The following is a 565,674-nucleotide window of genomic DNA, read 5'->3' as shown; positions in this document are numbered from 1 at the left end:
CATATAACTTACAAAATATGTGTCAATTGATTTTTATTGGTAAGGCTCTGGTCAATGGTAGGCTATCAATAGTTAGGTTTGGGGAGAGTCAAAAGTTATACACTCATTTTCAAGTGCACAGGAGATCAGTGCCCCTAACCCCTGTATTGTTCAACTAGAGTTGTATCAAGTAGAATGACTAAATAGATCAATAGAGTTGTATCAAGTAGAATGACTAAATATATATAGACACTACAAAATAAGTTCGAGAGGTCTCAGGGAAAAGTTTGACTGCCTGGCCTCACAATTCCCCAAAGACCCCTGAATACTGAATTTGATCAATACTGATGTAGTCTTTGAATTTTCTATGCCCAGCAAAACAGAAACCTCGTGATCACCTCTTGAAAATGATGGCACTTTGGAAATTTAAGGTAACACTGCTAGTATCCCCTCTTCTACATGGACCGCACAAGACAAGTATTAACCCTTTCACTTAATGCAGAACACTCTACAATTTTCCTTTCAACTCCAAAAGGAAGAAACAACCTTGGATATACCATAGAACAATAAATACAGATCCTTTAAAAGAGGCATTTTGGGGTGGCTGAGTGGTTCAGTTGGTTGGGTAAGCATCCGACTCTTGATTTCGGCTCAGGTCACGGTCTCACGGTTCTGAGATTGAGCCCCATGTCAGGCTCTGTACTGAGTGTGGAGCTTGCGTGGGATTCTCTCTCTCCCTCTCTCTCTCTCTCAAAATAAATAAACATTTAAAAACATTATTTAAAAAACTAAAAGAGACATTTTCAATCGCTGTTGTTCAGCCAAATACATAGCCCAAGGATGATACACAACTATATTTTGCATCACTGGTTAGAGAGCATTTGTTGACAAGTTTTACTCAGCTGGGAAATAAAATACCTGACGAATTTGAAGAGAGGGCCATATAAATAAAGATTGTCTCACGAAAAAGTATATTCTATTCATTTTCTTTGTTTTGTTTGAAGTCTCATCCCTGCTTCTCTCCATTTTCTCTGATCTGTTCCATTTTTCAAGGTCCAACTTAGATTTTAGAACCTTCCTTCCCCGGTTTTTAAGACATCATTGTTCTTCTCAATGGCACAATGTCCCTTTATCTTCATATGCAACATGGGGCAGTAATATTTTATTGCATTTTTGTTATAAAAGCAATGCAACTTATTATAAGAAATATAAAAGCCTAGAAAAAATATAATTCATAATTCTGTCATCTTTTTTATTTAGAAAATTATTTATTTTGAGAGACAGAGAGCAAGACCAGAGGGAAGGGAAAGAGAGAATCCCAAGCAGGTTCCATGCTGTCAGCACAGAGCCCAATGTGGGGCTCGATCCTACAAACCACGAGATCATGACCTGAGCCAAAATCGAATCAGATGCTCAACCAACTGAACTACCCAGGCACCCCCATAATTCTATCATATTGAGAGAATATTTATTTCCTGTGTCTGTACTTTTTGTTTTGTTTTGTTTGCTTATTTTTTTTCCATATAATCACATAAACAAATTCTCCTAAGCTTTGGCTTAATGTTGGACACACATATTTTGATGTTGCACAAGAAATGTCATGGTTTTACATCAATCTGTACACATCTTCCATTCCATGCAGGAGGCAGATGTTCCCAACAGCAGTGGTTATACGTCCACCACCAAGAACACAGCTGTGGGTCAGTCATCTCTATACAGTGACAAAGTTAAGGCAAGCAGGATGGAAAGACTCAATCTGCAGCCCAGATTTTGCTGAGCAAACTGAAAGGAAGCAAATCCACAGTACTCAAGGGTGGTTTAAAAAAAAAGTGCACAAGGAAAGATTTTGATTTAGTAATTAGAGCTCTAGAGCAAGATACAGACATTTTAGGAAAAGGGAATGTGTGAGACAAGAAACAAGGGACCCATAGAGTATATCTAGGCTCTTAGCCTCTGTGATTACGAGTGTCCACCACTTGGGGCGCCTGGGTGGCTCAGTTCGTTAAGCATATGACTTTGGCTCAGGTCATGATCTTGTGGTCCAAGAGTTTGAAACACAGAAGCTGGAGCCTGCTTTGTATTCTGTGTCTCCCTCTCTCTCTCTCTCTGTCCCTCCCCTGCTCATGCTCTGTCTCTCTCTGTCTCAAGAATAAACATTTAAAAGAAAAAAAAAGTGCTCAGCATTTATTCAGCAAGTAGGAAATAGAACTCTTTCACAAACACAATCCTTACACTTATTTTGCAGGTAACTGTGTAGAGTAACTGTATACAGCTCTAATGTTGGAGAATTAATCCACTCATAACAAACACCTCTGTGTTATTTTATATAATTCTGAGTCAAAGATCCTTCTCTGTATTTTTATATAAAATACTGAAACCAAGTTTCTGAATGCCAGAGTAAGAAAACCAAGTAAACCTTCAAGAATTCTAGCTGGGTGTGTGGGATGTTACATTTTTATTGTTATTTTATTCTTCATGTAACATTAATCTCACTTATTATGTTTCATTTTTATACATTGTTATATCTCTTCCACTGCCTAGACCGAAACGTGGGAAGTATCTCAATAAATATTTTTAGTGTCTTTTACATATTTTGGTGCGATAGAAGTATACAGATCATATACCAGTTTTCTCTAAGCTTTGTGTGTAGGCTTTTTAAGAACACTGTGAATATAATGCTCTCATGCTACCTTACAAAAGTGGTATCTCCTCTCCATCCCTGCTGTAGCTCGCATCCTAATCATCCTGCAGCTGGACTAGTCTAGACTTTTTTTTTTTTTTAATCTGGTCGGAATGGATTGTGTCTATTTCACCTTCATATTTCCTTAAGTTCCAGCTTAAAAAAAATACTGTCTCCATCAACTATACAGAAATATAGCTATCTATTCCGCCATGTTACGGAAAAAAGAACGAAGAACTTAAAGTCAGGAGACTTCGTTTCTTTGCAGTTGCCTTCTTTGTTCTGAATTATTAGTCTCTCAAAACTCTATTCCATAATCACATCAATAACCACCTCTGTGCACCAATAAATGGACATAATGCTACCTGTCAGCTCCCTTGCTAACCGATGTCAAGACTAGATTAATATTGCCCAAAATGTCTGATTTGCTCTAGCTCAAGAAGCCATATAAGAATTCACACTATTTTTCTTCAAATTTAATGCCTCCTAACTCCAGAGTTACAGGGATAATTCATAAACACTGCAGCGATAATTTGCCATGGACAATTCCCTCTATAAAACACACATACAAAATCCATTCCTTACCTCCCTCCCTATGATTTTTTTTTAATTTTTTTTCAACGTTTATTTATTTTTGGGACAGAGAGAGACAAAGCATGAACGGGGGAGGGGCAGAGAGAGAGGGAGACAACAGAATCCGAAACAGGCTCCAGGCTCTGAGCCATCAGCCCAGAGCCCGACGTGGGGCTCGAACTCACGGACCGCGAGATCGTGACCTGGCTGAAGTCGGACGCTTAACCGACTGCGCCACCCGGGCGCCCCTCCCTATGATTTTTTTTAAACGAACACTAAGATTTCTAGATAGCCACAAAAAAGAACTGATTTAGAATACTCAGTAACCGTAAATACCAGAGATCAAAATTATACAGTTCACTGGAAAAGCAAACCCAGGCATATCATATCATTTAAAATCCTCAGATGATACCAAAGAACTAATAATGTCTGCCTAAATTTCCAGAGCTATGCTTCTCCGTGTCCTATTCATTATGATCATATATTTTCTACTTCAGTCTTAATCTTGCCTTCTGTTTAGATCATCATAAAAATCTGCCAAATCTTCTTGGCTATTGGTTCTTAAACCTGCCCCTCTCTCTCTCTCTCTCTCTCTCTCTCTCTCTCTCTCTCTCTCTCTCTCTCTCTCTCTCTCTTTTTCTTTTAGTTTTCACGCTCATTGACTTAGATATCTTTAATCTGGAAGAGGACTTAGAGGTTTCTTAGTCAAACATACGTATAGAGAGGTCAGAGAGAGTAAATTGTCCAAGGTTTTAAAGGCTAGTCGGGTAAAAACAGAACTAGACCACTTCTTTCCTGACATTCTAGGCTACACTATTCCGTGTTTAATTGACTTCACTTTTGGCTCTGTTTTCCCACTTTTTTTCTGGGATGAATTTTTCTTTTACCTCATGGTGACACACCAGTTCTTTAAAATCACGGTAACTAGTTGTACAAATATCCAAGTTTAAATTCTACCAATTGTTTATTCTTCTTCCTTGATATGAATATACACATGTATGAATATACGTATGATTTTAGATCCTCCAAGGAACATTTGTCTAAAATCTCATTTCAAATAAACATCACATTCTCTCTCCTCACCACTCAGCCATATTGTACTTTATTTCTCTTAACTCCTCTCCTTGAACGTTCACTGACTTTGATTCTTTAAATCATGCTATGTCTCACTCCCTACCAAACTCTACTTCATGATTTCAATGATGAAATTCCACTTAGTCCTTAAGACTCTAATGACTGTAATTACTTGATAAATATGTTAAAATATCTTTGTCTCTTTTATCTTCATGATTACATAGCAGGTGTTGACATTAAGAGGAGGGACCCAAAGATGGAAAATCCTACAACCAGCCAGTGATAAAGCACTCATTAACGTGTACAATTCATTTTTCTTGGGTTATAATTTCAAGGGTATTTATTCAACATTTGTTTTATGCTTATATGTGGTAGAGAATATAAAAAATAGTCCCTGGTTTTAAGGGATGTATTGTTTTCAGGAAGCGGCAACAGTGAACTAGAAGACAACGTGCGATACTTTTAGGTATGACTATCATGTGAAGATTTCTCTTATGAAAGGATACCTAATGTTCAATATTAAACAAGATGTAGATGTCAGGAAGTATTACTCTGATGGAACTAGAGAAGGCTTCAGATATTAGATGGGCATTGAATGAAAGATAGCATATTTTCAGATACAAAGGGAAGAGAAGATATTTCAAGCAAAGGCAAAGGCATGAGTCAGGATATAAAAAGTACTTGGTATGTTAGAATCATAATTGAATCAATTGAAGTATTTGGTATCACAAAGGGAAGAGGGAGGAAATCAGGTACTGAAAAGTGGTTAAATACACATTAGACAAGATCCTGAGTGCTGCAGAGAGAAACATAGAATGAGGAAGTGATAGAGAAGCTTATAATCGAGGGTGTTTTCTCTTCAGGAAGACTGCATTTTACCAAGAATGTAGATAGAATTACAGTCTGAAAGATTGGGGAAGGAAATGATTGGGAGACTATTTCAATAGTCTGGTAGAGCAGTGGTAAGAAAAGTTTACCCAAGACACTGCTATTACAAAGTGTGACTTAAGGACAAGAAAGTGCCAGTTTTGCTTATTTATTCAGCACATATATAACTGCTCGCCCACTGCACAGAAAGCGCTCTAACAGGTACTGGAGACAGACAGACAGACAAGAAAGGTGACACTCGACCTCATGAAACTCACGAGCTATCAGAGAAGATGTATCCTAAACAAATAAGCAAATGCACAGATGAAACAATTTCACGCAGTGGTAAGTACTATGAGGAAGCTAAAGCAAATGATGGCATAAAGAGATGGGGGGAGGAAAATGAGAAGAGAGGAGGGAAAAAAATCACCCCTAAAATAGTGTTCTTGAGTGGATCCAAGAAGGAGCGGCGTTCTAAGAGAACAACGTTTCAAGAGACAAGGCAGGAGTGTACATGATGGACAGTAAGAAATGAAAGCAGCACTTCCTCCTCAGGAACTTACACTTTTTAGTAGCACTTTCATTCTTCCAGATTTCCGAGCCAGACAGAGAGAATACCAGAGGGGAAGTGGGAAAATGAGGGCAGATAAGTAGGTGGGTGTGAAACCAAGGAGGATTTCAGATTTATTCTAAGTCGATAGGAAAAATATTGGAGGGTTTCAGCATGAGAGCTAAACTATCTACTAATTTCTTATACCTCTCTTTTGCTCTACGTTATGTAGGATGGATTCAAAGTAGAATCGGGAGAATGAGTAGGAAGCTGATGCAGTTCCTCAGCCAAATATAGTTGCTTGAATTATAATAGTGACAGAGGAGATAGTGAGACGTGGTTTTATTTGAAATAGTGCATGTAACAAGAGTTAACAGGACTCATACATGGATCACACGTAGGAAGCAACAGAAAGACATCAAAGACAGCTTCTGAGATCTTGGGGTGAGTAACTAGTTAGATACTGATACAGCTGACACATAAGCCCAGGAACTCAACAGACTGGCAGAGTGTATGGGGAGGGATGCTCGAGAATCAAGGGTTTGGTTCTGGATTTATAAAATTTTGGATATTGATTTGAAATCCAAAGTGGAGTTATCTAACTGTTAGAGGGAATGTTGATTCATTCAAACTTTTCTTTATCAGCTTTCCTAATGTAATAATTAAAGAATGGAAGCAACGTGTTCTAGATAAGTCAGCTATAAAGCACAATAATAAAGAGAACACTCCTGCAACGTCACAAATCAAGAAACAGGTATCTATTTGGGTGCTTCCCAATCTCATCCATCTTGTTTCTTTTCAGACCTAAACTTTAACTTGAATTTTGTGGTTCCCACTTTCCTGCACTTTAAAAGCTACCAATTCTCATTACATATGTATGCAGCTATAAATACACATGGTTTACTTTTGCTAAATTATGAGCATTAGAAACAAAAATTATACTATATATCGTCTTCTGGGACTTGCTTTAATTTTTTCCCCTGTAAATACTTGTATATTAGACTGAAAATATTTTTTCCTAGTGTTATGTAATAAAAACCTCATGGATTTCTGTTAATTACTAATAGAATAAAAGGGTTAAAATCATAAAATAGAGTTTAACAGACTCAAGTAAGAGGACCTAGCATGAATTGAGGTAGAATCACAGAACAAAGAGTACAGAAGTTTGTGAAGAAGCAGTATTGGAAGAGACCGATGCTGAAAACGTTCCTGAACTTGTGATCGACTTAAATTTACAAACAGGAGAAGTAAAACAAATGTGATACGAATCAATTCTCAATATAAGAAACACAATTAGTGAAGCGGCAGGTAATAAAGACAAGAAGAATGACGAGCAGATTCGGAGCAATCATTTTTAACACAGCAAAGAAAGCCAAAAAGCCAGGGAAATATCTTCCAAATACTGGTAGAAATAACAGGAAGAGCTGTTGTATACGTATGTAGTAGAACAATTTTGAACATCAAGGACAAAATAGAGAAAATGAAATCCAAAGATCTCACCATTTGGACTTTCACTTAATGAACCTCCAAAAGATATACTTTAGGAAGAAGGGAAATGATCCCAGAAGAGATGTCTGAAGTGCATTTAGAAGAAGGGAAAGTTAATCAACTTATGTGCAAATTTTAATAAATATTGTACGTATATACTGACTAAATTCTTAACTTTCTTTTTAAACTGGATAAAACAGAAATAAACTATACTCAAAAAGAGCAGGAAACCAGGGAAAGGGGTCATCAGATACAGTGTTTTAAGTTCTTTGGATCTTTAGGGTTGAGGTGAAGCTATACATCAACTTTAAACTTTAGCATAAAACTCAAGAACAACTATCAACAAAATAGGAATAGATTAAAAAGTCTCCAAAATCTTCTTGGTGACTTTTGCAGAAAGAAAAATTCGTTGAGAAAAATCTCAATCTGAAAATAGACAAGAAAGGAAAGCAAAGGGACCATAGAACTGGACAAAAGCAGCACAAAATAAGATGTTAGAAATAGATACAGTGAAAAAAAGAAAGGTTAGATTGCATATTTTTAAGAGTTCTTGGGGCTCCTGGCTGGCTCAGTGGGTAGTGCGCCCAACTCTCGATCCCAGCCCCACTTGGGTGTAGGGATTACTTAAAAATAAAATCTTTCTTTTTTTTTTTTAAAGTTTATTTATCTGAGAAAGGGGAAGAGAAAACGAGCATGCTTGCATGCGTGCACACACACACTTACGTGTGTGTGCACAAACAGGGGAGGGGCAGAGAGAGAGAGGAAGACCAAGGATCTGTGATGACAGCAGGGAACGCAGTGTAGGTGGGCTCACACTCAGGAACCACAAGATCATGACCTGAGCTGAAGTCAGATGCTTAACCAACTGAGGTACCCGGGTGTCCCCCAAATAAAATCTTTAATTAAAAAAAAAGTGTTCTTTATAGAAGACAAACCTAACACAAAGTAAAATATGGGAAAATATTTTAAAAAGAAATAAAATTTAGAGTAAAAATATATAGTATGTATATATTAATTTAAAAATCAGTAAGATTTCAATTTACTGTGGTTTACCAACAGGAACGAAAGAAGAAATTGACAAATTTATTGTTAGTTTGCTGAGTTCAAAAGCCTTTCTAATTAAGAATACAGTCAGATAAAAAGTAAAAAAGAATCTGGAAGTTTTGAAAAACAGAATTAACAGGTTTGATCTGTGGACAGGAAGAGAATTTGGTGCCTTACAGAAAACTTGTATTCATTTTCATTAATATGGGATATTTTGAATAATGACTCATTAGACCTTAAAGACTTTTTTTTTTTTTTTAACATTTTCATTTAAAGAATACCAAGATGCTGATATCTTACCATGTCTCGATGAGATCTCAAACTTCCTTTCTCTGGATATTTGTAGTAAACATATGTTCAAAAACTAATTTATACCATAAGATTTCAAACACCAAATCTCTGCACATATCAGTACATTTTAATATATCATTTTCTGGAGGAATGAGAAAATATTTTACCTTGAATTAAAGTGATATTTTTCAACGTCTGAGAGTGTTCCCAATCTTTCAGTCTGAGATCATTAGTGATATTATTGAGTAGTTTCACTTCTCCTTTTATTTCCTGTTCCAAATTCACTTGTTTTTCTTTCATAGACATAATTTCTGCTGATGCATTATACACACGCTCCTCTAATCTACTCATGTCCTGTGAAACATAAGCAAGCACCCACAATTTTTATTACATACATAATTATCAATATGTAAGTTTAAGAAGCCCTGGAAGTCAGGTATTTTTTTTTAAACAAGAATACTATAGAACATTATGGAATAAGAATGTAGAAATTAGAGAACTGTGCTAAGCCAGTAATTTTTTGGCTTTGAAGCATTTCTTCTTTTAACTGAATGGCTGAATTTTTACACCCCATGTCCCCACAAAATTAGTTGAATATATCCAAGGTATGCTTTGATTCTTAAATTTACACATGCCAAAATGCTGAAAATGAAACAAAAACTTGTATAATTTTTAATCAGAAGTGAAATTTCTTTGTACTGTACTTTGAGTACCTACATATTCTATGAATTTGACAGAATTTGTACATTAAACTGTTTTGTAGCAATAATAAAGTTTAATGTTACAATTCTCAGTGATAATGAACATTCAAGATAGGTTTTAATATTCAGTAAAATCTCGGGGTGCCTGGGTGGCTCAGTCAGTTGGACAGCCGACTACAGCTCAGGTCATGATCTCACGGTCTATGAGTTCGAGCCCCGCGTCGGGCTCTGTGCTGACAGCTCGGAGCCTGGAGCCTACTTTGGATTCTGTGCCTCCCTCTCTCTCTGCCCCTTCCCTGCTTGGTCTCTCTCTCTCTCTCTCTCTCTCAAAAATAATACACATTAAAAATTTTTTTTTAAATATATTAAAAAAATATTCAGTAAAATCTCAACTAGAATTTTAATATCTTACTTTCAATGTTTATTATTTATGTATTTAAGATATCATTTTGTTTTCAAATGCATATATCTATTGTGTGTATTTATATACATACGTGCATAGATTGTGAACAGACGATATCATACATTTTAGAATATGCTTTCACTTTTCACTCAATAACATATTAAAGATATTTTCCTATTAAAATATTCCGAGGCTAGATTATGTTCAACAATTTAGTGGAATTATATTTATATATTTTTCATAATGCAAGATTCCTAGAGATCAAGTTTTGAGCTGCATACTCTCTTTTTACTTCTTTAAGCAATGTTGTAATGAATTATATATATATATATATAATACACATATTATATATATATATTTTTTTTTTAACATATTTGTACAAGTTCTTCTATAGGACAGCTGCTTGAAAGTAGGTCTTATCAGAGGGACTAAATGCTAAGCTTTTTGTTCAATACTGCCACAGTGTCCCCAAATATAGGGCGCTATTTTTTAAACCTTATTCATCATATATCAGTATCTACTTTTGCACCCAAATATGCTGGGTACCTTCAACATATTTAGGTTTGCAGAGTTAAGAGTCAATACATAATACATCATTCTATTTATTTGGTTTTTGAATTACGATGAGGTTAAATATATAGTCATAAAGTTTTTCACAATATTTATTACTTCTCCTTTCAAGACATTGGCTTGGTTTTCCTTTGGGTGTTGGGCTTTGTTTCTGATGCAGCAAACTTTCTCGTCCATTCTGGCTACATTTTCTGTCTCTCCATTCTAATCTGGTCGCATCCTGTCTTCATGGTATGCTCTATACTTTTCTAAGGAAATCTCTACTTAACTGCTGATGTATTCTCATTTCCCACTGGCATATAGAAATCAACCAGGGACACACTGCTCTGTAATCCTAGTACAAAGAGAAAATTACATTTGCCTTGACTTGACAAGTTGAGGTGAGGGGGTCAAGGCAGTCAGGGTGTAAGGCCTTTGAGATAAATGAACAGATATCTAGATTTGTCTCTTCAGTGGCACTATACTCAAGCAAAGAAGCTTATCAAATTGTACCGCTCTAACTCTGCCTTCCCCCACCCAAAACCCTATTCTTTGTTATCTCTACCCTCTGTCTCCTCCTTCCTTGACTATTTGGCATTTCCCATGCAATATGGTATGTCATGATAATGAAAAGTACAGCACAGGGAATATAGTCAATAACACTGTGATGATGTATGGGGACCAACAGTGACTACATTCTCATGGTGAGTACTGAGTACCGTATAGAGTTGTCAAATCACTCTGCTCTACACCTGAAACTTGTACAGTATTGTATGTCAACCGTGCTTCGATAGTAAAATAAAAGAAATAAAATTTGGAAAAATATGTATAAAAGTAGAATAGTGAACAAGGACGTTCATAAAACATAGCAACATAAAAACATGCCCAGCTTAATCTGGGTGCCTACAGACTGCTGTAGGCTGGTTAGGTAGTTAAAGATGCCCATGGAGCAGAGGTCAGGGGACTGGCAGCTGATTTTGCTACCAAAAAGTTACTCCTTGCCCACGTTCTTCACACACAAAGCTGAAGCTGTTTTTGTTTTTTTGTTTTTTTTTATTCCCTTTTCTGAAAACTGCATATGGTGCTCATATTAGCCAGATTTCACTTGCAATTGTTTCTAGGGGGAAGACGGAAAGTGCATTTTATTTTTTTTAAAGAAGCCTATTCAGCGGCCACACACACCTTCCAGACTCTACCATCAGTGGCCCTGCTGGAAACTGGCATTTAATTTTGCAGTCTTACAGCCCTTTCTATGAGCAATGGACATGATGAATTCCCACCTCTCTTATTTTGTGCTGGTGTTCTTTTTTTCCCTCAAATTGATGTTTGGTCTGTCCTTGATAGGCCTCATGCTGGTATCGCTTGGAAGCCTTTCTCTCAAACAACATTTAGTGATTTGGGCATTCATTTAACTTACTTATTCCTGAATTAGGTTAAAGATTCAAAGATGGTAAAAGTGTTTAAGCCATGGGATAAGAGGCCGAATATTGTTTTCAGTGAGCACACGTGTGCACACACACGCTCGCAGTGACCTAGTTTCTAAATCTCTACAAGTGATTACTGCCTTAAAAAAATAAATAGCTTTGGAAGTCCCTCCATTCCCTTGTACCTTCGTTTCTAATGATGGGACCCAGTCCAAAACATAAGTGCAATCCATCCAAACCCAAACAGTTCACTGATCATCACATCTTGATCATTTCCAGTGATTATCACTTTAAACAAGCTCAGGATTTGTACTGTCTTCCATATGGTTTCCAATTTGGTTTCCACTCTTGGTGTGAATTTCTAGATATTCTATAGTGTCTACTGCATCTGGGGGCCTACCTCACTGCTCTTCTGTTTTTACATAAAGTAATATCCCTTCTCCTTTCCTCTTTTCCCCCAAGTTAATCAGTTATTACTCTTACCATTGAAATTTTACTTATCCGTCTCCCATACTCATCTACGCCGTAGACAGCTGCTTTTTAGTGAATCTCTACCCCTTTGTATCCCAAGTCATTGATATTTCAAAGTGGCTGATATGCTTACATACTTATTAACAGTGTGGGAAACACAGTGAGATTTTGGAAGAGATGATATGGAATAGAAACAGAGTATCAAGGCTGGTGTTGGCATGAGGTTTACCAACAAAGTCCTCCTATTTATATAGCCATGCCATTGTCTTCTTAAGATCAGGATCATGTGAAATTCAAAAGTTCTGAGTGATTGTACCTGACAAATAAATATGTAGGCTATTTTTCCTTAAACTGTTTTGTCTATGCTCTAGTCAATATTTTAGCTGATCTTCATTTAATGTTACAACTTTAGAGGCTTACTGATGCTCTGTAAGTGATAATCCATTTTTTAAAAAATCACTACAGCTAATACTGTATCTATACAGAAAACAACTTCACTAATCAAAAAGGGTTCTATTCAAATAAAATCTACTACCAAGATGCCAACATTGCTTCGCTAAGGGTAGAAATTCTATAGGCTTCACGTTAATTATGTTCTTAGGTCCTAGATATTTTGTGATGTAAAGATCATTTTTTCACGAGTAGTTAAATTTTAGTCATCTACTTATTTTTCATGGGATGGAGCAATTATAATTATTTCACAACACCCCCCCCCCCCACAATTTGAAATAAGGGGCTTGCTTAAGTTCTTTCTCATCAATACAAAGTAATCCAGCAGGTTGGCCACACAACAGTCCATAGAAGAGGTGAGAAAACTACAATCCAAGGGTCAAAGTCTGTTTTTGTGAAGAGTGACTGACTGGCCTCCCTGGTGTATCTGCAAATTGGCTATGGCTGCTTTTGCAATGGAATGACAAAGTTGAATCGGTGAAAAGAGACCTTAGAGTCCCCAAAGGCTAAAATGTTTACATCTGGCTCTTTGCATAAAAGCTTTTGCTGACAAGCTGGTCTATCTAAACATGTCTTGCTCTCTTATCCTGTGTCTTTGATCCTACGATAAAAATAAGATGCTGTATCTATCATTCCAAATTCAACTCTAATTATAGTTATCTTTACACATTAAAACGTATGTATACTTCTTGGGAATGACAAAATAGACTATTTTAAATTTAGATGTTGTATGTATCTATGATGTTTCCATTTCTTTGATGATGAAGAAATTTGGGTCTGTTGTAAAACTCACAAATACAGAGTAGCTACAAAGATCACCTAAAAATTATAATTGGCTTAGACAGTCTCAAGAGATAGTATAACAGGATTTATAAAATTAAAACACCTTAAGAGAGTCTATATCCAATGGAAAAAAATTCACCCTCTGTTGGGAATCTGGAGAAGACACTAGGTAAATTCATGTAAAGTCTTCTGGTAGGATTACCAGAGGAATCAGGGTAAGTCAGATGACGTTGAGACAGGGCTTACATATTGTGTTTTCTTGAACTATCTGAGGAGATAGAATCTAGATGGATTCAGTGCTGGCATGTGACCTTCTAATACAAAAACTCTTACCTCTTGATGTTTAAATGTATTCTCTTGGACTTTGCCATTCAGTGTTTGAATATTGAGCTGCAAGTCAAGCAATGTGATATTCAGACTGATTAATGACTTGGAGATTTCATCTATTGCGTTTCCATGTCCCTGAACTGAGGAAACCAAGGTGCTCAGCTGGAGAAGAACATCATTGAATCTTTGATCAGTCACGAGACTAAAATTTTGGAAATGCTCTGAATCTATGAGATTGGCTTCTGTATCTGAAATAAACTGGATTCTCTTCTCCATGTTGTTCATTTGTTCCATTACAGCTTCTCGAAATCTCATTTCTTCTTCACTGTCATTTGCTTTTCCTGCGAGACTTTGAGACATATCGTTTGCATTAATTGAACCAACTGTGCAATTCTTCATTTCCCACTTCAGGACTTGTGCTGTATATTTAAGGAAAAATAAACAAAGTCATGACCAGTAGCCTTAAATGCACACACCATTCCATTCCATATCGTTCCAATCCACTGTAACATTCTGAAGGCCATCCAAACTAAACCAGGTGTTTATTTTAAATACACAATGTGTGAACCACACTACACCTATCGCCGAGAGGAAGACACTCTCCTTCTCCCACTTTACTTTAGAATTTATTCCAGGATCAAGTCATTCTTTCTGAATTGCTGCTTCTATGCATCTTCCGAGCCACCGCATTTGGCTTTGACAGTGAGAGTAAATTCTACAGATCGTGAAGTGCATTGTATCCTATTCCTCAAGGTACGTTAGGATAAAATGAGATAATGCTTAACACAATGTCGGAAGCAAGTATGTTGAATACATTAGCTGTTACGAAGATAAATGATGTGACAAAAACACTATCTAGTAAAAGTAGAAGTACCAGTGTTAACCACTGTATGAACAAATTTTTGGCTCATCTTCCTCATCCAGTCGCTTAAGCTGGCACAGAATTGTCATTTTCAGTTTATACAGGCCTCATTTATTATTGGTGGAACAGGAAATTGGGCAAATAATTTTTTTCACTTTAAAAAATATTGTTCTTTTAAGATTCCCCTTAATAGATACTCATGACAGAAAAAATTTTAAAGACAGGTAATGAAGAAGAATAATCGACCACTAATCTCACCATCCTCGGTTAAGTGCTAACATTTTGGTGTGTGTATACCAAATCTGTCTTTTCTCACTAGTATACAATTATTACAAAAATAATTTTAATACCTACGCCATATTCTCTGAATGGACTGCCAGATTTATTTAACAACTCCCCCACACTTCATTTGTTCTGTTTTTACTAAGAGATCCAATACTTTGACAAACAATCTTTTAAGTAATCATTTCCTGAAAAAAAAAAAAAAAAGAATCTACTAAATGGTATTTGGGGGATATACAGAGCCGCTGATACGGATTTCCAAATTGGCATATGTTCTCTAAATAAGCTAATTGTCGTTCTGAAAGGATCTAGAGCACTATGTTTATAGTTTCAAATAATGAAAAGAATAAACATTAGCTTTGCAGACAAAAATACAAAATTATACATAATAAAGAAAATGTTAAGTATCATTTGATCCTTGTCAGTGAGATTTTTTCCCTATCTCCCTCTGTATCTATCTATATTATTTTATGTACATGTCTATCAGTCTTTTGTGTTATTTTGAATACATTTGATTTTTCATATTTGGCCATTACTGAGCAATAAAAAGAGTAACTTCATATAGTTTAAAAATAGATCTACATAAATAGCTATACCTGATATGCCAGTTGTTTTTTTTAAACTTTTTTTTAACGTTTATTTATTTTTGAGACAGAGAGAGACAGAGCATGAACGGGGGGAGGGTGGGTCAGAGAGAAAGACAGACACAGAATCCGAAACAGGCTCCAGGCTCTGAGCTGTCAGCGCAGAGCCAGATGCAAGGCTCGAACTCACAGACCGTGAGATCATGACTGGAGCGGAAGTCAGACGCTTAACCGACTGAGCCACCCAGGTGCCCCCCCGTTTTTTTTTTTGCCAGTTTTTTTAATAAAAATGATATGGCAATATGATCAGCCCTATAGATTTTTGAGAATTCAGTGAGATAACATATAAAAGATCATTATTTCCACTCCAAGCTCAAGGGTACTTAAACAAATGAGAGGCTAGTATTTACCCAGGAACAAGCTGCCTGATTCTAGAATCTAGCTCCTTTTCTCAATGACTAGCTTAGGCACTCTGGGAAAGTTCTCTTCTTGCTTAAGTTCCCCAAAGATTGAAAAGTAGTAACTACTTCTAACTGGTTTGGAGGATGGGTGAGATAAGGCATGTAAATCTCATAGCATATAAATGGCCTCTATGAAAATTCTATTCAAATTAAAGTGCCTTATCCATGAAAGATATGATCTTAGAGACTGTCTTCACTAGCTTTAGTTAAAGAAGCTGTTTGATAATGTTTGTTTTTGTAACTATTATCATATGAGGAATAAACATGAAACTATATATGCAATTAAATCCCAAGTTAGTTTTTAGAAGTATTATATATAATTCTAAAAACTATATATATATACATATATATATACATATATATATATACATATATATGTATATATATATATGTATATATATATATATACACACACACATAAAGAGAGAGCGTGCACGCACAAGTGGGGACAGGGGCAGAGGGAGAGAGAAAATCTTAATTAAGCACGCTCCATGCTTAGTGTGCAGCCCAACACCAGGCTCGATCCCACAACCCTGGGATCAACCTGAGCTAAAATTAAGAGTCAGACGCTAAACCCACTGAGCTACCCAAGTGCCCCAATCCCAATTTTAAAAAGCACATATTTTCCTCATTATGCTCTCTTCAAAATTAGCTTATCTGAATGAATGAACTCTCGCACTACATTTTGACAAGATCCCACAGAGTGTGTGTTTATACTTAATTTATCAAGAAAGTGGACAAAAAGTGTATTTTTTAGTTGGATCTCATCGCATTTATTACATTAAGTGTGGGGAGCACGCTCTGGACCGACAGCCTCATTCATACATTTCATTCTCTGGTTTATTTATGAAGCACCTGCTGCGTATAAAGCATTGTCTGAGCAACTCTGGGAGGATAATACCGGGAATGGATTTTGACTGTAATAGAGACTCAAACTAACAATTTTTACAAAACTGTTTCAAAGATGTCCCTTAAAAATTTTCATTTCACGATGATTATTGCTTTTTTAGGTAGCAGCTAAGAATCCAGTTTCTGGAGTAGAATGGCCTGGGTTATCAACTCTTGCTCTTTTCTTTTTAATCTGTGATCTTGGACAAGATCCTCTGTCAATGCTTCTACTTTACTACCTGTGTGACAGGATACAACCAGTCAGTGTTCACATAATTAAATGAGCTAATAGAGGTGAAGTACTTACACTACTTCCGGGCATACAACAAGCATTTGTTAACTTCGAGCTTTTTTGTTATTAATATTTTGGATTCCAAATCTGTGACTTGTGTATCTGTATGTACAATACTGAAAGTATGATGGGGGAATTAATATCGTTTAATATTAAAACATGGCAGAGGGGAAGGTGGGGCTTTGCAATGAGCATTGTACTTTCTGCACTTTATTTTACTCAGCGCAGTGATCTAATGCTCAACCCTGGAATTCTTCGCTCACTGAAAATAACTTCTGTTTCATAGAGAGAGAGCAAATCTTTCCCACAGTACGGAAAAGGAAGACTTGAGCTGACAGAATATCACGTGACCAAGGGTTTCTATCTGACATGGAGCTCAACATACAGTTGACGATAAAGGCTACATTTCTCTTATAGATTTACAAACACAACACTGCTTGTTTTCCCAAATCCTGTATAAAAACTAATTTCGAACTAACTTCTCAAAAAGCTGTTTAACTCTGTATCATAAATCTAGGTAAAGAACGTCAGAGTTCAGATTTTCAAATGTTCATTTCTTTCATTATCACTGGGGAGATGGCATTTTGTGACTTTTCTGTTTCACATTTGAAAGGAGACAAACTTTTATGGCTTATGCAAACCCCCAGGGAGAGAGTGATATTTGATTTCACAGATCACATTTACTCCTTCATGTCGCTAATATCTTCTCCTGCCAAAAATTTGTGTTATTATGAACTAAAGAATCTTCAGTATTTCAGCAACAATTATGTATACATTAATCCTAGATTGTATTTTATTGTCCAGAGATGTTATTTCATTGTACTAGGACAGGGATCCGGTAGTTTCATTAAGAGATGATAGCATATGGAGTAGACTTTATCATTAAAAGTATCTTCCACTGTGTAAGACATTTCCAATTTGAAAAGAGTTTTTATGCATATTTTATTTCATCCATCAATTCCTGTTTGCCAAAAACAGAGTAATTTTTATCTTTTAGGAATATATTTTGCCCTTATTTGTAATTATTTTGTCTCAGGTAGAGATCTGTATTACATTTGGGCGTTTTTTATTTTTTGGAAAATATTCTGATCGGTAACTTACATTGAAAATGGATTGTCAATTGTTTATTCAAGTATGATAGAAATAGTGACATCTAGTCCAAATTCTGGTGAATTTGAATGCTAATGTGAACATAGGAGATTTGAACATTTTTAACTTCTTGTCAATCCTACAGGTGCCTGCTTAGTTTGAGGAAACAAAAGTACTTTAGATCAGTCATTCAACCCAACAATGAATGTGGAAACTTGGTAGTATTTTCAAACCGCCCAAAGATTTTGAACTTGGTTAGAATACTGAATTCTCTCCAGACTTCATGGATCCATTCTGCACATGCCTGTTAGGCAGATGTTGCACTACCTGCCGTTGACTCTGCAGGCCATGGTTTGTATAAAAGTGATGAAATTTACCCAAATTCTAACTGGCTTATAGCTAATTATTCCAAGCAGTGAAGCACCTTTCAATTGTGCATTTTGAGTGAACAAGCATATACATGATCAACATACAGATAACCTAAATTCATCAGGAAGTCAGTTGTTTAATGACAGACGTACTATATTAGGTCCTTTTATGTAGATGGCTGTGGTTGGCTTGATTGGTCAGTTTAGTTTCTTGTGGTTGTTTTTTGTTTTTATTTGTTTTTAATGGCCAAAATAGGAATTAATTAATTTTTACCTGCGGAAATATTTTCTCAGCTAAAATTATGGAGACTGTTCTGTTTGTGTGTGTGTTTAATTGGCCAGACACATTTTGTTCTAAAATTTTAATTATACTGGGAGATAGTAGGCCATAAGAGGTTAGGAGTCAAGAATCATGGATAAGAACTCCAGTTCTACTACTCAACAGTCTTAGTTTCCTTCTGTGGATAACGAGGATAATGGTATGTCTGCTCAAGGATAATTGTAAAGGTTTATTAAGATAATCTGTGCGTTGAATGTAGTAAATGCCCCCAAATGACAGCTACTGTCACAACCGTTGTGGTTTTATCATCATTTCTTAGCAAATTTTGGCTCTGTCCTAGAATATTCCTTTAGGTTACCCCTTAGCCAAGAAGGTTTGGCCTTGTGTTAGGAGCACTTTCTTGTTAAGCTGAGTAGTATGCACATAGAAATGTATCTTACTCCTCGCTTGTTAGAGCCTACATCCAGACATTTTGCCAGTCATAGAGATGAGGACAGCCACAAGGCACAGAAGTTCAAATGCCAATCAAGTCCATCAAAAAGGCTACCAAGGGGAGTCATTTTTACGGATCTGACTCAGTTATAAGCGGGCCACCCACCCCTGTGGAAACCCTCAAATCTATCCCCAACTCAAGTCAGACTTGCCAAAGAAACATGTGCCTATAAAATATTCTTCCTAAGTAGTTTGAGGGATGCTATCAGATTATTTTTAGAAATATTTAAAATGATAGCCTTATCAAACATGAGACCATATAAACCACAAAGATTTTACTGAAGCATAGACCATTATTTTACAAGGTCTACTCCCTTTGAAGACTTATAGGAATATTTCTTTCTCCTCCCAATGCTATGAACAAAAGAGCGTTCACTCGAATTGGCTTGTTTTGTTGTTTTGTTTTGTTCTAGGCACTGTTCATGTAAACGATCCTGTTTATATCTTCACCTTGGCACCTGAAATACTGATCATAAAATGTGTGCCCCACCGCTTGAAGTGCATAAAACTCCAGAGGATAACCTATTTTTTGAAACTGTCTAATCCATCCCATCTCCTCTCTACCTATCTATATTTTACCTTAATCTTCCATTCTCTGTTTCCTATTTTTTACTTAATAACTTTGAAGAATCTATTTTTTTATTTATGAATTTGAGGAATACTTTGTCATATGATGTTTCCCTTATGAATCTCCCATATGTCAAAGACTGAATGCTTTCTTTTGTTTCTACAAGAACTAGATGCGTTGTTGAGTTTCAAAACCCTAGAATACTGTACCTGCCATTATTCCGATGATAGGCACGAGAACTACAAACACAAGGAGATAAAGGGCAACCAGTGCAGCTTTGAGAGACTTCAGTTTCTCTTGAAGGGTAGGACCATTTTTAGGATCTAAAACAACAAAAGCCCAACCTACTGTTAGAAAACTTACTCTTCTTATTTACTTAACATTTTTGCAATCTCCAATTCTATCATTACTACCAAGCCTGTTGGAATGAAAGGGAAACGCAAAAGTAGGTCGTTGTGTATTTACTAGGAAGCAAAACGAACAGTCACCGACCAGATAGGCCAATACAGGTATCACTATGAACATCTGATTTACTTCCCATTAACTAAATATCTATGACAAAGTTAGTGTCCTCCATGACTTGTACTTGTCTCATATTGCACTAGTTGACAAATTTTAATAATGATACCAACATACTCAAACGTAAATGCAATTCTTGTGGTTCATTGGGGAATAGATTCTGAGTAAAAATGAGATTTCTCAAGTCATTACATAATTACGCATTTTTTTCAGAGTTTAAATCAGGTAAAAGACATCTGTTTTCAATGGTAATTATGTAAAATTTTTTTTCCAATTTCATCTCAGTAATTTTGTATTTGGAGATCTCTTTTGATTTCAATACACTAAAAAAGAAAAAAAAAAAGAAAACTATTCACATTTTGACTAAACTTTGGAATGGATCGATGAAGCTGATCCTCTGGGTGTTTCAGAAAATATTAATATTTTTATATTATCCATTTACTTGGAACAGCGATTCACATAGTGGGATACTTACTGTGGAAAAGTTAACTCAATGTAGAGGGGAATGTTAGAAGATGAAGCCATTTTCTCTGATTAGTGAATAAAACGTCTGTTAAAAAAATTCTTTCCTGAGGCTACTGTTTTCATTACACAATAAAAAATATTTTGTTTTCAAGTTTAGCTATTATTTAATAATGTTCTATGAGAGACTGAAAGGAAACTTAGAGAAAATTTTTAAAAGTAAAAATAAGGGAAAAAAAAGTTATGAAGAGAAAGATCTAAGGAAAAAGAAAAAGAACAACCCACAATACAGGTAAGATGGGCGATCGCTTTGTCAGGTTGAATGAGCCTGAAACCCAGTCATCTCCCTTATGTTCAATTTACAATCAGTCCTCTGCATTGTGCCTTTTCAGTAGCTCTCCAGTTTCTGTCCTCTTTCCTCTGTCTCCAATACCTCTGTCCCCTCTCCTCAATCTCTCTGCGTTTCTACCTTTAACAGCTTTCACTAGGGTCTTTTTCCTTTTGCCTCATGGGTACCATGTTCTCCCATCCACTGTTGGTGCGGTATCCGTCGCGCCTTGGGGTTGTGGTCTGTATTTCAGGTTTGTCTATAGAAGAACTCATAGATGTTGTCACTTGCATATGCTCCTTCCAGTGACTCAGATTTCTCTGTGGATCCTTTTCACTCACCCAATCCTTTTGGTGAAATGTATTCAACCTTTGAAGCTCAGCAGAATCATACACAACTCTGTCCTGCTGCCTTAAGAGAGCCTATCCAGATCTAGCCGAATATGGATTCTTTTGAGCTCTTGTAACCTGTGCAAAAATGGTGCAGTACTGTTGTGCACCGACTTGTTTCCCCCACAAAAGTTACTGTTGAAGACTTAACACTAGTTGCCTGTGAATGTGACCTTATTTGGAAATGGGGTCTTTGCAGGTATAATCAAGTTAAGATGAGGTCATACTGGAGTAAGGTGGGCCCTTAGCCAATGAATGGTGTCCTTACAGGAAAATGACACATCAATTCACAGGAAGAAGACCAAGTGAAGATGGAAGCAGAGACAGGAATGATGCAGTTATAAGGCAAGGAACACTAAGAATTGGCAGAAGCAAATAGAAGCTAGCAAGAGGTGGGGAAGGATTATTCCCTAGAGCCTTGAAAGGAGCATGGCCTGCTGACATCTTGACTTCAGATTTCTGGTCTTCAGAACTATGAGAGAATAAGTATTATTTTAAGCCACCCCATTTCTGGTGATTGGTTACAGCAGCCCTAGGAAACTAATACAAGTATATACCACCCCTGATTTTCAAATATTAATTAATGGTGCAAAGGGTATTGTCATTGCCAGGACCTAGTCCAGGGGCTGAGAAATCAGAGGACTCCATCAACCTGTGGACTAATTTAACCTGTGACAAAGCTTCCTTACTCGAACCTAAGCTTAGTTTCCAGTCTGTCTCAAAAGAAGAGAAGATCTACTCATCCAATAAGTCTTATGTTAACACTCATGCACAAGTAAGGTAAATCCCAGGGCTGTAGTTTTACGTAGTGTCATTAACTACAAGGACACAACCTCCATGGGCACCCCACCCTTCTACTCACTCAGAGGAAGCAAGGCTGTCATGGAGCGGGCGTCGAACTTCACAGATTCTGAGCAGCTATCAGCATCATCCTGGTGATCAGGAAACCTATCCCACGGTTCCATACTTCTAGAAGACATGTGGAAAAAGACATTCGTTACCCATGAAATGTCTAGGGCCCTTGGGCAGAATGTCTCAGGTTGAAATTTATACTTACAGTTCAATTTTAGCAAGGAAACAAGTATCATTAATTACTTAAATTTACATATCCACCGCAATATATTGTACCTACTAAGTTTTAATTTTAACATTAAAGAGAGACCTACCCTACATGGAATCTACTCATGTATCGTTCTATGGACAGATGTGTATCTGTGTTTGTAGATGTGTGTTTTTCGAGAGTGAGAAGTGACATTTCTTTCTTACCTAAAAACAAAACACAAAAAAACTTGTCTCACGTGACAGAAAACAACTGTTTAGCTGAAAAAAAAATTCCCTTAGAGCTAATAGTTGTGCAAAACTTGGAGCAAATATTTCCTGTGATCTTTTATTAGAGGTTCTGGATAGAACAAAGAGTTATGAATGATTTATAGCAAGTATTTCCAGTGATCTTTTATCAGAGCTTCATGAGCCAGGTTTTCTTGGGCCAAGACATCTGTTTATCACTTTAGAGAGACAAAGTCTAGTCACTAGAGTAGGAACCACAGGAAAAAAACGGAATTTTTCTATATTGTTTTCTTTCAGGGCTTCCCTCGCTATAGATTGGTAGCAACACAAGTGTGTCTTTTCAGCTTAAGCACATTTATATTCTGTAACACAATCTATGCCTATGTCTCTTTAAGATACATCAGAATCATTTGAGAGGCTTGACTGATGGGCCTCACCCCCACAGATTCTGATATTTAAGGTGGGAGACAAGAATTTGCAATTCTGGGGGCCTGGGTGGCTCAGTCCATTAAGAGTCCGACTTTCTCAGGTCAGGATCTCACAGTTCATAAGTTTGAGCCCCAGGTAGGCTCTGTGCTGACAGCTCAGAGCCTGGAGCCTGCTTCGGATTCTGTGTCTCCTTCGCTCTCTGCCCCTCCCCCACTTGTGTTCTCAAAAATAAACATTAAAAAAATTAAAACAAAAAAAGAATTTGCAATTCCCACCAGTTTTTTGAATGAGGCTGCAGCCACCATTCTGAGGACCACATCTGAAGAACATTTTGCAGGGGAAAAAAAAAAAAATTGCGTGACTTTTTCTTGGAAACAGTTCAGTTCACTTGATTGATAAATTTAGCATAAAGTCAACATCTTCTGATCATTTCTTATTTTCTGTAATGCTGAGTTAGGGATTTAGTACAGCTGAAGTTTTAACTGAATGCACAGGCATCTCTGGGGCACCAAACTCATCTCCTGTCCGGGAAATGGAGGGTAATCATTCACACGCAAACATTCATCCTGCTCTGGGGAGATTGGCAAGTAAGGATGTGACTTCACTGTCAATATATATTTTTAAGGATTACCCAGGCGATTCTTTATTTTGCAGTTTGCAATGACACTCCTTGTGTAAGCATCATTCTCTGGATTGGTTGTAGTTCCTGTAAACCCTGCTGATCTGACCAAGGACCATCTTTAAATGGTTTGGCCATGGGACAAAGGGTACACAGGTGGAAGGGAAGGCCCTAGATCCTCTTTCATTAGGGCAGAGACAAAGAAAAAGAAATAGACAATCATCTAGGAAAATTGACCATTACAGAAACCCAAACTGGATAATTCAGATGGAGCCTCTCCTGCTATTTCCCTGGTTTTAATTTATTCTATTATTTGATTGGGAGGATAGCTTTACTTGCCAAGCAAAACAAACACTTTTAAAACCTGAGATGACAAGAAAGCTTAGCTGAATTCATTTTAAAACTATAGTTCAAAGCACTTGGGACTATGTAGCAAAGGTTTTTATCTTTTAACTCAGCTTATAAAGAATGAGCTCAAAAAGTACACATGTATACATACCCTGCCATTTAGCTAGAAATCTTGTCCTGTCAGGCTGCTTACTGGCCCCTTGTCCTTGGCCATGACCATGGCTTTTGCCCTAATATTTGTGGTACTAGAACTTCATTTTCACTTAAATGCAAACGAAATATCTCTTATATTATTTGGTCTTCTAGATGGGAATATTTTTGTAAAAAAGATGAAACCTCTTGGATCTGATATATCTCTCTAGACAGTGAGCTACATAAGAGGGGTGACCATGTCTGTTTTCATTCAATATTGAATTAGCAAGAACCTATAGCAACCTATAAGAAAGAGTAAATAAATATTTGCTAAATGAATGGTCTAGATTTTTTTTTTTTTTTTGGTAAGGTGGAAGACTTAAACATATTAGTTTTGTTTTTTAAACAAGATGGAGGTTTGGAGCTATTGAGACCACAAAGATGTGCTTCTGGGTCACCTGGGTGCCTCGGTCAGTTAAGTGATTTCAGCTCAAGTCTTGATATCATGGTTGGAGAGTTCAGGCCCTACATCAGGTTGTGTGCTACAGCACTGAGCCTGCTTGAATCTTCTGTCTCCTTCTCCCTTTGCCCATCCCCCACTCACATGCTCCCTCTCTCGCTCTCAAAAATAAACATTAAATTTTTTTTTTTAAAGAGGTGGGGGTGCCTGGGTGGCTCGGTCAGTTGAGTGGCCAGTCATCTTGATTTCAGCTTAGGTCATGATCTCACAGTGTGGGTTCAAGCCCCGCGTTGGACTCTGCACTGACAGTGCGGAGGCTGCTTGGGATTCTCTCTCTCAAAATAAATTAAAATAGATGTGCTTCTTTCAACAGAGAAATTTCTAGTAAAATGGGTTGTGTCCACGATTCAGATTCATTCTCTTCCTTCTCTTTCTTCCTTCCTTTCTTTCTCTCCCCTCACTTCCTTCCTTTCCTGCATTCCTACTCTTTTGATAGCTTTCTTGAACGTGAACCACATCTTAGGGCTGGGTGACTAAGTCATGCTGTTGAGATACTGCCATTCATCCTACCCTTTTCCTTAGCAACACCCATTTTTATTTTGTCAGCTCCAGTAGGCACCTAGCTACGGCCACACCTCATTGTGGTTCTCAAGGGAGGATTATGAGCATTGTGGCTGGGACAAGTCTTCTTTGCAAAAGACCATCTTTGCTGTAGAGGGTGTTTATCATCCCTGGTTGCCACTCTCTCCATGTCAATAATGTTTCCTAGTCCTTATATTATTGCTTCCATGGCCCCCCCCAAACAATTCCAAAAATTTTCCCCTATAACATTTCCAAATACCAATTTGTCTTGGAGAACTGCTCTTCAACATAAATCCCCAATGTGGATAGAAGGTCGGGAACTTTCTCTCTGCAATATTTGCTGTGAGCAATCTGACTGTTAACATGTCTTTAATGAAGATTTGTTTTCATGAAAAAAAAAACCATCTTCATGAACTTCAGCAACAACACAGATTGCTCAAATTGCTTTTTGGAGATAGATATCTCTCAAATCATTCCCTGTTTATGTATACATATACGACAACTCTTAATGTCTATATAAATGCTCTTATAGAAAATGTACACATTTTATTAAAGAGCAAAGAAGGTGGCAAGTCCAGAATGATAATTTACTGATCTAAGTTTGCCCTCAATAAAGCAGGATGAATTATTTTTATCCATATACTTGTTTAGAAGTGCCACATGTTCTTACAACTAAATTTGTAATTTAGAACCCACAGGCTTAAAGGACTTTTTTTGGAAAAGAAAAAATTCCACTTTTTTTTTTTAAGTGGCTCTAGAATGCTAGATGCTACACCATGAAAACAAACAAACAAAAAGATGATATCAGGATATTTTCTTTTTTTAATTTATTTTCTTTTTTTGAGAGAAAGAGAGTATGAGTGAGCAGGGGAGAGGGGCAGAAGGAGAGAGAGATGGTCTCAAGCAGGCTCTACCCTCAGCACAGGGAGCCGGATGAGGGAATCGAGTTGGCGCTTAATGGACTGAGCCACCCTAGGTGCCTCTAGGAGATCTTCAATTAATGACCTTAAGGCAGAAATACCTATTCCCCACGCTCCTCCCCCCAAAATACCTATCGCTTCATGTAGGCCAGTCCAACAAATTCCTATTTTGTGTCTTTATATCAAGCACTGTGCAAAGCACTAATATACCAAGATCAATGCGTATAGAATATTCACAACCACTAAAGTTCTTATGCATTAATATGGAAGAGTAAAATCTTTAGAAGTAATATTCTGACAGTGATACACACACACACACACACACACACACACACACACAGCACAGCACAGATGCAGTCCAAAAAGGAGTCATTAATTCGTCAGCAAGTGGGTGGTCAAGGTGAGAACACAGAAAAGATGATGCCTTTATCCAAGTTTTGATAAGTGAGCAGGAATTAGAAGAATATCCCAGGTATGGCAAATCTATTAAAGGGCACAAGGGCATGGATGGCATTGAGACTTGAGTGGATCAGCATCACAGAAGCAGCAGTTCTGGACAGAGGGCTGAGCAGACGAGCCTAGAGAAGCATGTGGCTGGGGTAATTCTATTCATCAATTTCTTCTTTAATTTTGTTGATGCATAAATTTATCTGGCTTTGACAACTTACGCAAAATATATTATTGAGGAAGTACCTATACAAATTAAGTAAAAAATTATTCTTTGCTTTGGCAGTTGTGATCTGGTTTACATTACAAGTGATAAAATATACACCACCCATTAAATATCTTATTTATCTCCCTTTCATACTGAAATAGAGCTGAGGCTCAATTTTGTTTTTCTTTAGGCCTCTAACCTTTCATCTACCTTTTATGGACTTATGCAGATGACATTGTACAAGTTATTGTATTTCAAAGTATAGTTTCTTTGAGTCAATTTTTTAAAACCTTGAAAAAGAAAATCCTCTAAGATGTATCTACAAGTGGACTAGCCTAGGTGACCATATGTGGGCTACATAAAACCCCTGAGAGGTACGGGGGTGCTGGAAGGGAGATGAACACTCAAATCTGTGGAGTAGAATGGTGAGTGAAAAATACTCCCCTCTGGCTACTCCTGTGCACCATGGGAGATTCTGTTTGTTTTCCAGGACAGTGTATGAGAAATGGTGGTTAATCTTGAACTGTATGAAACACGGGCATAGGCTTTTCCAGAAAAAAAATGTTAAAAAGCTGCTTAGGCTAATCATAGATGGTGTTGTCATAGGACTGCTGGTATTTTCTATTGTTACTTTCTTTTGTTCTTAGACTCCATACTCTTTCCAAGAATCTCATCCACTCCTGTGGCTTAGACTATTATCTGCATACTGACCAAGCCAGTATATTCAGCTCAGATCTCAAGTCTCAGAATCATATTTTTAAAAATAATACAGGGGCGCCTGGGTGGCGCAGTCGGTTAAACGTCCGACTTCAGCCAGGTCACGATCTCGCGGTCCGTGAGTTCGAGCCCCGCGTCAGGCTCTGGGCTGATGGCTCGGAGCCTGGAGCCTGTTTCCGATTCTGTGTCTCCCTCTCTCTCTCTGCCCCTCCCCCGTTCATGCTCTGTCTCTCTCTGTCCCAAAAATAAATAAAAAAATGTTGAAAAAAAAATAATACAACTGGTCACAATGGTATATTTTCCACATTAACCTAAGTTTTCTTTTTTCTAGAATTCTTTATGTTGGCATATCATCCATTCATATTACCTGTTATTATAATTATTTATTATCTTCTATTCGTTGTGTACTGGGACATACATGATGCAGCTGAACATATGGGCATATATTGGTAATACGGAGGTGCTAGCAAAGCATGATCACCCAAACCAAAAGTTAGGGCTTTATTCCAGATTACTGTTACCCACAGGACCCATATCTGACTGTAAAACAACTTCTGACTTCTCTGGAGCCATTCCTTCCTCTCTACCTCAATTCTTGGATTTCAGCTCATTTTTTATCTACCCCAGCCTTGCATCTTGGATAGTAGCAATGGGGTGGGCAATTAAGTGGAGAATCCAAGAGGCATTAGAAAAGAGGAGGAAATTAAAAGAATTGATGAACAAGCACAAGAATGTAGCACTTAAAGAATGGGACAAAAAAAAAATCAGAGGAGAAAATATCTTTCAGGAAAAAAAAATTTGAGGGACATAAAGTTGAGAACCAACAGGTTGAGTGGACAAGTAAAGGAAGAAAAGCAAGTATTTTTGCCAAGAACCTTTGACATCATGGTAAAAAAAAAAAAAAAAAAAAAAAAAAGCAAGTCAGAGTCATGGAAAATAAAAAAAAGAATTTCAAGACGTAAAAGGACATCTATAACCTGCCACGTGGAATTTGAGCTGTTTTGGTTGCATGGTAGAGGCAGAAGCAGACTTGAGAAATCCAAAAGGAGTAATGAGTAAAAATGAAAGGTGTTAAGTGTACATCAAAAATCTGGCCACAGCCAAGCTTTTCTGTTGAGAAGGGACAACTGAAGAATGAAGGCACTAAGACCATACACTGAGGGGAGTTTTACTTTCCCTGCTCACTCCTCATCTCCCAACCTATCCCCTCTTTATCTCCTAGAAATATCTAGCCCAGAACTGTCTAGACGTGTATACGCAACAGCCTAATTACGTCATTACTTGGAATTCTAGTATGACCGGAACCTAGAGGTCTTCCTTGTCCCCCACCTTCTCTTAGCCTCCCATCCGATCTACCATCACATCTTGTCAGTTTGTTTTCAAATCCTCGGCAGAAACTGACTGCTTCTTATCACCTCTGCTACAACCATCCTTGCTCAAGCTTCATGATCCTGCTCACCTGGACTGTTTTAATAGCTCCCTAACTGGTAATGTTTACTCATCCGCTCCAAACTTGTGAACCCCTTCCCATCTTGCTCAGGTCCTGACTAAAACCTCACTGTTTCATACCTTTCTTGAGCATCACATTTAAAATTATAACCTACCTCTTTCACTTCCTCTTCTCCTTCCTGGCTGGATTCCCATCCTTCCCCCCCCCCCCTTTTTTTTTTATTCTTTATTTATTTTGGGAAAGAGCACATGTGTGCATACACAAGTAGGGAAGCAGAGGAGGGAGAGGGAGGGAGAGGGAGGGAGAGAGAAAGAATAGGAATCCCAAGCAGGCTCCTCACCACCCACGCAGAGCCCAATGCAGAGCCCAACACAGGGCCCGATTCTACAAACCAAACTATGAGATCATGACCTGAGCCAAAATCAAGAGTCACTCAACCGACTGTGCCACCCAGGCACCCTGCTGCCCAAATTTATCACCAACTAACACGCCATACGTTTTCCTTATTTATCTTGTCTATTGTCTGTCTCCTTTCACCACAGATCCAGGATTCAGGAGTTTTTCTCTCTTTGGTTTAATAAACTAAGTTCCTGCCATTTAGCACATATATAAATGCATTATAAGAAATTGCATAAATAAATGAAATAAAGAATTTTTTGCAAGATGATTAGTTTTCATATTTGGGGTTATTCCTCAAAATAAGTTCATACTTCACTCATGTGGAAGTTTTAAAAGTTCTTCTGTTATACATTGGGAAATAAAAGGTTCTTCTCTGAATTGTGCATAAGAAACTGAAACAAAAATTTTCACCTCCAATGTTCTCACTTTACCTACAAATCATTTATTAGATTTGCCAGATTACTTTAGTTCTTTACTCTGATTATTATCATTGTAATTTTTTGGACATGTTAGAGAACATACTCATGTAAAGTTTTGTCAGGAGCCAGTGAACAATTCAAACAATTCAAATGTGTCTTTAAATGTCATTTCCTACGTTAAGAGAAAAAGTAAACTCACTAAAGTTGCAATTCCTACCAAATGTCAATGCACTGGAAAAGGGTTGTGAAATCTTTTGAGTTTGTATAATCTATTAAAAGCATGTTCTCATGAGAAGTGAAACACATCTCTGCAATATCAGCTTTTTATAAAGTCAGGAAAAGTTTACAGAAGCTACAATAGGAAAACCATAATGAAAGTGTTTCAATGTTAATCTATTTGGAAACATACCCTTCAGTTTTTCCTGTGTTTATTTTAAAAATATTAAAACAATATGAAAGATACATTGGGTCAAATAAAAGAAGATTGCTAATCCTATCATCTGATAAGGGCTTAATATTCAATGTATGTAAAGAACTCATACAGCTCAACACCAAAAACAAAAACAAACCACGTAAACAAAAACCAGCTGCATTAAAAAATGGGTAGAGGAACTGAATAAACATTTTTCCAAAGAAGACATACAGATGAGCAACGAACATATGAGAACAATCTCAACATCACTAATTATTAGGAAAATGCAAACCAAAACCACAGTGAGTATATCACCTCATACTTGTCAGGATGACGAGTATCAAAAAGATAAGAAATGACAAGTGGTGGCAAGGATGTGGAGACAAGGGAACCCTTGTACACTGTTGGTGGGAACGTAAATTGGTTCAAACAATGTGGAAAAAGTACGGAGTTTCCTCAAAAAATCAAAAATATAAATATCATATAATCCAGCAATTCCACTTCTAGGTATTTATCTGAAGAAAATAAGAATAATAACTCGAAAGGATATATGCACCACTTTGTTAGAGTATTATTTTTTAAGTCTATTTATTTTTGAGAGAGAGCGAGGGAGCAAGCAGGGGAGGGGCAGAGAAAGAGGGAGAGAGAAAGAATCCCTGTCAGAGAGAGAAAGAATCTGTCAGTGCAGAGCCCCATGGGAGGCTTGAACTCACAAACTGTGAAACCATGACCTGAGCCGAAACCAAGAGTCAGCTACTTAACCGACTGAGCCACCCAGGGGCCCCCATTGTAGTATTATTTATAATAGCCAACATATGGAAGCAATCTAAGTGTCCACCAATAGATAAAAGGATAAAGAAGACATGCTTAAGATATATATATGATGATTACTCAGCCATAAAAAATGAAATACTACCATTTGTGACAGCCTAAGATAGGCCTAGAGGATATTATACTAAGTGAAATAAGTCAGACAAAGACAACTACCACAATTTCACAAAATGAATAAACAAACAAAGCAAAACAAAACAGAAACAAACTCATAAATACAGAGAAGAAACCAGTAGTAGCCAGAGGGGACGTGAATAGGGGTTTGGGCAAAACAGGTGAAGGGGATTAAGAGGTACAACCTTCCAGTAGAAAATAACTAAGTAAGGGGCACCTGGGTGGCTCAGTCGGTTAAGCGATCGACTTCAGTTCAGGTCATGATCTCACATTGGGCTCTGTATTGACAGCTCAGAGCCTGGAGGCTGCTTTGGATTCTGTATCTCTCTCTCTCCCCCCGCCCCTCCCCGGCTCATGTTCACTCTCTCGCTCTCTCGCTCTCAAAAATAAACATTTAAAAAAATAAAATAAAATAACTAAGTAACTAGAGATGTAAAGCACAGCATTGGGAATACAGTCATTATTAACACTGTAATAATTTTCTATGGTGACAGACAGTAACTAGGCTTACGGTGATCACTTTGTAATGTACATAAATGCCAAATCATTATAGTGTATACCTGATCAATACAATATCATATGTCAACTAACTATACCTATACTTCAATAAAAAAATGGTCACCTCATCACCTTAATATAAGAAAACATACCTTCATATGTAGCCATGTTATACAGTTGATATCACAGTGTATATTACCATGTGGTCTCACACATTTCCCTTAAAATCCTATCAGTATTTTTATACTTCAAATTATTTTTTTCAAATTAAACAGATGGGCCAAATAATAATTCATCAAATGTATGTATCTTATTTATATACCTATTTTCCTATAATGTAACTTAAAAAAATTTTTCCCTTCTCTTTGGAGGGCAATGTTTCACTAACATAGATGATGATATTACAAATATTTGCATAATTTAGCTTTGTTCTTTTTATTTAAAAAATTTTTTTAATGTTTATTTAGATTTTAGAGAGAGGGAGACAGAACGTGAGTGGCAGAGAAGAAGAGACAGAGGGAGATGAAGAATCTGAAACAGGCTCCAGGCTCTGAGCTGTCAGCACAGAGCCCGATGCGGGGCTAGAACTCATGAACCATGAGATCATGATCTGAGCTGAAGTCAGACACTTAACTGACTGAGCCGCTCAGGTGCCCTTTTTGTTTCTTTAGGATAATTCAGCATATGTTGCACTACCAGATCAAAGAAAAACTATTTAAACTTTTTGGTATCTATTGCCTGACAACTCTTTAAAATGATCATGGGAATGATCAATGAATGAATCAATGAATGAATGAATCAATGAATGAATGAATCAATGAATGAATGCATAAAGGTTATACAAATTCACAAAGATTCCAGTCATAGAGGAACATGGCAGTTTTTAAGCAAATTTACCATTATTCAGTAATAATATTTTAGAATCACTGAGATTTTGATAGACATTAAATGATATCTCAAAGTGGCTTTTGTTTTACCTGTTAGTGTGGAGATTTTTTCAAGTAATTATTATTTATTTTTCTTCTCGGGTTTTTTATTTTTCCTATCAATTGTTTGTACATCCCTAGTAGGAGTTTCTTTATGTAGATATGAGTAAAGTCTTCATATGTAACATATATTTAATGTATATTCTTTCTTCTACGAGTGTTCCTTATTCAGATTTAGCATCAAATCTTAATTTCATCTTTAAGATTCAGGGTAAATAATAACTCTGTAGCCTTATTATTTAAAAACAAAAAGTTTGGTGTTGTATGAACAGTCAAAAGTATATATGAATGAAAACAGAGTTAATAGGTTTCCAAGCGCTCTACACTTAGGGAATATATCCATAAAAGGGATTAAGGCCTGGATGGACATATCCATATCGTGCCTAATGCTACTGACACCCAACCTTGGCAGTGAATTCATCCTTGAATTGGAAGTCTAGGTCTGAATATTGGCTGTGCCATTTCCTAGCCATGTGACCTTTGGCAAGTATTTTAATTGGATGTTTTCATATATGTAAAAAGGATTAAAGTGTCAGTTTAAGAATTATGAACACTTAAAATATTTTTTATACATTTCCTGGTACACAGGTAATATCCATACATAATCACTTTTAAATGCCATTTTTGCTTTTTAATATGGACTTTTCTTCTTTTACCTTCACAGTATCTCCATGAGACACAAAGTATTTTCTCCATTTTACGAGGTTAGGAAACTAAGACCTAAAATGTTTAAGTGACTAGTTAATGTTACACGACTAGGAAGTAAGGAGGTTTGGATTTGAAGACAGGCACTGTCTTAGAGTATTACCTCCTAAATGCTGCATAAAACATTTACAATCTCAGTTCTGTGACTTTTCTATCACTATTCTCACATGGCCAGTGAGAATGCTAACCCCCATTTTATGCTGTGTAAATCTTACCCATTCTTCAAGAGGAACCTAAATTCACACATCTCCATGAAGATCTTTGCAAATCCTTTCCCCCTAAGTGATTTTGGCCTCTCCTACCTCACCATAGTAGTTATCCACAGCAGTCTTACAGCTACTTAAGATGCTCAAATCATATTATACCTATTTGCCTTAGATCATGCACTTCCCGGAGATAGATTATATTTTTCTGATCCCTTCCCTACATATAGTTCAGTAAAGTGCTTATAGTAAATATCCGACCAATATTTGTTATATAAGCAAAAACAGGTAATAATAAATATTAGGTTAAAGCCAAAAGTATTATATGAAAAGGAAATGAGACCAATTAAAATATCCTCAATCCCATTTTGAATAAAGTCAACAACACTTAAACAAAATATGGACAATTACATGCCAAAAATTTCTTGCTAGTTTAGCCTACAAAGTATTTAATATATTTCATATATATTTATGTACACACAGATTTTTTGCTCCCAGAAAACCTAGCAGAAATCTTTTTTTAAAATCACTGAAACAACCAGACCAGATAATTAGTGATTAGGATAAAAAATTCTATAAGAAATCAATTATATATGTGTGTGTATGTATGTGTGTATACATATATATACACACACACATATACATATATACACACATGTTTATACATGTCACCTCTCACACACGCGCACACACACACACACACAGTAGACACATACAATCAACAGAAACAATTTTGGAAAAACATTAAAATAAACTTCTTTTACCGCTTGTCCTAAAGACGGCAGCACTGATTTATCCACTTCCCTCTCTTTACAATTGAGACCTAAAATCTTTATCACATAGTATTTCAGCATCTGGTCCATGAAGAAAGGAAATGACACATTTGTGTGTTGAAAATTTTTCTTAACAATGCATTTCAATAGTACTCTCATCAGTGCACAAGTTTGCAAAATCTAAATTTGTAAGATAACTCATTCCTCTTCCCATTTAGGACATTACAAAAGAAAAGAGAAGTAAAAGGAAAAAGAAACAAGGGTTATGGTTAACAAGATACATGATGTGTGGCAGATTAATTTTTCCCTTTTTATAAAATACGTATGCCTTTTATAACATTATCACTATTATTTTTGTTTAATCTCACTGTCTTCTATTAATTCTAATTATCTCCTCTTTCATATTCTACATGAGGGAAGACTCTATGTTTAAGTAATTTTTAGTTCACCCTCTTTCCTGTAACTCTCACCTCGAGCTTCAAACACAAAACATATGAGGGAAGGAATATGGACACCTACTAAGTAAAAGTAATCGACCAATAATGCTCACTTCAGCTCTATCTATAGTGATGTTAACATTATTTATAGATCTCTTTTGAGCACCTAACAAGTTGTTGATTTCCCCAGGAGTGCAGTGAAGCAAAGAGGTCTGTCTCACACATGGGTTCCAGGAACAAACTGCCTTCACCTTCTACCGCCCAGTCAGCATTTCTGCTATGCATCTCACTTAATCACAAATCCCAGTGGAACACACATAAAAGCATACACCATTCCATTAATGGATTAATTTTTAGATCTAATTCCTCTGGGGGAGAGTGCTTCTTGATGTTTCATGGAAACTTCTTGGTGCTCCCAACAGGGAGGGATCATACTTCCTAACAAAAGACCACCAAAATGGCCTTGCCATGATGCCCGTGGACACCAAAGAACTCTAGCTCAGAAGGCAACAGGCCTGGTGGAAAGAATGCAGGTGCAGGAACAGTACACGGTGTTTGGGAGACAGAAATTAACAGTGTCATAACAGCCATTCATTCTTAAAGGCTAACAGTAACCGTAACAGAGACATTTAATCAAGCAGCAAAGCCACTTAGCCAGGTAGCTTTAGACAAGAAGTTAGGATCACAGACCCGGATGGTGGTTAGCCTACTCCCTAACCACGTTAGTCTAAGTTTATCACCAAATTCTCAGGGAAGAAGAACTGGAGGTGAACATCAGAACTCACTCTACTTCCTTTATAATCATTTGTAAATACATCATTTTATAGAATATGGTCCTTTCGGCATCTTTAAAAAATCTGCAGTTTAAGAACTCCTTTGTATATTGTTAAATTTATGTGCCCCTGTCAACACTATGTGATTAGAAGTCAGACTCTGGGAATAGCAGGCTAAGATCGACTTTCCAAAATTCTATCCTAATGAGATTTATTTCTGTCAGAGTGGACTATATTTCTGGGATGTCTCTATAATATTGATATGTATGCATTTTTACTGCCATAATGCTAACCACTTCTCTATTTGATTCCTTCCACAATCTTCAGCCAGACTCTGTGTTTGTATATATACATACACGCATATATATATATATATATATATATATATACATATATATATATGTACACATACACATATGACCCTTGAACAAAATGGCTTTGAATAAAATGCGTTCCTTCATACATGGATTTTTTTCAATAAATGAGGTATAGTACTATAAATGTATCTTTCTTCCTTATGATTTTAATATTTCCTTTGTTCTAGCTTACTTTATTGCCAGAATACAGTATATAATACATATAACATACAAAATATGTGTTAATCAACTGTTTGTGTTATTGGTAAGTCTTTGGTCAACAGTAAGCTATTAGTGATTAAGTGTTGGGGGAGTCAAAACTTATATGTAGATTTTCAAGTGGGGGGGGGGTTTGGAAAGTCGGTGCCCCTAACCCCTACATCATTTAAGGGTGAACTATATATATGCATATATTAATCTTATACTATATTACATATTCGCTATTAGGGCTTACTCTATGTATGATGTCTCCTCAGAGGATCAGGTGGAAAATGTTCAGGTCAAGCTAATGATTGACTGAAAGAACAGAAGGAATGTCCAGGAGTCGGGCTTAACATTCATCATTCCATCTGATTCCGCAGTAACTTTGTCAGGTGGTTTTCCCAATTAAGAAATTGGGCCTTAGAGATATTAAGTAAACTTGTGAAGATCACAGAACTATGAGTCACCTGAGCTGGTATTTAAACCCAATTAAGTCTGATTTCAAAACTAGGCAAAATAGACATTTTTCTCTTCATTTTCTCGGTGTATGTATTATCAGGGGTCTTTATCCCAAATGTTATATGGAAAATAAACCACAAACATGGGTCCATACCAGACCATCTACATAGTGGCTTTACTATCAGCTGGGGGTTGCTTATGAACATACATATCTAGTGTGAAGGCTATATAACACTAAGCCAATATTCAAATAAAGTTTTACAATTAAATAGAAAAAAATGACTTAAGTCTCATGGGCCCAAGCTATACCACAGATTTATGTGATCAATTTGCAAAGATATCATTTTTTTCTTATTCAGAACCCAAAGCAGCGATTTAAATACAATAATGTTGCAATGGACACGTCTCTCCACGTGAATATAACGCATTTATAGAACTATCATACCTCATCCAAACGGATATTGAAAACTTTCATTCCAGCAGACGTTTGTTTGATGATTATAAACAGAAAAAAAAAAAACCTTGATGTTATCAGTAACATTTTAAATAACTTTATATAAACAGAAATTTTCTACAGAAGTCCTCATTCAAGTTAAAATGGACTAAGTGTGGTATCAGAACTGAACGGTATCTTCTTTCTAGTAAATCTAATAAAAACGTTTTGGTTCAACCACACCATCTCAAAGTCCTAGTGTTGGTTAAAGTTTTAGGATATTTGCAGGAATTTTGATTTAATTTACAAATGCACCGTATTTCCATAGCTGGTTAGGAGCTATACACCCATGCAATTTAGGTCTAAATTTCTGTTTCTGTTTTAACATAAAATTACAATAAAACAATATATCAACACTCAGTGAGGTGGAGGGACCAATATATTTACTTTCCTTTGAGAATGCTCTTTACCACACTGTTCGTTTTTAAGGGAGGGCCTGATAGTCTTCTAGGTCCAGCCTCAATATCCAAAGAGCTTCGAATGCAGGTCCCTACACCAAGGAAGAAGCCAAAGGAACTGAAAATCAATGACTTTTCACGGAGCCCTCAGAGGATTGAGGTCCTGGGGCAAACTCCCACCCACATTTTAGAGAGGTAAATACAGAAACTCGCAGCTTACCTGGAGTAGAGGCCGCTGGATCCAACAATAGTGAGGACACTTAAGTGGCTATTTTGACAAACTGCTGGAGGACTAGTGAGGGCTGGTGTCAGAGGCTCCCGGGGCTGCGGTCTTAGTGGACCCCTGCAATTCTCTGGGCTTTGCCTCCAAGAACGCCCCTCGGGTTCTGAGAATGGAGAGCCAAGGAGAATCACCTGGTGCCTCAGGCGGGGGGGGGGGGGGGGGGAAGTAACCATTTTAAAACACACCCAGAAGCATTCTCCACAATAAAGGCTTTATTAGAAACTTATCTCACCTGGGAAGGCTGAAGGGCAATTACCCAACTCCGGCTTCTTCCCATCCATTTTAAGGGGGAGGGGGGGAGCTAAGAAACCAAGTTATCAACATGGTTTGGGCCTGGGATTTAGTCCTGGATTACGGAACACTTCCCTCCTCCCTACCTCACCACCCAGCGACGTGGCTCCCGTATGATAATAGTGCATTATGGCCGAAAGAACTTCAAAGTTCTTTTTAAAGGGAAGTTTGTAGGGAAAGACAGCTACAGATGCCGCAAATACTCAGCCCAACCGAATTCCTAGCCAGGTCATCCTAAAAGCTCACACTACCAGGCCTATTAGCCTCGGTTCCTGTTACATGATATATCATCTCTAACTTTCAACACAAAATTAAAAGACAGGCTAAAAGTCAAAAAAGTGCATGCCAGGTCCTAAAAGTCACACAGTCCTTGGGTAGTTAGGGAAGTGGAGGGGATAGAGTGTGCACAAAATACTAGTGACTAATTTCCTGGCCATCTCAGCTGTCTCCCCAATGCAACATTAACAAGTCACCCTTTCCTCGTGATTCATGTCTTAATGACACAGAGATATCGGCTAAGAAAACAAGTAAATGTGAGCTCATTTTTAAGTGATATTTTAAAAACACAAAAGCACATTGCCTGGGGTTTAGGGAAGCGTGGCTTCAGAATTAAAGTGGCAAACCGATGCGATTTAAATAGGTTTAAAAGTGGTAGAAGTGTTGGGTGCCTAAGTGGTCCAGTCAGTTGAGCCTCCAACTCTTGATTTTGGCTCAGGTTACGATCCCAGGATCGCGGGATCAAACCTCGCTTTGGGCTTCATGCTTAGTGTGGAGACTGCTGAAGAGTCTCTCCTTATGTCCTGCGCTCGCGCGCTCTCTCCAAAATGGGGAAAAAAAAAAAAAGTGGTGGAAGTGTCAACTTAAGCCTGAGCAAAGTTCATTAAACAAATTCTTACCCAGAAGTCTCCTGGCATTGTCGAGATGTGAGCCCACGCACTCTACAAGAGAACAGGATTTGTACCTTAGCCAAGGGAATTATAGCAAGGTGGATACTTACTGTACAGCAATTTCTCATGTTCCATAGCCTTTTTTTAGAGTGAAACATTTCCAATTTAAAATGCAGAACTTAAAGACTGTTCAAAAATATTTCTAGGGGCATCCGGCTAGTGACAGAACACAAACAAGCGTCTATATTCTCTGATGTTCTTTCCACTGTACCACAAAGATCTTTCACTTTTGTGAACACACATAATTGCTTTTCTATACATCTTCATTTTCTTCCATTATATCTTCAGACGCTATTGCTGATGATTTCCAGAAGTGCTTCCAAAGCGCTTCTGCTCTTTTGCTGTTTGATCTCCCTACAACATGGCTGCCAAAGAATGAAGATCTCTTTGTCTTTCGCCTTTCACATCTCTTGAGAGCACCACAAACCCTAGCCAGGGGCCATATGGGGAAGGTGATTCTAAGCAGTGTAGTTTCTGGCATCTCCTCTGGGGCACAGAGAAGACAGTTAACAATGGAGAGGGGGTCATGCGTGGTAGTATAGTGTCACAAGGCAAAAACAACACTGCAGACCCACTTAGTCTGGCTACACCTACCATCCGAAAAAGGAGAAGCTGAATTGCTGAAAAGAAAGAACTTCACAGGGGAGATTGTGCATTCAAATGACCGAGGAAGATAAGAACAGGGAAAACATCAAAAACGAGTCAAGGCCAATGTGGGTGGGGTGAAAAAAAGCGGAAGGTGGCAAGCAAGGTTCCAGATTGGGCAGAGAGTTAGGTAGGAGGCCAGCGGGTGGAGGAGGTTTTCTTTATCTTAATTAAGAGCAGTGGAAAGACATTCATTTTGTGGTGGGATGAATAAGACACATTTGGATTTTGAAAATTGCCTCTGCCACGTGGAGAACAACTTGAAAGTGGGACGTTTGAGCACATGTCGACAAGTTAGAAAGTTAGTGCAAAAGTTCAGGGGAAGGTGATGACAGCTTGGACGTGTTGGTGTCAGTGGTGATGGGGAGGAGTAGACAGAGATATATTAAAAGGCAAATTTGTAATGGGACTTGAAAATGGACTTGATGGTGAGAGATGGTGGGCCTGAGCTTTTCTCATGTACAACTACAGACCCACTCCCCTTCTATTTCCCCCAAGAGCCTATCCTTCTTATACGGAAACAAATGGCTTCTTTGACCGCTGGCTTTTGATGAGGTTGGGCAGGTGGGTAGCCCGGCAGATTTGTGAAAGAACGGAGTTAGTTAGCTCCTCATATTAATGGTCCAGAAATGAAATAAATATTGATTGTCTAGGAATGTTGAATGGCCTCCTAAGGAGCTACATGACCTATACAAGCAGAAAATTTCTTAGTCTGCTAGGCATAAACCTAGGGATTTTAGTGTCTTAGCCAGCTCAACAACTATGATAGTTAACAAAAGTCCACTACTTTTTAAACGATGGGTCCCTTGAGAAACAATCCAGAAACCTGGTCATAGGACTTGGGGTAAGCAGAATAATGGCCTCCCCCGGAAAGATATCCACATCCTAATTCCAGGAACAATGTTATATTACAGGGTAAATGGGAATTAAGATTGCTAATTAGCTGACCTTCAAATGAGACGAATCTAGATTATCTGAGCGGGTTTAGTGTGATAAGCAGGATCCTTAAAAGTAGAGAAGGGAAGCAGAAGAAGAAAATCAGAGAAAGTGTTGTAATGGTGGAGGAATGGCCAGAAAGACACAGGGTTGCTGGCTTTGATAATGGAGGCAGAAGGTCTTGGGCTAAAGACTGGGGGTGCCCCCTAGCAGTTAAAAAAAGGCCAGGGTATATGGGTGCCTGGGTGGCTTAGTTGGTTAAGCCTCTGACTCTTGATTTCAGCTCAGGTTGTGATCTCACAGTCATGAAATCCAGCCCTGCATTGGGCTCTGCACTGACAGCACGGAGTCTGCTTGAGATTCGCCTCTGTCTCTCTCTCTCTGCCCTTCCACAGTGCACTCTCTCTCAAAATAAATAAAATAAACCTTTTTTTTTTTTTAAAGGCAAGGTCATAAATTTTCCCCTAACGTGTCCAGAAAGTAATGCAGCCCTGCTGGCGTGTGGTTTCAGCCCACGTTGCCATTTAGCCCATTTAGACATTAAAATCCCTAGGTTTCTGCCTAGCAGACTAAGAAGTTTTCTGCTTATGTAGACCATTAATATGAAGAGCTAACTAACTCTCCTTTCTTTCACACATCCATTTTGGACATCTAACCTATAGAACTGTAAGAAAATAAATGTGCATTCTTTTGAGCCACTAAGTTTGTGTCTGTTATTCCAACAGTAGAAAAGGAATACAGGACTGTGTTAGTTTGCTAAGATTGCCATAACAAAAGACCACACTGGGTGGCTTAAACAGTAGAAATTTACTTCTCACAGTTCTGGAGGCTGAAGTCTAAGATCAAGGTGTTGGAAGGTTTGATTTCTCCTGAGGTCTCTCTCCTTTTGGTTCTTTTTCACATGGTCATCCCTTGGTGTTTACACTGCCCTTGATATCTCTTTAAGTGTTCAAGTTTCCATTAGTCATGTTGGATTTTTAACTTAAAAAGGCTGCTTTTTAACTTAATTACCTCTTTCGAGGATCTATCTCCAACTATAGTCACATTCTCAGGTGTGAGGGCTTAGGGCTTCAATTTATGAATTTTAGGAGAACACAATTTAGTTAATAACAACAACTATATCATAAACCTCCCTTGACGCCCTCTCCAGAGGGTCCTGAAGCAATATACTAAGGTGACTTACCAGAGCTTGTTAAATAGAGGCTCAGAATTCATGCCACTTTGTGTGCCTATGGACTGTCGTGACCCAAGTTCATCTCATAGTAGATACTATAGGACTACAGATCTACCCTGTGGTTATTTCCTCAGACACAAAATGTGTATTGAAAATAGATACGTTAAACATTTGGCAGAATCCACATATTATTCATCTGTGGGGTAAAAACTCTCATGGCAGAAAGGGTCAAATAGAAGCCTTAGAGACTTCTCCCTTTCCACCAGGATGGTAATCCAAAGGCCATTCCAGACCCTTGGGAAGACTAGTGAGATCAGGGCACAATCAAATATTAATGCTGCAAAGCAGTGATTTCGGGAGAATGACATGTGAATGAAATTTTCAGAATGAGCAAGGGCATGAAAACATTCATTTCCCATGTAAATGTCCACTAGAGGGCATCCAATGATCCAATGGTCCAATGATCCAGTGGTCCAATGATCTGGTTAACAAGATGACTTTCTTTGGTGAAAGTCAATCAGCTTTTTCCTCCAGTCACTGTATACACAAAGTAATGCAACAGAGATGGAAGTGACTCATGGGCTGAACAACATGAGCTTTCTCTCAACGGGTCTGCTCTGGATACTGCTGCTGCTGGGTTTTTGGTATGTCAACAGCAGATGCAAACACTGAAGCATCATGATATGGCCCAACCAGTCATGTGAGGGCACCTTGATCCCATTGGATCTCTTCCAGAGAGGAATGTCCAATCTCACTGGGATAAACACTTGTTTAGGATGTGGAGTTTCCTCTCCTGCTTTCAGCATCTCTCTCAGTACCAAGTCAGCAGATACACTGGATCCCTTATTCCACACTAATGTATACCACGCAATATTGCTTCTGACCACGGAGCATATTTTATGAATGGTTCCAAGTTTAAAGACTTCAGGAATGAGCTCTGATTGGCTAAGTTTGGTGAGGAGCTTGTTGCTAGACCAATCACTCTTGTCTAAAGGTGGGGTTTTGTAAGACGATCTCTCACAAAAAAATGGATGGTTGGATTGGGAGAAGGAATATGTCTCAGGTGTGTTAGTAGAGGGGACACTTCAGCAGTAATGTTCTGTGCTCCTAAGTGTCATATTAATCTGTCACTTGACTTTTCATCTCTTTGTCCTATTTTCCAAACAGAATAAATAAAGACATGCATATTCTCAATGCATTTTAAAGTGTTGATAATATGTCACATTTATACATTCTTTAGGGCATAAATTGTTACTATCCCTTTATTTATTTAATTTATTTATTTATTTTTAGTCTCACACATAATAGGCCCTAATACTTTTTTTGCATGGAAAAAAAAAAGAAAGCACACAGTTTATCTCATTTCCTTCTTTATAATGACTTTATATTCTGGACAGAATAATATAATCCCAGTTTAAAACTGAGGAAACAAAGTCTAAGAGAAGGTACTGCTTTAGGAACAATCACGAGGAAGGTAAAGAATTCAGTTTGAATCAGAAGAACTGATGATTCTTTGCCACATTGTATTATCTGTAAATATGATAATGATAATCTATGTGGGCCACTGTCTTCTGACAAAATGGCATTAAAGAACCTTTCCATATTTGTAAATTCCCCACTGTGAGTGTCTTTTCAACAGGGAGGCTTCCCCAACAAGGCAAGCTCCAAGGCTCTCTCTCCCTGTCTCTTGATCACTAGCGTGTATGCTGTGAGGTAGGCCAGGGCAAGACTGAACTCTGCCTGGGTTTGGAGTCTTGAGAAAATACGCCAAAGATGCTAGGAGGGGTAAGAAACAATCCATGGCAGTGGAAGGACTGAGGGTCTAGAGGAAGATTTGTTATCAAGAATCCCGTGTTGGTAGTGCTATCAGCATCATTCTTAACTCAAAGAGGCTTTGGATTTGTGTGCTTAGTCTTTGCTTTGTGCCCTTTTCTCAAGCTGAATTCTCTAGCCTTCCCATTGATTCTGTGAGGGGCCAGATAGTCTTCCAGTAAAGTTCATTGCTGCTTACATTAAACAGAGTTCTTACTACTACAATGGTGATGATACTTGATGTAACCAAATAGAAGCTGATGTAGAGAAACCAGATAGTCTCAAGAATCCTGATTACTTTTCTCTGGGTAATCACCATTGTCCAGAAGTTTCCCTTCCTCCCTTCCTTCCTCATTTCACTCTCCCTCCTTCCCTCTCTTCTTCCTTTCTTTCTCTCTCCCTTTCTTCCTTTCTTTCCTCCTCTTTCTTTCTTTCTTTCTTTCTTTCTTTCTTTCTTTCTTTCTTTCTTTCTTTCTTTCTTTCTCTTTCTTTCTTTCTTTTCCTCTCTCTCTCTTTCTTTCTTTGTTTCTTTTTCTTTCTTCTCCTTTTTTTCAATTCAGTTGTAAAGAGTTAAAATGTTAATAGTTTACCCTATTCTAATTGTAGCTTTATAAACGGCATGCTATCTTTCCCGAATCATAGGCAGTTTGAAAAAAATGGATTTCATACATGGAAACTGGTCATATTCTATTTCCTCTCATTAGAAACATAATATGAATATGAGATATGCTTTGTGATCTTTAATAACGATCCATTTAAAAATACTCAATCCTTAGCAACATAGAGGTAAACACTTTAATTTACCAAATCTATGATAAAAAGAATAGTTAGAATTGTGTTAATTAGTTCAGGTGCCTGAACAGATCTGATGGAGTCCTGCAGCTCTCTGTGGGACACAGATGTCATCTAAAAAGCACCCAACTAAGGAGAACCATGAATATGATAATAAGGATGAAAGGAAATAGCAATTTTTTATCATCAGCCAAAGTGAAGGATACCCCACAAAGGACAAAAAGCACCATCATCTTTTGAATAATAGTTCAAAGAAGCAGATGATTCAGAAAAATGAAGAAATAGAACTAATGTAAATTGCTCAAGATTGCATTTTTCTTTGTAACATAAATGGCAATTGCAGTGCTTAATCTTGAGCCTTCTATTATTTAGATACGAATACACATTATCTCCGGAAAATTCCTTTGTGAGGCAAAAGTTTTTTGAAATTTAAATGAGTTCTTTCTCATCTGTCATAATGCTTACAACAAATTTACATAGACTTCACATGGCATTGATCTTCACCAAAGGGAACAATCTTCCCTGGCGGTTTTTACATCACATGGAAGAGATTCCGTTTATTTGTATGTATGTATGTACATATGTATGTGTGTATGTATGTATGTACGTATGTGTGCGTGTGTGTGTTTCAACTACATTGGACACTGGCATTTTAAATATTCCAGCTGGTCTTTTTTTTTTTTTTTTCAACGTTTATTTATTTTTGGGACAGAGAGAGACAGAGCATGAACGGGGGAGGGGCAGAGAGAGAGGGAGACACAGAATCAGAAACAGGCTCCAGGCTCTGAGCCATCAGCCCAGAGCCTGACGCGGGGCTCGAACTCACAGGCCGTGAGATCGTGACCTGGCTGAAGTCGGACGCTTAACCGACTGCGCCACCCAGGCGCCCCTCCAGCTGGTCTTTAAAAGTACATTAAAAAACACTGCATTACAGTACTTACATTTAAAAATATTGACCAGCTAACACAGATTAAGGAGAGGTGTTAGGAAATTCCTTGGTGACATTATATTTATGTTAGAAATATATTCCCTGCATTCAGACAATTTTCTATATTCACACAACATAGGAAAAAAAGGAGCAAGGTGAGACCTCTCATGACAAAATTATATAAAGCAGCTAGTAACAAACTAGTCAATAAAGAAATATGGTGTGAGTTATTCAAGAAACACATTATGAAATCCTCACTGTTTCCAGGACCTAAATATTTTTATTTTCTTATGCTAATTTACTCATTATCATACACAGGATTCTTATTTAAATAACATGCAAGATTAAGTGTGGATGCTAATATGGGCTTCCAAGAGTTGAATCCTGCCTCTGGAATTTACAGACCGTGACATCAGGCAAATTATTTTACCTGTTTTTTTAGCAGTAAAATGAGGATTAAGACAAACTATTAGAATTGAATAAATTCATATTTGTAAAGCACATATAGTAGTGCCTGGCTTCTAGAACCTCCTATCTAAGTGCATTGTTGAATTGGTAACAGCAAATTGAAATGTTAAAATTTGAAAATGTAAAACCGGCATTGAATCTTCTTTATTAATATTACATTTTTCCCCAAAAGAGCAATTTCTCAGGAAATATTAATTAGTCATATTCTTTTAATTTCAGCAGCTGATTTTTAATATTGACGTGCCATTTGACCGAGTAAACTGAACTGAAAAAATTATAAACGAGAAGGGTTGTTGTATTTTCTATTCTCTTATTTACTTTTATCCTCTGACAGAATTTTTTTTGTCCTTGATAACTCAGCAATTTAAATTGATGATTTAAATCTTGTAATGGTTGAAAAGATTCCTGTTATGTAAATCATCATGATTTATGTGCTTATCAAATCTAGCGTGATGGGAAAAACCACAGATTCTAGAGCCAAATTATATGGCTTCAAATTCCAGAAATACTACTTATTACTTACGTGATTTTGGGCAATGTATTTAACTTCATTGTGTCTCTGATTTTCTCATGTATAAAATAAGGATACAAGAGGGGCTCCTGGGTGGCTCAGTCGGTTAAGCGTCCAACTTCAGCTGAGGTCATGATCTCATGGCTTGTGAGTTTAAGCCCTGCGTCAGGCTGTGTGCTGACAGCTCAGAGCCTGGAGCCTGCTTCGGGTTCTGTGTCTCCCTCTCTCTCTCTACTCCTCCACCGCTCATGTTCTCTCTCTGTCTCAAAAATAAATAAACGTTAACAAAAAATTAAAAAATAAGTTAAAATAAAATAATACAAGAGCAAGCTCCTGGGGCACCTGGGTGGCGCTTAGTAGGTTAAGCATCCACGATCTCAGCTCAGGTCTTGACCTCAGGGTCTTGATCTCAGGGTCCTGAATTCAGCCTCACCTTGGGCTTTATGCTGGGAATGGAAACTACTGAAAAGAGCAATTTATCATAGGTGTGCTGTGAAAATTAAATGAGTTTACGGGGCGCCTGGGTGGCTCAGTCGGTTGAGTGTCTGACTTTAGCTCAGGTCATCATCTCGCGTTCTGTGAGTTCGAGCCCCGTGTTGGGCTCTGTGCTGACAGCTCAGAGCCTGGAGCCTGTTTCAGATTCTGTGTCTCCCTCTCTCTCTGACCCTCCCCCGTTCATGCTGTCTCTGTCTCAAAAATAAATAAACGTTAAAAAATAATAATAATAATAAATGAGCTTACAGCTGTGCTTTTGAAGTAGAGAATCTGAAGGGACTCCATTTTAGTCCCATTTTAGAAAGGACTCCATTTGGTCTCTGCTATGTTTCTGCTAGGCCCCATTTACCCATGTTCCTTATTTTGCCTGTAAAGTAGCCAAAGAAGCTATGTTCCCACTTCAGGGTGGAAGTAAAAATTTTTTCTCAGGCTCCAAAACCAGGTGACAAAGAAGAGCCAGATCCCAAACATGTCCCGGGACATTAGCTTCAAACAAATCTTGCCTGATGCTGGCATGAACACCCCTACCTTTGGTATGGAACCCCCTATCGTTCACCTGATACTACCCTTTGATTGGACCCCACCCTGGATTCCTCGAGGAGCGTGTACTGTAGACCCTTTTCTAATATAAACCCCTAGCCCCAAGCAGTAACAAGACCCATTCTCCTTTCCTGTCAGAGTTCCCAGACACTGGCTTCGATTCTCTACCTGTCACCTACACCATTCAGTAAACTCTGTTTCCCTTTCTCTGGCTCACATTTGATTTCTTCCTGTGTGAAGCCAAGGACCCTCCTGGCTGGTCCTGTGGGGTCCTCCCCTGGATTCTTGGACTCAGCCTGCCCTCATCACTTTCACAGAGTGAATAATCCATACTTTGGCATCATTATAATAATTCTTGGTGTGATTTATGCACTCCTGGCCCTTTGAAATGTATATTTGCTGGAGTTTTTGGTAGATGTCAAATTCTTTGACATCACCTGCATTTCAAAAATATGTTTACTGAGGATCTTTTATGAGTTTGAAAGACTTGTGGGTGAAATACTTGTAACCATAAAACACTCTTGTGTTTAGGTTTAAAATCTGGAAGGGAGACACGTACATGGAAGACAGTGTTAGCACTCATCAACACTAGGTTCTCCTTACTTTCCTTGGGAGATCATACTTTCATCTGAGTCACTTTTGGACTAAGGCAATGCAAAGTGTGAGTTCAGGTAGGAAAGCACACTAGAATCTTACAGTTGCAAAGGTTATTCAATAATGAATTACACATTGCAAAGAAAATGACATGACATCAAAAATAACATGTCATATAAAAATACAATTCATTTATGTTAGTATTAAAAATACCATTTCTTAGAGTAGCAATTTTGTCTCTTTTCAAAAAAAAATGGAACATCTTAAAATCTTAGTTTTGCAAAATGTCACTGTGAATAGTTTACAAAAATCCAAATAAAGGGAGTTTTATAGAACCCTCAGAAATGTTTTGAAATAGCTTCAGAATGAAATCAACTTCATTATATTTACAGGCTCTGTGAAAAAGAATGCCATCTTGTTCATGAATCACAGGAACTCAAAATCTTATTTTCTGTTATTTACTGAAACAAAAGGAAAATTATAGAAATGTGGGTATCTATATTAAGTCATGGAATTTAATAAAATAGTCTCATTTAAAAACAGATTTAAGTTTCTCAAGACATTTTACTCAAATTTTTATTATAACCTGAATGATCTAATCCTTATAGTATGGGTCAAGAAATTATGGCCAACTGCCTGTTTTTGTAAATATAATTTTACTGGAATACAGTTGTGACAATTTGTTTACATATTATTTATGGCTGCTTTTACTACAACTCCAGAGATGGGTATTTGTGACAGACAGTGTATGTCCTACAAAGCTGAAAATATTTGCTGTATGACCCTTCATGAGACAAATTTACTAGCCCTGCTTATAGAGTTAGAATTTTTATTAATTTATCAACTTTTAAATATTTTTAATTTGACTCCGAGTTCGATGCACTAAAACAGAAACCTATACTCTTTAGTGTATTTAGCAGTTTTAAGCAGAAAACGTTTTTTTTTTTTTTTTCTAGGTAAGCTCTATCCTCAATGTGGGGCTTGAACTCATGACCCTGAGATCAAACGTCACATGCTCTACCATACTGAGCCAGCCAGGCACCCCCAAGCAGAAAAGTATTTAATTCAAGGAATAAGGTATCCACAAAATTGCTAGAAGAGCTGAAAGGGAAAAGTCTACGTAGGGGCTCATGGAACCTCTCCCAGAACAATTTAGGAATGACCTCCTTGGGGACCTACTGCCTTGGAGGTGTCCACTGCAGGTTTCTGGGCCCAAAGAAATAGGCGCAGGCCTCTGCCTCCTCAATTGTTTCTCTCATTCAGAGAACTGAAGAATAAACACCATTCTTCAGAACGTTGCTTCAGGAAATGGTGTACAAAGCTCCATGTATCTGCTTGCCGGAAGCAATGGGTCAGGACACTGGGAAGACAGCCTCTACCTCACTTCTGCTTTATTTGCAAACGAATTGTTCTAATTGGGTAATTTGCACCCAGGCAAGAGAGTCTGGAAAATGTTAAATGTGTCTTTTTTTGTTTTTTTGTCTTTTGCTTTCAATCTCTCCTTCTAGAAGAAGGGTGGAATGGACAGTTGTTGAAAGAGACAATACGGAGAACTCACCTGATAACATAATAAAAACAATTATACTCATTAAAATTATCTAATTAGAGGATAAATATTACATGATATTTAGAATGCATATCTAAAATTATACACACATACACACACACACGCCTACATCTATAAATAGTCAAATGCTAATATTTCATCGGTGGGATTGCAATCATATATTCTGGTTAACATATTGCTTTTTTTCAGTTAACGTAGTGCTTTTAGCTCACAACAGATTAAAATCTCAAAGCAAAGGGAGAGTTGATGTGAATTTAAAATTATCCCAGGCAATTCTGACACTTTTACCTATTTTTCCTTCTTTTTTTCTCACCCCATACTGTTTCAATGCTACCTCCACTGAAAATTACACATATACAATAAAAGTAAATACACCAAAATATTTATAATGATTATTCCTATGTGGTGAAATTATTGCTGGTTTTCATCTACCTTTCAACATTATGAAATAAAAACATGCATTTAATCACATTATGTATATAGTTAAGAATAGCTTTCATTGAGTTAAGATTAAAACTTAATTTGGTAGGTACCAAAGTTGTGTTCCAGAATTATACTATTTTGTTTTCTGTTAGCAGTTCATGGAAGCAAATACCTGTCTCCTTAAATCTTTATTGCTCCGAAGTTTGTTCTGTTATTTTTTTGTTTTTGTTTTAATTTAATTTTTTATTTTTAAAATTTACATCCAAATTAGTTAGCATCTAGTGCAACAATGATTTCAGGAGTAGATTCCTTAATGCCTCTTACCCATTTAGCCCATTCCCCCTCCCACACCTCCTCCAGTAACCCTCAGTTTGTTCTCTATATTTATGAGTCTCTTCTGTTTGGTCCCCCTCCCTGTTTTTATATTATTTTTGTTTCCCTTCCCTTATGTTCATCTGTTTTGTCTCTTAAAGTCCTCAGATGAGTGAAGTCATATGATACTTGTCTTTCTCTAACTAATTTCACTTAGCATTAATACCCTCCAGTTCCATCCACATAGTTGTGAATGGCAAGATTTCATTCCTTTTCATCGTGGAGTAATACCCCATTGTATATATATATATACCACATCTTCTTTATCCATTCATCCCTCGATGGACATTTGGGCTCTTTCCATACCTTGGCTATTGTTGATAGTGCTGCTATAAACATGGGGGCACATGTGTCCCTTCAAAACAGCACACCTGTATCCCGTGGATAAATGCCTAGTAGTGCAATTGCTGGGTCGTAAGGTAGTTCTATTTTTAGTTTTTTGAGGAACCTCCATACTGTTTTCCAGAGTGGCTGCACCAGCTTGCATTCCCATGTTCTGTTATTTTTTTTAAAAAAATATTTATTTATTTTGAGAGAGAGAGAGAACTCAAGCAGGGGAGGGTCAGAGAGAGGGGGAGAAAGAGAATCCCAAGCAGGCTCTGCACTGTCAGTGCAGAGCCCAATGCAGAGCTCAAACTCACAAACTGTGAGATACTGACCTGAGCTGAAATCAAGAGTCAAGCCACCCAGGCACCCCTGTTCTGTTATTTTTAATTTTGCCACTTAACAAGTAAGGTTTCTTCTTGTTAATATGTTCTGTGCATTTAGATGGTTTTCTCAGTGCATTGGTTATTTACATTTATTTTATGAATCACTTGCCCATTGGATAGTCTTTTGAAGTTTTTCTTTTTGCCTTATTGATTTTATGAGATCTTATGTACTGAGGACCATGACTTCCTGTGTTTTGATTATTATTATAATTATTTCCTTCTTTTTTCTGCATTTGGTTATGCTTGTTGTGGTATTTTTATAACATGATTTTTAAAACTTTTTGGGTAGTCAAATCTATCAGTCCTTTATGATTTTATTTTCTGCTTTTTTTTTCTTTCTTAAAGATTCTTAACTTATTGTCATATAAACAATGTTTTAGTAAGGACAATGACAAGAAAGACCACAAAATGAGAGAAAAATACTTGTAATGTACCTAATATAAAAAACCTGATATCCAGGGGTGCCTGGGTGGCTCAGTCAGTTGAGTGTTCAACTTTGGCTCAGGTCATGATCTTGCGGTTCAAGGGTTTGAGCCCTGTGTCAGGCTCTTCAGATTCTGTGTTTCCTTCTCTTTCTGCTGCTCCCCTGATCATGTTCTGTTTCTCTCTCTCTCAAAAATAAACAAACATTAAAAACTAAAAAAAATGATATCCAGACCATATGAAATATTCCTACAAATAATTACCTGGTAAATAAAAGATATGAAAGAATAGAAGATATTCTAGCTCAGTAATTTCGTTTTTAAGTATACACCTGTATTAATCAGGGTTCTCCAGAGAAACATAGCCAGTAGGAGATCTCTCTGTATATAGATGTAACATGGCTATGTAAAGGAGATTTATTAAGAGAAATTGGCTCATGTGATTACGGAGGGTGAGAATCCCATGATCTGTCATCTGTAAGCGAGAGATCCACGAAAGCCAGTGGTGTAATTCAGTCTGAGGCTGAAGGCCTGAGAAGAGGGGAGCCAATTGTGCAAATACTATTCAGGTCCCCAGTGGATTAGCTGATGTCCAGCTGACACACTGGGGTGAGCAATTTACTGAGTTCACGATTCAAATGCTAAGCTCATCCAGAAACCCTTTTGCAGACACACCCAGCAATAAGCTTTAATCTGGGCACCCTGTGGTCAGCCAACTTGACACATAAAATTAACCATCCCAATACCTCAAAGAGATTCTTGCATATATGCACAAAGAGATGTAACAACCCATAATCTTCAAATAAGTGGTTTTGTAACCGCTGCAACTGGAAACAACTGAAACATCCATTAGGAATAAAATGAACAGATATCGTGGTGCATTAATTCCCAAACCCTTTCATCTCAGGAAACTTTTATACTATTGTGGGGGATAAGCTTAGGAATCCCCCGGGTTTATACCGGGTTAACAAGGCATAAAGAAATACAAAGTCATAAAATGCTCCCACCCAAGTTTGGGTAAACCAGATTGGCACCCCAAGAATAGGGGGGTGCAAAGACACCCCGAGAATAGGGAGGTGTAAAGGTGCCAGGAATAGGGAGGTACAAAGGCACCCCAAGGGGGACAGAGCTCCCAGGATAGATAGGGAGAGGCAAAGGCCTAAAATAGGTATGGTGCAAATACCTATACCAATATAGGTATATGAAAGAAACAAGATTAGATATTCAGAGTGGAAGCACCCCCAATTTAGTACTATGGCAGAAAGGTGCTTTCACAGGAAGATAGGTCCAGTTAGGTAAATTGGTGAACTGGACTATGGACCGCTGTGCTGCAGGCAAAGCAGCCCGGAGTGGAGAGCGTTAACAAAAGATAAGGTGCCTTATTAATCTTGAGGTTACCCTCCTATCTGTCTTATCCCTTAGGCCAGCAAAGATAAACAGGCATGGCGCCTCCTGTCTGCTGTGAACAACCACCTACCCATCTGCCCAGCTCCCGGATTTTGTTTTATATTGACCCAAACCCCAAACACTGTGTATCTTCAAAATCCCCTTTCCCCCCTCATGTCCCCAAGTTAATGTTCCTAGTTTCTTTGTCTCTTTGTACACACCCATCACGTTTGTAAGCCTTCTGATCTGAATAAATACGGGGCAAGGACCCTTATTCAGGTTTCTTGTCTTTTCCCGGACATTAGCCATCTCTCGCTTTAATCCTGCGACCGCTCTTTTGCTGGCCAAAAGAGAACTTTAGACTTAGAGTCTATGACATACTATTATAAATTACTGATCACCTCAGGGCTTCCTTTGGTGAGTTATATCTGTCAGTATTTATCATATCAGAAATTAAAATTGAGGATTTAAAAAATGATTTAAAATAGCAATAAATCCATCGTATGCACTCATATTGATATCTTATTTTATGTAAAATAAGTATATTTTCCACACGGGAAAAAACTGGCATCGTTTTACATCTGTGCAAATATAAATCTCTTTAATGCCTGATTATTAGAAGATAGCTGGAGACTGTCATATCGGCTTCTGCATTCAATTGATGCAATATGTCACATGTAATAAAGTATGTGAAAAACCAGTCTCATACAGATACATCATTTGAAAAGTGAAAAGTATTTTAAAAACTGTTAAGACTATTGTTGCTATCCTGTGTTGATACTACACCAAAATTTGACAAGTGATGATTCATTTTTTTAAATTTATCTGTGTATTTTGAAAGGGGTGGGGAGAGAGAAAGAGAGAGAGAGAGAGAGAGAGACTCAAGCAGGCTCCACATTGACACCAATGTGGGGCTCAACCATGAACCATGAGATCATGACCTGAGCTGAAGTCAAGAGTTGGGCACTTAACTGACTGAGCTACCCAGGCATCCTTGGTAAGTGATGGTTCCTTGATGGTTAACTGCAGGGTGGAATGAGTTTTTTTTTTTTTTTTTTAACTCTGTTACATTAAAAATGATCGACCTGTCTTGTCCTTTGAACAACACTTTTACTCTGCCTGATTTTGTAACATGAGGTAAGGTGATTTGGAAAATATAGTTTATTATGCAAATCTTCCAAATATCTATACCTGTCTTCATACAGTATTCTAAAAAAAATACATTTTCAAAGGATCACTATTGATCTCATTTTAGTATATGTGCTGCGGAAGCGAGCACACGGCTGGTCTCATTTTAAAAGTCAGTAAGTTTGGGGAATCTGTCAAGTTCACATTTTCAAAATGTCTAATTTTTGCTTTAAAGTATTTATTATATTATTGGCAACAAATATGTCCCCCCTTCTCCCTTGGAGTATAAGCTCACTTTGTTCTTTGTTGAGAACATGTCTGTTAAATACTCAAGTCTCAACAACCCTATTTTGTCTGCTGGTCGTTCTTTCAAGTAAAAAAGTATTTCATGAAAAAGTGGCTAATTTAGCTAACAATACAGACAACCGCACAAGTGTCTTTCTTTCATATTTTGGTATCTGGAAGAGTGCTTCACATATTCCCATTTTAACATGTAGAACATTTTGAAGAGTGTACTTGAGCTTTGTGTTTAAAAAAAATAATAACATTAAGGGCTTCATCAAGGATGCTCTGTAGTGAAACTGCCAGGGTTAGTTTTCCTGTGAATGTGGGGCAGTGAAGAAAGCAATGGGAAGTAGGGCCGTTTGGTGCCACTGCACTGACTTATGTTAAGGCACCAGCACTTTTGCCCAGTTGTGACTGACATATCAATGCAAATGATTTGTGACATATCAATGCAAATGAAACACAGTGAAAAAGTCAAGTAGCATCATATTATTACAATGAAAACAGCTCTGATCTTTTTGACCCCCTAAAAGGGATTTGGGAAGCCCAGGTATCCACAGACCACACTTTGAAGTGGTATACTTTTAGTGCATTACCATAATGGTGTAGTACTCGGCCATGAAAATGGGCGAACTAAAGATGTAGGTTAATAGTACAGATTAATCGTATACCTCCTATAACTTGTTTAAAAAAAGAAGCAAGATCCAAATAACACATATGATTCTAGTCATATAAAGTTCTGAACAAGCAAAAGTAAACCCTTATTTTAGGGATGCATACATGAGGTAAAAAATAGAAGCAGAAACACGTTCATCACAAAAGTCATCATAGTAGTTACCTCTGTACATCTGGGAAAGTGATGCAGTTGTGAATGGGGACAGGAATAGGCTGGGCTTCTCAAAGGCTGTAAAACGATCCATTTCCAAATTTGAGGAGTGGCTCTGCGTGTTCATTTGCTAATAATTTGTTAAACTATATATACCATTTCATTTACTTCTCTGTATGTGTATTGTATGCAAAATTAAGTCACAAAACTGGTGCATGGACATTTATTCTCATTTTTCTCATTTATTCTCATTTTTTTGTTCTTATTTTCTAATCTTTGTTGATGTAGAGAAGGAGTCTAGCTTTTCTTTCCCAAATATTAGTCATATGCCCCACCACCCCTTTTTAGATGATTTATTTTTTCTCTACTGATTTGAAAAATCACATAAGGAACGTTTATGATCTTTGTAACTCTTCCCTTTTCCAAAGCAATGTCTAACACTGCATGCGGAGTAAAATTTCATATAGTTGTGGTAGTCAACTTACTTCACGTTGAATTTTTTTTTTTATTTTTTGCCCAGAGAGTTATTGCTTAATTTGTTTGACCTATTACTCATCATGGGCCATTGCAGCCCACATGTATTCTTCTTCTCTGTTCCAAAGATTGCATAATGAGGGCCCCTTAACCATATGCTCTGTAAGTTTGCGTGTCTAAAAAAGAAGCTTACTTTTTAACCCTTCTCTGGCGATAGATTATAAAGATCAAGAGAAAGCTGGCCTGTATAAGAAAAGATACAGTAGATTTTTGGTATTTGAGGTTTGGCAATTTATAAATAGCCCGAGGGTTCAGAATATGTCGTAATTTGTAAATTAGCAGAGGCACAAATTTAGATCACACATGCTGGGAGGGTGTTGTATAGGAACATATCTTAGTTAATGAGAAAATCTCACGGATCACATAGCAACATTAATGTGACATCATCATTGTGACCTAATTATTCAGGACTTAATTATTCAGGACTGTAAATGTCTAATTTACTCTTCATTTTATTAAACAGGATCCCTGAAAACGATGTATTTTATTGGAGCTCATATGGAAAAGTGATGCCGGGTATATAAAATGAAAACTTGGGTAATAGTGCAAAATTATTTTAGTGAATGTCAAACTAATAAATATTAGAACTAAAAGATAATATATGAAGATGGTTTTGCTGTGAATTTTTAATTCTTATTAATTTTTTGTAAAGTCCACCTGAACATTAATTCATTAGAAATGAGAAACTTTAGGGGCGTCTGGGTGGCTCAGTTGGTTGAGTGTCTGACTTCGGCTCAGGTCATGATCTCATGGTTCATGGGTTCCAGCCCTGCGAGCTGTGCTGGCAGCTCGGGGCCTGGAACCTGCTTCAGATTCTGTCTCCGCGTCTCTCTGCCCCTCCCTGGCTCATGCTCTGGCTCTGTCTCTTTCTCTCAAAAATAAACGTTAAAATTTTTTTAAAAAAGAAATGAGGAATTTTATTTCAGAGAAGGAAACCAATGTATGCGTTTAATTAGGAGAGTTCTCCGGTGACCTTAGTGGGTTTAAACCTAAACGTGGAGCCATGATTTTTACTACCATTTAGTTACTAACATGTTTTAGAGGGTAGGGACTGGATCTTGTCATTTTTGTTCCTGTTTACTTTTCAACAGTAATATATTTGGAATTTATTAGGTTACATTAAACGTTACCTCAGCTTATGTTCAAATAATCCTAATCTAAACGATTGGCATATATGTACTGGTTTCGGTGAGGCTATCCATTGGTACGTTTGTTCATACTTATAGTCATGACAGCTTTTATTTAAAAGTAGTTTGATTCTGGGGCACCTGGGTGGCTCAGTCGGTTAAGCGTCCGACTTCAGCTCAGGTCACGATCTCACGGTCCGTGAGTTTGAGCCCCACGTCGGGCTCTGGGCTGATGGCTCAGAGCCTGGAGCCTGCTTCCCATTCTGTGTCTCCCTCTCTCTCTGCCCCTCCCCCGTTCATGCTCTGTCTCTCTCTGTCTCAAAAATAAATAAACGTTAATAAAAAAAAAAAAAGTAGTTTGATTCTGATCAAATCAGAAAACATGCAAAGTCCCCTTGCCAGCTTGAGTAGTAAAAAATAATATTATTAGTAGGAGCATTTCCATAGAATTAATAGAAATATGATTATTGCCATGTTAGTTGACATAGAACATGCTACGAAGAGATCATTGATAATTAGGCCAGACCAGAGCATGAGCAGTTACTGACTCTTACCTAGTAGGTAGACTTTCTTGAGGACAATAGTATGAAGGCAGGGAGGCAAGAATGTAGACACAGTGAATTGGAGAGCATTTGATTTAGGAATAAGGCTGTGAAACGAATTCAACAATTCAATTTGAAAGGACGGCTATGGAGATTCAGGAAGGGACTCATCAAAATATTAGGAGGAAAATGAAAGATTTCAGAGATGTGCACTTGCTGTGGAGACGTCACACCCTGCGATTTTGTAGTAAGCTGAGTAATCACGGTCCTGTGATAGTCACTAAAAATATTTCCTGGACATGTAAAGAAATCCCTTCGCTAGTTTCTGTAACATTTCACTACCATGAGATCCCTAGCATAAATGAAAGAAATCTGTTCTAAGTGAAGGAAAAGGAGTGACTTGTCTTCTTTTATTTATACAATTTGACAAGAGTTTTTAATTAAATAATTCCTGGGTAACGTTTTGAAACTGAAATTTCAGCCGACGCTGAGAGTAATAACTTGGCTAGATCCTGTTAACCTTCAAGTTAGGGGAGAATTTCAACGTTAATAAATCAGAAGTTGAGCAAAAAGGGTTATCGTTCCTTTAACACCTGTGTCAAGCTTGAAATTAGTGAGCCATTAGTCTTTCTAAAGAAGAGAATATTCTCACTGTTTTAAATTTATATTAAACACGAACTAGCCTATTTTAATATTGGTAAAGATAGTAAGTAAATATTTCTGAAAATTTTTCTGAATTTAAATGTAAATCAAATCAAACTATATCAAGTTTTATGTCATGTCATAAACCATGTGGACTTTCAAATTATGAGAATATACTGTGATTTCTTGATATATTTCAAAATCTAGAAATAAAATCTGGCTGAGGAAAAAAAGTATTTTAACAGATAATTCAATCTTCTCATTATTATAATCTCATTTTTTTTCTGCAACCATTAATAAACAATACTGATTCCTTTTAGGTTGTTGCCTGAATGTAGTAATTTTATATCTTACTAAGACATATTGTAAATCTATATGAAAGCTGAAAAACACACTGAAAAACTGCGGGCTTTTAAAGTGGAGGCAATAAGTTAATAGCCTTTTTTCTAGATGTTGACATATGATGTGTATCAATATCAGAAATAAATATAAAGCTTCTTAAGTCAGAAGTTGAATAATAGTTGAAAGTCAGTTTCTGAAGTCAGAAGCGGAAATAGTTGTATAATACTCATATTATAATACACACATTTTCTTTCTTTCCAGGTAAGATAAAGACCTGTTTTACAATGATTCTGAATTAAATCACTGGATTCTCAGTATTGTTTAAGAAATGGAAACTTCAGATTTAGAATAAAGAGAAAAATGAGTACTTTTCCATAATTCAACATAAAGCAAGGGCCGTTATGGTTTGTTACCTTTGCCTTCAACTACTCTTAAACATAAACAATTTAGCTGTTCCTAAACTGCAATATCATGTTTCAAGCTCTCATTTAAGTCTTAGAGGGTTGACAACTTCTAAATTTCTTATTTTATAATTCATTAATGCCCTTCAGAGATTTGAGACACCTGTGTGCAAATTTACTGTATTTGCATGTGAGTTATATTAACTATATAATAATTATAGAGCTGTGATTTTTTAAAAAAAAATCTCATAATTCAAGGGTAAATATTCCAGATATGAAACAAAAGTTTTAAAATAGAATTCTGTAATATTTCAGAGGACAGATCTTCATTTAAAAATGTCTGTCAGATATCATCAATATAATAGGGCATAATTAAGAATGAAAGAATTGGTCAAGTTAACCCAAGACCACCCATGACTTAATGTCACTTCTGTAGGCAATGCTGTCCTTGGTCCTTAGTTTACTAGTCTCCACTGCCTTTATCATTGTGGATGATCAGGAGGAAAAAAAAAAAAAACTATTAGAACTACTTGATCGCTAACACTTTCAACAAACTTTCCTTTATCTTTTGAGTGGCTGCCCCTCCAATCTCCTTCTTTAATCAAACCTATGACCTAACTCCTCAGCTCCTTTTCCTGGGCTGTGGGGGTTGGTGAGGGACAGATAAGATGCTGCAGAGGGCTGTACTACAAATCTCAATCTCTTTACTTGTTCTTATTTTTCCCCTCAGAGTCTAATGAACTTCTAGCAAATTCTAGCAAATTATCTACACTCATGCATCCCTGATAGAAACGTGAACAGAAGCTTGAACTTCCTCCAGTTACTGACTCCCACATACAAATTTCCTTATAGATGTCTACAGCAATAGATGTCTACTGCCCCTCATAGCAGAGGGTGGCTTTGTCTCTCCAATCCCTGATATTAAACAAGTATATCTGCATCTCATCTTTGTATCCAGTCCCTTTTTGTAGCCTGGGTTCTGCCCCATCACTGGTGCTCTCTCTTGTCTGTTCTTTCAACTATTTCAGTTTTTCTAGCACCTGCTCCTTGGCCTATAAAAATATTTTAATAAAAGAAATGATAAGCAAATAAACAAGTATTAAAATGTTGTTATGCAGGAGCTTTATTGAACCTGTTCATATTTCTTTTTTTTTTTTTTTCAACGTTTATTTATTTTTGGGACAGAGAGAGACAGAGCATGAACGGGGGAGGGGCAGAGAGAGAGGGAGACACAGAATCAGAAACAGGCTCCAGGCTCTGAGCCATCAGCCCAGAGCCTGACGCGGGGCTCGAACCCACGGACCGCGAGATCGTGACCTGGCTGAAGTCGGACGCTTAACTGACTGCGCCACCCAGGCGCCCCGAACCTGTTCATATTTCTTAAAACCTACTTGTTTGATATCAGTACAGCCAGCATGCATATGCATGTGCGTATGTGCGTGTGCATTATGTGTGCGTGCTGACACGGAATATTGTTTTCTATGCTTTAACTTTTAACCTGTCTGTGTCCTTGTCCAGGCTGTCTTGACTTTAAATAATTCTGACATGAGTAATTTTCAGTTACCGTTGGTAAAGTAACCAGGATGGGACACGATGGGCTTGCTCATTCTAAGCCCCACATCAGGAAATCAAAACTTAACTGAATGTCCATGCTCAGATCTTCCAGAAAAGGAAGGCCTGTGTCAATAAATCAGTGCTTGTGGGCTCAGCATATTATCTAACTCTGTTCCAAGACTTTGCTTTCTATGATGAAAGTAAGTCTGCTTTAACATACCAGCAAATGCCCAGTATTCTTCCTGCTTATTTAGGTCTATAAAAATCTCTAATCTTGCACAGATTCCTAGAGCTCCTTTCCATCCTTTGGATACTGCCCAATTTATGACTCACTGAATAAAACTGATAAAATCTTTGAAATTTACCGAGTTAAATTTTGTTCTTTAGCACCACAGTTGACTTAAATACACTTGTTGTTACTCCCTCAACAACATGGTTCAGCTGTCAGTTACGGTGGTATATTCACTCCTAGCAATTTTGTAAAGTACCACCTCAAGGCTCGCTCTCTAATCCAAATACCATTTTTCTCTCTCCCTCTCTCTCTGCCCCTCCCTCTCTCAAAATAAATAAATACATCTTTAGCCCACATACCATTACATCAAATAACAGGCACATCTCCCACAATGTCTTTGTCGATCCCCGCATATCTGGTATTAGGTTTACGCACAGGCAGCGAAGCACATGGTTGTGTTGCCTCTTTGTTCCCTAGCGATAAGTCCACGTGACGGTTTACAAAAATGGATATCAGACGAGGAAACTGGCCAAGAAAGATGAAAGGAGGAACAGGAAAATGAAAGGTGTTCAGGCTAGAAGTCAAATTCAAATCAAGTGTAAAAAGAGTTGTAGGAGAAACAGTTGAGTAGGGAGTGTTCAAACAGCTACTATTCAAGAGACTAGAGATGCGGCTAGAGAGACACAGCAAAGGCCAACTTACTAACAAAGCTTCAGAAAGTGGTTTTTGACAAAAATAATTACGATGTTCTAGAGAAACTCATACTGGCTCAAACTTCACATTAAAGGAACTCTCAGAGACATTTCGTGGCTTGAAAGCAAAAGATAACATGAAGCTATTCCGTCTTAGAAAACGATACTAAAAACTGGCAACATATAAAAAAAAGATGCTTCCTCTGTAGGATGTTAGGCAATGAGAAGAAGCAAGCATTATTGATACTACTCCAGATATATTTTCTTTTTTAAAGGAGCAAAACACTTAAATCTTCGTTTCCATTTTTAAAATTACAGTGTATTAAAGAAATAACAGTTTTATTCTGTTTTTAATTTTCCTGTATATTTATAGCTTATGGTAACAGAGTTAATGTTTTGGACAAAAGTTAATTTTAAAGTTAATGGAACTATGCTAATTTTTCTCATTGACTAAATTTGTCTCTCACATTTTCAACTGGCACGGTCATTTTCACTGTCCCACACTGTCATTCAAAGTGAGGACTGCTTATATTTAAAGCGGGTGCTTTTATGACAGTGGGATGATGGCTTATCTAACTGCCAGTCTGTACATATTGTGTGAACATAACACATAATAGCAATTAAGATATAACGACAATCTATGTGAACGAAAACGTTATTTGTAGACCATTTCCTTCTAAAACATCAGTCAGAATGACACAAAGAAAACTAATTAAACACATTGCCTGTCTGATGGCACTCTGCCAGCAAGATGGGATCACGGTAGAAGTTGTGATCTGAAATAGCATGGTCAAGAAACTAAATACAAATACATCACTTTTAATTTTTTTTTAACGTTTTATTTATTTTTGAGACAGAGAGAGACAGAGCATGAACGGGGGAGGGGCAGAGAGAGAGGGAGACACAGAATGGGAAGCAGGCTCCAGGCTCTGAGCCATCAGCCCAGAGCCCGACGCGGGGCTCAAACTCACGGACCGCGAGATCGCGAGATCGTGACCTGAGCCGAAGTCGAACGCCCAACCGACTGAGCCACCCAGGCGCCCCAATACATCACTTTTAAAATCAAACAATTTATAATGAGAACAAAATGATACAGATATAATGATACACTTAATGAAAGGCATAATGAATAGATCGTTGCATGGGGGTACAAAAATGTTGGAATTCTTTGACCCCGTGAAGTTGGTTTGCTTAGTCCGATTTACTTTGTGATCTCCCTTTATCCATAACCAAGATCAATCTTGACAGTTCTCATGGCACCACTACAGCATTTGCTCAACATTTTGCAGACGTGTGCACGTAGATTAAAAGACAAAAGTCGGCTTTTAATCCCCCCGCTTCTAAGATTGCTTTGGCCCTAGACTCCCTTTATGTCACAGAATTGCCAAGCTTTGATTTTCGCTCAGGTGGTAGTGGTTTTCCAGGTTTCTCCTTCCTTCTGAAGATTTCTTACATGTTGCGCCCACTCGTTTACAAAATTAATTTCCTTTTCATGTAAACATTCAAGGTAGACTCGGGAAGTCTACACATATCAAGGATATAAAATTTATTTTTTTTATTGGAGGTTTTAAGAATTCAAGTATTCCTGGGGCATCCGGGGGGTCAGTTGGTTAAGCTTTCAACTCTTGGTTTTGGCTCAGGTCATGATCTCATGGTTCGTGAGATGGAGCCCCGCATTGGGCTCTGTCCTGGCAGCACTGGGCCTGCTTGGAATTTTCTCTCTCCCTCTCTGCTCCCTCCCCTCGCTCCCTCTTTCTCTCTCTCAAAATAAATAAACATTAAAAAAAAAGAACTCAAATAAAAGAATGTATACTGCTTTCTACCATGCCCTAAATCTGGGAGTTTTAAACCGCTAGAAAGTTTGGCTTAATTGCCAGGATGGGATAAGTGTCCTTGAAAGAGGAAGAGATACCATAGCTCTGGGTCATGTGACGACAGACCAAGAGGGAGTCCCGGGTGAGCCAGAAATAGGCCCTCGGCAAGAGCCCACCATGCCGACACCTGACCTCAGCCTTCCAGCTTCTGGAACTGTGAGGATAAATGTTTGTTGATTAAGACACCCAGTATTTTATTATTATAGCAGCCCAATATGACTAATACGCAGTCCTTTTTTTTTTTTTTCTCATTTGTCTTCAATAGCTTTTTACCATTCTCTTTTTTCTTGGTGTTTCGTAGACAATGATATGTATCTGGTTATAATTTTTTTTTAATCCTTCCTTATTATTACTTGGCGTGTTCTTGGAAAATTCACATCTTTCTTTTTTTTCTGGAAATCCCTAACTTTTGCCCTTCCAATTCTGCTTTTCGGTTCTGGGAACTACGTTTAGACTTCTATCGGAGCTTCTAAGTCTATCTTCCATGTAATTTTAAAGTTCGCTCATTTTAATTTATTTCATATTTATTTGTCTTCTTATACAAATATGGGGTAAATAAAAACATATAGGTCACAGGGTAATTTTTCACATTTTCTTGTTTATTTTCATAGATGTTATTCTTACCTTTGTATTTCTGAAGATTTTAAGTGCATTTATTTTCAAGTTGTTTAGCATTGTGCTTTTAAAAGTTTTTACTTTGAAATAATTTGGCTTCGTGTTGCTGATTTTTTGTCTTCCCTGGTGTTAGTCTTCTCACATGATTTGTAATTTCAGCCAGAAAGTTTATCTGGATTGGAACATTCTTCTTCTTTTTCTACCTTCCCCTCTTGTCTAAAGTCTCCTCATTGCCTCCAAACCAGCAAGAAAGTATGAAACCTGACCTTTGGCTGGTAGCCTGGGCTCTCATCCAAACAACAGTGGATCCATTTACCTTGTCCATCTGTGATCCCACTTCAGTCCTGTCTGAGGCATTTACTCTTTCTCCATCTGATGAGGCTCACAGCTCTCTGTAGTCACAGGCCAGGGCAGTGGTTCCAGCCTTTTTCAGGTCTATGTCACATAAGAGGAGCTTTTCCTCAGCCTTCAGTCTCCTGTAGTAGAGAAGCCTGGCTTCTCTAGGACACTAGTTATATGAACCTTTGGTCCCTACTACTCATTACCAAATTTGATGGCATATTTCTGGACTAAGAGCCCAACAAACTCTTGTAAAAACTGTGTATATATCTATGTGTGTGACACACACATATATACATATACACATATGTGTGTGTAGTTTGTTTCCTTGTGTGTTAGTCCATATTCTTGAGAAAGAGACATCAAAACAGGATTTAATCCTGTTAAAAAAATGAATTATGTCAACAACTGTGAGAAAAATATAGGAAGAAAGCCAAGAGAGGTTTGCAAGGGCTCCCAGAGAAGGAGACAGAGAAGGAAGGTTGAATGGAAACATCTGAGACTACAGTGCTGTTGTAAAGAGAACTCAACGAGGCCATTGGTGCAAACATGAAGCCAGCCTTGTGTGTCAGAGGAGTCCTGTGTCTCCCAGGAACAGCTGCCTTGGTACCACCATCATGCCCAGTGACTACGGGGAACAGCCTGTAAGAAGCATGGCCTCAGAGTGAGCACTGGGATTTCGGAGGAGTTCAGACCCCAGTCTGTTCTGATCATTGTAGTCAGAGATCTGAGAGGTACATTCTCAGGGCTACCATGCCTTGTCTTATTTTAGGTGTGTCTTTTTCAAGAAACATAGGCAATACTTCCAATTCAAGACAGCAGACTGATCATGTGTTGAAGTCTCCTCTTCCTACACCAAATCCGTACAAATAACTCAAAACAGAGGAAGGAAAACACTCTCAAAAAGCAATTAAGAACTTGAAAGAGATCATAATCTAAGAGAACACCGCGCACAATAGAAAACAGAATTCAGAGCCCAGAAGACATTCAACAGACAATCCCTACAGACAGTAGTTGCAGCATGTTTGATGTTCAGCATCAATAATACAGGCAACAGGAGGGAACTCGGGGCGAGCGACAGGATGACTGAATAAAGCAGCAGCCGTTGGGATCCAGGCAGTTAACGGCAAATTTGGGACCCTGGATCTAAGAGGTAAGTGACTCCCCCTTGTGGCTGCTGTAAAGATAGGATAAATGGGTTAACAAGAGATGGTTTGGGTACCTGATGGGAGAAGAAGCTATTTAAAAGGCCGTAATAGATGGTGAACACACATTTCACTTTAGAATTTTACCTAGACCCTGAGCTAGTTGTAAAGTCCGATGTGGCTTGTCCATGTAGCAAGTGAGTTCTATCCTGTGCTTTATCTCCTGTTCGAGCGGCACTTTAAAACAGAATCCTGAAGTAACTTTGTAAACCTGTGAGCTCCAGGACATCTCCTTGTCTTCTTCTTTCCTGTCTTCATTGTTTTTTCTATTTTTAATTAATTTAAACAAAATGGAAATTTTAAGATCCTTTTCCCCCCTCTAAATTTAAAATTTAGATATTTTTAATTGCTCAGAAATAAGTTAATTTAAGGCAATGTAAGAACTGCATGTTCTCTTATGACAGTCCTATGTTTACAGCACTCTCACAGGTAATCAGTTTCTTCTAAATCTTCTTCATTAATTGCAAAAGATGCTAAACACATCGGTTTTCCTTTTGGTTTGTAATTAAAATTTTTTTTAAATTTTTATTTATTTATTTGAGAGAGAGAGAGAGAGAGAGAGAGAGAGAGAGACCCAGAGTGTGAGCAGGGGAGGGGTAGAGAGAGAGAGGGAGACACAGAATCTGAAGCAGGCTCCAGGCTCTGAGCTGTCGGCACAGAGCCTGACAAGGGGCTCAAATGCACAAACTGCGAGATCATGACCTGAGCCGAAGTTGGACGCTTAACCGACTGAGCCACCCAGGTGCCCCTGTTTTTAATTTTTTTTTAATGTTTAATTTCTTATTTTGAGAGAGAGAAAGCAGGGGAAGGGCAGGGAGAATCCCAAGCGGGCTCTACACGGCCAGCGCGGAGCCCAACTCAGCCCAACTTGATCTCACAGACCCAACCGTGAGATCACGACCTGAGCTGAAATCAAGAGTAGGATGCTTAACTGAATGAGCCAGCCAAGTGCCCCTGTTTTGTTTTGTTTTGTTTTGATTCTATTTCTTTCAAGATCTAACCTCTAATAACATTTAAACAACTATACTTTGTTTTAATTTTCATTCAGACATCTATTTTGAAAATATCCAAGTATCACTGATTTTTCCTCTAAATTATTTTATGTCTTGTCTTTTTATACACATCATTCTTATAAAAGACTATTTTGTATTTAGTTCAACACATGTTTACTCTCCTTGTCACCATGGCTTCAAGTTTATTTCTTATACCCTCTTTCATTAAGAAGCAATAAAGAAATGTATCCCTCTATCATCTTTCTAGTGGTAATTGTTCTACAGGATCATATATCTTATTTACGAGAAATAGTATGACGATATTGGTTATACAATCATGGAAAACTCAGATTCCGAAGTCCACATGAGAGCATCACACAAAACTTCTCCTGCAGTCCGTCACTAACATCCCAAGAAGTGTGGAGGGGGATTATTCTGGGTGGGCAATATTCAAGCCATTTATCAAATACTGAGTTGAAACATTTTGCCTCAAAATTAAGTTAAAAAGTAAAGTCCTCCCTCCCCAAATCTTGGTGTGCAGACAGGCCTCAAAAAAATGAATAGGTTTAAGTTTTGAAAATGGTATTAAAACTGCAATATTTTAAACTTTTTTTTTTTTACATTTTATTTATTTTTGAGAGAGAGACAGAGCATAAGTGGGGGAGAGGCAGAAAGAGAGAGAGACACAGACTCTGAAAGAGGCTGCAGGCTCTGAGCTGTCAGCACAGAGCCCGACACGGGGCTCGAGCTCACAAACTGTGAGATCATGACCCAGGCTGAAGTCAGACGCTTAACCGACTGAGCCACCCAGGTGCCCCAAAACTACAATATTTTAAGACAAAGTGTTGAAAATAAGGTAGTTGCAGAATGATAAATTTTATTATTGCTATGATATCTAACAGACTACATATATTGTGAGTACTGTTTAACACAACTAGTAATACTGTAATTGACATGGAAAAATTCTCTGTAATTATGTATAAGAGCAAATGATAGAAATGTATATATTCAACTGACAGTACTTTTTAAACACTTGAGAATTATCTTGTATTTTTATGTTCCGAATGTAATATGTGAACATCACAGATAACTTGCAAATGTGTATATTATATATTCATGTGCATTCCTTTAAAAATAAATTTGATTAATATTTTGGCATATTTTCTGACATTCATCGTTTTTAGTTCATATGATATTATTTAATTAAGATCACAGTATGTGTATAATTGCTTTTTATATTTCATCCTGCACTGTGCCCCTTTTTCCACATCTCTAAATAGTCATAGAAAAAACATTTTTATTGGCTATTATGCCACTATTTTTATTGATTTATTTAACATTCCTCTCTTTTTGATAAATAGATTGCTTTGGGGCATAAATATTGCTTTTTGATAAACATTATTACACATAAATTCTCATACATACACTTATTTTACTAGGACAGAATCCTAAAAGTTGAATTCTTGGTTAAAGCCATGACCTCATGTCAGAATATTCAGGTTAATTTACATTTCAACCAGCAAGATATGATTTGCCTGTTTTACCCAGCAGTTGTTCACATCATGAATTATTTACAAACAGTACTTGCCAATTTGAGGGGTGACCCCTATTTAAGTTAGATTTATTTGATTACTATGCAGTGCCTCATATTTCACAAATTTAAATTTAATTTGAAGCTTTAATTATGTGAACTTTCAGTATTTTTCTGTTTGCTTAATATTTTTTAAGATTAGTGTTTTTCTGGTATCTTCATATATTAGTTATAGTAACTCTTAAATGCAAAATGCTTTGCATTGGGGCGCCTGGGTGGCTCAGTCGGTTAAGTGTCCAACTCTTGATATCAGCTCAGGTCATGATCTCACGGTCATGAGATCAAGCCTGAAGTTGGGTCCTGTGCCGGGTGCGGGGTGTGGAGCCTGGTGAAGATTCTGTCTCTCCCTCTCTCTCTACTCCTCCCCTGTTGGCGCTCTCTTCTCTTTCAAAAAACTAACAAAACATGTTTTTACAGATCGCTTTCCTTGCTATCTACTGCCTGCCATTCTTTAGCATCCAAAAAATTTAAACAATTTTATATTTACAAATCTATTAGTATTTTCTATTGTCATTTCTATTATGATTTCACACTTCAGCAACTTTTCACTGCTCCTAAAATTACTTGGGTGTGTTTCCACGTTTAAGAAAATAACAATTTCCTCTTTTTGCATAGAAAGATGAGGTTAGGGGCGCCTGGGTGGCGCAGTCGGTTAAGTGTCCGACTTCAGCCAGGTCACGATCTCGCGGTCCGTGAGTTCGAGCCCCGCGTCGGGCTCTGGGCTGATGGCTCAGAGCCTGGAGCCTGTTTCCGATTCTGTGTCTCCCTCTCTCTCTGCCCCTTCCCCGTTCATGCTCTGTCTCTCTCTGTCCCAAAAATAAATAAACGTTGAAAAAAAAATAAAAAAAAAAAAGAAAGATGAGGTTGGGATGCTGGCAAATGTTTAAAAACTGACTTTGGGGTTTAGGCTGATTAGTAGTGGTTGCTGATTCCATGGTATAAATACTGCCCTCCTGATGGATTCCAATCTACTAACAAAACCATTCATGACCTTTCTGGAAATTTAACCATTAGCATTTGCAAGCCTGTGGAAGCTGGCTTCTGCTTACCAGTGCATTGAAATGTTTAATCCACCTCGATATTTTAGAATATAGCGGCAAGCAAAGAACTAACTTGAATTTTCCTCTTTTATGGTGGGCACATTTTTTTTTTTTTTCAGAAGAAAAAGTGTTGAGTACCACTGTTTTTCCTCCTCAGTTTGTGAAGCTTTCTTAAACCCGTTCAAAACTAAGAAGTTGATTTTAAGAGTGTCATATTATGGTTATTCTATAGAAAGTCTTGTTGCCATATACAATTTATCAAAAGCAAGGTCAGCTTTTGTTTGAGATTATTATGTGTTTTTTAAATTGGTTTGGGGCACCTGGGTGGCTCAATCGGTTAAGCGCCTGACTTTGGCTCAGGTCATGATCTCACAGCTCTTGAGTTTGAGCCCCGCGTCAGGCTCTGTGCTGACAGCTCAGAGCCTGGAGCCTGCTTTGGATTCTGTGTCTCCCTCTCTCTCTGCCCCTCCCCCACTCACACCCTGCCTCTCTCTCTCTCAAAAGTAAACAAAAATAAATAAATATATAAATAAATAAGTTGGTTCTATGAAGGTCATGTTGTATATTAAATAATAAAATAATACTCAATATTAATAATAATATAAATTTGTCCCAATTAATTCATGTACTAGTTTATGTGCTGACAACAAATGATTGTATTATTACAGTTTTATATATTTTTAAACTATTAAGACTATGTAATCACTCTAAATTATAGGTATTCTTATTCATGATAAAATTTAGGGTCTGGGGTGCCTGGTTGACTCAGTCAGTTAAGCATCTGACTCTTGACTTTGGCTCAGGTCATGATGATTGGTGACACTGAGCCCCGTGTCAGGCTCTGTGCTGACAGCTTGGATTCTCCTTCCTCACACCTGCCCTCCCCCTCCCCCACCCCCGCCTCTCTCTTTCTCTCAAAATAAATACATATTTAAAAATTTTTTAAATAATTTTGTTAATTTTCAGGTAATTGGAATTTTGCTTGGAATCACGTTAGACCTGTGCATTAACTTGTCATCACTGCAATCATGCACGTTATTTTAAAATTTGAATGTAAGGTTTGTTTTGCTTTGATAAAGTATCCTTTAACTATTGTTTTGCTTCATGATAGGAAAGATATTGAGTAAAACACAGGCATTCACACAGAGGCGTGTTTGTGGTGTGTATTGTGTGTCTGTGTAGATCTTTTATTTATATTCTTTAGGCTTAATATTCTCCTGGGATTTTTAGACAATTATACAATGAGTTAAAAATTCTTCCCCATTTTCCAATTGTTTTACCTTATTAAATACTTTGAGTTTATGGAATCAGCCAGAATTTTAAGGAAAATATTAAATTTAAAATAACTTAGCAATAAAATGATATGACCTTGTAGGCCAGTTATTTAACCATTTAGGTGTTGAATTCTTTCTGAACCTTTTTGACTGTTTCATTTGTTCCAGATAGTCCTCCATTCAATTTATCCAAGTATTTTAGTAGGAGCTTTATATTTGCTTCTAGTTTATAAAATTTCTTTTTTATTGTTATAAAGTCTTTCTAATTTCTCTTATTATTCCATCTCTCTCTTTCTTTTGCTTAGAAAAATTGTTAATCTCTTTTAAAGCTATCAGTTAGCAACATCTGGTACTTCTGGATATTGTCCTGGGTACGCGAGAAATATGTTCCGGATAACGTGAAGTACAAAGGAATTCCTTGGAAAAATATGGAGCAGCTCCAATGAGAAGTTAGGCAAGAGGGCTTCCAGGAGGACACGAATCAGGGGAGTGGTGTGGACAACAGAGTGAAGGGCATTTCTTTCAGGCTCCCTCCCCAACAGGAGGTGAGCTCCAAGCTTTTCTCATCCCGTGTCCCTCAATATTCAAATTATTAAAAAAGGGTCTCATTAATACAGTTTTACATTATTTATTATTGCTCTACAACAAATCACCTCCAAACGTAGTGGCTTCATAAACCAGTGTTTATTATGTCCCAGTCTCTACGGGTCAGAAAACCGGGTTGCAGTCAGGAGGCTGACCGGCGCTGGAGCAGCAGCTTCTCAGCTCACCCACATGGCTTGTTGTTCGTTTGTTTGTGCCAATTTTAAATGCGGTTTTATATAAGACATTGCATTTTCCACGTAGGATAGTGTGCTTATACGTTGCGGTATTTCCTCTCCCCGTGTACATATTCTGTATTTAAGGATCAAGAATGTTTGGTTATTTACTACGGCAGCTCAACTTTACAATTATCGTGGAACTTGCTACACGTTTGGGTCCTTCAGTACTTTGCGTGGAACAAGGGTAAACCCCTGCTCAGGTTGGCGGAATCCATCTCTTCAGTGAAGGGCCCGAGAGAGGCACCATTGTTCCGAGGTGCTCCACCCCCAGGGGAGCCCCAGAAATTCCTCCCGGACATGCCTCCTGCGCTGTGGTGACGCGTGGGAGTGATGAGGCTGCAGGCTTTCTCCAGCCCCTTCTGCTGATGTTCGAATCCCTCTCTGTCGTCTGATTCTCATCAAGCCAGTTAATGGGTCATTACACGTGTCGAGGATTTTTTGTTTGTCCAAAGTAGATCTTGCCTCGAAGGTTTTCATCTTGAACCTGTTGCTTTCACGCTGAGTGTACAGATTGCAAGCCAGCTCTTGGAAGGCAGAGGCACCGAGGATGCCACCGGCATATCAGTATCAAACGTGACTTCCATCTGAAGAACGTGTGGGTGCAGGAGGTGTGTCTGTGTATTCAAACTTGCCAAATAGGTTGGTATCCTGGGTCGCGGCATGCTCACCTCCATAAACCAGAATGAGCACACCAGGCTGGGTGTCAGCAAAGGTAGCGAAGGTCTGTGCCCGCTCGGAGGGAATGGTGGTGTTGAGTTTGGGCAGGATAGTCACAACTGACAGCAGTTTTAGTGACAAGGGAAAGAGTGACATCCACGCACAGCAAATACTGAACCATTTTAGTTTGCCTCCATTGAGGATGCTTGCCTGGACCTCCCAGTTCCAAAGATGAGTGTCTTCACCATAGGGCCACTGACTTTCCCCAGATCTACTGTTGCAAGAAGAGCGAGAGTAAAGTCACAGCACATTTTATGACCTAGTATCAAAATCCACACTATCACTATTCAAAATCCACTACTTTTGCTCTATTCTATACACTGAGAATGAGTCTGTACGGGCAGTTCCCACTCAAGGGGAGAAGATTTAGGTTTTACCTCTTGAAAAAAAAAAATCAATAGAGAACTTATTTTAAACCACCAGAAACAAATCAGAGTACTCAATTTCCGGTTAGAAGATGATACGGCAATTTGATAAACACGCTGCACCAAGATTTCACGCAATGAGAGAAAATACAAAATAAAATGTCACCAAGAAAAGGAAGGAAAGCTTTTGCATGGCAAAATGCACATTGCCCGCTTTTCAAAGATAAAATCTTGGCTTGATTTTGATATATTGACACATGCTCCTATCTGTATTATTTTCTTTTACCTTTGTGGTTTGCTTTTTATATTCTCTTCTAAATTGTTAAATTTAATAAATATTTCATTTAATTTTTATGACAAACATGGTTAGACTGTAACATTGTCTGCAAGAATAGCATTGGTCTTACCTCAAGTTGTTATTATTCTTTAAAAATAACATGCCTAAAATGCAGTAATATTAAGCATATAAGTCAGTGAAGTTTTGCATGTGTATACAGCCATTTAACACACGTATGCATTCTAAACATATCACTTAGATTGGGATTAGGAAGATTTTTGGCCTCCTCTTTCCTCCTTCCAATCAATATGCCTCCCCTCACTGAAGTTTCTGACATCTATAAGCAAAGATTAACTTTACAAGATCTTGACCTTCATAAAAATGAGGCATCTTTTACATTTTTTTATTTCTCGCATTTGTATTGCTGCAATTTTCCAGAAAGAAATAATTAATATTTTGCTTGTTCTCCAGTTTTTGGAGAAAGGAAGTTTAAGCTTGTTTTTTTTAAATATTTTTTCATTACCTTTTTAGTTGGAAAATGTGATTTTTAAATATAATGATATAATATTAAAACTCTCAAAAATGTATTATACATCTTCAGAGAAAGGAAATTCTTTTTTTTTTTAAGTTTATTTATTTTTGAGAGAGAGAGAGAGCACGCATGCACACGGAGGAGGGGCAGAGAGAGAGGGAGAGAGAGAATCCCAATCAGGCTCTGCACTGTCAGCCTGGAGCCTCATGTGTTGCTCAAACCCACAACCCGTGAGATCACGACCGACCTGAACCGAAATCAAGAGTTGGATGCTTAACCTACTGAGCCACCCAGGTGTCCAGCGAAAGGAAATTCTAACTTCCATTTTATCTTAAAAACTGTATCACTATTAGCTTTGCTGAATTGAAGGTGATGCTTCACATTTCTTGTACTGACCTAATATCTCTACCATGCGTCCATTTTTACAAACAAGTATACACAATTCAACATCACTGATCCATCAGAAAGCAAACAATCACTTTCCTAGGATAACATTTAATTTGAGTAAGAATGTGATTTTAAATGTAGCTTCATAGAATTCAAATGAACTTTTACTATCTGGCCATATTAATTTCCAATGAATTTTTGTTAAAATGCTAACAGATTTGCTTTGTGCTAGCCATTCTTTCCATACTTTACTCGATCATAGACATTGCTCTAAAATTTTTAGCATTTTTTTTCACTCCAGTTCTCTGGCTCACTCACATTCCTTCTAACCCTACTAAAATTTGAAAATGCATTTTAATAGACTGAATCTTAGGCTTTTACAATTCTATCTGGCTTAATCTCTGTTTTGAAATTGATTATAATTTGTAAACACGTGTATGTTGTCTACATTTAAAGTAAAACTGAGATGTGTGCCACTATCTGATTTACTCAACATTCTAAACCCCAGTTGGGACACTCAGATTAGTCTAGAAAATTATTCTCAAAAATACTAAGGCACAATTTTGGGAAACTATGAGGTGGAAATAGGGCTTATTTCTCTTCTGCTGCTTCCTCCACCCTAATGAGCACATTGACAAAATAATATTAAGCTCAAACAATAGTCAATCAGGCTTTTCTGAATGAGAGATGTGTACTATTAAAAGTAATGCTTCATCGTACAATAATTAAAGCTTCCACTCGATATCTTTTGTGCACCATTGCACAGTCTGGGCCCTGACTTTTACTCTGGCTGCTACTGGAGCATCCAGTTCACAGCGGGCTTTACCTAGAATCTGAGAAACACCCATATTTGCCCAAAGCCCGCATGTATCCCTTGCTCCCTACTCTGGGGTTTTGTTCATGATGTCACTCTTAAAAGAATTACCTGGAACACTGGAAGGTTGCTATTTAGAGAAGTAGAGTTGGGGGTGCCTGGGTGGCTCAGTCTTGATTTCAACTTAGGTCGTGATCTCAGGGTCATGAGATCGAGCCCCACATTGGGATCCGTGCTGAGTGTGGGACTTGATTGGTATTCTCTTTCTCCCTCTCTCTCTGACCCTCTGCTGCTTGTACTCTCTCTCTAAAAATAAATAAACATTTTTTTAAAAAAGCTTCTTTCTCTGTCTCCCTCTGCCCCTCTCTCCTGCTTGTGCAATAAAATAAAGTAAAATAAAATAAAATAAAATAAAATAAGTAGAATTATCCTTGACCAATGGGGAATAGAATCGGTAGATAGATGCTTTTTTTCCTTTCTCCAAATAGACCACTCTGAGACACATTTAATTAAATTTCTTTACATCTGGGCTTGAGTAGAAGTCACCCATAACACTGGCCAAATTAATAAAATATCACTGTACTGTTTTCCTTCCTTCCTCTCCTTTTTGGGTCTCACCGTTGGATCCGTTAAAAACAAAACCAATAACAAAGACAAAACTATCTACACGTGAGCCTTTGTATCAGGTTTTTCTTGGAGGCAGGAAGGGAAGACAACCAAAATAAAGTAAGTGTGCACATTTCATTCCTTTGCCTGCAGTAAAGCTGAAACTAAAGGTCGATAAGAATGACCATAAACCATTCACCAAAACAAACCTTTCCTCACTGGACATCTCCTATTGTGCCCTCGTCTCCCACTGTTTGAAACCTTCCAGGCACTTCTATCTGGCCTGTGTCAGCGGTTCTTCACTTGCTGAGGTAGGGAGATATTTTCTCGAGGTACACAGTAGCCTGTCAGCTGTTTCTCCCATATCTTACATCTTTCACCTTTCCTTATGTACAAGCCAGAGTAAACGTTAATGACAAATGTTTGAAGGAATGGATGAATAAATAATTGTACTAGTCTTACACAGTCACTCAGCTGGCGAGGAGGTAATTTAATTTTTTCTTCCACCAAACGATAATCTAGATAGAAGGAAATGTCTGAGAAGTTGAGAGCACAGAGCGTGTTTTTCCCCCCGTGACCTCCCTTCTTTCTTGAATATTGCAAGATGAGTTTCAGTAGGTTTCATGATAATTGCCTCTGTTTGGGATTAAGTATCACTATAGAAACATGACAGCAGTATGTGGTAAACAATTAAGAAAACCATAGTTTAAAATACTAGTATGGATTACATTTTAATATTAAACTTAGTAGATCGCATATGGCAACTACAAGGTACAAATAGGAAAACTTCCAGATTTTTGCAGAATGAGTGGCACTCCATGGTATGTAAGAATCACCACATGGGGGGCCGCCTGGAGGGTTCAGTCAGTTAAGCGTCAGACTCGGTTTCAGCTCAGGTCATCATCTCACAGTTCGTGAGTGTGGGCCCCGCATCGAGCTCTGTGCTGATGGCAGAGAGGCTGCCTGGGATTCTCTCTCTCTTTCTCTCTTCCCCCAACCCCTGCACCTGCCATGGCCTGAGCACTCTCTCAAAATAAATAAATAAACTTAAAAAAAAAAAAAGAATTACCACATGAAAACTTTGAGAAAGTTTTTAGGTTTGCAAAGAAGTACAACCACTACATTGTAGTGATTATGCATATACATATATAGCTTTATGAAAACATATATTTATGCATAGGAGGACAGATTACCAAGTTCAAAGTAACCTAAACAATGAGGCAACTCTACACAAAAATTTAGGATGGGAGTGGAAGGCTTCACCTTTTTGCTTATTTGTAGTTTATTATGACTTAATATTCTTAAAACACTACAATGGCACATGCTACTACTTTAATGTAATTTAAAATAAATGAAAATGTTATTTTAAGTCATATAAAATGGTATCTGTATCTACACCAAAATTTTATTCCCTCAACAATTCTCTTATGGTAAAGAAATTATATATTAATATTTATTCCAAGTCTTTAGGGCTTCATATACAATGAATGAAAGAGAAAAGAAAATAACATTTGTAAACTTTTTGTTTCATTTATTTAAGAAAATTTGAAAGGAGGGAAATACATAAAGACGGGAATGTAAATTATCATAGAACTTCTAAGAATACTACTGCAACTAACTTTGTATGTACTTTGGGTAATTTTACATTCATACAAATACATTTATTTTAAGTCCGTCAGATGTTTGTGGATCATTTCCCCCTGAATTCATCCTTAGAACTTTCTCTTTTTGGGCTCACTCGTGATTTATATTCTCATCTTCACACAACTTCCTGAGTCAAATCTTCTTGATCCCAAGTACACAAAATGAAAGAACAGAGGCAAGGCAAGTCCTTTGTCTCAGATCATTTTTCTATTAGCAAGAATCATGGCAAAGGTATAAGAGGGAACGATTAACATTAGAAATCGATAATTCAGCTTATTCTATGGTTCCACATAAACAGTATCCTCTCCAGGCTGTACTACATGTTGTTTCTCAAAACAGAACAGGCAGTGGGTGATGTGCTCAAGAAATCAGAATGTCTGGAGTACCAAACTATTCATTTGCATGTAGATCTTCCCTGGAATCTTGACGGATATCGGTATTGTCTCGTCCATTTTTTGTTCACTCCATGTTTGCATATGATCTGACTGAATGTGGGCTATAATCCAAACGTGTTAGGGGGTTAGATTTTTGTTTCTGAAATCCATGCCCGAAAGTACACCACCTTTTGCCTTTTTGTTTCCTCATCTCTTCTTTGCAAACCAACTAAATATTTCATTTTGGGGAAACCTAGAGTCTAAGTTCAAAAACTTTTATTTCCTTTGTATTTCTATCCTAATTATGACATTTACGACATTTAAAAAATATTATATGTTTCTCTTAAAACATTTTGTTTCAAGCTCACATTTTAATACAACTCATTTTTCAACTTCAGCTCAGGTGCCACCGCTTGATGGTGACCTTTTTTGGGTTGTATCTATGAAGGACCTCCAACTCTTCACCCATGGAAAGATTTCCTTTGCTATTTTACACGCCAATTCAATAACACAATAACCTCCAGTTTCCAACCTATGTTCTTCTGCCTAAAAACATATAGCTGGGTGTGCCCATTATACAGACTGCCATGATTGAATACATAAAAAAATGGAGCCCTGATAAGTGCTCGAAATGCTGTTTTGATGCGTATTATTTCCAAAACCACACAGGAAATAGAATGAAAGCCCAAATATACTTCAAGTCTCTAAATAACTGATGTAAATAAGTACTCCCTGCATATTTTATGTGTGCACAGATTCATTCCGAGGCCTTTAGAATTTACATTGACTTTGGTTTTGGGTTTTTCACTGTCTTATCTAGAACAGTATGCAATAAGTTGGGTAAGAGACAAGTCTCTATGTACTTTTGAAATAGCTAAGTTGTCTATAGCTACCAGTTTTTTTTTTATCATTAGAGATATTTAAAAAAAATACTTAAGTGTTGGCTTGACGACAACAAGGAAATACAAAATTGATCAAATGCTTTCAGAAGAATGAATATAATTCTAAGTTAAGAATTTGATTTTATGTATTTTTGTTGTAGATGTATTTATTAGTGCTCTTATGGAGTCTTACAGATTATATATTCATGACAAAATTAAAATTATCCTTAAATCTCTGTCAAATAAGTTCTTTATGAATAATTTGAATATTCAATTAAAAACTAGCTGCAGCACTTAGTGATAAATTATTTGGATCTGTTTAGAAATTTTTTATCAGAGGTATGTGTTTTTTTATACAATGAATTTAGCAAATATCAGGGGAAAATAAATTTCTATAATTCTGACTTCTAACACTATCCATTAGTTTCACTTGTTTTTGAATATTATATAAATGTAATCATGTATTCTTTATGTTTAGATTTTTTCATACATTATTATGTTTGTGAATTATTGAAGCAAACTACTGTAGTTCATTTGTTCTAATTGATACATAGTATTCTATTATATGAGGGAAAAATTTCTTTGTCCATTTTATTGTAAGTTGGCTTTTAGGTTGTTTTTCATATTGGTTAATATAAATAATGTTGCTATGAACATTATTGTATATGTGTTTTGGTATGTTTGTACTATATAAGAGTCCATATTAATGTTAACATTCTATAAAAAAATTTTAATGTTTATTTATTTTTGACAGAGAGAATTCTTATATTTTATTCTTTTTAAATTTTTAAAAAAGTTTTATTTATTTATTTTTTTTAGAGAGACACAGAGTGTCAGCAGGGGAGGGGCAGAGAGAGAGGGAGACACAGAATCCAAAACAGGCTCCAAGTTCTGAGCTGTCAGCTCAGAGCCTGATGCGGGGCTTGAACACACGAACCATGAGATCATGACCTGAGCCAAAGTCATACGCTTAACTGACTGAGTCACCCAAGTACCCCTTAATGTTAACATTTTTTAGGTGAGTATGAAAGAATGGAATTTATAGATAATAGAGTATACAAATATTCAGGTTTAGTAGATAACGATAAGCCATCTTTCAAAGTAGTTTTACCAATTTATACTATCAGGAAATTTGTTTTCAGGTGCTCCTCATTCTTATTAATTTGGTATTGTCTGCCTTTACCATTTTAGCCATTCTGTTATATGCATGACTTTAATTTGCCTTTCTCTGATGATTCATAAATTTGAGTGGCATTTTATATGTGTATTGCCTTTTAGATATCCTCACCTGTGAAATGCTGTTTGAGTTTTTGGTCTATTTTTTATGGGTTGATATATATTTTTTTCAGGAGGTTTTTCTATATTTTTATGAGTCCTTTGTCAAAAACATATACCAAATATCTTCTTTCAGGATGGTAGCTGACTCTTCTTAGCTCTCATTAATGCTATCCCTTTTGAATAGATCTTTGCCTACATCAAGGTCTTGAGGATATTCTCTTACATTTTCCTCTATGGCTTGAACTGATTTTTATGTTTTGTGTAATAGAAATTTGGTTTGGTCTTTTCCATGTAGATATTTAATTAACCTAACACCACTTATTAAAAAGACATTCCCTTCCCAACAGCACTTCAATGTAACCTATGTCATAAATCAAATGACCTTCTGGGTATGAGTCTGCTTCTGGGCTTTTGTTCTGTTTTATTAGTCTTTTTGTTGTATTCTGACTGTCTTGATAACCATATAGTTCTCACTGTATTATTAGCTAATATCTCAAACACACAATACCTTCACAATGCAATTTATTTTTCATAATAAGTAGAATTTTGTATTTCAGAATACTCAATAACTTACATTTTTTATAACTTCTCATATTCAATTAGGTCTTCAAAGTTTCTGCTTCATAATGTAACTAATGAAGAGTCCATTCTTAGAGTAGATATGACAACTAAACAATTTTCTTATGCGTCTCAAGTTCTTAATTATCTTCAAAATATGGTTTGTCTTGGTGAACTTTTTAGAACACTTGATTATCACTTAGTTAAAACTACACAATAGGAACTCCAGATACGCTTAATTAGATATGTTATGTTAATTTCAACACTCTGAAAAGGAAATGATACTACTACTAACCCACCTGCATTAAGAAACTTAGACTTTTATCTCAAGATGACTCCTTTTTTAAAATTTGTTTAAATCAAAGTTAGTTAGCACATAGTGTAATAATGATTTCAGGAGTAGAATTTAGTGATTCGTCACTTCCATAAACACCAGGTGCTCATGCCAACAAGTGCCCTCCTTAATGGCCATGACCCATTTAGCCCATCTTCCCACCCATCAAGATAACTCCTGATGCAGCATTTAACACAAGGACCAAATGAAACTTCTAGCTTCAGTATGAACAGAAAAATAAATGTCAATTTTAATTTTCTCTTATTTTGGTTTCTTTTTCTAAGATTAACAGTAAATAGAACTTCTGCTTCCAGTCAAGATGGAGTAACAGACTGGATTTCTCGTCTTGCAAAAACAACCATAAAACAAGATAAAAATACATGAAAATAATTTTCAGACATTGGACACAAAGAAGCACAAGACGATGATTTCTGAGAGAAGGGAAACCATAAGATGAACCCCATAATTTCCTCAGCCTATTTTCTGTCTGGAGTGCAGGGTGAAGGATAGATGGTTTAAGCCAAAGCAGAGCCTATTGTGGAACCATAAATAATTCAGCAGACAGTGAAGGAAATTCAGGTAGGGTAGGGAGGGCAAGAAGTTGTTAATGCTTCTTTTTCTTTCCTTTGTATTTAAATATAGCTGAAATCTGCTCTTTAGTGCCAAGTCCTTGATCCACTAATAATTCCTTTTTGAATATTTCCCTGTTGCACAATCCAGACCCCAACTTTTGTTGAATGGTTCCCTTCCCATTTTGTTGTATCTGCTTTAACATTATTATGCAAGTTTCTGTAAAGAAAAATCTAGAAAAACCTTTCAAAACTTTCACAAGATCTGTTATTTAGACCAAAGTATGTCTTCACGTAGTGATTAGAGTGCCTATTAGCTGTTTGATTGATTCTGCATGCAAAACATTAATGTGATGATCTAAATATAAAGAGTCAAAAGTGTATCATAATGTAATTTTATGTTTATAGAAAATGACAAACTTGTATGTGATTTATACATACACTTTATGTATACTTTATACATTCACTTCTCTTGTCATCAGGAACAAGCAATTGGTAATTGAGAGAAAATGATACAGAAAAATGAACTGATCCAAGGCAGTAGAAGAATCTGGATTTCTTCCTTCATACTTTTACTAAAATGGAAGCTTCCAACATAATTCTACTTTCTATTATTTTATCAATTGATTCAAAATTTAGTATTCATTCAAATTTTTAGCTTCGATAAAATATAGTTTATGCTAAGAATAAATGAGTAGCAGTGTTGTAGGAACGGATTTCAAGATGCTGGCATAGGAAGATCCTCACCTCCTCCCATGACACGACACATTTACAACTACATATAGAATATTTTTTTTCGGGGCACCTGGGTGGCGCAGTCAGTTAAGCGTCCGACTTCAGCCAGGTCACGATCTCGTGGTCCATGAGTTCGAGCCCCACGTCAGGCTCTGGGCTGATGGCTCGGAGCCTGGAGCCTGTTTCCAATTCTGTGTCTCCCTCTCTCTCTGCCCCTCCCCCGTTCATGCTCTGTCTCTCTCTGTCCCAAAAATAAATAAACGTTGAAAAAAATATTTTTTTGCTGTTGAAAGACATGACAACCAGATAAACAAACCTTCCACAACAAAGGATAAAAGGGCAGCATCAAAATGGGAAGGAGAGGCAGAGATGTTATCTTGCAAAATAAACAAACAAGTAACACCCCAGCTGTGAGAATCCACAATTAGGAGGGATCTCAAAAATACAGAGATTTTCTCTGAGAAACAGGAGTCTTTGCTACATATCAGGCACGCCACGCCCTAGATCCCCGCACAGGAGAGATGAGCCCCCAAAACGTGTGGCTTTGAAAACCAGTGAGGGTTATGCCCAGTAAAACCATAAAACTGTAGGGGATGGAGAACTTACTCTTAAAGGGCTTGCACAAGGATGCCCATGCCCCAGAATCTAGTGCCAAAACACCAGTTTGAAAAGTGCCTAGATTATATATGTGAAGGAGATTCACTTTCTAGATTTAAAGGATCTTTTGGCGAGGCAGAAATTTGTTGTGACTCTCTCCAGGGTCAGAGACAGTTGGAGGGTGCCATTTTTGCTTTCTCTTTCTAATGTGCTCTTTTGGTGCTGGGAAGTACCATTTTGGAACTCTACCTCTAACTTGTTAGTGCCAGAGGGCATGCCCCACTGAAGGCTCTGCTCAGCTCTGTGCCACAACCAGGCATCAGCCAGGCTAGGCAAGAGCCCTGACCTCCTGTGTGCTGTAGTCAAGCACCACCTCAGGCCCATGGAGTCTTGCCTGTACCCACACTACAGGCAGAGCCTCACCCAAAAAAGATGGCATGTACAGATCACAAAGGGAGCACTGTTGAGTATCTAGGGATAGCACTTGGAGCCCCACAGGACATCTCCTACACAGGGAACTCCTTCAGCCCTGGGAGAGGCAGCTGATTTGCCTAATACATAGAAATAAACACAGAGTCATAAAAAATGAGGAGACAGAGCAATATATTCCAAATGAAAGAATGAGATAAAATCTCAGAAAAAGACCGCAATGAAACAGAGGCAAGCAATCTACCTGATAGAGAGTTCAAAGTCATGGTGATAGAGATGCTCACCAAATTTTGGAGAAATTTAAAGTTACAGACTTCAAGAATAAAATAACTGAACTGGACAGTATACTGATGGGGTTCAACAGCAAAGTGGATGAAGCAGAAGAAACGATCAGTGAGTTGGCAGATAAAAGAATGGAACTCACCCAGACAAAACCACAAAAAGAAAAAAATAATTTTAAAAAGTAAAGATCTCTTAAGAGACCTTTGGAACATCATCAGGCAAATAATAGAGGGGCCTAAAATCTCACTGGTTTAGTGACTCTTAAACCAGATCAGAATTGCTTCAGCCTCTTGACTGATTAAACCTTGTTCAAAGTTATCTTTGACTTATTAATCAAAGACCTAGCATTCTCAGTCAAGTATACTAACAAATGAAAATATATTCACGAAGATTCTCATTTTACCTTTCTTAAAGAATATGTAATTGGTAATATTCTTTAGGAAATTCAGAGTGCCTGTTCTGGGAATGAGCCAAAAGAGATGTACCAGAAGACAGCATTACCCCCAAAGTGGGACCTGTGCAATCTTTTTTTCTCCCTTAAAAAAGTCCAAATTTTAACATATGCTAAATATCAATTTATGTATCCTGCTATACTTTGTTTAAAGTGTTAGGATAATTATTTTTGTGTATCCTTGCATATGACATTTGTTACAGTACGAAAAAGTAGAGTGAATGTTGATGGTTCAGTGATTGGTATCTTCATAAAGAAAAACTGAAGGAAACCAGTGGTTTTATTTGATTGAGTAGAAGCCAGGGAAAGTAAATGATCAAATAATAAAGATAAGCCACAAAAACTTATCTAAAAGCCAGAATATTCTAACAAAAATAGAAACCTTGGCATACTTGTTTAGTTAACACATATATTGCATGACTACTATGCCTCATAGATGCAAAAAGTATAGCATAATTCTAATTTCAGGAGCTTACATTTTGGAGTTAAAATACACATTAGGGAAAATATATGCATATTAGCAAAAAAATAAGATTAAAATCTAGCATGAAGAGTCCTACAGCACAGGGGTACAGAGTTTATCACTGGAACATTTAATTGTGACACTGTCTTGTGGAGGAGAGAGTCCTAATTAACAAGGAGAATTAAATAAAAGGACATTACAGAATAAAAAAAGTTTCTGTGTGGAGGGAAAGACAAAAACAAAATAAGGAGGTTTTAGAAAAGGAAAAATGTTTAAGAAAATGCAAATAATTGAATAAGGGGGAAAAGGCAACAGGAGAAAAAATATCTTCAAATATTTTTTAATGATTTTGGGTTGAGAAAAAACTTTTCTGATATCTGATATCATGATACCATATTAGGCATCAAAGAATGGAGAGGAAGTACATAGACCTTAGGGTCCAACTGCTTAAGTTCAATTCTTAATTGGTAAGTTCATGTCTTAACTAGGAAGGGGCATCAGGGTGGCTCAGTCAGTCATGTGCCCAACTCGATTTCAGCTCAAGTCACGATCCCATGTGAGTGTTTAAGCCTCTTGTCAGGCTCTGTGCTGACAGTGGGGAGCCTGCTTGGGATTCTCTCTCCCTCTCTCTCTGCCCCTCCCCTGCTTTCTCTCTCTCGCAAAATAAGTAAATAAACTTAAAAAAAATTACAGTGATAGGAGAGCTAGCTTCCCAGGACTTTAACAATTCAGTCTTCTCATGAAAATTAAAAATAAGAAAACAAATTCTTTTCTACCGGATTACAACGTGGCTTTGAGGATCAATGAATTAATGTCTTTAAAAGTATCTAGAACAGTGTCTGACACATAATAAACACTCAATAAATAGCTGTTACTAATATTAACAAAATCAGAAACAGAAAATTGTTGATAGGTGTAATTGTTCACAGCAAAAAACAAATTTTGTAGAGATAAAATTGTAGTGAAGTGTGTTGACTCCACCCTCTGGAGGAAACTGAAAGGACTCCCAGGCTTCTCAGTACGTACAGTCACGCAAGGTTCTTGATAAAGACAAAAGGATAGACTAGAAGAGGAGCAAGAGAGTGCAGGCAGTAGTGGAATCGAAGAGATTTTCAGGTGCAGCCCCACAGGGGCCTCTCTTGGGCACACAGGATGTGTCCTCACCACGCAGTGAAACACAGGATATGCCTTAGGAATTGTAGTTTCAGGAGAGCCTCAGCAAAAGTTTCCAAGGGATCTTTCTGCCCCACTGGTTCTGTAGCCAAGCTGCACCATAAAACTCATGAAACCAGGCATAAGTCCTCATTCCCTATATCCTAAAATGATGCAAAAAGGCTAGTCCCTTGTGTATCGAGGATTGTTCTGAACTTTTTATTTATTTATTTTTATTTTTAGAGGGAGAAAGAGAGCATGTGAGTTGGGGAGAGGGGTAGAAGGAGACAGGGAATCCTAAGCAGGCTCCACGCATAGCACGGGGCCCTCTCTATATTGGGCTCCATCCCACTACCCTGGGATCATGACCAGAGCCGACATCAAGAGTCAGATGCTCAAATGACTGAGCCACCCAGGTGCCCCAAGGATTGTTCCGAATTTTGAACAGCCCACCAGCAATCACTAGTTAGCACATCTCGTCCTATCTTGGCCAAGGAGTAGTATCAACATTCTGGGCATCCCCAAGGATCAGCATACAGCTGTCCCAGTCCAGCTATAAGACAACATTAACTTATACATTCTCTGGTTCTGACTCAGGTTCAAACTCTTTAAATTCTAAACTGTTTATTATCATATTTCTGTATCTTTTGTACCATTTATAAAACAGAAAAAGCAAAGAACGACCAAAATACTAAGTATTCGTACCATTCCATGAAATGTATATTGCTTCAAAGAAACATTTCCATTTCCAAATATTCCAGCCCAACCCAAACTTGTGTGTAAAACTTGACAGCTTTTTAACCTGATTTCATCACCAAAATTTGAACTTTGGAAATGATATCAATAGATTAAGTAACAATTATTTAATTATTAACTAAATATAGTTGTTCCTCTATCCAATCAGCTTCCAACATAAGAACGTTTTGTGGAAGTTTAATTCAATCTTTCATTATATTGGATCATAAATGTCATTATTTTAGTTGTACCAATTATACCAATATTATAAAAGGTAGTTGCATTAGGAGGTAGAGTAAGATCATTAGAAAATTAGTTTTAAATATAATAGCATTTCCTCAGCCTTTGAAACAAAAGTAGCCATTGCCCACATGAGAAATGTCATGGGTTAGGGTATAAGTCAAAAGGGAAATTTACGCTAATTTGGGATTCCAAGTCTCTGATGGGCATATCGTTTTTTGCTATCCAGTTATACTGATATGGGTCCCCAGTGGGCCTTATCTTTAAGTAATGTCCATCTTTCCTCACTGGTAAAAGTCTCATCAATTTTAATAGATTTCCAGTTCCAACTTAACTGCAGAATTGAGTACATAAGAATTTTGTTTATGAGTAGAAATTGGTAGTTTGAAAGCACCCATGCAAATCACACTGTTCCATTATGAACTTTCAAAGGCTGGAGGGACCATAAGTCTCTCATAAAATCACTCCTTGTCTTCTGCTGCCATGACCCCAGGCCATTGCCCTTGGGCAGATGAAGCAACATTCAAATTATTCTGAGCGTTTATTCATAAGGTGCTGTTAGTGTCATTGACACGTAACATATAGATGACTCCAGATTAAATGCCTCTTAAATCAGTGGAGGCCCATGCTAGATTTTCAGCTCAAAATAAATGAAGTGATTTCTGTAACGAGTTAGCTATATACCCTTAGGGGCATGAGTAAATAAGGCTAAGAGACAGCATTATTCTCTTTTTAAAAAAGAATAGGGCTTTGGCTTTTATTCTAATTGTTTAATCATGAAAATGATATCAATATATTGGTTTCTAAGATCTTGCATGTTAGGTGTTTTATTACATATGCTTCATTACTGATTCAATCCACCATTTATCTACAAGTCTAATAACATCATTATCTTGTTCTCAGCCTCTCACAAGGCACTAAGTTAATACAGGCTTTTGTTTTGTTTTTAGTTTATTTATTTATTTGAGAGAGAGAGAGTGAGTGCAGACAGGAGAGGGGCAGAGGGAGAGAGGATCCCAAGGAGGCTCAGAGCTGTCAGCATGGAGTCCAACGTGGGGATCCATCAGGAACTGTGAGATCATGACTTAAGCCAAAATCAAGTCAGACGTTTAACTGACTGAACCACCCAGGGGCCTCTAGACTTTTCCTTTCTGAATGATCATTTATTGGTTTCCTTTCCAACATCAGTTATTTCCCTGTCTTTCCATTTATCATTAATTTTCACCCAGAGGCTCTGGGAAATGCCATCAGATTCCACCAAAAGATTAACCCACAGAGCTGACAGCGATGTGACTGGCTAATCTGGCTCAAATTTAAAGCACTACCTCATCTCCTGAGTAGGAGAAAGGCAGAAGATAGAAAAAAAAAAAAGGAGAAAAGAAACTTACATAAGTTCCTGTATCATGTCCTATCCTCTCTTTTTTATCTTGCCCACAATATTTCAACAATCCAATCAATAATGATCCCTCTTGATTTCCATGCACATTGTTTTAACACATTCATTCATTCAATTGGGCAAGCCTTCTCTTCAGTCTTTTCTTACCCTGATGTCTTCATAAGTAGGTATTTTAACTACCTATCTAATTTGTAATCAATCCGCTTCTTTATGGATGGAGAGGTATATGATAAGCCCACTGTATATGATGCTCCTTGGACCATTGTAATAGTGCACCTATGGGAAAATTGCTTCTATGATCAGTTGATAAATAAGCAAGCAGAGGATCCAAACTGAACAATGTTTTCTGTGACAATTCTTTAAGTAAGTTAGAACTTCGCTTGATGACTAGCCACGCAAATCTAAAATAAGAATGAGAATTGGTTGTAGTAAAGACCCACTGATACTCACACAGAACTACAAGCAACAGTCAATGCATTCCACCTGCTACCTATGGTCAGCTTCCACTTAGGCTCCACTAAGCAGGTCGGTATTTTTGCTTTCAGTTTCTGATGTTCTTGCTGACAAACAGAAATGCTATTCGTTACTTTTCAAGTTTCTGAGGATGATAGCTTGCTGCATCTTTATTGTGAAGTTTTAAAATTTTTGCATTAATTACATACCTCCACGGCCACTCATCTTGGGCAGAAAAAGGCCAAAGGCAACAGAAGAAAAATTTATAAAGACTTGTTCATTATTTTAGCAATGTTAATGAGGCATCACTGACATATAATAAATTAGAAATATGTAAACTGTAAAATGTGATATGTTTGACTTGCACACAGCCATGAAACAATGACCACAATTAGGACAAAGAACATATCCACCCTGTTGCATTATGCTCCTTGGCAATCCCTCCCTTCTGCCCTTTTCCATACTCCCTGCCTGGTTACCAGGCAACCGTGATCTGCTTTCTGTCACTAAATTTGGCTTACATTTTCTAGAATTTTACATAAATAGAATTATATACTATATGCTCTTTTTTAAGGCTTTTTTACTCAGCATAATTATTTTGAATTTCATTCATGTTTATGAATATTGCATCTTTTCTTGGCTCCTGACGAAATGATATAAATTTTAGAAATGATTTCCACCAAAAATGTCCATTAGTACTTTAACTAGAATCTCATTAAATCTATAGATCTATTCGTGAAGAACTGACACTCTGAAGATGCTATAATTTTCTACCCATTAAGTATTGTATGCTTCTCCATTCATTTACTTAAAATTTATTTAGTGTCTTTAACTCAGGGTTTCATTTTCTTCATAGCTGATTGCATGCATCTCATTAGATTCATTCCTAAGTAACGTATCAGAGTTTTTGCTATCATAAATAAAATCTTTACTACAGCATTTATAATTATGTATTCTTTGTATAAAGATAAAATTAATTTCTATGTATTGAATTTATATTCAACAATTTACTAAATTCTCTTGTTGATTCCACTTCTTTGGGTTTTCTATGGAAAAAAACTTATTACTTGTGGATAATGACAGTGCTGTTACCTTGAAAATAATTTAGGGTATATACATTTATCCTGTTTGGGGCGTTATCAAGGGCTACAAATATGATGTCGAATATAAGTATTTATAGGAGGCATCCTGATTTGTTCTCGATATTAACGATAATGATTTTAACATCTCACAATTGTATTTTTTCTGAGTCTTGCAAATGATATTTTTGAAACAATGAAGGAGATTCAACTCTGCATCTAGTTTGCTAACAGTCTTCACTACAATGCTTTGAATGGTATCATATACCGTTATTTTGGGCTGTTGAGAAAATAATATGATTTATCAGTTTAATTTTTAATTTGATTAATTAGTTTAATACATTTTCTCATGGCAAAAAACCTTGCAACCCTGGAGTAAACCAAACTTTAAAAAAAATAATTTATTTTCTTTGTCATTAGGTTGCTGAATAAGTTTGCTAATGTTTTGGAGGTGGTAAAGTTTCTTAGAATATAACAACAAAAGCATGATTCACAACATAATAAAATGTTAAAGTGGACTTCATCAGCATTAGAAATGTTTGTTAGGAAAATATAAAGACAAGTTACAGCCTAGGAAAAGCACGCATAAGATTGCTAATGGTAGCATTGTTAATTATAGCAAAAACAAACAACAACAAGAACAAAAATCCAAATACCCAGTTACAGCAGAATGAATAACTAAGTCGGGCCTAATGTTTTAATGGCTTACTATATGAAGAATAAGAAGAGAAGATGAATAAACAAGAATGTATCAACATAAACGAATTTCAGGAACATGTTGAACAGTAAAATGCTAATTCTAGATGAGTACAATTAGATGAATGTAATTAGATCCCACTTATAAAAATTTCAAAAACTGGAAAAACTAAATATTATACTTTGGAGGATACCAGGAAAAGCTTGAAATAAAACAGATAAATTATAAACTCAAAATTCAGGATTATGAATGGATAAATTTTTACTTGTGATCTGGGGGAAAACAAAAGAATTTTTTTTTAATTGAAGTATAATTGACATGCAATATCCTATTAGTTTCAGATGTAGTGATTCAATATTCTTGTTTGTTTTCCTAAGAGTAGTTTTATTTTTTGTAGTCATTGCCTAACTTGCAAGATAAAGTGGGTTTTTTTCTTAATTTTATTTTTTATTTTTTTAAATTTACATCCAAATTAGCATATAGTGCAACAATGATTTCAGGGTAGATTCCTTAGTACCCCTTACCCATTTAGCCCATCCCCCCTCCCACACCCCCTCCAGCAACCCTCTATTTGTTCTCCATATTTATGAATCTCTTCTGTTTTGTCCCCCTCCCTGTTTTTATACTATTTTTGTTTCCCTTCCCTTATGTTCATCTGTTTTGTCTCTTAAAGCCCTTATATGAGTGAAGTCATAGGATATTTGTCTTTCTCTGACTGACTAATTTCACTTAGCATAATACTTCCCAGTTCCATCCACATAGTTGCAAATGGCAAGATTTCATTCTTTTTGATTGCCGAATAATACTCCATTGTGTGTGTGTGTGTGTGTGTGTGTGTGTGTGTGTGTGTGTGTGTGTGTGTATGGAGACATTTGGGCTCTTTCCATACTTTGGCTATTGTTGATAGTGCTGCTATAAACATGGGGGTGCATGTGTCCCTTCGAAACAGCACACCTGTGTACCGTGGCTAAATGCCTAGTAGTGCAACTGCTGGGTCGTAGAGTATTTCTATTTGTAGTTTTTTGAGGAACCTCCATACTGTTTTCCAGAGTGGCTGCACCAGCTTGCATTCCCAGTGATTCGATATTCTCATACATTATGAAATGACCTCCCTGATAAAGGTAGTTACCATCTGTCACCATGCAAAGTTATTACAATATTACTGACAATATTCCATATGCTGTACATTACATTCTCATGACTTATTTATTTTATAACTGGAGGTTTGTACCTCTTAATTCCCTTCACCTATTTCACCTGTTCCCCAACACCTCCCTTCTCTGGTAACCAACAACTTTTTTCCTGTATCTATGATTCTGTTTATGTTTTGTTTTGTTTTCTCATTTGTTTTATTTTATATTCTACATATAAGTGAAATCATACCATAGGTGTTTTTCTGTTTTACTTATTTCACTTAGCATAATACCCTCTAGGTCCAACCATGTTGTCACAAATGCCAAAATCTCTCTCTCTCTCTCTCTCTCCATATATATATATATATATATATATATATATATATATATATATATCTTTATTCATCAAATGATGGGCACTTAAGTGCTTCCATATTTTGGCTATTGTAAATAATGCTACGATAAACATAAAGGTGCATATATTTCTTGAAATTCGTGTTTTTGTTTTCTTCAGATAAATATCCTGAATTCCCGGATCATACGGTAGTTCTATTTTCAATTCTTTGAGGCGCCTCCACATAGTTTTCCATAGTGGCTGCAACAATTTACATTCCCACCAACAGTACACGAGGGTTCTCTTTTCTCCACATCCTCACCAATACTTGCTATTTTTCTTTCTTTTGATACTAGTCATTCTGACCTGTGTGAGGTGATATCTCATGGTGATTTTGATTTGCATTTCCCTAATGATGAGTGATGTCGAGCATCTTTTTGTGTGCCTGCTGGCCATCTGGATGTCTTCTTTGGAAAAATACCGATTCAAGTCCTCTTCTCATTTGTTAACCAGATTGTTCATTGTGTGTGTGTGTGTGTGTGTGTGTGTGTGTGTGTGTGTGCGCACGCGCGCGCACGCGCGTGTATGCGTGTGTGTGTGTGATATACAAATTTATGTATGTTCTTTATATATTTTGGATATTAACCCCTCATCAGATGTATGATTTGAAAATATCTTCCTCTATTTAATAGATTACCTTTTTGTTTTGTTGATGTTTTCTTTTTAGCTGTATGTAATACCATCTGTTCATTTTATTTTTTGTTGCCCTCACCTGAGGAGAGTGGTCCAAAAAAATATTGCTAAGAGTGATATCAAAAGCTCACTGCCCATGTTTTCTTCTAGGAGTTTTCTGGTTCAGGTATTATATTTAAGCTTTTAATCCATTTCAAGTTTATTTTTGCTGGTGATACACCTTTTTTTAATTAATATATTTTCTTATTCAATACAGCTTTTAGGTTTACAGACTATTAAGTATAAACAGAGTTCCCATGAAGGCCCTAATCTTGCCGCTTCTCCCAGTTTCTCCTATTACTTACATCTTGTATTAGTGTGGCTCATTTCTTAGAATTGGTTAGCCAATATCGATACATTGTTATTAACTGAAGTTCTCATAGTTATATTAGGATCTACTCTTTGTTTCATAGTTTGACAAAGTACAATGACATGTATCCATTATCACAGTGTCGTACAGAATAGTTTTACTGCCCTAAGTTTCGTCTCTGTTCCATCTATTCATCCCTCCTCCTTCCCCTCATCCCCCTGGCAACCACTGATCTTTTTTACTCTATGGTTTGTCTTTTCCAGAATGTTCTATAGTCAGAATCATACCATATGTAGCCTTTTCAGATTGACTTCTCTCACTTAGCAATATGCATTTATAGTTCCTGCATGTGTATTTTTATCTTTGATACCTCATTTGGTTTTTTTTATTCACTAATATGTCACTGTATAAGTGTTTATATATCCATCTATTGAAGGAAATCTTGGTTGCTTCCAAGCTTTGGCAATTGCAAATAATCTATTTTTTAAGTGTGTGGGGGACATACAAATAATTTGTTATTATTACTTAGACTCTATTCATTATACAGATTATTACATATTTATTATCGTAATAATAACATATTTATTATAATGATAGTAACATATTTGTTATCACGTAACAAAAATAAGTTATTCAATTATTAATGTAATGATACATGTCTCTGTGTACATATACATGCTTATGTACGTGTGCATGTATATATGTTCGGCAACTGTTAAAATACATATCTCTGTATGTGTACATATCTGTATGTCTGTATGTATTGATAATCTAAGAAAAGTCAGTTGATGTTAAAAACAAGGACTTTGTAATAGAGTACTGTCATGGGTTAAATTGTGGACACCAAAGTCCACATATTTTAATCCTTACCCCCAGTAACTCAAAATGTGACCTCATATGGAGACAGGGTCTTTACAGAGGTAGTCAAGTTCAAATGAGGCTGTTAGAGTGGGCCCTAATCCCTTAAGTCTAGTGAAAGAGAAATTGGGAGACAGAAATGTTTAGAGAGAGGATGTTACAAGGCATGGAAAAGAGCCATCCAAAAGGCAAGGAGAGAAGCCTGGGACAGATCCTTCCCTTGTAATCCCTAGAAAGACGCAATCCCGCTGATATCTTAATTTTGGACTGCTAGTCTCAGGGGCTGTGAGACCATGAATTTCAGTTGTTTAAACTGCCGGGTTTGTGGTTCACTGTGGCTGCAGTCCTAGCTCAGACCACAGCCAACACAGAAATTTACCTAGAGGTTTTAAATGATACATTGTTAAAAAAAAAAAAAAAAAAACCTTTCATCAGTTCTCACACGTAAACAGTTTTCAAAAATGAAGCTTGCAAGTAGTTTGGTAGTTTTGAGATATGTTATTTTACTTTTTATGTATTTTTCTAAGATGTGTGGGCCCGGATTCAAAAAGAAATCCATTAACATGACTAGATAGGAAGATACGGATCATCCATGAATAATTACTTACAAGTACTTAAGCAAAGTACTTTTTAAATTTTTTCTTAATGATTATTTACTTCTGAGAGACAGAGACAGACAAAGCTCGAGCAGGGGAGGGACAGAGAGAAAAAGACACAGAATCTGAAGCAGGCTCCAGGGTCTGAGCCTGACGTGAGCCTTGAACTGACGAGCTATGAGATCACGACCTGAGCGGAAGTCAGACACTCAACCAACTGAGCCACACAGGCGCCCCTTAAGCAAAGTATTTCGAGAAAAAAGCAACAGCACAAAATTCCATAAGTTAAAGATTACAAACGTAAAGAAAAAAGTACATAACCAGGGGCAACTAAATTCAAAACGTAGCATCCTCCTGAGAAAACTAGTTAAAACTATTTTCGCTTTTACAATCTTAGCACATTACGTGCCTTTGAATATTTCTCCTGCCTTCCCTCAGGATATATCTTCTTAATAAACCATAACAGATAACATTAAATGTATACTAGAGATCTTCAGCAGGCTGCTTTGCATTTTGAAAGTTAGGTAATGATACTTCAAATGTACATTGACTTGCACACTATGTGATTTAAATATATATACACACACACACATCCATCCTCAAGTAATAACTAAAGAAGCATTCAACACCTCAAGACAAAGACAACAACACAAAAGGAACTACAAGGAAAAAAAAGAACCCCATAGTTAGGGTAATGTAGATGGGAAAAGTGAAGCTGAAATCAATTAACTATAGAGCATGTCATTTCCTGAAGTTTTGGCATTAGAGTCATAGCATATTTTTGTAAAATGCATCCTTAATTTCATCTCAGTGTGAATATTTCAACTCAACTTTTATTTATTAAGCAAGTGCATTAGCAGATTTCATGCCTGCATGGCTATACATTCCCTTCTCTGGAATTAGAAACAAGGCAGGTGTAAAAGAAACTAAAACGCATTCACATAAAATTATTTCTAAGTAAGTAAGATAGTGTCATACAAGTATAGTTGCTATGTAGGACACAGGACTGGTTACCAAGTGACCAAGGTGCCATGGAGAGGAACTTTTAACCTGTGGATCACCTCTGAGGAGGTGACTTTATGGTGGGGGTCTGGGGTTCTGTGACAGTTTGGGAGAAGAGCCCGTAGGCTGAGGAATCTCACATATAAAGGTCCTGAGGTAGGAACAGACTTGGTGTATTAAAGGGTGAAAAGACCAGGGTGTCCTGGAGAGTGGTGAATAAATGGTTACAAACCAAGCACAGACCAAAAACGAACAGCAATCAGGAAGGATCTAATAAGTTCTGGCCAAGAGCCTGGAGTAGTGCATTAGGAAGCCATTGGAGGACTTAAATACAGCAATGGCACTTCCTGATTTATGTTTTTAAAATCCTATCTTGGTTGCTCTGAGAAGAACGGGTTGTAAGGGGGAAAATGTAATGACAGAAATCAGTTAGGAAGCTGAATATTCACTGCTGCACTCTCAGTGGCTAACACATTTGTTAAATGAAGAAATGAATGAATTCCTGGGTTGCAAGCGTGAGAAGTCTGTGGAAATGTATGTTTAAAAATCGACAGTTTTTAAAGGTACCTCAGTCGAGTAATGAACATTTCTGGAAATGTGGAATTGTGATTTGAGCACATAACTGTCAGTTAACGCTCATACTTGCAAAATTTACAAAAGAAAATAGTAAAAAGAGGAAGAAAATGGCCCAAATACACCATTAATTTACAAAGCCTAGGAGTCAGAGATAGCAGCATGTGAATTTTTAATTGACTATCACACTTCTCAGAAATTATACATGCGCTATGTATGTGTCCCTGAGGATAATACAACTTCTCCGTTAATGATGATTAAAATAGAAAACATATTTTACCTCATTAAAATTCATTTAGCAAATAATCATTCAGTCCCCACTTTTCCAGGGACTGTGAACAGACGAATAAAGCCCAGTCACGAGAGGCTCCCACCCTGCACCCTTCAGTTGAGAAGGCCACTTCTTTCACAAACATGGAAACACAAGGACTTCCTTCCTTCCCCCCGACTCCATACAGTCTTATGTGGAAGTTCGGCAACGTGGTGAGCCAAGAGAAAATGCAGAGAGCAGAGGTATGCCCCCCAGGCAAGAGGATGGGGCACAGAGGAGAGGCAAGCGAGAACGCCCCTGGGTGGATGTGGACCTTGGCCGAGAGGAAGAGTGACTGCTATTTTTACAGTTGGCCAACTCCTAATCACCCAGCACCACTTGGGTTCTGCAATTCTCATGTTCCTTCCCTCCTCTCTGCTCAGGAGGAGGCATTTAGAATTGCCTGGAAAACTTGCTTAAAAAGGGAGGTTTGGGGAGGAAAACTGGCCACCCCCACCCCTCCGTTCCAGTTCAGGCAGATCAGGCCCACCTCTGGCCAGCCCTACCCCAGCAGATCATTGGGTGGCTCTGAGCCTCACGGGCCGCCAGGTGAGACAAGGGGTCGTGGAAGTTGGCTCTTTTAGCTTTCGCCTGGGAGCAGCAAGAGTGATCCTGGCTGAGCTGGCTGCAGGGCCCTGGGGTAAAAGCTTTGCTGGACTTTGGAGATAATTTAGAACTTTATACATTTCAGAAACAGCTACGTGGGCCTTTCTTTGCAGCCAGATATGTTAAGTGAGCCTACTGAGGGGACTATAAAAAGAACCGTAATAAGGCATGACAGGTAGAACCACACAATGGAAACTGTGCAGGGCATGGCCTCAGTGTTAAGTGATGATAGTGAATCATGGCTCCCTCTCCTAATAGTGCTGCTTAACTTTTTGAATGCTCTGAGTCTAACTCTTGAATGTCTGACTCTCCATGGCTTTCACAGTAGGGTGGCAGAAACAGAGTCTACTCTACACGGTGTGGTCCTGGGGATTAATTCTGTCACAAAGCTGGTGCTTTGTGCTCAAGGAAGGTTAGTGCCACCTTCCTGAATTTTGGTGTTATGGAAAATGGCAGGGGGAGAGAGTCATGCTTCCCTGGGGTTCACGGTCATGGAAGGCTTCAAAGAAAGGAGGGCATTTACCATGGTCTGAAATTAAAGCATCAGAAGAGAAATAAATGGGCAAAAGTGTGAAATATGCAAGACGCACGTGACTGAACTTGGTGCCGACTGGGGGGTAGGAGCAGAAGTTAAAGGTAGAATGACTGGTCTGTGAAATGATTTGATAATATACAACAGAGTAAGAGGGTCAGCCATGTGGGTAACTGGAAATTATTGATTTTTAGTTAGTTTTTTTTTTTTTTAATGAGAGCAATGACCTGATCAGAAAAAAAATGTTTTAGAAAGATAATTCCCACTTCAGATTGACTTCTCTGAAAAATAATCATTTACACTCAGTTAATTTCCAAATGGTAAAGCCATTCCAGAATCTAAATGAAAGTTCTGAAAAGGTGCCCTCTCAGCAAGAAAATGGTGGTGCCAATGGAATGAAAGTGGGAATAGAAAAATTATTTCCAAGCAAAATCCAAGGGTTATTCGTAGGATGCGCAAACGGAGGGTGATATTTCTATTATCCTCTTGCATTTCCAACTACGTTCACAGTTTATTTCCACATAGCTTGTGTTTTAGACCCTACATCCATAAGTTTTATATTTTAGACTAGAACAATAAAAATACAATCTTCAAAACTCAGAAGAGAAGTTAGGTTACTCTGACTGCAGTGGGTATGTAAATAGCAAAACAGCAAAAATTGCCAAGAGCACGTGCGTGTGGCTTGGCTCCTAGAAAATTCCAGTTGGACTGGATTGCTGAGATTTTTAAATACTCCAGATTTTAATGCCCGCAGTTTGGGTGCCGTTCATTGCTGTGGTGGAAGGAGGCTACCTCGTGCCGTATTTGCTTTTCCTTTCCCGATTCCATTTTAAGCAGACAAAGCCCGAGCTCCGTGTTAGTGAAGGAAAGTAAGGAAGAGAAGCAGCAGAGAAGAAAGAATACCTAGTACTTCCAGGTTGACCGTTTGCAACGTGATGGTTTTGAATACTTTATTGCCTGTAAAATAAGGCCCCCTCATCTGCTTCTAAGCACCGGATGCCCAAACAGCAAATATGAATAACAAAACCCTAGTCATTTTTCTCACAACTTTATTGCTCCTCTGTGGTCCTTTTCTGGGCATTTTATTGCCTTTCCACTTTTGTCCAAGCTAATAAAAGAGTCTGATACTCCTTTCCTATCTAAACAATTCAGCAGCAACTGTGAGGATAATAAAGATGATTCATAGTCCATTTGGATAATTTCTTGAAGCAAGTTATGAACTGTCTCATAAGTCTCAACCTAATGTGAAATAATATAATTCATAAAATCCTAACACTGGAGCAGAATTGAGAAAGAGGTCTAGCACCAAGAATCATTTTTATCTCCAGGTGGAGGGATACCTAAGTCATTCTCATCAAAATTATTCTCCATCTTTCGCAGAAGAGAAGGAAAAGAAAATGTTTTGCACCGCGGAGTTTTAACAAATGTCTTAGAAAGTTTTACCAATACGTGACTTGTAACATAAAAATTAAAGAAAACAGGAAATTTATTTCCCAGCATGGGAAATATCAGTAACTTTTCTGGGAAAATGTGGATAAGCCTGGACAAACCCTAACAAACCAAGATTTACTGTCATTCTCATGCTCTTTTCCCAACAATGTGACTCGAGCACGTTTGCTTTTTTGTGCCCGTATAGTCCCTTCTGCGCATGTCATTTCCCTACTTAAAATTCTTCAGTGGCATCTCACTGCAATTAGGACATCTTCCTCATTTTTCATCACGTCTGCAAAACCTATCCAGCCCGTTCTGTCTGTGCCATTCTTGCCTTCACTATCGTCACTAAGACCGCTCTAGGCATATGGCCCTTTACCGCTCCTGGAATTCGCCGACCTAATTCTTGCCACATTTTTTGTATCCCTTCTTTCGGAGCTGTGGTCCTACTTCCTTGCATGGCTGCTCTCTCTTCCTCACTAGGCCTTACCTCAAATATAAGCATTTCCGAAAACCCGCCAGAAGAGTCCTTCCTGCTCTTGACTTGTCAGGTTCTTTGCATCCCGTTGCCTTGTTGATTTTTGTTCTACCACGCTGAACACTTATAGAACTTTTCCTATCAATTTATTTGTGTGTGGCTCTCTCCTTTAAAATTTAGCTTCACTGCCACATCACAGGCACCCCTAATGCAGACCTCCACATTACGGTAACTTGGCAGAGAACTGCTGAATAAATGAGTAGATAGATGGAAAGTATATTGCTTTGCTCAGCAGCATCTATAAAAACTTCCACATATACTTGAACTACAATGTGGTTACGGGTAGATGAAGGGCATATTCAAGTAAAGCAAACAATTTAACCTTTAAGCCCTAAAATACTACATGGAGTCAGAAATTCGGAGGAATTTTAAGATGAATATAGTATGCAGGTTAGTATTTTCATTCATTCATACATTTCTATGTATATATAATACATATAATGTAAGGTATATATGCAATATATATATATATATATATACATATATATATATGCAGGAATATTTATTTCAAGTCTACTAAATGCGATACATATGATAAAAAGAGGATTAAAAGCTCCAGTTTTGGATTTTGTGGCATATATTATCTAAAGGGGTTGATAGTAACAAAAGATTTATGTAGATTAATGTAAAATTATAACTATTATAATGTAATAAAGAGGAACTACATGGAACCATGAGATTATATGACATAGGGAACTGACCTATACATAAATTATATCTATTTTATGAAAAATGATAATACATTGCTAAGGACTTACTTTTATTTGAAAAGATATTGAGTAGATGTTTGTAACATGTGTGGAGGATATAAGTAAGGTACAATAGTCATAAGTACATATATACTCACTATGCAGGTTCACAAATAGACATTACCATTATCTTTCAAATTTTGTATGTGTGCTTTTCCAGTTCCAAAAGCTTCTTTTTTTCCTTGGTGAAAACCCTATCATGAATGCTATGTTTATAATTTAATTACTTTCTTTGTAGTTTTATAACCTTAACATTCATACTTTTTACTTTATTAAATTTATTAAATATATCTAAATAGAAACGATTCTAAGAGATTTGCCTTTTTTTTCCCGGTATTATCATCTAAGAATCATCTATATTGCTTCTTATGTATTCATTCATTCTCTGAAGACTGTTGTTTCTTTGTGTAAATTAACCCCTAATTTATTTAACCATTTTCCTTTCAATGAGCATTTTCATTTTTTCTAGTTGGGGACTGTTAAGAATAGGCAGTTACTAAGGGTCTCATATATGTCTCCTGGTAACATTTGCCCAGAGTAGGTAGCTAGAAGATAGAGCGGAAATGCAGGGCGATAGTGTATAGGCATCTCCACATTTACAGAAGAATGACAAATTGTCTTCCTAAGGGTTTATCATGTTTTATTCCTATTAGCAATGCTCAGTTTTAGCCTCTGTTTTAAGAGTATGTGAATGCTTGATGATGACAGATCTTTTTAAAGCCAATCTCTTGTTTACAGTAACTATATGGTTCTAATTTGCATTCTACCAACCTCTGCTCTTCTCAAGGATAAAGGTAGCATCTGAGTCAACGAAGCCACTGTCATTTTTTAGTCTTCACCTCATTCAATGCATAACATTTGATATACTTAATCTTTTTGCCTTTAAAAAAAACATTTTATTTTATTTTTTTAAGTAATCTCTACACCCAAAATGGGGCTCAAACTCACACTCAGATCTAGATCATGCTTTACCGACTGGACCAGCCAGGTTCTCCTCTTTTGCCCCTTTTGACACACTGCCTTCACAGGATATCATACAGCTAACTTCCCTCCTGCCTTTTGGTTATTCCTATTTTGTACTCATTGGCTACTTCCTTCTCATGTGTTAACCTCTCAGTTCTGTATAATCCTGGACTCAGTTACTGATCTTTTTTTTTTTTTTTTTTTTACCTAGGCTTACTCCCCAGGTGATTTCATCCAATTTCATTGCTTCAAACATCATACACAACCTGAAAAGTCCTACACTTATGCCCCAGCCCTTGTGTCCCTTGAAATTCAGGCCCACAAATCCAATAGTAGTCAAACTGATGTGTCTCCGTGAACGTCTAACAGCCATCTTTGATTCACAAAACCTGAGCTCCAGATATTGCCTAATCCCTTCCTGAACCAGCTTCCCTCTCAACCAGCCACATTTTATTTAATGATGACTCAATTCTTTCTATATCGATGTTAAACCTTATGTCACCCTTGACTCTTCCTTTTCCCTCAAAAGCCTCATCCATTTTTTTTTTCTTTTTGGTAAGATTTTTTCAATTTTTATTTTTAAGTGATCTCTACACCCAGTGCAGGGCTCAAACCCATGACCCAGGATCAAGAGTTTCACGTTCCACTGACTGAGCCAGCCAGGTGCCCCAAAAGACTCATCCATTCTATCGGTGAATCCTGTCTCTCTGTTCATTGCTGAGATAGGTTCCCACCTGGTCTTCCCACTTTCTGTCCCAGCCTCAGGAGAGTATCCCTGACACCACAGCGCTGGGGACTCTGTTTAAATGTAAGTCTTGATGTGTCACTTCTCCAATGTCTTCTTGTCTCAGAGTAAAAGACAAATCTTGCACGGTGACTCAATGGACTGCTGGCCTTGTGCACGTTCTGTGCTGTGTGTCTGATCTTGCTTTTTACTCTCCCCTCCGTTCAGCCACAGTAGCCACTTTTCTGTTGGTGGAAGACAGCAGACACACTCGCTTTTCAGGGACTGTGTATGTGAACTTTCTTCCGACCGCGATACTCGTCTCCAACAGCCACAAGGTTGTTCTCTTCTTTCCTTCAGCTCTTCACTCAAAAGCCACTTGCTAAGTGAGACCCTTCCCCAGTCTCCACTGTCATTTCATACTACTCTTGGATTCTCTGCTTTTCTCATTAACACTTATCACCGGATAAAACATTCTGTGTCTTACTCACCTAGTTAGTGTCGGTCTCCCGTCAAGGGGACGCAAGCTCCACGTGAAGACAGGCTTTCTCCATTTTGTTCGGTGTTGTGTTCCCATTACATGGAAGATGGCCTGGAACACAGCAGACAACTAATTAACATTTGTTGACTGTATTAGTGAAATTAGCTCCTCTTAATTCTGCATTCTTTATTGTCAGGCTGTTTTCTGCTCCAACTGAGATCCAAGATTTCTCCAGAGTTGCACACACTGGCTCACGTGCCACTTTCCCAGCCCCGTGTCCCTCTGCAGCTCACTCCCACCTAGCCTCTATCCTCACTGTTCACCTAAATGCCTCTTGTCAATGTTAGCTACATACCGCCAATCCCTATTCAAACATTCCAGTCGTCCTTACTTGTAATTTTACAATATTTCACAGAGTTATAACACTTCTGCCACATCTGTTGACTTCTGTGACACCACATGCTCCAGGAATTCATCAACACTTCTGGCCTTCTTTTCTTGTCTCCTCTATGAGTTCATTCTTTATCTGATGTCTCTATTTCAAGTTTCCCAAGCCCCTGTCTTTCATGATTTTCTCTTCATATTCCCCCAGCATGTGATTTATCATCCATTTCAATAGCACTAAAGTCCGTCCATATGATTAAATACACTTTCATCTGCAGGTCATAAACTCCTTGGAAATGAAAGAATGGAATGTACTTCAGCTCTCCTGGTTTTTTTTTTTTTTATTTATTTATTAAAAAAAATTTTTTTTTCAACGTTTATTTATTTTTTTGGACAGAGAGAAACAGAGCATGAACGGGGGAGGGGCAGAGAGAGAGGGAGACACAGAATCGGAAACAGGCTCCAGGCTCTGAGCCATCAGCCCAGAGCCTGACGCGGGGCTCGAACTCACGGACCGCGAGATTGTGACCTGGCTGAAGTCGGACGCTTAACCGACTGCGCCACCCAGGCGCCCCTCAGCTCTCCTGGTTTTAACAGCACCATACTTGTTTCAGTCTCCCCACGGTGGTTACCATTATTCTGTAATATCACTAGTCATGGGAGTTGAGTGTGACCTTGGTAGAAGGTACCAAATTTTCTAGGGAAGAGAATGAAGCTATATTGTTTCGTTAGTTGTACCTTTTGGTCCTACAGAGAATAAGAGTAAATGCTGAATGTTGAGTCACATTATGAAAAATGTCCAATGGAAATATGAATATGTCTGAAAAAATGTCTCTGTACAGTTTAGGTACTGGAATACGATTTGAGACAAGACATTGGATACGCTCCTTTTGTATCATGGATTTTTTTTAAATTTTTTAATTTATTTTTTAATTTTTTAATTTTATTTTTCATTTTTTAAAATTTACATCCAAATTAGTTAGCATATGGTGCAACAATGATTTCAGGAGTAGATTCCTTAATGCCCCTTACCCATTTAGCCCATCCCCCCTCCCACACCCCTTCCAGTAACCCTCAGTTTGTTCTCCATATTTATGAGTCTCTTCTGTTTTGCACGCTCCCTGTTTTTATATTATTTTTGTTTCCCTTCCCTTATGTTCATCTGTTTTGTCTCTTAAAGTCCTCATGGATTTTTTTTTCTAAAGAGCATGCATTTATTCAAAGATGGGTCTCTACTTTTTTACTTACTCAACACTATGTTATGAATTGCTACAAAAATACATATTTTCATCTCCTTTTATTATCTGAAAGGCATTTAATTATTTATTTTATTCTCAGATTTAACTTATATCCTATTTGTCACCATTCCTCAGAGAAATGTATCATGTCTCTTTCTATTAAACTCTTTATTTTACCAAGATGTGAAGCAGTTTACAAAACTAATGTCTTCAAAATTCTGGAAAATTAAGAAGAGGTAGGAAGATTCTGAAAATCTCTACAGAGGCTCAAAAATAGTTGCTTTTCTCATAGGTAATTTCAATAAGGCTGTCTTTTCACTTTATTGGGTTTTTTTCTGTCACGAAGCCACAAAACAACAGAAAAAATGGAAAAAGCTCAGTATGTATATGATTAAACATGAAATCAATGTGACACCTTTATTAAATTTAAGTTCAATTTTCCCAAATAGGTACATGAGAATTCTAGAAACTTTCCTTCATCCTTACTGCATATGTGCTGTTCTTTATATCCTGATGGAAGCCATAATCTAAGCAAAAGTCAAGCATTTCTTTACTCCAATTACAAATAGATGGCTTGTATTTTTTGGTAGGTAATGTGTTTTGTGTAAAGTGTAAAGGGGTATTATGCTAATATCGGCATAAGTGTATAAATATTATACACTTTTATAAAGTATAAAGTGGTATTACACGACTATCAGCACGTTTAGCTTATAACACAATATTTCTGGAAGCTTAATTCCAAGGAAAGGTGGGCCAGTGGAATGGAACCAAAAAGAAATACCACTTTGTTGTGATCATTGAAGAACTGGTCTCCACCAGTGCATAATGTGTTGCCATGACTTACACAGTCTCAGCCACAAGGGATATGGGTGAATGGGGCAAAGAGAAAGAGAGATCCAGGCAAGAAAAGGCATGAAGAAATTGGTCCTGCAGAAGGACTTGGCTCTTTGGTACAGTCATTCATTAGGGTACAATGTCCAATGGCTCTCACCCAATAGATGTGATTTTATGGAAGAATTCTGCTGTGTAACAAATGGAAACCAGGAAGTCCTTCAGTTGCTCTCATTCTTAGAGACATATAACCAGAAGGAAGATCTCCAAAGACCTCCTCCAAAGACAAATGAAATATGAAACAAACTATGAGCCCAAATTGGATTCGGTGGTGGTCAGCAACAAGGAGGCTAGACAGCTAAGATGGACTGATCACAAATGCTGCTCCAACACAAACACTGACCCCTGGCCAATGGCCAGATGTAGGGACTAACCTGAGAGTCCACATTACAGGAAGGCGCTAGAAGAAGGATAACGTCCTGCCATGATTCTCCTTCAAAGACTTCTGACTTGAAGTACCCTGACTTCCAGCACAAGTGGACACAAAACTTTTCTGAAAGAGAACATTTCCAATACAGCTATTCGCTGCTCACAAAGATTGAAAACAAGCAAACATGAGCTCGCAAGTTTCGCCAGGAACATGGGGAGGCCAGCCTCCAAGAGTGAGCATCAGCACAAACACTGAACAACAGACCAGGCCCACAAAGGAATTTTGAGGATGAAAGTGTCAGAGAATAAATACCTGCTGTGTAGAATAATTATGTATAAAAATGTAAGGTAGCATATGAGGTAGCAGTTAGATTATAAAGGAAGAACAGGCATATATGAAAAGAATAAAAAAGTCCCGATGAAAACTGCAGTGGTCGAAATTTAAAAAAAGCTTCCATAGCTAGATTCAACAGAAGATGAGACACAGCTGAATAGAGAATGACCAAACAGAAAGAATTATCTGAAGAAATTAAGCAGAATTCAGTAGGAGTGGGATTGGGCAGGAAAGTGGAAATTGCCAATAGACACTGGAAATAAAATGTCTAATATACTCCTTATTGGAGTTTTAAGAGAAAGGCAATATCAAAGGGAAAATGGATGAGAATTTTCCAAAACCAGCTAACTTTCTCTTAATCATATTATTGGAACTATTTTTATTTCAAGTCTGAAACATAAATCTATTGGGTGAAACACACACACGCACACACACACACACACACACACACATAGAAATTTAAAGGATTATTAATCAATCTAGGCATGGGAATATTCTTTTTATCTCAAAAAATTACTTATTCAAAGTATGAAAATCAATACATAAGTAGTTTAAAACGTAAGTGATGGTGAGTAAGGACGATTAGAGTGAATGTTTTAAATAATATTTTATATTAATCTTAATAGAAATGATTCTGTGTGAAGTATTATCTAACATTCCACTTATTACTATAAAAAAAGGTATATATCAGAGTAAAATTGCTGGAATGACCCACTTTGTCCATGAGACAGCAGTCATCTTATTCACCAAAAATGCTCTCTGTATTTTATAATCTCTGTGTTACTGGACTTTATCCTTCCACATAAATATCCACATTTGACTCAAATATCACATTTGCTACCAAAATGTTCGATGCTGTCAGCAACGCTGGGATTTTTAGGCAAAACTGGAAACTCTGCTACATTCCGATGTATCTTAAAGCGACTCTCCATTCAAATTCATTCACATCTGGTTCACTGTTCGTTTCCAGCAAAATAAATCAGAATAATGTAAGCTCAGAATATTTTAGCCATGTGCTTTCTCAAAGCAAAGATACATTAGCTGCTAAGTAATTTGATATAACTCCTGTTGAAGATTTTGATGATCACACATAGTTTGTAATAATACTGTAACTTCTACAAGATGTCAATTATTGCTGATGTGACCACCATAACATTCATTTAATGAGTACAGCATTCTGAGGTAGAGCTGAGCTAACGATATTAAAAGTGAGCCTGAGCATAAAGATACATAGAGAGCAAATACATACAAAAACTTTGTGCCTACACTTGAAGGAAAATTAGTTAATAACACTTAAAATATATCACTTAGAGAAACTTCCGGTGCTTAGGGTTCTCCTTCGGATATCTGAAAGATAGAGGGCTACATGTTTCAAATAAAGCAGTGAAATAGCTGACGATTACTATATGCCAGGAAATATTGTAAGCATATTAAATGTATTAACTTATTTGAATCTTAAACAAGGTTATGAAAAAACTATTACTATCATATGCATTTTAAAGAGGAGAAAATCTAGGTACGGAAAAAAAAGAAAACATTTGCTTCCATTAGTAATTTCATTTGTATTTCTAACAACTCAAAAGGTTATTTAGGTCTCTGCGCATAATTCTGTCCTTCATGCCGACCAATATTTTTTTATGTCTCCAGGAGAGATAGTTATGTGCACTAATTACAAATTTCCTTATCATTCCTCTCTCACCTTTTATGGTTTTTGTTTATTTATTTATTTATTTATTTATTTATTTATTTATTTATTAATGAGGGAGAAAATGGCATGACATGATTCTGGCAATGTCCTTAGCTCAGTATCTTCCTTCAAAAAGTAAACACTCCATTATATGTCTGTGTTGACGACGATTGATGATGACGATTTTGGCACAAATAAGGATAACCCAGAAGTTTTTCAGCTCTGAGCCGTGTCGTAAAAGTTTTTTTAAGTTCCAGGTAGATTCCCTACAAATGAATTCCTGGAACACAGCCCTTCTATTAGCAGTAAAGTCACTTTTTTATTCCTGTGAAATACAGAACTCGTGCTAAGGTGTGGAGGATAGACGACAAAAGGAAGCATCACCAGCTGCTGTACTGCAGGTACGATGACATTACTTTAGACAAGGTGGGCAAAGGGAGCCCCAGAAGGCGATAAGGCAAGGCACAATGTCAGCTGCCATAAGAACTCACATCTAACAGGAGCAAACAGAACAGCACAGCCCACAGGCCTCATAGAGCTTGGTGGTTTACTGTGGTGGGTAAATCTTGGAAGGGAAGAAAAAGAAAGGACACTCTAAGTACTAGTTTGACAAGGCAGCAAAATCAGTCATCATTTGTTTGCAACTGGACACGACTGCCTGTCATCCTTGGCTGGCCTGTTAACCAGACCTGCACACAGTGACAGCAATATCCTCTATAGTATGCAGTCTGAAAACAAAGGACAGAGGTACATATATGATTTCTTCTACCTGTATCCCCATCGCTTTGGACTTTTTACAAAACATTATTAAATTCCACAACATTCTTCAAGTGCTCGAGAGACAAGGGTACCACTACAAGCCCGTGTGACACTGGAAAGATACGCTTCCTGATTATATGAGAACAGAGTGTAATGACAGACAAGACACTAGCTGCTTTAGGCAGAATACGAGTTATATTTGGAATTATAATAAGACTGTGGCCACATTCATCTCCTGGTATAAGATGACATCTCACTTTACCCAAAGTTTTTGTTGTGCTTGTGAACAACTGTTGAAATCAACTTATTTCTATGCAAATGCAAAATCACATCTTGACGGTTTCTCCTTGACCTTGGAAATAGTATCTCTGCTAAATTTAAGTCCACATAAGTAAGGAGACTAAAATGCAAAGACAGTGACGGAGGAGAAGTGATGGAATCTGCTTGATTTTTCAAAGCATCATGCTATAGATGAATCCCTAAATCACGGTGATGGTTAAGTTACCAGCAGCAGCCAACAAACATCCAATGTCATCTACTTGTTCTGTGACAAATTTTATAAGACAGGAGAAAACAAAATTAAATGATCTGGGTAATGTGACAATAACGCCTATTCATTTTCTGACTTGTCTTCTTCAATGGGAAATGTCTTCATTTGTATGATAAAGAAGGTGCCCCCTTTCCTCTGACTGGAGGGTTTGGCCAATTCCCTGCTCAAGTGCTTTTAACTATTGATTAATTGGCAATTGGACAAAATTATTTCTTCCATTGCACTCTAGGCTCTCTATATTCAATTTAGGATGAATTGCCTGCAAAACAAATAAAACATTAGTTGAAAGTAACAGAAAAGTGCTTTATGTTGTATAAAAGGTTTTTTTCTCTGTAAATGTAACAACCACATTGATAATAAAAAGGAAACACAAAGGCTTGCGCAATTTGTCTTGCAATGGTCTATTCAAAATTCCATGGAAAGCCAGATGAAAAAGATGTCTACAGCTTAAGGCTGTGGGAGGCACCGGCATGTTTCATTATGACATTTGCTGGCAGCTCATCGGTTGTGCTGAGGAAGTGATGGCCTCCCAGCAAGCCAAACGCATTTCTTGCCTTTTCTGGCCATTTGGATCTCCAGCCTCTGGCCACACATCTCTCTTTTCCTAACATTGATATACTAATAATTCTTCACATTTTTATGACAGCTGGAGACTAACAAAACTGAAATACAATTCCTTAAGATGTGTTTGATTACTAACGGTTGCTTAAAACATCACTGGAAACAGTTGATCGGAAACATAATATAATTAGAGCGTGTTTTGTTTTCAATTTTTTTTTTCAATTAGGAATTAGTTATATGTTAATGATTATATTTAGTTTAGGAAAAGTCATGGAAGCAGATGTTTACAGTCTACTGACATTAGGCAGTAAACTATACATAACTGTGGGCTAATAACTCTACGATTTAATTCTTAAATTGTGAAATGAGTATTTTTACTTAAATTGTCACAGCACTTCCCTCCATTTATGTAAAAAATAGCCCTGTACGATTTTTCTTTTTATTTTTTTCAAGATGAAACCAAATATATTACCTATTAGGATGAGTTAGAAATGTTAAGGTAAATGATTGAATTTACAATTGCAATACGAATTAAACAATTTAAAAAAAGTGATGACAAGATTGCAAGATATATTCTAGAAAAAATAAGAAAAGTCCCAAAACTTATTCATAGAGGGATTGAAATATTAGCGAGGGATTCCACGTACTTGAAGAGAGTAAATATTACAAAGGTACCACATTTATAATACTTTCCTAATTAGATTAGAAATGAAACATCTTGGTGTATAATTGTTTTTTTTTAAACTTTATGAAGTAACCATAAAGTTATCTGGAAGAGTAAGAATCAGAAACCATTCAGAAATATTTTTTTTTAATTTTTTTTTCAACGTTTATTTATTTATAGGACAGAGAGAGACAGAGCACGAACGGGGGAGGGGCAGAGAGAGAGGGAGACACAGAATCGGAAACAGGCTCCAGGCTCTGAGCCATCAGCCCAGCCCAGAGCCTGACGCGGGGCTCGAACTCCCGAACCGCGAGATCGTGACCTGGCTGAAGTCGGATGCTTAACCGACTGCGCCACCCAGGCGCCCCCAGAAATATTTTTAAGGTAAAAAATAATGAAAGAAGACTTGCCTTACCTGATATTATTTACTCTGTAATAGACAAAAAAATAAAAAATAAGGAATTAGAAGAGAAACTCTAAGAACTACTTAAGGGCAAGAATTTGGTATATGTTAGAACACGTAAAATCAAGGACAAAAAGAATGAATGATTTATATTTCAGAAAAACTCAAATCAAGCAGAGCGACACAGAAAGACGAAAACAATAATTATAATCCTACCACCAGGAAATAATCACTCCAACATGTTGAGAATACCATAAAATAAAATCATAATACATTTATTCTTTTTAAAACCACGTTGTAATCAAGTATTTCCAAGGCAAAATAAATTTCTACAATATCATTTGTAATACCTGCATAGTATTTTATAGGAAGGAAATAGTTTAACCCATCAATATTTTTTTTTTGTACTTTCAAGGAACTGAAAATTATATAACTAAAAAAGAAATCTTTGGGGAGTATTTTTATAGTTTAACAATGCTTTAACAATTTCTTACTATGCATTTAGATCTACAGATGCTTCATCAAATATTATTAAGATTTTTTATTCTTTTTCCACATTACCAAATGGAAAAGTTGGGCTAAGAATTTTCCAGAAGCCTAATCCTTAAAATGGGTATTGTCATTATTACTTGCATTTGCCAATGCTATACTTGTAATGGTACTTTATTTCTCTTCTATGTATCTTATAACCTAATTCAGTTGAAAATATTTCGTATATTCTTAGTCATTTGTATGAAATAGATTTTCCAAGACCTATAATTTTAGTTGGGAATTTGCCTTTTTCATCATGGACATCAAAATGTTTGATACGTAGTAAACCTCTACTGTGTATGTTACAAATTCTTTTCTTGTGTGTGTTTAGGACTAATACTTCTGATTATGAAGAGTATTTTCTCTTCAAAATATCCCAGCCACATAGAGGTCCCATATGTTCTGAATGTGTTTATTTATTTCATCCTATGTTTTACTTTCTTACACAAAATTTTAATATTCTATAGGCCTCACTTAGAACATTTTTTTAAAAAAAATATCACGGAATTAATTCCTCAAAATTGTAATTTTTCAGAAAAATAATTCAGAAAAGAATTAGGTAAGAGGGTCCAACAGAAGGAACATGCCTGTGGCGAACACATACTTGCTCTCAGAGAGCTATGGGGGCAATTGTACTTACTAACAACTGGAGCTCCTAACTGAACTATAAAATAGGCCTGAGTTTTACCCGAAATTTTTTGGACAGGGCACCTAATGAGCCAGAAGGAACCATACTCTTTGTAGCCAATACACGGCTGATTTAGAGACCCAGAGGTCATACATTTGTGACTTGGTCTTTTATCCAGAATAAATAGTCAAGTTTGTTCTACTATGTACTCTATTTACCTTCAGCATATCTTACTAGCTACCAAGTTACTCCTTGTATATAATATCTGTCATGGATCTTGTCTATGTTCACATTCTAGTTATTTCCTTGCCGTTTTAGTATTTATTTACTATATTTAGCATTTTGTATAAATCCTGGTTTGTTTTCATGTTTTCTCTAATAGAATCACATTTCCTCGACGAATGCAGAAAACTCACATTAGTCACACGAGACAAAAAGGAAGACGACTGACACTCATTACAATTCAGTATTTGTCATGTCCAAAGTACTGTATTAAGCACATGGCATCTGCTAACTCAGATCTTTCCTACCAGGACCATGGGAGGACGATAAGAGATTCGCAAAATATAGAAGAAGCATTATGCTCAAAGAATGTAGGTAATTTGTTCATTGTCATGTAGCTGTCATATTCTGGAGCCTGGATATGATCCAAATCTCTCTGGCATCAAAGTACATATAAGCCACTGCCTGAAACAGTAGTCATTGGATAGGAAATCATTCTCTTTTCTCACCTGGAATAAAACATAGTGTTTTTCCAGGTCCTGCAGAGAACATTTAATCTATTTATAATTGTTTTATTATATTCCACGGGTAAAAATCTCCCTCTCTCTCTCTCCCCCTCTTTCTTCATAAAGATATTACTTAACTGCATATATCTGTTTAAGTCTTTTCCTAGGTATTTAGTTTTTTGTGACTATACTTATAAGTGGTGCTGTTTTAAAAATGTATTGATATTTTCAGCTCTTGGTTTCCAGTCAAACCATAACAAAGATTAATCAGAAATTAGAAATGTGTGTTTGTAATACTCTTTGCCATGTTCTGAGAAATTCTCGTGTGAAATATACTTTGAATTTAAACTCTCCTTAATTAGCTGCAAACTGTAAGTTCAGTGAAGGGGTAAAGACTATTCCCTTCTGACTATTAAATTCTATTAAGTATTATACGCGAATTACATTTAAATTAGGCAACATTTGGTAAAATGTTTCTCTTAACATTTTAACTGCCACCATCAAAATGTAATGGCAATTGACGATGGTATCCTTTCAACTCTAGTTGAGCTTTACAATGGCGGCACTTCTAATGAAATGTGTGACCAGTAGGGTTGTCACTGTATCAGGTATCATACAAATTCTCAACAAAACAGAACTCATATACCCTTCACTTACATAGAAAACTAAAAAGTAAGAATGATAAAGTTTGATTTTATTACATGGTAAATGGAAAATGGGTAACAAACATTTTTATTTATTTATAAAAAAAGCAATTTCTGATTTATTGGTAGTTTTTCTCATAGCTCCCTTTCAAAGTAGCCTTGCTGGGAGAAGACAGGGAACTTAACTATCCATCATTGGCTCTGGCAATACATAACTTAGTCATTGGGATGCACGATGATCCAGATTTCTCCCAAGGCATAAGCTATAATGTGGTAGTAAATTAGTTAGTTTTGGAAGAGTTAAAATAAACTCTTTCGAAGGCCAGAGCACCAAGGGTATACTGGTGCAGAGTTATTAAGTGACAATTACATGCATGAAAAATCAAACTCAATTATTAATTTGGAAAACATTTTGAGGCAAGTTGAGCCTAATTTTCTAAGTAGGTACCTATCAATTAGCAAAAAGTAAGTTGACATCTTTCAAATATTTCATGTATTTTCTATAAGGTAGATGTTAACCTATTTAGAGCTAAACTAAATTATGAAATTCTATATTATATGAAAATGGATTCTAACACTTCATTTTCATGAAGCTATTTCTGAGACAGTACAGATTAGAACATCCTAAGCGCAGTGTATGAGTTTGATTATTCTTACACATTTGAAAAACTGTTGGCAGAGTTAAATGTATTTTCTAGCATGATGGTTCTAAGGAACATGAGAACAACACTTGATTAATTGAATGTTCAACTTAATGGTGAAGGGCATTTCTAATTGCATAACATTGAGAACACTTAAAATAGTTCACAAAGAAGAGATCTTAGCCCGTGAACAAATTTAAGTGTCTGGTCAACAGCAGGTTGCCTCTTCTTTACAATTATTCAGAGAGAAAGAAGGAATCTGATGGGATATGTGATCTCCTATATTTAGGTTCCTAATTTTACAAAAAATTCCTAGGTCCTAGGGAATCACAAAGCAGAAATGACTATTACTGTATATAATTTCATATATTCAGTTGTTCTCCCAATTCTCACTTATGTTTAAAGCATTTATAATTAAATCAATCCCAAATAGTTCCAAGTTAAAAAAACAATTAACAAAATATTTAGTGCTTTTGACAAGTGTTGGAAAGAGATTCCAGTTGTACAGAATAATTGCTTTGGTTGGTTTAACCAAAATCTGTAATTCCTCAAATTGGTTTTCAACATAATTCAATTGTATGGGATGTAAACAAGATGTTATAATGGGGCACCTGGGTGCGTTGGTGGGTTAAAATGTCCAACTCTTGATTTCAGTTCAGGTCATGATTTCACAGTTCGTGAGCCCACCTCAGGCTCTGTGCTGACAATGCAGAGCCTGCTTGGGATTCTCTCGCTCTCCCTCTCTCTCTGCCCTTCCCTTGTTCATGCTGTCTCTCTCAAAATAAACTTAAAAAAAAAAAAACTTACTTGATAGTCACATAATAAACAAATGAAACTAGCTTTTACAAAAATAAAAATTATTTTTGTTATAGATGCACCCAAAAAACAAATGAAGAAACAAAGCCAGTAATCTTTTCTCTCTCCGTTCTTTTCTCTACCTTTCACTGTTTTCAAACATCTTTTGACATTTTATTGGTTGTGGGGCACTTTTCTTTTTTTTTTTTTAATGTTTATTCATTTTTGAGAGACAGAGAGAGACAGAGCATGAGCGGGGAAGGGGCAGAGAGAGGGAGACACAGAATCTGAAACAGGCTTCAGGCTCTGAGCTGTCAGCACAGAGCCTGATGCGGGGCTCAAACTCACAAACTGCGAGATCCTGACCTGAGCAGAAGTCAGACGCTCAATCGACTGAGCTACCCAAGAGCTCCAAGGTGCGAGAAACTTTTCAAGTAAAGGTACAACCAGTTAGTTGGTGGTTAAAATTTAATTACTACGGGATTTTTTTTCCATATCCATACCCTTTTGTGAACATATTGATCTGGGGACACATGTTATTCCTTGCCTTCTTCAAGCTTTAGGACATTGTGATTTAAAGTACTCTTGAGGGTGCCTGGGGGCTTAGTCTGTTAAGCACTTGGTTTGGCCTCAGGTCATGATCTCAGGGTTTGTGGGTTTGAGCTCATGTTGGGCTCCATGCTGCCAGTGCAGAGCCTGCCTGGGTATTCTCTCTTTCCCTGTCTCTCTGCCCCCCTCCCTCCCCGCTCATGCTCTGTCTCTCTCCCTCCCTTTCCCCCCTCCCCTCAAAATAAACAAATAAAACTTTAAAAAAATTCACTTGAATTAAGTCTCCTTATTGCAAGATTATTTCCTCTGCTGCAATGTCAAGAATCTATTTTGGTACTCAAAGAAAAGAATATTATTGGGGCACCTGGGTGGCTCGGTCAGTTAAGCGGCCAACTTAGGCTCAAGTCATGATCTCAAGGCTCAAGTTTGAGCCCCGCATCAGGCTCTGTGCTGACAGCTCAGAGCCTGCAGCCTGCTTCAGACTCTGTGTCTCCCTCTCTCTCTCTGCCCCTCCCCAGCTTGTGCTTTCTCTCTCTCAATAATAAATAAACAAAAAAAATTAAAAAAAATATTATTAATTATCAGAATGTTTCAACGCAAAGGTCTATTTTGGTGGAAGGACCAGAGCACAAAAAGAAAAACCAGGAATTAAAATAAATCCATTAACATATCAGTGTTACTAGATTCAACATTTATTGAGAGAAACTGAAGTGCTTAGGTGTGGGATAAGGAAAAATAAAATACCTAAAAGCAAAAACATTATTAGTGGGGAAATATTTCTGTTCCCTTTCTGTGTATGTGTATTAACTATTAAACTGATCTGATTGAATAGTCACAAAGCACGATTTTTACAGAAGTTGCCACTGGTGTCTCCTCAAGATTTACAGGATATAAAAGACTCCCTTATTACTTATTTTATGAATTATCGTTGTTAAGGGGGGTTTAAAAGTATTGGTAAAGGAAAAAATATGTAGGTTTTTGAGTCTATGAAAGGAGCTTATCAAATTTCATCATCTCTTCTATAGCTGTTATAATTTGAGAGTTTTCCAAATGATTTTACACTGAGAGAAAATTTTTCTGATGAACCAGAGAAGAAACAGATTGAATGTCCCTAAGTTATACAGATTTTTTTTTTTTCTCACCAATTTGGACTGAAGCTTCGGACCCGTCTGAGTTACCAGCCAGACTTCATGTTTCTCAGATACATCTTTGGTCACCCATTATGTTACTCTTACACTTCTTGGGAGGAAGTTACTTCATGCAAGAAATCTTTTATCAAACACTTTTTTCTTAAAAAAAAAAATAACAAAGACTAAATATAAATAACTATAGTTCCATTTTTTTCCCTTTTCAGTAATACCAACGAAAATCAGAAACATGCTTTAATGAAAAGTAACAAGTGACTTATAGAGGAGGAGGAAAGGGGGAAGCAAATATGGTCCAGCTGCCAGGGACTTCATGATAAATGGCTTTCAAGTGTTTCAATAACACCTTCTCTGAGTCTGAAAGGGGGAAATATAAGTGGATATGAAAATGTATACTATGTCTGCTCATAACATATTGATACTTTAGGTGGGAGTATGAGAAGTATATTATTTGATAATCTTACTTTTTTGAAAACAATTTTTTTTTAATGTTTATTTATTTTTGAGACAGAGAGAGACAGAGCATGAGCAGGGGAGGGTCAGAGAGAGAGGGAGACACAGAATCTGAAGCAGGCTCCAGGCTCCAAGCTGTCAGCACAGAGCCCGATGTGGGGCTCAAACTCACGGACCGTGAGATCATGACCTGAGCCGAAGTCGGACCCTTAACTGACTGAGCCACCCAGGCGCCCCGATAATCTTACTATTTTGAATGGAGTAAATGACTTTGAGAATATAGAGGGTGATGATGGAATGTGAGGAGACTATGCATAATAATTAGACTAACATTTCAACAGATATTTGTAAGGAAATCCATTTCAAATAAAAGAATAGTAAACTGTCATATCTATTTTCTGTGTATTAAAACATCCATAAGCTTTTACATATTTCCTTGTGAAAAGGAAAACCATACAGACCATATATTTTTTTCCAAGCATGATCCTCTTTCACCCCCATAAAAATAATAAAAGTGGACTCCACCACACAAAATTAAAAACATCATATTGTTTAAAAAATTTTAAGCATTATAAAAATACCTAATACATTATACACAGAATTCTAACAGAAAAAATTAGAGATGTATGAACCAAAATATTAAAATTGATTGTTCAGGGTGAGGGCATTATAAATGAGTTTTCTCTAGTAATTCTGCAATGAAAATACATTGGCAGAAATAGATCATATTCTTAATGTATTTAATTAAACACATACTAGTATCCATAAGCCTGGATACAAGAATGAACACAAAAGCAATTTGTTTACATAGTCCTTGCCTTAAAGATTTTGATGGACAGAGGAACAAACAGAGTTGATCTTTGGTCATTTTCCTAAGTGGGTAGGTCTACAAAACAATCTGAAAATCCTTTGGATAAGGTTTTATTCATAATGATGAAACATGACTACAATAAGAATTAAGAACATTGCAGTTTCCCTTTCTCAGGTTTTAAGTCCAAATGCAGACTTAAGATTATTAATATGCACAGAAATATTCATCCATGACATTGCTTATGTCCTTTGCAAGAAAAAAAAGATGAAAGTTATCAAAAGTTCTTTCTGTAGTGGTAAAGCTCGGTTACAAATAAAAGCTCTCGTCTAAGGAGAAAAACGAAACCAACTTAGAATACATGTATTTTTAAGTAACATTTTTCTTTTCAAACAAAAATATTTATTGTTAATAACTTAGGAAATTAAGAAAACCAATAAAATTATCATTTCATTCCACTAAACAAAGATGATAAAGTATGCTAAAATACTTTGCAGTTTTTCTTCTATGAACACATATATTTTTGAGAACTTGTATATTAAAAATAGCATCATGCTGAACAGATTTTCATGGAGTTTTATTCATTTAAAACACAACTTCAACTCAAATGTTTTCAAATTATTTTCATTACTTCACTTTATACATTAGTGAATCAGCCCATCATAATTTATTTAGCCTACCCATTTTTGTTGAATGTTTGGTTTTCTGATGATTCCTATTTAAAAATACCGTGTTACCAACCTCATTTTAACAAAATCTTTGCACGTAGTTTTATAGAGAAAGTTCCAAAAAGTGGAACCACTGGCTGAAGGCTCACATGAATATGGAGGCTTTTCATATTAGCATTTTTTAAAGCCAAAGTAAGAGAGTGTGGATTGAAACAGACTACTTACAGTCAGATCAGAAACAAGATCATGTTACCTTGTCTCCACTCAGAAAATTGCAAGACTGAGAGGCTGAATAATGATCTGTGTTTTAAAGGACAAGAAGCTTGTCATCTGATGAATACAGACAAAGAAGCAATTCTGATCACAAAAATAAATAATAGGGCTAGATTTTAAAAAAGCAAATTTTTAATAGAATAACACAGAAGAGTCTCTAACACACGATCAAGGAGGAATAGTCATGGTCAGCTATTTGTAGCTGACATGAATGGTAGAAAATGTTCAGAGGAATTACAATGATCAAGGTGAAGGGAGTTTGGCTGAAAGGAAAATATCTGAGAGTAAAAATATGATAATTTTTAAAATTCTGGAACTATAATGGCTTCTTATTATGTCAAATCTTTAATTCTTATTATTTTTGCCATGCTGAGCTGTGTTCGAAATGGATTACAAATCCACAATTATACTGCACTCATGAGAATATATATGAGTAAAACCAAAAATAGATCCTTGATAACCATAAAATTTCTCATTTACAAAATATCATATTTTTCTTGAAAAATGTGAAGCCATTGTAAATCCTGACTATTAAAGGGAACTTTCTCCTCGAGAACTTTAATTAGTTTTGAGAGCAAAATGTCTGCTCCTTGGTTAAGGAAAAAAACAACAACAACAAAAAGGCTTGCATTATCTTTTTTTTTTTTTTTTAAGTCACAAATCCTTTACGTAATATGTTGTCCGGGACTCATTAATTCTATTGTTCTCCTTGTTGTTAGTGCTCATTACTTTGCTCGTTTGAAATCAGAACAGGTTAGAAAGGTTGAAAACTTTTTCTTTTTTTTTAATCTGTGTCCTGAAAATAAACAGCCTATGAGATAAAGCCGAACACCTGAGCATTTGATGTATTACATCTCAGCAGTATCTGACAACTCTTACTCCCTGGCGATGCAATTTTTTTCTAATAATTTAGTCTCAGTCTATTAAAAGGCAATTACAGATAATGCACACAGGCAAGTGGTGAAGGATGCCCAGAACACCTTTCGTAGAGAGGTTACCAAAACACAACACGCCAAAAAGATCATGGCATTGATTTAAAAAAAAAATTTTCAAAAAAGACTTATATAGATTTTTAAAGGACTAAATCAAACAAAAAAGAAAGGGTTTCCTCTTTGCCACTTGGGACAACATGTTTTTAAAACCGTAAGGTAAATAGCTTGTTTGTTTTCATAGCTAGTCGTTGCTTTACCATAACTAAATGCTCATTTTTTATTGCAGTGTGCATTTTTGAAAAATTAACATATCTGAGGACACTGATGTGATTTTATAGCTGTCCTTCACTTTGGGTGGCTTCGTGAATGACTGCTGCAGGGAGGGGCACGGTCACGACAGCAGCCAGCATCGAGTATTTAAACTGTTGTGTCACCTTCAACAAAACAAAGAAGCCTTTTGGGACATCCTGAGTATATTTAGCTGAAACTATCACTGTGTTGACTCAGTAACCTCAACTTAGCTCTCTCTAGAGACTTCAAATACACTAACAATCACCCTCAAATGGCAGGGATTGTGTGTAGCAAATGAGAAATGCGCTCATTCCAGAAGTCCTTTTTTGGTATCTTATTGCATATACAAGGCATAGGTGCTCTGCTCGCTATGTTGACCAGAGAGCTATAGTGTATGGAATCACGATGTGCAACATGCCCTGATCTCTGTAAAAATTAAGGTATACACCTTGTTGTCTCATTCCTTGCACCCCCCAAAAGGCGTTGCCTAAGTTGGGATGTGTTTCTGAGTTTAATGGTTTCTGGAATGACTTCAGAAAGATCACAAGCCTCTCTTCCGGACTTAGTGTAGATTGGATTTGGAAGCAAACGAGTAGCAAATTTCTTGGAATAGTTGGGGTACATGATTTTTTAAAGGGCATTCTCCTTGCGAGAAACAGACGTTGTGATACCGGTGTAGGAGAGCTTGCTGGGATTCAGATGACCTGGCCTCCTGCCGCCTCTACAGTCACCCATTCATTCTTCCCATTAAAATGAAGAGGCCAGAGAGAGGGTCTCTAAGGAACACCTTCTGCACTTGTAACAAGACATCAAACAACCTCTCTGTCATGGCAACAATAGGAAAAATACAAGCCGAATGTGCAACAGCGTAGTAGAAATACATTTGACTGTTACATCAACTAGCTGTGTCACCCACGGTTAGTCACAAAAGTTCTCTGTGGCTCAGTCTGCTCACCTGTGAAATAAAGAGATCGAAGTACAGCAGTGATTTTCAAATGTTTTTCTGCATAACCTTTTTGCCCACAGGAAAACCACATAGAGAAATCTGCATATAAAATACAACAGGGAATTCAGATTCTGTGTCTCCCTCTCTCTGTGACCCTCCCCCATTCATGCTCTGTCTCTCTCTGTCTCAAAAATAAATAAATGTTAAAAAAAAATTTAAAAAAATACAACAGGGAAACTGCTTAGGAAGAAGGGGGATTGGGATTGACAGGGCTGGAGCTGTATCCACATAGCTTCCATCTTGCTCTGTTCTTAAACCCATGAATGTATGTGGAATGCCATTAGATTACATCCTCTTCATGAGAATGACACTGAGGTAAATCTGCCACTCCACGGTTCTCTCCTCCACTCTGTCCACTCCTACCCTCCAACACAAACACTTTTGCACTAAGATACTTGAAACGGGATTACTCCCGGGGTCTTAACTAGTAATGTCTACACATAGCAATGGAATTATCCAATGTATAGCAGAAAGCTCCAAGAATATCTAATGGCAAGAACTAAAGATATTTGAAAATAACCAAACTTCACATAACTTCAGGGAGGGAGACTTCAACATTGGAGATGTGTAACGGTATGAACTCTACCTTGTCTGAAGGAAGAGTATTAAAAAGGGATGTTGGGGATCATTCAGTAAGGTGTTTCCCAGAGAACACTCTTCGGGGAGATATTTGTGGCTACATGTTAGGAAATAATATATGTCTCCCCTATTAGCTGCAGATATGTAGGATTAGATAAACTTAAAATTGTCTCCTTACTCTTTTCACATATGTTTCAATATGCGAATATTCCAAATAAAACTCCAAGAGAGGTCATATAGTTTCCAGAATTTTCAAACATACTTTGGGGAATGCAGAGATTTAAAGAAGGGGAGCTTATTTTGCGCTGGGTGAGGGCAGTGTAGACATAGATCAACTTCTTCAATGCATCTAGAAGGTGATGGCTCTGGAAGGACTCTCTTGGACTTATGTATGTAAAACAAATATATAAACGTAGAATAACATAAAAATGCCTCCACTCCCCTTCCCGCACTTCTATGGTAAATCTGACCTAGTCCTGCCACGCAAAATGCTTTCCTGGTATCACAGGTAACAACATTCACGGACTAACACTCTGGTCATCCTTCCAATTGAGAGAAAACTTCACTGTGGACCACCTAATAAAAAGGGATTTGTAGTTCAGCAAAAAATGTGACCCATAACACAGATTATAATTAGATGGCCAGTGAATGTAGCAACATCAACACTAATTTAAAATGGTATTACAGAAATTCACTGCAATGTGGTTGGGGGTAGAAAAAGGTTTTTGAAGTGCTTACTTAGAAGCTCATTTAATCTATAATTCCCTTAAATAAGATGGCTGTAACATCTTACAACCAAGTTAAAGGTAGCTCCCTTGAGCAACTGCAGAGAACTGACTATTTAGCTCTTTTAACTCCCCTCAGACTATAGTGTCCCAATATGTCCCTTTATTTTTTATTCCAACAAAACGTTATTTGTATTGGACTTACGTGTCACGGTACTCATTTTGCTAAGCCTCAAATCCAACAATCTAGGGATACACTTCAGCAATCCATTCCACCTCAAAAGGGAACTCAGCTGTCACCAGCAATGGGAGGGCCTGGGTCAAGCTCTTCTGTGTATATTTAGATCCATATTTGTACTTGTACAAACACAGGTCATTTCCTTTATCTTTTTTTTTTTCCTTTGCAGAAATGACAGCATACCCTGAATACTCATATACAACCTTAAAAAAACCCCCAAGATTTATGGATCTTTCCACATCTGAATTTATACATCTATGAAATGGTTTTCATGGCTGTGCTGTGTGAGAGTGATTCTTTTAGACTAAATGCTAAAATGAGCTCAGTGGCTTAGAACACAGATGTTTGTTTTTCTATCATAGGTTGGTAGGTCAGCTGTAAGTTGGCACAGCTCCGATTCAGGCCCCAGAGTGCTGCCTATCAGGCTCAGATCTACTCCAAGTCTCCTATGTCCCAGGACCCAGGCTAAAAAAGCAAGAGCTGCCTGGGGTGAGTTCTTTGCAAAGTACCGAGTGCAGGTCCCAAGAAGGGCAATCAGGAGCATTCAATGCATCCTAAAGCCTTGTCTCAGCCCAGACAAAGCTGCTGCCACTAGCATTGCTCTGGACAAAGCATTTTATAGGGTGAAAACCAGAGTCAATAAGACTGGAGGTATAATCTCCACAAGGACATGCTAGAGGCAGAAAGAGGCAGAACAGTGGACAGTCATCTATCATTGTAGATGGGGGTCAGTGTTGTGATAACTTTCTGTTTCCTGTTATATCTTTCAAATCTTTAAAAGATAAGGAAACCACAGACTTAACATTGAACTAATAAACTTTTGCATCCACTCTATTGAGTGACAATTCAACTAAGCGACAGCAACAACACAGCACATAAACACAGCTCAAAACCTAAATTAAAGCTATCCAGGCATTGAGAACTCTTCTGACTTAGTATAAGCCAAATCATGAATTGGGGAGAATAAAATTTTATTTTATTTTTTTAATGTTTTATTTATTTTTGAGACAGAGGGAGACAGAGCATGAGCAGGGGAGGGGCAGAGGGAGAGGGAGACACAGAATCCGAAGCAGGCTCCAGGCTCTGAGCTGTCAGCACAGAGCCCGAGGTGGGGCTTGAACTCACAAACCTCGAGATCATGACCTGAGCCGAAGTCGGCCGCTTAACCGACTGAGCCACCCAGGCACCCCAGAATAAAATTTTAAATTTTAAGTTTCTTGGAAGTTTAACTCATAAGGGCTAATATTAGAATCAAATTGGAGGGTTTTTAAAATATTTGAACTTTGATTCCTTTGGACTTTAAATTGTGGAACAGCACTGATCTTTGTAATTATTTTGCTAATTACTGCTGCATGCGCTGTTTTTATCTCATGTTATTCCTATTAAATATATCATAAACCTGGATGTGTTAAACCCAATCTGAGAGTTTCTAATGAAATAATTTTATTTTACAAAATGATTTTCGGTGATTATATGAGATTTAACAATAAATTAGACTGTACGTATGACTGTGCCTAATCTTTCCTCTCCTGTTAGTCCTTTCCTAATCTTTACTGATTTGTTGATTTTTTTCTTTCTGTGATCTTCTTCTCTCTTCTTGGGACTTGATGATATCTTTGTTTTGCCCTCATACTATAATGTTGGCTTCACAGGAGGTAAGATTGTGTGATTTATGGATATTTTCCTTCCCAAGCTTGAAAGCATTGCTTTCATGCTTGGTAATTTCCTCTCTTGCCATTGAGTAGTCTAATTCTCTTTTCTTTCTCTTTTTTTTAAAATCTTGAGTTTCACTGTAATTTGTCTGGTGTGGTCCTTTTTCCTTCCATCCTTCTCAGTTCTAACTACGCCCTTTTAATCTGAAGATTTGATCTCTTCCCCTTAGATTTTTGTCCACACTTTGTTTTTATAGTTATTTTTTAATCCTTGGTTCTGTGTTTCACACCAATCTCTTAGCTAAATACTCCAGGTCAAGAAGTCCCACTGTGGAGTTTATTTTCTTAAAAGAGCATAAGTCTGACTTTTTCTAATGATACCTGGATATACTATTAACGCACTTACTTCTGGTACCCTGTTCTCTGGCACTGATTTTGCTTAAATGGTAAATGCATGTTTGATGAGCTCTTGGTCATGCATGAGAAACTTCATGTTCTTGAATGAGGATGAAAATTCCACTCTCAGCAGGGGGTGTACAATGCGCTGTTGAACCACCTGCGATGGTCCCTTGTCTTCTCCATGTAAGATTTCCTCATCTTCATTCCTTTTCCTTCAGGAAATTTCTATCTACTTGAGCAGAAGATAGATGAAATCATTCTGGGGGCGTGTGGGTGGCTCAGTCAGTAAGAGCGTCTTACTTTGGCTCAGGTCATGATCTTGCGGTCCCTGAGTTTGAGTCCCGCATTGGGCTCTGTGCTGGCAGCTCGAGCCTGGAGCTTACAGCCTGCTTCGGATTCTGTGTCTCCCTGCCTCTCTGCCCCTCGCCCACTGGCTTGCGCTCTCTCTCTCTCAAGAATAAATAGACATTAAAAAAAATTAAAAAAGAAATTCTGCCTCTTTGGCCTCAGGGTCTAAAGACACTTAATTCTTCCTGGGGAAAGACATCACTTCTGTCAGCTGCCCAATACAAACCTCATCAGGGAATAAAGGACCTGCCGGAGGCCGTGGGGCAGCTCAAGAGATTGCTCAAAAGCCCCCTCTTGCTTTGTGCCTACTAATTCTATACTCGGAATGCTTCCAGAAACGTTCCCACCTTCACCCTAGACTTGTTTATGTGTTGCATCATTTTTTGCTCCACCAGTTGCAAACAGTCTGTTTCCCTTTTTTCAATAAGTCAACATTTATGATTCTTCAAGAGGGTCTTGATTTAGTAGTGTGGATGAGAATTGTTCCATTTAAAATATCTTTGCTGTTATTTCAAAGGCTTTAAGAATGGAAAAGGAGTGGGGCACCGGGGTGGCTCAGTCAGTTAAGTGTCCCACTTCGGCTCAGGGCATGATCTCTCAGTTTATGGGTTCGAGACCCACGTCAGGCTTGTGGCCAGAGCCTGGAGCCTGCCTGGAGCCTGCTTCAGATTCTGTATGCCTCTTTCTCTCCGCCCCTCACCCACTCGCACTCTCTCAAAAATAAACGTTAAACATTTTTTTTTTTAAGAAAAAAAAAAGAATGGGAAAGGAGGCAGATAGAATTTTTCTAGAATGGGACTAGGATTTGAATGGAGTTTCTGAGACTCAATTCTTATTTCCCAGAGTGTATTTTCTTCTACATCTGTCCACATTATTCACAAATGACTGCCTAACCACCAGCACTCACTCAAGCACTCTATTCTTCTCACTGAATAAGCTTAGGTGTGTTTGTGTGAATATCTAGTTCCATATTAAAACAGCGAGCGAGTAAAAGGGAGGCAAATTTTTAGCAAAAACATCTAGCTTGTTGCACTGCAGTACTTTCTTTTTTTGACTGAATTTTTCCTTCATTGAATTATTAAATTAGTATATCTAGCAAATGTGAATTAGTAAGCATCACATAATTGCCACCTATGAAACCAATATGTCATTCAAGAACTAACGCCACCAATTATGGATTGGCATGTTTTTTCCCACAATCTCATTGTCCTGTCTCCTCCCGTAAGTATGTGAATTTGGGGTTTACTAATTCCTGCTTTTGATTTTGTAAGTTAATCACTTATGTATGTAACTCTAAACATCAAAATTTTCACTTATGCTTGTTTTTCACTTTTAAAAAATGACATACTGTTAGCTGCCTTCTGGGTCTGACTTTTATCACATAATATCATATGCCTGATTTATGCATGATACTGCATGCAGGTTAAATTTATTTACTGTTCTGGATGTACTATATTCTATTTAATGACTATACCACTGTTTATTTTCCTGTTAAAAAACACTCAGCTGTTTCTAGAATTGTGCTTTAAGGTTCCGTACTACTTTGAATGTTCTTGTTAGACAAGACCTGGTTCACATATGCAACAGATTCTCAAAGGTATCCTAGGTGAGAAATTGTTGGATGTTAGAAAACATTAATGGTCAGGCTACATCACTATAACAAATAGATAACAAAATATAAAAGCTCAATATAATAGAGGTGTCTTTTCTCCATGGGGCATTGTAGAATAAAATTAGTAAGCAAATGGATTTGCTTCATGCGGTGATTCAAAAACCCAACCTCCTGGGGTTGCCTGGGTGGCTCAGTTCGTTGAGCGTCTGACTCTTGATTTTGGCTCAGGTCATGATCTCACAGTTCATGAGCCCGAGCCCTGCATTGGGTTCTGTGCTGTCAGCGTGGGATTCTCTCCTCTCTCTCTCTCTCTCTCTCTCTCTCTCTCTCTCTCTCTCTCTCTCTCTCTGTCCTTATCCTGCTCATGCTCTCTCACAAAATAAATAAACTTAAAAAAAAAAAAAAGAACCCAGCCTCCTGTTATGTAGTTCCTTCAATTCCTAATGTCTTATTGTCATCTATATGCATTTTAGAAGAAGAAAGCATGTAGAAAAATTATGCTTTTGGTTTAAAAGTCACAACCTAGATTAGCATACATCACCTGTGTTCACATTCCATTGCCTAGAGTTTAAATATGTGGCCAAAATTAAGGTAAAGGAGCTGGGAAAAATAGCCTATCTGTGTGCTGAGAAAGACAAAGATGCATATTATGATCAGCCAGCAGCCCGTGCTACCATCTGCTCCCTAGCCAAATGCCCATCTGCATTCTTTTCACTTTTAGAGCACATTCTCTCCGTCCCTAAAAAAATGTCAACCCAGAGTTCGATAGAGACATTGCACTCGGCTCAAAATCCAAGATCTCTTGGTAATAATGTCCTTTCCATCAGGTCTGGAAGTAGATCTTTATGGTTCAGCAATCTAATGAATTAAATTAAAAACATGTTTGCCAATATATAATAGCAACAAAAGAAAAATGTCATTAATTGCAATGCAATCTTCCCTGTAGAAAAGTAAAAATGTGAAAGGAGATAGTAACTGAATCATAACAATGATCAAATTATGTTGGAGAAGTATTAGGAAGACATTCTTCCTTATCAAAGGGGATAGCACCTTGAACAATGAAAACACTACATCCATTGCTTTTCTTGGCTCTGACTTTACCTTCTGACATATTCTTTACTTGGAAATAATCTTCTAATATCCCAAATTAGCTGATATAGAAGAGTATGCCCTTCTTTGGAATGAGAATCTTTTATAGCTTACTTTCAAATGTTTGAGTGTGAGATCCAGAGTTACATTAAGTGTTAATTAGGCATAGTTTTTTTCTAGCCAAGACTTAGGTGTCATCAGTAATATAATTCTCTCAAAAATAGAATAAGTTTCTGTAAAAATTTGATTACAATGAGATCTATGTGTTAGTTATCACATCACAATCTTTTCTAGACAGTGTATTTATTCATGCTATATTTATTTACATTTATGCTCTGCTTTCTATGTATCTGTCTCTCTCTCATAGACACACACACACACACACACATACACACACTTAACGGTGTGTATCTTGAAACTGTCTAAAATCCTCGTCTTGGAAGGAAATGCAATTCTAGTTCACTTTCCAACCCTAAAAGCCTTGAATTTATGAACTCTTTCCATTGCTTGCGTGTAAAGCATCCAGCTTTTGCCCAAGCTCATCTATATTTTTATAGTACCTTCCTATAATCCCCAAGGAACCACTGATACATATTGACATCTGACTCTTTATGAATGCCTCCTGCAGACCAGTGAACTTAGTGGGCATATTGTCTGCTGTCCAAGTTGTCAAAGGTAACAATTTCAGAAAATATTTTCTCTGACACAACAGAGTATACAGCTATCTAACCTGCAATATTTGTATATTTGGTGCAACCTGCTTGACTGCTAAGACACTGAAACATATTTTGAGTTATACAGCACCTGTTTTCTATAGTTAGGATAGACTAAACATCTATAATAAATAGCTTACACATTGATTCAAGTTGGAATAACAGAAACTGGATTTACACTCTCACGTGAAAGAAGTAATTAAAAAAATATGTATGTGACATTGTCATTGGGAGCATTTGTCACTGGACAAGAAAAACATTTGTGAGGAACAGAAATTAAATGAGGTGACACAAATGTGACATATGAATGCCCATCCTACTTGCTGGCGAGAGTATCTAGATTATAGCACCAGAAGGAAAAGAGCCAGAAATCTGAAGAAGCCAATCCACTGTTGTTCCCAGGCTAGAGTACTATAAATGGGTGAGCTCCACAGAAGGAGGACTCGAGACACGCAGTGTCCCTCTTGAATATTCAGTTGAGCACTGATGGATCAACACGTATGTGAAGAAGCTATTTGAGGCTGAAGGGTACACTACTCAAAAGATTATAGGAAATAGTACTCATGGATTACCCAAGATCAGAAACAATTCCCATTTCCTAAGCAGAGTGGAAAGTTTAGTAATTCAGGGGACACCAGTATCTAATACTGTAACAGTATTTAATACTAGTATTAGAGTATGAAGAAGGATCTTGCCTTAACAGCAGGTAAAATTTTAGCCCTAGAACAAGTACTCTTTTGGTATGACCTAACAAAGCTTAAAAGTAGGACATGAAGAATCAAACTGAATTCAAGAAACTTGACTGCCTCTCATAGCAAAGCTGCAAAATATTTTTAGGGAACAAAAATATCCAGCACCATGTGGCATCTAATAAAAAATTATCAGGTAAAAAAGCAGAAAATACGAGCCATAACGAGGAGAAAAAATAAATCATTACGAAGTGCCTCAGAAATGTCAGATGTAATAGAATTAATAGTTAATAGCATTAAAACAGTTATTAGTACAACCTATCATCACATCAAGATGCTAGAGGGAAAACTGAGCATGCTATATACATAGATGGAAGATATAAAAAACAGCCTAACTTTTGGAGGTGGAAACTACAATGTCTGAGATTTTTTAAAAGACATTAATGTGTTTAATAGCAGATTGGACAAGACATAAAAAATGATTAGTGGATTTGAACACATAAAAATAGAAACTATCCAAAAGGAAAGAGAGTAGGGAAAGTTTATCAAAACACGAAAGAACAAACAATAACAAAAACAGACCATGAGTGAGTTGTGAGACAATTTAAAGTGGTTAGTTATATGTGTAATTTGAAACCCCAAAAAGACAAGGGGGATGGAAAAAATATTTGAACAACGGTGGCTAAAAATTTCCAAATTTGATGAAAACTATAAAACCTCAGTTTTAAGAGGATCAATGAGCCCCAGACAAAAGAAACATGAAGAAAACTACACCAAAGCACAGCATAATCAAAAGTTTAATACCAGTGGTAAAGAGACTATGTTGGAAGCAATGAGAGGAAAAAAGTAAACTTTTGTACAGAGGAAAACTTACAAGGATGTTTGTTGTTTTCTCATCAGAAATGAGTGTTAGAAGACAATGGAGCATCTTTAGAGTACTGAAAAGAAAAAAAAAACCTGTCATCCTAGAATTTTTTATCCTGCAAAAATATCTTCCACAATGCCAATAAAAATACTTTCTCAGATGCACAAAAATTGAGTATGCAAAATTCAACTTTTATTACCAAAATTATTCTTTAAAATCTTCCTATAATTAGACTTCTTAAGTTTTACTGATTTAGCAGGTCTAATTGTGATCCTAATATACATTTAATGTGGGGAATAAGCTTAGGAATTCCCTGAGCTTACACTGATGGGTTAACAAGGCATAAAGAATTAGAAAGCCATAGGATGCTCACACCCAAGTTTGGGTAAGCAAGATTAGGTAAATAGGTCTAGAGAGGGTGGGGCAAAGGTCCCAATATAGAACAAAGGTATATGAGGTAAACAAGAGTAGGTATTCAGGACTGAAACACTCCCCCAGCTTAGTACAATAGCAGAAAGCTGCTTTCACAGGAAGGAAGGACCAAATGGGTCAAACAGGTAAATAGGGCTTTAGACTGCTAAGGGGTGAAGTTGCCCAGAGCAGAGCTAACTAGCAAAAGAAAGGTGCCTTGTTGACCCTGAGGTAGCATGCTCTGCCTGTCTTATCCCCTAGGCTGGCTAAGATAAACAGACACTGTGTCACATATCTGCTGTTAACAACCATCTGCCTGGCAGCAGGATTTTATTTTATATTGGCCCAACCCCCTAACACCATATATCTTCAAAATCCCCTTTCTCTCAGACCCATAAATTAATGTTCACAGATTCATGGTCTCTTTGTCCACATCCATCATGCTTGTAGCCTTGTGATCTTAATAAATATGGAGGAAGGACCCTTAATCAGGGCTCTTGTCTTCTCCCGGACATTAGCCATCTCTCGCATTATAATCCTGCGTCCTGCTTTCTTGCTGGACAAGAAAGAACTCTAGACCCAGAGTCTTGACAATTTACGACTGTGCAAATATCTTTTATTGGTTTATCTATTGCCCATTCATATTACTTGCACATTTTTTCGTTTGACAAAAAACATTCATATTACTTGCACATTTTTTGACATTTTTTTGTTTGATTTGTATTGCATAAAACTAGCTTTTTTCTTTAATATATATAGCTATTATTATCTCTGTTTTATGATGTCTATTGAGTAATATGTTTTATTTTAGTGTAGACAAATTTGCTGACATTTTATTTCATGGTATGCTGGAGTCTTTATAATAAATTAATTTTCCAACCCAATAGCATAAAAATACCCTTCATATATAATTTCTTCCTGAATATTTTTTAAAAATTTTAATTTTTAAATTTTTAAAAAAATGTTTATTTATTTTTAACAGAGAGAGAGAGAAAGAGAGAGAGAGCATGAGTGGGGGAGGGACAGAGAGAGAGGGAGACACAGAATTTGAAGCAGACTCCAGGCTCCGAGCTGTCAGCACAGAGCCCGACCCAAGGCTCAAACTCACAGACTGCAATATCATGACCTGAGCCGAAGTCAGATCCTCAACAAACTGAGCCACCCAGGCGCCCCTTTAAAATTTTTTTTAATGTTTATTTATTTTTTGACACAGAGAGAGAGACAGAGCATGAGTGGGAGAGGGCCAGAGAGAGAGGGAGTAATATTTTCCTAAACATCTTAAAATACAGACATCCCTTGCTTTGCACAGTTCTGATGTGCACAAATTTCAGTTATCATGGTTCAATTAAATAACACTCATCCCACAATAACATGGTTCAAATTTTAGTTACCAGGGTATTTTAACCGTGAATAAGTGCAAAGTAACAACTTCATTGTAGCCCTTCAAGCCACAAATTGCTACATAAATAAAAAATGCATACCATGATCAGTGACAAATCATGACATTTCTTTTCAAAGTCTTTTGATGATTGGTCACTGCTCATCTCTTGTTCAGTTTAGGCACAGACAGCAAAGCATGCGGGTGTGTTGTCTCCTGGTGATATACCCAGATGGCATTTAAAAGAATGAATAATCAAAAGAGGGAATTGACCAAAAATGATACAAATGCAATAAAGGAAAGAAAAATGATGACACTAGAAACGAAATTAAAATTGAACAGAAATAGAGTACAGATGAAATAGCTGTCACGGGAACATTGACATGCTGCCACTTGAGAGACTCTAGCTATGCGGCCAGAGGAAGTCAGGGACAACGAATTTATCAACATTAACGGGGACAGTGGTGGGGACGACAAAGATGACGTCCCAGAGGAAATGACACTAGAAAAAAAATCACATTAAAGGAATAAATCCCCACAATAAAGGGGATATTTCACAACCTTCATAGCTCAAAGGATAAAATGTTGGAAGCTACTCCAAATTTTTGGCAATTTATCAAGGCATAGGAAAGATACATGCTCCGTATCACTGGATATGCTCAATGGGAAGAAAGGAAAGACCGTTCAAGTGACTAATGTTGTTTCTTCTGCAAAGAAATGAAACACTGTGATCCTCAACATTCCTAATGTTTTACATTAATATTGCACTAAACAAATTTTAGTTTTACTGTATTTTTTCTACACATACATTTGTGAGCAACGGCAAGAGTTTTATTGTTTTGAAAGAAAAAGAAAAGCTTAAAGGTCATGGAACAATCATAATGTAAAACACGGATTACAAGATCATTTTGCAGTTTTAGCTTGTTCTGGCATCTTTATGGTCCTGCACTTCCAAACAAGCAAAGGCTGCTTGTATTGCTTTTTCTCTTTAATTCCTCATTCATCTAGTATTGCATTTTGGAATTGTATGAAGTAGGAAACTTTTACCTAAGGTGATTTATTTTTCTAAAATATAAGTATCCTAGGGTCTTAGCCCTATTGATAGTCCCCCTCTGTCCTTACTGATCAGCAATGTCATTTGTGTTATATATCTCCTTTGCATGTATAAACTCTGATACACTTTAAAGGTCATTGTCTCTCTGTGCCCACTACTGTATTTTGATTAAAATCTATACACTAAATATTGATAATTCAAAGCAAATGTACCTCTATTTTATCATGCTGCAGGAGCTTCTTAGCTTTTATTGGTCCTTTGATCTGCCTTAATTTAATGATAGGTTAATAAATTCTTTTAGATTTGCACTATATAGAATGAGACTGTTTTCTAATATTTACACACATTTAGATCTTATCTTCCAGGTGAATTACAACTTATAACATGGTAACCTCTTTATCTACAACAATGATTTTATACTAAAGTCTGTTTTGTCTGATACTAATTTACCCTTTCTAGGTTTCCTTGAGTTGGTATTTTCCTGGTACGTCTCTTTCTGTTTCAAAGTTTTCATATATTTATGTTTTAAACATGTTTTTAAAACATCATATAATAATTTTCTTACTTTTTTACTCTAATGTGATAATCTCTATTAACTACCAAGTGTGAATTAACTTCATTTATGTAACTATTGACATATTTGGACTTGCTTTGCTACCTTACTTTTTTTAATTCTTTGTATTTGTATTTCTTTGTCTTGTTTTTCTTCCTGTATTCTTTTTCCTAGATTGATTTAAGCTTTTGTTATTATTTTATTGTATTTTTTTGTACTGGTTTAGAAGTTAAGGCCTTTATATCTGTCCTGTAATCTTTCCCTTGAAATATTATCATGCACATTTAATCAATTTTACCACTCACATCTTACCTCACCTCACTTTAATTCTAAGTATACCCTCCGGATAATCAAGTAAATGTTCCCATCATATATATTTTTTTAAGTTTGTTTATTCTGAGAGGGAGAGAAAGTGCAAGTGGGGCAGGGGCAGAGAGAGAGAGAGAGAGAGAGAGAGAGAGAGAGAGAGAATATCCCAAGGCCCCCGATATGGGGCTTAAACCCACGGATCATGAGATCATGACCTGAGCTGAAGTCAGACACTTAACTGACTGAGCTACCTAGGTGCCCCCAACATACATATATATATATATATATATATATATATATATATATACACACACACACACACACACACACACACACACACACACATACACACACACATACACATACACACACACATATACATATTATATATAATATATATGAAATAAATATAATATATATTATATACATTAATATTACATATATATGCATATATGTACATATGAAACAAAATTTACCATTTTAACCATTTTTAGCCATTTGTACATTTACATTGTTGTGCAACCATGACTACCACCCATCTACAGAACTGTTTTTATCTTGCCAAACAGAAACTAAAGCCATTAAACAGTAGCTCCCCACTCCTGTCTGTTGCATCAGGAAACTGCCATTCCACTCTTTGTCTCTCTGATTTGATCATCTAGTACTCATATGAGTGGAATTATACACTATTTGACCTTTAGTGAATGGCTGATATTACTTACTATAATATCTATAAGGTTTATTTCTATTTTAAAACGTGCCAGAATTTCCATTTACTTTTTTTTTACAATTTCTGCTATTTTCAATGTTGACTAATATTTCATCATATGTATATATCACATCTTATTTGTCTATTCACTTGTGTTGGACACTGGGGTTATTTCCATCTTTCAGCTATTGTGAGTAATGCTACCACGAACATGGGTATGCAACTATCTGAGTCTCTGCATTGAAAACTTTTGGACATACACCAAGAAGTGGAATTTCTGTATCTTATGGTAATTCTATTTTTAATTTTATGAGGAACAATCATGCTGTTTTCCATACTGGCTGCACAATTTTACATTCCCACCAGCAATTTCCTAGAAAAAATTATGAGTATGGATGAGCAGCAGAGTAGAATATATTAGATATTTCAAAAACGTACAAAGTATAGAGAGAAACAATGTTTTCCAAGTGTGTAAATTGCGTCATCTGGAGTTACTTGTTTAAATGCATTTTTCTTACATATCACAGACAAACACTAAGTTTCTGAGACACAATCTGGTAATGTGGATTTCAGGTATGCCTATATTTTGAGAATCACTTGGCAAAATAAGAAGATGTTATGTTCAATCTTGGGTTTAAAAGCAGGTTTTATGAAACTGAGCTTGTCCATAGACTGAATATCCAGCAGAAAGAGAACAATTGAATATTTAAGAGTTTCCCAGGCAGGGAGAAATGGAAGGGGTCTTCAACATAAGTGGTAGAGTGATTTTTGAACGGCAAGATGCCTTCTTAACCTATCTTTCCTTTAATTTACTATAATAAACTTCTTAGAAAAAGCTATGAGTGAAATGGGTTATTAAAAGAAGTAAAAGTAACTTGTTGACTGAGGTGCTACTTAAAGTATATCTGGGAGAACGGTGGAAAGGATACTAAACACACCGGTTGTTAACAACTAAAAGTTTTCTTCACTATAACAAAGAAAAGGTTTGAAAGAAATGGCAGAGTGGTTACTAACTGGAATTAACAAATTAATAAGTCTGCTTTAAGAAAAGGGGAGTTGTGAGGCGCCCAAATGGCTCCGTCCGGGAAGCATCCGACTTCAGTTCAGGTCATGATCTCATGGTTCCTGAGTCTGAGCCCTGCATTGGGCTCTGGGCTGACAGCTCAGAGCCTGGAGCCTTCCTTCGGATTCTGTGTCTCCCTCTCTCTCTGCCCTCCCCCACTCAACACTGCCTCTCTCTCTCAAAAATAAACATTAAAATATTTTTTAATTAAAAAGAAAAGGGGAGTTATAATAAACCCAGTGATACAATTGTGACTTAGTCACCATCATTTGATGTCATTTCCAAATACAGTTGACACTTGAACAATATGGGTTGGAACTGCCTGGGTCTGCTTATCAGCAGAGTTTCTTTTTTTTTTTTTTTTCGATAAATACAGTACAGCATTGTAGATGTATTTTATCTTCCTTACTATTTTCTCAATATTTTATTTTCTCTAGCTGACTTTATTGTAACAATGCAGTGTACAATACAAATAACATTCAAAATATGTGTTAATTGACTGTTGATGTTATCAGTAAGGCTTCTGCCAACAGGAGGCTATTAGTGATTAAGTTTTTATTTATTTTTTTATTTTATTTAAAAAAAATTTTTTTTTCAACGTTTATTTATTTTTGCGACAGAGAGAGACAGAGCATGAACAGGGGAGGGGCAGAGAGAGAGGGAGACACAGAATCGGAAACAGGCTCCAGGCCCTGAGCCATCAGCCCAGAGCCTGACGCGGGGCTCGAACTCACGGAGCGTGAGATCGTGACCTGGCTGAAGTCGTACGCTTAACCGACTGCGCCACCCAGGCGCCCCAGTGATTAAGTTTTTAGGGAGGCAGAAGTTATACACAGAGTTTTTACTGCAAGTGTGGGAGGATGTGTGCTCCTAGCTCCACGTTGTTCAAGGGTCAACTGTAAAAGGAATGTAAACACTAATGTTGTGTTTTTATTACATTTATTTTCTCCTCAAGCCCAGTGCATCATGGGTCTTCTACTCGTATTTTATATTTTCTAAGGGCCATGCACTTTACAAGGTGTTCTACAATATTCCACAAACCTCTAAAGAATGAACCCAAGTCCTATTCAAAATACATCTACCTCATTAAAGAGCATACATTAACAGGAGGAAAAAGAAAAGTACCTACCATCTTGGTAAAAACATGCCAATTAATTTGGGAACCATCTAAATCACACAGATATGAATTTAGTTTACTTAGGTTTTGAATATACAGCATATGCTGATTTTTCTATCTAAACACTGTAAGAGCAGCTGCAAAGTGATGAAAGTGATCACATCATGTTAGGCTTAATCAGAATAGCTCTTGAGACAGTAATGGAGTTAATACGCTGAAAGAAACAGCTGGCTTTGTTTTGTGTTATAATTCCCAGCAATATGGATGAAACCCAGCTGCTGATAATTCCGATTAATTATGTATCAAACTGCAGTTTTATTTTTTTCTGTAATGGTTAAACACAAAGTTTCCAAGGTTTTTCTTGTTTTATTTCTTAAGATATTAAGGACAGATGCTTTCCATAGAATTTGATTTTATACGTGCAATTATTCAGAAACTGATTTAGGATGTGATGAAACGGCTCCAACCACAGCATCTGAGTTGCATAGTGGTAAATTCTGACCTTGTCAGGGAAAGACATTTGAATTATGATTCAACTCCTGTGAAAAATGATATGTCTCCAATATTAGATTAATTTCCTGTAAACTTTACTATTCCACATTACCAAACCTTGTAAATGTCATCTTTATCCATCATCTTGAGGTATTTTGATGTTGCTTGTATAGTAATTTTGATTTCATTTTCAGTTTTTCTAAAAAGACAGTTATTTCCCTATTAAATCATACTGTACATTTTTATTACAAATCTCTTACAAAGATATATAATATCCCTTTGAAAAATTAATGTTTGTTTAGTTTCCAGGTAAATTAGGTAATGGACGGGTAATCTGGAGAGTTAAAGAATACATATTGAACTTCAATTAATAGATTTTTCTACAATATAGAAGTAAACTGTCACTAACTGGTGGGTTAATTCATTCCGTTAATGTTCGTTTTTGCAGAATCTGAAATTGCTAAACACCTAGGTTCATAATGACTTCATTAAAGTGTAAAGAACATCACACCAGGTTCAAGAGACCTAGTGTTTTTATCCCGGATCAACTAAGTCACTTTCATCACTGTAAATGAGATAGAGTTAACCCTTAATGCAGGTTTAAACTGTGCATGCCCACTTACACATTGATGTTTTCTTGATAAATATAGTACAATACTGTAAATACAACTATTCCTCATTTTCTTAATAACATTCTCTTTTCTCCAGTTTCCTTTCATGTAACAATACAGTATATAATATACATGACGTACAAAATATGGGTTACACTAGTATTTATGTTATCAGTAAGACTTCTGGTCAATAGTAGGCTATTAGTAAAGTTTTTTGAGGAGTCAAATTTTATATGTAGATTTTCATCACTGCATGGTGGGGAGGCTGGTGTCCCTAGCCCCTGCATTGTTCAAAGGTCAACTGTATTCAATTTCAATAGGCCTTTCTTTAGTGGTTTACCAAAAATGCAATCAAGGTATCTGTTTCAGAAGTCCCTTCTAGTTCAGATGTTCCATAATGCTATAAGTTCATTATGCTTAATGGACAAAGAATGTTTATGTTTTCACAGCTAAATTTTAGGCATAAGCATATGTAAATTCAGAATAAAGGTATCAATTTATTATTTATTTATTGAGTACCTATTAAATGAAAAAAAACTGCAAAGAGAATAATAATTCTAGATGTGGAAAAACTGCAAAAATTAGCACAAGACTTTGCAACTCTACATCAACTGATAGAGTTGACTTCTCCACTGTTTTGATTGATTTCTCCATCTGGGCTGGCTTTGTGATATATGCTTGACCTATTATTATAATGGTGACACTGTGCCAGTTCTGAGACTAGGCCTCCAGAAGCCTTGAAATTTCACTCTTGCTCTCTTGGAACCCTGAACTGCCAAGCCAAAGTTACAAGCCAAGTCAATGGTCAACAAGCCAGTTAGTTTGCTAGATATTAGGAGACAGCCAGCCAAGCCTCAAAATAACCTGTAGATGCATGAATGAGCCCAGTGAGGAAATGAGATAAACTATCCAGGTAAGCCCCGACCCCATTTGTCAACTCACAGAATTGTGAGCTAAATAAATGCTGCTTGTTTGAAGCAACAAATATTTAGGGTAGTTCACTGTGCACCAATAAATAACCAGTAGAGTGGTTAATATTCATTGGGCTTTTACTTTGTGTCAGGCAGTATTAGTTCAGGCAAATAAAGTGGGTTACCTTATCATTACCCTCATTCTGATCTCTGAAATAAAATTATGTTTACCCTCAGTTTACAGAAGATCACTTTGTGATCTTAAGAAGTTCACTTAACTTACCCAAGGTTATAGAGCTAGTATGCTGTGGAGTCATGATTTTCACCTTGTCATTTTGACATTAATAGCTGAAATCATAGCCAGCTCTTCTCTATTCTTAAACAAACATAGTTGGAGTTTTCTTGTGTGTTACTATTTACAGTGATACAGTTGTCTGAAAACATGAATACCTACATATATATATTCATTTATATTATTACTTTCCACCTTTGTAGAGGAATCTACCCACATGTTCTCCAATTTAAAATACTGGCAAATTTAATGCAGCACTCTTGTCTAGAAGTTGACCACATTACTACCAGAGTTCCTGTTCTTGAAATCGTTTTCCACGTGTACTTGAGACAGTGTATTTGTGATTGCTGCCAGAGCTCTGAAGTCAACTTGTTGGTCACTCTCTGCAGTTGAGGAAGAGAGATTTATTCCTCATTTTTCAAGTTGTAGATCAAAGTATAGTTCAACAGTAATAGCAATGGCTTACTTACTGATCATTTAGTGCATTGAAATGATATTATTTGAACTATATATTAGTTCTTTTCAGGTCTTGCCTCAGATAATTTTTTTCCTCTGTGAATACATATATTGAATAATAGCATTGGATTTACTAATAATCTCCAGAATTTTTTTTTAATGTTAGGGACTTCCTATGCATAAACACATACATATGCATAAATATGTATGTCTATTCATACATGTATATGATATGCACATATGTCTTTAGTTTAATCCTCTGCTGATAATGAAATAAGGTTTAAAATTTATTCTTTTAAAAAAATTTTTTTTAACATTTATTTATTTTTGAGACAGAGAGACAGAGCATGAATGAGGTAAATTCTGAGAGAGAGAGAGACACACAGAACCTGAAACAGGCTCCAGGCTCTGAGCTGTCAGCACAGAGCCCGACGTGGGGCTCGAACTCATGGACCGCGAGCGAGATCGTGACCTGAGCTGAAGTCAGATACTTAACCGACTGAGCCACCCAGGTGCCCCATGATAATGAAATAAGGTTTCAAAGACAAGTACTATAAATTTAATAAGCTTATAAAGAACACCTTTCATAATTTTATTGGCAGTATTTTTCTTAAAATAGTTTCAGAGAAAGGTGATTTTTTACAGAAAAAAAGTATTAAAATCACAGTGAAGACAATGAAAAGGAATGCTGCATTTTTGTTGCCAAAATATAACAAATTTTATAATTTATTTAATTTTCTTATTAAGCTATTATGCACATTGTCTGATATAAACTCACTTAAATAGACAAAGGTATATGAAGACACTGCAAATTGGTTAAAATATAATTTTTTAAACCATAATCAGAGACAATGAAAGTAAGAGACAAAAGGCACTTTGGTCAGTATAAGGATAATCTAACTGACCACATGGTTTTATCAAAGGGAGATTTAGTTATTGCTTTATTAAGAATTATCTACATTGACTAGGGGCACCTGGGTGGCTCAGTCGGTTGAACGTCCGACTTTGGCTCAGGTCATGATCTCACGGTCAGTGGGTTTGAGCCCCGCGTCAGGCTCTGTGCTGACAACTCAGACCCTGGAGCCTGCTTTGGATTCTGTGCCTCCCTCTCTCTCTCTGTCCTTCCCTCACTCATGCTCTGTCTCTGTCAAAAATAAATAAATATTAAAAAAAGAAGTATCTACATTGATTAAAAACTCTTTACAAAAAATCTACATTGCAAAACTCTTCTTTATGCCTCATTTGCATTATATTGAAATCCATAAAACACATTTGCATATTTGACCAATAATTATTCTTTGACTATAGCAAATATACGGTCCCAAAAACAAATCTAAGAAAAAAGAAAAATATTAGATGATGTAAATCTAAGGATTTGGAACTGCTTAAAATACAATTCAGAAATTGTAATTTTTCTGTAAGTCTTCTTATAGAAAATAAGAATTAAAATAATTAAATTTGTCTTTATCTGAATTGATGGAACAGTATTCTAAACAAAGTAAAATTTGCCAGATATTTTTTAACATTTTATGGCATCACCAGCTCCTGCGTTAGAGATTGGCTTTGGGGAAGCCATCTGGTGGCAAAATACCTCAGATCTAAATGAGATTAAGAGTATCTCCAATGAGCATAAGGAAGTCCTTTCAAGAACAACATTCTAATTACCTTTCCATTCCCTCTTACACACACACACATACACATACACAAAATGGAACTTTAGCCAAAAGGATGAAGCCAAGCCATCTTTCCAGTGATGGGGGAAAATATATTTGGATTCAGGAAATAAGTTAAAAGAATTATGCAAAAGTGGAAGTCTTTGTTTCTGAGTTTTACCTAGTGTACCATGACTATATAATGATTAAAGATGGGGCATTGCAGATGATTTCTAATGAGAGTCTCTTGTCCTTCAGGGCCTCTTTCCAAATGGATTTTCATTATTTATTCATTTACACTGAACTTTACAGCATACTACTGGCTGACTGAACCAAAGAACTGACTCCAAAAAAAGAACCGCCCATAAAGTCCCTTCTCAATTTCCTGCAAATAATGCAGTATAATTTTTTATGCTATGATAGTAACTGGAACAGAAAATGTTCTGCTATATTTAAGACATATTTTCATCTGGCTCCATTCCAATAAAAATCATAGATATTGTGAGCTTTTCAATATATAACATACCACCCACCACTAATGGACAATTACTCTGGTTATGAACACTTCATATTAAGTAACTGTATACTTATCTCTTTATAATAACTTAATATTTGAATGCTTTGATATTTACTCTTAGCTTTTTGTAAATTTAGAGTTGCATGATTTAATATATATTGAAATTCTTTAATATAATTTGTTATATAACCCCCAAGCTTTCAGGTTATATTCTTTTAAGGTTCTAAAAAAGGTAATTAATAATTACCTCAAAGGGATGATCAAGGAGAAGATGGTGGCAGAATAGGAGGACCCTAGGCTAGCCTTGTCCTATGAATACAACTAGATAACTATCAAATCATCCTAAAGACTGGCAGAACAAACTCTATAACTAAAGGTAGAGAAGAGGCCACAGTGAAGGACATAGGAAGTGCAGAGATGGAGCTTGGGAGAGAAATGGATCTTGGCCATTAAGGTGGGGAGACAGACATGGTTATGGAAAAGGACCAAAAACAGACTAGCATACAGGGGAGCACTCGGAAAAAATGCATATCCCCATATCAATTGGCTTGGAAAGCAAGAGGGCTGAATTTCATAAGTTCTTGCAATCAGTGGAGCCTGAAGCCTGGAGTTTTACGAGTCAGCAGGCTTGGCTTGGATAGAACCTGGAGGGCATTGCGGCTGGAAGGAGAGAAGGCAGTGTAAACAACCTGTTACATACCGCATGGAAACAGCAATCTGAAGAGCGCCTGAGGCATGCAGTGGGGAGGCTATTTGCTCATCTCCGAGTGCATCCCGGAGAGTCAGCATTCATGGAGAGACCTCTCTGGGAACAAAGGAACTGGCTGGTACCAATTCCCTTCCCTGCCCCTCAGCATAAACAAAGAGTCACCTGTGGGAACCAGCACAGTGCTGACACTCACTACCTAAGTTGTATACACCAAGCCCCACCTCCCACCCCAGTCATGCTTGCCTCAGTCACAGTGAAACAGCACCCCTCCTCCCAGAAGACTGGCCCAAACTCCTGAAACTCTGCATCCCTTGACCCCAAGGTTTTGCAGAACCTTGCTTGGTTCCAGCAATGGTGGTGACAGTTCTCATTTTACAAGAAGACCAGAGCATATCTAGTTAAAATTTGCCACATTCAGGCCAGGGACCAAACACTGCCCACAAAAGACAAAGAGAACCTCTGTAGACAACTAGCCTGAAGGATAAAGCAGCCAGGACACACAAGCAGATCACACTCAACACACACTGGAAACATCCCTGAAGCATCAGACCATGGGGAACACAAAAGGGCACTACAGGACCTTATTCATGAGGGCCATTATCCAAAGAAAAGGAGACATAGTTGACTTTCTTAACACACAGAAATAGGTACAGACAGAACTTAGACAAAACGAGGAGACAAAGGAATTTGTCCCAAATGAAAAAACAGGACAAGGCCACAGCTGGAAATCTAAGCAAAACAGATATACTTGGGGCGCCTGGGTGGCTCAGTCCGTTAAGCGGCCGACTTCGGCTCAGGTCATGATCTCGCGGTCCGTGAGTTCAAGCCCCGCGTCGGGCTCTGTGCTGACAGCTCAGAGCCTGGAGCCTGTTTCAGATTCTGTGTCTCTCTCTCTCTGACCCTTCCCTGTTCATGCTCTGTCTCTCCCTGTCTCAAAAATAAATAAAACGTTAAAAAAAACCAGATATACTTGATGGAGCATTTAAAGCAATGATCCTAAGTATACTCACTAGAATTGAGAAAAGAGTGGAAGACATCAGTGAGAACCTTAACACAGAGATAAAAAAAAAGAACCAATCAGATATGAAGAGTGCAATAAACAAGATTAGAAACGTGCTTGATGCAATAAACAGCAGGCTGGAAGAAGGAGAGGAACGAATTAATGACCTAGAAAAAAGAGTAATGGAAAGTCATCAAGCTGAACAAAAGAGATAAAAAAGAATTACGCAAAATAAGAAGACACTTAGAAAACTCAGCAACTACACCAAACATAATAGCATACTGTAAGTCTCCCAAAAGAAGAAGAGAAAAAGGGTCAGAAAATTTATTTGAAGAAATAACTGAAAACTTCCCTAATGTGGAAAAGGAAACAGGTATCCGGATTCCAGAGGCACAGACAACCCCCGAGAAAATCAACAAGAGGAAATCCACACCAAGACACACTAATTAAATTGGCAAAATATAATGATAAAGAAAAAAAAACTTAAAAGCACCAATATAAAAGGAGACAGTAAATATAAGAGTAACCCCATAGAACTCTCAGGGAATTTTTCAGCAGAAACTTTCCCAGCCTGAAATGAGTGGCATGATGTATTAAAGATGTTGAATGGGGAAAATCTTCAGTCAAGAATACTCTACCCAGCAATGCCATAATTAAGAATAGAAGAGGTAAAGAGTTCCCCAGAAAAATGACCACTAAAAGAGTTCATGACCACTAAACTGGCTCTGCAATAAATATTAAAGGGGACTCTTTGAGTGCAAAGGAAAAACCCAAGTGACAGTATCAGGGTAGGAAACACAAAAGCAGGAAAAAAATGAATATTTCTATAAAAAGAAAAACAGTCAAGGAACTCATAAAATAAAAGAATGTAAAATAAGATAACACATACCAAAAACTTGAGGAAAAGAGTAAAGAATGGGTTCAAACTTAAATGATCATCAATTTAATACAGACTACTATTTGCAGAAAAGGTTATATACAAGCCTAATGGTTACCATATATCAACAAGCACTAATAAACATGCAAAGAATAAATAGAAAGAAATCCAAAAATTTATGAAAGAAAACCAGAAAACCATGAAGGAGAGAAAGAGAGGATGAAATCTTAAACAACCAGAAAACAAGTAATAAAATGGCAATAAGTACATACCTATCAAAAATTATTTTGAATGTAAATGGAAAAAATGCTCCAATCAAAAGACACAGGGTTACGGAATAGATAAATACACAAGACCCATCTGTATGCTGCCTAAAGTAGACTCATATTAGACCTAAAGACACCAGAATATAGAAAGTGAGGGGTAGAGAAACATCTCTCATGAAAATGGGTGTCAAAGACAAAATGGATTTTAAAATAAAGACTGTAACAAAAGATAAAGAAGGACACTATATAATAATAAAGGGTACAATCCAACAAAAAGATACAACAAATGTAATACTGATGCACCCAACATGAAAGCACCCAAATACATAAAACAGTTAATAACAAACATGAAGGAACTAATCAATAATATTACAATGATAGTAGAGGACTTTAACAGCCCATTTACATCAATGGACAGATCATCTAAGCAAAAAAAAAATCAACAAGGCAACAATAGCTTTGAGTGACACACTGGGCCAGATGGGCTTAACAGGTATATTCAGAACATTTCATCCTAAAAAAGCAAAATAAACTTTCTTTTCAAGTGCCCATGGAACATTCTATAGATAGATCACATATTAGGTCACAAAACAAGCCTTGACAAATTCAAGGAGATTGAAGTCATACCATATACCTTTTCTGAACACAATTCTATGAAATAGAAGTCAACCACAAAAAAAAACCTGGAAAAAAACATAAATACATAAGGTTAAATAACATGCTGTTAAATAATGAATGGGAATGTGGCAATAAAAGAAAAAATAGAAAAAAATACATGGAAAGAAGTGAATATGAAACACAGTGGTCTAAAACTTTTGGGACACAGCAAAAGCGGTTCTAAGAGGGAAGTTTATAGCAAAAAAGGTCTATTTCAAGAAGCAAGAAAAATTCCAAACAAAAAACCTAATCTTGAGCCTAAAGGAGCTAGAAAAAGAACAACAACAAACAAAACCTAAAATCAACATAAGGAAGAAAATAATAAAGATGACAGCAGGAATAAATAATATAGAAACTAAAAACAAAACAATAGAACAGATCAATGAAACCAGGAGCTAGTTCTTTGAAAAAAAAAATCAGTAAAATTGATAGACAAGCCTCTAGCCAGACTTATCAAGGGAAAAAAAAAGAGAGAAAGAACTCAAATAAATAAAATTACAAATGAAAGAGAAGAAATAACAACCAATACCACCGAAATACAATTTTAAAAAATATTATGAAAAATTATATGTCAACAAATTCGACAACCTAGAAGAAATAGGTGAATTCCTAGAAACATACAAACTACCAAAACTGAAACAGGAAGAAATATAAATTTTAAACAGACCCCAAAATAGCAAAGGTATTGAATCCGTAATCAAAACTTTTCCAACAAACAAATGTCTAGTGTCAGATGACTTCCCAGGGGAATTCTACCAAACATGTAAAAAAGAGTTAATACCTATTCTTCTCAAACTATTCCAAGACATAGAAATGGAAGGAAAACTTTCAAACTCAAGGAAAGTCATTATTACTTTGATTGTAGAACTAATAGTAAAACTATTACTTTGATTCCCCACCTAAAAGGATAATTACAGGCCAATATGATGAATATGGATGCAAAAATTCTCAACAAAATACTAGCAAATCAAAGCTAACAGTACACTAAAAGAATTATTCACCACAATCAAGTGAGAATTATTCCTGGGCTGCAAGTTCAATATTGGCAAATCAATCAGTGTGATACACCACATTAATAAAAGAAAGGATAAGAACCATAGGATCTTCTTAATAGATACAGAAAAAGCACTTGACAAAGCACAGCACCAATTTTTGATAAAAACCCTCAACAAAGTAGGGGTAGAGGGAACACACCTTAACATCATAAAGGCTATTTACAATAGACCCACAGCTAATATCATCCTCATTGGGGAAAAACTGAGAGCTTTTCCACTATGGTCAGAACAAGACAAGAATGTCCACTCTCATCATTGCTATTTAACATAGTACCAGAAGTTGTAACTCATCAATCAGACAACAAAAAGAAATAAAAGGAATCCAAATTGGCAAGAAAGAGTCAAACTTCCACTATTCACAGATGACATGATATTCTATATAGAAAACCTGAAAGACTCCACCAAAAAATTGCTAGAACTGATACATGAATTCAGCAATGTCACAGGATATGAAATCAATGTATAGAAATCTGTTGCATTTCTATACACCAATAAAAAAGCAGCAGAAAGATAAATTAAGAAAACAATCTCATTTATAATTTTGCCAAAAATAATAATATACCTAGTAATAAACCTAATCAAAGGGGCCAAAGACTTGTACCCTGAAAACTATAAAACAGTGATGAATGTAATTGAAGACCAAAGAAAGAAATGGAAAGATAATCTATGCTCATGCATTGCAAGAAGAAATATTGTTAGAAGGTCTATACTACTTAAAGCAATTGACACATTTAATGCAATCCCTATTAAAATACCAAGAGCATTTTTCACAGAACTAGAATAATCTTAAATTTGTATGGAGCCACAAAAGACCCAGAATAGCCAAAGCAATTTTGAAAAAGAAAAGTAAGGATGGAGGCATCTGGACTTCAAATTATATTACAAAGTTTCAGTAATCAAAACAGTATAGTACTGGAACAAAAAATACACACATAGATCAATGGAACACAATAGATAATCCAGAAATAAACCCACAACTACATGGTTAATTAATCTTTGACAAAGCAGGAAAAAATATCCAATAGGGAAAGGAGAGTCTCTTCAACAAATGGTTGGAGAAACTGGACAGCAACATGCAATAGAAAAAGAAACAGGACCACTTTCTTACACCATTCACAAAAACAATTCAAAATGGATTAAAGACCTAAATGTGAGACCTTAAACCATAAGAATCCTAGAAGAGAATACAGGCCTAACTTCTCTGACATTGGCCAAAGCAACTTTTTTCTAGATATGTCTCCTAAGGCAGGGGAAACAAAAGCAAAAATAAACTATTGGAACTTCATCAAAACAAAAAGCTTCTGCACAATGAAGGAAATCATTACAAAACTAAAAGACAACCTACAGAATGGGAAAAGATATTTGCCAATGACATATGTGATACAGAATTATTATCCAAAATATATAAAAAACTGATACAAGACCCCCAAAGCAAATAAACCAATTAAAAATGGGCAGAAGACATGGATGGACATTTTATTTTTCTGAAGAAAACACATAGACTGTCAAAAGACCTATGAAAAGATGCTCAATATAACTGATTATCAGGGAAATGCAAATCAAAACTACGAGATTTCACTTCATACCTGTCATAATGGCTAAAATCAACAGCACTCAAAACAACAGATGTTGGTGAGGATGCTATAAAAAAGGAACCTCATAGAGATGAATCACTAAATCTTACACGTGAAACTATTATTACCCTGTATATTAAATAAGTGGAATTTAAATGAAAATTTGGAATAAAAAAAAGATACAAGGCATTGTAAATGTGTTTAGAAACATATGGAAAGAAAAAATAAAGTGCAAGTCTAAGAAGAGATAAAGGAACCCTTGTGCACTGTTGGTGGGAATGCAAAGTGGTGCGGCCACTCTGGAAAACTGCATAGATGTTCCTCAAAAGATTAACAATAGAACTACCCTGTGGTCCAGAAAGTGCCCTACAAAGTATTTACCAAAAGAATACAAGGACACTAATTAAATGGGATGTATGCACCCCTATGTTTATAGCATCATTATTTACAGTAGCCAGGTATGGAAACAGCCCACATGGCCATCGATCGATGAATGAAAAAACGAGATGTGGTATTTATATACAATGGAATATTATTCAGCCATAAAAAAGGAAATTTTGTCATTTGCAATGACACAGATGGAGCTGGAGAGTGTAATGATAAGTGAAATAAGTCAGAGAAAGATACCCTATGATTTCACTCATATGTGGATTTAAGAAATAAAACAAAGGAGCAAAGGGAGAGAGACAGACAAAGGAGGAAAGAGACTCTTAGCTATTGAGAACAAACTGATGGTTAGCAGAGGGGAAGTGGGTGGAGGTGGGCACTTATGATGAGCACTGGGTGATGAAAGGAATTGTTGAATCACTATTATACACTTAAAACTAACATAACACTGTCTTTTAACTAACTGGAAATATTATCAAAACTAAAAAAAAATTACTGAAAGGAAGGGAGGGTAGTACACCTAGAAAAGTTGTAGATTAAAACATGAAAACATGGAAGTCAATTTCAGATCAAAATGTATGATTCTGTGGTATTTATTAAGTGGATCCCAATATTGGGCAAGAATCTGAGATCATTATGGATTGTCCAAAATTTGAAAAAGAGTATTTTGTATCCACGTTGATATTGTCATTGATACCTATATTATTAAAGACCACATGACATTTAAGGTCAAATTTACCCAAGAGAATTAACATTTTTTAAATTCACAAAGACTAGTTTGATTTTCTAAGAACACACCATATCAACTCCTGGGAATTTGTTTCACTTGGGAGGATTATTTCCAGCTATCAGGCTGGGATGCTCTTTACTCCCCTTTCAGCTATGGGATTCACAGATACCCATCCACCTTCCTTACTTATGGGGAATCTGCCCATCCCAGGGGGTACTTCATGGGTGTGTGTCCAGTGCTGTACCACAGGACCCCTCACTCCCATGCTTGGCATTTAAAGCTTTCTGGTTGCAGTCTTAGCATCCTCAATAATTTCATTTTTGATTTTGTATTTGGTCATTGACATTTGATGGGAGAATGCAGGATGCACTGGCAGCCTGGAATATGGACTCACACCTGGCCTTGTCTTGGGGCCACCTTGCCTCTTTGCAGTCTCCACCCAGTGACTGTAGCCTCCTTCCACCCCCAGTGGAGGTCTAGGCTGGCCATGGGGAGGGTCTTGGTTACAGAGTGGGCCCCAGGCACCTATGAGGGTCCGCATTTCCCATGAGTATTCCTGTGCTGAGGAGACATACATGGCATTCACAGCAAAGTCCACGACTGGTAAAGAAAGACATCGCAAAAAAAGGGAAGAAGCATTAAGGCCTTTTTTAGTTTGCAGTGGGCCTCACAAATTACGTAGCAGGCCTTGCTCCAACCCACTGCACAGTTTCTTTCTTTTCTTGCTCTTTCTACCCCGTGCCTCTAGCAAGGCTTCAGAAACCAATCTAGAAACCGTGTTATTTTTGAACTTTGTAATCTCACAAAACCTAAGGGAACACAAAACATCCAGGCAACATTCTTGAGTCATAGAATGGGGAAAAAAAAAAAACAGAAAAAAAAGATAATCTGAATAAATTATCTCACCATAATAATTGAGTTTAATGCCTTTTGACTTTATTAGGAGTTTTACCTCACTTGATCCCCACGGCTGAGTTATGAAAATGTTCTTTTACATATATTAATATATTTAAATATTCAAATATAAGATGGGGCTGTTTTTACATCATCACTGTAGCTGGGTTAACAAGTCCTTATGTAACAGTACTCAGAAGTATCACTTACAGCTACGTATAAATGCTCAGGACCAACTTAATGGCTAATATCAGGGAACATTGTGGCAATCACTGTCCTTTAAAAAAAAAAGTTTATTTATTTATTTTGTGAGAGACAAAGAGAAAGCTCAAGATGGCGAGGGTCAGAAAGAGAAGCAGAGAAAGTATCCCAAGCAGGCTCCGTGCTGTCAGCAGAGTTTGACTTGGGGCTAAGAGCCAGTCACTTCACCGGCTGAGCCACCAACGCGCCCCAATCACGGTCATTTTTATAAGATTAAACCCTCTCTATAGAATTTCATAAACACAAATCCTTCAGGTAATTCAAGAATGGAAGGAGGGTATTTTTGGTTCGTTTAAATTAAGAAATACTGAAAAAGACGCGGGTAAGAGAATTTCACCTTCATGTTTGAAGGGACCAAATCTAACTAATTTGCCTGGTTTTATTTTGGTTTCTTTCCTGGTTTTAACACTGAGAGTCCTGTGTCCAGGGCACTGTCCAGTCTCAAGCAAACCAGAACCACTGGTCACCACGTGTGAACTGGTCACAATGCCAGGCCCACATACGGTTGTCTTAGAATAAGACTTGTTAATAACATAGGAAGAAACAGAGGCAAAGAAGGAAGTTTCATGGGGAATGCAAATCTATTTGTAGCAGAGAAAACGAATTGGAAAAGGGCAATGAAAGCAGACCCCAGAAATTCTGATGAAGACTGAAATTCAGGAGTAAATGACAAGATATTAATTAGCTATTCACGGTATGATGAAATACTGAAGGACAGCAGTATTCTACAAAACTACACTGCAGCACATCAAGAGGTCCTGAAAAAAATGGTGATTTTTAAGAACATCACAATACCAGACTATTATAGAACTTCTGAGATGATGTAATACATGTATAAAACCAAAGGGCAGGTGCCAAAGAGGTCTGATTTTCTTTAACTGCAGAATTACTTTTAGTCCATATGATTTAGCAAGCAATGTCAGTTTTACATTCCTGGCTTTAGTTATAGCTGCAGGTATAGATAACAAGATTTTTAGCAGCCGCATCTCTGAATAAAACAACAAATAATGTATTTTATGGTTCATTAACCATGCTAATATATACATACTATGCCAGTTAATTTGAATAACAGATTAAAGTTCACCATGCATTCTCATCAGTATTTACTGATTTATTTTTAAGTAACCTGATCAGAAAATAAAAGCAAGTTTTGATTATTATATCCAACCCCACCACAAATGCATTCCTTCAGCCTCTGTGCCTTCATAAAACAGCTTAGAATTTTTCTCAGGTATTTTTCAGGCATAGGAGTTTTGGTCTGGTTACTTTTTTTTATTTGTTTTTTTAATTTCTAAAGTTCCATACTGATCAACATGATTTATGTCAACATTATGACAATCACTTACCAATAAATTACACTGCAAATCTGCAAAATGATTATTATCCTAATTATTACTTCAAACAATTTCAATTTGTCCTTAAGTATTAATTGCAAACCTGATATTTGTTTTGTTTTGTGTGCGTATGTGTGTGTGTGTGTGTAGTTCTACCTACTAATAAAAGAAGCATAAATAAATAAAGCAATCAAGAATTCAGAAAGTCAAAGAAACCAATGCAGGAGTCCAAGAAAAACATCTTCCATGCACCATGTAAGTAACTTTTAGAAAGAGACTAACAAATATGTGAAAACCTCCTTTACTTTTTACCCATCTACATTCGTCCACAGGTCACGTTTGGAATTCTCTGGTGGTCTTATAGCAGGCAGGAAGTGGAAGACAACTATATTCTGGAAGGAAGGCAATTTATCCAGAGGAATGTAGACTGAGAGCAGGACTCTGACGAGAGGGAAACAACAGAACGCAACTTTCGCCCATCTACTTGCACTGAGAGCTCACACCATTATCCCTCTGAACTCCCCCAGGAACTTCCAAGTCCTTCCTCAACCGTCATCGAATTTCATTCCCGAATGGTTTTCCACCAATGCCAGCTGAGAGGACAGCGCCTGCAGTGTGGGCCCCGGCCTTTCTCCCTGTCATCCACTGCTCAAGGGTGCTTCTCAGTGGGTAATGTAGTTGCAGTTGAAAGAACACACTGTTGTTTAGCGAACTGGTTAACAATAAAATGAACCAGAGAACTAACTACATGATTCCTCAAACATTGAGGTGCTGAGGTGTGCATGTGTTATTAGTTGGATAAAGGTCATTCTCTTTACAGTTTTATTATTTTGATCTATAATTACGAGGTATAAACTTAAACAGGTCTCAGATATGGTATGTGCTATGGCGAAAGCAATATCCTCTATGTAGTTCTACATATTTAAAATATTTCTGTAGATTTTCTTGAAACATTTTTAATGTTGTTTATTTTTGAGAGAGAGAGAGAGAGAGAGAGAGAGAGAGAGAGAGAGAGCGCGGTGGAGGGGAAGAGAGAGAGAGAGGGAGACACAGAATGAGAAGTAGCCTCCAGGCTCTGAGCTGGCAGCGCAGAGCCCAACGTAGGGCCTGAACTCAAAAAATGCGAGATAATGACCTGAGGTGAAGTCACATGCTTTACCTACTGGGCCACCCAGGTGCTCCAAGTAGAGTTTTAAATGTATGTATTTCCATACATTTCTATGTTTTTGGATTTGTTAGGAAACAATATAGCTATTGTTTCCTCTTCCAAAACTTAGTACTAAACTTTACAGTGAGTTTAAATTTATTTTAGGTATTTTACACGGTGAAAATTATTTCCTATTTCCTTTATTCAGTCCTAATATTTACTTATTTATTTCCCAGAGCATTCCTTTATACGTGTGTACAGACACCCTCAGGAAAGTACTATAATATGTGAAGGCGTCCTACCATCGTGGGTCTCCTTATTAAACTGAGAAAGTGAAGGTCATTTACATAGACAAGGAATCACATTTAATAAATGTTTTGGTAACAATAAGCTAAGGTCACCAAACAAAGGAACACATACACCTGTAGAAAATAAACTTTAAGACAGATGCTACCAAAAAATAAAAAGGTACTTATTTGTTGCTTATAATATTAAAAGAAAGAAAAATAACAGAGGATTACCTTAGGCCAATGAATTATGTGCTGATATTATGGTAGTGACAAAAACAAGAAATATCAAGTAAATAATTTTTGTCCTGAAATTTAATATTAAATATATAAGAAAATGAAATTCAGTATTATTAAGAGAGGTAAGTTTCCACTTAATCTTATAGCCTGAATTAGGTACTAAAAGGTGTTTTCCAGCTAGTATAGTATCTATCTTGTCATGTCATGGAGACAGAAGTTCTTGTTTTATTTGAAAATTAAATATGAAGGCGCCTGGGTGGTTCAGTCGGTTAAACATCTGACCCTTGATTTCGGCCCAGGTCCTTATCTCATGATTTGTGAGTTCGACCTCCACATCGGGCCCTATGCTGACGGTGCAGAGCCTGCTTGGAATACTCTCGCTCCCTCTCTCTCTCTCCCTTCCTCTCTTTCTCTCTCTGTCCCTCTCATATATGTGCATGTAGTCTCTCTCTCTCAGAAATAAACTTAAAAAAAATGAAATAGCAAATGTTATAATGTAGCTGATCCCATTCTTCAAGAAATCATCTTTTTAATACCCTTTCAAACTCTAATAAGATTTAGTTTGCCATGATTTCTTCAAACCTTTTCATCAATGAAAATTCATGTGGATTAATATTCCAAGAAAACATTTACCTATGTATAGAAACTTTAACACATTTCCAACAATATAAATTCCACGAATAGAACCATCCAAATACCACTGTTACATGCATGCATTTTTCTACAACCAGAGGAAACTGAAAAGAAATAACAGAACATTTTAATATATATGAAAAATGACCATTATGTGGAGAAAGAATGTGATTACCAGTATCTTGCCTTCATTGTTAATTTCTTCTTTGCTTATTATAAAAATATTGAAAATCAATGAATAGAACAAGTAATCACTAGTGCTATTCATGAAAAATTTTTGGTTCCCTGTTTTCCTGACACCTCCCTGATTTTACTTTTCCATAAAAAGTAAGCCATGTGAAGTAAGCCATGCGACAAGTTCTGGCCAGTGAAGTGAAGACCACATATTTTAACTTGCTGGTGACAGATATTCTAGCTAGACTGCACATTGTGTTACCTACTAGTTACAAGTTATGAGTTGAATTGTGTCCCCTCCCAAATTTATATGGTGAAGTCCCACACCTTAGTACTCAGAATATGACCTTATTTGGAGAAAAGATCCTAATAGAAGTAATCAAGCTAACCTGAGTTCTTTAGGGTAGGCCCTAATCTAATATGACTCATGTCCTTATAAAAAGGGGAAATTTGAGCACAGACACAATCAGAGCGAATATGATGTTAAGAGACACAGGGAGAAGACAGCCATCTATAAGCCAAGAAGACAGGCCTGGAACATGCCACATATACCTTGTTTTATTTTGTTTTATTTTGAAAGAGAGAGAGAGAGAGAGAGCGAGCTTACACGTACAAGTGGGGGAGAGGGCCAGAGTAGGGAAGACAGAGAGAGAGAGAGAGAGAGAGAGAGAGAGAGAGAATCTTAAGCAGCTCCACACTTAGTGTGGAGTTTGGAGTTTGATGCGGGGCTGGATCCCATGACTCTGGGATCATGACCTCAGCTGAAATCAAGAGTCTGACACTCAACTGACTGAGCCACCCAGGCGCCCCACCACATAAACCTTGTTAACAGATTTGAAGACTCAACATTTTAAAGACATTAGTTCTCTCCAAATTGATCTATAGATTTAATACAATCCAATGACAGTCAAAGAAGGCTCTTTGAAGAAACTGATAAGCTGATTTTAAAATTTATATAGAAATACAAAGGATCTAGAGTCGGCAAAGAACTTTAGAAAGAACAAAACTGAATTAATATTACTACCAGAATACATAAGGAAGTCTCTACACTCAATAAGAAAATTAAAAACCCAGGGGCACTGCTATGGCTCAGTTTGTTGAGCGTCTGACTTTGGCTCAGGTCATGATCTCACAGTTTGCGAGTTCGAGTCCCCCCTTTGGGCTTGCTGCTGTCAGCACAGAGCCTGCTTTGGATATTCTGTCTCCTTCTCTTTCTCTGGGCCTCCCCCACTTGCTGTCTCTCTCTCTCTCTCTCTCTCTCTCTGAAAAATACATAAACATTTATAAAAAAAAGAAAAGAAAATTAAAAACCCAGTGAAAATGGTAAAAAACAAACAAACAAAAAATTGAACACTTCCATCACAACAGATTTATGGATTAAACAAAAGGGTTGTACATTAAAAGATAATCAACATCACTAACCATCACGACAATGAAAATTAAAACCCAGTGAGAGATCACTTCATATCTATCAGAATGGATAAACATAAAAAATGACCATACCACGTGTTGGCAACAATTTGAGCAACTGGAACTCTAAAAACTGTTATAATAGTAATAGAAAGTGATAAAATCACTTGGAAAACAATGTTAGTAGTAAGTTAAACGTACACCTACTGTATATATCCTACCCAAAAGAATGAAAGCATATATCCTTTCAAAGACTTATACACCAATGTCCTTTGCAGGTCGTTTCTAATAGCGCCTACTGAAAACAACCCAAATGTCCATCAACAGGTGAATGGGTAAAAATATTGTGGTATATTAATACAATGGGATTGATCTCAGCAATAAAAAGAGATGAACTATTCCCACATGTAGCACTTGTGAATCTCAAAACAATTATGCTGCATGCAGGAAGCCTTCTAGAGAAAAAAAAAAGATTGTATATTGAATGGTTCCACTTATACAAACTGTAAATTAATGTACAGGAAAGGGGAAATGGGGAAAGGGTCAGGAGAGGCAAGAGAGAGAGATTACAACTGGCATGCAAAAAATTTAGGGTAATGGAGATGTTTATTACCTTGAATGTGGAGATGGTTTCATTGTTATACACACGTTTCAAAGCGTATCCAATTATATAGTTTATGGCCAGTTTATTCTATATCCATTATAACTAATTAAAGGTATTAAAATCATGTCAGGTGCCAAGTCTGAAAGAATTTAAGAGATTTCTTCGGAGAGAGTGAAGGATATTTGGGGGATGGTGGCACCTATATTTTATGGTAAAACTGATGAAATAATGGTGATAATTTTCATGAAATTTTAGAGAATAAAAATTATTAATCTGAAATGGCACACTGATTTTTAAACATGTTCTTCTCCCATTAATACTACAGTGTCCCACGTTAGGTATGAAAAGTACAGATTTTAGAATGTATCCAGGTTGAGGAATTTTTTGGTTTCACAGAGCAGCATAATACTGGCTGTTAAAGAACGGTCCATCAGAGTGGAAGGGAACGTCAGTGAGAGTAGGATGCAACTAACAAACTGAGGGAAAAAGTACCAAGGGTGAGGTAATGAGAGAAATGACAAAAGCAAAGTGGGAAGGGCTGGGAGATGCCAGGAAAATTGGAAGGACTTGAAGCTTTTGATGACACGGTCAAATATTAAGATTTTAGTTCCCGGATATTGAGTGTTCTGCATAAAAACCTTTGCTATCTTCCTTTGTTCCATGCTGAGTTGTGGAGGGGACTGGATCAGAATCACGTACATTTTAAATAGCATCCAAAATGGTGAGAAATACTAAGAAATACATTATTTCGGGCCAAACGCTCAAGTGAAAAATGTGCTTACTGCTAAAGTGTACTAATGACTTCACTGCAATATAATGAAACTGAACTAGAAAACATGTGTAATTTGTGTCAGAAATAGAGGATATCAAAAAAAGATAGGCGTAATGGAGCCTGTTCACTAGCACTCACAATTCAACATGAGAGGCAGAGAGGTAAAGACACAATTAAAAATATAGAGGGCTTGTGAAAATAGAATAACGTATAAATACAGACAAAGGGCAGAGAGAATACAGAAAACTGCTTCAGGGACCGCTATTTGTAATAGTGGAGATCACAAATCTGACCTGGGCTTTGAATGATAAATAAGATTTTGCCAATTAAATTTTATTTACTTTGGGAGAGAGAGAGCACAAGTTGGGGTAAGGGACATGGAGAGAGAATCCCAAGCAGGCTCTAGGCTGAGCCTGATTCAGGGCTCGATCCCACGAGAGTGAGATCATGACCTGAGCTGAAATCAAGAGATGGACTTCTTTTTTTTTTTTTTCAACGTTTATTTATTTTTGAGACAGAGAGAGACAGAGCTTGAACGGGGGAGGGGCAGAGAGAGAGGGAGACACAGAATCGGAAACAGGCTCCAGGCTCCGAGCCATCAGCCCAGAGCCCGACGCGGGGCTCGAACTCACGGACCGCGAGATCGTGACCTGGCTGAAGTCGGACGCTTAACCGACTGCGCCACCCAGGCGCCCCAAGAGATGGACTTCTAACCGACTGAGCCATGCAGGTGCCCCAAGAATTTGCCAATTAGACAAGGAGAATGGGAAGATTATTTGGGGCAGAAGAAATAATATGGACAAGAATGTAGGACAATCAAACAGCCTGGAATCTAAAATCGTATCTTCTAAAACACCGGTACGGACTAGAAAATATTTTATAATTTTAAGACCATGAGTTTATGACAGAGACAGTCCACAACGTGTATGTTTGAAAAAATGTTGAGAATTTCAAAAACAAGTTTGTCAAGAACCAGGTTACTTTTAAATGCATATCTGAACCAAACAATCAGCAAAGAACAAATAGAATATAAGTGGCAACTAAGACGGTCGATGGAGGGGAGGTGGGTGGGAGATGGGCTAGATGGGTGATGGGTATTAAGGAGGGCAACTGTGTTAAGCACTGAGGGTTATACGTAAGTGATGAATCACTACATTCTACTCCTGAAACCAATATTGCACCGCATGTTAGCTACAATTTAAATTAAAAAATTGAAAAAAAAAAAGTCAGCACTAGAGTCCGATGGTCTCTTTTTGACCAATAACAGAGGCTTATATAGGTGATATCACTGCAACTAAACAGAACACTAGACTAGCTTTCAGTCATTGGGCAGGAGGCTGTGTAAGGTAACGTGATTGGCTCTTGGCCGGAGAAATAGATTAAAGAAGGAGGAAATTTATGTTCCTCGTACGTAATCGACTGAAATGGAGTTCCAACTGCCAAGTGGCTCTTCTCTACACAGCCAGTGAAGGACAAAGTCTTTTTTGTCCTGTCGCTCCACAGTCCCCTAGGGCACTGCTGTCATCATATGGTCCCAATGAAGCTGCTCTGGTATCTAGCTGACTCAGACACATGCTACCCCTAACTGCAAAAGAAAAAAAACAAGTGTGGCTACACGCGCAAGACAGAGGAGGAAACAGATTTCACGGACAATGAGTAGCATCCACTGTAGAAAACCAGCACCGCAAATTCCCACCTTATTAATCTTGGTAGGGACAAAACTTGAGCTACTAGGTACCCGATTCTATCGCCTCAAGGACAAAGGTACTCAACCCAGACTTTACTAATCAGACACACCAGTGCGAGACTTGACTCAGTGGCTATTTGACACAGACAGCTGGACAAAGGCGCACAATTTGGTGGCACGAACAATAGTGGCAGCTGCAACGTGGAGCTCTGGGCCCCGGAGCTGAGCTCTGACAATCAGAGACTTCAGTAAGAGCAGATGCGTAAGGCATAAAAACACACAAATACGCACACAACACACCTCCGGGTGTGTGCTAAGTTTTAGAGCGCAGAGGTGACAACAAATGTTTCCAAGTGCTCATTAAACAAGGTCTGTGGTGGTTTTGTTCTCTGCCTCGTTCTGGCAGGCTCCTATCTTAACCCATTCAGGCTGCTCTGACAAGATACCATAGTTTGGGTAGCTTATAAACAACAATTTCCGTCCCACAGTGGGGAGGCTGGACGGTCTAAGATCAAGGTGTCAGCAGATTCAGTGTCCAGGAGAATCTGCTACCTGATTCACAGACGGTTGTCTCTTTACGGTGTTCTTGCACATGGCGAAGGGAGCTCTCTGGGGTCTCTTTTATAAGGGCACTAATCTGATTCATGAGGGCTGTGCCCTCATGGCCTGATAACCCCTCCAAATCCCCACCTCCAAACACCGTCACATTGAGGATTACATTTCAACATATGGTGTTGGGGGAACACATTGACAGCAGGTATCTGTGATTCTTTCAACAACTTGATAAAAAATTATGTGTACATATATATACACATGCACACACATGTATATATTATTGAGATAAATTTTTCAAATATTGAAATGTACAGAACTTGTACGTATGGTTTGGTGAATTTTGGAAGAAAAAAGTAACCCCAATTTAACCATCGCCTGTTAACATATAGAATATTTTCATAACTGCTGAAAGATTCCCATGCTCTTCTGTCTTCAGTACTCCCTGCCTTGAGGGAAACTGTTCCACTTTTATCCTTACAGGTTAGTCTTGGTGACTTAAACTTCATATGGATAGAAACATAAGATATATATAATTTTGTGTCTGGCTTCTTTTGCCCAATCTAATATACTCATATATATATATATAATAAGTACGTATATTTATATATATAACAAATATATATTTATAACGAATACATATTTATATATAACACATATATTTATATAACACACACACATATAGATATAGATATAGATACAGATATATAGATATAGATATAGATATTGTTATATAAGTGTGAATGGGGGAGAGGGAGAGGGAGAAAATCTCAAACAGACTCCACGCTCAGTGCAGGGTCTGACACAGGGCTTGATCTCACAACCCTGGGATCATGACCCAAGCCAAAATCCAGAGTTGGTCGCTCAACTAACTAAGCTACCCAGGCGCCCCTAATATTTTTGAGAGATTATAATCAATATCCATGTTACGACAAGGAGCAATAATTCATACCTATTTAATTACTGAGAGGGACCATTTTGTATGAATATGCTATAATTCATTTTTTTCCATTTCCCGCCTGATGTACATTTTACTGATTTCCATTTAGGGGCTGTTACAAATTAATCCACTGTGAACATTCATATATATGTCTTTTTGTAGACATGTGCTTTCATTTCTTTTGAGAAAATACCTAGGAGCAGAATTGCTGGGCCAATATACCTTAAACTTTTTTTGGCATAATCATCTAGAGTTGGATTCTATCTATAGAATCTATCTATTCTTTCTGTAGCTTAGAACCAGGAATCCTTACTGATTCTGAGTATTTACTAGATTATTCCACCTTTGAGCAAGAGAGGTTATTCATCTTACTATTATTTTGAATAAAAATTTTTAATTAGTACAACATTTTGAATGTTAATACCATTATGATTCTCTAATGGAATTAAAGTTTAAATATCGAAACATTTTAATTTATCACTATCAATTACTTGAAGTACAGAAAACGTGAATCATAACTTTACTGTGATAGCATAATGGTGGTCTCATATGATGTAACATTTTTACAAGTCAGTAATTAAATTAGGGTAAACATTAAAACTTAAGCTTAAGGGGGCCTGGGTGGTTCAGTCCGTTAAGCTGACTCAGGTCATGATCTCACAGTTCATGGGCTTGAGCCCCGCATCAGGCTCTGTGCTGACAGCTCAGAGCCTGAAGCCTGCTTCAGATTCTGTGTCTCCCTCTCTCTGCCCCTACCACACTCACAATCTGTCTCTGTTTCCTTCTCAAAAATAAATAAAAACACTAAATTTTTTTAAAAAAACTTAAGCTTAAGCAGAACAGTTGAAATTATTGGAAGGATATAGGGAGGACTCATTGAGTCAAAAGGGAAATGTAGGCAGGCCCTTGTAACCAATGCAATGTGGTGTTCATTGCCCTTCTCAGGGTGTGGCTTTTTTAATTGTTCTCTCTTTTCCAAATAGTCTTCTTCAGACCATCCAACTGCTTATGCAAAGATCATCATAGCTACCTTAAAATGTTTGTGTCCACATTCAAATTTACACGACCTTATATACCCAATCATTGAGGGGAAAAAAACAGACTTTCACTGCATCAATTTCAAATGTCTGAGAGAGACAGAGAGAGAGAGAGAGAGACAGAGAGACAGAGAGACAGAGAATCTGATTCTTTCTTCCTGAGTCCAATATACACTGCCAGTGCAATCAACTATGACATGGGACTCAGGGTCAAGTGGTACTTAAACTTGGCTCTTGTAAAAATTAGAAGTGAAGGTATTCTACACAAAAGTACAGTGGCAGGGAGGAAATGCCTGGCTATGGATGTACTCTACTATACATCTTTGCAACTTTTATTCAGTTCAGTTGGAATCTGACTGGAAGTTACCCAATTCTATTTGTTCGGTTAATCAGTTCAAAGTGAGAGTTCTGATCACAGGCTCCCTGAAGGAAGCAAGTACTGGATTACATTTTGCCTTTGTGTCCTCTACTGTGTTCACTCAGTGTTAAGAATGCAGTAGGCATTCAAGTACAGAATTTTATGTTCCTTAGTTTGAAGCATTTTCCCATGCCTTGCATTCAAGGCAGAAAAAAAAAAAACATGAAGATATACATGGCCTGGCCTCACAGGCTCATCATTTAATTACACATCACTGGCCTAAATAATCAATGAATTCCTGTTATACTTGAAAAAGTTTTTCTGGCTTTAATCCCATACTTTTAGAGTTGTTGACTGCTTTTTTATGGATATAAGCCCTATGGTTACTTGAAGTTTATCTTCCCAAGAGAAACTCTGTGGGGAACATTTACTGTGCTTCAATCCTGCATTCTTCTCTTTCTGAGAGTACCAATAATGATCCAAGTTACACAATTAGCTTTGGAGAATGACATGCATATTTTGGTCAGCTGGAAAGCAACATAGTCATTTAAAACATAAATGACTATTTAGAGCTTTTATGTTCAAAGGTGGTTTATAACAGAAAGCATACTGAGATCCTGCCTTTCTGGCTTTTCCAATCTAATTATAATACAAAGAGATAGTTTTTACAAGTTATGGAATGGTAAATACTAATATACAAAAGGTGACAAAGAAACATATTATTTGCTGCTGATGCAGTGGTACAGTGGCTAGAATGGTGGGAAAACTTTAAAGGAGAAAAATGTTATTATAGATGTCTTTATTGTTATTCAAGGAACTGGTAAAAATTGTGCTGGAACATTTTTGGAACTGGACAGACAGGAGAGAGCATCAAAGAATGAAGAACATGTAGACCCATTCATAGAAGTGAGCAGAATATTTTTCTAGGAACAATAAGGAGAATGGTCTGATCGGGATTAAGGGCAAAAAGAATGAGTTCTTAAAGGTAACTTGGATCCAGAATGTCAAGAAATGGAAGGCTGAGTTGCCCTAACAAAGGATTCTAGATTTTATCATTCTTTACAGTAAGGTAAAAAGGAAATCAAAGATTGTTGAAGAGTACTTTCATCATGACCCCATGGCATGGCTTTCTTTCTAAAACATTATTTATAGAAATAGTAACTACAACTTGACTCGCCTCAATAATATTCCTGCTTTAAGACAGTTTTACCAGTAATATGTTATCCAATATATGGTTATTACAAGTGAGGTAATGACTAAGGTGCCCTATGCAGCACTGGAATTCTCACTGTCCTCTGTGTTCACAAACCCAAAGTATTCAAGGCATTTGAGCTGTCTCCTGCCGACATGCCACTGACCCTATTCCCTGGGAAGTTTGTCATTCTTTGTTCTCACCATCGTCAAAAACATCCTTGCCTTCTTATCCTACTTTACTAAGTTCTCATAAACCCTGAAAAAAAAATAGTTCTATCAAAAATGGACTCCAGACAACAAATCTATTTCACTTTCAGAGAAAATGACAAATAAAACCCTCATATTTTGAATATATTATTTAATAACTGATGATACTTTACTACCCTGAATGCCATATTTTAATACTCCACAATTATTTCAAATGCAGCTGGCTGATGATATATAGAGTACTATTCAAAGATTCAGATCATTCTTTGGCAGATGAAGTGGGCTTAAGCATTGCTGCCTCAATGTGGTCCAAAAATAGAAGGACATGAGAAATTAACAGGATAACTTTGGTATAAGCGAGATAATTTAAACTGGGTCACATCCAAAATTTTTAATGTAATAGGAATCTCATTTTAAACTTAGCTTCATCTGTGCACTGCTAAAATTGTAGGTACTCACAAACATATTTGAAAATCTGATAAAACCAGCCTGGTAGAATCCTATTCAGAAAGAGGGAAAGATTCTCTTGGATATGCACCCATTATTGGGGTCTAGACATTTGAAATTGTGTCTTAAAAGTAATGAGATGGGCTGATGGAAGTCTTTTGATACGGGCCAAAGATTCCTTGAGAGAAATGTCAGTCTAGGAGATTTTTGAAGAAATTGATTAGGGCCGCCTGGGTGGCTCAGTGGGTTAAGCATTCAACTTTGGCTCAAGTGATGATCTCGCAGTTCGTGAGTTCCAAGCCCTGCATTGGGCTCTGTGCTTCTGACCTTGTTTCAGAAAGTGGGGACAACAAAGATAAGTGAGAGTTAAGTTAGCTGTTAATGTGACTTTATCTGAACCTTGAGCTCTGGAGAGCTTGGAATGGTGTTTTGCATCTCATTCAAAAATACAGTATGTTTCGAATGATAATTTTTCATTCTGGTCCCTTAAGACTTTTCGAGATCTCTTTCAAGGCATCACAGGCTATGAATAAAAATACTATAGTATAAGGAATTGATGAACCACTTGAACTTTATGCATTCACTGGTGATCCCCTGTTATTCCATTCTCATTATCAGAAGCTTCTTTTGCCAAAACTACTTTCCTTGACTCCACTCCTCGGACAAAATTTGTATTACTTGCTGATAAGAGGCCTCCAGGAATGTACTCCTCTTCAACAGAGTCCCAGAACCACTCACACCATGTAGGCCATGATGTACCGCCATCGAAGCAGGAGACAGATGATATTATTTTTCTCCATAAATGAATCTTTAGACCTTGTTTAATGGTTCCAGTGGGGCAGTGCAACTACTAGTAAGTTACCAATGCACGAATCTCCCTTCTCTATTTGGAACAGATTTTCTCTTTCCAACGGGGTATGATTAAGTAAAGATGCACATGAAATGATGGACGAGAAATAGCCCAAACCATTGAACTTACCCTGGAAATCAATAGGGAGGGAGACAGACGCCCTTTGCACTCTGCTGTTGATTATTCCACCCTCATCTTCCATCACACCCTTCATCTTCATGCACTCCATGGACTTCAGTACATGTATTCCCACAGACACTTAGCTTGCATCCCCTATATACATGTTTACTCATGTTCTTCCCTTCGTTTGCTCTGAAATGTCTCCCCTCACTGTCTCTATCTGTTGAAATCTCTCTGCTTCTTTAATGTCCAGTTAACATTTAGTCTTTCGGGGCGCCTGGGTGGCTCAGTCGGTTGAGCGTCCGACTTCGGCTCAGGTCATGATCTCACGGTTCGTGGGTTCTAGCCCCGCATCAGGCTCTGTGCTGACTGCTTGCTCAGAGCCTGGGGCCTGCTTCAGATTCTGTCTCCTTCTCTCTCTGCCCCTCCCTCACTCACGCTTTGTCTCACTCTATCTCTCAAAAAAAAAAATAAAATGAAATAAATGTAAAAAAAAATTAAAATTTAGTCTTTCAACAGCATGACTTAGAATCATGTCTTATATACAAAAAAATATAAAACCCAAAACAATCATGATTACTTCTAAGGGAAATATTTACCATGTTGTCAAATAAAAGCTCAGTGTTCCTACAGTAGCTTCATGTAAAATTTGTTATTGCCTCCTGTATCATGCATTTCATTTAGGGACATTTTGTCTTCTCACTACATTTTACAGGTGTAATAACAACTAATATTTATTGAGAGCTTATTATATGCCAGGTACTGTGTTAAATTCTTAGAACATATTATAACATTTACAACTGTCTAAGCTCACAATTCCACTTATAAGTAAGAATCAAGACACCTAGAAGGATTGAATTAATTGCCAAACTTTCAACTCTGGGATTCAAAATGAACTCTTTAACTTCAAATCCATGTTCTTTACCCTGAGATTATTGTCAAATACCACACCATTCAGTAAAAATGTTACATACAAAACTGTAAGGTCCTCATAATAATTTTCTGAATGGAACTTCTCAACATAAGACAACTACTTCTTAAATAAAAACTGTCTCATCAATAAAGTTTTGACAACACAAAACAGGAAGTGAAAAAAATGAAAAGAATACAGAAAGGCTTCCTGCCACATTCTAATAAGTCCATGACAAAGAGAAATATCTAAAAATCTGGGGGGGTAAATCCAGCAACAAAAGTGCTAAAAATCTCCTTAGTCCTCTTTTTCTCTGTGTTGTGGCTGTTATAGTCCTATGTTCGACACTCTTCAAAGTGACTGTTTTTGGCAATTCACAAGTAGAAGAGATATTCGATAAGACCAACTTCCTTCAAGGGATCTCCAAAAATCACAAGAAATAATTTTTAAATTTCATTGACATGCAGTGTGCACACCATGTGACAAATTAGATATGGGAGGACACCGATAATACAGGCCTTATTTAATTCAAGGAATACTTAGCAAGTGCCTACGATACAACATTTCTGTTTCTTATTCTGCTGTAATGACGATTAGTGGAAGAAGAGCTGGGTTGATGGGAAACCCGTTTCCTGGCAACAATGATAAACATGAAGTACAGGAATTAGTTTGACTTAAAAAGAGTGTATATTCCCCCTGCTCTATGTTATGGAAGCTTTTGCCACGAACACATAAAATATAAAATATTCTTGCTGGGGAGAAAATGAAAATATGGCAAATATATCACTCAACCAATCCAGACTAGGGGATTACGGAACCCAGAGTGGGAGATACTCTTACCTCTTGACAGAAGAGGATACCCTTTCGAGTTTTTCTCCACTTTTCCAAAGCATTGACGTTTCCAGGTTTTACTTCAAACCTAACTTTCAAAACTGGCTTCCCAAAGTTTTCATTCCTCTTCTTTTGATGTATATACAACACAGGGTACTTTGAAATTTTTTTTTTTTTTACGTTTTTATTTATTTTTGAGACAGAGAGAGACAGAGCATGAACGGGGGAGGGGCAGAGAGAGAGGGAGACACAGAATTGGAAGCAGGCTCCCGGCTCTGAGCCATCAGCCCAGAGCCCGACGCGGGGCTCGAACTCACGGACCGTGAGATCGTGACCTGAGCCAAAGTCGGACACTTAACCGACTGAGCCACCCAGGCACCCCTAGGGTACTTTGAACTAATCATGTCTTAACAATGGGATTTTATTATAACCATCTTAATTTTTCTCCTTTCTGAAAAATACCTCTACAGAATTGTTATATTGGCTAAATATATCTTAACAATTTTAGCAGGGGCACATGATAATAAAGAAGACAAATGTCTTATAAATATTAATAAGAGACCATAAATATTTAACCTCCAAAATTAACTACTAGTATTTTATGAGAAGAGGTTTGAAGAAAGGAAATAAAGTAAACATTATCTTAATAATACATTTTCATATCATGAAATATATTATCTTTTGCTCTGTAAATTTCAAGAACATGGTCACGAACTTTTACCAAATGTGATTATTTCCATCTGAATGTCTAAAGCAATCTACTTTGTATGCATAAGTGGTAGATCAGCAAAATACTAATTATTATTTCTAGCTAGAAATGTTCAATACTTTTTGACTTCCAAAACTGAATATTTTAAAATTGGATTAAAATCCCTTGTTTTTGTTACTTCTTAGTCATGAATTTAGTTTAATATCTGTGGAAAGCATATTCCAACATAAAGTGTATTTCAGCAAATTCTATTTATGGCCATCCCGTTTTATCAAAAGATACATATAGTAGTATGATTATAGCTTTTGGGTTTTAATACTGAAATGTAAACTCCTTTATTTATTTAACTTATGAGTATTATTTGTGGTACAGTTTTTGAGACTTTGGTAAAACATTTTGACAATATAATTAATTAAAATTCAAAATAAGGAAATAACTATTATCAGCAGGTGGGATTTATCCCGAGCCATGGAATCTACTCATTTTGTGATCAGCCACCAGAAAACACAATTTAGTTTTTTTCTAAGGAAAGGTTAATTTAACAGCAACCACACCTACCTTTCGGTAAGAGGCAAAATGGTTGATACAACCCTACATCATGCTGTTCAGCAAATGAAAGTGTCTATTTTATATGATTACAGGGAATGAGGCTGTTTGTTCACCAGGAGTCCAGGAATGCTCAAGTACTTTTCTGAAAAGGCTTGGAAAGCATGAATATCTGGGGAAAGCTTAAAAGAAACATTCAAGTAGAGGAAGATGCAAAACCAAAGCTTTTCTGATGATTCAAAAACCTCTGTTCCAGCTGAGGATTTAGAGTGAGAAATATTTATTCTTTGGGATTTATGAGGACTGGCCTGGACAACGGCTATAGCAATAAGGAAGTCATATGGCCCCTAACACTGACACAAGCCTGGTTTAATGCTATAATCTGGGAGAAAATTAGCACACATAAGTTAAGGCTTTTACATTCTTTTAAAAGATGTATATTGCAAAGCCTTTATGGCCTACTTATAAGCTCCATGTAGTGGCTGGCATCCATGTATAGTAGAGACAAAAAATTTTTTCAGGCAATGTTTTACTGTCTTTTCAAAGTATTGCCAAGCATAAAACCCAAAGAGCTTTACCAAAGACTGGGATACTTCTCTTAATTTCTTGGTTAAAAAAATGAAATAAAGCTATAAACAGCAGAGACAATTACCAAAGAATAATCAGTAAATTTAAATTTACTTAAATTTAAATTTATTATGCCATTTAAATCTCCCAGTTAATGTTTAGACCACATAAAACAATAATTTGTAATGGTTACGAAAATGTGCATTTGTGCATTCTTTCATTACAATCAATGCAAGAGGCTATATTTTTAAATAGTTTCAAAACCTTTTACCTTTTAAATAGGCATCTGTGGCTCCTAGAATTTTATTACTGTCTTAGGACCCATTCAGATAATTTCTTAGAATGAAGAAGGGTGGGAAGAGGTATATTTACAGGAGATCTCCAAAGTAGGATTGTGATTACTCTTCCCTCCTTGGCTTCCTATAATTTCATCAGGTGAGCTCTGCCGCTATTTAAAACTATCCCAGGCTGATGTCGTTTGAGGCTACTCTATTTTTTCCTCCAAAAGTACTTTTTTGTTCAAAATACAGAACTAAGGGAATACTCTACCGTATGGAAGATTTTATAAAGACACAAACATAAAATATTCATTTTCTGAGGAATAATTCTAGTCAGAGGGGAAGGAATACCCTAAAATAAGATACATGTTTTTACCCCCCATTTCTTGGCATTTGCTACTTCTGTTCCCTGAATCTGCCTGGGGCCATAGTTTACAATGTATTCCTTTGCACTGCCCCACAACAACCACACTGCTAGTCTTACAACTCTGCTTTTTTTTTTAATTGTTTTTATTATTTAGTATTTCACACAAGAAAAAAAAATATTAATGTAAAGTATAAAGAACAAAGTTAACTATGTTAACTACGCCCCATATTTAGCAATTATTTAATATAACCTTGAAGCTTCTTTTTGTACCTCAGTAATTCCTTGTTCTCCCATAAAAGTGTTAATACAATTTAAATTTACTGTTACTCATTCTCATGGTTTTCATCACATATTTGCTACATATATATGTCCATGAAATATATACAGCTTAATTTGTAGGTTTATAGACTTTATATACATGGTACCATACCATATTTATAATAGCATGTTTTTGTGATCTAGTCATGCTAACTATGGAAGGGCTAATGCCTTAATTTTCACCATTGTAAATTGCTCTTTTAGGTGATTATAATATATGGTATTACTCATCTTCCTGGTGATAGGAGTTTGGATTATTTCTAGTTTTTTTTTTTTTGCTATTAAACATAAAACTGCAATAAACATTCTTGATGATATCCTTTGTTATACATGACAACAGTTTCTAGTATTTTGTAGAGGCCACGGGTATATGCATTTTTAACTGCAAGAGAATGCCAGATTGAATTTTCAAAATTCATGCACAAAGTTACATTGTTACTAGCAGTATATAAGTGATTCTTTTAGTCCACATCTTTGTTGGCCATGATTGTTTTGGAAAACTACACAAAGATCCCTGTTGAAATTTTAATCTAAGATCATTGGATATTTTGATCAATTTCTGAATGGCTACCTTTAAGATACTGGTCTTCTATAGATTTGATTTGTCTCTATTTATTTTGGTCTAATTTAATTTCTATAAGCATAGCATTGTGATAAATGTCTATCAAGATTTTAAGCTTGTTGGCAAAGAGAAATGCAACTGGTTTTTGTATAGTGATTTTATTTTATTAAAAAAATTTTTTTAATGTTTATTTATTTTTGAGACAGAGAGAGACAGAGCATGAACGGGGGAGGGTCAGAGAGAGAGAGGGAGACACAGAATCGGAAACAGGCTCCAGGCTCTGAGCTGTCAGCACAGAGCCCAACCTCACAGACCGCGAGATCATGACCTGAGCTGAAGTCAGCCGCTTAACCGACTGAGCCACCCAGGCGCCCCTGTATAGTGATTTTAAATGCAGCCATTTGAATTGTTTAATGAACTATAATAACCTTTTCCTAAATCCTTGTGTTATCCTATGTAAGCAATTATTTATTTTGTGACTAATACATATGGGAGAAGATATTTGCAAATCATGTATCTGAGATGGATTTAATACCCCAAACAATAAAGAATTTACTCAACTTTATATCAACAAATAAACAACCCAATTAAAAAATGAGAAGAGAACTTAGATGGTCAGTCGGCACATGAAAAGAGGCTCAACATCACTCATCATCAAGGAAATGACAATTAAAACCACAATGAAACATCATCTCACACCGGTCATATTGGATATTATCAAAAAGATAAAAAATAACAAGTGTTGGTGGGTATGCAGAGAAAAGGGAACCCACATACACCGTAGGTACATTTGTAAATTGTTGCAGCCTCATTATGGAAAAGAGTATGGAGGCTTCTCCAAAAATGAAAAATAGAAATACCATATGATCCAGCAATTTAACTTCTGGGTATTTATCCAAGAGAACAAAAACACTAATTGAAAAGATACATGCATCCCTATGCTTAGGGCAGCATATTTACGATAGCTAAGACACGGAAGCAACCTAAGTGTTCACTCATCGATGAATGGATAAAGAACATCTAGTGTTCACACACACACACACACACACACACACACACACACACACGTGAATATTACTCAGCCATGAAAAAATACAAAATTTTGCAATTTTCAACAACATGGAAGGATCTACAGGGCATGTATTATGTTAAGTGAAATAAGTCAGACAAAGAAAGACAAATAGCAAGTGATTACACTTATATGTGAAATCTAAAAAGCAAAACAAATCAAAACAGAAACAGACTCATAGAGAGTGGAAACAGACTGCTGCTTACCAGAGTGGGGAGGGGTTAGGGAGTAGCAAAAATCGATGAGGGGAATTAAGAGGTACAAGTTTCTAGTTATAAAATAAATAGGTAATATGGATGTAATGTAGAGTATAAGGAATATAGTCAGTAATATTGTAATAACTTTGTATGGCGTCTGGCTGTAACTACACTCATTGCGGGGATCATTTTGTAACGTACAAAAATGCTGAATCACTGTCACGATTCACACTCGTACATTAATACTCACACCCATCTCCCATATATATACACACAGGCCACTACTATCTAATTTATGTAACCACTTAAGCTAAACTTTAATCACTACCTAAGTATTCATCACATCACCTTTCCTGCTCCAAGGGAAAAAAAAAATTGTCATATTATCCTAAAAGAAAATCCCCAGCATCATGTACCTTGGATAGTGTTTGGCATTTACTGAATGAATAAAGGAATCATGACAGTGGAAGTCAGACTAAATAGAAACTTTCTATTAAGTGGTTTTACCAAACATAAAGTTTATAGAGGAAATTCCACATTGTCAATCAATGTAGTAAAATTTGGCATCATTGTTTTTATTGTGATATTAATAGGAATCCCCAGTTCTTTATTTATTACTTTTATGCTTTTTTCTCCTTTCCTTGTTGCACTGAATAGGATCTTTAATAAATACTAATTAGAAATGGTAAAGTAGGCATCTGTTCATGATCTTAGAAGATTTTGATGTTTTAGTGTTATATATGATGTCACTTATATCTATTTATTTAAAACAAATTTTTTTTTAAATGTTTGTTTATTTTTGAGACAGAGAGAGACAGAGCATGAACAGGGGAGGGTCAGAGAGAGAGAGGGAGACACAGAATCGGAAACAGGCTCCAGGCTCTGAGCTGTCAGCACAGAGCCTGACGGGGGCTCGAACTCATGGACCGCAAGATCATGACCTGAGCTGAAGTCAGACCCCCAACCGACTGAGCCACCCAGGCACCCCTTCTATTTATTTTTTAAGATACCCTTTGTTGGGTTGAGGAAGTACCCCTCCCCTGGACTCCTAGTTTTCTAAGAGTTTTTAAAAATCATAAATGGTTATTGAATTTTTCAAATGCTTTTTCTTCACCTAAAGACGTGATCATAGTTTTCTTCTTTATTTTATTTAAATGGTAAATTTTAATTTCTGAATACTAAACTAATCTTAATTTTCTGGGATAAACCACATATGGCTATGTGTGGCATCTCTTTTGTGTTTATTGAATTCACTTTGCTACTATTTTCTGAGTAGTTTTTGTTTCTGTTTCTTATGAGGGATATTAGAATGTAGTTTATTTTTCTTACAATTTTGTTTCCCAGTTTTGGTATCCAAACGATACTGGTCTAATGTGTTACTAAGTGTTTTCTTTTTCGCTATTTTCTAAAAGAGTTTGCACAGAATCAGTATTCTTTCTACCTTAAATGTTTGGTGCTATTAAGATAAAAATCTTCAGGCCTGAAACTTTCTTTATGGGACAATTCTTAATTAAAATTCAAGTTGTTTAAAATATTTCAGGCTTTTTACATCTCCAGCAATTCATGTCTTTTAAGTAGTTCTTCCATTTTATCTAATTTGTAGAATGGTAGAGCCCTATTAAATATCTTAACCTTGGAATATCATTGACTTGATTATGTTTTAAAAAATTATTTATGAGAGAGAGAGAGCGGGAGAAAGAGAGAGAGAGGCAGATAGGGAGAGAAAGAGAATCCCAAGCAGGCTCCACACTGTCAGCACAGAGCCGGACACAGGGCTTGAACCCACCAACTGTGAGATTATGACCTGAGCAGAAATCAAGAGTAGGACACTTAACTGAATGAGGCACCAAGGAGCCTCATTGACTTTAAATTCAAAGTCTTATGATGGTGACACTAAGTGTGAACTCCCAATGACAGAACGATGTCACCCTAACGTGTGACTTTATGCAATATGGTCATTCTCTTTTTTTGTTGTTGTTATTCTTCTTCATAACCCGTACTCTCTTCCTTATCCATCCAACACATTCCCGTGCATCTTTCAAGACTATTCTCAAATTTTACTTTCTTGTTAAAGATTCACTGGTCCTACTTATGTCCAACATTTCATGTAACGGTGTCACCACCCTTTAATGCCTCATTTCCTTATTCGATTATTTATTAAAAATTATTAAATATTCTATACCAAGCATTATCCTCAGTTTTGAGTGTGTAAGATATTAAACACATAAGGCCTATTTCTTCACAAAAATTTAGCATCCACTAAATAAATTAGATAATAAGCAAATAAGCAAATAAGAGAAGAGATTTGTAGTGAGAATTTGAAGTAGATCAGGCCTGAAAACACCCAGGTAAATGGACATTTTACCAAAAGGACAGTATGCACAAAGAGTGGAGTATTTGGGAAGAATGGAGAAGAAAATGGTCAGTGGGCAGGCGGGGGGTGGGGGAGGATTTAGAAACTAAAGTAGGGAATTGCCTAAGTTGTTAATACTATTGGCTGATGGGATTTGTTTTACCTACTTGAAGACCTGGGAGATGGTGTATTAGACGAGATATAAAATTTTTCATATGCTATATAAAACCTAGAGCAAGAATGTGACATTAAAGACATTGTAAAAACATTTAAAAAAGTACAGTTATTAGGTGGACAGCCATTGTAGCATTCTAATTTATGAGCAGTTAATCGTTTTACTAGAAGTATCCCCATACCATGACAGGAGGAGATTATTCCAAGAAAATGTTTATTTTATTGAATTATCTCTTGGTGATTTCATTTCTATCCTCCAGAACTGGTACAGAACTAGCAGACATATATATTCATTTCTCTGTCTTTAAAGCCATTGTTTCAAATCTTCTTTAGAGACTCGGCAATGAAAGACTGAATGAGAAACTCATAAAGAAATTTTTAGAATTATCAGTATTCATATACTTTAGATAGATATGTTAAACAGGGCAGAGGGATCATATACAAATAAAGCAATTTATAAAGATCATTGTGGTATATAAAAAACTGTATAGTCTTGAGTGACTTGACGGTTATTCTGTCTACACTTATCTTTTTATTTTATAAGCACACCTCTTCACCACAGTAAAATCTTCAAAAAAAATGACTAAATCAGTCTTTTATTGCTAAATGGATATATTTTAGGAATAAGGGTTTTAATTCCAAAGAAATTAAGTGAAGTGAATAGTTATTTAACACATCCTACACTTTACCTTACAATCGGACCTTTTGATCCCATACCTAACATTTGGCGGTCAACGTCAAATTTAATATGCTAGTATATTCCATCTTTATTGTTACTATTGTGTAAATATGTTAGCTCAATTCAGATGAATGCTTTACTTTCTAGTCTGTAACCGCATTGCGCTCATTTCTATATATATCGTAATATCTGATCCATTGTTTTCCTCAGAGAGGGCCTTTGGCAATCTTTTTAAGATTAAATAAACTAATCATCTAAGATACTGTTTTTTTTTTTTTTCTCACCCATATTACCTTTGTGTTTTATTTTCTCATCTAGGTAGCAGATGATAGCCCTACTTCTGAGGTTTCACTGAGCTGGGACTGTATAACCAGTACAGGCCGGTAGGTAGTAAGCATTTCTTGGTCCTAAGCATTTAATTCCAGAACACATTTCTCTATTGTCTCTTTTCATGCAGAATAACAAAGGTGACATGTTCCTGATGGTGTAGCTAAAAAATGAAACATCTTCTGGTGGCCTGACTCCCTAAATGTCTGTGTGGAGCAGAGCCCTGTAAAAACCTTCAGTGGATATACAGTTGAGCACAACATTTGTTTTCCTTCTGAAGCCACAAAGATGTTTTGGAGCCCGGGTCACTGCAATAAAGCACATTTGATCATAACAGACTCATACCTTTAATCTTAAGGGATTAAAAAAAACCTAGTGTTTGTATAAATCTTAATACTATCTTCTCGTTTCTTTTTTCTTAGTGAGGAGTTGTTCAAATGGAAAAAAAATCAATAGTCTTAATGTGTCATATATAAAAAAGGAACCATTTGCTCTTCAAAGTACCCGTTGTTCTATGTAGGATGGATACTAAAAAAATGATTTGATTACAGCAGATACTGAAAAAAAAAACTTCAGGGGAGAAGGCTTGTACGTAACAGATGTTCAATACATTCTTCTTAAGAAAAACCTCGCATCATTGGGGTTTTGCAAATGTCCTGAAGTTCACAAATAAATGAATCTGTAGCAATCCTGAACCAGATATGTATTGTCCTCATGAGTTTTTGTCCAGAATTAGATAGAACCCTCAGCTTTCTGCTAGAGATTTTTAAATCAAACTTTCCAAAAACTATAAAATAGACGTATCTCAACATGCTCTCCTTCAGCGGCTCATTTTACTTTAAATTGAACCTATAATGGATTTCTGGCTCGTATGTACTACAGGTTTTTCTCTACAGCAAATCAGGATAATATACCAACGTATGGGTGTGTGAGAGGAGAGTTGTGTGAATCTGTTCTTGTCATCATCTTACCACATGCTTACTTTATTTGTTATAACATTTCTGTCTCTATCTGGTTCCTTTCTAACCTCATAAGGCGATGTCTTAAAACAATTGAGGAGAAATGAATAAAAATTACAGAAACATAAGAAAAAGTGTTTTTAAGATATTGAAGCCTCCAGATTCAATAAACAAGGCTATATTCCTATGAGTCCCTTACTATTTTTCAAATTGCTCCAGAAATTGTCTGCATTTTTTTCTTTCTAAAAGCTATCACTAATAATCATTTCTTGAGGGTATGTGCTCTGTGAATTCGAGATTAGTGTTTGTTGCTTATCAACTCAACTATTTCCTTCTTTGGAAAACAAAGAGAGGACTTTCTACATGTGATATAAGAAAACAGATTGGAATTTTCAGAGTTTCAGTTTGTAAGACATATGTCATTGTTTACAGAGCAGTTTCATTCTACATTGTCAACACCCTTTTATAAATATTTCTTGGTTTCATACCCACCCAGATCCCCTGCCCCCACTTTCATTTTTTATTCTTGAAAGTAGAATTTATCACTCTGACTCCTAGGTCAGCAGGCTCCTTGTTCAACAAGCCTTCAACAGTTCAAAAGTCCTGAAGGTACAATTAGAAAGAAACAAGAAACTCACAGATTATTTATATGTCTGGGGAAAAAGCCAGATGAATGACTCACATCATATTCTACTTTCACTCCTTGCGGGACAAACTACCTTGGGACACAAATTTCTAATATTTACTATATGCAGAAATTCTATAATATGTAAAAGGGTGTATTGAGAGACACTTGAAAATAATTGTTCTTTTAATATCTGTTGGTTGAGAGGTGCTTAGTAACAGAAATCTTCCAGTAACACTTTTATAATAGTTCATGGTGAGTTGTGCTGAGGTTAAAAAAAATAATCTGTATCTATACATCTGTATCTATATATCTAAGTTCTCACCCATGTTAAAGATTGGCAGCTATGGTTTGGTTACAAAATTACCCTGTGTGTTTTCTAATGTGAGCATCTCAGTTGCTAAAGCAGACCCTGTCAGAGACAAGCAGTTCCTGTGGCAGAGAGAAACCATCAACAGGATGCGTCAAGCATGCAATGACTGTTAAGAGGAAGAGATTTTCAACATTTCTATTCACTCTATATTGGCCAAAGTAAATCATACGGCCAAAACGGACAATAGGATATGAAAATATTCTCCTCCCCCCCAAAAAAGGCAGTCTAAAACACATTGTATGGTAGATCGCCTGTGTACATATTGGAAATCATTGAACTACCTATATCCACAATCCTTAGAATGTGACTTTCTAGATTCTCCCTTCAAGATATGGAGATGATTGCACCACTCTTTAAAGGGGTCTTGGCCTTGTGATTGACTCCAGATGACAGATTGTGATATAAGTGCTGGTATTCCACCTCTGAACATAGATCTTAAGAGCCTTTCACAGTTTAACTGTCTTCTTCTGGATCCCTGTCATATCCTGAGAAGAGACAGTTCACCCAACTGAGGTAATCCTAGACAGCTCAGCCACAGCCTGCCTCTCAGTTTACTACAAATGCATTAATGATCCTAGCCAAGATCAACTAAGTATGGACATGAGTAGAAACCTCATAAACTAATAAACTCGTGAATAATGAAAAAAGATTGTTGTCTTATGTCATTATGCTTTGAGTCATTTTGTTACATTACTATGGAATTACCATGACAATAGATAACAAACACATGACAATTAACAGGGTAAAAAATTTTACAGAAAAGGAGTAGTGGTGAATGACTCAGAAAAGTAGTATAACTTTATACATCTTTTAAGTGAATTCCATTTATCTAAAATATAGATACAAGAAAACATAGTATATTTGACTTTTTCTTTGCCAATTTTGATACCTTTTATTTATTTTGTTGTATGATTGCTGATGCTAGGACTTCCAACAATACGTCAAACAACAGTGATGAGAGTGGACATCCCTGTCGTGTTCCTGATCTCAGGGGGAAAGCTCTCCCTGAGGATGATCTCCCTGAGGATGACAGTACCTGTGGGCTTTACATATAATGGCTTTTAGGATGTTTAGGTATGTTCCTTCTATCCAGAATTTCTTGAAGGTTTTTATTAAGAAAGGATGCTGAATTTTGTCAAATGCATGAATTCAGCAAAGTTGCAGGATACAAAATCAGCGTACAGAAGTCAGTTGAATTTCTATACACCAATAATGAAACAACAGAAAGAGATATAAAGAAATTAATTCCATTTAAAACCATAAAATACCTAGGAATAAACCTAACCAAAGATGTAAAAGATCTGTATGCTGAGAACTATAGAAACTTTATGAAGGAAAGTGAAGACACAAAGAGAAAAACATTCCATGCTCATGGAATGGAAGAATAAATATTGTTAAAGTTTCAATACTATCTAAAGCAATCTACACATTCAATGCAATCCCGTCAAAATTGCACTGGCATTCTTCTCAAAGCTAGAACAAACAATCCTAAAGTTTGTATGGTACCACAAATGACCCCGAATAGCCAAAGTAATGTTGAAAAAGAAAACCAAAGAGGGAGGTACCACAATCCCAGACTTGAGCCTCTACTAAAAAGTTGTAATCATCAAGAAAGTAAGGTAGTGACACAAAAACAGACACATATACCAATGGAATAGAATAGAGAACCCAGAATTGGACCCACAAATGAATGGTCAACTAATCTTTGACAAAGCAGGAAAGAGTATCCAATGGAAAAAAGACAGTCTCTTTAGCAAATGATGCTGGGAGAACTGGACAGCAACATGCAGAAGAATGAAACTAGACCACTTTCTTACAACATTCACAAAAATAAACTCAAAATGGGTGAAAGACCTAAATGTGAGACAGGAAACCATCAAAACCCTAGAGGAGAAAACAGGCAACAACCACTTCAACCTTGGCCACGGCAATGTCTTGCTCAACACATCTCCAAAGGCAAGGGAATTAAAAGCAAAAATGAACTACTGGGACAGCATGAAGATAAAAAGCTTCTGCGCTGCAAAGGAAACAATCAACAAAATTAAAAAGCAACCGAAGGAATGGGAAATGATATTTGCAAATGACGTATTGAATAAAGGGTTAATATCCAAAATCTATAAAGAACTAAGAAACTCAACACCCGAAAAACAAATAATCAAGCAAAGCAATGGGCAGAAGCTAAGAACAGACACTTTTCCAAAGATGTCCAGATGGCCAACAAACACATGAAAAGATGCTCAACGTCACTCATCCTCAGGGAAATACAAATCAAACTACACTGAGATACCACCTCACACTGATCATAGTGCCTAAAATGAACAACTCAGGAAACAACAGATGTTGGCAAGAATGTGGTGAAAGGGGAACCCTCTTGCACTGTTGGTGGGAATGCAAACTGATGCATCCGCTCTGGAAAACAGTGAGGACGTTCCTCAAAAATTAAAACTAGGACTACCCTATGACCCAGCAATAGCACTACTAGCAATTTATTCAAAGGATATAGGAGTGCTGAATCATAGGGGCATATGTACCCCAATGTTTATAGCAGTACGTTAAACAATAGCCAAATTATGGAAAGAGCCTAAATGTCCATCAACTGATGAATGGACAGTTTATATATATGATGGAAGAAGATGTGGTTTGTATATACAATGGAATACTACTTGGCAATAAGAAAGAATGAAATCCCGCCAGTTGCAGCAACATAGATGGAACTGGAGTGTATTATGCTAAGTGAAATATGTCAGTCAGAGAAAGACAGATATCATCATATGTTTTCACTCATACGTGGAACTGGAGAAACTTAACAGAAAACCACGGGGGGAAGGGAAGGGGAAAAAATAGTTACAGAGACGGAGGAAGACAAACCATAAGAGACTTTTAAATACAGAGGACAAATTGAGGGTTCATGGCGGGGGTGGTGGAGAGGGGAAAATGGGTGACGGGCATTGAGGAGGGCTCTTGGGACGAGCACTGGGTGTTGTATGTAAGCGATGAATCATGGGAATCTAACCCCCAAACCAAGAGCACACTGTACCACTGTATATTAGCCAATTTGACAATAAATTATAATCAAAAAATACATTACATATGCCTTTATTCAGACTAAAATAGATTAGTACATAGAAGATTCATGAACTTATTTTATTTTATTTAAATCCAACCTAGTTAACATATAATGTAATAATGATTTCAGGAGTAGAATTTAATGATTTATCTCTTACATACAACAACACCCAGTGCTCCTCCCATGTGCCCCTTTGATTCATCATTTTTGTATCCTTTGGATAAATACCTAGTAGTGCAATTGCTGGGTCGTAGGGCAGTTCTATTTTTAATTTTTTGAAGAACCTCCAAACTGTTTTCCAGAGTGGCTGCACCAGCTTGCATTCCCACCAACGATGCAAAAGAGATCCTCTTTCTCCACATCCTCGCCAACATCTGTTGTTGCTTGAGTTGTTAACGTTAGCCATTCTGACAGGTGTGAGGTGGTATCTCATTGTGGTTTTGATTGTTGTCTATTAGTCACCTGGATGCCTTCTTTGAAGAAGTGTGTGTTCTTATCTTTTGCCCATTTCTTCAACTGGATTATTTACTTTTTTTGGTGTTGAGTATGATAAGTTCTTCATAGATTTTGGATACTAACCTTATCCAACATGTCCCAATAGTTCATTTTTGTTTATATTTCCCTTGCCTGTGGAGACCTATCTAGTAAAAAGTTGCTGCAGCCAAGGTCAAAGAGGTTGCTACCTATTGTCTCCTCTAGGATTTTGATGGCTTCCCGTCTTACATTGAGGTCTTTCATCCGTTTTGAGTTTATTTTTGTGTATGGTATAAGAAAGTGGTCCAGGTTCATTCTTCTGCATGTCGCTGTCCAGTTTTTGCAGGACCATTTGCTGAAGAAACTGTCTTTTTTCCACTGGATATTCTTTCTTGCTCTGTCAAAGATTAGTTGGCCATATATTTGTGGGTCCATTATTGGGTTCTCTATTTTGTTCCATTAATCTGATCTGTGTCTGTTTTTGTGCCGGTACCATACTGTCTTGATGATTACAGCTTTGTAATATAACTTGAAGACTGGAATTATGATGCCCCCAGCTTTGGCTTTATTTTTCAACACTACTTTAGCTATTCAGGGTCATTTCTGGTCCTCCACAAATTTTAGAATTGTTTGTTCTACTCTTTGAAGAATGCTGGTGTTATTTTAATAGAGAGTTCATTAAATGTGTCAATTGTTTTGGGTAGCATTAATGTTTTAACAATATTCTTTTTCTAATCCATGAGCATGGAATGTTTTTTCATTTCTTTGTGTCTACTTTAAATTTCTTTTGTAACTATTCTATAGTTTTCAGCATACATATCTTTTACCTCTCGGTTAGGTTTATTCCTAGGTATTTTATGGTTTTCAGTGTAATTGTAAATGGGATTGATTCCTTGATTTCTCTTTCTGCTGCTTCACTATTGGTGTATAAAAATGCAACTGATTTCTGTATGTTGACTTTGCTGAATTCATGGATCAGTTCTAACAGTTTTTTTTTGGGGGGGGGAGTCTTTTGTGTTTTCCACACACAGTATTGTGTCATCTGTGAAGAGTGAAAATTTGACTTCTTCCTTGCCAATTTGGATGCCTTTTATTTCTTTTTGTTGTCTGATTGCTGACTCTAGGACTTCCAACACTATGTTGAATAACAGTGGTGATAGTGGGCATCCTTGTCGTGTTCCTGACCTTAGGGGGAAAGTTCTCAGTTTTTCCCCATCAAGGAAGATATTAGCTGTGGGTCTTTCATATACGGCCTTTGTAATCTTGAGGTATGGTTCCTCTATCCCTACTTTCTTGAGGGTTTTTATCAAGAAGGAATGCTGAATTTTTTCAAATACTTTTTCTGCATCTATTCAGAGGTTATATGGTTCTTATCCTTATTTTTATTAATGTGATGTATCACATTGATTTGTGGATATTGAACCAGCCCTGCAGCTCAGGAATAAATGCCATATGATCATGTTGAGTGATTCTATTAATGTATTGTTGGATTCAGTTTGCTAATACTTGTTGAGAATTTTTGCATCCATGTTCATCACAGAAATTGGTCTGTAGTTCTCCTTTTTAGTGGGATATTTGGTTTGGGGCTCAATGTAATGTTGGCCTTGTAGAATGAGTGTGGAATTTTTCCTTCCATTTCTATTTTTTGGAACAGCTTCAAAATAAGAGGTGTTAACTCTTCTTTAAATGTTTGGTAGAATTCCTCTGGTAAGTCATCTGGCCCTGGACTCTGTTGGGAGCTTTTTTATTACTGGCTCCATTTCCTAACTGGTTATGGATCTGTTCAACATTTCTATTTCTTCCTGTTTCAGTTTTGGTAGTTAGGATATTTCTAAGAATTTGACCATTTCTTCCAGATTGCCCAATTTGCTGGCATATAATTGCTCATAATATTCTCTTATTATTATTTGTATATCTGCAGTGTTGGTTGTGATCTCTCCCCTTTCACTTGTGATTTTATTTATTTGGTTCCTTTCCTTTTTCTTTTTTATTAGCCTGGTTAGGGCTTTATCAATTTTGCTAATTCTTTCAAAGAACCTGCTCCCGGTTTCATTGATCTGTACTACTGTTTTGATTTGTTTTGTTTTGTTTTCAATATCATTGATTTCTGCTCTCATCTTTATTTTTTCCCTTCTGCTGCTGGTTTTGGGCTTTCTTTGCTGTTCTTTTCCCAGATCCTTTAGTTGTCAGGTTAGGTTGTGTATTTGAGACCTTTCTTCTTTCTTTAGGAAGGTATGGATTGTTATATACCTCCTTCTTATAATCACCTTGTTGTTAGGTCTTCTTGGTGGATAAACATCTTAATTATGATACAGTGCCTTTCTTCATCTCTTGTTACAGTCTTTGTTTTAAAGTTCAGTTTGTCTGATAGAAGTATGGCTAGTCTGGCTCTCTTTTTTGTTATGTGCATTAGCATAATACATGGTTCTCTATCCCTTCACTTTCAATCTGCAGGTATCTTTAGGTCTAAAATGAGTCTTCTGTAGGCAGCATAAAGATGTGTCTTGTTTTTTCCATTTATTTATTTTTGAGCGACACAGAGACAGAGAGAGCGCAGATGTTGGGAAGGAGCAGACCCAAAGGGAGAGAGGGAATCCCAAGCAGGTCAGATCAACAAATTTCCAACTGAGTTTCTATAGAATAAACTTCAAATTTAGAGAATGCACCAAGCATCAAATGCTGTTTTCTTACTCATTTCTTCTGGGAGAATTCAGTATTCTCATTTTTTATAAGACATGTAAGAATAAACAATGTGTCTGAGGTTAAGCATAAAGAATAATAATTTTTAAGTTTATACTTTGAGATAAAGAGAGCACAGGGAGGGGCAGGGAGAGAGGAGGAGAGAGAGAGAGAAAGAGAAAGAGAGAGAGTGAGAGAGAGAATCTCAAGTAGGTTCTGCCCTACCAGCACAGAGACCAACAAGGGACTCGCATTCACGAACCATGAGATCACAATCTGAGCCGAAATCAAGAGTTGGATACTTAACCAAATGAGCCACCCAGGCTCTCCAAGAATAATAATTTTTAGAATAACTTTATGATTTACCATCCCATTGTTCTTTTTTGTTCTTAGATATTTTATCTCAATATTTGTCAACATTTCACAGTACATTCTCTTTCCTAAAAGTTTTCATTTTATCTACCTCTGTGTACTGCATCTTCCTTTATCTCTTCCTCGTGCTTCAATAGACTAAGTCTAATTAAATGACGCTTTTTATTGGTCTGGCTGTAAAATAAATGCATTACTAAAAAGCAATCTGCTCTCTGTGGCTTGCCTTTAGTTTCTCTCATGGAGACAGTTTTGTCCTTACTATTTCAACTCTCATCTCAATAAGGAAGAATCCCCAACGTATATTTCTGATATTGACCTATTTTCTGTATTAAGCCATATTTTCAGCCACCTACTAACACTTCCTGTACTCTTAAAATATATTTTTTTTCTAAAATTCAATTGCCTCTGGTCAACTACATTGGAAATATTACTCATCTTTCGCCAGTCCCTATGTTTTATTCTCTTGTGTCTTAGTCACTAAGGCAGTTAAATTCTTACATCTACTTCTTTGTGCATTATCAACTTTATAATCCACTTAGTTACCAGTTGATACTTTGACTAACCTTTTCCATTTTCGGTTTTTCCAATTTAATCTACCTAGCACATTAGGAATAATTTTCCTAAAACACTATTATAATAAGGACATTCTCCCTTTGAAATTTCTTTAAAAAAGTTTTGAAATTACAATATGTTAACATACAGTGTAATATTAGTTTTTAGTTGTTTCTTAATTCCACCTATGAGTGAAATCATATGGTAATTTGTCGTTCTCTAACTTCTTTCGCTTAGCATAAAACTCTACACCTCCATCTACATCAGTGCAAACAAATGGCAAGATTTCATTCTTTTGTTATGGTTGAGTAATATTCCATTGTATATAAACACCAAAACTTCTTTATCCATTCATCAGTCACTGGACCCTTGGGTTCTTTTGTAGTTTGGCTTTTGTAGATAGTGCTGCTATAAACATCAAGGTGCATGTATCCCTTTAAATTAGTGCTCTTGTATTCTTTGGGTAAATACCTAGTAGTGCAATTGATGGGTTGTATGGTAGTTCTACTTCTAACGTTCTGAGGAGCCTCCATACTTTTTTTCCAGAGGGGCTGCACCAGTTTGCATTTCCACCAACAATGCAAGAAGATTCTTTTTACTACACATCCTCGCCAACACTTGCTGTTTCTTATGCTTATTATTTTAGCCATTCTGATAGGTGTGAGTTTTATGGCATTGTGTATTTTTGTTTTGGGGTTTTTTGCTATTGGTTTTTTGTCTTTTGGGTTTTTTTTTTTTTTTTTTTTTGCATTTCTCTGATTAGTGATGTTGAGCATCTTTTAATGTCTGTGTATCTTCTTTGGAGAAATGTCTGTTCATGCCTTCTGTCCATTTTTAATTAGATTGCTTGTTTTTTGGGGTGTTGAGTTGCATGGGTTCCTTAAATATTTTAGAAACTAACACTTTATTGGATATATCATTTGCAAATATTTTCTCCCATTCAGTGGGTTGTCTTATAATTTCGCTGATTGTTTCCTTTGGTGTGAAGAAGCTTTTTATTTTGATGTAGTCCCTATGGTTTATTTCTGCTTATTTCTATATGTGTCCCTTGCCTCAGGACACATATTTAGAAAGATGCTATTATGGCCAATGTCAGAGAAATTACTGCCTGTGCTCTCCTCTAGGATTTTTTTTTTTATGGTTACACATCCTACATTTACATCTTTAATCCATTCTGAGGTTTTTTTGTGTGTACGGTATAAGAAGGTGGTCCAGTTGCTTTCTTTTGCATGCTGCTGTCAGCAGCATTTGTCAGAGACTCTTTTTCCCCCCCGTTGGATATTCTTTCCTTCTTCATCAAAGATTAAATGACAGTATAATTGTGGGTTTATTTCTGGGCTCTCTAATCGTTCCATTGATCTATTTTTTTTATGCCAACACCATACTTTTTGATTACTACGGCTTTGTAACATAACTTAAAGTCTGGAATTGTGATACCTCCAGTTGCTTTTCTATTTCAGGATTGCTTTGGCTATTCTGTTTTTTCCGTTTCCATAAAAATGTCAGGATTATCTATTCCAGTTTTAGTTGTATAGTAACTTTATGGTTTATGACAGGGATCATGTTAAATCTGTAGATTACTTTGGGTCATATGGTCATTTTAATAATATTTGTTCCCCCAATACATGAGCATGGAATATTTTTCCATTTCTTTCATTGATGTTTCATAGTTTCAGAGTACAGATCTTTCACCTCTTTGCTATTTTGTTCCTAGGTATTTTATTATTTTTGGATACAATTGTAAATGGGACTGTTTTCTTAATTTCTCTTTCTGCTACTTCATTATTGGTGTATAGAAAGCAACAGATTTCTATATAAGGATTTTGTACCCTGTTCCTATACTTAATTCATTTATCGGTAGTAGCAGTTTTTTGGTGGAGTCTTTCGGGTTTTGTAGATATACAGTATGAGGTAATCCGTGAATAGTGGAAGTTTTACTTCTTCCTTACCAATGTGGATGCTTTTTATTTCTTTTTGCTATCTGATTGCTGTGTCTAGGGTCTCCAATACTACGTTGAATAAAACTGGTGAGAAAGGATACCTTTGTCTTGTTCCTGTCTTAGGGGGAAAGCTCTCAGTTTCTCACCATTGAGTATATGATGTTAACTACTCATGATGGGCTTTATCATGTCGAGGCATGTTCCCTCTAAACCTACTTTGTCGAAAGTTTTTATTATCAATGGATACTGTACTTTGTCAAATGCTTGCGCTGCATCTATTGAAATGATTATATGGTCTTTATCGTTTCTCTTGATGCAATGTACCACACTGATTTGCAAACACTGAACCATACTTGCGTCCCAGGAATAACTTCTACTTGATTGTGATGATTTTTTTTACTATTTTTAAAAGTTTTTATTATTTTTAAAAATTTATTTTGAGAGAGCACGTGTATGAGCTGGGGAGGGACAGGGAAAGAGGGAGAGAGAATCCCAAGCAGGCTCCGCCATCAGCACAGAGTCCAATGTAAGGCTTGAACTCAGAAACTGTGGGATCATGACCTGATCTGAAATCAAGAGTTGGCCACTCAATCGAATGAGACACCCACATGCCCCAGAGATTTTTTTTTTTTTAAGGAATTTAATAACTCTGCTTTAAATGTTTGTTAGAAATCACCTGTGAAGCCATCTGGTCCTGGGCTTTTGTTTGCTGGGAGTTTTTTCATTACTGATTCCTTTATATTGCTAGTAACAGATCTGATCAAATTTTCTATTTCTTCTGATTCAATTTGGGAGCTTATATGATTCTAGGAATACATTCATTTCTTCTAGGTTGTCCAATTTGTTGGCATACAATTTTTCATAATATTTTCTTATTATCCTTTGTATTTCTGTGGTGCTGTTATTTCTCTCTCATTTGTGATTTTCTTTGAGTCTTCTCTCTCTCTCTCTGTCTCTGTTCATGAGTCCAGCTAAAGGTTTATCAATTTTATTGACTTTTTCCAAGAACCAGCTAATGTTGTTTTTGGTTTCTATTTCATTTATTTCTTCTCTAACCATTATTATTTCCTTCCTCCTACAGGTTTTGGGTTTTGTTTGGTTTTCTTTTTCTAACTCTTCTAGATGTAAGGTTGGGCTCTTTGAGATTTTTTTTTTTTTTCTGCTTGATGTAGGCCTATAGTGCTATAAACTTCCCCCTTAGGACAGCTTTTGCTGCATCCCAAAGGTTTTGGACCTTGTATTGTTCAGTTTTGTTTTGCTTCTTAAAGTTTTTTTTAGTGTTTATTTATGAGGGAGAGAGAGAGAGAGCATGAGCAGGGAAGGGCAGAGAGAGAGGGAGACACAAAATCTGAAACAGGCTCCAGGCTCTGAGCTGTCAGCACAGAGCCTGACACAGGGCTCAAATCCATGAACTGTGAGATCATGACCTGAAGTTGGATGCCTAACCAAGTGAGCCACCCAGGCACCCCAATATTTTAATTTTTTTTAATATTTTATTTATTTTTGAGAACAAGAGTGAGACAGCAGGGGAGGGGCTGAGAGAAAGGGAGACAGAGAACCCCAAGCAGGCTCTGCATTGTCAGCTGAAAGCCCAATGTGGGGCTCAAACCCATGAACTGTTAGATCATAACCTGAGCCGAGTTGGATGCTCAACCAATTGGGCCACCCATGCACCCCTGGTGTTTCCACGTACTTTTAAATTTCTACTTTTATGTCCTGCTTGGTCCATTCATTATTTAGTAGCATGTCATTTAACCTCCATGTATTTGTGGTCTTTCCAGATTTTTTACTATCATTGATTTCTAGTTGCAAAGTGTGTGGTTGGAAAAGATGCATGGTATGACTTCAATTTTTTTGAATTTGTTGATACTTGTCTGCCCCAAGCTCACTGTTGGAGCCTTAGTCTGACTGGTATAGGTAGTTATCTTCTCCTTTCCCATTGCAGGAGTCACTTTGGAGTGGTGTCGGCCTTTCTTGGGCTGCTTGCATACTGCTAGGCTTGTTGCAGCATTTTGGATGGATTACTGCCAAGGGTTGTAGAGGCTAGGTCCACAGGAGAACATGGGGGTGGGGAATGTGGTGCCAGCAAAGGTTGTACTCGATCTGCTGCAGGAGAGGATCTGGAGCCACCCAAGAAACTCCTTCCAAGACCAGGATTGAGCAGGCAGGTCTGTAGAAAAGTATATGAGTGGGCACTTTATCAGCAAGCTAGGTAGATAGTATTCATGGTGAATAGGAGCCTTTGTATCTAGGCTTGGGGGTGGGAGAGGAAAATGGTACCTGCCAGCTCTTGTGTTCCTGAAGAAGTCTTACTAAGTTTCCTGCCCGTCTTGGGGTGTCTGGGTGGCTCAATCAGTTAAGCGTCTGACTTCAGCTCAGGTCAGGATCTCACCATTCCTGAGTTTGAGCCCCGCATTGGTCTCTGTGCTGACAGTTCAGAGACCGGAGCCTGTTTCAGCTTCTGTGTCTCCCTCTCTCTCTGCGCCTCCCCAGCTCGTGTTCTGTCTCCCTCTCTCTCAAAAATAAATAAACATTAAAAATTATTAAAGAAAAAAGATTCCTGCCCCTCTAGGACATGATCTGAGATTACTAAATAACTCTTTTTTTTTTTCTGTATACCTCAGGCATTTTTCAAACTTCTATTTCTATGCTGTTTGTTGTGTTGTCTCTTTAAGGGTGGGGTCTCAGTTTCCTGTTGCCTGCCAGCTCTCCCAGAGCCAAGACCACTGAAGTCCCAAATGTTAAGCCCCATTGATTGTAAGAACTTGTGAGGTTAGGCCCTCTAGTTTTCAAAGCCAAATGTAATGGGGGTTTGTCTTCCTTAGTGTGGGTCCCTCATGCCTGAGATGCCTCGTGTGGGGTCTGCTCCTTTCCCTTCTCTGCACCTGCAGCATCCCTCTCTCCTGCTCTCAACCATGTCTCCACCTTTATTCTCTTCAATGTGGCCTCTTCTTTATATTTGGCTATGGAGAGTCTGTTCTGCCAGTTGTCAGGTCATTTTCTGGGTTATTTATACAGATGTTGGCATTACTTACTTAGGGACAGGGTGAGCCTAGGATCCTCCTACTCTGCCATCTTCTCCAGAAATCTAAAATTCAGTTCCTTGGTCACACTAGCTACCCTTCACGTACTGAATAATTACTTGGAACTAGCGGCCATGTTGGATAGTGCCATCTTAGAGCAACTGACATAGTGATTTTCATGAGTAGATTTGATTAAGTGCATTAAAGGGGACTAGCTGAAAAAATGTGGATGTCCAAAGGTTGATGATTTAAAGGTATTGTTTTTGGAGCATGTGTACTTGTTTCTGAATATTAAGTATTTTATCACAGTAATGGGTAAATTAAAAAGAATGTGTGTTTCATTTTGCCTCTATGTGCCTGACTTAAACTCTGTTTTCCAGCCAAAAAGTTCTAATTGAAAAAACATCCTAAATAAACAAATATGTAATGAATGCTAACTATACGCCAAACACTGTGTTAGAAGTCATATATCTTGTATCATTTAATCATCTAATTTGGATAACTGATCTATTTAAAGCTTTTCTCATTCTCTGCAATGTTTCTGTACAGCATTTCTAGTGAAATGCTGGCATGGGAATACATGTATCTGGTTTCTATTTACAACTCTGTTATGAGCCACTTGTATCACTTTGGAGAAATCATTTGAAATTGATTCTCAATGCTGCTGTGACACAAAACCTAAAATTAGTTATATATGGAGTGATATCGCCTTCCCTTCTCCAATCATAAACAATTGGTCACTTTTGTACAAGGATAAAAACACACAGGAAACAAAACTGACTGGGTTGTGACAACACATGGCTACATCTTGACTTTTGACGGGAAGAAAAAAGGCACTCGAGATTTAAGGCATGTTCCTTAAATAAGCTACAATACATTGTTTTTTATAGTTCTCCACAGTACCATCTGAATTTGGGTACCAATGAGTAAAAAAGAGGAGACAGTTTTTAAAACAGCATTCCTAAGTGATTAGCTCAAAACCAGGTAGGATTACCAGGTGTCAATCTACATTTCTGCAATATTTTTAAAATTTTTAAAAATATTTATTTATTTTTGAAAGAGAGATAGAGCCTGAGTGGGGCAGGGGCAGAGAGAGAGAGGGAGACAAAGGATCCGAAGCAGGCTCCAGGCTCTGAGCTGTCAGCATGGAGCCTGATGGGCTCAAACTCACAACCTGTGAGATCATGACCTTACCTGAAGTCAGACGTTTAACTGACTGAGCCACCCAGGTGTCCCTACATTTCTGTAATATTAATACGCAAGGACACAATCACAATTACATAAAAGTCATTAGCCACACATTTTCTATTAAATATCCTATCACTGTTCCTCTGTTTCCATAGCCACAAAATGAATAAACCGCTCAGAAGTTTGAAACCATGACTGCCCATAGACCATGATCTTGGCTCTAACTCTATCACAAAACCTCAAATTCCACCAGGTGTGCATGAATGTGTGTGATTGCAAATGCTACTGTGATTGGCAAATGAATGCCTTATTTCTGTATAGGATGAAAATGACATCACACATAACCTCACAAAAACAGTTTTGCATTCTTACAGAGGAAATCATGTGTTTTAGGGGCAAGAACACTGCTGGGAATTAGAAAAGCTTTTCTTCTTCTGCTTGTGGCCTCATTGCTGACATGCTGTTCAGAATTAACATCAAACTTCCCACTGCCTCAACTTGCTCATGTGTGTAATGAGTTCTTCTGTTCCACCATCAGTATCTACTTAACAGGAATGATATGAAAATTAATTGGGGGAAATCTATAATCCGCTTACTGCTGCTCTAAGAAACATATTTAAAAAGAAAGAAGCCAAAGTTACTTGGTAATTAAAATGTTTTATAAATGTCCTCAGAAATCATACATTTGATTTAATGGTTTGCAAAATGAGAAAAAAAAATTCAACTACTTTCCACTTTGAATTAAGGACTGACCATGCGGCTTCAGCAGTTATGTTTTCCGGGAACATACTACTCATCACAGCCTATTTCTCTCATCGGGATACAGAATAAAAGGTAACCATTTGCTCTAACACAGCAAAATGAAGATATCCATATTAACCAAACACGTTTGAGTAGACAATAATTATTCCTAGAGGATGAAAAACAACACCTTGCTTTGCTGAAAGTCTTGATACAGATGGCACAAAAAACCCTACAGCAAATCACATGGAATAAGGTTTTAAGGTTGAAATCCACTGATCAGACATCACACATTAAGAACGCATGCGTTTTGAAAACACAATGAAAAGAGAGATTGGAATTATAATTTTAGTGGAATGTAAGTGCCACTATAATTTTTAAGGATTTTTTTTAAAAAACAATAGAATGAAAATTTACACTAGTGTAAGAAGTAGAACTGTACCTTGTAGTAAGGCCTCAATATTCAGTAAATCACATAATCTCACTTTATGAAGAAATCTAGACATACAACCAGAAAATTCTATAAGCCAGGCACCAGGGGTAACTATTTGGAATATACTGAATCACCTCCCACATTGTAGCTCAAATAACAGAATGTTCAACACAGAAGAGACCAAACATTTTGAAATGTTATTCTACTAATGCTAAAAAACAGCACAAAATACAATGAACTAACATTGAAAATACACACATACAGGGACACCTGGGAGGCTCAGTTGGTTAAACGTTTGACTCTTGGTTTCAACCCAGGTCATGATCTCATGATTCATGGGTTGAGCCCTGCATCAGGCTCCATGCTGACAACATGGAGACTGCTTGGGATTCTCTCTCTCCTTCTCCCCCTCCCCTATTCACTCTCTCTGTCTCTCTCTCTCTGTCTCTCTCAAAATAAATAAACTCAAAAAAAAAAAAAAACCCACACACATGCAATATTTAAGAAATGCTGCCTAATAAATGAAAATCCTGAATCTCTGTATGTGTGTAACGCAAGATTACAAACTCATATGCATATGTGGATCAGCAAAAGACACAGACTTAGCAAAGCCAGGTTTTCATCTTGGATTTGAGACTTGAATTCTGAGATCCTGTGCAAGTCAAATTTTGTCTCCCGAGAAATAACAGAACTAGATGAAATTATCTTTTCATTCCCTCTAAGCTGAAATCTCTGAATCCTGTGAGTTCCATCTTTCCTTCAGTTATAAGATAAAATGGTATTTACCTGATAGATTGTAAAAACCAATTAAAGAGGTTGTATAAAATATTACACACTGGTAATGTTTGTAAGCACTTTCAAATCTTCAAATAATTCAATTACAAAACTATCAGAATTCTAGCCAATTTTCATAAAAACATGTCCTTATGGAAGCCAATATTGGCAATCCTAAACTCATAAATAAAGCAAAGGATAATGGTCTTTTAAATTGTAAAACCTAAAGCCAAGCAAATAGCCCCTGTACCGAGTTCTATGTAACAGATATATTTAGCTTAAATAAATAAGATCAGTTAGGAATGTCCACTAGCATGTTTAAATCAGTCATTTCTGTCATCATTTACACCAGCTCAAAATTAATCAATTAAAATGTGTTTATTCAGAAGGTGACTGTAAAGAAAAACTAACAAGCCAATGTAAAAACAGGTTGAAATGCAAAAATCAGGAGCTTCAAGAAACACTCGGTACGAGCTCACACGTGATGAACACCTCACATCAGACGCCATTTTAAGTGGCTGATATTTACTTGTTCCTTAAATTCTCACAGCTCAAGAGGGAGACATTACCACTGTGACATGTACACAGATGATATCAAGCCACAGAGGACTTCAGAGATGCTCACGCTCACCCAGCTACCAAGCAGTAGAGGTAGAATACGAAGCCAGGAATTCCAGTTCCAGAGTCTATGCTTTCTAACACTACTGCCGGAAGCCAAGCTAGCCAACCAGCCTGATGGCAGGGCCCGGGCGGTGGACGGATCGGGACTGCAGGGTGGCCCGACAGTGAAGCTTCTTGTACTCCTGCTTTTATGTAATTTGGCCTTAGTGTTGGTCAGGGCAGCCCCCCTACCAATGAAAGTACCTGGGGATTTGTTGGTTGGGGAATCACCCATGACAGGCCCCCTGGGAAAAGAACCATTGGGGAAAGAAATAAGATTCCGCAGGGAAATTGTGTGGCCCTGCATCCAGCCCTTGCCACCCCCTATAAAGACTCCTTTATCTAAAGGAAGGACAGCCCCATATGTTTCCCAGCCAAGGAGGGGACAAATGGGTTCGAAATCCCCACTCCGGCAACAAAGGAATGTATCTATGGAGACAAGTTACTCCAACCCCTAAGACCACTGGGCCCCCAGGAGGCATTCAAGATGATAACTGGACCTGGTGGGTTAAGGTACAGAATGGTTCATTAGTTCCTAGGTATACATTGTCTCTCCGGAGCTCATAAGGCGTCGGTTCCCAGGGCCCTCTTGGCTCCCTCCCGGCACCCCAGACCAAAGCGAATACCTTTGCTCCTTGTACCGCAAATGGTTCAAAAGAACAATTTAGAAGTCATATCCCTGTAAACATTCCACTTGAGGCGTTGAGAGATAGAGGGCCTTTCATGAAAACAGCAAAGCAAATGCTTTACAGACAAACGTAGATACATAATGAAAATAATAGGAAGAAATTAATCAATAAGCAAAAGGGCAGGAGGGAATGTTACAAGAAAATAACCATGATGTCCCCAAATGGGCGATTACACAAAGGAACATTTTTAGAATTAGGTAATGCCGAGAAACATAGATGATGCACGCTACAAGGAAATTGCTAGCAAATCTAATGCCGCGTTTGCCGCAATAAAGCAGCCAGTCTAACATACTGTTGCTGTCCGTGTCCATTTGTTATTTTCGCCGACACCGTGCATCCTTCGGGCACCCCTCGACCTGCTGGAGCTGGACTCCGGCACACCACAGCTTCCTGACACATGTTGTGTAGTTTGGGAAGCAACAGGTAGGTCAGTCTGACTCAACTACAGGAAAATATGAGATGGTGGTGAAAACTAGCGTTTGGATAATCTGGTTCAAATGGCCACGTAGGAAGTTCCTGAACTCACCTTCTCCCACATCAAATCTGCAGATATTTCCTCTGGGGGGGGTGGGGAAAGCTAAAACTGTCAAAGCAACCCCTTCAAATCAAGCAAACAAGAGCCCAATGAACTGGAAATGAAAGGCTGAGCCACAGGGCCATAAAACACACCCTGGGGGCACAGTGACCAGAGAAGGAGATCAAAAGCAAGAGTTTCTCCCTGAGGAGTAAAGGATCTGTTCCCCATTGTAACTTTTAAGACATGGGGGGTGGGGGAGAGGAGAAAGGGGGTGATGGGAATTGAGGAAGGCACCTGCTGGGATAAGCCCTGGGTGTTATATGGAAACCAATTTGACAATAAATTATATTAAAAAAAAAAAAAGACATGCACCTGAGGGATGAGCTCCCAGAACATCTGACTCTGAAGACCAATGGGGCTCATGCCCATGAGACCCCTGGGTCTGTGGCAAACTGGGAAACACCTCTTTAAGAGCCCATAAGCAGACTCACCTGCCCCCAGGGCCCAGCACAAAGCAGCCCTTTAAAAAACTCCCAGACTTTTGGGAAACAGACTTATTTCTTAATTTTCAAGTACTGGTCTAAGGGGCAGGGGCTTGCTGCATACTCCCTGTGGACGGAGGCTGGTGCGTGCCATTTTCCTGCTCTCCCTCTTTCACTCCTTTCTCCCCGGTGTCATCTTTATGCTCTAGCTGGTGGGCACCGTCTTCTCTATGCTCCCTTTTCCTGCCTAATGTCCATGGGTACCATCTTTTCTTTCTCCCTTTCCCCCCTTTTTTCTTTTTTCTTTCTTATTTTCCTTTACTTTTTCTCCCCCTCCCTTTATGGCAAGTGCCATCTGTGCACTCCTTCTCCACCCCACTCCAGCCAGGGGGCACCGTCTTCATGCCCTCCTTCTCCTGTGTTCCAGAGCGCCAGGATCTCCCAGGGGACAATGTCTGTGCACGTCCGGTGCCCCAGTTTTGTGGCTGCCGCTGAGGCGACACCCCCTGAAAACCTGGATGCGAAGGCCGGAGGGTCTTGTGATCCTGGACCTCATGAGACTGCAACAATCAGAGAGACTGCTCTTGGCAGACTACCACCGCCAGGGCACTGCACAGACAGAAGACTGAAACACATTTCCAGTGTTTCTGAGAAGGAGGCCTATGTGGTTATCCAGCAGCTTTGCCTTGAGGCAGACTTCTGGGTTGTCCCACAGGAGCCTAAGGAGGTGCTCACAGGGAATGAATGGGAGTGGTGACCCTAACCTTCTGCAGTCTCCTTCTGTCTTGCTCCAGCTCACTGGTACCTTACGGAAAGGAGCTTTGACCCTTACCTGGTGCCCTGCTCTTGGGGCTGCTGTCGAACCACCAATCCACATTATCTGGCTCTGGTGGCCAGCAGGGCTTAGCTAATGGATCCCACAGGACTACGACCAACAGAGAGTTCTTAAACTACTATCCCCAGGGCATGGCAAGAATCAACAATCCAGGAGCTCAGTCTTTCTAGAAAAAGCCCTATTAGATTATCATCATAGCAACAGCCCGAGGAGCAGGATTGTGATTCAACACATCTCTATAGGGCTGAATGTTCACCTTTCCTGGAATCTCAGGAGGCAGACGTTACCTTTGTGCTCCCTTTCTGAGCACTCCAGAGTGCGAACATTTCTCAGAGGGAGCTCTTATACGTGTCTGACACCCCAGTTTCCACTTCTGACACCCTGGTTTTTGTGGCTGCTATCCAGAGGACACCTCTGGATTGCCTGGCTCTGGTAGACAGCAGGGCTCGTATTTCTGGGTCCCGCGGGCCAAATGATCAGAAACACAGTTCTTGGCAGGCTGTGACTCCAGGGCACTGTACAAAGAGCAGACACCGAAACACACTCTAAGCCTTTTCATGGAAGAGTACTGCTTGTTGGGCCTGGACCTTTGGCCTTCAGTGTTGGCTTCCGGTTTGGCACACATCTAAAGGCCACAGAGCTGCTCTCAGGGAGTGCAGGCTGGAGGACACCATCTTTGCGGTCTGCCTCTGCCTCGCTACAGCTCACCACTGTCTCCAAAAACAGCGCTTGCACATTCATGTGGAGCCCAAGTGTTTGCAATTTCTGTTCATTGGAAGTGGGGCTTATTCTAGGAATACAGAGATAGTTCAGAATCCACAAATCAATTAATATGACATAGCACATTAACAAATGTAGAATAAAATGATAGGATTATCTCAGTAGATACAGAAAAAGCATTTGTTAAAATTGAATAACCACTTACGATAAAACTCAACAAAACGGGTTAAGAGGTAATATACCTCAACATAATAAACATCATTTATGCTGAGCCCACAGCTAGTACCATACTCAGTGGTGAAGAGCTGAAATATTTTTCGCTAGGACCAGGAATAAGAAAAGGATATATTCACTTTTGTAACATTTATTCAACATAGTTTTGGAAGTCCTAGCCAAAACAATTAGAAATCAATCCCATTTATAGCTGTATCAAAAAGAATAAAAACTAGGAATAAATTTAGACAAGACAGTGAAATCCATACACTGAGAACCATAAGACAATGAGGACAGAAATTAAAGATGAGACAAATAAATGTAAAGATATTCCAGGCTCTTTTGAAAGAAATGATACTGAAAGAATTAATATTGCTGAAATGTTCATCACATCCTAAGAAATCTACAGATTTGATGCAATACCTATCTAAACACCAAAGGCGTTTTTCACAGCGATAGAACAAAAATTCTAAACTTTTTATGGAACCACAAAAGACCTTGAAGAGCCAATGAAATCTTGAGACAGAACAAAGCCGGGGCCTTTGTACCTTGAATGCAAGCTATATTACAAAGCTATAGTCATTAAAACAGTATGGTATTGACATGAGAAACACATAGATCAATGAACCAGAATACAGAGCCCCAAAATAAACCCACACATATATGGTCAATTACTTTATGGCAAAATAGCTAAGAAGATATAATGGGGAAAGGACAGTCTCTGCAATAAATGATAGTGATGTTGAAGAAACTGGACAGCCACCTGCAAAGGAATGAAACTGAACCACTCTCTTACACCATACCCACAAATTAACTGAAAATGGATTAAAGACTTGAGTGTAAGACCTGAGACCATCACACCTCTAGAAGAAAACACATGCAGCAAGTTCCTTGACATTGGTCTTGGGGTTGATTTTTTGGATTTGAAACCAAATCAAAGGTAACAAAAGCAAGAAATAAACAAGTGGGACTATATCTAACTAAAAAAATTCTTCACCAACAAATGAAAAGGCAACCTATTGAAACGGAGAAAATATTTAAAAGTCATGTATCTGATAAAGGTTTGATATAAATATATAAAAACCACACACAGCCAAACACCAAAAGAGCAAATAATACAATCAAAAAAATGGGCAATGGAACTGAATAGACATTTTTCCATAGAAGGCACAAATGGTCAACAGACACATGAAAAGAGGCTCAACATCACTCATCATCAGGGAAATACAAATCAAAACTACAATGAGATATCACCTTACCTCTCAGAATGGCTAAAATCAACAACCCAAGAAACAATAGGTAATGGTCAGGATGTGGAGGAAGGGGAACTCTCTTGCACTGTTCATGGGAACGCAAACTGGTATAGTCACAATGCAAAACATTATGAAGGTTCCTCAAGAAAAAAAATTAGGTCTACCATAAGATCCAGCAATTTCACTTCTGGGTATTTATCCAAAGAAAAAAAACACTAGCTTGAAAAAAATATATGCACTCCAATGTTTACTGCAGCATTATTTGCAATATATAACATCTGAAAACAGGCTAAGTCTCTATCATTGGATGAATGAACAAAGAAGTTGTGAATATACAATGGAATATTATTCATTGATAAAAAATAAAATCTTGCAATCTGCAATAACATGAATGGACTTTGAAGGTATTATGCTGAGTGAAATAAGTCAGACAAAGAAATCAAATGCCATATACTCTAGCTTCTATGTGGAAACTGAAAAGAAAAAAAAAAAAGCCAAGCTCATAGTTACAGAGAACAGACTGGTGGTTGCCAGAGGCAGGGGTGGGAGATGAGCAAAATGAGTGAAAGGAATCAAGAAGTATAAACTTTGAGTTATAAAATACCTAAGGCACAGGGGTATCATGTACAGCATGGTGACTACAGCTAATAATACTGTATTGTACATCTCAAAGTGGCTATGAGAGTAAATCTTAAAAGTTTTCATCACAAGAAAAAAATCGTAACTGTGTGTGGCATTGGATATTAACTAGATGTTTTGTGGTGATCATTTCACAAAATATATAAATACTGAATCATTCTTTTGTACACCTGAAACTATTATCACGTGTCAATTACACCTCAATAAAAATTTAATAAAACCAATTCTAATACATAAAGAATCATCCATGAGGAAAAAAAAAAGATTTAGAGAGTTTGTGTGGTATTAGGTGCTAGGTCAAAGAGTCTGGATTGGTGTGAGATTACTGAAATTTTCCAAGTCGAGAAGTGATATAATAAGAGTAGACTGTGAAACACATAAGCTGGCAGTACACACAGTGTGTTAGAGAGACCCTGCCAGTTAGGTGGCTCACACTCTCATGAAAATTATCTGGCACTCGACTCCAGAATGGAAAGACAGGGTAAGAAATGCAAGGAAGCATTGTGAAAATAAAATGACTAAGGCAAGTGGTGACAAACGTGTGCCGTAACAATAGGAAGTTCCAAGGTTGTGAATTTGATGCACTTGGAAATGCATGATGCCGTTAGAAAAAAAGAACATCAGAAAGCACAATCGGTTTGGGACAGTTAAGAGTGAGATGATGAATTCAATTTTGGGTTTTTAAACACACCCTAAAGCCTCAGTTTAATATGAAGATTCTGAAGATAAAATACGCTTCTATCTAACGCCCTCTTCTGGGCAAAGAGAGTTCGTAAGAGAACATGTCAAATTTTCAAAGGCTAAGCTGCATACAAGTTTTTGAAATGTCACTGAAAAACATATTTAGACTTTGCATCATAAAAGGCTGAAATCATTGGCCAAAGAAATAAAATCCATGTAAACCTGGATACTTTCCCAGAAAAGGCATTTGCCATTTGAAAACGCTGAGGGAAAATGGGAAATAAATTTTAAGTAACAAAACGAATTTGGTACTTCATATCATATAAACGATTTCTCCATCTGCAGCTTTGTACCTGCCAGTCTAAATAATTTGAGGTAAAATACTTTAAAAATTTTAAGAAAAATCTAACAGTATTTTATGTACATATATATATACGTATATGTACATGTATACATGTACATATGTGTATATACATTTATGTATATATTACGCATGTAGTTATTTCTTTTATGAATAAAAAGAAAATTTCTTGTCCTTCTCCTTCTCTTCTTCTCTCCCATTATACTATTTTAGTCAATAGTGTTACCTTTTTGGGGCATATATCCTTGTGTTCGTAGGCTGTATGCTTAGGCTGTTAATGTGTCAACGCTAGCAATATGTTTTTACTTTAAGATGTAATCTATGAGGCAATAAATTGGCTCATTTTGTAATAATTCTTATTCCAGTTTTTGTTAGTTGGGCCGTTTCATCATTATTAGAGAACATAATACTTATATAATAAATATAATATTTTGTCATTTTAGGTCAGCTTTTCTTTGTTCATAATTTTATAATAAAAATGTTCAATACTCACCACCAATCTGTTTCTGTCTGATGTGGTTTCCACAATAATCTGTTGTTGAAATGAAGCATAGCCTTTAGTAGTAGAATCATCAGGAAGTCAACATTTCCCAGGTACTGTGTGTTCAACATTGTTTCTCTGTAAGATTTTGACTTGAAAGAAAGGCTAGTTAATTAAAAAAATCCTTGGCTCAGAATTTCTTTCCTTGAATAGCATTATATATGGTTCGACTGTTTAATAACACTGAATGTTAGCTGGAAAATTTCCCAGATCTTTAACCTTTCTGAGATTCTGAGCCTTGTTCCGTGACTTCCCAGATTTCCCCAACAGGTCTGAGCTGCAGTTGCCCACAGGGATAATTTACTTGATAAGACCATATGACTAGATTTCATGTCTTTCCTCTCTCACTTCCCCACTTCCCTCCTGTTGTTTTCTGACTTCTCTTTCCAAATAAACTACTTATATTTAAATATTCGTCTGAAAGATTGCTTCGGAGGGAACTCAAATCAAAAGTCTGGTCTCAGAAGTGGTCCTAGAAAATAGATCTCCCAGGGTACAATTTTAGAATTGGTCAATCAGCAAAACTAAAAGGCAATCGACAGAATGGGAGAAGACATTTGCAAACGACCTATCAGATAAAGGGTTAGTATCCAAAATCTATCAAGAACTGATCAAACAGTTGATCAAACAGTTGATCAGTGTTGATCAAACTGATCAACACCTCAAGAACAAATAATCCAGTGAAGAAATGGGCAAAAGACATGAATACACACTTCTCCAAAGACATCCGGATGGTCAACCGACACATTAAAAAATGCTCCACATCACTCATCATCAGGCAAAAACAAATCAAAACCACAATGAGATACCACCTGACATCTATCATAATGGCTAACATTAACAACTCAGGCAACAATAGATGTTGGCAAGGATGGAGAGAAAGAGGATCTCTTTTGCACTGCTGATGGGAATGCAAGCTGGTGCAGCTACTCTGGAAAACAGTATGGAGGTTCCTCAAAAAATTAAAAATAGAACTACCCTATGACCCAGCAATTGCACTACTAGGTATTTATCCAAGGGATATGGGTATGCTTTTTCGAAGAGGCACATGCACCCCAATGTTTACAGCTGCACTATCAACAATAGCCAAAGTATAGAAAGAGCCCAAATGTCCATTGATGGATGAATGGATAAAGATGTGGTATGTGTATATATATACACATATATATAAACATATGCATACACACACACACAATGGAGTATTACTTGGCAATCAAAAAGAATGAAGTCTTGCCATTTGCAACTATTATTAGCATAATAACTAGAGGGTATTATGCTAAGTGAAATTAGAGAGAGACAAATATTATATGACTTCACTCATATGAGGACTTTAAGATACAAAACAGATGAACATGAGGGAAGGGAAACAAAAATAATATAAAAATAGGAAGAAGAACAAAACATAAGATACCCTTAAATGTGGAGAACAAACAGAAGGTTCCTGGACAGGTTGTAGGAGGGGGGATGGGCTAAATGGGTAAGGGGCATTAAGGAATGTACTCCTGAAATCAATGATGCACTACATGCTAACTAACTTGGATGTAAATTAAAAATAAATAAATAAATAAATAAATAAATAAATAAATAAATAAATAAAAGAGTTCTAGGACCCAGATCTAGATACGGCAGACATAAAGAGTAAAGAATGTAACAACAATTTTCTTTCTGAAATAAATTTCATGATAATGAAATAAAAAAAAAATTTAGAATTGGTTTACTCATATACCAGATGGCAACATGGGCTCTATTACTAGGAGTGTGATTAAGAATGAGTATGATGCCTATCTGCCCAATAACGTAAGGTGAACGTTACGTAAGGTGAATAGGGATTGGTGAAAAGGATAGACGATCTTATGCAACATATCAATCATGAAAGACATGCATAAATTGGTAAACCTGTAAGAATTATGAAATCAGCTCCTCTTGGAGCTGAAATCTTTAAGGAAGGAAATGGCAGGCTCATGTTAATCAATTATTAATTCAGGGCATGGTGTGAAAGCCAGAAAGTCTCCATGTCAATATCTAAAGGGCCTTTTGTTTCCAGCAGCAGGGAACAGACTGAATATTGAGTCCAGGATCTAAGTGTGAGAGTAAAAGAGTTCCAAAGAAAGCCAAATTAGCATATGTGACAAGGCTCCTATGATAAAGTCGGGGTACAAAAGTGCCCTAAATCCTCTGGGCGGGGAGAAGTGATCCCATTCCCTTTCCCAGAACAACGGTCTTTGTAGAGACCAAGAGAATGCCTCATCTTAGGCTGATGGCCTTGACGTTGTCTTCCTCAAGATCTGCTCATAACTTCTCTCACTGCTTCTAAGTGACTTCCCACGACTGGTAAGTTATTTTCCAGCTCTAGAAGGACAGGCAATTCACCAAAATACTGCAAGTGTTAGTTAAATACACAAGCAGGGACTGGGAGAATATCCATGGGTATGAACCTTAATAGTTATATATCTTATAACACAGTGGAAAACAGTTATAGTGCAATGGAAAATGTAAAGTAAAATGGTTATTTTAGGAAGACTATTTTTACAGTTAGTGAAGAAATCTTGTAACATAAATTAGACACACAGTTGGTAAGTTCCTAGCTGTGGTCCCACGTTCCTCAATTAGCTTACCTCTAAAATATTTCTTATTCTCTTTCAGGTTCTCCAAGGCAAACAAGGTCTTTTTTTGTTACACCTACTCTGTGTTATTTATCTTGTTCAATGTTTAGAAACGGATTAATCTTTAGAGGAGATTATATTTCATCTGGGTCTTAAATAATTCATTCAATTTCATAGCTAATCTTAGTTTACTCATTGTCACCGCATTCTAAGTCAGTGCAGTCCCATTTACTCTGTACCCAGAAATTATCTGAACTTCTACTCTTAACCAATTTCCAACCTTTCAGAGCTGAAGACAAACTTGATTAAAATTTCCTTTGATAACCTTTCATTTGGGTAATATTGGGTGATTTTTCAACCAGTCTGTGTCATCATTCATTCTGAGGGAAGGAAAAAAAATCCTTATTCTTCTAAAATTGAATTCAATATGAGAATAAACATAACATGTATTTGCATATTTGCTACTTGAAATTAAATGATCAATCATCAGTGTACTTCCTAAATATTAAAATGACTACATTAAATTTTAAAAGACATATTCTTTTGAATCCTGCTTTTGGTTCAATTCCAATATTAGCAAGAATAAATTAGGGAAAAAACTAATATTAAAAATAATGTTTCATTTTGAGGATAACATTAAATGTTCTAGCAACAGCTCTTAATCAGTATGTAAATGTGCCAGAAAGATCACCTGTTTGCCATGATCAAAATATCAAATCTTAGGGAAAAAATATCAAAACCTCAAGCTGCCCTAAGTATAAAGACATTGTCTTTATTATTAAAATTTGCTTTAAATAAATGATAAAACAGAAAATGCTGGTAGAATATCAATTACCAACCAATTGAAAGGCACTTAAATTTTTTAAAAAAGGTGAGACAAAGATCAAAATGAATTATCTAACTACTGTGGAATAGATATATTTATTATATCTTATTACTTAACCTTCAAAATAATGTATGTAAGGTAATTAAATTATTCCTATCTTCAATGTGGGGAAATGAAGTTCAGAAAGTTAAGACTGATTAGTCATTACTAAGCTGGTAGATACTGATTGTGTTGAATGTCTTTATCACAATAACAGAACACAAAGACAGAACAACGTGGTAAGTGCTTTGTGTTTATAATTTATTAGATGTATTGTATTGCATTGTATTGTATCGTATCAACAGTTATTTCTAAAGGTCAGTGATGTGAACAAGGGTCACTGAAGAATACAAAGTTATTACAGACATTGTCTTTTGGAGAATTGATTTTGTCCTCCTATCTCACTTCCATCATGTGTTATGGATCTCTTTTAACTCAGTCCTACATTTCTCACTCTCAATTTATAGTTATTTCAAAATTGAAATTCATGTCAAGGTTGTATCACCAGAGGCATTTAAGCATTCAGCATTATTAAATTATTAAGCATTTATAAAAATTAAGCATTATTAAAATTAACCTCAAATTCATATTTGTGCAAATGAACATAAAGATAAAAAATATATAATTTAATTAAGTTAGTTCTGCAAGCGTAAGTCTGAAAGGTGGAAAGACTTTATTAACATCAAGTGGGTGAACAGCTTCTGGAGTCTACACACTTTTAGTGCTATGACATGAGGAGCTATTAGTTTAAAAACACAGAACACAATTGCTATGGAAGGTAGCACCTATCCCACAAGCAGATAAGCTGCTAAGATAAAACTTTGGAATCAACACAGGACAGTGATTCAAATGTGTTTAAAGAGATTCATTACACTTAAGAAATAAAGGTCAAATTTTTTTTTGTCAATGGATTTTGAGACGTAATTTATATATAATAAAGTATATGGATCTCAAATGATTACCTGCATAATTTCTTTGTCAATTATATGTGCTCAGGTAATAACCACACAAAGAAAATTAGAGCAATTCCATCATCCTAGGAAGATTCTTCATGCCCTTTTGTGTTCAACACACGCCTGCCATAGACTTACTCAGTTCTGTTATTTATACTTTTTAATGATTTACATTCCTACTTCTTATTTAATTTCCTCTTTTATATATTTTTAAAGTTTTTAAGGTTTAGATTATTTTTACTATTTTCTTCTTTTTTAAAATAGGCATGAAGCTATGCCTTTCTAAGTCCTGGCATGATCCTACAATTTTTTCATTCAAAAATAAATGTTTCTAGTTTTCCTTATAATTTCTTCTTCAAGCTATTAATTTTCCACAAGCTATTCTTTGTCTATTGTTATTTAGTTATTTACACTCTTGTAATTTCTCTGGTTCCAGAATGGCTGCATCAGCTTGTATTCCCACCAGCAATGCAAAATAGCCCTCCTTCTCCGCATCCTCACCAACATCTGTTGTTTCCTGAGTTGTTAATTGTAGCCATTCTGATAGGTGTGAGGTGGTATCTCATTGTGGTTTTGATTTGTATTTCCTTGATGATGAGTGATGTGGAGCATTTTTTCATGTGTCAGTTGGTCATCTGGATGTCTTCTTTGGAGAAGTGTCTTTTCATGTCTTTTGCCCATTTCTTCACTGGATGAGTTGTTGTTAGGGTGTTGAGTTTGATAAATTCTTTATAGATTTTAGATACTAACCCTTTATCTAATATGTTGTTTACAAACGTCTTCTCCCATTCTGTCGGTTGCCTTTTAGTTTTGCTGTTTCCTTTGCTGTGCAGAAGATTTTTATTTAAAAAATATATATTTGTTTTAACATTTATTTATTTTTGAGACAGAGAGAGACAGAGCATGAATGGGGGAGGGTCAGAGAGAGAGGGAGACACAGAATCTGAAACAGGCTCCAGGCTCCGAGCTGTCAGCACAGAGCCCGACGCAGGGCTCGAACCCACGGACCATGAGATCATGACCTGAGCTGAAGTTGGACGCTTAACCAACTGAGCCACCCAGGCACCCCAAAAGCTTTTTATTTTGATGAGGTCCCAGTAGTTCATTTTTACTTTTGTTTTCCTTACCTCTGGAGATGTGTTGAGTAAGAAGTTGCTGCAGCCAAGATCATAGAGGTTTTTGCCTGCTTTCTCCTCGAGGATTTTGATGACCTCCTGTCTTACGTCTAGGTCTTTCATCCATTTTGAATTTATTTTTCTGTATGGTGTAAGAAAGTGGTCCAGGTTCATTCTTCTGCATGTCGCTGTCCAGTTTTTGCAGGACCATTTGCTGAAGAGACTGTCTTTTTTCCACTGGATATTCTTTCCTGCTTTGTCAAAGATTAGTTGGCCATATATTTGTGGGTCCATTTCTGGGTTCTCTATTCTGTTCCATTGATCTGAGCGCCTGTTTTTGTACCAGTACCATACTCTCTTGATGATGACAGCTTTGTAGTATAGCTTGAAGTGTGGGACTGTGATGCCTCCTGCTTTGGTTTTCTTTTTCAACATTACTTTGGCTATTCGGGGTCTTTTCTGGTTCTATACAAATTTTAGGATTATTTGTTCCAGCTCTGTGAAGAATGCTGGTGTTATTTTGATAGGGATTACATTGAATATGTAGATTGCTTTGGGTACTATCGACATTTTAACAATATTTGTTCTTCCTATCCAGGAGCATGGAATCTTTTCCCATTTTTTTTTTGTTCCTTCTTCAATTTCTTTCATAAGCTTTCTATAGTTTTCATTGTATAGATTTTTCACCTCTTTGGTTAGATTTATTCCTAGGTATTTTATGGGTTTTGATACACTTGTAAAAGGGATCTATTCCTTGATTTCTCTTTCTGTTGCTTCATTATGTCCCTATTTTTTTATTAAAAAAGATTTTTAACATTTATTCATTATTGAGAGAGAGACAGAGCATGAGTATGGGAGGGGCAGAGAGAGAAGGAGACACAGAATCTGAAGCAGGCTCCAGACTCTGAGCTGTTAGATGCTTCACTGACTGAGCCATCTAGGTGCCCCATTATGTCACTCATTCTTACCTTTATTGCTTCTACTCTGTTATAAAGCCTGTCTTTTTTTCTGTTTTCTATTTGATTTCTAGTTATGTCTACTTGATTCTCTTATAGCTTCTTTCTTTTTTTTTTTCATTTACCATCTCGCTGGACATGTTGGCCACCTTTTCTCACCAGATACTTCATTTTCAGCATATTATTTTAAAGACCCTTTTGTGATATTTCCTATTCTTGGGCCATCTCTTATCTATTTATATTGACTATCTTCTTTTCAGTCACATGTTCTTTTTCCATTTTTATTTTTTTTGGGTGTACCAGATATTTTGTATGAAATTAGAAACATGTTATGATGTTGAAAACAAAATCTGCCAAAAATACTGGCTCATACTGCTAAACTGCTAGAGTCAATAAGCTGAATCAGTAGTATCTATTGTGGAAATAGGTCTGCGTTTTGTTGCAAATTTTATTTGATTCAATTCCTCAATGGCTTTTCATTATTCTAAGTGCAAAATTAGAAATTTTCCTTCAGTAGAATCTGGTATTTAAGCACTGATATTATTCTTTTAATGTTTATTTATTTTTGAGACAGAGAGAGACAGAGCATGAATGGGGGAGGGTCAGAGAGAGAGGGAGACACAGAATCGGAAGCAGGCTCCAGGCTCTGAGCCATCAGCCCAGAGCCTGACGCGGGGCTTGAACTCACAAACCGTGAGATCATGACCTGAGCTGAAGTCCGACGCTCAACCGACTGAGCCACCCAGGCGCCCCATCACTGGTATTATTCTGATAAACCATTTGTTCTTTACAGCCAAGCCCAATCTTCAGCAATCTTAAAGTATCTTTGCTTCACAGACAGGCTTCTAGGTTTTGGGTTATTAGAGAAATCTATTTGTTTTCTAGTCCTGCCCTTGGCTTACTCTTGGCTGTGGCCTCAGGCCATGATTCTAGTCTTTAGAGTAGATACAGATGATGTACATTGTGTGAAGGCTGAGAATAGTCAGAAAGAATTTCTCTCAAGTTTTCTGCCCTTATCTTTCCAGAGTTGAAAGCCAGCCATGTCTTGGAAATTTTCTCTGAGTTCTCCAGTGCCAATCCCAGATTTCAGTTGCTGAAAGTCTGAAGTGCCTTTAGTTAAATTATGATGCCCTGACCTTAGTCTTTGATAAAGAATCTCCATGCATATGTGAAAACATATGAGACATAATTGGCAGCCAGTTGTAGACTCATGTGACGGCTGTGGTGCCTCAGCATCCTAACCAGTTATAATAGTCCATGTGCAGTCATAAGATGTTCATTGCATTTATAATAGTTGCGCTTCCTCTTTACTGTTTTTGTGGTAGATTTTAGTATTATCACTACTCACCAGAGGTGAAGTGATGAGATCGGCCATGATTCCCTGATTTCCTAGAAAGTAATGTCACTATCTGAAATTTGGTTGATTAACTTTTATTGAACCTTCAGGTCTTGACGGTAAAACAAATGAGCAAACAGACAAATAAAAAAAAAACAACAATGATTTTGTGGTTTATTTGGTTTACTTTGGATGTCAGGGGATAAGTATATTTTTTCGGTGAATTTACATTATTACTAGAAGCAAAATATGCAATCAGATAGTCTCTGATTTATAAGATTTATAAGTCTCTCATTTATAAGATTAAAAAATAACTTTAAATACAATGGATTAGGATATCATTAGAAATAGTCATGAGATATATGTTATCTATATATATGCTTTATTTGCTGACAACCGTAATAATTTCTACTTAATTAAAACCATTCTCAGACATACTGTTTTTCAGTATTCCATCTTTCTTTCTGATAATCTTAGAAAAACATGCTTCCATAAAATATTCTGAATATTTTTCTATGAAGAACGCAGTATTTAAAATTTTCCCCAAATGCAGACAGAAAGTATTTAAATTTAAGAGAGATAGCTTGCAAGATACCATCTCATCGTGGAATAATGTTATCTAAAAGTGCGTAACATCTCTGGTCCAATAAAACTGCTGGTTAGAATAGTGTCCATGTGCATCTTTCCTGGGAACGTTATATATCCAGTCACTGCCTGCTGAATTACTTGCACAGAGGAGCTTTTTGGCTTATTTTACTCCTGAAGAAATATTAAGAAAAATAATACCAAGTACATTTATAGAATTGGACTGATGCGTTGTGACAATGTGAAAAATACCTCAATCTAACAATGTGTAAAAGCGATGACATATATTTCAGCAATACTTGATTGCTGGTTCTACAAGGAGCTGGGTATTTCACATAAAACATGAAATCCTCTATATACATATCATTGCATACTTATACTTATCAAATAGTTGTTTCTTTCACAGGAAAATATTGCTGTTATTTTAGTTCATGCTTTAAATGTGTAATTTTCTAAGGAATAAGCAGATCTGAGAAAAGTAGTCTTTTGACTCAGCAAATCTGTTTCTAAGAATCTTATTTAATTAGAAAAATTTTGCTGCAACTGTCCTTTTTAGTGTTGCAAAGGCTACAAAACAGTTTTAACTCACCTCCCCAATCAGAAAACAAAATTGATTATCATGCAATATAAAAATAATATAAGATTAAGTTAAGTCTGTTTAATTCTATAGGTAATTTTCAGCTTCTTATAATTTTTTTGTTTGTAACTCAAAGAATGAAGATTGGGAACACAAAGTTTCTTTAAAAATAACCTGCATGTGAATATCCTGCATGTGACTAGGAATCCTAACTAACCTGTAGGTGATAAAACTGTTTTGTATTTAGATATGCAAACCTCATTTAAATATCTGATAAGATTTTTATGGACATCTTAACTATACACTTTTTATTAACAGAACAATGGAATCTCTTTGAAAAACAATTTGTGAGGTTTTCATGAAAGGTTTCCTACGTATAACAGCATGCTAATGATAGGCAAAGACTATGGATAGAATCTAGGGAGGGGAGGGGGGAGTTTCTAAATAATCTGGTACATGGATGGCATGAAATATTCTGAAAAGCACAGGTTTGGTGCTTCTGGTGAAAGTCAAAGTTAAATTACTTATTCAGGATTTTTAGGCTTAGTCTGCAACTGGATAGTTAATATCTTAGAAAAGGTACAGAGAATTTCTAATTCAGAATATTCCAGTGAGCGAAGGAAATGATGGCGGAGTTGAACGACCCTAGACTTTCCTTATCCCATGAATACAACTAGATACAACTAGATAACTATAAAGTCATCCTAAGTACTGCAAAAATCGACCTCAAGACTGGTAGAACAAACTCTATAACTAAAGGTAGAGAAGAGGCCACACTGAAGAAGGTAGGAAGGGTGGAGATGCAGTTTGGGAGAGAAATCAATCTTGGCCACTACAATGGAAAGGGAGCCGCAGTCTTGGAGAAGGGCAAGAGAGAGACTAGCACACAGAGGAGCATAAGGGGAAAAAGAATTCCCATATCAACTGGCTTAGAAAGCAGAAATGCCAAATTTCATGAGCTCTAGCAACCCGAAGGGCGTAATGCCTAGAGTTTTAAGGGTCAGCAAGTTTGGCTTGAATAGACCCCAGAGGGAACTGGGGCTGGTCTTGGATGGAAGGCAGGGCAAACAGCCCATGGACATACATAGTGGAAAGAACAATCTGACGAGTACCTGAACACCTAGTGGGGAGATTATTTATTCATCTTGGAGCATGTTCTAGAGAGGCAGCATTCATAGAAGACCTCTCTGGGGACACAGGAACTGAGAAGGGCCACTTCCCTCCCACATTCCTCAACACACACAGAGAGCCACCTGCAGAAACCAGCACATCACTGACACTCACTACCTAAGTTACTTTACACAAAGCTCCACCAACTCAGTCATTCTTGCCTCAGTCCCAGCACAGTGGAACCCCTCTCTCCAATTGGCCCAAATCCTGCAAGACTGCATTTCCCAAGTGGTAATTTTGTGGAACCTCAGTTCTGGCAATGGTAGTTAGATGTCTCATTTCATAAGCAGACTAGGATACACTAGTTAAAACTCACCACATTCAGGCTAGGAACCAAATATTGCCTGCAACAGACAAAGATAGCCTCTGTAGATGACAGAGCTGAAGGATAAAGGGGTCAGAACACAAAAGCAGAGTGCATGCAGCACACACAGGAGACACTTCCTAAAGTGTCATTACCCTCATGAATAGGAGACATAGCTGACTTTCCTAACACAGAGAAACAGGCAGAGACTTAGATGAAATGAGAAGAGAGAGAAATTTGCCACAAATGAAGGAACAGGAAAAGGCCATAGCTAGAGATCTAACCAAAAGAGATATACATGATGGAGCATTTAAAGCAATGGTCATAAGGATACTCACTGGAATTGAGAAAAGAGTGGAAGACATTAGTGAGACCCTTAACACAGAGATAAAAAAAAAACAATCAGAAATGAAGAGTGCAATAAACAAGATTAGAAACATGCTAGATGCAATGAACAGCAGGCTGGAAGAAGCAGAAGAATGAATCAACAACCTAGAAGAAAGGGTGATGGAAAGGAATCAAGCTGAACAAAAGAAAGAAGAAATAATTATGCAAAACAAGAAGAGACTTAGAAAACTCATGGACTATCAAACGTAGCAACATTCATATTATAAGAGTCTCTGAAGAAAAAGAGAGAAAAGGGGCAGAGAATTTACGTGAAGAAATAATAACTTAAACCTTCTATCATCTGGAGAAAGAAACAGATATCCAGATTCAGCAGACTCAGAGGACCCCCAATAAAAACAACAAACACAGATCCACACCAAGATACACTGTAATTATAATAGCACAATAAAGTGATAAGGACAAAATTTTAAAGTAGCATGACAAAAAAAGACTGTTATATACAAAGGAAATCCATTAGGCTATCAGCATATTTTTCAGCAGAAACTTTCCAAGCCAGATAGGAGTGGCATGATATAATCATAGCGCTGAACGGGAAAATTCTGCAGCCAAGAATAGTGTATCTAACATGGCAATCATTCAGAATCGAAGGAGAGGTAAAGAGTTTCTCAGACAAATGAAAAACTAAACTAGTTCATGACCACTAAACCAACCCTGCAAGAAATAGTGAAGGGGAGTCTGAGTAGAGAGAAAAGACCAAAATGGTAGTATGGAGGTAGGAAACACCTTTACAAACTAGTAAACATGAATATTATTGTTAAAAAAAATCAGTCAAGGAACTCACAAAATAAAAGAATGTAAAATAAGACAATACATACTTAAATAGTGGAGAGGAGATGAGTAAAGAATGGGTTCAAACTTAAATAATCATCAACTTAATATAAACTGCTATATGCTAAAGGTATTATATATAAACCTAATGGTAATCACAAATCAGAAACCACTAATAAATATGCAAAGGGTAAAGAGAAAGAAATCCAAATACATCACCAAAGAAAACCAGCAAACTATAAGAAAGAAAGATCAAAAAGGATCAGAGAAGATCTTCAGAAACAACCAGAAAATAAGTAATAAAATGGCAATAAGTATATATCTATCAATAATTATTTTGAATGTAAGTGGACTAAAAGCTCCAGTTAGAAGACATAGGGTAACAGAATGGATACAAAAATAAGACCTATCTATCTATTGCCTGCAAAGACTCATTTTAGACCTAAAGTCACCTGCAGATTCAAAGTGAGGGGATGAAGAAATATTTATCATGAAAATGTATGTCAAAAGAAAGCCAAAGTAGCGTTACTTATATCAGACAAAACAGACTTTAAAACAAAGACTGTAACAAGAGATAAAGAAGGACACCATATAAAAATAAAGAATGACCCAACTAGTAGGTGTAACAATTATAAATATTTATACACTCAACAATGAAGCACCTAAATACATAAAACAGTTCATAACAAACATAAAGAAACTAATCAATAATACTACAAAATAGTAGGGGACTTTAACACCCCATTTCCATCAATGGACAGATCATCTGAACAAAAAATCAACAAGGAAATAATGGCTTTGAATGACACACAGGACCAGATGGATTTTGCAGATATACTCAGAACATTTCTTCCTAAAACAGCAGAATACACATTCTTTTCTAGAGAACATGGGGTATTCTCCAAAACAGATCAACATATTAGGCCACAAACAAATCACAACAAATTCCACAAGATCAAAGTCATATGATGGATCTTTTCTGATCACAATGCTATGAAACTAGAAGTAAAGTACAAGAGAAAAACTTGAAAGACCACAAATACATGGAGGTTAAATAGCATGCTACTAAACAATGAATAAGTAAATCAGAAAATAAAAGAAGAAATTAAAAAGCACATGGAAACAAATGAAAATGAAAACACAACAGTTCACAACCTTTGGGATGGAGCAAAAGTGCTTGTAAGAGGGAAGTTTACAGCAATACAGGCTTATTTCAAGAAGCAAGAAAGATCCCAAATAAATGACCTTGTATCTAAAGGAGCTAGAGAAAACAACAAACAAACCTGACACCAGCAGATAAAATAATAAAGATTGAGCAGAAATAAATGATATAGAATATAAAAAAAATAGAACTGCTCAATAAAATCATTAGCTGGTTCCTTAAAAAAAAGCAATAAAATTGATAAAAATCTAGCCAGACTTATCAAGAAAAAAGAGAAAAATCCTAAATAAATAAAATTACAAATAAGGGAAAAATAACAACCAATACCACAGAAATACAAAGGATAATAAGAGAATATTACGAAGAACGATGTGCCAATAAATTGGACAACCTAGAAGAAATGGATGGATTCTTAGAAACACATAACCTACCAAAACTGAAACAAGAAGAAAATTTGAACAGACCAATTACCAGCAAAGTAATTGAATTAGTAATCAAAAACTCCCTACAAACAAATGTCCAGGACCAGATGGCTTCACAGGCAAATTCTGCCAAACATTTAAAAAAGAATTCATATCTTCTCAAACTATTCCAAAAATATATGAGGAAGGAAATTCATTCCATCAGGCCAGCATTACCCTGATACTAAAACCAGAAAAAGCCTCTACAAAAAGAGAGCTACAGTTCAGTATCTCTGATGTATATAGATGCAAAAATCTCAGTAAAATACTAGCAAACTGAATCCAACAATATATTAAAAAAATACTTACCACAATCAAGAGGGATTTATTCCTGGGTTGCAAGTGTGGTTCAATATTTCCAAATCAATCAACCTGATACATTACATCAATAAGAGAAAGGATAAGAACCATATAATCGTTTCAATAGATGCAGAGAAAGCATGTGACAAAGGAAAACATCCATTTATGATAAAAAACCCTCAACAAAGTAGGTGCAGAGGGAACATGCTTCAAAATCATAAAGGCCATATATGAAAAACCCACAGTGAACATCATCCTCAATGGGGAAAAACTGAGAGCTTTTTCTTTATGGTCAGGAAGAAGACAGGGACGTCTACTCTCACCACTTCTATTTAACGTAATACTAGAAGTCCTAGGCGCAGCAACCAGACAACAACAACGACGACGACGACGACGACGACAACAACAAAAATAAAGTAATCCCAATCGGTAGGAAGAAGTAAAACTTTCACTGTTGGCAGATGACATGATACTCTATATAGAAAACCCTAAAGACTCCACCAAAAACCTGCTAAAACTGATAATCAAATTCAGTAAAGAGCCTGATACAAAATCAATATACAGATATGTGTTGCGTTTCTGCACACTAAAAATGAGGCAGTAGAAAGAGAAATTAAGAAAACAATCCCATTTAAAATGGCATCAAAAATAATCAGATACCGGTTGATGGGGGGTGGGAGGGAGGGGAGGGTGGGTGATGGGTATTGAGGAGGGCACCTTTTGGGATGAGCACTGGGTGTTGTATGGAAACCAATTTGACAATAAACTTCATATACTGAAAAAAAAATAAAAGTATACAATAATTAAAAAAAAATAATCAGATACCTAGGAATAAACCTAACTAATGGGGTGGAAGACCTGTACTCTGATAACTATAAGTAACTAATGAAAGAAATTGAAGACACCACAAATAAATGGAAAACCATTCCATGCTCATGTATTGGAAAAACAAATATTTTTTCTACACTACCCAAAGCAATCTACACAGTGCTTTCCCTATCTAAGTACTGAGAGTATTTTTCACAGAACTAGAACAAACTATCCTAAAATTTGTATAGAAACACAAAAAACCCTGAATAGCTAAAGCAACCCTGAAAAAGAAAAGCAAAGTTGGAGGCATCGCAATTCTGAACTTCAAGCATTATTACAAAACTGTATAAACAAAACAGTACAGTACTGGCACAAAAATAGATCAATGGAAGACAATAGAAAATCCAGAAATAAACCAACAACTATATGGTTAGTTAATCTTTGACAAAGCAGGAAAGAATATCAATGAGGAAAGGACAGTCTCTAACAAATGGTGGTGGGAAAACTGGACAGCAACATGCAATACAAAGAAAGAGCACCACTTTCTTATACCATACACAAAAATAAATTCAAAATGGATTAAAGATCTAAATGTGAGACCTGAAACCATAAAAATCCTGGAAGCGAACACAGGCAGTAACTTCTCTGACATTGGCTGTAGCAACTTTTTTCTAGATAGGTCTTCTGATGCAAGGGAAACAAAAGCAAACTAAACTACTGGAATGACATCAAAACAAAAATCTTCTGCACAGCGTAACAAAACTGAAAGGCAACCTGTGGAATGGGAGAGGATATTTGCAATTGGCATATCAAATAAAGGGGTAATGTCCAAAATATATAAAGAACTGATACAGCTCAACATCCAAAAAACAAATAATACAATAAAAAAAATAGGCAGAAGAGAATAGACATTTCTCCAAGGAAAACATACAGATGGCCAACAGACATGAAAAGATGTTAATCATCACTTACCATTAGGAAAATGAAAATCAAAACTATAATGAGATACCACCTCACACCTGAGAGAACGGCTAAAATAAAAAACATCAGAAATGAGACATTGGCAAGGATGTGGAGAAAAAGGAAACCTTTGCACTACTGATGGGAATACAAACTGGTGCAGCCACACTGGAAAAGAGAGTGCAGGTTCCTCAAAAAGTTAAAAACAGAACTTACTATTACTTACTATTCAGCAATTGCACTACTGGGTATTTACCCAAAGAATACAAAACACTAATTCAAAGCGATACCTACACCTCTATGTTTATAGCAACATTATTTACAACAGCCAAGATATGGAAGCAGCCCAGTGTCTACTGATTGATGGATAAAGAAGATGTGGTGTATACGTACAATGAAATACTATTCAGCCACAACAAAGGATGAAATCTTGCCATTTGTAGGGACGTGGATGGATTTAGAGTGTATAATGCTAAGGGAAATAAGTCAGAGAAAAACAGGTACAATATAGTTTCACTCAAATGTAGAATTTAAGACACAAAACAAACAAGTAAAGGGGAAAGAAGAGAGAGAAAGAGAAATCAACGAACAGACTCTGACTATGTAGAACAAATTGATGATTACCAGAAAGCAGATGGATTGGAGGATGGGTGAAATATGTGACGGAGGTTAAGGAGTGTGCCTGCGATGAGCACTCGGTGATTAATATAAAAACATAAAATACAAATGAAATTGAAACATCAAAGAAAAGAGAACATTCTGTAATGGGTTCTTATGAAACTTAATAAATTAACTCTGAATTATATTATGGAGTGATCTAGGACTTTATTTTGAATAGTAATTCAGTGCTAGAAATTTAGAGAGATTCACCTGCTTTGCCAAGTTTCTGGGTCGAAATAAGATAAAAATAACTGTGCACTGCAGAGCAGGCAAGAACATCATTGAAAGCCCTAATGATGTAAAAAGGGAAATAATTATGGAATGAAATCCTTATATGCCATTATTTGTGGAACGTAAGTATATTATATAGACTAAACTTTGTCTCTTATATCTGGCTCTAAGGACTCTCTCAAGATCAGAGCCATTATATGTAAAATAATATAATGCCGAGCACATAGTAGAAATGAAAGAGCAGAGTTTAGTAAATCTTTCATTGGCTAGTTCACAGTGGCCTGATTATTTTGGATGATGATCCTGAACTTAGTGCAGGCTGAGATTAGAAACTCTGATACATGACTGCATATCATCATTGGAATGTAAGTATACAATATCAAAAAACTGCACTTTTGTTAAGTCGTCTTCCTTATTAAACTAATATATGTTAGTTACTATTCTTGATGTTTAAGCATAACTACATCACAGCCTCATTGTCTCTACATTTTAACTTAATTCTATGCTTTGTCTGTTTTTCAGACGTGTATTATAAAATCAAAACCATGTCATCCATTTTTTTTAAATTTTTTTCTCCTTCAATGTTCATTCATTTTTGGGGCAGAGAGAGACAGAGCATGAATGGGGGAGGGGCAGAGAGAGAGGGAGACACAGAGTCGGAAACAGGCTCCAGGCTCTGAGCCATCAGCCCAGAGCCCGATGCGGGGCTCGAACCCCCGGACCGCGAGATGGTGACCTGGCTGAAGTCGGACGCTTAACTGACTACACCACCCAGGCGCCCCATGTCATCCATTTTTAAATCATTAAAAATAGAATGGAGAATACATACCTAGAATTTCAGCTCTGGTATTTAATTTTGCTTATTAAAATCATTTTATAAACATTTTATTCAATGTAATGATAGCACATTACTTGTGAAGATATAAATAAATTCAAACATTTTTCATGAGCTCTAAAAGTGTTGGTAGTTTCCAAACATAGGGATTTTCTCTTTCAGTGGGAGACAACAGAACAAAAAGCAAATAAATACTTAAAATTATGATAAAAATGGGTAATTTTTTTATATTTAATAGTAACGATAGTACATTTTAGAAATCTACACTGAAGCAAAATATGAAATAATAAATATCTGATCTACTGCCAAATAATAAATTTCATTAAAAAATTTTGGTTCTCATAACTTGCAAGACATTGTGCTATGTTCTCTATAGTATAAATCATCACCACTATTCATCTCTAGAAATTTTCATTATCTCAAACTGAAACTCTGTACCATTTAAACAACTTCTCATTCTGTCCTTCCCTCAGTTCCTAAAAACCACTATTCTACTTTTTGTCTCTAGGAATTTAACTGTCTAGGTACCTCATATAAATGGAATAATACAGTATTTGCCTTTTTGTGTGAGGCTGACTTTACTTAGCATCATATTCTCAAATTGTAACATACGTAATAATCTCCTTCCTTTGTAAGCTGAATAAATTACCTAATGTGTATTTACTGCATTTTCTTTATCCATTTTTCTGTTAGTGAACATTTGAGTTGTTTCTATATTTTGGTTATTATAAATAATGTTGCCATAAACATCAGTATACAAATATCTCTTCAAGGTCTTGCTTTCAATACTTTTGGGTTTACACTTAGAAATGGAATTACCGAGTCATATCGTGATTCTGTGTTTACGTTTTTGAAGTACCACCTTACTGTCTTCCACAGAGGCCATACCATTTCGCATTATCACCAGCACTTAGAAAAGTTCTAACTTCTCCACATCCTTGCTAACATTTGTTACTTCTGCCTTAAAAAAAAATAGCCATCCTAATGTATGTGAAGATGTAATTGTGGTTTTCATTTGCATTTTCCTGATTATTAATTATGCTGACCATTATTTCTTGTGCTTATTAGTCATTTGTATATCTCCTTTGGAGAAACGTAGATTCAAATCCTTTGCCTATTTTTATTTGGGTTGGTTATTTGCTGCTGTTGTAGTTTTTAATCCATTCTAAAAATTAATCCTTTATCAGATGTATGATTTACAAATGTTTTCTCCTATTCTGTAGGTTGTCTTCTAAGTGTCTTGAGAGTGTCCTTTGATGCAAAAAATGCATTTTGATGAAGTCCAATTTTTTTTTTCTTTTGTGGCCTGTTTTCAGTATCATATCCAAGACATATCATTGTCACATCTATTGCCATGAAGATTTGCTCTGTGTTTCCTCTAAGAGTTTTATAATTTTAGCTCTTACATTTAGATTTTTAATCCATTTTGAGTTAATTCTTATGTATGGTATAAAGTAGGATCCAATTTCATTCTTTTGCATGTGGATATCCAGTTTTCCCAGAGCAACTTGTTGAAAAGATGATGCTTTCCCATTGAATGATCTTGCCATACTTGCTGAAATTCTTTTGACTGTATATATGAAAGTTTATATTGGGGTTCTGTATTCTATTCCATTGGTCTATATAACTGTCTTTATGGTGGTACCACAGTTTTGATTACTGTACTTTTGAGTAAGTTTTGAAATTAGGAACTATGAGTCCTCTCACTTTGTTTTTCCTTTTCAAAACTGTTTTGGTTACTCAGAATTTCTTGAGATTCCATTTGAATTTTTGGATTTAAAAAATCATTACTATTATTTTTTAATATTTTTCTTATGTTTTTTAAATTTATTGTTGAGAGAGAGAGAGAGAGATACAGCATGCATGAGGGAGGGGCAGAGAGAGAGGGAGACACAGAATCTGAAGCAGGATCCAGGCTCTGAGCTGTCAGCACAGAGCCCAACATGGGGCATGAACCCATGAACCACAAGTTCATGACCTGAGCCAAAGTCAGATGCTTAACCGATTGAGCCAACCAGATGTCTCTAAAATTATTTTTACAAAAATGTCATTGAGATTTTAATAGGGATTGCATTGAATCTGTACATCACTTTGCAACGTACCAACATCATAACAGCATTAAGTCTTCTAATCCATGAACATGGAATGTCTATCCATTTAGCAATGTCATCTTCAATTTCTTTCAGCAATGTTTTGTGGCTTTCATATACAAGTCTTTTATCTCCTTTGTTAAGTTACTCCCAAGTGTTTTATTCCTTATGAAGCTACTTTATTTCTTTTTGTAGCTCCAGGACCTCCTATGATGTCAAGCACAGCTAACATTATAAGTTGATGTTACAAATATTTTATTTAAAAAAAGCCCTTTGAACAACTTTCCAAGAAATACATCAAAGCAAGCAAAGGGATTGCACTATTACTACGACACATTAACATTTTAATGTGTAAGATGAAAATAACAATAGATTAAATTTGAATATAATTGGAATGAATAATTTAATAAAGTTTCATTTGTGAAATTGAGATACATCTCTACCAAACTATAGTTGATCATTCACAAAGGTATTTTTTTTAGGTTTATTTACTTATTTTGAGAGAGAGAGAGAGAGAGAGAGAGAGAGAGAGAGACAGAGGATGTGAATGGGGTGGGGGGCAGAGACAGAGAGGGAGAGAGAACCCTAAACAGACTCCCTACTGTTAGCGCAGAGCCTGATACAGGACTTCACCTCATGAACAGTGAGATCATGACCTGAGTCGAAATCAAGAGATGAATGCTTAACCAACTGAGTCACCCAGGCTCCCTACAATGGGTTTTGAGTATCTTTTTATTATTTTATTTTATTTCATTTCATTTCATTTTCTTTTTTATTTGAGAGAGCAAGAAGGGGATAGGGGCAGAGGGACAGAGAGAGAATCTCAAGCAGGCTCCATGCTCAAAATGGACCCTGATGCAGGCGTTGATCCCATGACCCTGGGATCATGACCTGAGCCGAAATCAAGGGTTGGACGTTCAACTGACTGAGCCACAGAGGCACCCCTTGATTATCTTTTATATGCCTGTCATTGTACTCCATGTTGAAATAACTTATTTTGTTAAACTATTAAGTATGAATCAACAGATAATTTCTTATATGATCAAAATATATCATCTTTATACTTGCTTTATAAGCATGGAATATTTTACAAGAAAATGACCTATTATTTTTCTTTTTTAGTGTTTGTTTATTTTGGAGGGAGGGAGGGAGGGAGGGAGAGAGAGAGAGAGAAAGGGAGAAAGTGCAAGCAGGGTAGGGGCAGAGAGACAGGGAGACACAGAATCTGAGGCAAGCTCCAGGCTCTGACCTGTCAGCACAAAGCCTGATGCAGGTCTTGAACTCACAAACCATGAGATCGTGACCTGAGCCAAAGTCAGATGCCCCAAATGACTGAGCCACCCAGGCTCCCCAAGAAGCTATTATTTTATATGTTTGTTCCAAAATAACACTGTCTGTTAGCAAAACATACAAATCCTTTGCTTTTGCCTGATAATATTCTCTGCATATTTCAGCTTATAAAAATAAAACTGTTTATGACATTAAATCAATTAATAGAAGTTACTATCAATTAGTACTCTAAAGTAGTGATCACATATGAATTTTTGTAAAAATTTTAAGAAATATGTAATAACACATTTTATGAATTTTGTATTATATACTTTTTATCAGCACTCTTTGTAGAAGTTTATAAGTGCATGTTAAAAGTTCTTTATGTTGAATCAAGACAGATGTTTCAATAGGCTCTATCATTTTTTCATCACTTGATTTTTTTTTAATTTTATTTTATTTTTTATTTTTTAAAATTACATCCAAATTAGTTAGCATTTACTGAAATAATGATTTCAGGAGTAGATTCCTTAATACCCCTTAACCATTTAGCCCATCCCCCCTCCCACAACCCCTCCAGCAACCCTCAGTTTGTTCTCTACATTTATGAGTCTCTTCTGTTTTGTCCCCCTCACTGTTTTTATATTATTTTTGTTTCCCTTCCCTTATGTTCATCTGTTTTGTCTCTTAAAGTCCTCAGATGAGTGAAGTCATATGATAATTGTCTTTCTCTGACTAATTTCACTTAGCATAATACCCTCCAGTTCCATCCACATAGTTGCAAATAGCAAGATTTCATTCTTTTTGATTGCCGAGTAACACTCCATTGTATGTATATAACACATCTTTTTCCATTCATCCCTCAATGGACATTTGGGCTGCTTCCATACTTTGGCTATTGTTGATAGTGCTGCTATAAACATGGGGGTGCATGTGTCCCTTCGAAACAGCACACCTGTGTCCCTTGGATAAGTGCCTAGTAGTGCAATTGCTGGGTCATAGGGTAGTTCTATTTTTAGATTTTTGAGGAACCTCCATACTGTTTTCCAGAGTGGCTGCACCAGCTTGCACTGCCACCAACAATGCAAAAGAGATCCTCTTTCTCTGCATCCTCGCCAACATCTGTTGTTACCTGAGTTGTTAATGTTAACAATAGGCTCTCTTAAGTGAAAGCCAGAATATCTCTCTCACTTTTGCTGTCTGCAGCATGTTTTGATATCCCATTTTTAGTTCTCATATTAGCAATCTATTTTTTGTGTAAGTCTGGCTAAGATTTTAGTAACTGTTAAGTTTTTCATAGTATCATTATTTTAATTTACCTTTTTATTATAAGTTTTATTATGTTTTAAATTAGTTTTTGTTCTCATCTTTATTATTCCTTTCCTTTTCTTTAGATTTGGTATATTGTAAATTCTTCTAGATTCTTGACATTGAAATTAGTTCATTTGGTTTCAATATTTATATATGCAAAATTTCAATATTTTAATATATACACCCTAGTTGTTCCCCACAAATTTTGTTATGATATATTTCTATTTTATTTTCAAAATATTTTCTAATTTTCCAGGAACTTTTTTGACTCAGGAATTATTAGAATAATTCATTGAATTTCTAGACAATTGAGAATTTTCTAGTTTCTTTTTTCTTGTTTTTTGAATTAATGTCTAGATTAATTTTGTTTTCAGAGAACATATTCTATAATTCTTTGGAGTCTTTGTGGAAATTTCTTCAGAGCATAGAGTCACTTTTGGCGTCTATGTTTCCCATGTATGAAGAAATTCTTAGTTACCACCTTGGTTTTTGCACCATTCCATACATGGGCCATTATTCTGATGTTTGTTGATCAGATTTTCTACAGTCTTTATATCTTTATTCTATCATCTATAAAATCGCCCCCTCCCATGATTTCCCTTTTTTAGTTCTGTATACTTTTTAGGTAGATAGTTTGAAATGATACCTTTTAGTACATGAAGATTTAAAACTGTGGTATCTTCCTTGTGAATTCACTCATCATTAGGAAATTTTTCTTCTCGTCTCTACAAACATTTCCTGACTTAAACTCTATTTTGTCCATCTGTGAGTTAGTGTTTGTATTATACATATTCTCCTCCTATTTAAGTGTTTTGTGTTGCTATATTTAAAGTGTGTCTCTTGTAAACAACGTATTTTTTTTTTCCTCCCCAGGTACACTCTTGGTTTACTTGGCACATTTAGACAACATCAGGTCATTGCTATCTTCATGGGCTTTCACCTCACATTTGCTGTGTTCTCAAGGTTTTTCCCCCTGGAGTCATAGAGTAACGACCGACAGAAGTAAACAGGAGATGTGATGCAATCCTCAAAGAAGTGACAGAGAAGTATGCCTGTAAGGCTGTTACTCGGAATGACTAATCATGAATTTAAATCTAATGCCATCATTATGGTAGGTATTTATTTCTAACCATGTTCATCTACTTCAATCAGTAACGGCATAAATGAAGACATCCATTTAACTAGGGTTAGTGCTTTACTGAGGGAATACGTTGGAAGCAGAAATGAGCAAGAGTTGAGGGTGTGTGGAAGGGGAGCGATTAAATGACGCTGTATGGAATTTAAGCTAACAGGGATAAAATTAAGGATACAAAGCAATGTTGGACAGTAATCAGAAGACAATATCCATGGAAATTACATCTAGTTGTGTACAAGAGTTCTTAGAGTCATTTCAGCTGAAAGGAGGGCATGACAGTTGAAGAGTGGGATAAATGAAATTGAGGTTATGGAGATGGTGATTTAATAGTAACGACAAGGTATAGGATATCAGTGGGTTGGGCAACCAAAGTAAATGAGCAGATATGAGGAGAGAAGATCAAATAATGGACAGGTCAGGGTATTGGAAAAATCACCAACAAACATATGACAGGAGGAAGATGTTTAAGTGCTAAAATCTTAAGGAGTAATGGAAACTGGAGAAGACTGTAACAAGAGTCTGAGTGGTTCATACAGTTTGATGGCATGAACTTAGGAGACGGAGATTTTAGGAAAGCATTTTTGTCTATCATCTCTCATGAAAATTTTATGATTTCCTCCATAAGGATTTCCATATTAATTCATCCAGTAAATATTTTTTTTAGTAGTCTAGACACTGTCCAAGCCACTTACCTGTACTTCCATCTTCCTGAGATATTTTCTTGCGTTTGAATTATCTGGGGAGATTATTTAAAATGTTAATGAAAATATACCACTCTTCAGCTTAAAACCCTCCAAAACCTGCTCATTACACTTAAAGTGAAAATTTCTTACCAAGTCCTAGAAAAACTTGACAGTGTTGAGAAAGGCAGTCATATGCATGCAATCTTTCTACTTCTCTTGATTGCACAAGAATGGGCCTGGGGCCTGGAATACTTTCTTACAGAGAGATTAAAGAGCTCGCACAGTCTGTTCTGGGCTGACCATCTGGTGTAGGAACATATTTCTCTGTTCTGGACTCAATGCGTGCTTCTTTGCTTAGGCATGTCTCATATACACTATCTCCATTCCAGCTAGTTGGGAAAGGAGCCCTTAGCCTTCAGCACAAAGGAGGTGCATGCAGATCACTGCCTGCGTAGGCTGTGGGACAAGACCCAATGGCCACAGGGGATCAATGACCTATATTGATGGGGATCTTAATTCTGTTTCTTTACTATGTGAGTAAAGTTCATTCCGTCCAGGGCCTGTGGGAGTCATGTCTTTCTTGGAGACCCAGAACCATGGAGTAAATTGACCTCCTTGTTCTGCTGCTCCTGGTGGAAGACATTGTTAGGCTATTTCCAATCCTCTATGCTGGAAGTGGTCATCAAGTATGTCACTGCCATGAACAGTTGGCTGACGGTTTCTTCACCAACATTTATCTCCTACATTGATCTTTCCACACCATGCCATAGCTATCCTGGCGCCATAAAAATCTTTCAACTGGCCAAGCTGATATCCATCAATGGGACAATATACTTATTGATATTTTTTCCTGAAAGTCACTTTTGCCAGATCTTTGCAAGGTTGCCCAACATTTAATACTCATTTTACATATCATTTTTAAAAAATGGTCTGCTGAACCACTCAACTGAAAGTAACAACCAGCCACCACCAGCCCTTGGTCCTATCTTGGCTTCATTTTCTTCAAAACACAATACAGTATGAAATTAGACACTTGATATTATATAAAATTACAATGTCTATTATATATTACTTGTTTACTGTATGTTGCTCACACAGAAATAAATTTTTTCAGGAGGGCAATGTTTCGTCTGTTCACCATTTAATCTCTAGTCACTAGAATGGTTCATGGCATTCAAAAGGTGTGAATAAACATTCGTAAAAGGAAGAAAAGAAGGAAGAAAGGAGCAGGGGAAGAAGAAATGTTTGAGAAGGTCTACTTAATAATTTTAAACTGGATTACAAAGAAACCGATTTAATAGCTTTTGGTAGTAATTTCTTTCTCTCAGAATTTCTACATACTATGTGTCCACTAGCAAGTTACTATGAAAAATCAAGTAAGCTTGACTTTTTTCTCTTGTGTGTATCACTTTTTCTATTTCCACTTGGTTACTCGAGGGATTCTTGACCCTTATATATCAATAATAAACTAGTGTCTTAGTGTCACATTTTACCGTAGTGTCCTCTAAATACTATTCCTCTAGTACAATTTATCCTCTCATTCTGTAGAGAAAGTTCTCTAAAGTTTTTGTCACCCAAATTTATAGGACAATATTGTTTCATTTCTTAAACTGTACGTTAGGGATAAATATTTACTTTTGTGGCAGATGCATTATTTCTGTCCCTCAGATCTAACAGCTTCTCTGTAAGTACTTTAATTGCATGTCACCAGCCTTTCTCTCTCTCTCAAGCATTTTTATCACGCTTGTGGTTCATTTTTCAGCAATGTCAAAAACGAGTCCATTTTTATTCATTCTAAGCTACTTATATGACCATTAATAATGTGAACTCTAGTGTTGGTATGTTCCTTAGCTCAGAAATTTCTCTTTCCCTAGTAATCTCTGCCTCATCAGCTTATTTCCCAACTTTTACTTATATGGATTTTTATTTTTATTAAGGCTTTCTCTAATAGAAAGTTTTTGTGCAGAATCATAAACTTTGGTTATCAGAGTTACATTCTTCTAGGCCGGCCACACTATTTTGGTTGCTATCACCTCACCCACCATTTTGGTACTATGTTTTGGTACTATTTCTTATTATCTTACTCATGGTAGCAGTTCTAAAAAAATCTTGTATTTTCTCTATGCCTTCCTTCTAGAACTTCTATAAAAACCTGTTGGAATGAGTGTCTTCATATTCCTTACCTCTTAACTTTTCTTTCACATTGGCCATCTCTCTATCTCCCAGTGGGCTGCCTTCAGAAACATTTCCACCTACTTTGTTTTCTCTTGATCTAATACTAGTCTGTTATTTAGACCATCTTAAAAGGTAATTTAATTTTAAAACCTTAATAGTTTTATATTCCTAAGTTTTTAATACTTTACCATTAATTTGTTTCTGGTTGCACTAAAACGTGTTGTCATATAATGGATGTGATTCACCCCCTGACCTCCCCTAGGGTATTACATACACTTGCTTCAATGTCCACTATTAACTCTATTTCTTCCATTAGAGTTTTCCCCGTTTGCTGAGTGCTGGCTCTCATGACGTTGACCTTTGCCAATCTTTTTGGATTCCTGCTGTGCCCTCGGGGGAAAGTTCTACTGTGTGTTTAGAGGTAGGAAGACTTCTTGGCTGGTGTCCTTGCTGCCCATTCACTCCAGCTGTGGTAAGCTCCTTCGCAACCAATCTCCTGCATTGTCTTCTCATTGGCTTCCTTTTCAAAGAGTCATTGTCCTTCAAATTTATTGTTACAAGTTATATTTGTGCTCTTATCTTTAACACTTATATTTTGCTTTCTTTCCTCTTTTTGTTCCATTGTTTATTTTATTTCTGATGTAGACTTCAATTTCTTAGCTTGTTTTTATAGTATGTGCACACACACACATAGACACAAACATGTATGTATAAAAAGAGGGAAAATATATACTCATTTCTCTTGGCCCTCTAATTCCAATATGTATTAATAGTATCTAGAAACTAGAGAGCTACTTTTAAAATTAGATTCTTCTGTTTAAATAACTGATTTTTAACATTAACATTCAACTTTTGTAACTAGATAAGCGATAATACCATAGATATCTATATTATGCTATGTGGTTTTTTTGGGTGCTTATAATCAGATATTGTATGTATAACTTTTGTGTTCTTGTGCTCTTAGTTGTATTCAATATTTCAGTTTGCTGGTCATCAAATTTAAGTACTTATAAATGAAGAATTATGCATATTTTTAAATTCCTGTATAAGTGAAAATGTCTTTCTAATGTCTTTATCCAAGAAAGAAATCTTAGATGAGTGAAAAATCCTTTATAACATTCTTCCTTTTAAGATTTTGCATATATTTCTCCACTGCCTTCTAACATTGAGAGTTGCTGAGAAGTCTGCCATCAGCTTAATTCTGTCTTTTTAACAGGTAAGTTATTCTTTCTTCCTGCCTGGATAGTTATAGGTTGTTTCCTTATCCTTCTTTCTGGTCTTTTTGGAAAGTTTCATAATTTTTAAGATTTGACAATTGTTTCTGTTACACTTGTTCTGTATTCTTCTTTACAATTATATTGAAAGTTGATTTTCTATCATATTTATTTAAAATAAATTTCATAATTGTTCTCATGTATTTTTTTATGTTGCATCATTGAAATCTGGCATATATATATATATATATTTTTTTTCCCCTAATTATCAGTTCAGTTGCCTAAAACACCAATTAAGCTCATTGTTGGAAACAAAGAATTAAAAAAAATAGAATTTTCAAACACAAGCACACTGGAAGATCGTATTTATGCATAAAGTTCAAACGGTCTGCTCAAACAATGGAATGGGTGAAAGAGAGTGATTATCACCAGACTGGCATACTGAATAAGACATTTTTAAAAGCCTAAAATTTAAATTGTGAAATAAATATGTGTGTGTACTTGAATACCAATTCAGAAAGTTACTGTAACATTTTTAAAAGTAAGCAAAATAAGATAATTTATACAAGAGTGAAAAGCATGTTGAATGCATAAAGTCATCTTATAACTGTGGTATTTACAAGTCAAACTCATCTTGGAATACTCTACTAAATACTGTTCACCATTCTCAGGATAAATTGTAAACTCGAAACAAGTCCTTAAGAGACTGAGATGTATAATGAAAAGAAAAGGTGAGAAAGGAAGGCAGGAAAGAAGAAAATGAATGATTCGGAAGGCTCAATAAAATATGTTATTATTTCTGTAAAAATTTTAGAACACTAGGGTTAAGGGCAATATTAAAATTTAGTCAATTGTCAACATGGGAGAGGGGAAGAAGGTATACCTCCATTACATGGACCTGTAATTAAGATCTTGGAGTTCAATTACGTTTCATTTAATTTGTCTCATTCAGGTTGGGAGTCAATAGGGGACATCAGTAAGAGTAGTGTAAATTCAGAGCATAAATATGGATGGAAACAATTTTATGAATGATCCTGAATTCAAGATGAGGTTCTACATAATTTTATATGCACTGAGGTGCATCAAGTGTTTAGAGTGGGTATATGATTCAAACACATCTGCGTATTGGGAAAATCAAACTGACTGTTTTGATTATGAGTAGGAGAGGTATAGGGAAACCAGATCGAAATCTATTTCGATAATCCAAACAGGCATTTTAACGGACTTGATTGGAATGGAAAATTTTGTAATATTTCAGGAGATGTTATAAAGTTAAGTGAACTTCAGAACAGAAAAAGATCAATGCAAAGCTGACATCATAAATTAGCAGTATGTAGTTACGAATGACCAGATTCACTCTTAACGTGTTTAGAGACAAATGTGACAGGGAAAATGATAGATGGCAAGAGGGTTACATTTTTGCAATCTCTTGAAAACTCCCCCATCAAGGCTGGTGATTTCTAAGTTAAAAGCACGTATTTTCCCTAGAAATAATTTCCCTTGTCATTAGAAAACAAGTGTGTTCTTCCAGTCTCCTATTCTATCACAATTCAGAATGATTCTGCTGACAAAACTGAGTTTACTATTTCTCTATTCAATTTTTTAAAATGGCATTATGCATGCTCAAAATGGTACTCTCAACAAATAAAATAGATTTGGACTTTCTGACCCCAAAATATTATTTGGCTTATGGAGAATTCAAGGACACTATTAGAAACATGGGAACAGCACCTACACTTGTCCATCATATTTTCTCTGACAATAGTGAAGACAAATGTAAGATGCTTGGTAGCATAGTGATGTTATTCTTAGGATTACATGAATATCCCGGTGGAAACAGGACTACGTGCATGTCCCTCTGTCTCTGTCTCCCTCACACACATGCATATATATTTCTTCACATTAAAAAAAAAATCAGATCAGGATGATGGCATCATTTACAAGATTTAGCAATTTTAAATTGAGATAACCCCATGTTCACATTCTCTAATTCAAGTTACAACAGAGGTGAAGCAATGTTCAGTTATATGGTATCCCAAAAGGATGAATAAGTGAAGCAGAAATGAAAATAAGCTTAGTTTTTATAATTGTAATGCAATGAACATACCTGAAGTTTTTTTTTTCATAAATGTATGGACCCACATTATTGGTGCGTAGCCAGTGAAAGCATGGTTGAAAGCACATCTTAAACTATGATTCTTGGGGCCTGGGTGGCTCAGTGGGTGAAGCATTTGACTTCGGGTCAGGTCATGATCTCACAGTTTGTGGGTTGGAGACCCATGTCGGGCTCTGTGCTGACAGCTTAGAGTCTGGAGCCCGCTTCTGACTCTGTGTCCCCTCTCTCTACCCTCCCCTACTCATGCTCTGTCTCTTTCAAAAAAAAATAATAAACATCAAATTAAAAAAAAAATTATGATTCTTTTCCCTGGTGGTGCACACTTTGGTGTGCTGTCTGGATGCTCGAGCAAAGAAGGAAGGACTTGTTGCCCCAGTTGTTAAGTGGGTTGTGGGCAGATTTCTGTCAGCTATCAGTTCCTTTAGAATCACCTCAGCTGGAGAAGGTGCCATCATATCCCCAAGATGGCACCCTTTGTCCTGAGGGCTCATATCCAACGACTGATCTTAGAGGTTATATTGGTTTGGCCAGTGTAGCCCAACCTAGGACAGCACTGATGGGCCATTCTACCTTTTCATGGGGTTAACCAAGATTGTCTCAGGTCTGCATCACAATTCAGCCACTTCCTCTGCCCAATCCTGAATTCTCTTCCATTTTTTTTTTCAAGTGCTGATCTCAAGGGGACTCCTTAGTAACCATACTGCGTGGTATGCATAATGCCATCATAAATTCTGTTTCCCAGGTACCTAAACGACCACATTTTCTTTCCTGACAAAACTCAGAAGACATCGATTAAAAAAAAAAAAAAAAGAAAAAAACCTTTCCTCATTTATTTCTCAATAAGAGCTGTGTGTTAAGTTCACTGCAATATAAAGGTCAGGTTGCTATTTTGAAATTCCCAATATGGAACTGCCCTGCTTAGTGATCCTGCAGTAGTGCTTAGAAAATGACACAGGACCTACTGCTAATCCCCATATTCAGTACTACGCTTCACTGGCAAAGAAAGGACAATGATAATTTTCCACAAGCAACTAAACATCGGTACATTAAATATGCTATTCTTATTCCTTGGAATCTTTACAGCTATCCAGAAATATCGCTAGAATAGCACAGCAGATCCTGAAAGTGAAAGGAAAACAATGGTTTGTAGAAGTATTTGAAAACCAATGTAATGTGGAAAATAGAAATTTATGTTGAGCAAATTCCTAGGTAAAAGCAATTTATTAGCCTTCTTTTATACAGGGACTTCCATAAAACAACTGTTACACTGTAGTTCTAATAAATCATTATCATATACTTCTATTTTTCCTCAAGCCTTATCTATGGAACAATGCTAGGTATAACAAATCTTTTAGGTACAATTAAGAGAATTCCAATAGTTCCCAAAAGGAGGAATGTCATTTTTTTGTGTCACAAAAAGGTAAAATGTATAGGCTTTTAAAGGGGAATCCTGGGAATTTTCTAAATTAAAATAAAAATATTTGTAGCCTGTTACAGAGTGAACTGTATTGTGGGGAACAAGCTTAGGAATTCCCTGGGCCTGCATCGATGGGTTAACAAGGCATAAAGAATTAGAAAGCCATAGGATGCTCACACACAAGTTTGGGTAAACAAGATTAGGTAAATAGGTATAGAGAGGGCGGGGCAAAGGCCCCAATATAAAACAAAGGTGCATGCATAAAGAAGATTAGGAATTCAGGGTGGAAACACCAGCCAACTTACTACAATAGCAGAAAACTGCTTTCACAGGAAGAAGGATCAAATGAAGTAAAAGGGTAAACAGGGCTATAGACTGCTGTGCAAAGTTGCCTAGAGAGGAGTTAATTAGCAAAAGAAAGGTGCCTTAATGACCCTGAGGTAGCATGTCCTGTCTTTCCTGTCCCCTAGACCAGTTTAGGTAAAAGGAGGTGGTGCCTCATGTCTGCTATAAACAACCTTCCGCCTGGGCCTGGCCCGCAGGCTGCCTGGGGCCGGATTTTGTTTTGTAAACTCAAACCCCTAACCCCTCATATCTTCAAAACCCTCTTTCCCTCATGTCCTTGGGTGAATGTTCACAGTTTCACCGTCCCTTTGTGCACATTCATCACCACATTTGTAAGCCTTCTGATCCTAATAAAAACTGAGCAAGGACCCTTAATAGGGCTCTTGTCTTCTCTCGAATTTTAATCCTGAGTCCCACTTTCTTGATAGACAAGAAAGAACTCTAGACCCAGAGTTTACAGCACTGTGCCTCTCCAAAAAATAGGTATGTTGAAATCGTAATTCCCAGTACCTTAGAATGTGACCCTATTTGGAAATAGGGTCTTTATAGAGACAGTGAAGTTAAAATGAGGTACAGTGGATCGTAATCCTGTAGGACTGGTATCCTTGTAAAAAGCAGAAATTTGGAAAGAGAGACAGACATGCACAAAGGGAAGACTATGTGAAGAGACACAGGGAGAATGTCATATGAAGTCTGGAGGTACACTGCCACTAGCCAGGGAACACCAGAGACCAGCAGCATAAGGAAGACATAAGTTCCCCTACAGGTTTCAGAGGGAACACAGCCTGCCGACAACTTGATTTCAGAATTCTAGGCCCCTGAAAAGTAAGGAGATAAATTTCTGTTATTCTAAGCCACTCTGTGGTTCTTCGTTATGGCAACTCTACAAAACTAATATAACCCAACACCTTCAAAAATAAATTTTGATATTTTTTCATTTTTTGATATTTTCTTGACATGTTCAGTTATACGACTTGATACTATGTATTATATACATATGATGATCTATTTTGTATGTTTATATGTGATTGGTTTCCAAAGCCACAGTTGCCATGTTATTACTATTTTATATTATTGTAATGAAGGGGCGGACCTACGCCAGCCGACCACGCCTCCTCCCCTTGAGTAACAGGACTCCAACCCTTTCCCAGCCAATCGGCCAAGGCCATGACCCTTCCCCAGCCAATCAGCTGAGGCCACAGCCATTACCTCACCAACTGCCCCTAGACCCCAATAAAAGCTTTGTGGTTTTGAAACTGGCTCTCTCTCCCCAGCATCTCACCGCTGCGTTGCGCAGGTAGGGGACTGAGCTCGAGCTAGCTCGAATAAAGGCTCTTTTGCTTTTGCATCGGGCTCGGCTCCCTGGTGGTCTTTGTCTATTATTACAAGCATTATGCTAAGATGAAGTATCCAATTTTACATAAATATATACCTTTGAAGGAAGTTAGATCTAAAGCCAGTCTAAGCAACTGCAAATTGCTGCCTAGGTTTAAGGAGCTAAATTCCAGCAGGACAACTGAGTATTTGTTCCAGTTCTAAGCAACAACGTCCTTGCGGTTACTACACTGGGTGACAGAGTTACAGCATAATATTAATAAGATGCATTTCGTACCCTCAAACTCTGCTCTGATTTTCAGTTATACTGATGTCATAACTTTCTAGGTGGGCATGTTAATGGCCCTGGTGATTAGGTCAAAGGGTTTTGAGGGAAGCAATGAGAGTGATTTAATTAAAAATCAAGTTTAGGAAAGTTGTACATAATTTTTAATAATGATGAATAACTTGTTAAACACATTTCTTTTTAAAAAGAATTATTTGTTTTTAATGTTTATTTATCTTAGAGAGAGACAGAGAGAGAGAGACAGAGAGAGAGACAGCATGACCAAGGAAGGGGCAGACAGAGAAGGAAACACAGACCCAAAGCAGGCCCCAGGCTGAGCTGTCAGCACAGAGCCCAATACGGAGCTGCAACTGACGAACTGTGAGATCACGACCTCAACGGAAGCCAGGCTCTTAACGGACTGAGTCACCCAGGCACCCCAAGACATCTCTCAGGCATTATTTATATCCTCAGTAACGTATTGAAATATCACATAGTGTTAGTTATTTCAAATGTATGAGATATCCTCCTGAGGATATCACATTCTGCCTTTGCCATCATATCATCATTTAAAGAAAAATGAGCACTCCTTAAGGTCATTATACCAAGCTAGGATACAGGAGGCAGAGAAGAAGTTATCAGTGAAGAGATCCTGAGGCATTTGAGCACACCTCCAATAATGAACATTCTGGCCGGAAATGCTTACAGTACATTAGAAACTGGTTATACTTTCGTGGACTGCTGTGGGTCTAACCATTCACAGTTTGGATGTGACCTTAGCAACCAGACATAGACCATGTCCTAAAGATCCCAGGGCATACATCTGAATAACCATATGTCAGGGAAGGACAGCCCTTCAAGGATGATGTGTCACCTTCCTACTTATTCATGAGAATGTCACGCTAGAACAGGCAATATATTTTCATTTTACCTGAATTAGCATTGTACCATTTCACATATTAATGTAACTTCACAAGTTTAAAATTTCCTGTGTGAAATGGATCTTTGAGCCAGGCATACTCACCAAAGTTTGCTAGGGTGGCTCACTGTTGGCCATCACTGGGAATCATCAATTGTGATCAAAGTGATTTCTTAGTACTCTTAGGACACCTATAAGTTAATTACATCAATTAGTTTATACTTTCAACCTTGACATTTCACTAGCAGCTGGAGTGAACTGCAAGGGCAATATGTTACTTAGTGTGGGTTATGGGAGAAGAATAAGCTGAAGACAAATTTAATCTTCTAACAATTTGCTTACGAAAGCAAATTGTTGGTGACCTCTGGGACAGGGAGAAGTATAAAGACAGAAAGGAAGAGACAGGGGTGGTGGGAGAGAGAGAGAGAAAGGAAGGGGGTGGGGGGGACAGGTAGCTCTTAGAGTCAGCATATTACAAGTGAAGAAGAAAGAGTGAGGATGTGTAAACTGTAAAATTCTCAAAAGAGTTGGAACAATGAGCAAGTACAGCAATGAAGCCTAGCTAGCTAGGTATTTCTTTTATTTCTACATCCATTTTGGTGCCTGGAAACTCCTTGAAATTGTTAAAGGTGTTCAATGTTCTTTCATTAAGTAATATTTGGTTATTTCCACTCTGGTTGTAAATTACCTTTTATCGGTAATCCTATACTTATCAGTTCATGAAGGCCCTTCTGCTATAAAATAATGTCAGCTATAGACAAACTTAGAGTTAAACACCATTTTTTTTGTTCTCTATAGATGACCAAAAGTATGATGCACAAGACTATGCTTGAAATAGAGAACCATTCTGATAGGTAATGACCTTTGATAGCTAATGACCTTCAGTGAACTGGCATTGTTTACATGAACAGAACAGGTAAATAAGGGAAGAAGCAAAAGTGAGAAGCTATCTAGGTTGTTGTTAAAAGCATGCACTATGTCACAGGCAAGAATTCCAAATGGAGGTTTCCTAGGCACTGCATATATTATCAAGGCGAGTAACATAATCTTCTGTGACTTTAATTTCCTCATATATTAAAGAACGGCTATAAAAGACTGACCTCATCAGGTTGTTGAGAAACATAAATGACATAATGAATACAGTCATAAAGCATGTGGTGCCTGACATATAGTAAGCACTTGATAAGTATTAGCTATTATTATATTTATTATCATTCTCACATCAAAGTTCCTTTTGGTGCGGGCATTTCCACCAAAGGATTTCTTTTATTTTTCAAGTGAAATTGTAACAATAAGAATAACAGACATTAAAATAATAGATCTCTGAGTTGATAAAATACAATTTGGTACATTTCTGAAATAGGTTTATTTTTAGGTAATTATTACTTATATTAAGTAATAATTATATGCACCAATAATACATTAACTTGTTTTCAGTTTTAGTCTGTAAAGTTTAATCAAATATTAATCCCTGATCATTGTCAGTGTTCTAAGTTCAGTTTCCTCAGTTTGGAGATTTTAATGTTTATATTTGTTCTCCTTGCTATTTTGACCTATACTTTTATAATGATTGTGTTTGTAGTCTCACAAAGTAAAATCTATTGCACAAAATTGAAACTACAGTCATATACTAAAGTGTAACAGCAATGTCTAAACCAGATTTTCTTATTTTTCTCCTGTTATAGAAATGATCTAGATCTTATATTTATTTTTTCTTGACCAGGAAGTAGATTTGTCACCTTGTTGAGTTGCCTTTCTTCTTGCTACATTGATAGAGGGGACAGAAGCACAATATAATGAATCACACTTAATTCTTTCCTCTGGCTGGCTTCAATGATGATTCAATTATTCTCAATAAAAAGTTACTGAAGATGTACTATATGTAAAATTCTCATAGGCTCATAGAAGCACAGTGTAACCATTATCTCAGCATTGTTTTTTCCTGTTTGGACCACTTTCCAGAGCTGATGTTTTTTCAGTAATAGGATTCAAATTTTCCCAACATTGCTGTATAGCTATGGAAATTTTTGTTAGTGACTCTTACCTTGTACAGAGGGAAAACAAACTTATTCAAATGGTGTTTCGATATCTTTGCATCTGTAAACTGAAATAATTCACATAGGTTGTAAGTTCCTTGATATAGTAATTATTTCATTCATTTATTATGCTTTTAAATACTATCTAATTCTGTACTGGGACATGTTATCTGTGAAATAACAAAATAAATTGGATAATAATATATCATTTACGATTCTTATTTAGGAAAAAAAGAGAGCCAATAAGAAAATACAAAGAATTGGTATGTCACATCAGACACAAAGAAATAAGAGATTTTGTAAGGTATCAAATTTTACTCCTGCTTTCAAAGATACAAGAAACCATGAGACAGAGAGGAAGGAAAAAGTATTGGATCCCCAGTACAGCTCTCAGGGGATTCCTGTGCTGCTTTGGGACGTAGCCTGGCTAAATTTGACTTAGCAAATGAGTTGTCTAAGGAGCATATGCATCATCACTTACACAAAATAAGTCACTTTCATCACGAAATATGTTCCTTCCTAGGAATGCTGTAACAATTCGCCACAGACTTGGTGGCTTAAAAGAGCCCAACTTTATTCTCTTTACAGTTCTGTACATGAGAAGTCCAGTGCGGGTCTCACGGGGTTAAAACCAAGGTTCTGGCAGGGGTGCATTCCTTTCAAGAGGCTCTAAGCAGTTTTGGGCTTGTGACCTCCTTCCTCCATGTTCAAATGCCTAAACAGAGTTGAGTCCTTCTCACATTGTATCGCTTTCCCTTTTGTGTCTCCCTCTTTCCTGTTTCTTTATGATTATCCTTCCTGTTATTCCATTGGGTAGACAGATAATCCAGGTTAATGTTTTTATTTTGGGGTCAGCTGATGAGGAATTTTAATGCTATCTAGAACCTTGACTCCCTGTAGTCATCTAAGATAATATTTTCAGAGGTTCCAGCAGGGGACTAATACATGGACATCTCCTTGGTGGGGCTGGGGATGGTTCTTTATTCTCTGTATGTCAACCACCTCCATTTTATGTTTTGATACTACCATGATGGAAAATGCATTAAATAAATCCACAGTATGAAGTTTGTTTCCCACAAACAGACCTAGACAGACCAAATGCATCCTGCTAACATCATTTCAAAGCAAATACCATTAGTATACTGCCAGGTAATTTGACCAGGTTGCATTTTTCTTTTTATTTCCTGGGATAATCTCTACAAAGAAAGAACAGATTGCAGGCCTTTTGCTAATCTTTATTTTCCAAAATGATGGAGAATGTATTTTATTATTTTATTTTATTTATTTTTATTTATTTTTATTTTACTTGTAAGTAGGTTTCATGCCCAATGGGGGGCTTGAACTCAATGACTCCGATATCAAGACTTGCACACTGTACTGACTCAGACAGCCTGGCACCCCCTACAATGTAATTTAAAGTCTTGGTTTATGTGAGTGCCTCTATATCAAACCAGATATACACTAACTTTTGTAGTATAGAATATGCTACAGCAATATATCAACCAATAGTTAAATAAAAAAATGAAATGTTATATATTATTAACATTCCTTCTCCATGTAGAAGAATAAGTCAACAAACTGCCCTTCTAAATAAATTATATCTGTCTATATATTGCCTGCCTATCTCTCTCTCTCTCTCTCTCTCTCTCTCTCTCTCTCTCTCTCTCTCCTTACCTACCTACCTACCTACCTAATTTGAGACACAGAGAATTTTTTACTCTTGGCCACATGCTTCTGAATCTGACCCTCACCTCAACAAGGAAGGAATTTAATGACTCTAAGCTCCACCCATTTTGAGAAGTGTGGAGCCATATTTCATCTAAAGTCATATACCTTAAGTGAATCTATTGCCACACAGTACATGTTGGAGAGCATCAGGATCCCTTAGATTATATTTGGCATGGCAACTGATTAAGAGAAATTTCTTATTTTTTGAAAGATACGATGGACTCTCATTCACTGAAGAATAATATGTTTTTGATACAAACAGCTACCAAATATAAATTTCCTCTCCCAAAATTACACCCAAGTATTCACTGTGCTTCTTCTCTCACTTAATTCAAGACTGTACAAATGTCACTTTCTGCAGAGAAAGGACAATCCAAGTAATAACCCATCATTATAGGTTCCTTCACTCAACTTTCTCTCTTACAGCCCTTCTCAGCATCTGAAACTATACCATTTATTTATTTACTTAGTAGAGCCTCCCTCCACTACTAGGATAAAAGCTTCATGAGGAAAAAACCTAAAAACTTCTCAGGACACAGATGTTTGATAAATATTTCCAGAATAAATGAATAGAATAACAGAAAAGATAAAAGTCACATTAAATCTGCAATTTCTTTTTTTTTTTTTTTTTAATTTTTTATTCCTACAGGAATAGTTTTAGAAGATCAGCTTTAAAGAAAAAATTCTCAGCCTGGAGCCAGATTTTGTGTCTCCCTCTCTCTCTGCCCCTCCTCTACTTGCACTCTTTCTCTGTCTCTCTCTCTCTCAAAAATAAACATTAAAAAAAATTTCTCTTAAGATTTAGTTGATATTTAGAGCAACATATTTTGCAAAGACAGTACTTACTGGTGTGGCAGACTGAATAATGGCCCTGCTAAGATACCTATGTCCTAGTCCCCAGAATCTGTGAATATGTTATCTAAGCTGGCAAAAAGAATTTTGAAGATATGATTGACTTGAGAATCTTGACATGAAGAGATTATTCTGGATTACCTAGGTGGATCCAATGTAATCACAAGGACTCAGATACAACAGGGCAGGAGGGTTGGAAGACAGTAAAAGTGATGAGGCAACAGGAGCAAAGAGAAAGAGAAGAAGATGAGAAGGTGCTCTGCTGTTGGACTCGAAGATGGAAGGAAGCGAATTCTCCCCAAAGGTGGGTGGTCTCCAGAAGTTGGCAAAGGCAAGGAAACCGATTCTCCCCTAGAACCTCCAGAAGTAATCAGTTCTCGGACATTTTCACTTTAGACTCATCTTGGAGTTCTAACCTCCAGACTGTAAAATAATAAACGTGTTGCTGTCAGCCACTAAGATTGTGGTCATTTGTTAGAGCAGTTACAGGAAAGCAATACAATTGATAAACTAGTGGTAAGTTATTGATTATAGGAGATATTTTCAAGGCGTTCTTCATAGGATTATTTTATTAAAGTTCTGGGTTTTTTAAAAAAGAAGTTTGAGAAAGTAATCTTCATGAAGTCTACATACAGTGTATTTTCTTTCTCGCAATTTTAGATTAAATGCTAGCTGGATATTGGCCAGAAATACAGTAAAAGCCTAAAGAATCCTGTTGCCTCTGATCAAGCTAGAAAAATATATAAATCTCTCTTGGTCCAAATTTTATGAGAGGCTCTCTAGTAGTTTTCTAGGGCTGCAGTAACAAAGTACCATAAACTGAGCTGCTTAGAACAACAGATATTTACTGTCTCACAAGTTTGGAGTCTAGAAGTGCAAAATTAAGGTGTCTCTGCAAGGCCATGCTCCCACTATAGGCTCTAGGGAAGAATCTGTTCCAGGCCTCTCTCCTAGCTCCTGATAGCCCCAGGCACACTTTGGCTTGTAGATGAATCACATCTCCTTGCACCTTCACATTTACTTTCTGTGTGTGTTTGTCTCTATGTCCACGTATAACCTTTTTATATAGACACAGGTTATATTGTATTAGGGCCCACCCTAATGATCTCATAGTAATGTGATTACCTCTTTAAGACTGATTTCAAATAAGATCATATTCTGAGATACTGGGGATTAGAACTCCAACATACCTTTCGGAGGGGGACACACTTCAACCTAAATTGTTCCAATTTGGATTCAGAAAAAGTAGGATCCAAGAATGCCACAATCTCAATACCATAAAAGACTAACTTACATTCAGTTTCAAAGAGATGTGACATCTCCATCCAACATGGCATATAAATAGAGAAATATTTATATATTTATATTTATATATGACCATCAAGGCATATATAGTATTTATTTCTAACACTCATTCTAATCCAGGACATGATTTATACAATTTTAAATGGAGAAACATTGCTTAATATTAAATTTAGTCTCTCAATTTATTTCTTGAAATTAGGAAAAGAGGAAAATTTGAGGCCAATTTTACTTAACTTCACTCAGTAAATAAGGTGTCATTCCATGTTTTAAATGCATAAACTCAAATCATATTTTAACAATCACAAAGGCGGTTATAGTCAGTCTGCATTGGTAAAAAAGCCAAGATGATCAGCAGGAAGCTGAACTCATTTATAACGATGAATAAACTCAAAACAATGATCATTTCTAAATTTCACATTCTGTTATCCAACATTTGAGAAGTAACAGTAATGACTGTCATATGCTTACTGTGACAGGCTTTTATGGGTGCCACCACCTATACTTGGAGACCATTAAAATTCCCATTTTAAATCAAGAAAACTGATGCAGAGGCGACTTAATAAACCTATTTGTATTCTGTAGATTCTAAGAGGTGGTGGGAGGATTTAAATTTATATGTGATGCCAGAGCTTATATTCTTAAACACTATAGCATATTGGCTTCAATAGCTATGAATGAAATTCTTACATAATTACACATCCTTTATAGGGGTTCTGTAAACCGGTGCGAGTAGAGTCACATGCTTTGGACACACACCCACATAAATGCCAGGAATCTCCAATGTCCTTCTGACCCACTTCCTTTTCTTTCTTTCTCATTTAATGAAAGAAAAATGGAACATGATGGCAGTAGATACCTGGAAGGATTGGCAAGGTCCCAAACTGAGGAAAACCCAAAAATATAAACTACTTGTTTCAATGCTAAAGGTTGAAAACTTAATTTACACTACACATAACCAGTAATTTTCATCTTACGACAGGCTTTTCATCTTACGATAAGGCTTGACCTTATCCACTCAAATCAGAGTAAACAATTAACCCATGGGCAGGCTATGTAACAATGTTATCCTTGAAAACCGTCTTCTTGGAAGTATGAGTATATTGTCTGAGGTGAACTGAACTAACCCTTCCCCTTGTAAATTGGGCAGTTAAATATCAGGTGATAATGTGAAGTAATTTATGAAACCCCTAAAAAGTGGAGTTGGTTCCTTGTTATATTATAGCTCCCGTTCTTAGAATTTGGCAAATTTGATTTTTTAAATATAAAAAAAAATCACAATTTGAAGCATTAAAAATTTAGGCTACAAAAATTAACATCTCTTTATTAAATAAATCATGATATAAAATTTTGATTAAATCATCAGATACTGAAATTCAAATTGATAAATACTAAATGAGCTATGAATTTCAAAGTTGTGAGTCTTTGGTTATAAAACTGACATATTTTGGTATGCGCATGTTGTATGTAAATGGGGTTATCATGCCATTATTACATATTTTTCTAATTAAAAATCTAGCAGTTGCCTTTTTACTCACTTTGTTGAGATTCCTGGGCATGAAACTACAATACTAAACTAGATCAACGCACCTTAGCAAGGTCCAGTTAACAACAGGTTAGAAAGGAATTGTGTTTTTGTTATTGACTTCATAACAAATGTAAATACTTTGCTGAAACATATTTAACAACAGCTGAGAATGTACCTGTATTATTTCTTAAAATAATGCAACCAAATAAAAGCATGTTAACTATCAAATTCTCTACTTTTATTTTAGTAAAAAATGTGTCAGACTTAAAAAAAAAGCTAATCCAATGTATTAAGATTATGTGCACAAAGGATTTAAATGATGCAAATTTTCCTCTAATTATGAAAGGAAATCATATTTTGACAGCTCTTGAAAAAATGAAATTATAAATAACACCAAAAAATCCAATATAAAAAAAAATTTTATATAGCCACAATATCTTACACTGTAAAATGAAAAGTTGACTACGCATAAATTTATTTTAATGAATTGGCTCTCAGTTAAATCTGACTTAGTAGGTCATAGCCCCCCTTCAGCAGGAGGCAGGCAGTTATGATAGGTCATCCTCCCAATTCTTAAGGGCAGTTAGGAGTCATGTGTTCAGAGGGAGTAATAAGATAGGAAAGGATAGGATACAATAGGCAGGGAAAGGATAGGACCTGAGGTCCCTAGGTGGGGAAAGACATATTTTGGACCAATGCTGGGAGTGTCTGACCACAGCAACCCCTCCCCCCGCACCCCCAGGCATAAGATTCCTCTTAAGAATGTAATAGACACCATCTACTCCCCCTCAGCTTTCCCTCAGGAATCTGACAAAAGACCTAACTAAAAATAAGCAGTAGACCATAAAACTTATGACCCACAGGAATGATACGGCCATAGACCACCACTCATACAATGGAAACGAGCCAATCAGGGAAGGACAACCAGCACACAGAGCTATCAAGCCAATGAGGGTAGGAACAAGGAGGAAGGGGAGGGAGGGGCCACCAGAACCTTATAAAACAAGGACCCTTGCCTATTGTCGCGGGCATTCACTTTTGAATGTCCCCTCTCTGTAAAGAAAGCTTTCATACTATTCTTTCTTTCTAATATTATACTCTAATAAACCTTTGCCTGCTGCTCAACCCCCCCCAAAAAAACCCCAAAAAACCAAAAACCAAAAAAAAAAAGACTTAGTAGGTACCAGCATTGACGATACTGACAAATCAACAGACATTATTTAAACTGTACTGAGTACTTTCTTAACATTGTTTAAATAATACCAAATAAAAATATACAAATAAAAAATGTAAAGAATTAAAAATAACTTAGGAATAAGCATATACATTGAAGATTACTTGCACAGTTGAACACCTGCTCAAAACTCTCATCAGTGAAGGAGCTAAATAAACATTTAATACATTATCAAATAAAAAACTATTTCTAGAGTGTATGGGAAGGTAACTATGTTTCCAAATAATTTAAAAGTTGAATGCAATCTTTTAAATTTTAGAGTAAAAGTGATTCTTGATGATTTAATTTACTGAAATTACAATCAGAGTTATGCTTGGGCCAGGTGTCAGTAAGCACAAACAGGCAATTTTATCCTTAGTATCTCCAGATTCCTCATCATCCTCCACCTTGATCTTTCCTCAGCTCCTCAGTGCCCAGGGACAAGACTCACCAGTACCCCTTGGTATGGCCATAGGGTAGTTTACAGCCAGTATCCACTCAAACTTGTCAATATCCATATCAAACTGTTAAAAATCATTAAATATTTTGTGTATCACTACTTTCAGTGTTCCTAGAGCCTTCTCTGATGCCCATTTATTGTTTTTTTTTTTTTACATTTATTTATTTTTAAGAGAGAGGGAGAGAGGGAGAGAGAGAGAGAGAGGGAGACACAGAGTCAGAAGCAGGCTCCAGGCTCCGAGCTGTCAGCACAGAGCCCGACATGGGGCTTGAACCCACGAACTGTGAGATCATGACCTGAGCCGAAGACGGATGCTTAACCAACTGAGCCACCCAGGTGCCCCTTCTCTGATGCCCATTTAAAAAGCTGTTCACAGAAAAATCACTGATATCTAAATAAAAGATAAAGTTTAATCTGTTTTGTCTCTCATGATATTTGAATTTTCATACAGACCATGGCTCAGTTAAGCCAAAGGAAGTCTCAATCTCTCTGCTTCAAGTTTCGGAAAAGGGACTCCCACTTGCTTTTGGCTGTCTCTGTTTCTCTGATTGCTGTTCACCTTTCTTGGAGAAGAACTTACTCCTCTAACTGGAGGGCTAGGATGAAGAGGCAGATATACTTATCTCAGCCTTTCCTCCTCTCTATTTTACAGATCTAAACTGTTTGGTTCACTGGTATTAGCCCCTCAATTTAGAAATTCACCTAGATTACAGGATGAGCTCAGTAAGGATTTGTTAAATAAAGAGCATATGCTATGTAAATTGCATGTCATCGCTCAAATATTCACATGCTCATTTGGTCTAAGATATAAACCCATATTCTACACAGACTTTGTTAGTATTCAAGTAAATAATGTTATACCCATTTCACTGTCTTTGATCCAACTCTAATAGGCTTAGAATTCAGACAGGGATAATGACTATTATTTGTAGGGTGTCCTAAAACCCATAAAATAGAATTGAAAGGAAAATATAATGATACACAGTTCAGATCACCATAATAGAATACTTTTTTTTTAATGAGGGCTATTTAAAAATAGGATATGTTGTCTTGAGTGTATCCAAGCTCAATGAAAAATTTTAACAGATAATATATACTTAATTGAGAGGATGCTGTAGAGATGATCCCAGGGCCAAATGCAGAACTGGTCTAGATGTATCCGTCAGTGTCTAGTTATGAAAGCAGGAACCACTCCTGACATTTCAAGGAGAGAAGGATTTAATGCCTACACAACTTTTGGAGGGGTAAAAGGAGCAAAACCAAGAAGGGGAAAATACTGAAGGAGAAACAGGGAGAAGGAATGTTACTTGGAAATCAGAAACTTCTTTCTATCCCTGGTCTGAACACCCTTCAGATGATGCAGAAGCATCGATGCAATGGTTGTTTTGACTGGTGCTGAGCAAAAATCCAGGAACATGGATTCCACTGATTTTTGCTGCAACTCCCACTAATATGCTTGTGACCTTTTCACCTAAAGTTGCTCCTGGAGCCCACAGTCACTTCCCCATGCTGCCAATGCTGCCACCAAGGACACCAGAGAAGAAGAAAATTAAAAAAAAAAAAAGAAAAAAAAATGCTTCTTTCTTCCTTCCTCTGCAATCTCTGGCCAGTGCTTCCAATTGGTCAAATCATACTGGAAACCCACTGGCAAGGGAGCATGGGAAGATTACTTTGCATACTTTCATCTTTCATACAAAGGAGAACAAAGAAAAGTTGGAGTGAAGCTGAAAGACAGTACACAAGTATATGGAACATGAGATAATGTATTTATTTGTTAACAAGGCTTTTAAAGATGTAACAGAAATGTGTTACAAGTTAAAAACTACTCACTATTAAACCTCCAAGAAAATCCTATATGACAAACAAGGAAATTTAGACGAGGTAAATTATAAGCAGTATCCATAGTATCAAAAAATACTATTAAACTACAGCTTTCAGAGTATGTATAATATATGTGTTTATAATTATACAAGGATAGAACTAAACTAGAGAATTAAGAAGCTAACCTTCCCAACTACATCTATGACCATAATTTACAATAAAGAAAGATTGATGTGGGAAACTCTGAAAAGCCTTCAGAAGGAGATCAAACTCAACATGCCCTTGTAGGTTAGTTAGAATTTGGTTATTTTAGATTAATATGATAACATCAGCAAAAGCAACCAAAGTGAGGTAACATGTATACGAGGAAAATGGAAAGAGCAAAGTGAGAAAAACCAGTCTCACCAAAGGGTTTAAATGTAAGAGTGGGGTCAGATTATGAAGGACCTAAACTTATACTCAAAGTTGTGGAAAATTACAGGGCAGTGAGGAAACATGATGAACGTAAGTTTCTCTGAAATTTACTTTGTTAGATTTTACTTGACGGTCGGCCAAGTGAGAAAGGCCGAAATTCTATTCTCCACACCCATCTATAAGTGATGCTCAGTGTAAAATATATTGGGAAGTTTGGGAAGTCTTCTAAATGTTGCTTGGGGTATCAAAGTTGTATTTGCAGCAACATTCAATGCTCTTAACTTTTTCTGACTTCTTTCCCCTCCGTACATATTCTTCTCTTCCAATTCGATCACAGTAGGTAACAGATAAATAGCTGTATAATATTAATATCAGCAGAAGTTAACATAGACAACTCTTGGAGTCAATACAGCATCATGGTTAAGGGAACTGATGCTGAAGACCAAACTGCATAAATTCAAAACAAACTCTAGATTTGTGTGACCCTGGATATGTTATTCAAACTTCTCTTTGCTTCCTCTGTACAAGGTAGTGATGTAGAATTTACATCGCTAGACTGTTGTCAGGATTAAATGCAATGACAATATGTGAAATACTTAAAACAGGGTCTGACACACACAACATTGTATGTGTTAACTTTATTTTCTCCACTATCCTCAGCATATGGTTCCTAACTAACTCATAAGTACCCCATTTTGACAGGTACCATTATCTCTTATTCATTTTATTTTGGACCACTGAAATTGTAGTCTTTTTAATATATTTATTCATATTGGATACCCCATGATTTCTAGCTATTGTTGCTATTCCTGCTCTTGAAGCTACCTAGAATTAGTGCACCTCAAAGGAAATCTAGCTTTTCCTAGATCAAGAGAGAAACAGCTTGCTCCCTCCAAACTTCTCTGTTTTGCACATCATTAATGTCACGGTTCCTTTGATTATTTCTCATATGTTTCTTAGGCCCTCATGAAACTTACCAATAACATTACAAAGATTATCTGCCTTTGGATCTATTTCCATTAGCCAATATCATTCTTAAACATTCAGGTAACATTTGCATTTTCATCTCCAAAGAAGTTCTGGGGAATTCTCAAATGGCCAATGGGGCATACATAATTGGAGAGAGGAGCCTTCCACCACCCATCAGACATCTGCTTAAGTAATATGCCTCTCTATGAAACTCTGACCCTATGAAACTCTGACCTCTCTGTGAAATTTGTCACCATCAAATTACTTCTTTAGAGGCAATTCTCAAAATTATCTTTCTTGGACTGATAAACTGAATGGAGATGATCTCAGAAGAAAGGGAGAAAGAGATAATATCAGCCCTCCCCAGTTTCATCCACTGTCTCAATTTGTGTTTTGTAAATTTTAAGCTACAGACTTTAAAAATGTATCCTCCTCTGAAATAATCATTCATAAAGGTTAAGGACTGCAGAGTAGCCACACATTAAAAAAATTACCATATGTATTAATTTAGCAAAATTTTTTGACTGGGTCAAATATTTTTAATGTTCTTTACAGAGTTCCTCTCAGAATGCTAACCTATTATTTACTAAAATTTTGTTAAAATCTGAAATCTGTTAACTCTTTTTCTAGACTCTCATATTTGACATTAACATTTTTGTTTTTTTATCAACTATAAGTCAACATTCCCCAAGTCTGAAGTTATATTTGTTCTAAAGTAAGTATTATAAAATATACAATTATAAAGTTTCTGAAAGACAAAATTTTTCCCTTAGTTCGATTATGCATGTCACTGTATTTTATAAACATATATGTTACCTCAAGAGAAAAATATTCTGTTAATAGTAAAATCAAAATTCTCTCTGAAAAAATCACTAGCTAATTGTGTATTATTCTGTGAGAGGACAACGGCAGGTGCAGTCAATCCTGGATGAGAGGTGTTCACTTATTTATGGTCCTTGGGAAGCTCATCTTTTCAGGCATCGAGATAAGCTGTCATGTGCACTACAAACCAACATTCAGGTTTAGATTAAACCGGAAGGGTTCACATAACAATTCATCCCCTCGACAAACCCCTTCTGCTGATTAAACAATGGGACTTTATGGCCCATTTCTTGAATAATATATTTGACCTGGTTTTGTGTATACCTGTCTTAAGTTGCTGATCCTCGGAGAATGAGAGCTGACTAGTCTTGTCAAAGTTTCAGAGTTACACATTTTCCTGATTGGGTTTGTTGATTTATCACTAACAGAGATGCAACTTTCTTACTTTGGCCACTTAACCATATTTTGAAAACTGCTTCAACCTGGAAGCAGACTGTATGAGTTTGAAAAAAGTACTTGAAGTCCATTTAACCACAAAAATATTAATTTCACAGAAACGAAACAAGTGCAGACTCTTTAAAATAAAATTATGGAAAGTACAGCTGCAACAACGCTTTGAAGTTATAGAAAACAAAACAGTGTCTCTTTAAAAAGAGTTTTAATATGTGGCCATCCTTTAGATCTAACATGAATTCATCCTTGTTCCTCCTGCATGTACTCCTGAATTTCTTCCACATAAATAGCGCAATGTAACATCACGTCATCACCTGGAATGCTAGAAATAAGCAAGTGAAGGGTCCAGCAGACGTAATCACTGGAGAAAGCAGCTTGGTCAGGGCAGCACAGGAGGAAATAGATTCTAGGTTCTTGCTTTGGACGTGTATTTGTCTAGGAACCCAAACTATGTGCCCTATTGAGACTCTATTCTATCAGCACCAAAGGAGGTACATTATAGAGAAAATGTAGAAACTTACTACTATAAAGTGCCAGAATTTACTGCTTCTGAAGAGTCATTTCATAACGGAAGGGATGAACCCATAGTTCTCCCATTTTTTTTCATTTCAAAGGCCAAGTTCCAAAAAAAGTTGAGACACTAAACCATCACGTCCAAGTCACTTTTCAAACTTGTCTTAGGGTGTTCAAAGTATATTTTGAGCTCTTGTGTTTGTTTGTTTGTTTGTTTGTTTGTTTAATTCTAATCAATATCCAGAGGGAATCATTTGTTGGGTGGGAAAAAATGAAACAGAAGGCACCTCAGTGGGGCATGGGGAGAGGAAGAGGAAGGACAAAAGAAACAGATTCATTCAGCAGACAGCTACCAAAGCCCACAATCTGTCTTTTCAAGCCACACTGATCCTAACAATTTCAAAACAAATATAGTTGGCTTGAAGACAGAGCAGATAACCTGGAGAATGTTTGTGGTGTTCAATAAAGAGACGGGTGCTTTTTATAAAGCCACAGGCACAGAGAATACTGAAGTCATTTCAGAAAAAAAAATCCAAGTGCTGGAATTCTACACATTGAAGTTGGCATGAAGGGCTATCATACGGTCCAAAATTTGTTTCATGTAGGGATGAGAAAGGAAGATTTTTAGCCCTCCTTTTCCAAAAACAACAGAAATGATTGTCCAACATAAATATCTCTGCCAGAAAGCTGACAAATGTTGTCTTTGCTTCATTTTTTGCAAATTTGGAATAGAATAAGAATTTGGCCTCAAATTACCAACCTCTTTGTCTTGGTGCTATAATGAATTTTTCAGTAGAAGAAGCAATTGCAAAACAACAGAAACCCTCAAAGTTAAAACAAATATTACAAATACCGATTGCAATCAGAGAAAGAAAAGAGGTAAACCAATCAACATTATAATTTATCATTCACACAAAACCAATCTAAAGATAGGAAAGATAAGATATAAGCCTTCAACATTAGATATGCTGTAGGCAAGAGATTGTGAAATCTTCATATAAAATATTCAATCTTTCAAACTGGTCCCCTTCTCCTTTATTCACTACTTCACACACAACATACTCTCCTTTTATATTTGAGGAAAATTATTGAGTTTAAAATGCCTAGTTCTCCTGGGAGTAGCCAGTTAACTTAGCCCTGGTCATCTGTATTTGGCTAGGTCTATGTTACAGGTGTCAAATGACGTGACCAAGATGCTTCTAATTTTCGAATTCTCGAAGCCTTTAAGAATAGGAACATTGTTTCTATAACAAATACTATCATCACAGTCTCTGTCCAAGTTATTTCTGACACATGGAAGAACCCCACTCTATAATCAAGATCAATGTTTGTCATGTAAGCTTCCCTGATTGACCCAACTGTTTCTCCTATTCACAAGTATATTCATAACCAAACTAATTTTAGATGATTTCATACATTTCTGTTCCTTATCTTTTACTTTATTTCATTTACACTAGTATGTATTAATGAAGGGGAAACAGCTTGATTTTCCTACTTGGCTGTTCCATTTCGGTGCCTCCTTTTCCATATCCGCATAATGTTAGCCCATGGGGAATTCTCAAGTTTTGCCCTATTTGCGCTCTTGGCAAAGTTTATAGCAGAAGACTGAGCCCTAAGGGCACCCAATCGATTCTTATGTTAATGATACACCTGCTACGTCTGCTGCTCATTTGACAGTTTCTTTTAGAACAAAGTTGGTTTTGACCATTCCAAAGATGTTTGGGGAAAAGGAAATCATATGGAGGGGGCGCTTTAGTTTCAGTTTTCAGCATGATGACTTAGTAACTCGTGTCCCTTGTCCCTGTCATTACCAAAAGCTCATATTTTTACTGTTTGCTGTACTGATGATTCTTCAATTTATTGCTGTTTTGTTTTACTGTTGCAGTTTTAATTCATCAATTTGTTCAACAAATATTTTGGGAGTACCTATTATGTGGCAGACGCTACAATGGTCATTAGGGATATGTTTATTAGCAAAACAGTCCTAATCCTGGCACTTTTCGTCTAGGAGGGGAAACAGGGATTAATTAGATAATCATATATACTGTTACATGGTTACAAGTTGTAGCGCGTAATAATAAAGGGAAAGTCAAGTGTTGAGGGAGTAGCAAGACCAGACTTAACTGAGAGGACAGAGGAAACTTTTCCCTGGAAGAATATTTGAGCTGTTCTCCGAGAATGAATGGACTGAGGGAGGTACATGCCAGGAAGTGGGGATGTTGCAGAGAAACAGAGAATTCCAGGTAGAAAAAAAATGCACATTAGGAAGTCCCTGAGTTAGAAAAGAAAAAAAATAACTTTAGGATCATGAAGGAATGAGAGAACACAGTGAATGGAGCAAAGGGGAAATCGGTATGACTTGAGGCTGGGGGCACTGCTGGGGCAGAGCCACACGCCACATTAGAGGTAATCTTACAAGACTGTGGTCTTGGGGCGCCTGGGTGGCTCAGTCGGTTAAGCATCAGGCTTTGGTTCAGGTCATGATCTCACAGTCCGTGAGTTTGAGCCCCACATCGGGCTCTGTGCTGACAGGTCAGAGCCTGGAGCCTGCTTCGGATTCTGTGTCTCCCTCTCTCTCTGCCCCTCCCCTGCTCACGTTCTGTCTCTGTCTCAAAAATAAATAAAACATTAAAAAAATTAAAAAAAAAAAGACTGTGGTCTTTCTTCTCAGAGCAGTGAGATCATGAGAGGCAAATTTCTCTGACCTGACGCATATCTTCAAAATGTAACTTTGGCTTCAATGAAAAGAAAAGCGTGGAAAGGAGTAAAAGCAAAGCTGGGGAAATTATTTTCAGTAATATTCCTTTGTCCAAGTCAGAAATGACAGACAGTAGTTTGAACTGCAATGGTATATAACTTATAGGAAAAGTAAGTGCCCTGGAGAAACATTCAGAATGAAATCAGGACCAGATTATATATGAGGACGTTAGAGAGAATATCCTGAAATGGCTGATACAGTTGTGGGAAGAATGGTCCCAGGTTTGGCGGCTAATGATGCAGCCACAGGTGGGTGCCCACCAGCCTGTATGTGACCCTCGATCTTCGCTTCAGAGAAAGGAATGCAATTCTTACTCCTCTGTTTGGGGTCGCAAGGACAGTAAATGTACCCTCTACTTCCTTCTTTGTACTGAACTCATTCGTCCCATTTGTTTTCATGAACCAGGTATTTTATTAAGTGTTTGGACATTTCTCTGTGTCCAAATCAGGAAGGACAGCAAAGGAGTCTGTGATTACAGTACAACAGAGTAAGCACCTTGAGGGGCTAATACAAGCACGGAGAGGGAGACAATGACTCCGTCTGGAAGGCCCAGTGGGGAGAGGCTGGCATCCTGGCTGAGCTTGCAGCATGATCAACAGGTATTTTCCAGGAGACAGGTGGAAAACAGGTCACAAGAAAAAAAAAGTGCAGACAAGTCAAGTACTGGAAGTGAGCTGAGAGCCTTCTGGAGCAGGGCATCTCATGGGCTCAGATGTAAAAATCTGGGGCACAAAAAGGCTGAAGAACCATGATTTGTTTCTCTTGAATTAGTTGGGAAAAAAAGTTGCCCACCTAGTGCAAATTGAACCGCTCACATCACGCACTTGAAAAGTTAAATGCTGCCTTGTACTGAGTATTACATATTTGTAGCAAATCATTTCTCCAAGCAGACTATAAGCACATTTAGGGGATAATCATGATGTATAATAAATTTCTCTGACAGAGTCTAGACTGACTTTAAGTTCATCGTAAGTGGTCCATAACGATTATTAATTCGCAGACAGAGAAAAGTTTCTTGGGAAAAACTACCTCAGGTCATTCAAACCAAATGTATGACTTTCAACTTCTTTTTCAGACTAACTGTAAACTTTGTATGTATGATTCCTCAGTCTGATTAGTACTGATAATTGAAATTCTTTCAATTTTCAAATGGAACATGAGATAGAAAATTTTAACTGGATAACTGGGCAAATTATAGCTGTTAGCTGTACTTTCTTTGAGGAAGCAAACTACATTTCACAGTAAACATGAATATTTATATGTGTTATATTTCAATGGGGGGGGGGGAAGTGCCTACTGGTAAACTCACTGAAGGGAATTTCAATTCAGATAAAGCTTCGTATTAGTTTTCTCTGTTTTCTTCAGCTTCTACTCTGCTCTGTTCAAGAAGACAAACATATGCTTATGTTGTTACAATCTGAGAACATGCCTAACTTTGAAGATCTAGTATAGGTATTTTGGACTGTATGGGACGCTTCGAGAAGTAACTGAGTAGTCAGATGTCAAAACCTGAACTGAGTCCCACTGTTCAGATTCCCAACTGGCTGCAACAACCTCGGTAGCTGGAGTGTATTCTCACTGTTTGCACTTGCCAAACTAGCCATGAGTATGAGAGGCATGAGGTCACTCCAACTTGAAGAACCAGAGAGGTGGACCCAAGAATTCAAATCTGCGTCTTTAGACACCGATCTACCCTTCCATGAAGTATTTCTTGGCTGCACTGCTGACTTAGCTCTGACTTTCAGTTCCTGCTAAGACATTATGTAATCTATACATTTTTGCTTCCTGTTTGCATCTGGGAATCATCTTTAATCAGCTTGCGTCCCAACAGGAGAGAATTAACTTGGCTGCTGCCTTACTGTTTTGCAACTCAAATTGTTTTAAGTTTCTTGTAATATTTTTATTCCTCCATCTCAAAAGCATCGCTTACCAGACAGCAACAGCGATTTTAAAAATTGCACTACCTATATGTGTGAAGGGCAAAAAGATACTGTAAAAGAAAGTAAATGCTGTTCTGAAATTTTGTAGTATGCGATGTATTTATTTATATTCCTTTTCCATAAATGTAAACTAACTTCCCAATTTAAAAAGCATTGGATTTTCAATGTTTGAAGTAGTCCTAAAGAAACATTTCCCTTAAAGTTGATGAGGAAACAGTGATCCGACAAAAAAATAGCACTAACCAAAGGAAGCTCCAGGGCCCAGATCATACTGGAAAGCCAAACGCATGGCTCCCTTACACACCAATCATAATGTTCTGCAATTTACATCTGATGTGTGGTAGAGACTCCATTAAGCATGTTCAACTTTTGTACCTTGAATGACACAAAGGTCTTATATTTGATGCTTCTATTTATGTTGAATTAACTAGCAGATGACTCTACCGTGCTTTTTGATTTACTTAAATCGTACATTTATGGTCTTTATTTATAAGAAATGATACCACTGGCAATTCATGTTACTTATTTTTGAGGAAGCTGGTACACGATTAACCAATAATTCTATTATTGGTTAGTGAAAAATACTGTAAGTGATTCACGATATATCCCCTTCTAGAACTAGAAACTGTTGCATATTCAAAACCAACTGTTCTGGAAGAAAGAATGTTTGTCTGCCACAGGCTATTTGCATGTATTCCGCTGAGTTTTTTTTGTTTTTTTGTTTTGCAGGGGGGGAGAGTATTTTGCCATGACTTGTAATAAAATTATAAGCCAAAATAACCGAAATTGTGAAGCTTAGGGCAGTTTCTGATGCAATATATTCAATTACTTAAAAAAATATTTTATGGTCAAATCTACATTCAACTAAACAGGGCAGGGAAGTAGGTTTCCTCACACGAGTAACATACAACATGACATAAATATGATCAAATCACTGCTGGGTAACAGAAGTTAATTACAAAATTAAACTAATTTTTACTTCAAATTTGTAAGAGAAAGACAAAACCTCAAAAATGACTTTTTCAGAATTCCTTAATGATCAAATTGTGATCAATGTTTAATATGCCCATCTGTAAGCTTCTGGAGTTCACAGAAATAAGTTATTATTTCTCTTAGGCAATATTTCCTCCTAAGAGGAAACTCTTAGGCAATATTTCCGTCATCTTCCCTTTTAAGAGGAATACTAAGAACTCAAAAAGGAACCAGAAGAAAGTATCAATGTAGATGAAAGATTATGAAATATATTAAATTCCTAAATTACTGAGGAGAGCCTGAGTGGCTCAGTTGGTTAAGTGTCTGACTCTTAGTTTCAGCTCAGGTCATGAACTCATGGTTCATGAGTTCCAACTTTGGACTTGAAATGGGCTGTATAGATTTTGGAATGCCCAGCTTCCCAAATCACTTGAGCCAACTGCTTATAATAAATATCTGCCTAGATAGATGGATAGATAGGGAAGATAGAGAGATACAGATAAAGATACAAATAGAGATGTAGTAAGTGATCTCTCTGGAGAACCTTGACTAATACACTTTTGAAAATCATGTTCTCGCCACCCCTCACCCCTCCTCATGGCCCTGGTAATACTTTATGCCTTTCTCGTCTTGTCAGTAACCTGAACTATTCTTCACAAGAACTACTGGATTTTTTTCAACAATTCTGAAGTCTTCTCCCACTTCTTTCCTTCACTTTCAACAGCCTCCTATCATGTAGATAAAACAAATGCCATGCAAATGCCCTGCCATGTATTAAGAAACCACTCAACTTTTTAGTCTCTAAATTAATCCATGATTTCTTCATTTGTTTATGTTAAAACAGGAAAGGAAACAACTTGCCTCTTTCCCAGTAGTGTTCTGATACAATCCCTTATACCTTGTTTATGTGGTTATGCTATTCGTCATCTCTTCTCTCTTTTTAAATTTCTTCTCACGTTTTGTAACTTTTTACAAAATCTAAATGTGTTCAACCCTCTTCTATCACACAAAATGAATGAACAAACACAAACCCCCTTCCTTCTGGCAGCCCCTTCTCCTTTGGCCAGTATCTCTCCTCTATTTGCAGCCACGTTTCTTGAGATCATTGACTGCCCTTGCTCTCTGGTCCTCCCCACTGCCAGTACTGAACCCTATGTTTGAGGTACCAAAACAGGCACTTGAAATTATAAAAATGAAAGATGAAAGCCCACCTCCACTTACTTTATCCACAATTTTATAACAGAGACTGTAAAAAGCAGCTATTTCAATTTATGGAATGGATTTATTTCCATTATTTTGAAGGTAACATTTTATGTTGACTTTCATATGGGCATGGTAGTGGCTCCTTTATTGTTCTGAGGTATAGGGCCACCAAAGTTTCTCAACCAGTCTTATGTCTTATTCTCTCTGGGACCAGCTGATTTCTGGGCTCTGTCCTTCCAGTTCTGCTGAGATTGCTTTTACCAACAGATACTTTTCATACATACTCTTTCACAAGTCTCACCTTTAATTTCTTGTTACCATCCTCCTCGACATTTTTTTTGCACATTAACTTCTCTGGGGCTCAGTGTTCTACCCTTAGAGTTCCAGAATTTTCAGGAGTTTCTCTTCTGGATGGATAACCACAGCACACATGATCTGATGCCATTTATACCCACAGCTTTGTTGATGTTTCCCAAGTCAAAAATTCTCTCCTGAACTGTGCATTTATATATCCAAAATTGCATTTCTTCATTGGATCCCAAAGGTGGTTGAAATGTGTCTCGTAGAAAAATGGCTTTTTTTATACTAATCCCAATCTCAACCCACACTTCATATTCTCTAGCTAAGTCAATGGCACTGCCATTTACATCATGTGCCCAACTCAGTAAATGGCAGTGCCATAAATGCACTCCAGCATCTACAGATGGAGCTCAAAATTGAATCCTCAGCAAAGACCTTAACTTCTATCTCACCCTGTACAACCAATAAACCATCAGTTTCTATAGATTCTACAATCGAAAGATTTCTAAAATCCTACCAATTTTACCTCTTACCATTTCTTTGTTCTACTTTATACCACTAATCTCTCACCCAGGTTACTACAATAGCCTTCCAAATGAGTTTCTTGTCCTTTTTTGCTCCTTTCTAATTCATTCTTTACAATGCAACAGAAAGATAAGTTAAATATAAATTTCAACATTTTTCTGTTTAGTATAAATATTTCAATTGATTCGTGGTCTTTAGTATAATATTTATACTCCTTCCTAAGGCTTAAGGTATCTGCATGAATTGGACTATTTTTACCCCTCCAGTATCTCTTCTCATCTCTTTTGTAACACCTGTACTCTGTTCTAGAACCAAATCAGATTAGTTTCTATTATTTAAATGAGCATTTATTCTTTTATCTTTGGGATTTTGCAAGTAGTTTTCTTTTTATTCTTCATTTTTTCTCATTCAGTTAACTCTTATTTCAGATCTCAACTTACATTTTACCTCCTACAAAAAGTTTTCCCTGAACCTCGAAATCGGGGTGAGGCAGCCATTCATCATGCTACTTTAGACAATTATTTGACATTTTAGTAATTTGACTTTAGTCAATTATTTTGACAATAAGTAGAGTGAATATCTCAGAATAAATAAGTTCTCAATAAATATTAACTATTAACATGAGTTTTATATTTACAGTGGTGTTCATTTAGAAAAAAAATTTATGGAAACTTATCTACTATTCATAAAAAAAATAAAACTCTTCCATTCCTTTGACATAATTGGAATTTAAGTTTTTGATCTGGCTCTGCTTTTTTTTTTCTCTAAAGTTGCTTGAAACTTTATTTCCTGAAAACAAGAGCAAATCAAAAAACGGATCAATAGATTGTTAAGTTTGTCACTAGCAAATAAAATGTCTTTTTGAAACAAAATTAAGATGGGCCCATGACATCATTGTCATAAGGAGTGAGTATATAAAATCTACTACCTAAAACAGTACAGACTTTCTGCTAGTATTTCAAAGGATATTTTATACTGGATAAAATTTGCTGGTTACATTTCACCCCTAAATGCTCACATTCCTTCCCATTTCATTCCCACAAATCAAAATGCCTCACTGGGGACTAGCTTCTAGGTGGGCATATTTCCTTGCTGGGGAGTAGCTTCTAGGTGGGCACACTGCCTCACTGAGGAGTAGTTTCTTGGTGGGGACAGGAACAGCTAGAAGCAACGTATGAAACAATTACTACTGATTTTCATCAAACATGGCTCTGTAAATTGTATGTGTAAGATTAGGAGATTTATTCTTTAATAACAGTTTACACTAGAGCATAGCTCCTACTCCTTTCTTGGAATTCCAAAATCTAAAGAGTTCTTAAAAAAAAAAGTTGTTTCTTAGGTCTGGTGTCAAACCTCATTTGGAAATAAAACTGACCTGAACGGAAATCAGGACATTTACAACCCTTTTAATTCCATTTAGTGTGAACATTCATTCATATCACCATCAAAGTCCTAATGAGTTTGTCTCCAGAGTGCTGCCCTGATGCCTCCTGGGATTCCACATGATATATCTAAATTCTGAACTATACCAGGCCCCAAGAACTTAGAATAAAATACTTTGAACCAGTAATTATTTTTCACATACTGCCATGAATAAGATATGCTACAGATGATATTCTTAGGTTTCAAGTTATAAAGAAACAGCTCAGACTGATTTAAGTTGAAAAGGGGATTCAGAGGAGAATATTTCAATTGCACATAGGAGTAGAGAAATACGTAAAATTATGGTAGTTTCAGTTTAATAGAATTTCAGTCAGGGAATTTAGGCAGTCAGAACTAATTGTTGACTACTTTTTCTCAGGCTTCTCTACATGAAGAGGGACAAGGCCTTTGGGAGCTCTTAACTCTGATACTTGTATCAGAAAAGAAAAAGGCCTCTTTCTTTGCCAGCTCCATACAGAAATGTACTGGATAAAATATTCAATTACTTTGCTGGGTTCACATATTAATTCCTGGATCGCTTTTATTGGTCATGGAATGGAGATGAGGTCTTCATCATGTGCCCAACTGTGGGTCGTGTAGCAGGGTGTGTTAATTTCTAGCTCCAACATAACCTCATAATTGAACCGGAGGAGGAAGAGTACCCTGAGGAAGGCTGATTTAAACTAATGGATAAAAAATCAAATGAGCACCAGAGGATGATTAACTAAGAAAAGGAAATACATATATAGTGTTCATCAATCACCCTGACAAAACTATGGAGCAGTGAACATTTTTTTCACATTTCAAGATTTAAGTTTCTTAAATTAAAACTGAATATAACATGTCATTACAGTGTAGACAAAACACACCTACTGGATCCCACTTTCTTTTAAACACCTCAGATCAAAATGGTTAATATTTTATGGTATTACAGACCCATTACTTTATATTCTTGAGACCCTTCTCCACATACACTGAAAAATGAACAAATATATCATCTACTATGCTAAACAGTTCCTTTAAAAAACAAATCATTATCTGCCATGACACTGATATGGTATTTCATCAATTAATAGTTTGAATGGCTTTGAAATATTTCAAGGATATGCATACCCAGGGGGGTTAATAAAACTAAATTTAGGTATTAGTGCTTTAATGTGCTAATGAATATAGTTTCATTAAAAGAAAAATCAAAGAAAGTAATCCAAACAACAAATGTAGGCACTTGGATTACATTTTGATCATAATTATTTCTACTCTTTAAGAACTAAAGAAAATCAAACACAAGAATTGCATTTAATAAATAATTCCATATCAACAGGATGGAGAAATACTATAGGCAGTAATGAAATAGTGATAATTATGAAAAAAATAAAACGACAGAAAACTCTAGGAAGATCCTAAGATCCAAGTTTTCTTCAACTACGCCATTTCCAATTGGTTTTGCAATTATTTGACCTTTCATGACACCTGCGATCCAACCACTCAAAATTTGCTCGTTTTATACAGTATGACATTATCATCAAACCTAATATTAAACGCATGGTATGCCGCCTTCCCCTTAACTTGTAAACTTATTAAGGTAAATATATTATATGTACTTCATTTGTTTTCTTTCAGTGCCTATTACTAAATGTACACACTAGACCTTAAACAATACTTGAAAATTGAGCTGTTAAATTTTATACAAGTCAACAAGGAAATATTGGCCAATTAGTTTCAGACCTGGGTTAATTTATTTACCAATTTATATATGAGATTTTTTGTCAACAGTAATGAACTATCAAATTCCCAAAATTCTTCATAGGTCTGTACTCTGGTGATATTCTTGTTAGATCAAAGAGACAGAGTATTAACCTAAACACAATATAAATGTCTTTTCTAAGACTTGGGCAACATTTTGTGAAATGTTGTTTTCCTCCACTATATTCCTTAGCTGCCATCAGGGCTGTAGATCTAAAACACAATTGTGTTTGTATCTAATTTACAAACTTTTTAGAAGGGTCCAATGTAAACTGAAAAGCTCAAACCTCTTGGAAGGAAAATCTCCATATGTATGTCACTATCCACTTACCAAGCTCTCCTGACCGTAAACTGCAAACTGGTAGTAATACCAGATGTGTTCCTTTTCTCCAAATAGTCTAATGATCTTTGCACTGTGGTACACTTCTCTTTAAATATGTCTTTTTCCTCATTTACCAATCTAAGTTCAAATAAGTAGCTCAAGAACTATTATATGGCAGTTTCTTTTAACTCAGCAACAATAAAAATAAGAAAAATTAAAAATCATCCAACGTCCAACATTTAGAAATAAACATTTTAAGAAAAAGATAACCATCAACCCAAGTATCTTTCTAGGCAGTTGTACCAGCCACTTACATGTTTATTCTCAGCTCTACTCCTTGTCCTTCCTCTATGTATCCTGGTCACTCCTGGTCACTGGGTTCTGGCTAGATTTTATACTTAGACAGGATTCTAAAATCTGGGAAGCAGCAGAGGTAGTTCTCCCTGTTTGTTTGTTTTTTTTTCCTGCTTTGAGCGACTTCTCTGGCAGTCACTTAGTTTCTCTATAGTCCCAACTCACATTAGACAGTCCTTCCATTTGTGGCTCTGGCTACTTTCATGTACATTCAGCAACCCCACTCCATTTCTGGAAACCTTAGCTTTGGGGGTGAGGTACTATCACTTCTCTCATCTCCAGCCATAAGGTGGTGCTGGCTTCTCGGTATTGCTCATCTATGGATTTCCTTAATGGCCCTTTATTTGTTTTACAGTTCTTGGAACATCTTTGCAATTCGTCCCCAATAGTCACGCCCTTCAATTGGTCTACATGACATGAGTTCTATTTCTCAGACTAGATCCTGACTCAGACACAATATATATAAGTGGAAGGATTGATCAGAGGATAAAAAGACAATTTTAAAATGTGATCATATAATGTATGCGATTTTAATAACTATTGCATTGAATTTATTTAAATTTAATACAAGAAAATCTCAAGTGAAACTGAACACCTCACTAAAACAAAGCTATAATTCAAATATACATTTCTTTATCCTAAGAGATATTATTCTCTTAAAGGATTCCTCCCAGGTTAGCAACAAATAGTAATTAAAACAAGGGACTTGAGTCATTATTATTTTTTTAAATCTTTTTTGTTTTTATTCTAATCGTGAAAGTCACACAAGCTTATTGCAAAAACTTTAGAAAATACAGTACAATAATTTATATCTTAATACTATATTATTTTCATTTTAATCTGTTCTTGTGCTCACAAGTTTGTTGTTGCTGGTTCCAATTATTACTTTTCAGTTATGTATTTTAATTTTAGACATTACCTGATCCACAGATTAAAAGACTTGGAAATCTCAAAGTTCTCACTTCCGCTCTGATAACTTCCTTATTTATGGAAACAGAACATACGCGATTTATGGCTATCACTTGTTGCACACATTTTCTTACGGAAGTTCTAGATTTAAGCAGAGTCACTAATAATCTTCTGGATAAAGGTTTCTGCCACTCTGAGTTCTCTGAAGAACTCATTACATAATTTGTTGAATTATTTCATCAATTAAATTTCAACATATAGTTTGTTTTTTTCCTTAACAGAAGTTAGTTGGTGATGTACTGCTCAAGTTCTCTCCTATTTGAGAAGGCCTGCCTAGTGCTTCTATCCATAAAACAGTATTTGGTTAGCTATGACACTCTTTAGTAACATTCTCTTTCCTGTTAAACACTGTAGAATTTGACCTATTGACTTCTGGCATTGGATGTTGCTATAGAAAGGCTAAGGACAGTCTAAAGCTTTTCTTTTTTGCAGTTTATTTTCTCTCTGAATCTCTCTCAAGCCACAAGTGCACGCACGCACACATGCACAGTGTGCTTTAGTATATAGATTCTATAATTAAAAGAAATTTGTTTTAATTATAAGTACAAGTAAATTTTTCATTGATTGAATTCTTTGAATCATATGGACCATACTTATTCTATGCCAAATTGTCTTTAAAAATTCTTATACTGATTAGAGTCATCTACTTCTTTAATTACCTTGGCATTTTAAAAAGTTTTTATTCAAATTCCAGTTAGTTAACATACAGTGTAATATTAGTTTCAGGTGTACAAAGCAGCGACTCAGCACTGCCCTACAACTGATACTCACCATGACAAGTGCACTCCTTAATCCCCATTAATTATTTCCCCCATTCCTCCACTCTAATCCTTTACTTTTCCCTGAGTATTTCAAATCCTTACTCTATGGCAGAAATTCAGGGATTTTTGTTGTTGTTGTTGTTGTTCTATCTAATCTGTTCCTTGCTGTTTATAATTTATTGATTAGTTTTGAGAAGATACTTTAGCTATTTCCTGAGGTTTGTGAGAGCTCCTTGTCTCATTTCTAAGTTTATAATTTGTGTTTGAGATCTTGTGTCATTATATTCAATGTTTTTAACCTTGTCATATAGCTCATAATATTTATGGGAATTTCCTTTTGTTCCCTGTAGTCCCACACTAAGGACTTCATTCATCTTTTTTTAATTTAAATCCAAGTTAATTAACATAGTGTCATTGTGATTTCAGGAAAAGAATTTACTTACATATAACACTTACATATAACATCTAGCGCTCATCCCAACAAGTGCCCTCCTTAACTCCCATTTAGCCAACACCCCTCCAGCAACCCTCAGTTTGTTCTCTGTATTTAAGAGTCTCTTATGGTTTGCCTCCCTCTGTTTTCATCTTATTTTTCCTGCCCTTTCCCATGTCCATCTGTCGTGTTTCTTAAATTCTACATATGAGTGAAATCATATATTTGTCTTTCTCTGACTTATTCCCCTTAGCGTAACACATTCTAGTTCCATCCTTATTGATGCAAATGGCAAGATTACATTCACCAAGTAATATAGTCCATTATATATATCTCTGTAACCATTCATCAGTTAATGGACATTGGGCTCATTCCATATTTTGACTATTGTTGATAATACTGCTATAAACATCTTCTTTCATCTTTTCGAATCTAAGTTCTTTTTTCTTTTCTATGGCATGTTTTATGTTTTACATTTGGGAATATTGCTGAAAATTTTCAGAATTTTTTGACTCCCTAGTCTAGCTCCTAGGGATACAGACAAGGTTAGACCCTTGTCTCAGTCCAAATGTCCCTGAGATTCTTCCTATGCATGTTTAGCATACTAAGGTTCTTACTAGGTAGTGTGTGTGTGTGTGTAGTATTGTTATTACTTCATTATTGTTGTAATTGTTGCTAGTTTTAGATACTAGAAGGGAAAATTATGTGTGGCAGCTTTATACTACAATTTCAACCTGGAATTCTCACTTCACCATTTAATATTGGTAGTTTCCCCATTTTGCTAAAAGTTTATGCAGACTTGAATTATTTACAATTCATCATTACAGGTCTGTAACTCCTGGCATATAATAGGTTATCAATACATGTTTGATGCATAAAAGTGAATAATCACATAAACATTATATACAGGCCCTAGAAAACTAGAAAGTTTTCAGTTGAACTAAACACTTCTTATGCATAAATGACGTAAGAAATCAATCTGAAATTTGAATTATCTTTCTATATAGTTGGATGAAATGAGTACTCTCTTGTTCTTCAAAAGAGTGATGAAAAGAAATCTGGTATGTCTCTCACATTTCTTTTTACTGTTTTTATGGTGGCTACAATGGTACAATTAATTATATCTTGAGTCTTCCTTATTCAAAATAAAATGTAAATTCCCTTGGGACAAATAAAATTTTAGCTAATTTTGAATTAGATTAAAACATCATTTTTTAAAAGTCAGTTCTGATGATAAAAGAACAATAAAACCCGAGCAACTAAATATGGGATATGAGCAAAATATTGGCACTATACAAGCAGAAAGATCACAAAATAAAAGGATACTTCTTATGCTTCATATTACTATTACTGTTACTATTAATATTACACACTCACAGATTCTATCCATCTCTTTTTGAAGTGTGATCATACCTCAAGTACCCAAAGCATCCTTTACATAGTGAATTAATGTTTGCTTATACATTTTTTAAAATCCTCAAAAATTACTTCACAGATTTGAGTATTACAAAACTACTATATAGCTTATAGCACAGGACATAATAAATGGCAATAATTCAATAAATAGTATATATTTACATAACTGTCATAATTAATTTATCTCTATTATTCTCAGGATTAAATCCAAAATTTTTAGCTTTCTTTGAATGCCTCCCAAAATTTTGTGCATCCTTACATCTCAAGGACAACTCAGATAATATCTTCTGCCAAGCCCAGTCATGGTGAGTTACTTTCAATTCCCCAATTATGCCAAGTGTTCTCTCACTTCTGGACTCTTGAATATGCTATTATTTCACCTTGAATATATTCTTTTCTTTCTTCATTCAAAAGGAAGATCAAATAGGAATAAAAGAAAAAAGTCTCCCCATATAGGAAACTTTCCAACACCTTCAAAGCAGAGATCTCCATGTAAGATGAGAGTAAGAACAGAGATTATTAACATGGATGAAGGAGACCTTCCATTTTTGGCATTACGACAGGCTAAATACTCTGACATACTCTCCCACTGAAAATAATCTAAAAATGCCACATAAACATACTTAAAAAGAATAAATTTTTTTAATGTTTATTTATTTTTGCGAGAGACAGACAGACAGAACACAAGTTGGGGAGGGGCAGAGAGAGAGGGAGACACAGAATCTGAAACAGGCTCCAGGCTCCGAGCTGTCAGCACAGAGCTCAACGCGGGCTTGAACCCACGAACCACGAGGTCATGACCTGAGCCGAAGCTGGACGCTTAACCAATTGAGCCACCCAGGCACCTCTTAATTTTATTAATGTTTATTTATTTTTGAGAGAGACAGAATGAGAGAGAGACAGAGTGCGAGTAGGAGAGGGGCAGAGAGCTAGGGAGACACAGAATCTGAAGCAGGCTCCAGGCTCTGAGCCATCAGCCCAGAGCCCCACGCGGGGCTCGGGCTCGAACTCACGGACCGCGAGATCGTGACCTGAGCCAAAGTCAGATGCTTAACCGACTGAGCCACCCAGGTGCCCTTAAAAAACAGTAATTTAAAATAAAACCCCGCAAGATGGGAACGTGATGAAGTAAGCAGGCATTTAAAATTTAATCATGAATATAGAAGATGACCAACCCACTCCTACAGGTGACTGTTACCGAACATGTAAGGAACAATTTTAACTTTAAGTATGTACTTCGAAATATACAAAGAGAGAAACACTCCCAGTGTCCTTTCAGAGGACTAGTTAGTTTGACTTGATATCCCCATCTGACGAAGACAGTATAAAAAATGGAAAATGGCATGTCAATCTCACTCATAAATAGAGATGCAAACCTCACTAAACCAAATATAAGCAAAAATACTCAGCTGTGCATAAAATATTTGTAAATCTATCCCAGAAATAAGAGGCTTATTTTTAACGTTTATTTATTTTGAGAGAAAGGGAGAGAAAGTGAGAGGGTGCAAGTCGGGGAGGGAAAGAGAGAGTCCCAAGCAGGCTCTGCACTATCAGTGCTGACCCCAACCAATGCAGGGTCAGATCCCAGGAACCCTGAGATCATGACCTGAGCCAAAACCAGGAGTTGGACACTCAACCAACGAGCCACCCGGGTGCCCCTGATTTTAACAATAGAAAAAAATGATATTCACCACATTAAGTTAAAGACAGTATGATTACCTCAAATATGAAACAAAATCTCTCATTCATGGAAAAAATTTAAATTATGAACCAAAAGAAACCTCCATAATTTGATCTACAGCAGACAAAATAGTAAAGACAAAAACACTCGCTCTAATAGCAGGGACAGGACAAGGCAGACGGCTGTCACCCATTTATTAGACATCATACTAAATGTTCTATTCAGCTCCGTAAGGAAAGAAAAACAAGTACAGTTTTTCAACAGCTGGAAAGAAACAAATGTAGTTTTCACTATTTTCATATGATGATTACGGCAAAAATACAACATAAAATCTCCCAATAACTTTTACAATATCAGGTTTCTGGACACAAAATCAATATATAAAAGTAAACTACATTTTATCAGTAGCAATAGAACCTATATAAGTACTTTACAGGCAAAAAGCAGTGACACTTTCGTATTTCCCAGCTGGTTAAAACTGTTACAAATATCCTACGAGAGGTTGAAGAACTGCTTTTAAAAAATAAATTAAAAAATAGTAGTGACACATAGTAATAGCATTTCTGACTTCTACTTCTTTGCTCCAATTACTTGCTTGTGACTGATGCAGTGATTGAAATTCATTTGTGCCGCTACCTCTGCAGAATATCTTTTTTAAAAATTCTATTCAAAGCAAGCTGTTCAAAGAGTGATTTTGTGTACACAAGTGTTTTGCCTAAAACACTGTTGGGTTTTTTCCCCCATTTATTAACAAGTTATTTACTCTGGAGATCACATTTTCCTCCAAACACCTTCGCTTTAGGGGTTGGAAAAAAAAAGGACTTCCTAGTGTATTTCATTACTGAAACAGAATCTACCAATTCCCCATTAATTTAAACTTGTTAGCAAAGCTGCGGTTTTGTTCAGTAGCAAATAATGTAGTCCGTGTGATTTGTTTCAGTGCTCGTTTCTTCAAATCTTTAACAATATATTTGCTAATAAAATGTTAGTTTTTCATCATATAGTGTTCAGTATGATACATTAGTAGGAAAATATGTTACCTAAAGCTGCATTCTGCTTCTTTGCTCTTGAGGAAGAAATCTCAAAAGAGTATTTTGACATTTATCACTAGGTTTAATAGATTTTGTAGAGTACTGACTATTAAACTACTTAAAATGTCACTTAAATATTATAGAGGTTTATCCAGTGTTTTAGCAGGTCCTGTTTGCTCTAGTTTTTAAAACGTATCCAGAACACTATAAACAATAGCTAAAAGGTGGAAATAATGCATTGTCCATCAAGTGAAAAATGGTTAAACAAAATGTGGTCTATCCACACCATGGAATGTAACTCAGCTATAAAAATGAATGATGTACTGATAAATACTACAACATGGGTGAACCTCAAAACACTATGTCATAGAATCCAGGCCAAAAAAAACCCCACATATATTGTATTATTCCATTTATATCAAAAGCCCAGAAAAGGGAGATTCATAGAGGCAGAAAGAAGATTAGTGGTGTTAGGGTCTGGAGAGGAAGGAGATTATGAGAAGTGATCTTTTAATGCATATGGAGTTTCCTTTTAGAGTTTCGAAAATGCCTTAGAACTAGGCAGAGGTGAATGTACTAAATGGCACTGAATTTCACATTTCACACTTCAAAATGGTTAATTTTGTGTTACACAAATTTACCTCAATTTTGTAAAAAAGTATACCAAGAGTCAGATTATTTCTCATTACCTTCAACTCACCTTCTTAATCCAATTCCTAACCTGTTTCTCAGTGAGAGGGATACTATAAAAATATAGGATCACTTCACTCTGGAGTTCAGTATCTTTCACAATAAAAGTCAAAATTTTCATGGCACTGTCCACACCCTATGCGATCAGACACTGTTTCTTCTCTGCGCTCACCTCATAACTTTCACCCTGATCTCTGATATTTCCTCTGCTCCACCCAGAAAGGTTGATCACCTTCCTGTTCCTTGATATGAAACCATCTCCATTTCCTTTGTTGCTGCTGTTTCCTCTGCCTGGAAGATTTTCTTCCAGATGTTTTCACTGTTCTCTCCGAAGCCTCTTTCAGAAGGAACCTTTTCAGTGAGACCTTCTCTGGCCACCCTAAGAATAGTTGCAACTCCTTTCCTCCTAAGCCTATCACCTCCCTAGTTTATTTCAACTCCCAGAGCTTATCATTATGGTGTGTATATATGTGTGTGTGTATGTATGTACGTGTGTGTGTCTGTGTATGTGTATATATATGTGTATATATATATATGTGTGTGTGTGTGTGTGTGTGTGTGTGTGTGTATACACATTCCTCATTGTTGCCCCCCCATAATAAAACTCCATGAAAGCAGATTTTTGTTTGTTTTGATCTCTGATGTAAGCAGTACCTAACATGTAGCACATGTTCGATTCCTATTTTTTAACTAACTCACTTTGAATGTGAGTGTCTTTTGAAATATATTGGGATAGGGACAGAAGTATTTAAGGAGACCAGGCTCACTGATTGGTAATTACAGCAAAAATTGCTCTCCCTTATAAGAAAACCATAAGGCTTTTGTTTTCAATTAAGTATTATCTATTTTGAAAATTCTGTCTAAATCGCATCAAACACATCCTAATTTTATTCATACTTACAGCTAATTCATTCTATGCTTGACAATCCTGTTGCATAGCAGTGTCAGCATAAAACAGCTGACTGTAGTAAATTTTGTTGAAGTTCATTTCCAATTTCCAATCAAATTGCTTTGATTGGACTGAATTATAATGTTAAAGAGAATTAGCGAAGAATAACATTGCCAAAATTGATCAATAATTAGTCTTAAGAAGATCATACAAAATATAAACTGTATGCATTCAAAGTGTGTACAATAAGATTAGCGTTAGACCAAAAAACTACTGTGATTTATTTAAAATGGAGGCTTAATTTCATACAACTCTGACACTGACTATGGTAGAGGTTTATATGCAAAACTAATTTTAATGAAGAGCATAATTGGCCTCAAGGTAAACAGCATGTGTTCTGGACCTTTTGAGTTGGAAGAAAGAAAGGGTTTTGAATCTCATTTCATCCCAGATAAGGAATGACTCACACTTTCAGCTTTTTAATGGGTGCAGTGAGCACACATTTTATAAAGGACTGGTCACAGAAATCTCAATTACATAAGCATGACATACGTCTTTCTTCACTGTAAAGTTTATTTAAAATCTGCAAAGGACACTACTCTGAACACCAGAAACAGAGTACAGCAATCTCATATGAGTTTGGGGCAAGGAGACTGCACAAATAATGAGAAATCTTATTTGTATCACATTTGCAAACTACTACCTCCTAAAACCCTACCTCGGACTACACAACAAAATCTGATGTACTGCCTTCCTTCTGGGTGATAATATCCATGCAGAAAAGCTTAAGGAAAGAGAAACTGTGAATCCAGATCGTCCCAGCGCTGAGTAATTGAGAGTCCACACTGGTGGTGTGCCCTGTCTGAGGTGCTTGTTTTTGATTCCCTCAACGCATTTCAGTGACCGCGCTTTAGCAGCAGGGAAAGAAATGTTCCACTCCATTCCCAATAAAGCTAGTTATTAGCCTTCAGAGCAGCATGACAAGTCCAATAGCTTGTTTTTCAATGAAGCCAAGCTAAAGGGTTCTGGCTTTAAGAAATGTGTTACACATGTTCTCTAGTCAATATATTAAAAGCTGTAGGTATAATTATTCATTCAACATTAGTTTATACTGATCCAAATGTAATTTTCTTTTCTCGGCAATTCAGGAGTGCCTTATAAAATTGGCAATATAACATGTTCCCCCTGAGGATCTGACACTCTGTTATATAATCCATATTCTCTATTTTTCATAAGACATAAACATTTACTTGCAGTTAAGGGTCTGAAGCAGAAAAGACAGATAATAAAAATGTAGATTTCAATACCAATGATTTGAGTGATTTACAATTTGCAAATGAAGCAAAGCTATAAAAAGACATCTATTTTTCCCAGTTCATTTTCCTTCTTTCTTAGGGGCCAGAAGTATTTGTCAGTATTTTGTTGAACTAAAGCTTTTTCCTCCTCTTGCTGCACTTGAGGCTTTATTCTTGTCAGAGCTCTAAAGCTACACAAAATTGACTCAAGAAATTTGAAAGCAACGTGCTCAAAGACTGAGGAAGTTTTAAAAAAAATGTTTGGAGACTTCCTGTGGTTGGGGTAGCTTTGATAAATATTTAAAGCAACTAATATTGTATTTATTACAATAATATTCTGGTCCAAATTTATAAAACTTTACCAATCTTATAGTAAAGTTTAAAATACACAAGAATATAGGCTTGTGTGGGATTTCCCTTTACACACGGATGGTGAAAAGGGACCATCTCTTGTATCAACTATAATCCATTGAGAGGTAATGGCACTCTGGTATGCCAATTCCTGAAATCTGGAAGTCCAATCTGAACTCAGGAAGAAAGAGGGTCCTGATCCATTGGTCATGTGTGTCAAGAACAGAAGAGAAAAGTAGCCTTCCAGTTCTAGTAAGTTCAACAAAGGACATGATTATACTGATGCATATTATCCTCTACAAAAAGGGTCACAGCTCAAGGCAATTAATCTATTTTCATTGCTTTCAATTCCTTCATCTGGGAAATAGGTTTCACAGACACCTTTATGGATATATGGAAATCAGATAAAACGTATTCAAGCACTATTTGGAAATAATCATTCTCATAGGTGTGTAATTTTTTTAAGCCTACATTTGTTCCCTACTTTTACCCACTTGCTAGCTTTTGAAAGGTACAGAACTCATACTTGTTACATTGTTTACGTAATGTCCTAGGGGAATTACTTTCAGAATGTGGTCTTAATGCTAAACTCCTCTCCTATATGCCAAACTTGTGGTGGTGTCAGGAATATGGAATAAGAACTCAACCCAAAGACATACAAAGAAACACCAGAGTTGTTGAAGCAGAATAATAAAGAGCATCTGACAGCCACAAACCTCCAAGATTCAGTTTCCTCATCAATGAAAGGAGATGGTAATATCACAACTCATAGGATTGGTATGTGGGGCTTTATAAAGCAATTTCGTACATGTCTGCTACAAAGTGAGTTCTCCTTAAATATTATGCATTATCTCTACCAAATGGTAGATTAACTGACTATATTTTCACCATATTGGAATTGGTCTTCCTCAGGCTTCATTCACATCGCTGACCATTAAAGCTGCCAGCATTCTTTCCACTTGGCCTTTCTTCATTCTTATCTCTTCCTTCTGGCACCGTTTTCCTAACTAATTTAATGCATTTTAAAAACTTTCCTGCCTTGAGGAAATCACAGTCTATGAAGTACTTACTGCTTCTGTAGCCTTCTTCCTATCCAAGATACAAAGGATGCCAAGACCTTCTCAACGGGGTGGAGGAAAAGTTAATTATTTTTCCTGGCACTCACCGTTTTTTCTCTCTCTTCCCTTTGGTTTCTCTCTGCCTTGACTACAGGCTTGCTTACCCTCCTCATATACTCTCTTTATCGGTGTCCCTAATTCCATCCCCATCTTTATCACAAGTCTTTGTTACAATGTGCCTATTTGCCTCTCCCTCCTCAAACCCAGCAGATTTATGAAGAAAAGTGTGGGATACTGGGGCTCACGATTAGTACTTTCTGGACAGAGAGGGGTAATTTTCTCTAGAGATCTTTGCAGATACAATCTATACAATTACTTTTTGTTTCCTTTAACTTTAAAGTTGAATTTTCTTTAATAGGTATCTGGGTTTTTTTTTAATAATTTACCAAGCCCATATAAAATTAGGATGGATATTAGCCTGTTCCTTAGGGCAGTGCTTCTCAAAATATTTGTGGTAAAGGATCAGAGTTGTTTTTTTTTCCTATTATAGATCAACATTTTATTAACATCAAAAAATGCATAACTAGAACAATGGAATAAAGACACACAAAGTAAAAGCTGTAAATTTAGTAAAATATATCAGATCATATGAAAATAAAAATATATCATAGGAAAAACAAAAGGCTTATAAAACCTACATTTGTTTTAACATTTTTGTTCCACAATCTTTCTTGTACAAAAAGTTATGCTTGAAATAATGATTCCTCATATGAAATAACTATAAGCACACTTGGCCCCTTTATCTATCAATAAACTTGTTAATGTGGCAAATGGTTTTGTCTCTTCCTTGCTGGCTTATTAAATTTGGTTCTTAGGATAAAATGTATATCTAAGCTGTTTTAATAATACTCAGAACATAAAAGCAAAGTCTCATTAAGATATGCAAACATGAGAAGAGATTTTAAAACAGTTTTCGCAAGCTAAGCATATTCATGTTTAATGTTTACCCAAAATGAAGCCATTGATTCTACACTCTAAAATTCATTTTCAATTCTTCATCGGTAGCTAGCTCAAATACTTTACCCTGAAAAGTTATACTTAAATTTCAATTATCTTTTGTTGAAATAAGTAGGTTCTGGATTTTATATATTTTTGAATTACAACTGACAAATTTGCATTAAAATATTATATATCATGGAGAATACAGTTCTTTTGCTGTCAGTTGGCTTTGTGAAGCCTACAATAAATAAATGGGCTTAAACTCTGTTCAACAAATGTAGTAAAATAAATACCTATTTTAGGTTCAACATTTATCTTATCCCATGAAAGTAACAAACAACATACTAACAGCATTGCCTGTAGAACAGTGTCTTAGTCCAGGCTTCTATAACAAAATGCCATAGATGGGGGGAGGGGTGCTAAACAATAAACATTTATTGCCTCATGACCTCATTAAGTCTAATTACCTCCAAAGGCCCTACTTCCAAATCCTATCAAATTTTGGAATTAGAACTTCAGCATATGAATGTGTGTGTGTGTGTGTGTGTGTGTGTGTGTGCGCGCGCGCGCGCGCGCGCGCGCGCGTGTTGGTGGTGGGCAGGGGGAGCATGTCACAAAAATTCAATCCATAGCACAAAGTTTGCATAGCATACTGAAACGCTCTTCTTATCTTCTATAATTTAGGCAGACCAAATCTTATGGGCTAACTTTCATTTCCTGGGTATAAGAAATGAATCAGAATTCAAGCTGCTTCAAATTTTAGATTTCTTAAACAGGAAAAATAGGTACTCTGAAGTGCCAGTGATCCTCTAAAGGAAGAGTACAAGAAAGATTTGCCATCAGATTATGTGGGATTTCATAAAGGGACAAAATCATTACAATAATAATAGGGACTTTAATACCCCAAGAAAAACAATAAGAGAACATCAACCTTAAATGACACATTAGACCGGATGAACTTAACAGATATATATAGAACATTCCATGCAAAGGCAATATAATACACATTCTTCTCAAGTGCACATGGAACATTCTGCAGGACAGGTCCTAAAGAAACTTAGAAAAATTTCAAATAAATTAACTTTACACCTCAAGGAGCTAGAAAAAGAACAGATAAACCCCCAACTGAGTAGAAGAATGGTTATAACAAAGACTGGAGCAGAAATAAATAAAATAGAGACAAAAAAGAAAGTAAAAAAGAAGAATGAAACAAAAAACTGATTTTCTAAAAAGATAAACAAAACTGACAAACACTAAGCTAGACATGACCCACCCCCAAAAAGAGGCCTCAAATAAATAAAATCAGAAAGAAGAGATGTTACAAATGATACCACAGAACTTTAAAGGATCAAAAGAATCTACTAAGGACAATTACAAGAAGTTGGACAACCAAAAAGAAATGGATAAGTTCCTAGAAACATACATCCTACCAAGACTGAACCATGAAGAAATAGATAAAAATCTAAATAGAATAGTTAGTAGTATGGACACCAAATTAGTAATCAAACACCTCCATACAAACAAAAGTCCAGGAACAGGCAGCTTCCTTGGTAAGTTGTACCAAACATTCAAAGAAGAATTGATACTTTTCCAAAAAGAAAAGAGTAGGGAATGCTTCCCAACTCACTTTTAAAAAAATTTTTTTAACATTTATTTATTTTTGAGAGAGAGAGAAAGAGACAGAGAGAGACAGAGCATGAATGGGAGAGGGTCAGAGAGAGGGAGACACAGAATCTGAAACAGGCTCCAGGCTCCAAGCTGTCAGCACAGAGCCCAACGCGGGGCTCGAACTCACGGACCGCGAGATCCTGACCCGAGCCTAAGTCGGACTCTTAACCGACTGAGCCACCCAGGTGCCCCGCTTCCCAACTCATTTGATAAACTAGCATTATCCTGATACCAAAGCCATACAAATATGCCATGAAAAAAAAATAAAGAAGAAATAAAAAGGAAAGAAAAAAAATAAATTACATGTCAATATTCTTGTTAAACATAGAAGCAAAAATTCTCACAAAATATAAGCAAATTGAATTCAACAATACATTCATTAAAACGATCACACACCACATTCAAGTGGGATTTATTCCAGGGATACAAGGATGGTTAAACATATGTAAAACAATCAATGTGATACACTCCATTAACAAAATGAAAAATAAAAATAATATGAACATCTCAATGGTTGCAAAAAAAAAACATCTGACAAAAGTGAATATCCCTTTATGATAAAAACTGCCAACAAAGTGGGTATAGAGAGAAAATGTACTTCAACATAATAAAGAGCATTTACAGCAAGCCCACAGCTAACATTATAATCAATGGTGAAAAGATGAAAACGTTTCCTCTAAAATTAGGAACAAGATAAGAATGTCTACTCTCACCATCTTTACTCAAAATAGTATTAGAATTCCTATGCAGAGCAAATCAGCACAAAAAAAAATAATAAAAGGCATCCAAAGTATTTAGAGAAAAGTAAAAATATGACCATTGGCAGGTGGCATGCTATTATATATAGAAAACCATAAAAAATGTTAGAGCTAATAAGGAATTTAGTAAAGTTGCAGAATCAATAGGAAAAGGTCAACATACAGAATCTGTTGCATTTCTGTACACAAATAACAAACTATCAAAAAGAGAAATTAAAAACAAAACACTCCATTTACAATGGCCTCTGCAAGTATAAAATAATAATAGGAAGGAATTTAACCAAGGAGGTTAAAGACCTGGACACTAAAATCCTCAGACAATGAGGAAAGAAAATGAAGAAGACACAAATAAGTGGAAAGACACTGCATGCTCATGGATTGGAATAAACATTGGCAAAATGTCCATATTACAATCTGCAGAATCAGTGCAATCCTTACTAAAATTACAATGGCACTTTTCACATACAGAACAGACAATCCCAACATTTTGATCAGACTATAAAAGACCACAAACAGCAAAGCAACCTCGAAAAAGGAAAATGAAGCCAGAGGCACCAAGCTCCCTGATTTCAACCTATATTACATAGCCATAGTAATCAAAATAGTGTGATACTGGCATAAAAATGGATACATAGATCAATGGGACAGAATAGAGAGCCCAGAAAACAACCCATGCATATATGATCAATTAATTTATCACAAAGGAGCCAAGAATATACAATAAGGACAGTCTCTTCAATAAATGTTGGAAAAATTAGATGCAGAAGAATGAAATTGTATCACTAATTCAAAATGGCTTTCAGGCTTAAATGGAGGACCAGAAACCACAAAACTTCTAGACGAAAACAGGCAGTAGGCAACTTGACACTGGTCTCCAGCAATGATTTTTTGGATTTGACAGCAAAAACAAAAGCAACAAAAGTAAATTAACAAGTGAGATTACATCAAACTAAAAATTTCTGCACAGCAAAGAAAACCGTCAGCAAAATGAAAAGGCAACCTACTGAAGTGAAGATAATATTTTAAGTAATCTATCTCATAAAAAGTTAATATCCAGAATATACCAAAAATTCACACAACTGAATAGCAAAAAAGGAACGGATTTTAAGACAGGCACAAAACCATAACAGACATTTTTCCAAAGAAGACACAGAGATGGCCAACAGACACGTGAAAAGAAGCTCAACAATACCAATCATGAGGGCAATACAAATCAAAACCACAATGAGATACCAGCTAATACCTGGCAGAATGGCTACTATCAACAAGAAATAATAAGTGTTTGACAAAGATGTGGAGAAAAAGGATCCCTTGGGTGGGAATATAAATTATTATACTCACTGCAGAAAGCACTGTGGGGTTTCCTAAAAAATATTAAAATAAGAACTGCTATATGATCTAGCAATTCCATTTCTTGGTATTTGAAGAAAACAAAACCACTTACTCAAAAAGGTGCATGGACATCCATGTTCACTGCACTATTATCTATAATAGCCAAGATATGAGAACAACTTAAGTGCCCACTAGTAGATGAATGGATTTTAAAAATGTGGTATCTATGTATAATGGAATATTAATGACCCATAAAAATAAAAAAAATTGGCCACTTGTGACATCATGGATGAACCTTAAGGGATCATTATTCTAGTTTCAGACATACAACATAATGCTAAGTGAAATAAGTCAGAGAGAGAAGATGAACAGCATATGATCTCACCAGTTACGTATAATATCAAACAAACAAACAATAGAACCAAGATCACAGGTACATAGAACAGACCAGTGTTTGCCAGAAGCAGGGATGATGGGGTAGATGAAACTCGTAAATGGAGTCAAAGTACAAACTTCCAATTGTAAAAAAAAATAAGTCACGGGCATGGAACACATAGCATGGTGACCAGAGCTAATAGGACTGTACTGCATATATGACAGTTGCTAAGAGAATCTTAAAATTTCTCACCAAATGAACAAAAATTTTGTAACTAGGTATAGTGATGTTATCTAGACTCACTATGGTGATCACTACATAATATATACAAATATGGAATCATTATGTTGTACATCTGAAACTAATGTATATCAACTCTATCTCAATAAAAATTATGTAGAATTTCAAAATTATATTATAAAAGACTATGCATGTTAAACCATAATAATAAATTGTTCTAAATAATCTGAATATAAAATAATCCAAGAAATTTGATCAAACAAGTCCAGATTTATTCCTTAAATACTGTAAGAAGCAATGTCTTAAGTACTGGCATTTCAAAAGCAGTTTTTTAGTTTTCCAGTTTAAAGGAAAAGATGCATTATCAACATTTATGCTTAAAGAAACAATTTTAAGTAAAAATATAAAGCAAAGGGGTATGAGGTCTATAGAAACTTTATCAGACAAAAGTAGAAGGAAATTATATGTGAAAGAAGTTTGTTTTTAAGACCCCCACACTGGAAAGTAGAAGCAAGCCATTAAGAATTATGTTACTTTTGGGGCGCCTGGGTGGCTTAGTCGGTTGGGCGTCCGACTTCGGCTCAGGTCATGATCTCACGGTCCGTGAGTTCGAGCCCCGCGTCAGGCTCTGTGCTGACAGTTCAGAGCCTGGAGCCTGTTTCAGATTCTGTGTCTCCCTCTCTCTCTGCTCCTCCCCTGTTCATGCTCTGTCTCTCTCTGTCTCAAAAATAAATAAACGTTAAAAAAAATTAAAAAAAAAAGAATTATGTTACTTTTAAAAAAGGGAGAGCTTATATTTATCATTCCACTTCTATAAAGTTCAAGACACTTTTTTTTCTACATGTGTTGTTACCCTACACAGATGACGTTTATAATGGTCATTTTCAATACCCATCAATGACAAATGAAATCTCATTTCCCTTTACAGTGAATAATTTAGGAGAGGTCAAATAACTCAGACCTAGCTAACAGGGAATGAGGAAAGTCTGCTGCAAAAGGTCTCCTCGGAAACATTCCTCACCTCTGTATAAGAGACACAAAGAACAGTCGATTTCCTATTTTTTCAGGACGCTGACATTTCTTATGTGAATTGCTAAAACTGAATATATATCCACCAACCTGGTATTAAAGCTAAGCAATGGAAATAGGTGAAACTAAGAGAATCATAACAACCAAGACAGCCAGAGTTTCAAAAAGTTTATACTTTTTGTAGAAAGAGATAATTCAAATGCTCCTATGAATTAAACATTCCTATTACTTGAAGCTGAAGCCACCTCAAATGATATCTTTGCTTCTGGATGAGTTGCCATTCACCCTCCAGTTTACAGACCTATTTATTATAAGAAGTATTGCTATTTATGGGTGCTAGTCCTTCTCTGTCAGTAACTAGGAGACTGAGAAAAGATCAATTAAACTAACTGGATCAATTACGGTTTGTTTGAAGGTCCAGAATTTAGGGGACTGTTTTAACTGTTTTCTCTCCCAGTGCTGAAGACAGGAGATCAATTCATTAGTGTCCATAGAAGACAGAGTATCAGAAGAAAAAGGTAAGCCACTGACAGCTACCTCCCGGCTACTTTATTAGCACAGTTTCATTTTCTTATTTGGTCAGAATCAGTCGAGTTCCAAGATGGACTGGGGGAAAAAATGGGGCACAGAGAGGCAGTGCTTACTTTTGGATAATAAACATTCTTTGCAGTTTTTGTCAGTCCTCATCTTTGATCGAGTTGTACCTAATCATAAAACTAAAGGTAGACATACATATTGCAGAATCAGCAGTGAACTTTCTCTAAATAAACTAGTGAAGGGGCACTGGGCAACTCAGTCAGTTAAGCATTGGACTTGTGATTAGGTCATGATCTCAAGGTTCATGGGATCAAGCCCCCAGGTGGGCTCCAGGCTGATAGCCAGGAGCATGCTTGGGAATCTCTCTCTCTCTCCCTCTCTCTCTGCCCGTCCTTCCCTCATGCTCTCTCTCAAAATAAATAAATTTTAAAAATAAAAATAAACTAATGAAGCTACTATTTTCAACTAAAATGGATACCAAAACCTATTTGAGACTAAAACTGAATGTTTGCAGCAACAGTGAAACAGCCACTCCAGATTGCCTGGAATTCTTTTTTTTTTTTTTCTTCATTTTTATTTATTCTTTTTTTGAGAGAGAGAGAAGGAGAGAATGAAAACAAGCTGGGAGGGGAGAGGGAGAGAATCTTAAGCAGGCCCCACGCTCAGCATGCAGCCTGACATAGGGCACGATCTTATGACCCTGGGATCATGACCTGAGCAGAAATCAAAAGTCTGATGCTTAACTGACTGAGCCACCCAGGTGCTCCTATTTTGCCTGGGATTCTCTGAGATACAAATGATTTTGTATCTGGGGCACATAGTTATTTTGTTCAATCCAGTTTTAACCGAATTCACTTAAAGTTCAAACTTCTAATGTTAAACTACAGATATCAAGGTCATACCTTTTACTTAATACTCTTGCATGTCAATCATACTTTTAACAAAAATTTTATCTCCATGCAAACATGAGTCATGGCTTTATGGGAAAAATAAATTTTCATCAAAGTCCTTTCAAACTTTATAATGTATTTCCCCCCTTTATTTATCTAACAGTGAGTGTTAACTTCTGAGACATTGCACAAATTGAATTCTCCCTGAGAACAGAAATCTATTGACAGAGATAGCATCTACATTTCTGTTCCAAATACAGTATGGTTCTTAGTGCTCAATAAATGTTAAATTATGAATAATAATAAATGCACAAAAAGCCTGAGAGGATAATGCTGCTAAATGTCCCTTTATTTATTGATTCAATTTCCACAGAAATTTCTTGTTGGAGGCTTTACAAATTTGACCTCAGGTTATACTAGTAAGATAAGTAAAATGTTAAAGGGTCATACAAAGGAAAGGAAATATAGCTGTGGTAGTCTAAAATAGGAAATGGCTTTTGGTAAAACTGTTACGTGTATCTTAAAACTATACAGTGAATTTGTTAGAAATTTAAAGAGAAAAGGATCCTGAGTTTGAACTCACTTACTAAAAAAAAAAATATGAAATGACTGGCCCAATACAACTTTTAGACAAAGCAAATAAAATGATGAAGACTAAGACCATAAGGAGGGTATATCAAAAAGTAGTTAGGAGAAAGCTCCCAGGAGTCTTTTTCAGTAGATAAAGCACATGTAATGGACATAGATTTGGTAGAATCAACGCAGAACTCAGAAGGTTTCTTCCAGAGTGGATTGAGTCCCCGTGTACTATGAGGGATAGCTTTTATAAAACTGCCATTTTTGAAGTAGGAAACATGTAGAAATGTGTTATAAGCCACATTACGATTAAACAAAATGAAAATGAGGTTCTATACTGTTTTTCAAAGGTTTTCTGGAAACACCTGTATATCCAAGAAGGTGGCCGTTCTGAAACTCCTGAATAAAATGTTGCCCGTAGAAAGGAAATATTATCAAATGGCAGCAATTTGATTTCATGATAAACTGCTTTTGTAGCAAGACCAAAATGGTTTATGTAAACACATTCAACTCAAGTGGCTGTGGGGACACTCTGGTGGCTTTAATGAATCAATTAATCTCCCCTCTCCCTCTCTCTCATCCTCTCCCTCTCTCTCACCTTCTCCCTCTGTTTCTCTTTCTTCATTAGATAACTAGGCCCAAAGTAGCAAAGCAATGAAAACAGTATAACTACTAGCCTAAAGTAAAGTTAGTTAGTGGCACCTAATTCCTTGCTGAAGTTCTCATTAAAATGAAGGAAGATGACAAGGTGTGTCTAGTAAGAATCCTGAGACAGAATATTAGGAAGGTTACGGACTAGGAAGCTGTGACCTTTTCACTTCTTCTTTCCTTCAGACCCACATCCAGCAATGACCACAGGGGATTTTATGGCCATTTATTTCATCCAATAGCCCCAGGGACACTAACACTGCACAGCCTTCATTGTGAACTATTTCTGATGAGGGGGAGGGAGCAAAAAATTGCTAAAGATGACAAGGACAGACCCCCCCCTCTTTAGGCATTGGCAAATGGGCTGTAAGGTCTGGAGACACCTTCTCAGGTCAGTACACAGACAAAACAAAATTATCTGTCAGATTCTCAAAATTGGTCTAGGGTGTTAACGCAGCAACGTGCCCTCCAGTTATTACGAAGAAGGGTTCCAACAGAAACCAAGAGGAGAATGAGGAGAAAATAGGAAGAGCTTGCCCATTCTGCTGAAAGACAAACTTGAAATCTAAATTAGCTTCCAAATGAAGCACAAAAGAGCATTTCAGTTAATATATAAATAAAATAAATGTAAATACTTTAAAAAGATGAGCAACATAAAATAAACTCTGCATTCAAAACTTAGATGGAAGTCTTCACAAAAGAAGCAAATACTAATTTGTAAATAATCTGTTCTGCCCTTGGAGGGGAAGCTGAGCAACTGTACTGGCATCTGTACTGGCAGAGCATGAGGAAGATGGAGGAGAAGGGAAATGGAGTAGAAGGATCCTGAACCTCCCTCCTCTCAGGGACATATTAAGGCAACATTTAAAATGCAGCCCATTCTGAAAATGACCCTAAGATTGGCAGAAGAGATCGTCCACAATTAAAGGCGTACAATGAAGGAGATGTCAGAAAGGGTACAAAATACAGTCAACCAAAAATATGCTAATGGCAAGGTTATTATTCAGAATTGAAGGAGAGATTAAAAGTTTCCCAGACCTCTATTTGTTTGTGTGAAAAATGTGTCTCTACCCCCTCACTTTCAATCTGCAGGTGTTGTTAGGTCTAAGATGGATCTCTTGTAGGTAGCATATAGATGGTCTTGTTTTTTGTTTTTTTGTGTGTTTTTCAACCCATTCTGACACCCTATGTCTTTTGACTGGAGCACTTCATCCATTTACATTCAAAGTAATTACTGATAGATAGGTGTTTACTGCCATTTTACGTGTTGTCATTTTATGTGTTTTGCCATTGTTTCTGGATATTTCTCTGACCCTTTCTTGTCTTTATCACTTTTGGCCTCTCCTTTGCACTCAGAGTCCCCTTTATTATTTCTTGTTAAGCTGGTTTAGTGGTGACAAACTCCTTTGTTTTTTGTTTGTCCAGGAAACTCTCTCTCTTTCCTTCTATTCTAAATGATAGTTTTGCTGGATAGAGGATTCTTGGCTGCAGATTTTTGCCATTCAGCACTTTGAGTATATCCTGGAAATAACCTCTTTGACATCAGCCATAGTAACTTCTTTCTAGATATGTCTCCTGAGGCAAGGGAAACAAAAGCAAAAATAAACTATGGGGATTTCATCAAAATAAAAACCTTCTACACAGCGAAGGAAACAATCAACACGACTAAAAGGCAACTAATGGAATGGGATATTTGCAAATGATATATCCGATAAAGGGGTAGTATCCAAAATCTATAAAGAACTTATAAAATTCAACACCCAAAGACAAATAATCCAATTTAAAAATGGGCAGAAGACATGAATAGACATTTTTTCCAAAGACACATAAAAAGATGCTCAGCATCATTCATCATCAAAGAAACACAAATCAAAACTGCAATGAGCTATCACCTCACACATGTCAGAATGGCTAGAATCAACAACACAGGAAACAACAAGTGTTGGCAAGAAGGTAGAGAAAGAGGAACCTTCCTCTTGCACTGATGGTGGAAATGCAAACTGGTGCAGCCACCCTGGAAAACAGGATGGAGTTTCTTCAAAAAGTTAAAAAAAAAATGAAATCTTGCTATCTGCAATGGCATGGAGCTAGAGTATTATGCTAAGTGAAATAAATCAGAGAAAGACAGATACCATATTATTTCACTCATATGTGGAATTTAAGAAACAAACAAGCAAGCAAAGGGAGAGAGGCAAACCAAGAAACAGACTCTTGACAATCAAGAGCAAAATGATTGTTACCAAAGGGGAGGTAGTGGGTGGAAGGATGGTTTAAACGGTTGATGGGGATGAAGGAGTACATTTGGATGAGCGCAGGTGTTGTATGGAAATGCTGAATCACTATATTGTACACCTAAAAATAATATTATATTGTATGTTAACTGGAATTTAAACAGAAACTTAAAAAAAATTTCCAGACAAACAAAAGCTAAAGGAGTGTGTCACCAGTAAACAAGCCTTACAAGAAATGTTAAAGGGACTTCTTCAGGTGGAAAATGAGAGGCTATAACTAGAAAATGATGAAAAGAGAAAACTTCACTGGCAAAAGCAGAGATACAGTAAAGGTAGTAGATCAATCACTTGTAAAGGTACTAAGAAGGTTGAAAGACAAAAGGAGTAAAAATAATTATATCTGTAAGAATTTGTGAAGGGACACACAAAATAAAAAGATATAAAATATGACAACACATACATAAATCATGGAGGGGGATTAAAAATATAGCGCTTTCAGAATATGTTCAGACTTAAATGACTATCAACTTAATATAGACCACTATATCCATAGAATGTTACATTAACTTCAGGTAAGTAGAAAACAAACACTATAAAAGGTTCACACACAAAAAATAAAGAAAAAAAGAAACAGGACACAAATAAATAAAATCAAAAAACAAAAGAGGTAACAACTGACACCAAAGAAATACAAAGATTATAAGAGAATACTCTGAAAAGTTATATGCAAAAAAACTGGACAACCTAGAAGAAATGGATGAATTCCTAGAAACATACAATCTTCCAGAATTGAATAAGAAATAGAAAATCTGAACAAACCAATTATAAGTCATCAAATTGAACTGGTAATCTAAAAACTACCAAACAGTAAATTCCAGGACTTCACAGGTAAATTTTATCAGACATTTCAAGGAGAATTAATACCTCTTCTCTTCTATCTACTCCTAAAAATAGAAATGAAAGGAAAGTTTCCAAATACATTTTATGAGGTCAGCATTACCCTGATACTAAAACCAGATAAAATATCCCTCCCTCCCTCCCTCCCTCCCTCCCTCTCTCTCTCTCTCTCTCTCTCTCTCTCTCTCTCTCTCTCACACACACACACACACACACACACACACACACACACACAAAATGATAGGCCAATATTCCCGATGAACACAGATGCAAAAATCCTCTACAAAACATTAGCAAACTACATACAACAATACATTAAAAACTCATTCACCTCGAGCAGGTGAGATTTATTGGGGGCATGCAAGAATGGCTCAATATTTGCAAATCAATCATTGTCATGTATTATACCAACAAAATGAAGAGGAAAATGTGATCATCTCAACAGATGCAGAAAAAACATCTGGCAAGATTCAACATCTATTTCTCATAAAAACTCTCAGCAAAGTGGAGTTAGAAAGAACATACTTCAACATAATAAAGGTCATCTATGAAAAACCCACAGCTAACATCCTATTCTATAGTGAAAAACTGAGAGCATTCCCTCTAAGATCAGGAACAAGACAAGGATGTCCACTCTCACGAGTGGACATTTTAGTCAACATAATAATGAAAACCCTAGCCACAGTAATCAAAAGAAAAAGAAATGGTAAAGAAAAAGTTAAACAGTCACTATTGGTACATGATATAACACTAAACACAGAAAATCACAAAAACTCTGCCAAAAAACTACTAGACCTGATACATGAATTCAGTAAAGTGGCAGGATACAAAAAAAAATACCCAGTAATTCGTATTGTTTCTCTAAACTAAAAAAATGAAGTGAAGACAAATTAAAAAAAAAAACACCACCATATATAATTGTGCCAAAAAAGAATAAAATACCTAGGAAAAAACTTAACCAAAGAGGTAAAATACCTATACTCTGAAAACTATAAAACAGGGATGAAGGAAATTAAAGCTAACACAAAAAAATGGAAAAATATCCCATGCTCATGGACTGGAAGAAATAATATGTTAAAATGTCCATATTACCCAAAGCAATCTACAGATTCAATGCAATCCCTACAAAAATACCAACAATATTTTTCACAGAACTAGAACAAATTATCCTGAAATTAGAATGGAGCCACAAAACACTCTTAAGAGCCAAAGCAATCCCGAGAAAGAACAAAGCTGGGAGGTATTACGATACTACATTTCAAGATATAATACAAAGCTGTAGTAATCAAAACAATAGAGTACTGGCACACACACAAAAAAAAACAGATATAGATCAATGAGACTGAATAGAGAGCCCAGAAATAAACCCACAATTATATGGTCAATTAATCTATGATAAAAGGTGCAAGAATATACAACAAGGAAAAGACACACTCTCTTCAATAACTGGTGCTGGGAAAACTGGTAAGCTCCATATAAAAGAATGAATGAAGGGGTGCCTGGGTGGCTCAGTCAGTTAAGCGTCCGACTTCACTCAGATCATGATCTTGCTGTTTGTGAGTTCGAATCCCACATCGGGGTCTGTGCTGACAGCTCAGAGCCCGGAGCCTGCTTCAGATTTCTGTATCTCCCTCTCTCTCTGCCCCTCCCCCACTCATGCTGTCTCTTTCTCAAAAATAAACACTAAAAAATTATAAAAAAAAAAAATAAAAGAGTGAATGAAACTGGACAATTTTCTAACACCATACACAAAAACAAACTCAAAATGGATTAATGACCTACATTTGAGATCTGAAACCATAAAAATCCTCAAAGAGAACAGAGGCAGTAATTTCTTGACAATGATGTGGTAACATTTTCTAGATCTGTCTCCTGAGGCAAGGGAAATCAAAGCAAAAATAAACTACTGGTACTAGAGTAGCTTTTGCACAGAAAGAAAACCATCAACATCACCAAAATACAACCTACCGAATGGGAGAAGATATTTACAGATTATATCTTTCATAAGGGGTTAATATCCCAAGTATATAAATAACTTCTACAACACAACACATCAACTGACACACACATACTTTGAGAATAAAGTGGGCAGAGGACTTGAATGGGCATTTTTCTAAAGAACACACAGATGGCCAAGAGACGCATGAAAAGATGTCCAATATAACTCATCACTAGAGAAATGCAAATCAAAACCACAATGAGCTATGACCTTAGACCAGTTAGAGTGGCTAAAATCAAAATGACAAGAAACAACAGTGTTGGTGAGGACGTGGAGAAAAAGAAATGCTTCTGCACTGTTAAATTGTTACAGGCACTGTGGAAAACAGTAGGAAGGTTCCTCAAAAAATTAAAAATAGAAGTAGTATATGATCCAATAATTCTACTATTATTTACCTAAAGAAAATGAAAACCCTAATGTGAAAAGATATACGTACCTATATATTAACTACAGCATTATTTACAATACCAAAGATATGAAAGCAACCTAAGTGTCCATCAGTAGACAAATTGATAAGGAAAATGTGGTATACATACATGCAGCCACAGAATATTATGCAGCCACAGGAAGGATGAGCATGCCATTTGAGACAACATGAATGGACCCAGAGGCATTATACTAAGTAAACTAAGTCAGCCTGATAAAGACAAATACCACATAATTCCATTCATTAGAGGAATCAAAAAAAAAAAAAAAAAAGAAAAATGAATAAACAAATAAAAAGGAGAATCAGACATATGAAAACAGAGAACACACTGATGGTTACCAGAGGAGTGTGGGCAGGGTGATGGGCAAAATGGGTGAAGGGCAAAGGGAGATACAGATTTCCTGTTATAGAGTAAGTCATGGGAATAAAAGGCTTAGCATAAGGAATATAGTCAGTGATACTGCAACAGCAAGGCAATAGGACAGATGGTAGCTACCCTTGTGGTGTACATAATATATAAACTTGTCAAACGTGAACAGGAACAATTGAAACTAATGTAATATTGTGCGTCAAGTATACTCAATTTTTTTTTAATTTGAAAATTAAAAAAAAGTAGACTCTTTGCCAAATTTGTTATATTATTTCTCAAAATTATGCAGGAATATTTTCATTTTATGCACGAGAAAAGCTCATCTTCTAATACTTCTCAGGGTCCATAAAAGGGTTGATATCAAATTCAAGTTTATTTGAAAAAAAATCACTTTTTTGCCTATATCACATTTGTTTTTTCTACACCACATATCTCAATATATTAAATGTATATAAAACTATATGCTGCTTACAGAATCTCCAGATTCTTTTTTACTCAGCCTTCTCTTACTCCTTTTCTTTCTTCCCTCCATTTTCTTTAATAAATGCATTGAATTACTTTCCTTAGGAAGGTCATTTGGCAGGAAAGGATACCATAAGCACCTAGACTAGAGGAAGCTATTGAGTCTTTTCTAGAATGGATGGCAATATTTGAAGGGGAGTCAAATAAATTAGCACCAACAGCTGAATTGGAGACAGACAAAATCAAATATCTGGTTGTATTCAGCATAATGGGGAACCAAAGTAAGTATCTGAGCTATGAGCAGTAATTCGGAAATTTCAAATTAAAATAGGTAGCAATAATCCAAATACCAACTCTATTTCTTACATTTCCTGACTGTAATATGCAATTTTCTAATTCAAGTGATTCACTCAAGGCTCATATTTGCTCCAAAGAAGGAGCACTAAACTACTTTTTAAAGGAATAAGTTGGGGAGGTTTGGCAAGCATGGTGATGAGACCAGTGAGTTTGAAAGGTTAAGTTTATTGTGCATGCACTCTCTACAGCTCAGAAGTTTGGCTCAGATCAAAAGCAGAAATGAATGATTGTGACTGGACTAGAATGACTATCACACAATCATGGTAAAACCTCTGCTTCATAATGAAACTTAGAAGTGTGACTTACTAGGCATGCAGACTTAAACAGCTGGAGAAATTGGGGGAAATGGTGGAAGGAAGCCTCTGCTAATGGTCACAGGCAGAAAGGAAAACATGCTTTATTGGCAGTAATGAAGGGCAGAGTCTTGCAATTTAAGTAACCATTAAAATAGGAGAGGAGAATTGGAGAAGATGCTATCTGAGAGCAACTTCACATTTTCTCTCCCCACCAAGGGTCAAGTGTCAATGGATTCTAATGTCATGAGGTCAAATTCAATAGAGGTAGCTGGGGTCAAGTGAATCGTATGTCCTAAGGCATCATACAGTCTAAAAGTTGATTAATCATGTGACAGTTCTCTACCCAAATATAAATGGTAAACCACAGGTCCATCACAGGAAAATGAACTGAACAGGAATGAGAATATAATTATATGAGCTGTCTGATAATAAGTTTTATCAATAGATAGAATCAATAATTCTCAACCATGAATGCTTGATATAGGTGGTACACATCAGGAAGGCCAAGTTGGTCATTAGTGAGATACAGCTGATCCCTGACATAATGAAGAAATTTGTCAATATATTCCTTCCTTAGTCTTCCTAACTCATTGCCCTTTCTGTAAAAGTTTTTATATTGATTCATAGAGGGCTCTCATCTGAAATGCATAGCTTACATTTGCACCAAGATTGAGACTAAAGAAGAATATGATCAATGATTCATTAGCCAATTAGCGGTTGCATTTTAAAATACATTTATTAATTTTTCTTTTTATAATTTATTAATTGCCAATGTCTTTCAAAGTTCTGTACCATGCATAGGGATTGAGACTCAATATACTGCAATCTTATAAGCTTGCAATATTTTGCAGTCTAGTTTTTGATATTTAATGTGTGTATGTAACACAGATGCATTGTTAAACATAACTGAAATCTTTGCATTCATTAGAAGAACAATTTGGAAAAGAGTAATCAATAAAAGTATATCTTGAGCTAGGAAATGAGAAAATCTATTGTCTGGATTAAATTAAATCTTTTTTTTTTTAATGAAGTAACATTAAAACATAAGAAATGAGTTATTTATTTACTTTTTAAGAATTTATATAAAAAAGAATTTGTAGTATTGAGTTAGACTTAATAATTCAAAGGGAAGGTTATAAAGTATTATTAAAACTTAAGGTTCTAATGATATTTTAAACTAACATTTTAGTATAATTGTGTTCAAAATAAATACTAATAACTATCTCTGTCATATTCACTAAACATAATAAAATACTAGCTTTAATCATGAAACATGTAAATTCTACAAAAATAATACTCAACTTACATGAAATATCTTTGAATTTTTTGCTTATAACTCAAATTTTTATATTCTAACTAAAATTACACTTCTAACTGGTAAACAATTCAAAATTGTTGTGAAAAGCTGCACATTGGAGTCAGTCGTGTCTGTTTTATCTTCAGCTTTCCAGGTGGGACAACTCATGAAGCTTTCTTGAGGGAAGCACTGATCTTAAAGATAAAGAAATAGTACTTTTCACACAGTGCTGGCATATATTAGACTCTCATGAAGGAGAACTGCCATTTTTACTGTCGCTGTTATTGTTTTGTTATTGTTATGATGAGTGGATATCACTTGAGTAGTTAGGGACCCAGAAGTTAGGAAAAGGAAGGGGTAACAATCAGAAGAGGCAAAAGAACAAAACATTGTCTTGGGAAGGAAGGTGTAAGAAAATAACTGCTCTGAGCACTATAAATTTAACTTTCTGGTTTTAGGGTCAAAACTCTGAATTATTATAATATATATTATTTTGAGAATATACACAAAGCTATTGTAAGCACATGTACTCTTTTAAGGCTGAAATGAATACGGCTAATAGTCCTACAATCGTCAGTTATTGGATTTGTTCTATTTATTGTGTTAGGCAGAAGAGTGCTACCCAACAAAATATTCACTTCCTAATCCCCAGAACCTTCGAATATGTTACCTCACAGCAAAAGGAATTTTGCAGATGTGATTAGGATAAGATTATTCTAGATCTTCTTCTAGAACATCCAGAAAGGAATACAGTCTTGCTAGCTCCTTCCTTTTAACTCACTGAGCTATGTCAAACCTCTGATTAACAGAATTATAAGATAAATTGTGTCCCTTAAGCTGTTTATTTAATTTGTGGTAATTTGTTATGGCAGAAATAGAAAACTAACACATCTATAATTTTAAAAGTTTACATATAAAACTAGATACAGTTGTTCTTTAATACCACATTAAAACTGTTAATCTATATCACTTAAAGTTGTATTTATTGGAAGATTTGAGAATTTTGAGAATGTTAACATGCACATAACCAAAATAAAAATAGTGGATATATGTTGTAATATTTGGTGTACAAAAATACTAACATAGTTATTAGCAATGCATAATTCCAAATATTAAAAAATCAACACTTACAAAGTATTTTTTTATTTTTATTTTATTTATTTTTTGAGAGAGAGAGAGAGAGAGAGAGAGAGCGAGCACAGGCAGAGGAGTGGCAGAGAGAGAGGGAGACACGGAATCTGAAGCAGGCTCCAGACTTTGAGCTGTCAGCACAGAGCCCAATATGGGGCTGGAGCCCATGAGCTGTGAGATCATGACCTGAGCTGAATTTGGGCGCTTAACCAACTGAGCCACCCACGGTGGCCCCAAACAAAAGTATTTTTTATTCTTATTTATTATCTTCCTCGCTGAGATATTACTCAAATAATAGTATTCACAATTTATTCTTTGTCATTCCTAAAAAAATGGACAATTTTTATGAGTTTAATTTATTTACCTTTGTCTTAAAATATGTGATGGTTGTAAAAGGTACTAGCTATTATACAGAATATAATGTGTATACATGTGTGCTATTCAAATCATACTCAGATTAAAAAAATGGCCGAAATTCCTCTTGATCCAATTAACCTCCAAATTTAAGTATGTTTTCAAATAAAGTAATATGAAATTCATCTGAATTTTCTTACATGAATTGATTTCATGTAAGAAATATAAAGGAAGAATCACTATCATTGAAGAATTTAGTGCTTCATAAATAAATGTTCACACTAGAATAAGCTATCATAGTAAGTCAAGTTTACCTTTTTTTTTTTTACCGTTTTATTTACTTTTGAGAGAGAGAGAGAGAGAGAGTACAGGGGAGGGGCAAAGAGAGAGGGAGACAGAAGATCCCAAGCAGACTCCACACTGAGAGCAGAGAGCCCCATGCAGGGCTCGAATTCACAAACCACAAGACCTTGACCTAAGCCAAAATCAGACACTTAATGGAGTGAGCCACCCAGGCACTGCAAGTCAAGTTCACTTTTTAGGAAAATATTTAAAATTTAACTTTGGATCGCCTGGGTGGCTCAGTTGGTTGAGTGACTTAGACTCTTGGTTTTGGCTCAGGTCATGATCTCACGGTTTGTGGGACTGAGCCCCATGTCCGGCACAATGCTGACAGCGTGGAACCAGCTTTGGATTCTCTCCCTCAGACTCTCTCTTTCTCAAAATAAATAAATAAACTTAAAGAAATGTAATATTAAAACAATTAGGCATAACAAAATGGAATTGCAAATATTCCCATAATGTTTCAATAGCATTGAAATATTTCAGAGTTTTAAGTTACCTTAAAAATTCCCAGATCCAAGGGCACCTGGGTGGTTCCTGATTTTGGCTCAGGTCATGACCTCACAGTCGGGATATCAAGCCCTATGTTAGGCTCCCTGGAGCCTGCTTAAGACTCTCTGTCCCTCTCCCTCTGCCCCTCCTCTGCTAGCATGTGTGTGTTTGCCCTCTCTCTCTCTCTCCCCCTCAAAAAAAAAGTTCCAGATCTATTTTTTTTCTTTCTGCAATGCATGCAAGTTAGTCCACACCCACTGATTAAATATCTACAGCAAATGTCAAATCTTATATAAGTACGTATATCATTTTTGAATTGTCATTATTGGACAGGAACACCTAATATAGCATCAAAATATTTGATTACTAGTTGTATGCTGATAATCAAAATCTACACAAATACTGAAGGTGCTAGTAAAGAGGTAATTTCAGCCAAGTTCAAACAACCCTCTTGATTTTCAAACATTGAAGTAACAACTTCTTACTGACTGTAACTATGTTCCAGACACTGCGCTGAGGCTTTTCTCATATTTTAACTCAACAAGTAAGCTTGCAAATCATTAGGCTAAATCAATTTGTAGTTTACTTCACGCAACACTAGTAGACTTTCAGAATCAATACACCTCCTGAAGAGTCGAATCCTTAATTATGACTGGTTTGCTCACAGGATCTGGCTAATGACATTTTCCAAGCATTCCTAACTTTCCTTACTTTCAGTCTCGATGTTCATCATTCCAGAATGTCTAGTTATGATTTAGGTTTTATCGGTAACATATTTTTTTTATGGCTAATGATCCCTGTAAAATAGTAAAAATGTAAGAGCAACATGAAAGGACACAATCAGACCCTGCTTTTTTCAAGGAGCATGTTTGTTAAGTGACAAAGATTCTGAAGCTCCTGTTAATGAGACTTTTTTGGGTTCCTGATACAAGATGGCAGAGAGATCACACACATATACAATTGTGTAATCTCTACTGAAAGATAAAAACATTTACATCTGTCACAAAAGGACAAGTGACAACGAGTAAATGGAGGTTTTGATGAATTTCTGGAAGACAAACAGTAGATGACATGTACCTGACGCACAAGGTCCAGCACAATAGTCACTGGGCTGAACGCATACAAGCGACAAAGTACCTCAGAGTCAGGAGTCTTTTCCCTCTGTGGTGCACAAGTAAGACTCTAAGCTCAAGGTCAAGTTAGTAAATACACACAACAGAGTGACTTGTAGCATTAAAACGAGAGTTGTGTTCAAATTACCATTACTGTGTGAAAAATATCACAAATACAGTGACAAAAAAGTCCTAATTTTACTATTCTCCCTGATTCTTGGGATTAAATACTTGAAAATCATTGTTTTATCCACACATCCGAGGCCTTATCCAGGAAGACCCAAAATTTGGAGCTAATTCAATGACTGGGGTAACTCAAAGACTTGAAGGGATTCCAGTTGGGGGTTGGCATTATCTGAAGTCTCACTCACTGATCTGGTGATTGATACTGGCTGTCAGAGGGCCTCAGTTGTGACTGTTGGCAGCAACAGTTACACACGGCCTCTCCATGTTGTTGCTTGGGCCTCCTCACAGCATGGACGTTGTGTTAGAAGAGTAAGCGTCCCAAGAAGAAACAAACAGAAGTATTATAACTTTTCAGGACCTAGCCTAACAAGCCAATATCTGCCATAGATACAAACTCACTCAGATTCAAGGGCAGGAATCATAGAATCTATCTTTCCTTGGGAGGAGAGTCAAAGTCACCTGGAAGAAGATCATGTTAAAGGGGAGATATTGTTGTGCACATTGTATCTGAAAAATAAAATCCTCTACAGGTAATTTATTAAAGAACTAGCCACAGAAGAGCTAAGTTAGTTAAAACCTCTCCCTATTCTAGTCACATTGCAAAATGTACTGGAATTTTGTAAAAAAAAATATATATATATATATGTGTACAGGTATACATATATATGTGTATATATATATGTATATGGATACATATATATGTGTGTATATATGTATATGGATACATATATATGTGTGTATATGTATATGGATATATATATGTGTGTGTGTATATGTATCCATATACATATATATATGTGTATATACATATATATGTATATGTGTATATATATGTATACATATATATGTATATATGTGTGTATATATATATGTATACACATATACATATATTCTACCCAAGAGTGAAAGAAGCCTTGTCCCAGGCAAAATATTTCTCCTACTTACCCAGAGCTCATGTTCAGCCCTCCCATTAAGAAGAATGAATGATTGCACAACCAAAAATCAGATCTAAACACTCAAAATAGAAACCCTTTCCAGAGGACGTAATAATCAGCCTAGAACCTTATTTCTAAATATAAGTACCAGATATTTGGGAAAACCAAAATACCATAAAGAGAGAAAAAAACTAAATAAAAAGAGATAGGGACCTATGTATTAGAAAACAGGAAATTCAGGCAACAAAAGAGAACTTAAAAAAATAAAATAAAATGTTCCACTTCCAAGATTTAAGTTAATGTGGCATACTTTAAACAGGAACATAATACAATAAAAAAACAGTGATCAGGAAACAAAACAGAGGAACTCAAATTTCTAAAATAAGTTATGGAAGTAATACATATAATGAATTAAGTGAATAATAAGATGTACATGGGTAAGAGACTGAGGAAGTTTTCTAATGCCATACAGTCAAAATTAATTGCTGAAGCAGATTTAAATATAGGTTTTACGATGCCCCTTTAAGCATATAAACTGGGATCATATTTAGGTCAAATTTATAATGAATGAAAGTTGTATATTTGTGCTATGTATAATTTTCATGGTTTAAAGAACATATGTATCATGTAAAAATGTAAAATATATGCATAATTAACAGAATATGATGTATAATTTTATAATTTTAAATTATCTTTGAGTTTTATAGTGTTGTGACCTGTTTACATGACGGTCTTAACTATGAATTAGTTTTTGCCTTTGGTTAAGAATATAACCCTAACTTATTTTTCCAAATGGAAGTTTAAATCATCTCCTTTATGATAACTTTCTCTGTAACGCTGTCCACAATTACACTATTTATAAATAACTATTGACCCATAATGCTGAGCACAAAAGCTACATCAAAGAACGCATATAGGAGAATCTGCCCCATAGCTTGTGTTACTTATTCCAAACTCTTTGTTCTTCTTATATTAAAATACAGTTAATAATTTGATATTGTAGTAAAACTGCAAAATTAAGTGCACTGCCTTGACAAAAATATTTTTTAACATGGTGTCTGTATAAAATTCATGGCAATTATATTTTCAAGTGCTGCCTCTGTTCTTTCTTTTATGTTTTAAGAATGTCTTATTTCTTTTTTTTTAAATTTTTTTTAATGTTTATTTATTTTTGAGACAGACAGAGACAGAATGCGAGTGGGTTAGGAGCAGAGAGAGAGGGAGACACAGAATGGGAAGCAGGCTCCAGGCTCTGAACTGTCAGCACAGAGCCTGACGTGGGGCTCGAATTCACGAGCTGTGAGATCATGACCTGAGCCGAAGTCAGACGCTCAACCAACTGAGCCACCCAGGTGCCCCAAGAATGTCTTATTTCTTAACTGTAGTCATATTAATTAAATACAGGAATAAAATACATTTTCAAGATTACTTTCTATTGCTCCACTTTTTTCTCCCTCAATACATCTTGATTCTTTATGCCACACTTTAAGAATTCAGTGAGTATTGACATTCCAGATGTTTTTCATACACACATGTCCTTGGGACTTTTCTAGAAGCATTCAATCATTGACAACCTCCACTTATCAACTTATTATAGACTTATTTCCAATTACAACTCTATTCTCTTTTAGCTAAAGCAATGTTAACCTTTATACTTTGTATACGGTTTTAAAATTCATAATAATTTTCATATCTACTCTCAGTTGATTCTAACGACAGTCATTAAGTCAGACAGAGATGAGCAAACAAGGTGGGGGAATGGGGAGATGTTGGTCAAAAGGCACAAAGTTTTGATGAATCACTAAATTCTACACCTTTAACTAGAATTACACTGTATGTTAACTAACTGGAATTTAATAAAGACTTTAAAAAGGAAATAATATTTTTGATTCATCCTGAAAAAGGTACAAAGTTTAAGTTATGTAGAATGAATAAATTCTAGAGATCTGATGTACAGCATGGTGTTTATTGTTAATACAATGGTATTGTAAACCTGCAATTTGCTAAGAGAATAGATCTTTAGTGTTCTCAGTATATACACACAAAATTTCTGATCTCTTAGAAGAGTGCCTACCCAGCCTTCTTTGTTTTTGTTTCTTAATTTTTATCCACTGACAGAAGATGACCTGGATTCCGGAGATTCAACTTCATGTCCACATTGCATGGAAGGCACTACATTTGACACGATAATCAGAATCAGATAATGATAATCAGAACACGATAATCAGAATTGGCACCCCTGCCAATATCCTATAATTTGCTATGCCGTGTCAGCTATATTCAGCAACACTTGGGAAATTAACTCAAAATTGTTTCATGAGCCTCTGGGCCAACTGTGAGACAGATTAGGACAAAACTCCACTTATCAACTGATGCCCAAAAGGTACAACTTAGCATGGAAGACAAGAATGACAGTCTACACCCTGGACACTAGAATTCTCTCAGAGCCAGAGGTCAATATCTCTCCAAATATCAGACGGGCATATTGATTCTGATTAAAGTAATTGGTGTCTTTAGAGAAAGACAGGAGGAAAATGTCTAATATATTGATGATAGTTTCACAAGAACCCTTCTCAAAGTTATGCATATTCCCATACACTCAAGGAGACTGGGGCTGTAAAATGATTCAGATGTGGGGTATGAGCGAGGTTCATTACCACCCAGGGTGGTAACTTAGTCAGGTTTCGGTTTTTGTTGTTGTTGTTAGCTCCCTCCGCCCCAATCATATCTAGAGTTTATTCAGTGAGAAAGGAGGGTCTCAGTGAGCTTCCCATCTTTGGGCTTCTACAGATAATATGATCGACTGTCCTCAACCAGAGATTCACAAAGTTCTAACGATTCTGTTAAGCACTGCTGCCCTGATTACCTGCTATAACCACGCCTACCCTGCCTGCCATGCTACCACTTCCTCACTGAAATAAGGCAGCTTATTCCAGGGAATCACCTCCTCCTTGCATCACGGGTGACAAAGAACAACCACTGAGCTGCACCAAAGGATGCTGTTGCTCCTGACACCGACATATTTTTCAGCACCTTGTGCAGATGGGCAACCTCTAGGGACAAGGTTGGCAACAGGGGAAGGGCGGTAGGAAATGATTAAGTCACATATAATAAATCCACTCCAAATACCCATCTACCTCCGTCTTTTTCTTTTTAATAATACTAAGGAATTTCTGGCTCCTCAAGATAATTCATCACAGTATACCATTGCAACTACGTTTTAGTCAGTTAAGCAAACAATCTGAAATATCTTCCAGTTCCTTGACCATACAATTTAAGTCTCATGGGATCCAGGATTTCATGGAGGAGCAGTGAGGGTGGCCACACTAGGGCTAGGAAAACTACCCTATATTGGGTAGCAATTTATCTCATCGTTGTTTTATAAAATATAAAACATTAGTTAAGCAAATCAACAAATATTAATCCCACCCAAGGTTTATACAGGCAATTCTGCTACTTAGTACAAAGAACAATGAAAATATCCCTCACCCTAAGATATGTGGTTTGAGGCATGGAAAAAACTGAGATTGTACCTATTTATTTTCCCAGCGTTTGCAAATTTTGCCTTTGAAGTGAGTATCCAGGAGAAAAAAAAGTAAGAATAACCAAAAGACTCCTGGTGTATACAACCTGTATTTTTCTGTTGGCATATGGAAATAAACCTATCTGGAATATTTCAGAATTTATTTTTATTCATTAAAATATTTGGATAGAAAATCACTGAATCGTACTCTTAAATACGTGAATTTGTGGGATAAAAATTTTACCTCAAGAAAGTTAATTAATCAATTAATTGCAGTTACTGAAAAAAACAAGTACATAAATCCCGTGATCCACCGATTTCACTTCTGGGAATACATCCTACATAAAAACTTTCAACCTAGGGGCGCCTGGGTGGCTCAGTTGGTTAAGTATCAGACTTCAGCTCAAGCCATGATCTCATGGTTTGTGGGTTCAAGCCCCATGCTGGGCTCTGTGCTGACAGTTCAGAGCCTGCAGCCTGCTTCAGATTTTGTCTCCCTCTTTCTCTCTGCCCCCACCCCACTCAGGCTATGTCTGTCTGTCTCTCAAAAATAAACATTAAGAAAAAGAATTACAAAAATTCTCAAACCTACAAAATTAGAGCCAGTCACTATTTCACATGCTTTGTAATAACTCATTAAATCTTTCTTTCTTTATTAAGGATGTAAAAAGTCCATTCATGTATTCATTTAACAAATGCTTACTGTACTTACTATGCACCAAGCCATAGAGAAGGCGATAATCTACAGTCCTGGCATAGATATTCAATAAAATAGTGAAGACACAAAGAATATAAATTTACAAATACTGGAAGGAAAAATTGATTAGGACAGAGATTAGCCTCCTGATTAAGAGCTAATCAGGAAACCTTTATTTGAGGAAATGCCATTTAGTTTGAGAACTAGAACACAGGATAAACAAGGTTGAGCCAGAACAAGAGTCGGTAGTATGGAGAGTGTTTAATTCTTCTAATTGCCAGTATTGCATATGTATATGTTGATATTCTATTAGAGGTTTATTGTGTGCAGTAGGAGAAAGTAAACAAAATGGAATTAACTTGAGCAGTATAGGAAAGGCAGATGAAACTGTGCGGTATGATTCAGGTGACCACAGTAATGGAAACATCACTCCCAAAACTGCTGTTTCTTCTATTTGAAAACTGAGTACACTAGGGGAAGTTTAGAAAGATCTCTCCTTAATAAACAATATAGGTTGTAGAAAAACAGGTCACAAACCAGAGAAAAGAATGCATTTTTGTTTAAGGTTTCAGTAGTATAATCCTTTGTGCTTTAGGGTTCACTCAGCACACATCACATTATAATATTATTTTTTTTAATGTTTATTTATATTTGAGAGAGAGAGAGACAAGAGTGTGAGCGGGAGAGGGGCAGAGAAAGAGGGAGACACAGAATCCAAAGCAGGCTCCAGGCTCTGAGCTGTCAGCACAGAGCCTGATGCGGGGCTCTAACCCACGAACCATGAGATCATGACCTGAGATGAAGTCAGACGCTTAACCTACTGAGCCACCCAGGCGCCCCAGCACACACCACATTATAAACAGAGGTGATGAATCCATATCTCACTGTGACCCCTTTGCTACTTCTTAAGGGCTCAGATTTCTGTAGTTTGTAGTAGTGTATCCTGCAAAAATGAAATCAGTGCAATAGCCCTTCTTCTTCCAACAATTCTCTGAACAGAATTTATTAAAAGATCCAGAGTAAACTACAAATTGAGTATATTAATGCCATTTTTCTACTTCATGAATATCAAATCTGCAAGCAAAGTCTTGATAAAGTAATCATACTCCTTGAAAATAGGATGTTTATATACTCGATTTTTCTATTATATATTTTTCTCCAAAAATATTATAAAGGATTTTAGTGAGAAGGCTCAAGTTATTAATTTTGAAGCACAGAGTGTATTATCATAAATGCTTTCTTGGGTTTCCCTGCAGTTTGGACTGAATTATACATATAAATTTAAAGTGTAACCACTGCAATAACTTGTTTAACTTTTATGTGATAAATACCAGTGTCATTTCACATTTGATGTTTCATTTGCTTTAACTTTCCTGATATTATGTAACCATCTAATTTATTGAGATTTAAAAGCCTTCTGCATAACTAGGTGTAGGATTGTACACATAAAGCTGTGGAATTTATTCATGACGATCCTGTCTAAATTATCATTTTTAGAGCTATATTTAGTTACCATAAAAAAGCCATTAAAAATCATGAGCAAGGTGAGTAACATGTTTTTCAAGGTTTTCAAAAGACCTGCTCTATTTTGAATGGGTTTTGTTCTTTTCATATAATTCAATATGAGATATGCAAATGTACCATTAGGACATACTGCTCAGTCAGAAATATGTACGTTACAACCTCCTTCCAAGTCTGGTAGTACTCTTCTCTGTGAACAGGGATCACTGAATGTTTTTTGTTTTTTTTTTTTAAATTTTAAGATATCTTTTATAAGGGTCTATTATGTACAACAGACACAGCGCTGGCTACTGAACCACTCATTACAGTGTCAGATTCAGCATGGATCTCCATTGATTTCCCTTTGGGAACTTTCCTACTGTGTGATTTCCTATGAAACGAACTCTTTTACTTCTGCCAGTACCAGTGTGGGAGTTTCTATTGGGAATGATTGTTCGTGTCACAGGGGAAGCACTGTCATTTTCCAGAATTTTTCAGTCTCACCTACCTTTTCATGTGATTGGTTCTACAATACAACTCTGCTCTTTCTTCCATGCAATCTTCTATCAGCTCCTTGAGATACTGAATTACCTCTTGTTTCATCTCCATTATGACATTTCAATACCAAATATCTTCATTTTCATTTATGGTATTCTTCACATACAATCTCTTACCCTAACTATTGGCAATATTCTCTGCAGGAGATCCTTTTAACTCATCTTTCTCTGATGATGTCTTTGTCAAGAAAAATTATTCCTTCCGTTCTAAGGAGAAATATGTTTATCTTGTAAAAATTAGTTAATAGACCTCTTTCTTTGTGCATAATATTCTCTGAGATACTATCAAATCTTAGGAGATGAGGTTATAACAATGCTTAGATGAGAACTTATAGCGTTAATCAACAAAAACAAAGAGATTAAGGATAAAAATACCAAGCTCTTGTTAGGGGTTGAATCTCCCCCCAAATTTTGGAACGTATGTTGGAATCTTTGCCACTGGCACCATAGAATGTGACCTTCTTTAGAAAGAGTGTCACTGAAAATATAATTAGCTAACACTAGGTCATACTGGAGTAGGTTGGATCTCTAATCCAACATGACTGCTGTTTTATAAGATGATGACCATGTGAAGACACAGAGACATGCAGAAAGAACAAAATATGATAAGAAAGGCAAAGATCGGAGCTATGTACCTCTCCAAATTATGAATGCCAAAGACTACCAGTGGCTACCAGAAGTTGGGAAGAGACAAGGATTTCTCTACAAGTTTCAGAGGAACTATGACTCTGCTAACAACTTCATTTTAGACTTTCCAGGCTCAAGAACTAGGAGACAATAAATTCTGTTGTTTTAAGCCATCAAGTTTGTGGTATTTTGTGAGAGCAACTCTAAGAAACTAAAACAAATACCCCACTAACACAGTCAGGAAAATTAGGGGAGAAAACCCAAAAAAAATCCGAAGAAAGTAACAATAAATAATAAAAAGTGTTGGAAACTAACTTTAAAATAAATATAAACGCAAATCAACAAAGCGCATAGATAATCTATAATAAATTTCAAAAATTGGTTACCACAAGGCTAACAAAGATGGGCACACTGATGGAAACCTAGTAAAAGTGAAAAGAGAGAAAGGGCAAAAATTAATAGAAAAAGGAAATGATAAATATCATTATAAGGAGGATTTTTAAATTAAGAGATACTATGTAAATGATGACAATTAATGAGAAGGGCTACATACACTATTAAATGTCCATTCCAGATTTGTAAAAATTTTGCTATGTAGGATTTCCAAAACTTGATAAAGAATATCTATGAGAAACATATAAAAATTCATACTTTAGGGGCGCCTGAGTGGCTCAGTCATTAAGCATCCAACTTCGGCTCAGGTCATGATCTTGTGGTCCCTGAGTTCGAGACCCGTGTTGGGCTCTGTGCTGACAGCTCAGAGCCTGGAGCCTGCTTTGGATTCTGTGTCTCCCTCTCTCTCTGCCCCTCTCCCGCTTGTGCTCTTTCTTTGTCTCTCTCAAAGGTAAACATTAATTTTTTTAAATTCATACTTTATGTCGAATGGTTACAAGTGTTCCCATTAAGTCGATAATTCAACCGATACAAAAGAAATGAGGAAGGAATTTATAAGGAAAGGACAAAGCTATTTTTATTTCCAGAAATTATGATATTCTACTTAAAAATAAAGAAAAATAACTACAAACTAAATATCACTTAGAAGAAAGTTCAGCAAAATTACTCAATATATCATCAAAACAAAATTAGTGCATTCCTAGAGACTATTTATAACCAACTGAAAATGTAATGAAACAGAAAATATCCTATTCACAAAGCAACACAACATCCACAAAACACTAATGATCAAACCTATACTTGAGATAATTTATGGCTGGTAACTTATTAAATATAAATTTTAAACATAATATTTAACATCAAGTAATGGAGACATCTATCAAGGTGGTAGATTGAAAAATATCCTATTTTAAAAGTGTTTTCTTCTCATAAATATATAAATTTGGTGCAATCTGAACAAAGGTTTTTATGGAATTTGACAACTGATTTTATAAGATATTGTAAAGAGAAAAAAGTGTTAAAAGGGGAAATTCTCTAAACAAGTAAAAGAAGAATACAAATTTAGGGTGACTAAAAATGCTGTTAAAAAATAATAGAACTACAGAATTGAATGCTTACAAACAGACCTATGCAGACATGTGTCAATGGTTATCACAGAGAAGTACTTCAAGTTACTGGTAAAACTAGGAACAATTCAAAAACTTGTGATTGGGGAACTGAATATCTAATGGAATTCTTTATCTGTTAGAAAAATATCCCAGGCTGAAACTAAAAATAAATTTCTGATGGCTCAAAGAGATCAATAAGGGGGAAAAATGTGGTCATTATCTTACATCAAGATAGACTTCCATTAAAAAAAATGAAAAAGTTACAAAGGTAAACACTTATATATATTTTAATACACACAAACGCAATTTTTTTTTCATGATAACAGGAGACTTAAACAAATTTAAAAGACTAACATATGACTAGGGAACTGTAATTTCAACAGAGAGATAAAAAGATACGCTTCCAGAATCTACAAAGAAATTCTTCATATTATTAAGAAAACAATATAACTTACCAAAAATGGTCAAAGAGTATAAATTCAGGAAAAAATAGTAAACGCATGAAAAGATGTGCGACTTTACCAATCCTACAGGCAAATTAAGATAAAGCAAAAAAAAAAAAACCCACAAATGTTCTTCTATGGCACTGCTAAAATAATTTTTCACAAAATAGAATTCTAAGACACATGCAAAAATTGACTCATTTGCTGTTGGTTAGGGTCTAAATTTATAAAGTCTTTGGAAGGGATTTCCACAGTATCTATTAAAATGCAAACATCCCAGGGAGCCACCAGTTCACTTTTCTTTATCAAACCCTGGGAAATAAATATAAACAAAAGAGAAATGAGGTAGGTTATAATATTATATGCCCTAGTGAAATATCCACTAATAGGAGTTAGCTAAATAAACCTCTACGTAAACAAATGCTATTTAACAGTTAAAAAAAATGTGAAGGAATTGTAAGAACTGAGGTGAAAAGTTCTCCAAGACACTGTCAAGGAAAGAAAGCAAGCAGCACACCAAATACATTTCATCTGAATTTTATTTTATGTGAGGGTATTTTTATATAGAAGTCTACTAATAAGGAGGTGGAAGGATAAATACCAAATTTCTCACAAAAGCTCTCTTTGTATTAGAAACTAAATGTGAGTCAAGGGGAGGAGTTGAAAAGAAACTATCTTTGGCTCTGAATTCTTATTTTTTTACATTTTATTTCATTAACTATATTACAAAATAACTTTCAAAAGTGATAATATGGACATGTCTTTCAATTTTATTTTTCTTTTAAGTAGGCTCCATGCCCAACATGGCGCTCGAACTCATGACCCTGAGGTCAAGTGTCACACACTCTACTGACTGAGCCAGCCAGATGCTCTGAAGTAATATTTCTAGTATAATGTTTTCTTAATAGTTTAATTCAAATCCTTAGCCTCTTTATCAATTTACAGATTTTAAAATGGGTGTAAGAATATAAAAATAAGAAGAAATTAGTTTATCAGTGTGTAAACCTCTTTCATTCTTGACTATAAAAATTATGCCCTCAGTAACTGTGCACAAGACTGTGTGAGAGAATCCTCCTCCAGTCCACTTTATTTAATGCCAACTCTCAACCCTAAACATCCATAAGCACAGGTGTGAAGCAGTAGAAAATAAACTAGTTCTACATGAAAGGCATTAGGAATTACAGAGTTAGGATATTTAACACAGCATTTTTCATCTCAGATAAAGAACCACATTTGGCTTAACATGGACTTCAGTTCCATCAGTTATATCTGCCCAGAATCCATTTTCCCCATGGCAGAAATCTGCTGCTCAGTAATGAACAACAGCTATGCACATGAAATTAAGGAAGTCATTGCTTAGAGTTAGATAAATAGCTGAACTAATGAAACTGATGAACAAAGATTCTTTTGAATCTGTTGGTGAATTATTCTATATGTCGAGCTCAATTTTAAAGCTTAGCGAAAGCGAATTTAAAGAGCTGATCAAAGTCAATCCGTGATTGTTTAGCATATAAATAACTCAAAGGAGAATGTTCCATTAGGAACATTTCTTAAAATTTGTTGGAAATTGCTAAAAGATAGTTTGCTAGGAATAACTCAGGGCTTCTTCAGTTACAGGCATAGGGGACTACTACAGGCTGAACACAAGTGCTTTGTCTATCCAAATTTCTTTTCTTTTATCAAATGGGTGAAAAAAGAACTCTAGTCACCCATCCTTCCTTGGTCCTCATCCTTCCAGGGTCCTCCCAGCCTGGCCAGCTCTATTTACCTTAAGTCCACTGTACCTAATCTTAAGTTCTTCCTTACTCTTTAGATCACTGTGTGCGTTAATTGCGTCCTCCATAAAGTATATGTTACAGTCCTAACCCCATTACCTCAAAAGGTGATTTGGAAATAGGATATTTACATTGATATTCAAGTTAAAATGAGACTGTCAGAGTGGGGGAAATTCAGACACAGAGACACAGAGAGGAAAGACAATGTAAAGACACAGAGAAGAGATGGCCATGTGACTAGCATGAAGTATCCAGAAGTCCAGCATACGCCAAAAGCTCGAAGAAGCAAGTAAGGATTCTCTCTTGGAACCTTAAGAGCAAGCTTTGGTGACATTATAATTTCAGACTTTTGGCTCCAGAACTGTGATTCAACAAATTTTTCTTGTTTTCTTGTTCATTGTTTTGGTACTTAAAGACAGCACTAGGAAACTAATTCAGCAGTAATCACGAGAAGCTCCAGACTTCCAGTTCACACCTAAGCTAATATCCTTGAATCCTCATACAACTCTCCAAATCCACCTTCCTGTTCCATTATCTAGCTGCCTTTCTCCAACTGCTGAAAACTTCCACTGTGCACTCGAATTAATGGTCCATCATTACCCTGAATCTCTTCTCCAAACATTGCGCTCAATTTCTTGATCTAACAAAGATCTGGCTCTTCTGAGAACACAGCTTCCCCTACAGCCCATAAAGTTCCTCTTCCACACCCCGGTAGCCCTGACTGTTTAGGTGAGTGGTACCCCCATGCTCCTTCCAATTGAGGCTGTGTAAGTGAGTGATATCCCCATGCTGCTCACTCCTTGCCAGTCCCAGGTCATCCTCCTTCCCGCTTACCTAAAACCTCCATTTGCACTCTTTGTCAACAGACTCTGATTCACTCCTCATTTCTGCTGTTAACCACCCATTCTCAGATCAGTCATTCATGTTTCTATGATGTGGCCCTGACTTCGATTTTAATATACATCCAAATGATCCCTTAGTCAACATGCTTAGTCCCTTGAACTCTATTCCAGTGATTGTCATGTCTTCCTTAACCTAGCAACTCATCTGTGAAATCACACTCCAGACCTAGTTATTAACAGCATCTGTGACTTCTGTGTTAATTGCAGGTATCTCACTGACCATGACTCCAACCTTTCCAGTTTATTCTCTCTACCATGTCAATTTGTACTTTCTTTAGTTCTACATTAGGACTAGCAACCCATGCACTCCCCATCTTTACACTCTCACCCACACTTCGTCCCTCTGTTCTCTTAACCTAGCAAAACATTTCATGGGGGCAAACTCGTAATCACTCCCTTGCATACAATTTCAATCTGCCTGCCTAACTTCTGCTGTCATATTTACTCGGAGGAAAACACATTCTTGGTAAAATGTATTTTTTTAAGAATCTTAACAAATATTTTATTAGCACATACTGTCATATTCCTGGGATATAAGTGTCCTCAAAACACTGACCCCTACTAAAAGACACTAAAAGTAATCAAGTCCTTGGTCCTCCATCTAGTTTAATAACCCCACACTCCTTTACTAGAACTAGGCTTGCTGTACTTCACCCGTCCCCACCCTCGCATGGAAACAGGCTTCCTCGCAATCAGATGCAGATAGCGACACTCACTGCCTTTTGCCAAGACAGGGGATCCTTATGATTAAACCAGAATGGAGAAAAACAGCATAAATAGACTTTATTTCTCAAAGTCACTCATTCCGCTTCTCTCCAGGAAGGGCTGGAATTTCTTCAGGATGAACATAAAGATTCCCACTGCCGGAATGTTCAGAATACCTTCCTCGATTTCTCAGAGAGACTCATGGAGTATTACTCGGCAATCCACAAGAATGAAATCTTGCTACTTGCAAAAATATGGATTGAACTAGAATGTATTATGCTGAGTGAAATAAGTCAGACAAAGACAAATACCATATAATTTCACTCATATGTAGAATTTAAGAAACAAAACAAATGAACATACAGGGAAGGGAAGGAAAAGTAAGATAAAAATAGAGAGGGAGGCAAACCATCAGACTCTTGAATACAGAGCACAAACTGGGGGTTGCTGGAGGGGTATCAGTGGGGGTGGGTGGGATAAATGGGTGATAAGCATTAAGGAGGGCACCTGTTGGGATGAGCACTGGGTGTTTGTTATAAGTAAGTGATGAATCACTGGGTTCTACTCCTGAAACCAATATTACATTGTATGTTAGCTAACTTGTATTTAAATAAATAAATAAATTTTTAAAAAAAGAAATCTGCTACCATTTGATCTTGGGTTTTTAGCTTCTAAAATTGCGAGATAGGAAATTTCTGTTATGTAAACCACTCAGTCTGAAGTATTTTGTTATGGCAGCCTATGCAAATGAATGTAGCAGCCAAGCATTTGACTTTACCATCTTGGTGCCATTATTCTTGTCTAGGTTCTTAATCATCTCCACTTTGCCAAGCTGAATTAGGGCCAAGCTAAATTAGAAGTCCATATTTTTACTTGACTAGTCAGCAGCATTTGACTGTCATCATGTGATCTCTCATGCACCACACTGGTCAAATTTCTTTCTCCCTTTCAAACAGCTCCTTTTCCAGCTCCTTTACTGGGTTCTCGTTTTCTCCACTTGTTAACACAGGAAGGCCTCAGGGCTGAACCCATGGTTCTCTTCTTTATTTACATATGCACCCAGAGAGATCTGCACTGGGTCTGTAAATACCCTCTACATTTTAATAACTCAAATTTACCTCCCCACACTAGAAATTTACACTTTGATACCTAAAGTCTCACTAGACTTCCACACTTGGATATCTCAACCCTAAAAGACCCAAAATTTAACCCTAATCATCTTTCAGTATTTTCCCTTCACTTGATGATACTCTACCATTTCTGTTACTTATTCCCGAAACCCTGTACACATCTTCAACTCCTCTCTTTCATTCACATATTCCATGTAATCCTTCAGGTAATCCAACTGTATCTATCTACAAAATGTACCCAGAATCAGACAACTTTTCCAACCTCCTCCATTACCACCATCATCTGAGCCATCATACTTACTCTGGGTTATTGCCATAGTCTCCTACCCAGTCTCAGCATATATCATTACTCTCTGTGATCTATTCACAAGTATGAAGCCATTCTTTGTAAGAATAAATAAACAAAAAAAAGAGGAAGCATAAATCAGATCATAACCTTCCTCTGCTCCAAACCCCCTAGTGGTTCCCCATTCTTTTAATTGGAAAAGCCAAAGTCCCAACAATGTTCTTTAGGGAACTCATCTGCCCAAGCACATACCTTGAATCTTTCTCCCTCCTTTCCTTTCCACTATCTACATAGGCATCCTTGCTGCTCCTCAAATAAGGTAGTCACCCAGTAACCTCAGGACCTTTGTACTAACTATTCCCACTCCTACAGTGCCCTTCCTCTAGCAATCTGCTTGTCTCTATTATCTTTTTTACATGACTTTGTCTGAATGTCCCTTTCTCACAGAGGCTAATTCAGAATATCACATTTAAAATGGAAATCTTTATCTCATCTTAACATACCTGTATCTTCTGACTTCATATCTTCCATATTTCTTCCAACACATTATATAATTTACTTTTTACATTGAATATTTCTTATTTCCCACATTACCTGCTAGAACGCAAACTCCAATAAGATGAGAATGTTTATTATATTCACTGATGTATCCCAAGCATACATATATGTTCATTAAATATTTACTACATAAATGTAAAAAATCCAACCTACCAAAATTTCTTATTGTTTCAAATAATTTATTTCAAATGCTTTTTGATTTTTAATGTAAAAGGCATGTTACCCATGAATAATGGACATTTTGCTTATTTTCCCCTTCCAAATTCTTAGGCACATTATCAGTAGTTCTTGTCTGTATGCATTAAGAGATTCATGGAACCTAATACCACAAATCAATTAAGAATACCAGTGTAGATGCATGTTTTTATATATGAAAAATATGCTCATAATATGTAATTTAATGAAAAAAATTACCAAGTAGTATATAAAGTATGACTACCAAACAGTTCTTACCCCCAAAAATACCCATATGTATATAGATGTACACCCACACATATTCCTTAATAAGTTTAATACTCTTAAAAACCACTATAATGTCTTTATTATTGGGTATACTTTACAGATAAGAAATCTAAGTCTCAAGGCTGTACAGTTTATAGGTGGGAAAGTGAGAATATTCTATTTTTATCCTTTTAAACCCCCCTAAATTCTACTTCCTCAAATTCTGCATTTGAAATTAGTCATGAAACTATTCAGTTTCCCAGTACAAGACAGAAAATGAATTGAATTTTGGGTGGATTTTTTTTGTTCATATAAAGTTCATTTTGCAAATATTCAATGGATGAATTGTTATGTTTGGGTGAATCTTCATTCATCCAACTCAGAAGATCATTCCTGGAATTAAATCTTAAGGAAAACTTAGCAAGTGGAATCATTAATTCACAAGTCTCAGTGACAGATTTCATTGATGAAGTTATAAAAGACATTCAACAGAATAATTGTTAAATGGAACAACTTGAAGGACATTTATCATTTGTTTTGTAGTTGTTCACAAAAATCTGCTTTCTCCTCCTTTAAGTTAGAAAATTTAGGTGAGCATATCCTGCCTGAATAAAGATGACCTCAGGTTGGCCATGTCACTAACCCCAGGCAATGGGATGGGGTCCAAAAGTGACTTCTGCAAATTCTGAAGTGGGTCTTCAGAGTGAGAGGATTTAACATCTCTGTCCCTTTCCCATTTCCTGCTCTTAGAGTCTGAATACACTTGTTGGCCCTAGAAATGCCATCTTGGACCAGGTGCAAATTCTGGCTCTCTGATCCTGGATCACTCACTTAGCCTCTCCGTGTGTCGGTTTCCTAATTTATAAAAGCAAATAATGGAATTTTTATCCTGGAATGCTGTGAGAGTTGAATAACACACACACACACACACACACACACACACACACACACACACATACACACACAGATACTAGCAAAGTAACTGTTCCTCAAAACATTAATTTTAGAGCCAGGAGAAAATGACTAAGGAAAAAATGCTTTTCTATTCTTTACATGCTAAAAACAAATATTTATAATTTCATGATATAGTTACTTAAAATGCAAGACAGTTAAAACTGTATTTCTCGACCTTCACAAAACAAGTTAGGGACATTCATACACATGCCCCTTCTCTATTATGCATTTCTGTGGAAGGTTTCTAACTCTAACCAAAGTCTTCCCATTGACAGAAATTTCCTCTAAGCCCAGAACAAACACAAGTACATTTTCAATTTGTATTCAGTTTAACTATGAGATTTAAAAAAATAATAATTTTAAAAAGTTTTAAGGTTACTACCATGTTGGGAAACAACAACAACACACACACACACACATTATATATATAACTTACATACATATAAATTATTGATGGCATCCAACTGTTTCTTGGGCCATGAATAATTTTACCAAGCTCTAGCCAAAATGTATACCTCACTTACATGCTTGGATATAAATATTTCCAAACACACAAACTACCATATTTTCTGTGTGCTGTATCTTTTTAATTTCAAAAACATAGTGAGAAGTATCTCTCAGTGGGAATACAGTTACACAGTTAAGTAACAGGAAATAAGTTTATTCACAACTTGATAAATTAGAGAATGTGCTTTTGAAAAGTCCTAAAGAGTGTAATCAGTCCAAGGTCATCCTTCAGTTAGAATTATAGTTGGTGAAATTATTATATAACATATGTTTTTTCCTGACTGTTAACATATTTGATTTTATGCTGTTTGATATGCCAAATTTACTCTGAGGTCACTGTGTACCAGAAGGTAGAAAACTACACCATACAGTAAGTGTTTCCCACTTCCTCAAATGTTTGCACTGCCATTTATTTTGAGCCAAAAAAAAAAAAAAACCACTCATGTAGATATACCTGGTATCCCTTAAATACTTAAAGGAATAGAGGAAGTTATTTCATAGACTACTCCAAGGTATACAGCAATTTTTCAAGAAAAAGAAATGATGATCCCAAAATACTTGCTTTAAAACTTCTTCATACCATTTTAGACAACAGCAAAAATGACAACAATAATAGTAATTGCTATTTATCGGAGTCTGCCTTAGTAATAAAAGATTTTCATAAATTAAGTCATGTAATCTTCTTCACAACTTTAAGAAGAAAGTACTATTATTTTTCTCAGAACGAGAAATGGCAAAGGTGAAATTTGTTCTAACAGTGAAATATTAATTTTAGCTAGCAAATGAATCCCCAGAAAGTTTCACATTTGAAGCCTACGGGGAAAAGTTGGTAATTCGATTCTTTAATTAATTGCATTTAAATTCAGTTCTGAGGGATGGAGTTTGTTATTTCTTGGTTGAGATGTACAAGAGGATTGAAACAGGTGTTTCTGAGAATTGATGCTGGAAAAAGGGATAGAAATAGGGACATACCTTTACATTCTCATTATAAGATTCCCCTTAGTTCTTTTTGTAATCAAAGTAATATAATTACCAAAGGACTACTCTTCAAAGCAGTAGTCTTAAAGATACAGTGATTATGTGAGAATTATTTGGATAAGGTGTGGCTTCAAAAGTATGAAATTTCAAGTCAAATTTTAAAATTCAACTAATTTAACAATCTAATTTAATATATAAGCAAAATTTTCAAATGTTTAAATTTTGGGTGTCTAGAGAAAAGGGAAGATGGCCACATAGGAGTACACTGGGCTCACCGCGGGTCCTGCTGATCACTTAGATTCCACCTACAGCTGCCTAAATAATCCAGAAAACCGCCAGAGGATTAGCAGAACGGAGTCGCCGGAGCCAAGCACAGACGAGAGGCCCACGGAAGAGGGTAGGAAGGGCGGTGAGGCGGTGCGCGCTCCATGGACTGGCGGGAGGGAGCCGGGGCGGAGGGGCGGCTCGCCGGCCAAGCAGAGCCCCCGAATCTGGCTTGCAAAAGCGGAGGGGCTGGGCGGACTGTGTTCCGACAACAAGTGCAACTTAGCGTCTGGGAGGTCATAAGTTAACAGCTCTGCTCGGAAAGCGGGAAGGCTGGAGGACAAAGGGAGGGAGAGCTGCTGAGCCCCCTGACAACAGAGCTCAGTTTGGTGGGGAACAAAGGCGCTCGCCAGCGCCATCTCCCCCGCCCATCCCCCAGCCAAAATCCCAAAGAGAACCAGTTCCTTCCAGGGAACTTGCTCGCTGCATGCAAACACCCAACTCTGTGCTTCTGCGGAACCAAACCTCCAGCAGCGGATCTGACTCCCTCCCGCCGCCACCGGGCCCCTCCTGAAGTGGATCACCTAAGGAGAAGCGAGCTAAGCCTGCCCCTCCTGCCCCCGTGCACCTTGCCTACCCACCCCAGCTAATACGCCAGATCCCCAGCATCACAAGCCTGGCAGTGTGCAAGTAGCCCAGACGGGCCACGCCACCCCACAGTGAATCCCGCCCCTAGGAGAGGGGAAGAGAAGGCACACACCAGTCTGACTGTGGCCCCAGCGGTGGGCTGGGGGCAGACATCAGGGCTGACTGCGGCCCCGCCCACCAACTCCAGTTATACACCACAGCACAGGGGAAGTGCCCTGCAGGTCCGCACCACTCCAGGGACTATCCAAAATGACCAAGCGGAAGAATTCCCCTCAGAAAATCTCCAGGAAATAACAACAGCTAATGAGCTGATCAAAAAGGATTTAAATAATATAACAGAAAGTGAATTTAGAATAATAGTCATAAAATTAATCTCTGGGCTTGAAAACAGTATACAGGACAGCAGAGAATCTCTTGCTACAGAGATCAAGGGACTAAGGAACAGTCACGAGGAGCTGAAAAACGCTTTAAATGAAATGCAAAACAAAATGGAAACCACCACAGCTCGGACTGAAGAGGCAGAGGAGAGAATAGGTGAACTAGAAGATAGTTATGGAAAAAGAGGAAGCTGAGAAAAAGAGAGATAAAAAAAATCCAGGAGTATGAGGGGAAAATTAGAGAACTAAGTGATACACTAAAAAGAAATAATATACCCATAATTGGTATCCCAGAGGAGGAAGAGAGAGGGAAAGGTGCTGAAGGGGTACTTGAAGAAATCATAGCTGAGAACTTCCCTGAACTGGGGAAGGAAAAAGGCTTTGAAATCCAAGAGGCACAGAGAACTCCCTTCAGACGTAACTTGAATCGATCTTCTGCACGACATATCATAGTGAAACTGGCAAAATACAAGGATAAAGAGAAAATTCTGAAAGCAGCAAGGGGTAAACGTGCCCTCACATATAAAGGGAGATCTATAAGACTCGTGACTGATCTCTCTTTTGAAACTTGGCAGGCCAGAAAGAATTGGCACGAGATTTTCAGGGTGCTAGACAGAAAAAATATGCAGCCGAGAATCCTTTATCCAGCAAGTCTGTCATTTAGAATAGAAGGAGAGATAAAGGTCTTCCCAAACAAAAACTGAAGGAATTTGTCACCACTAAACCAGCCCTACAAGAGATCCTAAGGGGGACCCTGTGAGACAAAGTCCCAGAGACATCACTACAAGCATAAAACATACAGACATCACAATGACTCTAAACCCATATCTTTCTATAATAACACTGAATGTAAATGGATTAAATGCGCCAACCAAAAGACATAGGGTATCAGAATGGATAAAAAAAACAAGACCCATCTATTTGCTGTCTACAAGAGACTCATTTTAGATCTGAGGACACCTTTAGATTGAGAGTGAGGGGATGGAGAACTATTTATCATGCGACTGGAAGCCAAAAGAAAGCTGGAGTAGCCATACTTATATCAGACAAACTAGACTTTAAATTAAAGGCTGTAACAAGAGATGAAGAAGGACATTATATAATAGTTACAGGGTCTATCCATCAGGAAGAGCTAACAATTATAAATGTCTATGTGCCGAATACTGGAGCCCCCAAATATATAAAACGATTACTCATAAACATAAGCAACCTTATTGATAAGAATGTGGTAATTGCAGGGGACTTTAACACCCCACTTACAGAAATGGATAGATCATCTAGACACATGGTCAATAAAGAAACAAGGGCCCTGAATGAGACATTGGATTAGATGGACTTGACAGATACATTTAGAACTCTGCATCCCAAAGCAACAGAATATACTTTCTTCTCGAGTGTACATGGAACATTCTCCAAGATAGATCATATACTGGGTCACAAGACAGCCCTTCATAAGTTTACAAGAATTGAAATTATACCATGCATACTTTCAGACCACAATGCTATGAAGCTTGAAATCAACCACAGAAAAAAGTCTGGAACACCTCCAAAAGCATGGAGGTTAAAGAACACCCTACTAACGAATCAGTGGATCAACCAGGCAATTAGAGAAGAAATTAAAAAATATATGGAAACAAACGAAAATGAAAATACAATAATCCAAACGCTTTGGGACGCAGCGAAGGCAGTCCTGAGAGGAAAATACATTGCAATCCAGGCCTATCTCAAGAAACAAGAAAAATCCCAAATAGAAAATCTAACAGCACACCTAAAGGAACTAGAAGCAGAACAGCAAAGGCAGCCTAAACCCAGCAGAAGAAGAGAAATAATAAAGATCAGAGCAGAAATAAACAATATAGAATCTAAAAAAACTGTAGAGCAGATCAACGAAACCAAGAGTTGGTTTTTTGAAAAAATAAACAAAATTGACAAACCTCTAGCCAGGCTTCTCAAAAAGAAAAGGGAGATGACCCAAATAGATAAAATCATGAATGAAAATGGAATGATTACAACCAATACCTCAGAGATACAAGCAATTATCAGGTAATACTATGAAAAATTATATGCCAAAAAATTGGACAACCTGGAAGAAATGGACAAATTCCTAAACACCCACACTCTTCCAAAACTCAATCAGGAGGAAATAGAAAGCTTGAACAGACCCATAACCAGCGAAGAAATTGAATTGGTTGTCAAAAATCTCCCAACAAATCTGGTCCAGGACCAGATGGCTTCCCAGGGGAGTTCTACCAGACGTTTAAAGCAGAAATAATACCTATCTTCCTCAAGCTATTCCAAGAAATAGAATGTGAAGGAAAACTTCCAGACTCATTCTATGAAGCCAGTATTACTTTGATTCCTAAACCAGACAGAGATCCAGTAAAAAAAGAGAACTACAGGCCAATATCCCTGATGAATATGGATGCAAAAATTCTCAATAAGATACTAGCAAATCGAATTCAACGGCATATAAAAAGAATTATTCACCATGACCAAGTGGGATTCATTCCTGGGATGCAGGGTTGGTTCAACATTCGCAAATCAATCAACGTGATACATCACATTAACAACAAAAAAAGAGAAGAACCATATGATCCTGTCAATCGATGCAGAAAAGGCCTTTGACAAAATCCAGCACCCTTTCTTAATAAAAACCCTTGAGAAAGTCGGGATAGAAGAAACATACTTAAAGATCATAAAAGCCATTTATGAAAAGCCCACAGCTAACATCATCCTCAATGGGGAAAAACTGAAAGCTTTTTCCCTGAGATCAGGAACACGACAGGGATGCCCACTCTCACAGCTGTTGTTTAACATAGTGCTGGAAGTTCTAGCATCAGCAATCAGACAACAAAAGGAAATCAATGGCATCAAAATTGGCAAAGATGAAGTCAAGCTTTCGCTTTTTGCAGATGACATGATATTATACATGGAAAATCCGATAGACTCCACCAAAAGTCTGCTAGAACTGATACATGAATTCAGCAAAGTTGCAGGATAGAAAATCAATGTACGGAAATCAGTTGCATTCTTATACACTAACAATGAAGCAACAGAAAGACAAATAAAGAAACTGATCCCATTCACAATTGCACCAAGAAGCATAAAATACCTAGGAATAAATCTAACCAAAGATGTAAAGGATCTGTATGCTGAAAACTATAGAAAGCTTATGAAGGTAATTGAAGAAGATTTAAAGAAATGGAAAGACATTCCATGCTCATGGATTGGAAAAATAAATATTGTCAAAATGTCAATACTACCCAAAGCTATCTACGCATTCAATGCAATCCCAATCAAAATTGCACCAGCATTCTTCTCAAAACTAGAACAAGCAATCCTAAAATTCAAATGGAACCACAAAAGGCCCCGAATAGCCAAAGGAATTTTGAAGAAGAAGACCAAAGCAGGAGGCATCACAATCCCAGACTTTAGCCTCTACTACAAAGCTGTCATCATCAAGACAGCATGGTATTGGCACAAAAACAGACACATAGACCAATGGAATAGAATAGAAACTCCAGAACTAGACCCACAAACGTATGGCCAACTCATCTTTGACAAAGCAGGAAAGAACATCCAATGGAAAAAAGATAGCCTCTTTAACAAATGGTGCTGGGAGAACTGGACAGCAACATGCAGAAGGTTGAAACTAGACCACTTTCTCACACCATTCACAAAAATAAACTCAAAATGGATAAAGGATCTGAATGTGAGACAGGAAACCATCAAAACCTTAGAGGAGAAAGCAGGAAAAGACCTCTCTGACCTCAGCCGTAGCAATCTCTTACTCGACACATCCCCAAAGGCAAGGGAATTAAAAGCAAAAGTGAACTACTGGGATCTTATGAAGATAAAAAGCTTCTGCACAGCAAAGGAAACAACCAACAAAACTAAAAGGCAACCAACGGAATGGGAAAAGATATTCGCAAATGACATATCGGACAAAGGGCTAGTATCCAAAATCTATAAAGAGCTCACCAAACTCCACACCCGAAAAACAAATAACCCAGTGAAGAAATGGGCAGAAAACATGAATAGACAATTCTCTAAAGAAGACATCCAGATGGCCAACAGGCACATGAAAAGATGCTCAACGTCACGCCTCATCAGGGAAATACAGATCAAAACCACACTCAGGTATCACCTCACGCCAGTCAGAGTGGCCAAAATGAACAAATCAGGAGACTATAGATGCTGGAGAGGATGTGGAGAAACGGGAACCCTCTTGCACTGTTGGTGGGAATGCAAATTGGTGCAGCTGCTCTGGAAAGCAGTGTGGAGGTTCCTCAGAAAATTAAAAATAGACCTACCCTATGACCTAGCAATAGCACTGCTAGGAATTTATCCAAGGGATACAGGAGTACTGATGCATAGGGCCACTTGTACCCCAATGTTCATAGCAGCACTCTCAACAATAGCCAAATTATGGAAAGAACCTAAATGTCCATCAACTGATGAATGGGTAAAGAAATTGTGGTTTATATACACAATGGAATACTACGTGGCAATGAGAAAAAATGAAATAGGGCCTTTTGTAGCAACGTGGATGGAACTGGAGAGTGTTATGCTAAGCGAAATAAGTCATACAGAGAAAGACAGATACCATATGTTTTCACTCTTATGTGGATCCTGAGAAACTTAACAGGAATCCATGGGGGAGGGGAAGGAAAAAAAAAAAAGAGGTTAGAGTGGGAGAGAGCCAAAGCCTAAGAGACTCTTAAAAACTGAGAACAAACTGAGGGTTGATGGGGGGTGGGAGGGAGGAGAGGGTGGGTGATGGGTATTGAGGAGGGCACCTTTTGGGATGAGCACTGGATGTTGTATGGAAACCAATTTGACAATAAATTTCATATATTAAAAAAAAATTTGGGTGTCTAAAAACCTAATGCCATTATAATATTTTTATCCTGTGTATCATTAGCTGATTTAAAATACAAATGATCACTGCCCTTCAAAGTTGTTTATAATGTTCCTCAAATAAGATGCATTCTGAATTGAATGGAATGGTTAAACACTGAAATATGTCCAGGGCATTCACATTATATGCAAAACTCAAAAGGAAAAATAAATAGAATAAAAGACAGAAAACTAAAATACAGGACTCCAAGGAAGTAATGAACTTCTGTTTTATGTCAATTCTCTGCTCAGATGTAGCACATAAATCCAGTTATTGTAAATAAAATATAAATGACTCTCAGTGAGAATATCAATTTACCATATTATTATAACTAGGATAGTTGATAAACAAGTCCACGACAGCCACAAAATTATTTCTAGAAAATAAACAAACTAAAAGATATATTCAGCATTGTCAAAAAGTTGGAAAATGCCCATATAGAGTCACTTTACAATAGTTAATGGTTTTTATTATTAAAAAATACATACTCTAAGCAATCTAGAAAATGTAGCAAAATATTAAAATATTAAACATTCAAATCCCTGACCCATAGATATACACTCTTAACATTCTGGTAAAATGAAACATTACAAAATAAAGACCATATGTATTTGAAACTTGTAGATGTACTTAACATTTCATCATGGCCACCTCCTCAAGGAAATAGATTTACCTTAATGTTTTTATTATTAATGTTGGAAATTTAATTTTCTCAATATTTGTAATTAGACTTCAAATTAAAATATTGTTTTCATTACTTTGTTGTCTGTGTTTTATTAATTCATGTTTTATGTGAATTTATAGTCATTACCTTGACTTAACCCCCCCAAAGAAAAATAATTTGTAACAACCTAAAAAACATTACATATACATAGTTACTCAAATACTTATTATATATTGTATTTTTATTTTGAAAGTAAATCTTGAGAATGACTTTATAACTTTACATAATACATTTGGTTAATTCTGTATACTAATTTAAAAAGTATATATATTTAAATCACAAATATGATTCTATATTTGTAATCCTATTTCCCTGTTCATCCTGCTTTTATGGTTAGACTTACATTAAAATTTTTGCAGTAATAATTTGTGTGTATACTTTAAGTGGCTCAGAAGATAACAGTTTTATCATCCTCTAATCCTTAAAAAAATCCCCTCTAATGAGGCTAACCACAAAGTGATAATTCTCTCAAGTGAACAAAACATCATGTACTAATGGTTATATTAAGATAACAAAATAAATCATTTGAGGACATTCCCAATGTGACTATCTTGAAATGACAGATGTAGTATAAAAATTACCCTTTTATTCATTTTTTTTAAGTCACCCTTTTAAATACAGAACTGAATTTCCTGGAAATAATGAAAGCCATTTGACTCCCCCCAAATCAAGAGGAAGCTGAAAAACAGAGTGAGAGCTAATCTAGGGGCTCTGGAAAGCTGGATTCCTAACTAAGAATATGGTTTAAAGCCAGAGCTCTTGGGAAGGCTACCCCAGCAAGGAGAGGATGAACTCAGAAAAAAATTCCACCAGTTCAGGGTGAGCAGAAGGAAGCTGGTTTGCCTTGACAAGGATCCTGGATGAAAAAAAAAGAGAATCCCCTGAAAATAAATGGCACTAGTGCTTTCTGAAAACTCCAAGGGAGAAATTAACACAAAAATCAGTTAGTTCCCTTCCACAAAAGTAAAAGAGTATCTCCTCTAGTGGAAAACATTCAAGAACAGATTTTGCTTCATTTCCACATATAAACTCTTATTTATAAGGCTCCTAAAAAAGAACTCAAACTTGGGGTGCCTGGGTGGCGCAGTCGGTTAAGCGTCCGACTTCAGCCAGGTCACGATCTCGCGGTCCGGGAGTTCGAGCCCCGCGTCAGGCTCTGGGCTGATGGCTCGGAGCCTGGAGCCTGTTTCCGATTCTGTGTCTCCCTCTCTCTCTCTGACCCTCCCCCGTTCATGCTCTGTCTCTCTCTGTCCCAAAAATAAATAAACGTTGGAAAAAAAAATTTTTTTTTTAAATAAAAAAAAAAAACCCTCAAACTTCAAAACAATATAGACACAAGGAAATAATGTGCCAGGTAAGGTAATCTGCAGAATCAACGCAAGAATAGACACCTGAAGATTTCAGTTAATGGAATTCTAATCAACATTTTAAAATGAAAATATAAAGGCACAAAAAGAAAGGGAAGTCATATTAGAAAAACAGGTAATATTTGAAATAAAAAATGTAATTTTTAAGCTAGACTAGCCAATATCATAAAAAGTATTTATGTAATAGAAGATTAATCTGAGGATATTACAAAGAAGGCAGCAAAGGGAAATAAATAAGAAATGCAAAAATCAGGTAGAAGGTCATGAGAAAAAGCATAAAAACCTCTAACTAATATTTACTTGGAACTCTGAAAGGAAACAAAGAGAATAGCAGAGGCCATATTCAGAGTTAATAACAAACATTTGTTCAGATTTGAGAAAAGACATGAATCTTCATATTCAAGAAGCACAGTATTTCCTGAATATGACAATTAAAAATCTCACTTTGATGTAATGAAATTGCACAGCTTCAGAAACAAAGATCTATTCACAACAGAGAAAAACTACCAACAGAGAATCAATGATGTTGACAGCAAACTTCTCACCGGCAAAAAGAAAAGCCAAAAGGCACTGGAAAAACATCTTCAAATTGTGAAAGGAAACAATTCATCATTTGAGATTCTAGAGTCAGCTAAGTTACTATGTAAGAATGGAAAAAGTAAAGATGTCTTGAAAATTCTAAAAGATATTATACTAATAACTTTTCCATGTAAGGACATTCTTCAGAAATAAGGTAATTCAATCCTAAAGGAATAATTGAGAACACAAGAAAGAAGGATGAATAAATATGCTGTAAATAGTGGTTAAATCCAAGTAGACACTGATCTTATGAAATGCAAACAAACAGTGACTATATTTAGAGTTGCTGAAACAGTTACTCCTATAATAAGGTACAAAAAAGTAGTAAGAATGAAGGAAGAGTGAACAGATTCTAAACGACCTAAGGGCTTGAGAAGCAGGTTAGGTACTGAATTGTTCCAGAAATAGTTTTGTAGAGTATGGATAATAAAATATTAAGAATTCAATAATAAAGGGGAAAATATGAAACAGAAAAATGCTTTCTAATAATAGTCAATAAAACCGAGAAAACACCATTAAATTATTTGGAATAAAATGGACCTAATTACCAATTGTTCATGCCTAGTCTGTTTTTTTTTTTAATGTTTATTTTTGACAGAAAGAGAGAGTGGGTGGGGGAGAGGCAGAGAGAGAGAGAATCTGAAGCAGGCTCCAGGCTCTGAGCTGTCAGCACAGAGCCTGACCCGGCTTCTAATTCAGAAACCATGAGATCTTGACCTGAGCCAAAGTCAGATGCTTAACTGACTGAGCTACCCAGGCTCCCCTTAAAAATTATATAGAAAAAGTGATAATAAGTAAGACTTACATGGCCCTTACTATGTGCCAAGCACTTTGCTAAGCACCACACATAGTGCCCCATTTAAAAGTTGAATTAAAGATAGTATCAATTATTAAGCTATTAAATTAGAAAAAAAAATCCATTATTTTTGTTTTTGCTTTATCAATTCATTTAAACTAAAAAAAAATTGTTCACTCATTTCTCCAACCTCCTACCTCTTACAACCATCAATCTGTTCTTTGCATCAATGAGCTTGTTTTCCTGCTTTTTACATTTTAGATTGCACATATAAAAGATATCATACAGTATTTGTCTTTCTCTGTTTGGCTTATTTTGCTCAGTATCATGCTCTCAGGGTGCCATGCTGTTGCAAATGCAAGATTTAATTATTTTTCTGGCTAACACTTGATTGTATTTATATATCACATTTTTTTAAATTTCTTCATCCATTGATGAACAAAGCGTTTTTCCCCCCTTCTTGGCTATTGTAAATAATGTTGCAGGGAACACGGGGGTGTATTTTTCTGTTTGAATTAGTGTTTTTGTTTTCTTCAGACAAATACCCAGGAGCGGAATTACTGGATCATAAAGTAGTTCTAGTTTCAGTTTTTAGAAGCACCCTCATAATGTTTTCCGTATTACACAAGTTTACAACCCCATCAACAGTGCACAAGGGTTCCCTCTTCTCCACATCATTGCCAACACTTCTTATTTCTTGTCTTTTTGATAACAGCCATTCTAACACCTGGGAGTAATATCTCATAGTTTTGATTTGCATTTCTCTGATGATTAATAATGTTGAGCATCTTTTCATGTACCTGTGGGCCACCTGTACGTCTTCTTTGAAAATATGTCTATTCAGATCTTTTGCCCACTTCTAAGTCAGATTTTGTTTTTGCTACTAAGGTGTATGAGTTCTTTGTATTTTCTGGATATTAGTCCCTTACTGGACACGATTTGCAATTATTTTTCTCCCAGTTGACTGCCTTTTCATTTTGTTGATGGCTTCCTTTGCTGTGCTGAAGCTTTTTGGTTTGATGCAAACTAAACATGTTTATTTTTGCTTGTGGTTTTTTTTTTTTTGGTGCCAAATTAAAAAAAAAAAAATCATTGCCAAGACATGTCAAAGAGATTACCAACTATGTTTTTTTTCTAGGAGTTTTGATGGCTTTAGGTCTTATGTTCTAGTCTTTAATTTGAATTAATGTTTGTGTATGGTGTTAGTGATCTAGTTTCATTTTTTTTTGCATGTGGTCACTTTGTCCAGCACCATTTATTGAAGAAACTGTCCTTTCCTCGTTGTATATGTTTGGACTCTGTGCCGTTAGTTAATTGGTCACCTATGTGTGGGATTTATCTAGAAAGATACAATTCACCAAAGCAGTCTCATAAATCCATAAATATCAAATAAATTTGATTATGGGTGGTTGAGAATAGGAGAAGAGAATCTTATTGCAGAGTGGCAAAAGACTGCACTTCAAGAAAACTGAAGTAATTCTGCTACATACTCCTAATGAATTCCTGTTAGATAAATTGAGGATGCGTATGTGAAGCAAGGCTAAATACTATATAAATCTAAATACAGAACAATAACTGATTCTTGGAAGAAAAGTTGACTGAGGTCCTGCTGGTTGTGCTCTGCATGATCCATTAGCCACCATCCCACCCAGACTTCAGTGTAAATACTGCATGAGAGGGTTGTGCAATCCATGATGTGAACAAATCATATTCCCTAGGGAGTAAAACTGTGGTACTTTACTCCCCAAAGATTTAGATGTTGAAATAAGTGTGGAGGAGTTTTAACCTGAGCATACAGATGTTCATACAAAGGTCTCTATTCTCTTCTACATGCTCAATGTATAAAATTTTAAATAAAAGAACCAACACATAGATGCACTGTTCTATTACCAATGTCAGGGATGTGTGACACTAAACCAAGAAGTTTTTAAAATGTAAATAACACTGTAATACTTCTATTACTAAAACAAATACAAGAATGATGGTTAATTCCTAAACTTTTATTTAAGCTGTTAATTTTATTATTCTACTCTCTACAGTAGGCCCTCAATTTGCCCTTATTTAAATTCAGGAGTCTGACTAGTTGATCTCTTATATTCTATTTAAATTAAACCCTCTACTGTTTTATGATTTGCAATTCAAAACTTCTAACTCCACTTTAGCTATACAAATATATTCGTTTCTTAAGTAAGTAAAAGGGCCTTGAGTTATATTAACATTGTATTTTACTAAGCAATTTAACCAGGTATATGAATTCCTTTGGTAAATATCTCACCAGTTTAAAAAAAAACACTACTGCTTCTTTGTGAATTTAGTAAGACATTTTTGGAGGATATCTGAACCTATGTTTCCATCATATTCTGACAATTCAGTATGGCATCTTCAATTACAAATCTTGTAGTCCTAAACTGATATATTTTCTACAAGATCATTTTGTTTAACTTCAAACATCACAGGTTCCTTTGTAAGGAGGAATAAAAGCAATTTTCTTTTAAAGTGAACTGAAACCGGATTGAAAAAAAAATGTTCTTTTGTCAAACTATAATCTATTATTTCACACACAGAAAAGAGTATAAAGGTACTCCATAAAATTATTACAAGAAGAAATACCAAAACCAAAAGATTAAAAGTGTTGTCTCTTCTTCAAAAATGAGTGAACTCCACAATAACTTGACATTTTTATGTCGAACTGTGAAGTACTTTAAATGCAATATACTTGAGTGCCATATACATTCACAGCAAAATTAGAATGAGTCTTCTTAACTTAGAAAACCTAATGAACATTGGAGTTTTATCCACATTAAGGTGTTTTTTGCTGACTTTCAACTATTCTTTTCATTTTTTTCTAAAGAAGTACAATATTCTGGGGCGCCTGGGTGGCGCAGTCGGGTAAGTGTCCGACTTCAGCCAGGTCACGATCTCGCGGTCCGTGAGTTCGAGCCCCGCGTCGGGCTCTGGGCTGATGGCTCAGAGCCTGGAGCCTGTTTCCGATTCTGTGTCTCCCTCTCTCTCTGCCCCTCCCCCGTTCATGCTCTGTCTCTCTCTGTCCCAAAAATAAATAAACGTTGAAAAAAAAAATTAAAAAAAAATATTACTTTGTTTTCATAGTAACCATGTTTTAGTGTAGAAAATGTTATTGTGAAGGGATGTTTTTATTCTGTACATTCCTCTAGTTACTAATGTACAATAAAATAAATACATGTAAATAATATATAAAATAAAATGAATACAAAGAACCCTACTTTTATGCTACTAACCTAATTGTGGCGACAACTAAGGGCACACACAAAGGTGAGAGAGGAAAGAGAGACAGAGAGACAGAGAGAGAGAGAGAGAGAGAGGAAAGAGAGAGAGAGGGAAGAGAGAAAGAGTGATCATTGTGGACAACTGTGGTTTAAGAAGTGTCCTCAGAAGAGCTGAAAATGCAGACTGTGAAGGATGAACCTGACAGGGCTTTCTAAAATTGTAGGAATTAATATGCACATGTGAGAAAGTTATGGATTAAACTATTATTTAAATTATTAACCGGGGGTGCCTAGGTGACTCAATCAGTTAAGCGTCCAACTTTTTTTTTTAATTTTTTTTTTAACGTTTATTTTTGAGACAGAGACAGAGCATGAACGGGGTAGGGTCAGAGAGAGGGAGACACAGAATCTGAAGCAGGCTCCAGGCTCTGAGCTGTCAGCACAGAGCCCGACACGGGGCTCGAACTCACGGACCATAAGATCATGACCTGAGCCGAAGTCGGCCCCTTAACCGACTGAGCCACCCAGGCGCCCCAAGCGTCCAACTTTTGATTTGGGTTCAGGTCATGATTTCATGGTTTGTGAGATCAAGCTCCACGTTAGGCTTGCTCTGTGTTGACAAGAAGGAGCCTGCTTGGGATTCTCTCTCTCTCCCTTTCCCTCTGCCCCTCCCTGATTTCTTTCTCTCTCTCTCTCTCTCAAAATAAATAAACAACAAAAATTTAAAAAAGAAAACTAAATTAAACTAAACTAATTAACTGAGACCTTCTTAGAAAAAATCATAAACATTCTTTCTTAAAGCTCCATTCTGGTGACAGGAGAGACAGTCATTATAAATTAAGTCCCTCTCTTACTGAAAACAATCAACAGTGCTGGATTATAAATGTATGTATTTTAGGAACATAAAAAATTCGCAAAGAAAGCAAATGATATGTCACAACGAAAGGGAGAGGAGGTCCTATGCAAGCCAGTGGAGCACAGGAACACTGAAATAGATGCAGTGCAAGATTTATCCACTCAGGAGAGGTTGGCTTCACTGTTCGAGTCTGGTGGAAGGAAACAGATGTGTGAGGCCAGGGCCTGATCAAATCATGCAGCCTTAGAAGTGACTTCCTAAATTAAATTGAGATACCCATAGTGCAAGGCTGAAACAAAAGGAAACCGGCAATCTAATACACCCTAAACATCACAGCCATACTTGTGTATCACTAGGGTTTATTAAACAAGAAAACATTAGAAAACACGCCAAAATAACAGTAAGCAGGATGGAGGGATCCAGTAAAGATAAAATGTTTACAATTCTTATTTGGCTGAGGGGGGAGTCATTAGTGTTTGGTTTACTTTAGACTTTTATTAGTTTTGTACACATTTTGTAATTTCTGGGTATGAACTGTTTTTATACACAATATTTTTGACACCAGTGTGTGGGTTTTTTCCATACCAAAAACCAATTCTCCAACTCTCTGAATACCAAGGGGGTGTCCTACAATTCAATTAAATTCTGACACCAACCACTGGAGTTAAGGCAAACCCCACAGATTAGGGACTCAAACCCAAAACACTGTCCCAACTTCAGATGTCATTCACAAATCCTGGGCTTCTGTTCCTTCTTAGTGACCAGCTATAAAGTGGGTGTTCACACAACACCCTCCTCGGGTTCAATAATTTGTTATAAGAGCCCACAGAACTTAGGAAGACTCTTTACTCATGATCACTGGTTTTTATAAAGAATATAACTCAAGAACAGCCAAATACAAGAAAAAGGCATACAGACATATAAGCAAAGAGGCACTAAATTTCGATCTTTCCTCCAGGTGTGCATCTTAATATGCTTGCAAACTGGGAAGCTCTCCAAATACCACTCTTCAGGGTTTTTATGGAAATTCCATTACATAGGCATGACTGATTAAATTATCGTTCATGGGTGATTACCTGAGTCTCCTCAGAGATCAGGGCCTGAGTGGTTCTTTTGACAACTAGTCCCCATCTTTAAGCCATCTAGGGGTCCACTGAGAGTCATTTTATTAGCATAAACACCAATATGGCTGAAAGAGTGTTATTATGCATAACAAAAACCACTCCCATCACTTAAATTCCAAGGGTTTTAGGGGCTCTTGTGTCTGGAACAAGGAACAAAAGACCAAGTATAGATTTCTTATTATATCTCACTATTACACTATGACAACTAAATGAATTGAAAGAGTACATTCAAGATTTTTAAAAAATTATAAACAAGTAAAACATCATAAAGGTAACATACAAAATTGAAATAGAACAGGTGGAACAAATAGAAAACAAAAATTAAATCAGTGAATATACAAATAACATGACTGATATTAATTAAATGGAATAAACACGCTATTAGGACAGCAATTTTATAAGACTGGATTTAAAAGTTCAACTGTAAGTTGCTTATGAGGCACAAACACAAAATATAAGAATATAGAATGAATGAAAGCAAATGGATAAAGAGATAGTGTGTAAATACTAAGCAAAAAAAAAAGTTGATGTAGCTATGCTATTATTCGAAAACACAGATGTTAAGTCAAAAATAGCATTAATAGAAATTAACAAGATCGTTTCATAATGTTGTTTTTGCTTGTTATCTTATTTTTCTGTCACACACTGGATGAAGCATATTAAAGATTTTACAGTGTGTTTTTGAGATTTTTCTCTCTTCTGTGGTTATGAAAATGTTTATTTACACATTCCTGGACTATGGGTTTAGGTTTTATAGTTCAAAATTGTTATTAGTTCTTGGTAAATCAAACCTGTTATCATTATTAACTAATCCCAATTATTTTCTGTTAATGTGCTTTATCTGAAAGACTATTTTGTACAATACTAACATTGTGCATGCTGTCTATGTCCATTCATATACTGTATCCATTCATATGCAAATAGCATAATATTCAGGCAATTGGACTCTAAATAGAAAAGGGGATAGAAAATAAAGAATATTAAAGACATGACACAATATCTTCCAAATGCAGTTCAAAAAACAAAATTAAATAAGTATCCCAATTAGGGATTTTTATGAGTAAATATTGAATGCCAACCAAGATAATTACAAAGTAAACTCAACTGGGTACACTGTAATTAAACTGAAGAAAACCAGAGATAAAGAGAAAAATATTGAAAGAAGGCAAAAGACATAGTGCATGTAAGGGAACAATTATATTAATTATTGTTAATTTCTCATTAGAAAAAAAATGAGGTCAGAGGAAAATGGAATGTCATCTACAAAATGCTTTTAAAAAAATCTGTCAAGGGGCGCCTGGGTGGCTCAGTCGGTTAAGCGGCTGACTTCGGCTCAGATCATGATCTCGCGGTCCGTGAGATCGAGCCCCGCGTCGGACTCCGTGCTGACCGCTCAGAGCCTGGAGCCTGTTTCACATTCTGTGTCTCCCTCTCTCTGACCCTGCCCCGTTCATGCTTTGTCTCTCTCTGCCTCAAAAATAAATAAACGTTAAAAAATTTAAAAAAAAATCTGTCAACCAAGATTTCTATATCCAGTGAAAATATCCATCAAAGATAAGGATTAAATGAAGAAATTTCACAGATACACAAAACTTAGGATAAGACAATAGGTACTCTTATAATGTATCTCCATTGCCTGGAATGAAGTACAAAAATGAAAAACTCACACATAAATTCCTAAGTCACAAGGGAAAAAAAATTAGCCTAGAGCAAGGCTTGGCATGATTTCTATAATAACCTTCTACAAATCCCTGCTCTAGATAAAAAAAAAAAAACTCAATAGACTAAAAAACGTGTTACTTTAAAAAGGAAGAGATGATCTGAAACATACTACCAAAATAAAAAGAAACAAAATATGAAAGGCTAATATTGGAAGAACATTTATCACAAAAAATGTTACTGTAAATTGTGACTGAATAATTCAAATGACCATAAATTGGGGGGAAAACATACAAAATAATCATTTATATATTTATAGAGAGAGCACAAAGCAGAAACACAAGTGTCCTGAAAAGAGATATGCAGAGGAGACTGAATATGAGCTACCAGAGTTCAGGAAAAGTTTCAGAAGGAAAAAAAAAAACAAAATTATATAAATGATGGCAAAACTGGAAGTACTATGAGAAAGATGAGACGATGTGAAAAAATACAAGAGAGAGAATAAAAATAATAAACCTACGAACAATGAGATGGAAATATATGAATAGTTTTAAAAATTTAAGGAAAAAACAGATATGAAGGAAAGCAAATGGGCATCCAACATGTATATATAATTGTATTTTTCAAGTTGGAGGTGGCACGATAAAATAGTGGAAGTAAATACTTTTCTAAAATGTAATCAAAAGAACTAATTTTGTCTCAGAATTTTATTAGGTTTACCATTTATACCTTGCAGAACGTTTCTTCCTATTTCTGAAATAAAATTTAAAAAGAACTACTAGAAAATAAAAGAATGTTGTTTTAGAAGGTTGTTTAAAGATAATATTGTAATGTATATATTAAAATCATACACTGCCAATCAAGCGGAATGTCAATATACTTCCTTATTAGCTTGAGATACAGGAGGTTAAAACCCACTATTCTAGTATAGTTATTGGCAGCATTCCTCCCTCACTCTGCAGTGTTCCAGTTTAGACAAAACATAGAACATAGAAAATAGCAAATAGATAGTTGAGATCTTGAAAAAACTTAAGAATGGTGTTCCCAGGAGTCCCTCTTTGTAGAACTGTCTTAGAATCTAAGGGATAAATTTCTCACAAAAATAAACAACCAGATAATATACAGCAAGAGGATTTCAATATAATTATGATTTATTTATATAAAACAAATTTGGGATGGACCGATAAGAGAATATGTATTTTTTATAAGGTTCCTGGACAAGGTAGAAATTTATAAAACTAATAAAAATCAAATGTGGACTAGAAAAGGGCATTAGACAGTGTTGGAATTCTGAACTTCCTCTAATTTTATATATAGGATACCAAAGTATATCATTTATGATAGATAATTCAGTTATTAGAACTAAGAATCAAAAAATATCATTAACCAAAATGTGTAAAGAAGGGAAAGGAGGAGAAAAATGAATTATACTTTTATCATTGGTCATAGTAGGAAATTAATAAATACTATATATAAATATATGAAAGTGTATGTGTTTTATAAAGTGATGACAAAAAAGAAAGTACTAAAAAATTACATACTTTGGGGGGGCCTTGGTGGCTCAGTCAGTTAAGCATCTGACTCTTGGTTTGGCTCAGGTCCCTGGGATAAACCCAACACTGGGCTCCCACTGAGAGTGCAGAGTTTGCTTTTGATTCTCTCTCCCTCTATCTCTGCCCCTCCCCCACTCTATAAAATAAATAAACATTAAAAAAATAGAACAAATTATATTCTCCCTAACTGTAAAAAGAAATAAATGGAAACACAAAGCAAATAAAATAAAGGCTTTTTAAGAGGGGAAAACAATACTAACATATGGTAAAACCAAGACTGAATTTGATGATTATGTAAACTGTCTCAATTTGTCTACTAAAAGAAAAAAAATAAATTGAATTCCAAAGCAAAATTTCATACCATGCTGTATACAAAATAAACAAAGTAAACAAAATAAACAAAATAAAACAATTCCAGAAGTAAAAAGGACAACACCAACAAAATGAAAACAGGGTTACTTTCTTAAACACAAAGTAAATTTGTGCCTTTGAAACGTGACAAAGAATGGTACTTTGTTATGAAGATACAATAGTTATTAATATCTATGCACCAAATAACTCAACATGAATTTTCATAAATCAAAACAACATGTAAATCACTTCCAACAGAGCAAAAAAGGAAAGACAAATATACCGAAGACACAGACAATACATGTAAAAGGAAGTATCAATGGTTTTAAGACAGGTATATTTCAAAATTTTATATGAACATACAATTTGATGCAGAAATTTCACTTCCAGAAATGTATCCTAGTAACATGCTTATACTTATTCACAAAAGCTATTCACTGTAGCCTTTTTATACTGGAAAAAGATTGACAACAACCTACTACAGGACTAGGTAAGTAAAATTTGGTATTTTAACACAATGAGACATTACTTTGCCTTTAATATCAGAGTTATATTTACTAACACAGAACAAGCTCCAGGACATACCTATACACACACACACACACACACACACACACACACACACACACACACACACAACATATGTATGTAAATATGTGTGCATGCATATTCATAAGTGTGTGTATATATAGAGATAGACACATATACTTAAATATATACATATGTATGTACATGTGTGTGTGTGTGTGTGTGTGTGTGTGTACATTTAAACAAAAAAGACTGAGGCGCAAGTGGTAGACTAGTGTTAAAGCTCTGTTATTTTCTGGGCATGTGAAGGCTACACTTTTTCAGGAAGCCCATATTGCCCAGTCCTTTTGCTGTTTCAAGACCATCTGACTACTTAAGGTCATGGACTGTGAGCCTAAGAGACACAGGCCACCTTAAGGCTTCTGAATGGCTTAAGTGAAGCCTTTAAACACTTGTGAATGAGTTCCTCTCCTATTCTTCTGCTCCGTACTGGAGGACAGAGCCTGTATTCCAGTAGGTATGAAAGAGAAAGATGAAGACGGTCAGACCAGGTCACTGAGCAAATGGATAGAGCAGAGCACTGGGGCTCTCCACTTCCTCGCGTCAACAACAGACGGGATAAACTGAAATCAAGAAATAACTGTTTATTTAGTTAAACCACTGACACCCCAGGGTTGATTCCTTAATGAAGCTTACTTAGAGTATCTTAATATGGTACAGAGCAGAGTAGGCAGTGCAATCTTCAGTACAATAAACTGATAACATAGCTGGTAAGGGCAAATGGAGAACTGAATATCAGGAGACAGGAAGGTCTGACATGAATTTGTAGTGTCTGAACCATTTTTAACTAAATCAACTACATGTGTATGTTACCCATGTATGGGTAAGTTTTAGATTTCTTCTTAAATGAGAGAAAAACCAGGAGAATCTGATCAACTGTCTACTGGATAAAATAACCCTGGATGCTAAAGTATCAGTGTATTTGTGCCTGGACTTGTATGTGGTTCACACAATGCTAAATGTGAGATTACCAAAAAGCACTACACGCTACTGCAGGCAAACCGGGGAGGAGTTTGATATGACACTGAAAGCGTCATGGTGTCTAGGTTTACATCCAATGACAAATATTCATCTGATATGGCAATCAAAAGTGAAATTTTTAGTCAAAAGTAGTTTTGAGGGGCGCCTGGGGTGGTTCAGTTGGTTAAGCATCCGACTTCAGCTCAGGTCATGATCTCACGGTTTGTGGGTTCAAGCCCCACATGGGGCTCTGTGCTGACAGCTCAGAGCCTGGAGCCTGCTTCAGATTCTGTGTTTCCTCCTCTCTGTCCCTCCCATGCTCATTCTCTGTCTCTCTCTGTCTCTCTCTGTCTCTCAATAATAAATAAACATTAAAAATAATTTTTTTTAAATTTTTTTTAATGTTTATTTATTTTTGAGACAGAGAGAGACAGAGCATGAATGGGGGAGGGGCAGAGAGAGAGGGAAACACAGAATCGGAAACAGGCTCCAGGCTCCGAGCCATCAGCCCAGAGCCCGACGCGGGGCTCGAACTCACGGACCGCGAGATCGTGACCTGGCTGAAGTCGGACGCTTAACCGACTGCGCCACCCAGGCGCCCCTAAAAATAATTTTTAAAGTAGTTTTGAGCCTCTCCATGTACAAAGAGTGCAAAATATTGATTCTTAGAAACAAAATATTAAAAAGTAGATATAAATCTTTAATATTAAAGCAAACAGGACAGATAAGATGCATGAGAAAGTAACCCCAAAGATATTAAGCACAGACACACTCATTGTTTTACTGACTATACTAGGGATATAAAACATCCTTAACATGATCAAGAGTTAATACCACAAATGAATTGTGGACAAAAATGACAAACTCAGTAAACAATAGGAAAAGCAATCAATCTGGCATAGAAAATAAGAATCAAGAATTACAGCCCATGATCAGGAAAATCTGACAAACATGGAAAGATAAGTGTAGACCAGAATTAAGACAGGTTTTCTGAACATTCTGAAGTGTTATTATGCAATTACTTATTTATATGTTTAGTGTTTGTTTTCCTCCATAAAATACAAGCCCAAGAGTATAAAACTATGGTTTATCATTTTCACGAATGAATTTTCGTATCCCAGAATATTATCTACCATATAAAAGCAACTGAATAAAAATCTCCAAATTAAAACCATTATCTTAATGGTTTTTTCCAGTTACTTGGTAAAAAGGAAATTGAAGTTCATTACAAACCTACTTAAACTCATTGATTGTCATAAATGTCATAAATGCAAAATTTTATGTTAATACCAATATCTTATAAAAGTATATTATATACACACACCTGTATATGTGTATGCATACTGGCTACAAGTTTTATATTTTTATCCAATATTCAACAGTAACCAAGACATAGATTCATTATCAGTAAGTCACTCAAAATGTTTCCTAGTTTGTTTATTAATTTTAGAATTTAAAGAACTCCTCTAGAATCCAAATGGACCATTCCTAGGTATTAGAATTAAGGCTCTTGTGCCCCAAATGGGAAAACACATATTTAAAAACTTTCACACTATTCCAATGTATCCAAGAGAAGATGAAAATGTAATGACTTGTCCAAGATTAAGACGTGGAAGCAGTTGCTCAGATGTGTAAAATTTGAAAAAGTGAAATAATAAAGCCAGGTTAAGATCCTGAAATAATAAAGGATCCTAAATAAAGAGAAACATTGTTAGTTAAACTTGAGATGTTACCGATATAACAAATTTTAACCTAGACCAAAATATATCAAACCCATAATCACTAACATAAATTTTAAAAAGTCTAAAGAAAACTTTGCACTGAAAATCACTGGCTACCCATCACTCACCCTACAAGGAAAATAACTATTTCCTAAATTCTGTTGAAGATCACAAATATTTGTAGTTTCTCTATTTTACATATTAAGAGATATTAAAAAATCACCCAATATTTTAATAATGGCTTTATTACAAAACAAAGGCATGAAATTAACAGTGAAGACAAGCTAGAGGAAATAGAATCAGTGTAGAAAAAAAAGGAAAATTAAGCAATTATTGAATTTAAACTAAACTATTTGGAGAAAAAAAATCCTTCCTTAAGTTTATCCAGCTATGAAGAACGAACAAGCTATAGAAAGTTATAATCCATAACAATGGCAACTAGAGAACAAGTGAAGCCTTCAGAACTTTAAAATAAAATTACCAAAAGCAAAAAAAAAATGAACAAACAGATAAGTGTGGGGAAATAAAATGAGAAATCTTCTCAGAAAGGAGAATTCACACAGCCATATTTGGTTACAGGGAGGGGAACAAATTCTGGGTCAGGAAAGCAATTGAAAATTAGACCCCAGGTGAGAACAAGAATCCCAGGTCCTTCACACCTACTTTTCCTTTCTTCAGCCAATGAAGATACTCCAATGGCTATTTCTCCCCAGGTTACCAGTTCTAGACTCAGTTTACGTTTTTCTCAGTTCTCCAGAAGCCCAAATATTTAGATTTGGATCAAAACTTAGAGATGACTCCACCATTTACAGGTTTGTAATTCTAATTATAATGAGAGACCTGAAAACATGAGGGTCAAGAAAACAGGCCATACTTCATATGTGTCAAGAAGGTTTAGCAAACTGAGAGGTAGGGCAACCAGTTTGGTCTGATGATTTGCGGACTCACTGTAGTGGCTAAATATATGAAATAGCAATCATGAAAGTTACCAGAATATATCTGAATTCATTGTTGAAGTATTTGGTAGAAATCACTCAAATGGGGTTATGTGATTTAAATCAAATTAATTAAGTCATTTTAGGTTTTCTGAAGCAAAGTGTGCTGAAATATCACCACTGGAGAATTTTAATAAAGCTTAGGTAAGCTGATGTATAAAAAAGCATCTAGAATAATGCCTGAAACACATTAAAAGCCCACAGAGCTTCCTTTCTTTTCTAGTGCTCCTGATATGAATATGCATATATATATATATATATATATATATATTTATATGCACACATACATACATACATACATACATACATTTTTCGGAAAGCATGGGTATATACATTCTTTTTTTTTAATTTTATTTTTTAGGTTTTTTAATTTACATCCAAATTAGTTAGCATATAGTGCAATAATGATTTCAGGAGTAGATTTCTTAGTGCCCCTTAACCATTTAGCCCATCTCCCCTCCCACAACCCCTCCTGTAACTCAGTTTGTTCTCCATATTTATGAGTCTCTTCTGTTTGGTCCCCCTCCCTGTTTTTATATTCTTTTTGTTTCCCTTCCCTCATGTTCATCTGTTTTGTCTCTTAAACCCCTCGTATGAGTGAAGTCATATGATTTTTGTCTTTCTCTGACTAATTTTATTTAGCATAATACCCTCCAGTTCCATCCACATAGTTGCAAATGGCAAGATTTCATTCTTTTTGATTGCTGAGTAATACTCCATTGTGTGTGTGTGTGTGTGTGTGTGTGTGTGTGTGTGTATGTATGTGTGTGTATGTGTATATATATAAGATAAATATATATATACACATACACACACATACATACACACACATCTTCTTTATCCATTCATCCATCAATGGACATTTGGGCTTTTTCCATACTTTGGCTATTGTTGATAGTACTGCTATAAACATAGGGGTGCATGTGTCCCTTCGAAACAGCACACCTGTATCCCTTGGATAAATGCCTAGTAATGCAATTTCTGGGTCGTAGGGTAGTTCTATTTTTACTTTTTTGAGGAACCTCCATACTGTTTTCCAGAGTGGCTGCACTAGCTTGCATTTCCATTGATCGGAATACATATTAACTACCAACATCCTTCAAAGAACTGTGACTTTTTAGCATCCTTCATCTGGAATGTGTATATATAAATATAAATATGAACACAGCCATAATATACACATAATATATGTGTGTGTAAAACATTCTAGGATATTTAGAAGCTCTCATACTTTGCTCATATTGCTTATATAAATGTTCTTTAAGTCTTTTCCTCATAGAATGAACACAGACCAGGTATTTTTTCTAGACTGTTCCTGTGTAATTCATCTCATCTAAAATAATCACAATTTGGCTCCAAATATTTTCAAATTTAAAAATCATAATTACAAAGAATAGAGGCTAGAAATAAAGCAAGGAAGATGGACTTGTACAATACAAATAAGCTGAGTACCAGTTGACAATTCTGGATTTTTGAATAGCTTTCTTTTTCTGTTTGTATTATACTCTCCTGTGACTTAAAAGAATTTATATTTACAGGCGTAGAGAGTAGCAGGCCAAAATGTTAATAACAGAACAATAGATCATTATAACCAACCTTGCCACATAGTAAATATAAAGAAAATATCTAATTCGACATCCAGCAAATATACTTCCCGGCACATAACTAGTATGTCATGAATATAAAAAATAATGATTAGTATGTCTCAAATTAAAAGTTGTATTGCAAACTCTAATATTAAACTATTTCAGAAAATTACACTTTTTTTAAACTAGGTATTTCATTGCTTTGTTACCCTTTCCTTATCTAAGATGTAGTCTATCCAGACTTCCACCAAACACTTCCTGAGTAAAAACAGTACATATATATATTTTTTTCTTTTTCATTTCTTGGTAGCCTTCTAATTAGGAATTGCTTCTCTAAGAGAAAATAATTAATTGGCCATTTTATGGCATATATCTTATCCATGAAAATGTTTCAGGGTATATAATAGAACTGTGATTATATATTGGCCCTCTCTATTTATAATTTTTAACTTTAAAATCTCGACATTTTAAAAGTAATTCGATAAAAGATTCATACTATATTTTAAGATCTCATTAGAAAAGTCAATTCTTTCTTTCATAAAACATAGATAATGAACATTTACATTCTTTTAGTCTCATGCTTACACTATATGCAAGGGCTTTAGCTACTCCTTGAAAAACACTTGAAAATAGTTGAGGAAGCCGAAAAACATAAAAAATATATATACAACAGAATGAAAAGATGACAAAGCCAATTTGCTTCACAAGAACAGAGTTTAAAGGTTAAACTAAACAAATTAAGAAATTGAAATTTCACTCAATTTATATTAAGGGATATAATTATTTGTATAAATTAACCACGTAAGTTTGAGAACTTAAAACCTCAAATATAAACAGAATCAGGAATTTGATAAATGATTATCTTTGTATGGAAATAACAGATATTTTCCAAATTACATTAAAAATGCCATGTGATAAAATAAACAAACATTAAAAAAATTTTTGAAGATGCCAGGGTAGCTCAGTCAGTCAGGCATTGGATTACAGCTCAAGCCATGACATTGCGGTTCCTGAGTTCTAGCTCCACATTGGGCTCTGTGCTGACAGCTCAGAGCCTAGAGTCTACTTTTGATTCTCTTTCTCTGTGCCCTGCCCACTCATAATCTCTCTCAAAAATAAACATTAAAAAAAATTAAAATAAAAAAAATGCTATGCAATGTTTCTTTTTGTTTGATTTCCTTAGATTTTTCTTGCAGTATTTTTTTTTATTTGTATTAGTAAGAAGTGAAGATAAAAAAACAAATGTACAAATTTAGGGCTATTTTATCTGCTAGTAATAGAAAAGAGGGAAATCAAGGATGAAGGAAAGGGGAAAATATTAACAGAGTTTTAGGAAATGAGGGAATGGATAAAATAAAGTCATATTACCATTTGAAAACAGGAGGGCAAGGACAAAAGCAGTTAGTGGAGTCAGATATGAGCACCCCATGTATGTATGCACTCAGGTATGAGGTTAAAGTTACATCATTCTGTTTGTTGGGGAGCATCTTAAAGGAACCACCCTAACCAAAGCTATATATGCAAACTGCCTTTCTTAACTATAATATAGGGCTTACAAACCTTACTGAAATATTTTCCTTTCCAATTATTTAAATTTGTCATCTCTCGGGGCGCTTGGGTGCTTCAGTAGGTTGAGTGTCCAACTTTGGCTCAGGTCATGATCTCGCAGTTTGAGCCCTGCGTCAGGGTCTGTGCTGACAGCTCAGATCCTGGAACCTGCTTAAGATTCTGTGTCTCCCTCTCTCTCTGCCCCTCCCCCACTTGTGCTCCCTCTCCCTCCCTCTCTCTCTCTCTCTCTCTCTCTCTCTCTCTCTCTCTCTCTCTCTCTCTTAAATAAAAACATTGAAAAAATAAAAATCAATCAATTAATCCATTTCTCAACTCTCAAGTAGAACAGAAAATGAATGTTAACCCAATGGGTACTGATAAAATCCATAAAATCTCTCTCTCCCGACAAAAGCCCCTCCGCACAAAACTTCTAGGTCTTCAAGCTTCTCAGAATCCAGTCTATAAAATCAGGTAGAATTTTAGATGAGTTCTCAATAGAGACTTTCCTTCTGTCTCCTTTGAAAAGATTTTCAAATCTAATTCACTGTCAGTATTTGAGGAATTTATACATTGATAATAATGTCAAAGGAATTATCTTTACTTCAAGTTATAGTTATCTGGTTTTTGATATTTATTATATATTGTTTGTTTTTATGATTTTACAGTATTATATCAGGGGATGCTTAAATTTCTAGCAATGCTAAATCTCTTACCTAAAATAGTAGCAAGTCAGACATAATAATTGTTAGTATTTCTAAAACCCAATCCTGTTTTCACATGAAGGACTTTAAACTTTTATGTCTACCCTGCCTGAAATGCTCATTCCCAGGGTCTTTATATGGATGGCTCCGTCTAAACTTTCAAATCTGTGAATAAATGTTTCTTTTATAGAAAAGTCTTCCCTGATTATCCTATCAAACATAACACTCCCCAGTCAACCTCTATCCCAGGACACTATTTAATCTTTGATGCACTTCACACTTCCTCAAACCATGTTATATATTTGGTCATGTGTTGATTATGCCTTTTCCTACTAGAAGAGCGAACTAAGAGAAGGAGCCTTCTAACATTTACTATGCACCTGAATCCCTGGGAGCAATGTTTGAAAACTGGTATGCACACAGTATTTTTTGATGTCTTGAACGAATAAAGGCATTTAGGGATAAAATCAATATATGATTATTATCATCTTATTCTTTGGTAGAAATTAGAGGTTAACATCTTGAGGTCCCTAAAGTCACTACCTGAGTTTGGATCCTGATGCGGTATTTACCATCTGTGTGGCCTTTAGTTTGCTAATGTTCAAAAAGGAAAAAAGAAACACTGCTGTACAGAATTATAGTAAACGCAAGTAAACGAGTTATTGTGCATAGCAAAAAGGATTACAATATGTGATTTATCTTTGCTATTAATAACAAAAAATCAAACAATTTTATTGATATAGTAATATACGAAGGATTTTCTAGATAAGTCAAAGCAAAAGAATTGAGAGTATGATTCTATTATTCACTAAACACATTAGAAATGGCATATTCTAAATTAACTATAAAAGGCAGAGCATCTGTATAAAAAAATAAATCAATCTATAATGCCCTTGAATTTCAGAAAAACAAAATTAAAAAAAAAAAAAAAACAAAAACAATGACTGAGAATACAGCGAACCATCTAAAATACAGCACTTTATGGGGCGCCTGGGTGGCGCAGTCGGTTAAGCGTCCGACTTCAGCCAGGTCACGATCTCGCGGTCCGGGAGTTCGAGCCCCACATCAGGCTGTGGGCTGATGGCTCGGAGCCTGGAGCCTGTTTCTGATTCTGTGTCTCCCTCTCTCTCTGCCCCTCCCCCGTTCACGCTCTGTCTCTCTCTGTCCCAAAAATAAATAAAAACGTTGAAAAAAAAATTAAAAAAAAATACAGCACTTTTCATCTACTTGTGAAAGAACAATGTACAAGCTCAGTAAAGAAAGCAAGATTATGCATATTCATATAATGCTTCAGGGAACATGATAAATGAAACATAACCACAAAACCATTCATGGACTATGACATGATTACATTTCTTTTCACAGTTACCTGAAAACAAAGATTATTATGTAAAATATTTCTATGTTTTCAGAAGAAAAAAGTTTAAATTTCTAACTGAAGGCAAAAATAGAGTACATATTTTAAAAAATTGTCAAATATTACATGATTTCAACGTACTGTTTTTTAATTAAGAAAGTATGATTGAAACACAAAATCTTACGAGAAAAAATTACTTGATTCTCTGGTATTTAAAAATATAGCTTTAGCATTGCTTAACAATAAACAACAAATTATTGCTCAATCTTGCCCTAATTCTTGTTTTTTTTCTTGAACATTTGTGATTGTCTATCATGGTTTATTCTTGGCAAATTCCAAATGTTGAGGTTGTTCCAAGCTCTGTCTATGTTCCAAATGGAGGGAGTCTCAGTCAGCACCTAGTTTTTGGCTGACTGGAAGCTAAAACCTCAGGCAGCAGCTTTAAGGTATGAACATATATACAGGCTTGTGGGACCCCAATCGTAAATACTGCTGGCCTCTAGACCAGGTGATCTGGAGGTATTCCCTGGGTTAGTTGGAAATATCAGAGATCTAGACAAGTGTATAGTTTCTTTCTGGGAGGTACCATAAAGGCTGAACGACAGTACAAATATGCAATCCCAAGCCCACATTCCCTGAGAACACCCCTCTAGCCTCTAGGTATGTGACAAACCAGAACCCTGCCAGCCTCAGGCCAAGTTCCTGAATAAGAAAACAGGCCTCCTTTAAATAAAGACTGGGGATGTGTTCAGTCTTGTCTGTGCAGTGCCCTTGTGGTAGTCTGCCAAGAACGGTCTCTTCAGTTGTTACTGTCCCATAGGCCCCAGGAGCAGAAGCTTCCCTATCAAACAGAGCCAGGTGATTAAGGACCACCCCTTATGTGGACTGCACATGCTCACTGGTTTTAGTGAGACACGGGGAGGTCCAGAGCATGTATGCCAGCTTTACAGTGGGTAAGCAGGAGAGTACAGGCTCTACATGCACCTGCTGGCACTAGCAAAGTAGAGAGAAGGCACAAAACTGGTACCCTCTAGTACCTCTGTCCCTTGAGAGAGTCCCAACAGGTCTCCACCCTGTGGCAGATACTACAAGATTAACATGTGAATCTTCTTTACATATAATCTAGATGTCTTTCAAATTGTTGCTTTTGACCTGGGCCCCACTTCAAGTGAGTATGTGCAATCTCTGAAGGCAGTATCTCCACTCCCTCCAGCCTTTTGGGTCTCTTAAGTTTTAGCCCCATTGGTTTTCAAAGCTGAACATTAGAGGACTCATCTCTAGTGCAGAGCCCAAGAGTTGGGGTGCTGGATGTGAGACCAAAAAAAAAAAAAAACAAAAACCCTGGTCCTCAGGGAGAACCTTCAGATTTGTAAGATACCTTTCAATGTGTGTCACCAAGCCTCAGGTAGGGTTTTTGTTGAGACTATGTCTCTGCCTCTCCTACCCATTTCAGTGTGGCCTTTTAAAATTATTGCAAAGAATCTGGTCAGCCAATTTTTAAGTCTTTTTCAGAGGGAATTATCTCATACACAGTTGTAGGTTTGGTGTGTCTGTGGAAGACAGGTGAGTTTAAGATATTCCTATGCTGCATCTTAGTCCACCCTGCCCCCCACCCCCTGGCATCCATTTTTATATACACACATACTCCTGTTTGTGACCAGTGAAGCAAATTTGGGTGAACAAATGTGGCAAGAATAAGTGGATCAACATGAAAATGAAAGAGTGGTTAAACACGTTTGTATATGTTTTTTTATAAACAAAAATAATTCATAGCAATTGTAGAAAAATTCAGAACTATAGAAAATTACACAGAAAATAATAGTCGTCCATATCCCCACCAGATAATAAACACCAAAATATTTCATGATATATCTCTCAAATCTTTTTCTCTTACTTTCTACAAATTCTTTTAGAACTATATTAACATATGTAAATAATTATATATATCAAAAGCCCACAAATAGTATCAAATATATAAATATTCCATACAATATTAAATAATTTAAATAAATTCATAAATGCTAAATTGGATTCATTTGAAAATATCATCTAAATTTTTCACTTAAAGCTATAAACTAATCTGCTTTTAAATTTTTAAGTTTTATTTATTTATTTTTAGAGAGAGAGAGAGAGAGAGAGAGAGAGAGGAGTGAGGGAGGGGAAGAGAGAGAGGGAGAGAGAGAATCCCAAGCAGGCTCTGCACTGTCAGCACAGAGCCTGACGTGGGGCTGGAACCATGAGATCATGACCTGAGCCCTGATCAAGAGCCAGACATTCAATTGACTGAGTCACCCAGGTGCCCCTAGGGTAATCTGTAAAATAAATAAATATGCATAGCCAACCATTATTAATTCATTAAATTAATTAATGCCAAATGGTAAGTTATTTGAACAATTATAAGTTTTCACTTTTAATATAAGCTGATTACACTCTTGTATATATAATTTATGTTCATAAGTGCATTTCATATCATTTCTTTAGAATAACCTACCAGTTGTAAAATCGTTTGGATAAAGAGAGTGTATTTATCCCCACTGTCAGTCTGGGTTCTCCGGAAGCAGATGTTAAAATTAAGTTGGTGGTACAAGATTTTTACTAGGAATAAATAGCTGTGAAAGAAAGGGAGGCAGCAGGATTGAACAGAGGAAGTTGGTCAGCAGTGTAGGTCCAAGATTTATTTATTTATTTTCTCAGGGTCTATTCATGTCTTTTGTTGTTTTTTTCTTTTGGTGTGTTCATCTTATTTCTTTTTAGTTTATCATGTATTAAAGATATTCATCTTTTCTGTCTCATTGTATTTTGCAAATAATTATATAGGACCCACTTCTAACATTAATAGTGCAATTTATTTAGATAAATTTTTTTAATTTTAATTTTATTTTTTTTAATTTACTTCCAAATTAGTTAGCATATAGTGCAACAATGATTTCAGGAATAGATTCCTTAATGCCCCTTACCCATTTAGCCCATCCCCCCTCCCACAACCCCTCCAGTAACCCTGTTTGTTCTCCATATTTTATAGTCTCTTCTGTTTTGTCCCCCTCCCTGTTTTTATATTATTTTTGCTTCCCTTCTCTTGTGTTCATCTGTCTTGTGTCTTAAAGTCCTCATATGAGTGAAGTCATAAGATATTTGTCTTTCTCTAAGTTCTCTTAGCATAATACCCTCTAGTTCCATCCATGTAGTTGCAAATGGCAAGATTTCATTCCTTTTTATTGTCAAGTTATACTCCATTGTATATATATATATACCACATCTTCTTTATCCATTCATCCATCGATGGACATTTGTGCTCTTTCCATACTTTGGCTATTGATGATAGGGCTGCTATAAAAATTGGGGCACATGTGTCCCTTTGAAACAGCACACCTGTATCCCTTGGAGAAATACCTAGTAGTAGTAGTAGGATTGTATGGTAGTTCTATTTTTAATTTTTTGAAGAACCTCCATACTGTTTTCCAGAGTGGCTGCACCAGTTTGCATTCCATTTAGGGAATATTAACATACCTTTAACACCAATTTTATACGCTGTTATAAAGGCTTGTTTATCTTATTTTCTTTTTTTTAATGTTTATTTATTTTTGAGACACAAAGAGACAGAGTGTGAGCAGGGGAGGGGCAGAGAGAGAGGGAGACAGAATCCAAAGCAGGCTCCAGGTTCTAACCATTAAGCACAGAGCCTGACACGGGGCTCAAACCATGAACCGCAAGATCACGACCTGAGCCAAAGTCGGACGTTTAACTGACTAAGCCACCCAGGCGTCCTTATTTTCATACTTGCTATTTCTTGTAAATAAAAGTATTAATATTTTTTTTGCATGTTGTAACTTGCTACTTTACTACATTTTCTTATTAAAATAATTTTTGAATTGATTCTCATGATTTCTTGGTATGCAGGTTTAGCATCTATAAACTTTACCTATTCTCAAGCATCAATTATTTGATATCAACCAATTCCAATACAGCCTGGTACCACAATGAAATGATACAGTGGGGAGTATCATGGGGGATGGAATGGATGGATGGAATAAGTGTATTTTGCTTGCCTGAAGAATGTGATTATTTGTTATCAGATGGTAGGACTATAATAGTCTGTGGACCCTCAAAATGCCAGAGAAATACTTCTGGTTCCACGTGTGTCATAGACTCTAAGTCTAAAGTTCTCTTTTGTCTGGCAAAAGAGTGGATGCAGGATTAAGATAAGAGATGGCTAATGTCGGGGCGGGGTGGGGAGACAAGAGTCCTGAATAAGGGTCCTTGCCCCTTATTTATTCAGATCAGAAGGCTTGCAAACATGTTGGCCATATACAAAGAGAAAAAAGAAACTAGGAACATTAACTTGGGGATGTAAGGGGGAAAAGGGGATTTTGAAGATATAGAGTATTTGGGGTTTGGGTCAATATAAAACAAAATCTGGGCACCAGGCAGATGGGTAGACGGTTGTTAACAGCAGACAGGAGGCACCATGCCTATTTATCTTTGCTAGCCTAGAGGATGAGACAGATAGGGGGCATAACCTCACGGTTAATAAGGCACCTTTTCTTTTGTTAACTATCTCCACTCCAGGCTGCTTTGCCTGTAGTACAGTGGTCCATAGTCCAATTCACCAATTTACCTAACCTGGCCCTATTCTCTTATGAAAGCAGCTTTCTGCTATAGTACTAAATTTGGGGGTGCTTTCACCCTGAATATCTAATTTTGTTATTCCTATGTATTGGGCACCTTGGCACCGTTTCTATTTCAGGCCTTTGCCTCTCCCTATTTTGGGGGGCTCTTCACCCCCTATTTTGGGGTGCCTTTGCACCTCCCTATTCCTGACACCTTTGTGCCTCCCTATTCTCGAGGTGTCTTTGCACTCCCCATTCTTGGGGTGCCAATTTGGTTTACCCAACCTCGGCTGTGAGCATTTTATGGCTTTGTATTTCTCTATGCCTTGTTAACCCACTGGTCTAAGTCCGGGGGATTCCTAAGCTTATCCCCCACACAGGTGGTCTTCCAGGACTTTGTCACACCTTCTCAACATAGGAGAGAAACAATGTGACAATCTCTACAAATGCACTACTGGATAAATGACCCTACATTCCAAGACTAGGTCATCAACAGTGGCTTTGTATTTACCTGGCTCTTTCTCTAAGGATGCTTACCCCTGGAATGCCTAGGCAAACTGTCCACATAGAAGCCCACTCATATGTGGTGTGCTCAATAATGACTGGTTAAATATGCATACAAGAAAAAAATGTTCTATTTTTTGTCCTTCAATTTTATTTCACCTAATATTACTGTTCTTCTTTATTTCTGTTCAAATAATGTACATTTTATCATTAGAAATCTAGTGAGTTTTTTTTTACATAGATTTCTTTTATAAAGCATTAATTGGATCTTAATTTTTTGCACCATGTGAATATATGTCTTTAGTAGGAAAGTATAATTCACACTGACTGCCACGATCGCTATGCTTACGTTTCACTCTTCTTACATAATTTTATGATAGTTTAACATTTTCATGTGTAATTAAATGTATTATTTTAGCCATATTAATTATATTATTCTGGTATTATGGAATTTATTTAATGGAGCACTTCATTCAATTTTTAATTCTTCTGGAAGTTGTGTTCAACTTAAAAAATACATTTGTCTATTTTTCTATTTGCATCAATATATAAATGATACTTATTGACTTTCAATCCTACATAAAACCCAGTAATTAGTTATCACTTATTATTTATCACAACCAGTCATACTGCTAAGTATTTTGTAAGTAGATCTCTTGATCTTCATAAAACGTGTATGAGATAGGTATTGTTTTTATTTCCACTTATTTTCAGGGAAATTAAGTAACGTCAAGATCACAAAGGTTCACTCAAAGAGAAAACTGGAATTCAATTAAACGTGTCACATTCCTACACTACAAGTTCTTGATCGCTACATTCTATTGCTATAATTTATACTCCTCCTTCACCAGTGTAACTTGGAGAATGCCTTATCACACATCTCAAATATTACCTCTCCACACACACACACAGAATGTGAAATTCTCTCTGACTTCCCAAACATTATTACTTGTCCCTTTTTGTGTTTCCCATCACTTGCTACATCTGCAAACACTTACCATGATATTTTTTACTAGTGGTTGTCTGCCTGCTTCTTGAACTATATAGCAAACTGCCCTTAATCTGCTTTCTCAAAGTCTGCTATGATCATTTACCCATAATAGGTCATGGGTGAGTCTCATCCATTATACATATGAATAGTTGAATATATTGTCCTGTTTAACTGGAACTACACAACCAAGAGAGTTCTCAAATATGCCTGTGTTAAAATTAAATGTTTTATCGGTATTTAATGTATTTAATAAAAGAAAATCCAGACTGAACCAAATTTATGTTACAAACTACTTAATGCAGACAGTATAGAACTTTCATAATTGTTTCTGTGCTTATGCAGATTGTTTTTGGTGATAAAGGTATGCAAAATATATTAGAATATACCAAAGCAAAATGAAACATAGTACCAAAATATTCTGATCACCATGCTCTCAGGATCTTAGTGAAGAGTATTCTAGCAAAAGCAATGTATGTTGACAATAGTTAAAGAAAGAAAGAAAGAAAGAAAGAAAGAAAGAAAGAAAGAAAGAAAGAAAGAAAGAAAGAAAGAAACAAGGTTCCTAATTCTAAAATCTCATTGGAATTTTAACTTTGTTTCAATTTCACTCACCATTAACTGCAGACAGGTTGACTCTTCCTGAAGATATGAGAAATAGAGTCCTTTGAAACAGATGAACTACTGGAGGGCTCTGAAGGGAACAGCAGTGGATCTTCTCTCAAGTCCCACTGTCAAAGATCATTTTCAGTTAATACAAGAGGCTCGACTATACCACACTGTAATGCTTTCAATTATATTTATAGTGCTTATAATTATAATTATAGTTTTATAGTTTAGAGAACAAATGATCCAAAATTATTTCCATTGAAATTACTATCTATTAAAGCAGAAGACCTTATTAAAGAAATTAACCTTTGTATAAAAATATGAACAAAGAGTGATTAAAGAAGTGCTCATGATTCACTTCTACTTCAGATACTATCCCATTCAAAAGCATTCTGATTTCCATGCAGTCTATACACTGGTAATGAACTGGAGTAGTTATGCCTAAGTTCTTCATGCAGATGATAAACTGAGAACAAGAATTATATTGTCTCATGATACATATTTTACTTTCTTGCAATTAGTGTCCCTGAGTCATAAACATAGTAGGCAAAATTTCCAACATCTTATAATGATAAAAAATATATTTATCAAATAGTCAATACATCAACTGAGTTTCATACTTTCCCTTCCTATAACAAATATTTTATATAATTCTATAAATATATGTAAAAACATACCATAACACTGAGCCTGATTGGCAAATGAAAAGTGGTACCACTGTAATATTTTCAAAGTAATTAAAAATTAAGCAGGTAAGGAAAGAGTCAACAGTAATAAACTATGAATAGATTTCATATATACTTGAAGATTTTAAATCTTATATATGTAAAGCTTCTACATTTTTGTTGTTCATCACTACCTTTTCCTTACAAAATACAATAAAGTTTTTAACGTTGGGTCAATGAAACTTAGAAGTTACTATACTGTTGCTTTAAATTAGACAATAATGCAATGGAAAGCAGTATTTTCACAAAACTTTTAAAGTTTATTAGTTTATAATCTTCTGACATACATATTTTTCCAGTTTATATCAGAAAATTATAATGAATGAAAAGCAGTATCACCTGTAGTCTTAGCACAGAGCAATAAATACCACTTTTTTTTACTATACTATTATATTTAAGATATATTTAAATAAAGGATTTTTTCCACAAAAAATGCTGAGAACATTAGTTATTAAATAAGCACACATTTTATTTTTTAAGTTTATTTATTTATTTTGAGAGAGACAGAGCATACAAGAGCAGGGGAGGGGCAGAAAGGGAGGGAGGGAGGGAGGGAGGGAGGGAGGGAGAGAGAGAGAGAGAGAGAGAGAGAGAGAGAGAGAGAGAGAGAGAGAGAGAGAGAGAGAGAAAGAGAGAGAGAGAGAGAGAGAGAGAATCCCAAGCAGGTTGCATGCTGTCAGCACAAATCCTGCCTGACTTGGGACTCGAACTCACAAACACTGAGATCATGACCTGAGCCCAAATTAAGAGTCGGTTGCTTAATGACTGAGCCACCAAGGCACCCCTATAAGCATACATTTTATTTTTTTATTTTTTTTTAATTTTTTTTTTTAACGTTTATTTATTTTGGGGACAGAGAGAGACAGAGCATGAACGGGGGAGGGGCAGAGAGAGAGGGAGACACAGAATCAGAAACAGGCTCCAGGCTCCGAGCCATCAGCCCAGAGCCCGACGCGGGGCTCGAACTCACGGACCGCGAGATCGTGACCTGGCTGAAGTCGGACGCTTAACCGACTGCGCCACCCAGGTGCCCCAAGCATACATTTTAAAAGTGTAATCAAAGTTCCCACTTTGATTTACTATGGTTCTTAAACTCTTGAAATGTCATATTTAATTTTCCTAATTATTAAAACAATAAATACCTATTTTGGAAGATACAGAAAATATTAAGAAGCAAATTAAAATTTTTAATTGTTATTTGATATTCAAAGATTGAGTGAAAATAATTCTGTAAGTTTTTTAATAGAAACATCTCCATTTCTATATTCCAAAAGACAAAGAAAATGATGCAGTCAAAAATTACTGAATAAAAACTGAAGCATTAAAATTAACAGGTACAAACCTGGAGATATCACACAAGTAAAGGTAAACATTTGGAACAGGGGAAGCAGTATTCAAATCTGCCTATATGGTGCTCTTTATTTTGAACCACTATGGTACGGCTTTAACACATGTCTGAATATATCCAATTAGCCTTCTGCTAAACTTCCAGGAGATGGGGTGAGGCGAATCTTTCATAGGGAATACCCCATGCTAGATAATAATGAATTCCCTTATTCTACCTGAATCCATATAATGGTATCAATTGGAAAGATGACAGGCAGTAACCTGTAACACTAGCTTGTTTTGAAACAGATGGACAATCGAACAAACAATATTTGTTCATTAAAGATTATTAGATACATACATATATAACAAATGCATGTATAAACATAGCACATATAAATGCACACATAAAGACTTTATAATCTCCTTCAGTAAATCATTCCAAGACTGAATTTTTGATTAAGAATTTTATGGTTTCTTATGACAAGGTAAGAATTTGCACACTTCAAGTCAGGTACTGCCTTCTTATTTCCCAAGAACATACATCTTTTAGTCATTAAGACATAGGTTAGATGTAGACAGAACCACAGAAGAAGCCAATTCTGTCTTTCATCTTGTCTCGTCTCATTTTCGGTTCACTCTTTTTGTCTCCTATCTAAGAAATCCCCAAAGCCTTTTCCTCACAGCCTCCACCACTAATGTGAAGAACAGGAACCAGCATCCACGCTTTAAGGCCCTCTTCGCTCCAAGGGGCTCTTTCTGTTTTGGAACAGCTACACCCAATGCTACATTAGCTGCCGGTTACAACTTAGTGATCTGACAAGTTTAGACGTTACGCTATGTGCGCCACAAATATTGCTACCATCTGTCCCTTTACATCACTATTACAATATCACTGACTGTATTCCTTATGTTCTTTTTATTCCTATGGCTTACTCATTCCATACCTGGAGGCCTGTATCTCCTACTCCCCTTCTCCATTTTATCCAAACTCCCACTCCCTTTCCTCAGGCAACCTGAGTTTGTTCTCCGAATTTGTAGTTCTGATTCTGCTTTATCTTCATTTATTCTTTTTTTTTTCTTTAATTCCATTGATGTGTGATACAGTATTTGTCTTTGTCAGTGTCACTTAACTCACTTAGCCTAACACCCTCTAGGTCCACCCATGTTTCTCAAATGGCATGATCTTACCTTTTTTTATGGCTGTGTAACATTCCACAGTGTGTGTGTGTGTCACTTTTTCCTTATCCATTTGTCTACTGGTGGACACTCAGGTCGCTTCCATGCCTAGGCTATTATAAATAAAGCTACAATACACATTTATTTTTAATTTTGGGGGGAACCTCTATATTGTTTTCAACAGTATCTGTACCAATTTACATTCCCACTAACAGTGCACACGGGTTCCTTTTCCTCCACATCTTGTTAACACTTGCTGTTTCTTCTTGATTTTAGCCATTCTGAAAGCTATGAGGCGATATCTCCTGTGGCTTTGATTTGCATTACCCTGATGATGAGTGATGTTGAGCATCTTCTCATGTGTCTGTTGGCCACGTGTATGTCTTCTTTGGAAAACTGTCTATTCATGCCCAATGCCCATGTTTTTAACTAGACTGTTTGTGATTTTGGTGTTGAGTTATAATAAGTCCTTTATGTATTTTGGTTGCTAACCTCTTACTAGATATATCATTTACCAATATCTTCTTCCATTCAGTCAGTTTTTTTGTTTTCTAAATGATTTCCTACACTGTGCAAAAGCTTTTTATTTTAATGTAATCCCAATAGTTTCTCCTTGCTTTTATTTCCATTGCCTTAGAAGAGATATATACCAAAATGTTGCTATGGCTCACATCAGAGAAATTACTGCCTATGTTCTCTTTTAGGATTTTTGTAATTTCAGATTTCAGGTTTAGATCTTTAATCCATTTTGAGTTTATTTTTGTGCATGGTGTTAGAAAGTATTTCTTTTTTTAATTTCATTATATTTGTTGCTGTCTTTACAGTTCATATTTCCCAACATAGATTACAAAAATCTTGTATGAATATAAATAGTTCTTCTATATGTAGCTGTCCAGTTTTCCCAGCACCATTTATTGAAAAGATGGCCTTTTCCACATTGTATATTCTTGCCTCCTTTGTCATAGATTAATTAAAATAGAAATGGAGGCTTATTTCTGGGGTCCCTACTCTGATCCATTGATCTATGTGTCTATTTTATGCCAGGACCATACTGTTTGGATTACTACGGATTTGTGATATATCTTAAAATATGGAATTATGACAACTACATCTTTATTCTTTTTTCTCAGGATTGTCTTGGCAATTTGGAGTCTTCCATATTTCCATGCAAATTTTAGTACTACTTGTTCTAGTTTTGTGAAAAATGCTCTAAGTGCTTATACACATCTCAGGTGAGTGTCAAAACAATTTTTGAACTATGTATTAACTTCAATTTATGAATAGGAAAAAAAAAGCTCAAAGGATTGTAACTGGCCAAGTTACTAAATAGTGAAGCTAAAATTCCAACCCTGGTTTTCATCTGTGCTTATAAACACTCTACCATATTGATTTTCTTTAAAAAATTTATACCTATCTACACATCTCCCCTCAAAGCATTCCTTTCTGAATTACATTTTCTTGTGCTTTCCCTTTGTGACGAAATTAATTAGTGGCTCTTTCTAATGCAGAATTAGTGCATGCTGAAAACCAGAGAAAATGTATTCCAAGGAGTAAATTCAATGATACAAATTTGGGCAGAATGACAGTCTTAGAAAGGAATAACTGAATATACTTGAAATTGTAACACAAAGACCACTGTTTCACTTCCCTCAGTGGTCTGAGGGACCACTTCCTCAGGGCAATTGTAACACTTCCCTCAAATATGTGTTTCTTCAAATTACATTGTAAGTCAGATACCTGAGCCAAAGAATTCACTGGGGGCAGTGTTCTTCCAGGGAAGGACAAAGGGCCAAAATGAAGAAGATGGGGAAGAGTCTGAGGTGTATCTATTTGGACTCAGGTTCAGGGATCCAGTAGATCCGTAAAGGACTTACAACATGGGGGAGCATAGTTCCATATCTGGGCAAAGAAGCTTTAACTAATACGCCCACAAATACAGATGTGTTCTCACCAAAAGATGAATGCCAGAAAAAAGAACTGTTTTCAACCTACAGTAAAGGCAATTACCCAAAGCAAGCGAAGCATTAACCTAAAGTCAGGATTGGGAACTGCAAAAATAATAAAAACAAAGGAATCAGGATTTTAAATTATTCATCTGAGTTGAAGTCTTAAGGAATCTAAAGTAACTAGGAGTCAAAACATAAAGTGAGGCATACAGGCTTGCAAATGGGGAATTAGCTATTTATACTACATTGTTTCAGTACTCCACACTCTCTTGAAATATAATCCCATCAGTTTTTGGTGCATACCACACCATATCAAAACACAATGGCCTAAAATAACACACATAGATTGTTTCTTATACTCTATGGCTTCAACTGGTGATTCTTTCGGTCTTGGCTAGCTGAATGGGGCTGAGCGGAGTAGCAAAACTTTACTTACTGGAAAGGATTGCTGTGACAGCAACTGTCTCATTCTCTTTCATCACACAGTGGAAGAAGGGTTTCTAGCAGCTAGAGAAGGTTAGTGACAAGGGGGTCTCTACTTGCATTCACATCTGCTAACTTCCCACTGGTGAAAGCAAGTTGGTTGGCCAGACTAGCATTCAAATGGGACAACCAGCAACGTCACGTTGCAAAAGGGTGTACTTGCAGGAATGGGAGACATTTGTGGTCATTTTGGAATCTAACAAAATATTCTATAACTAAAGGCTAAATTTACTGAAGTTTTAAATGTTTTTCCAGTGTTAAGAAATAAGAACACACATCCTATTTACTTCCTCAGTTTCGCTGGGTTTTGCAGGAACCTTCTAACATCAAAACCACTTGAACATAAATGCAAGAAAACCATAATCATACAGCTAGCAGCCAGAGAATGTTTACCAAAGTCCCCACATATTCCACAACTTAAGAACGGCATAAGACATTGCTATTAGACTGTAAATAATTCTAAGTCTGTCTTACAGATACAAGTAGCTCACAGAGTCAGTCATGAAAAAGTAATAACTCTTTTAGAATCGGGCTCAATTTATAGGCACTTTTCTGAATGATTTTCCAAAATACACATACTAATATATTTTTTAAAGGTCTGAAAGTAATCATATAATGCTGTTAAAGATAGAGACGATTATGGGATAGTATTATGTTAGTATTCACTCAGTTACTTTACTAAAAAGTGATGATAATGTCTTTAGATAGGAGATACTGTTCTCTTTACTTTGCAGATTATTTGCTGGAATCTTCTGTCATTTGATGACTTTAACAATGCCTTGCACATAATCAATTACAACCTCAGCTACCATATCAGCTCCATTATTGGACTGGTGGAGTAGATGTCACAGTTTTAAATTTATATGTAAAATGTTCTGCACTGAAGACTTCTAGCATTCTGTAAGAATATTCAATTTGAATAATAGTAGCTTACAAATGCAGTTTTTTCTGCATCACCCAAAGGTAAATAACATCATTTGATTTCAATTAAATAAAGTGACAGTAAAATCTTTGTAAGCAAAAATGTAACAATAAAAATACATTAGGATGGAAATTAATAGGCACACCATAACTTATGCTTTAGGATGCATTAGAATGCATGTCAGCTGCTCCAATTGCATTTCTTAAAATACAAAACAAACTTTATTCACTAAATTCATGACAGAAAGGAATCCTGAAAAATTATACTTCTTTACAATGTCTAACTCCAATATGCTTTCCACTAGGTAAACGTTTGATTCACAGAGGACTCAGAAAATATGTAACACAGATGTATGCTAGCTAGAAGGTACTGATGAGAATGAAGTGATTAGATCTCTAAATTACTCTCATTCTTTAATTCAATGCAATTAAATATATTCTCTAAACAGCTCTGATATTTTCAACAATTTCCCTTGGTTACTGCAAGAAACAGAAAATCAAGGAAGAATTACTGTACTAGACTGGCCCGATCTCACGGCACTCAGTCTTTTAGAGAAAGGGTATTTCTATCCATTCCTCAGGATCTGTGTCCCTATTTTAAAATCCTACGTTATTCTGAGACAGGCGTCAGAAGGTCCTGGAGGTATCCACCCTGACGGGTTCTGTCCTTCCTCTCATCAGCGTGATCTTGAGCAGCTGGAAGCGTTCTGTTCAGTTAGAGTTCTACCTAGGGCACTGAGATACTCTTTTCAGGTGGCGAGAGGTTGCACTGGCTCAAATGAGTCTTACAGCCATTTCTTCTCTGGAAATGTCGCTGGCCCTCTGGCTTCTCTGCTGGAAACTAGGGACATGATCCCTATACAATGAGAGTCCAAAATTTTTCCATTCTCACCATCTTCCTACATACTTGGCCAGAAAAAAATCTTTCTAGTTTTAGTGAAACCTTTTCCCCTTTATATTTAGGATCAAAATATTTTACCTATGTCCCAATATTCTCACATCTCTAGGGCTTAGGAAGATTCACAGGAGACTTTGGTATCCATCCTTTCCCAAACTCACTCAAAACAATGATCACAAATCTGGCCATTTGCTTATATCAAATGGATTTAAGGTGGGAGTGATAAAAAATACAGGGATGAGAAACTTAAAGTAGACTACCACACATACACCTAGCTTGCAAGGTACTAGTAAGACTTAGAAATGATGCATGTGAAATTTCTGGCATATTCTAGAGTTGCTCTAGCTCTCCTCCTCCTCCATTTCCTCCTCTCCCCCCCTTCTTCTTCCTCCTTATTTAGACACATGTAAAATTAGATTTCTGATATGCCTATTTCAATTATTTGAAAAAAGACTACTAACTAACCTGATATACGTATCACACAGAAGATACTGATGACCCAAGAACTAATAATAAGAACTTAATTTAGCAATGCTAAGCTACTGATACTTTGAAGGAGCAATATTTAAATCCCAAAGATGAATCAATCTGAACAATGATCAAAGTTGCTGACATAATCTTCCCAGATTTCTGTTCCCCCACCCCCAGCACACTGTGCAGGCCCTACTGGATCTTCCCACATTTCCACTGTTATTTTCTTACAAACTTCAATTATTGCTGGGATACTGACTTATTGAGTACATAATGATACTGCTATATATTCTTCAGACTAACCACTAAGGGGGCTGTGGTGTTGTTATTATGACTAGAGTATAAACAGGCTCCACCTTTTCCCAGCTGCAGTTTTCTTTCACAGAGGTTTATATAATTCACAGGCCATGATTCAAAAGCACATGTGCCCACTTTCTGAGAGAAAATGCAGGAAAAGGTCAAGACTTTACGGCCCTGAGAAACTTGAAAAGGTGTTTACCGAGCAGGAGGCATTAGGAAACAGCTCCAAGGAACAGACCTTCCAATGAAGGATTTTACATATTTAAAAGATATGGCCAAAACCCCTGACACTAAGGCCATCAGCTGTTTTAACATTATATGAAGCGACATGGTGGTGTATCTTCTACCAGCCGAGAAAGAAGCAAGAGGCTGAGTCCCAGGATGAGAATTTTATGGGTTGTGACAGCAACCGCCCAGAAGTCACACTGGAAGATGCGGCCATTTTCAGAATGCATCCTGGAAGGTCAACCTTTCACTACCAGCTTCTGAATCAACAGGCCTTTAGAGCTGAGCCAAAATGGGCTGAGCTTAGCACCAACGAGCCCCCAATCTCTTGAGTCACAATCCTATCCAGATCAGCATAAGGCTTAGAGAGAGAGAAAGTGGAAGAGAATCCCGGTTTACCAATCTGAGGTAGGAGGCCAAAGAAAAATCAAATGGAGTATTTGACTCACTTAAATCACAGTAAACTCTCAACTATGAGACCCAACAGCTGTCTGATTCTAAATCTAAACATGTGAGGAATGATCTATTCAAAGGAGCAGGTACAGGGTAAAAATAATGGATGAAAGCGTTTATTATGGCACTTTTCTCTACCCCTTTGTATACAATGGATTGGAATAGAGTCATAGGAAGGGGATTTATACATTTACCCTTAAAATGTTGGTCACTGGGAAAAGATAGGATAAACATAACCCATAATCTTTTGAAGGGCACAAGATTTTTCAGAACAGTTACTCTGAGACTGATCTTATTACTATACAGAGGGAAGAGGAGAAGCAGTATAAATTTGATTAAGGCAGTAGTAGTGAGAAGTACATAAGTTCTAGATATATTTTTGGTAGATGACTTTATTAATGATTGGCTAAGATCCTGTGTGAGAAGACAAAGACAGAGGAGTAAAAAATAACTTCTAGTTTCCAGAATGAGTGACTAGGTAGACAGTGAAGTCATTTGCTTGGATGGGGAGGAGTGAAAGATCAGAAGGTCGTAGAGAACTTTCATAGTTTGATTCAAGACGTGGTTATTCACTATTTCTACTTACATATCTCAATGACATTTCAAGTTCAACATATTCAACATTAAGGATTAAATGTTTGTGTCACCTCAAAATTTGTATGTTAAAGTCCTAACCCTCAATGTGATGGTATTAGGTGGTGGGGACTTTGGGAGGTAATTAGATGTGGATGAGTTCATAAACATAGAGCCCCGTGATGGAATTAGTGCCCTTTTAAGGAAAGGAAGAAACAGGAGCGCTTCCTCGTCTGCCACATGAGGACACAGCAAATAGACAATTGTTTGTAGGTCAGGAAAAGGGGCCTCATCAGATGGCCAGGTTGAGCTAAGACAATCACTTTCTATACTGTCTATCTGCTAACAATCCCCTGCTATGTAGATATCAAGCCTAGACTTTCCTTCTGATATTGAACTTCGTTGTTAAGCTTGATATATATACATTTGATAATTGTTGGCAGATAGACAGTAATTAAATTTATACAAGTGTATAAAACTACCCTAGAAGAGTGTAGAGTAAGTAGAGGATGAAAGAAATTTGAGAAAGTACCTGAAACCTAGAAAATAGTTATTAAGTTAAATAGTTACAAGATGTCAACAATGTATAGCTGTATATCAGACTTGCATTCATTGCTTTCCTTTTCCCAGCTCTGTGGGAAGGCTATTTTATACATTGTTTCATTTAATCCCTAGACATGATATTTATAATAATGGTATCTGGATATAGAGTATACTCAAATATTTAGTGGGAAACAATGTCTGAAATAAACAATTTCAAGCAATAATCTCCATATTATTGTCTTTAGATTTCAGTAAAGGCACAAAACAGAGAGACTGGTAAATATTTGCACTATCTATTAAAGTCTTTTATACTTTCTCAAAGTCAGAAATTTCCACATTTATAAAACATCAGAGGGGCAGGCTAAACAGACATTCAGACTGATTACAGGGCTTTTCAGGTTTTAAATGTCAGTGCTTTTTAAACTATTTCTAACCTCTCTTGAATCAAATAAATGAAAAATATTTGCAAACTTTTTAAATGCATACCCTTACTAAAGACATGCATTCATTTAACAGAACTATGTATTTATAATGCTGACTATTGATCAGAGAGGGTATTATGGACAATCTCCTCTCTCTGCATTCTATCCTATTTTTATAAGGTATTTAACATTTTAAATAATTCCTTTACATATCTGTGTTTCCCATTAGACTATGAACTCATTAATGATTGAGAGCATATCTTACTTATCTTGCATATCCAGAGCTTAGGAATGAACATAAGATATATCAGAAACTTAATGAGTGATGTTTTAAATAATTTTCCATATTTATAAAAATAATTTTTAAATTATTTTGTGAGGGGTTGAAACACAATATTTACCAGCAGATATTTTCTTTGAGATTATGATTTATGGTCAAAAAAGCATGAGTCTTGGAGACAGATTCAAGTTCATATCCTCACTATATATTAGCTTTATCCATTTTTATTTCCCTCTTTCTTCATCTCTGAATCTATGGTTCAGATTCATCTCTGAATCTATATAACCAAGTTGCTTGCAGAGCCTAATGTTTTTTGTCTTTCCCTCTCTGTCCATGGTATTTACCAGTTAAAACCTCACCCCTAGATAAACCCAAGCAGCTCCCTCCTTCATGCCTGTACTCCTGGGAGATGTTGGAGAGAAATTACCCAAACAGGCTGAGGTTTTAACCCTTAATGACCAAAAACTTCAAATGCACACTCAATATTTAAAAGAATTCTCCTGTTTAATAATCTTTATGTCCCATTCACTAATATTATTCTGTAACATCTGTCTCCTCAATCTGAGATAAATCATCTTTACACTATCAAAACTACAATGAACCAGCACATGAAAAGCTCAATTTGACATAACTTAACCAATTATCCTCAAAAATGTTCTTCACAGGGATATGGTGGGAGAAGAATTCTCCAATTAGAAAAATTTCATCAGCTTTTCCATCCACATTCCCTTCAAATTCCAGGCCTGCCAATACCTGAAAAATCTTACTTTAATCGATAGGACAATTGATTTATTGTAAATCAATATAACAAAAAGAGGACAACATTAGCTAATGTTGAAAGTGCAAACCTTGAAAGTATGTCTTTACTTTGGAGCTGATAAAATCTACCAACTTGTTTTTTTTTATCTTGATCACCCTTGGTGTATTCAACTGGCTTGATTCATCCATTCATCATAAAGTTTGAGTGACAACTAAGTACCAGGTATTGTTACAGAAGATGGACTAACAGAAATGAACAAAATTATAAAGCCCTCACTCATCAAGATAATATTTTAGTGGGGAGAGCTATACAATTAAATGTACAAACAAGCATATAAAACAGGTCATGAAGAGGCAACTGCTAGGAAGAAAAATAATAATAAAGAAAATATATAAATAAAAAGGGCCATGTATTTTAGACTCCTGTTTCACAAGGTTGACAAAGAAACCCTCATTAATAAGGGGGGGGGCGGGCTAAGTAGCTCAGTTGGTGAACATCCGACTTTGGCTCAGGTCATGATCTCATGGTTCCTGAGGTTTGAGCCCCACATTAGGCTCTGTGCTGACAGCTCAGAGTCTGGAGCCTGCTTCAGATTCTGTGACTCCCTCTCTCTCTGCCCCCTGCCCCTCCACCTTGCTTGCACATGCTCATTCATTAGAGTTCTAATGAATGCTATAGTGCAAGCCATGTGTATGTGAGAAAGTTTCCCACAGATGGGTCAGCAAGCACAGTAGCCCTGAGTAAGTGTGTTAGCGAAACAAAGGAAGGCCATGAAACTAGGAGCAGAGTGATCAGGAAGAGTGCCAGGAGGTGAGGGCAGAGAGACAGTCAAGGTCCATCCAGGTTTATGTATCTGCTGTAAAAAAAACATTCTTTTCCCAAAGGAGTGAAATCATCTGATTTATGTGTTTAAAATAGTAGTGGTACCAGATTAGAAAGCTATAGCAAAAATTCAAGCACCAATTATTGTGGCTTGGCTGGGATTGGTAAAGGTGAAATCATAAACTAGGCTAAATCTGGAATATGCTTTGGTAATAGGAGGTACGAGTGAAAGAGACAAGGACTCTGAAGCTTTTGGCCATGGTAAATAAGATAGGAATTGCCACAAGGAAAGCCTATTGTAGAGAAAATTAGGTTCATTTTAGAAATACTAAGTGTGAGATTCTGAATATACTATCCAACAGAGATGTCCAAGAGATCAGTAGATCAAGGCACCTGGGGTGAGGGGGTAAAGATTTGGACTAGAGATTGCGGCTGGTATTTGACGCCATGAACCTGCATGAGCTCACTTAGTGAATTTAATGAGAGAGAAAAAGAGGTCCAAGGACTGACATCTAGCACCTCCAAACATTCAGAGGTTAGGGAGGCGAATAGCATACAGGAAAGGAAACTTAGAAGGAAAAGTCAGAGACATAGGGGGGAAAAAAACCCATCATATATGGTGTTCATGAATCCAGGAGGAGAAAATGCTTCAAGAGAGGAGGAAGAACCAGTTTTTCAAAAGCTAAAGAGTGCTGAATTAACATGAGGACTGAATCCTGCCCATTGAATTTAGCAATTTGGCAGCCACTGGAGACATTGTTAGTTGTTGAGTGATACCTCTCTCTCTCAAAAATAAACGTGAAAAGACAAAACAAAACAAAAAACCTCACGTTCTCTCTCAAAAACAAACAAACATTAAAAAAAAAAAACCTAGGGTGCCTGGGTGGCTCATTCCACTAAGCGTCCAAACTTGGGCTGAGGTGGTGATCTCACAGTCTGTGAGTTCGAGACCCGCGTCAGGCTCTGTGCTGACAGCTCAGAGCCTAGAGCCTGCTTTGGAGTCTGTGTCTCCCTCTCTCTCTGCCCCTGCTCCACTCACTCACTTTCTTTCTCTCACAAAAATAAACATTTAAAAAAATGGTTGTTTAGTGATACAATGAGCATGAAAACCTCATTGGACAGAGTTCAAATGAGATGGAGAGGGTGTGAATGAAAAGGGAGGCTTTGGAGTCAGAGGGAGTCCACCCTTATGAAAACCTAGGGGCATCCATCAAGTGAAGAGGAAATCCATGCATCAAAGTTAAGTGTATACACCCTTCTCCAGGTCCCTTCGGCAAGGATTTTGGCACCAAAAATGCCTGCCCCTTTGGAGGACTTTATACCTCCGTCAGCAGAAGTCTGGGGAATCCTCTTCTCCCTTGATGTCCACAGTCCCTTCACCACTACCGGTCCTGGAGTCACTAGGATAAATTTCTGTTTGTGCTAAATCACCACGAGAACCCCAGGAGTTGCCAGTTGGTCTTGATCTCCTGGGACCCTAAATCCCCATACAGTGGTACATGATGTCTTCCATTCATCCTTCCAAACCCTATGCCTCCTGAGACTCATCCAGTGGGCCCTCCGGCATTCCATATCAGTCAAGAGCAAAATCTGTAGCTGAAAAACCACTTTTATATGGCAATTTTTTATCGTGTGTGAAATCTCCCTCTGCTTTCTTATTCAAAGGAAAGTCCAAATCAACCCCAAAGGCACTGCTTCCCCTGCAGCTAAGTTGGTGACTATCTTCCCTCTCACACTCTTCACACCACTAGGCTGAGAGGATGGGGGTGTGTCCTCACTGTTCTTCATACTCATTCCCAGATGATTCTCCCACTCAACTCCCCCAGGACATTCACCCGAGTTAGCAGGTCATCAGATCTCAACTACATAACTACTATGTTCTTCTTGTTATGCTTATCTACCATTTGCCTGGACATATACTTATCCACTTTGGCTCCTGAGCCGACTGCCTTTTTCTCCAAAGCTATCTGTGTCGTAATTTTTACGGATCACTATATAATGTAAATAATTCTTTTCATCCCTGATCTCCTGGTCCCATAATCTCCAGTATCACAAAGTGATGTCAACAAAAGCTCATTCTCTTTTTCATGGTATCAATTTTCCAGTGAGATATGGACACACTTCATAGTACCAGTCTCCAAATTTTTATTTGAGTAGAACTATGTTACTAGTTCTTACTAACGAAATGTGATCAAAATCAATGTGTGCCACCTTAGGACCAAGACTTTTAAGAAGCAAGCTGGCTTCCTCTATCACAATCTTTACTCTTCTACCTATCGGATATGATGAAAATACCAGGCTGGTGAACTGAAAAAATTGAGGGAGTCTGAGTCTCTAATCATTTCTTCAAACACAGTTATCAACAAACTAGAAGCAAACTTTTGAAAACTATAATTCCTTTTTTTGTCTCTACTTATTACCATAGGTCTAGCATATCCTAATTAATAAGCCATCTCTTATCCAATGATCTTAGCCTGGAGTGACGTCATTCACCACTTCTATGGTCACACTCAAGACCTAAGCATTACCAATAACAGAACTTGCTATAAGCACCATTTCAAATATTCCCCCATTTGAAACCACCATCATCTTTTTACATCCCTCCCTTTGTAATTATACACCAACTATTTTCAAGCCCTTCAAAGATGTTTACTCCATTGATAATAGCATGATTTTAGTCCTTCATTCTCACAATACCCTGATACTCTCCTTACACATGGTTAAATATTATAGGAGAATTCCTTAGCAATTACCCCAGTTTCCTTGTCCCTATTACGCTGTCAGACATCCTTGGTTAACCCACAATGTTAGTTAAATTCAGTTTCCCAAATACTGTGTCTGCTCTCATGTACCTGAATGTGGCTGGGGAAAAAAAATCACAGAACCTTGATGACTAGTCATTCATTAAATCTCCAGTTACTAACTTCAGAGAGGTCCATAATGGTGATACAATGTCATACTGTATTTCTTTAATTCACTTATTCCGTCACTCTCTTTTATTTTCAAAGATGCAATACTAAATCCATTCTCTATGGGGGTTGGTGTTATTTCTTACTTCACTGAGAACATTAAGATGGAAGAAGAAAACCCCCAAAAGATACCACCACCATTTACAGCTTCTGCATCTGTCCACCCAGATTTTGCCTTCTTTCTGGTAAATTAGAAGTTCTTCTATCCAAGGCCAAGTTGTATTCTTGAGCACTAGATCCCAACCTCCTCACACCTACACCAGGAATATTCTTAACTTTTCTTAACTTTCTTAACTATTAATATTCTTAATATTCTCTAGTGATTCACTCCCCAAATAGGAAATTATTTTATCCTGGAAATATTGCATTTTATTTTGTTCCTCTTCCAGTTACTGTACAATTTTTCTTTTATAGCAAAATATATATAAAACATTGGTTTTGTGACTGATTTTATCCCTTCATCTTCTATTCATTTCAATCATAATTCTACCACCCACTGCAACTGTTCTTCTCAATAAAACCCCTGGACACACTAGATTGAAAGGTCTCTCTCAGCCTTCTGCTTTCACCATGTAAGGCAGCATGACGCAGTGGTTCTCGCTCTTCTGAAACCATCTTCTGTGCTAGGCTATCACTCATTGGGTTCTTCTCCCCAAAAGAACAACCTTTTGGTCTCTTTATCAGTGTTCTTTATTGGTTCTTATTCCTTCCCCTGAACTCTATTTGGAGTATCCCAGTGTTTTGAAAACCACACACAATCTATCACTGATCACTGTTTATAAATACTCTAAACTCATACGTTCAACTGTCTACCAGTTATCTTAAACTGGATATCTAACATTTTAAGCTTTAAAAATCCCAGACTGTTAAAATTACCTCCTGCAAAAATCATAATGAACAAACAAAAACCAAACAAAAAAACTCCTCTCATTATTATGCCCATCTCAATAAAGGTTAACTGAATTTTTCTAACTGGTAAAGGCAAAATTACCATTCATTCCTTAACCACTTTTCTTACATTCCACCTGCAAAGCTCCAGCAAACGCTGTTGGTTTTGGTTTTTACCTACAGCCAGAATCCAACTACTTCTCATTCTGCCACCACTTTGTACTAGGACACCATCATCTTTTACAGAAATTCTTGCTATAACCTACCGATTGGTGTCCTTCTGATTCTATCTACAAGTTGCTAAAGTAATCTTCTTAACATATGTCAGAATGTTACTTTTTTGCTTAAATTTCTATAGTTTGTTTTTTTTTAATCTCGGTAGAAAAGTTTGGTTTTGTTTTTGTTTTGGCTATGACCTATAAGGCAACTATTTCACCTCCAAACCATGCCATTAATTCTTGGAATTCTTCTCATACTACTCATCTTCCCATCTTGAGCTCTCTACTCTAGTCGCACTACCCTCCTCACTCTTCCTGGAACATGCTAAATATGTTCTTACCCACAGGCCTTGCACTTACTTTCTCTTTGCTTAGCATTTTATTCCTCCAGGGACTGCTTTTTCATTTCATTTAGATCCTTACTCAAATGCAAGTGAGGCTTTCCTTGGATATCCTTTGTGGTAGGCAGAAAAATGGCCCTCCAAATATGTCCGTATCCTAACGCCAATAATTTGTGAATATGCTAGATTACACAGCAAAGGGGAATCAAGGTTGCCAATCAGATGGCTTTAAAATAAGGAGATTCTCCTGGGTTGTCCTGGTGGGGACATTATAATCACCAATGTACTTAAGAGTGCAAGAGCAAGGCAGAAGAGAGTCAAAAGGAGATGTGACTACAGGAGAAAGACACAGAGAAATGCAATGTAGCTAATTCTGAAGGCAGAGGAGGAGGGCCAGGAGTCAAGTAATATGAATCACCTGTAGAAGCCAAATAAGGCAAGAAATGAATTTTCTCCTAGAGCACCCAGATAGGAATTCATCTGAGCCAATACCTTGATTTTAGCCCAGTGAAACCCATTTCACATAGGATCTGCATGGCCCTGAATGACCCTACAGAACTGTAAGGTAATAAATTTCTATTGGAGGCTATGAAGCTACTATATTTGTAGCAATCTGTTATAACAGCAATGAAAACTAATACAACCATGTCAAGTTTAACTTCATTCCCAACATCCCTTATCCCTTTCCTCCACTTCATTTTCTCCATTGCGTTAGTTCCTTGCTAATATACTTTATATGCTGCTCATTAATATTGTTTTTGTTGTGCCTTTAGTAGAATGCAATTTCCATGAGGGTAGTGAGGACAGATATTTTGGCCTTTTTTGTTCCTTGTTTTATCCTCAGCTCCTAAAAGAACGTCTTGAACATGGGAGCTACTAAAGAGGGGGAAAAATGTGTTGCATTAATATATGTGTAGAATTTATGTACTGATGCAACAAATTTTTGTGCGTATATATGCATGTGTCCATATACACACACACATAAATATGTACGAGACACACACACACACACACACACACACACACACTGGTTATACTGAATTTAGAGTCTCTCCTTTGCTTTATTCTATACTTTTAAGTGCCCTTTCCTTTCTTTTTACTTAACTAGTTATTGAATAATTACTACTTCTACCCTCAAGTAAATAACCTTGCAGGTAAGTCATCACTGTCCCACCACCAATTCACTTGATCCCTGCCACCTATAATTTCATACAACATTTAAAGCAAAAATTCCCTGCTACAGAGCACTTTCTAAAACACGTGCCAACTTGAAAAGTATTATTAGAAACCAAGGCATTTAATTATTGTTGACATATGCATTTGTGAAATACTGGTGGGTGGGGGACACTCTGCTTATAACAGATTACACTGAAAAACCTTTGGTAATAAATTTAATCTTAATTTTGATTTCATATATAACAAAAGTATTTTCTCATTGGTAGATAATAAATATGAATTTGTAAGTAAAGAAATGATTAATCCTGTATAGTAAGGACTACATATGTTGCAGAAGAAAGAAGATCATATGCTGATGTTATTACTACCTTTTCAGTAACTGTCCATCTTCCTTCTGTCTGGATTTGTTTTTTGCTTTTGATCACTTTTCACACATCAATTTGTTGCAATATTGTATGTCATCTCCAATATTATGCTTCTTTAAAACACTAGCTTCTAAGAAAAATAAAACTGAATTTACCCTTGAAATCATTTTCAACGTATAATGTGATATCTAAGTTTTTCATATTATATTAGATAGCAGGCAAGAGCTTTGAGTGGCTGATTGCCCTATTCATGCGATTCCAAGCAATATCTGAAGACAAATGCAGTGAGCAAACTGAGTTAAACTTTATCTGCTGAAAGCTGTAGCTCATTTAATGGCTTATTAGAAAAAAAACAAAAACTAACAGATTAAGTAGAAAGCCATTTATTGTTTTTCCTTTTTCCCATTAAAAAAATTCCTTACATATTCTGATCATGATTACATAGAGGTCATTTTCCAAAATGTCAAATAGTTCCTTATCAGAATAAGAATGATGTTAAAGTAAGGTGCCTGGGTGGCTCAGTTGGTTAAGCGTCCAACTTTGGCTCAGTTCATGATCTTGTGATTCATGAGTTCAAGCCCCACATCAGGCTCTTTACTGCCAGCACAGAGCCCACTTGGGATCCTCTGTCCCACTCTCGCTCTGCCCCTCACCCACTCATGTGCGCGCTCTCTCTCTCCCCCCAGAATAAATAACATTAAAATAAAAGAATGATGTATGATGTACTCTGACTTATGTGACTTTGAATCTCAAAATAAGTCACTAAAGTAAACTAAAAGTGAGAGATCTCCCAGTTCTGCTTTGTAGGGTGTCATGATATACTGCATATACACTTAGAACAATTAGTATTCCTCTATAAATCAGTCATCATGAAATCAGTCATCTAATATCATGTCTGAAACTGTCCATCCAATGCTTAAGGGAAAACCCTATAGAGTCAGACTCTAGCACCAAAAGTTGTATCTAAAACTATAGGAGACAAAACCTTAAGTAAAATAGGGTACTGTAGACATGATCCAAACCGGCAGATAAATACAGCTCAAAGCATTTTTATCGGCCAGAGCAATGTTTAGTCTCATTCTGAAGGCTGTTGGCACTTTTGTTAAAAACAATTAATGAAGACACACCCCGAAAAATAATTTAGCGACATTCATGAATTCAGGAAATTGTATACAATCAAAGAAACCTGATGAGCAATGCTTACTATTCAATATATGGGTTTTCACAGCCACTGCACACTCGCTGTCTCCCATTTAGGTACATACAAGGGCTTTCCAAGGAGTGATACTCTTGTGGAGTAAAGACGATGCACTTTGCCATGACTCCTTGGGACAGATTATTCCAATGTACGCCTATTTAGGACCTGGATGCAACTTGGGTATGTGGTTGCCCTATTTTGTCTTAGGTCACATAAAAAACCCAAATTACATTTCCCTTCCCATTTAAATAGTTCCAGAAAGTATAATCATCTCTTGTGAAACAAACCAAAAATAGTAATAATTTATTGAAGTCTCAAGGGCATTTTTTAAAATGTTTAAAATTTGTCGTATTTCTTTGAAGCAACTTTGAAGTTGCTTAAGTCAGGACTGAACGAACTGCTCTTTAAATTATGGGTCTGTTGTTTACTCTCACTAAAATCAAATGGGTTCCTTTTGCAAGAGGTGAAATGGAGGCCCAGAGATTTCTTTCTTTGCTTTGCTCTCAAAACCAATTTGCTTTTGCTACTGAAGTGTTCCGTTCACTCTCAAGAGCAGGGAAAGTAAGTTTTATGGATTCATGCACTGCTTTATATATGACAGCAACCTAGATGTAGTAAAGATGCAACTAGAAATCCCACACTTGAAGGTAACTCTAGTTTGCAGAATCTAGCTATCTGTAACTCTCACCAGTCTTACATCAGGACCAATTTTCCATACTCAGGAACCTTGACTTCTGCTTCAGGAAGAACATTCTTATATCACTATGAAAAATCGTTGCTAACAAAATTACTTTTCTGAAAAGATATGTCTGTGTGTTTTTTGCTCCTTATATAGCACTGTGGATTTCCTCTCTAAAGACATTTTTCTTTCTGTTATTTAGGATTCATCTAGATCTCAGTTAAATCACTTACAGGTAAGCGCACTTTCAGAAATTTATAAGGTTTATGATTTTTGATGATGCAGACATTGTATTCAGGTTCTAAAATTCACTGTCTCAGTGAATCTTGCTAAGTATTTTAACTCGGGTCAAACTTTTGAAAAATCCTGGTGTTTATATTAGATAATACCTAAGAATAAAGATTCTGAGGACTTTGAAATAGAATACATATTTATATTATTCATCCTGTAGGTGAATGTGTCCTGCCTGGTTTGGGGGAAAAGTGAAAAGTAATCCTCTATTTAGTATGAATGACATTCTAAACTCATTCCAAACTCATACATGCAGTTTTAGTAGTCAAGGATAGATCCCCAACAATAGTACATTTAAATTCACATAATCTACCGGATTAATAATAGGTCTACAAAATGCAAAACATAATACATTTTTGAATGGGAATACACATGGAAATTTTATATCAATCCTGCTTTCTTTTCTTAAGATATACTTTCTTGGGGCACCTGGATGGCTCAGTCAGTTAAGTGCCCACCTTCGGCCCAGGTCATGACCTCATGTTTCCTGAGTTTGAGCCCTCCGTCGGGCTCTGTGCTGACAGCTCAGACCCTGGAGCATGCTTTGGATTCTGTGTCTCCCTCACTCTCTATCTGTCCCCCACTCATGCTCTCTGTGTGTCTCTCTGAAAAATACACATAAAAATTTATTTAATAAAAAATAAAATATACTTTCTTTCTGATAGCTAATTCAACTATTCAACCAAAGGTCAATAGTAAAAGTGAAAAGTGGGAAATTAAGTAGTCTCTACAGAATTCTTTCCTCATGTGTGGTCCAGCAGAATGGGACAAAGGAGACATGTGTTGTTTTGCCAAACGGCTATTCAGAAGAAAAATGGCTACCAGTGTTGATCATGCCTGGAGGCCACAAAACCATCAGGACCACTTTTAGGTTTTACGAGTTCCAGTGTCAACAATCTACTTTACATAGCTAACTGACTCTCTGTCCTATTATTCACAGTTTTCAGAAGCATGAGTTTTTGTGTTACAAATGGAGTCTAATTTAGTCTTTCGTAAATGCCCACAAAAATATTGACAGTCTTATACTCACTGAGACACAGACACAGAAACACACACACTCATACGCTTTCACAAGATATTTCACAAATTAAGACTGCTAACCTTTCTAACTTTACTTTCACCAGGTCCCAGAATAAATTTTTCATATCGTGGAAAGTGGAAATAATATTAGTAGACAACATATATTTTGCAGTAGAGGAGAGCTTATCTATGAACCTCTAAGAAAGTAGAGTGGAAAATGAATTGTTGGTACCAAGAAAAGTTAAGGATAATGAATATTGTCAGAACTATTCTTTATAGGACTGATTCAATGCCAATTACACTTGTTTATGGGATTATTTTTAATTAGAAAAATTAGGTCACAATTTATTTACAACAGTGCTTTTCGACCAGGGACTACTTTACCACCACCATTCCCACCTCCACCAGAAAACTAATCACGTCTGGAGACAGGTTTTTTGGGTTGCTACTGGTGTCCAGTTGGGGGAGGCCAAAGATGCTGCTAACATCCTATAATGCACAGAACAGTGCCAACAACATGGAATTCTCCAGTTCCAAATATCAATAGCACCAAGTTTGAGAAGTTCTGATTTAAAATATAAAAATGAAGAAAATGGAGACAAATTTTAATAGAGGATAACAAAAGGAATCCTGCCTTATAAATTAAAATACCATATTGTTCTAACAATTAAGAATACGGTACCAGTGTTGATGGAAGAATTATTGGAAGAGCAGGGACAAAAACTAAAACAAAAATGTTGCAAACTGGGGTAATTTGATATACTATTTACAGTCTAGCATTAAATGACAGGAACCATTTAAAATACAAGGTATCCTGTGGCCACTGGGTGGCTCAGTCGGTAAAGCATCTCACTTCGGCTCAGGTCATGATCTCATGGTTTGTGAGTTCAAACCTGGCAATGGGCTCTGTGCTGACAGCTTGGAATGTAGAGCTTGCTTCGGATTCTCTGTCTTCCTCTCTCTCTGCCCCTCTCCTGCTCGTGATCGGTCTCTCAAAAATAATAAATACTAAATTTTTTTAAATACAATATATCCTAAGGAAGTTATCAAAATGTGAGTATTTATGTAAACACTGTAAACAGCAATATTAAAAACCTAAAAAGGGTGTTGTACTTCCTTATTTTCAGTGGTCCCCGATCCTTTGTCTTTTTCTCATGCCACATGCTAAATCTAGTGATGGACCGACCAGGTGTCATGTCTGCCCAGGTTCTTTCCCAAAGAGTCCTGTCTATGCTTAATGACTTACCACCAATCTATTCAAACTTGACCATTTAATTAAGTGGATCCTAAGCCTTTAGCCTGTATGAACTTCTACAGCAGTTCTTTAACCCCAATAAAACAATCGTGAAAATTCCAGCTCTGAACCATTCAACACCCTCTGTTGGCTTCCAGTTCTCCAGAAATGTCTCCTGTAATCACCTGTGTCAAAAAAAGGTTTCAAAAAGCTAGTCAGAGGGGACACATGGGTGACTCAGCCGGTTAAGTGTCTGATTTTGGCTCAGGTCATGATTTTGTGGTTTGAACCCCTACTTGGACCCTGGGCTGACAGCTGGGAGCCTGGAACCTGCTTCAGCTTCTGTGTCCTCCTCTCTCTTGACCCCTCCCCCACTCACACTGTCTTTCTCTCAAAAATAAATAAACATTAAAAAAATAAAAAAATAAAAAGCTAGTCAGAGACCTCAGGGTCCTCAAGTATAGATTTGTGCATTAATGTTTTCTTGTCCACAACTTGTTTCCTGCCCCCTCCACCCATGACAGCTGAGTATGCATTCAAGATAGGCATTTTCTCTTAAATAGACAGTGCAACTGAATGGCAGTGACATGAAGACTAATAACTACTCTTTTAAAGTTACAAAGAAAATGCAATTATGGATCTGTACTAATTATCTCTAGATAATGGGGGTTCAGTAACCTTTCCATCCAAATAGCGTGCAGTTTCCCTATGATCTACAGGACATATGGAAAAGATATGCTTCATGTGAATGTTAAAAATGCTATATAGTTCGATTCTTTCCTCCTTCCCAATTATTAAAGTAAAAGATTTATGAATAAAACTGTAAACTCTACTATTAAAAAATGACCCTTACCAAGCTAAGGGGGAAAGAATACAGAAAATAAGGAATACAAGTTTTTCATTTATATCTATGTAGTGTTACATAATACATGCTACAATTCTGCTAAAAATGTGGTGTGTATCTGAATCAAACTAGAAAGCAAACTGGAGGTTCTGATACAGAGAATTTTAGGGAGAGTACTGGTGAATCTCCATTTTTAGCAAGCTGCTCAAGCTATTTCAAGGTTCTCTAAAGTGTAGGAACAAGTGATATAGAACCTGGAGAGTCCAGATAATTAGTACATCCTGAAGAGTTTGTGGAGGTATGAATATCTGCCAAGGATGTGGGTTGATTGCTCAGTTAGGACAACTATATTTTAATTGGAGCTTGGGCAAGAAGTAAGACTGAGACAGTGGCAGAAAAAATAACTAAAACAAGGCTGTCTGACCCCAGAGTGTCTACAAAGTCTTTAAGTAGAATGTGCCTAAAAATAATCAGGCCCATATTTACTTCACCAAGGATCATGATTTTAATTTCTCAAAGTCATCTCACTTGTGCTTGAGTATTATCTATTGAACAAACGAAGTTATCAGGTAATAATTTAGTTTTTTCTACTCTCAAAATTAATCAGATATTATACCAGATTGTTCAGTCTGAGGATATTAGAGGGAAATAAAAACTACAACCACTCTATTCCATCCCTATCAAAATAACACCAATATTCTTCACAGAGCTACAACAAACAATTCTAAAATTTGCAGGGAACCAGAAAAGCCAAAGTAATATTGGAAAAGAAAACCAAAACTGTAGGCATCACAATTCCAACCTCCAAGCTATATTACAAAGCTGTAATCATCAAGGCAGTATGGTACTGGCACAAGAACAGACACATAAATCAATGAAACAGAATAAAGAACCCAGAAATGGACCCACAAATGCACAGTCAACTAATCTTCAACAAAGCATGAAAGAATATCCAACAGAAAAAAGTCTCTTAGCAAATAGTGTTGGGAAAACTGGACAGCAACATGCCAAAGAATGAAACTGGACCATTTTCTTATACCCTACACAAAAATAAACTCAAAATGGATGAAAGACCTAAATGTAAGACAAGAAACCATAAAATTCCTAGAGGAGAAAACAGGCAACAATCTCTTTGACCTAGGCCACAGCAACTTCTTACTGGACATGTTTCTGGAGGCAAGGGAAACAAAAGCAAACATGAACTATCTGGACTTCAAGATAAGAAGCTTCTGCATAGCAAAGGAAACAATCAACAAAACTAAAAGGCAACTGATAGAATGGGACAAGATACTTGCAAGTGACATATCTGATAAAGGGTTGGTATCCAAAATCTATAAAGAACTTACCAAACCCAACACTCAAAAAACAAATAATCCAGTGAAGAAATGGGCAAAAGACATGAACAGACATTTCTCCAAAGAAGACATCCAGATGGCCAACAGACACATGAAAAGATGGTTAACATCATTCATCATCATGGAAATACAAATCAAAACCACAATGAGATCCAATCTCACACCTGTTAGAATGGCTAACATTAATAACTCAGGCAACAACAGATGTTTTCAAGGATGTGGAGAAAGGGGAACTGTTTGCACTGTTCGTAGGAATGCAAATTGGCTCATCCACTGTAGAGAATAGTATGGGGAGGTTCCTCAAAATATTAAAAATAGAGCTATCCTTTGCCCAGCAAATGAACTACTAGGTCTTTATCCAGAAGACACAAAAATGCTGACTTGAAGGGGCACATGTACCCCACTGTTTATAGCAGCACAATCAACAATAGCCTAATTACGGAGACAGCCCAAATGTCCATTGACCGATGAATGGATAAAGAAGATGTGCTGTGTGTGTATACATATGTATACATATATAATATATATTACTCGGCAAAGAATGAAATGTCATTTCCATCAACATGGATGGAACTACAGTATATTATGCTAAGTGAAGTAAGTCAGAGAAAGGCAAATGTATGATTTCACTCAAATGTGGAATTTAAGAAACACAATAGATGAACATAGGGGAAAGGAAAGAAAAATAAGATAAAAACAGAGAGGGAGGCAAACCATAAGAGACTCTTACATACAGAGCACAAACTGAGGGTTGCTAGATGGGTGTTGGGAGGAGAGATGGGCTAAATGGGTGATGGACATTAAGGAGGGCACTTGTTGGGATGAGAACTGGATGTTATGTGTAAGTGATGAATCACTAAATTCTACTCCCGAAACCTTCACTATAAATTAACTTGGATTTAAATAAAATTAAAAAATAATTAATAAAAAAAAGTACAATTGCTCTAAATGAATATGATACCAACCAGAAGCAAATACAGTAGAAACTTATCCATCTGGTTCTATTGAGACCTATAATTGATGGGTTAATGAGAAAATTTCGCTAAATATGAAGTCATGAAAGGTAACATATATATGTATATTAGATACATGAGTAAATATATACACATAAATAATGCATATATACTATAAATATTTCATTTGAACCATAAACATGTAACTTTGAACTTAACATTTTACATGAAGAGGCAAGGCCTTAACTTTTTAGTACTATGTTGTCTTTTTTCCATACGCCACAGAAATTATAACCTGTGGTCTCCTGTTCGAGTTCAGAAGTAATTAAAGTCATTCACAGGGTTACATTAAGGGTAAAACCTTTAAAAATTTTCCCTTTCTCTAAAGTTTCATAGTTGTTTTGCCTAAATGTGATTTCTGAACTATTTTTCAATGATTAGCATTTCTCTTCCTAGTCATATTTTAAAGTATTTTATTAAATTTTATTAAAATGCAAAATCATACTAAAAAGTGTACTTAGAAATAACATGGTTGAGAACAAACATAACTGGCCCTTGGGAAGAAAAGACTCATTTTGTGAGAGCAGAAGCATACAGGTGTACTAAAGAATATCAACTCAATTTAAGTTTTTAGGATGAGTTAGTCATTAGCATATTTTAACAGAGAAAATAAAGCACATTCAAGGTGGGGTATTATAAAGGTAGGTTCAGAAAGCTTCTCCTGTAGAAGTAACAGCTAAAATGTGCTGAAGTTTTGTGATCTCTTTACTGAACTTTTTACATATGTTCTCTTTTAATCTTCAAAGTAATCTTGTCAGGAGGATCTACTATTATAATCCCCACTATACAGATGAATAAGTAGGCGTAGAGAGACGTTAAGGAACTTACCTAAGGTAAACCTAGAGTTGAACTAAAGATGAGTTGGTCTTGGGGCATCTGGGTGGCTCAATTAAGTGTCCAACTCGTGGCTGCCGCTCAAGTCACGATCTCACATTTTGTTCACTGGAGCTCTGCTTGGGGCTCTGTGCTAGCAGCACAGAGTCTGTTTAGGATTATCTCTCGCCCTCTCTCTCTCTCTCTGCCCCTCCCCCTCAAATAAACAAAGAAACTTAAAAGAATAAGTGAGTCTGTCTTGCTCCAGAGGCTATAAGATTAATCTGAGGCAGACTTCACAGGAATTTAGCCTATGAAGCTTTAATGTTGCTATACATTCTTTAACACACACACACACACACACACACACACACACACACACACACGATTTTGAGTGTTCTTTGTTTTCCAAATTTGAATAGTTTTTTTCTCTGACTTTTTGAAGTATTATTTTTATCATAAAAAAAAAACAAGGCAATACAACTTGGAGACAATAATTATCACCTGAAATGCAATGACCTATGGTATCAGTGTGATCATGCTTTACAGATGTGTTTCAACACCTGGAAGACAGACATCCAGGTGGTCATTACAGGGAAAGGTATACGCTTAGTCTATGCTCAGTCGGATGCTAATACCCAACCCAGTCAACTGCAGCGGAAGGTAGAGGTTACTGTTTTGGCTCAATTTCCATAAAATGCCAACTACTAATCTCATCACTATTGAGAAAGTTTTATAAAATATAGACTATCACATTCAAATCACTAAAGCAGGTAGGAGATAGATTTCCCAGAAGCGGATGGAACGCTTATTTTATACTATATTGTATATATTATATAGTATATATTTGTATATTACATTATATACATACATATATGTATGCAAATATGTACACCCATCATAAAAAGAATAGTTCATAAAAATAATTAGAAATGTTTCTTGGAAGAGCCAGCATTTGAGTTGGCCCTAGAATGGTTAGAAGTTTCATAGACACAAGGTTTTTGGAAAAATGTATACCAGTTAGAGTACACATGTTTGCTAAGTCTTCATGGAATGGGGTTTGTGAAATGACTAGTGGTAGAATTTGGGGGTGGAGGAAGTTGTATGTTTGACGTAGGGTAACAGGAAATAAAAGTGAAATGGGAAATTAAAACAAAATCACTTTGAAGGATCTAGTTTACTTCAATACGTTCTTCCTTCATTTAAAGCTTTACTGAAGAATTTGGACTTTGGAACAATTTAAAATTTGCGAGCAAGGTTGACATGACAGAACGTACAAAATAGTTTCTCGTTACTCAGAAATGTTATCATGCCAATAGCTGAATCTGTCAGAAAAAGAAATAAAGGAACCATTAAGTTGCTTTTGGATTGATTTATTGCCCTGTTTAAAGTAGGTTTACCAGACAGAATTGTTTTTTCCTCATCAGTGTAACTGAATCAGCGGGCTGGAAAATATAAATTTCTAAGTTCCATTTTTATTATGTGCCAGCTAGGAATCTGAACAAGAAATTTTGTCTAACTCCTTTCGTTCATGTAAAAATTAAATTTCAAAAAGGCTAGCTTCTTTTGATTATTTCACAAACTGATCAAATCTACTGGTTAAACATACAACGTTAACTTTTGGAAAACTTCATAAAAGATTTCGCGACAGTTTACAACTGCATTTTAACTCTGCATCACTTGTTTTCCTCTAAGAATTACAGAAACATGGTAGATGGAAGTACCATTTCAGTATGTTTTAGTTTACCGAGCAATACACCCACGGTCTCACTCAAGCCTTACACAACACCTCTGAGTTCAGCTGGCATCTCTTTTAAATGTCTTCAATAAACTCTTTCCTAAACTCCCAAACTCCGACCTTCCTACCAACCGGCTAACTCAGTTGATGACTTTATTTTTCCTTTATATTAAAATAAGATCTTTCACCAGATGGTAATTCCTTTAACTTCCTATTAATGTACCTGCATCCCACACATCCTCCGCCCAGCTGCCTTTGGGTCCCATCTGCCCCTGACTTTTTAGAAGTTATCACTCACTGTGGATGGACTTCTTGCCCTCTACCATCAATCTATTTGTCTTTAGTGGCTATTTCTCATTTCTATTCATATCTATTCTTCCTTCACAAAAAATTTAAAAAAATTGCTTTCTCCAACCCACTGCCCCATCAAGCTCAAACTTATCTAAAGCATTGTCCTTACTCATGTCTTTTTTTTTTTCACCCCTCTCATTTCTGGAAGTCTATACATAATCTTTAATTAAGAAATGCAAAAATGAATCTGTATCAAGAGCTTTCAGGATTTTCACCCCATTTTCTCTTTCCTTAATGTCAGGGGATAATATCCCTTAAAAGAAATCATAACAGAATACAGAAATATACATATATGCATGTATTTAAAGAAATGATAGAATGAAAAACTGCTTACGTAGGGAAGAAGAAAGCATCCTCGACCTCCAGTTCCTGAACATAATGTCTCTATCTTAACTCCTTGCTCTTTCCCATTTAAGAAAAACTGAGAATAATACCCTCCTGTAAAAATCTGTAATATAAACATACTGTCAAAATGCTATTATATAACTGTATTTTTATTACAGAAAATATTGTAGATAAACTGCCTATATAGCTATGATATTATAAAGCAAACACTGTGTTATTGAAATGTTAGATATAATGCTGTTCTAGATACAAACTATAACTGCATTTTAATCCTGTAGCATTTATTAAGAATTATAGAACCATAGTAGATGACATACTGCTTTAATATACCATTTAAAACTTTTATAGTATTTCATTTTAAATGATGGAATCATTACTTATGAGCATAATAATCAGAATTATCTCCAGAAATGGATTTTAGATAAGTTGTAATGGTGCTTTTTAAAAAATTTACTGAATATAGAATAACTTTGTTCTCAGCACTTTGAATAATTTACTAGTGATGTAATTTTTCAAGTTTGTTTACTCATAATAAATTCAAATACATATGCAAGAAAATGCATTTATATGAAATAATAGGATAGAAGAAAATTAGGAATGTGACAAATGTGTGTTTGAAATTGCAATTTAAACTAATACAGCACATCGCAAAACCTCCACAACTTAAATACACAGATCATAGTCTTACGGGGAGAAAAGGACATACCCAGCCTTGTGACAGAAACTGAGCTGGAGGCGCACAACTAAGCAATATACAGGTTCTCACCCACAGAAATTGTGAAAAAAAGTGTTTATTTTTTTAAGTTGCTAAGATTGGTAGTAATTTGTAACACAGCAACAGATAAATATGTCTTTGTTCTCATTAAATCACTTGCATAAGATATGAGGTTTCTAGGTGATGATATCAAATGCCAATGTCCATTTTCATACTTAAGAGACAGAGAGAACGTGGCATTTAAAGCTGATTACTTTCTTCTTTCTCTCTCTTTCTTTCTTTTTCTTTGTAAGTCTTGGCTCATTTGCTTTAACTGAGAGTTTACCTACTCAATTTTAGAGCAATCTTATTTTTGTATTCTATCAATAATGTCTTGGGCTAATTTGTTATAAATACGCAGAGAGGCTTTTTTTTTTTGAGAATTGGTGCAGTTTCTCATAATCGGATATATGAAATACATACCTGGAAAATAAGTTAAGAATTTCTATCTTGGCTTTCTTTTCCTAATCATTTGATCAAAAATAATGAAAAAATATAGAAAAAATAAAGATGAATGTTAATTACCATATTGGGTGGCTGGCTATTCTAGTCCATAAAAAATGATTCAGAGAAGCTTAGGTCCTTTCAGAGGTACTTTCCTGTCCCCCAAGGATGTGTATTTGCTGTGAAGTGTGCTGCTTTATCAATCACCAAAACTGCAATCGTCTGCCTGGCTCTTACCATCATCCCCTTATTACTTTTAGCAACAAGGCTTTAAATGACCAACATACACACTTTTTCCTACGTAAGACTCTATGTGGCATCAGACCTAACCCCAGGAAAGCAAGCTGTTTTGAATCCTGCTCTTTGCCTTCAGTCTTCACACTGAGTCATTCTCACGTCTTGTCCCCCTCTGATCAGTTCTGGGCAACCAGTTTCACGGTTTCCAACTTTACGCCTGTATTCTGTCTCCAAATCCTTCTCAATTTTCAAGATGTAGACAAACGTTACATGCTTTATAGAACTCTTTTTTTAACCTCCCCACCCCTGCACACACACAAAAAGCGATCATTTCTCAGTACTCACACACATTTCTAAACTCTATTGTACCATTCCTAACATTTTTGTTTCGTGGATACTTACTGCTACGGACTCAATGTTTGTTTTCTCCCAAAATTCCTATGGTGAAAACTTCATCTCCAGTGTGATGTGTGTGTGAAGCGCCCTGTGAGGGGTAATTAGGTGATGAGGCTGGAGCACTCACAATGGAATTGATGCCCTTATAAAAAGATACACGAGAGATCTTGTTTCCTCCGTCCTGTCTCTCCACCCAATGAGGATACAATGAGAAGACAGGTACAATGAGGATACAATGAGGATACAATGAGAATTGGTACCCTTATAAAAAGACACATGAGAGATCTTGCTTCCTCCCTCCGGTCTCTCCACCCTAGGAGGATACAATGAGAAGACAGGTGTCTGTAAACCAGGAAACAAGCCCTCACCAGAAAGCCAATCTGTTAGCAGCCTGACCCTGGACTTCCCAGCCTCCAGAACTGTGGGAAATAAATTTCTGTAGTTGAAGCCATTTAGTCTATAATACTTTTGTTACAGCAGCCCAAAGAGACTACGATACTTCTATCTGTATTTATGTGTATCATTCATTAACTTATAAATTCTTGACGATAGACACAATTCCTGAATCATTTTACTGTACATAGGTCCATTTGCAGAGTTCCTTCTGATCAATCCTTTAAATTTATTTCTCCCTTTACTCTGACACTGCATGTACTTCTTCTGTCTTCATTTTCTATTCCTGTTTTCTTTTTAAACAACTATGTGATTCCTGGCAAAAACACTTACTCTCTCACCGAGCCTTCTTTTAGAGACATCAACTTGTATTTTCTCTGCACATAATCGGAAGCCATTTCGTATACAGTCTGGGCCATCTGTGATCCTTCACTATCCCAAATGCCTGGGCCTATAGATTAACCAATGCCTTGTATCTTTTCTATCAGCTGCACAGATTGTCTAACCACCGTACCCAATCTTGTTACTACTGGCCCACGGCTGTCCTGAGAAATGTTGCCTTTACCTGCTTAGCCACTCCTCAAGACCAGCTGACTGTCCTTATTGCTACATAGCAATTTTGATTCCTAGCTTCCCACAGGCACTGAACCTGCACATTTCCAAAAATTACCTTACACAAGAGTGTGTGCCTCCTCCCACTCTTTCTGCATTGTATCTCAGAGCAACAACGTGTTCTTCACAAATGAAGGGTTAAGTACTGTAAGCATATACATTTTTATTAAGAATAATTGATATGACAAAAAAAACCATGTTCTGGCTATTTTTAAAATTGGCACATTATAAATGCCAAGTGCCTTCCAATTCAGCAATTAGGTTATAAAAATTAAATCATGAATCTTACAATTTACAACAATTTCATTCTCAATAGGGAATACTGAAATTGACATTAAGGCAAATAGGAAAGAGTACATGGGGCAGCAACGAAACAATTAATTAATAAGCACCTTGCGTTGCATACTCCTCTAATGTTACTTGAAATATCATTTACCAAGATGAAGTGCGGCTCTTATATTCTCGAATAAACTATTTGACAAAAAGGATTATGAACTCTCTTTCTCACACACTCACAAAAATGTATGCATATGTGTGCAGCTCAAGCAGGAAAGATACGCATTTGTCCCTGTCCTTCAAAGCAGCTTGAAAATGAATTTATTCAGCTAAGTCTGAGGTGAAGGCAATGTGCCTGCTGGACTCGAGGTCTGTTCCTGAACAGCATCCCTGCAGGTGAACCCTCTCCAACTTCCAGGGCAGGCAGAACTGGCATGGAAAGCGTGAGGATGAGCAACAGACGAGTGTGGGAGAGAAAGGACAAATACTCTGCTTGGATCTCCATCTCGAGAGGAAACCCCTAGTCCCCTGGTGAGTCAAATGCATTGCATTGGCCTTGCTTGGAACCATGGAGTACATTAGGATTCTAAGATAAAGAAGGCTTAGTTTCTGCAGGAGAATAGGCCCAGCCTGGGGATTCTCAGCAGTAAGACCACAAAACTCTGACAGAGACCATGCAGCAATGAAAACAACCCACTGGTTTCCCTTTATGGGATTCAAGAAACCCTTGGATTCCCCTCCAGGTTTAGACTGTTGATCCCACACTAGAGAAGCGACTTGCATTTCATCCCCACAAAAACCACTCCTCCAATAGTAGTGTTTTAATAGCACACATTTTGGATGTTTCTTCTCAGTATGCTCAATGTTTTAGTTACATCTCTATAATAATACTGGCTACATTTTTACCCTAAATATTTGTGTATATGTTTATCTCAGGTAAGAGACTGCAAGCTCTCAGGTACAGATTGTATCTCATTTATTCTTCTATTGCTGACAGCTGATCACTTCCATATACAGACACCCAACGTTTCTGCTAACTGAATGCATAAATAAATGCCTTAGAATACAGGCACAAATAACATTTATAAATAAGTATTTATTTGTAAATTTATACTCTTTATACATATTATCCTTTCCATAATTGGTAATATTCTTCTATCTGCTAACGTTATTTTCAAAATAAACATTTAGATTTAGATCTAATATAATCAATGCAAATATACATAACTGAAGGAGAGAGATCCTGTAACTATTAAATATTTCCACATTGGGATTACATAAATATGACTGTGATAACAAATTTTTTGCATTGTTGCTTAAATGCAACTCTATGCCATCAAATCACAGTCACATGTAGAATTTAAAAGATTCACAAATCATCTACTAACAAAACTAGGGTTGGGGTGCCTGGGTGGCTCAGTCAGTTAAGCGTCCGACTTTGGCTCAGGTCATGATCTCACGGTTTGTGAGTTTGAGCCCTGCGTTGGGCTCTATGCTGACAGCTCGGAGCCTGGAGCCTGCTTTGGATTCTGTGCCTCTTTCTCTCTCTGCCCCTACCCCGATTGTGCTCTGTCTCTATCAAAAATAAATAAACGTAAAAAAAACTGTTTTCATAAAAAAAATTAGGGTTGATCTAAACCTGATCAATTTGAGAATACTGTTTTCAGGCCTAAAAATGAATCAATAAACACAAAGATAATTAAACAAAAGTAAGCTGCAGGTATAAGGAATCTCAAAATTTACAGATATATAGAACTATTTTTAAAGTTTCAGGAAGAGTGTTCCTAATTATCGAAGAATTTTCAATGGAGTCATTTGTCAGTGTTTAAGATACACTGTGTATGAATTATTCAAATATATACTTCCATAATTTAGTATATTTTTTTACCATATGGCATTTCCTTATTGGTGCGAACAAAGAGTATTTTCTCCTTCTTCTCCCACTGCATTTCTTTGCTCAAGGCATAATTTCTTATTCCAGTAATTTGTTCCTAGAGTAATTATTAATGAGTCTCATTATAATGTCATAAAGCAAATACGAAACTTTTAATTTTACATATAAGTCTAACTATATTTATAAATATATATAACAGAATTATGCATTATGTAGTTCATGCATAAATTACTTCTAAACAATAAATGTGGAAATAATATTAGAAGGAAAACTTAAAACTTAGGAAACTCTCTAAAGGACAAAGTAAAATGCAGATTAAATGCATAGTTAATGTATTTTGAAAGTAATAAAAACTATAGCTAGATGGAATATTAAGAAAAATTTTCCATTTAGTTTTTACTGTGTCAGTAAAAAGCAAATTTTTCATGCTTAATTACTTTTCTGGCAATGTAATTCATAGATGATTTTAAATTATGGGAAATAAATAGTATTAATTACAGAGGAATAATGTATTTTCTTGTTTTTTATGTATAGTGTGCTTCAAAACCCTAATTCCTTTTTTGCTTTAAGTATTCAAATATCGTCCTATCCAGAGATATGACTGTCTATCTAAGACAATGCAATGAACCTGGGGAATCTGACTAATTTTATTTATATATAGTAATAAACATAATCTAAGAAAATGAAAAAAAGAATGTTTTCTTCAGCCATTCTGGATAGCCCATTTTCTCATCTCTCCTGTTGGAAACTCTATTAATTTTTTTTCAAGATTCAACTCAAATACTACCTCTTTATTTCTTCCTCCATTTTCCCTGATTTTAGAGGCTCCACCCACTATACACTTAATTTTTTTTAACTGGGCTTCTTTTTAGCATATTGATTTTTTCTTTCCAATATGGTTTATATTTCTTTGCCATTAAATTGCATATTTCAATACATCAGGGCCAACTTTTTTCTGTCTCCTACATTTATCATTCTGTGTTACACGTGGTTCATACAATGATGGTCTGCTGGATTCTCATTACTATATTTCTTTTTCCATCCACATTAATGAGGGTAATATAAAGTGTACAAATGACTGAGTAATACAGAATAAAATTAAAACAAAAGTTCCTACTTGAAAAATGTGTATACCGTATACATTTCTTCTTGGAGAAGAAATATAGGAGAAAGAGTTGACAATATCACAAGTTTCACTTAAAACATAAACAGTATTATGATGCTGATTACATGTTAATTGAAAAGGCCATCATGCTAAACTCTATCTACACTATGATTAAAACTATAAAATACTTATATGCATTTTCAAGAGGTCTGTAATATAATATTGAAAGCAAATGAGTCACTATAGTATTTGTTGACTTTTTCTTGACTGTTCATTATGTTTTTATGTCACAATTATACAGTCCATTTACACAGTTCATTGAATAAGTGTCCAGAGGAGTCCATACAAGCCTACCTCCACACAGCATTATATCTGGACGTAGCAATTTCAAAATCCAAGATTCACTCTAAAAAATTATGTGCAGACAATACTCTATTTCCTTGGAATTTTGGGGACATCATATGTTACAGTTACAGGACTTTTTTTTTCCTTTTTTTTCCCCCTGATTTCAAAACTGTCTCTAAGGTAGCCAAATCCTTGCAAAACACAGCCAGTATATGATGGATGAGAAATAATTGTGCCATATCCCCTAGCAATGAGATCCTAAATTTGACTTTTCCTGTTTGAGTAGAGCTTTAAAATACAAACTACTATACTTTTCATATAAAATATTGGGGCGCCTGGGTGGCTAAGTCAGTTAAGCATCCAGCTTCGGTTCAGGTCATGATCTCATGGCTCTTGAGTTCAAGCCTTGCGCCAGGCTCTGGTGCTGACAGCTCAGAGCCTGGAGCCTGCTTCAGATTCTGTGTCTCCCTCTCTCTCTGCTCCTCCCTGCCACTCTCTTGCTCGCTCAAAAATAAACATGATAAAAATTTAATAAATTAAAATAAAATATATGGTATGTGACCAAGGCTTTGTGTGAATGTCTTGTAATTACATAATTGTGTTCCAAATACAATGATTTCAAAACTCACTATCTGTTTTATCGTAAAATAATTACACCAAATCCATCAACTAGTATAACAAGATAACAATGATATATAAATTTCCAACATCACGAAGTCCTATAGCCATTTAAGATATTAATGTTAGAAATGTTTCAAAAAAAATAGAAGAAGTAAATTTGGTACGCTAAACACAACTAAAATAATCCAAGTAAGAACTGTGCAAAAGGACCATCAAGCGTAAGAATGAGATTAACACCACTAGTCAGGTGTCAAAGTTATCTGAAGAGCGAAGCTTGAGGTTTTATACAAATTTCTTGATTTAGTAGAGAAGTGCAGTATAATAGATCAAAACAAACTTAATCAAAACTTTAGCTGCCTCTATAGTAATAAAGACTGCTATATTTTGGCATATGGTTATTTCCAAATGACTTGGCATTTTAATTTTCTAAAATTGCTATCACAAAACACTGATGTACCAAGATGCTTTTGGCAGCGGTGGTAGATAAACTATTTTCTTCCCCACCAGAATAAAGGTCAAACCGTTTAGTGAACCTGATTTAGGGTCCTGTTGGGGTCAAGTAACCTCAGTGACTGGTTAACTCATAGGTAAAGAAAGAACAATGAAACATAAATTTCATGGGGATATATTAGGTTGTCACATGACTGAGTGGATGGAGTTAGAGTGTATTATGCGAAGCAAAATAAGTCAGCCAGAGAAAGACAAATACCATATGCTTTCACTCATATGTGGAATTTAACAAACAAAAGAGATTTACAGAGGGGAGAAAAAGGGAAAGAGACAAACCATAAGACAGACCCTTACCCACAGAGAACAAAATGAGGGTTGTTGGAGGGGAGGTGGGCTGGGAGATGGGTTAAATGGATAGTGTGGATTAAGGAGGGCACTTGTTGTGATGAGCACTGGGCTTTATTTGTAAGTGATAAACCACTGAATTCTACTCCTGAAACTAATATTACACTATATGTTAACTAGCTGGAATTTAAATAAAAACTTGAAATAAACAAAAAATAATTACAAAAAATAGAGATAAATAAATAAGTACGTTTTCAAAACATCCACAAAAATGTGCTAGCTCAAGAAATGATTTTCATCATCCATAAAATGGGAATTATATAACTTATCACATAGGGGTGCTGAGAAGAATAATTACCTATCAGAAACTATAGGATTGTTTCATTGTTTATTGTGTCGTTGCTGTTCAAAATTGGTAATGTGGAAACCAATATGAACTCTTTTTGAAAACATGTTAATCTTGGAAACAGCATCACAAGACTGGCTTCAAGGAAAGTAAAAGAGACCTTTCCATTCAGTACATTCTATTCAAGACATAACATTTTGGTTACTTGGGGCCTCTGAACTAAACTTCTATTTCTGAGGTTGGTTTCTCTTTCCATGCAAACTTTCATATATGTTCCTGATACCAAAAGTTTTAACCTCCTCATTTTCCCATCAGGATACCTATTGTCAATCTCTCCCTTTCTCAACCAGGCCAGGGTTCTGATAAATTATAGCATTAAGCATTCAAAAATTCTTTCAGTCCACAAATATTTATTGAGTGTCACTTTGTTCAAGCCACAGAGGCAAATAAAGCCAACTCAAGAAGCTTAGAGTCAAATGTGGAGACAGACCTAAACAAATAATAACAAAACATTATGATGAGTACAATCAAATAGCAAAAAAGGCTGCCATATATTAGGAGCCCCTACACTACTGCCTTAAACTCTGGCAAATTTCCTGGATACCTACTTCGTTTTACTTGACCTTCCAACATAAACATAGTCAGGCAGTTATCAAAGTTAAACTTACTTTCTCCAAAGTGAGTTTAGAAATGTGTGGAACAACTTTTGGTTGTTACAGTGACTAGGACTTATCTAGTTTTTCATTTGGTGGGAAATTCCAGGAATAAAATTTCATTGTAGCATGCAGAATTTTTTTTTTTTAAAAAGGAAGAGATGGAAATTTTATCTTTGTTAATAAGAGTAAATATTTATTAGTTCCCAAACCACTTTGGGAAATTATTTTCAAATATCTACTAATCTAAACACATACATAGCCAATGAACTAGCATTTCCTAAGTATATAACAGAATGAAGTGCAAAGAGCAGTCATAAAAAGATAAATGCAAGCATTTCAGAGCAGTGCTATTTATTATTGGCAAAAAAAGCAAACTACCCCAAAGTCTTTAAAGAACAGAATACATTGCGTTACTCATACTGTGAAACATTCTATGAAAAAAAAAAATACAACTATTGCTCAAAGCAACAAAACGGATGAATTTCACAAACAAGATGTTGACTGAAAGAAGCAAAACACATAGTTTCATTCCATTTGTAAAAAATTCAAAACAGGCATAGGTAATCAATAGTGATAGAAATTTAATATGGTTATGTTTAGGATTAATAACTGGGAGGGAACGAAGAATGTTTCTGAAGGGCTGGTGATGTTTTCTCTTGGTATTTGATGGTGATTAAATACGCATGTTCACGTATTAATTAATACGTATTATTAACAGCATTATATCCCTATAATCCCATCTTAAATTGAAATGTTGTCAATTAAAATGCATTTAAGGGGTGCCTGGCTGGCTCAGTCAGTAGAGGATCATGAGTTCGAGCCCCACGATGGGTGGAGAGATTACTTAAAATTTAAAAATCTTAAAAGGCAAGGGAATTAAAAGCAAAAAATGAACTATTAGGACCTCATAAAGATAAAAAGCTTCTGCACAGCAAAGGAAACAATCAACAAAACTAAAAAGCAACCAGCAGAATGGGAAAAGATATTTGCAAATGACATATCGAACAAAGGGCTAGTATCCAAAATCTATAAAGAGCTCACCAAACTCCACACCCGAAAAACAAATAATCCAGTGAAGAAATGGGCAGAAAACATGAATAGACACTTCTCTAAAGAAGACATCCAGATGGCCAACAGGCACATGAAAAGATGCTCAACGTCGCTCCTCATCAGGGAAATACAAATCAAAACCACACTCAGATATCACCTCACACCAGTCAGAGTGGCCAAAATGAACAAATCAGGAGACTATAGATGCTGGAGTGGATGTGGAAAAACGGGAACCCTCTTGCACTGTTGGTGGGAATGCAAACTGGTGCAGCCACTCTGCAAAACAGTGTGGAGGTTCCTCAAAAAATTAAAAATAGACCTACCCTATGACCCAGCAGTAGCACCGCTAGGAATTTACCCAAGGGATACAGGAGTACTGATGCATAGGGGCACTTGTACCCCAATGCTTATAGCAGCACTCTCAACAATAGCCAAATTACCGAAAAAGCCTAAATGTCCATCAGATGATGAATGGATAAAGAAATTGTGGTTTATATACACAACGGAGTACTATGTGGAAACAAGAAAGAATGAAATATGGCCTTTTGTAGCAACGTGGAGGGAACTGGAGAGTGTTATGCTAAGTGAAATAAGCCATACAGAGAAAGACAGATACCATATGTTTTCACTCTTATGTGGGTCCTAAGAAACTTAACAGGAACCCATGGGGGAGGGGAAGGAAAAAAAATAGAGGTTAGAGTTGGAGAGAGCCAAAGCCTAAGAGACTCTTAAAAAATGAGAACAAACTGAAGGCTGATGGGAGGTGGGAGCGTGGATGATGGGTATTGAAGAGGGCATCTTTTGGGACGAGCACTAGGTGCTGTATGGAAACCAATTTGACAATAAATTTCATTTATTTTAAATAAATAAATAAATAAATAAATAAATAAATAATCTTAAAAAAAAGAAAATGCATTTAATACATCTAACCTACCAAACATCATAGCTTAACCTAGCCTACCTTAAATGTCCTCAGAACACTTAGATTAACCTACAGTTGGGCAAAACTATCTAACACAAAGCCTATTTCATAATAAGGTATTGAATATCTCATGTAATTCACTAAATACCGTACTCAAAGTAAAACACGGACTGGGTGTATGGGGAAAAGAACAGTTCTACCGGGAGTGGAGGCTTGTGTCGCTGCCCAGCATCAAGACAGAGTACTGTGCCACATGTCACTATCCCGGTGGAAAGATCAAAATACAGTGTGAAGTACAGTTTCTAGTGAATGTGCATCACTTTCACACCAGTGTAAAGTTGAAAAACTGTTAAGCGAAGCCATTGTAAATTGAAGACCATCCATACTAACACTGTACATACCCAACACCATAACCTCAAGTTGTATGAAGTTTACAAAGCCAAAAGGAGAAATAGGTAAGTTCAGGGCTATACCTGTGTATTTTAATACCTCACTGTCGGTAACTAATAAAACAAGTAATGAAAAGTAAGGGTACAAGAGACTTAAAAATACAATTAATCGACTTGGCCAGATATACACCTATAGAACCCTCGGCCCAACCTTTACACAATGAACATTCTTTATAAGTGCACATGGAACATTTGACAAAACAGACCATTTACGAAATTAACCATTCATCAGTACGCATAATATGCTATGCCATAAACAAAGTTTCAACAAATTTCAAAGAACTAAAATCATACAGGTTATTTAGTGTGACCACAGTGGAATTAAATAAGAAATCATAAATAGGAAGGTAACTAGATCTTCAAGAAATTATTTTGAAAGGAAGCCATGTACCTCTAAATAAGTCTTATGTTAAATGGAAATTAGATATATTTTAAGCTGAATGAATACATAACACATAACTTGTGGAGTGCAGCTGAAACAGAGTTTAGAGGAAGATTTATAGTTTTCAAAAGTGTATAAACACAAACTTTTGTTTAATCACTCAATGTCGATTATAACCATATTGAGATACAATTTAACCTTATCAAACTATTAAAAGATAAAAATTCTCACAGTAAGTACTGACAAAAAAAAATCCAGAACAGGAACTCTTACAAAGTAATGATTTACGTGTAAATTATACTAACCACTTGGAAGAAAAAAACATATAGAGTTGAAGTTGTATTTATCGTATAATCTAGGACTTGTACTAAGATACATGTGTTATAAAACTATATGTTAAACACATATACTATACTCCAAAAACATTTTCAAGAATAGCAGCTTTATTTGTAATAGTTCAACAAAAGGAAAATTAACTGAATATGTAATGAAGTTCCACTGGACAGTGAAAAATAATGAACATTTAATTATCAGCATGAATTACTGCCAGAAAAATAATGTTGAGTAGAAAAAAAATCAAGTTGCTGAAATACAGAGAGACAGATACACGGAGAGAAATATTTATAGAAATACAGGCTTTTTTTTTCTAATCATTTAAGATACTTTTTCTAATCATTTCTAATCATTTCTAATCATTTCTAATCATTTTAAGATACTTTTGGTGTCACGTCCATCATTTACATAAGATTGAAATATAAGATTCAAACAGACAGACACTATTATGATTCAGGTATATATCTATGTAATAAAAGAGTAAATAAATACATGGAAATACTGAACATCAAATTCATGACAGAGGGAGCAATGCAATCCGGGGCATGGTACCTGGGCCTCCAGAATGCTGGTAACATGTTATTTCTTGAATTATACAGTGGGTATACACATTGTACAAGTTATACCAGTCTTTCTCTTTTGTATTTTTATATATCATAGAATACTTTATATAAAGTATAAATATATATAATATAAATAAGGTGTATATATATTATATAGATAAGGTATCTGTATATTATATATAACATATATATATATTACATATATAAGGTATATATATTATATATAAGGTATATAATATATATATAAGGTATACATATAATATATATATTTTTATATGTATATATAAAATAAAAGTAAATATTTCCAATTTTTAAATCAATGAGTACATTGGTATTTTTCCTTAAGTACAAACATTTAATTTTTTTGGCTTAAAAATAATTTGTTTTCCTAAAATGTATAGTAAAGTGTATCAAATGTCTCTAGTAGTCAACAAGATGATGATTTAGTCCCTTTCTTTGTCTTTTAATTATATTTTAGACTTCCTAAAATTTGACTATCCTCAAATCATTATGTTTAAATTCTTGGTAATTCTGCCATAGTCATTCCACATACAGCTAGATTAAGTGACAATAATTTATTGTGTTTTTCCTTTTCTATTTTAACCTATATTGATAGAATGATGATACCTTTGTAAAATGAAGTAAAAATATTTTCTCATTTTTCTAATGTCCAACAAATATCCAATAATATATACTGTAATGAGTAAATATTCATTTTGGAAATTATTCTTTATTTAAATTTTTACTTTAAGTGGTCTTCTTATGCACAAACTTAAACTTACGAGATAACTGTTGCATGACACAATCTCAAATTGATAAAATATAGGTCTCCTTTTTGTTTGATGACCAACAATTGACAAACTTCCTTGTACCCACCACCTGAGGTCAGAGTTAGCAAGAAATTACATCCATTTCATTGTTCCTCCCTCAACCTAGAAACACATACCCCCACACACAAGATACCCACTCTTCTGCATTATTTGTGATGTGCTTCTTCTATATTACAGTTTTTAAAATCATGTCATTGTATTTCTAAAAACTGACTGCTTAGCTTTAATTTTCTCGTTACAAGAAGTTTCATGTTTGATTTGGCTCTTTCTGTAATTTACTTTCTTCAATCAGTAGTATAATGAAAATATTTATCTTTATTCTTTACTATAGTCTTCATTCAATTTGACTGCTGTATAATATTCAATTGTGTGAGCATACTGAAATATATTTATTCAGTTGCTTGCCAATTGCCATTTGGGTGGTTTTTTCTTAATCTTTGAAGAAGATAAATTTGGAAAGCTATCTAGTCTCGATCATTTTTTGTGATATAATCTCAGATGACTTTTGTTAAGGCAATGTATTCTCATATGTCTACTCTGATTTATATTTCTTACTAAATCCATCTAAAAGTATATATTAGTTTCAAATTTATAAATTTGTATAGTACACTGGTTCACATACTTATTTTGAAAACTTAAATATTAAGCAAAAAAAAAAAAACAAAAACAAAAAACGACACCAGCCATAACCATCCCATCTGGAGTTAACACCGTCTAAATTTCTCAAGAAATACATTGCTGCATATACTTACAGACTTTTTCCTACCCATGTATTTTGTCTCTCAAAAATAAAATAAAATGAAAATATTGTTAGAACATCTATTTTTATCTTTCCTTATTAGAACTACTAGAGTCTATAATACTCATGACATCACAGGATTCCATGTATGTATATATCAGAGAAAACTATTGAAATGAGCCAGTTCTTTCATTACTAAAGCAGTTGAACAGTTTTATTTTGTTATCTGTATTTTGTGAATGATCTTCTCAAACGCTTTACCCATTTCCTTTTGTTATTCATCTTTTTTAATCTTTAATATTTGAAGAATATTATATTTTTATATAGGTTGTAAATGTTTGCTGACTTTCCATTTATCTTCCATCTAAATAGATATTTATTTATATTTGTGAGGTACTTAAATACTTAATTTTGCATAAATGTATTATTTTAGTTATAATTTTTGATTTTGTTAACTGACTTTAACAAAATGTTCTCAGTTTGCTAAAATGTAAATATATAGTTATCTGTATGTTTACTTGCGTGATACATATTTAACTTTACGTAGTTAAATGAATACATAAATTTAGTTATGATACCTGATTTTATTCTCTGACTTTAAAAAATCTTCCCAATTTGTTAAAATGTAAATATACAGTTTTATATTTACAGTTGTATACTTATATACAAGTAAATTTGTATGTTTACTTGTAGTTATCAGGTGTGCTTGGGAAGAGGGGGATATGTTTCATTTAAGTTTTTATTCCATCAAAAGTTTAACCTCCATTCTAAGTGTAACTCTGTCCCCCTCCAAAATCTGCTGTTTTGTGTCAAAGAGTAATGTCACTCCATCACCAGATCCCTAAGTATAGCTGCTGCACCTCTCCTGGGCCCTCAGTGCTGTTGCTCTTAAATACTCTTCTACGATGACAAACACAATCTATCTGGTGGGTTCCCAATTTTTCCAAAGCCTGTTCTATATAGCTCTCATTCTTCCAGATTTTGAGGAATTAAAGGGTTTCTGCCATACCTTCTAATTTGGAATTCCTACTTTTCCCTTGGAATCTAGCACTTCTGCCACTGCAAAGAAAATCAACTTCTAAGTACATATAAACACTGGGTAGTTCATAAAGAACAGATACATATTGCCCTCAGTTCTGGTGGCTGGAGGTTTAAGATAAGGGTGCCAGCATGATCAGATGAGAACCATGTTTCAGGTATCAGACTTCTAGTTGTATCCTCGCAGGAGTGATAAGGGATCTCTGGAGCACTAATCCCATTCATAAGGGTTCCATCCTCATTACCCAGTAGCTCCTAAAAGTGCCACCTCCTATTACCATCACCCTTATGAATTTGGGGGGACATAAATATTCACATCATAGCATTATACCTAACAGAAACTTTTTTCAATGCTCCCCTTTGGATAGCCTTTAAGCTGATATACATGCCCCAAGATTATCCTGATGTTTAAATTCCTATTGATGGGGGGTGGAAGGGAGGGGCAAGTGGGTGATGGGCACTCAGGAGGGCACATATTGAGATGAGCACTGGGTGTTGTACGGAAACCAATTTGACAATAAATTTCATATTAAAAAAATAAAATGAATTCCTATGGCTATTTCTATAGTACTTGAGAAAGGTCATGTAAAATGTATTTCTCCTACCTCTTTCCTCTCACATTACATGGAAATGTTAAAATGGAGGCTTTTCAGTATGGCAGTGAAATCATGAGAGAGATTAAAAATTAGAAGAGTACTTTAGATCACGAGAAATTTCTACCAGGATGTAAAAATAAGGTCATTAATTCTTAGGGAGAAAAAAAAAAGCAAAGAATATAGTGAACAGGAGGGGAGGAAGAAATACAGAGGATTTAAGTTACTGTTTTAGAAAGATCTTCAAGTAACACCATTCATATTCTGTAAATTAAGCAAAAAGGATAAAAGAACAAGTAGAGATAGGTAACAATAGTTTTGATAACAAAAAATAATTAATTTGTGTAGGTTTAATATAGTTCACTGAAATAGATTTATATAAGACAGAAATAGAGTTTTTTAATTGAACTTGAACTAGGAAAAATTCAATTCCCACATGATTACTGACCCTATTATCATTCTGCAATAAGACAATGTTTTTCTTCAACAAACTCCTACCCCCTATATATAAGAATAATGTAGTATGTCTTTGTCCCTGATGAAAGGAAAATCTCAGGTAGTTTCAGCAGTTTTCACAGCTCCTAGATTTGTAAGGAGATCTTCAAGGGTCATATGATAGTGGACAGAAGTGGCCCATGGACAATTTGCCTGAGTTCACACGGAAAGCGGGTATCATTGGTAAGTCTTAAATCCAGACTGCCTGACCAGACTCGAAAATCTTCCTAACTGATCTTCTGGTATTCACTTTCTCCAGACAGATTTTGATTTAATTATTTTTAAGTTTGTTTATTTTGAGAGAGAGAAAGAGAAGGGCATAGAGAGAGGAAGAGAGAGAATCCCAAGAGAGAATCTGTGGACAGTGAGCACAGAGTCTGATGCAGGGCTCGAGCTTATAAACCATGAGATCATGACCTGAGCCAAGATCAAGAGTCAGACACTCAACCTACTGAGGCACCCAAGAGCCCCAATTTTGATTTAATTCTTATTGGCACCTTTCCCAGATGTGCATCAAATATTACCTGTAATATTCATATGTGAGTTTAGCAGACAGAATTCTGCAGTTAAATAAATGAAGTTAAATAGTCTTTTTCAAAGAAGTATGCAGGAAAAGTCCTTATGGATGAACATGGCAAAATTCTTTAGGAGGTGCTCTATTATGTGATGTTTTCAAAATTATTTAACCATTTGGTCTGAGGTATGTAGATGAACTGATGTTCAGCAGAACACTCTTTGCAAGTCATGTTGTTTTATGTTTATTTAGTTGAGAGAGAGAGAGAGAGAGAGAGAGAGAGAGAGAGAGAGGCGGGGGGGGGGGTGCAGGGGGAGGAGATGGAATCCCAAGCAGGCTCTAGGCTCTGAGCTGTCAGCACAGAGCTCCACGCTGGGCTCAAACTCCAAACTGCAAGACCATAACCTGGGCCAAAGTTGGACATTTAATCTACTGAGCCACCCAGGTGCCCCTGGAAGATCATCTTATAGTTTATGCATATCCTTCAATTAAAAAAGAATTTATTATACCATCTCAAAGGGAGCTACTGACTAAATTTTGAACTCAGATATTTGGCAAAGAGAAAATTCTAATTGGTTCCAAGATAAGAAAAATTCTGAAATTAGAGATGCTACTTAGCACAGTATTAACCGCAATGGATACAATTATGAATAAGCCAGATACAATTTCGGCCCACATGGAACATACAGTTGAGTAAACTGTACAAACATACAACAATCTTGCAAACAAATAATAATTTCACAGTTGTAAAATTACAATTGTTGCTATAATAAGGGTTATAAAGAAAACAATACTTGTGTTATAATCTATGATCCAGTAAGAGGGAAGAGTATGTTTGAGCTCAAAATTGAAGAACAAATGAGAGAAAATCAAGTGAATATGTGTCAGAAGAACATTAAAAGCAGAGAGATGATCCCGTGCAAAGCACTGGGGTGACAGGGAATGCAAGTTTTTGTAAGGCAAGTTGGAAAGAATGAAGGAGAATATTATATGAGATAAAGCTAAAAAAGTAGGAAGAGACCAATCCTTGTGGCTCCTTGTTAGTTAAAGATATTTATTTAAGGTCAACTAAAGAGTTTGGAGCAGAGAAAATGCCATGTTATTTTTATTTTGAAATGGTTAATCTGTCTAGAGATAACAGGATATGACAAATTCAATAATACTAGACATTGCAAAGATACCTGCTGTAGTCCAGGAGACAAATGATGCTCTACTACAGGCAAGATGGAATATAGAATTTGACCAGGGTAGTAATAGAGTAAAGCAATATTTGAGAGGTAAAATTTATTGGACACACTAGAAATATGTATTTGGATTGTGAGGGAGATCATCTCAAAGATAATTCCCAGGTTCTCGTTTGCAAAAATGATTTTATGTAGTAAGAAAAAAAACACACAAACACATACACACACACATACCTATACATACAGATACACAATACGAATGAATGAATAAAATGAATGAATGAATGGGGATGGCATCATCACGAGAGAGTAAGAATTTTCTACTGTTCTCCCCTAAAAGAACTCCAGTTTAAACAATTATCCATGGATAAGACATCCTTTATGGAAGTCCAGGAATCCAGTGGAGAAGTTCTAGCACACTGCTGGAGCAAAGAAAGTCTGAAATTTGACATAATAAAGAGGGTAAGTGGAACAGTGTCATGTTACTCACATCATCCCTCCCCAATGCGGCACAACCCCGTGCCTAAAGAGACTCTTCTGGCCAGTTATTTTTTCCACAGGGAAGAGAGCTGAGAGCACGTGAATGAGCTCCAGGCCTTGCCAGTTCTGTGGGATTCTGGCAAAGACACCCACTTCTTTCTTGCCTCATCTAGAATACTGAGGTATGCTGCAAGATTGCGGAATGATAAACATCTGGGGGAGTGCCACTGAAGAGACGTGGATCCTATCAGCTCTCCTGCAGACTCCATCAAAAAGCCCACTCACAAGCCCCTAGGAATGCCTCACTTATAGAGCCCCCAAATGGCCCACATGCACCACTAGTGCTTCGGGCACCTTATACACTTACCCCACCCTGTGGCCAGCTCCCTGTGTGAGCTCTCCATGGCAGGGGGAGTGAACTGTGACAGGGAGCTAATGAGTACTCACAGGACCACCATAATTTCCCAGTAACTGAACTCAAAGATACGGAAATCTACAATTTGCCTGATTAAGAATTCAAAGTAACTGTTTCAAAGAAGCTCAGTGAGCTACAGGAAAACACACAAAGCCAATTTCATTAAATTAGAGACACAATACATAACAAAATGAGAAGTTTACCAGAGACATAAATCATGTAAAAGAGCCCAACAGAAATTCTAGAGCTGAAGGATACAATGAATGAAATGAAATGTAAGACACATCGACAACAGATGCATCAAACAGAAGAAAGAACATCAAGTGGAAGGCAGGAGTTGTGAAATCATCCAGTCATAGGAGAACAAAGGAAAGCCTACATGAATTATATCATTTAGAGAAACAATCTATGTATTACTGTAGTCTCAGAATCAGGAGAGAGAGAGAAGGGAACAGAAAGCCTATTTAAAGAAAAAAAAAAAAGGCCGAGAATTTCCTAAAATTAGTGGAGAGTTTGGACACAAGTTCATAAAACTAACAGGTCACACAAAAACTAAAACAGAAAAGTATCTTTTCCAAATTTATAATAAGACTGTCTAAAATCAAGAATTTTAAAAGAACAAAAAGAAAAGAAATTTAAAGAATTTAAATTAAAAGAATTTAAATTCTTTTAAAAGAATTTAAATTCTTTTAAAGAATTTAAATTCTTTTAAAAGAATTTTAAAAGAACAAAAGAAAAAAGAAATTCTCACATACAAAGGAATCCCTAGAAGGCTATCAGTGGATATGGATAATATAATCAAAGTTCTGGAAAGAAAAACTGCCTAACAATACTTTACCTGGTAAAGTCCCTCAGAAATTAAGGTGAGATAAAGATGATCCCCCAAAAATTTAAAGCACAGAGACTGGCATCACTAACCTGCCTTACAAGAAAAGCTATAAGGAATTCTTCAAGAAGAAACCAAAGGATGTTAATTCGTAACATTAAAGCATATGAAGATACACAATACACTGGTAAAGGTAAGCATATAGTCACATTCAGAAGACTCTAATATTGTAATAAGGTGGTGTGTTAATCACTTAACTCAAGTATAAAAGTTAAAAAGCAAAAGTATTAAAAAGAGCTATAATAATTTGTTAAAGGATACCTAATGTAAGTAGTAGTAAATTGTGACATCAAAAATATAAAATGTGAAGGATTAAAGGTTTTGTATGCAATTGAAAGTAGCGTAAAATAGACTGTTATATCTGTAGGATGTTTTATGTAAGACTCATAGCAACCACAAAGCAAAAACCTACAGTAGATATGCAAAAGATAAAAAGAAGAGAATCAATAGCATTGTGGGAAATTATTAATTCACAAAGCAAGGAACTAGGAGAGGAAGACAGAACAATGAAACTTTAAAACAGAGAAAAAAAACCCCAATAATATATCATTAGTAAGTCCTTACCTATAAGTAATTACTTAGAATGTAAATAGACTAAATTCTCCATTTAAAGTCATGCAGTGGGTTAGTGTATGAATAAAAAAAGACCAACTATATGTTGCCTACAAAAGACTCACTTCAGCTTTAAGGATACATAAGGACTAAAAGGAATGGGTTAGAAAAGATACTCCGTGCAAGGAAAAACCAAGAGAGCAGAGGAAGCTACATTTATATTAGACAAAAGAGACTTCAATACAAAGCTGTAATGAGAGAAAGAAGGTCATTATGTAAGATAAAGGGAACAATTCATCAAGAGGATATACAGTCACAAATACACATGCACACAACTTTGAAGCACCTAAATATTTTAAAAGCAAATACTGAGGAATCTAAAGGGAGAAACAGACAACACAATAATAGCGGACAATGTCAATACAGCACTTTCAACAAAAGGTAAGTAACCCAGACAGAAAATCAATAAGGAAACATTGGACTTAAATTACAATTAAATCAAATGGACCTAAGAGATATATAAAGAAATTCCACCCAATAGCAACAGAATATACATTCCTCTTACATGTACATGAAATATTGTCCAAAATAGATACATTATGTCACAAAACGAGTCAAAGCAACTTTAAGAACAAGTATCTTTACGGACCACAAAGTATGACTAGACATCAGTAACAGGAGGAAAATTGAAAAATGCACAAATATGTACAAATTAAACAATACATTCTGACCAACAGGTCAAAGAAGAAATGAAAAGGGAAAAACATCTTGAAACAAAGTGTAACATAACATGCCAAAACCTATGGAATGCAGCAAAAAGTAGTTTAAGAGGGAATTAAAAAAAAAAACAAAGACAACCTAACTTTACACATCAAGAACAAGAGAAACAGGAACTAAGTCAAACTTAGAAGGAAGGAAATAACAATGATTAAAGCAGAAATAAATGAAACAGAGACCAGAAAACCAATAGAAAATACCAAACTCTGACCTGATTTTTTAAAAAACTTAAACAATACTGACAAACCTTTAGTTAGAGAAAAAAGGAGAAGTTTCAAATATATAAAATGAGATCTAAAAGAGAAGATATTACAATTGAGATCACAAAAATTCAAAGGATGATTTTTCATCCAACATTTTAGCAAGGCTGCAGAGGTAGCTGCTAATCTCCAAGTTTTACATGCCACCCAAGGACTACAAGAAGAAGAAAGATGCTGGATGGTCAGCTAAAGAAGATAAAGACCCAGTGAACAAATCTTGGGACAAGGCCAAAAAGAAGTGATCCAAAGGCAAATTTCAAGACAGGCTCAACAATTTGGTCTCGTTTGACAAAGTAACACATGACAAACTCTGTAAGGAAACTTCGAACTATACGCTTATAACTACAGCTTATTGTCTCTGAGAGACTGAAGATTTGAGGTTCCCTGGCCAGGGCAGCCCTTCAGGAGCACCTCAGTAAAAGACTTAATAAACTGGTTTCAAAGCAGAGAATTCAAGTAAGTTATACCAGAAACACCAAGGATGGAGATGCCCCAGTTGCTGATGAATATGCATGAACAGATCCCACCAACTGTACATTTTGGAAAATAAAACTTTATTAAATCAAAAAAAAAATCAAAGGATGATAAGAGACCACTATGAACAATTATATTCGAAAAATGGATAACTTAGAAGAAATGTATAAAGTTTTCCACATATATAAGGTACTAAAGAGTGAAGCATGAAGAAATAGGAAATCTGAACAGATCAATAAAGAATGAAATTAAACTATTAATCAAAAAGCTCCCAACAAAGAAAAGCCCAGGACCAGATGGTTTTATAGGTGAATTCTATTAAATATTTAAAGAATGAACACCAATACTTCTTAGACTCTTCCAAAGAATTACGAAGAAAGGAGCACTTTCAAAATCGTTTTATGATACCAGTGTTTCCTGATACTATTTGCCAATATCCCTGAAGAATAGAGATGAAAAAATTCTCAACAAAATACTAGCCAACTGAACAGATAATTTTAAAAAAATCATACAGCATGGTAAAGTGGGGTTTATTCCTGGGATGCTGAATGGTTCAACAGACACAAATGAATGAATGTGACACACCACATTAGTAGAATAAAGGATAAAAATCATATGATTATGTCAATACATGCAGAAAAGGTGTTTGACAGGGGCATCTCGGTGGCCCAGTCATCTGAGCATCCAACTCTTGATTTCTGCTCAGGTCATGATCTCATGGTTCGTGAGATCAAGCCCCGCATCAGACTCTGTGCTGTCAGCTCTGACAGCAGAGCCTCTTGGGATTCTCTCTCCCTCCCCCTCTCTCTCTGCACCTCCTCCACTCATGTGCACTTGTTCTCTCTCTCTCTCTCTCTCTCTCAAAATAAACACTAAAAACGAAAAACAATTTTACAAAATTTAGCATCCTTTTATACTAACTCTCAAAAAAGTTATTATATAAGGAACATATATCAACAGAACAGAGGCCATATGGGACAGGTCCACAGTTAACATCATACTCAATGGTAAAGGGGTGAAAGATTTTCTTGTAAGACCTAGAATAAGGCAATGGTGCCTACTGTTCACTCCTGTTCAGTGTGAAACTGGAAGTCCTAGCAAGCAATTAGGCAAGAAAAAGAAACAAAAGGCATCCAAATCAGAAAGAAAAACGTAAAATTATCTGTTTGCAGATGATATGATCTTATATGTAGAAACTCACAAATAGTCCACCAAAAATTGTTACAACTAATAAATTCAGTAAAGTTGCAGAATACAAAAACATACAAACTTCAGTTGCATTTCTATAAACAAAAAACTGTCTAAAAACAAAATAAACAACCCCATTTACAATAGCATCAAAAACAATCAAATATTTAGGATTAAATTTAACCAGGAGGTGAAAGGCTTGTACAATCAAAACTGTAAGTCGCTGATGAGACAAACAGAAGAAGAAACAAATAAATGCAAAGATATCCGGTGTTCATGGATCAGAGAATCAGTATTGTTAAAATGTCCATACTACTCAAAGCCATCTACAGATTTAATGCAATTCCAATCAAAATTCCAATGACATTTCTCACAGAAATAATCCGAAAATTTATATGGCACTTAACCCTGAATAGCCAAAGCAATCTTGCAGAAGAAAACCAAATTGGAAGCACCACACTTCTGAATTTCCAACTATGTTACCAAGCTGTAATAATCCAAATCATAAAGTACTGGCATAAAAATAAACATATAGGCAAAAGAAACAGAATTGACAACCCAGAAATATACCTACACATATATGGTCAAGTAATTTTCAAGAAGGGTGCCATGAATACTTAAAGGGGAAAGGATAGTCTTTAAGAAACGTTGCTAGGGAAATGGATGTTCATATGTAAAAGAAACTGGACCCCTATATTACAGTACTCACAAAAAATTAACACAAAATGAATTAAAGACTTAGATGCAAGACCTGAAACAATAAAATACCTAGGAAAAAATGTATGGAAGAGCTCCTAGACATTGGTCTTGGCAGTATTTTTTTTGCATATGACACCAAAATATTTCAGTAAGGCTTAAAAGCACAGGCAATGAAAACAAAATAAACAAGCAGGACCATATTAAACTAAAAACCATCTGCCAGTCAAAACAAATAATCAATAAAATGAAAGGGAAAACATACAGAATAGGAAAAATGTTTGTAAGCCATTTATCTGATAAGAGATTAATTTCCAAAACACATAAAAAACTCATGCAACATTTTTTTTTCATAAGAAGACATACAAATGGCCAAGTGGTGTATGAGAAGATGTTCAACATCACTGATCATCAGGGAAACACAAATCAAAAATCACAATGAGACTTCACCTCACACCTGTGAGAATGGTCATCATCAAAAAGAAAAAAAAGATTACAAATGCTGCCATGAATGTGGAGAAAAGGAAGTCCTTATGTACTGTTGGTGGTAATGTAAACTGCTGTAGCCAGTGTGGAAAACAGTACAGAAATTCCTCAAAAAATTAAAAATAGCAATCAATACCATATGATCCAGCATTCCCACTACTAGATATCTACTAGAGATATCTGCACCTCCATTTTCTCTGCATCATTAAAGACAACCACCAAGACACGGATACCACCTAAGTGCCCACTGATGAATGAATAAATACGGTCCATATATACAATGTACATATATACATTATCTGAAAATAGAAGACGGCCTCATCAATCAACTTTCAACTGAGAAAGCGAGAAGAGAATTGCTGCACCTTGTACTCTTAAGAGAGAAGTAACATATTTAGTGAATTGTTTCCATTTTTAAAGCAACCTATACCAATTTCTTTTTTGTGCTTCTACTGACATACCAAGATGGCCAGAAAAAAGCATTATTGGATCTAAAACAATAAATATTCCTGGCATGTCCTGGTTTCAAGATAAGCATCCCAGATGTGTTACTGTTTCTCTCATAGTCTAGAACTCAATGGAAGGGCAGTTCATGACTCAGTAGCAAAATTTTTGCTTTTTTAATTTTATTTTTTTATTTTTTTAAATTTATATCCAAATTAGTTAGCATGTAGTGCAACAATGATTTCAGGAGTAGATTCCTTAGTGCCCCTTACCCATTTAGCCCATTCCCCCTCCCAAAACCCTTCCAGTAAGCCTCAGTTTGTTCTCCATTATTTGCTTCTAATTCCCATGACCCTGGATCATATTGTTTAGATATTTTGGTATTCAAGAAAACAATCTCTACCAAGCAACACAATAATGTTTCCAGCAGCGGGAACACTTAGATTGAAACCAAGTAAGTATACAGAAAAAGATATTCTGGTGTTAGAAGTGATTGATCCATACTAACAGGGAACAAAATACTGCTGCTCTATTATTAGAACCAACAAGTATACTGATAGACCTTAGATGTTCCTTGCTTTGTACCACCATGCCCAGAAGCAGATGTTTACTCCTACTCTCATACCTCTCTGAAGGCAGGACTATCAAGAGCTTAAAATTTCATTGGGAAAAGACCTACATCCAGCTCAATGCTTTGCCAGAGTACATGGGTACTGTGAATGCTGTTAGCATTTAATCATATCTCCATAAAAGGAAACATAAGCTTTTGTAACGTGGTTTCTTTGTATCTGGTGATGTGGTTACAAAATCCTTGACAACCATAGGCACAGGAGAAAGGAATTCAGTAGACCAAGATAAACAAAAGTGTAAATTCAGATTCAGTCATTCACAAAAATAGGATTATATAGCTTTATAAGCCAAGTTACTCTATTGAAAAAATACTTCCAAATTCTATCATAATGGAGTTTGATAGCTCATAGCTTCATTTATTGTTTAATTACAGTAGGTCTTTTTTTTTTCAGTAAGGCTTAAACAGATATTAGAGTTGGAAAGAAGGAGAAAATTTTAATATGAGGTAGGGAACTTTTTATATTTTCAGATAAATGTGACCACAGAAACATGCTATCAAAGTACGAGAGCTATCTATACATGTAACTCCCTATTTCTCTTTTTTACAATTGAGCTCATACAGCAAGGGAGTACATTAAATAAACTGAGGACAGCAACAAGGACAGATTTTACTGTGTTACCACTAAGAAGCATGCCTACATCAAATAAACTAGGTAACCCAGTGTGGTCATGTGCAGTGAGTCAGGCACTGGAGGTTAGCTGTTCAGTGTCCTGTGATGCAATGAATTATTTGATGAGCCAGTAGGCCACCCATGGGCTCTGTCAAAGCAACTTGAGTGGTTCCCTAGCAGCAACCTGGACTTGAGTCACTAGACTATCACAGGACAGAAGACACACAGCAGTCTCAGTATCTATAGTCATTGGGAGCCAATATAAGGCCAAGTTAGCCAGTATGTACTCAAAGTCTAGCTACTAATGGACCCAGAGAAGTGTGATTACTAGTCACAAAGTTCCAGAAAAGGAATATCCAGAAAAAAAGGTAACTTCATGTTAGAGAGTCATGAAAACCAGCTTGTATATTCCATACCAGCATATTTCCCTGTGTAAGTGGAATATTTCATTTTGAAAAGTCCACATTTTTCTTCCACTATCTACATTCTCTTTTAAGATAACACAGGTACTTCGGCTTATTTTTTACAGCAGATAACCATGTAAATATTAAATGACTCCAAGTGTTAATTTATTGCAATATGTTAATTTTATTATATTAAGTCCAGAACTTTTTATAGTAGCAATCCATCATTTATAATCTACGAATAAAATACAAAGTAACAAGAGTAAGACTTGTTTTTAAGTTAGAAACTCAAATTTAGGAGAGGTCTTAAAAACAAATAGCTTTAATATTCTGAACTGATTTTCTCATAAATAGCAGCTCTGTATTTGTTTTGGTTGTTTTTTATTAAATCCTATATCTTGACAGAAATCTGCAATCAAAGCCACTTTGGAGAGACGATAGTATTGAGTTCAGAATACCTGTACGGTCTCCTAAATATAACCTATAAAAATAAGTTTCTTTTGAGAAAGAACACGTCCCTTAGACCATTTGCAAAATACAAGAAATAACATATTTTCAGTTGTTTTTGCTGTCACAAGGGGAAAAAAATAGCTAAACATATCTAAAGAGGCCCACAGTCTAATCTAGCAGTCTTTAATTATGTAGACTGCCATTTTTAAAGAGTCAGTAAGATGAAGGAAAAATATGCTTTGAAATAATATGGATCAGAGTCTAAATTGTGGGTCTAACCATTACTGCACTTCATTTTTCTGTGACGCACATTTGTTTTTCACATTTCACAATTCTTGAAGACAAGAAACATTCAGCCAGTCATGATGCAGTTGTCATTGCCTGTATATGAGTAAACACCAGAGGTTTGGGGCAAAGTAGCAAAACGTGTGTCTGTGACTGGGAAAACAAACTCGGACACAGTAGTAAAATACATTTTAATTCTAGAAGCAAGTGATTGTGAGTTAGTAGTGATAATGGAGTAGAACAGTTCTACCTACTTGCAAAGCCGGATTTAATTTTGATGCAAAAAGATTTAAATTATTTTATGGATTCCTTAAAAAAATGCTGTTCCACTAACTTTTCTGGTATGACAGAGCCGCAGAGGACTATGTGAGCAAAAAACGTGGTTTATTAGCATCAAAATGTTGATTCAGAAAAATCAGGTTCTGAATATGAACAAATATTAAGAATATCTTACCTAATCCATTGACCTATATTTTCCTTTTAAATATGTAAAACATATTTATATGAAGATATATATGCCAAATTAGGCATAAAGGAGATCCTTCAGTATGTATGAAATTTCAAGTCAGAAAAGAGTATTATGTCACAAAATAACTACTATCAACATTTTTAGTGGTATGTGAGAAAATGGTAGGTCTTCTAATCAATGCATCTTAAGTTGGATGAAATACAGTATTTGCGTTTTTTCCAATTTTTTTTAATCCTAAGCTTCAATTTCCTTATTCATAATATTTTCATTAAAATTAGAAGTACTCTATCTTAAAAAGTCTGTCCTATGATATACCTTCAATACTTAGTTATTACTGTAATTATTAATTAAAATCCCCACATTTCCCATTGAATAAATAGCAGGTAACCAAAAAGCAATTTTAAAAAAGATAATTAATTATGTGTCCTTTTTACTTGTATAATTACATAAATACAGCTGTTTATTATCCATATGGTAGTTCTTACAATAAAAACCATGATAAATAGACTCTAAAATGGTCCCCATTCCTATATGGTTGAATATCTCTTTTTCAGAAAAAATGATAAGAGCATCAAAATCCACCTATAAGTGGTCACATTTTTGGTGAGTAGGGTATAACTGGAGGGTCAAGGGTTTTTTTTTAAATACTAAGGCACTATTTTTGTCTGTTCTTTTAAAATAATTGCATTTATTTTCTTTGGATTGGCACTTATTTTCACGTATTCAATATGTAGAGTTGATTATGGTCTAAATCTTTTTTGCAATGAAAGGAGTCTCAACTTTTTCTTTATATAAATCTTTGGACTTCTCTTAGCAGCAAATTTCACCGTTGTGTTATAAACTTAGATAATCAAAATTCAATGGCAAAGTATGCGTCCAGAAAGACATATTCATTTTTAAAAACAAGTATGTTGTCATAGAACAGCATTCATAAAAGATGACAACTGGCAATCTGACAACATAACACTGTAGATGAAAACACCTTTTAAAAAGGGCAAGTTCCTCCAAGAAAAAATAGCTAGCAAAGAACGAGAAGATAATTATACATTACAGAATTGTCTAAGAAGAATTTATATTTCCATACTGGCTGTTTTAATAAATGAGGGATGAAAAGGATGAGCCAGTCATATTTAGGACCCTATAAAGAATAACATTAGTATTCTATATGAATCTGCAAATATTTAATTCCCATATATTTTTCCAAGAGCACTTTAATTGGGTCACACATGTTACTACTGAGCACTCCTTGGGCACGTTCAGAATCATCTGAAGACTAAGTTTCCGCTTAATATAGGTGTGAGTAAATCAATAAAACTGAGGATCTTATTAATATGTCATTTATACTCACTGGCTAGTAAGTCTTGATGACATTCAAATTATATATCAAAGGATTCTGAGTTGTCAAAATTTGTAACTTCAACATTTACACTGTTGAAGTCATTTAAACAATCATGAGTTAGAGCAGCAAACTGTCTCTGGTGTGAAGGAGTATTGTCACCACTTGCCCCCAATTCCCCAGTGAAAATACGAATCTACATTCTTGTTGTGCCAGTTGGCAGAGAATATGAAAATAACCCAGTGGCCTTTATTACACTTCAAGTTGGAAAACAGAGCCCGATGCCTTGGTAAGGAAGGGATGGAAAGAAATTAATACTAACAGATTTATTTTTTAATCTAAGAAATACATCCCATGCTTTTACATTCTTTTTTCAAAATGACACTTAGAGTTTCACTTTGGAAAAAACAAACGCCTGACAGGGAAATTGGAGAATTAGACGAATGAAGAATAACCGTCTACATGGTTTGTTTTATAATATTTTTTGTTCACTACTCTTTTTGAAGCTAGATGGGATTACAGGATAAATTCTATATATCTTATTTTTTTAATGTTTATTTAGTTTTAAAACAGCAAGAAAGTGGGGGAAGAGCAGAGACAGATACACAGAGAATCCCAAGCAAAGCCCAAAATAGGGCTTGAACCCACAAACCTTGAGATCATGACCTGAAATGAAATCAAGAGGAAGACGTTTAACCAACTGAGCCACCCAGGCACCCCTAATATCTTATTTTTAACTTAACATTTATATCGAAGAATTTTTCATGTTGTCAACTTCACAATCATTAATAGCGCAAAAGGACTCAAAAGTATATGTCATGTTTATTTATATTTATATTCCTTTTTTAACTCATAAATGACATTATCATACCTATACAAGTTTTGATATTTTTAAGCTGACACTCTATAATAGACAGAAGTATCATACAATTATTTAACTTTGTGTTAATAAGATTATTAATGAGACTGAATTTGACATACGTTTATAGGGAAGGGCTGTGGCCTTAGCTATTATTACCAAAGTAGAGATGTGGGCAAGGTACTGAACCTCTCTTAGTTTCAGTCTCTTCACCAATTCGATGGAAACCTATTTGTACTTCACATGGTTTTTGTGAAGCTTAAATTAGACTATGTGCAAACCCCAACATCTGGAAGCTAATTCATCTCCTGTTTAACCTACTATTTCCATTTAGAGTGAGTTCTCTTTGAGAATTGGCTGATCACAGAGAAATACTTTATGTATTTCTACGAGTTTTGCATATAATAATATTAATTATAGGTCATATCTGTAGCGAATGTTTTTCAATGTTAAACTTTTTATGTTTATGTAACAGTTTAAAATACATTTTTTTTATAACTTGAGAAAATATCCATTTGAAAATTTTGATAAAATTTGCTTTAACTTTATTCTAAATTTTGGCAGACTTAAAAATATAACCCTTTGATCATTAAGAAATTTAAATAAATTTATAAATTCAAGTAAAAAATTATCTTTTTTACTTAAATTTTAGTAAGTTAACATACAGTACAATACTGGTTTCAGAAGTAGAATTCAGTGATTCATGACTTACATTCAAAACCCAGGGCTCATCACAAGTACCTTCCTTAATACCCATCAACCACCTAACCCATCTCCCACTGCCTCTCTCTATCACCCGTCAATTTGTTTTCTATTGTGAAGAATCTCTTGTGGTCTGTTTCCCTCTCTCCTCTTTTTTACACCACCCCTTCCCATATATTCATCTCTTTCTTTCTTTCTTTCTTTCTTTCTTTCTTTCTTTCTTTCTTTCTTTCTTTCTTTCTTTCTTTCTTTCTTTCTTTCTCTTTTTCTCTTTCTTTCTCTCTCTCCCTTTCTTTCTTTTTGAGAGAGAGACAGAGAGCAGAGGGGAGGGGCAGAGACAAAGGGAAACACAGACTCCAAAGCAGGCTCCAGCCTCTGAGCTTACAGCACAGAGCCCGATGTGGGTCTCAAACTCATGAACCATGAGATCATGACCTGAGCCAAAGTCAGATGTTTAACTGACAGAGCCACCCAGGCACCCTGATCTGTTCTGTTTATTAAACTCTACTTATTAATGAGCTTATACAATATTTTTCTTTCTCTGATTGACTTCTTTCACTTAGCATAATACATTCTAGCTCCATCCATGTCACTGAAACTGGCAAGATTTCATTCTTCTTGATGGCTGAGTAATATTCCTGTGTGTGTGTGTGTGTGTGTGTGTGTGTGTGTATCTACACACACAATATTCCTGTGTGTGTGTGTGTAGATACACACACACACACACACACACACACACACACACATGACCTCTTCTTTATCCATTCATCAGTCAATAGACATTCAGGCTCTCTCCATAGTTTGGCTATTGTTGATAATGCTGCTATAAACACTGGGGTGCATGTACCCCTTCAAATCTCTATCTTTGTATCCTTTGGGTAAATACCTAATAGTGCAATTGCAGGGTCATAGAGTAGTTATATTTTTAGTTTTTTTGAGGAACTTCCATAATGTTCCCCAGAGTGGCTATACTACTTCGCATTCCCATCAACAGTGCAAGGGGGTTCGCCTGTTTTTTGCATCCTCGCCACAAGAAACCTGTTTCTCGTGTTATTAATTTTAGCCATTCTGACAGGGATGAGGTAACATCTCATCGTGGTTCTGATTTGTATTTCCCTGATGATAAGTGATGTTGAACATCTTTTCATGTGTCTGTTAGCCATTTGGATGTCTTCTTTAGAAAAGCCTCTATTCATGTCTTCTGCCTGTTTCTTAACTAGGTTCTTTGTTTTTTGGAAGTTGAGCTTGATAAGTTCTTCATAGATTTTGGATACTATCTCTTTATCAGATACGCTGTTTGCAAATATCTTCTCCCATCCCATAGCCTTCCTTTTAGTTTTGTTGACTGTTTCCTTCACAATGCAGAAGCTTTTTGTCTTGAAGTCCCAACAGTTCATGTTTGTTTTTGTTTCCCTTGCCTTCGGCAACATGTCAAGAAGTCACCTTCTCAAAAAGGTCAAAGAGGTTGCTGCCAGTGTTCTCTTGTAGGATTTTGATGGTTTCCTATCTCACATTTAGGTCTTTCATCCATTGTGAGTTTATTTTTGTGTATAGTGTAAAAAAGCCGTCCAGTTTCATTCTTCTTCATGTCACTCTTCAGTTTTCCCAATGCCATTTGTTTAAGAGACTGTCTTTTTTCCATTCGATATTCTTTCCTGCTTTGTCAAAGATTAGTTGACCATTTGATCGTGGGTCCATTTCTGGGTTTTCTATTCTGTTCCATTGATATATGTATCTATTGCTGTGCTAATACCATACTGTCTTGATGACTACAGCTTGGTAATATATCTTGAAATGTGGAATCGTGATGCCTCCAGTTTTGTTTTCTTTTCCAGGATTGCTTTGGCTATCCAGGGTCTTTTGTGGTTCAGTACAGATTTTAGGATTGTTTGTCGTAGCTCTGAGAAAAGTGAAGTGGTATTTTGACAGGGATTACATTAAATGTGTAGATTGCTTTGGGTAGTACAGACATTTTAACAATGTCCGTTCTTCTAATCCATGAGCATGGAATGTTTTTCCATTTCTCTGTGTTCTCTTCACTTTCTTTCATAGACATTCTATAGTTTTCAGGGTACAGATCTTTTAGCTCTTTAGTTAGGTTTATTCCTAGGTATCTTATTCTTTTTGGTGCCACTGCAAATAATATTGATTCTTTGATTTCTTTTTCTGCTTCTTCATGACTGGTGTATACAAATGCAACAGATTTCTGCACATTTCTATCCTGTGACTTTGATGAATTCATGTATTAGTTCTAGCAAATTTTTGATGGAGTTTTTTGGGTTTTCTACATAGAGTATCACATCATCTGCAAATAGTGAAAGTTTCACTTTTCCCTTGCCAATTTGTATGCTCTTTATTTCTTTTTGTTTTCGGATTCCTAAGGCTAAGACTTCCAATACTATGGTAAATAGTAATTGTGAGAATGGACATCCTTGTCTTGTCCCTGACTGTAGGGGAAAGGCTCTCAGTTTTTCCTGAGGATGATATTAGCTGTGGGTCTTTCATATATGGCCTTTACAAAATTGAGGTATGTCCCATCTATCGCTACTTCATTAAAGGTTTTTATCAAGAATGGATGCTGTATTTTGTCAAATGCTTGTTCTGCATCTATTGACAAGACTCTATGATTCTTATGCTTTCTTTTATTAAAGTACTGTGTCACAATGGTTTGTAAATACTGAATGGGCCCTGCAGCCCAGGAATAAGTCACACTTGATCATGGTGAATAATTCTTTCAATGTACTGTTGAATTCGATTTACTAGTGCCTTGCTGAGAATTTCTGCATCCGTGTTCATTAGGGATATCTATTTTTTGGAACAGCTTCAAAACAATAGGTATTAACTCTTCTTTAAATGTCTGGTAGAATTCCCCTGGGAAGCTATCTGGCCCAGGACTCCTATTTGTTGGGAGATATTTGATTATTCATTCAATTTCTTTCCTGGTTATGGGTCTGTTCAAATTTTCTATTTCTTCCTGTTTCATGAGTATCTTTGAATTTGTCCATTTCTTCCACATTACCCAGTTTGTTGGCATATAATTTTTCATAGTATTCTCTTGTAATTGTTTATATCTCTATGGTGCTGGTTGTGATCTCTCCTCTTTCCTTTGTTAATTTATCTATTTGGGTCCTTTCTCTTTTCTTTTTGCTAAGTATGGCTAGGGGTTATCAATTTGTTAATTCTTTCAAAGAACCAGTTCTTAGTTTCATTGATCTGTTCTCTTGGGTTTTTTTTGTTTGTTTCTATATTATTTCTTCTCTCATCTTTATTATATCCCTTCTTCTGCTAGCATTAGGCTTGTTCCTTTTCTAGGTCCTTTAGGTGTAAGGTTAAGTTATGTATTTGGGAGCTTTCTTACTTCTTGAAATAGGCCTGAATTACAATAAACTTCCCCCTTAGCACTGTCTTTGCTGCATCCCAAAGGTTTTGGACTGTCGTGTTTTCATTTTCATTTCCATGTATTTTGTAAGTATCTTCTTTAATTTCCTGGTTAACTCATTCACTCTTTAGTAGGATGTTCTTTAACATTTGAGATCTTTCCAAATTTTTTCTTGTGGCTGACTTCAAGTATCATAGCGTTGTGATCTGAAAATTAACGTTACCTGTAGAATTGGTATTTCTGGGGATGTTCTCTGGTCCCTTCTAGTCTTTGTTGCTTTTACTTCTTTGTTTCCTCCACTCAAAGAGCGCTGATTAAAATTTCTTTAGTGGTTTAGTGCTCATGAACTCCTTTCGTTTTTGTCTGGGAAACTCTTTATCTCTCCTTCTATTCTGAATGACAATCTTGCTGGATAAAGAATTCTTAGCTGCATATTTTTCCCATTCAGCACGTTAAATATTTTCTGCAACTCCCTTCTGGCCTGCTAGGTTTCAGTGGACAGATCTGCTGCTAACCTTATGTGTGTACCCTTGTAGGTTAAGCCCCATTTGTCCCTAGCTGCTTTCAGAATTCTTTATCTTTGTATTTTGCAAGTTTCGATACGATATGTTGTGGTGTTGACCTGTTTTTGATTTTGACGGGAGTTCTTTGTGCCTCTTGGACTTGAATGCCTGTTCCTTTCCCTACATTAGGAAAGTTCTCAGCTATAATTTGTGCAAATAAACCCTCCGCCCCTTTTCCCCAGCCTTTTTCTCCTGGCATTCCTATATATAGATATTGTTTTGTTTTATAGAATCACTGAGTTCCCTAAGTCTACCTTCATGATCTGCTAGTTTTCTTTCTCTCTTGTTTTCAGCTTCATTATTTTATAGAATTTTATTTTCTGTATCACCTATTCTGTTTCTTCAATCCTTGTTGTAACTATATCCGGTTCGTTTTACATCTCATTTGTAGCATTTTTTATTTCAGCCCGACTAGTTTTTAGGTCTTTGATCTCTACAGAAAGGATTTCGCTGGTGTCTTCTATGCTCTTTTCAAGCTTAGCTAGTAGTCTTATGACTGTTGTTCTAAATTCTTGTTCAGATGTATTGCTTCTATCTGTTTTGAACTAGTCCCTGGCAGTGATTTCTTCCTGACCTTTCTTTTGGTGGAGAAATCCTTCATCTTGTCATTTTGGCTAAGTTTCTTTCTTTTGCATGTTTTGAAAGCTTGTCATGTTTCCTGCACTTGAGAGTACTGCTATAGTAAAAAGGGATCATACACTGTCCAGGGTCTGTATTTCCATAAGTGTTTCTAGTATATGTTGTGTGCCCTCTGCTGTTGCATTTTGGCTACTCTTTTCCACTGGTCAGTCTTCTGCAGAGCTCCTCCTTGCTTGCAGTGGGGAGCGTTTGGATCTTTAATTAGGTGTGCTTTGATTTATTTGTTAAAATAAGCCTGGAAATAAAGGTGGGTGGGGGGAGGAAAAAAAAGAGACAAAAAAAGCCTGATCAAAAGAAAAAAAAGAGAGAGAGAAACGGAAAAGGAACAAAAAAAACAAGACAATAAAAAACCTGTAAGCCTGAATCCAAAGAAAAAGAAAAGATAAAATCTAAAAAGGAAAAGAAGAAGCCTGATCCAAAAAACAAGAGAAAAGGAAATGAAAAAGCAAATTATCAAACCAACAAAAAACCATAAGCTTGATTCCAAAGGAGGAAAAAAAGAAGAACAAGTAAGCCTGGTCCTATTTCCATCAGAACTGCAGATGTTGTTCTGAAGAACTCGATTATCAGTACACTTGGTGCACGTGGGGTGCTGCCTGAGCTGGTCTTCTGGAGGACAGGCCCGCTGCACTGACTCATCGTCAGTCAGACCCAGCCCAGTAAACATGCAGTTGCCAGGCACAGTGGGGTGGGTTTGGTGTAGGCGGGTCCCACTTCCACTGGGGGCCACTGTGTTGCTCTCTGAAGTCCCACCATATTGATACTGGGGGGAAAAGGCACCGCCCCTCCCCCCCCCCCCCGACAGGGGATCTCTTACCCCCTACTGTTCAGGAAGCCCTCAAAGAATAGTGAGAGCAGTCAGCATGCCCTATGCCACAGTCCTCCTGCATTTTATCTTTGGCACATGACTAGGATTTAAAACTCAAAATCTTAAATCATCTAGCACCACTTGGACTTGCTCCATTCCTCCAGAATAGAATGTCTCTTACCTGTTATGCGGTCACCTGACAACCATGAAGATCATTCTGCCAGTCCTCCCATCAGTTTCCTGGGAATTCCAAGTGATCTGACCTCAATACAGCTGTGTTTGAGGGGTGAGGAGAGCCCAGGGTCCCACTACTTCTCTGTCATCTTAACTCCCTCCCCCTCAAGCTAAGAATTTAAATTGTTTTGACTGGGTAGGAAGCTTTGTCATTTGGTTAACAAGTATCCCAGAGAACAACAGAAGAAGGATTCTCTTCTCCATTGATTTATGACTCTTTGAGTGATTCTAAGTTTCTTTTGTTGTTCCATCTCTCATCTTGTGCCAGTATCAACTTCCTTTACCATGGCATTGTAAAAAGACTAGCCTTGCCTCACCATTATGAGAAAAGTTTTTACTGGTTTCTGTAAGGAGTTTTATATGCTACTGATTCATTTTATAAGCATCAGTGACAGAAAAACATCAAACTAAATATAAGAATAGTAACTTCATTGACAGGAATTTTGCAAGAACATTCCTCAGGTTATTACTTAAAAAATTTTTATGTTACAGAAGCCAAGAGTGGGTCAGAGCAACCTACATAATAATAAGCTGGTATTTACTGAGAGCTTACTATAGATGAGCCAAGAATTACTGTAAATGCTTCACAAATATTATCATTTTTTTTCTTATCATCATCTGTAAAACATCTCCTCATGACCTATGAAGATGCTCAAAGAGCCAAAGGACACCACAGACAAACAACTGAAGGAAACCAGGAGAACGATGTCTCAAAAAATAGACAATCTGAAGAAAGAAAAAATATAAAAAAGAATCAAATAGAAATTTTATAGGTGAAAAGTACAATAAGTGTAATATCCTATGAGGAAACTGATACACAGAGAGCCAAGGTTACACATCTGGTAGGACGTAACGCCAAAATTCGAATGTGGGTAGAACTCATGGTCTACCTGTCCCGTCAACCTGAGTGCACATCAGAGTCCACTGACTATCAGGTTTGCTTTGATTCCATAACCTGCACTGGCCAACCCCAAAGCTAGACATTTATACTGGGAAAAGAATGCTCCCTTAAAGCCTCATCCTAGTGAAGAATTCTAATAGCTACTTAAGAGACTGGAAAAGACTTAGACTACAAATAGAAACAGGACATTCAGTATAAGAAAAAGAGAACGATTTTGCCTGAAATATTATTCCAGAAGATTTTACAACCCACTATTAGCACACTATAGGCATGCAAATCTCTCAAGAAACTACTTTTGAGAATTTAAGAATATTATGAAAAGCCATTAGACATTGTGTACTTACACACCGAAAACTCAGATTCATTCACCCAAATATATTCCAGTTCAACAAATCTATCATTTGAAAAACAGAACTATAGAGCAAGATCTATACAATCAACTTTATAAATTATACCAGCCTCAATTAGGGAAATGCATAAGTGAATAACCAAAGGATGGAAACTTAAATGAGAAAATAAAGACATTAACTTCTAGATATGGCAAATTTTAAAACACTATGTGTATAAATGTTACCAAAAAATATATATAAGACATTAATAGTGCTAAACTTTGGATGGTAACCTTGTAACCAATGGATCTTTTATACTTGTGGATATTTAAGTATTTCCACAGTAGGTGTTCTAATAATTTTGTATTTATTCAAATATAAAATAGAAAAAGCAGACAACAAGACATGTTCAAAATTATGTTAATTTGGGGGGCAAAATGTTAGCCTATAAAAGTTAATATTAGATAGTTACATTATTTGGTCATATTTATTTTCTTTTGCCTGTACTTCTTCAGCCAGCATGCATTGTTTTTACAACCAGAATAAACTTTTAGAATATTATGTTCTACGTGATGTCCATAACATTGCCAAGATGATTTAAAAGGAAGTACAATGTGAAAACGTGTTGTTTTCTTTCTGATTAGAAAGCTAATCCTTGACGATCCCCAGACCCAGCACTGAGTGGGCCAGATCTCTGAGTTATCAGGCAGGTTTTTGTCAATTGCAGCTACTGCGGTATTTCCAACTCTCAGCACAGTCTGCTACAAGTAAACTCTTCAAAGTTGTCTGTTAAATTAATTCCACACATTCAATCTATGCCAACAGAAGGTTTAGTCCTGATCACTAAGCACTATCTCACTCCTTAAGTTGGCCATTTTGATGTCCTCTTTGGAGAAATGTCTATTTAGTACTTCTGCCCAATTTTTATTTCGATTATTTATTGTTTTTGAGTTACATGACTCCTTTATATATTTTGGATGTTAGTCCCTTTTCTAATACAAGATTTGCAAACATTTTCTCCTATTCTATAGGTTGTCTTTTCATGGTGGTGTTTAATTTGCTGCGCAAAAGTTTTAAATTTACTGTAGTCCCATTTATTTTTTCTTTTGTTGTTTGTGCTTTTAGCATCATGCCCAAAAAAAATTATTGCCAAAATCAGTATGAATGAACTTCTTTCTTATATTTTTTAGTTTTATGGTATCGGGATGTAAGTTTAAATCTTCGATCCATTTTAATTTTTGTGAGTGGTATGAGATAAGGGTCCAATTTCACGTTCTACATGTGTTTCTCCAGTTTTCTCAATGCATTTACTGAAGAGACTATGCTTTCCCCATTGGATGCTCTTGACTCCCTTGTCAAATAGATGACTGTATATGCTGGGCTTTAATCCTAGGTTCCCTCTTCTGTTCCACTGGTAAGTGTGTCTACTTTTGTGCTAGCATCACACTGTGTTTGGTACTATGGCTTTATAGTACAGTTTGAAATCTGGAAGTGTAATACCTCTAGCTTTGTTCTTTTTTCTCAGAATTGCTTGGACTATTTGGGGTCTTTTGTGGTTCCATACAAATCTTTGGATTGGTTCCAGTTTGGTGAAGAATATCTTTGGTATTTTGATGGGGACTGAACTAAATATGTAGACAGTTTTGAGTAATATAGCCACTTTAATTATATTCATTCTTATGATCCATAAACATGGGATGTTTTTCCATTTATTTAGGTCTTCAATTTCTTTCAGCAAAGTTTTATACTTTTCATTGTACTAATCTTTCACTTATTTTGTTAAATTCATTCATATGTATTTTATTGTTTTTGATGCTATCATGAATGGGGTGGTTTTCTTTCTTTTACAGATGCTTCATTATTCGTGTAAAGGAATGCAATCGATTTCTGTATATTGGTTTTGTATCCTGACACTTTACAGAAATTGATTAATTACAATAGTTTATTGCCTGATTCTTTTGAGATTTTCTGTATATTGGATCATATCAGCAAATAAGGACAATTTTTCTTCTTTCTGATTTGGATGCCTTTTATATCTTTATCTTGCCAAATTGCTCTAGCTAGGACTTTCAGCACTATATTGAATAGGAATACTGAGAGTGGGCATTCTTGCTTTGTTACTGATCTGAGAGAAAATACTTTCAATTTCTCTCCGTTAAGTTTAATGTTATCTATGGCTTTGTCACAAATGTACTTTATTATGTTGAGGGGCATTCCCCCTATAACCACTCTATTAAGGGTTTTTTATCAGGGAAAGGTATTTTGTGAAATGATTTTCCTGTAACTATTGAAATAATCATGTGAGGGGGGGAGGGGGAGGGGGGGAGGGGGGAGGGGGAGGGGGAGGGGGGAGGGGGAGGGGGAGGGGGAGAGGGGGAGAGGGGGAGAGGGGGAGAGGGGGGAGGGGGAGGGGGGGAGGGGGAGAGAGGGGGGAGGGGGAGAGAGGGGGGGACGGAGAGAGGGGGGGGACGGAGAGAGAGGGGGAGAGGGAGAGAGGGGGAGAGGGGGAGAGGGGGAGAGGGGGAGAGGGAGAGAGACGGGGAGAGGGAGAGAGAGGGGGAGAGGGAGAGAGAGGGGGAGAGGGAGAGAGAGGGGGAGAGGGAGGGAGAGGGGGAGAGGGAGGGGGAGAGGGAGGAGAGAGGGGGAGAGAGGGGGGAGAGGGGGGAGAGGGGGGAGAGACGGGGGAGAGACGGGGGGAGAGACGGGGGGAGAGACGGGGGGAGAGACGGGGGGAGAGACGGGGGGAGAGACGGGGGGAGAGACGGGGGGAGAGACGGGGGGAGAGACGGGGGGAGAGAGGGGGAGACGGAGGGGGAGACGGAGGGGGAGACGGAGGGGGAGACGGAGGGGGAGACGGAGGGGGAGACGGAGGGGGAGACGGAGGGGGAGACGGAGGGGGAGACGGAGGGGGAGACGGAGGGGGAGAGAGGAACAGAGACAACCCCAAGCAGGCTCCATGCAAGTGTGGATCCTGACACAGGGCTCAGTCAGATGGCACTGTGAGTTCATGATCTAAGCTAAAATCAAGAGTCAGATACTCAACGACTGAGCCACCCAGGTGCCCCTCCTTTATTTTTAATTTTTTTTTAAATATTTGTAATGTGTATTATTTATTTTTGAGAGAGAGGGAGACTGAGAGACACATTGCGAGTGGGGGAGGGGCAGAGAGAGAGATACAGAATCCAAAGCAGGCTCCAGGCTCTGAGCTGTCAACACAGAGCCCCATGTAGGGTTCTAACCCACCAACCACAAGATCATGACCTGAGGCCAAACCAGAGGCTTAACCAACTGAGCCACTCAGGCGCCCCGCCGCTAATATACTATTTTTAAAAAAGAGTTAAAGAGTCAAAATATTCTAATTCTGACTACTAATCACTTTAATCAAAGTTTTGTGTGCCTCTGTCGTATTTCAGCTTACAGGGCTCCTTTCAACATTTGTTCAAAGGCAGGTCTAGTAATGGTGAACTCCTCAGCTTGTTTTTGGTTTTGTTTTGTTTTTGTCTGGTAAAGCCTTTATTTCTCCTTCATATGTGAAGGATAACTTTGCCAAATAGAATATTCTTGGCTAGCAGTTTTGATCTTTTAATACTTTTAATACTTTTAAGATATCATTCTATTCCCTCCTGGCCTCTAGGGTTTTGGTCCAGAAACCTGCTAATAGGCACACCCTTGTAGGTCGAGAAACCTGCTAATAGGCACACCTTTGTAGGTTACTGTCTTTTTTTCCTAGGCTGATTTTAAAATTATTTATCTTTGAATTTTGACAGTTATAGTGTAAAAGTCTTTTTACATTGAGACAATAAGGTGTTCCATTAGCCTCATGGACTTACATATCTTCTCCTTACGTATCTTCTATCTTCTTAGAATTAGGAATTCTAATGTTCCTTCACTTTTAAAAAATCTTAGTTCTCAGGGTGCCTGGGTGGCTCAGTCGGTTGAGTGTCCAACTTCAGCTCAAGTCATGGTCTCATCGCCCGTGAGTTTGAGCCCCACGTCAGGTTCTGTGCTGACAGCTCATAGCCTGGAGTCTGTTTCAGATTCTGTGTCCCCCTCGCTCTCTGCCCCTCCCCCACTTGTATTCTGTCTCTCTCTGAAAAATAAACATTTAAAAATATTTTTTTTTAAATCTTAGTTCTCCCCTTTTTCACTTCAACTATTTTTCTGTTTCTATGCTTGAGCTTGCTATCTTTCTTCCATATGATCTGCTCTATTTCCAATGCATTCTAACACATTCTTTATCTCATTTATCAAGTTCTTCAGCTGTCGAGTTTGTTTAGTTCTTTCTTAGGATTTTAATCTCTTTGGTAAAATACTCCTTCTGTTCATCAGTTTTATTCCTGAGATCACTGTATTGCCTTTATGACTTTCCTTGCATCTCGTTAATTTTTTTCTTAACAACAATTTTACATTTTTTTATGTTAGAGCATAATATTCTGTGTCTTTGGGTTCAACTGCTGGAAATTTTATTTTTGTGATACCGTATTATGATTTTTCATGGTATTTGATGAGAAGTGCCTCTGCCACTGCATTTCAAGAAGCAAACACCTTTCTTACTTAGTCAAGTTTTTGTTTACTTTGATTCTAACAGTTCAACAAGTTGGTAGTGAAGAGCCTTCCTTTTGTTTTCCAGAAGGTGACCTATCACAGAAGTCTCTGCTTCCTCTTACTGAGTGGACAGTACATACACACATTTAAAAGAAAAAAAAAGGGGGGAGGACATGATGGCAGAGTGGGGGAGGTATGTGTACCAATGGCTTGAGGCATTGGCTGTTCCCAAGGCCCATTAGCGTGTACCCTCAGGTGGGAAAGGGGGTCCCTAAGAACTATGGCTCATCCTTTTGCCTCCCAGAGCAGACAGCAGGAGATGCCCTTCTGCAGTCTTCTCTGTCTACTTCCCTTTCCTTTCCTTCCCCCTCCTTACTATGGTCTCCAGCAGCAACTGCAGCACCTGCAGTCAGGCAGGCCCCCACTCAGTGCCTTTCCTCTACACCTCCTTGTGTAGTTGTGTCAGTTCACTGCCTTTTCTGTCATCACTGCCTCTGCTGCTCCTAATTCCACCACCTCTGCCACAGTCCAGTCCACTCTCTAGTAAGTGCACAGATGGATGAATCTCTCAGGTGTCTCGGGAGGCTGTACAGAGACACTTTTTTTTTCCAGTTAGGGATTTCCATATAAATCAAATGGGAGAGAAAAAATTAATGAAAAGCCCAGGACCAGATGGCTTCCCTAGAGAATTCTACAAAACATTTAAAGAGGAATTAACATCAATCCTTGAAAAACTTAAAGGGAATATAACACTTCAAAAATCATTTTACTAGGCCAACGTTACCCTGATACCAAAGTCAAACCAAGATACTATAAGAAAAAGATAACTACAATATCCCTGATGAATAATGACACAAAAATCTTCAATAAAATACTAGAAAACTCAATTCAACCACACATCGAAAGTATTAATCACCGTGAACAAGAGGAATTTATTTCTTGAATAAATTACCACTTCTTTTCAACACAGTGATGGAAGTTCTAGCCCAAATAATTAGGCAATAAAAGGAATAAATGGATCTAAATCAGAAAGGAAGAAGTAAAATTATTTGTGTTCACAGAGGACATGATATTGTGTATGTAGAATATCCTAAAGATTACACACACACACACACACACACACAGTTAAAACTAATTCCCAAACACATACAAAAATTAATTGCATTTCTACACACTAACAACAAACAATTTATGGAAGAATTTTTTGTTTAAATTCCATTAGTAGTGCCAATACAATACTTAAGAATGAACTTAACCAAGAAGATGAAAGACCAGTATGTTGAAAACTAAAAAAAAAACATTACTGAAAGTCATTAAATACACAAATAAATGGAAAGATATTCACATTATGGATCAGAAGACTTAATATTGTTAAATTATCCACACTACCCAAAATGATCTACACATTCAATGCAACTATCAAAACTTTATGGCATCTTTTTGCAGAAGCTGAAAAAATTCTAAAATTCATATGGAACCACAAAAGACCATGAATAGCCAAGAAAATTAAAAAAAAAAAAACTCTTAAGAAAAACAAAACTGGAAACCTCACACATCCTAATTTCAAAATGTACTACACAGCTATGGTAATCAAAACAGAATGGTACTGGCATTAAAAAAAACCACACTGATCAATAGAACAGAATAGAAAGTCCAGAAATAAATTCTCACATTTATGGTTAAACGATCATTGAGAAGTGTGACAAACTATACATGGAAAAAGGATAGTCTATTCTACAAATGGTGATGGAGAACTTAGATATCTACATGCAAAAGAATGAAATTGGACCCTTGTCTTACACCATATACAAAAATTAGCTCAAAATCATTTATAGACTTAAACATAAGACCTGACACTACAAAACTTCTGTAAGAAAACAGAGAAACACCTGCAGGACACTGAATTTGGCAACAATTTCTTGTAAATGACACCAAAAACACAGGCCACAAAACAAAAATACATAAATGGAATAGATCAAACTTAACTTCTGTGCAACAAAAGAAATAATCAGCAGAATGAAAAGTAACCTGTGGAACTATAGAAAATATTTGCAATCATATGTTAATATGCTGTTTTATATCTAGAATATATAAAAATTTCATATAAATTAACATAAACCCACAAATTATCCAATTTGAAAATAGGCAAAGGACTTGAACAGACATTTTTCCAAAGAAGGTATCAAAATGACCACCATGCATATGAAAAGATGTTTGGTATCCCTGATCACCAGGAAAACACAACCACAATTACGTATCACCTAACACCCAATAGGATGGCTGCTGTCAAAAAATAAATAAGTAAATAAATAAATAAACAAACAAACAAACAAACAACCATTGGCAAGGTAGTGGAGAATTTAAAATTACTGTTGATGGGGGTGTAATACTGTGCAACTCTTATGGAAAATAGTACGGAGGTTCCCCAAAATATTAAAAATGGAACTATCATAAGATCTAGCAACTCCATTCCTCAATTAAAAACAGGATCTGAGATATTTGCACACCCACGTTTATTGCAGCCTTATCCACAACAGCCAAGACATAGAAGCAAACCAAATGTCCATCAACAAATGAATAATAAGATGTAGTATGTACATCCAATGAAATATTATTCAGCCTTGAAACACAAGGAAATCTTATCATATGTTACAACATGAATAAACCTTGAGGACACTTGCCGAGTAAAAGCAACCAATTCCAAGAAAACTAACACTACATGATTCCACTTACATGAAATATCTAAAAGAGTCAAACCCTTAGAAACAGAAAAGTAGAACGGTGTTTGCCAGGGACTGTAGGGGAAAGAAAAAAAAACAAAGTTGCTATATACATATAGAATTTCAGTTTTACAAGATGACAAATTTATAGAGATTTGCTACACAACAATGGGCGTAATTAACACTAGTGTACTTTGTACTTAAAAATGGTTAAGATGATAAATTTTATGTGTTTTACCACAAAAAAATAATTTTAAAAATTGTAGTAAAAGCCCGAGACAGTATAATTAGGCCAGAAAAAAAGACATAATAAATGGAAATAAAAATATATATATCATTATTTGAGATACATAATTCTGTTATAAACCAAAAATAATCTAGAGAAAAAATATTAAAAAAATACTTGATAAATTCTTTAATTATTTGATGCAGTCGTCTTTATTAAAAAAGGTCTATTTGCTACCTAGAAATAACCCTAAGAAAATTAGACAAGAACTTTCTACCAACAGATTATAAAATTTTGCATAAGATATTAAAAGATTAAAACTGGAGAGGAAATTTCATGTGTGAAAATCAGACACTGTAAAAAATATATTTGTTCAACTCAAACTGACTTACGCATTTACTGTAACTTGATTAAAACAATATAATACAATCCTTTAGTTACTCATAACTTGAAAATTTGAAAGACCTCACATCCACTAATAACCAAAGTACTCCCAAAGAAGTATTATCAAGGCTTACTATAAAGCTAAGAGTAATTTACATAAAGCTCTCCAAACAGATCTAACCTATATGGAAACTTAATATATAACATTTGTAGATTAGTGAGAAGGGAAGAACTTTTCAATATTTAGTGTTAGGACAACTGGTTATCCATACAGGATAAACAACGGCAATGGTAATTGAATTCTCTCATCAAGTATTTAAACAAGAAATATGAAATAAATGTGTGAAACTATTAGAATGTTTTATAGCCTTGGTACAGGGAAGGATTTCCTAAACAAAACACAGAAAATAATGATATTAACAACTCAAAAAATTCACCACTGCAAAATCAAGAAAGACATACATTCATTAAAGGACACCTTTTAAAAATGAAAAGACAAACCACAAATTAGGAAAAGATACTCGCAAATAAAATATCAACAAAGAGTTAATAATAAGATTACATGAAGTTTTTCACCATATCAGTGAACAGAAGATTATCTAATAAAAGATGAGCCAAGAGATAAGAATGGGCATTTCCACAGAAGAGGAAACACAAGTGGTCAGTAAGCATATGAATGTATGTTCACTTCTCATTAGTAGGGGAAATACAAGTTAAAACCACAATGAATAATGAGATACAATTTTACACTAAATAGATAAAACCAATGAACAATACCAAATATTGGTGAGAATGGGGAGTGCACTAAAAATGATCACAACACAGTCTGTGGCCATGTAAATTTATACAGCAAACTGTGCATACAGTGGGTGGATGTGGACTGTCAACTTAGCTAAACTGGATTATGTTTCGCAACATTGCCTCCACGCAAGGTTGCAAGTTAATGCAGGCCACGAGAGCTAATTTATGCAAGACCGGTGGACAGAAGTAAAGCAGTAGCTATGTTCTTCATGCTTGAAAGTTCAGAATACCCAGCACTGATGCAGTTTGCACACACTGTCACTATCTGCCGACTCACCAGGGTACTGTGAGGCACCAGCGAGTCCACAGCTCCTGTGGCTTCTCCGGGTCCTGTAGGATCCTTACTGGGCCACGTGGTTTTTAGTCCTCTGAAGAACACCATGTGCTCCTAGAAGATCTTCTCATCACCAAAGTTGTAGGCCTAGAAACAGAGTAAGGTTTTACTTTGTCCTCATGGGTCCCGGTTTGTCCATTCTCTACCCTATTTACTATCATCTTCTCTTTCTGACTGCCAGCCCTGTTGACCTTATACCAGACACAAAACAGCTTCATAAAGACTGTTTAACCAGCTCCCACAAATGCGTAAGGTCAATTTCTTAAATAAATGTTTTCTATACATATCACTCAAAAGATTCTACTCTTTTGATTTAACTTTGTGATTATGAAATGAAGAAAATAAAACAAGCTGTATGTAGCAAGTAATGGTTTAATATTTCATCGACAATGAAAAATATACTGACTTTACCTTCTTTTTCTGATACATTTATTTAAGGAGAAAATAATGCACAAAATTCACCCTTTCTTTAAAATATATTCTTTTGCCTAAGAGCTTTCTTTCTATTAAACTTTACTCAGGGTTAAATTTATCACTGATGGCAAGCATAATTCATAATAATGTATGGTGCTCACTCCCAGAAAAGTGAATGTCATCAACAGGGATGAAGTATCCAGAGAGTGTGGGGCAGATTTAGGTGTCACCTATCAGAGCATTTGTGCAAAGAACTAATTTGAGGAACAGCATCCTATGAAGAAATCAAAGCCAGGCAGAAAATCCAATACCCAAGGCAATCTAAAGGGGTTAAAGAGAATAGAACATAAGCCAACAAAGGTATTGAAAAGGAGGGAGGAATGAAAAATAAATTTGTAAATTTGAAGGTGAGAGGTACAGGCTGGAAGAACCCTCTGAGCAAAGGGAGGCAGCTATAGCTGGTAATTTCTCTAATGGCCTCTGGTGAGGGCAATAAAACAAGAATTTACTGTAATCGTTACTTGTTTTCTTCACATAAAGCACCTTTATTCTTTACAGACACCACAGAAGATTTTTTGGGAGCCAAGAACACGTTGACCTGAGGAAGGCATTACAAATACACCATTTATAAACTTAAATAATATAGTTCAGTTAAACTATTGATGCCAACATGTAAACCTTATATATCTGGAATGAAGTATTTGGATCATTGTTTTAGTTACCATAGTATTTGCCATTATGCTATAGAGACATCCATTAATAAACGATTAGCTGATTATAATTGTTATAATGTAAGGAAATATTATTTAGCACTGGTAAAATGAAAGTAATAAAATGAATTTCTAATTCCAATAAATTTTGAAATATTTCTAAAGAAATAAATACTATTCCAACTCTTAGAAAGAAAGAAATTGGGGGGCCATAACGAGCAAAAAAATGTCTTGACACCATATTCAGATTTAAGTTTCTCTTTTTTTCAAATGTTCAACTTTTTCTTTCAAGTTTTTCTATCTACATTCACTGTGTTTTGATGCAAAAATCTGTTCCTAATCAAAATTCTGCATTGTATTTTAAATTTAATCAAGAACTACTCGTCTTACTTCTGTGATAGCTTTATATAAACAGAGATACCTTTATTTATTCCTAATTTTAAGGACTCTGCACAGTCCAATACTAAATTATTAGAACTATGATAGCAAAATGACACTAAGTTACCTCAAATTTTTGTGATTATAAAATGTCTCAATGGCAGGCATGATATCCAAAAGTATGTAAACAGTTTCCTATAAAAACCATTATTTCAAAATGCTGTTTCCAATGATGAATGTTCACATCCTCCAGTTTATAATTCCACAGTCATCACTAAACAAACCTTTGAATGTAAGAGAAAGGTACTGTCCATTTTGGTGAAGAGATTTAACCAGAAGCTCAACTTTAAAAAGAGAGAAGTATAAATTTTTCTTCAATACTACGGGGAGATAATTTGTTGTAACTGGGAAATAAATACCTGCTAACCTTGGGCTTAGGAATTTTCACAAGCATTTGTGACTCATAGCTTCTCAAAATCCCAAAGGTTCTCTAATAAAAAGTTGTGGGTTTTGGTTGTACTATAATGTTAATCAAGATCAAATTAACCATCTGTGACTTATAATAAAGTAGTCCTGGTGTCTATCACTTTCTTTTCTAAACAGTTTATCAGTGGGGTTTTACAATGGATTAAATTCCTGACTTTCACAGCAAAACTTCTCAAGTCTTGACTCCTGCAATTTAAATGACAAGTAAAAATCAATACAAGTGCTTTTGTTAATAGTCTCAAAATGAGAAAACCAGGGTATCTGGAATAGAAACACAAGAACCCAAGGTTTAACAGTACTAATTTTTAGTTTCCAACTTCTTAGGGCTTCTGAATTATCACTGTCCTCAAACCATCCTCTTACCTCATAAACCACCCTGTTTCTTGAATTATGAACCAAATTTACAACGATCTGAGAACATGTGCACTGCAAAATTGTTTAGCTCCCTAACTTTTTCATCCCACAAAAACTGAAACGCAAGACAGTGCAACTAATTCATTTTCAAGACTTTAAACGCTGCTATAACTCAAGAAGTATAAATGTTACAGAATTTCATAGATATCTGAACTGCATCATGTATTTAAATACTCTCACTTTCTCCATGAGGGAACCAAAGACCCCCAAAAGGTAAAGACTGGGCCCCAAGTTATAGACCCAAAAAGAAAATTTTAACCAGAACATAAATACATGACTGCAAGCTCACATTATTGTCCAGCTGGTCCTACAAGCACAGAAAGATGACTTAATTCAATCCCTTTATTGTATAGATGAGCACACGGGATTACAATGGTTACCAGGTTTGCTTAATGGGGGAAGGTTATTCACGGAGTTTGTCAAATGGAAGAGCTGAAACCCTGGAAATGCTTTCTAAGCTTCCACACGTAAGGAGAAAGCACTGCCTTAATCTGTATTCCTTGAGGAATCTCTTTTCTGGCAGTTACTATTACTTTTCTACACTCTGAGGCCCACATAATAAACTCATAGCTTTGTTTCAAAACAACTATTTTCAAAGGCCATTTTCCAATATCAAAATAGTAATGCAGGCAGCCAAAACCTACTCACGGGAACAGGTACTTCATACCAGGCGCTCTTCTACGGACAAGGCTAAAACAAAGCCTGAAAGCATCGCCTATTCTAGAAAAGGGAGACGGGATGACCTGAAACCTAACGGCCAAGCAATAGAGCGAATAAATACACACAATCATTTCAAGTACTCATACATGCTGGGCCTAAAATTCTAAACCCAAATGTTGAGGGAGACTTTTTTCTAATCGGAATGATTTCACAGCTGTAAAATGCTTCGCTGAGAAGTGGCCCGATAAACGGGGAGTTTGGGGAAGGGGGATTTCTCTAACAATTCATACTGACCACTGAAAATTGCTAGAGGGGCCATATGGTTTGAGAGAGAGAGAGAGAGAGAGAGAGAGAGAGAGAGAGAGAGAGAGAGAGAGAGAGAGAGAGAGAGTATGTTGTGTTTTGTGGGGTGTTTTGTCATTGGTTTTTTTTTTTTGTTTTTTTTTTTAGAAATCGTGTACTTTTCTTCAACCTCATTTCTATTTTCTGTTTTAAGAGTCCGTGGAAAAACAGCATAAGATACTAGCCGGCCGTCCCTACCCGTGCAGAGGCCCCCGCAGGGGGAGCTGCAAACCCGCCCCCCCGGCCCCGGGCCGGAGCAGGGCACTGCTTACTGGGCACAGACGGGAACCGCCTACCTTCAGGCCAGTCTGCAACCTAAGGTTGAGCAGCAGGAACCTCGGGAACTGGAGCAGTCCACCTACCCGACCTTCCTCCTCGGTCACAGCCTTTGCAGCAGCAGCTGGTTCTTGCTTCTCAATCTCCCCAACACGTCTGCAGAAATAGGGATCAGCTGTGATTTCCCGTTGGTGTTCCCGCGAGATGTGGAGCACGCAGGTGCAGAAACTCCCTGCCCGGCTGCCCCTCATCAAGGCCACTGAGTGAGCTTCCTTTGCTAACAAGTTGCAGGGGGTGGCAATGGCAATGACCACGCAGCGCAGAGGAGAGTTGGTATCACACAGAGCAATGACAGGCTGATTAATTTAGGAGAGGCTAGTGGTCAGCCCTGGGATCAGTAACTACCGGAAGTCTCGGCTCTCTGAAGGCTCCTGGATGAGGGTACTGAAGGTTCCAGAAGTAAATTGCCTGGATCGAGCTAGAGAAGGTTCCAGCAGTAGGAGCGTCCATAGGGCAGCAGCCAAATGCAGCACAGCTCACCAACCAGTATCCCTAAAGCATATGACGCTGACATCAGCTGGGGTTTCAATGGCAACAATGTTGCCTCCCTGCAGAAGCTTCTCCCAGGTTCTCTTCAGATTTGTCATGTAGATGCTATCAATTTTCCTTTTGTAGAGTAGGTACCATCTAAATGGATTCCTGATGCAAGTGATTTGAAAATATTCTTGGGACACCTGGGTGGCGCAGTCGGTTAAGCTTCCGACTTCAGCCAGGTCACGATCTCGCGGTCCGTGAGTTCGAGCCCCGCGTCAGGCTCTGGGCTGATGGCTCAGAGCATGGAGCCTGTTTCCGATTCTGTGTCTCCCTCTCTCTCTGCCCCTCCCCCGTTCATGCTCTGTCTCTCTCTGTCCCAAAAAATAAATAAACGTTGAAAAAAATTAAAAAAAAAAAAAGGAAAGAAAATATTCTTTGCCATCATTTGCAGGACATCAAGGACACTGGACATGAAAAATTTTCCTGCAAGTTACCACAGGAATTCAGGACAACAATTTATGGACTCTTCCCTGGTAGCACAGATTGGTCAGTTCATTTTTTTAAGCACCAAAGTGTTACCAGCAGCATAGGAGCCAATGAAATAAGAATAGGAGAAAAATAACCTTAACTTAAAGCAGAACATCCCCTCTTGCTCACTCTCCCTTTCTGTCTCTCTTGTCTCTTGCACACACACACCAATCAGCAAACAAGCAAAGGAAAGTAAATGTAACGTGAAGAAACTCAACCCACAAGAAATGCTATAAGAAGCCTTGATTGTCATTAATCTGATACTAATGAGAATATCTCATTTCAAAGAAAATGTTTTAGTATTTTAGTATTATCCCTCCAAGATATTTACTTACATAGCACCATTTTCATGTTTTCCTTATTTCTAGGAATTTTTTAAAAATTTAAACCTGTGCATTATTTAAAACTAAAGTATCTATTTTCTTTTTTTTTAATGTTTATTTATTTATTTTGAGAGAGAGAAAGAGAGAGCATGATCGGGGAAGAGGCAGCGAGAGAGAATCCCAAACAGGATCTGTGCTGTCAGCACAGAGCCCCATGTGGGACTGGAGCTCACGACCCATGAGGTCATGACCTGAGCCAAGATCAAGAGTTGGATGCTTAACTGACTGAGCCACCCAGTTGCCCCATAAAGCATTCTATTTTCTTATCAAAAGTTATATAGGTCTATTTAAGAAAACTTTTAAAAACGTGAATTTGTATAGAAATAAAATATTTAAAAACATGATCATCCCTTCTCCTAAGTACAAGAGCTGGTCCCTAGAAGATCTTCCTTTCAAACCTGCGTCTCCTCCAGCTCATCTTTGATTGCACAGCATTTCTGGTCACTCAAAACTTTATATGTGATAAGGCTACTCCTTGGCTTAAAATGTTTGCTTGGCTGATTCCCTTATTCCCACTGCATGCAACGAATGCCCAGACTTCAGTAGCTTGGATGCCCGGCATGTTCCTTTTCCTACTTAACTCCCCCACTTGATTTCTTTCACAGTCATTATGTCTTTGTCATTATTTCACAGTATGCCCTCTGAGGCTTTATTCCTGTGATTTCTCCAAGGGAACACATTTCCTCTAACTCCATGGCCTCTGAGCATGTTGTGCTGTCTGAAATACACAAGAGACAAGCACAACCCTTTTCACCAGACAGCTCAGACTGATTCTTCTGTTCTCAGATTGCTTCAGACAATGACTGGATTTAGTGCTTGCCTTTCATTATCAGAAGACCCTGCTGACGTCATCGGCTTTCATGTGCTATCTTATATTTCTACAAATATTTATTAAGTTTTCTTCTCTGTGCCAGTCACTGCTCTAAAGGGAAAAGCAGCAAACAAAACAGACAAAATACCTACCCAATTGGAGTTTACATTCTAGTGAGGAGAAACACACAGTAGACAAAAATATAATTAGGACAACGTCAGATGGTAATCAGTCCTATACAAATTGCTCAGGGAAGAAGAAGTATCTGGGCATTGGAGTTTGTACTGGGTGATCAGAGAGAGTCTCAGTGAGATACAACATTTGAACAGAAATAGGGTGGAGCATAGGAACAAACCATGCAAATTTCTAGGAGGCAGATGTTCCAGAAAGTGAAAGGGCTGTGAGATTTTCGAAGACTTATGTCTCCAGAAGTTAGCTAAATGCCAGGGTTGGATTTAAAAAAGAGAAGAACATTTGGAAATGAGGATCTACATCTACATTTCTCAAATGCTCATCCTAGACCCATTATTTCTTTTTTTTTCTTTTTTTTTTTTTAATTTTTTTTTCAACGTTTATTTATTTTTGGGACAGAGAGAGACAGAGCATGAACGGGGGAGGGGCAGAGAGAGGGAGACACAGAATCTGAAACAGGCCCCAGGCTCCGAGCCATCAGCCCAGAGCCTGATGCGGGGCTCGAACTCACGGACCGCGAGATCGTGACCTGGCTGAAGTCGGACGCTTAACCGACTGCGCCACCCAGGCGCCCCCCCATTATTTCTTTATACACGAGTAGCCAGAGCCTATATTGCAATATTAAGATATTTAGCAACATCCTTGGTTTATATCCACTAGATATTAATAGCATTCCCATAAACCTCCCATAAATCCTGACCCTAACCCTAACACCTAACACGTAAACTTAACCGTAACCCTTAAACTTAACCCTAACCCCTAACCCCTAACCCTAACCCTAACCATAACCATAACACTGAATTAACATGAAATTTAACTTTATTTTAGAAAACGATTCTTTCTTATGTGTTCAGAACAGACCATGGGAAATAGCAAAGAAATAGCACAGTGGTTGTTCAGATCAAGACGACAGAAGTGCAGGTGATGAGAAGTAGTCAGATTCTGGAGTCATCAGATTTCCTGGAACATTGTCATGGATGTGAGAAAAAGACAAAAATCACGGATGACTCCAAAATTTTGGGCCCCCCAAAGTGTAAAGATTGGACTTGCTAGAGATGGAGAAGGCTATAGGTGAAGGGGCTTTAGGAGAAAATTCAGGAATTCTATTCAACAATAAGTGTCAGGTGTCTATTTGACATCAAGCTAAAGATGTTAACTTGTCAGTTGGCTATAAGAGTCTGCATTTCAAGGGAATAATCTGGGTCAGAAACACGAATTTGAGAGTCACCTACACATGATTGATATATACAACCATGAGATTACATAAGATCACCAAGGGGATACAGATAAATAGAAAAACAAGAGAAATGGACAAGGGGAAGGAAAGGAAGAGGAGGAGAGACTCATGAATTGAGATCTGGGGCACTTACACTTGAAGAGATCAGGGGGGAAAGGAGAAATCAATAATTGAGACTATAAAGAAGGAGGAAAACAAAATGGGTGTGATGTCCAGGGAGATAAATGATTGCAGAGTATTAGGGGTAGGGATCAAATATTTCTGCCAAATATTTCTGCTAAGTAAGGAAGACTGCCTATAACAATGGATTTAACAATATGAAGGTCACTGATGTTAATTATAAGAGCATTTCTGATTGAGTAATGGGAGCAAAAGCCTAACTGGAGTGAATTAAAAGAGAGTAAAAGAGCAGACCTATGCTTGGCATAACCTTACTGAACCCTCAGCAAACTCTGAGTCTTTGAAATCAGAGATATTCACAGTCGTTACTTCTTTGTAACTACAAACTATAGGAAACATCTTGGAACAGACGTGGGTGAACCATAAGTAATTGTACCCTTAGAGATCTCCTATATTATTATAGTCAATAAAAATATATGCCATGTAGACTGCTACAGAAATCACAGTTGTATATGGAACTCTGAGTGTTTTATAATTTTAATCTGGCAGCAAAGCCAACTGTATATCAAGAGCATTTTAATTGGTATACTGTCTTAAAGAGTATAAAAGAAATAGATAAACTACTTTCTAATCAATTGTAACCAAGTAAACTATTTTGCAATTCATTATTACTGAAAACAATGGGAAGAAGACCAGGAAACCCCAGGAATTAGGGATGAGGATAAGTAGAAACTAATGGAAAAGCAAAAAGCATACAGAGTTTGAAGAAAAAAATATGAACTACAGGATGAAAACAAACCAGTTATAGGAGAGCAAAGTACAATGAAATCAGAATAACTACAGCAGTGGATAAAATTGAGGCATTCACAGTGACAGCAGGAGTACATCCAATATATCCAATAATCAAGACATTGAAATAAGGCAACAGTTGTCTTGGCAGAAAGCTTATCTTTAAAGATTATGGCCAAGTGGCAGTTTTCATCGCCAAAAATATTAAAATAAAATAAATGAAACAAATAAAATAAAATAATAGTAAATGAAGGCTCTGACCATCTCAGAATCTTATGTTTACATTGCCAAGGTGGAAGAACTAGCACATGGAAGGGATACTGTGGGTTAAATCATATCCCCCTTATATTCTGTAACAGTGTTCTTTTTCACACAGGGGATAAAATATTTTCTTTAAACAATTTTAGAAATAAAAGTAGTAACAGGGTGCTTTTTTGTATGTGGAAACAGAATATGTAATAATGATAATAACAACTGTTCATTGGTTTCTTAATGAATTTGGACAAGTACAGAAAAATGCTTTGGTTCTAAATTTGCAAATCTGCTGATCATTATTCCATTGGATTTTACTAATATGCTGCCATTAAACCAAAAGTAAATAGTGGTATATTACTTAGGGTTTTACCTCCTTGAAAGAAAATCTAAAGGCCCATGATATGCAGACATGTAGAGCTGAGATCAAGTTTATATCTCATGTAGTATACAGACCCTTGGCTATAATGTTAACCCCCAAATCACCTACACTTGCATCTCACTTGGGCCATGTATGTACTCTTTGCTCCATATGCACTAACATTTGTGAAAAAATTGTTTAATTAAAGTATTTGCTCTTTTTATAAAACATATGTCCTTGAGCTTAAAAAAAAAAGTCAATTCCTTCCAAGTGCTGATGACCAAAATAAGGGAAAGGTTAAGAAGTCTAAGAAAGTGATAATGTTAAAGCAGGAAACATATTTTGGCTAAAACAATGAAATTTTACATTTCATTTAAATTGAAATTGAAATTTTAATTTTACATGAACATCCTAAATGAACCTGTTATTCTTTCTGATCTGTACAGAAACAAAGTTTGTAAGACATCAGTAAATGCTCCCATCAATACTTTTTGGAGGAAACTACATGGTATTTGAGGCTACGTCTCAGGCAACTTTCGAGAGTCCACTGTAACAGCCATTCTCAATCAGTATTAATTGTTGAAGTTAAAGAATCTGCCACTGTGTTCAACTGGGCTTATCTGGATTTCCTGTTTTCACAACAGTGGCCTATATGCCGGTAAGAAATTGTTTCTGAGAATCTTGTGTTCTGATTAGCGTTCTTGCCAAAATTTCAGAACAAAATTCAAGTACGTGGTCTGCTGACTGTTTTGAAAATTACATTTTGATGTTACAAGTATGATATTCAATTCCATTTCTTTTCTACAGTTTTCCACAAAAAAAGGTATTCTAGTGTTTTATTAACTCTCATGGGTGTCATTTCCATCAGTACATTTTATTTCTAAGATTTGAGCTATTGAACTAGTGTTTACTTCTTCCGCATGGTTTCCTGTCTCCTATGAATGATAACTGAAGTAGCTATGTCCACAATACATCACTGATTTTTTTCCTCCTAAAGGATTAGCCTTGAGTTTTTCAAAACATTATTTTCTGAATGCACACTCACGACTGCCTGGGTAACAACTTAATTCACAGCACATCAGAAGAAGGCTTCCCTTTTGATATCTGCAATTTTGTTTGCTTTACTTTAAAACAGCATAGTGTTTTGTATTATTGCTCTTTTAAAATTAATGAAAAAATAAGAAATTATTAAAGACCGAGTGAATTAAAATCTTCACGCACCATACATTGAAAGTATTTCTGGATTAGAAAAACAATGCTGCTGGGGCGCCTGGGTGGCGCAGTCGGTTAAGCGTGCGACTTCAGCCAGGTCATGATCTCGGGGTCCGCGAGTTCGAGCCCCGCGTCAGGCTCTCAGAGCCTGGAGCCTGTTTCCGATTCTGTGTCTCCCTCTCTCTCTGCCCCTCCCCCGTTCATGCTCTGTCTCTCTCTGTCCCAAAAATAAATAAACGTTGGAAAAAAAAATTAAAAAAAAAAAAAAGAAAAACAATGCTGGATAGTTTTAACTGTTAATGTGAAGAAAGCAAAGAGAAATTACATTTATTTTCCATCTATTCTGTCGCATTGAGCCAGGTGCTTTATGAGCATTACCTTTTTAATCTTCTCAATAAAGCTGTAAGGTGGCATTATTTTCTTTATTTTGTCAACAGCAACTACTTATAGCTAGTCTGTTAAATTCACAATGGAATTTAAATTTTTCCCTACCTCCAAAGTCTGCAATGTTTCTAGTATACTATAGTACTTTCCACATAACCATTTCACTTTTCTTCTAGGGAATTCAGCCTCCAATATATGTAAACGTACCTATTTAAAATACATTGTTCCATAATTTTTTTGGAGATGAAATTGCAGCCCATATAGTATTAAGGATAAAGGTTTAGAAAACGCCTCTCTGAACTCCTATACCCATAATTTTAAGCCTTGTAAAAGCAAATACCTGTTAAGTCAGTTTCACAGGAGAAAATACTTGCAGTCTAGTGGCATAGTTTATTCCAGAACTGTACTTTTGCAAGGAATGCCTGTGTGAGAATGGCACTAATAATGCTAACATTATTAGTACACTGATATTATTAGTATTTTAGTATTATATTAATGATATTAACAGCACTAATATTATTGGCATTAATGGATGACTACTAATAATATAATAACTAGATAGAACTAATTACAAGTATAATCTCACATGATCATGAACTCTGCCTAGAGAGGTACTATGAGACATTCTGACATTTACCATTTTGGCATTGGGGATTTCAGTATGAAGCAGCTTTGTTTTTAAAACTATTTGTTTTAATTCTGTAGTTTAAGAAGGCCAGATTCACCATGCAGAGTTACCTTCAGTTTCCCTTGAACCTACCTTCAGCTTCACAGGCCTTTTTCAGGTCCCTGGAGAGGACCTAACAATGTTTCCACATGATCCAAAGTTTGTACACTTTCTAAAACGAGATATGTTAAATTCAACTATGACCACATTCCTTTCTATTTCAGTCCCCCTCCTCCCTGCCAACCCCCATCTGCACCCAAATTCTCCTCTCCTACATAATAATGTAGACATTCTGGGTGGCTTAGGCAAAGCTGTGTTGGTGATATATTTGCTTTGAGTTTAGTGAACAAGGATATAGACCAGAATATAGAATTCTGTTATATAGGACAATCATCTTTTTTTTTTCTCCTGTTTTTCTCACCTTCTAGGCATGGTTAGTAAATTTCATCAAAATCGTGATGGTAGATCAAGAAGGGAATGGCAATCTAACAACATGTACTTAAGCTTCCGAATCAATTCTCCCAAGTTAGAGCTGTCTAGTCTCTAGATTTTATGGGAAGTAAAAGCAGGAGCTTTTTTCAATGGGTGATGAGATGAGCAGTTTTCATGTGTATTTTGAAAAATGAGGTCACGATAGGCCAAAAGATTAGGTCAGGTGTAGCTCTTTGGGAAGCAAACAAAATCTAAGAAATAGAAATATGTATTCAGCTGAGACCTCATAAGAATGATATAATGTTAGTAGTAAAGATATGATAGCGTATAAGAAAGACATTGATCATCTTATAAAATAAATGAGCTTAAATTGTCAGTTTGTTACTAAAGTGGTCGTTTCTTTGACATTAGTTTAGCTTTCATGCTGTACTGTTACTTATAAAAGTTTTTATTTTTCCTAGGATATTTTAAGGGACCAAAACAGATTCTCATTTTCTCCCTAAAAGCAGTGAAATTGGCAATAATTCTTCCCTTTGAAAGTGAATAGCCACAAATATACGCAATTAATATGTATATTAACAAAGGTATTGACAAATGTACTTTTTAATGAAAATCTCATTACCTTAATAATTGTAATTGAGCAGTTAATTTCTTATATTGGGGAACTTTACCTAGTCTTAGCACAATGTAATACTTCTTTCAGCTTATCTCAGAAATAAAAGCAAAACTTAGATCTTACATTATTTTCTAAAATCTCTAGTGCTATTATAGCTATCTGCACAGCATTATACCATTTTTCTAAAAAGAAACCTATAGGCTCTAGTAAAAATACTGAGTTTAATATTAAACTTAGTCATTTTACCTTCTGTTTGAATTGTGCTTGATAGTTTCTAAACTATTTCAACATATTATTTATCTTGATATTATGAATATATAAAGAACGAATTCAGTGTATTATAATACTATCCTAAAATAGCAAAATCATGATTCTGAGTTATTTCCAGTCATTTTACTATGTTCTGTGGTTGCAAATCATGCCTCAAATACTAGTAGATTTGTATACACACGACAGAAATAAATGTGATCAAGAGTGTGAGTGAATTAGAATAATTCTAATGTTGATTTTTTTAACTGGAATTTATTACTTTATTATAAGAACAGAAAAAGGAGTTCTCAAGTATAGACAGCACTGTTATAGATATGTAGGGCTAAATGATTAACATATGCAATTTTTGTATAAAATAGAATCACAATGCATTATCAAAATATAGTGTTCTATTTGATTGAAGAGAAGAAGAAAGAAGGAAAAAGAAATTTGAAACATTGCCTGGAGGTATCTTTGTTGTTACCTAAAAGTTCCAAGAGTCATCTGAACAGATTACTTCCAAGATACACGAAGAACTTAATTAAAATTGTATTGATGTATTGTATCTGCAGAGATAATTAAATACAACACCAGGTTTTGCATGCAAAAACATATTTGTCTTGCCAAGAAAGTAATTGAGAAAGAACTGAGTGAGTGACTCAGCCTTGATGCAGTAACTTTTATCAGAAGAGTTTCTGTAGGTTAAGGGAACTCTGTAAAATGCCCACAGGCACACGTGTTGGTCTGGCTTCTTTTTGTGTTTTAACTGAACGTGCAAAAAGATGGCATAGTAAAACAAATGTGTATTTCTCCCCATGAGTTCACTCTACAAGAAAAGATAAGCTAAATCGGATTATGAAATCAAATGAGAGTTCATGCTTTATTCACTTGATATTATTCATCTATTTCGTGGTGATGCTTACTCCGCTTTAAACAATCACTTAACTACTAATTCATACTTTTCCACTTTCAGATACAAATGACTCTCACATGCCTGCATCCCAATGATAATTATTGCTCTGAAAGAGTCAGTTCCACTGAAAAGATCTACTTCCCATTAATTATTGAACTATGATGATAATATTGTAGTTACCAGAACTTGAAGTTGCTAGGTTGGTGAAATCCTGGGTAAACCCATCAGCCTTCTTAATGTGCTTAACAGGCTTACACAAAGAATATGCATATTGCTATGCAATATATATTATCTTTTAATCCTTGTAACCATAAAAGAATTTAGAAAAAAATGATTTTGTTAGAAAAGCTAAACACATTGACCCAGATTTTCAAAAGATCTATTGTACCAGCACCAAATGACTCCAGATGAAGCTAAAAAGGCTACTCAAGAGGAAATAGGATCCCAGGGCTTTATTCCGGCATCTTAGGGGGAAAAACAGCTCAAATTAAAACATCTACACAGTTTCTAAAGACTTCAGAACACTGATGGTAGTTGAGCTATTTGAGGATAGAGTTTAAAGGAAAGATTATCCAGGAGTAGAGAAGATGACTTTCAGTAAGTGACTAAACACCTGCTTCCAAAAGTTTACAGGTTCAACGTCTATGCCACGTCACAGGAGCAAAGTGGAAAAAAAAAAAGCTATGAAACACAATTTGAGGGGGACAATTTTAAGAATGGCAGAGAAAGGACCTCCAAAATCTGCTATTGCATGAAAACAATGAGAACTCTAGTAAAGATTGCCAAAATTCACTCTTTCAAAACTTTGAAACTGAACCAAAGACCTCCAACAATCTCAGGAGCATTTATTCAAGGCAATGAGTTAAATCTCAGTAAGAACAGCAAGAGCCATGTGGCGTTCTGGCTTGCTCTATCCCTATCACTCTCCACAAAACCATGAAAACCAGCAGCTTTGCAACTAAGGTAACAGTGAAAACAAGCAGCCTAGCAGCCCCTAGAGGTGACAAACTGGGTTTGAAGCCTTTCAGAAAGCCCATCCCCATATATTTGATCTGTCTGGTAGCTCCCTGCAAAAGCTTAACAGAGCTTCTCATTATTTGACCTGATAGAGTATATTCACTAAAAAACAAAAAGCCTTATTCCCAAGACATTTGTTGAAAATAATTGCTTAACATCACAACCACCTAAGGCAGTGATAATAGTTGAAGCAAACAAAAGGCTAGTCTAAAAGATAAAAGGAAGATCTGGAGAATGACATTCCATAGTTGGCTTTGAAAAGCTCCAACAGGAGCACCTGGGTGGCCCAGTTAAGCGTCTGACCAGCTCAGGTCAAAATCTCGAGGGTCACAAGTTCGAGCCCTGGGTCCGACTCTGTGCTGACAGCTCAGAGCCTGGACTCTGCTTCAAATTCTGTGTCTCTCTCTCTCTCTGCCCCTCCCCTGCTCGTGTTAGTTCTCGTGCGCACGCACTCTTGGTTTCTGTCACACATACACACAAAAATAAATAAAAACATTAAAAAAATTTTTTAATTAAAGAAAAGCTCCAACATATTCTTGAGAATTGAGAAAGCCCCATGCATGTGAAGAGCACTGAGTGTTGTAAGTTCTAAATTCTACGCTTGAAACTAATATTAGACTGTATGTTAATTAACTGGAATTTAAATAAAAACTTGAAGGAAAAAAAGACCTAAATAGACATTCTTGAGTTGAAGAATAACTGAAATGAAAAATTTCCTAGAAGGATTCCACAGCAGATTTGAGGAGGTAGAAAGAGAAAATAGTGAACTTGAACATAAGTCAATTAAGATTACCCTATCTGAAGTACAGAAAGAAAAAAAAAGAATGAATAAAAATTAATAGAGCATCAGACATGTGTAGGATATTGCCAAGCATACTAACATATTGATAATAAGAGACCCAGAAGAAGAGGGGGAGAGAGAAAGGGGCAGAAAAATAACTGAAAAAACAATAACTGAAAAGTTTAGAAACGTGATGAAAATGCTCTTAAGTTAAAATGGTAATTTCAAGTATTAACTGCATGAATATTTTCCTACTGAATTTCTAAAATCGTCTAGAACAAAAAAGTATACTATGCCTATTCACCATTCCTAGAGCAATGAAAGAAAGAACATTTCTGTCTATTACTAAATCAAACCAACTGTATTTTAATGTTTAACAATCAATTTATTGGCAAAAGTCTACCACAAGTATTTTATATATTATTGGTTCTGTTGAAACAGTGTATTTTAAATAGGCTTATTGCTTAGTCTTTAGCACTTACATAAATTTTTAATTTTCTGCTCTACAGCCCTTTTAAAAAGTGGAATGAGACCATCTATTCCAGAGTGGTTGTCCAAATGGCATATTAATTCATCTATTTAGCTTCTCGGGACTTGCAAACTCTATCAAATCAGAATCAGGATACTTTACAATGGGAATAATTGCTCATTCAACAATCACTTATTACATATGTATTCTGTGCTAGACATAAAGTAAAACATGTAGTATTTATAAGCACTAGAATATACTATGTGCCAAACACTGTTATAACCAACATATGTTAATTTATTGAAACTTTCAAGCCCCTTAAGAAGTAAACGTTATTGTTATTTCCATTCAACAGATGATAATATTGAGTCATAAAGAGTAAATAACTCAATTATAATCGTAGAGCATTTAACAGTTCTTCCGAGCTTAAGCCAGTATATAAGCCTACATAATCTGACTCTAGTTCCAAAAAGCATCAGTGAAAACATTCAGTGTTTCACCTGGAGCTTACAGTGTAGAAAAGGAGACAGCATTAATGTGGCAGTTCCAATTACATAAAATTAGTGCAGTTTTAGGGATAAGCACATGATACTAGAAGAACACATTGATGGGACTTCTAACCTACATTTTAACAAGGATAGTTATCTGAAAGGAGACTCTTGATGAGAGATAGTGGACTCTTTTAGGAAGCTGGGAAGATGTAAGAAGAAAAGATACAATGGTAAAGGTTCAAATATAAGAGAACACCAGGAATAGGAGGAGTCATGAGGAACTTTAAGTTTAGTAACTTACATTGCATCTGTAATCACAACTGGGAGAAGTAAAGCCATCAGACTTAAAGAATAAATGTTGATGGTATTTTGTATGTTTGTATGCAAATTCAGAGTTTTGTTAATTGCAATAGGTAATAGGTATAAGAGAAACTATTTTCAGATTTGTATATTAAGAAAATTCACTTTGGTTGCAATGGGAAGAATAAATTGGAGAGGAACAGTAAGCAGAAAGGGAATACTTTAGGAGGGTGTTGTACATGGTTGTACAGATGATAATAATTTGAAAGATAATGATGTGGCGGTATGATATAATGGTGGTTTGAGGAATATATGGAATAGTATTTGGTGAATTAAATGATATTAAGTATGAAGGATAAGAAGAAATAAAGGACGATTACCATTAATCTCAGAAATTCATTTAATGCATAAATATGCTGTAATAATTCATTCTTAGATATTGCAGGGATATGCTTTTTTTAGTGAAAATTTTAAAATCTTGTGCAGTAAGTATCTTTTAGAAATCAGCATCACAGTAGTAATGTTTTCCTACCTTTTGAATGATTAAGTTCCACTTGATTACTTGGCAAGAGCAAAACAAAGGATCATGTGTTCCCTTTTACAGTGGATGTCCACAAGCTTCAACCTAAGTTTTATTCTCAATTCTAACTTCTGTTTTCTTAGTTGCCTTGACTAACCCTCTCATTCCTTATCCTTGCCATATATTCATAAGTTCTTTGTTTTGTTTTTGAGATATGTAAATGCTAAATTGATCCTACAAATAAGCTAATACTAATTCCCTTTGCTGACAGTCTAATTAGGATGAAAACAAGATTAGTATACTTAGAATACTGTACCAATAAAATTAATACAAAGTATATACACAATTTTTAAAGAATCAAAAATTAGAAAATCAAATGAGGTGGGGAAATAAGACAAAGTTGTTTAATGTGAGACTGTTGATTAATTTGTAATATTCATTTAGTCTGAGCTAAATAAATTTACTTTAAAACTGGCATTTGGTAGCTATGAAAACAAACAAAAAAATAAACACCGCCAGAAAAAGGTAATGAATAATAATAAAACACCTCAAGCTTTTAGAAGGTTCATAGATGAATTAGAGAATGTTTGGTCATAAATTAAGTCAATCTTTTGAAAAGTTAACTATTAGAAATGATTTATTTGTCCAATTGTTTCTTAAAATCATTATATATTTCTATAAATTGGATTGAGGATATATTTACAGCTTGGGATTCCTAACCTCTTTGATTATGGGTCTACAATATTAAAACCATTCAAAAATCAATAACTACACTATTGTACTATAATGTCTGTCCTTATACCAATTTAATGTAAGCTGCAAGCACATACGCATATGCAAACGCAAACCTTATTCCTGGAATTTTCTAGTTCAACATTTATTGAGCTTCCTGAGTACCACAATTTATTACAGTCGGTTATATATTGGCATTTGCAAGTAAACAAATAACTATATTAGAATTAATTACACTCCTACGTACTTAATTTCATTATTCACTGGATAAACAACTCCAAGACTGATACCGTTTCTATGTGATTAAAAGGCTGATTTTTAAAAACCTATATCCCATTATTTCTAGCATAAGTTCACTTGTATCAGCGGAAAAGTCACCCATAACCAAGTATGCCGAACACATCAATGCAAGACAATCCTCAAGTGAAGTAATTATCCTCAATTATAATGCTAATATACACAATTATGATTATCTTCAGGGTGCACCCTATTGACGTCCAACTTTCTGTGCAGTGGAGTGGTAACACACACACACACACACACACACACACACACACACACAGGAAATTGCAGATAAGCCTGTCCCATCATCCCAGGGATCCATGATGAAGCAGACAGAAACCCAGACTAGAACTAATAAAAATTATGATCCTCTTGCTTCCTGCACTAAACCTGAGACCATAGTGACTATGAAACTCAGAATTAACATATACTTTGGAAGGCACAGAAGCTACAAGGACAGCAAAGAGATGGGTTGGCCTGATTTGCTTCCCTTGTGGGGACTTGAACTGAACTCAGCCCAAATGAGTGTAGCCAATCCTTGAAGAAACGAGAACAAGGGAGGAGCCACATATTTCAAGAGTCAAACAACTATTCTCCTTCCTTTGGGAAAACATTAGTTGGAGAGATAGGGTGCTACAAAATAATGCTGCATTTTGCTTCACGTGACCTCTATTTTGGTCAGCCTGGTTCAGAAATACCTTCTGGATGTGTCATTATAGTCTCATTGGCTCTAGGATACAGTTCAGTATTGCTGATCTACTTACTATAAATTAACTGAGTGAAATTGAAAGAGACACTTGAAAGTAAAACAGAGGCTTTCTGTCTGGGAACTGGGAGGAGGATATGTATCCCTTTGTGGGCGACTTAAGTAGGTGTTCCTCAGAACGTTTCTTTGTTGTTTTTTCCACAGTGTTCTTCTAAGAGTAACTGGACCTGAATTTTCAGTTCCTAAATATCCTTTCTCCCTCTACAAAACATATCCAGAATCAGTAAAAGAAGCATTATGATGGGAAAGATAATCTTCAATAATGCAGGTAGCTCTTACTAGGACATGAATAAGAAAGTATTATATCTCTACAATTTTAGAAAATAAGTTTTGTCAATAGGGGGAGAAAAGTCATTATTCACACTGTCATCAAACAAAATGAAATGTCGCTTGAATTTCACTTCTATATTTATGTGTTTTTATATACTCTCACGTTCTGTTTTCTTTATTCTGTCGTTAAAACTTACTACCGTTTTTCTCTTTGGAATATGAAGGTGAAGGTGTTTTGCTGTGATGTGTGGGATAAGGGAAGGTATTTTCATAATAAACTTTTCATAATAGCTTTCAAAGTAAACTAATAAATAGTAAGCTTGGTCTACAGAAACTATTAATTATGTTGGCATCGTTTTGGGATAATTTCACTGTGGAGAAGGATATACCTCAGGCCTAGAGAAATATTAATATAACATAGAAAATTTAAAATTTACAAATCAATGTCTCCAAATTCTCTTGGTCTTGCATTATTGAGCCTCATACCAAAATGTCATTGTTCTGGATAGCACTTCAGCCAATTTTGTTTTTACAACCCGCACCTCAAACCTCTCCTAAGGCACAGTGGAATTCATCTGATATAATGGAACTGTAATACTGAAACATTTTAAATTACATTTGTTTTCTCCCTCCACATCCTTGAAGTTAGCCAAATGGAGTCCTACATAGATCTGTTCTAAAGTCTAAGTCTAATCCTGTGACTTTTCAATTGGCTAAAAAGGGCAGTTATGAGACACTGGGATGATATCAATGAATAATTAGAAAGTAAAGCTGAGAATAGTATTTGTGTTCGACAGGGGCCAAGGTGGTGGAGCAGCATGGAAGTTTTTGGCTTCTCTCATCCCTGAAATGCAGCTACAACAGCACCAAACCTTTTTGCATACCTAGAAAACTGACCTGAGGATTAACACAGCAATCTGCATAACTTGAGCCACAGAACTTGGCAGGTACATGGTGCGGAGAGTGAACTGGGGGAGAGAGGAGCTGTGGAGGGTAGGGAGCTGTTTTTGTGGAGAGAGGACAGAGAAAGGGGGGGGGGAGAGTGCAGGAAAAGCACTCCCCCAGAAAATATCTGGAGAGAAAGAAAAAGAGTAGAAACACAAGGGACTGAACAAGAAATCTGTTCCCCAAATCCACTGACGGGGAGAAGGGAGAGGGTTTCAATACCATTAGAACTCTATAAATAGGGGAGCACAGAGTTGGAAATTCCAGAACTCAATACCTAGTGCTCTGGTGGGGACGAGGGGCGCATCCCCAAGTGCAGGCAGCAAGATCCAAGAGGTCTGTGGGGAGAAGCACTTTCCCTGCTTGGAGGGCATTTGGGAGAGGACATGCAGCCTCCCCACAGGCAAAGGTCTCAGTAGACCCTGGAGAACAGCCACATTTGCTAATATTAGAACAAAGACACTGAGGTGTGGTGAAACCACATGCCAGTTGTATGTTGTGATTTGCCATAATCTCTGAACCACTACTAGGTATTTGCCCAAAGGACACAAGATACGCTGTTTCGAAGGGGCACATGCACCCTAATGTTTATAGCAGTGCTATCGACAATAGCCAAAGTATGGAAAGAGCCCACATGTCCATCGGTGGATGAATGGATAATGAAGACGTGGTATATATACAATGGAATATTACTCAGCAATCAAAAAGAATGAAATCTTGCTATTTACAACAGCATGGATGGACCTAGAGTGTATTATGCTAAGCATAAGTAGTTGGAGAAAGACAAATATCCTATGACTTCACTCATATGTAGAATTTAAGATTCAAACAGATGAATGTTAGGTAAGGGAAGCAAAAACAATATAAAAGCAGGGAGGGGAACAAAACATAAGAAACTCTTAAATACAGAGAACAAACTGAGGGCTGCTAGAGGGGTTTGGCGAGGGGAGATGGGCTAAATGGGCAAGGGGCATTAAGGAGGACACTTGTTGGGATGAGCACTGGGTGTTATAAATAGGGGATGAATCACTGGATTCTACTCCTGAAATCATTATTGTACTATATGCTAACCAATTGGGATATAAATAAAAAATAAATTAATTAATAAAAATTAAAAAAGTAGTAAAATAGAAAAAGAAAGTAAAGCTGAATTATTTCTCAACCTAATTACATTCATGAGATATTACACATTTGCTCTATTCAGCCATAAACCAAATAAGAGTTTACTGTAATGATTGTCTATGAAACCACTGAAATTCCAATATGAATATGAATATTTTGTATGAGGAAACACAAAAAAATGCAAAGAAGTAGAAATAAACCATTCAATTTAACAGGACATCAAAATCATTCATAGAAAGCTACATCTATACAGGGAATCAGGAAGCACTGAAAGAAATGTTACATGAGGAAAGTATAAAACTCATTTGTCTAATATAGGGAGAGTTCATCATTCCTCAAATCATTTTACAAATGTCTTCCACAAGAGATGACTCGATGTTGCTTCTGAAATGAATTTTCTTCCACTGCTGTGATTATACAGTGATTTTTTAAAAAGTAATCTGCAGACTTTATTATGGCAATTCATTAAGAATGAAAGCATAAGAAAACCATTACTGCCGTGACTTTACCAAATAACAAAGCAGCAGGTAAGAATAATCTCTATACCTTTTATTTCCATACTGCTCCTAATAGCGTTGTCTAGCTTTTCAAGCTGTTTGACAAACAAACAATATTGCAACTTCTCAGTGAGGCAGCCCAGATGATATTCAGAACGAATGCATTTTCTATCCCTCACAGCAATACACGCAGTAGAGAAATCATTAGATTCTGAAGCCGTATTATATTTTGTAATGATTTCAAGGTTAAAATGCTTTATAAGATCTGGATAAATGTCTTCAAACAATTATACCTCTGCAAACGACTTTTAAACAATGGGTTCATATTTACATTTTGAAGTTTTAAAGAAATTGCTGTTATAAAATTGCACTATAAAAATGTTACGCATATTTTATTTCTACAAAACTAAACAAATGTGGTCTATGAGAGTTTTTCTATAACCTTAAAATACAAAATGTCTACCTGTGAAAAATATAAGCATCTTTTACTATCATCAGAGGAATCAGTGAACTACAACAGACACTGTTGCATTGACAAGTTCAAATTAACTGCTTATTCTGGTTTGTAAAAAAAGGTGAGCCTCATACAAGTAGTATGAAATAACATCAATTTTATTGACAGAAACATTTCAACCACTAATTTACCAGCTCTGTTATTTAGTGCACATCAAAAGAAGGCCCAGGATCTTTGTATTGAAGATTTTATTACACAACGCTAACACACCTTTTCTAAATTTTCTTATTTGTTTTCAGGAGAATTCTGCTTAGCATATAAATCATCTGAAATGTTCCGTAGCTCAAATTTAGCTCATAGATAATGAGGTAAGATATCCAGTAGCTGGATATGCTGGGTTACACACAATATTTTGGGAGAAAAAAAAAATACTGAAAGAAACGTGAGAATTCCTTCGGGAACAATGACATAGACTCTTATTTTTTCTTTTTTTTTTCTTAATTTTTTTTTTCAACGTTTATTTATTTTTGGGACAGAGAGAGACAGAGCATGAACGGGGGAGGGGCAGAGAGAGAGGGAGACACAGAATCGGAAACAGGCTCCAGGCTCTGAGCCATCAGCCCAGAGCCTGACGCGGGGCTCGAACTCCCAGACCGCGAGATCGTGACCTGGCTGAAGTCGGACGCTTAACCGACTGCGCCACTCAGGCGCCCCTAGACTCTTATTTTTTCAAATAATTCAGAAAAAATTGCTTACCTTTCCTTTTTTAACCAAATCTTGACACTGTGAAGCTTAGGTTAGTGAAGTAATATCTTGAGGGAGGAAGGCATGATTCAAATTAGTTACAAAAAGTTGTGTGCCTATTGAATTTTTATTCAAATTATATATTGAGATAAACTTATATTCAGACCAAAACGACCCTCCTCGTGAACACTTCCTTAAGAAAACACACTATTTCTATTGTGCATGCTGAAATGCTGTATTAAAAACTGTCGGCCCATCTCTCATTTCTCATGTATTTGGCTCTGAAATAGTGGGGTTCTGTATATGGATGGGGCTTTCAAATATTCTTCCTTCATTGCTCGTAACTCTTTGATTTGTAGGCATTCAGGTTTTCCATTTCAAGCAATTATCTTATTTTTTTTAATGTGCATTTATTTTTTAGAGAGAGAGAGAGAGAGAGCAGGGTAGGGGCAGAGAGAGAGGGAGAGAGAAAATCCCAATCAGACTCTGTGCTGACAGCACAGAGCCCGACGTGGGGCTTGAACTCATGAAGCGTGAGATCATGACCTGATCTGAGATCAAGAGTCGGACAGTTAACCAACTGAGCCACCCAGACACCCTTCAAAAAACTGTCTTAAATAAAAGAATATGAAGTATTGACTTTACAGTCTATCTCTGCAAGGTCAAGCATTTCTAATAGGGCCAACCTATCAGGGCTCAAAAAATCCCCCCCGGCCCTAACCTTTTTATTGACATTCTGTAACCATCAAAATAAGGTGTTATTTTTGGGAGACTGCTTAAGAAAAGTCCCTTCAATTTGTACAGGTGTTTGTACAGAAACAGACACCTGATCTGAGTTAGCCCTTTGCCCAGTCATCTCTGAGGATGAGAACAAGGTATGAGCTTGTTATGAGCAACTTCTGCTCACCTGTCCACTGGATTTGCAATCTCAATGAGTCCCAATTACGGAAATCATTCCTCCGAAATCATAACTTTGAGAGCTTAGGAAAGGGTTCTATTGGAAAATGGGAAGTTGATCAAATAATAAAATATCTGACACAAAAATGAAAGATTTGTACTCGTTTTCTTCACTAACAACCCTATTCTTCAGTAAAAACATAAAGAATTGAATATCCTGTTAAAAATATAAAATGTATATTATGTTAAAAACATGAACACTGAATTTTAAAGCTGATTTATCCAGTTTGTCAATCTCTCACTTTATGAATGGCAAATACCAGAGCCCAGAAAGTTTAAATGATTTGCACTCTATTCAGTTACCTAGGTATGACTTTTGGGGTCTTTACAGACTCCAAAGCATCGAGGAAAAAAAAATCCTGCTAAATCAACAATTTATATGGGAGGCAGTAGAGAAATTTCTTGAGTAAAAAATGGTAAATGCAGGAGGAATCCTTTTATTAATTGACAGTTTTAAAGAATAAACAAATAAAGCCAACTAGCAGTCTAGATAATTGCCTTCTTCTTCTATAATCCCCAGCTTAATTTTTTGCTAAATTTTGATTATTGGATTATCAGTAGAACAATGAATAAACAGGGAAGAATTTTCTTTCTTTTTTTTTTTTTTTTTTTTTTTTTTTACTTTTCTACCTTTGGATGTCCCTAAATTGGTATGTAGATTGAAAGAAGATCCCTTCTGTTGATTTTCCTCGATTATCTCTTCTTCTTAAAAACAAATAAAGTTTTGAAAAATTAAAATGTTTTTCTCATGGCTTCTTACCTAAAATTTCTTCTGATATACAAACATATGGTAAAATCAATGCATGTAACTAGAAAAGGGTTTTATTTTTATGAGTCTTTGTGTTAAGAATAGTAGGATAGTAATCTCTTAGTGTCACTGCAGTGTCTTAGAACTGCAGAGTTTTGTGATTCCTAAGATGGACCTCATGGTTAATTTCTAGAGAATTCAATAAGAAGGCTGCATCAAGCATTATGAATCTGCTCTGACTCATATCACCTTCACTGGACGGAGTCACTGCTGTACCATAGTTGACCCTTGAACAACATTCCCCACATAGACAAATATTCAAATAGAGCTTTTAACTCCCCCCAAACTACATTACTAGTAGCCTACTGTTGACTGGAACCTTCACCAATATCATAAACAGTCAATTAATATTTTATGTGTTATATGTGTTATATACTGTGTTATTAAAATAAAATAAGAGAAAAGAAAATGTTATTAAGATAATCACAAGAAAAATACATTTGTTCTACTATACTATATTGATACCATAAGTGAATGTCATCTGTTTACAAGGTGAATTGTCTGTCAACACCTGCATCAATGTTGTCTTATAGGATATGAAACACTGTACATGTTACACATATTATTAACACTAGACATCAAAAGTTAAAAGACAAAGTGAAAGAGAAATTCATATTTATGTACAAGCATGGTGATTTATGCATTGATAATGAAAAGAGCAATATAATTGCTTTTTTGGTAGCTTATTTTTAAACAATGTGATTGTTTCACAGTGGCCTAGCCTGTATACATTATTGCATAAATTGTTATAAAATCGTTATGGAATATAGTATTACAGTCATATTCATAATTCAATATTGGAAACAATGTGACATATTTTTAAGTTTATCTATTGATTTTGAGAGAGACTGAGTGACAGTGGGGTGGGGGAGCAGAGAGAGAGAGGAGAGAGAGAATCCCAAGCAGGCTCTGCACTGTCAGCAAAGAGCCCGACACAGGGCTTGACCTCATGAACCGTGAGATCATGACCTGAGCCCAAATCAAGAGTCAGACGCTTAACTGACTGAGCCACTCAGGTACCATAACAATGTTACATTCTCCTTTTCATTTTTTAAAGGTTTTTTAAAAATATTTGTTTATTTTTGAGAGACAGAGTGAGACACAGCACAAGCAGGAGAGGGGCAAAGAGAGAGGGGCAACACAGAATCTGAAGAAGACTCCAGGCTCTGAGCTGTCGGCACAGAGTCTGACAAGGGGTTCAAAGTCACGGATGGCAAGATCATGACCTGAGCCAAAGTCAGACACTTGGCCAAGTGAGCCACCCAGGTGCCCCAGCAATGTCACATTTTTAAAAGAACCACTTACCTGTGATCATAGGTTGATAACCCAGTTTCTCCAAATATAAGAGAAAGAGGTATACAGTAAAGTTACAATGTAGTTTTTGGAAAGCAAAGTTATAAAATAGTAAAAAACTAACATATCATTGATTTTATATTAAATATCACTCACCTTATGCCTATCGAAGGACAGGCTATCCACTTCCATACAAGTCTTGCACATGATGGTCTATACGATGAATTCTTAAACGATGATGATGGTAGCAACACAGAACATCTCATGTTGTTATTGCCATAGAATTATTAGATTCCTAGAAGAAGACACATATACATACACGAAAGATACGTTTACTTTATTTTATTTTATTTTATTTTATTTTATTTTATTTTATTTTATTTTATTTTTTCAACGTTTATTTATTTTTTGGGGGACAGAGAGAGACAGAGCATGAACGGGGGAGGGGCAGAGAGAGAGGGAGACACAGAATCGGAAACAGGCTCCAGGCACCGAGCCATCAGCCCAGAGTCTGACGCGGGGCTTGAACTCCCGGACCGCGAGATTGTGACCTGGCTGAAGTCGGATGCTTAACCGACTGCGCCACCCAGGCGCCCCAAAAGATACGTTTATTAACTACACAGCATAATGATAATTGATTATTTCTTCAACAGAAGTGTAACATCATAAAGTTCTTCATCCTTACTGTCTTCCCATTGAGTCAGCTGAGAAGGAAGAAGAGGAAGGGCTGGTCTTGCTGTCTCAGGTGGCAGAGGCAGAAAAGGCGGAGCAGGTAGATGGCAGGTAAGAGACGCAGGCGTACTCGGTGTAACTTTATGGAAATAAATCATAATATGTGTCTATTTTTTTGCTGTTTTTATTTCTATACTAATCCTTCTTCCACCATGAGCTTTAGTTTCAGTGCCCATATCATAGAAGGGTTCATGTTGTAAAAGAAGTCAAAAGTCATCTTGAAAACCTGGAGTGCTTTTGCTGGACGGTCTAACATCAATTTGTTTTCTGGCCCTGCTTATTCTACGTTTTCTTCCTCAGTGTCTGATTAATCAAGTCATCAAGCCATCTGTTAATTCCTCTGGGGTAGCATCTACTAGCTCTTAAGTATCTCCATGAACTGTATCTCAAAATTCTTCACCCTTTTTTTGCCACATCCATAATCTCTTTCATCATTTCCTTTTTTGGCTGTGGTGTAAATCACGTGAAGTCATGCACAACATGTGGACACTTTTTTTTTCCAGCAGGAATTTACTGTTTCATGCTTGGTAGTTTTCATGGCTTTTTCTCTAACAATGATGGCATCTTCAGTGGTACTATCCTTTTGACCCACTGTTCTAGATACTGAATGAGATACCTTGTGTTTGGGGGCAAGTAGACCACTTTGATGCCTTCACTGTTGAACTCATGGAGTTCGGGGGGCCAAGGGCATTGTTCAACATCCAAAGAACTTTAAATGGCAGTCACTAACTGTTGAGTTACTTCCTGACTTCAGGGACAAGGCATCAATGGAACCCATCCAGACAAAAAAAAATAAGACTGATAGCTGGTGATTGTCTTTTCTCTTCAAGGCTTGGGGGTTAGCAGCTTCATAAATAAGGATAGTCCTGATCATAAACCCAACTACATTTGGACCCAAGAGTAGAGTTAGCCTCTCTCTTCATGCCTTAAATCCTGGTGTTTGCTTTTCTTCCTTTCTAGTAAATTTCTTTTGTGGCTTTTTTCGCCCCCCATAATAGGGCACTTTCATCTACATGAAAATCTATTTAGGCAGATATACTTTCTCCTCAGTAATTTTTAAAAAAAAATTTTTTTTAACGTTTTTATTTTATTTTTGAGACAGAGACAGAACATGAACAGGGGAGGGTCAGAGAGAGAGGGAGACACAGAATCTGAAACAGGCTCCAGGCTCTGAGCTGTCAGCACAGAGCCCGACGCGGGGCTCGAACTCACGGACCGCGAGATCCTGACCTGAGCCGAGGTCGGACGCTTAACCGACTGAGCCACCCAGGCACCCCTCCTCAGTAATTTTCTTAATGGTATCTAAGAACTTGCGTGTTTCCTCTTGGTGGGCAGAATTTGCTTCTCCTGTTATCTTGCTGGTTTTTTAAGCCAAGCCCCTTTCTAAAACGATCAAACCATTCTTTTCTGGCATTCAATTCTCTAGCTCTAGATCATTCAAGTCCCTTTGACTTTAAGTTGTCATGTAATGACTTCACTCTTTCTTGAATCACACTAGGGTCTGTAAGTATTTCTTTTTTATAGCAATACTGCACCCACATAAAAGCTGCATCTTCAATATGAGATAAAAAAAGATGTTTTGCAAAAAGTACAACATTTTAATGTCTGCTGGTATAGCTGAAGCACCAGCTTTGTGACTTTTTTTCTTTTTTTTTTTATAATGGTCCTTATGTTGGATTTATCTTTGCTGAAATCGTGGGCAACCGTCGCTGCAGACCTCAATTTATGGTCTATCGAGCAATTCAAGTATTTTTTCTTGTAATGTCATGACTCTTCTCTGCTTCTTCTTTGGTGTACTTCCAGCATCAATAGTGGCACTTCATATGGGTCCCATGGTGTTATTCAAGACTTATGGTGTTGTACTAAACATGGAGAAAATACACGAGAACCACAAGAGATTACTTTCACTTTGATATGCAACTTACCAGAGAGACAAACTGCTCATATGGAGACGGTTAGCATCACATGACATAGTCCCAACACTTGAGCTTGCTACAATAGCAATGGGAGGTGGATATAAAATTCTATATTCCATAGGCATATACATACAATATGTACTAGTTAGTTTTATGCAGTTATGACTTAACACCACATCTTTATGATTGTTTACATTTCTCTTGACTGCAAATGGCGCCATGTATGTACCTGTATGTGTGTAAGTTTTGACAAATTTTAACTTTTGAGAATAGATTTCTGTATAGTTTATGGTAGCAAATCATAAAATAGACTAATATCTCCAGGATTTTATACATTCATGACATAATTTTTTCTTAATGTGTTCAGTATTTCTAGACCACACAGTTCATCTCTGAATTTATTTTCAAATTGTCACAAATCTTCAAAAAATGTTCTAGTATATTTATTTTTAAAAATCTGAATATAATAAGTTAACCTGTACAGTTCACACCTGTGTTGTTCAAGGGTCAACTGTATCTTCACTATCTAAAGATACAATAGCCTCTTTCTAGTAAACTTGGAATTTGTTCTGCATTATCCCACCCTTTATCAAGGCTGCAACGTTAGTAAATGAATCCAAATTTTCCACTTGGAACCACTCTTGGCAAATATAAAATGTCCCAAAGTTATTACAGTATACATTAATCTTGAAAGCAGACCTGTACAAAGACAGGTTGATGGGGTTATTGTTGATGCTAACGTTCCATGAGAAACATGAATGAATTCTGACACATTTCTAAATCCATTTTTTCATGGTGTTAAAATCTTGTTTGTGACAATACCTGGAAGTGTTCCACTTCTTATCTGCATTGTTAAGAGCTACTAATATCACTGTTTCTCTAAAATATAATTTGTAACTATTGCATCTGGATTCCAGAAGAGTTGTAAGATGTTAGTTGTTCCCTAATACATTATTTGATGCTGTTCTTAAGGATTATATGGTCTAAATTGTATCTGAGGGAAAAAATACAGACTATGATAAGTCCTTTATTTTTCTTGGTTTATTTCCCTAAGATATATTTCTCCTAACTTTTTAATTCTCTGGATAATTCACTGAGGTTCTCTGGACAGGGGAAAATTATGTCTGCATTCAAATAACTATATTACTAAAAAATAAAATACATAGAGCACATGTGTATATATCAAAAAAGTAACAAGCTACATAGTAGTCTGAAATTTTTGATATAAAGGTCTTTAGTAATGTAAATATTGTAAAATATTGCTTAAATTTAAATAACTGAAAAATTTCCAGTCTTGTCAACATTTGTACATTTACTGTATTTTTATGTTTTTTTTTTAATTTTTAAATTTTATTATTTTTTTAATGTTTATTTTTCCAAGAGAGAGAGTGTGTGCAAATGGGAGAGGGACAAAGAGAGAGAAGGAGAAAGATTGAAGCTGGAGCAGACTCCGCACTGTCAGTGCAGAGCCTGATGCAGGGCTCCATCTCAGGAACCATGAGATCATGACCTGAGCTAAAATCAAGAGTCAGATGCTTAACCGACTGAGCCACCCAGGTGCCCTCTCTTAATTGTATTTTTAAATAGGAATATTAGCTTACAGACCACAAACCTACTTGGCTTCACAAAGACTAATCCTTAAGCTGAGTGTAACAAACTTACTTAATGGATATCACATTCTATGACAATGAAGTCAAAATAAATTTCCACTTTAAATCATATGTGTCATGCATTCTTATAATATTCTTTCCAGAGGGTTATTTATCATGTTTTGATTTTTGAGATAGCTTCACAACAAAATCATTACAATACACTCTAAAATAGACAACATGGAATACTAATTTGTAAAGATTTGGATCGTCCTAACATGGATTAAATAATACAGAACTTACAGGGCATCTCAAAAGCATATTATTTTCTATCAAAGAAAATGTAAAATATGTAATGATAATAGTAATGCTTATCATTTAACGATGCCTATTACTTATACAGTGAGAGCTCTGTACTAGGCACTATATTAAATCTTTTACGTATATAAGCTCATTTATCCTTCACATCCTACCATCATTCCCATTTTAGAGATGTGGTAGTTGAGATACCAATTGATTAAGTGCCTTACCTGAAACCCTAGTAGAATGGCTCCAGAATCCAATTCTGGAAATAGAAGTGTATTTATTTTGGTTAGGTTAAATAAATGACTGATCAAAGCAACCAAAATAAATACCCATGATTTAAGTTCAAAAGATAAAATCTTATTTATGTTATAAAGCATAAATCATAAAAGACAACCCAAATTCTTCCCTGTTGAATAACTTAATATTCTACCTATCCATCAGCTTTTGACATGGTTCAATCAGATGCAATAAAAATGTCATTTTGTAGAATTTTCACCCTTTAGAAAATTCTGTTTAAATAGGCCAGAAATAATCTCCATTTGATGAATCTTGGATGATATTCAATTAAACTTCTGTATGAAATAATAAAGATACCTGAGTTCTAGTCCCGATTTGGAATATTTTAAGTCTCTTAATCTCCAAGGACTTCATTTTCTTTATCTATAAAATCCTGAGGTTGAAAAAATTGACCTTTAATGTCCTTGTCATCAACTTGAATTTATGACAGCATTGTGGAATAACAAACCCTTCATAACATGTTTGTCCCTGAACAAGACATTGAAGCCAATAGGCAATAATTGGCAGAAAAAGGACAGAGCTGTGGTTTAACAAGAATGACAGCAGTCCTTGAGCTTGACCAAAGTGCTAAGTTAGTAATTTACCAAGTAAAACAACATTGTTGGTCTAACACCATCTGTTCAGTGTTATTTTATTTCTACTTGTTCTTTGGGCCTTTTACTAGGAAGCTCTTGCTCTGACTTGTCCTTTCCCTTCAGCTTCTTACTTTACCCTCTTTAATCCCTTGTGAAATGACTCTGGCCAGAAGTGATTAGAGCTCCTACTGTATCACTTGTCCTGAAGCCAACTCTTTAACTTTAACACACAAAATCCTGCCTGCTAGATCACAAATTAACCCAATTTTGATGTCTTCTCTTTGATGCTCAGGGACTATAAATATTAATGCTTGTTCAAGTGGATCTATCTATTTGGCTTTTTTCTAATAGAAATATTTGTGTTTTCTTTTTTGGTCATTTCAATGATGGTCTTTCAATCATATGTTTAATTTGACTGCACTGTAATTATAAAAGTTGGAATAAATCGAGTCAATACAAATATGACTAACTACAACCTAGACATGGTGTTGTATCTATATGTACTCTAGCTGAAATATTAGAGAAGGTGGATTCTTTTAGTGTTCTCTCATTTAAGTAATCCTTAACCATTTTCCTTCCATTCCCTGAGGCATATTTTTAAACCAATTTATTGAGAGAATGATTGACATACAAAAAGTTACACATATTTAAAGTATAAACTTGATGTCATAAACATATTCCTTACTTCCAAAAGTTTTCCCCTGTTTCCTTTATTCTTTTTATGCGATGAGAACACTTAACTTAAAATCTAACCCCTTGGCAAATTTTTCAGTATACAATACATTATTGTTAACTATAAGTACTGGGCTATATAGTAGATCTCTGGAAATTAGTCACCTTGTACAACTGAAACTTTGTACCCTTTATATAATATCTCCCCATTTCCCTCTCTCCTCGGCTGCTGGCAATCACTATTCTTCTCTCTGGTTCTATGGGTTTGACTATTTTATATTTCTCATATAAGTGGTATCATGTAACATCTGTCCTGTGTATACTTCATTTCACTTAGTATATCTTCGGGGGTTATCCATCTTGTCACAAATGTCAGGGTTTCCTTATCTTTTAAGGCTGAATAATGTTTCATTCTAGGTGTATACCATATTTCATTTATCCCTTCATCTGTTGATGGACATTTAGATTGTTTCCATATCTTGGCTGTGGTGAATAATGCTGCAAATGTGGTAGCGCAAATATCTCTTTGAGATTCTGATTTCAATTACGTTGGACATGTGCACAGAAGTGGTGTGCTGAATTGTACGGGAGTTGTAGTTCTCATTTTTTTAGGAACCTCTATACTGCTCTCCATAGTGGCAGCATCAATTACATTCCCACCAACAGTATACAAGGATTCTCTTTTCTCTACATCTTTGCCAACACTTTCTTAACAATAATAGCTATCCTTATAAGTGTGAGGTGATGTCTCATTGCAGTTTTACTTTGATTTCATGATGATCAGTGACATTGATCACATTTTCATACACCTGTTGACCATTTGTATGTCTTTTTTTTTAATTTTTTTTTTTAACATTTTATTTATTTTTGAGACAGAGAGAGAGAGAGCGCATGAACAGGGGAGGGTCAGAGAAAGAGGGAGACACAGAATTGGAAGCAGGCTCCAGGCTCTGAGCTGTCAGCACAGAGCCCGACGCGGGGCTCGAACTCACGGACCGCGAGATCATGACCTGAGCCGAAGTCGGACGCTCAACCGACTGAGCCACCCAGGCGTCCCAACCATTTGTATGTCTTTGAAGAAATGTCTATTCCGTTCCTTTGCCCAATTGAATCCTTAGCTTATACCGTACACAAAAATTAACTCAAAATGGATTATAGGGTTAAATATAAGACCTGAAGCTATAAAATTCCTAGAGGAAAACATACGAGAAAAGTTTCTTGACACCGGTTTTGGTGATGACTTTTTTAGATACGACACCAAAAGCACAGGCGACAGGAGTAAAAGTAGACAAGTGCGACTGTATCTAACTATAAAACTTCTGCACAGAAAAGGAAACAATCAACAAAATGAAAAGGCAACCTGAGACATTTCCAGAGGACCTATGATCTCAAAACTATTTTTATTCTAACAGTAAAAAAATATAAGCATGCCTCCTTTTATTGCATTTAGCTTTATCGCACTTTGCAGATATTGCATTTTTACAAATTGAAGATGTATGGTAAGCCTGCATCAAGCAAGTCTATCAAGTAACATTTTTCCAACAGCATTTGCTCATTGCATGTTCCTGTGTCACATTTTGATAATTCTCAAAATAGTTCAAGCTTTTTTATTATGATATTTGTTATGGTGACCTGTGATCAACGATATTGGTTGTTGCTATTGGAATGGCTTTGGAATGTCATGAGTAGTACCAAGATAAGACTACAAACTTAATTGATAAATGTTGTGTGTGTGTTGTGACTACCCTGCCATCCAGCAGCTCCCCATCTCTCCTCCTCTCTGGAGCCTCCTTACTCCCTAAGATACCACAGGACTGAGATTAAGCCAGTTAATAACTACAATGGCCTCTCGAAGTGTTCAAGTGAAAGGAAAAAATCTCACATCTCTTACTTTTTTTTAAGTTCATTTATTTATTTTGAGAGGGGAGTGGAGAGCACATGCACGCATGAGCAAGGGAGGGGGGAGAGAGAGAGAGAGAGAGAGAGAGAGACACGCAGAATCAGAAGCAGGCTCTGCACTGCCAGCACAGAGCCCGACACGGAGCTTGAACTCACAAACCGGGAGATCATGACCCGAGCCGAAGTTGGACGCTTAACTGACTGAGGCACCCAGGTGCCCCACATCTCTTACTTTAAATCAAAAGCTAGAAATAATTAAGCTTAGTGAGAGGAGGGTATGTTGAAATCCAAGAAAGGCTGAAAGCTAGGCCTCTTGTACCAAACAGCCAAGTTGTAACTACAAAGGAAAAATACTTGAAGGAAATTAAAAGTACTACCATATCTTGGTGATATGGAGAAAATTTGAGTGGTGTGGATAGAAAATCAAACCAGCCTTAGCATTCCCTTAAAACAAAGCCTGATCTAGAGCTCCAAAAATACTAGGGCTAAGAATTATGCATTATCTATATGCACTATAAATGGAACAACAAAGCCTAAAGGACAATATATCTGTTTACAGCAAGACTTCCTAAACATTTTAAGCCCACTACTGAGAAATACTTCTCAGAAAAAAAAAAGGTTCCTTATATTACTGCCCATTGACAATCCACCCGGTCACTCAAGAGCTGTGATGGAGATGTGCAATGAGATTAAAGTTGTTTTTTATGCCTGCTAATGCAACATTCATTCTGAAGCCCATGGGTCAAGGAGAAATTCCGTATTTTATGTTTTATTATTTAAGAAATAGATTTCACAAGGCTGTAGCTGCCATATATAGAGATTTTTCTGATGACTCTGGGCAAAGTAAATTGATAATCTACCTCCTAGAAAGAACTCACCATTCCAGATGCCATTAAGAACATCTTTGATTCATGGCAAGAGGTCAACATATCCTCAGAAGTTCAGAAGATGATTCCAACCCTCATGGATGACTTTGAGAGGTCCAGACTTCAATGGAGGAAATAACCTCAGATGTGGTGGATAATAGCAAGAGAATCAGAATTAAAAGTAGAGCCCGAAGGTGTGACTCAGGTGCTGCAATCTCATGATAAAAGTTGAATGGAAGGAGTTGCCCCTTATGGAGGAGCCCAGAAAGTGTTTTCTTGAGATGAAATATATTCCTGGTGCAGATGCTGTGAATACTGTTGAAATTTAAAGAAAGGATTTAGGATATTACATAAACTTAGTTAATAAAGCAGCATCGGGGTTTGTGAAAACTATTTTTTGAAAGAAATTGTACTGGGGTAAAATGCTATCAAACAGCATCACATGCTACAGAGAAATTGTTTAAAAATGAAAGAGGCCATTTGTGTGGCAAATATCATTGTTGCTTTATTTTAAGAAATTGTCACAGCTTCCTCAACCTCCAGCAACCACTACCCTGGTCACTCAGCAGCCATCAACTGTGAGGCAAGGATCTCCCCCAGCAAAAATAGTATCACTTGCTTAAAGTTCAGACGATGGTAAGCATTTTTTTTAGCGATAATATATTTCTAATAAAGTTCTACACAATTTTTAGACATAATGCTATTGCACAATTAATAAATTACAGTGTATTAGAAACAAATTTTCTGCACACTGAGAAACAAAAAATGATTTTACTCACTTTGTTGCAATATTCACTTGATTGCAGTGGTCTGGAACCAATCTCACAATATCTCCAAGGCATGCCTATATTTGCCTTTTCCAGTGTGTTTAAATTTTTTAAAAATATTTTTTCAACGGTTATTTAATTTTGAGAGATAGAGCATGAGTGGGGGATGGGCAGAGAGAGAGAGAGAGACACAGAATCCGAAGCAGACTCCAGCCTCTGAGCTGTCAGCACAGCCGACGTGAGGCCCAAACCCACAAACCGTGAGATCATGACCATAGCCAAAGTCACATGCTCAACCGACTAAGCCACCCAGGGGCCCCTCCAATGTGTTTAAATTTGCACTGATGATGCAAAGGAATTGTGGATAAAACTGCTGAAACCTTATAACAAATCAAGGTTGTAGCAGCAAACTTTTGTAGTAGCTGTATTCTTCATCTTCACATACAAAATAAAATAAAATAGAAAACATGTCAATTTCACTTAAGAATATCTGTAGTGGTATTTATCAATAAAACATTAATTATTTTATTAAATCTCAACACTGGAGCACATGTTTTTTAAATACTGTGTGATAAAATGGGAAGTGTGTATTAAATACTTCTGCATACAGTGTTTTTATGATGATTGTCTTCAGAAAAGCCCTTGCAGGGTACTTGAAGTTGCAAGCTGACACAGCCACTGTTTTTCAGAGAAAAACATTTTTACTTGAAAAAAAAGAAAAAAATTACTACGGTTACTCACATTGCATATGTGGCACACATTTTCTTGAAAACAAAGTGCACCTGTCATTTGTATAAATCAACTTGAGTTTGGTAATTCCCAATACTTAAAGATTCTTCGATGAAATGGGCTGTGATGTTTTAGTGTTTTTAAAATATATATTATGTAATTAAATACATCAAATCTTTGAAGGTACATAATTCAATGGACCAATACTTTCTAAATGCCCAATGAATGATGTTACAAATCAAACTTGGGTAAAAATTATTATTCACAATAAAAGATAACCCAGTATATTTGAATGTAACAGATTACTAAAAAATTAACATGTTTTCCTATCTCACATTATAAATAGCCTTTAAGAAACTACTACATGTATAGTTTTGTTATAGTATCAAATAAGAACACCCAAAGTGAATTGAAAAGTCTATTAAAGTATTTCTTCCTTAACTTACATATCTCTGTACAGGAAGATATCCTTCATATACCTAAACAAAACAACATATGTCAACAGATTGAATACTAAAGAAACTATTATAATTCAGCTAACTTCAGTTAAGTCACACATTAAAGATATTTTCACACATCTAAAACAATGTTACTCTTCCTACTATTTCTTCATCAAGAAATATAGTTACTTTCACAAAAAATAGGCATGAAGAAAAAAAAGAAAACAGTATTCCCTTCCTGAGGTTGCAAAATGCTCAGTTCCACTCAGTCCCACAATCTATAACTCATAAACACTGAGTCAGGAAATGTACTGAAATGATCATTTGAAACGAATTCATCCAGGGATGCCTGGGTGGCTTAGTCAGTTAAGCGTCCAACTTGGGCTCAGATCATCACCTCGCGGTTTATGGGTTTGAGCCCCGTGTTGGGCTCTGTGCTGACAGCTCAGAGCTTGGAGCCTGCTTGGGATTCTGTGTCTACCTCTGTCTCTGTCTCTCTGTGTCTCTCTCAAAAATAAATAAACATTAAAATTTTTTTAATGAAAAATAACACAAATTCATCCCGTCAGCCAGCTTAAGATCTTACCTTATAATGCTAACATCACCAAGAAAAACAGTAAGGCAACCTACTTTTTAATTTTTCCATACTATATTTTAGCAAGCGAGAGTAAAATTGCCCTCTTTCAAGAATGGATAACCAATAAATTCCATAAAAGCATGGCAGTATACAATGATGATCGTACATTAGATGTAGACAATAAGTTTACTAAAAATAACGTACTCAGAGGTGATCAGGAATGACAGAGTAAGAATGTCCAAAAATTCTCGCCTTTACAAAAGCAAAGAGAAACTGGCAAAGACTGTCAGAATCAATTTTTTCAAAGCTCTTAGAAATTAACCAAAAGCTCGCACTAAGTCACAGACATTTCGCCTGAATCTTCAAAAGAACAAAAAATTTTGTGACACTTTAAATTACCATATTTGTATCTCTTCTTCCCGATCCATGGTAGTCTGGAGAATTAATCAACCTCACTTATGGTAAAAAAAAAACAGTATCCTAATAGACTCTAGAGGTAGAACAGGGTTGACTTAATAGATCAAAAAAACAAATCACATAGAAATTAGGAAATACTTAGAAATGAATAAAAATAGAGTAACAAAATTTATGGTATGCAGTGCATAGAGAAAAAATTTATAAATGTGAACACCTGCATTAAAGAAAAGATATCAAACCAGTAACCTAATCTTCTACCTTAAGAGACTGGAGAGATGAAAAGTATATCCAAAGGATAAGTAAGGAAACAAAAAAAGATTAGAATGGATATAAATGAAATACAAAACAGAAAAAATAGACAAAATCAATATAACCAGAAGTTTTTTTTTAAGATTAACAAAATCAATATATTTAGCCTGACATTTGAAGAAAAAAGGGAGAAGACAAAAAATACTGAAACCAGAAATCAAAGAAGAGGTATTAGTTCTAACATTATGGAAATATTAAGGATAATGACTTTGTCCCAAAAAATTAGAAAACCTAGATAAAGTGGATGAATTTTGTAAAAGACACAAACTACTAAAAATGACTCAAGAATAAATATAAAATCTGAATATACCTATAACAAGTAAAGAGATTGAATTACTAACCAAAAACCTTCTCACAAAGAAAATCCCAAGATCAAATGGCTGCACTGGTGAATGCTATCAAAAGTTTAAAAACTATTACCAATTCTACACTAAGTCTTCCAAAAATTAGGAATAGGAGGAACACTTCCCCACTCATCCTATGCAACCTGCATTATGCTGATTCCAAAGCCAGACACAGATCCTTGAAAAAGAATCACTGCAGACCAATACACCATATTAATATAAAAGGAAAATTCTCAACAAATACTAGAAACCTATATCCAGGAACATATAAAAATAATTATCCAACATGACCAAGTGGAATTTACTTTTGCAATGCAAAGTACTTACTTGAACAATGCAAGATTGTTCAAACATATGAAAAATAACTCAATGTAATCTGATAGAATATTAATAGAATAGGGGGATAAAATTAGATGATCATCTCGATACATGCAGGAAAAGTATTTGAAAAATTCAAACACACCCCTTCGTGATAACTTCAGAAACAAGACAAGGATGTAGCTTTCTACCACCTCTATTTAACATTGCACTGAAGGTTCTAGCCAAAGAAATTAGGCAAGAAAGTAAATCAAATGACCTACCATTAGAAAGAAAGAAGTAGATCTATCTCTATTCATAGATGATATGATGTTTTCATCACATCACAGTTAACATGAACTTAGAATTTGTATAGAAAATTCTAAAGAAAAAAACAAATACCTATTAAAGACAATATACTAGTTAGCAAGGTTTCAGTCTATAACATCAACATACAGAAACCAATCTTATTCTTATGTACTAACAATAAACATTGAAGTGAAAAAAAAAACTTAAGAACACAAATTAAATTTACAATAGCAACAAAATGAATAAAATGATTAGGGATAAATTTAACAAAAGTGTAAGTCTTGTACACTGAAATCTACAAAACATCATTGAAAGAAACTGAAGACCTAAAAAATGGAAAGGCATTCTATGTCCACGGATTGCATCTTATTATTGTTAAGATGACAATACTACCCAAAGCGATCTAGGAATTCACTGTAATCCTTATCAAAATCCCCGTATACAGAAGGCAGTTTTCAAGATGACTCTTAATTATCCCCATTTCCTGATACGCACAAACTTGTGTCTGTACTAAGAATGCAAAATCCTTATACATATGAGAATAACTCAACATAGTGTACCCTTTCCTCTTGCATTTCAGGTGGAGCTAGTAATTTGCTCCTAAAGATAAAAGAATATCACTTGTTTAGGATGTGGTTCAAGATGGTGTCATAAGAAAAGTCTGAACTCATCTTCATCTTCTCAATGGAACATGCTAAATTATATATATTAATAGAACAATTCCTCCTGAAGACTGACTAGCTACTGAACAACAAAAGATAGAGAGAATGACAAGAGAATAGCAAGAGAGATGGAGATAAGCCATAGTTTAAAAGAGTAACTAATATACATGGCCACAGCCTCAGCCAACCAGTGAAAGTTATCAAGTACACACAGTTTGCACAGGGGACACCATGCATAAGACCACTGCACCAAGTTTAGGAGAAGTATCTATTCTTCTTAATCATAGAAACACACACACACAACAACAACAACAACAACAACAACAACAACAATGGGAAAACAGAGGGATACACTCCAAAAATAAGAAGAAAAAGAAAAAGAAAAAACTGCAGAAAAAGACCTAAATGAAACAGAAATAAGCAACATGCGTAATAAATAATTAAATGATGATTAAGATGCTCACTGGGCCGGAGAAAACAATGGAGAATTCAGTGAGACCTTCAATAAAGAGACAAAAAATACTAAAGAAAACCAGAGTTGAAGAATACAATAACTGAAATAGAAAACAAATCAGAAGGAATCAACAACAGATTAGAGGATGTAGAAAAATGTATAAGTGATCTAGAAGACAGGATAATAGAAAGCACACAAGCTGAGAGCAAAAAGAGAAAATAATTCTTATAATAAGGATAGATTAAGAGATCTCTTGGATAATATCAAGTGAACAAATAGTCACATTAAAGGATTCCCAGAAGAGGAAAAGAGAGAGAATGGTCTAGAAAACTTATTTGAAGAAATAATAACTGAAAACTTCCCTTAACCTAGGGAGGGAAATAGATATTCAAGTCTAAGAATCACAAAGAGTTCCAAACAAGGAGGTCCACACCATGGCACATAATAATTAAAATGTCAAAGGTTAAAGACATAAAAATAATCTTAAAAACAGGAGAAAAACAAAAGTTACCTACAAGAGAAAACCTAGAAGGCTATCACCTCATTTTTCAGTGGAAACATTGCAAGCCAGAAGGGAGTGTTATGATATATGCAAAGTGCTGAAAGGAAAAAAAAACCCTCCAATCAAGAATACTCTATCCATCAAGATTATCATCCTGATTTGGAAGAGAAATAAAGAGTTTCCCAGACAAGCAAAAAATGAAGGAATTTATCACCACAAACCAGCATTATAAGAAATATTAAAGGGACTTTTAGGTGGGAGAGAAATGGCCATAATTAGATATAAGAAAACTAAGAATAGAAAGATGTGAAATATGACAACATAGACATAAAATGTGGAGTAGGCAGTAAAAAGGGAAAAGAAGGGTGAAAGGAAAATATTTTTCCTTTTTTCTTTTTTTTAGAATGTGTTTCATCAAATTTATATAGACTGCTATTTACTTAGGATGTTATATATGAATCTCATAGTAACCACAAAATCAAACTGTATGATTGTACACAAAAAATAAAGAGAAAGAAAGCCAAACAAAATGCTATAGATACTCATCAATTAAAAAGAAAGAGAGTAAGAAAAGTGGAAAGGAACAAAGAAGAGCTACAAAAACAATACCAAAACCAATTGTAAAAATGGCAATAAGCACATAGCTATTAATAGCAACGTTAAATGAAAATGGCCTAAATGTTCCAATCAAAACACATAGAGTGGAATCCATAGAGTGGATAAGAAAACAAGACTCCTCTATATACTGCTTACAAGAGACTCAAGACATTTTTCCAAAGAAGACATACAGTTGGCCAACAGACATTTGAAAAGATGCTTAACATCACTCATCATTAGGGAAATGCAAATCAAAACCACAGTGAGATATCTCCTCACACCTGTTGGAATGGCTAGAATCAAGAAAACAAGAAACAATAAGTATTGGGGTGGCGGTAGAGAAAAAGGAATGTTCATGCATTGTTGGTGGGAATATAAATCGATATAGCCACTGTGGGAAACAGTATGGAGGTTTCTCAAAAAATTAAAAACAGAAATACCATATAAGCCAATAATGCCACTATTGGGTATTTACCCAGGAAAACAAAAACAGTAATTCAAAAAGATACATCCACCACTATGTTTATTGTAGCGTTATTTACAACAGGCAAGACATGGAAGCAACCTAGGTGTCCATCAATAGATAAATGGATAAGGAAGAAGTGACTATTACATAGTCATAAAAAAGGTTGAGGTCATGCCATTTGAGACAACATAGATCTAGAAGGTATTATGCTAAGTGAAGTAAGTCAGACTGAGAAAGACAAATACCATATGATTCCACTTATAAATGGACAAATAAAAAGCAGAATCAGACCTATAAATACAGAGAACAAACTGATGGTTGCCAAAGGGGAGGAGGCCAGGGTGCTGGGCAAAATGAGTGATGGGAGAAGGACAGGCCTTCAGTTATGGAATGAGTAAGTTATGGGACTAAAAAACAGAGCATAATGAACACAGTCAATGATATTGTAACAGCAATATAATGGGACCGATGGTGTACAAACTCGTCAAATCACTAAGTACACCCGAAACTAATGTAATATTGTGTGTCGGCTATACTCAAATCAAAGGAGTACCACTTGCGGGATGAGGCTACAAAAGATTTTGACCTAACTTTCTTTGGTCTCTCACCATTGCCTTCTTGCCTTGCATGCTTTGATGAAGCAAGCACCATGTGTGAGAGGCCTGTTGACAATGACTAGCCAACAGTCAGAGAGAAAAAAAAAGTTCTTGGGACAACAGCACATGGGAAATTGAATGATATCAACAACCACTGAGCGAGCTTGGAAGAGGATCCTGCTCCACTTGAGCCTTCTGCTGTGACTACAGACCCTTGATTAACACCTTAATTGCAGCTTTGTGAGAGACCATGCAGCAGATAACCTACTTAAACTGTTCCTAGATTCCTGATCCACATAAAGTGTGAGGTAATAAATGTGTGTGTTGGAATTATTTTTTCAGCAGGAATAAATAATACACTTGGTTTCATAAAACCAGTGCCCTCCCCTCCCTATCTTGCACACATCTGTCATCTCCATGCAACTCTTCTTAGCAACCTTTTGTTTTCAGTGATAAAGAAGGGTGGCTTGTATTGCTTATTCATTTTAGGGCTTTGTAACACCAAATCTTCTGAAGCAAAGAAGACAAAAACTGATGACTTTCTTGGGATGGATGAAAGAAAACTATCTCTATCAGCGAGATCATAGTACAAATTCCTTTTAAAATGTACCACGTTTTCACAATTTGAAGACTTATTTTAAATATAGCATTGAATTTATGGAAGGATATTGTAGAGTCCTTTACATTTCACTTTATACTGCAGTTGTCAGTGGAGTCCTCAGTTTTCATTTACCTCCAAATCTTCTACTTAAAATGACTTACACAACTCCATCTAAAATGATTTGGTGGGTGATCACCATATGTATAGATCATTTGTTCATAATTTATTACCTAATTTTATGGCATTTTTTTTCAATGTTTATTTATTTTTGGGACAGAGAGAGACAGAGCATGAACGGGGGAGGGGCAGAGAGAGAGGGAGACACAGAATCGGAAACAGGCTCCAGGCTCTGAGCCATCAGCCCAGAGCCCGACGTGGGGCTCGAACTCACGGACCGCAAGATCGTGACCTGGCTGAAGTCGGACGCTTAACCGACTGCGCCACCCAGGCGCCCCAGTAATTTTAAATAATATAGTGATATAATATTATTGTCCACATCCACAGTTAAGAAGAAGGAGTTTGGAGTGATTAATCATCCTAGGATAATAGATTCAAAAGCAGACTGTCTGCAATTTGTGTCTCTTCTCTTTCCTTAACGCCACTGACAATTTCAAGTTATTGGTCAGTCTCAAAGACTTCCATCTGAAAGGTAGCTCAGTATTCATGGAGATCAGCTCAGTTACAAACAGAGCTAACTGTAAGAGCTACACCATTGACCTCATTTTAATCTCTACCATTTGTAATCAAATCCTGGATTATGAAGTATGTTACTTAAATATTTCTTGAGTTATCTGAAGAGGTTGGATTTTTATGCCGAATGTTCAAAATAAAAATAAAGTTCACCTTTTTGATTCATCAGACTAGTGCTTTTTTCCCCAATATTTTGCGGCTGGAATTATAGACTATACTGCTCATAGTTACTGTTTTATAGCAACAACACCAAATGAGCCATTTGACAAATATTAATGGCCACTTACTATGTGCCAGTCACTCAAACCAATCGTACTTTAATATGGCATTTTATAAACTTCAATTATGTTTCTGACAATGACCAACATATTATGAAAATCTTACCCCCTGGTTTTCAACACAGTATTCATTATTTTTTAAATATTCAATCTATCGTTATTCATATATGCTTTATTAATGTTATAACACAGGTCCTAAAACATCATAATAGAGTTGGTCAGTTATTTCAGCCATTTAGTAAGATCATTGTTTTAAAAAAGATCCAGTTTGTTTTAAATTTAATTTCAATAGGTTTCAGGCCAGGATTAAATACTCTGTGTTCTATTTTGCTGTTGTTGTTGGTTTTGGTAGGCCACAGTTAATATTTTCCAAAAACTCAATGAGAATTTTGGAGATCAACTTCTATATGGTAACATAAATATAACAAAACTCCAAATCACACTTAAAAAGATTTAAATTCAAGAACATTCAAAGTCCCCTGACTTGCCAATTTACAATGCCATATCTGAGAATTAGAACAAATCCATGAATTTATAGCCGTTTCCAAGTGCAGAAGCCCTATACTCTATTTTAAGAGAGTTGCCCAAAATAGTAGAACTGGGTGGACTTGGGGCTTCGTTTTCAAAAAGGAGTTCATTTCCTTAAACATTTAGCACAAAGGGGAAATCTCAAGGGAAATAATTCACTGAAGATGTAAAATAATTTGTTTGGAATAAAAACACAGAACAACAGAATTTGAATATTTCCCATTACTATCTGTAAGGACAGTTCTGCTGTAATGCCATTGAGTGATTAATGCCACCTGGCAGACACTAAATACCCTGATCATGTCATTATGCACTTTCAGGTGCTGTCACACCTCTAATTTGTTATGTTTCTCCTCGAAGCTACATATCAAGTCTAAGAAAAGATGGGATGAGTTAGTTTTTCATTTTATTTTACTCTTCAAAGTTTTATTTCTTTGTTTTGAGAGAGAGGGGGAGAGAGAGCATGAGCAGGGGAGGAGCAGAGAGAGGGAGAGAGAGAATCCCAAGCAGGCTCAGCGCTGTCAGCACACAAACCCCAACACAGGGCTCGAACTTCTGAACCATAAGATCATGACCTGAACCGAAATCAAGGCTCAGATGCTTAACCAACTGAGCCACCTAGGCATGCCAGTTTTCCATTTTAATTGAACTTATCTTTGCAATCTAAAATAAAGTACAATAAATTTTTTTGCAAAGTGGTATTCTATCACTGAACAGAGAATTTGTTTTGTGATCTTGTCAGAGAACAACGACCTACTACATTTCTTTATTTCCTATTTAAAAAGAGTATAATTACTGTTGAAAATTAATGTTTAAATATTTGGCTCAATAATTAAGCACCACCAGAGCAAATGTGATTATTTGCCAATATAAAGGTCATTTACGTGCCCTGTCCATCAGAGTAAGCAAATTCCTCAATAATTATTTTTCTTATTTTATCACACGTTTTGTTTACCTTGTCTCCATATCTCTAAGATAGGATTAACTTGATAAATAGGCAAAATCTTAAAGATGGTAACTTTTTATTTGGCATTAACATAAAGACTTTAACATTCTCAAAATTTACATGTGGCTTTACAATTTTACATCACTCAGACTTTTCCTTTGAGAAGGAAAGCTGAGGATAGCTAATATTAAAGATGGTAAGAGATTTTGTTTGTCCTAGTTCCCTTAAATACATTCTAATTTATGAAAAGGGGAAAGAGGAGAGATTTTTCATGTCTTTCATCTTAAGTAGGGCAGCCTTCGTAGTTTCTCTAATTGCACTAAAGAACTAAAGATAAATGTTCACAAAATCAACATGACTGATTTACTTTTTTTCACACAGAGGGAGCTTATTTAGTGCCTAGAAGCAATTTGTGCGTAATAGAGTAGAGATGCCATTTCTTCAAATGAATTCTTTAATGAGGCTTTGTCTCCCAACTTAATTGTGCTTTTTACTTTATTCTCCACAATGTTCTGGTGTCTTTTGTGCAAACCGCTAGGAACATGACTACCTGAAGAAATTCTAATAGGGCCCATCTTAAGCAATAAAAGAAAAGAAGACGCATTATTTTGGAAGGTTACTCTTGAAAGGGCCTTGTAAATACTCAAAGAATACTCAATTTGTTTTCAAGAATAAGACTTAGTACTGAGTACATTGTTTATTGACTCTTGTAATTTCACTCAATTTTCCAAAAACCTGAGAAAGCAATGGTTTTTTATGTTTTCCTAATCAAGCTACTGTATAGAGTGCTTACAAAGTTTAGCTATACTTTGACCTCATTTTACTTTTATGTAACTACACATTGTTAAATAAAATTAACTTAAAGAGATATTAATATTCAATTACTTAAGAAAAATATTCTTAGGTCAGGAGATACATGTCTGATACTATTAAGGTTTGGGGAAAGTCCAGTAAGAAGTAAATGCTGTCAGAATAAAATGCTTCATTGAAAAATTGCTCCTGGCAGTTTTCAATAAAATCAGTTCAGAAAATAATGCTTCATACCAATGTCTGAAGTACAAATGGAATCTGGTTTCATTTATTTATATTAGGCAGTCATTTTTCTGTGTTGCCCTTAATTGAGCTATCGTTCCCTTCATTAAGTATGCCTCTTGAACTTTTCATTTTTGAAAAATGCTGTTCCTCCAGCCACAGTAAATGTGAGGAGGAGAAATCAAATACCATTTTTAGGACATACAAGATGTGTGTATGTGTTGATTTTTCTATGCCTAAGAAAATAAGGAAAAATAGTAAATAATTTATATATGTATAAGTCACTTGAATAACTTCCAAATATCTCCTTACTGCAAGCATAATCAGCTTATTATAGAATCTTACCCTTGAGACTATAAGGTTTCATTGCTTCACATGTTATTCTCCCTCCAACTCCAAAAATCTCCTGCCAGATAGAAGGTACCTCAACATCTTAGGCCAAAATTCTTTGGGATTTATTTCTCTATTTGTTTGTCTTTCAGTTACTCGAACAAGCAAGCTCTCTAGCTGAGGAAGCCTAAAATAAGGTTAGTTTTAATTTGGGGGGTTACTGATTCATCAGGTTCCCATCAGGTTCTTTGTCTCTTTCTCCAACATTCCAATCAACTCAGGAAATCCTATCAAGTCCTACCTACTTCCAAAAAAAAAAATAGTTAAAAGAAATATTGGACAATATAAAGAATCAAGAGGCTGGGAATGTGAAAGCTAGGAAGTAATTGGAAGACTTGCCTCTCTCTGTCTCTCTCTCTCTCTCTCTCTCTCTCTCTCTCTCTCTGTTTAGTTATCCAGTAACTTTTCACAATTCTCAACTAGAATGTTTATAGATTTCATGGAAGAACAATATCACTTTTATAGTACATTTTGATGCCGAAAGAACATTACCAAAATTATATTCAGACTATAGCCTTCTTTTCCAAGTAAATAAATAGGTGAAAGATTTTAGCAATTATAAAGCAAACACCACTGCATGAGTCAAGGATCTTGGTGGTAGGCAAAACATGCAAATCTTTGCTCACATATGTAGAGAAGGTGTTTATTTAAAAGTGATCTAACACGGGCACCAGATAATTCTCATATTGTAGAATTAAAGACAAATGACCTAGGCTCAACCAATTAGATGTACCTGCCCAAGGATGAAGTTTTCAGAAATTATATATTTGCAAGGGCAGTTGAAACTGTTCAGATCAATTATGGTGGCACAAAGAATCCTATTATAAGCAAAATCTCCATTCCAGAATCCTGCATCAATGTTGAGAAATATTGAGGGAATGTCCAGTGGTACAAGTTCTACTGGATGTACCCTCAAGCTTTTCTTGGTTCTTTAGCCTGACTAGCTAATTTTTCTGTGTATGACATGAATACCAAATAAGCTTTAAATAAATTGCATCTCCTTGCAAATGGTCAAAATTTTATTCATATTTCTCATAATCAGGGTCCCTTATTGATGCAATGGTGCTAGTCTTCAGGTTTCAGAAGACTTTTTAATGTGTTCATAGACTCTGTTTCATCTTCAAATCTTGTGACTTTAAAATACATTTTTGGCACTCTTCTTGTGGCTACAGACTAACATGGCTATTTTGTGGAATCTCTAATTATTCCAGCTGAATTTCTTTGAAAACTCCAGTTCATCCTATTCAATAAATATTAACACAACCTTCTAAAAACTACTCCTTTTTTAAGAGTGTTACAGTGCATTGCCTTTTATCGGTGACAGTAGGGACACCAAATAAATAATCTTGCTGTCATGAAAATTTTTCTGATGCTTTAATAAACCCCTAACTCTAGTATGTGCTAACATGGGACTAGAGACAAATGCTTATTGTTTAAAACTTCAAAATTAGAGTATTTCTGGACTATATTCAGGAGTTCTCTGAGGAGTCATCTTATCTTTCAAAACTTAGGTGGAATAAAAGAAGCCATCTGCTATTAGAGGTACTTTATAGCATAAGTAAAAGACCCAGAAGTAAAACCCCAAGTCACCAAGACTTCTTCCACCCTAACATTATTAAAATGCAGCTTAAAACATTGTTATTATGGAGTCTTTAGGGTATTCCTGTAATATATACATGCAATATGTAATATTACATATCTTTTAAAATAAATTCAGCATATTTCAGGGACGTGAGAAGTAATGGATATGGTGATGAGTCCATGAGATCTAAAATCAGAAGAATTGTTTTTGAGTCCCATCTCTCTCACTCTTTAGCTACATTGCTTCAGTTTAGCCATAATTTCTTTGATAATTAGTTCATCCACGGGCCATACCAATCTCAAATATTTGTGTGAGGTTCAGTGAGACAATGCATATAAAAACATTTTGTATCTCCACACACCATAGATATACTAACTACTGTTATGGCCTCAAAGTTGTAAAACCAGGGAAGATTTTGTTCATAGTATAGTTTTCCATTTTGGTCATGGAAGAGCTATTTTATTCATATTTTCCTCTTCTCTTCCTCACAACCACGTTTTCTCTTTTATTTTTCCTTTCAACAAAAAATTACACAAAATAATCCTGAGATGAATGGTGAAAATTGTCCTAAACTAGTGCCAATTGAAAAGATCAGATTTGAGTTGAAAAAGCTAAATACTTTAGCATTAATATTACTTCCAGAATTCTTACTGAGACCTAAGACTATGACTACTTAATATTACTTTCTATTCCCTGAATATGTAACCATAGCTCTCAACCACCCAGTGCCCTGTTCAAATGTTTTGCAGTACCGAAGTATTTCCCTTCTCATCCTCAGTAAGTTAAAATTTTCATTCTTGAATGCTTTCGGACATTCTTCTTGTTGAAATGTTTATATCTGATTTAATTAATTTAAGAGTCATGGTGTCTCAGAAAACATTTCCTTTTCTTTTCCTTTTTATTCTTTTGTAGAAGATTATTTAACTCAACCAACTACTTACTACATAAGTACTGTGAGGAGAAAAAAAAATTTGTCATTTTAAGCATCTTTAATATAATGAATTTTTCTTTAATTTTTTTTACGTATTACCATTTTCTTTATTTTTTATTTTTATTTTTTATTATTATTTTATTTTTATTTAAGTTTTAGTTGGCTAACATACAGTGAAATATTGGTTTCAGGAGTAGAGCTCAGTGAATGATCACTTACTTACAACACCCAATGCTCATCACAAGCGCCCTCCTTAAGACCCATCACCCATCTAGCCCCTCTGCCATGCACCTCCCTCAATCTAAGGTTCTCTTGTGGTTTGTATCCCTCTCTTCTCTTACCCATTCTCTTACCCATGTTCATCTGCTCTGTTTATTAAATTCCACATATTAACGAAATCATACGGTATCTGTCTTTCTCTGATTGACTTATTTCACTTAGCATAGTACATTCTAGCTCCATCCATGTCATTGCGGATGGTAAGATTTCGTTCTTTTTGGTGGCTGAGTGATAGTTCATTGTACATATATACCACTTCTTTATCCTTTCATCACTCCATGGACATTTGGGCTCTCTTCATAGTTTGGCTACTGTTGATAATGCTGCTATAAACATTGGGGTACATGTACCCCTTCAAGTCTGTATTTTTGTATTCTTTGGGTAAATACCTAACAGGGAAATTCCTGGATAGTAGGGTAGTTCTATTTTTAGTGTTCTGAGGAACTTCCATACTGTTCACCAGGGTAGCTCCACCTGTTTGCATTCCCACCAGCAGTGGAAGAGTGTTCCCTTTTCTCCACATCCTCGCCAACATCTGTTGTTTCTTGTGTTAATTTTAACCACATCCTTAATGTAATGAAATCTTGATTCAATTCCAAAGTTACTGTATTATTAACAGACTTGTAATGAAGCTAGAACTTATTCCTAGAAAATACTGGTATGTATAAATAGAAGTGTTCATCTTGATGGCTTCCAGACAGTCCTGAGGTCGCAATTTTTAGTAAATGGATTTAGAAAATATATGTTGATATGCAATTAGTTTCTGCTTATTTTTTTATTTTATTTATTTTTTAATAAATAAAATTACAGAGAGAGAGAGAGAGAGAGAGAGAGCAATCAGGGAAGAGGGCAGAGGGAGAGAGAGAGAGAGAGAGAGAGAGAGAGACAGGGAGAGAATCCCAAGTAGGCTCCACACTCAGCATGGAGCCTGCCACAGGACTCTATCCCAAATCCCTGGGATCATGACCTGAATTGAAATCAAGTCGGATGCTCAACTGATTGAGCCACCCAGGTGCCCCAGATTCTGCTTATTTTTGACAATTGATGTTAAAAAGTTTTGTGTGTTTTGCCATTAATAGTGGCAACTGAGTTCTAATTAATCAGGAAATTCATTTTTTGAGTGAGGAAAGAAAACAATTCCTATATTGTGGATTACATCTCTCCAACCAGGGACGACCACAACCCCATAACAAATACTTCCAGGCATAAACTACATTAGACAAATTTAAATGCAGCCCTCTGTCCATAGCCTCACCTCTTATCCACCCTTCGTAACACAGGCTTTGCTACTCCATCAGCCAACCTAAGTCATAACAACATGTTCTCTTTTAAGCACTGATGATGGTCCGAAATTATTGAACTTGTTTACATTTCTAAAGTCTGTCTCTCCAGGGGCGCCTGGGTGGCGCAGTCGGTTAAGCGTCCGACTTCAGCCAGGTCACGATCTCGCGGTCCGGGAGTTCGAGCCCCGCGTCGGGCTCTGGGCTGATGATGGCTCAGAGCCTGGAGCCTGTTTCCGATTCTGTGTCTCCCTCTCTCTCTGCCCCTCCCCCGTTCATGCTCTGTCTCTCTCTGTCCCAAAAATAAATAAACGTTGAGAAAAAAAAAAAATTAAAGTCTGTCTCTCCAACAGTAAAAATCTTCATGACGGACGCCTGTGTGGCTCAGTCAGTCCAGCGTCCCACCACTTCGGCTCAGGTCATGGTCTCATGGTTCGTGGATTCAGGCCCCGCGTTGGGCTCTGTGCTGACAGCTCGGAGCCAGGAGCCCGCTTCCGATTCTGTGTCTCCCTCTTTCTCTCTGCCCCTCCCCTGCTCATGCTCGCTCTCTCTCTCTCTCTCTCTCTCTCTGCCTTTCAAAAATAAATAAATGTTAAAAAAAATTTTTTTTAATCTCCGTAAGGTTCTGCTTGCACTTAGGATATGAAAAGGATTAAGGAAATATCACTCTCAACCTAACAATAAGAACAAAAGTAAATCATCTGAATCCCAACTTTTCTTGAGTCCATCAGAGAGTGGAGGTCACAGGGTAACAAAATGAACTAAATTACAAAAAGCCATAACCCTCTGGTAGGAGAGAGGGTGCACACAAATTGTTTCACCTTTGGCAGAACACGAGAAGGAGCAGCTGCCATAAAAAAAACAAACAAACAAAAAAACAAAAAAAGAAAACAGCTAAAGCTTTACGGATTGCTTAATGACCAAATGTTGTCTAGTATGACAACTATGAATAATTGGGAGGCTCATTAAAGAGAAAGCGTGCCCCTATTTGCAAACTCTTGTTCATACCCTCTTCTGACAACAAGGGAAATTAAGAGCAGGGCAAAGCACCAGCAAAAGCATCCTGGGGTAGAACTGGCTTTCACGTGCTGATTGGCTACCCCTGGGTTCCAGTCACACACTACCACTGCTTTCCCAACCTCTTTTCACATACGAACAAAAGCCTTCAGACACTGGAGAACAATTAAGAAAGCCTTCTATCTGCTGCACCTAGGAAAATATCTGTTCTTTCTGTGGAAGGATAAAAGCCAAAGTTGTCTTTCTCTCAGTGAGGCACAAGAAATCATCTGAGGCCCATAATTTTATAAGAGTACAAGAAGAGGACCTTCTAACAACTAGGGAAAAGACAGAAAACTATCTCTTCCATAATTCCTCCAATTGATACGAGGCAGAGCACGGTGGTCATGAGGGAAAGGGGAGATGATAGAAAAGGACAGAAGTACTGAGAAAGCCACACCCCTGAGAACCATTCTCAAAAACCTTACTTATGCCTAAGACTCAGTTCCCCTTCATCCCAGTATAAGCCCAGCAATAAGTATCAAGCCACGATTTACTACTGGTACAGGAGCATGAGCATAGAGGGGATCCTCATATGTGATAAGGCTGAAGGGGTGCTGATAGCTTAAAGCAGAACATGAGCAGGAGAAAATTCCTGCAGCATTCCAGAATCTACATTAACTGCATGAAATGAAACGGTGACTGGAAAAATATAAAGTGGGTGGTGTACTGAAAGTGGCTATAGAAATAGCAAAAATAAAACCTGGCTCGGGGCACCTGGGTGGCTCAGTCAGTTAAGCATCCAACTTTGGCTCAGGTCATGATCTCACAGTTTGTGAATTCGAGCCCCGTGTCAGGCTCTGTGCTGATAGCTCAGATCCTGGACCCTGCTTAAGATTCCGTGTCTCCCTCTCTCTCTGCCCAAACTCCCCCCCCCTGCCTCCACTCATGCTCTACCTCTCTGTGTCTCTCAAAAATAAATAAATTTAAAAAAAAAACCTAGCTCATGCTGACTAGATTGGCACAATCCTGTACATTAGCAGCTTGACAGAGGAAGAGAGTCCCTATTAGTGGGTGTGAATACAATTTATCTTAGTTCTGTTCTTCCTCCATATACAACGTTTGACATTCAACAAAAAAGTAGAAGTAATGATAATTTATTATACTAAGTTATAGGAAAATATACAAGTAATATTTTTACAACTACACCCTATTGCTGTTGTGGTAAATTCAAATGTTGCAACTATCCATTTAAAATGCTTAAGAAACTAATCATGTTCATGTGAGCAGTTTGTCCCCCTGGTAAAATGCATATCACAGAAAAAGGGATCTCTTATAGTTCTCGTGTACTTTTTGTCATGTTTGGTGCAACACCAAGTACCTTGAGTAACACCATAGGATCCATGTGACGTTCCACTAGTGATGCTGGAAGGGTGGCCAAGAAGCAAAGTCATGACATTACAAAAAAGTTGAATTCCTTGATATGTACTGCAGACTGGGGTCTACAGCTGTGGTTGTCTGCCACTTTAAGGTAAACGAATATATAACAAGAACCACTATAAAAAAAAAGAAAAGGAAATTTGTGAAGTCGTCGCTGCAGCTATACCAGCAGGCATGAAAACCTTCCGCTTTTTGCATACTGAGAATGCAGCTTTTAGGTGGCTGCAGCCTTGCTATAAAAAAGGCACACCTATAAAGAGAGAGCCATGCATATACACTCTAATATAAGTCCAGAAAAGGTGAAATCATTGTAGGACAATTTGAAGCAAAATGAAGTTGAATCATCTAAAGCTGAGACTTTAATGCCAGCAAAGGATGGTTTGATCACCTTAGAGATTTTGGCTTTAAAAAATGCCAAGATAACAGGAGAATAAACTTTTGCCAAACAACAGGCAGCAGAATTTCTACACTACATTAAGAAAGTCATTAAGGAGAAAAGATATGTAGGTGAACAGTTTTTAATGCTGACAAAATGCCCTATTCTGAAAAAAAAATAAAAGTGGCACAATAGGCATTTATTTTAAGGAAGAGAAGCAAGCACCAGGGTTTAAAACAGTAGAGTTTTGTGCAAATGTGCAAATTTTGGGTTTATGACCAGAATTGGCCTTGTCTACAGAGCTGTGCAGCCCTAGCCTTGAAGGGAAAAGAAACACCAGTTGTCAGTCTTTTTGCTGTACAAGAAGAAGGTCTGGACAATGAGAACCCATTTTCTGGATTGGATCCATTCATGTTTTGCCCTTGAAGTCAGGAAGTACCTTGCTAGTGAGGGGCTGCCCTTTAAAGTTCTTTGGATATTGGACAATGCCCCTGGTCCCCCAGAACCTCACGAGTTCAACAGTGAAGGCATTAAAGTGGTCTACTTCTCCTCATACACAGTATCTCTAAGATAAGGGGTCATAAGCACATTTAAGTCTCATTACACACGGTACGCTGTAGAAGAGGATTGTCAATGCAGTGGAAGAGGACCCTGAGTAACAGAACATCATGAGAGTCTGGGAGCATGACACCGTTGAAGATGCCATCATTGTTGTAGAAAAAGCTGTCAAAATGACCCAGCCTGAAACAGTAAGTTCCTCCTGGAGAAAACTATGTCCAGATATTGTGTATGACTTCACGGGATTTATGAGAGGATTTACAATGAGCCAATCAAGGTAATGATGAAAGTAACTGTGGCTATGGCAAAAAAGGTGGGTGTTAAGGGCTTCAAGGTATGGGCCTTTGAGCTAATAAACACCACACCAGAGGAGCTAGCAGAAGACGACCTGATAGAGATAAATACTTCCCAACTAGAGCCAGATGATGAGAAAGAAGATATACAAGAAACAATGCCAGAAAACAAGTTGACATTAACAATGTGGCAGAAGGCAGAAGATAATCTCATTACTCAAGACTGCTTGGACTTCCTTTACAACGTGAACCCTCCTATAATACAGGCAGTGATACTAAAGAAAATGGTGGAAGAAATATCAGTACCATGTAGAAATATGTTTAGGGAAATGAAAAAGCAAAAAAAAAAAATCAGAAATTATGATGCATTTCTGTAAACTTAGAGTAACTGTGCCTGCCTTTCCTGCCTCCCCTTCTACCTTTTCTACCTCTTCCTCCTCTGCCAGCCCTGAAACCGACCCCTCTTCTTCCACCTCCTTCTCAACCAACTCAACGTAATGAGGATGAGAGTTAAGACCTCTATGATGACCCACTTCCATTCAATGAATAGTAAAAAAAAAAACCATCATGCTGTTCAGTTAGTAAACTTAAATGTTGTGTAGGTGTCTTCATGTGAAAATCTAACAGCTATGGGGCAAGAACCTTATGAGATTATTTTGTGCCACCTTCATCAATATTGCCTAAGGATCCATCCTGTAGAAGATCGTGTGCATGAAAGCAGATGGCCTATCCCTATAAGGCGTAAGACGAGTGATATTTGATATAAAATTAACAATGTGTTCATTTCCTTATTATTTTATAACTTCGCTTTTAAAGAAATATGTTACTATATAATATGCCTCTCTCTTATTGTAACAATAGTTACATGAATATAGGAAACTTACTTAAGTTCTCACCTCCAATTGTCTAAACTCTAAAGTGAGCATAATATTAGCATCTGACATTGAAAGTTGTCTTAAAGATTCAATAATGAAGTACTTAGTATACAGAGTACAGTGACATGTTTAGCACTTGGTTTAATGTGGCAAAAGTTCAGTAGATATTGGTTTCCTCATGTCTGAACTACCTCTGACTGCACATTCTATAGTTTTTTTCTTCTCTCCATTCATTTTCACATATAATTCCATCTTTTAAGTCGCAGCAAAATAGAAATAAGTGTGGTTTTTCCTCATCTTCCAAAGTACTTGGAGAGGCAAGCACTCTTTCTTGGCTCAAACTATTCATTGTCTCTCTACCCACCACCAATTCTTTAGATTACAGGTGAAAAATCAGGCCATGAAAAATGTGATAATAATGGAAATGTACATTATTTATCTTAAATAGAAGAAGGTCATATCATTGGAGTAAGTTATAAAATATGAGCTTTTTCCTAACAAAGAATCAGTGGCTGCAATAACACAGAGCAAGAATTCAAGTTCAGATTAAAAAGAACAAAAAAAAAAAACCTTGGAAGTATTTATCATGGAAGAAGCATAATGTATTTTAACAAAAGAGGAAAAATAAGCACAGGAAGCAGACTGCATACAATTAAAATTCAAATTGAATATTTAAGTGAATTGTAACTGCTTCAGAGGGACCAAATTGCCCTCCAAGTTCTGAACATTTTCTATCACCTTATAGAAAAATAAAATGTGATTTCCTAGCAGAGAGGGCAACTCTCCTAACAACAGAACAGTAGAGGCTATCAGCTGAACTGGCAATTGTATGTTATTTAATTCTATTGTATTATAAATGCATGCATTTTCTATAAAAGGTGAGAGTATTTACACTCCATAGGTTTATTTAAAACTGTGTCTGAAATAACGCCATCTCTTAGAAAATGTTTGTCAAGTGCACAACTTCTAAAAGTGTCAGGATGATTAACATCATCCTGAACCTTTTCTTTAGCCTTCAGATTTTCAGTGCCCCTTTCTCATCTGGTTCTTGAAATCAGTCATCCTTCCTTACCACTTTAGAATCAAGGCGTATTTGGAATGTCAATAGGCTTAAAATCAAAGTAAAACATATAAAGGGCACGTGAGGATATAAAGGTGACCTTAAATACACTGAATTCCGCCATATTGAAGTTGATGAAGTCGTCGATGATTTTTCAATTTGGAAACACGATCTAAACATCTCACACGTAATTTTCCACAAAAGGACTAGTTCCAGTATGTTGGATCGCCTAGTCGGAGGTGTTAGTCAGCTGATGCTGAGTACCACACACTGAGTGAAATGGATGTGCACTTACTTGCCTAATGAGTTCACCTTCAAACTCAGAATACTCAGATTGAAATAAATCACCAGGCAACTGCACCAGCAGCCACAGAAAAGAAGTAAAAAAAAATCAATAAATTGCAAACCGAAGAAATATTACACATTACCAAAGTCCCCTGTTGTGTCACTTCTACACTTCAATAGTTACAAAATCCACTTTTATCTAATAACCGCACCAACAATTTTTTAAACACTGGCAATTCATATATGACATATCACTGATGCAAAGAGGCATCCTGATTTTACAGATGTTAAATGTGAAAAAAATGTATCTTCAAAAATTAAGATGTGGCATTCTTTGTTGTATTTATTGGCTTCTTCTTTTGTCTCTTGAGACAAGGGGAAGTCTCACTCTTGATCCTACAATTTTTGGTACTTCTTAAATCTATTTAAGCCGAAAATTACAAATGTAGATACAGAATCGCAGAGTGATGTGGTCTGACATCAGAGCTGTAGGCACTGGAGATATAACTGGTTAAAAAAAAAAAAAAACAGGGGAAAAATCCATTTCCCTTTTGGAGCCTACGTGTGTGTGTTCACTTTATTGGTTCTCAATACCCTATCGAATTCTGTCAGTGAACTTTTTTCTTCTTGGCGCTCCTATGGCAACTTTAACGCCTGTAAATTGTGCTAATTATTCACCTCTCTTAGGACCATTTTTCTTATTGTCTTTCATTCTGCCCTGTTCACACTCTACCAAGCACATTTTCTGATCAATATCTGAAAGGACTGAACTATCAATCCTCTCAGAAAGAAAAAGAAAAAAAAAAAAGTTTACCAAAAGAGGTTAGAAAGCTCCAAGCCACGTATTTTCTTGTAGAAATCACAACAAATGAATTATCTTGTCTGTTCCATTAAGTTCTAGGAATAACACATGCCAAGATTTAGGACCCATTACTCCACGGATTGCAGCCACCAAATCCCCTATGCTACAGCAAAGATATATGTATTAAACTGTCATTATTTTTAGACACATTCACAACTCCTCTGGTGCAACTAAGAAGGACAAAAGAACCTATTAAAAGCTGCAAGGACACTGGCCTCTATTTGACTATGGCAATTATCTCATTACAGAGCATTTCTGAAGGATAAATTGTGCGTATCATTCTTATAAATAACCTAAGACAGTCATTTTTGTAGGCACTGGCAGCTTCAGGATTAATAAATAGGAGAAGGTTGCAGTGAATGTCCGTTTCGTGTTTCGGGTAGCGCGTAAGTACCTTGTTTTGAATCTACATCTCCAGCACCCTTACATAAGACTGGACTTTACTAGATTTACATAAAGGAAGGGAAACAAAAATAATATAAAAACAGGGAGGGGGACAAAACGGAAGAGACTCTTAAACATGGAGAACAAACAGAGGATTGCTGGAGGGGTTGGGGGAGGGGGTGGGCTAAATCGGTAAGGGTCCCGAAGGAATCTACTCCGGAAATCATTGTTGCCCTATATGCTAACTAATTTGGATGTAAATTAAAAAAATAAATAAAATTAAAAAAAGAAGAAAAAATAGATTTAAATCAAACAGTTAGAAGCGGGTGGTATAGCTGATGGAGATCATGAAAAAGAGAACAGCCCCAAGTGCATCTTGATGCTCAGTGCTTTCTAGACAGCTAATGGGATCAAAACCACATCCTCAAACCATCAGCAGAGACATAGCAAACTGCAGTTTATTTATGTGGAATCCATAGCGTATGATGTGCTCCTGTGAAGAAGTACGTGTTCCAATAAAGTGAGGTAACAGGTAGCAATATAGTTCCAGTGAGGAAGATGCCTTCTTCAAGAAAAATGTTCTCTGATGAATTTTAAAACCCAAATTATTAAATATAAGAGTTTATTTCTAAAACTTCAGTTCTTACTCATTTTGCTTGAAAGTGCCTTTTGAGTTCCCAAAGATCTATATTTTCTTTCTCTATTTTTAATTTAAAAATACACACATCTTTAGGGCAACACAAAAATATTTTCAGCATGAAAAATGTTATATATATTTGGATGCATGTGTTATTACTAGCTGATATTAATAACGATAAATTTTACATAACATTGATTTTTCACAGATTATGAAAAGGCATCACAGATTATTACTATTGTTTTCAAATGTAGGCCATGCAGAATGGTAAAAAAAACTAGACTCAGCACATGTGGGAGATTGTAAGGAAGAAGTTCTGCATATTTTATTTTATTTTATTTATTTATTTATTTATTTTAATTATTTTATTATTTTTAAATGTTTATTATTTTTTTTAATACAGAGTTCTTCACTCTGCCAAATTACATCTGGCTGGCAGTAAAAATAATGGTACTCACGTCAAGTACTTACCTTGATTATGATTTTAAATTTCCTTTTTTATACTTCACATCTTGGAGGTACATTCCCAGTGGGATGGTGACAGGAGCCTTAGCTATTTCAACATATTTTCACCTTGTCTCGCATATGAAGCACGAGTGAGAAAAAACTGAGGTCAAAATAATTTGTTTTTCTCAAAACTGTAGAAATTGATTTCTGACCCTTACTTTTGTGAATTGACTTATTTGGAATTCTTCATAAATAATCCACAGAAATCTAATTCATGCATTCCTTTTTATGTAAAGTTTTTATACAACTGAATTCTTTTAGATTTTTTTTAATGCTAAGGACAGGTACATTACTATAGAAAATGCCCACTTCAATATTTGTATTGAATTTTAAAATATATTTATCTAAACATTTTAAAATTTTAAAATGAATCACACTGAGTTTGTTGCAAAATTAATTCCCCCCCTTTTTTTTTACCTCTGAAATCAAATTTAGATTCACCATAAGTAAACTCTGCTCACATTATCCTGAATACAATGTTTTTTATGCCTATATGACATCAATATCTTAATTAATGCATGTGTATGAGTGCATTTAAAATTTATATTCATAGCCTTGGGTTTGCAGAAAAGGAGGTTTGTCTATTTTCCTATTCGTAAACTAAATTTAGTTCTGCAGCAAAAGCCAGAAGGATATTTCATACTGAAAAGTGGAAGTACAGTAAAACCTTGGTTTGTGAGCATAATTTGTTCTGAAACACGATTGTAATCCAAAGCACTCGTATGTCAAAGTGAATTTCAAGAACCGATGGCTCAGTTGTGCTCATGTGATATTTGCACTCACGTACAACTTGTATTGCAAGACATCGCTCATTTATCAAGTTAAAATTTATTAGAAATGTTTGCTTATGTCACAGAACACTCACAGAACAAGTTACTTGCAATCCAAGGTTTTACTGTATTTATGTTTGAATCTGGGACGAGACAAAGTTATTTTTTATCATCAGCTTATTTGTTATATATTTATAAACTTTTTAGGTAACTTCCAGTTATTTCCCTATTATAAGAACATTTCAATGAGTATTGTTTTCAAATATTTTGTAAATATGTTAATGAGGGAAATCCTCATATTTCTATGAAGTCTTTTGTTTTGAAATAAATACGATATGTATATATTGACATATATATATGTGTGTGTATATATATACTTCTTTTAAAAAAATGTTTATTTGGGGTGTCTGGGTGGCTCAGTCAGTTAAGCATCTGACTTCGGCTCAGGTCATGATCTGGAAGTTTCTGAGTTTGAACCTCATGTCAGGCTCTGTGCTGACAGCTTAGAGCCAGGAGCCTGCTTTGGATTCTGTGTCTCCCTCCATTTCTGCCCCTCCCATGCTCATGCTCTGTCTCTCTCTATCTCTCTCTCTCTCAAAAATAAATACCAAAAAATTTTTTAAATGCTTATTTATTTTGAGAGTGAGAGAGAGTGCCTGTGTACAAGTAGAGGAGGGGCAGAGAGGGAGAGAGAATCCCAAGCAGGGTCCACAGAGCCTGATGCAGGGCTCAATCACACAAATTGGGAGATCATGATCTGAGCTGAAATTAAGAGTCAGATGCTTAACCAACTGAGTTACCCAGGGGCCCCTGGATGTGCGTGTGTGTGTGTGTGTGTGTGTGTGTGTGTGTATAAATTTCCATATATTATATACCTAGTCATTTCAATGAATTTTAACAATTTTCCGGTTTTGTTGAGATATAATCAACATATGGCATCGTATGAGTTAAAGGTATACAACTCAGTAATTGATATGTCTATATGTGGCGAAATGATTACCACAGGAAGTTTAGGTGATAACTATAACCTTACAGTTATAATGTTTTTTTCTTGTAATGAAAACTTTTAAACTCTCTTAGCAACTTTTAAATATACAATATTGTTAATTATAGTGACCAAGCTGTACATTATATCCCCAGAATTTATCTTCCACCTGGAAGTTTGTACTTTGACTATCTCCATCTATCCCCCAACCTCACCCCACCCCACCTCTGAAAACCACTTATTTGTTCTCTGTTTCTTTGAGTTTGGTTTTTTTTTTTTTTAAGGCTCTGCATGTAAGTGAGATCATATAGTTTTGCCTTTCTCTGTCTGATTTATTTCCCTTAGGTTTATTCATGGTGCTTCAAAGGGCAAAATTTCCTTATATTTGTGGCTGAATAATATCCCATTATTTACTGAATAATATCCCATATATATCCCCATATATACAATTATATATTGCATTATGTCATACTATATATTCCATTCCATATATCACATTTTGTCATCTATATAAATCAGGTGATTTATATCACATTTTAAAAATCCATTCGTCCATGGATAGACACTTAGGTTGTTTCCACATCTTAGCTATAGTAAATAGGTCTACAATGAACATGGGGGTGTAGCTATCTCTTTGAGACAGTGATTTCATCTGCTTTGGCTATCTACCCAGAAGTGCAATTGTTGGATCATAGGGTAGTTCTATTTTTAATTTTTTGAGGAATCACTATACTGTTTTCCATACCGACTGTACCAATTTACATTCCATCGATAGTGCACAAGCGTTCCCCTTTCTCTACATCCTCTCCAACATTTGTTATCTCTTGCCTTTTTTTTATTGAAGTATAGTTGACACATAATGTTCCATTAGCATCAGTGGACAACACAGTGATTTGACAACTCTATACTTAGGCTCCCCACAAGTGTAGTTACCATCTGTCACCACACAAAGCTATTACAATACCATGGACTACATTTCCTATACTGTACATTTTGTCCCTGTGACTCACTCAATCCATAACTGGAAGCCCGGCCCCTTCCCTTCATCCTTTTTTTTTTTTTGTCCATACCTCTGCTTCCCTCCCCACTGGCAACCACCAGTTTAGTGTCTGTATTTATGAGTCTGTTTCTGGTTTGTTTGTTTGTTTGTTTTTTGTTTTTCCAAAAGTGTTAAGTGACATCAGATGGTATTTGACTTTCTCTGACTTATTTCACCTAGTATAATACTCTCTAGATCTATCCATGTTGTTACAAATGGCATGATCTCATTCTTTTTTATGGTGCATTAATAGCTCATTATTTGGCTATTGTAAATAATGCAGCAATAAACATAGGGGTGCATATATCTTTTCAAATTAATGCTGTAGTTTTCTTTGGGTAAATACCCAGTAGTGGAATGACTGGATTGTATGGTATTTCTATTTTTAATTTTTTAAGGAATCTCAATAATGTTTCCAAAGTGGCTACGCTAATTTACATTCCCAGCAACAGTACACAAGGGTTCCTTTTTGTCACATCCTTGCCAGCTGGTTTCATTTTTTTGCATGTAGTTGTCCAGCTTTCCCATTTATTGAAGAGACAGTCTTTTCTCCCTTACATATTCTTGACTCATTTGTCATAGATCAACTGACCATATAAACATGGGTTTAGTTCTGGGCTCTCTATTCTGTTCCCATTGATCTGTGTCTATTTTTGTGCCAGTGCCATTCTATTTTATTACAGATTTATAGCATTTCTCGAAATCTGGCATTGTGATACTTCCAGCTTTGTTCTTCCTATTATCTCTGGTCTTTTTGTTGACACCATTTAATCTTCTTGTCATTCATTTCTTTATATAGATCTGAGTTTGACCTATATTATTCTCTTTTCTCTAAAGAAATTCTTTTAATATTTCTTATAAGGAAGGTTTACTGGCAACAAATTTCCTCAAATCTTTTTGTTTAAAAAAAGTCTATTTCTCCTTCACTTTTGAAGGATAATTTCATAGGATATGGAATTCTAGGTTGGTGGGTTTTTCTCTCAACACTTTAAATATTTCAGTTCACTCTTTAAGGAAAAGTTCACTTTTTAAGGAAAAGGCAGGTATAATTCTTATCTTTGTTTCTTTATAGATAACATATTTAATTCTCTGTCATCTTAAAAGATTTTTTCTCTTTTTCTTGAATATTAACATGATATGCCTACATGCAGATTTTTTTTGGCAATTATCCAGCTTGATATTCTCTGAGATTTCTGGATCTAAGTTTTGTGTCTGATAGTAATCTGGAGAAATTCTCAGTCATTATTTTATCAAATACTTTTTTTTTCTCTTACACCTTTTGTACTTTTTCCATAGTTCTTGGATATTGTTTTCCTTTTTTTCCTTCTTTTTTTGTCCTTGTTCTCTTTGCTTTTCAGTTGGGGAAGTTCTATTGATATCCTCATACTCAGAGATACTTTCCTCAGCCATGTTCAGTCTACTAATAAGTCAATCAAAAGCATTCTTTATATGTGATACAGGGTTTTTGATCTCTAGAATTTCCATGTAGTTATTAGAATGTGCATCTCTCTCCTTACATTACCCATCTGTTCTTGTATGCTGTTTACTTCATCCCCTAGATCCCTTAGCATATTAATTACAGTTGCTTTAAATTTCTGGTCTGATAATTCTAACATCCCTACCATGCATAATTCTGATGCTTACTTTCTGTCTTCAAATAGTGGTAGGTTTTCTTGTTTATTCGTTTGTTTTTGCCTTTTGGTATGCCTTGTAATGTTTTCTTGATAGCCAGACATGATACACTGGGCAAAAATACTGCTGTAAAAACGCCTTTAATAATGTGGTAGTAAGGTGTAAGGGGAGGGGAAGCATTTTATAGTCCTATGATTAGGTCTCAGTCTTTTGCTGAGCCTATGCCTCTAAACTGTAAGTTCCACAAGTGTCCCTCATTTGCTTTCTCCCCCTCACATGGGACAAGATGGCTAGAGAGGGCTAGAGTTGGTCATTTCCCTTCTCCCAGTTCAGTTAGGCTCTGATAATACTTCATCTTAGGTTGTGATTAACAAGTTTCTCCTGAAAGTAGGACTTGTTAAGAATAGAATGCTCTGATGCATTTTAAAATGGCTCCTGTCAGAAGCACCAGAGAATTTTGTTCTGAAATGGACTCTGAGAATCTGGAGGTAAATTTCATGGGATTCCCCTAGAACTTTAAACTCTCAAAGTTGTCCATACTGAGTATTCAGCAATTTGCCAATTAGAGTTCTAATTGACAGTTCTTCCCTGGCACTGTCTCCCATGGTGGTTTCTGCTCATGGGTCTCTGTGACTCCCTGTATTCACCTGCCTTTCCAATGTGGGGGCAGTAGTTTGCCCTGTGTCTTTGCCTCTTTTACAGATCCTAAAACAGGTCTTGATTTATCAGACTGCTCAGCTTTTCACTTGTTAGCCCTGAGTGGCAACTTCCAAGTTTCTTACATGCAGAACTGAAAACTAGATATCTCCTTATTGAATTTTTACATTGTTGGCATTGTTGTTTTTTTTTTCTCCTTTCTTGCCCCTTTTTTCATCAGCATTATTACTTCCTATTGGTCCATAAAATTTAGTCAACATAATTAAATTACAAAAGGCATGAAGGAAGAAGCAAAATTAGCAATCAATACAGATTGTATATTGTTGTTTAAAAAGAATATTTTTTCTGAAATTTTCAATTTCTGAAATTTTATTCTGATTCTTAATTTATACATCCTTGAATTTACAGTGAGTGTTAAATATATTGACCTCTGTGGCAGATTAAATATAGGCACCAAAATATGTCCAGGACTAAATCTTCAGAGCCCCCTAATATGTTAGGATGACAAGGCAAAAGGGAATTAAAGTAACAGATGTAATTGAGGTTGCTAACTGTCCTTGAAATGAGGAGTTTATACCGGATGAACAGGGAAGGCCCGATGTAATTACAAGAGTCCACATAAGTGAAGAGAGGATGAGAGACAGAGAATCAGAGAAATGATAACATTAAAAGGACTCAACTGTATATTGACTTTGGTGATGGTGAAAGGGGGCCATAAGCCAGGGAACACAGTCAGTCTTATAAAACGTTAAAAAACAGATTTTTTCCATAGAGCCTCCAGAAAGAAAATGCCTTGGTTACATTTTGATTGTAGCCCAGTGAAACCCATTTCAGACTTACAACTTCCAGAACTATAATAAATTTGTGTTGCTTTAAGCCTCTAAGTGTGTGGCATTTCGTTACTGCAGCAATGAAAAATATACCCTTTTAACTTCACTTTATGTACTGTTCTTTTATGTTCCAATATGATATTTTCCATTATACTTATCCTCAAACAAGTAAAACTCTACCCAAACACAAGTTTTGTCAAAACGCGGAGCATGTGATCACCACAGTCCCGTGCTATAACCACTTGGGTGTTGTTCCCATCTGGAAAGTATGATTTGGACATACAATTGGAAAGTATGATTTCTCTTATAATTTCCAGTATGTAACAGCCATTTGTGTGTAATCAATATATTTCTTTCTAGCGTTTATTAAATACTCTGTACCTTGTGAAAAACTAGAACCTTCTCTTCTGTTACCAGGATTCTTCCTTTATCCACTCGGTTTTATGGGATTAAATATACAGATAAATTATGCCTGCATAGTTATAATTTATTGCTGCCATGCAGAGAGCTAACCTAATGAGAGCTGTACCCACCTACTGAATCTACAATGTGATATGTGGACTTTGGGTCCCAACAAACAATATGTTTTTGCCGTAGAAGAACAGCTTCTCTGCTTTTTTGACTAAATTTTTGGATAAGTACAGACAGCAAAGGAGAGACAAAGTAAATTACTACCTATTGTGATGTTGGCATAACATTGCTGACCCATCAATTTCACTCAGTTTCATTCTACTAGGAACGGAGTTAATGGAAATTTCCCCAGATACCATTTGAAACAGGAAGCCTGTCTTCAATTCTCAGCAACCAATCCCTTTGGCAGTGGCTTGTTGACCTTAACGCCTGCTTACCTTATTACAAGATACGCTTGTGCTGCCCTTTCGAAATTATCTTCTAATAAAAAAAAAAACCTGAACGCTATGACCAGCTCACAATGGAAAAAAAACAAATCAGGTCCATTTGGCAGCAATGTTTTTGAAACTGGTAAATACCCAATATGAAAGGAACCTTTTCTTTCCCCCATCAGGGTCTTGTTTACATTCTGATTAATACCTTACCTAAATACCAGAATAAGGGCAGAAGTGAGGGCATGCTTGAAGGCTCATTTAAATGGCAATAGATACGGGCGCCTGGGTGGCGCAGTCGGTTAAGCGTCCGACTTCAGCCAGGTCCGTGAGTTCGAGCCCCGCGTCGGGCTCTGGGCTGATGGCTCAGAGCCTGGAGCCTGTTTCTGATTCTGTGTCTCCCTCTCTCTCTGCCCCTCCCCCGTTAATCTAAGGATAGATCTATAAACATATATCCAGATTGCAGATGAGGGATTGAAAGGTTAGCCAAATCCAAACCAGAAGCGTTCCAACAACTGGCAATTCCAGAACTTCAGCGAGGCAAATTATTAGCAACAGAGATCAGGAATTTTATTTAGCACAAAGAACTGGACAACCAAAGTACGGTCCGGGAATGAGAATGAGAAGGACTGCAGGTACAATCCTCATTCCAGGCTCTCCCAGAGAGCAATTCATCTGGAATCAAGACCATCCCAGACTGAAGGGTCAGCCCATATTTATAGGTGGATGCTAATTTGGCGTAGAGGCGTGTGGATGTCAGCAACTACAAAGTCAACACACATTCTCATTTCTCAACTTTTCACCACCTTTACTGAGTGACTACGTAATACATTTTAAATCCTTGCATTTAAGTACTGTCTGGTACTTAATTCCTAGCACAGTAATCTTTGAGATACTAGCTTTTATTTTGCTCTTTAAATTCCCCTCATATTTGCATATTTGTTTTTCCATTTCAATTTTGTAGCCAGACTTTTTAACTTCTTGAGTCAAAGATTTTGGCAACTATAAAAGCAAGCATATCTCAAAGAAGTATGTCTTTCATAAAAGCCTAAGCAGAATGAGTAATCATGATAGGAGACCCTGGAAAGTAGAGGGACCGAGAGAGGATCATCAAGGAAGAGATGCAAGTTTCTGCCAAATAGAGAAAAGAGGGGGCTTTCAATCTGGAACCGAGACTAGAGCACTCTTCCAAGGCAATGCCTATGAGGTATCCAGACCTCAGGGAGAGGTTTCTGTGCACCAGGAAAGCAGGACCTCAAAGACGATTCGTCTTTGAATGGCTGCGGCCATTTGGACAGTGCGACTCTACCTGCAGTGACCATGATATTTCCCGGAAAATAAAGGACTTTCCTCTTCCAGGGGCTAAGTAAACTTCCCAAATGTTGGTGGAACATGGCAAGAGATGAAAGGACACGGTGATAACTGCTCTTACTGAAAGGTTGATAGGAGTGAAAATCAAGCCAGCAATTGTTTTTTCATAATTAAACTTGTGGGCCAAGAGCCATACCAACCATACATGTTCTCACAACATCTGAATACTATAAAGATGATTTTTCTAAATTACGTTGAAAGTCAGATGAAACATGCTATCGTTACTCAAAATAATTGTACCAAAAATATCAGAATATTCTAATGTCCAATCTGTCAGTTTTTACTTCCAGTTTTGATATATTTTTAATGTTTCTAATCTGTTTAACATTTTTTATAACATTTATTCATTCTTGAGGGACAGAGAGAGACAGAGCATGAGTGGGGGAGGGGCAGAGAGACAGGGAGACACAGAATCTGAAGCAGGTTCCAGGCTCTGAGCTGTCAGCCCAGAGCCCCACGCGGGGCTGGAACCCATGGACAGCAAGATCATACCTGAGCTGAAGTTGGATGCTTAATCGACTAAGCCACCCCATTCTCCAGTTTTGATATTAAAAGCAAATATAATTTTAACATCATGACTAATATCATGCCCATATAGAATAATGATAAACATATTAAATAAGGCGATAATATTTCCCCTTATTGAGCTCTAAATTTTCAATGGAATCTTCTGAAAATTCATTCTTTTCCTCTTATAACAGTAAAATTCAGTTTACTGAACTAGACCTAAAGAAAAAAAGAAAAAGCATTTATAATGTATATTTTCCATTCCTGCTATTGAAAATAACACATTTGTGAAAATCTTCCTGCCTCATGACATTTCCTCTTCCTGTGGAAAAGCTCCTCTATCACTGAGCAGACTTTGTATTATTTATTATCGTATCTGTCTCAGCAAATTTCATCTGCCAAAAAGAGCTGTTGCAGTCTTTTGGAATGTACTCTATCAAGCATGATATCAAATAAGGAAAGATGTTGTATCCTGGGCAAGGTGAGCGGTATTTTCACATTGGCTTGTAACCTATGCATTAGGAATGTGGCCTAAGAAGCAATATTTTAAGCATTGTTTAATGGTTTCTGTGGCATCTATGTTTCTTCAGGAATCCAAGAGACTAGGACATATGCAGCTACAAAAGCATATTGAAGACAGACGTTCTAATTAGAATAGGCAAACATATTTCCAAGAAAAACAACATAAACTTTATTCCATTAAAATATTGCTTTGTTCCCTATGAATATTTTTGTTAGAATATTTATTCATAAAGCTATGTGTTTTATTCCTGAGTTTTACTGAACTTGATAAAAATAATACTTCATGTGTAGCTACGTTTGGCATCATTTTATTATAAAAGAATGTTTATCTTTAATACATCCTGTATCATTGTGAAATGCTAACAATTTCAAAAAAATCTGTAGTCTGTGGTTCAAATATCACCTCTCAATTTGTCTAGTTTTATTTGTGACTATAGAGCTATAGTAAAACTTTTAAAGTTTGCGAATTTTGTATTCATCTCCTTCATTTCTTTTATTCACGTAGCACATGTTCTAAATGGTAAAATCTCTTACTGTTAATAATATCAATGAAATAGTGCATTATTTTAATGAAAAAGCAACCATAGTGATGTTTAATGCTTGTTCTTACTGTATATTTTCCATGTACTTTTTTTTCATATAAAAGCATCACCGTCTTCTTTTTTTCACAAGGTATCATATTGTGATGACATACTGTGATGGTTTAAATATAAAAGCCAAATTGTGATGGTTTAAGTATTTTTTTCTGCAAAATATTATTTTAATGGTTAAAATATTAATTGTATATGTATGCAATAACTTGTCTAATCTCCTTGTTTGAGAGTTTTTAAATTTTTCACACTAATATTAACGATGTTTATGCCAATGTTTCATCAGAAAATTATTTAGTGGGGGTGCCTGGGTGGCTCAGTCAGTTAGGTGTCTGACTGGGTTTCCACTCAGGTCATGATCTCACAGTTTTGCGGGTTGGAGCCCCATGTTGGGCTCTGTGCTCATGGTGTAGAGCCTGCTTGGGATTCTCTGTCCCCCTCGCTCTCCGCCCCTCCCCCACTCATGCTCTCTCTGTCTCTCTCAAAATAAATAAATAAAATTCAAAAAAAAATAAAATTATTGGGGTACCTGGGTGGCTCAGTCAGTTAAGTGTCTGACTTCGGCTCAGGTCATGATCTCACGGTTCGTGGGTTCGAGCCCCACAACGGGCTCTGTGCTGACAGCTCGGAGCCTAGAGCCTGCTTCAGAGTCTATGTCTCCCTCTCTCTCTCTGCCTCTCCCCCCTCATGCTCTGTGTGTCTCTCTCTTTCAAAGTAAATAAACATTTAAAATCTCTTTTTGAAAAAGAAAATTATTTAGTGCATCAGTGTGAGATGATAGTATAAGATTTTTAGGTAGTCAGCACACCAATAACAGAGTGGGTATTGATAATTCTCACATCTGTTGGTTATTGATTTTAAGAATGCTAGTCAAAACTCAGTAGTCCTTTTTTAGAGAGACTTTTAAGTGGTTTGCATTATTGTTAAATAATCTGTGTAGTATAATTATACTGCCCACACAATAGGATCATTCAATTACATATTAAAGGAAAAAAATTACTTAACACATTAAAGGAAGAAGGTGATGTAGGTTTAACTGAGGAGTGCAAACCTGACCTTCACTGCCATTCAACACCCAATATCCATTTTCCCTTGGAAAACATAAGAATTCTAGATGTATCTATTCTCCCGGTTGCTTTCTTTTCCCTTTTGTTCTCTTTCTGCTTGAAAAATAGGTGTGTTAACTTCAGCTAGAGTAGCCACCTCAAGGTCAAGAAATTAACAGAGACCTCAGTTTTGATTTCTTTGAGTCAGTGAACCGGTGCCATTAACTGCACATATCTAGATGTCCTGTTTCACGAGAAAAAATAAATGCTTAATTTGTTCACATTGATTTTAAGTTGAGTATGTGGTGACTCACAATTATAAAAAGTCTTTAACTGATACAGGATCTTTTTTCAATTAAAATATACAATTCATCAGTAACATATATTATTATCAAATATGCACTCACATAACCAAAAGCTAGATAAATATAGTTACTGAAACCAAGCATTAAAAATAGGACAAGTTACCCAGCCAACGATTCAAAAAAAAGGAAATATAATAAACATAATATAGTTTTTAAAAAAATGACACCATGCTACATATTTCAAGACGAATGAAACTGTAAATTATTATGTTTGAATCAATGCAATCTGCAGAATGTTATATTTAATATGGCACAATCTGTTTAAGTTTATAATGTTTTAACTATTCAAAATAATGTTTATGGATGTATAACGTGGTAAAAAATACTTTGAATTCGTGATAGTGGTTATCTCAAAAATATCTGAAGAAAATGTGACATATAATGAAGATCGAATACAATTAAGAGTTAGGAAAACAAGAATTTATGTGCTTTTTCCTATTCTTTCTGTATGGTTAAAATAATTCACAACTGAAACACACACACAAACACGCACACAAAATATAGCACAGTGAACTGGAGTTGGGCTCAAGTCAGACTGCCTGCACTGGAATCTGCACCATATGACCTTGAGCTACATTATTTATGCTTGAGTACCCACATCAATAATGTAAAATGACATCTAAATAAGTCAATACATGTGAAGCTCTCAGAAGAGTTCCTGGCTCAGGGGCACCTGGATGGTACAGTCAGCTGAACAAATGACTTGTTTTCTGCTCAGGTCATGATTTCATGGTTAGTGGGTTTGAGCCTCATGTCGGTTTCCATGCTGACAGTGCAGAGCCTACTTGGGATCCTCTCTCCCTCTCTCCCTGCCCCTCTCGTGCTCTCTCTCAAAACGAATGAAGTAAGCTTTTAAAAAAATTAGAGTTTCTGGCTTATAGTACTTGATACATATTCGTTTTCATTAGTTTACTTAAAATCAAATGAATTATGGCTCTAAGCCTCTACCCATGATTTTAATGTAAAATGACATCTTAGCATCTTAGCTGTGAAATACCAAAGGACCCTCCCTCTCCCAAGGCTGGTAGAGGAATGTGAAGGCTTATGGGCTCCCATAAAATGGCAGAGGAGCCTGCTTCCAGTCCATGCTGATCACCATAATTATCAGTGCTCCTTTTGCTCTTCAAAGCTGCTGTGAAGTCTTGAATTCTGTTGGACTAAGATGTGTGAGCTAAGGGACGCTTCTTTATCTAACCTTCTTCAGCAGCTACAGACCCAACCACACAGAGCTTCTGCTACTGCTCTCAAGGTCTGCATAATAATTCTCTTCTACAGGCATCATTCAGTCAACTTTGTAAAAACCAACATGCAAGTGAAGACGTGCATCTTTGCAATTTCCCTCCCAAACTCATAGACACTAGTTCCCAACACTAGCTCATTTCTTCTGCTTTTGAATCAGCTCCATCTTGTAACTTCATAGGGAGTTGTCTTCTGAAGGGTTAGGAACATATATTTGGATTTCATAATGACAAAATTCATTCAATGACTGTGTCATTTAGGGTCCTTCACAAACTGATTCTGGCTAGTCCGATAATTTCTTAATGGGAATTTATTTTGAAAAATCCTGAGAAGCTTACAATATTAAGGGAAATGCTAGCAAAATGATCAGGCCTTAGAAAAAAACTGGAATCAAGGCTGCTCTTCTCTAACTGGTAGAACTCATGAAATTTATTGTCAAAGATGACTGAGCACCAACAGATTTATCTCCTTCTTAACCTGTGTTTAGCATTTATACTCCCAGAAGGCAGTCTGGCAGGTTCACCAGAGACTACATTCTGACCCACGGCTGAGACTTGGAGGCTGGTGTAATGGTGGGCTGGTCCTGTAATGCTCACTACACCTCCACTGTCTGGCTCATTAGTTGACATACAGCCGGTGCTCAAATAGTGATTGTTGAATGTAAATATTCTAAGTGACCCATTTCTTTTGATAAAGGCACATGTTGGTAAACAGCTTATCTGTTCTTAAGATCCTATATTTCTATTCATTCAACTTATTTCAAATTCTTCTATGCTTGTGTTTTTGCTGAAAATCTATGCTTGAAGTTATAATTTCTATTTCCTCTATAGTCTCGAAGATGAGTGAGTTATGTTTCCCTCTGCAGTGACTTCTTCCTCTCTTGGCTATGCTTGAGTATAACTTGTCAGCCTTCATGTAGTGTGCTCTTTAGGAATTCCTGTCTCACTAGAAATAGTACCTGAACGAAGTTGCATCTGAGCTTGACCACAAATCAATTCCTTTCATCCTGTTCTTGCTAACTTAAATATTGATCTATGTCAAAACAATATCCTGGATTTATTCATTAATATTTAATTGTTATTTTATATGATTTCAAACATAGAGACACCCTCATGGTTCATTATTTCAACCATTTGTCAGTCGTGTAGCTGAATGTCAAATAAATTGTCTCTAAGAAAATGTATCTACCCTTTAAGATTTTCCGCTCTGAGGACCATTCCAGTTCAACCAAATCATTAGCCTACTGCTTGTCATCTAAATCATTATCCAACTAAAAAGTGTACTTGGGTGAAGTACCTAATATAAAATAGCAATAATAAAAACCACTGTGCTAAATGCTGAAAAATTCTACATGAATGGTTCATTGGAAAATAAAAACTTGGAACATGGAGCAGAGTATAACAGACTTATATATAAGATTCATGTTTGGTGAGATACTGACACCCAGATTCTAAGAAATTATTTTCTAAATACAATTCCCTAAATAAAAGGAACCAGAGCTACTTGGAATAATAGCTGATTTGGAGACTAGAACAGATAATATGCAAAAATGAGATGAACATGGAACATTTTGTGGTACCAATAAGAAAGTACCAAAAAAAAGGATAAATGATAAAATAAAATAAGGATAAGATGCCAAATTGACACAGTTACCCATTTCCCAATAGTCAAATCTGGAACAATTTGAGCAACAAAAGAAATAATAATAATATTGGATTATAATACAGGGAATATGGTAAATATTCATGAACCTCTAATAACAAAAGGGTAAATAAGCAACAAACTAAATAAATGAAAAGAGATAACTCTTTCTTATGGAATAATTCAAATTAATGAATATAGAAGGAATATGGTAAATAATTTCTACAGACAAGAACTCCCCTTATCTGCCTAGAGACACATCCTCCAGAAAGAGTTCAAATGTCATAAATCCCTTCCCAAGAGTTTCACCAAGCAGCAAAATATGACTCTTGTCATAGGAGAGGAGACTCAAAGTCAACACCACATCCAGACAAATTTAGTCACAAACTATCACAATTCTCATCTATTTTTCTAGAGGTTCATTTTTCTTTTCTGGAGATTGTTTACTCTCTCTTAAGTGGCCTACATTTCCCCTATTAAGATAATATATAGGCTCTCAAATCTTATTGTTTATTTGAGTATTCACTTTTTTCCATGTGTGCCCCTGTGCACATACTAAAAAGTAATACATTTGTATATCTTTTCTCAATGAATCTGCTTGTTTTCAGTTTATCTCACAGACCCAGCTTTGCATCCTAGGAACGTAAAGGGAAAGTTTTTCTTACCCTACACTACACACTGCAATTAAAATACAAAGCAAAGCACATTCACTAAGCACTGACAGGGCTACATTAATATCTAAAATAGATCTTAAGACATACAAACTTGGAAAAACTGAAATTCCATAATGATTAAAAGCTCAATTCAACAATGGGGTGCCTGGGTAGCTCAATCAGTTAAGTGTCCAACTCTCGATTTCTGCTCAGGTCATGAACTCACGGTGTGTGAGTTCCAGCGTGGCACTGGGCTCTGCACTGACATTGCAGAGGCTGCTTTGGATTCTGTCTCCTTCTTTCTCTGCCCCTCCCCTGCTCTTTATCTCTCTCTCTCTCAAAATATATAAAAAAATAAACTTAAAAAGAAAGTTCAACTCAATAAAAAAATACCTAATAACATGGCTCAAAATACCTAAGGCAAAAGTTGAGATACGTAAGAAGAGAAATTGACAAATCCTTAATCAGAGTTGGAAGTTTTAACATACTTTGGTCAGTAACTAATAGAACAACAACAACAACAAAATAATAAAGGATTTATTTATAAAAGATTTAAACATTATGCAACAACTCTACCTAATTCATATTTAGAACAATATACCCAACATTCTTCTAGGTGCACATGGAACGTTTACAAAAGAGAGGGAAGAAAAGAGGGACGAGGAGAAAAAGAGAGAGAGAGAAAAGGAAAGGAAGAAGAAGGAATGGAAGGAGGAAGGGAAAAAGGAAAAGAGCACAAAAGTTAGAAGTATGAAAAATATTATGTTTATCACTGATAAAACTAGATTGCAGAACATAGTTTGTTACATGGCCAGAATCAAACATCCGCATGATTTGTCACCACAATTAATTTTACCCCATGTTCAGTAGCAGAGCACAGGGGCAGTGGTATATTGTCTCTTTGGAGAGAAAAAGCTGCCTTGACAAGGTTATAGTGGGAAGGAGTGAGGAGTCTTTGATAGTGTGGACAGGCTGCTCCATAACGAGAAAATAAAAAAAAAGAGACTGTTCCATGTATGTGTACACTTACTCCTTCTTACTTCTTTTCCTATGTCTACATTGTTGAGTGAACAAAAATGTGGACCCTGCTTTCCAAAGCCTGCAAACAGTGGAAGTTTCTATTTTAGGGTTACAGATAGAAACTCACAGGGAACAAAAGGATGTTTCCTACAACTACAAGGAAGAGTCTTGACAATATCTCATTTCAAGCATTAGAGTTTTCCAGTTCCTCCACAGATTCAAAGAAGCAACCACTAGAGCTAAGAGAGATTTCACTAAAGCCTTGCAATACTGCAATATGTTGAGGTGAAGAAAAGAGAAAAAATATGGATCATGAGAATAGACTTAGGAAACTCAGTGACTCCATCAAACGTAATACCATTCCTATCACAAGAATCCCAGAAGAAGAAGAGAGAAAAGGGGCAGAAAATTTATGTGAGGAAATGGTAGCTGAAAACCTCCTTAAAAAGAAACAGACATCCAAATTCAGGAGACACCAAGGATGCCATTAAAATCAGTAAAAGCAGGCCAACACCAAGACATATTGGAATTAAATTTGCAAAATACAGCGATAAAGAAAAGATTCTAAAGAGCAAGACAAAAGCGGTCCCAAACTCACAAAGGAAGACAAATAAGGCTAGCTGCAGATCTCTCAACAGAAACTTGGCAAGCCAGAAGTGAGTGGCATGATATATTCGACATGCTGAATGGCAAAAATCTGCAGCCAAGAATATTCTATCCAACAAGGCTATCGTACATAATAGAAGGAGAGATAAAGAGCTTCCCAGGCAAACAAAAACTAAAGGAGTTCACAACCGGGGCGCCTGGGTGGCGCAGTCGGTTAAGCGTCCGACTTCAGCCAGGTCACGATCTCGCGGCCCGTGGGTTCGAGCCCCGCGTCGGGCTCTGGGCTGATGGCTCAGAGCCTGGAGCCTGTTTCCGATTCTGTGTCTCCCTCTCTCTCTGCCCCTCCCCCGTTCATGCTCTGTCTCTCTCTGTCCCAAAAATAAATTAAAAACGTTGAAAAAAAATTTAAAAAAAAAAAAAAAAAAGGAGTTCACAACCTCTAAGCCAGACCTGCAAGAAATATTAAAAGGGACTCTTTGAGTGGGAAGGAAATACCAAAAGTGACAAAGAGAGAAAACAGAAAATCTCCAGAAACAACAACAGAACACGTAATAAACTAGCACTAAATACATATCACTCAATAATTACTCTGAATGTAAATGGACCAAACACTCAAATCAAAGAGAATGTCATAATGGATTAAAAAAAAACTATCTATGTGCTGTCTACAAGAGACTCATTTAGACTTAAAGACACTTGCAGATTGAAAATGAGGAGATGGAAAAATATTTATCATGCAATGGATGCCAAAAAAAGCCACAGTAGCAATACTTAAATCAGACAAACTAGATTTTAAACTAAAGACAATAACAAGGCACTATATCATGATAAAGGGGACTCTCCAACAAGATCTAACAATTATAAATATTCATGCCCCCACTTGTACCCCAATGTTTATAGCAGCACTCTCAACAATAGCCAAATTATGGAAAGAGCCTAAATGTCCATCAACTGATGAATGGATAAAGAAATTGTGGTTTATATACACAATGGAATACTACGTGGCAATGAGAAAAAATGAAATATGGCCCTTTTTAGCAACGTGGATGGAACTGGAGAGTGTGATGCTAAGTGAAATAAGCCATACAGAGAAAGACAGATACCATATGGTTTCACTCTTATGTGGATCCTGAGAAACTTAACAGAAACCCATGGGGGAGGGGAAGGAAAAAAAAAGAGGTTAGAGTGGGAGAGAGCCAAAGCATAAGAGACTCTTAAAAACTGAGAACAAACTGAGGGGTGATGGGGGGTGGGAGGGAGAGAAGGGTGGGTGATGGGTATTGAGGAGAGCACCTTTTGGGATGAGCACTTGGTGTTGTATGGAAACCAATTTGACAATAAATTTCATATATTGAAAAAATAAATAAAATAAAATTCAAGAAATCATAAAAAAAATATTTATGCCCCCAACATGTGAGAACCCAATATATAAGATAATCAATAACAAACATAAAGGAATTCACTGATACTAATACAAAAATAGTAGGAAACATTTATACCCCACTTAAATCAATGGACAGATCACGTAAGCAGAAAATCAACAAGAAACAATGACTGAATGGCACACTGAACCAGTTGGATTTAATAGGTATATTCAGAACATTTTATCCTAAAGCAACAAAACACGCATTCTTTTCAATTGCATATGGGAGATTATCCAGAATAGATCACATAGTAGTTTGCAAATCAGGCTTCAACAAGTACGAAAGGATTGAGATCATATCATGTGTATTTTATTATCACAACACTATGGAACTTGAAATCAATCACAAGAAAAAATTTGAAAAGACCACAAATACCTGAATGTGAAAAACAATGCTACTAAAGAATGAATGAGTCAACCAGGAAATCAAAGAAGAAATAAAAAGTACATGGAAACAAGTGAAAATGAAAACACAAAGGTCCAAAACTTTTGGGAGACAGCAAAAGTGGTTCTAAGAGGGAAATTTATAGCAGTACAGGCCTATTTCAAGAAACAAGAAAAAGATCAAATAAACAACTTAGCTTTACACCTAAAGGAACTAGAAAAATAATAACAAACAAAGCCTGAAGCCAGCATAAGGAGGGAAATTATAAAAATTAAAACAGAAATAAATGATATAGAAACTAAAAACCAATAGGATACATCAATAAAACCAGGAGCTGGTTCACTGAAAAAAATTAATAATTGATAAACCCCTAAAGAGACTTATCAAAGAAAAGAGAGAGGATCCAAATAAATAAAATCACAAATGAGAGAAGAGAAGTAACAATCAACACCGCAGAAATACAAACAATCATAAGAGAATATTATGAAAAACTACATGCCAACAAATTAGACAACTTGGGAGAAATAGATAAATTCCTAGAAACATATAAGCTACCAAAACTAAAACAGGAAGAAATTAAAAAAAAAACACTTTGAACAGACCAACAACTAGCAAAGAAATTGAATCAGTAATCAAAAATCTCCCAACAAATAAAAGTTGAGGGCCATATGTCTTCACAGGTGAATTCTACAAAACACTTAAAGAAGAGTTAATGCCTATTCTTAAACTATTCCAAAAAATAGAAATGGAAGGAAAACTTACAATTTCATTCTAAGATAAGGCCAGAATTACCCTAATACCAAAACCAAAGACTCAACTGAATAAAGAACTACAAGCAAATATCCCTGATGAACATGGATTCAAAAATTCTCAGAAAATATTAGCAAATCAAATCCAAGATAACATTACTAGATCTAGTGGGATTTATTCCTGGGTTGCAAAGGTCGTTCGATGTTCACAAATCAATTAATGTGATAGACCACATTAATAAAAGAAAGGATAAGAAAAATATGATCATTTCCATAGATGCAGAAAAAGCATTTGACAAAGTACAATATCCATTCATGATAAAAACCTTCAACAAAGTAGGTTTAGAGGGAACATAACTCAACATAATAAAAACCATATGCAAAAAAGCCAGAATTAATATCATCCTCAAAGGGGAAAAACTGAGAGAGTTTCTTCTATGATCAGGAACAAGTCAAGGATGTCCATTTTCACCACTGTTATTTAACATAGTACTGGAAGTCCTAGCCTCAGCAATCAGACATAAAGAAAGAAAAGGAATCTAAACCAGCAAGGAAGAAGTCAATGCAGATGACATGATACTCCATATAGACGACCCAAGAGACTCTACCAAAAATTCCTAGGACTGATACATGAATTCAATAAGGCCACAGGATCTAAAATCAATGCACTCTGTTTCAATTCTATACACCAATAATTAAGCAGCAGAAACAGAAATCAAGGAATCAATTCCATTTATAATTGTAACAAAACCCGTAAGATACCTAGGAATAAACCTAACCAAAGATATAAAAGATATGTACTCTGAAAACTAAAACACAGATGAAAGAATTTGAAGATGACACAAAGAAATGGAAAAGCATTCCATACTCAGGGATTGGAAGAACATATAATGCTAACATGTCTATATTACTCAAAGCAATCTACACATTTAACACAATCCCTATCAAAATACCACCCTCATTTTTCCCAGAGCTAGAATAAAAAATTCTAAAATTTGTATAGAAAAGACCCCAACTAGCCAAAGCAACCTTGAAAAAGCAAAGCAAAGCTGAGGTCATCACAATTCCGGACTTCAAGCTATATTAGAAAGCTGTGATGAACAAGACAGTATGGTACTGGCGCAAAAATAGGTATATAGACCATGGAACAGAATAGAGAGCCCAGAAATAAACCCACAATTATATGGTCAAGTTATCTATAACAAAACAGGCTAGAATGTCTGATGGGAAAAGACAGTCTCTTCAACAAATAAGGCTGGGAAAACTGGACAGCCACATGCAAAAGAATGAAACTGGACTACTTTCATATACCATAGACAAAAATAAACTCAAAATGGATTAAGAACCTAAATGTAAGACTTGATACCATAAAAATTCTAGAGGAGAGCACAGGCAGTAATTTCTCTGACATGGGCCATAGCAACATTCTTTTACATACATCTTCTGGGGCAAGAGAAACAAAAGTAACAGTAAAGTATTGGGACTACATCAAACTAAAAAGCTTCTACAAGCAAAGGAAACAATCAACAAAATTGAAAGACCACTTACGAAATGGGAGAAGATATTTGCAAATGACATATCTGATAAAAGGTTGGTATCCAAAACATTTTAAGAACTTTAAAACCCAACAGCCTCCGCCCAACCCCCCCCCAAAAAAAACAATCCAGTTAAAAAATGGCCAGAGAAATGAATAGATATTTTTCCAAGAAGATATATGGATGTCTAATAGACACACGAGAAGATACTCAACATCACTCATCATCAAGTAAACATAAATTAATACCACAATGATATATCACCTCACACCAGTCAGAATGGCTAAAATTAACAACACAGGAAATGACAGGTTAGCGAGTATGTGGTGAAAGGGGAACACTCTTACACTATTGGTGGGAATGCAAACTGATGCCTCCACCACGGGAAACAGTATGGAGGTTCCTCAAAATTTTATATAGAACCACCTCATGATCCAGCAATTGTACTACTAGGTATTTACCCAAAGGATACAAAAGTGCTGATTCGAAAGGACACATGCATGCCCAGTTTAGAGCAGCACTGTCAACAATAGCCAAAGTAGGGAAAGAGCCCAAATGTCCATCAAATGATGAATGGGTAAAGAAGATGTACAAATATACAATGGAATATTACTTAGCCATAAAAAAGAACAAAGTCTTGCCATTTGCAACGACAGGATGGAGCTAGAGTGTATTACACTAAGCACAGTAAGTCAGTCGGAGAAAGACAAATATCATATGCTTTCTGTCATATGTGGAATTTAAGAAACAAAACAAGTGAACATAGGGAGGTAAAAAAGAGAGGCAAACCAAGAAATAGATTCTTAACTATAGAAAACAAATGATGGTTACTTGAGGGGAGGTGGGCAGGGGCATGGGTTACATAGGTGATAGGTATTAAGAAGGGCACTTGTCATGATGAACATAGGGTGTAGTATGTAAGGGACAGATCACTAAATTCTCCACATGGAACTGATACTCCACTGTATGTTAACTAACTGGAATTTAAATAAAAACTTGAAAAAAATAAAAAAGTTAAATTAAAAATTAAAAAAAAAGAAGCACACACACCCAAACTTCCTTTAATCATAAATCTAACAAAGGATTTAATCAACTCATTCAGGAGCAGAGCAAACAGGTCAAGAGTGATCTGCAACTCTGATGATACCTGAACAAAAAAATCTTTGGACAAAAGGAGTATTTATATTAAAAATAAACCATGTAATGGAATCACAGTTAAGAGCAGACTAAATGAAAATGCTTTCACAGAAAATAAGAAGAAACTTGAAAAAATGTCGGCTTGGTCTCCCTAAGATGCCAAAGACATGCTATCCATGAGCCAGGAACACAAACACATTTACGGGAATGAAAAATTTATAACAAGAGTGCAAATAGCAGTTAAACTTACTTGGTAGGATGAGATACTTCTAGAGTGATGTATATACTCAATTTGCTCTACAGCTCTATGAAACAGATACTACTCCTCTCCCAGTTCTGCAGACGTGGAATCTAAGGAACAGACAATTTGAGTAACTCTAGCAAAATCCTGCAGAAGCGACTTGACAGAGCTGGCATTTAAACCCAGAGATTCCAGCTCTGGAAGCCACGCCCTTAACACCAGAGATCTTTTCTTCCCATTACAATTTCGAATAGAGACTGAGCTGACTGTGGAGTTCACGACAGGGGATTTCCAAGACGCTAAACTGTCCAAAGCACAATGAAGATGCTCATTAGAGTTAGATTAGAACTGAAACTCCACAAAAGTAAGGAAGTGTCAATACGCTCACTTGTTTCCAGTGTTTACTAAATGCTCAACTTCGTTCTATATGCCTTCATTGATTAATTTACATAATCCTCACAACGGTACTATGAGGTACGTATTATTATTATTATCTACATTTTGTCATTGCGGAATCAAAGCAACATAGAGGATAAGTAACTTGCCAGAGACCACATAGCTGTATGTGGGGGGGATTTGAATCAAAGCAGGTTTTTATCCCGTGTCTAAGTATATATGCACCATGTTAGACAATTCAAATAAAATATAAATATTATCACATTTCTGGAATTGGGCAGGCAAGAATTACTCTTATCTCATTTAAAATATTTTTCATGTTTGTTTACTTGTTTTGTGAGAGACAACCTTAGCAGCGGAGATGCACAGAGAGGGAGAGAGAGAATCCTAAGCAAGCTCCTCACCGTCAGCACAGAGCCTGGCATGGGGCCCCATCTTACGAACTGTGAGATCATGACCTGAGCCAAAATCGGGCATCAGATGCTTCTCCAACCGAGCCACCCAGGTGTCCCATCTCTTACCTCCTTTTTAAAAAAACATTTTTTAACATTTATTTATTTTCAAGACAGAGCAAGACAGAGCATGAGTGGCGGAGGGGTAGAAAGGAGGGAGACACAGAATCCGAAGCAGGCTCCAGGCTCCAAGGTATCAGCACAGAGCCCAATGTGGGACTCGAACCCACAAACCGTGAGATCATGACCTGAGCCGAAGTCGGACACTTAACCGACTGAGCCTCCCGGGTGCCCCTCTTATCTCATTTTTATTTTTTTTTAATATATGAAATTTATTGTCAAATTGGTTTCCATACAACACCCAGTGCTCATCCCAAAAGGTGCCCTCCTCAATACCCATCACCCACCCTCCTCTCCCTCCCACTCCCCCCATCAGCCCTCAGTTTGTTCTCAGTTTTTAAGAGTCTCTTGGGCTTTGGCTCTCTCCCACTCTAACCTCTCTTTTTTTTTTTCTTCCCCTCCCCCATGGGTTCCTGTTAAGTTTCTTAGGATCCACATAAGAGTGAAAACATATGGTATCTGTCTTTCTCTGTATGGCTTATTTCACTTAGCATCACACTCTCCAGTTCTGTCCACGTTGCTACAAAGGGCCAGATTTCATTCTTTCCCATTGCCACGTAGTACTGCATTGTGTATATAAACCACAATTTCTTTATCCATTCATCAGTTGATGGACATTTAGGCTCTTTCCATAATTTGGCTATTGTTGAGAGTGCTGCTATAAACATTGGGGTACAAGTGCCCCTATGCATCAGTACTCCTGTATCCCTTGGGTAAATTCCTAGCAGTGCTATTGCTGGGTCATAGGGTAGGTCTATTTTTAATTTTTTGAGGAACCTCCACACTATTTTCCAGAGCGGCTGCACCAGTTTGCATTCCCACTAACAGTGCAAGAGGGTTCCCGTTTCTCCACATCCTCTCCAGCATCTATAGTCTCCTGATTTGTCCATTTTGGCCACTCTGACTGGCGTGAGCTGATATCTGAGTGTGGTTTTGATCTGTATTTCCCTGATGAGGCGTGACGTTGAGCATCTTTTCATGTGCCTGTTGGCCATCTGGATGTCTTCTTTAGAGAAGTGTCTATTCATGTTTTCTGCCCATTTCTTCACTGGATTATTTGTTTTTCGGGTGTGGAGTTTGGTGAGCTCATTATAGATTGTGGATACTAGCCCTTTGTCCAATATGTCATTTGCAAATATCTTTTCCCATTCCGTTGGTTGCCTTTTAGTTTTGTTGGTTGTTTCCTTTGCTGTGCAGAAGTTTTTTTTTTTATCTTCATGAGTTCCCAATAGTTCATTTTGCTTTTAATTCCCTTGCTTTTAGGGATGTGTCAAGTAAGAAATTGCTACGGCTGAGGTCAGAGAGGTCTTTTGCTGTTTTTTCCTCTAGGGTTTTGATGGTTTCCTGTCTCACATTCAGGTCCTTTATCCATTTTGAGTTTATTTTTGTGAATGGTGTAAGAAAGTGGTCTAGTTTCATCCTTCTGCATGTTGCTGTCCAGTTCTCCCAGCACCATTTGTTAAAGAGACTGTCTTTTTTCCATTGGATATTCTTTCCTGCTTTGTCAAAGATTAGGTGGCCATACGTTTGTGGGTCTAGTTCTGGGGTTTCTATTCTATTCCAATTGGTCTATGTGTCTGTTTTTGTGCCAATACCATGCTGTCTTGATGATGACAGCTTTGTTAGAGGCTAAAGTCTGGGATTGTGATGCCTCCTGCTTTGGTCTTCTTCTTCAAAATTACTTTGGCTATTCGGGGCCTTTTGTGGTTCCATAGGAATTTTAGGATTGCTTGTTCTAGTTTCGAGAAGACTGCTGGTGCAATTTTGATTGGGATTGCATTGAATGTGTAGATATCTTTGGGTAGTATTGACATTTTGACAATATTTATTCTTCCAACCCATGAGCACGGTATGTTTTTCCATTTCTTTATATCTTCTACAATTTCCTTCATAAGCTTTCTATAGTTTTCAGCATACAGATCTTTTACATCTTTGGTTAGATTTATTCCTAGGTATTTTATGCTTCTTGGTGCAATTGTGAATGGGATCAGTTTCTTTATTTGTCTTTCTGTTAATTATTAGTATATAAGAATGCAACTGATTTCTGTACATTGATTTTGTATCCTATGACTTTGCTGAATTCATGTATCAGTTCTAGCAGACTTTTGGTGGAGTCTATCAAATTTTCCATGTATAATATCATGTCATCTGCAAAAAGCGAAAGCTTGACTTCATCTTTGCCAATTTTGATGTCGTTGATTTCCTTTTGTTGTCTGATTGCTGATGCTAGAACTTCCAACACTATGTTAAACAACAGCGGTGAGAGTGGACATCCCTGTCTTGTTCCTGATCTCAGGGAAAAAGCTCTCAGTTTTTCCCCATCGAGGATGATGTTAGCTGTGGGCTTTTCATAAATGGCTTTTATGATGTTTAAGTATGTTCCTTCTATCCCAACTTTCTCGAGGGTTTTTATTAAGAAAGGGTGCTAGATTTTGTCAAATGCTTTTTCTGCATCAATTGACAGGATCATATGGTTCTTATCTTTTCTTTTATTAATGTGATGTATCACATTGATTGATTTGCGAATGTTGAACCAGCCCTGCATCCCAGGAATGAATCCCACTTGATCATGGTGAATAATTCTTTTTATAAGCTGTTGAATTCGAGTTGCTAGTATCTTATTGAGAATTTTTGCATCCATATTCATCAGGGATATTGGCCTGTAGTTCTCTTTTTTTACTGGGTCTCTGTCTGGTTTAGGAATCAAAGTAATACTGGCTCCATCGAATGAGTCTGGAAGTTTTCCTTCCCTTCTTATCTCATTTTTAATAGTGAACTGGGTTTACTTAATTTTATCAAAAAATTGTTTTATATTTAGATTATATTCTTTTTTAGTTTACTATTGTCATTTTTATCTATCACTATAAATCACAGTGTCAACAAAAATACACATAATATTCTCTAATATCAAACTACTCTAGGGGTGCCTGGGTGGCTCAGTTGGTTAAGTGACCAACCCCTGACTTTGGCCTAGGTTATGATCTCACAGTTCATGAGATCGAGCCCTGCGTCAGGTTGTGCCCCTGACAGCACAGAGCCTGCTTGGGAATCTCTCCCTTCCTCTCCCTCTGTCCTTCCCCTGCTCATGTGCAGGTGTGCACTTGCTTGTGTGCACTCTAAAATAAATAAATAAGCAAACAAACAAACTAAAAATAAAAAACAAAAAAATCAAACTATTCTACATGGTTTTGTAAATGGAAGGGAGGTTCACATTTCTAACACCAATTTCCCATGATGAAAAAATTTCATAAGTTACTGAACTCAGTCTAAACAAGATAGGGACAGTCAGTTGTCTCATTGTTTATGGTATAAGGAACATTGTGACTTCTCTCAGAATTTTTACCGGCTTTTTAGGATAATAAATTATGGAATGGATAATTACTGAGAAAATGTCCTGTGATTTTAGGATCCATTTATCAATAGATGAAAGTTTTAGTGAGTATATTGTTAAAAATATTTTCCATCCAAATCGATCTGAGATCTATAGGAATTTGCTCAGCTTTCTTTTGGGGGGGGTGGGGATTATATTTGATTCTTTTCTGTTTTCTTTTGAGAATGAGATTATTGTAAAATTCCAACAAATTCCAATTTGAAGAAAAGTAGATAACTTTAGATGGAGATTCCCTTAGATGAAGATTGTTCTGATATGAAAAATGACCAACATTTATCATAAAATCATCATCCCTACACAGATGGCTCCAAGAATGCATTCTAGTGTGTTCCAGGAAAAGGCATTTTTCAAAACAAGAAGTCCAATCATTCTTATTCAAAGATAGATTCCTAAAGAATTTGTGTTTCATCCTACATTGTTTATTGTTTCAGAAAATGATTTACATTTTTTATCAAAGTATGGTTAAGAAAGGAACATTCATTAGTTGTGTGCTTGTGAATGAAAAGCATCTACTTAGAACAAATATGCAGAAAGCAGAACTCCGTGGAAACAATGTGTAAGCCTTTTATACTTCAGATATTTGTCTAAAAACTTTCTTAACACTTATCTTTTATTTAGCAAAACTTGCCTGAAAATTAGGAGTCTATCCTTACAAATGACATTGAAACAAATGAATTTGCCTAAAATCAATACAGATAGATAAGATACAATTGTTCTTTGTACCTATTCATGAATCAACCACAGTCTTTAATACTTGGCCAGAATGTCCAGATTGTTTCCTGGTTAGCTCTATTTCTGGCATAGAGATTGCTAGAATGAATCTCAAATATCATATGGGTCTATGGGAAACCAAAGGAGACTTATGATTATAAGAATCATATATAATTTTGTCCTTAATTAATTTCATCTCCCATTAAGAATTACATCTATCTTTTCAGGAAAGAGATGAGATTTCACTTACAATTAACTGTTATAATATTCTGGAATAATCTTATAGCTTCTCCCTAAATAATTAACTATTCACGTGAGGAATTTTGCCAACCCACAGCCTATTGTTTGCTACTGAAAAATATTGTGTTCACATGTAAACATGAAGTTATCTCTTTCAATGGCCGCAGGAATGGCAGCACACCCTAAAACTGAAGGGAAAGTTCCATTTCTCGCATCAAATCTTCCTTCAAACATCATGTAAATTTCCAAGTATTAATATATGTCTTCACATTCCTTTCCATATTTCATTTATGCTTTAGCCTTTTGAAAGTCTTGAACAAAAATTTTGTTTCTGTTTTGCTCATGAACTTGGTTTTATTTCCACTAAATTTCCATTAACAGGAGGCAAGCCAATGAATCGGTTTGGAAATAGTTTTGTGAAAGCCAACTTTTCAACTGGGAGAAATCTCCCTGGGGATATCACAGAAACACAGAAACTTTAATAGCATTTTGTTTTCCTCAGCACATCTCCAGATTTTAACGTGCCTAAATGTAATGCACTAGAAACAAGCATATGTTGTCTTAACTAAAGTCTCTTCTTGTATCTAGAAAATCTACACAAAAATACAAGTTACTTGATATATTTATATATAAGGAGAAAAATACCTAAACTAATGAACCAGAGACACAATCCCAGTATAAGCAAAAGATTGACTCTTTGTCAGCAAAGAATACCTCATGGATATTTCTGAGCATCTATTTTCCCCCTTGGTCCTCCTCTCAGTTCAAATTCGACCATGATACATGGCCTGTTCAATGCAAAATTTTATGCCCTCTTAAATAGTAATATTTCATCCACATTTTATAATCACTTTTATAATCCATTTATGAAAATAGATCACACAGGGGTTCCTGGGTCACTCGGTTGGTTAAGAGACTGACTCTTGATCTCACAGTCCTTGGATCAAGCCCCGAGTGGGACTACAATGTTGCCAATGTGGAGCCTGCTTGGAATTCCCTCTCCCTCTCTCTGCCCCTCCCCTACTCACTCTCTGTCTCAAAATAAATAAATACACTTAAATAAAAAGAAAATAGATCACTCAGGGAAAAGTTCCCTTAAGACCATTTCATAATTGGGGCCCCTGGGTAGCTCAGTTGGTTAAGCGTCCAAGTTTGGCTCAGGTCATGATCTCACGGTTCATGGGTTCGAGCCCCACATTGGGATCTGTGCTGATAGCTCAGAGCCTGGAGCCTGCTTCGACTTCTGTGTCTCTCTCTCCTTCTGCCCGTCCGCTGCTCATGCTCTGTGTCTCTCTTTCTCTCAAAAATAAATAAACATTAAAAAAAATTTTTTTGAAAATCTCATAATGTGAAATTTCAGTAACAGTAATTATGAATGGCCAGTAATAACAACTCTTCCTACAAATTATTTTAGATATTCTCTCTACCAAATCAATTCACTGTGTAAATGTTTATGTAATGTATGCACTCTCTGAAATTCTCTATACTACAGGTTGTAAAAAATTGTTACATTTCAAAAATTTTCTTTTCAGTGCAGCTAGACTTTAAGTAAATCCTCCAAAGGGGTATTATTTGGGCAAAGACATAAACCAGCACGCATAAATAACATCTTTAATTTGTTAGCCACTTTGTACTAGAGAAATCATATTTACCTTTGAAGAAATAAAACTTCCTATTATTTTTAATTTCATTCACTTTTTGGCTACAGAAATTTCCCTGAAGTGACTGCTTTTGAGCATATATTAATGGAATTCTAACCATACGGTGTGTAATTATCACGTATTTTTGAAGCACAAAAATTATATCAATGCATGTTCTTCTTCTTAAGTAACTCACAGTCTTTTGAGGGTAACAATACAACATAAGACAGATTTGATGTACTCTATTATGAGAACCACGTAACCTTTTCGTGCAAGACGGCAGACTGAGCAAGTATGAGCTTCTGCCCTCCTTTTTCAATTTATATAAAGATAGTAGCAATATTCATCTAATGGAATACCACGCAGCAGTACAACAGAGGATAACTGAGGTAGCAAGGATAAGCCTCACATGCATTATATGGAGTGAAAGAAGCTGGTTACAAAAAATCATATAATTTATGATTCCATTCACACAAAGTTCAAAAAGAGACAAAAGTAGTCTACGGTGATAGAAGTGAGAATATAGGTTACTTTCATGGTGGGAAGAAGGTTGTGAATGACACAGAGGCACGGAGAACATTTTAGAGTAACGAAGTTATCTAGACGCATCTATATATGTAAAAATTCCTTGGTGTATAGATTTATGACTAGTGTATTTATAACTAATATATGTTATGCCCTTTACTATAGATGTGTTAGGCCTCAATTGACGGGAAGACAACAATAAAATTTTACATAATAGAAGAACTCTATCACAGAGTTCTCTGTGATGAGAGAGTATATTGCCCTATATCAAAATACTTTATGCGTAGACAATTTTCTTGTAACAGAAAGAATGCAGTATCAGGTTGACAGATAAGTCAGAGCAGAAGCTTCTATCCAGAAATTGCCACCAAAAAAAAAAAAAAAATGCATGCTGCTGCTGATGTAGAGGCTCTTTGAGGCAGAGTTCCAAAGAACAATCAAGCACAGGCACCAAGTAGGGAATACAAGGTTGCTAGTTATCAAGGTCAGTAAGGTGAGCAGAAAAAATGAGCTATACTTCTTTCAGCCTTCTTCCCGCAGCTTCCTTCCTGATTAATAAGCACAGAAAGGCAGGCTCCAGACTAAACACTGGAAGCAGCTTGCTATAACTTTGTAAAATCTTTAGAAGACTAGGGCACCAGGTACTAGGGTTGACATCACAAAGTGAGGATGTCTTTGTTCCGGCCAGTATCTGGCTTGTGTGTTATACACCCCAAGGGCCCTAAAGTAGGAGCTAACCCTTACACCTGCATACAAAGGATAAAATGAATGTGTGGAATACTTGTTGACATGAGCCAAAGCATTTGATCTCAGTGTTCCCTATTACCCTATTGACTGCCCTCAAATTCAAGGAGCGGTCAGGGCTCCCACACTAGAAAGAGAAACTATAGAATACAGACACCAAAATATCCAACTTCTTGAACTTTGACTTTTAAAAGTGATGGTTCAGAAATAAGAAAAGGTCTGGGAGAATACTCAGCTTATCAAAAAGCAACTTTCCCTAGCCAAGAAAACGCGAAAGGGGAAGAGAGAACAGCAGGGAAAGGAGAGAGAACTGAAGTCGCTGGAGTCTTGAGAAAGCACCCTAAGCCCTCCACTCCACAGAGTAAGTCCCAGAGGATGTGCAAAAAGGTTTCACCTAGAGGCAGAAGCGATGTGAGCTCCAGACCCAGTATGAATATGAGACAACAAAGTAATTACCAGAGTGGTGGGCAACACAGCATGGAGTAGGAGAGTGGACCGGAGGTTGAGTTAGAGTCATGAGTTCTGGGAAGGGTAATGGGTATGAGGGCTGCTCTAAGCTGGGACAAGGTGGAAAGAGAAGGAACGCCATACTGGCATAACATTGCCCTTGATCTGTACTTGCCTTACAGTCTTCACAATATCGGTTACAACTGAGGCCATCAGAAGTACCACCTCACGTAAACCTCAACACGGTCAACCTTCAGGAGCCATCTATCTGTCTTCTGTACTGGCCAGACAAGATTTTGAAAGACAGAGTTGGGGAAAATCAAAACTCTCATTTTCACCGTGTTCTTAATCAGAACAACTATATCTTGCTGCTTTCCGGGGATTCTGCATTTATTGCATATGACCAGACTGGTCCCCAGCCACATTTTCCAATTTGAAATTTTATCCCTAACCTGGTTTCTTGTGTGTTTCAGAGATGGAGTCTGTTCTCCACAGGAATTCCTAAACATTGAGCTTGCATAGGTAGTGACCCTCATAAGTTTGCACAGTACTGCCGGGGACCCGCTCCAGCAACCAGGGGTTCCCGAAGGAAGAACGGCGTCGGTGAAAATAAAACAAAACCAAAATAAAAAAACTAGAAAATAAAAAACTAAAACTAAAATAAAAATGGACACAGACAACAGCAGTGTGTTGAACTGGCCAATTTATTGTAGCAAAAGTGGCATTATATATGCTAGTGATTTCCTTGTAGCATACATCAACTATGATTTTCTAACATTACCTAATTTTGAAAATGTTCTTATGTATAAACAACCTTTAAGAAATAACATGGTGATTTCCCCTAACTTTCCCGCATACCCTTTGATTACAGATTAATTTCTTACATTATTCCATTATGCGTCTGCATTTATCTATAATCTACAAAGCATTTGCTTTGCTGTTCTAGTGAAAGGCCCTCCATTTCTCAACACCTCAAGTGGAACAGTTGCAGGGACATGACCTCCTAACCACATGAGGCCAGAAGAACAATGTGTTTGCCTCGGTCAGAGGTGCCAGAAAGGGGCTGAAAAAGCATTAGAAACCCATGCCTCATACATTCTCAGAGAGACAATGCACCTAGAACAATGAACCATTCTGTACCTTAACCGACTAGGTTCAGTCATCATCTGGAATGCCTCCGGGGGGCCAGGTGGGCCTAGGGGTGGAAGTCTCCTGTGCCCAGAGATACACGCCTTAGCTGCCGGAGTGAGGCTTTCAAATCCATATGTCTCTCCTTTATCAGCCTCCTTTGCTGGCAAATATATGAGGCTATCCTTCCTGCACGTAGAAGAGTCTCCATAGGGGATGGCAAGGGCTAAATGTAGGGCCGCACAGTTTCTTGCGGAACCTTATTTCTTTCCCCAATAGTTCTTTTCCCAGGGGGCCTGCTGAGGGCAACTCCCCAACAGGCAATACCCCAGATACTTTAATAAGGCCGAATTACCTAAAAACGGGAGTACAAGAAGCTTCACTCTCAGGCCGCCCTGCAATCCCGATTCGCCCACTGCCCGGGCCCGGCCACCCAGGCTGGGATAGCTCGGCTTCCAGCACACTACCACTGGGCCACTTCGTTCCGAACACTAGAGAATGCCTGAGACTTACCTGACACTGCATGGATGCTTCACTTTTAAGAACTTTTTTCCTTTTGGGTTGCCTGGGTGGCTCTGTCGGTCAAACGTCTGACTTCGGCTCAGGTCATGATCTCATGGTTCGGGTGTTCAAGCCCCGCATCCGGCTCTGTGCTGACAGCTCAGAGCCTGGAGCCTGCTTCAGATTCTGTGTCTCCCTCTGTCTCTACCTACCCCTTGCTGGCTCACAGTCTGTCTCTCTCTCTCTCAAAAATATTAAACATTACACCAATTTTTTAAACCGTTTTTTTCTTTAAATTCTTAGAAAGTTACCTTGCCTGTTTCTATTTTTTTCTTTCTTCAAAAACCCCTATTATCAGGATGTTTGTGTCTATTCTGTTTTAGCTATTCTGTCTTGTTTCTTTGCTTCCAGGAAAATACTTCTATACTATTTATAATTGATGCATTAATTTATTCTTCAGTTGTATCCATTTCTTGATTCAATCCATCTAGTATTCCCTTATTTCAACTACTATGTTTTTGCACCTAGTATTTCCACCTGATTATCTTTTCATCACATCTTGTTCTTGTCCCATATTGATAATCCCTTTCCTGACCCATATTTGGATATTTATGAACTTGAGTGCAAATTTTGACTCATCAGCTTTTTAATGTGTATTTATTTATTATTTATTTTGAGAAAGAGAGAGAGCATACAAGCAGTGGAGGGGCAGAGAGTAGGAGAGACAGAATCCTAAGCAGGCTCCACGCCATCAGTGCAGAACTCGATGTGGGGCCCGAACTCATGAACTATGAGATCATGACCTGAGCTGAGATCAAGAGTCGGATGTTTAACTGACTGCACCACCCAGACACCCCCCTGACTCATAACTTCTAACACTTCTGCTAATAATATGTTGGCACGGTTTGGGGTTTTTAATTTAAAGACACTGCATTCCTATAGTTTTTGATTTAAAGAAGATATAACCTTATTAATTTGGCTATTATTATGATTTTCTTATTATTAGGGGATAGGCTACCTGTTGCTATGAACTAGGAAGGGGAAAAAGAAAGGACCTAGATCAGTCCTCTGGGGTCAAGTATAGATGAAGGCATGAGTTTTTAGGTCAAGAGCTCAAGTTACCATAAGCCAGAATGAATCACTCCCATTTGGTTTCACCACCTCAAGTAGCCTTTCCAGTCAATGTTCTACCTTCAAGCAAAAAAGGAAAAGGCATCCTCTTAGATTGTCATCCATCAGCCTTGGAAGTTTTAAGAAAATGGCTGACAGAAGGGAAGTGAAGACTGGTCCGTCCTCACAGTTCGTTTTTCCCAATTCTTTACCCTCAATGTTTTGCTCTCCTCTGATTTTACCCCTGAGGACACCTCCAGTAGGGCTTTGGGCCATTTGAAGTCTTGGCCTTTTGGTTTGGATGACCATCAGCAAATTCTGCAACCAGAAGGAAGGCAAAGGGGGGGAAGGACACTATTCAAACTGCTCTTTTCTGCTCTGTGCTGGAACAGCAGAGCCAGAAGTCCTCTGCTGCAGCCTACAGGCATCTACCTGTCTTGCCACACACCAGTTGTAAGTAGCCTTCTTTTTTCTTAGAGATTTCCCATACTTTTATAAGTCCATATTGTATTCTCCTCCATAGTTTCCCTAGGGTTGATTTGCTGGAGGCAGGCAGCAGCTTGGGCCAATTTGCAGTCTTGGCATAAATTGGAAATTCTCTCCTGCAAGCGAGTTTATGAACAGGAAACAGAAGACAGCATCGCTGTAAAAGAATCAAAGTAGACTATGAAATAGTCTTCTGAGATGTATAAGATCAGAATTCTGGAAAGAATCTGAAGCACCTAATTCTACATTTGACTGCCCTGCTAGAATATATTTAAACTGTTCCTTCCTTTAACAATGTGTTCTCGAGTGAGTGAATGGCCTAGCTAGTTTAAAGTGTGGAAAAATTGGAAGGCACGTTTGTAGTTTAAATTAATTTAAATTTTGATTTAATACTTCTTTTGAAATGATACATTGATTTTAGTAATTAAGGAGAAACCAGTTTATTTAAATACAGGTAAACTTAAAACTAGAGCTAGATTGCAAAGTTCTAAGGAAGAAAACTGAATTTCTACTTTGAGCCAGGACATTGATTTGAGAAAGCCTATCTGTAGCTCTTCAAACATACTATATTATAGTTGCTTGAATACACAGTTCTGAAGCAACCATCATATGACTCTACCGGCACTGGGGATGAAACATATCAAAGTGTATTTAAACCTTTGTTTTGAACAACACTAACTGTCCTTACGCCAATCTCCTAATGTCCTAATGCCAACCTCTAAATATTTCAACTTTTGGTTTTAATTAAACTCCTGGGTGTAGAACTCACATCTAATGAAAGCTAAGTACACAAGTATTTGGATGTTTCTAGAAATCTATTCCTCCTCCTCTCTCCCTGAGAGGACTACCCCTGGTACCTGAAATTATAGCATATTAGATTCATTTAGGCTAATCATTGCTCTGTGTTAAGATGCAAAGACCCCTAGGGAGAAAAATCTTTTCACCTCCTGGTGAGTAGCGGTGGATTGTTTTATAATATCCTTGGTATGGTATTGACTTTTTGAAAGCAAGATTCATGAGACATTGAAGGAAAGGAATCAAAGAGGTTAGGAAGCTAGTAAAGGGTTTGGAGATACCATGGGACTCAGGGGGGCTCAGGAGGTCATTTGCCAAAATGGAGAAAGAAGAACGTATTTGAAAGAAGGTAGAAATATGCTAATGGTAACTACCTTTTCCCATTTTCATTTAGATCCATCCATGCCCAAGAAAAAAGGATTGTTTCCTGTAAAATTCTTACACATATCCCAAACACAGGGTTATAACTTGTGATGCCAACAGATATCTGTCTTTCCCAGCTAGTCATTCACACCTCCCTGCACATTTCTCAGAAGAGAAAGTTACGAGTCAGGTGATGGGGCAAATGTTGTCATGGATTCATCTACAGGGCACATTCTCTCCTCTCTCAAATCATACTACCCCTAATGCCTACTTTGAAATTACACCTATTTCAAAAGTTTTACAATGATGAGTCATCTGTGTTAGAAAGGTCAGAGGAATTCCCAAGTGTAAGATTCTCCATTCTCAATTATAACCATTCTACCCTAAATCCCTAGATATCTAAGTCACAGACCGGGTAGCATATCACTGAGGCTTCTGTAAAACACAAGTAATATCAGCAACAATCTATCTAGAGACTATAGGGAAATGTTAATAGCATTACTTATTTCAAGAGATAAAGACATAGCTTCATTCATCTCTCTTTATCTTTTCAAATGTTTCTATGTTGAACTCCTTCAGGGCAATGTTATTTAGTGTTGATATGGGAATCCCACTTCAAATTTCTTTTTGAGATTCCAAATAATTATGACCCAGTTGCTGGTCCATGTAAACAGTATTAAATATCACTTTGTTGTTTATCAAAAAGAAGTAGGTTTTTTCCGCCTATTCTATTTCATCATTTATACTTATACTAGTGCTGGTAAAGGAGATTAATGTATTTATGATTGACTATAATTCTTCGTTAGACATTATGAAAGTAGAATAACACATTCAACATCCATTCACTTAGAGTAAGCCTAAGTAGAAGACATAAAGAATGTATTAGCCAAATAGAAACTGCCTCAAAGATCTAATATCCAAGGAGACGATGATGGTAGCATATGAAACTGTAAGTAGTTAGCAACCTGATTTGGTGATAGAGCTTGAGTTCATAGTGATATGCATCCTGATAAAATAATGAAGATCACAGAAGACAAAACGCGGAGTGCCATCAGAAAATTGCTGAAATGATTTGCTTACACATACCTTCTGACCCAGAAAGGTATAATTTGTCATGAAATGAATGGAATACTATTCGACAACGAGAAGAACAGATATAAATAGATTAAGCTATATTGCTGTGTTGCAATATTTTACTTTCTTGAGCTGGTTACACATGTCTTTGCTAAATTTAATTCATGTGCCATTTCCTACACCACTGAGCCCACAAAGTGTACATTTTGACTAAAAATCCAGTAATTAAAAGAAGAAAAATTAACATTGCCATTACTTCCCATAGTAAAATTATTTTTAGAAATTAATACACTGTACATTCAATGTATTAATTGAATACCATATTAATACAGTATTCTGTATTCATTCTAGTTGATCCTCGAGTTCTATTACTGCACTACTTGCAGAGAATATAAAGGTTCAAAGTGAGCATAAACATAAAGAAATCCTATAACGGACCGTCTGGCTTTTGTGACCCATTAGTAAATAGGAACATTTCTGCAGCTACAGGTTCTGAACAATCCATCACGACATACTTGTTCCACAGCCACTGGTGAGGCTGTTATTTATGAATCGTCGTATGTATTCTGTAGCTTAACCACACTCTTAAGTTGCCTCTTTAGACATGCGAATTGACTCAAGCAGTGACATGTCAGTAGAGATGACATGAGTCCCTTTCAAGCAGAAGGTGGAAGAGATAACTCCTGTTTCTTCTCCAGCTTGTCCCCCCCCCACAAGAGCATTTAATGAATTTTAAGACGATTAATGTATGTCATGTCTCAAAGGAATGATATACACTTAAATATTTGAAATTTTTACAGTTTTGCTAATTTCTCTTTTTGCTGGAGTGAGACAATCAATCATGACACTATTCTTTAAGAAATCTATCAGTATCCAGAAGTCCATCCCCAGAAAAATAGATTTAAGCAAAGTTTTTAATGATTGCTAACTAAAACATTATTTGTGAAGGTTAGCAATTAAAAGCAAAATTAACAAATGCTAGATAAATTGTTATTTCCAAAGGTATTAAGTATGTTGTAGTAATTAAAAATCAGACCCTTCGAAGAAATTTCAAGAAAATAATAAATACTCATGATGTAATAGTAAATGGAAAACAAACAATTCAAAGTGCGGGTATGTATAAACATTATATATTTTTAAAATCATTTTAAAAGGAAAAAAATGGAAGAAACCAGCCAATATCTCAGGACAGTAGACTTAGGAATGACACGTCATTTCTTTGCCTATACGTAGTTCAGTCTGTTCACAGTCTCAAAATTTTCAACAAAGTAAAATATCACTTGCACAATTGCAGAAAGAGCAAAAGAAACCTCTATAATGTACACAAATGCCTGTTTTCTATATGCAAACACAACTCAGATAATTTCAGTTATTTTGAGAGACAAATTTGGCTATGGTGCTCCATTATGTAGTGGAGATAAAAAATCCTAAAGCTCTTTCTGGGCAACATTGCAAACTTCCAGCATTAAGGAGGGCAAAGAGCTATATATATTTTTTTCCATAGTGCTCAGAGTGTGTGTCTTAGAGATTAAAACCACTTGCCCAGAGCTAAACTGGAAGTGACTCACAGGTAGAGAACCAACTGTGACCTCCTGACTTCCAATTTAACCTTTTGCCCTATAAAAGAAATCACATTTAAAGTGTGCACATCATTGCACTTCATTCTCAACATTTAGTTATAAGGAATGGTTAGTATTGAGACTAGAATTTAACTTAAAATCTCATTAACTTCAGTATGGGGCTTTTTCCCCCATTTCCTTTGACCTTACAATTAAACTTAATAGCCAGGCCCATGCATTAATATAAAATACAAAAGTCATGAAAAACATATTTATTAAGCTCTTAAACGACCTTACTTCTCAGGTGCTATACCAAATTTTATAGAATACCATCTAAATCTTGCATGAGGTACTTGGAATGGCAGCATTCATATCTTGTCGAAAAATGACATGACTGGAGACATTTTAAAATAAAGCCAGAGCGACCACTGCAGAGAAAGTGCTTTACCTGCCCTTGTTTGAACTGGGCGGGAACTTTTGGATCTGGTAAAATGGCAACTGTTTCAAGCAACTGCTGGAAAGTTCAGCAGGAGAACAGACGTCCTGGTCATGACAATGGCTGTGGACGGACGTGCTGCTGAGAGAATCAGTCATCACTCAGTGCGAAACCCAGGGTAACTGAGCTTGTTAACACCCATAGAAAACTTTTTTTTCTTCAACTCAAGTAATTGCCCCTTCCTTTTCTTCTTAAGCTTTGGCCATACAAGCAGGACACTATTTGGGTTTCTACCTGATCTGTGCTCCCCAAATTGCAACTCTTTGGTCCCAAATGAATGCTCATTTGCCTTTCACGAATGGCTCTTTATTTTCATGTTAACAATCTGCTGACTTCATAAATTCTAAGGTTTACAAATTAATAATTTAAGACTAAAGAGAATATTAAAAATATACCATCAATCAATAATCGTTTCCTTCCATATAACCATTGCCTCTTGGAAGACACAGTCTTTCTTTAATTGGGGTATATTTAATCTCCAATTTTGGAATTTTTTTTAATTGCTTTCCATTTGTACATATTCATATTTTCTGTATACCCAACAGCAAAGACCGACAACCTCAGCCTTAGACTTGGGCTGGCACAGAATTTCTGGATGCACAGAATATACAGAATGCAAACATCAACGTAAAGAATTGAAAAGAAGCCTAACAGCTAAGTGGCTGAGAAGGTAGATTTTATCTTGAGTTGATGAGGTTGTATCTTTCCTAGGCTGGAAAATTAAATTCTCCCCTTCCACCCAATACCTCCTCTGGTCCATTTCCCTTCCTAAATGAACGGCCTCATTATGTACTTGATTGCTCAAGCACAAAAGAACATCATCACAATTTCCTCGTTCCAAAAATCTCATTAATTACTAAAGCTTTTTTCCTCCTTCTCCCCACAATTACAGATATTGAGATAGATATAGATATAGATGTAGATATGGATATAGATATATTTTTTAAATGTTTATTTATTTTTGAAACTCAACTAAAACTAACATCCAGTGTTGTCTTTGTTTCCGCTTTTGACTCCCCGCATTTTATAGATTTGTGTGGAAATATTTTGACAACTCCCTAGAACCTATTATAAACAGCACAGCTGGAGTGCATTCTTAAAGTACAAATATGATTTCGACAGGAAAAACCTGATCCCAGATGATTCTTTAGTCACTGTCTCGTTTTTCTGGATCCTATTCACTATTTTCATTCACACAAGAATTCCTCAGAGATGATCACACTCACTCATTCCAACTGTGCACCTTCTGTTCATTGTACATTGGATCTAGCTTCCCCAACTACCCTAAAACCAGTCCCACGAAGTTCAGGAACAATCTCCCTGCTTAAAATCCAAAGGTAGCTTCCACTTCTCTTCTGATGCCACCTCTTAGCAACATTCAGTCCCTATGAACCCTTCCTTCTTCCTGAAATTATTTTCTCCCTTGTTTTCCCCAAGTAACTTCCTCTCAGTGACTTTTTCTGTGCTCTTCTTTTACAACTGACCTATGAACGTTATAATGTCCATTTTCTCTTCCTTGTGTAGGGGATCGGAATATATCACCTCAAAATATACTACTGCAGCATGAAGATTATTTTGAGCTGAAGGCAACGGAGATCAACCAAAAAAACAAAACAAAACAAAACAAAACGTCTCTGTCTCCCTGTCGCCCTACGAGGAAGGGCAAAACTCTTAATCACTAGATATTCATCATCCCAGAGATGGCAGTGAGAGGAATCTATGTAACAAACCTTACTAAAACAAGCCTTACCTTCCGTTACTTTCCCCGCGTATTTGTCTCCCCACAGTTTTCCACCCCTAAAAGCCTAAAGCCCCTTTTCTTTGTCTCTGCACTTCTCTACAAACTTCTTTGTTAAGATGCTGTATAAGCCCCAACGATGAACTGCCCCTTCGAGTTACTCATAACTTAGCTTCTCCCAAATGTAATCACATTGCACACATAAATAAAATTGTTCATTTTTCTCTTATTAATCTTGTCTCAGTTTAATTCCCAGAGCCCCAGCAGCAGATCGTAGGAGGGTAAAGGACAGCATTTTTTTTTCCTTCTCTAGGCTACCTATACTGACAACTAAGTGGTCACATCAGTTCCATAGCTCTAAATACAGTTTATATTGATGATGATGCTTGTATTTGTATTTCCAAATTTGATCCTTCTTTGAGATACAGACACATATATCAAACTTTCTATTTTATATCTATATTTGAAGATCTAGTGGACAAAATAACCCTGGTGCTCACTGTCACTCAAGCAGTTTGCCCCATCTCAAGAAGTGGCAGTCTGGATTAGTTTCCTAATGTTGCTGTAACAAAATCATCAAAAACTTAGTGGCTTAAAATGAGGAGTTTATCTAATCTTACAGTTCTGGAGCTCCGAAGTCTGAAATGGGTTTCACTGGGTTAAAATCCAAGGTTTCTACAGGGGTACCTGTGTGGGTCAGTCAGTTAAGCGTCCGACCCTTGATTTCGGCTCAGGTCATGATCTCACACTTTGTGGGTTCAAGGCCTGCATCAGGTTTAGCACTGACAGTGTGGAGCCTGCTTGGGATTTTCTCCCCTTCTTGCTACCGTGTGTGTGCGCTCTCTCTCTCTCTCTCTCTCTAAATAAATAAATAAATAAGTGAATGAATGAATGAATGAATAAATACATACATACATACATACATACATACATACATACATACATACATAAAATCAAGATTTCTACAGGGCTGCATTCTTCCTGAAAGAAGGTACATCTGCTCCCTTGCATTTTCCTTTCACTGAATAAGATTTCCACCTAAAAAATGCCTGCCTCTGCACTCTCCACTCTAATTCATTGAGCTATTTGTTCTTATTGTTCTTATACTAATATCACACAATTTTTGCCTATTCCTATGACTTTGCAGAGTATTGTAACAATTTCAGGCCAAGTTACTTCCTTTGATTTTCTTCCATATTGCCTTATTTACACATATAATTTCATTTCTTTTGAAATTTTGGAATAGTTTCATTGGTTCCTTCAAAAATATCCAGCTGGGATTTTTATCAGAATTTCTTTTAATTGATAATACTAGAGAACTGTCTTTATACATCCGTTAATGGGGCTCCAAAATTTTCTCTTTAGAAATATATGTAATCTTTGTTATTCCCTAGGTACTATACAAATTTTGTTGATATTGTGAATGAGACCTTATTATTTAATATATTTGTGTTTGGTTATTGCAAATGTAGAGAAGTGTTGACATTTATAGATTGATTTGTATCTTGAAATCTTGGTAATATTTGATTATGAATTATGTTGGTTTTTCAGGGTTTATAGTAATGGCCTTTATTGTGACAACAAGTTTGCTAGATTTGTTTATTTTTATTTCCTTATAGATCTTTCCAGAACTTTTTCCTACATTTGATGGGACTGGAAATAGTAGGATCTTTGTTCTGTTCAGAATATCACCAGCTAGACTCCAAGACCTGAACTTTACTGCTTACCTGCTTGTACCCACCAACTTCTGTCCCACATTTTTCCTTAAGCTCTGCGTTCCAGCTTATGTCTTAACTCAGACAAAACACCCAACATCCTGTGATGGAAACTGAGACTACCACTCAAGGACAACTGCCTGGATGAAGAGCTCGGGACTGCCCAGACCATCCAGACCAGCTTGGGCTTAATCCCAACTTGTGTCTATGCAGATGGACCAGGGAGTGAGTGGCAACTACCTTTACGTCATTATAATACCGAAATCTCTGCCCAAGGAGGAGCACTAAGCTCATTTACATAACATGCAATGCATGTATATGCATGTTTCCTTAAGGTGCACGTGTGACCTTATGCCCACCTTTGTAAATATGCCTCCTAATCTTAAACAAAAGCAACCCAGCCACCCTTGCTCAAAGAGTCATGGCTTCAGAAATAACTCCCCAGGATCTCCTTTATTTGCTGCAAAGAAAGTTTCCTTTGTGCAACAACTCACCCGGTGTAGTTTCTCTCTGTGATGAGTCATGAGTTCATAAAGAGTGAATTCATGTTAATTTGGCTACCATACTGTTAAAGAGAAGGTACCTAAACTTCTTCTATCAAATAGTTGACTGGCATGTAACTGCTAAAGAAGTACCCTTCTATTTCTAGTTCTTTTTAAGACCCTTGGTTATAAACACATGCTAATATAGGTAAAATAATTTTTCTTCAGCATTGAATGATCATATATTATTTTTCCCTCTAAGCTTCTAATGTGGTGAATTACAAAGATAGATTTTTCTAACACTGAATCACTTTACATTCCTGGGATAATCTTGCTTGAACATATGGTATCTTTTGCATACCCAGTACAATAGCATTAGTAAATATGATTTAGGATATTTTCATGGATTTTGTAAGTGACATAGGTAAATAATTTGATTTTTAAAAAATTTCTATTATCCAGTTTTGGAATAAAAAGTACATAGCTTATCAAATGAGCTGGGCAGGGTTCTCTCTTTTGCCTGTAATGGAATAACTTCTAAAATGTAGGAAACACATTGTTGCAAATGATCTGTGTTCCCTCAAAATTCATGTGTTGAAGCTCTAACCTCCAATGTGACTTTATTTGGAGATGAGACCCTCAGAGAGGTACTTAAAATTAAATGAGGTTATAAGGGTGGGGCACTAAATCAATAGGACTGATTCCTTATAAAAGTAGGAACGCCAGGTGTGTGTGTGTGTGTGTGTGTGTACAAAGAAAAGGCCATGTGCAGAAGACGCACAGAGAGAAGACAGCCATCTATGAGCCCAGGAGAAGTCCTGATGGGAAATATAACCTGTCAACACTTGCTGTTGGACTTCCAGCCTCTGGAATTATGAGAAATAAATTGTTGCTGTTTAAGCTGCCCAGCCTGTGGTATTGTGTGGTGGCTGCGCCAGCAACCCAATACAGACATTTTGGGAACATCTGGTAGAAATTACACATAACACCCTTTTGGCTTCTGTTTTTGTGGTGGGAGGTCCTTTAGTTATTTTAATGCATCGGTGTTTTTATTCTTGCCTATTTTGGAATCTTGCATATTTCTAGAAACTCACCTATTTCAACTAGAGTTTCACCAATGGCTACAAACATATCTATATCACTAGAATTTTATTGGTCTATATATGAATATACCTATATTTATATTTATTTATATTTTATATATATTTATATTTATTTATTTATTTATATTATTTATAATATATTTCTAAATATAAATACATTTATGTATGATATATAATATACAATATATAATATATAGTATATAATATATAGTATATAATATATAATATACAATACACAATATACAATACACAATATACAATATGTAATATATTTATAAAATATTCTCTATATAAATATTTATGACATATATAATACATATTATATATGTGTGGGTGTGTTTATATATATATATGTATATATATATATGTATATATATATATATAATGTTTATTTATTTTGAGAGAGAGAGAGAGAGAGAGAGAGAGAGAGAGAGAGAGAGAGAGAGAATCCCAAGCAGACTCCATGCTGTCAGCACAGGGCCCACTGTGGGGCTTGAACTCACAAACTGTGAGATCATGACCTGAGCTGAAATCGAGTCTGACGCTCAACTGACCGAGCCACGCAGGCACCCTGGTATATATTTTTTTATAATGGGCTTTTATTATGTTTATCTATAATTCTACCTCTGGTAATTTTCCCTACATCATTGCACTGCTTGTTCCCCTTCCTGAAACACTCTTCGCTCAGATGTTCACTTGACTCACCCCTCATCTCAGTCACGTGTTTATTCAACTATCACTCTCTCATTGTGGCCTTGGACAAGTGAGATTGCAACTGTTAGCTGACGGTCCCTCCCTCTGGTGGCTTCGCTCTGCACCATTGCACCCGCCATCCTCCAATATACCGCATAGTTTTGTACTTATTTTGAACTTGATTTGTCTCTGCCTACTCTAAGTTCCTCGAGGACGTGGAGCCTGGCCCATCGTTTTCTGCTACTGCTACATACCCACTCCATACATGAGAGCCCAGCACAGTGCCAGTACTCAATACATAACCGAGTAAATGAATGAATGAATGAATGAGCCCTCCATTTTGTTTATTTGCATCTACCCTCTTCTTATTTCCAGCTAGTCAATTTCAGGAGTGTGTCCATTTTATGAACCCTTCAAAGAACCACCATTTAGCATGTTTTACTCACTTTTAAAAATTGTCCTCGGGGCGCCTGGGTGGCTCAGTCGGTTAAGTGGCCGACTTGGGCTCAGGTCATGATCTCGAGGTCCGTGAGTTCCAGCCCAGCGTCGGGCTCTGGGCTGACGGCTCAGAGCCTGGAGCCTGCTTCAGATTCTGTGCCTCCCTCTCTCTGACCCTCTCCCATTCATGCTCTCTCTCCGTCTCAAAAATAAATAAACATTAAAAAAATTTTTTTTTAAAAATTGTCCTTATCTAATTTGTAAATTCTTCAGCCTCTTTCCTGAGAGGGAGCGGGATCTGTTCCTCCCTCCTTCGATATAAATCTAAGTTACATACAGAGATTTACTAATCCCAACCTTCTTTGTATTCATTGTCATTCTATTGAAAAGGAGAGAAAAAAAATATTTTCCTTCTATCATCATAGGTTCTCTTGTTGGGGTCCTGTAAAGTAGACTGAGAACAGGCAGATTAACAAGAGAAAAACAAACAGAAGTTTATTAACCCATGTCCACATGTATTAAGAAATAATAATAATAAATAATAAATAAATAATATCTTGGAATTCTCAATGATTAACTCAAATTGGTGGTTAGAAGTTGGGCTTATACAACTATCAATAACAGGCAAAGTATGGAAAGACCCTAAATGTCCACTAACTGATGAATAAACAATGTGTAGTGTGTGTGTGTGTGTGTGTGTGTGTGTGTGTGCAATGTAATATTACTCGGTGATCAGAAAGAATGAAATCTTGTCATTTGCAGTAATGTGGATGGAACCATGTATATTTTGCTAAGCAAAATAAATCAGAGAAAGACAAATATAGGATTTCACTCACACATGTAATTTAAGAAACAAAACAGATGAATGTAGGAAAAGGGAAGAAAAATAAGAAAAAATAGAGAGGGAGAGAAACCATAAGAGACTCTTAAATACAGAGAACAAACTGAGGGTTGGTGGTGGAGTGTTGGGTGGGGGGATGGGCTAAATAGGTGGTGGGCATTAGGTGGGGCACTTGTTGGGATGAGCACTGGATGTTATATGTAAGTGATGAATCACTGAGTTCTATTCCTGAAATATTATTTCACTATATGTTAATTAAGTTGGCTTTAAGTAAAATTAAAAAAAAGAAGTTGGGTGTATACAAGCATCTTAACAAAAAAATACCTTTTTAAAGAAATAACAGAGAAAAAGGACTTTGATCTTCTAGGGTCAGCAAATTGTAAGAAGGCGAATATATGGGAGCAACTAATGGTAATCAAGGGCTAATTTCAGCAAGGTTTGTTATATAGTTTCCTCTGGGGCTATTTCTGAGCTACCCTGGGTGTAGAGTTTTTCTCTGATAGAGAGGGGAGGGAACATGTGTTAGAAAAGGGGACACCTTTACAAATTTACATCCTGCTTTTAGCCAAATAGGGGAGGACAGAAAGCTTTTCTGATATCTGCTTCTTCTCAAGGGCTTTCAGCTCAAAATAATCCTTATGCCAAAGTGGCATGTTTTGGGGTGGCATATTCTACTACTCCTCACTATGATAAGCATTGTCTGTTAATATCCCATGATAATAAATGCTCTTGGCATCACTATGGATTCTAATTCAGCTGGCTATATATTGCAAAAAAAAAAGTGTGAATTATGTAGTAAAGTTTAAAAAGACTACCCTAGGAAACTGTGCTTCTGTGTTTTGATTTATATTTTTCATCATTTCTTCTTCTTTTTTTGGTGAATGGCTATTCAAATAGTAGCACCCAGTAGGTTAAAAGTCCTCATCAGCCTTGCATTTATTGTTTCTCTTTTAGAATTGATTTAACAGATGGAACTCACTTTACATTTAATTATTTAACTGTAGGTTTTCAGCCTATAGGTGTAAAAGGTCAAACGCTAAATTTGAGTATTTAAAAAGAGAAGTAATGGGAGTCATTATATCAAGAAGAGATTTAATGATTGTTGATGACACAGTATTTCCATGACAAACACTGACTCCTTGTTTTGAGATATATTCACACATATGCTACCACTGCCTTATCGCCATAGGAGAGTTCTAGAGCTGAATATTATAAAGATGGAATGAAAACTTTGAATTCTGATCAACTTGAAATTCTGTGAATATCTATTATAAATCTTTTATATTCACTGCCTTATAGTAATTAACTTAGCTTTGTGCTGAGTTTTAATCTTTTTTCTTTAATCAAAATATACCTGTTTTACGGTTATGTGATGCAGAATATAAACTAGGTCTATTGACAGCTAATTTTATAAGTAGATGACTTTAACATTTTTTAGTATAGAGTAAAAGAAAATATGTCCTACAGAAAAGCAGCCAATAAACCTACCATAAGCATAAACATGAAAAGAAGTCTTCTGTGCTATTTATTTTAGGGACATTAACTGTTGAATGCTGGCTAAAGTCTGTAGAGTTTATTTTCTTTGTGCGACAAGGTACATTAAGTGAATTTTCTCTAAGGGAAGGTAGGATATAAGCAAGATGTAGAAAGATGATATTAGGTTCAAATAAGAGTCATGATTAAAGCATTGAACTACCTATATTTCCCCTGATTTTGAACAAAAAAAAAGATTTTCCTTATATAAGCATATGGTTAAACATATGATAGTTTCATAATAATAGTGAATTGCCACAGAAAATTAAATCTAGTATGAACCCGTGCATTTTGTAAATTCATGTTGTATTTAGATCACACAGCTTTCTTGCTAGAAGTGAATACAGAACATAATTCATGAATTCCTTAATTTTAAAGATAGGGAAAAGTACCACAAAGGGACCAGAGCAAAACTGCATAGAGAGGAACTAATTTTCTGGAAACGCAGAGCATGAAGTTTCCAGTCCAGGCTCTACCATGTAATGTTGGATTGCCCTGGGAAAGCCACTCCTTTTCAGTTTCTACAGTGCAAACTAATGGAAATGTGATCCATTTTACTTATGGAGGTAACATGAGTGGTGGACACACTGGAAGTATTTAAATGCAGCAAGTTATCTTCTGGGTGAGCTCATTTAATATTCACAGCAATCTTGTGAGACAGGTGGTATTCACTGGTCTATTTTAAGACGATGCGTACAGAAGAAACTTGCCCAAGATAATGTGGCTGAGAGGAAGGAGAGTCATTATCCAAAAATGTCAGGTTTCACACTCAGGCTCTTACCCACTAAAGGTTCTGCAGCCTATGTATTCGTGAGGTCTCTTACTATGGGACAGAACAAGAAACCAAGCACATGTCTCTTAACTGTGACTTTTGCTCTATCCTTTGAACTACAGGCATTCCGGCTCTGTGATTGTAATCCTCTCCTTGCATCCTGGCCTTCATTCACTTCATCTTCCTAACACTGGTATCTCACATCATATCAACCAAAATGTAGAGGGAAATCTTCTCTGCCGTAGCACTTTTAACCACCACCACTGACCTCCCCCTGGGAAGCTACTTGCTCTCCTTCTGGACAAATCACAAAATCACAATTGTCTCAAACCCATCAAGGACCTGAGGTCACAAGTTAATTAAATAACCTGAATTCCAAAGACAGACAAGCCTCTGCAAAGCAATATGAGGAGGTCCCTCAGGAAACCCCAAAGCCTGCCAACCTGAAGAAATTCCCCTCAACCTCAATGGAAATCAGCGTCGCATTTAACACAACAACAGAATGTGTTGTGAAGAACCTCCTTGGACACTCAGGGCTGGTATAAAAATTATTTTAAGATGAAGGCGTTTGAGATTGAAGAGAGGCAAAAAGAAGCCATCTCAGAGCTATCCTTTACCTGACTAAAAGTGGACATTTCTGAGAAATGAGGACTGCCACAAATTAATTCCCTTTTGGGGGGCAGTTTCTACTCCACAAGAGAAACCAGGGGAGAGAACAAGGTAAACCTTTCAGAAGTGTCCTCTCCAGGAGATTTTCTATGGCCCTGAAGCAGATAGAAAGATCATTCACAGCGGCATGGACATACATTATCACAAACGTTCCCTTCTCTCATTTGTTCTAGAAAGCCATTTGTCTTTCCTAAAGACAGCCATTTGTTCTTCCTATAAAAACCATTTCTCCCTCCATCTCTTTCCTTACAAAGTTAGATATAGACTCCTTTACCTGTAACCATTTAGAGATCCAACCGCTTCTTTTGTTGGCTTCTGTGTACATGTGAATAGATCTTTTGCTACTGTTAATCTGTCTTTTGACAGGTTTACTCCCACATTTGAGCTACTCAACTTTAGAGGGTAGAAGAAAACATTTTCCCTCTCTAAAGAATGATAGCTCCTTATCCCCGCAAGATTAGCAAATATCCCAAAAGTGAAAAATGACAAACATTGACAGGGATGTGGGAGGGAGAAGCCCGCATCATTACCTCTGGGAGGAGAGACCAACTGGCTGGGCTCAATAGTGACAAAGTTCTCTTCTTGACCAAACCGTACTAGGCTTGCAGGAGGCTTCTGCTCCTCTAGGCTGAACCTTGGGTTTGGGTCTCCATCTTGGACAGTCCACTTTTAATGAGAATCTCACTGAGTCAGTTTAGGCAGAATTCATTCTCCACCCATGGTATGTGAAGAAATTTTATTTTGATAATCTCTACACGCACCATGGGACTTGAACTCACGACTCCAAGATCAAGAGACGTATGCTCTTCTGACTGAGCCAGCCAGACGCCCCTCACCTGTAATATCTGATCAGCCAGGACATCTGATCAAATTCCTCATCCTCCATTGTCCCCCATAGGTGATGTCTGATCACCCTGGCCTAGCTTCAGCAAGAGTTTTGTTAGGTCTGTTAGGCAAACAATTACCCTACCCTCAATTTTACATCTACCAAGCCCCCAGTCTGTTTCTTGTCTAGAAACCTCCACTTTTCTTTGTTATATTCAGAACTGAGCCCAGTCTCTCCCCTGATCACAAAAGTCCATTGTTATAGACCCCAAAATAAAGTCTGAATTTTTAACGAGTGTCAGAATTGTTTTGTCTTTACCAGTATAAAGAATAAAGTAGAAATCGAGGTCCCAGGTATAAGCCACAGAAAATTCCAACAGGACCGGACCAGAACATGCATAAAGATGTTTATAAAAGTTTGTTTATTAAGAAGACTGTGGATAGATGTCTATCACTGAGAGAATTACTAATATCAGGGAAGGAGAACTTCCTCTGCCCTATGCTTCTCCTAGCTGGACTTGGAATCAAAGTGACATGACACAGATTAATAGGAGAAAATCAAATTTAATAGGCATACCTATGGGGAAATGCACATAGACATGAGATTCCAAAGACAGTAAGGCAACATGAAACTTACATGAGCTAAGGAGAGGGGAAGGGTTTGAGGATACAAAGGGGAGAAGACAATTAACCAGAAGGTGAAAGGAGATGTTCTGAAAAACCAAGGTTGCCTGATTATACAGGTAAGTTTCTTAAGAAAAGGGGAGTCTTTCTTAATAGCTCTCTTCCTGGTACAAGCTCTCCTTCCCAATATTTAGGGAGTTGAGGAAGAGGCAGAGCTTTTTCTGTAACTTCTGGGTTTTGATTACTCTCAACTCAAGATAATCTTTATGCCAAAGTGGACCATTTTGGGGCAGTCTCCCCTTGGCCCCTATGCTAACAAGATATGGTGGTCATTACTTTGAAGAACTGCTCAGAGCCTAGATGGAAAGGTATAATGTAAAACCCCCAAACTGGATCTTAAAACCATAATGCTGTGTGAAAAAGTATGGAAAATAACATTTACCAATCCTTAACTTTCTGTTATATAGTTTTAATATCTTCTTAAATCTTTATGAAACTACAAGCTCCTTATTCCACTACGGTTTTCTTCAAAATTTCAAAATCTTTGTTGTTCTTATTCTAATTTCCCGATTTAAATGTGTTAGTTTACATTATTTTCATTCATTCTTAATTCTGTTCAATAATGAAAGTAATGTAATGATATAACATTTGCCTCTAGTCATTAGTTTGTCACAGTGTATAGGTGTTAGTACTAAATACTGTAATTATAATTTGATTTCCTTTTTGAGCATGAAAATATTTTTGCAATATTTTAGTCTACTGCTAATATTCAGTTTTATTTTATTATATCAGAGAACACAATATATATCATATAGCTATCATTAAAAAGTTTACCTTTTTTAGATTTATTGACTTTAAAAAAATTTTTTTTTTTTAGCGTTTATTTATTTTTGAGACAGAGAGAGACAGAGAATGAACAGGGGAGGGTCAGAGAGAGAGGGAGACACAGAATCTGAAACGGGCTCCAGGCTCTGAGCTGTCAGCACAGAGCCCGACGCAGGGCTCGAGCTCACGGACCGTGAGATCGTGACCTGAGCCGAAGTCGGACGTTTAACCGACTGAGCCACCCAGGCGCCCCGACTTTTAAAATATGATATGTGATCACTTTTTGAAAACATTTTGTGGGCAATTTAAAAGAGACAAATTCTTGTCAAGAACTGAGACTTGTAATTCAAATACATAGTTTAATAATTCTCAATCTGTTTTCTTTCTTGATCCTCTAAAAATCATAAGTATTACATTGTGGTTTATCTAATTTCATTCCTGTTTCTAACTCCTTATATTCTAAATGTAATTCTAAATCCCTCTTTCTTATATTCCCATTCTTATATTCTAATATCTTTTCAATAGTTTATAACCTTCAATACTCTGATTTTTCTTGATTCACTATGAATTTTGATATATTTTGGCTAAAAATGTCACTTGTTTGTTATAGTGAACAATTCTTTTTGATCAGCTTCTTAATTTTAGCCATACTGGTGGCATTCTACTTTTTGTTTGTTTGGTATTCTTCTTATTTTCCTGTTTCCACTTTATATTTGTTTTGTCATTTTATTTAGTTGTTTGGAATATAATGCATCTCTTTTGCATTTGACAATGCAAATAATGTGCTTAAGGTTATATATTAATGACCCTGAAGGCTGAAGGAAATAGATACATCGAACTGAACCTCTACTTCCTAATTAATAAAACTCAGAAACTCATGTAGCTCTTTCCTATAAACCCTACAAGGGATACTGTTTTCTGTTGGCTATCAATTAGTAAGGTGATTGATGGTGGCATTTCCCAGGGAATAACACACAACTTGTGAAGTCTGGATATCTAGAGGTAATTTTTACCTACAAATAAAGCATCAAACCTTATTGCAAAGATATAAATCTGACAACAGAATTTTTATATTTCAACATGGATTAGGATTTATATTCTTTGTTTCTCCAAAGACTTCAGGAAAAGATTTTCAGCCTCTGGTTCTCTCATAAAAGTTCCCAAATTACTACATGACTTAGAATCCTACTTTTTATAATACCTAATTAACCAAATCTTATCTTGGAAAGCTTTCTCACTAGGTCTGCTAATTAAAAGCTCACCAGCCTCTGGGTCTAAGAAAGATTTTATTAACCATCATTGGAAAAGGAATGTGTGGTGTGTGTGTGTGTGTGTGTGTGTGTGTGTGTGTGTGTGTGTGTAGGGATTATATTTATTTCTACATCGAGAAAATGTAGGCTTCTGATTGTATAACTTTTTGCCTCTACAGTTCTATAGTCTTTTCTTTGGTCTCTTTTTGGCATCATGGTACCTTAAACTAGATCTGCATAAAATTATCTCCTTTCTGTCTCTGAGGCTTCTTCTTCTAGCCTGTTTCCAAACATGCCGTGTGTATTAAATTTACTGCATTCTTCTTGAGATACCTCTTGACACATTTTCTTAAAGACACTAATGATTCCATATTTTATAAACTTTGCGTCACACATAATCAAACTATTTTTCTAATATTACTGTAAAACCTTTGAGTTACCTCAAAGGTTACCAGAACATGATAATGTATCCCAGCTTTCAGTCTGGAATATCTTATTAGCTTCTTTTCAGATGAGACTTGGTAAAACGCAAGGAATATGTGAACCATCAGGCATGTGTGAGCCTGTCAGTGAGAGCATGCATCCTTCTTTTATTAACTACAGCGAATCTAGATCCATGATATTTTGTAGACCATAGTCTTAATGTCTACCATTTTAGAAATAAATAGGCTCAGAAATCCAGCTGGATCAATGTGAAATCGTTATCTTCTTTATGCAATTCCATATATTGGAGATATTACCCAAATCACTTGAATTATATCAGGTCTTGAATTATATGATGGTGACTACATATCTTCCCTTTGAATAAATTTAGGTGATAATACAAAGCTTTCAGTAAGTTATCTCAGCTTGTTATTCATCCAGAAAATTCTTTATTTTACCTTCATCTTTTAAAGATTACTTTGCTGAATGACGAATGCTGAGCTGACATACTTCCCTTCCCTCCTTTCCTTACTTCTGTTTCTTAAGGATCATTTCATTGTCTTCTAACAAGAAAATTGTTGTAATTCCAATCTTTGTTTCTCTGTGTTGTAACTATTTTCTCACCTGATTCCTTTTAAGATTTTAACTTTGGTTTCTAGCAGTTTTGCTTTTCTGTGACTCTGTATCTCACCAGCAACGTGTGAGAGTTCCAGTTGCTACGCATTCTTGTCTGCGTATTACATTTTAGTCATTCTCGTGATTATATAGTGGTATTTCATATTGATTTTAATTTGCATTTCTACAGTGATTAATGATGTTAAATCCCTTCTTGTATATTTATTACATACTAGGATGTGATTTTTTGTAAAGCCCCATTTCAAAATGTTACTCAATTTTTTTTAGGTTGACTATTGCTTTCTTACTGATTTGTAGAAATTCTTTTTATATATTGTTTGTAAGTTTTTTCCCAGGCAATATGTACTGTATCTACATCCACCAAATTTTGGCTTGCCTTTCCCTCACCTAATGGTATCTTTTGATGAACATAATTTAAATATGATAAAATTTATCACTTCTCCCTTATGAACAATATATTCTGGGTCCCATTTAACTAACGGTTACATAATTCAACGACATAAAGAAACTTACCTATGTTTAATTGTAACAGCTTTATTGTTTAGGCACACCTGGGTGGCTCAGGCCATTATGCCTCCAACTCTTATTCTTGGCTCAGGTCATGATCTCACAGTTCATGAGTTCGAACCCTGTATCAGGCTCTGCGCTGATGATGCCGAACCTGCTTGGGATTTTCTCTCTTTCCCTTTCTCTCTGCCCATTCCCTGCTGGCGCTCACACTCCTCTCTCTCAAAAATAAATAAACTTTAAGACAAAAGCTTTATTGTTTGAACTTTCACATTTAGATATGAAATACCCCTAGAACTGATTCTTATATAAAAGATGCAGAGCAAGTTTATTCGTTGTCTGCATAGATATCCAACTGGCTCAATTGCATTCAACAAAGACCATCACACCAATCACCATTTCACCATCACAACTTTGTCATAAAACAAGTGACTGTATTTGCTTGAATTGGCTTCTGGCCTCTTTGTTCTAATTGTTTATTTCCATCTTTTGCAAATAGCATGCCTCTTAATAACTATAGCTTTTGCTAGGTTTTCATGTCTGTTATTATGAGTCATCTAGCTCAAAACTGCCCATTTCTGGCCTCTTACATTTCCATATAAATTTTTAAACCTACTTGTCAATTTCCACAAGAGATAACTGATAGTGTTTTGACTACAATTGCAATTGAATTATAAATCACCTTGCAGGGAATTAACAATTTTATCAGATTGAGGCTTTTACCATATGAACATTGTATATCACTCAATTTAATTAGGTCTTCAATATTTCAACAATGATTTGTAGTTTTCAATATTGATCTCTCAAATATTTTTCTGGCTTCAAATATCAAGATATTTAATATTTTTTGTGATTTTCTGATGATATTATTTTCAAGATTTGTTTTCTATTTTCTTATTGACGGTATATAAAATATGTTGTGTATTTGTTTCAACAAACATATTCAGCAAACTTTTAAAAATTACTTTGTAATTTTAATAGTTTAGAGATTCTTTTTGCTTTATAAATGAGTTTTATTTCTTGCTTTGTAATCCTTATATCTGATCGATTGATTGATCGATCTCTTTATTGTACTGGTTAGGAAATCCTGCACATCACTGACTATAAGCAAGATAGCAAACTTCCTAAATCCATTCTTGAATTTGGAGGGAAATCTATCAATATTTGAACATTAAATATGGTGTTTGCTGCAGGTTTCCTTTTAATTACTCTTTATTAGACTAAGAAAGATTTTTTGTTTCTTATCTAAGAAGTTTAATTATGAATGAGTGCCTAACTTACCACATTTTCTGTATATGTTGATATAATCATATTTTTCCACCATTTTACAATGAAATTAGAAAATACATTGATTTATTTCCCACTTCAAATCAACCTTGAATTTCTGAAATAAAACCTATTTGGTCTTGATGTACTGATCTTTGTATATATTGCTGGATTCATTTTTCTAAGACTCTTTAGATTTTTACATATGTAATGAGATACTGTTCTACAAATTTCCTTTCTTATAATGTCTTCATCAAGTATTATAGCCTCAAAAATTCAACTGGGAAGTCCTTCCCCTTCTTCATTCTCTGGAAGTGGTATTGCTTAAATATTCAATTAAATATTAAGTGGCGTTGCTTAAATACTTGAAAGAATTCACCTGTGAAGCTATCTGGTGCTCCTTTGAGAAGGCTTACAAATAACAGCTTAAATATATTTTTAGAAAAAATATAGGATTTACTAACTTGTATTTTTTTGCACACTTTTTAAAGTTTTATTTTTCCAGCCTATGCTCATTTCATCTCAATTGTCCAGTGTATTGATGATGTTGTTTGAAACTGACTTATTGTCCTTTGGCAGGGTTAGGGGTAGATGGGAGTTAAGTTTTTGTTTTGAAATAGTTATAGATTCAAAGAACGTTACAAAAAATGTACATGGAAGTCCTGTAGACCCTATGTTTAGTTTCCTCCAATGGTAATATCTTGCATAACTATAGCACAACACAAAACCAGAAAACTAACATTGGCATAATCCACAGAGCTTTTTCAGCTTTTACCAGTTTTATATGCACTCATTTGTGTGTGTGTTTAAGTTTGTTTATTTATTATTTTGAGAGAGAGGGACAGAAAGAGAGAGGGAGCCCGGGGGGTGGGCAGAGAGACAGCAAGAAAGAGAATCCCAAGCGGGCTCCGTCCTGCCAGTGCAGGGCCCAACATGGGGCTTGATCCCACAACCCCCAAGAAACGTGAGACTATAACCAGAGTCAAAACCAAGAATCAGAGGCTTATGTGACTGACCCACCAGACACCCCTCTGTGTGTTTCTATACAATTTTATCCCATGTGTAGATCTGTCTAACCACCATCACAATCAAGACACAGAACTATTTCATAAGACAAGGTTTCTTGATGCTATCTCTGTATAGCCACACCTACCTCTCTTCCCACAACCCTAGCCATGCTAACTACTAATCTGCTCTCCACCTCCATAATTTTGTAATGCCAAAAAAATATGGAAATGCAATTACACAGTGTGTAATACTTTGGATTTTTCACTCAGAGATCCATCCATATACTGGTGTCTATGTGAATATAATTTTTCATTTCTCTGAGATAAATGCCCAAGAGTATAATTGCTGGGCCATTATGATGCATATATGTTTAGTTTTATACTGCCAAAATATTCCACAGACCATTGTACCATTTTGTAATATGATCAGCATGTAATAAGGAATCTAATGTATGATAAAATAGTGTAATCATTCTTTAATTTTTGTTATTTTGGTCATTCTGATAGATATGAAACGATATCATATTGTTATAGTTTGCATTTCCCTAATGGCTAATGAGTTGAGTATCTCATCATGCACTTATTTGCCATCTTTATATCTTCTTTGGTGAACAGTATGTTCATGTCTTTTGCACATTTTCTAATCAAAGTGTTTATACTCTTAAATTTTGAGCGTTCTCTACATATTCTAGATGCAAGTCTTCTGTCATATATATGGTTTGCAGATATTTTCTCCAAGTCTATTGTTTATATTTTCATACTCTTAGAAGGGTCTTTTGCATAGCAAATGTTTTTAACCTTGATGATTTCCAATTTATCCATTTTTCCTTTCATGGATCGTGCTTTTGGTATCAAGTCTAAAAGTTGCATAGCCCTAAGTATCAACAATTTTGTCCTATGTGTTCTTCCAAAGTGTTAAAGTTTAACATTTTACACTTAAGTCCATGATCCATTGTGAGTTCATGTTCATGTAAGGTATGTAGTCTAAGTCAAGGTTCTTTTTCTTAACCTTATGGTTGTTCAAGTGACCTATCACCATTTGTTGAAAAGACTAATATTTCTCCATTCAATTATTTTTGCACCTTTGTAAAACATCAATTGGGCAAATTTGTGTGGGACACTTGTGTTCTTTATGTTGTTCCATTAATCTGTGTCCATCCCACTGCCTTTTTGACTATTAGAGCTTTATAATAATCATAAAGTCCAATAGGATATTTGCTCCCATTCATTATATTCTTTTCAATATTGTCTTAGATATTCTAGGTCATTTGCCCTTCCAGAAAAATTTAAAACACATATATTGACTTTTTTAATGTCTAAAGGTTTTATGATTATGTCCCCAAATTTTATTTCTACTATAGACAATTTATTCCTTTTTGGTGGTTGGTTTTATTTTATCAGCCTTGCAAGGGTTTATCAATTTAACCAGTCTTGAAGAACTCCTGGATCTGTAGGATATTTATATTCTACTTTTGTTTAACTTATTGACTTTTACCTCTAATACTTGTTAGGTCCTTCCTTCTACTTTCTTCGGGTTTTCTTTGCTGGCCACTGAGAGCCTAAGTTTATGACTAAGTAGAACAACCCAAATCTATTCTTAATGAGAAATAGGAAACCCAACTTTCTTTGGGTTTTCTTTGCTGGCCACTGATAGCCAAAGTTTATGACTAAGTAGAACAACCCAAATCTCTATTCCTAATGAGGAATAGGTCCTCAGATACCTGTCATGGTTACACAGCTCTCTTGCTTTTCTCCCATTATCTTAAGCAGCTCAATGCAAAGTTTTCCTTATCCCTGAGAAATAGATCCCAGCTGTTTTTTTTAAGTTTCCTTTTTTCTTTCTTTCTTTTTTGGTGGGAGCTGTGACCAGGACTATTTTCATAGATACAACTGTCTCCATTTTCTGGCAAGGGTTATGCACTCAGGTCCAATTTTCTGGGTAGGACCTGAATTCCAGGCCATCTTTGCTTGTCTTTGGTCATGTAGAACCCAGTTGTTTTTGAGCTTCAGCACATTATTTGCTGCTGTGCATTTCCATTCACCTTGGTACACTTAGATGTTTATTATAGTTTTTAGCCTTATGTCTTCGTAAAATTTTCATATTCATCAGTCATTGCTATGTGGACGAAGAGGGCAGTATAGGTCAATATAAACCTTCAGTGCTTCTAGACCATGTGCTGAAAGGGTATTTTTACAGTGATATTCTTAAGAAAAAAAAGGAAAGTGAAATGTAACTACCAAATATATTCTGAGGCTACCCCAAATGAATGGAGTCTGTTCCCAATTTAGTATCAGACTTAGAGGAAATATTACAGGGGGGAAAAATGATGCACCAAGAGCTGGGTCCTCCACATTGCAATCTGCATTCAGTGTCTAATGCAGGAACTTTAAAAAATAAAAATTTCATTGTATTCCTTTCTTAAGCTTTAAGTCTGTTGGTGTCTATCTTGCTGTTTGGTTCATTACAAGAGGGAAAAGAGTGGCCCCTTTAAAATCCACACTTTAAAATAGAGCTCATTCATCCAGAAATCGTGAAGCAGAATGAGTGCAATGGGAATAGCTGTCAGGAAATGCAATGATATTACATTTATCCCTTTTAAAAGAGAATCCAGATCTACCTGATACAATTAGGAGAGAAATGAAAGTAAGTAGAGGCTTAGAAATTCTATCAGTAAGATAAATGGTTTAAGCAAAGATCAATTAAGAGCCATGTAGAGTAGTTAGTCTCAGAGCAAGTCTCTGGGAACAGGCTAGAAGATCGAATGAAGCTATTAAATCACTGGGAAAAGGCCAACAGGTTGGCATAGACAAGCAAACCACTGTTGAGAAAAGCTGAATAGTTATGCTAACAACAGAATATCTGAATGACCTATAGGATTCTTATTTCTTTTAACACCTTTGATCACTGCTTGTTTCTATTAATATGGGCTTGGAAAGAGGTAGGCATACATCTAGGGGAAAAACAACACAGATAATATGGATGGACCTAGAGGGTATTATGCTCAATGAAATTAGGTTGAGAAAGGCAAATACCCTATCATTCCACTCATAAGTAGAATCTAAAAAAAAAAATAGGGGCGCCTGGGTGGCTTAGTCGGTTGAGCGCCTGACTCTTAGTTTTGGCTCAGGTCATGATCCCACAGTCATGGGATCAAGCCCCACGTCAGGCTCCGAGCTGAGCATGGAGCTTGCTTGAGATTCTGTGTCTCCCTCTGCCCCTCTCCCTTGCTCAGGTGCTCTCTCTCTCTCTCTCTAAAATTAAAAAAACAATAATGAATAAACAAAAAAACACAATCAGACCTTTAAAAACAGAGAATGAACTGATAGTTGCCAGAGGGGAGGGGTTTAAGGGGTTGGGCAAAATGGATGGAGAGAGGTGATACAGGCTTCTAGTTATGGAATGAATAAGTCACAGGATTAAGAGACACAGCATAAGGAATACGCCAATGATATTATAATAGTAATGTATTGGGAAAGATGGTAGCTATACTCGTGGTGAGCATAGCATAATGTATAAACTTGTCAAATCACTATGTTGTACACCTGAAGCTAATGTAACATTACGTGCCAACTATACTCAAGTAAAAAAATTAGGTTAAAAATAATATAATTGGGGGATCGTGGGTGGCTCAGTCGGTTAAGCATCCAACTTCGGCTCAAGTCATGATCTCGCGGTTTGTGGGTTCAAGACCCGCATCGGGCTCTGTGCTGACAGCTCAGAGCCTGGAGCCTGCTTCGGATTCTGTGTCTCCCTCTCTCTCTCTGCCCTCTCTCTCTCTCTCTCTCTCAAATATAAATAAACATTAAACTTTTTTTAAAATAAAATAATTTGCATTTTAAATAAAAGAAATGAACCATCAAGCCATGAAAAGACATGGAGAAAAGTTAAATGCATATTACTAATGAAAGATTCCAACCTGAAAAGTCTACATACTGTATGATGCAATTACATACATTTTGGAAAAGACAAAACTATGGAGACAATAAATAAATCACTGGTTGCCAGGGATTGGGGGGAGGTGGTAGAGATGAATAGGTGGAGGACAGAGGATGTTTAGAGCTATGAAATTATTCTGTATTCTGAATCATTATACAATGATGTGTGCATGTCATTATACATTTATTCAAACCCACAGAATGTACAATACCAACAAGGACTCTAAAATGTAAACTCTGGGCAATGGGTGTTTATAATGTGTCAATGCAGGTTCATCAATTGGAACAAATTTATACTCTGTTGGGGGATATTGATAATGGGGAAAGCTATGCACGTGTCATGTCAGTGGGTATGTGGGAAACATCCATACTTTCCTCTTAATTTTTCTGTGAACGTAAAACTGCTCTAAAAATTTGTCTTTTAAAAAATTATTGCTACCATTTTAAAAGTATTGAAATGATCATCCACTATATTGTAAATAAAATAATGTATTAACTTGTGGGCCAATATGAACAAAAAATATATGTGTGTGTGTGTGTGTGTGTGCGCACACATAAACACATCAGTGACTGTGTTCTGCTTGTCTGAAGTAAGACAGGCATTACTCGTAAGCCACTCTGTTCACGTACCTAATCAACGTGGAGAAATGTGCATAGGGTGAAAGCAAAGTTCTTTGAGGAAATTATAATGTCCTCTAACTCCAAACTACTTTCTTTCCTTTATTGATTTATACAAAGAGTTAAATTGCTCAGAGCCATCATTTCAAGTCACATTATGATCACTGCTCTGGGGAAGGCCATCATCTTTACATAATTATTTACATAATTGTTTATTCTGTTTTATTCCCATACTCCAATCCTATTTCCACATAACATCCATTTTAAAGTATTCAGATAAATTTTTGTTTATATATATTCTTCCAAAATGCATATGGATGTTTTGTGGACATGCCCTTATCAAGATATAGACTATTTCTATCATGGTAGAAAGTTAAATCATGCCCGTTTTAAGGCAATACGACACTAGCCCCCCAAATAAACTACTGTTCTGATCTCCATCATTCATCTATTTTAGAATTATATATAAATGGAATCTTTCTTGCTTCAACTTTCTGTCAGTCAGTATAATGTCTGTGGTAGCCACCTATGTTGTGAGTATATGTATCAGTAGCTCCTCTTTTTAAATTGTATTGTGGTAAGAACATAACATGAGATCTGCCTTCTTAACAAAATTTTAAGTGCATAACACTATAGTTGGCTATAGGTACAGCATTTTACCTATCTCTCTAGAACAAATTCATCTTTTTTAACTGAGCCTTTATGACAGTTGATTAGTAATTCCCCATCTCCCCTCTGCCCTCCCTACCGAGCCCCTGGCAACACCATTTTACTCTTTCAGTCTATAAATCTGACAATTTGAGATAACTTATATTAGGGGAATCATGTAGTATTTATCATTCCGAGACTAGCTTATTTCACTAAGCACAATGTCCTCAAGGTTCATCCATGTTGTCAATATTACAGAATATTTCCTCTTTTTAAAGAATGGATAGTATTCCATGGTACATATATACATTTTCTTTATTCATTCATCTGTCAGTGGACATGTAGGTTTTTTCCACATCTTCTCTACTTTGTCAATGAACATGTGGGTACTCATATCTCCTCAAGATCTAAATTTAAATTATATTGGATTTGAGATTGCTGGATCCTATTTTTAATCTACTATTATTTTATTGAGAAAACGCCATGCTGTTTTCTTTTTTTTTTAATCCAAGTTAGTTAACATATCATGTAATAATGATATCAGGAATAGAATTTAGTGATTCATCACTTACATATAACACCTACTGCTACTAACACCTACTACATATAACACCTACTGCATCCCAACAAGTTCCCTCCTTAATGCCCATCACCCATTTAGCCCATCTCCCCACCCAGCACTTCACCAGCAACCCTCAGTTTGTTCTCTGTATTTAACAGTCTCTTATGGTTTGCCTCTCTCATTCTTTTTATCTTATTTTTTCTTCTCTTACCCTATGTTCATCTGTTGTGTTTCTTAAATTTCACATATGAGTGAAATCATAGGATATTTGTCTTTCCCTGACTGACTGATTTTGCTTAGCGTAACACACTCTAGTTCCATCCACATTGTTGTAAATGGCCAGATTTCATTCTTTTTGATTGCCAAGCAATAACCCATTGTGTGTGTATGTATGTATATGTGTGTGTGTGTGTGTGTGTGTGTGTGTGTTTGTGTATAAAACCACATCTTTTTTATCCATGCAACAGTTGATGGACATTTGGAATTTTTCTATACTTTGGCTATTGTCAACAGTGTTACTATAACCATTGAGGTGCATGTGCCCTTTGAATCACCACTCTTGAATCCTTTGGATAAATACCTAGTAGTACAATTGCTGGGTTTTAGGGTGGTTTTATTTTTAATTTTATGAGAAACCTCCATACTGTTTTCCAGAGTGGCTGCACCAGTTTGCATTCCCAGGAGCAGTGCAAAAGGATGAGGAACCTCCATATTGTTTTCAATAGCAGCTACAACATGTTGCATTTTTACTGGCAATGTGAAGATTTTCAATTTTCCACAACCTCACCAACACTTTTGTCTTTGGGGGATTTTGTTTTATTTTTTTTATTTTTTTTTTATTTTATTTTTTTGGTAACAGCCATCTTAGGAAGTCTGAGGTGATAGCTCATTGTAGTTTTGATTTTAATTTCCTGACATTAGTGGCCTAAAGCATTTTTTCATATACCTGCTCGTTATTTTACATATTTTATTTTAACTTTAATTTTTTAACGTTTATTTTTCAGAGAGAGAGATAAAGAGATAGAGAGAGAGGGAGAGAGAGAGAGAGAAAGAGAGAGAGAGAGAGATTGTAAGTGGGGAAGGGGCAGCGAGAGGGCTACACAGAATCCGAAGCAGGCTCTGTGTCCTGAGTTGTCAGCACAGAGCCCAATGCAGGGCTCCAACCCACGAACTGTGAGATTATAACCTGAGCTGAAGTCGGAGATCATGACTTGAGCTGAATAGGCACCCCTATTTTATGTGTTTTATAAGAAATATCTATTCAAGTATTTTTCATTGGGTTGGGTTTTGTTCTGTTTTGTTTTGCTGCTCAATTATAGCAATCTTTCTACATTTTGGAGATTAATTGCTTGTCTGATATAAGGTCTGCAATTATGTTCTCCCTTTCCATCGAATGCCTTTTTACTCTGTTGATTGTTTCCTTTATTGTGCAGAAGCTTTTTAATTTGATGTAGTTTCACATGTTTTTGTTCTTGTTGTTTGTGTTTTGGTGTCTTATTAATAAAATTATTGCCAAAACCAGTGTCATAAAGCTTTTCCCTATGTTTCTTCTAGAAGTTTTACAGTTTCATGTCTGTGAAGTATTTAATCCATTTTGAGTTGATTTTTGCATATAGTGTTAAGATAAGAATCAAACTTCATTCTCTTGCATGTGGTTATACAGTTTTCCCCATTTCAACATTTGTTGAAGAGATTATAATTTCCCCTTTGTGTATTCTCCACACCCTGTTGATCAGTTGAACATACATACTTGTATTCATTTCTGGGGCTCTCTATTCTCTATTCAGTTCCAGTGATCTATATGTCTATCTTTACACTATAGATAGTATCTTTTATGTGTATGTATATTTATGTTTTATTTACTATAGCTTTGAATATATTTTGAAATCATGAAGTGTAATGCCTCTAGTTTGTTTTTTCTCAAAATTTATCTTGCTATTCATGGCCTTTTGTGGTTTCATAGGAACTGTTGAATTGCTGTTTTTTCTATTTCTGTAAAAACATGCTATTGGAATTTTGGTAAAGATACACACTAGGGTGGTGACACTATAAGGAGGGATCTCACCAAACAGACCCTTCTCCTGGAGTACTCGGCTTAATGCTCCACATTGGGCATCCCAATCTAAGGATCTCCACCAGAGAAATGAGCTCCCAGAATACCTGCTTAGAAAACCAATGGGGCTGACATCTATCTGGAGGTTCCAAAGTGCTATAGAAAACTGACATATCCCTTGTACAGGTGTCAAGTGTGGTCTCACTGTCCCTGAGACCCAGTGAAAAAACAGCAATTTAAAAAGTGTCTAGACTATATGTGGGTGAAATTCATTTGCTGACGTGGGGTTGTCAGCTGCAGGGGCAGAAGACAGTTGAGACTCTCCCCATACACAGAGATGCTGGAGGATGCCATTGGTGCACTCTCCAGATCATCCACAGGAACAGGCCAGTGAGCTCAGGTGTAGCACGCTCCAACCACCTTCCTGGGATGAGTGGGGGCGAGTGGATGTGGTACCTGCTGAGATCTGAGAGTGCAGGTGGTTGTAGAACTCTCCAGCTCCATGGGTTGTACAGGTGCAAATAAATGGTCTCAAGGCTGTCCCACTCCTTAGCTAAAGTCTTTGAGCACAGGTGGATGGGGCTGGCAAGCGTGAGTCATCATGGCATTCTCTCAACCCCAGTCTAAAGCTAGCATGCACGCACACACACACACACACACACACACACACACACACACACACACGTCACTACCCCCTGCATTGATGAAGCCCACACCTGTGTGCAGCTAAGACATTTTCCCACATTTCTGAAGCTAGTGAGTGTGTCCTGCTCCCAACACTCTCCAGCTGCCTTGCTATAGCCAGTGGGCTTGTGAAATCCCCCAGGACACCCCTGCTTGCCTAGCTCTAACAGCCAAGAGGACTGGTATTCCAGAACTTCAAGGGACGGTAACAATTGGAAAGACAGTTCTTGGCAAGCCACCAACCCCAGAGCAATGCACAGACAACAGGCTGAAACACAGTCCCAGTCTTTCTATTAATAAAGCCTATTTACTTAGCCTGCAACTTCAGCCTGAGGCATAGGCTTCAGGTTTCCCACATACGGAGGAGGATAAAGAGGTGTACCCAACGTACATAAGCAGAGGGTCACCATCCTTGTTCATCTCTTCAGCCTCACTACAGCTCAATGAGACATTCCAAAAAGGAGCTTATTTATACACTCACCTGGAGCCCCATTTTCTACCAGTGTCACCCACAGGAGGACATCACCAGATCTCGTGGTCTGGAGGTCAGCAGAGATTACAACTGCAACCCCACAGAACTGTATATATTTGCATACTTTAAAAGTTGGTGTCTGAGGGTCTGACTTCCAATCAGCCTGAAACGAGGTGCTAAATGAAATTCTTCCCATTTGATCATGGATAGCTCTTGACACATGCTCAGTAATGAGGGCATATCAAGAATAAGTCAGGAGGTTTAGACAATCACAAAGGTTTAAGAGACAACCAAGAGCTAGGGCAAGGTTGAATGAGAAGGATCATCACCGACACAAGTCCACTCCTTCAAGACTGAGAAAGATAAATGTTTCATCTAATACACAGAAATAAACACAGTCATGCAAAAGGAGGAAAATAGAGAAATATGTCCCGAATGAAAGAACAAGAAAAAAACTCAGAAAAATACCTTAATGATATAGAGATGAGTAATCTAACTGATAAAAAATTCAGAGTAATCATCATAAAGATACTCACTGAACCTAGGAAACATAGGAATCAACACAGAAAGAACTTCAATAAACAGATAGAATTAAAAAGTATTAAAAAAAAAGTCAGAGAGCTGGGGAATTAAATAAGTGACATGAAAAATATACTAGATTTGTCCAGTCACGAACTGGATGAAGCAGATGAACAAATCACTGAGCTGGAAGATAAAGCAAAGGAATTTACGCTGACACAGCAGCAAGACGACAACAACGAAAGAATTGTAAAAAATAAGGATAACTTCAGGGACTGCTGAGGCAACATCAGTAAAAATAATATTTGCATTATAGGGGTCCCAAGGCAGGGAGAAAGAGAAAGGGGCAAAATTATTTGAAGAAATAACAGCTAAAACTTCCTTAATCTAGGGAAGGAGATAGATATTCAGATCCAGGAAACCCAGAAAGTTCCAAAAAGGATGAATTCAAAGAGCCATGCCAAGACACATTATAATTAAACTATCAGAAGTTAGAGAATCTTAAAAGCAGCAAGAGAAAAACCAATTGTTGTATACAAAGGAAGCATATATAAATATATAAAGCAAATATTAACAGATCTAAAGGGAGATATTGACAGCAAGATAACAATAGTAGGGAATTTTCATACCATACTTACATCAATGCAAACATCATCTAAACAGAAAATCAGTAAGAAAACAATGAGTCTTACACAACCTAGAAGACTAGTTAGGTTTAAGAGACGTACACAGAGCATTCCATCCAAAAGCAGCAGAATAGACATTCTTCTCAAGGGCATATGGAACATTCTCCAGGATAGACCACATGTTAGGACACAAAACAAGTTTCAGAGTTCAAGATCAAAAACACCCCAGGCTTCTTTTGTGACCACAATAGTCAATTATAAGAAGAAAAGTATAAAAACCAAAAATATGTGGAGATTAAACAACATACCAGGTCATAAAAGATTGAGCAACTACCAGGTCATAAAAGAAATCAAAGGATAAATTTAAAAAATAGCTAGAGGGGCGCCTGGGTGGCGCAGTTGGTTAAGCGTCCGACTTCAGCCAGGTCACGATCTCGCGGTCCGTGAGTTCGAGCCCCGTGTTGGGCTCCGGGCTGATGGCTCAGAGCCTGGAGCCTGTTTCCGATTCTGTGTCTCCCTCTCTCTCTGCCCCTCCCCTGTTCATGCTCTGTCTCTCTCTGTCCCAAAAATAAATAAACGTTGAAAAAAAAATAAAAAATAAATAAAAAATAAAAAATAGCTAGAGAAAAAATGAAAACAAAATACAACATATCAAAATTTGTGGGACACAGCAAACGCAGTTCTTAGAGGAAAGTTTATAACAATACAAGTCTAACTCAAGAACCAAGAGAAATATCAAATAAACAATTTAGCTTTTAACCTCAAAGGAACTAGGGGGAAAAAAGGAACAAACAAGCCTAAAGTTACAGAAAAAAGTAAATAATAAATATTAGAGTGAAAATAGGAGGGCCTTGATGGTTCACTCAGTTAAGCATCTGACTCCTGACTTGAGCTCAGGTCATGATCTCATGGGTTCATCACATCGAGCACCATGTCAGACTCTGAACTGACAGTATGGAGTCTGTTTGAGATTCTCTGGAGCTGATTCTTCAAAAAGATAAATAAAATTGACAAATCCTTAACTATACACACCAAACAAAACAAAACAAAACAAAACAACAGTGAGAGGGCTCAAATAAAATCAGTAATGAAAAAGAAGTGTAGAACTGATATCACAGAATTACAAAGGATCATGAGACTATGAACAATTATATACCAACAAATTGGACAATCTAGAAGAAATGGACAGATTCCTGGAAACATACAAATTTCCTAGACTGAATCATGAAGAAATAGAAATTCTGAGAGGACCAATTACCAGCAATGAAACAATCAGTCATCCAAAACCTCCCAGCAAACAAAAGTTCAGGAGCAGACAGCTTCACTGGTAAATTCTACCAAGCATTCAAAGAAGACTTAACACCTATCCTTCTCAAATTCTTCCTAAGGTTGAAGAGCAAGGAACACTTCCAAACTCAGTCTACAAAGCCAAAATTACTCTGATATCAACACCAGATAAGAACACCAGACACAAATAATAACAACTATGTCCTAGATGAATATAGATGAAAACTCCTCAGCAAAATATTAGCAAACCAAATTCAAAAATACACTAAAATGATCATACACTGTGATCGAGTGGGATTTATTCTAGGGATGCAAAGTGTTCAACATCCATAGATCAGTCAATGTGATGTACCACATTAACTAAATGAAGGATAAAAATTTTATCATCTTCTTAATAGATGACAAAAAAAGCATTCAACAAAATTGAACATTCATTTATGACAAAAACTTTCAACAAAGTGGGTATAGAGAGTATGTACCTCAACACAACGTAGGCCATAAATTTAAAACTCCAGCTAATAGCATACTCAATAGTGAAAAACTGAAAACTTGAGATCAGGAACAAGACAAGAATACCCACTCTTTTCACATTTATTCAATGTAGTTTTAGAAATTCTAGCCAGAGCAATTAGGTAGGAAAAAGAAATAAAGTTATGCAAAATGGAAAAGAAGAAGTAAAATTGCCAGTATTTTCAGATGATAGGATACTGTGTATAAACAAACCCTAAAGATTCTGGTAAAAACAATAATAATAAACTGTTAGAATAAATGGATTCAGTAAAGTTTCAGGATACAAAATTAATATACAAAAATCTGTTGCATATCCATACATTAATAATAAACTATCAGAAAGAGTAATCAAGAAAAAAATCCCATTTTCAATTGCATAAAGAGGAACAAAATACATAGGAATCAATTTAACCAAGGAGGTGAAAGAACTGTACACTAAAAGCTATAAGACATTGATGAAAGAAACTAAAGAAGACACAAATGAATGGAAACATATTCTGTGCTCCTGGACTGGAGAAATTAACATTTTTTAAACGTCCATACTACTCAAAGCAATCTACAGATTCAATGCAATCCCTACCAAAATTCCCATGGCATTTTTATAGAACTAGAATATATAATTCTAAAATTTGTATGGAACGAAAAAAGACCAAAACCAAATTGAGAAAGAAGAACACAAATAGAGGTATAATAATTTCAGATTTCAAACTATACTACAAAGCTGTAGTAATACAAATAGTATGGTACTAGCACAAAAACAGACACACACATACATCAATGGAACAGATGAGAGAGCACAGAAATAAACCCATAGAAATGTCCTTGATTAACTTACAACAAAAAAGAAAAGAATATACAATGGGGAAGGATAATCCCTGCAATAAATGGTGCTGAGAAACTGGACAGCTACATGTAGAAGAATGACACTCCATATGCAAAAATTAACTCAAAATTGATTAAGACATAAATGTAAGGCCTGAAACCACAAAACTCCTAGAAGAAAACAAATGGTAAGCTCCTTGACATCAGTCCTAACAATGTTTTCTTGGATCTGACTCCAAAGGCAAGAGAAACATAAGTGAAAATAAGTAAACGGGAATACATCAAACTAAGAAATCTCAACACAGCAAAGAAACCACACACACACACACACACACACACACACACACACACACACACACAGCAACCTAGTGAGTGGAAGAAGATATTTACAGGTCATATATCCAATAAGGAGTTAATACACAAAATATATAAAGAATCATACAACTCTATAAAAACAAAACAGAACAAAAATAATGATATAAAAATGGGCAGAAAATCTAAATAGACATTTTTTCCAAATAAAACATACAGATGGCCAATAGGCACATGAAAATATGCTTGACATCACTAATCATCAGGGAAATGCAAGTCAAAACCATAATGAAATATCACCTTAACACCTGTTCAAATGGCTAAAATCAAAGAGACAAGAAACAACAAGTGTTAGTGATGATGTGGCAAAAAGAAAACCATTGTATACTGTTGGTGGTAATGTAAATTGGTACAGCCACTACGGAAAGCAGGATGGAGGTTCCTCAAAAAATTTAAAATAGAGCTTTATATAATCTAACAAGTCTACTTCGGAGCATCTATTCAAAGAAAACTAAGTCACCAATTCAAAATATATATGTGCTCATATGTTTTTGCAGCATTATTTACAATAGCTTAGATATGAAAACAATTTAAGTGTCTATCAATGGATAAATGGATAAAGATGTGGTATATATACAATGGAATACTACTCAATCATAAAAAAAGAATGACATCTTGCCATTTGTCACAACATGGATGGACCTTGAGAATATAACGTTAAGTGAAATAAATCAGACAGAGAAAGACAAATATCACATGATTTCACCTACACATAGAACCTAAAAAACAAACAAAACAAAAGACAATCTAGACTCATAGACACAGAGAAGATATTGGTAATTGCCAGAAGGGAAGGAGTTTGGGGGAAGCAGTACAAAATGGATTAAGAGTATTAATAGGTACAAACTTCCAGTTATAAAATAAATAACCCATGGTGATATAATGTTCAGCATAGGGAATGTAGTAATATTTTATTAAATTCATAAGGTAATAGATGCTAACTAGACTTAATTGTGGTAACCACTTTACAATGTACACAAATGTTTAACAACTATATTATGAACCAAAAACTAATATAATATTGTATGCCAATTATACGCCAATTTTTAAAAATCACTAAAATACTTAAGATTTGTGATGTTTGTATTTCCAGTAAGAAACTATCAGAATCATGTCTACTCTATGTTATCGGCTATAGTTGGCGTTATCAGTCTTTTTAGTTTTAGGTATTCTAGGTAGTTTGAAGTGGCATCTCATTGTCTCAATTTAACTTTAGAACATGTGAAATATACATAACAATTAATGTATTTCTCTGATAATTTGAGCAACTTTAGTAGTTATGACTTACTTGACTGATCTCTTACTATGGGTCTTCTTTTTCTGTTTGTGTGTTATTTTTCTATGACTGCTAATCTTTGAATGGATGCCATGAATTATATCTTGCTGGTTACTGGATTTTTAAATTCCTATACAATTTATGGAGTTATTTTGAAGTGTATTTTAAGTTACATAGGAATCATTTGATCTCTTCAGGCATTGTTTTTATGATATCTTAGTGACTCTGGACCTGTGCTTAGCCAAGGGCTAATTATTCCTCACCACTCACTGAGACAAGACCCTCTGGAGTACTCAACCCAATGCCCTACAAGATAACTTTCCAAACTACCTGGTATGAACAGGCACCATTCTTGGCTCAGTGAACGTGCCAGATGTGGACACTTCTAATTGACAGTTCTTTTGCCTAGGCTTTGGGTCCATGTTCTCATGCATGTACAGATAATATTCAGGTGACCACTTAAAGTGGATCAGAGATTCGCTCTGCAAGAAGCTCCCTCTTTAATTAGGGACTTGGATTTGTTTTCTCCTACCTTATGGTGACCATGGAGTACCATTGAGCCATTCATTTGATGTAAATTTTTTAAAATTATTTTTAACATTTATTTATTTTTTGAGAGACAGAGCATGAGTGGGGGAGGGGAAGAGAGAGAGGGGGTAAAAGAATTTGAAGCAGGCTCCAGGGTTTGGGCTGCCAACACAGAGCCCAATGTGGGGCTTGAACTCATGAACTGCAAGATCATGCCCTGAGCCAAAGTTGGATGCTTAACTGACTGAGCCACCCAGGTATCCACCATTTTATGAAATTTTTCAAAATCTCTCCCTACTCCACCTCATGTTTCTCATCCCTCTTCCTCTCTGACTGCTATTTACTGCCAAAAATATTGACTATTATACTTTTTGTTGATCTAGGTTCATGATCTACGTTTGTGTGTGTGTTATGCTGTGTTATTTTAATGTTACTTTAAGAAAGTGAGCCACCTTCCCCTCTCTCACTTTGGGACACATACAAGGTTGACTTCAGGTTTGGGGAAGGGAAATATTATCACACACTAATTCATCATCATGTCATAAATAAAAATCAAAACATTTTAATGACAAAAGTATATTACTCTTACTACTCTAAGATTATCAGTGTATAAAATAAAATATTGCCCATAGAACAATAACCAATTCTGACTACACAGGCAAAATATTGCCCTGAAACTAATTCTTTCAAATTTATTTTTCTACAGGTGCCTGGGTGGCTCAGGCGGTTAAGAGACTGACTCTGATTTGGGCTCAGGTCATGAGCTCATGGTTGTGGAATCGAGCCCCACATTGGGCTCTACACTGAACATGGAGACTGTTTGGGATTCTCTCTCTCCTTCTCTCTCTCTGCCCCTCCCCCCACTCACACTTGCACAGGCGCTTTCTCTCTCTCAAGATAAACATTTAATAAATAAATAAATAAATAAATAAATAAATAAATAAATAAAAATTTTTTATTCTAATTTTCTATTTAACAGAAGTTTGATAACTATAGGAACCCTTATTTTTAAACAAAATATGCAGTACAGTCTAGAATATTTTGATACCTTTAAGACTTACCGCTACCACATTTAAAGAAAATGCCCTTCGGGGCGCCTGGGTGGCTCAGTTGGTTAAGCGTCTGACTTCAGCTCACCTCATGATCTCACAGTCGGTGAGTTTGAACCCTACGTCAGGCTCTGTGCTGAAAGCTCAAAGCCTGAAACCTGCTTCAGATTCTGTGTCTCCTTCTCTTTCTCCCTCCCCCACTTGCAATCTGTCTCTCTCTCTTAAAAATAAACATTAATTAAAAAAAAAAGGAAATGCCCTTCAAATATGCTAGTAGAAAAGTTTGGTTTCTAAAATGTAGACTAAAGAAAGGTATGGGGAACTCACTTTCCACGGATATGAGAATTTACAGTTTCTTTCATATCTACAGGAAGGCTAAATATTATTTTATTCAAGATTATCCCTTAATTGTAGGATCATTTCCAATTTTAAACTATATTTAATGGAGAAAACACTATTAGAATAAGAGATCTTGAAAATATTTCTATAGATATTGATCTCAAATTCCCGTGAAACATTTTTTATGTATCTAAGTGAGTACATTTGTTTCATTTTTTTCTGAGAAAAATATCATATCTTTCAAAGTGTTCACAACTGCTTAGATTTATTTAGCACTTTTTCTCTAAAGAATTCAAGTATCCTTACTCTTGCAAATTTAATTTCTTCAAAAAGTCCCACTAATACTAGATGCAATGAGATATATTATCTTTTATTTTTTCTTTTTATACTATTTAGAGTTTCAAATTTTTCATCCAGAAAAACTCTGCCTGGCTGACTCTTTAGTTGTAAATCAGATCCCTTCAGATATAGCATTGCTCTGATGAGGCCTTGAGAGTACTCATAGTTATATTACTTACTGAATTGCACTCCAGTGTCCTGACAGAACAAAACACTGGAAATGTACTATAATTTACCATAAAGAAATAACTTGAGCAATAAACCCTATTTAGTGGTAGGGAAGAAGAGAATAACAGGGCAAACTAAATAAACACCATCACAACACAGCACATTAGATGACATTTTTACAGCAATGTATAAAAATGACTTTGGAGAATCCTGGTAGGGACTTATAGCCAAAGTTTCCTCCATGAGCATAAAACCACCTTGCTGTCGTGAAAATCTGTTGCAGTTTTCAGGAAAGTTGCTTTTTGAGAAACAATATAATTCTGTCCTAACATCGCTGTAAACATTTTTAATTGAAACACATTTACAGAATAAACATGTCATAAATAATGCAATGAAAATAACAGGTGATAAATTAAGTCATTAACTAAATTTACTTGCAGAACAATTTTATTAAGTCCTATAACATTCTGATCTACATGACTAAATGCATTGATTTAAAAGAATGAAATTCAAATGTAATTTAATCGTCTATAAATAAAGATAAGTAGGAAAAATAAATACCCAACACAATTTTGTCAGTGGAAACAAATGGCAAAAAACCCTTTTATAGACTAACCCTCCTAATGCGAAACACATATATATTTTATGTAATTTTATATTATATATATGTATATGTATATATATGTCCATGTGTATGTGTATGTGTGTGTACACGCACATACACACACACACACACACACACACACACACACACACACGTATGCTGGGAAAATCTTAAATATATTTCAATGCATTACCAAGCTAGAGAGAAAGCGAGGAAACTGCAGAGGACTAAAATAAAATGAAAATAGGAACTAAGAAGCCAAGTAAGTGTGTCAGCTCAGCCTTTATTTTCTAAGACTTCTGTCACATTTTGAAAGACTTTGAAGTCCCCTCTTCTCTTTCGTCTGTCTGAGCTAGCTAGAAAAATCAAAAGATTCTGATGTGACATGACGACACGTGACACGCCTGCTGAATTTGGCATTCCAAAAGTCTGTACTTTTAGTGAAAGAATGAATTAAAGATAAATCCATTATACAGATGGGATGGTAAAAATATCCATTTTAAACTTGGATCTGAATAGGAAGAAAAGAAAGTCTCCTATGAGAATTTTTAATTGTAAATGATATTGCATAGATTTTGCTTGAATTCATGCTGCTCATGTGTTCAGAAATAAAACTTCAAGTAGAAAATTTCATTTAAAATTGCTTGGGTTTGTAGTGCTCCCGGATGACTGGTAGAAGAAAATAGAACCATCTCAAGAGAAGTGTGACATCAGCCCAGGCATCAAAAACTTCCTACATATAAAGTTCCAAGGGAAATGAACAGTTTACACTTAAAAAATCATAAAATCGTAAAAGGAACAAAGCGTCACAAGTGAGAACCAGGAAAAAAAATAAGTGACAAAATTTGCACAGAGAATGTAATTATCAGAATTATCAGACTATTTTGCATAGCAAAAAGAAAAGGAAAGAAATTGGGAGCAGGAAACTATAGAAAACTAAACTTGTAAAAGAGTAACTAAGTTTCTATAAATAAAAAAGATTTGAAGTTTAATACTTACAATTTAGATTAAATAACAAATCATATATAGTTTAACTAATGAACTGGAAGACAAATTTTAAAACTGATTTAGAGTAGCAATAATTTTAAAAACTTGAATCACAATTTAAAGGGGAGATTTCTGGTATCCATTCTGGCATGCAAGGAGGTTGAAAATTATTACTCCACCCTAACAACAAGTAAAAAGTTGAACAAACTGAAAAATCATCAACTCTTTTTATTTATTTTTTTAAAGATTAAAAAAAAATTAATGTTTATTTATTTTTGAGAGAGACAGAGACAGAGAGTGAGTGGGGGAGGGGCAGAGAGGGAAGGAGACATAGAACCCGAGGGGCTCGAACTCACCAACCATGAGATCATGACCTGAGCCGAAGTCGGACGCTTAACCAACTGAACCACCCAGGCTCCCTGATCATCAACTCTTTTTAGATCAATCAGAGAAATGAGATCACTGGACAAAACAATGCTTGCAAAATAGGGGACACTGACAAGTAAATACAGAGAATCACAACTTACTACAAGAGAAACCCATTAGTAGAAGCCTCCGCGTGAACCAGTGGCAAGGTAATAAAACCTAAAATATAATCAAAAGATTGCTCATGGTTCAATGTGGACAAGTCTGAGAGGTAAAAATTCCAGGGGGACCCAGTCATAGGGAGCCCACTTACTTCTGTGAGTATTACCTCCAGAAGCACAACTGGGTTCCCACAGTGAAAACTGAAGAAAAATCCTTCTGAGAGGGAGAGAGAGAAAGTAAACATTTTGAAATATGTTAGAATATTCTACTGTTAACAAGGTCTGTCCTCAGAAGAAACTAAACAGAGCACAGCTTACGACAGTTGTATCAGAGCTTAAGTGATTTGGAGGAAGGGAAATACCGACTCTAGCCAGCTTTATCCATCCTGTCCCACCTTAGTATGGGAGAACTCAAAAGCACTTGTAAAATTCACTGTCTATAGACATAGGCGCATTAAAAAACTGAAACCTAATCATTGGGCTATAGAGTACTTTTTTCCTCCAACAAGGTTACCACCACATTGCTAGAGACCTCATTACTGCAGTACTTTTTCCCCAGTACATGATGTTTGCTATGAAGAATAAATTAAAAGGCATACTAAAAAGGCAAAAAACATAGTTTGATGAGACAGATCAAACATAAGAACCAGAGTCAGACATGGCACGGGTGTTGAAAATATCGGATGAGAATTTAAAGTATGTTTAATACACTAAAAGTTACAATGGATAAGGTAGAGAGCACATGAGTAGAAGAGCAATGTGATCAGAGATGCTAATTCTAAGAATTAGAATTCTAAGAATTAGATACGTCCACTGTTAACAGTTGGAGACTTCAACACCCATTTGTCAGAAATAGGTTCAGGGTTGCCTGGGTGGTCCCAGTTGGGTAAGCATCTAATTCTTGATTCCGGCTTAGGTCATGATTCCAGGGTTGTGGGATTGAGCCCCACGCGGGGCTCTGCACTTGATGGAACCTGCTTAAGATTCTTTCTCTCTGCCCCTCCCCTGTTCTCTCTCTCTTAAAAACAAAGAAAAGAAAAGAAAAGAAAAGAAAAGAAAAGAAAAGAAAAGAAAAGAAAAGAGAAGAAAAGAAATAGATTCAGTAGGCAGAAGTCAGTAATGACATATTTGAACTCAATAGCATCACCAATCAACTGGATATAATTAGCATGTGTCTACTATTTTATCCAACAACGGTAGAATACACATTTTTCTCAACCTTACATTGAACATTCACCAAGAGGGACCATACTCTGGACCATAAACCACATCTTCACAATATTTTAATAATAGAAATCACACAATGACTGGTTTCAGAGTACAGTAGAATTAAACTAGAAATCAGTAATAGAAATAAAACTGCAAAATCCCCTAATACTTTCAGTTTAAATAACACACTTATTATTTTTTATTATTAGTATTATTATTATTTTCAAATTTATTGATTTTTGGGAGATAGGGAGACAGAGTGCAATCGGGGAGGGGGGTTCAGAGAGAGAGAGAGAGAGAGAGACAGAGGTACAGAATCTGAAGCAGGCTCCAGGCTCCGAGCCTTTAGCACAGAGTCTGATGCCAGGCTCCAACCCACGAAGCGAGAGATCATGACCTGGGCCAAAGTCGAACACTTAACTGACTGAGCCACCCAGGCGCCCCTGAACAACACACTTCTAAATAACACATGGGTCAAAGAAGAAATCTCGAGTTTTTCAATATTTAGAATTAAATTTATTTATTTATTTATTTATTTATTTATTTATTTATTTATTTATTTTTAATTAAACAAATAAATGTATTTAATTATTATTGTTTAATTTAATTAATGAAAATGCAACTTATCAAAATTGGTAGGATGCAGCCAAAGCAGTGTTTAAATGGAAACGTATAGCTCTGGATGCATATTTGAGATATGAACAAAGATGTAAAATCAATAACCTCATTTTCCACCATAATAAACTAGAAAAAGAAGAGCAAATTCCAAAGAAAGCAGGAGAAAGAAATAACACAAGTTCATGCAGAAATCAATGAAATTGAAAATAGGAAATAAATAGAGAAAAACAATACCAAAAGGTGATTCTTTGGGTCAATAAAACCATTAAACCTCCAGCCAGGCTAATGAAGAATCAAAGAAGACACAAATTATCAATAACGGAAAGAAAAGAAAAAAAAAAAGAGAGAGAGAGAGATTATCATCATAGATCATGGACACCATGCCAGTAATAAAGAAATAATGTGAATAACTCTGCTATGGACTGAATGTCTGTATCTCCCCAAATTCGTAAGTTGAAACCCTATTCCCCAAGATGATAGTATTCGCAAGTGGGGCCTTAGGGAAAAACTTAGGAATTGATAAGGTCATGAGGGGGAAGTCTTCATGGATGGAATTAGTGCCCTTATCATAAGGGTCATGGAAGAGCTTGCACCACCTATTCTGTTCTGCCAGGTGACGATAGAACAAGAAGTCAGCAGTCAACAACCCAGAAGAGGACTTTCACTAGAACCCAACCATGCTGCCATTCTGATCCTGGATCTCCAGCCTCCAGAACTGTGAGAAATACATTTCTGTTGTTTGCAAGTCAGCACGTAGTATATGTCCTTTTTGTTACAGCAGCCTGATCTAACTAAAATAGAAATTAGTAACAAGAATTGGGATTGTTGCTGTAACAAATACTTAAACATGTGGAAGCAGCTTTGGAACTAGATAAGGGGTAGGATCTAGAAGAGTTGTGAGGTGCATGCTAGAAAAAACCTCCATTGCTCAACCAGATCTTTAATGACAATTCTGCTGAGTGTTCAGAAAGAGAGGGGAGCTGTAGAAAGAGCCTGAATCTTCTTAGAGAGTTTCAGTAGAAATATAGATGGTAAACAACTTTCTGAGAAGGTTCCAGACTAAAATAAGGAACGTACTGGAAACTGGAAGAAAGGTGATCCTTGTTGTAAAATGGTAAAGAGCCTGGCTGAAGTGTGTGTGTGTGTTTTAGCGTTATGTGGAAGGTAGAGCTTATAGGTGATCAAACTGAATATGTAGCTGAAGCTATTTCCAAAGTGTTGAAGCTGTGGCTTGGTTCCTCCTGACTCCTCAAGTAAGATGTAACAGGAAGGACAAAAATGACATAAAAACAGAATTGTTAACCAAAAAGGAATAGGAATTTGGAAAACTCTCAGCCTATGCATGTTGCAGAAAATGAAAACACTAAAAATGCAGCCAAGCAACTAGTTGGATAAAAAGACTGGAATGGATGTGAACCATAGATTTAATTAGCCACCCCCGCAGGAAAACTGCTAGTTTAAACTGAAGCGAAAGGAGACAGGAAGGTATGCAAGGCTCTTGGACTTCCTGGATTTTATAGAACAAAACCATAGAGCTATTCAGCCGCATATGAGTACTATTTTTCAAGACCAGGGAAGAAGGACAACAAAGTTATTTAAAGATTACCAAGATTGCCTCCTCAATTTCAAAAGACAGGACCACTGTCTTGCATTTAACAGGCTAGAAAGTTTCCACTCAAAGTCAGAGGGCTGGACTGCTGCCTCAGTGGGTCTGGATAACAGGACTACCACTGCAATGGGTCCAGAAGGCAGAACATCAAGATTTTTCTGGAAGAAGATTTTTTAATTTTAAGAATATAAGGTGGTTTGCCCTACTAGATTTTGGACTTGCTTGAGACCCATCATCTTTCTTCCCCCCCCCCTTCCTTCCTTTTGAAATAGAAATGTACACCTTATACCTGTCCCAACATTGTATTTTGGAAGCACATGACTTATTTGGCTGCACAGATTTATAGCTGGAGAGGAATTTTGCCTCAGGATGAATCTTATCTTGAATGCCACCCACACCTGATTTACCTAGTACTCAGATGAGACTGGACTTTAGACTTTAGAGAGGATGATGGTACAAGTCAAGACTCTTGTGGCTGTTGGGTTAGAATGAATGAATTTTGCACGCAAGATGGACATGAATTTTGTGGGGCCAGGGGTGAAATCTTATGGACTGAATATTTGTATTCCTCCCCAAATATATTTGTTGAAACCCTACTTACTAAGGTGATGGCATCTGTTGTTTGTAAGCTGCCCAGTTTATGGTATTTGGTTATGCCTACAAATTTGAAAACCTAAACCAAATGGACCAATCTCTTAAAAAAACACAATTTGCCAAAACTCACTGAAGAAGAAATAATCTGTGTAAACCTATATTTATTAAAGAAATTGAATCAATAATTATTAACCTTCCAAAAGGAAAGCATGAGGCCCAAATGAATTCACTGGTGAAATCTACCAAACATTTAAGGAATAAACTATACCAATTTTCTACAATCTCTTTCATAAGATAGATACAGAAAGCATAATTTTTAACTTATTCTATGAAGCCAGCATTACCTTAATACCAAAAGCTGGAAAGACTTCACAAGAAAACTACAAATATCTGTCATGAGCATAGATTCAAAGTCTTTAACAAAATGTTAGTAAATCAAATTCAACAATGTATAAAAAAATTATACACCATAACTAAGTGGGATTTATCCCAGACACTCAGTGCTGGTTGGGCATTTAAGCAGTTAAAGCAGTTAAGCAGTTAAAGTCATCACTTATATCCATCAACTGGCTGAAGAAGAAAAATCACATGAGGAATTAACAGATTCAGAAAAGCATTTAACAAAGTCAACTACCCATTTATGATAAAAGCTCTCTGTAAACTAGGAATAGAGAGGAACTACCTCAACTTGATAAAGAATACCTAAATATAACCTAGAGATAACATATTTACTTTTTTTAAAAAAAGTTCTTTTTAAGTGTACATATGTAATACCTCAATTTTTTAAGTTTATTTATTTATTTTGAGAGAGAGAGAGGGAGGGAGAGAGAGAATGAGTGGCAGAGGGGCAGAGAGAGAGGGAGAAAGAGAGAATCCCAAGCAGGCTCCAAGCTGTCAGTGCAGAGCCCGACGCAGGGTTCAAGCTCACAAACCATGAGCTGAAATCAAGAGTCAGACACTTAACTGGCTGAGCCATCCAGGCGCCCCAGATAACATCATATTTAAACGGTGACAAGCTTGAAGTTTTTTTTACTAAGATCAAGAACAAGACAATCATGTCCCCTCTCACCACTGTTTTTTGAACATTTTACTGGTGGTCCTAGCTAATGCAATAAGAAAATGAAACAAAATGTATACAAATTGGGAAGGAAAAAGTAAAACTGCTTCTGTCCACAGACAACATGATCATCTATGTACAAGTTCTATATGAGAAAAACCTATAAAACTCTAATAAATGAAATCAGAGAACTCTAGACATTCCATGTTCATTGATAGGAAGACACATTGTCAAGATGTCAGTACTTTTCAACTTGAATTATAGATTAAATGTAATCTCAATCAAAATTTCAGCAAGTATTTTGTGGATATTGACAAGCTACTTCCAAAGTCTACATGGAGAGACAGAAGACTGAGAATAACCCACACAACAGTGAAGGAAAAGAATAAAGTCAGAGGACTGACACCAGCCCACTTCAAGACCCATGTAAAGCTACAGCAATCCAGACAGTGTGGTATTGGTGAAACGACAGACAAAAAGATCAATAGAAAAGAAGAGAGATCCCAGAAATAGGCCTACATAAATAGAACCCACTGATTTTTGACAAAGGAGACAAGGCAATACAATGGAGAAAAGATAGTCTTTCCAATACATGGAGCTGGAACAGCTGTATATCTACATGAAAAAGAAAAATCTGCACACAGGTACTGTATCTTCTACAAAAAATAAAGTCAAAAAGTATCTAAGTCTAAGTGGGAAAAAGAAAAACTATAAATTTCTAGAAGATAACATGGGAGAAAACCAAGATGACCTTGGGTATGGCAATAACTTTTTAGATATAACATCAAAGGGATGATCCATGACATAAAGAATTGAAAAGCTAGAATTCATTAAAATGTAAACTGTATGGTCTTTGAAGTCAAAGGGCAAACCATAGACCGAAAGAAAATATTATCAAAAGATATAACTGATAAAAATTGTTATCCAAAATAACCAAGGAGAACTTAAAACTCAACAATATGAAAACAAACAACCTGATTAAAAAATGGATAAAAGGCCTGAACAGACACCTCACCAAAGAAGATATAGAGATGACAAATAAGCATATGAAAAGATGCTTCATATCAGCTGTCATCAGGGAAATGCAAATTAAAACAATGAGACAGCAGCACATACCTATTAGAATGTCCAAAATCCAAAACACTAAGATTACCAAATGTTGAGCAGACATGGGACAACAGGAACTCTCATTCACTGCTGGTGGGAATGCAAAATGGCACACAGCCGCTTTGGAAGACAGTTTGGCAGTTTCTTACAAAATCAAACATATTCTCACCAAATGATCCAACAGTCACCTTCCTTGATATTTGCCCAGATGAGTTGGAAACTTATGTCCACACAAAATCCTGCACAGAGATATCTATTGCAGCTTTATTCATAACTGCCAAAATTTGGAAGCGACAAAGATATCTTTCAGTAGGTGAATAAACTGGTACATCTAGACAATGGAATATTATTTAGCACTAAAAAGAAATGAAATAGCAAGCCATGAAAAGACATGGAGGAAAGTTAAATGCCTATTACTAAAAGAAAGAAGCCAATTATATGATTCCAACTCTATGACATTCTAGAAGCAGCAAAACTATGAAGACAGTAAAGGGATCACATGTTGCCAGGAGTTGAAGGGAAGGAAGGGATGAATAGGTGAAGCATGGAAGATATTTTAGGGCAGTGAAAAATATCCTCTAGGATAGTATAATGGTGGGTGTACGCCATTATACTATAGTCAGACCCAAAGACTGCATCACCAAGATGAACCTTAATGGGAATTATGGGCTTTGGGTGACAACAGTGCGTCGGTGTAGGTTCATCAGTTGTAACAAATGTATCACTCTGGTATGAAATTTGACAGTTGGGGAAATTATGCATGTATGGGGGCAGGGCATATATGGGAAATCTCTATGCTTCCCACTGCATTTTGCTGTGAATATAAAATTGCTGTAAAAAAATAGTCTATGAAAAACACTTAAAGGATTCAGAGTTTTAGTTTTAGCCATGATGGTGTCACTGATGCCACACTAGCAATCTCCCATAGTCAAAACAACTGGTACTCATACTTTCCCTCCTCTCTGATCCTCATGGGAGAAACAACTCTATATTTTCTTCCTGCATGGGGTTAGTGCTAGCTTTTGCTGCAATTGGAGGGAAGGTAATTCTGAAAGCTTGGAAGGTTCAAAGAAGCCTAAGGAATAAAGTTGCAGGAGGAGGAAATATGTCCAGATGACATTCCTTGCATCAGGGGCCCAGGTTTTCCAGTTAGGCCCTGACTTTCACATCACAAAGCTATATAGTTTGGGCATTGAACTGTCTTTAAAGTTGAAGTATTCTATCAGGAAAAGGTTTGGTCTTCATCTTTTTATGCTTAACTGTTGCATGACATGAGGGCTTGTTTGTAAGCCACCCAAAGTGAGTCTGGTTCTCACATTTAGTTTTTAATTACTTCTTTACTAAGCTCAAGCCACTTCCTTACACTTTATCAAGCCACTTCCTTACAAAAGTTCTGACTGTTGGATTCTCCAGCAAGCAGATACTAAGGTGAGGTCAAATTTACAAAAGTTTTTGGCAGGGAGGAAGGTGAGGAGTAACCCCTGACAAAGTCAAGGACAAAGGCCGACAGAGAAGGAACACATCAGGCCATGACCAAGGACCGATCAAGTGTTGGCCATCCCAGCAGGAAGCCCTGAGTCAAAGACTATCAGAGGAATTCTGTGTCAGACACACATGCCTAGCTCCTTGTTTAACCATCTCACTCAGTTACTGGCAAGAAGAAAATCACCTCTATTCAAAAACTGAGATGGACCTCCAAGGTACTAAATAGCTAGAAGCTAACAGCTAACCACATTCTTTGTTACCTGGAAGAATCTTTTCTTAAAAAGTGATCTAAGCTATGCTTTTCCATGTTTTCTGCAAACACTGCTAAATAAGTAGACCTAATGACCATTTGTAGAATAAACAACAACCAAGCCATGGAATGATCCGTATACTGAGTTGTCAAGTCTCAATAAATTCAGAACGATTGAAATCATATAGAATAAGATTCCTGAGCAAAAATGAAATTAAATCATAAAGGAACAACAAAAATCTGTAAAATTCCCCCAAATTAGAAATTTTATACTATGCTTCTAAAAAATGTGTGAGTCAAGGAAGAAATCACAAGGAAATTTTGAAAATATTTTGAAAATGAAAACATATTAAAAAGTGAGGAATACAGTTAGAGTAGTTCCTAGAGGGATTTTGTTTGTTTTGTGTGCTCATATTAGAAAAGAACAAATGTATAACAGCAATGATCTAAGCTTCTACCCTAAGAAGACAAAAATAAGAATAATTTAAGAAAGAAATAGAAAAGATGAGAGCAGAAATCAATGAAATAGAAAATATACAAAGAACAGAGGAAAATTCACAAAACCAAAATCTGGTATTTTAATATAAAATTATAAACCTCTAGCCAGACTGATAAAGAAAAATAAAAGAGAGAGAGAAAGGTGATACAAACCTCTAATATCAGATTAAAAAAAGGATTATCACTGTAGATACAGTAAATGTTAAAACTATAATAAGAGAATATAATGAAAAATTTCATGCCAATAAATTCACCAACCTCAATGAATTAAAAAATTATAAAAACTGAAAAAAGGAGAAATAGGTAATATGAATAGTCCTGTATGTATTAAAGAAATAGAATTTGTAATTTCAAAACATCCAAAAAAGAAAATTCAGAAGCAATGATTTTCTCCACTAGTGCATTTATCAAGTATTTTTAAAAACCGAATCCTACATAGGGACTCAGTGGGTTGAGCATCCAACTCTTGGTTTCAGCTCAGGTCATGATCTCAGGGGTCATGAGATCAAGCCCCGTGTTACGTTCCACACTGAGCATGAAGCCTGCTTAAGATTCTCTCTCTCTCCCTCTGGCCCTCTCCCCTGCTACCATGCTGTCTCTCTCTCTCTCTCTCTCTCTCAAATTAAAATTAAAATTAAATTAAGTAAAATAAAAAATAAAAATTAATCCTACACAAATTCTTTCAAGGAAAGTAAGAAGTAGGACCACTTCCCAACTCCTTTCGTGAGGTCCGAATCAGTCTGACATGAAAACTTGACAACGTTATAAGGAAAGAAAATTACAAGGTGTATCGTTCATTAGCTTACATGTAGGAGCACCTGGGTGGCTCAGTTGCTTAAGCCTCCAACTGCAGCTCAGGTCATGATCTCATGGTCTATGAATTCAAGCCCTGTGTCAGGCTCTACGCTGACAACTCAGAGCCTGAAGCTTGCTTCAAATTCTGTGTCTCTGTCTTTCTCTGCCCCTTCCCTGCTCATTCTCTCTCTCTCTCTCTCTCCCTCTCTCTCTCTCTCAAATAATTTTTAAAAAAATTTTTTAAATCCTCAATGTAAAGTAGTTAGAAAATATTAGAAAATTTAATCTAGAAATAGAGGAAAAGTTTAATGCACAACGGACAGGAAGCGTTCATCTCACCCAGGAATTTGAAAATAAGTCCACGTAATTGTCTTTCTATCCAAAGCCCAACTATGATGACAAGTGACAAATAAGTGTATTTTCTACATGAATTTATGTTGCTGTGCAAATGGGAGCAAAGAAACCCAGAAGTGTATGTTGGAACTTTACCGTTAATCAAAGATGTAAGCAACTTCACAGCTGAATCAGATAAAGGTTTTTGAATAGTGAAAGTATTTCCTCATTTTTAGTACTATTCACAATGCAACACCTGCAGACACAACACACTTGTAAGTTTAAGCTGCATTATGAACATTTGCTCTATTCCCTTTTTATATCTAAGCAATCAGCAAAACAACATTCCAAGGCTTGATGTGTAGAGTTTTCCAATTGCTGTCATGTGAATGCTTTCTCTGTGGCCAGTGTCAAGCTGCAAGCATGTCTGTCCTCACCGAATGTAGTGCTAGGAAGAGATGTTAAAGAGAAATGCCAGGGTGCCTGGGTGGCTCAGTCAGTTAAGCTGCAGACTTCGGCTCAGGTCATGATCTTGTGGTCCGTGAGTTCAAGCCCTGCGTTGGGCTCTGTGCTGACAGCTCAGAGCCTGGAGCCTGTTTCAGATTCTGTGCCTCCCTCTCTCTGACCCTCCCCTGTTCATGCTCTGTCTCTCCCTGTCTCAAAAATAAATAAAACGTTAAAAAAATTCTTTTAAAGAGAAATGCCTACGATTATGTAGTATTTCCAACATGTAGGCACAGTAACATAAATAACCTCAAAGTCACAATTAATAGTAAAATGATAACAGTGAGTTTTTATTACTTTAATGTCTATTTCACTCGTTTTTAAAGTAACCTAATTTATACAATTTTTTTATTTAAACAAAAGTTTATACAATTAAAATTCTAATAATGGCCCTTTTAGTGATCAGCTTGAAAAATTCCTAAAAATGTAACAACCAACTCTTGCAGGCTGGTTAACCTACCTCTACCATACCAATATGGTTTGAAGTGGAGTTCGGAAGCCAAAGGTCAAGAAAGAATTTTTGACATGTGTTAGATGCTAAAAGGTGGTTTTATTAAAGCACGGGGACAGGGCCCATGGGCAAAAAGAGTTGTGAGGTGTGACTGATGTTATAAGATTTTCTCTCCTATGGAGGGGATGGTGGTGTTAGGTCTACAGGTTTCTGAAGATTGTTTTTTCCTGTATATCATTAAGACAATTAAAACTGATGGAGACTCATGTCCAGCATGACTGTGTTTTCTATCAGTTTACCATTTGTTTTTCCCCTTCCTTTTCCCTTTGGGCAGCCAGGAGCGCCTAAGCACCCAGGGGTGGATTGTGGGGTGTTAGCTTGTGCTGTTCCCTCAGCTTGGCTTTTCTCCCTCATCTACACCACCAACATGACTAAAATATGACTTGGAGTGGATGCTAATTGAAGGTGAAATGGTCAAGAAACTAGTAATTTGAGAAACTATGCCCCAATAGTTTGGAACTGACTAAAACAAAGAATTAAGAGCTAATAAAAAATGAACTATTGGGACTTGCACAGTGAAGGAAACCATCAACAAAACTAAAAGGAAATTGACAGAATGGGAGAAGATATTTGCAAATGACATATCAGATAAAGGGTTAGTCTCCAAAATCTATAAAAAACTTAACAAACTCAACACCCACAAAACAAATAATCCAGTGAAGAAATGGGCAGAAGACATGAATAGACATTTTTTCCAAAGAAGACATCCAGATGGCTAAGAGACAAATGAAAAGATGCCCAACATCACTCATCATCAGGGAAATACAAATGAGATAACACCCCCACCTGTCAGAATGGCTAAAATGAGCAACTCTGGAAACAACAGATGCTGGCAATGATGCAGAGAAAGGGGAATACTTTTGCACTGTTGGTAGGAATGCAAACTGGTACAGCCACTCCAGAAAATAATATGGAGGTTCCTCAAAAAATTAAAAATAGAACTACACTACGACCATCAATTGCACAACTAGGTATTTATCCAATGGATACAAAATTGCTATTTCAAAGGGACACATGCACTCCAATGTTCATAGCAGCACTATCGACAATAGCCAAATTATGGAAAAAGTCCAAATGTCCACTGACTGATGAATATATAAAGAATAAGTGGTAGGGGTGCCTGGGTGGCTCAATTAGTTAAGGATCCCACCTCAGCTCAGGTCATACTCTCACAGTTGAGACTGAGCCCCACACTGGGCTCTGTGCTGACAGCTTGGAGCCTGGAGCCTGCTTCAGATTCTGTGTCTCCCTCTCTCTCCGCCCCTCCCTGTTCATGCACACTCGCTATCTCTCCTCAAAAATAAATAAAGAAAGGAAGAAAAGAAAGAAAAGAAAAGAAAAGAAAAGAAAGGGAAGAGAGAGAGAGAGAGAGAGAGAGAGAGAGAAAGAAAGAAAGAAAGAAAGAAAAAGAAAGTCACACACACATACACACACACACATACACACACACACAATGGAATACCACTCAGTGATGGAAAAGAATGAAACCTAGCCATGTGCAACTACAGGGATGGAGGTAGTGTATTACGCTATACAAAATAAGTCGGTCATAGAAAGACAAATGTTATATGATTTCACTCATATGTGGAATTTAAGAAACACAACAGCTGAACATAGGGGAAGGGAAGGAAAAATAAGATAAAAACAGAGAGGGAGACAAACCATAAGAGACTCTTAAATACAGAGAACAAACTGAGGGTTGCTGGAGGGGTGCTGGGCAGGGGGATGGGCTAAATGGTTGATGAGTATTAAGGAGGGCACTTCTGGGGATGAGCACTGGGTGTTGTACGTAAGTGATGAATCACTGGGTTCTGCTCCTGAAACCAATAGTACACTGTATGTTAACTAACTTGAACTTAAATAAATAAATTTATAAAAATTAATAAAAAGATAAGAAAGAGCTCTACAAGCTCATAACATGAGTTTCAAAGGGGCTAGAGAGATGGGGTGATAAGGAAAGAAGAGAGGAACACAGGACAGAAGTAATAATGAGGAGCAAGCTTAACACCTATACTCCCTCCATCCTCTAGATATGAGGAAACGAGCCATCACTTTGAGGACTTCAGAGTGAATGGTAGAATGAGAATACAATCTGGTTGCAATTAGAGCAAGAAGATATGAGGAACATTTGGAGAGGAGGTTTAAGCTACATGGCATTTGGTTAATTATTAATCATGAGTTCCAGAAAGCACAGGGAAGAATTAGAGATATTAGGGCATAGGGAGATTGTATCAGAGCCACAGAGGCACAGACTTCTGGTGGATGGAAGATGGGGAGCAGAAGGAGTCCTGACCTTCCCTTAAGATTTAATTTATACAAGCACGAAAGTCAGGCAGGAGTTAATCTAGGTATTCTCTTCAGTAGACTAATGATAGTCTACTTCTTGAGACTTGTCAGGCCCTGAAATAGGCCAAGTAGTTGTACACTGTTATTCTCTGACAGCTGAGTGTGATTTCTTTAGAATTATAATCAAAGCTGCAATCTCTCGTTTTTATATTTACTTGTTGTTATCTCTCCCAGCAGAATATAAGTTCCAAGATGTCAACAAAACTACATCTCTTTGGCTTACTGAGGTATGGCCAGCAGTCAGCACAGTCCATACATAGCACCTAAGATACTAAAAAATACATGTTTGATGAATTAATAAATTACAAAATGAAGATTACCAGCAAGTTTTTGGTTTTGTGGCTCAGTAAAGAGCCAAGGTCAGCATTACAGAAGACAAATATGGTGTGGGGAAAAAAGACAAGGAGATACCAGGGACCTGATTAAGTTTGGGGGTATGTCTAATGTCTAGTTTCAGAATAAGAATCTAGAATTTATGAGACAGATCTAAAAAGTAAATTCAGACATCGGGCTCATCAGCTTATTTGACATGGGAGGGCACGAGGAAATAACAGGATATAATAACAAAGAAACAAAAAACTAGGAGACACAAAACGAAGAATTACATTTCTAAGGAAATGAAAAGTCATCAGAGAAGTAAAAGGAGAACAAAAGACAAAGCATCCCATTGTTTCAAAAAGAAATTAGTAACTGATGTAGTCAGGTAGGAGTAGGAGAGATCTGAAAAAGGGCCATTGGATTTTACAATTTAGCAGCTGTTAGTGACTTTAGAGAGTAGGTAGTTTAATGGCATTGTGGGAGTAGAGGCCTGATTTTAGAGAGTTGTGCAGTAAAGGGAAGGTCAGGAAATAAAGAGGGTAAATAAAACCACTCTTTCAAGATGATTGATTGTGCAATGAATAAGAAAATCAAGCAGAAAGGTACTCAAGGACAAAAAGTTGCGTTCTTTTCTTTGTTTTTAGATGCAATAGATTTATGCAGGTCTATCAGCTAAGAGCCACTGGCAAGGAAAACATTGAAAATATAGAGGAAATACAGGATAATTGAAAGATTACTTATCTGAGCCCTGAGAAAAGAGTTGAATGAATATTCATGAATGTATACAAACATGTAGGGGGCATTGGGTAAGAGGCAAAGGCATCTCCTGTTTGTGGGGGACTTTCATTGGTGCACAGAATTTTAAAAGAATGACAAAGGTTTAAAAGAATTTCTGTCAGAAAGAGAGAAGGACTTAGAATAGACACGTAATATATGCCTCAAAAGCACTGAGATCCCCTGTGAATTTGGAGATGACTTAGTTGTAAAAGCATAAAATGGCACAGAAATGCATACCTATGCATGTTCTCTCTCACTGTTTAGTCCCTTAGATCAAAGCTAGTACAAAGAGACAGAATGATTAATGTTGGGTTGAAGGTCTATAAAACAGATGTAGAAGAGGGATTTGAGGGAGAACTAAAGGATCCTGCTTGCATAATATATATAGTAGTATAATTTGATGGAATTTGTCAAAAATGAAGAGTTGAAGGAAAAACCATACAACAAGCTGATCTGAAGGAGAAGGTAAAGGTCAGTTTGGGATTTGTTAATATATTGAGATGTCTATTACACATCCAAGTCCAGTATCTAGGGGGATACATGAATCCGACTTGAGGGAAGAAATGAAGACTGGGATATAAATTTGGACTCGGCAGCATTAAATAGTGTCCAGTAGATCAGAATGATATGATCATCTAGGGTGTCAGCCAAGTCAAACAAGACAGAGAACCAAAGGCTGAACCACGGGGCCTTGGAGCACCAAGGGGTTGGAGAGATGAGAAAAGGTCAGAGAAGGGGACTTAGAAGGAATGTGATAGAAGAAATTCTCAGAAAGACTCCAAAATTCCTGCTCCCTGGTGTGCCCAGCCTGCATGACCATTCCCCTGGACTGTGATGCAATTTTACTCCCATGATTAGGTTACATCAGGTGGCGAAGGTAAGGGAGTTTGCAGATATAATTAAGGTCCCTAATCAGTAGATTAAAAGTTAATCAAAGGGAGGTACCCCGAGTGGGCCGAGCCTGATCAGGCAAGCACTTGAAGGAAGTCCATGTCATCTCTAAAGGTAGCTATTCAGGAAGAGACTCAAAGTATGAGAAAGTCTCCTGTCAATCTTCAAGAATCTCGCAGCCATATTTTTTTAAGTCTGTTTGTTTGTTTGTTTGTTTGTTTGTTTGTTTATTTATTTATTTATTTATTTATTTATTTATTTTGAGAGCGAGCGAGAGAGAGGGAGGGAGAGAATGAGCAGGGGAGGGGCAGAGAGAGAGGAGGACAGAGGATCTGAAGCAGGGTCTGTGCTGACAGCAGAGAGCCCGATGCGGGGCGATGTGGGACTTGAACTCCCAAACCGTGCTGAAATCAGACGCTTAACTGAGCCCCCCAGATGCACCCCACAGCCATGTCTTGAGACAGGTTGTGAGAGGGCCACATACCAAGGACCAGAGAACAACCTGAGGAGTGGGAACAACCCCAACATAATAGCCAGCAAGAGAATAGGGACGTCAGTCGCACAACCATGAGAAATGAGTTCTGACATGAATGAGCATAGAAGTGGGTTATTCCCCAATCAGACCTCCGGATGACAGTGCAGTCTAGCCAACATTTTGGTTTCAGCCTTAATAGACTCTGAGCTAGATTTCTGACCTGCAGAAACTGTAAGATAATGAATGGGTGTTATTTTAAGCCACTAATTCTCTGATAATTTGTTCTATAGCAATGGGAAAATAATATAGGGAGTAATCAGTGAAGAAGGAAAAATTATGAGCAAGAATTACTCTGGAAGCTATATGATTAAAGCTAGAAGAATAACGGATGGTGTCAAATGCTACTGACAAATGCAATACTATGAAACCTGAATGTTGATTATTGAATTTAGTAAAGAAGAAATTCTAGAATTATAGTATGATTCAAGAAAAACTTTGTGCACAAAGCATAGAAGTGAAACTAACAGGAAATAAAATTGAGAAGGGTTACCAAAGTTAATTATTTAATGCAATCAAATATTCTAATCTAGACTGAATAGCATGGAATATGTGTGTTTACATACATAAACATATTTCTGGAACATGAGCATTTCAGACCAAATGTAAATTTGGTATTTGGGTTGCCTACTCTTTTCTCCTAATCAGAAAATTGTCTCAACTTTGACTCCTATTTAAAATTATAAATAATTAAAAGAACCCTCATATCCTTGCAGCATTTCCAAAATGACATAAAAATTTGTGAGGCATATGACAAAATATCCACAAATAATACTTTCAATACAGTTAATACTTGGTGTGTTTTACAAATTCTTCCCCAACACACACACACACACACACACACACACACACACACACACACACCATTAAGTTCTTTTACCTTTGTCAACTCTAATTGCTCTATGTAGGACTTGTAGAGAGAAAAGTTTTATAGCATAAAAAAATTAGAGAGGAATTTTTAAAAAAACCTCTCTTTTCAAATTAAGGAGTAATGCATAATTTTCATACAATTTCATACAATTCATACAAATTCATACAATTCATACAATAATCCTGTTCAATTAACAGGACATTTAGCATACAGTTTCACACACACACACACACACACACACACACACACACACACACAAACCTAAGCATAAGGTAAAGCAGATTCACTACCAAAACAAATGATAAACTGCATGAATGTAGTTAAAGAAATGTGTCATTCGGTACTTAGCAACTGGGCTGATGTTAATGTCTTTTTTCTGAAGCAAGAATAGTTTATTGTCAAGCTTGGAGAAAAATGCAGAATAAAGCCAATCACTCTTTTGCTATTCATTAGTTGATTTCTTATGAAGATTGGTAAAAGTGCAGAGATATTGATTTTATCCTCCGATAATCCTCCCTTAAGCAGCATTTCAGAATGTCATTACAGCCACAGGAAAAGAGAGCAAGAACAAGTTTAATGCTCTGTATACCCATTTGTGTAGCGCTAGTGCTAACAATTTCTGATAATGTGCCTACATTTATAGAGCAGTCATTTGAGTTTTCAGCATTGCCAGAAGAGTTGTTTAGTTACAAGAAGCCATACCAATGAGTTTCAGAATGGAGATGCGTTAATGTGAATCGACACTGGAAGAGAAAACATAGCACATCCACAGGAGTCTGGTGTTTAATCTAAAAGAGAAGCAAATGCCATCTCAATTCTCAGGATTGTTTCTCACATAAAATTGTATTCCCGAGAAAATAGTGAAAGTCATTTTTGGGAATCTTCCTGAGAATCAGTAAAGCACATGCTTTATCCTCTTATCATAAAAGATGTAAACAACACTTTTCTATGAGTTTCCAGCACAGTGAGAGAAGACATCAGTGGAGGGTGATTTATGTCCAGGCGAATATCCCCATTCTCTTATTCGGCAATCTAGCACCATTAACACACAGTTTGTGCCTAGTAGCACAATAAATACACTTCTTTTTTTTTAAATTTTTTTTAATGTTTATTTCCTTTTTGAGAGAGAGGGGGAGAGACAGAGTGCAAGCCGTGGAGGGGCAGAGAGAGGGGGAGACATAGAATCTGAAGCAGGACCTAGGCTCTGACCTGTCAGCACAGAGACCGATGTGGGGCTCGACCCCACAAACCGTGATACCATGACCTGAGCCAAAGTTGGCCACTTAACCAACTGAGCCACCCAGATACCCCACAATAAA

General features: G+C 36.4%; 1 protein-coding gene, 1 long non-coding RNA gene and 1 pseudogene across 14 annotated transcripts in view; 1 reads left to right on the top strand and 2 right to left on the bottom strand.

Annotated features, from left to right (window-relative positions):
• Positions 1-38,001, bottom strand: part of MSR1 (macrophage scavenger receptor 1) — an 84,527-nt gene extending 46,526 nt beyond the window's left edge. For 2 of the 5 annotated variants that reach the window (XM_023252411.2, XM_045055296.1), the window contains exons 1-5: positions 37,795-38,000; positions 22,381-22,487; positions 20,030-20,143; positions 13,661-14,073; positions 8,714-8,900 (exon numbers count right to left, since the gene is read on the bottom strand). In XM_023252411.2, coding sequence (XP_023108179.2) covers positions 8,714-8,900; positions 13,661-14,073; positions 20,030-20,143; positions 22,381-22,483 — 817 coding nt within the window. In that variant the 5' untranslated portion in view covers positions 22,484-22,487; positions 37,795-38,000. Of the gene's footprint in view, positions 1-8,713; positions 8,901-13,660; positions 14,074-20,029; positions 20,144-22,380; positions 22,488-22,684; positions 22,730-34,448; positions 34,613-37,794 lie in introns of those variants that run through there. The other 3 variants (XM_045055294.1, XM_023252410.2, XM_045055295.1) reach the window with 3 other exon arrangements.
• A 62,263-nt stretch (positions 38,002-100,264) lies between these two features.
• Positions 100,265-419,367, bottom strand: LOC111560024. Of its 9 annotated transcripts, XR_006596337.1 has the most exons (10): positions 418,579-419,367; positions 414,822-414,965; positions 339,487-339,602; positions 231,668-231,727; positions 229,729-229,814; positions 219,847-219,890; positions 196,243-196,382; positions 127,694-127,757; positions 118,725-118,814; positions 100,265-100,954 (listed from the first exon to the last, which is right to left on the bottom strand). It is a non-coding gene; the product is annotated as an uncharacterized LOC111560024 (long non-coding RNA). The 9 variants fall into 9 exon arrangements; XR_006596340.1 differs by lacking the exons at positions 118,725-118,814; positions 127,694-127,757 and having other exon boundaries at positions 418,579-419,363; XR_006596339.1 differs by lacking the exons at positions 118,725-118,814; positions 127,694-127,757 and having other exon boundaries at positions 196,243-196,281; positions 418,579-419,360.
• On the top strand, positions 390,122-390,497 carry LOC101084789 (annotated as a pseudogene).
• Positions 419,368-565,674: the final 146,307 nt, after the last annotated feature.

The sequence above is a fragment of the Felis catus genome, chromosome B1, assembly GCF_018350175.1.
Source record: "Felis catus isolate Fca126 chromosome B1, F.catus_Fca126_mat1.0, whole genome shotgun sequence".
NCBI classification, from domain to species: domain Eukaryota; kingdom Metazoa; phylum Chordata; class Mammalia; order Carnivora; family Felidae; genus Felis; species Felis catus.
This window is presented reverse-complemented; position numbering and strand designations above follow the sequence as displayed.